Source organism: Callithrix jacchus, chromosome 6 (genome assembly GCF_049354715.1).
Source record: "Callithrix jacchus isolate 240 chromosome 6, calJac240_pri, whole genome shotgun sequence".
Taxonomy (NCBI): domain Eukaryota; kingdom Metazoa; phylum Chordata; class Mammalia; order Primates; family Cebidae; genus Callithrix; species Callithrix jacchus.
Window position 1 is genome coordinate 127,776,182 of NC_133507.1, and position 576,716 is coordinate 128,352,897.

Consider the following 576,716-nt stretch of genomic DNA (forward strand, 5'->3'; position numbering starts at 1 on the left):
TTTGGTATACCCACTTCCACTCTGTCTCACTTGACCAACACACCCGAACATAATTCATCTCATAGTCGGAGTTCTCCTAGAGAGTGGCTGTCTTGGTAAGAATAAACTGGACACAGGTCGGACACAAGCCACAAGCGCATCTGCCAGTGTAAACCAGCTTCCTGTGAGAAGTATACCTGATCACAGGCTGGAAATGTAGGCATTAGGCCAGGATAGATAAAAAAAAGTATTCTATGAAGGGTACCCTGTAAACCTCCACAAGCACCTCTCTAGAGCCCTGTTGGGGCAGGGCTAGACTTTATATAGCTACTCTCCTGGGAAGGATCTTTTTCAGTACCAAAGTCCATGAAAACATCAAATGAGAGGAAAGTACAATTAGTACAGTGAGTAGGGTGTGTGGTCACAACTGTGAGGGTCACAGCAACATAGCTTACCAGCTGTTCTAAGCTTATCAACTGGCTCTCCCATGTGGCTGACACCATGTGGGAAGACCCCCTATTGCTGTGTGCTGCTGCCTGCTGTCTTAGTTGAGTGCTGCCAAAACTCCCCTCCCTATGTTAAATGGGTCTTAGAAAGTCCGAGACCTCCCTGGGAACCACAAATTGCCAACCTTAGTAGGGCAAGAGGGGTGACCATGGTCATTATCAATACCCAGAATAGGAACTACTGGTCAGACTGAAATGGACTATCTTCCACGGTCTTTCTTGGCCTGAATGGCTCATTACTGGGAGGCAGAAGCGAATGACATGGCTTGGATGTTTGTCCCCACCGAATCTCATGTTGAAATGTAATTTCCAATGTTGGAAATGGGGCCTAGCGGGAGGTGTTAAACCGTAGGGGCAGATCCCTCATAAATGGCTTAGCGCCATTCGCATGATAATGAATGAGTTATTGTTTTGAGTTCTTGAGATACCTGGTTGTTTAAAAGAGCATGACACCTCCTTCCATCCGCTTGTTCTTTCTCTTGCCATGTGACATGTCTGCCCCTGCTTAGCCTTCTACCACAATTGTAAGATCCCCGAGACCTCACCAGAAGCTGAGCAGATGCCAATGTTATTCTTCTTATACAGCCCACTGAAGTGTGAGCCAATTACACCTTTCTTTATAAATGACTCAATCTCAGGTATTTCTTTATAGTAACCCCAAATGGACTAACATAGAAAATTGATGCCAAGAGCGGGGCGTTGCTATACAGATGCCTGAAGATATGGAAGTGGCTTTGGAACTGGGTAATGGGCAGAGGTTGAAGGAGTTGGGAGGGCTCAGAAGATAGGAAGATGACAGAGAGTTTGGAACTTCTTAGAGACTGTTAAATGGTTGTGACCAACATGCTGTTAGACATATAAGCAGTGAAGGCCAGGCTGACAAGGTCTCAGATGGAAACGAGGAAGTTATTGGGAACTGAGGAAATGTCACCTGTGTTATGCCCTAGCAAAGAGCTTGGCTGCATTTTGTCTATATTCTAGTGTTAACGGAAAGGGGTCCCAATCCAGATCTCAAGAGGGTTCTCAGATTTCATGCAAGAAATAATTCAGGGGGCCGGGTGTGGTGGCCCTATACTTTGGGAGACCCCATCTCTACTAAAAATACAAAATTTAGCTGGGCTTGGAGGCAGGAGAATCTCTTGAACCCGCGAGGCAGAGGTGGCAGTGAGCCCAGATCACGCCTCTGCCTCCAGGGTTCAAGAGATTCTCAGCCTCCTGAGTAGCTGGGACTACAGGCACACGCCACCAAGCCCAGCTAATTTTTGTATTTTTAGTAGAGATGGGGTTTCACCATGTTGGCCAGGATGGTCTCGATCTCTTAACCTCGTGATCTGCCCACCTCAGCCTCCCAAAGTCCTGGGATTACAGGCATGAGTCACTGAACCTGACCTTTCTTTTCTGAGATGGAGTCTTGCTCTGTCACCCAGGCTGGAATGCAGTGATGTGATCTCTGCTCACTGCAACCTCTGCCTCCTGCATTCAAGCGATTCTCCTGCCTCAGCCTCCTGAGTAGCTGGGACTACAGGCACCCGCCACCACACCTGGCTAATTTTGGTATTTTTAGTATGGACAAGGTTTCGCTATGTTGGTCAGGCTGGTCTTGAACTCCTGGCCTCAGGTGATCTACCCGCCTCAGTCTCCCAAAGTATAGGGCCACCACACCCGGCCCCCTGAATTATTTCTTGCATGAAATCTGAGAACCCTCTTGAGAGGGTTCCTGTACAATTCTGAAACCCAGGAGGGTAGGCATTAAATTTTAAAATTCCAAAATAATCTCCTTTGACTCCATGTCACACATCCTGGGCACACTGATACAAGGGGTGGACTTACAAGTCCTTTGTAGGGTGCTGTCCTCGTGGCTTCTCTCACAGGCTGGAGTTTAGTGCCTGCCGCTTTTCCACACTAAGAATGCAAGCTGCCAGTGGCTCTATCATTCTTGAGTCTGAAGGACAACAGCTTCCAGTATGTTGGGAGGCTGAGGCAGGTGGATCACTTGAGGTCAGGAGTTTGAGACCAGCCCGGCTAACATGGTGAAACCCTGTCTCTACTAAAAATACAAAAATTAGCTGGATGTGGTGGCAGGTGCCTGTAATCCCAGCTACTCAGGAGGCTGAGGCAGGACAATCACATGAACCCAGGAGGCAGAGGTTGCAGTGAGCCGAGATTGCGCCACTGCACTTCTGCCTGGCTGACAAGAGTGAGATTGTCTAAAAAAAAAAAAGGAAAAAAATGTAATCCCTAATGTTGGAGGTGGGGCCTAATGTGAGGGGTGGATCCCTCATAAATGGTTTAGTTCCATTCTTGCCATAATGAGTAAGTTCTTGCTCTGAGCACGAGATGTGGTTGTTTAAAAGAGGATGGGACCTCCCCCCGCCCTCTTGTTCCCTCTCTTGCTATATGCATACCTACTCCCTCTTTGCCTTCTGCTATAACTGTAAGCTCCCTTACCCATTACCAGAAGTGAAGCAGATGCCGGTGCTATACTTCCTGTACGGCCTGCAGAACTGTGAGCCAGTCAAACCTCCTTTCTTTATAAATTACTCAACCTGGTATTTCTTTATAGCAACGCAAAAACGCACTAACACGGAATAACCTCCACCAAGTGCCTGTTAGGTATATACTGAGCCAGTGCATGCTTAGAAGAATACAAGAGCTAGACTCATTTTTATTACATTGTAGAGTAAGGTTTTTGGACCATTCTTTTAAAGTGTCAAACACTAGGGAGGCAATGACCTATGTTGTGCCAAAATTGTGAAATACAAAGATTGCTTTTCTTGGTAAAGTACACTAAGGGTCACATTTTACCAAATAGCAATTGAATAATTGCCCAGGATCCTGTCGGAAAAACTTCACTTTAAAAAGAGAAGATTTTGTGTAAGGCAGGAATAGAAGCAGAAATGTTTAGGTACTATTGAACAACTCTACCTGCAGTCTTAGAAGTGCAATTTGCCTGCATCCTTTCACAGACCCCATCTAACCCCATTGCCCTTCTGAAACACCTCCAATCCATAAAGCCTGCGTCCCATCAGCTGTGACTGCCCAGCACCACTCTTTCACCCTACTTGCTCCCCACGGGAACTCAGCAGTGCCATTCCCAAATGAAAATTACAATCTTATTTATGATAAAGAGAGAAGAAATGAAGAAAAACATTTTTTAAATTTAGTTTCAAAATTTAGCAGAAAGAGTAGATTTGGAGGAAGATAGACCTAATCCATGGGTTCTCTCTTAGTTAATGATGGGGCTCTGCACCCCCCACACTCTCACTGCTTTCCTAGTCTGGAAAGGCTGGCAGTGGCTAATAGGTGCCTTTTGGAGATTCAGGAGAAAGGGGGCCAGCAGGAAGGATGAATTAATAAATGTGTGAAGTCCTTAGAACAATGCCTGGCCTATGATAAGCACAGTGTGTTAGCTACTTTAATCATCAGGGATATTATTGTTGGTCTTATTCTTACTAGGAAATGGTGGATAAGTCTTATTCCTTCTCAGTACCCTGGTATGTTTTGGAAATGCTGGGCCAAAGGAGGAGACCCCCCATGTCTCATTTCAAGTAGGTTCACAGGGTCCTCAGGTGCCTCTGATGTTCTCCATCAGCAAGGCAGGGCCTCAGGTGGCTTGTGTTTTCTCAGGAGAGGCCGTTACAGCTCTCGTGCAACCTCTGTGGCACTGGCGCCACCTGCAATCTGCTCTGCTCCTGCGTGGTTCCAGCTAGCAGGCACAGTGCCGTCGCAGCAGCCACTTCCATCTACTACTGTTGACGATGCTTTTGTCATTTTGGTTGAGATGGCAAAGGGTGATCTCATTGCTATCACATGGCTCTTCTACGTGGCTCATTAAAGCTCCTTTCTAGGTTATATTCTCACAGAACTAGAGATACATGAACTTAGATTTGGAGCAGAAGCCTTTTTTTGTGTGTGACATTGTGGACATGTGGTGCCTCTCTCCCACAATCCACAAATCTTAACAGTGAAATCCCCAAACCCCTAATGAATCATTCTGAAAAATAGACATGCTGGTGGCTTTTTATGCGATAACATTTCCTCCATCATTATGTGGATTAGATTTCTCCCCTTCTTCCTTAGGAATATCTTCACTGCGTTCACAGCCTGTTTATAATTTAAGTGGGAAAGATGACTGAGAATGACACTCAGTCATCTGAGCAGGAGCGAAGTGATAGTGTGACAAATGAAAGTACGTTAGCAATAGGAAGCAGAGGCCCGTGGTGGCCATTTGTTAGACTGTGGAGATAAATATACAAGAATAAAACAAATTATACATAATTTTGAAGAATCCAGGAAGATTCTGAGATGTCGGAAGCAGATAAAAATCCTTGGGATAGAGCTGTACTCAGTAAAAGCTTGTAGTTGTAACCCAGTGTCTTTGGTTGTCACTTTACTGGGCAACTCCTCATCCTTCAACTCCCCGTTGAGACATTTTGAATTCCCTACAAGTGTTCTGTAGTGGGAGGGTGAGACTCTGATTTCTTTTTCCTTTTTTTTTTTTTTCCCGAACAATGAGATTTCAGAAGCATTCAGAAACCTGATAGAGGCAACATTGATTTGGATGTAGGGAGGGACTAGCACAGTATTTTCACTAAAGATCTGATAGTTCTACATCTTAAAGCCCACTGAAATTATCCCATAAAAATCATAGTCTGGCAATATTAGATATTCTATGACAAAGTATGCCTCACAATTATTATCTCTCTGATAATACATTAGAAGCCCGTGGGAGGCTTCTTCTCACAGCCTGTGAATCTCCCTTTTGATTTCCAAGGAAGTGCTTAATTCTGAAAAACACAGTTGAAAATGAGTCTGAACATTGAATATAAAGCACTATTGTGAGTGAAGTGATACTCTCCACTTCCTGGAGTCCTGAATAGAGCTGACTTTGGTCTCAAAATTTCTTCTACTGAGTCCTGATTCTACATAAACTTTTCTCAGCAGCACCATCATACATTAGAGCAAAAAATGTTTCTCTGCTCTCTACTTTGTGCACCTGCTCGAATTGATGTGGCTTGGCCATGTTTGGTTGAAACAGTAGCTTGCTGGAGGATTTGGGCCTCTGGATTTTAAACCAACAAAAACACCAAAACCAGTAGTAATAAGACCAACATTTAGTAGAATGGTGTATAGCTGCGCCTGAAAGGAATTTTTGTTTTGGGTGGAATTTTAAGTTCAAATGGGCCCCATATCTGATAAGCAGCTTCCTGGCCTGTGGGATAATCTATGGTGAATGAGTTCCCAGAGAGTAGTGCCCTACTGCTGGCCTCTAACCCTTACAGGATGGGGGTGAGATTGAAAATTTGTAAAGATAAGGCTAGGAGCAGTGGCTCACATCTGTGATCCTGGCATGTTGAGAGGCTGAGGTGGGCAGATCACCTGAGGTCAAGCCTGGACCAGCCTGGCCAAGATGTGACCAGCCCGGCCAACATGGTGAAACCCCATCTCTACTAAAAATACAAAAATTAGCCAAATGTGGTGGCAAGTGCCTGTAATTCCAGCTACTCAGTTGGCTGAGGCAGGAGAATCACTTGAACCCAGGAGGTGGAGGCTGCAGTGAGTTGAGAACGTGCCACTGTACTCCAGCCTGGGCAACAGAGCAAGTCTCTGTCTCAACAACAAAAAAAAAAAAAAAAAGAAAGAAAAGAAAGAAAATTTATAAGGATAAGCTAAGATCTGGGGCAAACTGGAAATTTATTTGGAGGGTTATTTGTTAAACTGGAATTTGAAAGGGATTGTTTGAGATCAATCATTATATCTTTCAGTTAACTGGTTATCAGACACCTATCAGGAACATGAAAGTTCTAGTGAATTTCTTTTTCAAGAACCCAGTGGTGTGTATTTTAAAAAGTGAACTGTGTGTCTTTGTTATTATCAATAATGTATGTAACTCGAAGGGGAATAAGGGGTGTCCTGCATGTCCTTGTAGTGTGGCCTTAGTGTATGTAGAGAACTATGTGATTTTGATTTATATTTTTGGGTGTCTGTGAGGCAAGAAATTTGGAGAGTTTGTTTTTGCTTTTGTTTTTTTTTTTTTTACCTTATAGGGGGCAATTTTTAGGTTATTGCTCAATAGTTTACCTTATAGGGGACAATTTTTAGGTTATTGCTCAATATAATAAAAGTAAAGACAGGTTCATTTGTTGACCAGGGTGTCCAGAGCTAAGACGCCTGCCAGAAGTTTGCCCAAGTGTGTTGTTTCTGGGTCCTGTCCTTTATCAGAGACATCTTGGCTAAGGGATGAGGGCAGCAACATCCCACCAAGCTCCATCACAGATGAAGGCTGGCAGTGCCATCCACGTAGCCTACAAACTCCCATTACTTGTCAACCAGTTAATCCCAAAGGGCGTTCTGTATAGTCAAGGGGGTCTGAGGATGGAGTGGCCTCCTCTAGCACCCTGGCATCTTTCAAGGCACTGAGAACAGGGGAAGCCATTGTCTCCTGCAGGTGGAATATGCCAGAGGGCCCAGGTTTGAATCTGTCTTGTCTTACACCTTGGTGGCCATGCTGTGTTTGTGGGTGCTGTTTTCATAACCCAGAGTATAACAGGCAGATGAATATGGAGGGTCACAGGCTCAGGTTCTGTGAGAGCCTCTATTTCTAGGACACACCAGTATGTACTTAGGCATTTGTTAATCTCATGGTACATATGAATGAGGCTGAGAAGGGCAGTCTTTTTGCATCAGAAACCCTGGGGCAGCTAATGGCCATCATAAGTGGTCAAGAGATTCTAGGAGGCATAAGAAGAGATTGCCTAAACCTATACAGTGAAGGAGTTATTTGATGGCACTAACAGGAGTACCTGTTGAGTATAATTTGCAAATGCAGTATCTGTTGCCACCAGGACCTGCAAGGGGCTAAAAGATTTATATGCCCTTATTGAGTGTGGCAAATTAATCTTGAAAGAAGATGTTATCAATGTAATATTTTACTTGTGCTTCTGGAGGAAGCTAAATGTCATTAAGATCTTATCTGAAACGATTACATGTGATTAAAAAGCTGCTAGGGTACCCCATGGGTACCTGAAAAGGCATATTGTGTCTCTTTAGGGGGAGAGGAAAACTGTAGCTGAGTGATTGTTTAAATAAGCACTGAACAGAACATCTTCCCAATCTATAATAGCAGACTATTTACCAGTTATTGGGCCTTGATGGATGAGAGCACAGCATTAAGGTTACAGCAATCCATCATGAACTCTCCCATCCCCTTTTTAAAGGTTTAAGAGGAAAGTAAAATTGAGCTGTTGTATTAGTCTGTTTTCATGCTGCTATAAATAACTCCCTAAGACTGGGTAATTTATAAAGAAAAGAGTTTTAATTGACTCACAGTTCCACATGGCTGGGGAGGCCTCAGGAAACTTACGACCATGGCAGAAGACAAAGGAGAAGCAAGTACCCCTTTCACAAGGCAGCAGGAGAGAGAAAGAGCACAGGGGAAACTGCCACTTTTAAACCATCAGATCTCATGAGAACCCCCTCACTCTCACTAAAACAGAATGGGAGAAACTGCCCCCATGATCCAATCACTCATCAGGTCTCTCCCTTGACATGTGGGGATTACAATTTGAGATATAAGATTTGGGTGGAGATACAGAGCCAACTCATATTATTCCATCCCTGGCCTCTCCTAAATATCATGTCCCCTTCACATTTCAAAACCAATCATACCTTCCCAATAGTCCCTCAAAGTCTTAACTCATTCCACCATTAGCCCCAAAGTCCAAATCCAAAGTCTCATCCAACACAAGGCAAGCTCTTTTCACCAATGAGCCCGTAAAATAAAAAACAAGTTAGGTACTTACAAAATACAATGGGGTACAGGCATTGAATAATTGTTCCCATTCCAAATGGGAGAAATTGGCCAAAACAAAGGGGCCCACAGCTTTATGCAAGTCCAAAAGCCAGTGGGGCAGTCATTAAATCTTAAGCTCTGAAATGATCTCCTTTGGCAAATGATCTACATGTCTCACATCCAGAACATGCTGATGTTAAGAGGTGGGCTTCCAGTGCCTTGGGCAGCTCTGCCCCTGTGGCTGCTTTTATGGGCTCACATTGAGTGCCTGGTGGCTTTTTAGCTGCATGGTGCAAGCTGTTGATGGATCTACCATTCTAGGGCCTGGAGGGTAGTGGCCTTCTTCTCACAGGTCCACTAGGCAGTGTCCCAGTAGGGACTCTGTGTGGAGGGCTCCAACCTCACATTTCTCCTTTGCATTGTCCTGATAGGCATTCTCCAGGAGGATTCTGCCCCTGCAGCAGACTTCTGCCTAAACATCTGGGCATTTCCTTACATCCTTGGAAATCTAAGCAGAGGCTCCCAAAGCTCAGCTTTTGTCTTCTGTGCACCCACATGCCCAATGCCACATGGAAGCTGCCAAGGCTTGGAGCTTGCACTCTCTGAAGCAATGGCTCAATCAATGGCAAATGGCTTGGCCCCTTTTAGCCATGGTTGAAGCTAGAGTGGCTGTGATGCAGGGCACCAACTCTTGAGGCTGCACAGAGCAGTGGGGCCCTGGGTCTGGCCCATGAAACCATTTTTCCCTCCTAGGCCTCTGGGCCTGTAACTGGGGAGACTGCTGCAAAGATCTCTGACACACCCAACAGACATTTTCCCTTGGCTATTAACATTTGGTTCCTTGTTACTTATGCAAATTTCTGCAGCCAACTTGAATTTCTCCCCAGAAAATGGATTTCTCTTTTCTTCCTCATGATCAGGCTGTAAATTTCCTAAGTTTTATACTCAGCTTTTCTTTTAAATAAAAGTTCCAGTTTAAGATAATCTCTTTGTGAATGCATATGACTTAATGCTTTTAGAATCAGCCAGGGCACTTCTTGAACACTTTGCTGCTTAGAAATTTATTCTACCAGATACCCTAAATCATCTCACTCAAGTTCAAAATTCCACAGATCTCTAGGGTAGGGTAGAATGCTGCCAGTCTCTTTGCTAAAGGATAGCATGAGTGACCTTTACTCCAGTTCCCAATAAGTTTCTCATCTCCATCAGAGACCGCCTCAACCTGGACTTCATTGTCCAGATCACTATTAGCATTTTGGTCAAAATCATTCAACAAGTCTCTAGGAAGTTCCAAACTTTCCCACATCTTCCTGCCTTCTTCTTCATTTTTAATACATGAAGGATTATTTTCTTCAAATGTTGTTTTAAGTTCCACGATACATGTGCAGAATGTATAGGTTTGTTACATAGGTAAATGTGCACCATGGTGGTGTGCTGCACAGATCATCCCATCATCTAGGTATAAACCCAGTGTCCATTAGCTATTCTTCCTGATGCCCTCCCTCCCACTACCACTCCATTTTCTTCTGAGCCCTCCAAACTATCTCAACCTCTGCCTGTTATCCAGTTCCAAAGTCACTTCCACATTTTCAGGTTATCTTTATAGCAGTGTCCCTCGCCTAGTACCAATTCTCTGTATTTGTCTGTTTTCACACCGTGTGTTTTTTTTTTTTGAAAAGCCATGCCACTGACTGGAGTGCAATGGCCCAATCTCAGCTCACTGCAACCTCTACCTCCTGGGTTCAAGCAATTCTCCCTCAGCCTCCCAAGTAGCTGAGATTATAGGCACATGCCACCATGCCTGGCTAATTTTTTTGTATCTTTAGTAGAGATGGGGTTTCTCCATGTTGGCCAGGCTGGTCTTGAACCCCTGACCTTGTGATCTGCCTGCCTCAGCCTTCCAAAGTGCTGGGATTACAGATGTGAGCCACAGCGCCTGGTCCTGTTTTCACACTGTTAAAAGAACTGCCTGAGACTAGGTAATTTATAAAGGAAGGAGGTTTAATTGACTCACAGTTTCGCATGGCTGGGAGGCCTCAGAAAACTTAACATCATGGTGGAAGGTGAAGGAGAAGCAAGTACCCTCTTCACAAGGCAGCAAGAGAGAAAGCCTATGGGGGGAAACTGCCACTTTTAAACCATCAGATCTCATGAGAACTCCCTCAGTATCATGAGAGCACCGTGGAGGAAACCGCCCCCACCCCCACCATGATTCAATCACCTCCCACCAGGTCCCTCCCTTGACATGTGGGGATTACAATTTGAGAGGAGATTTGGGTGGGGACACAGAGCCAAACCATATCAGCTCTCAAATGGAGAAGTAATGGGGACCCTTTATTAATTGGATTTATATATATATATATACACATAATACATTTTTATCCTTGAAGGCCCAGTTTTAACTCCTGTTGGGCCGTATTATCCATTTTAACCAGATGTTCACAGTGTCATATTTTATCAAGCCAGTTTGTAAGCACTAAAAACTTATTTTAATTTTAGTTTATTATTGTGTCAGAGTATATACATCCAATATAGACAGCAATGGATACTCTGACTATGGGAAATTTAGGCAAAGCTATAAAGTGAGGCATAATCATTTTTTTCTTTATATTATATTTAGTTACCTTCTCAAGATCATAGGGAAGCACAATGTTTAAATTTCATGTGATTCCCACGTATGACTATAATTTGAGCCCAGTATTGATTAAATCCATGAAGTTTTGTCAACGGGGACATTTTAACAAATGCTAAAGTTAAAGCCTGTGTTGTAGAGGCATAAAAGCCAGTCAGACATTTAAAAATCTTTTTGTTGTATAAATTCTTTAGTATATAAGTTTTGGATTTCCAATTGGGTCAAATTATGGGACTTAGTTTAGATTTAGCTATACATTATGATAGGTAGGTAGATGATATATATGAAGTATCTATGTGTTATATTCCCTCCCTCCCTTCCTCCTTTCATCTTTCCCTCTCTCTGTTCCTTCCTTCCTCCTTTCCTCCTTCCCTTCCTGGTAGTGCCTGAGCCTCCAATTTGTTTCTCTCATTGCCTGTGAAACGCCTTCCTGTTACTTGATACTTCAAAAGGTTTGTCGAAAACCTTACTCCTTAATGTAATAAAAACTAAAGCTGGTCTGGGTGACTCGTGCTTGTAATCCCAGGGAATCAGAAGGATTCTGATATGGGAGGCTTGCTTGAGCCTAGGAGTTGGAAGCTGCAGTAAGCTATGATCATGCCACTGCACTTCAGCCTGTGTGATAGAGTGAGACCCCATCTCTTAAAATACACAGACACAGACACAGGCACACAGACATCCATCCATACACACACACACACACACACACACACAAACACAGGCTGTAACTATTCTAGTACATTATCACTTGGTAGTGTAAATGCATACTATACTTTAGATATATTATGGGGGTAAATAGATTTATATAGGCTTGTTGGGGCTAACGACTATTTTTGAACAAAAATGTGTTTTTTGTTTATCAAAAAAACTGGAGTTGGCATTAGAGGGAAGTCAGTTATAATTTGCAGAAAATCAGCTGATAAAATTGATTCTGTTCTTAGAGATGCCATAAAAGCTACTCTATAGCTTTTGTTTTAAATGAGACTTACTGTATGAAGCCCGCAGGGCAGATTCCACAGTGACAGAGACAAGGTGAGAATGAGGGAGCTGGTTGCAAAAATAATAATTTCCAATTTTTGTGAAAGTACCACATATGAAAGAACCAATTTATACAGATAGGTAAGAGATGAAGAAGTGCATTAAAATTTATTGTGATGGGATCTTACTCCATGTTTCCCTTATAGACAGATTTAATTTTTTAATATCTAAGCAAATTTCCATGGATGTGAAGGATAAACCAAATTAGGTAAAACTACACGAAATAGGCATTTTTCTTCCTCTTTGTCTTTCTTCCCTTTCCCTTCATCCTCCTCTCACCGTCTTCCTCCTTGTTTTCTTCTTAGATGATTTTATCCCATTTAGTTAAGTAAATTGTTGCTGCAATTGAGAGTTAATATAGCCGAGAGTCAGGGTTTAGGCCAATATGCTTCATATTTTTGGGTTTATAAGGCAAGCTTAAGAACTTTAAAATAGAGATTTAAGTTCTAGTTGGTTGTAAATGGACAATTTAAAATGATTTATAAAAATTACCTTTCTTACTCAAGTAAAATGTAACGTTAACACTATTGCTATCATTAGGCTCTAAAATGGTCTTGAGGGAAATTCATTCTGAGGCTGTAGGACTATCAAAATGACGTTAAAGCTCTCTAGGATGTGAGAGAGGCAGCATGACAATTCCAAATAGAAAAGTGATCATGGCTTATTTTTGCAATAAGAAATGAAATAAGAAAAGCATTTTTTTAAATGAAAGCTTGAATGTAAAAAATATCTGAGCATTTCTGTGCTTCTTCCTGCTTTAATATGACATATTTATGACCTTTCTGCATCATGTATCTTTACATGAACAGAAAACATCCTCAAGGACCCTCAGATGCTGCAGTAACCTTCAAGCAAATGCAGCAGACAGTATATGACGTCTGAACTGTAGTACGGAGGGAGAAACCTCTCCACGTTCCTTTAAACTTTATTTGTTCAAGGCCTTGCTTCTTTGCTCTTTGCTGGTTATCTGGCAGGTAAGCCTACTTAAAGAAGCCTTCCCTCCAGTTCTTCTTTTTTTTTTTTTTTGAGATGGAGTATTGCTCTGTTGCCCAGGTTGGAGTGCAGTGGTGCAATCTTGGCTCACTGCAACCTCTGCCTTCTGGGTCAAGCGATTCTCCTGCCTCAGCCTCTCAAGTAGCTGGTATTACAGGTGCCCACCACCACACCTGACTAATTTTTGTATTTTTAGTAGAGACAGAGTTTCATCATGTTAACCAGACTTGTCTCGAACTCCTGACTTCAAGTGATCTGCCTGCCTTGGCCTCCCAATGTGCTGGGATTACAGGTATGAGCCACTGCACCCAGCTGCTTCCCTCTCTAGTTCTTAATGGGCCCTCACCATCTGTTCCTGGACTAACATACCCCCCCTCTAATTAGGCCTAGACAGGAAGTCAGACATAACCTTTTAAAAATCTGATCATGTCACTTTTTTGGTTTAAAAATCACCCACATCCAGTCTCATATGTTTCTGGTAAAGGTGCATATGTATACATGTCTATTGGAGGAAGCTGTTTCCCACATGTATACCTATTCCCATATGTATACATGTATTTTGGAAGAAAGTGTGTGTGTGTGTGTGTGTGTGTGTGTGTGTGTGTGTATATTAGCTATGTTAATTACCCTGAATTGATCATAACATATTGTATATATCAATACGATATATTGTGTATATATCAATACGACACAACCCCTACTGGTCAAAAGGTATATAAATACATAATTATGAGACAGCATCTTACTATGTTGCCCAAGTTGGTTTCCAACTACTGGGCACAAGGGATCCTCTTGACTCAGCCTCACAAGTAGTTAGGATTACAGGCACATGCCACAGCACCAGCTTAGTTGTTCTACTTTTATTTATTTATTTTTAAACTGATTTTATTTTTTTGAGACAGGGTCTTGCTCTGTTGCTCAGGCTGGAGTGCAGTGGCATGATCTTGGCTCATTTCAACCTCCACCTCCAGGGTTCAAGGGATTCTCATTACTCAGCTACCTGAGTAACTGGAAATAAAGGCACATACCATCACATTTAGCTAAATTTTTAAAAATTATTTTTAAAGAAATGGGATTTCACCACATTGCCCAGGCTGTTTTTGACTTCTTGGCCTCATGTGATCTGCTTTTGTCTGTCTCCCAAAGTGCTGGAATTATAGGCATGAGCCACTGCGCCTGGCCCAGCAGTTCTAATTTTAAGCATCCATCCTTAGCAAGTAGTTGTAGAAAAGTGCACTATCTGGAGATGGTTATTGCAGCCTTATTTAAGATAATAAAAAATTGGAGGGAAATCTAATGTACACATAGGAAAATAGTTAAGTAGCCATCATATATCTATTCAATGAAATCTTTTGTACCTACCAAAAGTACTTATAGTATTTTTAGCATGGGAAAGTGCTTATACTATAATGCTAAGTAAACATATTAAAATATAAAACTGTGTTAAAATTCAAATATCACAAAATACAGAAGAAGAGTTGGAGCCTTCATTTTTCTCCTCGCCTCTCCATCACTCTGCCCTGAGGTGAGGTAGAGAAGTGGTCTAGATGGGGGGATAATACATCCTCATATTGCCTTCTACTACTGACAAAAGCTAGTCTTTGAAATGCCCTAAGAAGAGTATTTACTATAATAGGAAAGAAAGAAGTCTTTTCAATGCTTTGGTATTTTTTTAATTTTTTTTTTTTTTTTAAGACAGAGTCTTGCTCTGTCTCATAGGCTGGAGAGCAGTGGTGCAATCTCAGCTCCCTGCAACCTCTGCCTCCCAGGTTCAAGCTATTCTCCTGCCTCAGCCTGGAGTAGCTGGTATTACAGGCTACTGCCACAATGCTGGCTAGTTTTTCTATTTTTAGTAGAGAAAGAGTTTCACTATATTGGCTAGGCTGGTCTTGATCTCCTGACTTCAAGTGATCTGCCTGTGATCCTCAGCCTCCCAAAGTGCTGAGATTAGAGATGTGAGCCACTGTGTCTGGCCTAAAAATTATTTTTTAATCAACATGTAATAATTGTACATATTTAGGGGGACAGTGTGATATTTTGATACATACTGTGTATCATATTGATATATACAATATGTTATGATCAATTCAGGGTAATTAACATAGCTATCACCTTAAACATTTATCATTTATTTGTATTGGAAACCATTAAAAATCCTCTCTTTTAGCTGTTTGAAAATACACAATAAATTGTTGTTGACTATTCACCCTACAGTGTTAGAGACTACTAGAACTGATTTTTCCTATCTAGCTGTAATGTGGTATCCATTAACCAACCTCTTTCATCCTTCCTGCCTCCTCTTCTTCCTAGCCTCGTAACCACTATTCTACTCTTTACTTCTGTGAGGACAACTTTTTAAGGTCCTACATATGGCTAAGAACAACTTCTTTAGCTCTTGTATATGAGTGAAAACATGTGGTATTTGTCTCTGTGCCTGATTTATTTCCCTTAACAGAATGTCCTCCTAGCTCATTCATGTTGCTACAAATGATAGGTTTTTATTCTTTTTTACAGCTGAATAGTATCCCATTGCATATATATCATATGTTTTTTTTATTCATTTATCTGTTGATGAACACAGGTTGATTTCACATCTTGTCTATTGTAAATAGTGTTGCAGTAAACATGGGGGTTCATATATCTCTTCAATATACTGATTTCCTTTTCTTTGGATAAATACCCAATAGTGGGATTGCTGGATCCTATTGTAGTTCTATTTTTAGTTTTTTTTATTTTTTAAATCTCCATACTGTTTTCTATAATGGTTGTAGTAATTCAGGTTCCCACCAGTAGTGTAAAAAGTCTCCCAGTGGCTTCACGCTGACTTGTACCAAATCTTTAAAGAAGAAATAACATCAATTTTTCTCAAACTATTCCAAAAAATTGAAAAGGAGGGAATTATTCTCAACCCCCTAGTTTATGAGGCCAGCATTTCCCTGATACCAAAACCAGACAAGGACATGACAAAAAAAGAAAACAACTGGCCAATATCCCTGATGAACATAGATGTAAAAATTCTCAACAAAATACCAGCAAATCCAATCCAACAACACATCAACAAGATGATGATAAGTGGGATTTACATGATGATAAGTGGGATTTATCCCAGGGATGCAAGGATGGTTAAACATACGCAAATCCATAAACATGATACCTCACATAGACAGAATTAAGGACAAAATCCACATGAGCATCTTAATAGACACAGCAAAAGCATTAGATAAAATTCAGCATCCCTTCTTGATAAAAATGCTCAATAAACTGGGCATAGTAGGAACATACAGAAACATAATAAAGTCCATATGTGACAAACCTATAGCTAACATCATACTGAATGGGGAAAAACTGAAGTCTTTTTCTCTAGGAACTGGATCAAGACAAGGATACCCACTTTTATCACTCTTATTCAACACATTACTGGAAGTCCTAGCCAGAGCAAGAGAAAGAAACAAAGGACATCCAAATGGGAAAAGAGGAAGTCAGATTGTCCCTGCTACAAAAATTTTGCCTAGGAATAAATTTAATCAGAGGCAAAAATATCTCTACAATAAAAACTACAAAACACTGATGAAAGATGTTGAAAAAGACACACAAAATGGAAATACATCCTATGTTCATGGACTAGAAATATTAATATTTTAAAATGACCATACTACCAAAAGCAATCTACAGATTCAATGCAGTCTCTATCAAAATGGTGATGGCATGTTTCACAGAAATAGAAAATATAATTCTCAAATTTGTATGGAACCACAAAACACCCCATGTAGCCAAAGAAATCCTGAGTAAAAAGAACAAAGATGGAGGCATCACACTATCTAACATCAAAATCTATATAGTAACCATAAAGGCACGGTATTGGTAGAAAAACATACACATAGACCAATGGAACAGGATAAAGAACCCTGAAATAAATCCACATATTTACAGTCAACCAGTTTTTGACAAAGATGCTAATAATATACACTGGGGAAAGGATAGCCTCATCAATAAATGGAGCTGAGAAAATTGGATATCCATATACAGAAGAATAAAACTAGACCCCTATCTCTCATTGTATAGCAAAATAAACTCAAAATGGGTGAAAGATTTAAAGGTGGGACCTCAAACTATAAAACTACTAGAAGAAAACAAAAGGGAAAGTTTTCAGAACATTGGACTGGGCATAGATTTTATGAATGCAGTGCTATTTCCTTGTGTGGCACCAAAGCATGGCCATTGAGGCACGTGGCTGTGATGCTTTAAAAGGATGCATAAATGTAACAAGTAAACACCAACAGGCCTCTGGGAAGGATTTCTAAGCAGGAATGTAAATACTAGTTGTGGGTAGCTGAGGTTATTGGAATAGTAAAGTAAAAGATCATCTTCAATATATATGGGATCTATGTTAATTCACACTGAGGAGAATTTTTCTTTACATCCATGATATGTGCTTTATTTGTGAATTTCTCTCTCTCTCTCTCCCTCCACCACCCTTTGTGTGCACATGTGCATGTGCATTTGATTCAGTGGTTACCTGCTGAACTATCAGGAAGAAATAAAGAAGTATATCTTTACCTCACAATGGTAGAGATATCCCTTTCCATATTTTATGGATTGTTATTCTAGACTCAGAATCTCATATTTTGGGAACCATCCTGAGGGTTTGCCTATGGATTGATTAAAGGAATGAAGAGGGCAGAAGGCAGGGGTCTGGGTGAACATTTTTTGGGGTGGTGGTGGTGATTTTTCCTTAGACGATTGAAACAATCACATTTGGTGCCTGGCTGGCAGTTTTTGTTTTGCTCTCCTGTCTCCTTTCATTGCCTCCCATCTCCTGGTAAAGCCTGCTATTCTCTTCCAGCCTTGTGGGATACCGTTGTGAGGAGACTAAGAGGTGTGTCTGTAATGTCTCTCTAAGGCATTTCCTACCTTACCCTTCCACCAGATCAATGGCACAAATAGCAGTATTGCCCAGGGAAGGACGGCAGCCTGAGTTCCAGGCACTGACAAGCAGAAGAAAGAGCCATGGCAAGACCAGAACAGGAAGTGGGGAGCAGGACACCATAGGGAGAGAAACTGCCAAATGGATGACTCCAAAGTGCACTGAGACCACGGGCTTCATTTCCAAATAGATTAAATAGAAGTTCTACCTCAGTTTGTTCATTAGAACAATCAGGAGCTTTTAAGTGCAGCTAATGCTGGGCCCAGCCACCTAACAACTGAATCTGAATCTCTGTGGATGGGTTCTGGGCATTAATGTTTTCTGAAGCTTCCCAGGTGACTCTAATGTGCAGCCAGGTTGAAACCACTGCATTAGAGGAAGATGATCATGAATGGGAGAAGCTCATCTTTGGTAATAAATGTATCATATAAATCTCAACGGCAATGTTGCAAAAAATTTACACTTATTAGAAAGTCTAGGAGGAAATATGGTTGATTCTCATGATGATAGTTATGTTCCATAAAATCTGGGAACACTCAATTGGTGAGTACTGAGTCATTGTTTCTAGGGGAAATACGTATGTGTGTGTGTATCTATCTCTCGCATAGATACACACACACATGTGTATATCACATATCTCAGATTATAATTTTAAATCCTAAAAAAAAGCCATCTTGGTAGATTCTGTTTTCTTTATTTTACAAAGGAAAAAAATGAGGTTCAGAAGTGTTAAGAGACTTGCCTAAGGCTGTTGCAATAAATGTCAAGCTGCGCTGCCCCTGTCCTACTGGCTGCAAAGCTGAAGCTTCTTGTATTTCTCTGCCCTCCCTGCTACCTTCTGCATCCTCTCACATCTGCATGGGAGCTGAAACAAGAAGGCAGAGCATGGCCTTCTTTGATGTCAGTTAGGAGCATCCACAGGTTAGAATGACTCAAAGTTTTCATTGCTGTCTGCAGTCCATGAATGACCACAAGTTTTGATTTTTGGATTACGAATAAATTTTAGAGGTAGGCAGAATTTGCAAATACAGAATCTGCATTTGCAGATCCTCTGCCTTGTGAGGATCAATTCTATATCATAACACTGGCAGTAATTGTATTTGGATAGAATTAAGTGATTTTTTCTTCCCTATTTCTCTATTGTTCTAAAATGTCTTTAATGAGCATGTGTTGCTTTTATTTAAAAATGTAAAAAACAAAAAATATTGTCCATGGCTATCTCTGTCTATAGCCTAATTTCTTTTCAAAGTGTGGGCTTGACATCGTTATGTCAGAATTACTTGAGGAGTTAGTAGAAAAGGTAGATTCCTTGTCCCTTCCTTCCCAAACTACTAAAATAGAATTCAAAGGGATGTGAGAAACTGCATTTGACAAACTCCCCAGATTATTTTTATGCATACTAAAGTTTTAAAAACATTTGCTATAATGGTCTCCAAAGAGTGAGGATGAAATAAGGGTGTTTTAGATAAAGTAGCAGAAGGAATTTACCACTTACAGACCATTGCTGAAAGAACTCCTAAAGAATATACTTCAATACAAGAAAGGAATTAAACCTAGAAGGAAGGATTGGAATGCAGGAAGTAACGAGTAAAACATTTGGTAAGCATGGGGTGAGTCTGAATAATTGTTTTTAGCAATAACAAATCAATTTAAAAAATGAATAAAAGGGAAAGGAAATCAAAATGAGATAAAATTAAAATAAGAGACAACATGTAAACCAAAAAATAAAATTTGAATCTACTCATCCAACTGAATGGACCCCTCCTCTCAACCAAGGGGATTTTGAGAGAAACCCAAAAGACACACACAAAAACAAAACAAAACATGATTTCCGGTCATATTGGTAAGGAGGTTCTGGACAGGCCTCATTATACTCTCCTCCCTCTGGAATTTAGGCACAACTGATCAGCATTAACATTAAAACAGAGATCTTAAGACTGACAAAATAGATTATTTGTAGCAATAGGATACTAAATTCCAACCTGACTCTAGTATGGCATCACATGACAGGGAGCAGACCCTGAAAGTATCTATTTTATGCCAAAATGTAGTTCTTTAGAGTATTTTGAAATGGCCCTGCAAAGCTGTCTCTTGTGGGGAAAATTTATATTCTGTAAAGAATCCTCTTTTCTTTCCAGGTCTTTTTCTGAGCCAGAAGAGATCTCACCAAGAGTCTGGGATCTTTTAAGATCTGATGAGAGATATTTGTCATCTATTCTCTCTGAAGCCCCCTACTTGAAGGCTTCATCTACATTACCAAGAACCTTGGTCTCTACAACCCCTTATCTTAATCCAGACACTCCTATCTATTGAATCTGAGTCTTCAGAGAAGAACTCTTTCAGCCAATTGTCAATCAGAAAATCTCTGAATCCACCAATGACCTGTAAGCCCCACCGCTTCTAATTGTTCCACCTTCCCAGACTATGTGTACTTTACATGTATTGGTTGATGTCTTAGGTCTCTCTAACACATGTAAAACCAAGCGCTGTAACCTAACCACACTGGGAACATGTTCTTAGGATCTCATGGGCCATAGTCACTTATATTTCGCTAAGAACAAATTTCTTTAAATGTTTTACAGAGTTTGACACTTTTCATTGGCAATATAAAACATGGAAAAAGTGGACGTGATTTCTGTTAAAGCATTCTGATATCTTTGTAGTTTGAGAGAAGGGGATACTGATGAAACTTTTCAGAGGGAAACAAATGCATAACCTAAGGATAATTCATCTGAGAATAAATATATAAAGTATAATTTTGAAGTCTGTAGGAAATAAATGGATTTAGAAACTATATTATCCATAAAAGAAAGTAAAAAAAGAAGTCACAAAGAAGCAAATACTGGAGAAAAGATATTTCAAGCTAAGGGAATTGCGGGCAGTGTAATAGAAGTGAGAAAAATGCTCCATTGTTGAGTCTAAGATTTGTCTTTAATCTACTTACACAGTATTTACTGAGCCCGTTATGAGTTCATGGATGTTGGCAGAAGACATGACACTCCTGGATAAGTTACGAAGTCTATTATCTATATCATGGCAAGCAACATGGGCATTGTCAGGGAGGGAAAAATTTTCCTCTATCCTCTTAATTTCTTTAAATGGGGGCCTGCAAGTTAATCTTGTTTCCTCCCATTAAGACAGATTAATGGGAGGAAAAAGTTTTGTTTGTACGCATATGGGAATTAACAAAAGAGGTAGCTAGCTTCATTAAATGGTTAAAGTTAGAGGTGTATGTACCTGACTTGGCAAAAGGGAGGGAGGAGAAAGGGCTTCTATGGTGAAAACAAATCGGTTTCTGGGGAAGAAATGGGAGATAAGAAAGCTGGTGATAAAGCTTGTTTATGTGGGTGCTAGTGATCTTTTTCATCTTCTCAATGGCCATAAAACTCTTGTGGCAAGATAATTTATGGTAGATTTGCTCTTGGCCTTTTTTTTCTGGGGGTAAAACCCACCTCGAAGAGGGAATTTATGGTAGCCTCATTTCCCAGAAGTTGTTGCTTTCAGTCAGGTAAGGAATGTTCCAACGAGGCTTTCTGCATCTATTGAATCCCTAATGTTTGAACTTAAAATAATCTTCATACCAACTCTAGGGTTCTGAGTGGAACCCCAGATCTTCGCTCTTTGTCCCAGAGGGAGACATTGCCTCATCCCTGAAGGCAGCTTGCTTCAGACATAACCTTGAGAAACGGCCTTGGTAAAGATTAGTCAAAACCTTGAATTCTTGATACACCCAGCAAGACACATAGGAGCACAAGACACACACAGGGGTGTGTCTCCTGGCACACATAACTGAGAACCCACGAGTAAACTGGTTTCCCGGGCCATATGCTGCCTTGGGTTGGGGAAGAGAAGAAGGAGTGGAAAAGGAGGTAAGAGAAGTAAGGTAATTGAAAGCCCTGTTGCTGAATGCCTTGTATGGGTGGCATCTGATCTTTACCCTGCATAGTTGAGTCCACCAATCTCCAGCACAAATTTGAACTGTTGCATTCCCAACATTTTTTTTGTCATTTAATACCAACATATGTGTATTATTTGTTTATAAGTCATATACCTACAACACTACATTAATCTATTATGTAGACTTTAAAACATGTATAAAAGAAGATGTGAGAAGGATGAGTTAAAATGTATAAATGTGTATTAAATATTAGGTCTAATTTTTTTTTTTGGTGATTAAAACCCAACCATTGCAGTTTAACATCCATAATCTTTAGAAATGTATTCATGACATCACAATTTATTTTCTATGACCCACTTACCAGTGATTGGGGCTTCTTGCCAAAAAGTGTTACAGTGAACATCCTTGAGCAGCTATTCTTATGTCCTTAGAGGATATTTTTTTTGTAATAGAATGTTCAGAAATGGTATGTGGTTTTTGCATTTTGGTAAATGATCTTAAATTGCCCTACAAAAAAGCTGCACCAATTTACTTTCCAAACTAGTCTATAAAGACTCCTTTTTCCACTCTCTCCAAGACTAGGTATCAATCTTAAAAATGTCCAAACCAATAGGTAAGAAATAATACCATGTCAGGCCAGGTGCTATGGCTCATGCCTGTAATCCCAGCACTTTGGGAGGTGAGGTGGGTGGATCATTTGAGGTCAGGAGTTCAAGACCAGCATGGCGAACATGGTGAAACCCTGTCTCTACTAAAAATATAAAAATTAGCCAGCTGTGGTGGTGCATACCTCTAATCCCAGCTATTCAGTAGGATGAGGCAGGAGAATTGCTTAAACCTGGCAGGCAGAGGTTGCCATGAGTGGAGATCACACCACTGCACTCCAGCCTGGGTGAAAAAGCAAGACTCTGTCTCAAAAACAAAAAACAAAACAAAACAAAAAAACTTTTTAAACAGCCTGCCTTCTTTTATTCCCTCATTCCATCCCTTCTTCCTTCCCTCCCTTCCTTTCTCCCTCCTTTCTTCCTCTCCTCTTTCTCTCTTTTTTCTTTCTTTTCTATCTCTCTTTCTCCTTGCCTCTCCTCTCCTTTACTTTCATTTTTTTGAGACAGGGTCTTGCTGTGTTGCCCAGACTGCCTTACTGCAGCCTCAACCTCCTAAGCCCAAGTGATCCTCCCATCTCAGCCTCCCAAGTATCTGGGACCACAAGTGCACACTGCTGTGTCATGCTAATTTTTAATTTTTTTGTAGAGCTGGGGACTCACTATGTCACCCAGGCTGGTCTCAAACTCCTGGACTCTAGTGATTCTCCTGCCTTGGCCTCTCAAAGTGCTGGGATTGAAGGTGTGTGCCATCACACCCAACCCAGTATTTCTTTAATTATGATTAAGTTCAAACATTTTAAATTGGATTTAAGCCTCTAAATTGCCTGTTTTCTCTCCTCTGTCACATTTTTTTTTTTTTTTTTTTTTTTTTGTGACAGAGTTTCACTCTATCACCCAGGCTGGAGTGAAGTGGTGCCACCTTGGCTCACCGCAACCTCCGCTCCCTGGGTTCAAGCGATTCTCCCACTTCAGCCTCCTGAGTAACTGGGATTACAGGCATGTGCCACCATGCCTGGCTAAGTTTTGTGTTTTTAGTAGAGAAGGGGGTTTCACTATGTTGGCCAGGCTGGTCTCGAACTCTTGACCTCAGGTGATCCACCTGCCTTGGCCTCTCAAAGTGCTAGGATTACAGGCATGAGTCACCATGCCTGGCCAACTTTTTTTTTTTTTTTTAATGTAATCTAATGTATCAGTGACTTTTCTGTAGGTACTTATGCCTGGAGTGGCATGAGGTGGGTGTCTTAGCATCCACAGCCTTGAATGACAGATTAGGAGTCAGTGGGGACAAAGTAGACCTTATTGTTTGTGATGTGGGGATGGGGCAAAGCAAAGACAGCAAAAGGGAGGCAAGGTGGAAAGCTCTTAGGATAGCCAGGTAGTTAGATCACATGGGAAATACCAATGTGGGCTCTGGAGGCAGACTCGGGGGTGCAAATCCCAAGAGTAATATTTATAGAGTGTCTTTGGGAAGTGAGCCAGGTGACTGACCTTACTGTGCCTCAGTTTTTTCATGTAGAAATTATTAGTATTTCATCTAAAGTTTACATGAGATAAGATATCCTGGTGCCTGGCATGCAGTGATTACTTTGTAGTAAAGAAATAAAGGGGACTTGAGCTAGGTAGTAGGAGAAATGGAAAGGCATAGATATACTGAAAGACAGAGTCTTTAGGACGAGGAGACAACTAGAATGTAGCTAAAGGAGATTGAAATGAGTGAACAGCATCTTTCTGTGATCAAAATCCGGACCATATTAATGAAAGCAACAACCAAACACAGTGACCTGTGGCACAGAGGTTCAGCAAAGAGATCCTGGAACCAGACAGCTTGTCCATATTCCAGCTGTGCTCCTTACTAGCTTTGTAACATTGGGCAAATCAATGTCTTGATTTTTGGGGGGCTTGGGGACAGAGTCTCGCTGTGTCTCCTAGGCTGGAGTTCAGTGGCAGGATCTTGGCTCACTGCAACCTCGGCCTCCAGGATGCAAGCGATATTTATGCCTCATCCTCCCAAATAACTGGAATCACAGGTGTGGGCCACCAGGTTCAGTTAATTTTTGTATTTTTAGTAGAGATAGGGTTTTGCCATGCGGGCCAGGCTTGTCTAGAACTCTTGACCTCAAATGATCCACCCGCCTCAGCCTCCCAAAGTGCTGGGATTACAGGCGTGAGCCCCTGTGCTCAGCCATAATCACTTAATATCTCTCTACCTTGGCTTCTTCACCTGAAAACGAGGAATAATTAATTATATTTATCTCATAGATGAAAAAACGAAAAGTGAGGCAACACATGCAAAGCACCTAGAGGACTATCTGGCATAGAGTATGTACTTTAAAACATTAGCTGTTATTTTGGTATGGACCTGTAGTCCCAGCTACTCGGTAGGTTGAGGCAGGAGGATTGCTTGCGCCTCAGAGTTCAAGGTTGTAGTATGCTATGATTGTGCCTGTGAATAGCCACTGCACTCTAGCTTGGACTACATAGTGAGACCCCATCTCTGAAAAAACATGAGCTGCCATTATTAATCTTTTTGTGCTATATCAGGTCGTCTTTTACTCTCACCTCATTTTAGTTTTCTGAGATCCTTATTTCTTTCAGTATGCGTCCAGCTATTGCCAAGATGCTGTTCTCGTTTTCACTGGGTCCTAAATTTGGGGGCTTTCTTAAGTTTGCCCTTCTACATTCTAGATCTTTCTTATTCTCTGCTAAGCTAATAATATTCTATGTTATTAATAGGCATTGATAGCTTCAATTTATCTCTCCCAGATGACATTTGCATTTTAACAAGAGTTTTCAAGGCCTCGACTCAAAGGAGTGAGTAATGTGGTTATTTTAGGTATCCTGGCAGAGAGAAATAGTCCTTGGGCTGGGAGAGCTTTCCTAAACTCTAAATTTATATCACGCCAGCAGCTGCCTACTCTGCTCACTCAGAATATAATGTGGGGGCTGCATTGGTGGTCAGGGAATAAATTAAATCAATTAACTAATATTTTGATCACCAGGAATTGTATTAGGTAGTGTAGGGAAGAAAATGAAGATTAATAATTCTTGTTTCAAGAAATGTATAATCTAGTTGAAGAAATCAAGATGTTTAAAATTATTTTAAAAAATCTATTCTCATTACCAAGGTCAAGACAGACCTGAGAATATAACCTACTGGTCCATATACTGGTGTGAGGTCCAGGGGGCCAGATCATACCAGGGGTAAGATTACCTAGAAAGCTGCTCATAAGATTACATCATCACAGAGCTGAAGCAAGAGCAGCTGCTTAGAATTGGAGCAGGCTCTGCAGTCAGAGCACACTGAAGAGGGAGATCCTGCACTATTACGCATCAGATGCAGGGTCTGCGTGAAGAATTAACAGAAACTGAGAGCCTGGAGCTAGAACTGGAGTGCAGGGCAGGTGAAAGGCAGGGGGAATCCACATAGCTTGGAGGAATATTTCTTTCAAATGAATTCTGACATGTCTTGCTTAGGTGGGAGTGGGCTTCTTAAAGGGATCAAACTGGGATGAACAGATCATAAGATCTGTTTCCTTATTTGTGAAATGAGGAAGGATGAAATACATCAGCTTTAAAGTGAAACCAAGGGTTAACCTCATTAAGCCCATCAACTCTGACCTGCTTTGCTTCCTTTTAATCACTTCTAATTGATCTTAAAACTCCCACTAGCTTCCTTATAGATAACATCTCTGACTGTGGGTCATTCTGGGTGGTCAACGTTGTTTTTCAGGAACTATGGGGCAGCTCTTGTTCAGTTGAAGCTGGTTGAGACCAATGACCCTTCAGCTGGGCCTGTGCAGGTGTCTAGAGGGTGAATTTTGATGTCAGGGGCCCACAAATTCCACTCTGAGATCATGCTAACGCCACCATTTTGTGCACATGTGTCTTGTGAAAACCATGTAGTTCAATTACATTTGCATAGAAACCCCAATTACCTCACATTTACTACCTGTCAATCACCTTTAGTCATACTTTGGACCACCCAGATTTCTATCCCATAAGTTCCCTCAAGCCCTATTTTTGGGAAAGTAGATTCGAGACCTGTTCATCTGCCTCCTTGCTTGGCTGCCTTGTGAATAAACTCTTTCTCTTTTGCAAAACTCTTCATTTCAGTGATTGACTTGCTGTGCATGGGCAGAACAAACCTGGCCGATAGCCAAGTTTCTCTCGGCTCTAGTGACTTATAAGTCAATCATCCTAAAACCAGACAAGCAGGCAGTAATGAGTAGTATTTAAATATGTCATATAGACCCATGGTTTATGATGTGGTTTCCCAAACCATAGTCCACCAGCATTCTTTCATTCACCTGCTGTGAAATCTTTCAATGCTCTTACACTGTCACTTGAATTGGCTAAGAAAATGTAGATATTTTAGTTTTCCAAAACGTAAGTTGTCTTCTTTACAATTTCTTGCAAGGCAAGGGAAAGAAAAAAAAGCAAACTGAGCCCAATTCAATGATTTAAATAATCTTTTGGATCTTTTGTCTTTCAGTTTTTGCCCTTCTTCTCCCCACATGATCATCTCAATGGATGCAGAAAGAGCTTTTGACAAGATATTTCTTGGGGTATTTGTTGATATAACCTTGTAGCATCAAGAGGAGGGGAGTCATTGGTTCATACACTGCCTCCTGACTCCTTACTGTACCTCATTGATGCCAGGCCTGAAAGCATTCAAAGCTAAAGCCGTTGCCTGGTGTGATTTGATACTCTAATGTAAACTCCTTGAGATTTGCTATGGCTTCCATTTACCCCTGGCCTCCCCATACAACTTCTTCCCTGACTAGTTGTACCACCAGCCCGCTTTCAACTATAGCTGAATCTCATCCAGGTCACATTTCTCAAACCATGCTCACCACTTGATTTACTTCGAGGAGCTTTGTCTCTGATGGATAGTGGGCAATTAACCAGGTGGTGGCATTCGAGATGTTCAGCATGAAGCACAACAAAAGCTTCCTTCTTGCTCATGAAAGTCCCCAACCTATCTGGGTGTTTCTGTGTTTCCTTAGCTTCTTCAACCATTCAATGAATATACAGTGAGAACCTACCATGTGCTAGGTCCTCTGCTATGTGATGGTGACATATAATGAACAGGACAGTGTCCTTGCCCTCATGGAGTGTATAGAGTAATGGAGGAGACATTTGATAAAGAAGTCAGCAAACAAGTTTATATGTACAAATTTTTAAGTGCTTTGAAATATACAAATAGGACTCTGGGTTGAAAATAAAAAAGGAGACCTGTTTTAGAAGTGATTTGGCAAAGGTTTTTCTGAGAAGACACTTAAGTTAAGAAAGGAAGAGAAGCAGCCAACTATGTGAAGATGTGAAGAGTAATTCAGACTTAAGGACCAGCAATGCAAAGGTCCTGGATGGGAAAAAGTCTCCAGATGGATTAGAAAAGGATCCATAGATGTTGAGATTTTCTTTCCATTCTCATAAGCAAATGACATAATCTTCTGGTATGACTAAGACTACTGCATAGTCATGCTGAGTATTAAATAAGGCCCAGGCTGGGGTCAAGCAAGTGATGCATTCATCCTGGATCCAGAATTTAAGGGATCACCAAACACTCATTACTCAAAAGAAGCCATACTTTAATGTAATATTTTAAAAATAAAAATCAATGCAAACAATGATGAACAAAGCATCAAATTTTAAAATAAAAATAGGATCCATATCACTGACTTTCCTTTTTGTCACAGCCTCCAGTCTGGCCTGGCATAGTACTGATATAAGGATTACTATTATCTGTGGATGAAGGTAATTTGCTTGCTTTCCAATTTAGATGCTTTTTATTTCTTTTTCTTGCTTAATCACTATGACTAGAACTTCCAGCACTAGATGTATTCCTCCTGTCTAACTGAAACATTATATCCCTTGATCAACACCTCTCTTTCCTCTGGCACCCTTCCCCTCAGCCTCTGGCAACTACCATTCTACTCTCTGCTCCTATGAATTAAACTTTTTTAGATTCCATATGTAAGTGAGATCATGGAGTATTTGTCTTTCTGTGCTTGGCTTATTTCACTTAGCCTAATGCATGTTCATCTATATTGTAGCAAATGACAGAATTTCCTTCTTTTTTTAAGTCTGAATAGTACTCTATCATATACACACACACATATACCTACATCCATATACATATGTATGCATATACGCATAAACACATCCACCAGATTTTCTTGAATGATTCATCTGTTGACAAACACCAGTTCTGTCTATATTTTGGCTATTGTAAAGAATAAATGCTACAATGAATGTGGCAGTGCAGATATCTTTATGAGGTGAGGAATTTGTTTGACTTTGATGTATTATATAACCCAAATTAGGATTGATGAACCCTATGGTAGTTCTGTTTTCAATTTTGTTGTTGTTGTTGTTGAGACAGAGTCTGGCTCTGTTGTCCAAGTTGGAGTGCAGTGGCGACATCTCAGCTCACTGCAACTTCTGCCTCCCAGGTTCGAGTGATTCTCTTGCCTTAGTTTCCTCAGTAGCTGTGATTACAGGTGCCCACCACCATGCCTGGATAATTTTTGTATTTTTAGTAGAAATGGGGTTCCATCATGTTGGCCAGGCTGATCTCGAACCCTTGACCTTAAGAAGTCTGCCCACCTCGGCCTCCCAACGTGCTGAAATTACAGGCATGAGTCACTGTGCCTGGCCTTTCTTTTTAATTTTTTTTTTTTTTTTTTTTTTTTTTTGAGACGGAGTTTCGCTCTTGTTACCCAGGCTGGAGTGCAATGGCGCAATCTCGGCTCACCGCAACCTCCGCCCCCTGGGTTCAGGCAATTCTCCTGCCTCAGCCTCCTGAGTAGCTGGGATTACAGGCACGCACCACCGTGCCCAGCTAATTTTTTTTGTAATTTTTAGTAGAGACGGGGTTTCACCATGTTGACCAGGATGGTCTCGATCTGTTGACCTCGTGATCCACCCGCCTCGGCCTCCCAAAGTGCTGGGATTACAGGCTTGAGCCACCGCGCCCGGCCTCTTTTTAATTTTTTTGAGGGAGCTCCATACTGTTTTCCATAATGGTTATATTAATTTACATTCCCACTAACAGTGTACAAGAGTTCCTTTCTCTCCACATCCTCACTAACACTTGTTATCGTTTGTCTTTTTGATCATAGCCATTCTAACAGGTGTGAGATGATAGCTCATTGTGATTTTAATTTGCATTTCCCTCATGGCTTATGATGTTAAGCATTTTTTCAAATATATTTGGCAATTTTTATGTGTTCTTTTGAGAATTGTCTATTAAGATTCCTTTGTCCATTTTGAAATTGGGTTTTATTTATTTATTTGCTATTTAGTTCCTTACATATTTGGATATTAGCCCCCTATCAAATGTATGGCTTGCAAATAATTTCTCTCATTCTGTAGGTTGTCTCTTCATCTGTTGATTGTATTCTTTGCTGCATAGAAGACTTCAAGTGAAAATATAATCCCATTTGTCTATTTTTTCTTTTTTTGCCTGTCATTTTAAGGTCATATCCAAAAAATCATTGCTCAGACCAATTTCAAGAAGCTTTCCTCCTGTGTTTTCTTTTAGTATTTTTACAGTTTCAGTTATTAACTTTAAGTCTTTAATCCATTTTGAGTTGATTCTTGTGTGTAGTATGAGATATGGGTCCAATTTCACTCTTCTGAATGCATATATATAATTTTCCAACACCGTTTATTTCAGAGCCTGCTTTCCCCCCGTTGTGTGTTCTTGGCATCCTTGTTGAAGACCTGTTGACCATAAATGAATGGACTTATTTCTGGGCTCTCTTCTATTCTATTGGTGTTTATGTCTGTTTTTTTCCCAGTACAATGTTGTTTTGATTACTGTAGCTATGTAGTACATTTCAAAATTAGGTAGTGTAATTACTGGGCTTCTGTTCTTGCTCAAGGATTGATTTGGCTATTCAGGTTTTTTTTGTGTATGTGTGTTTGGTTCCATACAACTTTTTGAATTATATTATCTACTTTTGCAACAAATGTCCCTGGAATTTTAATAGGGATTGCATTGAATCTACAGATTGCTCTGGGTAGTATGGACTTTTAAAGAATATTAATTCTCAACAAAATACAGTAGCCCTTTATGCTGAAAACTCTCAATAAACTAGGTATTGATGGAACATATCTCAAAATAAGAAAAGCTATTTACAACAAACCCACAGCCAATATCATACTGAATGGGCAAAAACTGGAAGCGTTCCCTTTGAAACCTGGCACTAGACAAGGATGCACCCTCTCACCACTCCTATTCAAAATAGTATTGGAAGTTCTACCTAGAGCAATTAGGCAAGAAAAAGAAGTAAAATGTATTCAATTAGGAAAGGAAGAAGTCAAATTGTCCCTATTTGCAGATGACATGATTGTATATTTAGAAGACCCCGATTGTCTCAGCCCAAAATGTCCTGAAACTGATAAGCAACTTCAGCAAAATCTCATGATACAAAATCAATGTGCAGAAATCACAAGCTATACACCAATAAGACTTAAAGAGAGCCAAATCAAGAACGAACTGCCATTCACAATTGCTACAAAGAGAATAAAATACCTAGGAATACAACTAACAAGGAACGTAAAGGACCTCTTCAAGGAGAACTACAAACCACTGCTCAACTAAATAAGAGAGGACACAAACAGATGGAGAAACATTCCATGTTCATGGTTAGGAAGAATCAATATTGTGAAAATGGCCATGCTTCCCAAAGTAATTTATAGATTCAACACTATCTCCATCAAGCTACCTATGACCCTCTTCACAGAACTGGGAAAAACCACCTTAAACTTCACATGGAACCAAAAGAGAGCCCACATAGCCAAGTCAATTCTAAGCAAAAAGAACAAAGCTGGAGGCATCATGCTATCTGACTTCAAGCTATACTACAAGGCTACAGTAATCAAAGCAGCATGGTACTGGTACCAAAACAGAGATATAGACCAATGGAACAGAACAGAGGCTTCAGAGGCAAGGCCACATATCTACAACCATCTGATCTTTGACAAACCTGACAAAAACAAGCAATGGGGAAAGGATTCCCTGTTTAATAAATGGTGTTGGGAAAACTGGCTAGCCACGTGCAGAAAGCAGAAACGGGACCCATTCCTGACACCTTACATTAAAATTAACTCCAGATAGATTAAAGACTTAAATGTAAGACCTAACACCATAAAAACCCTAGAAGAAAACCTAGGCAAAACCATTCAGGACATAGGCATAGGCAAGGATTTCAAGACTACAACACCAAAAGCACTGGCAATAAACAAATGGGATCTAATTAAACTCCAGAGCTTCTCCACAGCAAAAGAAACAATCATTAGAGTGAACCGACAACCAACAGAATGGAAAAAAACTTTTGCAATCTACCCATCTGAACAAAGGACTTATATCCAGAATCTACAAAGGACTAAAACAGGTATACAAGAAAACCAACCCATTCAAAAGTGGGTGAAGGATGTGAACAGACACTTTTCAAAAGAAGACATATATGAGGCCAACAAACATATGAAAAAATGGTCATCACCACTGGTCATGAGAGAAATGCAAATCAAAACTACATTGAGATACCATCTCATGTCAGTTAGAATGGCGATCATTAAAAAATCTGGAGACAACAGATGCTGGAGAGGATGTGGAGAAATAGGAACACTTTTACACTGTTGGTGGGAGTGTAAATTAGTTCAACCATTGTGTAAGACAGTGTGGCAATTCCTCAAGGACCTAGAAATAGAAATTCCTTTTGACCCAGCAATCCCATTACTGAGTATATTTCCACAGGATTATAAATCGTTCCGTTATAAAGACACATGCACATGTATGTTCATTGCAGCACTGTTTACAATAGCAAAGACTTGGAACCAACCCAAATGCCCACTGGTGATAGACTGGACAGGGAAAATGTGGCACATATACACCATGGAATATTATGCAGCCATAAAAAATGATGAGTTTGTGTCCTTTGTAGGGACATGGATGAACCTGGAAACCATCATTCTCAGCAAACTGACAGAAGAACAAAAAATCAAACACCACATGTTCTCACTCATAGGTGGGTGTTGAACAATGAGAATATATGGATACAGGGAAGGGAGCTCACACACTGAGGTCTGCTGGAGGGGGGACTAAGGGAGGGACAGTTGGGGGTAGGGAGTTGGGGAGGGATAACATGGGGAGAAATGCCAGATATAGGTGATGGGGATGGAGGCAGCAAAACACATTGCCATGTATGTACCTATGCAACAATCTTGCATGTTCTTCACATGTACCCCAGAATGTAAAGTGCAATAAAATATATATTTTTTAAAAAGGAATATTCTTCCAATCCATGAACATGAGCTGTTTTTCCACTTATTTGTTTCTTCATTTATTTCATCAATGTTCAACTCTGTCGATCTTTGCTTCATATGTTTTAGTAGTCTGTTATTAGTTATTAGCTGTTTCTGCACTTAATATATCAGCCCACTTCTGCTAGTCTCCAGAGTTTCTCATGAGAATCACTTCTAGGTCTTTTGGCTAAGATCAAGTGCGAAGTTTCTCATGAGAAATCTGCCGAAAATCTTATTGAGTATTCCTTGTATATAACAAGTTGTTTCTCTCTTGCTGTTTTCTCTTTGTTTTTGGCTTTCAACAGTTTGATTGTAATGTGTCTCAATGTGAGTCTCTTTGAGTTAATCCTACTTGGAGTTAGTTTAGCTTCTGGAATGTTTATGTCTTTCATTACTTTTGGAAAATTCTTGGCCATTATTTCTTCAAATAGTCTCTCTTCTCCTTCTGTGACTCACACAATGTGTATATTGGTTAGTTTGATTGTATCTCACAAGTCCCTTAGGCTTTGTTAATTTTTCCTCGATTTTCTTTCTTTCTTTTACTCAGAGTCAATAATTTCCATGGTCCCATCTTCAAGTTTGAATCTTTCTTGTGAATGTTTCCTTTCAGTTATTGTACTCTTCAGTTCCAGAATTTCTTTGCAGTTTGTGTTTAGGTTTTCTATCACATTGTTGGTATTTCCATTTTGTTTATATACCATTTTCTTGACTTTCTCCATGTCTTCCTTTAGTTCTTTGAGCATCTTTAAAACAGTTGTTTTAAAGTCTTTGTCTAGTAGATCTGCCTGCAGATATTTTCTAAGGACAGTTTCTGTTTGTTTATTTTTTTCTTTTGAATGGGCCATGCATTCCTATTTCTTTGTATGCTTTGTGATTTTCTGTGGAAACTGACATTTTAATCTAATGGTAGGTTAACTCTAGAAATCAGATTCTCCCACTTCCTCAAAGTTTGCTTTTTTTTTTTGTTTGTTTGTTGTTTGTTTAACCTATGTCTGTGCCAAGGATCAGACTGAAGCATAAACTTAACGGTATTCTTAGGCTCTTTCTGATCCTGGATTTTTCCCTGAGTATGTGAAGTGACTTTCTAATTTCCTTTATATATCCAGCTGCTTTTGAATGTCCTACTCTTCAGTGCCTGGCTCCTAAAAAAAGAAAAAAAGAAAAAGAAAAAGAAAGTGATGGTGGTAGTGTTGAAATGGCAGCCCTTTAAGTGCCCTGGAAGTCACTTCAGTCATGGGAGAAGGGATTGCAATAACGGGAAGGGGGTGCAAAAACAATGGCCACCTGCCTCTTTCTCTGCATCTCTGTGATCAGAAGCAGCAATCAGCAATTAAATCACAGATTCATGATATTTGGAAGACAGGATCCTTTTTGCCCACCTTTACTCCTGCAGCTTACATGCAGGCTCTTCAGAAAAATGCTGTCTGCTGAAATTGACCAATATTAACCTCAATTTACCATCCATGCCTTTTCCTAGAAGTTACAAGACTTTAATAGATGCTAGAATTTAAAAAATCTTATATCAGACAGATTCTGCCAGTGCAATTGTTGTCTAGTTGAGGAAACAGATTTATGGTGCTTCGTACTGTGCCATCTTCCCAGAATCTTCTCTCAAGAATTAGTACAAATTCAAATTTATAAAAGCAGAGCAAACATGGTGGCACACACCCGTAATTCTCATTAGGCTGAGGTGGAAGGATTGCTTGAGCTTGGAAGTTCAAGACTAGCCAAGGCAACATAGCGAAGCACTGTTTTGAACGAAACAAAACAAAAAACTACATTCATAAAAGCAGGGTGAGCATGGTGGCTCACATCTATAATCCCAGCATTTTGGCAGGCAAAGGCGGGTGGATCACTTGAGGTTAGGAATTTGAGATCAGCCTGGCCAACATGTCAAAAACCCATCTCTACTAAAAATACAAAAATTAGCTGGGCATCATGACCCATGCCTATAATCCCGGCCACTCAGGAGCCTGAGGGAGGAGAATCAATTGAGACTGGGAGGCAGAGGTTGCAGTGAGCCAAGATATCTCACCATTGCACTCCAGCCTGGGTAAGAGAGGAAAACTGTCCCAAAAAAAAAACCACCTCAAAAACTCCTAAAATTCATAAAAGCAGATTACAATATTCTTCTTTAATTTTATTTTTTATTTTGGATCTTGCTATGTTGCCCAGACTTGTCTTGAACTTCTGGCCTCAAGTAATTCTCCTGCCTTGGCTTACCAAAGTGTTGGGTTACAGGCATTTACCATCATACCCAACTGTCAGTGTTGACTTGAATTGGTAATGGCTTTTATTGTTATGCTCATATTCATTTACATAATAATATTTATTAACATATATGAAAAATCACCATTAGATTTTTCATTTGTTTGACTTTTTTTCTTGTAATCTTGATTATTCTCAAATTCTTTTTTTCTGCTGAAATTTAGAAATGAGTGGGATAGATAGATTGCCATAGAAATGTTTGATAAGTGCTAATATAGCCCGTAAACTAATGACTGGATTGGTATGAAAATGCTTTATGGTGATGTAGGGTAGAAAAATCATATAGAGGTTTAAGCTGTTATTTGTGTATCCCACCACTAGGGAGAAGGCTAATCTGGCAAGAACTGTGGTTCCCATCACTAGAGATGGAGTAGGGGCTCCCAACCCAATTCAGCGGTAAGTTTGAAACCAAAGAAGTACATAAAGTTGACAACAGTTTTACAGCAGTACTGAAATTGAAGGAGCTGTAAGGCAAGCTCTAGGACCAGCCGAAGGGAGCTGGAGGCAGCAAGGACAGCCAGTTTTGAAAGAGGAGTCATAGCTTCTAAGGTCTCACATTCTTTGGGTAGCAGTCAGAAGCTCCGGCTAGTATGGGTGCTGTATGAGTAGAACCAGACAATATCACTCACTTTCTTATTCTCCTTTAAAACCATCTGAGCTATCAGCTTCCCTTACTCTGTCTCCATGCCTTTGCTTAATTGTATGCAGAAAGTCAAGTTACTGCAATCAGAGTAGCTGACAGAAGGGTAGATTCCTTGTGTGTTCTTTGCTAACTTCACCCTCGGACAGTCAGCATGCTGTCAGCTCTCCATTAACTGGACTGCAGAAACACCTCCATTGAGCAATCAGAAATCCTGAAATATCCCCATAGAGTAAGACTTTGGTCAACCTCCAGGAGAAGCAAGACTCGAGACAGGCTATTCCCTTGATCCTGGGTGTCCATATGCAACTGTATTTAGCACAGAAAGTCTTGGAGTTTGCTAATTTTCTCCTGGAAACACAGCTGCAGTCTCTCCACTCTTAATTTTGAGTGTTGTGCTTAGAGCAGAACCACCTGTCTCTGTATCTGTATTTTCTTTCCAAAGAGCTGAATGATTGCCTGGAACAGCTGTGGGTATTTGTGTTTTATTTTTATAAGCCCTAAGCAACTGAGTGAAAAGCAAAGCCGATTATGTCATTGAGTCCTTTAATATGTATGAACAGGAAAGCAGAAAACTGAGTTAGCCATAGCAAATACAAGGTTTACATAGAAGAAGAAACACTGAATTTTGCTGGGAAATCAATGAACAAAGAGGCAAAATGTTTGCATTTTGGGGGAAAAACTTTTTTATTTTGTTTATGTTGATTCAGATAAATTATCTTTACACGACATCTTTTTAAATCCTGCAAACACTGAATTTATCACCACAAGACGTCAGAGAAGCATAGTGGAGAACATGCTACATACAAGTTTGGCAAACAGAGTCAGGTTTTTATGTGCAGCAACCCCTACACATTTGTTTGTTCTTCTCTGTGCTGTTTAAAATAACTTCCTCTTGGCCAGGAGCAGTGGCTCATGCCTGTAATCCCAGAACTTTGGGAGGCCGAGGTGGGCAGATCATGAAGTCAGGAGATCAAGACCATCTTGGCCAACATGGTGAAACCCTGTCTCTATTAAAAATATAAAAAATCAGCCAGGTGTGGTGGCACGTGCCTGTAATCCCAGCTACTTGGGAGGCTGAGGCAGAAGAATCTCTTGAACCCAGGAGGTGGCGGTTGCAGTGAGCCGAGATAGAGCCACACTGCACTCCAGCCTGCTGACAGAGTGAGACTCTGTCTCAAAAAAATAAAAAAATAAAAAAACCAAAAAACCAAACCAAACCAAACCAAACCACCTCCTCTTTGTCTTTGAATTGTATAGAGTTTAAATGCCACTGGAAAGTTAAACCTCCACTCTGAAAACTTATTTGTGCTATCAAAACATTGTCAAGAATATAGTAGCTAGAGCCAGATTTCATGCCAAATGCCAGAGGATCTTTGGCTACTATCACTGGAGAGTTTTTAGGTCAGTGTAAGTAGGAAGACAATCTTATTTGGTATTGTGTAGTAGCAACTTATTTAGAATTACAAGTCTCTTGGATCCTTGAGGGCTACATTTTGGTGGTGGTGGTGGTGGTGGGTGGTAACATTTCAACCAATCTTACTATGACAACCCATAGAATCCTTCTACCTAAAAAACTGTCAGAAAATTTAGGGTATTTTATTTTCTTTTTCTCCTTATTTCCCTTCTTATTTTAAGGTGAATCCAGTTTATCTCAGTTGCATCTTTTCTCCTTCAATATAAAAATGCTACAAAATTATTATTTCTAAAACTTTGGAAAATGTAGAAAAACTAAAAATAAGAACAACCATATTCCCAAGGGCAAGTGTTGTTAGTGTCTCACTCAGTCCTGGCTCACGTTTGTTTTTATTTTTGTTTTGTTTTATAATTGTGACCATATTGTATGTGTGATTTTGTTTTTTAAAAAATTAGCACTCATAAGCTTTCTCCAGTGTTATTAAAATTACATAAACAACTCTTATTCTTTCTCTTTCATTTCTTCTCTTCCTTTCCATTCTTTTCTTTAAAAGTGTTTATTGCCTTCCTTCTTTTCTTCATCAAATACCATGAAGGAGACTTCTGCTTTGGACAAGACAGAATAATAGGAACTGGTTTTTCTTTCAGCATATTAGGAGGTAGTAGTATGAGTTCAAGCGTGTCATGGCAATTAGAGTTCATGAGATATAATACTAAAGAAGAGAGGTCTGCACAGAGAGAAGGCTCTGGAGATCTGAAGAGCATCCCCTTTGAGTTTTCATCTGAGTACTGAACAGCATGTATGTGTGAAGAAACTATTCAAGTTTTCTAGGAGGAAAAATTATTGGGGTTCACATAGGGTCTGGAAGAGTTTGTATTCCTACATACTGGAGTGGATAGAACTCATAATTTGTGGGTATTAGTATACTCAGAAGGATAATGCCTCAACAATGGGATGAAATTAATCCTAGGTTAAAAGCTGCTCTGATCCTGTATAAAACAAGTATGAAAGCAGGTCTCAAAGGATCAAACTGTTTCCAAGTAACTTAATTCCAAGAACAAAGCTCAAGAATATTTACAGAAATATAGAAGAAAAAATCCAGTACCCAACAAGATAAAATTAGTGATGTCTGGGATCCAATACAAATATTACCAAATATGCGAAGAAGCAGGAAATATGAGCCATAATGAAAAAAGTAATCAATAGAAACAAACTCAGTAATAACATAGACAGAATTAGTAAACAAGGATATTAAAACAGATATTGTAATTATATTTCTTTTTTTTTTTTGAGGCGGAGTTTCACTCTTGTTACCCAGGCTGGAGTGCAATGGCTCGATCTCGGCTCACCGCAACCTCCGCCTCCTGGGTTCAGGCAATTCTCCTGCCTCAGCCTCCTGAGTAGCTGGGATTACAGGCGTGCGCCACCATGCCCAGCTAATTTTTTGTATTTTTAGTAGAGACGGGGTTTCACCATGTTGACCAGGATGGTCTTGAGCTCTTGACCTCATGATCCGCCTGCCACGGCCTCCCAAAGTGCTGGGATTACAGGCTTGAGCCATCAAGCCCGGCCTGTAATTATATTTCTTATTGTCAAGAAGGTAGATTATAACATGAGTGTGTTAAAAAGGGACATGAAAGACATTTCTTAACTGTAAATCAAACTTCTGGAGATAAAAATACAATACCTAAAAGAAAAAATACATTGGATGGAATTAACAGCAGATTTGTCACTTCAGAAGGAAATATTAATAAACTTAAGGCAGAGTAATAGAAAATGTTAAAAATGAAGCAAAGAAAAAAGACCATTAAAAGTGAACACAGCCTCAGGGAGTTTAGGGCAAGTTTAAACAGCCTAATACACACATAATGGGAGTAGCCAAAGGAAGTGGGAATAGAAAAAAAAAATTCAAAGAAATAATGGCTAAAACTTTTCCAAGTTTAATGAAACCTCTAAACCACACAGATTGAAGAAGCTCGATAAATATTAAGTACAAAAGACATGAAGAAAACCATGCTACGTCACATCACAATTAAATTGCTTAAAACCAGTAATAAAGAGAAAAATAATAAAAGCAACTAGAGGAAAAAGACACATATGGACAAAAGAATGAAGATTAGAATTATCACAGCCTGCTAACTGGAAACAATGCATGTTAGAAGACAGTGTAGAAACATCTTTAAAATACTTAAAGAAAAAATAACTGTCAACTTAGCATTCTACAACCAGCAAAAGTATTTGTCATACAGTAGAGGTGTATTGAACATGTAGTTACCATGACATAGCAATTCTACTCCTAGGTTTATATACTCAAGAGAAATGAAAGTGTATATTTACATAAAACTTGTACACAAATGTCATAGCATTCCTAATGATTACAAAGTGAAAACAACCCAAATATTCATCAAATGGTAAATGAATAAGTAAAACATGGGTACCCATATAATGGAAGATTACTTAGCAATAAGAAGAAATGAAGTACTGATACATGCAACAACATGGATGAACCCTGAAAATGTTATGGTAAGTGAAAAAAACAGTAAAAGATGATTAGATATTTTATGATTTCACTTATATGAAATATCCAGAATGGGCAAGTCTATAGTGACAAAGTTGACTAATAGTTGTTTAGGGCTGGAGGTGGGAGGATAAAATGAAAAATGACAGAAAAAGCAAATTAGGATTTCTTCAGGGAGAACAGAAATGTGGCAATGGATGCATACTCTTTTGAATATCCTAAAAATATTGAAACGTACACTTGAAAAGGGTGAATTGTATGGTATTTGAATTATATCTCAATAAAACCATTAAAATGATGATAAAGGTGAAATATTTTTTCAGATATAAAAAACTGAAAGATTAATCAGCAAAAGACCTGAACTAAAATATTAAAGTTCTAAGGTGATACCTGAGAAAGAAGGTGATACCAGATGGAAATCTGAATCTACACAACGGGATAAAGAACACCAGAAATGATAAATATGTGGGTAAATATAAATATCCTTTTCTTTTTTCTTTTTTGGAAGACAGGGTCTCACTTTGTCACCCAGGCTGGAGTGCAGTGATGCAATCTCAGATAACTTCAACCTTTGCCTCCTGGGCTCAAGTAATCCTCCCACCCCAGCCTCCCAAGTAGTTGGGGACTATAGGTATGCACCATCACGTCCAGCTGATTTTTGTAATTTTTTTTGTAGAGATAGGGTTTTGCCAAGTTGCCCAGGCTGGTCTCAAACTTGTTAACTGAAGCAATCGGCCCACCTCTGCCTCCCTAAGTGCTGGGATTACAGGCATGAGCCAAGCACCTGGCTTCCTTTTCTTTTTATTAAAAATATTTCTTTAAAATATTCTTGATGAAAGCAAAAAAATGTGATGGACTTTATAACAATAAAAAATTGAAATGTGTAACCACAAGACCTAGACCAGAATGGAAAGAGCTGGAACTTTACTGTTGTAGGGTTTATACATAACATGGTATAATATTAGATGTATAATATAAACTCTAAAGCAATCACTGCAAAAACAATACTACATGTTATAGCTAGTAAACCAACAAAGGATATAAAATAAAATTGTAATTAATTAATTCAAAAGAAGGAAATAAAAGAGGCAATAGGAGACAAAGAATAGGTGGGATTACTAGAAAAGAAACAAAAAAGGTAGATTTAAACACAATCATATCAACAATCACATTAAATAAAAATGTTCTAAATTCTCTAATTAAATGCAGATAGTCAGACTGCATTTGTTTTTAAAAAAAAAAAAGCAAGACCAAACTACATGCATTGCTTAACAACAAGGATGCATTCTATGAAGTGCATCATTAGGCAATTTTCTCATTGTGTGAACGTCATAGTGTGTACTTATGCAAACCTAGAGAGTATAGCCTATATACCTAGGCTATATGAGATAGCCTATTGCTCCTAGGCTATAAACCTGTACAACATGTTATTGTACTGAATACTATAGGTAAGTGTAGCACAATGATAACTATTTGTGTATTTAAACATAGAAAAGATACAGTAAAAATACTGTTTTATAATTTTGTGGAACCACCTTTGGTTCCACATATAGCCCATCATTAACTGAAACATTGCTATTTGATACCTGACTGTATATGCTGCCTACAAAAAACTTACTTTCAATATAAAGACACAAGTAGGTCTGTGATTGCCTCTTATTGGATTGACTTGGATTGACTAAACTAAATCTCCTGTAATTTCCCTTCCTATATATATCCTATTAGAGTAGACCACAGGAGAGATTCTTATGGGCTATTTGGAGGATAGAAGCAAAACAGCAGCCATTTGGTTGCTCACACACGTCTCTTATCTGTTAAGTCACCACATTTATCCAGAAGCAGGGCTTCACCTGCAATTGCTCTGCATTCTCCTGAATAGTTCAGCTTCTCTGATTCCTTGACCAGCTCTGTGTTGAAGAACCTAGCTTCTTCAGGACATCCACACAATCAAGAAACTTCAGAAACCCGTAAAAGAAGAGCAAAATATACAAAAAGGAGGCAGGAGAAAGGTAATAATGAGAAAATAAATGAAATAGAAAATAGGCAAATGTTATAGAAAAATCAGTGAAGCTAAAAGCTGGTTCTGTAAGAATGTTAATAAAAAATAAATCTCAAGCCCAGCTGATCAAAAAAAAATAGAGAAGACCTAAATTACCATAAGCATGGGTGAGAGAGTTGACATCACCGTAGGTCCTACAGGTAAAAGAATAATACATAAATATGAATAACTTTATGTCAATAAATTCTATTTTTAAAAATATATTTTATTGCATTTTAGGTTTTGGGGTACATGTGAAGAACATACAGGATTGTTGCATAGGTATGTACATGGCAAGGTGGTTTGCTGCCTTCCTCCCCATAACCTATATCTGGCATTTCTCCCCATGTTATCCCTCCCCAACTCCCCGCCCTCCACTGTCTCTCCCCTCAATCCCCCCTACAGACCTCAGTATGTGATGCTCCCTTCCCTGTGTCCCTGTGTTCTCATTGTTCAACACCCGCCTATGAGTGAGAATATGTGGTGTTTAATTTTTTGTTCTTGTGTCAGTTTGCTGAGAATGATGGTTTCCACGTTCATCCATGTCCCTACAAGGGAAATGAACTTATCATTTTTTATGGATGCATAGTATTCCATGGTGTATATGTGCCACATTTTCCCTATCCAGTCTATCACCGGTGGGCATTTGGGTTGGTTCCAAGTCTTTGCTATTGTAAACAGTGCTGGAATGAACATACGTGTGCACATGTCTTTATAATAGAATGATTTATAATCCTTTGGAAATATACCCAGTAATGGGATTGCTGGGTCAAATGGAATTTCTATTTCTAGGTCCTTGAGGAATTGCCACACTGTCTTCCACAATGGTTGAACTAATTTACACTCCCACCAACAGTGTAAAAGTGTTCCTATTTCTCCACATCCTCTCCAGCATCTGTTGTCTCCAGATTTTTTAATGATCGCTATTCTAACTGGTGTGCGATGGTATCTCAATGTAGTTTTGATTTGCATTTCTCTAATGACCAGTGATGATGAGCATTTTTTCATATGTTTGTTGGCCTCATGTATGTCTTGTTTTGAAAAGTGTCTGTGCATATCCTTCGCCCCCTTTTGAATGGGTTTGTTTGTTTTTTTCTTGCAAATCTGTTTTAGTTCTTTGTAGATTCTGGATATTAGCCCTTTGTCAGATGGTTAGACTGCAAAATTTTTTTACCATTCTGTTGGTTGCTGGTTCATTCTAATGAAAAAGTAAAAAGGTATATGGATACCAAAATAAATCTCATCCCTTATGTCACATCATACAGGAAAATGAAGTTGAAATTGATCATATCCCTAAATAAAACAACAACTTTTAGAATAAAACATAAGAGAAAACCTTGGTGATCTGTTTTTGTCAAAGTTTTTAAAATGTAGCATACAAAGCAAGAAATAAAAAGGGAAAGTCAATTATTTGGACTTCACCACAAAATTAAAATACGTTGTGCATCACAGACATTGTAAGAAAGTGAAACGGCAAACCACAGAAAGAGAGAATATCTTTTTGAAAGATATCTGACCAAAGATTACAGTATAAAAAGGATTGTTAAACTCAAGAATATGAAGACCAAAACAAACAAACAACAAAAAAAACTGGTAAAAATGGGCCAAACTTAATGTAAAAGTTAATATAAGAATGGCAGATAGGCCCATGGAAAGATGCTCTATAGTCTTACTCACTGGGGAAATGCAAATAAAAACCACCTCACACCCACTAGAATGACTAACATTATAAAACCTGGTAAAATTACAAAGTATTGGTAGGGATGTGGATTAACTGGAATTCTCATATAATGCTGGTGTAAATGGCATGATCTACTGGGGAGACATTTTGTTAGTTTCTTAAGAATATAAGCCTCTACCTACCATACAACCCAGTCATTGTCCTCTATGCATTGATCCAAGACAAAATAAACCTATGTTCACAAAATAAAGCCTAGTAAGGCCTAGTGAATGTCCATAGCAGCTTTATTTGTAATGGAAAAAAACTACAAACAATGGTCAGGCACGGTTACTCATGCCTGTAATCCCAGCACTTTGGGAGGCCAAGGCAGGCAGATCACCTGAGGTCAGGGGTTCGAGACCAGCCTGGCCAACAGGGTGAAACCCTGTCTCTACTAAAAATACAAAATTAGCCAGGTGTGGTGGTGCATGCCTGTAATCTCAGCTACTCAGGTAGCCGAGGTGGGAGAATCACTTGAACTCAGGAGGTGGAGCTTGCAATGAGCTAAGATCACACCATTGCACTCCAGGCTGGGCGATAAGAGCTAAACTCCATCTCAAAACAAACAAACAAACAAACAACAACAACAAAAAGCTACAAACAACCCAAATGCCCTTCAGTGGGTGAATGAATCAACACATGGTGATTCATCCATGCAATAGAATACTTTTCAGCAATAAAAAGAGATGAACTATTGATCCATGTAACAGAATGGATGACTCTCAAAATAATTATGCTGTCTGAAAGAAGCCAAAGATGAGTGCATACTGTGTGATTCCATTATATAAAATGCAAACAAATCTATGGTGACAAAAAGCAGATCAGCGGTTGCCTGGGAACACAGAGGATTATTGTTTGGGGCAGGAAGGAGAGATTATAAAAGGGCATAAGGAAGCTATTTGAGGTGGATGATATGTTAATTATCTTGATGGTTATGATTTTATGTTCATATATCTATGTCAAAACTCAACATGTTGTGCACTTAAATATGTTCAGTTTACTGTATATCCATTATGCCTCCATAAAGCTATAAAACAAAAAGCCATTAGGCAGATCCACACAAGTTAGCCAGCTTATAGAGGCAGGTTCAAATGAGTTTTGGGTGAGAGAAGGAGGGGGATGCAGAAAGATTGGCCATTTACAGGACAGTTCATGTAAGAGGAGCCAAGCTTTTCACTGTTGGAGTTCAGTACAATTACAGAAAAATAAAAGGAAACCAGAATGGACTTTGTGTTGTTAGACCTTGTGGTATGAATGTGAACCTCATAGTTTTTATGTGTGCAGATATGGAAATCTATAGAGATGTGATGTGTGTGTACATTCATATATCTTCTACCCCTACTCACAGAAAAGGCCTGGGAATAATCACACCCCAGTTATCACAAGCACACCTAGCATCTAGATTTTGAGTTGTTAATATCACTTTTCAATGAAAGGAAGCAGGGCTTCTTGGAGAAACATCAGATTCTAAGGCTGAGACAGGGAATGTACAAGATGAATTTGAATATCCTTTTGTGCTAGAAAGCAAAGAAATACTCAAACAACAAGATAACAACAGTTCTTAGAAGCCAGCTTAAAGAGGCTTTCACTGGCCACATCTGGTGATTTGAGCATCAAGATAAATAATGAGTTACAGATTCTAATCTATTGAGTGAAAAACAAACATGTGGCTCCACACTGATAAAAGGAATAAATGAGTAAATAAATGGGGAGGCAAGAGAAGTCTTCCTTAGAGTAGAAAGCCAACTAATAAATGTAGAAGGATCAACGATATCAGAAAATCTCCGTTTGACAACTATCACAATAATAATTAACATTAATGGATACCCAAACTAGTGGGTGAAAGTAGTGGGTGAAATTTTACGTAGTCTCAAATTATCACTTCAGAAAATCTTTATTGATTACAAAAGGGGAAAAACACAACTTTGTAGTTTTAGAAACCTGGAAAACACTGTCTTGACTAAGTAAAGTTAACACCACCAGTAATGTGACTTTTATAGGTGCAAGATGGACCAACCCCCACCTGCAACATTGGTTTAGGATTTGAGACTAATGATACACACACACACACACACACACACACACACACACACACACACACACACGCACACACGCACACATACCCCAAGAGGATAAAAAGAGATTTATTTATTACTCATATACTGAGGCTTTCTGGGAAGAGTAGGGCAGGCTCCCAAACAGATCTGGAAATGGCTAAGAAAGCACAGAGGGTGACTGGTTTTGATTTTTATTGTGGTTAATGGGTTCCGGCTGGGGTGAGGGTTACCAGTAATGGGACAGGGCTCATGTGGTTTGAACCTACCACCAGCATCAAACAAGGAATCCCCCAGGCTTTCTTATCAGCTTGCCAAGATGTAGGGCAGAAGAAGAAGAAAGAAGAGTAGAGCTTGAAAGCTGTTAGCAGTCACACATAAAAAATAGAATCAGACTAAGAACAAGCAGATGCCATACTCCATCCAATAGTTGCAATGAAAAGAATACAACATCTGTGATACTCTAGCCAAAAATATATTACCTGGGTCTAATTATGAGAAACATCAAACAGGCCGGGTGCAGTGGCTCATGCCTGTAATCCCAGCACTTTTGGAGGCTGAGGTGGGCAGATCACGAGGTAAGAAGTTCGAGACAAGCCTAGCCAACATAGTGAAACCCTCTCTCTACTAAAAATACAAAAGTAAGCTGGGCATGGTAGTGTACACCTGTAGTCCCAGCTACTAGTGGGGCTGAGGCAGGAGAATCGCTTGAACCCAGGAGGCGGAGCTTGTGGTGAGCTGAGTTGGTGCCAGTGCACTCCAACCTGGGCAACAGAGTGAAACTCTGTCTCAAGTAAAAATAAAAAAAAGAGAGACAGAGAGAGAAACATCAAACAAATCCACTGTGTAGTCAAGAGTTAACATACCAGACCTGGGGCTGCTATCCTTAGAAAGGCCTGCTTGCAAGCTTGCCGTGATTGGTAGCTGGGAACTTGGATTTAAAGAGTGTTCGCATCACACAGTGTATGGCTCACTCTGCCTAAACTGCTTGTACAAAGAATGAGGATTGTGTTGAATTTTGCTTTCCTTTGGGGAGTCTGGAATTTTGGTACTTGCTGGACAGAGAGTGCCTATGTAACCAGCCCAATACAAATCTTGAGCACTGAATTTCTAATAAGCTTCCTGGTAGGTAAACTTCACATGTGTTATCTCAGCTCATTGGTACGGGAATTAATATGTCCTGTATGATTCCACCGGGGAGGACTCTTGGGAGCTTGCCTGGTTTTCTCTGGACTTTGCCCATCATGCCTTTTGCTAATTTTGCTTTTTATTTTTATTTGCTAATTTTGCTTTTTATTCTTTGGCTTTAATAAATCATAGCCATGAGTGTGGCCATCTGCTGAGTCCTGTGAGTCCTCCTAGCAAATCATCAAACCTGGGGTGATCTCGGGGAACCCAACACACCCACATTGAAAGATATTTCACTAAGCGATTGTCCTATAATCTTTAAAAAATGTAGAGGTCATGAAAAAGGGTCATAACAGCTGTGAACAATGTGAGATCTTGAACTGCATTTTTTTCTGAAAAGGATGTTTCTGGGACAGCTGGCTAAACTTGAATGGCATCTCTGGATAATGGGTCTATGAAAGTTCTTTATGCCAACCTTGCAAGTTTTTGGTAAGTTTAGAACTGTTTCAAAATAAAATATGTATTTTTTCTTTTCTTTTTTCAAGACAGGGTCTCATTCTGTCACCCAGAATGAGTGCAGTGGCAAGATCTCAGCTTATTGCAGCCTCTACCTCCCTGGCTCAAGTAATCCTCCCACCTCAGCCTCCTGAGTAGCTGGGACTACAGGTGTGCGCCACCATGCCAGGCTAATTTTTTTTTTTTTTTGTAGAAATGAGATTCTGCTGTGTTGCCCAGGCTCATCTTGTACTCTTGAGCTCAAGAGATCCACCCACCTCAGCCTCCAAAACTGCTGGGATTACAGGTATAAACCATGATGTCCGGCCCTAAAGTATATATTTTTTCAAAACTCTGAAAGCATTTTTTAATCAGCTGCATAATATTCTACTGCATGATAATCTATCATAGTTTCTTTAGCCTAGTGATTTTCAACCCTGGCTACACATGGAAGCCACTTGGAGACTTTTAAAAACTATATATGCCTAGGTCTCAGTCCTAGAGATTTTGATTCAGTTGTTCTGATATAAGGATTTGGGCATCATTATTGTGAAATATAGCAACCCAAGTGATTCTAATGTGGAACCAGAAATGAAAACCAGTAGGGTAAGAAAAACTGTAATAATCCCTTAATGTTGATTATTTAGGTTGTTTCTAGCCATAGTATTTCAATACAAATATTTGTGCCTAAAGCTTTTCCCTCATTTTTTATTATCTTCTTAGTATTAACCCCAGAGGTCAAAGGCTGCTATTTTTAAGGCTGCTATTGATATTTTTCCAAATTGATTTTAAAAGCAAGTTATTCAATCTCTTTTCTACTATATATAGATACAATGTTCTCCACTTTAAACATCTTTGTTAGTATGATAGAAAAAGGTGTTACATTATTCTAATTTTTATTTTAAAACTTTCTTTAGAGGTGAACTATTTCCAAATTTTGTTATGCATTCGTGTTTCCTCTTTGGGAAATAATTGTTATATTCTTCTATGTTCTATTAGGGAGGTAGTCTTTCCCAGATAGTCTTTCTCAGATAGTTTTATGTAAGGGCTTTATCATATGTAAGTGCAGTATTTCTGCAGTTTGTGGTTTGACTTTTAATTTTGGTCATTTTACTGTTTAAGAGAAAAAACATTTTCTTAGGAATGAGAAAATATGCTATAGCAGCAAGAAGAGTTGCCAAATTCAAGGCTTGTTCTATATCTAGAAGGAGTTCCTAAGACAGAGGAGGAAAAAATACTGCAAGCTGTGGCTAAGGAGTTCTGTGTTTTGTATTCCTAAGGTGTTTTGAGGGTTGAGGAATATGTATCAAATCCAATAGGGTTTATTTTATTCTTATTCATAGGACTATGCGCCCTATTTTAAGTACCACCTTAGAGAGAACAACACATGCTAGAGTTATTTTTTTCTCCTTGGTCATAGGAAAATCAGATACTAAATTAGTTGTAACACATCCCTGAAAATAAAAACTTGCTAAAAAAAATGAGTTCACATAAAAAGTGTAATGTGGGTTGGCAAAAACAGAAATAAACAGATCAGACTGTCTATTATTGAGAAGATATTCTGGGCTAACCCCACTCACAGTCACTGCAGTATTCAATGTAATAGGACAAGAAGTCTTATCACAAAATGTTATTTCAGAAAATGCTGTTAAAAACTTATATCCCAAAAGATAAGTGAATTGCACACAGAGCTGAGAAATCTAGGCTAGTCTGCAAAAATCCATTCACCCCTTCATGGTTAGTGGAAGGCTTCTGCCATGTGGGGGAGCTCAAATCTCACTTCCCTCTGCTATTACTCCACCCACAAAGTAGTTGATTACTAATATTGGATTGGTCAAGTCCAGGAACACAGTTTAGGTCACTATGCTTGGGCCTGGAACTTTTTTTGTGCTGAAGGAAAAGTTAAATATGGTTCCTGGTAGCAAAATTTCTTTTTTAGCTCATTTTGTAGGTTTTTTTTCCCTTGATTGACTTTTTAGGAAAACTGGTTTTCTATTCAACTGGGTGATGAGAGAGGTTGAAGGCTTTGTTGAGACTTTTGTGCCCTGCTGTCTCCTGGAAGGTCGTGGGGGGCAATGGATGGTTTCTAAGAACAGGAAAAACTTTTCCTATTTCCTTGCTTTAATTGAATTTGATTGGAATTGCCTTTTTTTTTCATTAGAGCCAAACAATAAGGATGACTGTAGGCCAGGCAACATCTTCTGGGTAATGAGACAGAACTGATTGTAGTAGCTTAGGAATTAATTTCAAGAGCAAAGGAAGGCTTGTCTCAAAACAGCAGAATTTCACTGTAGACAATTTTGGACTGATGATGCTGGCATTGATGGACAGGAGGAACAACCCCAGGGTTTTGTTTTCCTTCTTATTTCCTTTTGTTCTACCTGGACTGAGATGAATTCTGATAATGGCAGGAATTTTGTAGCACTAAAATTATCCAATAAATCAAAGTTATGAAATTAATCACTAAACAAATGAAGACGGGTGAAAGTCATTCTTTTTTTTCTTCTCTTTCTTCCTTTCTTTTTGTTCATTCATGCTTCTTTTCCTTTTGGACGTAGTTCCATTTGAGATTTATCAATAATTGTTTTTCCTATTTAAAATTGATTTTTAATTATATAAGTGATTCCCGAATACTTCCTCCTTCCAAAAAATGGAAACCTACAGCTAAAGCTGCTATTAAGTCCTTTCTGAGCACTATCCCACTACCCTGATGCCATATTCTAGACATTACAGTAAAGTACTATGGGAGGGCTGGAGCCAGATTGCTTAGACACAGATTAAACCAATTAGCCAGCGATGCAAGTTTAGGCAAGTTACTTGACTTGTCTGTGCCTGACTTTTCTTATCTGGAGAATGGATATTAATGCCTACCTCATAGGGCGATTTTAAGGATTAAATGTAATAATATTTGTAAAGCACTTAAACACTGTATGGCATGCAGAAGCACTTAATAAATGTTAGCTATTGTTATTCCACTTCCCACTTGTGACATATACTTCTTCCTGTAGATCATCCAGTGAGTTATGTTTGCACCACTGCACTCCAGCCTAGGTAACAGAGTGAGCTGCTGGCTCATAAGAGAGAGAGAGAGAGAGAGAGAGAAAGAGAGAGAGAGAGAGAGAGAGAGAGAGACAGAGAGACAGAGAGAGTGAGAGTGATATGGTTTGGCTGTGTCCCCACCCAATTCTGTTTTTGAATTCCCATGAATTCAAAACAGGAGGGACTGGGTAGGAGGTAATTGAATCATGGGGGCAGGTCTTTTTGATGTTGTTCTCATGATAGTGAATAAGTCTCATGAGATCTGATGGTTTTATAAGGGGGAGTTTCCCTGCACAAGGTCTCTCTCTCTCTCTCTTTGCCTGCTGCCATCTATGTAAGACATAACTTGCTCTTTCTTGCCTTCTGGCATGATTGTGAGGCCTTCCCAGCCATGTGGAACTGTGAATTTATTAAACCTCCTTTTTAATTTACCCAGGTAATTTAATTTTTTAAATTACCCAGTCTTGGGTATGTCTTTATCAGCAGCTTAAGAAAAGACTAAAACAGTAAATTGGTACCGGGAGTATGGCTGTACCTTGCAAAGTCACAGCCACATGGTGGCTCATGAGACCATGAGACTGGGCATGGTCTTAGGGGCAGAGCTGCCTAAGACCATGAAAATCTACCTCTTGAATCAATGTGACCTGGATGTGAGACATGGAGTCAAAGGAGACCATTTGGAGGTTTAAGATTTGAGACCAGGCATGGTGGCTCACATCTGTAATCCCAGCACTTTGGGAGGCTGAGGCAGGTGGATCACCTGAGGTCAGGAGTTCAAAACTAGTGTGGCCAACATGGTGAAACCCCATCTCTACTGAAAATACAGTATTAGCTGGGTGTGCTGGCACATGCCTGGACTGTAGTCCCAGCTACTTGGGAGGCTGAGACAGGAGAACCACTTGAACCTGGGAGGTGGAGGCTGCAGTGAGCTGAGATCGTGCCATTGCACTCCAGCCTGGGCAAGACAGAGCAAGACTCTGTCTAAAAAAAACAAAAGAAAAAAAAATCAAGGTTTGACTGCCCCACTGGAATTTGGACTTGTATGGGGCCTGTAACTCCTTTTTTTGGGCCAATTTCTTCCATTTGGAAAGGCTGTATTTACCCAGTGTCTGTATCCCCATTGTATCTAGGAAGAAATTAACTTGCTTTTGATTTTACAGGCTCATAGGTGGAAGAGACTTGCCTTGTCTCAGATGAGACTTTGGACTGTGGACTTTGAGTTAATGCTGAAATGAGTTGAGAATTTGGGGGACTGTTGGGAAAGCATAATTGGTTTTGAAATGTGAGAACATGAGATTTGGGAGGGACCAGAAATGGAATGATATGGTTTGGCTGTGTCCCCACCCAAATCTCAACTTGAATTCCCACTCATTGTGGGAAGGACCTGTGGGAGGTAATTGAATCATGGGGGCAGGTCTTTTCTGTGCTGTTTTCATGATAGTGAATAAGTCTCATGAGATCTGATGGTTTTATAAGGGGGAATTTCCCTGCATGAGCTCTCTCTCTCTTTGCCTGCCACCATCCATGTAAGATGTGACTTGCTTCTCATCTTCCATCATGATTGTGAGGCCTCCCCAGCCATGTGGAACTGTGAGTCCATTAATCCTCTTTTTCTGTATAAATTACCCAGTCTCAGGTATGTCTTTATTGGCAGTGTGAGAGCAGACTAATACAGAGAGAGTAAGAGAGGTAAGTAATCCTTAGGGGGAAATGGATATGGAACAACAGGAGTAAAGAGTTAGATTGTGTTGCTGTAGAAAAAGAGGGCAAGAGGTAACCAATATTATGAGTTTTCAGAATATCATTTTAGTGTCATCTGTGTGTTTGTGTTTGACAAAATAGTGGCCTATGCATGTTATTCTACAGCTTGCCTTTTTCAATTAGCAATGATGTTTTGAGATTTATCCATGTTGATACAAATGGATCTAGTATATTCATTTTAACTATTATTGCTACAAATACTAGTCTGTTATAAACAGTGCTGCCTGGAACCTTTGAATAAGTGTCTGCAAAGTGAATATGTGCCAGAGTTTCTCTCAAATAGAAATCTATATGTGGAACTGCTGGGTTGCAGACTATGTGTAAATTGCTTGAACCAATTTATATTCCCACAGCAGTATCTGAGAGTACCCAGTTCCTCAAAACCTTGCAAAAACCCATAAGTAAAATTAAATCTTTGTGTGAATCTAAGGGAGAGAAACAGTATGTCATTGTTTTACTTTGCATTTTTCTGGTTTCTAGTGAGATTGAACATCTTTTCATGTTTATTGGCCATTTGCATTTTCTCTTTTGTGAATCATCTGTTTATAATCTCGGTTCAGACTTCTATTACATTGCCTGATTTTTTTCTTATTAATCTATGTGATGATATTTTGTTAAGTATGCTGCATATACTTTTTCCTAGTCAGCTTTGCTTAGCTTCCAGCTTTTCTTCATGGAATCTTTGGTCATACAGGCCTAAATGTTAGTGCAATCAAGTTGATTGGTCTAGTCTCATTTTGGGGGACCTGCTTTTCATTTTGCTTTTTGATTCTCGTTTAAGAAATCCACATATTTGTAAGAATATTCCTTTATATCCATTTACATATATCTCTTTCTATATACACACAGAGAGAGATACATATTTTAAGTGGACCCTTCCTATACATGAATTTGTCATCTTGGAAAATATAAAGGCCTCTGGTGCCAGAACACTCTGGCTATAGGTACCGTGTTTGCTCAGAGGCAGAAGAAAAAGTACAGATGAAGAAGAAAGATTCAAAATATGATAGAGCATCAGAAAAGTACTGCTTGGGCTTTAGTAGTGGTGAGTCTGAAACATGAAGGGAAACAGGACTAACTTTAAGAATAGATTTTTTTCTTGAGGTTAAGTGGAAAGAGAACATACTGGGAAGGATGACATCAATCAGACAAATGTGTAAGCCTACATGTTGTAGAGGAGGAATGAGATTCCTCTAGGAATAGATGAAATTTGGGAAAATATGTGAATCTACATGAATGAGATAGGGAATCTTAAATTAACTGGGAGGGGTGGTGTGTGCCTGTAGTCCTAGCTACTCAGGAGGCTGAGCGGGAAGGATTGCTTGATCCCAGGAGTTAGAGGCTGCAATGAGCTGTGATTGTGCCACTGCACTCCAGTCTGGCCGACTGAGCAAGAACATGTGAGAAAGAGAAAGAGAGACATAGGGCATCCTAAGGAGAGGGAAATAGATAAGAAAGAGGTTGTGTTGCTGTAGAAAAAGAGGTCAAGAAAGCAGTATTTCTGTTGGTCTGAACAGAAGCTAGAAAGCACATAGGAGAAGACATGTTGCTTTTCCCTGCAGCACTGAAACCTTGAGAAGCATCAACAACATTAGCTCCAGTTCAGAAATGTGTTGATGGAAGGATGCTCCAGCTGGCATAAATGTGGAGGCAGAGGGGAAATCTAACCTAGGGAGGAGGATTGTCAGAACGAAACATTTCCAAAGTATAAAACAGTAGCATCTTCAGCATAAACAATATCATCAGACTTAAAACAAGAAAACAAACCATCTACCCAGCCAACTATGGTATTTGGTGGGAGACAGAAACAGAAGTAGGAAATTGGGTCCAGGGGAAATTTAAGGCCAAGAACATAGGGTGCTTGGAGATGTCTCGTGTAACTAGGCAGAGCACTATTGCAAGAAGGCAGAGCATGGACTCTTAGATGGGGCTCCAGCTTAGTTCATATGTGGTACTGCATTTGGGCACCAGGAAAATATGAAGATAAATATAAAAGCAAAGGAAGAAGTTTTTAAAATGCAGAATGAACACAAATAGGCAGAAAAGAACCTAAGAAATTCCTGGGGATTGGTGACACCCTCAATGCAAATTTCTGAACTGTGCAAGAAACACCAGTGTATAAGAGTGTTGGACTTTTCAATGAAATTTGGAATTTAGTGGCACAATTAATCTCCTGATCATGTTCTTTCCAACTGGGTTTAAGTTAATGGGAGTTGACAAGCAGGAACCCCGGACAACTGCATGGATTGACTGGCATCCTGGCAATCCGGTTTTGTCTCCTTCCTCCTCTTCTTTGAATGTCTGTGTGTTAGAATCTTACAGTGAATATGTGTTTGGGCATCATTCATTCCTCAGCTGACATACCTGCTAGCTTTGATTGGAATATTTTTGTGTCTTTGAAAGCAGAGCCATTCTTAAGCAAAACTGTGATGTTCTTCAGTTTCTGACCCCTGATCTGCAGATTTGTCTATAGCTACACCCTTCTTTATGTTCTTTCCATACTTCCCCATCAAGTATGTTGTACGTATATCTTTAAGACTTTCTTCTCTGCTCCAAACTTGAAAGACATTAGCTGTGGAAAAAAACCCAAAGCCAAACATTTTCATGGGCCAGAAATGGAAACACTCAGTGGTAAGCTGGACTGCAGTATAGGCCTGCTGGGCTGTAGGTCCAGAAATAGACAGAGTGAGGAGGGTTACTCCTACAGGGCAATGAAAACCAAAGTGGCCCACATGTGGTGGGGCACCAGAGCCAGCATCACTGTGTAAAACCAAAGGCTAGGTGGGCCTGCCTGACCATGAAAGGAGGTTGGAACCGCTCTGATCACTGCTTGAAGCAATGGCTTCATAAAGCTGAATCTCTGTAGGGAATGGGAGGAAATAGAGCAAGCCAAACAGCAGGATCTATTTGGCTCAGTGACTAGATCTACAATAGTCCCATCACTCTGGGCTAGGAGCACCATACCTCCAAAGCAAGACCTGGTGGATTTGTGTGCTAAAGTTCTCCCTGGGGGCTGAGTGGAGGCAACTGCAAAACTTATCCATAGGGAGAGGTGACCACAGAGCAAGTAAACAACCCGAGCAAAAACGTCAACATAAACACTCCACCCAAAAGGAGTCTACCAACCCAAATATAAATAGTTTCCATTAGGAAAACTATCACTACCAAAGACAGTAACAAAATTATCAATCAGGAGAAGAATCCACTCCTAATGAAATACAAAACAAAATAAAATTATCAAGTGATTTAAAAATTATGTTTCAGGTGTTTAAAGGGACAAAGAAGAACAAAGAGTGATTATTTGGACCTAGCAACGAAAGTTATATGTCAATGAATAATATTTTAAAAATTACTGGGGAAATTGAAAAAACTCAAATCTCTCAAGCCCTTTTTGTATGAGTAGTTTTGACTGGCTACTTCTCATTCATTCAATCAATCAATTTTACTTGAGATGTGTAATGTGCCAAGCGCTGTTCTAGGTGTTTGAGATGCATCAGTGAAAGACACAAAGAATCTCATGGCTCTCGAGTTTACATTCTAGCAAGGGCATGCAGTGAGCAAAAATAAATAATTAAATCATCTAGCTTTTCTAAAAGTGATAGTGCTGCGGGGGAAAAAGAAAAGAAACAGGGCAGGAGAAGTGGGGAGCTCTGGAGTGGGCAGGTTGCAAATAAAGGTTTTATTTTGTTCATTTAAACAGGTTCTGCAACACTCACTAGAGCCTGTCAGGAGGGTGGGGAGGCAGAGTATCAGGAAAAAGAGCTAATGCATGCTGGGCTTAATACCTAGGTGATAGGTTGATAGGTGCAGCAAATCATCATGGCACATGTTTACCTATGTAATAAATCTGCACATCCTACACATGTACCCCTGAACTTAAAATAAAACTGAAAAACCCAGCTTCTAACGAACTTATATCTGATAAATGTTAAGCCTGATTTAAGTTACTATATATATATTAAAGCAAAACATTTCATTTACAAATGAATTTCATATTTTCATTCATCATGTAGGCTGCATTTAGCCTGAATTAGTGCAATTTTCATGTTTTTCTGCTTTTCAGTTGAGAGGAAGTTCATTGAAATCATTTTTGCTTTTAGTAGAATAAGTGTGTGGCTCACTAACGTACACTTGTGTTTTTCTTAGCTCTGTAGATTCATAGCAAGGCGGGATTTGTCAGGCAAGCTACAGTGCTTGGAGCTGAAGGGAACCAATCACCACAGGACAGTGTCCTGAGAAATGGCAATCAAAGCTGGAAGTCCACCCAAGCTAGTAACCTAAGGAGACATGGTGGTGAGGGAAAGTCCATATGGAAGCCCCAAGATGGGCAGAAAACATCGAGAGATTTGGAAATGGAGAGTGTGTCAACGAAGAGTTGAACTCTTCACTGTGACACAGCCCCCAGCAGATCCTGAGAACATGTGCCCAAGGTGGTCAGGCTACAGCTTGGTTTTATACATTTTAAGGTGATATAAGACATCAATCAACATATGTAAGATGTACATTGGTTCAGTCCCAATAGGCAGGACAACTCAAAGCGGGGGCTTCCAGGTCATAGGTATATTCAAAGATTTTCTGACTGACAATTGGTTGGAAGAGTTAAGTTATTATCTGAAGACGTAGAATCAATGGACGGCAGTGTCTGGGTTAAGATAAAGGGTTGTAGAGACCAGGGTTTCCATTATACAGACAGCATCAATAGAAGGGAATAGATTGTAAATGTTTAAGAGTCTGTTCTATCAGTCTTAAGGTCTCTGTGTTGATGTTAATGCTGGTCAGCTATGCCTGAATTCCAAAAGGGAGGTAAGTATAATGAGGCATGTCTGACCCCACTTCCCATTATGGCCTGAACTAGTTTTTTATGTTAACTTTGAAATGATGTTGGCTGAGAGGAGGGGTCCATTTCGATGGTTTAGGGGCTTAAAATTTTATTTTATGTTTACAGAAGCCAGAAAGAGAGAGAGAAATAGAGCCCGCTGTGGCTTCTATTTACAGAGTCCTGTGGCCTGGGATTTTGGTAGAGAAAAAGCGAGCTTTGCCCTGGCCTGGACATGTATATTTCCTTCTTGTTTAAAAAATAATACATAATAGTCTTTCTAATGCAACTTGAAAGCAAAAAATTTTTAAAATGTCTACAAAATGATTTTTTTTTTAAACAGAGTTTTGCTCTTGTTGCCCAGGCTGGAGTGCAATGGCGTGATCTTGGATCACTGCAACCTCCACCTCCCAGGTTCAAGTGCTTTTCTCAGCCTCCCAAGTAGCTGGGATTACAGACATGTGCCACCACATCCAGCTAATTTTGGGTTTTTAGTAGAGATGGGATGTCTCCATGTTGGTCAGGCTGGTCTCAAACTCCTAACGTCAGGTGATCCGTTCCAAAGTGCTGGAATTACAGGTGTGAGCCACCGTGTCTGGCCTACAAAATGATTGTTCTAAGTGTGGTCAGAAAAGATGAATTCTTCAAGGAAGGTGAATGCTTCAGTTCTCTCGAGGCTGCTGCTTCTCCTGCTAGATCTTGATCAGTAATACTACCTGATGGGCAAAGTTGAGGCCAGCGGAACCTACACATATTTCTAGACATGATTTGAGGCGCAGGCGCTTAAATGGCATCTCCGTCCCCAAATTGCACCTCTATCACTTTCCATCTTGCCTGAAATTCCAATTCATGTAGATTAAGGTATTTTCTTTAGAAAATCCACATTAAAATGCAATTATGTCACATAAGAATTTATCTACAAATAATTTGGTAAACAACAGAATCTAGAGATCAAGACATTGAACAAGAATGGAGAAAGAGTGGAAAAAAGAGACAAAGTAAAACCAGAGAGAGCAGCCCAGAAGTTGTTCTTTCCTAGGGAATTGTGATGAAGGCTTTCCAAAGCCCGGGAGGATGTAGAAAATTATCCGAAGGGGGCATCAGGCAAATCTTACTAATACTTTATTTTGTTTCTGTACTGAATCTTTATAGATAATATTTTTAAAATTTGGCATCTATTTATAAACATTATTTTATTTTGTTATTTCTATGTTTTAAAAATATCTACCATGGAAATAAAGATAAAGTAGACCTTAGAGATCCAGGAAGGACTACTGTATACAACTTTACAACCTGCAAGAGAAGGTGCCAAGATCTTTGTTAGCATAACTTTAATTCCAGCTGGTCATAGGATGTTGCACGGCTTGGAATTATTTCTGGGGCAGATTCTGCATTCGAGTAAAAGGAAACTTGCAGATCAGATAATCACTAGGGGATATGGCTGTTGGGAGGTTGGGAGCCATCAGGGAATGGGGACGATCAGTTTTTTTCTGAGATTTTAGGCTGAAGTGGCCAGTAGCCAGTTTGGAAGACCTTAGCCTGAGGTAGAACCATGAGCCAGCAAAACATATGACTAGGAGACCAGTCAGGAATCAAATGATGGCCATTTCCTAAGGAATGATAGATGCCTTAGTGCACTTTAGATAACGCATTCTTTGGAGTTTACAAAATAGAGAAATGCGAACTTAAGAAATTGTTTAAGTAAATATCCATAAATACTTTAAAATCATTAACTTTTTTTCTTTTTTTAAGATAAGATCTCCCTCTGTTGCCCAGGTTGTAGTGCAGTGGTGCAATCATGGCTCACTGCAACCTCTGCTTTTCAGGCTCAAGAGATCCTCCTGCCTCAGCCTTCTGAGTAGCTGAGACTATGGATGTGTGCCACCACGCCTGGCTAAGTTTTGTACTTTTTGTGGAGAGGGAGTCTCCTATGTTGCTCAGGCTGGTCTGGAACTCTTGGGCTCAAGCAATCGACCCACCTTGGCCTTCCAAAGTGCTGGGATTACAGACACAAGCCATAATGCCTGGCCACATATTTTTTCTCCTTTTTTTTTTTGAGACGGAGTTTGCCCACTCTTGTTGCCCAGGATGGAGTGCAATGGCACGTCTTGGCTCACTGCAACCTCCACCTCCCAGGTTAAGCAATTCTCCTGCCTCAGCCTCCCAAGTAGCTGGGATTGCAGGCATGCACCACCATGCCTGGCTAATTTTGTATTTTGAATAGAGACAGTGTTTTACCATGTTGGTTAGGCTGATCTCAAACTCCTGACCTTAGGTGATCCATCTGCCTCAGCCTCCCAAAGTGATGGGATTGCAGGCATGAACCACCATGCCTGGCCTCACATTTTTTTTAAAAGTAAAAATTACCACTCTTTTTTACTTTTAAATGGCATGTTTCCTTGACTTGGTCTGCTTGTTGTCCATTACCCTGATTAAAGGTAGCTATGCAGGTAGAATTGGGAACTGAGCACCCAGAGTTGGTAGCTTATGGATACCTCTGCATTTATCCTCTTCCTTTTGTCTTTGTTGGGAGGAAAAGACTTTTCCTCTACTTTCTTATGTTCAATAACAGGGGGCCTGAAAATTAAACTGACAAAAGATAGACTAACAAGAAGAAAAGGCTTATTATTCAAATAATAAAGAAGTAGCTAGCTTCATAAATAACTGAAGTTTATACACCAACCCCAGTAGGAAAAAGGGAAGTGGTAGAAAAGACTTCCATGGGAAGAACAAATAGATTTCTTTAGAAAAGAAAAATGGGTTTTAGGAGAACAAGTAGGAGATAAGAAAGTTTATGATCATGTTTGTTCATGCAGGAACTCTCCGTCTTTTTGTTTTCTTCATGATTTTGAAACTCCTCCAGAGAGTAGATGTACTCTGTTTTCTTCTTGGGAGTAGACTTGCTCTAAAGAAGCAGTATATGGAAGTCTCTTTTCCCACAGTTTCTGCTTTTAGTCATATGAGGGAAGCTCCTAGAAAGCTTCTTTCCACATCTGTTAAATCTCAAATATCTTCAGCTTAAAAGAATTTTCATACTAACTGTGGGGTTCTAAGTGGGTCCCCACATCCCTTTTACATCTTGGACTAATCCCTAGAGACATTGACATTCCTTCATGTCTTAAAAATTTTTAAATGTCTTTATGTCACAGAACTTTCAGTTTTAATCATAGAAAACCTAACTAAAATAGATTTTAAGTATGAGGAAGAATTTATTGATTCACCTACCTGGAAAGTTCAAGAGTAGATGTTACCAAGCTTTCCTTCTTCAGCTAGCAGCTTTGCTTTCTTCAATATCAGCTTTTTTCTCAGGCAACTCCCCTTACAGTGGGAAGATGGGAAGAAGGTCCCTCTCCCAGTTGCTTTAGTAAATGTATAGAATTAGCTTAAGTGTGCTTAAGTGAATAATAGACCCATCAATGGATCAATTACTGTGGCCAGTGGGATTCCAACTAGCCAAGCCCAGGTTATATGCCCACCCCTGGACCACACTGTTGGCTCAACCCTTTTGAACCTCACATATTGAAAGTAGGTGGAAAATGGTTCCAGAAAAAAGTTCACTTACCACAGGAAGGTAAAATGGATTTTAGTGGCCAACACCAACAGATGCTCTCTTTTCTTGTTTTGAGACGGAATCTCGCTCTGTCACCAGGCTGGAGTGCAGTGGTGCAATTTTGGATCACTGCAACGTCTGCCTCTCAGATTTAAGTGATTCTCCTGCCTCAGCCTCCCGAGTAGCTAGGACTACAGGCATGTGCCACCATGCCCAGCTAATTTTTGCATTTTTAGTAGAAATGGGGTTTCACCATGTTGGCCAGGATGGTCTTGATCACTCTTTTTTTTTAAAAATTTTTATTGCATTTTAGGTTTTGGGGTACATGTGCAGAACATGCAAGACAGTTGCATAGGTAGTGTGTTTTGCTTCCTTTCTCCCCTTCACCCACATTTGGCATTTCTCCCCAGGCTATCCCTCCCCATCTCCCCCTCCCGCTGGGCCTCCCCTTTTCCCCCCAATAGACCCCAGTGTTTAGTACTCCCCTCCCTGTGTCCATGTGTTCTCATTTTTCATCACCTGCCTATGAGTGAGAACATGCGGTATTTCATTTTCTGTTCTTGTGTCAGTTTGCTGAGAATGATGTTCTCCAGATTCATCCATGTCCCTACAAACGACACCAACTCATCATTTCTGATTGCTGCATAATATTCCATGGTGTATATGTGCCACATTTTCCCAATCCATTCTATCATCAGTGGGCATTTGGGTTGGTTCCAGGTCTTTGCTATTGTAAACAGTGCTGCAATGAACATTCGTGTGCATGTGTCCTTATAGTAGAACGATTTATAGTCCTTTGGATATATACTCAGTAATGGGATTGCTGGGTCAAATGGAGTTTCTATTTCTAAGGCCTTGAGGAATCGCCACACTGTCTTCCACAATGGTTGAACTAATTTACACTCCCACCAACAGTGTAAAAGTGTTCCTATTTCTCCACATCCTCTCCATCATCTGTTGTCTCCAGATTTTTTAATGATCGCCAATCTAACTGGCATGAGATGGTATCTCAATGTGGTTTTGATTTGCATTTCTCTGATGACCAGTGATGATGAGCATTTTTCATATGATGTTGGCCTCATATATGTCTTCTTTCGTAAAGTGTCTGTTCATATCCTTTGCCCAGTTTTGAATGGGCTTGTTTTTTTCCTGTAAATCTGTTTGAGTTCTTTGTAAATTCTGGATATCAGCCCTTTGTCAGATGGGTAAACTGCAAAAATTTTTTCCCATTCTGTTGGTTGCCGATTCACTCTAGTGACTGTTTCTTTTGCCGTGCAGAAGCTGTGGAATTTGATTAGGTCCCATTTGTTTATTTTGGCTTTTGTTGCCAATGCTTTTGGTGTTTTGTTCATGAAGTCCTTGCCTACTCCTATGCCCTGGATGGTTTTGCCTAGATTTCCTTCTAGGGTTTTTATGGTGCCAGGTCTTATGTTTAAGTCTTTAATCCATCTGGAGTTAATTTTAGTGTAAGGTGTAAGGAAGGAGTCCAGTTTCTGCTTTCTGCACATGGCTAGCCAGTTTTCCCAACACCATTTGTTAAACAGGGAATCCTTTCCCCATTGCTTGTTTTTGTCAGGTTTATCAAAGATCGTATGGTTGTAGATATGTTGCGTTGCCTCCAATGCCTCTGTTTTGTTCCATTGGTCTATGTCTCTGTTTTGGTACCAGTACCATGCTGTTTTGATTACCGTAGCCTTGTAGTATAGTTTGAAATCTGGTAGTGTGATGCCCCCTGCTGTGTTCTTTTTGCTTAGAATTGACTTGGCTATTTGGGCTCTCTTTTGGTTCCATATGAAGTTCATGGTGGTTTTTTCCAGTTCTGTGAAGAAAGTCAATGGTAGCTTGATGGGGATAGCGTTGATTCTGTAAATTACTTTGGGCAGTATAGCCATTTTCACAATATTAATTCTTCCTAACCATGAACATGGAATGTTTCTTTATCTGTTTGTGTTCTCTCTTATTTCATTGAGCAGTGTTTTGTAGTTTTCCTTGAAGAGGTCCCTTACGTTCCTTGTGAGTTGTATTCCTAGGTATTTTATTCTTTTTGTAGCAATTGTGAATGGCAGTTCATTCTTGATTTGGCTTTCTTTAATTCTGTTATTGGTGTAGAGGAATGCTTGTGATTTTTGCACATTGATTTTATATCCTGAGACTTTGCTGAAGTTGCTTATCAGTTTCAGGAGTTTTTGGGCTGAGGCGATGGGGTCTTCTAGGTATACTATCATGTCGTCTGCAAATAGAGACAATTTGGCTTCCACCTTTCCTATTTGAATACCCTTTATTTCTTTTTCTTGCCTGATTGCTCTGGCTAGAACTTTCAGTACTATATTGAATAGGAGTGGTGAAAGAGGGCATCCTTGTCCAGTTTCGGATTTCAAAGGGAATGCTTCCAGTTTTTGCCCATTCAGTATGATATTGGCTGTTGGTTTGTCATAAATAGATTTTATTACTTTGAGATACGTTCCATCGATACCGCGTTTATTGAGGGTTTTTAGCATAAAGGGCTGTTGAATTTTGCCGAATGCCTTCTCTGCGTCAATTGAGATAATCATGTCGTTTTTGTTTTTGGTTCTGTTTTTGTGGTGAATTACGTTTATAGACTTGCGTATGTTGAACCAGCCTTGCATCCCCGGGATGAATCCTACTTGATCATGCTGAATAAGTTTTTTGATTTGCTGTTGCAATCGGCTTGCCAATATTTTATTGAAGATTTTTGCATCTATGTTCATCATGGATATTGGCCTGAAGTTTTCTTTTCTTGTTGCGTCTCTGCCGGGTTTTGGTATCAGGATGATATTGGTCTCATCAAATGATTTGGGAAGGATTCCCTCTTTTTGGATTATTTGGAATAGTTTCAGAAGGAATGGTACCAGGTCCTCTTTGTGTGTCTGGTAGAATTCAGCTGTGAACCCATCTGGACCTGGGCTTTTTTTGTGTGGTAGGCTCTTAATTGCTGCCTCGACTTCTGACCTTGTTATTGGTCTATTCATAGTTTCAGCTTCCTCCTGGTTTAGGCTTGGGAGGACACAGGAGTCCAGGAATTTATCCATTTCTTCCAGGTTTACTAGTTTATGTGTATAGAGTTGTTTGTAATATTCTCTGATGATGGTTTGAATTTCTGTGGAATCTGTGGTGATTTCCCATTTATCATTTTTTATTGCATCTATTTCGTTGTTCTCCCTTTTATTTTTAATCAATCTGGCTAGTGGTCTGTCTATTTTGTTGATCTTTTCAAAAAACAGCTCTTGGATTTATTGATTTTTTGAAGGGTTTTTCGTGTCTCAATCTCCTTCAGCTCAGCTCTGATCTTAGTAATTTCTTGTCTTCTGCTGGGTTTTGAGTTTTTTTGATCTTGCTCCTCTAGCTCTTTCAATTTTGATGATAGGGTGTCAATTTTGGATCTCTCCATTCTCCTCATATGGGCACTTATTGCTATATACTTTCCTCTAGAGACTGCTTTAAATGTGTCCCAGAGATTCTGGCATGTTGTGTCTTCATTCTCGTTGATTTCAAAGAACTTCTTTATTTCTTCCTTCATTTCATTGTTTATCCAGTCAACATTCAAGAGCAAGTTGTTCAGTTTCCATGAAGCTGTGCGGTTCTGGGTTGGTTTCTGAATTCTGAGTTCTAACTTGATTGTACTATGGTCTGAGAGACTGTTTGTTATGATTTCAGTTGTTTTGCATTTGCTGAGGAGTGCTTTACTTCCAATTGTGGTCAGTTTTAGAGTAGGTGTGATGTGGTGCTGAGAAGAATGTGTATTCTGTGGATTTGGGGTGGAGAGTTCTGTAAATATCTATCAGGTTTGCTTGCTCCAGGTCTGAGTTCAAGCCCTGGATATCCTTGTTGATTTTCTGTCTGGTTGATCTGTCTAATATTGACAGTGGAGTGTTAAAATCTCCCACTATTATTGTGTGGGAGTCTAAGTTCCTTTGTAAGTCATTAAGAACTTGCCTTATGTATCTGGGTGCTCCTGTATTGGGTCCATATATGTTTAGGATCGTTAGCTCTTCTTGTTGTATCGATCCTTTTACCATTATGTAATGGCCTTCTTTGTCTCTTTTGATCTTTGTTGCTTTAAAGTCTATTTTATCAGAGACGAGAATTGCAACTCCTGCTTTTTTTTGCTCTCCATTTGCTTGGTAAATCTTCCTCCATCCTTTTTTTTTTGAGCCTTTGTGTATCCTAGCATGTGAGATGGGTTTCCTGGATACAGCACACTGATGGGTTTGGATTTTTATCCAATTTTCCAGTCTGTGTCTTTTGATTGGTGCATTTAATCCATTTATGTTTAGGGTTAATATTGTTATTTGTGAATGATACTGCCATTTTGATGCTAGCTGGCTGTTTTGCCCGTTAGTTGTTGTAGATTCTTCATTATGTTGATGCTCTTTAGCATTTAGTGTGATTTTGGAATGGCTGGTACTGGTTGTTCCTTTCTATGTGTAGTGCTTCTTTCAGGAGCTCTTGTAAAGCAGGCCTGGTGGTGACAAAATCTCTGAGTACTTGCTTGTTCACAAAGGATTTTATTTTTCCTTCACTTCTGAAGCTCAGTTTGGCTGGATATGAAATTCTGGGTTGAAAGTTCTTTTCTTTAAGGATGTTGAATATTGGCCCCCACTCTCTTCTGGCTTGTAGGGTTTCTGCTGAGAGATCTGCTGTGAGTCTGATGGGCTTCCCTTTGTGGGTGACCTGATCTTTCTTTCTGGCTGCCCTTAGTATTTTCTCCTTTATTTCAACCTTGTTGAATCTGATGATTATGTGCCTTGGGGTTGCTCTTCTTGCGGAATATCTTTGTGGTGTTCTCTGTATTTCCTGCATTTGAGTGTTGGCCTGTCTTGCTAGGTGGGGGAAATTTTCCTGGATTATATCCTGAAGAGTATTTTCCAGCTTGGATTCATTCTCTTCGTCACATTCTGGTACACCTATCAAACGTAGGTTAGGTCTCTTTACATAGTCCCACATTTCTTGGAGACTTTGTTCATTCCTTTTTGCACTTTTTTCTCTGATCTTGGTTTCTTGTTTTATTTCATTGAATTGATCTTCGACTTCTGATATTCTTTCTTCTGCTTGGTCAATTCGGCTGTTGAAACTTGTGCATGCTTCGCGAAGTTCTCGTATTGTGTTTTTCAGCGCTTTTAATTCATTCATATTCCTCTCTAAGGTATCCATTCTTGTTATCATTTCCTCAAATCTTTTTTCAAGGTTCTTAGTTTCTTTGCATTGAGTTAGAACATGTTCTTTTAGCTCACAAAAGTTTCTCATTATCCACCTTCTGAAGTCTAATTCCGTCATTTCGTCACAGTCATTCTCCGTCCAGCTTTGTTCCCTTGCTGGTGAGGAGTTTTGGTCCTTTGTAAGAGGCGATGTGTTCTGGTTTAGGGTGTTTTCCTCCTTTTTGTGCTGGTTTCTTCCCATCTTTGTGGATTTATCCACCTGTTGTCTGTGTAGTTGCTGACTTTTCAATTGGGTCTCTGAGTGGACACCCAGATTGTTGATGATGAAGTATTTCTGTTACTTGGTTTTTCTTCTACCTGTCTAGCCCTTCCACTGTAGGACTGCTGAGGTCCACTCCAGGCCCTGCTTGTCTGGGGTGCACCTATAGCAGCTGCAGAACAGTGAGGGATGCTACCAGTTTCTTTTTCTGCTTTGTCCCAGAATGATGCCTGCCAAATGTCAGTCTTCTGGATATAGAGGGGTCAGGGAGCTGCTTGAGGAGACAGTCTGTACTTTATAGGAGCTCAAGTGCTGAGCTGTGATCTCTGTTGTTCATTCAGGGCTGTTAGGCTGCTACGTTTAATTCTGCTGCAACAGAACTCATAAAAAAACCCTTTTTTTCTCAGATGCTCTGTCTCGGAGGGGGTTGGGGCTTTCTTTGTGAGTGTCCATTGTGCTGTCCTGCCCAGCTAGGAGGCAGTCTAGTTACTATTTGCCTGCTGAGGCTCCGCCCTGCTGGTGTGAGGTTCGCCCTGTTGCTGCAGGCTCTGCCCTTCTGCTGCGGTCTCCGCCCTGCTGCCACGGGCTACGCCCTGCGGCGGCGTCTCTCTGTTGTAGTGGGTTGCCTCGGCAACGGCAGGCTGCATCAGCAATGGGCGTGTACCTCAGTAGGGGCGGATTGCCTCAGTAATGGCGGACGCCCCTCCCCCACGGAGCTGCACCGTACTGGGTTCAGCTGTGCCCTAAGAGAACCTCTCCACCGGGGGCATTTGGAATCTTTGTTTTGTTTGTCCCACTGTGCTACCCCAAACGGTGTTTTCCTGGAATCTCCTGGGCTGGCTCACTGTCCAAGTCCCATTCAGTCTCAAGTTCAGCCCTCTCAAGTCTCAGATTGCCGGTTCAACAGGGCACCAGGACCAGTGCGCTTTGTGCGGAGCTCTGTGTAGCGCCACTGTGCTACAGCGCCGGCCGCTGGCCACACCGGCTGCCGGCTGCACCAGCCAAAACCTCTGCCTGGCGTCTCGCGTCTCTTTTATAGCTGGGAATTTCCCCGTTCTGTGGGCAACAAAGATCCATGTGGAAATGTGGCCCTGACTCACCCTCTCCGTGCATTCACCGAGAGCTTCCGGTCTTGATCTCTTGACCTTGTGATCCTCCTGCCTTGGCCTCCCAAAGTGCTGGGATTACAGGCATGCACTACCATGCCTGACCCAACAGATGCTCTTTATAGTTGGTTTTTTTTTTTTAATGTTTGGTGTATAGTTAAACAGTGTCCTTAGGATTTATGATGAAGTTAGTATTTATTGGATGTTGGAGATGCAATATGATTCAGCATGTGTGAGGATATAGACCTATCTGGGAGTTTCTCCATAGCTAATGGGTAGGTACAAGAGCCTCCCAAATAAAACAGTGCATAAGACTCCACAAGATGAAAAAAATCGAGTTGAAGGAAAATAAGTTCCAGGGACGACGGCATGATGACTGGGTGACTACAGTTAAAAATACTGTTATTTTATACTTGATATTTGTTTAGAGAGTAGATCTTAAGTGTTCTCACTACAAACAAAAAATCTATGTGAAGCAATGGACATGTTAATTAGCTTGATTGTGGTAGTCATTTCACAATGTAGACACATATCAAAACATCACATATACTGTAAATATATATATAAAATTTTTATTTGTCAGTTACATCTTAGTAAAACTAGGGGAAAAAAAGATGTGTTCCCTGAACATCTTACCTTCCTCCCCAAAAAAACCCAAACTGAATTGAAGGAAATTATATTTGCAGTCACTCCCAACAATAGTCTTCCTAATTATTAGTGGGTATGGTCTGAATGATGATTGTGTTATTGGAAAGGGGTCCGATCCAGACCCCAAGAGTTCCAGATCCAAGAGTTCTTGGATCTCACACAAGAAAGAATTCAGGACAAGTCCATAGAGTAAAGTGAAAGCAAATTTATTAGGAAAGCAAAGGAATAAAAGAATAGCTACTCCATGGAGCAGCCCCAAGGGCTGCTGGTTGCCCACTTTTATGTTTATTTCTTGATGACATGCTAAACAGGGTCCTAAATTGGACCTCTAACCCAACCTTATCCTTTACCCAGGTACCCCACCACTTACCCAAGTTAGCCTTTGGGTCGGTGGTTTCCTTGGTATTGTTGCTTTGTGTCGATACCCACCCATGGGGTCCAGCAACATTTTTCTGGTGACCGCAAAGTGACAATACTAAGGAAATCCCTGACTGAAAGGCTAATTGGGTGAGTGGTGGGGTCTGGTATCAATAGAAGGGAGAAACTGAACTGGGCAGGAATTGTCAAAAGTATTGTGCCATCGGCAGGGACATATTAGGTTGCTGCAAAAGTAATTGCAGTTTTTTCCCATTAAAAGTAATGGCAAAAACTGCAGCTACTTTTGTACCAATCTAATACTTCATATAATCCTTATCAAAGTTGAGTCCTGGAGCTTGGTATCATGAAATCAATCAAGTTTCCGAAGTATCCATGAGTCAAACTAGGCTCTGATTTCCTCATGTTATCCTAGCAAACTCAGGGTGTTTATTAAGGAAGGTGTCAGGAGAAGTAGCAGAATTAACAGGACCTTTCTGTGCTATGTAAACTGGTTCTCAGTATGTGTGTGTGTTGTCTTGACCTGTCACTTTCTTAAAGAGATGGTATTATTCCTCATAGCTTTCTGCACATGGAAGGTGATTGATGAGACAAATGCATTCCTATGCTAGTAAAAAGACTCCTTATTGTACTTCTCTCATGTCACTGATTGATGGTCTTTCTGGACATCCCCCGATTTGAGTTATAGTCAATGTTAATTGGGATGATTCATATTTTACTCTTAATATTTACTTTCTTTTCCACCTAACATACAGCAATTGTAGTTTGTCTTAAACACAACAGGGCACTCAAATAATAACAGCTAAATCCATTTAATGCATATTTGACTCCAGTCAGGTCTTCATAACTTTTTCATTTCTTTCCTTTTCTTTTCTTTTATTTATTTATTTTTTTGATGGAGTCTCACTCTGTCGCCCAAGCTGGAGTGCAGTGGCGCCATCTCGGCTCACCGCAACCTCCGCTTCCTGGGTTCAAGCGATTCTCCTGCCTCAGCCTGCCAAGTAGCTGGGATTATAGGCATGCACCATGATGCCTGGCTACCTTTTTTTGTGTGTATTTTTTAGTAGATATGGGGTTTCTCCATGTTGACCAGCTGGTCAACATGAATTCCTCACCTCAAGTGATCTGCCTGCTTGGCCTTCCAAAGTGTTGGGATTACAGGCGTGAGCCAACATGCCCAGCCACTTCTTCATTTATTTCTGATTGCCGTAATATTTCTAAGCCAATACTGATTGAGACCTACTCTGTACAAGGCATGGTCCTGGGAACTATAGATGAAAAGATGATTAAGAATATGGTGTTTGCTCACTGCGATAAGTCCTATAAAGGATGCACAAATGTAACCCAAATGTCTCCAACAAGTTTCTGGCTTTTGGATGAGATGACTTCAACTGTTTTTCCCTATATGTGTGTCAATTAATAGCATCTCTCAACTTACCTTCTCACCTTACCTCAATCTTTCTTCTCTCTGTGAATCTAGAAAAATGGGAGTACGTTTCTTATATAGTTTGTGTCAATAGCCTGTGCTTGCCATCCTTCTGTTTCAGCAGCTTCCATCATCGTACCTCGTTAATTATTAATAACTATCTATTGGTTTGTCCACATGGATGGTGCCTAAGCTCTCTCTTGCTATACTTGGGGTGTGTACCCAAGGGAACTAACCTGTTTCCCACCTTTGGTGTTCACTCCTTTCTTTGGCTTGTTGCTAACATTTCCCCCCGACTCTCTGGTAGGGATTGAGACAAGGGATGAGAGTGAGGTAGAAGCGAGAAAAGACCTTCTGGCAAAATTGCTTAGGCTCATAATAATAAGGTATTTTTTGTTTTTTGTTTTTGTTTTTTTTTTACTTTTTTTCCTGATAATCTTGCTTTTTAGCTTCACAGTATATAGGCAACCAGGTGGATCAATGAGGGTGGCTTAAGTTGAAGCTCATTTGAACTCAGAACAAATGTTTCCATCTATTCAGCACTTATCCTCAAGCCCGGATCGCTGTGGCGGACTCCTCTCTGGAGTCTGGCTTATGGTGGCCCTCTTCCCAAGCCCACTGGACATGCCTATATATTTCTGAATCTTGGTTGTACATAGGTTCAAACTCATTCCCATGTAGTCCTCAGGAGTCATGCAAATAAGTTTTGATCATCTTTGCTGTTAACAAGTATCTCTAAAACCTAGTGGCTTAAATAACCATCGTTTTATTATTTCTCATAGTTTCATGGGTTGATTGGGCTCAGCTGGGCAGGCCTGCTCATCTCATTTGGAATCTCTCGCGTGGTTAGTGTCAGCTGGTGACTGGGATTAGAGTCATCCGGACTTTACTGGGATCACTGTGCCTGTTTATTCCCTAAGGAGACTCAAGACCTCTTCTATTCTTATCGTCACTCCATGCGGTCTCTGTGGCAGGACTTCTTATGTGGCATCTTAGGGTTTCCCAAAGCAAGCATTCCAAGTCAGAGAAAACAAAATCTGTCAGTTCTTTTAACGGTTAGGCTAAGAAATAGTGTAGCATAACTTCTGCTGAAGTCTAGGGGTTAACTCAAGTCACAGGCCAGCCCAGATTCAATATTGGAGGCTTATGCAAGGCCATGAATACTGAGTGTCATGGTATAATGGGTGGTCATCCTTGGAGACTCTAGCACAGTCCACCTGCTATTTCTCAATGATGTATGTCCTTCCTCCATGCAAAATACATTTTTCTTCCTTCCAAGGCTATTGAAGTCTACTCATACTATGACATCGAATTTGGGCTTTAAATCCGGGTTCATGTCACCTCAATCATATGTAGGCAAGCTTAAGGTTTCTTGGGTTTGGCTACTGTCACCCTGACGACTGATCAAGTAAAAAGACAAAGAATCTGCTCCCCACCCAACACACATATACAATGGTTAGGCAGTGATGAAAAATGGAAAAAGACATCCCATTCATGAAAGGAAAAATAGGCTACATAGAGCAGTCACTGGTTCATAGCAATTCTCAAATTAAGTTGGGAAAATGTTGCAATTCTTTGATCAAAATTCAGTTCTACTCCCTAGCGTGGTCGTCTGTGGCTCTGGGTTCCACCACTTAGGCTTTTGTTTTCACTCTCTGAGTCATCTTTCCTTTTGCATAAGAAATGGCCTATATTTACAGCTGAGTAGCTTCCTTAGCTTTATTTCTATCAGTACAAACGTGGGGACCAGATACTTATTTTCATTTTAAACTATGTTTACATCTTTTAGTCCAAGCTAATGGTACCTTATGAGTACAGTTCTCTTAAACTGTGTGAGTGTCCTATAAACCTTACAGGGTTCACTTGATTACACAGAAGCCACATGCACAATTGTTTTTGAGACAGACCCTGTCTACCTTGGCCTGGGAATCAGGGTGCTGTGGGACAATATCTTAATATTCTCAGAAGCTCTATTGTCTGAGTGAGAGTGTCTATGAGACATACGATTTAAAGTTCTTAGAAGTCTTTCTGTGTAGATAAAAGGGTCTATGAGGACCCTTCCTAAGGGTTATCACTTCCTAAGATCTCAACAAATTAGCTATATCACTGATGCAAAATTAATCCTGGGATCACGTTTTGTTAGAAGTGTCCTGGATTTGATCTTTGCTCTGAAGTCATCTCTTCCAGGATCTTTTACTGCCTGTAGGAGCTAGAAAACAGAAAGTGTTATTTTTGAATCCAGAAAGTCCTAAATTCTGTATATTTTTTCCTAATTTTGGTTAAAAGTTGAAGAATTAGTTTTTTTAGCTCATTTTTCTCCTTCTGTATGTTAACACAGGCAGCCAAAAGAAGCCAGTTGGTGCTTTCGATACAGTCATACGTGTGGGGAATTGGTTTCAGAAACACTGCAGATACCAGAATTCGAGGATGCTCAAGTGCCTTATAGAAAATGGTATAGTATTTGCATATAACCTATGCACGTCCTTCTGTATACTTTAAAACATCTCTAGATTACATATAATACAAGATACAATGTAAATGCTATGTAAATGATTGTTGTACTGCACTTTAAAAATTTGTATTATTTTTGTTGCTGTACTATTATTATTTATTTGAATATTTTTTCCATCCATGGTTGGTTGAATCAATGGATGAGAAACCATGGAGGGAGAATCCACGGATATGGAGAAGCTGACTGCATTCTGACTGAAAATCTCCTAGCCAGAGCTATCTGTTTATGGCATGTTCTTTCTGTCTTCCATGCTGCAGGTGAGAGTTTTGCTAATTGGGCTGCATATAATTCAGGTCACGTTTTCTTCAGTTTCCAATAACAGTTTCCTTGCTGTCCTTCAAGACTTCACTATTCATCTCCTCAAGGAGCTTTTCAGCTTCTGCCTGCTGCTAAATTCCAAAGCCAATGCCATATGTTTTAGGTTTTTGTGATGGCAACACCCTACTTCTATGAACCAAATTCTGTTTTGGTAATTTATTGCTGTGTAACCAACTACCTTAAAACTTAGTGAGTGCTTAAAACAGTAACCAGTTTATTAACTCTCATTGTTCTGTGGTTGACACATCCATGAAGTTCTACAGGTTTAACTGAGTCTTTCTTGTGGCTACAGTCAGATGTTGGCTATGGTGGGGGTCACCTGGTGGCTGTGACTGGGCTCCCAGGACAACTAGGCCTCTCTCCTCCTCGATATGGCCTCTCTCTGTGGCCTTTTTAGTTATGTAGCTGTCTTTCTTTCTGTCTTTTCTTTTCTTTCTTGCTTTCTTATTTTGAGACAGAAACTTACTCTGTCACCCAGGCCCAGGCCGGAGTGCAATGGTATGATCTTGGCTCACTGCAACCTCCACCTCCCTGGTTCAAGCAATTCTTGTCCCTCAGCCTCCCAAGTAGCTGGGATTTCAGGCACATGCCACCACACCTGGCTGATTTTTGTATTTTTAGTAGAGACAGAGTTTCACCATGTTGGCCAGGCTGGTCTCGAACCCCTGATCTCAAATGAGCCTCCCACCTCAGCCTCCCAGAGTACTGGGGTTACAGCCGTGAGCCACTGTGCCTGCCCTAATTACATAGCTGTACTTCTTACACTGTAGCTCTGGGCTCCACAAATGGAATGTTCCAAGAGAGAGGAAGATGTAGCAGCCAGTCCTTTTAAAGGCTGATATTGGTGTCAGGCCACTTTGACCACATTTGACAGGAAATCTTGAGTCAGTGTAGGAGACAATCACATGAGGGCATGAATACCATGAGGCATGAAATTTGGTTTCCATCTTAGGAGACTAGTTACCACATAGTATATGTGGCTAGATATTTGCTATTTGAAGACAGCAGCAATGGAGAAGTATTCCTTAATTATGGACACATTCTATTAGAGGATCTGCTCCAGTTCAGCTAGAAACATACCTACATACATTCAGGTATGTTTATGGATGTGTGTGTGTGTGTGTGTGTGTGTGTGTGTAGACAGATGTTTAAAAATTTGAAAATACATGCAGTCATTGCCTAATAGCAGACAATTCACAAAACATACTTTGCTACGTGAGGTAATACGGAGGAAAATGGGAAAGACAAGAAACATTAGCCTGAAAGTGAAGGGATTCCTCATCTAAACCAAGTATTGCTACTGTATAGTAGTGTGACCTTGGACAAGTTCCAGCCTCTCTGGCTCTTAGTTTTCTTATCTTAAGAACCCTTTCCTGTTTGAAATTCTTGGACACTAATCACATGTTTTGCTCTTACTCATATTTCAAGACTGAGCCGAAATGTTACCCTGTTACTTTCTCTGTGATGTCTTCTTCTAAATCTAAATCTAATCATATCCTATGTAGAGTGATAGGAAGTTCTCAGATTGATGGCCACCAAGTCAGCAAAAACGTTTTCAATGTTTCACTACATCTAGAGAACAAGGGTATGTGAAATCAAACAGTAATTTGAATTATTTATCTGTGGGCTGAAAACATAGAATTTGTCATTTTTTAAGTTTCTGCTTTTCATCATGGATATAACATAGGTAAAGTTCTCTATGTGGATGGCTATTTCAACAGTTGTTTAAGTAGATGTAATTATGGTTGTAGGGTAGCCTAGTTAGGCTAAAACAAGCAACCCCAACATTTCAGTGGCTTAACATAATAAAAGTTAAGTTTTTGCTCATGTAATAGTTCAATATGAGCATTTGTGGACAAACAGTTCCTGGGCGGCTTTCCTGTGTTATTTCCTCACCATTTTTTGGTTTTGTTTTGTTTTGTTTTTAATGTCATTGAGGACTTCTCTAATCAATTGGCAGGTGAGGCAAGAGAGACAGGATTGCATATGGAGGTTCTTCTGGTCCAGGTCCAGAAGTGATGTCATCTCTTCTTCCTGAATTCCATTGGCCAGAACCCAGCCACGTGACTGACTGCTCATAGCTTCAAGGAAGGCTGGCAAATGTAGTTTACCCGTGTGTCCTGGAAAGACAGCAATTAGTTATTGGTGAGCAGCTAGCATCCTCTGCCACAATGTCCTTTCTTCTGTTCTTCATATTTTACTCCACAAGCCTTTGACATTTATTTATCTGTATACGCATTTAGAAAATATAGAAAGGTAAAGTGAAAAAACCAATAATTATCCATAATCCCATCACTCAGTGGCTATTTGGTTATTTTTGGAATAGTTACATTTACATGTATATATTTAGGATGTTTGAAATTATAATTTTATACCACTTTGTATTCCATTTTTAATCACCTGATAGTGCAAGAGAAGTACTTTCCTATGTCACCAAAACTCTCCATAAATGATGCCTAAAAAGTTTTATAAAATTCCATCACATAATAATTTACTGTGTGAGTAGAAAGAATAGAGAGAAAGGTTTCAAAAGGTTTAGTGTATCAACAAATTCCTGTGTTAATGGTAAAGCAGCTCAGTGTTATAGCCTCAGGGTGGGATAAGGGGAAGGAGGCTTCTTGATAAATACTTTGTCTGATATATTGCATGCTCCATTAGAAAAATAATCTTAGTTTAAAATTGATAATTTATTATCAGCTAAAATGCTACTTGAGATTAATTTCTTCTTTTCATTCTCAGCACATTAAAACACAAAGTGATTGGCAGATTATACTCCAAAAACAGAAGATATTAATTTCGCCATTTGAATTATTTTGCATTTTAATGGCCTTCTTTGTTTTTCTCCGTTTTCACCCCTAAGTAGTCAGAGTTGTCATAAACATAGAGCTGCTTATTTTCCAGCCCATTAGAAGCAGTGTCGGACAGTAACAGGGCTTTCTGATGCTCACAGTATCAGATTTATGAAGTGGAAGAAAGATATTCCAGTAATGGGGAAAATTCACTTCCAGGGAGGAAATGCCAACCAACCATATTGCTAGTTAACGACAACACGGATCAGCAGAAAGAAATTCTCCCTGATCATCTGCAAAAGGCTGTGTCCCTTTTTGGTAAACTCTCCACATCTGTCACTTCTTCACAAATGAATCTTAGTAAAACATGTTGAAGATGAAAAAGACAATGAAGAGACATTGTATTTTTATTGTCCTTTTGTCTGTTAAACAGTCTCTTATTTCCCGAGATGCTTTAAATTTCAAAACTGACATAGCTGTGAGTTGGAATAGAGAGAAAAGTCAGAGTACCGAAAATGTCAAAGTTGAACTGCTGTTCTTAAGTCTAACAGTGACTGCAGAATAGATTATGAAAATCAAGTTGAATGGGGTCTTTTTCAAGCTACAATGAGACTGTTTTAATCTCACTGATGTTTTTGCCAAGATTTCTTCCTTGAACAATAATTAGATCCTCCTCCAAATTGGTTTTACTTAATCTTCTACTTTGAAAATTCTACCAAAATAAGGCTGAGTTAAATTTTGAACTAAAAAATATAAAATTTTATTGTTGTTATTATCATAAGATTAATATATTTTCATTGTTTGAAATTGAAAAATGCAGAAAAGTAGAAAGGAGAATTAGCCATTGCTCAATCTTATTACCCAGAGACAACCACATTTTGGAGTTTTTTTTTTTTTTGGAGTTTTCCTTTCTAAATATATATATTACAAAAGTTAAATGTTGTAGACATACTATATATACAATTATACATCTTAATTTGCTGTTATAAGCATTTACCATCTTATTACAGATCCTATAAATATGATTTTACAAAAATATTTTATGATTATAAAAATAAGGCAGTAGAAAATTTAAAAAATATAGAAAGGTAGGCCAGGTGTGGTGGCTCACACCTGTAATCCCAACACTTTGAGAAGCTGAGGCAGGGGTTGGGGGGGTCACCTGAGGTCAGGAGCTCGAGATCAGCCTGGCCAACATGGAGAAACCCTGTCTTTACTAAAAATAAAAGAAAATTAGCTGGGTGTGGTGGCAGGTGCCTGTAATCCTAGGTGGCAGGAGGCTGAGACAGAAGAATCCCTTAAACCCAGAAGGCGGAGGTTGCAGTGAGCCAAAGTTGTGCCATTGCACTCTAGCCTGGGTGACAGAGCAAAACTCTGTCTCAAAAAAAAAAAAAAAAAAAAACAAAAATTTAGGAAAAAAAAAAGGTTAAAGAGGAGAAACTGGTAATTGTCCATAATCCTATCACTCAGTAGTTATTTGGTTATTTTTGGAATATTGATATGCATATATTTTCTTAAATGGTTGAAATTATAATTTATATACCACTTTGTATTCTATTTTTAATCACCTAATAGTACAAGAGAAGTACTTTCCTATGTCACCAAAACTCTTCACAAATGATGCCTAAAAAGCTTTATAAAATTCCATCACATGATAATTTACTTAATGCCTTATTATTGTGCAAATAATGTTACAATAAATATCTCTAGGTATAAATTTTTATTTTTGTTTTTGAAATTTTTCTTAGAAAAATTCTTAAAAGCCCAAGGTATGAAAACGTTAAGGTTTATGGTTCACATTTCCAGAATTGTGCCACCTTGGTTGTGTTTCTACCAGCAATAAATGTGTGGATGTCTGACAGTGTCACCTGCATTTTATTATTTTTTAAAAATCCATGCAGATGATAGTTGAGTATTAACATCAAGTTTCTCTGATCAAGCTGATTCTGAATAGTCAGTACAGTATTCCGAGGACTTCGACTATTTGAATCCTGCACCTTCCATTCCCTGGGGTTAGAAGGAGCCTGTGTGTTCATGTCTAACCTTTTTATTTTTGGAGACAGAATCTTGCTCTGTTGCCCAGACTGGAGTACAGTAATGTGATCTCAGCTCACTCCAACCTCTGCCTCCCGAGTTCAGGCAGTCTTCCTGCCTCAGACTCTCGAGTAGCTGGCATTACAGGCACCCCCTTAATGTACCTGGCTCATTTTTGTATGTTTTAGTAGAGACGAGGTTTCACCATGTTGGCCAGGCTGGTCTCAAAGTCCTGACCTCAGGTGATCCACCTGCTTTGGCCTCCTGAAGTGCTGGGATTATAAGCGTGATCCCCATGCCCGGCACATGTCTATCTTTCAATAAAGATTTTTGAGTGGTAGAACCCTCTGCTAGATTCCAGGGAAATAAAGACAAATAAGCTATGGTCACTGGACTTAAGGCAGAGTTTTTGAACTGATGTGCATAGGCATAAGGTTGTTCTAAGATACTGAGCTTCTTGGCCTTTGGAGCACCTAGGTGGGGCCTGAGGTGACTGGAATGACTGGGCTATTCATTTCTGTCAGACAGGGAGTGGACTTTGTTGTTTACCCCAGAGAGTCATAGAAATATTATCATTCTCTGTGCGAGCCCTGATGTGACGAATGTAGGAAACACTGCCTCCTGGTCTTCTTCTAGGTCTCTGTCCTCCTCAGAACCACAGACTCATGGGCAAGAACAAATACTTTGTGAGTCTACTAGTCTTTCTTCATTGCCTCCAACACACACACACACACACACACACACACACACACACACACACACACCATGCTGCTGATGGTGGTGAGGACATAATCACATTCTCTATGACCTGTGGTATAACCTGGTAAAATACAATATTCTTTACTATGGGCTGAATTCAGCTCTTTGAAAGGCTGCAGGGCTACTTGGGTAAGATTAAAGACATTATCTTTTAGTTGTAATGATTTGTGAATCTCCCTAGTTGGGAAGGAACATGGTGAATTGCATTTTTCAGAGAGCACAATAAATAACTCCTCAGTTCTCTAACCTGGTTCTGTACAACTTAAAAGACAGGTGGAGGCCAAAATATCACTCTTACTGATGGAGAACTTCTGTTCTCTGTGGGTATCTCAATCCCAGTAGAAAGGAGATCCCAGGGTGGGAGAAAAGAAAGCTGATGTAAGCACGCCCAGTTTATTATTCTCAAATTTACTCATCAGCTAAATCGCTTCTGTATACCAGAGATGGGAAGAGTACAGGGACAGAGAAAAGCAAGAGTAGACTGCAGCAGACTTCCACCTCCTTGGAAAGAAACATCAGGAATGGAAGAATCATTTCCTGCCAACAATATGTTAGAGCAGAAGGTACAAACTGGGAGATTTAAATAGGTAACCGTGGGCCAGACCACAGACACATTGAAAATGAAAGGCAGTAGAGACTCACTGTAGATACTTGAGAAGGAGCAAGATGAAGACAATTTAAGAAAAAGCATAAAACAGAAATAAATAAATTTAAAATGATAGTTTAGAGAGCAAAAAAAGACTGGATGTATTAGCAAAGGTAAGAGTAAAGGTAAAAGCTTAGGCATTGCTTTTGGAGGACATTTCAAGAACAAAAAGGAAATACATACAGAGAATAGGGTTATTCTGTGTTGATCCACAGGACAGAATTATATAATCTAAAGTGGAAGTTGTGCCATATGAGCTTTGGTTCAGTGCAGGGAAGAGCTTAGGATTAGAGCTGCTGAAATTTACATCAGCTATTAGGTTTTTCATAGAGCTGAAGTCACTACTAGGAGCTGGGTCTGGTCCACTTTCATGTTTTCTTTGACTCCAGGCAGTGTTTCAAAACAGTGGAATGAGTAACTTAAATATTTTAAAGTTATTAAAAATCTGGATTTCAAGATTCTTTTGAAAAATGGGAAAATCTAGCAGCACTGGGCCCATTCGCTGGAAAATAACAATTGAATAGAACTGTGTAGGGGTGGCATGATGTAGAAAGACGTGTTTTATCGTTTGCCACAGTCTTCACCACTCCTTACTGCCTGGTACTTTTACTTTTTTCATTACCTGCCTAATCCCTATAGGAATTCGACTTTTCGACCCTTGTTTTATAGGAAGTCCCTCCACTGACAGGAAGGATAAATTCAGTGACTCTTGACTCACAGTTTCTCTGACTCTATTACCTTTTGTCATTTTATCTAACATTATCTCATCTTAAATATGACCATGTTTCTTTTGTGATGTGCTGTTTATATTACACATGTTTTATTCTAGTAATATTTCTTCTTGCTTAGGAACAACCATGTGAGGTTTTTATCAGGCAATAAATGCAAAATGGCCAACAGAATCTTCAGACAGGACTGATCCCAGGCCAAATGGGAGATGGTCAAATTTATTGAAGTGATTGTTTCTCTGACTCAGCACTCATCTCACTGGGAAGGAAGGGTCCTTTGAGTACTTAGGAGTCCTGTTATTCCAGCTTGTCCTCATTAGTCACTACTTAGCATGACCTCACAGCACCCTGCATGGCTCCTGATTGGTCTATTGAACTGCACATCTTAATTGATGAGACATGATTCCAAAGCCATTGCATATGAATATATTCCCCATAGTCAGCCAAGAAAGTCTGATCCACAAGAGGGTAGGTAAGTCATGCGATTCTAGAGAAGCTAGGAAAAGATGCAGAGGATGGTGAGGAGACAGGAGCAATGGAGGGGGCACAGAGAGCCAAGGAGATGGTGGTAGGGAAGAGGAGGGACTGGTAGGGGTGGGACAGAACAAAGTGTGAGTGTTTTGCAGAATAGGTGCAGGATGAACTTTGTCAACTAGGGATTCTGATCACTGTTAGCACCTTTATACAAAGTTTGTACTGGACAGGAGATGGGTTACTTTTGTGTTTGCCTCACCTTGTTGACTGAACATGGCTTGTGTCTCATTTCTTTATGGTGATTGACAGCCAATAAAACAGAAGAAACTTTGCTATTATGTTATAGTGAGAAGGGAGCTTAGATGCCATAAAGAATATGTATGTTAATAATAATAACATCACTACACAATATATGCAGTGCTTTACTTCACTGGGTGAAAGTTAGGCTTATAAATGGAGCTGTATCTCTGGGAAATGTTCCAGAAATAGAATAGGATATGCATCCTTGGGTATCACCAAATTACAGCCTATGATCAGCTCCAAGGCTCATACTACAATAAAGCATGGTTTTCTTCTATGACGTAGATATCATCAAATATTAGAGACATATGCCACACCTGTTTCCATTTAACAATTTATAGCAACTAGCAAACAACATTTAACTAAATTCCCAAATATAATAATTGATTATTTTGCAATATGCTGCATTTTACCAAGTGCTTCCATGTAAACCACTTTTTGAACCCTCGTGAGACTGATTCTGGACCCTTCAGTCGTGGGTTGCCTGGCCCTGCCACTGCACTTCACTGCCTTTCTGCTGCTCTCAGCAGTTCTTGGGTTTTGCTAAAATGCATTTCTTGTAAATTCTTTAATAAAACAAATAATCATAAAATGGATTGCGAATTCCCAAAAGAACAATGTTATAATTGAGGGTTGCTTTCTTGACTTAGGACATGAATCTCATAACAAATAACAAAGATTTATTATCAATATTTCTTTTTAAAAGATAATAAAATTAAGTTCTATAAAGAGGAAAGGAATGTCTATACATGTTGATTATGCAATGGCTCAAATATATTGTAAAGTTTATATAAAACCCAGAAAAACTCTACCTCTACTGTATCATAAATATGACTCATTTAAAGTGAATATGCTTGCTAGAATATGTTCTGTTAAATACGCAAGATAGACCTACACATTTTAATAACAGTGATTTAATTCAACAACGATAAAGTTTCAGGTTTTATATTGTAACTAACCTTTAAGACACTACTAGTTGGGTAGTTTTAGTTTATGGCAAAGATGAATATCTACAATTATCTGAAACGTTTACTAACTTTTTTCATACACTTCACCCAAAATAACAAGTTAAATGCATAAGCGGATATAAAAATCCACCAGTCTTGTAATGAGACACAAAAGAAAGCAACTTGCAAAAATATGAAATGTAAAAGAATCCCCTCTTCTCACTATACTTTTTTATTTTGGAAAAAGCCATTTTCATGAATATATATTATTTCTGTCTTATATAATAATAATTAATATTATTTTAAATCCATAGTTAAAAAAATATAACAATCGATAAAATAATTAGTGATCATTTTCTTGTCATTTTAGACTTCAAAAACCTTTGTGGTATTGTTTTTATGATCTGAATTTTTAAAAAGTTGGGCAAAACAGAAGACTGATGCTTCTGTGGCAGGTTCTCTGGGAAGCAAACTTTGAAACGGGGTTTCACATAGAGGATGCTTTCTAGGGAATGGCCTTGGGAAGGAGGAAGGCAGGGAGAGAAGCCAGCTGATCTGAGAGCTATTTGGCACACCTCACAGGGAGCTCTGGGGTGAGAATGGCCCATAAGAGTTGTGTGCACGGGGCAACATTAGGGTCGCCAGATAAAATGCTGCACATTTGAATTTCAGATTCAAATTTTGAATGAGGTTTACTTATAGTAAAAATAATTTATAATTTATGTGAAATTCTAATTTAATTGGGCTTTCTGTATTTTTTTTTTTTTTTTTGAGATGGAGTCTCGTTCTGTAGCCCAGGCTGCAGTGCAGTGGCACGATCCAGGCTCACTGCAACCTCCGCCTCCCAGGTCCCGTTTCAAGCAATTTTCCTGCCTCTGTCTCCTGAGTAGCTGGGATTACAGGCACGCGCCACCATGCCCAGCTAATTTTTGTAATTTTAGTAGAGACAGGGTTTCACTCTGTTGGCCAGGCTAGTCTTGAACTCCTGACCTCGTGATCTGCTGGGATTACAGTCGTGAGCCACCATGCCCAGTCTGCATTCTGTATTTTTATATTATAAATATGGCCAGGACTTTATATCCTCACCTCAACCAGTTTTTGGCTGTGGGTCACCCCAGAAATGATGTGACCCTCTACTTCAGTAGTGGAGTGGCATCATTGCTCTCCACTACTGAAGTAACCCTTATGAAGGCTGAGAGCTGATGGCGGCGTCTGCTGACAACACTCCCCGTGGCTGCGGCAGTGAGCCTTCCTTGAGGGGCGTCTGAGCAGCCCCACTTCATGTCCATCACACCATCCTTTTGCTGTTGTTTTTAGTAAGTTTCTCTCACAACCAGAAACATTAAAAAATCATTTAATTAACCTTATTACTATTATTAAAGTAGAAACTATTTTTTTCAAAGCTAGTTTTTTTCAAAACAAAAATATTCAAATACTAGATACATAAATACTTACATAAAACAGCCGTTGTCCAATCCCCATTGTTGTGTCTGTCAGGGACTGTTTATTGGTAAGGACTAGGAGGATCATATACTTGAGCTTGTCTAAGATATTCTTAATTTATGCATTTTATCCCTTTCACTGCAAAAGCGTCATGGGTTGGTAAATAATTTATCTGCTCTTCCTAGCTAGAACCCTCTCTTAATACTGCTCACTACAGGTAGATGTTACCCTCAACTTCCGTAGAATGTGAAACAGAGCAGCTGAGCTTTATATCCTGTTTTATCCAGTTAGAAAAACAGCCCCCAGTAAGGACTTTGATTGGCCTCACCGAGCCAATCAGTTGTGACTTGAAGAAGAAGCACCGCTGTGAGTGTTCCAGCTTGCGTCAGGTTCCTGACCCTAAATGAATGGGCTGTGATGGGTGAATGGGGGAAGGACCTGGGGGATCAAAGTTTTGAGGGATAGACATGGCCACCATGGGGACTTACTTTCTTATATTTATATTTTACTTTGTGAAAATAATGTTCATTATTACATTACATCATATCACCAGACATCTAGACTTTTTTTTTCAGCTATACTTAGAGAACGGTTCCGAATAGATTAAGTTACTACCCACTAGAGCTAATGATAAGGGAAAAATTAAAGTGGGATGTTCACAAATAATGTCTAAGTCTGTTATGGGAAGATCATTACATAAATTATATGAAACAATACATTATAAACATTGTATTTGTAAATTACAATGTATAATTTAAAATGTACAATTGTATATTACAATGTACATTACAGTTGTACATTGTAAATTGTACAATTACATTGTAAACAATACATGTAATTGTTTCAGTTATTATGATTATTATATTTAAAGATCGTCTGAGCTGAGTATATCTATGACTCCTCCGTTCAGTATTTAAGGAGAAAAATCTGGACCTACTTCTGATATCTGAGCAGGGGAGATTCCCAAAGAGAGGTCCACTACTAATTAATTCAGTGTTATGTGCAGTATTGCTTGTTATTTGCTCAAAATTTCTCTTTCAAATTTTAGATGCTACCCCTTCATTAAAATAGTTCAGGGTTTGGATGGTTTTGTTCACCTTATCTACACTGCTTATGATTTTAAAGCCTTAGAAAATATTCTTTCTCATTCTTTATTTTGCCAGATGGTACCATTCTTATCTTTTTAGATTTTCATCTGGCAGCAGCTTCGTCATTTAAAATGATTTTCCTGGATTGTATCCAATTCCTTTATATGGCTTGTACCTCAGAGTTTGGTGTGATTTTGATATTTTCTATTTTGTTACCAATGGTGCAATGTTGGCATTTTTTAGATGAAATTATTTTAACCAAGTCAAGGAATAGTCAATATTAACTTCACAGTCTGTTTCCCATATTGGATCTGAGTATATGTGTGTGTGTGTGTGTGTGTGTGTGTGTATGTGTGTGTGTGAATGCCAGTTGTAATTTGGATAATAATCTATGTGTGCAGTGATATTTCAAGGTTGGAAGAATGGCTATTTAGATATGTAAATAGTTGAGACTACTTTTTCCAAAACTTACTTATGGTTATTAAAATTCTTCTAACAGCTTTTCCTTATGTCCTAAAGCCTCAGAAAATCTGTTTATAGTTTATCCCAGTTCACCGAAACATCTGAATACCTGAAAGAACTTAATAGTTTTTTTGTATGACTGGGCATTTTAATATGAAATCTTTCAGATAATTTATCAAAATAGCAAATAAAAAGTCTTAGATTTGGATTCTAGAGAATCCTAGATTTTATCTTTTCCTTCTGGAGAAGTGATTGTTAGTCTCTCTCATTGATTCCTGTTTTTAACCCATGTCTATATACATATCATGAATAGTCAAATCCTATGACAATCCAACAGAAATAATACAGCTAGTTCAGCATTGGCCTACATACTGCAATGCACTAAATGACATTAGGTGTGCAAAAGCATGTTGTGTGGTTTAAGGAGCCATACAAATATTAGCTATTTTTTTCTTAGGACAACAGCAGAATAAAAGTATTGAATTACTTCTGTTCAGGGCTTAAGCTTTTACAATTAGGTCTTTAGAAATCTGAACATCTTAATATGGCAAAAGCTAATGTTATCTGATATGGGGAGGTAGTTAATAAATGTTGCTATTATAATTGATCCTATTAATTTAATGGGTGGTTATATTGGTTAATTTAAAATTTAGAAAAAAAATAAATTATCTGGTAAGTGGAGATCTTGGTCTTCTCTTGTAGAGAGGTACTCCAATGTAAGAAACAAATTAGGTTTTCTTTTGGATACACAAATAATTGTATAGAATGGCTACATTCAAAAATATTTAATGTGAAGTAAGGAATATAATTAAGAACAGTTCTGTGTGGAGAGCAATGTGTCAATGGTTTTATAGTTTTTTTTTTTTTTTTTAAACAAAGCCTCATTCTGTCACTCAGGCTGGAGTGCAGGGGCATGGTCTTTGCTTACTGCAATCTCTGCCTTCTGGGTTCAAGTGATTCTCCTGCCTCAGCCTCATGAATAGCTGGGATTACAAGTGTGTGCCACCACATCCAGCTAATTTTTGTATTTTTAGTAGAGATGGTCTCGCCAAGTTGGAGAAGCTGGTCTCGAACTCCTGATTTCAAATGATCCACCCATCTTGGCCTCCCAAAGTCCTGGGATTACAAGTGTGGCCTCCTATGGGCTTTCTTCATGCTGGGATTATAAGCGTGAGCCACCATTGACAGACATAATATTTTAAACAAACATAAGAAATGTAAAACTGTGTTTATAGCCAAGAGCCATGATTTCAAATGTTACATTTCCTTTGAAGACACTGTTTCTGGTGGTTTGCTTTGGGGCTATAGTCAAATAGATTAGACAACATCAGTTTGTTTTTTTACTCTAATTTTAAACAAAATTGATCACTAATGAAATGTGGAATTCATAGAAGATTGAATTTTAGCAGTTTTTTGTGTGATTTTTATTATTACACCTGATAGACTGACAGTATTTTTGAATTATTATGGTATGGTTGGGAGTTTTTGCTTTGGAGTCAGGCATACATGGATTTCTGACCAAGTCTTGCTTTTTAGACTTTAGACAAGTTACTTACCTTCTCCAAGCCTCAGTTCTCTCATCGGCAAAATTGACAGTAACAATAGTAGCTCCTTCATAAAGTTGTATAGAGAGTAAGTGACATTATCCAGCTAAAATGTTTAACACAGCATCTGGCATACAGTAGGTGCTACACAATAATTCCTTTTCTTTCTCCACCTTTCTCTTATTATTATTTGATTTTTATTATTCCCTGCATTCTTTCATGTTTCTCACCAAATTTGGTACTACCTAAAATAGGATTTAAGAAGCTGCAGTTGTTGAGTTTGTAAGACATATTAAGGGCATTATAAGAAACTCAGCTGATGAGAAAATTGTTCCTTGGAAATCACTTTTCGTATCTGAGATACAAAAGACAAGTGAAGTAGGAGAAATACAGGTATTTTATTTGGGTAGATTACCTCCAAACACGTGTGACCTTTCCTTTCATACTGGGCTTTCTTCATGCTGCAGAATGAGACTATTTTATGCTGCCAAGCTCTGGACTTGGGCTTACAGGAATCGGTAATGTAGGGACCCAGACCTCATAGCTGTATCCTTCTTCTCTACAAAGCAATGTCACGTGGGAGACTGGAAGTGGATACACTGGAGAATGACTGGAATTTTTCTAAGTCAAAACACTTTTTTAATCAAACCTTGTACTCAACATTATGGAAAGTACTGGAAAGCCAGGAAAAGGCTTGGATGTTAGTCCCAGCTCTGCACAGACTGTTGTGTGACCTTGGAAAACAAGCTTAAACTCTGAGCCTTTGTTTCCATAATTGCACAACAACGAGTTTGCACTCCTAGATGATCTCAGAGGTAACTTCTGGCTCAAATGTTTTCTAATTCTATATTTTCTTAGGTCCTCCAGCAATTATATTAAACTTGTTTCCTATCTTTCCTTATTCAAGGTTAACGCGTGGTAAGAGCAGAAATAGGAAAGAAAACCTTGGGAATGGCGCAGGATTCCAATTCAGGGTTTAAATTCCGGTTTTGATGCTGAGCAGCTATGTAACCTCAAGGAAATCTTTTTACCCAGTGTATCTTAACTGTGGTTTCACATTTTATTAATCTGGGAGGATTTTCAATAACACTGATGTTGAGCCCTAGTCTTGAAAATCCTAAACACTCAGGGATTGGTAGAGTATCAAAGCTCTCGAGGTGCAAAATAAATTCACAATGAGATATCACCTCACATCTGTTAGGATGGCTACTATCAAAAAGAGATAAGTGTTGGTGAGGGTGTGGAGAAAGGGAAGTCTTGTACACTATTGGTGAGATTGTATTAAGTTGGTGCAAAAGTAATTGCAGTTTTTGCCATTACTTTTAATGGCACTTTTGCACCAACCAAATAGATTAGTGCAGCCATTGTGGAATACAGCATGGAAGTTCCTATATAAATTAAAAAGAGAACAACCATATGACAGAGCAATACCTCTTCTGGTTATATACCCAAACAAAGTGAAATCATCACCTTGTAATAATATCTGCCCTCTCCCATGGAGTCATCCCAGCATTATTGACAATAGCTGAGCTCTAGAAACAACTGAGGTGTCTGTCAGTGAATGAATGCATAAAGAAATTGTAATTGTGTGTATATGTAAATTTTTTTCATTCTCAATCGTTGCACAAGAGATGCACATAGTTTTAGGGTACATGTGATAATTTAATACATTCATATGATTTGCAAGGATCAAATAAGTTATACAATAAAATTTTAATCAGCCTTAAAAGGCAAGGTGATCCTGCCATTTGTGACAACATGAGTGCATCTGAAGGACATTATGCAAAATAAATGTCACAGAAAGAAATAAACAAAATAAATCAGACACAGAAAGAAAACTACTGTGTGATCTCGCTGATATGTGGGATCTAAAAAGAAAAGTTGAATATATGAAAACAGAAACTAGAACTGTGGCTACCAAGGGTGGAGGGCAGAGGGTAGGATGGGAGGGAGACTTTGGGGAGATGAGCGAAAGGGTACAGAGTTGCCGGTATATAGGATGACTAAGTCTAGAGAGCTAATGTACAGCATGAGAACTATAGCTATTCGTGTTGTATTGCATATTAGAAATTTGCTAAGAGAGTAAATTTTAGGTTTTTGCTAGACATACACAAAATGGGTAGCTATGTGAGTGATGAATATGTCAATCTGTTTGACTGTAGTAATCATTTTACTATGTATATCAAAGCTTCACATTGTACACCTACAATGTATACATTTTATTTTAAAGCTCTCTAGGTGATTTGAATGTGCTAGGATTGAATGTGCCAGGATTGCAAAGACCGGTGAGTCTTAGTGCCCTTACATCTAAGCTGGAGCTCTTAAAAACAGTAATAGTAACTGCCCTCTCTGTGTCACACTGTTGAGGATCACGTAAAATAATATAGACAAAAGAACTTTGCAGTGTGTAAGTGCACAGTAATAATTAAAGCAGACATTATTAAAGGACTTAGCCTTTAGTATTATGTAAGTGGGAGGGATTACATTAGCATATTAATTCTGTTTGCTGGGGTTCTAACCTCCTCAGATGAAATTCAGCTGCTGTAGTTGAGCCCCCCAACCCCGACCCCCAGTAAGACGTGGTAATTTACTTCTGTAAAAACTCCTAGTGCTGCTCTGGGACCCAGTGAGGACTTAATGATTATGTGTTGACTCAGTGATTATTCCTAATAAACACAATTTTTACAAGTTTTGCAGAGCACATATTGTCACCATGAATCACCATGCCATGCTCATGTACCCCTTTGTGTCACAGCTTGTAAACACAAAACTGTGGGATAAATAAGCCTAATGTTTTGGAGTGGGGAAAATTAACTGTTTTTCAAATGTATCCTATTCCGTCTGAATTCCTAAACTCGGTTTAACATAATTTCCTTTAAGAACTTAATTTTAGGTTTCTTCAGTGGTTACTTTTCTTCCGATATTTTCATGCTTGACATTGTAAAACATTTTTGTCTGTTTGATTACTCCTCTAGAAATGTCTGTTAACATTGCTCTTTTGGTATTGAATACATTTTCTTTTCCCGGTAGTGTTGAAATCAGTCACACTGACTTTTGAAATTGTCCCACTGTGGTCTGGTCTTCAGAATGAGTAGTGGTGTAATTAACACAGACCTGTAGACTTATTTTCATAAACTTGAAGGTTGCCTGTGACATGGGATGTGGCTCTGTGTCAGGTGTGTGTATTCCCTGCCCCGTGGCCACTCTTCAGGATTGAGTTTGAGAAACACAGGCAGACCCCAGATGGTAACAGGCTCTGGGAGAGACCAGAGAGCATGTGTTACTGCATTCTCTGACCACTCATGGCTGTAGCATCCATTCAGCATCCTCTACTCACCAGAAAATCTAGCTTGCAAAACAGAAGAAATGTCTCGAATCTTTCTGACATATGTATTTTTTTGTGAATGACTTCTGACTTTTCTCCCATTATCTACATCTGAGAATTCACTCTAAATGGGGAAATATTTATTTCCTTTCTTTCCTTAGAAATCCCTTCAAATGATGAATATCTTTTAAGAATTTGGTGACTACTTATTGATTAAGCAAATAGCTAAATTACAATGGAGAGCAATCTTTTCTGGAATTAGAGCTGTCTATATTGTGGCACATGCTTCCTTCTCTTTTTCTGCTTATACGCATAGGACATAATACAGCCGATGAAACTGGAGAGAGAGAGAGAGAGAGAGAGAGAGAGAGAGAGAGAGAGAGAGAGAGAGAGAGAGGGAGAGAGAGAGAGAGAGATATTTAAAAATGGCTGACAAACCAGGACCTGTAGGCTGCATGGTTTTTACATTCTTAAAGGTTTGTAGTGGAAAAAAAATGCAGCATAGACCATATGGCCCACAAAGCCCAAAATGTTTAGTCTTGTGCAGAAAATTCAGGAATCTTGCTGACTCCTGAACAATGTGGCAAATACCAATCATGAAGCCCACTCACTTTTTACTTTCATGAAGAAGTGCACTGTCTTTTCTCCTTGGAAGTATCCACTTCCATTTGTAAAATCAGTCGTGATAGCTGTTCTAAAAGCAGGCTGAGAAAGCTCCTCTAGCCGGCTCTGTAACACAGGCTGCCCCAGAAAGCTTCTGGGTGTAGGCTGCTCTTGAGCCAGAGCTGCTGTTTGATACTTGTTCATGCTCTTGCTCTCACTCCCCAGACCTCTCTCAGTATCAGCATCGTCCACTGATTTGCTGCACACCTTCTTTGACCTTGACTTTTTGGCCAAATGCTTATTCCATTCCAATTGCTCTTATGAGTCTGCTTTACTACCTTCCCCTGCTTTTTTTTTTTCTTTTTAACCTTCTTTTACTCTCTAGGCCTCTCTTCTATCACGCCTTCCTCCACCTTCTTCTGCAGCGTCTCAGCCCTCTTGAGGCCAATGCCTTCCACAGGTAATATTTCTATTTCTGTCCTTTGCTTGCTCCTGTCCAGACCCAGTTTTCTCACTGGTTGCAAAGTGGGTCCAGTTCTACCTCTGGAAACAGATTTTGGCAAATAGAGACCTCTGGTCTCCTCTCTCACAAGACCGATGGATCATTTTTGTGAACAGTATGACAGACCCTTTGTGGGTATTGCTCACATTCACCCTTCGTGGTAGTTACCTAGTGTCCATATTGCCTGGTGTAATTTCCTTCCCATGGACCTCTGGCCACCTGCCTTCACCTATGACTGCAGCATTTCTCCATACTTACCACTTTGACCAGATCACTCCAATGGTCCTCTGATGGCCTTAGGATCCAACACACATTTGTAAGCAGGGTAACCAGGGCCATAATAGCACTCAAGCTTCTGGTATATTTCTTTGTTCCAGTCCAGCTTACTGAATCCCTCCCTTTCCTACCTGTGAGTGCCCCTCTACTCAATACACATTTATTGAATGCTGATTCTATTCTTAGTACTACACTAGGCTCTGGAGTCAAAGATCACCAAGATGTAGCTTTGCTCTCAGTATTTTTTAATAGAAGAAGGATGATATGCACATACATGAATACAGAGCAAAGCAGAGGTGGTAAGTGATTAAGAAAGTCACTAAATGTTATGAAAGCACAGAAGGGAATATTCAGAAGTAAACTCTATAACAATAAAAATTCTGAACTACCTAAGAAGAATATTACTAACTCTGCCAAGTTGACCAATTACATTATTAATCAATTAATATTTGATTCTGTTTTTAACCTTCCCTTAAATATATGGCTTAAAGTCTAAACTTCCAGTAAATTTTTTCTAAGTAACATACTCTTTCTCTGACTCATTATTTTATTTACTGATACCTCATCTTGACTCTAGCAATGTCTGTAAACATTAAAGCTCCATAAGTAAAAGCAATATTTTGATTATAGTATATAAAACAACATCCCTCTTTGCAAATACCCCAACCGCTTATTAGAAATTATATTGAGGCTGGGCATGGTGGCTCATGCCTGTAATCCCAGTGCTTTGGGAGGGCGAGGCGGGTGAATTACCTGAGGTAAGGAGTTCGAGACCAGCCTGGCCAACATAGTGAAACCCCTGTCTTTATTAAAAATACAAAATTAGCCGGGTGTGGTGGCACATGCCTGTAATCCCAGCTACTCAGGAGGCTGAGGCAGGAGAATCGGCTTGAATCCGGGAGGTAGAGGTTGCAAGATCACACCACTGCACTCCAGCCTGGGTGACAGAGCAAGACTCCGTTTCAAAAAAACAAAACAAAACAAAAAGAAACTATATTGAATCCTCATTCCATACCCCAAGTGCATGAAATAGTGTGTTGTTACTGGTGGGTGTGTTTGGTCAGTCCGGGTTGGCTGGTAGGTTTATTTATTGGAACAGACTTTAAGAGGTTGTCACTCAATTGCAAGAGATGCCTTTCAAGTAACTTGCATCTGGATGCTTTGCACCTTTCATTTCCCTCTCCCTTCTCATTCCTTGTACATCTCCTTTCTGGGTTGCTTTCTGTCAGGCCCTTTTTCACGATGTACATTGTTTCAAATATTAATTTGGAAGACCTAGCCAGAGTATGCTTGACTTGAGGGAGACTCCCCTAGAATACTGACCTGCAGTGTTCAGGGGGGCTACAGTGTTCAGTAGCCTGTGCCAAGTGTGACTTTTGCTTGTGTGTACCACCAATTTCTTTGTTCATTTAGTTCGTATTTTCCAAGAGATTTCTCTGTGCCTTCGACACTATGGTCTTAGGGACCCTGTGGTCTTAGGGACACAACAGTGTGTAGAAGGGGAAACTGTTGTTGTCCTCACATTGGAGGTAGCATCAGTTACAAATGTATATGAACAAATATGTGGTAATAATATCCTAGCTCAACACAGAAAGGAAGTTAACTCATTAACTTAACAGTTCTGTAATGTGTGTGTATGTGTATGTCTGTCCGTGCATGTGTATGTCTGTCCGCGCATGTATATGTCTTTCTCTTTTCTCTTTGTTGAGTGTAAGTGGAGAAGATGGCTAACATTGAGTTCTGTTGTGGCCATGGTACTTTATACCCACATTCTTTCTTCTAATCATGGAATTCTCCACCCCAGCCCCCACCCCGTAGATGTCGAAGCAAGACAACATTGTTGTGACTCGGACTGTCATTGGGAGAGTGAAGAAATGATTGCTTGCCTTATGAGAGTTTGGGGGCAGAAATATGCCACAGACTCTTTTCTGAAGCCATCAGATTTAGTGGCTGTGAAACCACTGAAGTCAGAGATTCACATTTTCTTACAGCAACGAGAGAAGATTTCCCCTTTCCTCTGCAGAAGTCAGGACTGGATCTCAGAAATAGACATGTGTCCTCCTAAATGCGTGCCCACCCCCGTGGTTGACAAACAACGGATTTCCCAAGATAGCTGCCACACGTTCGGGTTCTAATCTGTGTTGCTTCCCCGCCGGAATGTCTAAGTCCTTCCCGAATATGCCCAGTCATACTTTCTGAACTTTTGAGCAAATACCGTCCGGCTTCTTGTGCTTTCCTCCAAGACCCCAGGAGGGAGAGAGGACACAGGCCGGGGCGAAGCGCCCCTGCGCAGGGGATTCCTGCCACTCCACGCCACCCTGCGGCGCAAACGCGCTTCCCAGCTGCCGTCCCACCCGCTGCTGGCACGCTGAATAAGGAGCCGCGCTATTTTTGCCTCCCCGGCTGCAGTCCTTTATTTTTACATGCAAGAAGGAAATAAATAAGGGATTAAGAAGGAAATGCATGGCCTTAGTTTATCCCGAGCAGGGAGGGGTTGGAATAGGAGTGGGTAGGTGAAGTTGGGATGGTGGAAAAGGCAGGAGGATTTCGACTGGTTGTTCTCTCCCGATCATCCCTGTCTCTGGCCTGGAAGCCCCCGCACTCTCTTTCTGCCCTTCTGGCTTATCCGTGACTGCCTGCTCCTCCTCCACCGCCCCCGTCTTTGGAGGTACCGCCGTCACCTCTGATGCTGCCTGGGCTGCTGCATCACTCTGCTGCTTTTCCTCGCTCCCCGCCTCCCACCAAAGCATGCGCAGTGCGTTCGGGGCCAGGCAACAGCAGCAGCACAGCATCCAAGCAGCAGAATCAGCACCCGAAGCCCCGCTCGGGCGCGCTCTCGGGGGGGCGGGGCGCACGCCCGCTCCGCGCGTCCCCGCACCGCTCGCTCCCGAGCGGCGCCTCAGCATCCTCAGGCCCGGCGGCAACCCCCGCAGTCGCTGAAGCGGCCGCGCCCGCCGCGGGAGGGAGTAGCCGCTGGGGAGGCTCCAAGTTAGCGGACCCCTCGAGTCCTCTGCGGTCCGCCCGGGGAGTGGCTGCAAGGCGAGCCGGGAAAGGGGACGCCGCCCAGCCCCGAGCCCCGAGCCCCGAGCCTGGAGCCCCCTACCCTCCGCGGCACTATGCGCGCCGAGCCGGCGTGACCGGCTCCGCCCGCAGCCGCTCCGCAGCCAGCCCGGCGCTCTCGCCGACCACACGGAGCGGCGCCCGGGAGCTATGAGCCATGAAGCCGCCCGGCAGCAGCTCCCGGCAACCGCCCTTGGCGGGCTGCAGCCTTGCCGGCGCTTCCTGCGGCCCCCAACGCGGCCCCGCCGGCCCGGTGCCTGCCAGCGCCCCGGCCCGCACGCCGCCCTGCCGCCTGCTCCTCGTCCTTCTCCTGCTGCCTCCGCTCGCCGCCTCGTCCCGGCCCCGCGCCTGGGGGGCTGCTGCGCCCAGCGGTGGGTATGGCCCCGTGCCCTCTGCGTTGGCTTTCCCGCGGGGCCCTGCGGAGGAAAGCGAAGGGCGCGCGGGTCTGTGCGCTCCGGGCTTGTCCCCGTCTCGGCCTTTCCATCCCTCCCTGCCTGCTTTTCCACCCTTCTCGTTCCCAGACCCCTGTTCATTCCAGCTCACTTTTGGAAGTCCATTTCTGTTGCATTTGCTAAAAACCCATTCCAATTCTTGTTGGTTCCACTGGGAGGTGTTTCGTGGATCCTGGGTCCCTCAGCGATCTCTGTGCAACTTGCGGAGGGGAAACCAGAGGAGAGGAAATACAGCGAGGGAGCAAGTTGCTACTTGCGTGGTGGAGCCTTAATGGAATTCGGGGAGGATGTAGTGATAATAGTGGCAATGGGCTTTTCCTCAAATTTGCTATCCGGCATGTTCAGTGCGGGTGGAGTTAAGGTGGGGGAGCCACACTTCGGGGACCAAAGAATTAAGGTGCCGAAGACATAATTCGTGCACAACCTTTGGTTGTGATTTCTCAAAGTGCTTGTCATTATAAGGAACAATTAATATAATGCAATCTTCAATACACATTGATGATTGGCAATTATCACTAAAAGTAGAAAGCTTTGTCAGGAAAATAAAAAGAAATTGGAAAGCTGCCAGCATCTGCATCCCTACATGGAAAAGAATGTTTGCTCATCTCAAAGTTAAAAGATAAGGGAACTGTCCATTTTGTTAAAAGTGTCAAGTACTGAATACATTCGGTATCCATGAATTCAGTACTCAAGTTATCTTAGGAGCGTTCTTAGCTCTCGGATGGGATGCCACTAGACAGAGTAGAGTTGTGCTTCTGTGGACTCAAAGAAGGGGTGGAAATCGGGGGCAGGACCCCTGAACATGTTCATTTAATGACTCTTCTTCCCTCAAATCCATTCTACCCCTTCCCCCGAACACTTAAATTACAGATTTTAGTCTGACTAGAAAATGTATATGTAAGACATAAATCAAAATAAAGAGTGCACAGTTGTATAAGCCTTACTGGCTATTTATTAACCTCTCCAGGCCATTTTATTGTTGAAATAACTTGCTTTACTGTAGCTGTACTTCTTCACTACTTATAAATAGAAAACTTTGTGTTTGCAATTAAAGGAAAAATGCATTTTAGTGCTTATGTATTTATGGGGTAAATATGTGTGTTTGTGTATGTTTGTTTCCTGCCCCCCCCCCCCCACCCCCACCAGCTCCGCATTGGAATGAAACTGCAGAAAAAAATTTGGGAGTCCTGGCAGATGAAGACAATACATTGCAACAGAATAGCAGCAGTAATATCAGTTACAGCAATGCAAAACAGAAAGAAATCACACTGCCTTCAAGACTCATATATTACATCAACCAAGACTCGGAAAGCCCTTATCATGTTCTTGACACAAAAGCAAGACACCAGCAAAAACATAATAAGGTAGGCAGGAGGCTGGCTTTGCAAAAGTAACTGTCATGAAGAGTTTTCCTTTGATTTGATTTTCTGCCAGAATCAGATTTCACAAATTTTACTCTAGCATTTTATTAAGAAAGCAATTAATATGATAGGAGAGAAACTGGAAGGAATTAACTTGGGATCTACTAGGATAGGACTGTTGTTTCTCTTCTCTGACTAAAGTGGAACTGGAATTTTCTGATACCTGAAATGATATCTATGTACCTTTCAGGTACATGGGGCACTTAACAGTAGTTAAGTGAACGTGTTTATGATTCTGACTTGTTTCTGTGAGGCTTTATGTAAGGGTGCAGTATTCTGCCTAGATATAAAACTGCCTCTCAAGATATAAAAACTGCTTTCAATCTGCACATTTAAGATTGCTTCAAGAAGCTATTTGGTTGCAGTGTCTCCATCAGTCTTTCCACTTAGAAATTGCAAGTTTAAAACAGTCTCTTTCTTTCTTTAATTGATCAGTAGGAGGAAAAAAATTTTTTCTGTTGTATTTTCCATTGGTAAACAATTTGACATTTAAAAAGATTATGGTGAGTATACACAAATTATTTGCATAATATGAAGATCAATTTTGGTTGACATAGTTCTTCAATACTTAATCTGCATTGATTATGAGCAGTTGCTTTACTTTCACGTTAGTTCAGAAAGTGGGACTGACACTTATAAAGGTTTCAGTGGGAGACAAATGTGCTTAATATCCAAAGAGTTTAAGGGATCTTTTTCTCTGCTTAGTATCCTTTACTTGAATTAATATTATTTTGGACCCTAAGCGGATTTACACAATGGGTTATCCGTGCCTCTGTTGCTTATTGGGAGCAGAAATTAGAGTCTATATGTTAAATGTTTCATTTTGTCCTATACATGTTCAGGTGAGAACAGTTAACTGTCTAAATATCTAGAATTTAAGAAAGTATCTGCAGTTTATGTCATTGTTTTTATTAGTTTTCTAAACTATAGGTGAGTGGTAACAGTATTTAACCCCATTTTACAAATGGGGAGCTAGAAATTTAAGGCTTTGGGGTGTTTTCCTAATATTGTAAAGCAGCTAATATAAAATTCAGGTGACCTGAATGTTTAAGTTTTACTATATTTTACAAGTTAGGTCTCTGAGAAAGTGCTTCCTTCACATTGAATATTACTGAATATTACTGGAGAGGTGAACTTTCTTTCAGATTATTTTGAAGTAGCTGCTACCCACCATGGCTGAGATAAATGGGTCTCTGTTCCGGGCCAGCCCTTTTTTCCATAAGCTCCTATATAACTTAATGGGCTGACTACTAGGTCATGTCTAACTCATTTGTCTTATCGATAGGAGAAATGGGTGTTGTCTTTAAAGAAGAAAAATCCAAGGCCCTTTTGATAAAATGCATTGAGACTTTTATACCTTTCCTTATGAATGGGACCTTCTAGAGTTAAGTGGTTAGTTCTCAAACTCCAGCACCTTTGCTTATGGTGCCGGAGGAAGGAGAAACAGCTGCCTCAACGCATGTTTCAAAGAATGCTCAAGCCCTCCTCAGCAGAGACTTGAGATTTCAGTGGAACTTTTTAGTAACTCAGATGTTGGAGGCTATGACTAATGCCTGCCTTATAGTTTAACCTTTCGTGGCTGTTTTTTTTTGGTGGGATGTGGTTTGACTGTAATATACCTGACTTCCTATGACAGTAAGATTTGTTAAACCTGTCCCCAACACTTACCTAGAGGAATAGACTTCTCACTGTGGATCACCTGCTTGCCCTTGGAATGATTCTGTCTCTCCCTCCCCGCTCCCCTCAATCGTAGTTGTAGTTTTTTTTTTTAATACTGTACTTTGAAAAGAATGTTTATACAGAAATCATATTTAAAAGCATTTTTCTTATTAGTTTAACTCGATGAATATTTGTTGCACCTTTCTCATGTGCAAAGCAGTATGCTAAGTATTCCAAGATAAGGTTTAAAAAGGGTGAAAAGACATGATCTATCCTCCAGGAGATGGGAAAATGAGATGAGTAAGGTTCTAAAAGTGCTCTCATATGGGTATAGACAGTGTTGTTGTTAGGTGGGTACCCTGAAATTTCCCTTCATGTTCTGTGATCTCCCTTTTACTTCTGTTTTTACGCATCCCTTGAAGTAGTTGATAAAAAGTGCTCCATTTGCTTTCTGCTGTATCTTAGGATGGCTTGCTTAATAACAGTAGTGAGAGATACTTGCCAGTTCTGCTGCTTTAGAAATGTTTCAGTAAGAATAGAATTTCATTTCTGCTTTCATATAAAGAAGTTTTGATTTTAATATCTCTGTTATGTACCTTTTTTTCCCCTCCCCTGATTTCATTGCACTGAAGCACATTTTTAATGAAAGCCTTAGAAATGCTGAATCACTGTGCCTTTCTCATGGATCTCTAGACTGGGGGTAGAGGTGGAAATGGAAATTCTCAAATATAGGTTGCAAGGCCAAGTTCCACATTTATGTCTGAAGAAATTTCATAAATGTTCAGTGTTGATCAGTCTTTATTACTTTACAGCTGTAAAAATTAACATGTTTATTAACTCTTCCAGAATTTGTGAGTGTAAAAGCAGATTGTGCAAACCACCTCTTTACATACTAATGTTTCTGAATGCCTTAATGTTTCTTTGTCAAAGAATGTTGAAAAATCTTTTTTATCTCTGTAGAGTGTTATATAACCAGTTGTTCAAATACCATTTTTGAAAGTGTAAGTGGCATTCCTAATAATTATGCCAGGATAGTAGGCATAAACCAAGGTAGTCCAGAGCAGGCAGGGAGTTTTGACACCTTGGATCTAAATGCTATATTCCTTGATTTTTGGTGATTTTTACCCAAATTCAAGATTCTTTAAAGAAAGTTTTATTTTCTGATGAGTTAGTATAAATTCTTTCTTACTAGCTAGGAAGTCAGTGTTCTGCCACGTAGCAGTATTAGGGTTTGAAATGGAAAAATTTAATTTTGCTTTGTGTGATATTGTAAAATATATTTGGTAATTATCTTGTTTCCTGGTACACAGCTTTGAAGACCCTTGGAATCTCCAGAGTGATGAGTGTCTTTCATATGCCAATGAGATGACAGGTGGCTGGGGGGTCCCTAGATAGCTTCAGAATGGGAGCTGGTCACCAGAAAGACCAACACATTATCAGAGGTTTGGGACTTTCAGCCCTCAATCTCAAAGAGAGAGGCAGAAGTTTGAGTTGATCACCAATAGCCAGTGCTTTAATCAGTCATGTCTACATAAGAAAGCATCCATAAACACCCAAAAGAGTGGGTTCTGAAAACTTTTGGGTAGCTGAACATGTGGAACTTCCTGGAGGGTGGAGTTCCTGGGGAGGGCATTGAAGATCCTTGCCCTATGAGTCTCTTCCATTTGGCTGCTCATCTGTATTCTGTGAAATATCTGTTATTAAATGGTAAGTGTAAGTAAAGTATTTCCTGAGTTCTGTGAACTGATCTAGCAAATTAAGGGGATTGTTGCTATCCCACTTTATAGCTGGTCTGTCAGGAGCACAGGCCTTCATCTGGTGCTTGAGATTGGCATCTGAAGTGAGCATCTGTGGGCTTGTGGGACTAGGCCTTCAACCAGTGGATCTGACACTATCTCCAGACTAAGAGGTCAGAATTGAATTGAATTAGAGGACACTGAGGTGGTATCTGATGAAGAATCTGCAGAATTACTTGGTGTGTGGGAAAAACCCTCCCATACATCAGATGTCAGAAGTGTTGGTTTGAGTGTTGTATGAGACTAGAGAAGGAAAAAGCATTGCTTTCTTCTTATATCTCTTACTTTGTTATCAAGATTGATCTTTTTCACTTGTAGAGACTTTTATGGGCAAAAATGGAATTATATGATTACTAAATATAAGCATTTTGTTAACTATTAATGCAATATATTAATAAAATGGACCATGCATTTAAAAAGCAGGAGAAATACTAGATTCATTCATTTATTTTGAGATAATCCTATGTGGTCTGTTCCTAGGAAAGTTAAGGAAGCTTTTCATGGAACTTTAGTCAAAAAATACTTATCCTTTTGGGCGCGGTGGCTCGTGCCTGTAATCCCAGCACTTTGGGAGGCTGAGGTGGATGGATCACCTGAGGCCAGGAGTTCGAGACTAGCCTGCTCAACATGGTGAAACCCAATCTCTACTAAAAATACAAAAATCAGCCATGCACAGTGGCACATGCCTATAATCACAGCTACTCAGGAGGCTGAGGCACAAGCATTGTTCGATCCTGGGAGGTGGAGGTTGCAGTCAGCACCACTGCACTCCAGCCTGGGTGACAGAATGAGACTCTATCTCAAAACAAAAAATGAAAAAACTCCTTGTCCTGTATCATATTCCCTTAGAATTTTCTTCTCTTCTGGTTGAGAAGGGATTGTGAAGATGCATGATGCATAGCAACGGAGATTGGGGAAAGCTGTCTTTAGTTGACATGTGTGTGGCTAAGTCTTTTATTGCTTTCTCTGCTACCCACCACTCGAGGTTGAAGAGAACAGAGAGAAGTTTAAGTGAATTTAGATCTTGATGATTATTTTTATTTCCTTTTCTATTTTAGGACAAGACTGGTTCCACATTTCTGGACTTCCCAGAAGCCAGTTTTTCCATTGTTCTTGGTATGGGACAACAGAAAGAGGAGCATGGGACAAAGAGTCCCACCTGTCTTTGCCATGAGGTGTTAGCTCACTTTTTACAATTCTGGACCATATATTTTTATGACCTTTATTATAAGGAATTAATTAAAAAATCAATAGAAAGTTTTATACTGTGAATGTTGGGAAAAGATTTCCCTTCTGGAAGTTTCTTTAGCAAGCCCAGACTTTATCTAAAGAGCTGTCTGTATAACCTTATGGTATATACCATGGACATACCTTGCTTTTCCCTAACTTAAATGAATTTGATTGTTTGACAAGTCAGTATTGTCACAGGGCCCTTTCTCAGATTTGGTTGAGGGGCAACTATTATGTTATATGGTAATGCAAACCTTTGTATCGATCTTAACAGCCTTCCCAAGTTTTCCAGGTCTTCCTAAGCAGTCATTACAAAATTGTAATGTATAGAATTCAGGCTTGTAATGATTTCACTTTTAATGCTTGGCATGTAGTAGGCCTTCTCTTGAATGAATTGATGATTGAACACTCATGTTAGAGTATAGTGGTTTTTTATGGAATTTATGTTATAATCAAACTAAAATTCAAAAGGACTTTAAAAACACTATTAAGTATTTTTGGCACTGTGCTGGATCAGTAGGAGAGATAATTTTGGTCTTGAGTTTTTAGCACTGCATAAATCACATTAACTATATGCCTATGCCTATACTACTGAAAGTAGCAAAAATACTTACATCAATAATTCTTAGATAATGTCTCTCACTGCTGCCCATCATTAATGTGATAATCAGGAGCTGACTCTCTGGCAGTTTCTGTTATTGTTATGGTGGAGCAAGATGTGTCTTTCTACTCAAATAGTTTCCAATAAATCAGATGTACACATGGTAGGTGTTCAATTTTGTTTGATTCAGCAAATATTTATTAAATGCCTCTTTTGAATCAGGCAGTGCTAGACTCTGGGGAAAATGAAGAAGACTAACAGTTAGTCCCTACCTTTGCTCACTGGTGGAGTGTCAGAATCAAGGCAGCTGCTAACGTGTGGTTTATGTTAGTGCAGTTTCTAGTGTAAGGAACAGAAGGCTGTAGGTATCCAAAGGAGAGAATAATCATTGTCTAGGGAAGTCAAGAAAACCTCATAGAAGAAGAAACAATTGAGCTGGCCCTAAAGAGCAATTAGGAGATAAGTTTGTGCAGAAGGCAGAGAAAGGAAGCTCCACAGAATTGGCAGAGCAGAGGCTCCAGGTGCAAAGGCCTGACTTGTTTGGGTAGTAGCAGGGTATTTGAGTGGTGAGTGCAAGAAGGGAAAACGCAAGTGTAGGAAACTTCAAGACAGGGTCTTGCTCTGTCACCCAGGCAGCAGTGCAATGGCACGACCTTGGCTCTCTGCAGTCTTTGCCTCTTGGGTTCAAGCGATTCTCCCACTTCAGCCTCCTAGAGGTAGCTAGGACTACAGGCCTTTGCCACCATGTCTGGGTAATTTTTCTGTTTCAAGTAGAGATGGGGTTTCACCATGTTGACCAGGCTAGTCTTGAACTCCTGACCTCAGGTGATCCACCCACCTTGTCCTCTCAAAGTGCTGGGATTACAGGCGTGAGCCATCGTGCCTGGTGTAGTATAACATTTGTTGCCAATTTTTGAATATCCTACTCAGTTCCTCTAGGAACCCAGTGACATAGACATTTATAGATGTAGCAGTTGAGATTTATAGTTAATATCTTCAATAAGGACAAACAGCTAGTAAGTGGCAGAGAGAGCCAGGATTTGAACCCAGGTCTTTCCTTTGTAGAGTCATTCTTGGGAGAGGTAGGATGTATTGGGAGTGGCAGGAAGTAAAAGTTGAAGGTTGTGAAGACTGCGAAGATATGAGTGCGCTCTGGATTTATTTCATATCAACTTGTAAGTCCTGGGAAGTCAAGAGGTGAGTGCATATTGATTGAGCATAGGTCAGTGCCAATTATGTGGCTCCCCAGTGAGCTTTACTTTTAGTAGGAAGAGACAGACTGTAACATGCCCACAGCAGCAATGACAACCACATGAAAATTTTAGGTATTGACAAGTGCTTGCAGAAGATAAAAAGACATGATATGGTAGAGAGTGGTGGTTGTGATGATTTCTCTTGAAGAATCAGAAGATTGGGCTTACAGCCCTGGGTGGGAGTAATTCACCTAGGGAGTAACCCACCTACAGGTGAGGCGTGGCTCCTCTTTAGATAGGATGGCACATGCTCTTTACTGCAGTGCCCTCACTCTTTGTTGCTAGCATTAACCTGTCTGCATTTCTGGTCCCTTTGGGCATTTGAATCTGAACCCTTGTCTTTTGGACATTTTGTCCTGGTTTGGTCCAATTGTTATTGTGCTTTCCAGCAGACTACAGCTGAGCTGTGCTGTTGAAAGTCTTGATTCAGTGTGTTCTCCTAAATAATGCTTTTTGCTCACGGGTTGACTCATTCCTGCTAACTATGTAACTACTACTGTCATTCTGTCTTAACTTATTCAGGCTTTGTTAACAGGATGGACCACCATCCTTCTCTTTATAGCTGGTCAAAAAATAACCCAGGAGGCCAGGTGCAGTGGCTCACACCTGTCATCTAAGTATTTTGGGAGGCTGAGGTGGGAGGATCACTTAAGGCTTGGCATTTGAGAGCAGCTCAGGCAACAGAGCCAGACCCTGTGTCTACAATAAGTTTAAAAAATTAAAAAGAAAAAGTAACCCAGGAGCATTTGCCCAGTAGTGATGCCCAGGGTTGGTGGCATCACCTAGTGTGAAGGTGAATCATGTAGGAAAAGAGCTCTCCTTCCTGCCTTCCTCATCTTTCTCAGCCATACCCCTCTGTTTTTCTAGCCATCTAAGAGTGAACCTTGGGAGCCATCTTTGACTCTTCTGTCTCCTGCCTATAAATAGTCACCGATTAAGTCTTGACATTTCTCCCATGACTCCATCCCTCCCCGCTTCTCTGCATTGTGTTCTTGTCATCGCCTCTGGTCTCTCTCTCTGTCAATCTGTCAGTCCCACTGCTGACAGATTAATCTTCATGGAATACTTATTTCATCATGTGACTCCCTTTATCCACATTCAACAAGCATAATTTCAGCTAGATAAATTTTCCTTGTGGAGCAAGGGAGAGGATGTAAAATTCTCTTGAGAAGAACTGCTGCTTCCCTTCTTATACCACACATTTGCTATTCCCTTCTCCTTTCAGCATTTTTCCAGGCCTGTTTACCCAAAGGTCAGTCCATAGCAGGAGATAATTTTGTATGATTCTATTAATTGCTGTCTAAACCCTGGGGCTAGTTATGGGAAACCCTTGTGACCACTGGCAGGAACCAAATCTATCAGTAATGTGTTCTTAGGCTTTTAAGTCCAAATTCTGTTAAATTCCTGCTTCAGAACATCATGTTATCTCCATCTTTAAGATCTGAGTAATTAATTGCTCCTAGAGTATGCATTTTCTAAATGAAAATATTTTATTCCTTTCAAGAATGTACACAATTATAAGGCTTTATTCATACAATGTATTCAGTTCACAATTGATATGGGCACCCTTTAGCCTTATGAAAGACTCATTCATCATATAATTCATTCATTCAGAATCTACTGAGTGAATTTTCAATTTTACAAGGGAGTCTTTATATTTAGAATTTGTATAAATTCAGTATGATTTTAATTAGATTTAATGGTAGAAATGCTATTATAAAAAGGCTAGATCCAGTTATTATGTTTTACTCAGAATAATGAGAATTTAAAAACATTTATGTTAATTCATGGCCAATTTGAATAAAACTTTTGCTTTCTTTAAAGTGAGATGAGAGGTTCAATCTCCAGCAAAGGGCACCCCAGGCTGGGACAGATGTGAACCTGTGAATTGGCACAGTGTTTCAAATAAAGTTTTGTTATATGGGTGTCCTCTCTGGCTAAAGAATAGAGAGAGGCTAATTTCCTCATCTGGAACATTACACATTGATCATTTCAAGCTTTATTTATTGTGAAAGATGTTTGTTACCAAGATCTACCTTAACACTAAGTGTTCTCTAAGCCTTTTATTTAGAAATGAAAAGGATGGAAATTCAAACAAGTTTCCTCTACTGATAGTTGCTAATTACAGAGTAGTTCAAACACACCAGTGAACCAAAGTGTAAATAGAACCTTTATATTAGTCCCTTCTCACACTGCTCTAAAGAACTACCTGAGACTGGGTAATTTATAAAGAAAAGAGATTAAATTGACACATAGTTCCACAGGTTGTACCAGAAGCATGGCTGGGGTGGGGGGTCTAAGGAAACTTACAGTCACGGTGGAAGGTGAAGGGGAAGCAAGTAAGTCTTACCATGGCATAGCAGGAGAGAGAGAGAGAAAGAGAGAGAAGTGCCATACACTTTTATATCATCAGCCCTCATAAGAACTCACTATCATGAGAACAACATAGGGGAAATCTGTCCCCATGATCCAGTCACTTCCCACTAGGTCCCTCCCCCAACACTAAGAATTACAATTCAGCATGAGATTTGGGTGGGGACACAGAACCAAACCATAACGTTCCACCCCAACCCCTCCCAAATCTCATGTTTTTCTTACATTTCAAAACCAATCATACCTTCCAACAGTCCCCTGGAGTCTTAACTCATTCCAGTGTTAACTCAAATGTCCAAGTCCAGAGTCTCGTCTGAGACAAGGCAAGTCCCTTCTACCTATGAGTCTATAAAATAATAAACAAGTTAATTACTTCTAAGATACAATGTGGGCACAGACAGTGGGTAAATGATTCCATTTCAAACGGGATACATTGGCCAAAACAAAGAGGCTATAAGGCCCCATGCAAGTCCGAAACCCAGCAGGGCAGTCACTAAATCTTAAAGCTCTGGAACAATTGCCTTTGACTCCATGTCTCACATCCAAGGCATACTGATGCAGGGAGTGGGCTCCCACGGCCTTGGGTACCTCTACCCCTATAGCTCTGCAAGGTACAGCCTCTGTGACTGCTTTCATGGGCTGGCATCAAGTGCCTGTGGCTTTTCTAGGTGCATGGTGCAAGCTGTTGATGGATCTACCATTCCGAGGTCTGGGGGGCAGTGACCCTCTTCTCACAGATCCCTGAGGCAGTGCCCCAGTGGGGACTATGTGTAGAAACTGCAACCGAACATTTCCCCTGTGCCCTCATAGAGGTTCTCCATGAGGCCTCTTCCCCTGTAGCAGATTTTTGCCTGGATAGCCAGGTGTTTCCATACATCCTCTGAAATCTAGGCAGAGGTTCCCAAGCCTCGACTTTTACCTTCTGCATATATGTGGGCCCAATACCACGTGGAAGCCACCAAGGCTTGGGGCTTGCATCCTCTGAAATAAGAGTTTGAGCGGTACCTTGACCCTTTTTAGTCATGGTTGTAGCTAGAGCAGATGGGACACTGGGTGCCATGTCCTGAGGCTGCACAGAACAGTGGGGACTGGGCCTGGCCCAAGAAACCATTTTTTTTCTTCTAGGCCTCTGAACCTATGATGGGAGGGGCTGCTGTAAAGGTCTCTAAAATGCCTTTAAGGCATTTCCACTCACCTCCTCTTATGCAAAGTTCTGCAGCAGGCTTGAATTTCTCCAAAGAAAATGGGTTTTTGTTTTCTATCGCATGGTCAGGCTGCAAATTTTTCAAACATTTACACTCTGCTTCTCTTTCAAATATAAGTTACAATTTCAGACAATCTCTTTGTTCACTCTTATGAATATATACTTTTAAAAGCAGCAGGGCCATATCTTGAGTGCTTTGCTGCTTAGAAATTTCTTCTGCCAGATACCCCAAATCATCTCTCTCAAGTTCGGCGTTCCACAGATCTCTAGTGCAGGGCATAATGCCTCCAGTCTCTTTGCTAAAGCATAGCAAGAGTGATCTTTACTCCAGTTCCCAATAAGTTCCTCATTTCCATCTCAGATCACTTCAGCCTGGACTTCATTGTCCATATCACTGTCAATATTTTGGTTAAAATCATTCAACAGGTCTGTACGAAGTTCCAGACTTTCCCACATCTTCCTCTCTTCTTCTGAGCCCTCCAAACTCTTCCAACCTTTGCCTGTTACCCAGTTCCAAAGGTGTTTCCACATTTTCAGGTATCTTTATAACAGTGCTCCACTCCTGGTACCAGCTTTCTATATTGGTTTGTTCTCACACTGGTACAACAAACTACCTGTTACTAGGAAATTTATGAAGAAAAGAGGTTTAATTGACTCACAGTTCCACAGGCTGTACAGGAAGCATGACTTGGAGGCCTTAGGAAACTTACAATCATGGCAGAAGGCAAAGGGGAAGCACTCACATCTTACCCTGGTGGAGCAGGCGAGAGAGAGTAAGCAAATAGGGAAGCGATACACACTTATAAACCATCAGCTCTCATGAGAACTCACTCACTATCATGAGAATAGCATGGGAGAAATCTGCCCCCATGATCCAGTCACCTCCCACCAAGACCCTCCCCTAAAACTGGGGATTACAATTCAATATGAGATTTGTATAGGGACACAGAGCCAAACCATATCAACCCTGGACCAGTGACTGAGAGCAGCATGGGGAAAATCTGCCCCATGATTCAGTCGCTTCCCACCAGGTCCCTCTGCCAATACTGGAGATTACAATTCAACATGATACTTGCATGCAGGCACAGAGCCAAACCATGTAAACCTTGGACCATTGACTGTATTGCTCTTGAGCTTCGATCAGTAATTATATAGCTGGGCATGCTTTTTGCTTATCTGCATGGCAGTGAGGGAGTCATCCTGCCACATTTTAAAAGAATCTCAGGTGGTAGTGGGAACAAGGTAGTTACATACTCCTGGACCACCTCTTTTTGCCCTTAGCAGGGCTAAAGATTAAATTTAGAAGTAGTCAAATCCAAGCACAGCTAGAGACATCATAAAGGACATTCCACAGCCATGAAGATGGAGATTTTTGAGTATCTGTTGAATTCTAGTACCAGTTTTAGAACCTCCTTTCCCTTTGTGTGGTTGTTGAAGAATTTACTGCATCAAGTTGTAGTCTGGTTCACTTAATTGGGTGTTTTGTGCTGTCTTTTCATTGTAAGCAGACCTGCTAATACCATATACTATAATAGCTGTATTGCAGATGGGCTCCATGAACAATGTGAATCAATCAGTGCTTAGGAGTCCTCTCTCCCCATGTTTATCCTCGCTTTTTATGTTTTCAGGTAAGTAGAATGCATGAAATCAACTTCAGCTCAACTCTCCAATGCATTAGTAATAAATATAATACATAGCCTTTCTATGGAACCTGAACAGTTTTATTGAGGCACTTTCATATCTATAATCTCATATGGTCCTCGCAGCATAACTGCCAAGATGACTATTATTTCTGTGTTTTGGGTGAGGAAATGCAACCAGAGGATGAGTCAAAAGCCCAAACAAGTCAGGTCAGTTTGCTGTAGGTCTTAAGAATTATTAGCCTGACCAAATGATATGTCTGTGGGTTGAATAGGGAAACTTCTGTCCTTTGTAGATGATAAAGACCTTCTGTCCTTCTTGATGATAAAGACCTGTGAACTGATTACAGCTGAACTATATGCATTGTATACATACCTCCCTTGGCCTTTCTCTGTGATCTGCTGGTTTTCTCATCTTTTTTTTCTTCTCTAAATGAGTACTCCAGATAAATAATCTTGTTTACACTGGTAGCTTTTTTAGAATATTTTGCTTATCTGCTTACCTTTCTTTACTAATCTTGTTTAACTTTTGTTTTCCTCTAGCAGTTTTTCCTTCTTTCTTGTATAATGAACAAAAGTGGTCATGTTTGGTGTTTCCAAACAATATGTCAGATATTTGAACCATTCTAGAAGTAGATTTTCTTTTTTTTTTGAAAAAGATTTTCTAATATAGAGCTATGATGCTTGAAGAAGTAGGTCTTCAAAATAAGCTGAATTTAATTAGAACTGGTTAATACAGCCTTTAATTTTTTACTAATTGAAGAAAGGATATATACCCAATTTAAACTTTTTTGTCAACATGTGAAATGCTGTATAGCCAGCGTTTCTACACTCACATTGTATTTTGATGCAAAGCAAGGAAATGGGCATTTTAATGATCCAGTATAGCCATTTATTTGTGGGATAAATACGATTGTGCTTCTAGGCTGTATAGACTATCAGAAATTCCTTTGACTTCTCTCTTCTGGAGGAAGAATAGTTGGAGGTCAAGTGTCTGGAGGTCTGACAGATTGGCTGTTACCAAGTATCTGGAACTGGACAAGTTACTTAGCCTCTCTAAGCTTCCTTATCAATTACATGGACATAATAATAGTGACCATCCCAGAGGCCATGGCTGGCCTACATGGCATCCCCCATGTAATATGGTTTGCATGGTACCTGGCATACGGGAAGTATACAAGAAATGTTACCGATTAGTGACTGACTAGAGGCTTAGGGAATCTAAGTTGTGAACTGCCCTTTCATGAATAAATAATTTCTTTTACTAAAAAAGAAAGGAATTAAGTGTAATTGTGAGACAGTCATGGCAAGGGTGATTCTCAGGATCTTCCTGGTTGTATGGCTGCAGATGAGCTTGATTGTTCTACCTCAGACAGAAGTGAACACCTAAGAAGGAGAGACTACATTAGGATGCGCATGATGTCTCAGAGACTGCAAGCCCTGGACCACATAGAGGCAGTTGTACCATGGGGAGCAGAGTTTTCCATAAACCTTTGCCTATAATCAGGGCACTCTAGGTCAGGCTTGGAAATTAGGCATTTTAGTGGGTTGTCGAGGTGAACCATTTCCTTCTTGGAGCTAATTGCCAAGATGTGTATGATGTGGCCTCAAATACTTATTCTATAAATAGCATACATTCAGATGATAATTTCCCCAAGAAGTATTCCAATCAGACATCCACCTACCTTTCCTCCCTTTCCCCCAACTCCCCAAACAAAATCAAATCTAAGAAATACTTTAATCTGCCTTTGGTAGTTTTCTGGCTTTGGAATGAAATGTAACGATTAGAAAACCATGACAAATAGAATAGGATATAGACCTCCCAACCAGAAGAAATTTAACAGGGTAGAAATATCAGATATAAATTCTGTTTTTATTTGGACACTAAGATAATTGAATATGTTATGACAAGGAGATAAGATCTTTGTCTTTGCATATGAACAGTCTTAACCAAGAAGAGTTAATATGCTGATTCCCCTCTTCTTACAAGTTATGGCCAAAATTATGAGAGTTAGTAAACTTGGTAATTACTATGGACAGCCCTGTGTGACGTAATGGACTTTCATCTCTGCAGAACGTTTAGACTGTAGTTAGAAGTATTTATCACTGTTGGGCTGCATGAGTACTGTCACCTGTTCCCTTCAGCACCAGTGTGATACTGGGATGATGTCGTCTTATTATTTTTGGCCTTGCAGTTGTGTGTTAAATGGTTTTTGGAAATGGTTAATTATTATTCTTTGCATTTCTAATCAACTATAACTATATCCTTATTTATTCTTTTATTTGGAATGTTAATCTTTTTAAGACCTACTAATGCATTTTAGGATTATTACCCGAATAGTATATTTATGAATTGTCTTGTCTGCCATCAGATCTTAAATTCGTTTTTTCATTTAGTTTTTCGGAGTTCTTGGACTTCCCCTGTGTTTTCACACCATAATGTGTTAAACGTTTATTAGCTTATTTGTATGAAGCACTTGTTTGTGATGTAATCATTTGAGAATCTTTGTTCTTTCACAGAGAACATAATCTCTCCCTTGATACCCAGACCTACATGTCCAGCTACTTATCCTGTATCTCCACTAGGATGTCTTATTAGTGACTCAAGCTCAAGATACCCAAAGTGGAACTCTTGATTGTACTATCTCCTACCCAAGTCTGTCCTTTTCACATCCTTCCTGTCTGGTTAAATGGAAAATCACCTTCCAGTTGCTTAGGCCAGAACCCTTTTCCCATCTCTTCCTCTCAAGTCTCAAGCCAAGCCATCAAGTCTTGTGTTCCCTTCAAAAACTATCTGGAGATCCAACCACTTCTCTTTTGCTGCCAACCTGGTTTAACCGACGATCTTGCACATGAACTGTTATAGTATCTTCTTCCCTTTTCCCTGATTTTGGCCCTCTCTTTTCACTCTGGTTCTCCTGTGTTTCACACATATTAGGCAGAGTGATCCTTTAAATTCTGATTGGATTATTTCATTCTCAGTTGGACCTCCAGGGATTTCCCATCTACTCAGAATGATGCTTTTTTCCCCCATCTCCAATCATAATGTGGTCACTGAAGAAAATTAGGTGACTGTTAGTTGTTATAGTTGGTTGGCAGAAAGTGCTCTTTATGTTTATGTATTTAAACACATACCCTAGAAAGACTATTGAGATATAACAAGCTGGGCACTTACAATTTTTTAAAAAAATTTTTGGAGGAAGCTCCATTTTCCATGGTGGTTGCATCGTTTTATAATCTCACAGATGGTGCACAAGGGTTCCAGTTCTCCACATCCTTACCAGCACTGGTTTTTATTTTCTGGTATGCATGTATTTTTGAGATGGTGTCTCACTCTGTCACCAGCTTGGAGTACAGTGGCACGATCTTGGCTCACTGCAACCTCCACATCCCAGGTTCAAGCTATTCTTCTGCCTCAGCCTCCTGAGTAGCTGGGACTACAGGTATGCACCATCATGCCCAGCTGATTTTTGTATTTTTAGTAGAGATGGGGTTTCATCATATTGGCCAGGATGGTCTTGATCTCTTGACCTTGTGATCTACCCGCCTCAGCCTCCCAAAGTATTGGGATTAAGGTGTGAGCCACCATGCCCAGCCTCTGTCATTTATTTTTAAAAAGTGTTAGCCACTCTAATGAGTATGAAGTGGTATCTTTGTAGTTTGGTTTGCATTTCCCTAATGATTAGTGATGTTGAACATCTTTTCATGTGTTTATTGGCCATTTGTGTATTTTATTTGGAGAAGTGTGTATTTAATTTTTGCTCATTTTCTAATCCAGTCATTTGGGGTTTTTTGGTTGTTGCTGTTGAGTTGTAGGAGTTTTCTATATACTCTGGATATCAATCCCTTACCAGATATATGATTTACAAATATTCTCTCCCATTCTATGGGTTGGCTTTTCATTCTGTGAATAGTGTCTTTTGAAAACAAAAGTTTTAAATTTTGATACAGTCTGATGTATCTGTTGTTTGTTTTGTTGCCTGTGCTTTTGGTGTTGTATTCAAGAAATCATTGCCAGATCCTATGTTATGAAGTTTTCCCCTCTGTTTTCTGCTGAGTTTAGACATTTTAGCTCTTATGTTTAGGACTTTGATCCATTTTGATTTAATATTTAAACGGTGCAAGGTTAGGGACCAACTTTGTTTAATTTTTTTGTGTGTGGATGTCCAGTTTTCCCAACACCATTTGTTGAAAAGACTGTCCTTTCCTTTTGAATGGTTTCCCAGTTGTTTGTGTCTTGTTTAACTTTTTTCATTATTTTTCTTTCCTTTTCCTTCCTTCCTTCCTTCCTTCCTTCCTTCCTTCCTTCCTTCCTTCCTTCCTTCCTTCCCTCCCTCCCTCCCTCCCTCCCTCCCTCCCTCCTCCCTCTTTCTGTCTGTCTGTCTGTCTTTTTCTTTCTTCTTTCTTTTTTTTGAGACGAAGTCTCCCTCTGTTGCCAAGGCTAGAGTGCAGTGGCATGATCTTGTTTTGCTGCAGCCTCCACCTCCCAGGTTCAAGTGATTTTCCTGCCTTAGCCTCCTGAGTAGCTGGGATTACAGGCACCTGCCACCATGCCTGGCTAACTTCTGTACTTTTAGAAGAGATGGGGTTTTGCCATGTTTGTCAGGCTGGTCTTGAACTCCTGACCTTAAGTGATCCACCCACCTTGGCCTCCCAAAGTGTGTGATTATAGGCCTGAGCCACTGAGTCTGACCTGAAGTAGTTTCCTTTTATCTGTTTTTGCATATTTTATCTCACAAGTTCCTTTAAAAGGGAGACCAGACTACAAGTAGAATAATTAATTGGCTGTGCATTAGGTAGCCAATTTTGGGTAAGACACTTATATCTATAGCTTTAAATTTCCCAATTTTAAAAATAAGGAGGTTGTAGCCTGGTGACTTCTTTACCTGAACATCCCTTGGGTGAGAGTAAAGGGGCCAGGCTCTGGAAGTCGAAGAAAAAAAGAGTAAAAATAAGTAAATAAATAAATAAGGAGGTTGAATTAGATTTGTGAATCTCAAACTTTAGTGTGAGTTGGAACCACCTGGGGAAGTTGCTGAAAAGATTTTGTGTTTGTAGGTCTGTATGGAGTCTAGTCGTTTGCATTTTTGTTAGTCTCAGGGAATTTTGATGTGGATGCATTTGTTCTCTAGAACCCCTATGGCCCTAAAATTCTGTGAAATATCCTTCAATAAGAGGCATTTGGGTATTTATTAGAGGACATGAAATGAGGGTACGCACCATTGAATTAGGGATTGTTCGTTATTCCAAGCCATGTTTGCATTTGTGGACTAGCTGCCTCCTGAGATTTGGGCATGTTGGATGGACAGTAGGAATTATGAAGTGAGGACATTTATTGCTTGAAAATGAAAAGGGTAGCTGGCTTCAGGAGTGGCTAGTGTGAGATGATTCAGGGACAAAAGAGCTTTTGCAAAATAGAAGCAGAGGAGAGGGGCTAAGGAACAGAGATCAGCAGAGAGGCTGCTGGGGGTATCATACTGCCCCCTTGATTTATCACTAGGAAATCCAGAAAGTCCTGATTTATCACCAGGAAGTCCAGAAACAAAGACAGTTTCTGGTCCGAGAATTCCAAACAGGAGTTCTGGGAGTCCAGAGCAAAGGAATGTTACTGGAGGTGAAAAACTGATGACCAATTTGCATACACACATGCACACTTATGCCTGTAAAATTAGTGGAAATATGTTGTGTAAAATTAGTGATTACTCTGGTATATTTACTTATATGGTCTTAAGAATTCAGAGTTCATAAAAATATAATATGAAAAGTGAAAATTTCTCTCCGAGCACTCCCCAAAGGCTGTTAGATTTCTGTTTTTAGTTCTCACAATGTTAAATAATTTATCTGTACCCTATTTTTAGATCCTTCAACCTAAGTACTATCTTTTGTCTGCCTGCTTTGAAAGGCAGAGACTATATCACACTATGGTGCTCTTCCCTTTTTCACCTTACCACTTTGATTTTTATCCCTTACTTATTTTGAATTCGCCGAGGATTTAGGGTTAGAATTCTGTTTTCAGTTGTTGTCTTCTGCCTCTGGGGAGAAAAGTAAACTTGGAGACTCAACAAGAACAGCTGGAACCCAAGTACCCCCATTTGAGGATTCCCTGGTAGCTCCTGCCTGGCATACAAAGCCTCAGGAGGTTGATGGTGAGGGATGGAGAGACATTTTATGGAGGAAAAATTGCGTATTTCCTGTTCTGTTATTTTTTTTTTTAAAGTTAAGAAGGGGCCAAAGGATGAAGGGTCTATATAGATTTTTTTATGGGTTCATCAGGAAGCCACTGATGGGTTTTAAACAAGGAAATAACATTATCCAATTTTTATTTTAATAAGATAATTATGGCAGCCCTCTGGAAGACAGACAAGACAGGGCCAAGAGTGGCTGTAGGATACCAGTTGGGAGTGGCTTGCATCTGTTCAGACTGTGATGGTGTGGACTGCACTGGGTGATGAGCAGAGGAATTGCAGGGAAGCAAGTAGATTTGGGATAAATTTAGAGGTAGAGACTCCAGATTGCTGCTGGTTTGGAGGTGGGTAGACTAGAAGAGGAGAGGAGTTATAGTAGACAGATTCCATTAAAGATGTCCACATCCTAATCCCCAACACCTATGAATATGTTCTCTTATATGGCCAAAGAGACTTTGTAGATATGACTAAACTGAGGCTGTTGAGATGGGAGTATATCCTGGATTATCTGGGTGGGCCCAATGTAATCACAGGGGCCCTGTTACAGTCAGAGAGAAGGAGATGTGATGTTGGAATCAGAGGTTTGAGTGATGTGAGGAGGGACCCACAAGCCAAGGAATACAGACAGCCTCTAAAAGTGGAAAAGATTAAGAAAGAGGAACTTCCCTAGAACCTCCAAATAGAGCCAGCCCTGCCAACACCTTAACTTTTAAACTTGGAGACTTTGATTTTGGACTTTTGACCTCTAAAGTATAAGATAATAATTTGTGTTGTTTTAAGCCCTGACATCCAGGGAAATTTGTTAGGGTAGCAATAGGAAATAATCCAGAAGTCAAAAATGACTTTTATGCTTTATCCTGGGGAATAGTGCTACTGTGTCCCAACATGGAGCCGAGGAGGAAGGTTTAGGAGGCTGACAGGAAACTAAGCCTGTTGAGCTCAGGAGGACTGTTGGTCATCTCTGTGCACATGTTAATGACCTCATTGTCCCTGGGCTCAGGGACAGGTCAGGATGAGATGGAAATGTGGGAGCCTTCACCAGGTAAGTGGTATTTAGAGACCTGGGGGTTTTACCCATGGAGAGACTGTATTGCATGAATTGTGAAAAAACAGCTTAGTAATTTCCAATAGATGCCGCATAGAGACCTATTCCCTCTCATTGACTGCTGTCTAAATTATAGTTGTTTTCTTTGAGTCATCAAATGACATTTCAAAAGATAATATGAAGTTGCCACTTTGAGAGAAAGAAAGCAATATTAAGCAGCTTTTTCAAAGATCAGATTTCTGGACTCTGTAGATAGTTGCAGTATTTCTTCTGTTATTACTTTTTGAAGGATACATATGAGCTTATTTGACAGATTTAAACCTGTAGTTTAATTTGGAGGGAAGGCTTCTATGGCTATATATTTTTAAAAATTGAGTTCTTTTCAGGGGGGTTATATTTAATTGTTGAAAGAACGAAACTCTCCATTTTCGTTTGCATCAGTTACTTCTTGCTGTTTTGTTTCAAGGGCCTTGGTGACAGCTGAAAATAAGCTTTGAAAATAAAGTTGAATTTTGGCCGGGTGCAGGGCTCACGCCTGTAATCACAGTATTTTGGGAGTCCGAGGCAGGTAGAGCGCCTGAGATCTGGAGTTCAAGACCAGCCTTTCCAACATGTTGAAATCCCATCTCTACTAAAATACAAAATTATCCTGGTGTGGCGTGTGCCTGAAATCCCAGCTACTTGGGAGGCTGAGGCAGGAGATCACTTGAACCTGGGAGGTGGAGGTTGCAGTGAGCTGAGATTGAGCCATTGTACTTCAGCCTGGGTGACAGAGTGAGACTCTGTATCAAAAAATAGTAATAATAAAAAAGAAAATAAAGTTGAATTTTGTGTTGAGGCAACACAGCTAGAGGAATCTATACATGCATCTTCTGTCCATACAGAGCCCGGGTTCTCAACCAGTTTGCTCCCTGCTGTTGATGCTCCCCCATAGGACATTTGGCAGTGTCTGGAGATATTTTTGGTTGTCACAACTGGGCGGTGGAGGCTACTGGAATCTAGTGGGTAGAGGCTAGTGATGCTGCGAAATGTACCACAGGGTACAGGACAGTCCCCCTAAAATCAAAGAAGTGTCTAGCCTAAAATATAAATAGTATTGATCTAGAGAAACCCTGAAATTGGATTTATAAACCTGTAAGTTAGGAATATGGCAATTGTTATCTTTCTGTCGCTGAGCACTGTTTCCTACATTGCATCTAGTTGCACAGTGAATCAGCCGGCTTAGTCTTTTTCTGCCCTACGTACTACAACATTTTCTTTCTTTGTTTTTCTTAGAGCTGGGTTTTTGCTTTTTTACCCAGGCTGGAATGCAGTGGTGTGATCATTGTTCACTGTAGTCTTGAACTTTTGGGCTCAAGCAATCCTCCCACCTCAGCCTCCTGTGTAGCTAGGACTATAGGCTCGTACCACCACGCCTGGGTATTTTTTTTTCTTCTACTTTTTGTAGAGACAAGGTCTTACTGTGTTACCCAGGCTGGCCTCAAACTACTTGCCTTAATTCATCCTCTGGCCTCAGCCTCCCAAAGTACTGTGATTACAGGTGTGAGCCACTGCATCTGGGCTACTTTCTTGCAGATTCTCGAATTTTTATTTTGTGGGAAATTGGCTAATTTAGTATTCAGTGGAATGGGAAGCAGAAAGAAAAGAGTTTGCTTGAAGTCTTTACTTAAATGGATTTTAGAATTTTCTTTTTCCCAAGATAAAAGTGTTAAATTTATTATAGTCTTCCACTTTTGGCAAAAAATTAATGTACTATAAGTAGCTTTTATACTGAGCTCTTTATCAAGTATTAATAACATTATGTTTCCTCTAATTCTGACTAACCAAATATTGCCTAGATATAGTTATTTGCTTATTTCAGGTAATTAAAAACATCATCTGAAATAGTTAATTGAAATAATATAAAATTGTAAAAATTGCTTTGTTTCTTTTTTATTCTTTGGCACTATTACAATATTTTGAAGCATTGTGAATTTTTGAAAAATTCAAGAAAAGTTTTCTTGTTGTCATTTGGTGACTTAAGTAGCAGCACAGAGAACAGATGTAGGGATGAAGTGATTTATATAATGCTTCAGAATCTTTTTGTTCCTGAATTTCACAATATATGTCTTCTTCTGAGCCCTCCAAACTGTTCCAGCCTCTGCCTGTTACCCAGTTCCATGGCTGCTTCCACATTTTCAGGTATCTTTATAACAATTTATCACTCTTAGTACCAATTTTCTATATTAGCCCATTCTCACATTGCAATGAAGAAATACCTGAGACTGGTTAATTGATAACGAAAAGATGTTTAATTGGCTCATGGTTCTGCAGGCTGTACAGGAGCCATGATAGAAACTGCTTCTGGGGAAGCCTCAGGGAGCTTTTACCCATGGTGGAAGGCAAAGTGGGAGCAGGCGTTCACATGGTCAGAACAGGAGGAAGAGAGAGGGGAGGAGGTGCCATACACTTTTAAACAATCAAATCTCATGACAACTCACTATGGTGATGACAGCTCCAAAGGGGATGGTGTTAAACTCTGAGAAACCATCCTCATCAAATCCTCATGATCACCTCCTACTAGACCCCACCTCCAATGCTGGGGATTACAACTGAACGTGAGATTTGGGTGGGACATAGATCCAAACCATATCAATTAGTTTAAAGATTTATTCTTTATATCTAACTGCCTATTCCACAACTCCACTTGGGTATGTAATGTGCTTATCAAACTTAGATTCAGAGTCCTGAATTCCTACCACCACCTCCTTCTCCTGCAGTCTTCCCCATCTTAATAAATTGCTTGCTCCTTCTGGTTACTCAGGCCAGACATTTTAGAGTTTTCTTGTCTCCTCTATTTCATTTATAATCCATGTCTAATCTGTAAGCAAGCCCTATTAACTTTGCCTTCACTATCTCCCCAGAATCTGACCAAGTCTCATCAACACCACTGTTCCCCAAGTCAAACCCCCATCACTTCCTACCTGGATTATTATTGCAGCAGCCCCTTCACTGGCCACTCTGCTTCTGCCTTGCTACCTGACCACTTCAGTGCATTGTCCACACAGTAGCTTCAGGTGAACTTAAAAAAATGGAAACCTGATCATGTCATTCCTTGCTCAAAATCCTCAGCAAATTACTATTTCATTCATGATAAAAGGCAGAGTTTTTACAGTGGCCCACAAGGGGCTACACAATTGACCCCTCAGTGGTTCTGTGACTGCTGCCTGCACAACTCCTCTAGTCTCCCTCCACTTGACCCAAACTGGCCTTTTTATTGATATTCTTTGAATAGACCAAGTATGCCCCTGCCTCAGGGCTTTTATAACTAGCTGTTCCCTCTGCCTGGGATTCTTTTTCCTTAGGTATTTACATCGCTTGCACCTTTACCTCCTAGTCTTTGCTCAAATACCACCTCTTCAAAGACTCCTTCTTTGACCATCCCTTTAAAACTGTCACCTCTCTGTTCTGCAAATACCCTAACTTTTTTTTTGACTCTTATCTACTTTAATCTTTTCACTTAAATCACTCATCACTATCTAACTTACTCTGTATTTACTTTTTGGTCACATTAGCCATCCCCTACAAAACACACACCCTAAAATGTAAACCCTGGAAGACCAGAGCTTCTGTTTGAAATGTGGTAGATGCACATGATTATTTGCTTAATGAGGAAATGTTTTCATGTATGATGTAGAAGCCAACAAGGCAATATATATTGCAGGAAATAGTTATATTCCTCAGCTATATAATAGATATATTCTATTTTTTTCTCTGAAAAAAAGAAAGAAAAAGGGGGAAAGAGAACAGGAGTGTTGCTCTATTGCCCGGGCTGGAATGCAATCTAAAAATAGGTATTGAAAACCTCTTTTATGCCGATAATTGTGCTTAACAGCAGAGACAGGAAGGAATAAGGGAAGAAAATAACAAACAAATAGCCAACCAATATTTCATTTAAGTCTGTGAAATGCTATGGAAATGCTGAAGAGTGATTTACTGCCAATTATGTGGTCACTTTCAAAATAGGTGTGATGTGATGCTGAGAAAAATGTATGTTCTGTGGACCTGGGGTAAAGTATGCTATAAATATTCCCTGAGTTTATTTGTTCCAGGTCTGAGTTCAAATCATAGATGTTCCTGTTAATTTTCTTTCTCGTTGATGCATCGAATGTTAACAATGTGGTGTCAAAGTCTCCCGCTATTATTGTGCGGGAGTCCAAGTCTCTTCATAAGTCAGTAAGAACTTGTCTTATGTATCTGGGTGCTCCTATATTGGGTGCATATATATTTATGATCATTGACTCCTGTTGTTGCATTGATCCTTTTACCATTATGGAATGTCCTTCGTTTCTTTTAGTCTTTGTTACTATTAAAGTCTATTTTGTTAGAGACAAAAGTTACAACTTCTGTTTTTTTTATTTTTTTTTTGCTTTCCATTTGATTGGTGAGTCTTCCTCCAACTCTTTGTTTTGAGTCTTTGTGTGTCCTTGCTTATGAGATGGATCTGGATACTGCGTACCAATGGGTTTTGACTTTTTATTCAATTTGCCTGTCTGTGTCTTTGATTGGGGCATTTAATCCATTTAAATTTAGGATTAATATTGATATTTGTGAGTTTAATATTGTCATTTAATGCTAGCTGGCTATTTTGCCCATTAGTTGATATAGATTCTTCATTATGGAGATACTCTTTACCTTTTGGTAGGTTTTTGGGATGACTGATACTGGTTGTTCCTTTCTGTGTGTAGTGCTTCTTTCAGAAGCTCTTGTAAAGCAGGCCTGGTGTTGCTGAAATCTCTGAGTGCTTGCTTGTTCATGAAAAATTTTATTTTTCCTTCATTTATGAAGCTTAGTTTGGCTGGATATGAGATTCTGGGTTGAAAATTCTTTTCTTTGAGGATATTAAATATTGGCCCCCACTCTCTTCTAGTTTGTAGGGTTTCTGCTGAGAGATCTGCTGTGAGTCTGATAGGCTTCCCTTTATGGGTAACCTGAGCTTTCTCTCTAGCTGCCCTTAGAATTTTCTTCTTTATTTCAACCCTGGTGAATCTAACAATTATGTGTCTTGGGGTTGCTCTACTTGCAGAATATCTTTGTGGTGTTCTCTGTATTACCTGGAGTTGAGTATTGTCCTGCCTTACTAGGTTAGGAAAGTTTTCCTGAATAATATCCTGAAGAATATTTTCGAACTTGGATTCATTCTCTTCATGACATTCAGGTACACCTATCAAAAGTAAATTAGGTCTTTACACATAGTCCCATATTTCTTGGAGACTTTGCTCATTCCTTTTACTCTTTCTTCTCTAATCTTGTCTTCTCTCGTTTCATTTCATTAAGTTGGTCTTAGACCTCTGATATCCTTTCTTCTGGTTGATCAATTTGGCTGTTAAAACCTGTGAGTACTTCGTGGAGTTCTCATATTGTATTCTTCAGTTCCATTAATTCACTTATATTCCCCTCTAAATTGTCTATTCTCATTTGGATTTCATCAAACCCTTTTTCAAGATTCTTAGTTTCTTTCCATTAGGCTAGAAAATGTTCTTTTAACTCACAGAAGTTTCTTATTATCCACTTTCTGAAGCCTAATTCTGTTAGTGGAATGCACTCGTTCTCCATCAGGCCTTGTTCCCTTGTTGAAGAAGAACTGTGATCCCCTGTAGAGGGAGAGGCATTCTGATTTTGGGTATTCTCAGCCTTTTTACGATGGTTTCTTCTCATCATTGTAAATTTATCCACCTGTCATCTTTGTAATTACCGACTTTCAAATTAGGTCTCTGAGTGGACGTCCAACTTGTTGATTCCCAGTGCCAGAATCTGAGCAACCCACTGTGCTGGCTAAAACAGCTGGCGTTAAGATTCATGGTGCTTTTCTGCCTGGGAATCTCCAGTCTGGCTTCCCTCTTGAGTCTCTTTTTCAATCAGCTGAATGGGTGACTCTGCCTTCCCGGAGCTCCAAACGTCGACCAAAAGGGGACCCAGTCCCGTTTACTCTGCACCGAGAACTACTGTGCCGGAGGGCTGGCAAAACTGCCGTGCCAGCCACAAGAGTTGCGCTGGCGATCCGTGGGGCTCCTCTGCTGGGAATCTCCTGGTCTGTGAGCAACAAAAATTCATCTGAAAGTGTGGCATTCTCTCGTTCCCTGCTCTTTTACTGGGAGCTACAATCCTGAGCTGCTAGTAATTGGCCATCTTGGATCTCTCTCCCTAGATATATTCTATTTTTATTTCGATATGTCTTCAAGCCTCCATGTAATTTCTAGGTTCACATTTAGAAATAAAAATGAGGTTTCTTTTTCCTGAGATGGAGTCTTGCTCTGTCGCCCAGACTGGAGTATAGTGGTGCAATCTCGGCTCACTGCAACTTCTGCCTCCCAGGGTCAAGCAGTTCTCCTACCTCAGTCCCCTGAGTATCTGGGATTACAGGCACACGTCACCATGTCCAGCTAATTTTTTGTATTTTTAGTAGAGATGTGGTTTCACCATGCTGGCCAGGCTGGTCGCAAACTCCTGACCTTGTGATCCACCTGCCTTGGACTCCTAAAGTGCTGGGATTATAGGCGTGAGCTACTGTGCCTGGCCAAAAATGCAGTTGTAATAAGCCTAAAACATTACATGGATGTGGTGAAACCTATCATCTGTGTATGAAAATAGAATATTCTGCATAGTGATCAATGTTCTGAATGTTTTAAGATTGTGCAAATGCAGATTGAGTGGTTAATATTTTCCAGAGCTCTGTGGAAGTTGGATGTTAGAGAACATTAGGTCACATATCAATATTAGCTTTTCTACATCTAGCTTTGGGTAAAGTATGTGTAGCACACACATTTGTTTTGAAAATAAAATTATGAAACAGGACAATTGTGGGCCTCTATGTTGAGAAACAGGCCTTAATCTTGTTACTTAGGAAGTCTACTGGCACCTGCATTTTTGTAAAATGGAGAAATCCATTTTTGACATGACTCCCAATTTGAAAGTTACTTGTTTCATCCAAAGGGGTAGAGTGCAACCCATCCATAGTCATAGATAAGATCAGAATTCTGTGCAAAGGACAGAACCAGACATGGCTGAGGACAGAGAACACTGACCTTTCCCTGATCTATAGCTGTAGTTCTCTGTAGATAAAAGGGATCTCTGCCCCAGTAATATGCAACTTGCTGAGGGTAGTCACGGAAAGCAAAGGCCTCTCAGGAATATCATTGTCAAACAGCTGTATATTTAACATGAACTTTGAGCAATCTTATAAGCAGAGCCTGAAAAATTCTGCAAATGGAAATAACAGTTCTGGTATAGAGATCCCAACACAAATCACTGGGTAGAAATAGTATGAAACCTACCAACAAGGATCAGTGAATCAAGGTATTTCAAGAGAAGAGAGCTCTGGCTTGGACAGGTCTGCTTAGCCTTCTTTGATTATGCGTTTTCAGTAATTTATAAATGAGGGAGAATTGGAGATTAATATTTGAATCTACTCTGCATCATTTATGGTTTGCTAGATTCAACAATGCTCAAATGGACTGCATAACTATAGTACCATAATTTTCATGTTGTATTTCAGAATTACTCATTCTTAACTAATTCTTATGTGGCCCAGGTTACAGGAACTTCCATTGCCTTGGATAGATATTTGCATTGACACGAGTCCACTGGGCAGTTATAGTCAAAATTCCAAGGACAGAGTAGGCAGACCAGGGAAGTAGGACTCCTTAAGGAGAGTTGCCTCACATGAGGCTGTTTTCTTCTTTCATGATAGTATTCACATTATATAAGCAAATTTGAAAAACTGTCGTGTACTGAGTCACAGCCACTAAGCTTGGTGCTTGGTGTCTTGCTTTCCAAAACTTATATTTTATTTCCATTCTTTTATTTAAATTATTTAGTGGGTGTTCAATAATTCTGGCTAGAAAGACAAAATATGTTCTTGCTTTATGATACAAGTGTTAGCAGAGAGAGAAACCCTTTTTTGAGTTGTGCAGTTTGGTGATGTAGGAATTGACGAGGAAAAAGAACAAGGTGAATCACACCTCAGCTACTAGATTAATGCATCAAATTAAATGTTACTATTCAGGAAGGCAGCCGAAAGAAACCGCTTCCATGGTAACTGTTGTCATAGTCGTATTTTTACTCATCTTTCAAAAAAATATGAAAGTGAAATAATACTGCTGTAGTGATACTTGTGCTGCTTTACCCATTTTAAATAGCAAGTGCTCCGAAGGCTTGTAATTCAGTCTTTCTTTTTAGTTAGCATTGCTAGTTTAATATCCAGCAAACATTAATCACTAACGGTAAATGTATAGAAGACATTTTATATACATGTCCAAGGATGCTTTGTCAGTGAAATGTATTGTTACAGAGTCCTCCAGCGTTGCTAAATAATCACTAAAGAAAATCTTAGTTTGACCTTGCCCCCACCCACCATAAGATTAAATGTAGCTTCTCTTCTTTGGCTGGCCATGAAGGATTTTAAAATGAATAGTGCAGCTAACGTGATTCACTGGAATATGTATTCACTGGAATATAAGTGCCTACATCCTCTTTCTCTTCAGCGTTCATCTTTTGTGTATTTAAGAGTACCTCAGCCAGGCATGGTGGCTCATTCCTGTAATCTCAGCACTTGGGAGGCTGACGTGAGTGGATCACTTGAGGTCAGGAGTTCAAGACTAGCCTGGCCAATATGGTGAAACCCTGTCTCTACTAAAAAAAAAATACAAAAATTATCCAGGGGTGTTGGCGTACACCTGTAGTCCCAGCTACTTGGGAGGCTGAGGCATGAGAATCACTTTTAAACCAGGATGTGGAGATTGCAATGCTGACATTGTGGCAATGCACTCCAGCCTGGATGACAAAGCAAGACTCCATCTCAGGAAAAAAAGAAAAAGAGTACCTCAAACTGAGGTACATAAGAAAAGGGAGGAAGATGAATTTGGAATCTCTTTAAAATTGATTTATTCAGAAAAGAGTTCTTGTATAATGTTTGGTCAGAAAATAAAATTCACATTAATCCATGCTTTCCTTTTTTCTGTATCATCAGATTGCATAATTGAATATAGGTTATATGTCTTTTACTGTAGAAATTCCATCTTTTCCAGCTAGGCTGGCACAGAGAACAAACAGTGATTTGCTTCCTTTAGTGGGAGATGTTCGTCTGTGGCCTGTGAGAAGAGTGTGTTTGCTGATGTTTGGATCTTGTTTTTGTAATAGCCTTTAAAGGGTATGACTTAAGCTTCCTAATTTAAGGCCAAAAGATAGATTGATTAACAAAATACATTAGCAATTTTGGGTGTGTATGTTTTCCCTCTACTTGTTAATCTTGGGAAATGCTTTATCTTATGGTAAATGTCATGTTTAACTCACACCACAATCCACATTGCAGTATAACACTCCAGAATGAAAGGCATCCTGTGTTTTACTTTACAAGTATATTTCTTAAGCATTTATTTGTTAGCAAATAATTAGAACCACTTGTAATTTAATCCTATTAAATCAATTCTAGAAGAGCTGTCTGAATTCTGTCTTTAAATGCGAAGAAAGTCTTTCTCATAAGCCATTCTCAGCTCTCTCTAGCCCCTGGCAGACTCACTCCATTAATTCAAATGCACTTGTTGCCCATACTCCAAATTTAGTAATTAATCATGCTTATATTGTATGTGGTACCTTTACAAATAATATTTATGCCCGGTGTGGTGACTCACACTGTAATCCCAGTACTTTGGGAGGCTAAGATGGGAGACTTGCTTGAGGGCAGGAATTTGAGGCCAGCTGGAGCAATACAGTGAGACCCATCTATATACTAATAATAGTAATAATGATTCTTATTATTTGACATATTATATTTTTCACTCTTTACAATTACTCATTTTATTTCCTTAACCATATTATTATCTTTTTGATGTAAGTGCTAATTCTCAGCTAGGCACAGTGGCTCATACATATGATCCCAGCACTTTTTGGGAGATCAAGGTGGGTGAATTGCTTGAGACCAGGAGTTTGTGACCAGCCTGGACAACATGGTGAGATCCTGTATCTACAAAAAATAAATAAAAATATTAGTTGGGAGTAGTGGTACATGCTTGCGGTCCCAGCTATTTGGGAGGCTGAGGTGGGATTGCTTCAGCTAGGAGGTCAAGGCTGCAGTGAGTTGTGATAGCACCACTGCACGCCAGATTGCACAACAGAGCAAGAACCTGTCTCAAAAAAAAAATACTACCTCTCCTATATTCTTACATCTGCTCTAGTAGCTTACACAAGGTAGGTATTCAATACAAATCTGTTGATGGATTAGCCCATAATACTATCAGTTGGAACATGGTAGAAGAAAACATGATAATACTTTTCTCCTTTGAACGACCTATTTAAATGCCTCATGGCAAGAATGTTCAGCAAATTACCCTAATTTGCAGAACTGCCTTCATGTAACATTTGCAGCTGTTTCACTTCTCGGGAAAATGATTCATATTATTTTAAAGACATGTCAACTTGAACAATGTCAAAGCATAATACATAATGGTAATTAGCAATAAAAACATAAAATTTACCAACTTTGCAGAGTATATATTGCAGAGTTTAAGTGCACATTGGAATTTGCTAGATGGTGGCTATCCTGGGAGGGAACTTTAAGGTGGGGCTGATTGATACCCTTCTAAAATGTTACTATATTCTTTTTTCTGTTTTTCCTACTTTACTGTCTCCTTCCTAAATGATTGAGTTCTTTCAATGTGGCTGAGCTACATCGGTCACATTATTATTATTTCTATTTCCTTTGAGACTGGGTCTTGTTCTGTCACCCAGACTGGAGTGCAGTTGCATGATCTTGGCTCACTGTAGCTCCTCAAACCCCTGGGCTCAGACGATTCTCCCACCACAGTCTCATGAGTAGCTGAGACTACAGGTATGCGTCACTGCACCTGGCTAATCTTTGTATTTTTTGTAGAGATGGGGTTTCACTATGTTCCCAGCCTGGCCTCGAGCTCCTGGTTTCAAGCAATCCTCCTGCCTTGGCCTCCCAAAGTGTCGGGATTACTGCGTGAGCCACCGCTCCCAGCATAAATATGGCACTTTTTGTCATTTAACTAACCAACACTTCATATTTCTTCCTTTAATGTATGACCTTGGACAATAACATTACTTAATCTCTCTGTGCCTTTTCAAAATGTTTCTCTCCTGTAAAAGGGTAATAAAAATGTCTAGTCTACCAACTGCATGGGGTGCTGTGTTCTAGATAGACATGATAGTACTTTGAAATGATTAAAACATAAGAAATATGAGGCACTATTATTTTTATCCTAACACAAGCCTGTGCGATCACCAGTGTGTCAATTTAGATGAGGGATTAGAACCAAATTACAATTAAAAATGGCTAGTTACCCAAGTTTCTCAATTTCTACTAAAGTATAAAATTCAGGCTTATAATATTTTTTTAACTCTGGGAAAGTGTTATTTCCCATTTTTCAGTTCTAGTTATGGGTGCCACTCTACAGAGCTCACAAATTCTTTCCAACTAGTGAAGAATACTGTTTGAACACCTCTTATGTGTGAAACATAGTTGCATGTAAACGTGTATTCTGCAAATGACTTTTTATTTTTATAATTAGATCCAGTTGTTTTTCTTCTGTATTCATGTCTTTATTAACTATTCTAGAATATAAGTTCCAGGAAAACATAACGGTGTCTCTCGAGCTTATTCAATGTACCTTACACAGAGTTGAGCATGTATGAGATTGCTTAATGTTATAACATTGCTTGATGATAAGGTACAAAACAAGTCCTAGCTGAAGAACCGAACAGCCTTCTTAAAGTTATTTAATACTATACCATTAGATGCCATCTACTAGAAAGAAAAAATAAAAACAAAAGCACATTGCTAAGATGTGTAAATTGTTCTCCAATGAAGGAGGTTTGTGTATATAATTGAGTTTAATTGTTTTTGTTTTTAGAGCTCCTGTAATTTCCCTGTGCCAGATTCTGAGTTAAAGAAAAATACTAAAGTGGTTAGGCAACAGCTGTTCTCAGTCCTTCAGGGTGGTAATTCTGAGCCCAGGGACGTGCTCGTTCTTGTTGTGAAATGATGTTCTTTGGCTGTAAAACCCTGCATTCTTCCACAGTGCTATTATAGTCAATGTGCTTATAAAAGCAAGGCTGTTTAACAGATATCCCAGAAGAGAAAATAACTAATTATGACCTAATATGTGGTTCATGACCTCTTCTCTGAAGTATTCCTAGTATCTGATTTTGTATTACTGAACACATTTCTAAACCTCACTGTATAGTTCCTTTGTAAAATAAGAACAATACTGTAGGTAGTCTTTGTATATTTAGTGGATTTCATCGATGCTGGTCAGTTAATTAACTCCAAAATCTATTAAATCAACCAAAAATGATATGGCTATATGTTATAAGACTTTGTACTCATTCCAGCTATTCTTCTAGCTTTTCTACCATTTGGAAGAAGCAAGCCAATATTTTATTAAAAAATTATAACTAACAATGTGGTTTATAAAATAATAATGATGAGGACTTACTTTACATCATTTGAAAACATATTTACAATGGGCATATATAAAAACTGTATGGTATTTTGTTAAAGAAAAAGTGACAAATTGGAATGGTACAACATAGAGTCCAGAAGTTAAACACTATTTTAATTGTGTCTAAGACAGGGCAGAAATAAAATGATAAGGAAAAGTAGCACTTGTCAAGTACTTATTTTGGTATAGAGAAGATTGTGTACTGTATGTATATACATTTGCAGAATGTATAGCAATGGAAAGAGAAACAGAATATAAGAAGTAGCATACATCAATATATTTAAATGACTTAAAGTGGATGTAAATATATTAGATAAAACTAATTCCATTTGGTACATTCACAAAGAAGGCGAATATAGTGAGGAAATCTTTTATAGAAAATGTGCTTCCTCTTAGAATTAAAATAAATTAAAATATTAAACATTCTTTTTTTTTTTAATTTTTTATTGGATTTTAGGTTTTGGGGTACATGAGCAGAGCATGTAAGACAGTTGCGTAGGAACACACATGGCAGTGTGCTTTTCTTTCCTTCTCCCCTTCACCCACATTTGGCATTTCTCCCCAGGCTATCCCTCCCCACCTCCCCCTCCCACTGGCCCTCCCCTTTTCCCCCCAATAGACCCCAGTGTTTAGTACTCCCCTTTCTGTGTCCATGTGTTCTCATTTTTTATCACCCACCTATGAGTGAGAATATGCGGTGTTTCATTTTCTGTTCTTGTGTCAGTTTGCTGAGGATGACGTTCTCCAGATTCATCCATGTCCCTACAAATGACACAAACTCATCATTTCTGATTGCTGCATAATATTCCATGGTGTATATGTGCCACATTTTCCCAATCCAGTCTATCATCGATGGGCATTTGGGTTGATTCCAGGTCTTTGCTATTGTAAATAGGGCTGCAATGAACATTCGTGTGCATGTGTCCTTATAGTAGAACGATTTATAGTCCTTTGGATATATACCCAGTAATGGGATTGCTGGGTCAAATGGGATTTCTATTTCTAAGGCCTTGAGGAATCGCCACACTGTCTTCCACAATGGTTGAACTAATTTACACTCCCACCAACAGTGTAAAAGTGTTCCTTTTTCTCCACATCCTCTCCAGCATCTGTTGTCTCCAGATTTTTTAATGATCGCCATTCTAACTGGCATGAGATGGTATCTCAATGTGGTTTTGATTTGCATCTCTCTGATGACCAGTGACGAGGAGCATTTTTTCATATGATTGTTGGCCTCACATATGTCTTCTTTCGTAAAGTGTCTGTTCATATCCTTTGCCCACTTTTGAATGGGCTTGTTTGTCTTTTTCCTGTAAATCTGTTTGAGTTCTTTGTAAATTCTGGATATCAGCCCTTTGTCAGATGGGTAAACTGCAAAAATTTTTTCCCATTCTGTTGGTTGCTGATCCACTCTAGTGACTGTTTCTTTTGCCGTGCAGAAGCTGTGGAATTTGATTAGGTCCCATTTGTCTATTTTGGCTTTTGTTGCCAATGCTTTTGGTATTTTGTTCATGAAGTCCTTGCCTACTCCTATGTCCTGGATAGTTTTGCCTAGATTTCCTTCTAGGGTTTTTATGGTGCCAGGTCTTATGTTTAAGTCTTTAATCCATCTGGAGTTAATTTTAGTGTAAGGTGTCAGGAAGGGGTCCAGTTTCTGCTTTCTGCACATGGCTAGCCAGTTTTCCCAACACCATTTGTTAAACAGGGAATCCTTTCCCCCTTGCTTGTTTTTGTCAGGTTTATCAAAGATTGTATAGTTGTAGATATGTTGTGTTGCTTCTGGTGCCTCTGTTTTGTCCCATTGGTCTCTATCTCTGTTTTGGTACCAGTACCATGCTGTTTTGATTACTGTAGCCTTGTAGTATAGTTTGAAATCCGGTAGTGTGATGCCCCCCGCTGTGTTCTTTTTGCTTAGAATTGACTTGGCTATGCGGGCTCTCTTTTGGTTCCATATGAAGTTCATGGTGTTTTTTTCCAGTTCTGTGAAGAAAGTCAATGGTAGCTTGATGGGGATAGCGTTGATTCTGTAAATTACTTTGGGCAGTATAGCCATTTTCACGATATTAATTCTTCCTAACCATGAACATGGAATGTTTCTCCATCTGTTTGTGTCCTCTCTGATTTTGTTGAGCAGTGGTTTGTAGTTCTCCTTGAAGAGGTCCCTTACGTTCCTTGTGAGTTGTATTCCAAGGTATTTTATTCTTTTTGTAGCAATTGTGAATGGCAGTTCGTTCTTGATTTGGCTTTCTTTAAGTCTGTTATTGGTGTAGACGAATGCTTGTGATTTTTGCACATTGATTTTATATCCTGAGACTTTGTTGAAGTTGCTTATCAGTTTCAGGAGTTTTTGGGCTGAGGTGATGGGGTCTTCTAGGTATACTATCATGTCGTCTGCAAATAGAGACAATTTGGCTTCCACCTTTCCTATTTGAATACCCTTTATTTCTTTTTCTTGCCTGATTGCTCTGGCTAGAACTTCCAGAACTATATTGAATAGGAGTGGTGAAAGAGGGCATCCTTGTCTAGTGCCAGATTTCAAAGGGAATGCTTCCAGTTTTTGCCCATTCAGTATGATATTGGCTGTTGGTTTGTCATAAATAGCTTTTATTACTTTGAGATATGTTCCATCGATACCGAGTTTATTGACGGTTTTTAGCATAAAGGGCTGTTGAATTTTGTTGAATGCCTTCTCTGCGTCAATTGAGATAATCATGTGGTTTTTGTTTTTGGTTCTGTTTATGTGGTGAATTACGTTGATAGACTTGCGTATGTTGAACCAGCCTTGCATCCCCGGGATGAATCCTACTTGATCATGGTGAATAAGTTTTTTGATTTGCTGTTGCATTCGGCTTGCCAATATTTTATTGAAGATTTTTGCATCTATGTTCATCATGGATATTGGCCTGAAGTTTTCTTTTCTTGTTGGGTCTCTGCTGGGTTTTGGTATCAGGATGATGTTGGTCTCGTAAAATGATTTGGGAAGTATTCCCTCTCTTTTGGATTGTTTGAAATAGTTTTAGAAGGAATGGTACCAGCTCCTCTTTGTGTGTCTGGTAGAATTCGGCTGTGAACCCGTCTGGACCTGGGCTTTTTTTGTGTGGTAGGCTCTTAATTGCTGCCTCGACTTCTGACCTTGTTATTGGTCTATTCATAGTTTCAGCTTCCTCCTGGTTTAGGCTTGGGAGGACACAGTAGTCCAGTAATTTATCCATTTCTTCCAGGTTTACTAGTTTATGTGCATAGAGTTGTTTGTAATATTCTCTGATGATGGTTTGAATTTCTGTGGAATCTGTGGTGATTTCCCCTTTATCATTTTTTATTGCATCTATTTGGTTGTTCTCTCTTTTATTTTTAATCAATCTGGCTAGTGGTCTGTCTATTTTGTTGATCTTTTCAAAAAACCAGCTCTTGGATTTATTGATTTTTTGAAGGGTTTTTCGTATCTCAGTCTCCTTCAGTTCAGCTCTGATCTTAGTTATTTCTTGTCTTCTGCTGGGTTTTGAGTTTTTTTGATCTTGCTCCTCTAGCTCTTTCAATTTTGATGATAGGGTGTCAATTTTGGATCTCTCCATTCTCCTCATATGGGCACTTATTGCTATATACTTTCCTCTAGAGACTGCTTTAAATGTGTCCCAGAGGTTCTGGCATGTTGTGTCTTCGTTCTCATTGGTTTCGAAGAACTTCTTTATTTCTGACTTCATTTCATTGTTTACCCAGTCAACATTCAAAAGCCAGTTGTTCAGTTTCCATGAAGCTGTGTGGTTCTGGGTTGGTTTCTGTATTCTGAGTTCTAACTTGATTGCACTATGGTCTGAGAGGCTGGACAGGGAGAAATAAATAAAGTGCTTCTGAAGCTCTGAGTGTGAAGATTGTGTGAAGGAAGACTTCACAGAAAGCACTGCAGGTGGGATGCCTTTGAAAGATGGGGAGGGAATCAACCATCAAAAATATAGGGGAAGACAAAGAGGAGTAGGGATAGTATTGGAAGAACAGTGGGAATAGAAAGTACTGGGAGGGGGATGCCTGGTGTGTTCATGCTGATGTCCAGTTACCATGCATGGAGCACTTCACAGATGATTTGCAGCACACACTGGGCCTTAGGAATGCAGTTCTGGAGGAAGGTCATTTGTGAGTCAAGGAAGGGGGGGTGTAGGTGTTTCATTTAGTTTTGTTCTTTTTTTCTTCCTGATAGTGTGACAAAGGAAAGTTTTATGTTAGCTAATACTTTGACAGAACTTCATTGATTTGTTAATTTGCAGTACTCAAGATGCTTCTGTGAGCTATAATAATCTTTAACACCTAGTAGATAGGATTCATGTTTAAATGGAATTATCTTTGTATTTTGAATTAAGACAAAACAATGACAATATTTGTAAACATATGACTCTTAAAGGGGGACATAAGCTTTCAGTATACACAAAAGGCCAGGTTCTAAGTGCTTTCTGAAGTTAGAAAGTTGCACTCTCCCATTTTACTGTCACATTCTACTGATACATCATTTAGAGAAAGTTCTAATTCCTGCTGAAGAGCAGAACACTGACACGATTTTTTTACTTAGGTGTGCAAAAAAAATTGGTTATCTTTGTGCACAAAACAGACTGAAATCAAGCTTTAATTGGTAAGACTTTTGCATAGTTCATCACAGTCACTTTGGAACTCCAGCAAAATATGCTGTTGGTTTTTATCTTAGTGGGTTCATTTTCAAGGATGGGTTGTCTTACTAGCTCTTTGCTGCCCAAATATTTAGATTTTCCTAGCAAAGCCATGATTCTGTACCTAGTCTCCTAAATAAATGAATTATGTGAAGATGCATAAGGAAATGAACTGATACATAAAAGTTACTCCTCTTAAATATCATTCTTGTTAATAATCCATCTGAAAGACAGGAAAGGAAGTTAAGGTTCTTTTGTCTTTTTGAATCCATAGGCTGTCCATCTGGCCCAGGCAAGCTTCCAGATTGAAGCCTTCGGCTCCAAATTCATTCTTGACCTCACACTGAACAAGTGAGTATTTAGTCATAATCCTCTTAAGAAGCAGGTGCAATAAAGCTTTGTTTTTATAATATTGGTTTAGTCAAAATAATGTCAGTTGTTTAACAACTATTTTCTAGTGTATTATGTATTATAGAACACATAAAGTATAAAAATCTGAATGGTTAATCCTTTTTTTTTGAAATAAAAGACATTTAACATGTTTAGTGTCTCAAACACAGCACTTATATATTATAAAATGGAATAAATATTTGAAGTAATGCCAGTTAGTTAAATGTTAATTATAATCATCACTATATATAAGAAGCATGATAAATTACTGATTCAAGAATAACTTGACTACAGTCTAGAAATTTCTTCCATTTACTCTTTATAATGCAATTCACATGACTTCTGTGGGAAGAACAGAGTAAGTGATGACTTGCAAATACTTATTTTGAGAAGATTCTTTGCTTTATAATTTGCTCTAATATGGTTTCTTAGAAATTTTGGTCCTGATGAAAATTTACCCAGTTGTCTCTGAGCATGTGTTTGTTGATATTTAAATGCTGTTTCCTAAGTTGGAACCAGTTGTACAGATGTCTTTGTACAAAGTGTGAACAAGAGCTGTTGACTTAACTAAGGCTCTTCAGCCTCAAATAGATCTAGCACTGAGCCTTTCTTTGGTGAAAAGATTTTCTGTATGGTTTTCTTGAGTTATAGAAATTATAGTCAGTATTTTAAGCTTTTGTCAGTATTTTGATCAAGACTACATCTTTGCAAGAAAAATATCAGTTAATGCTATCAGACACTATAATGTAGGTGACCACAAACAATATTTGAGAAATTGCAAAGGATCATAAAGAACAACTTTAAATTTCTTGTATGCCAAATTCTGTGAGCTCTGCAGAAAAAAATGCAAAGTCAGCTTGGGTGTTCCATACTCAAGTGTTATTACAGCTTTAAGTAAGAATGAATCAGCAGAACTCAGAATTGCCTGTGTAAAGGTATTGCAGGTTTTCTTCTGTAGTTGAGTTACGTTTCACTGTGCTGTGTCAGCAGTTTACCTGCCTAAGAGACTTGTCTTGCCAAATCTTAAACTATGTTGAGTGGAAGACAGAGCTAATTTTAGTTTCAGTCTTCAATTCCTTTAACTCTTACTTTGGTGGATACCATCATTTCAAACTGTAGCAAGATGATTGCAACCAACACTGCTGTGTATTTTGAAGAATATCACAGCCATAGCAGAGCCTCCCAGTCAATTAGCACATGGCAGAGAAAGGGTCATATGGAATATGGGAGAAAGGGCCAGGGTACTTAGAGGTCTGGAAATGTGCCAGAAGTTATCAGTAACATTTAGCATGTAAAGGAGTCAAGTTGAGTACCTATTATGAGCAGTCCCTGACTTGAGGAATTTAGAGTCTACTTGGGGGAAGATTGATAAACAAATACGTAATTTTAGGAGTATGAAATATGCTAGAGGTTAAAATGGAAAGTTATGGTAGCACCAAGGAGAGGCAGCTCTCAGGCTGGAGGAGTGTGAAAAGGCATCTTGGAAAGGGTGATGCTTGAGCTAAATCTTGAAATGTGTTCTAGGCATGTGAGATAGTGTGTCTGAAGAGGCCAGGCCATGTTGCAGTATGACATGTTAGGGGAGCATGAGTCTTTTGTTGAGCTTCCTCATAAATGACAAGGTTGAGGCAAGGGAGATGAGTTGGGAGAGGTAAGCCTAGGAACAGCTCAGCTCATGGAAGGTCTGTTATTTCATACCCAAGTGCTGGGTCATTATCCCCTAGACTGAAAAATCAAGTCAGGAGAATAAACAGAGATCCTGTTCCCAGGAAGTGCTAAGAGGCATGGAGAGGGAATGCTTTCAATACATCTTCAGTTGATAAAAATTATTAGGAGTGCTCCATGTGGATGCAGAGAGGATAGTTAAAGCCAACAGTGGTACCTTGATTGGTTGGCTGGGTGAAGGGTGATGTCTAGCTTAAATTGGCAGTACCAGGGAACAAACAGGTTAAATGGTGAAGAGAAGAAAATGTGACATCATAAGAGATATAATAGATTTGAGGGGCTTTGGGAGATACCTGAGGCCATGTCTAGGAGGTAGCTGGATATAGCCTCAGGGAAGAGATGGCTAGAAATAGTAGACATGGGAGCTATTTTTATATAAAGGTTAATGATCAACATGGCTGTGAATGAGGTTACCGAGGGAGGATAAGTAGAGTGAGGGGAGAGAAGCTGGGAAGACAGATTAGAGAAGGGGAGAAGAAGAGGAACTCATGAAGGAGATTGAGAAGGAGGAATTGGAGAAATAGGGCCATCAGGAGAGTGATTAAACAGAGTTTCAAAATGGGAAGGTGTGATTTACAGTGTCATCTGCAGTAGAATGATCTACTGGCATATGCTGTAGAATAATCTACTGAGGTAAGAAGTAAAATTTGCCCTTTGGATTTACCATTTGAGCAGTCACTAGTGGTTGGAAAGCAGCAGTTTCAGTGAAGCTCTGGGTGGGGGGAGTGAGAGGGGACAGAAACCAGGTTACCATAGGCTAGGAGTGATTGAGAGGAGATGATGTGGAGGCAGCAAATATCCATTGAGGCGCTTTGCATGAGAAGAAAAGAGAGCAGAAGACATTGGGGTCAAGCCAGGTCTTTTTAGTGATGACAGAGCAAGTTAACAGAGCAAGTTGGCAGACTGAGAGACAAAGCTGGTAAGAGTGACAGGTTGAAGATACAGAAAGGGAGAGGAGATAATCTATAGGTCAAGAGCTGGGTAGAGACTGAAGGGAATAAGATCAAAGCAAAAGGGCAGAACTTAGTTTTGAACCAGGAAAGACAGGTTGTTCTACGCTGGTGTGAAGCTGTAGGGTGTGTGCAGGTAGGTGGAGACTGATTTGCAGGTGACAGGATGGAGTTGAAAAAAAACACTTCTGAAGATCTTCTTGGAGGCATTGTTATGTACTGGAGGGATTGGGATGGAGAGGGAGGTTGGGTTGGGGTTTGAGGAAGATGATGAAATTGCTGGGAAGAATGGGTGAGGAAGCCCATCAAGGTCAAGTTCAAGAATTTTTGAGCAACCTTCATTAGAAATCATGTTCTATGTATTAGTCTTTGTGTATTTCTTCCTGGTGGTATTTTTAACATTTATTGTTATTATTTTTTAAAATTAGAGTGCTTTGTCAGCAGTGTGTGAATGAAGGAGCCAGTGTATGAATATAGTGTGGATCCAGAGCTCAGTCTCTCTGGTAGCACAGAAGAATAGCAATGGAGGCAAAGCTCTGAATACTCATGAATAACTTGGGTAGTTAGTATCAGAAACCAGTCTGGATAAGAAGGGAGATGAGGTCAAGAGGAAGCTATGAACTGGGGGCAAATCGAGGTCTCTGAATGGGTAACCAAATGCAGTGAGAGAGAGGCCATGAGACCGGCATTCATGTGGCGTCTACCCTTATATGGTTTGGCTGTGTCCCCACCCAAATCTTATCTTGAATTGTAGCTCTCATAATCCCTATGTGTCATGGGAGGGTCCCAGTGGGAGGTAATTGAATCATGGGGGTGGGTTTTTCCTTCGCTGTTCTCATGATAGGAATAAGTCTCAAGAGATCTGATAGTTTTATAAAGGGCAGTTACCCTGCACATGCTGTCTTGCCTGCCACCATGTAAGACATGCCTTTGCTCTTCCTTTACTTTCTTCCATGATTGTGAGGCATCCCCAGCCATGTGGAACTATGAGTCCACTAAACCTTTTATTCTTTATAAATTACCTAGTCTCAGGTATGTCTTTATTAGCAGCATGAGAATGAGCTAATGTAATACATCCCCCATGCTGTCCTGAGCCTTCTGAGTGCAACCTGAGTGTGCAAGGCTGGCATGATGAACTGGAGATGAGGGAATTGTGTTAGAGAATATGAGATGCATTGCTCATGGTGGGCTCTAGTTTAGATGACTTCCACTGTCTGGGATTAACCAAAACATCTGATATCTATTAGAATAAAGATAGAGAGTCAAGAGAATGTTTAAGTCAGCAATAGAGGACCCAAAAGATCTGAGAAAAGAGGGACCTCATTTCCACTATAGGATGGTGATTGCCACATTACAGGCAAAGGTGTTAAGTTATCAGTGGAGGGAAAAGGTTCATGGTAAGTAAGTATGTGGGCTCAGGGTGTGGAGGAATGAGCACATAGGTGGTGGCCATAGAATCTGCATGGTTAGTGACCTCACCAGGTCCAGAAGCCCAGCTTATGAGGACTACCATGACAGGAGTTCCTGAGAGGAGAGCCTGGTTGGCATCTGGCTTGCAGAGGCATCTCATGGCAGTGCTGTGTGTTTTATTTATTTGCTCAGCAAATGTTGAGTGAGCATCTGCTATATGCCTCTGGCTGTTACAGGTGCTGATGTTGCTGAGAATAAGATAGACAAGAGACTCGTGCCTCCCCTTTTAGAGCTTCAGTCCAGAGGAGGAGGCAGACAGTGGACCACCACATAAAGACATATGGGAAGGAGAGGGACTGCAGGTGGAGTGTCCAGCATGATTTAGAAGGTCAGAAGAAGCAAAAAGGCCTGGGCTGAGGAGGAAACCTGAGCTGAGCCCTGATTGTCAAAGAGGTGCCACCACGTGTTGCTGGAAGGCTGAGGGTTCTGCACAGCTGGGACAGCAAGACAGCCAGAGCTGAGGAGTATGTGGGATGTTCAAGATGGACAGAGTCCATTATGACTGCACTGGACAGAGTGTAGTGCAGGACAGGAGATGGTGGGAGAATGAGGAGAGGAGATCAGAGAGGAAGCAGCTATGCAGCCAGGTCATGAAGGACTGTGGTCCATGGTGAGGAGTGTGGGTGAGGAGCCACTGGATGGCAGTAAGCATGAAAGAGACATGGTCAGATTTCTATTTTATTTAACCCAAAAGGTTCTAGTTATGGCCTTAGAGGTCCTTTAATTACACTCCTTTTAGGGTGCTCCTGTTTTAAAATTTTGTTTAGTTTTTCCTCTAAAATAACCATTGTTCCAAGTTACAGGTTTTAAAAAGATCACTAGGGTAACATTTTATTCTTTTCTCTTTCTTTTTTTTTTTTGGTGTCTAACAAGCATTTTAAGTATTTTTAATTTTGATTTTTACTATCTACGTTTTTGAGGTATGATTGACATTAGATCAACAGTTCTTAATGTATGTCAGGCCTTGGAAGTCTCAGAAGGTCTGAGAATTGATTGTCTCTTCTCTGTGTATGATTAGAATTATGCCAAAGCCTAAATTACCCATAATTATATTTGCTGGTGTTTTCAGCAAATGTTTACTGAGAATAACCATGATCAGAGCGACATCATGGTTGAAAGCATGGACAACTGTATGACTTTGGGCAAGTTTCTTAACTTCTTTTCTTCTTTTTTCCTCCTCCTCCTCCTCCTCTTCCTCCTCCCCCTCCTCCTCCTCCTCTTCCTCCTCCCCCTCCTCCTCCTCCTCTTCCTCCTCCCCCTCCTCCTCCTCCTGTTCCTCCTCCCCTTCCTCTGCCTCTTCCTCCTCCTTCTCTTCCCTCTTTCTGCTCTTCTCCCTCTTTCTCCTGTCCTCCTCCTTCTCCTCTTCCTTCTCATCTTCCTCTTCCTCCTCCTCTTTCTCCTTTTCATCACCCCCCAATAAACCTTGTACCCATTAGCAGTCACTTCTCATTCCCTTCTCCCTTAAGCCCCTAATGAGTACTAATCTACATTCTGTCTCCACGGATTAGCCTATTCTGGACATTTCATACAATGTGTAGCCTTTTGTGACTGGCCTCTTTTACTTAGCATAAGGTTTTGAGGTTCATCCATGTTGTAGCTGAGTAATATACCATTGTATGGATATATTCTAAGCATCTTAAGCTTTAGTTTCCTTTTGATGCTGTAGGTTGTTGCAAGGATTAGATGAGGTAATGTGTGATGCTTACACATGTTCGTTAACAAGGAATTATTATTACCTCATTGAGGCAGGCACTGCACTGGGATGTTAGGGGATTCTGCATTCAGGAGAAGAGTCATTGATCTCATGGAGCTTATAATCTGGTGAGAGCAGTTCAAGTCATAAAAATTGCTGCCTGTCTTCCCTTTGGTTTCAGTCAGTCCTTTTCTGACTTTAGTAAGTGAGAAGGGAGGGGTGCACTATGTAATCTTTTCTCTTCTGAAAGTGGGCTGAAGAAAAAAAAATGGAGACAATTTGGCAGGCCCTGGGTTGATAGTGCTCAAGGTAGTTAGCATTGGGAATTCAGATAATGTACTTCCATTGACTTGAAAGAATGCTTGTGAGACACTTGGTACTTGTCCAGTTTTCCCACAGCTGCTCACCAGATAGCCATTAAAGAACATGACACAGCTTGCAGCCTTTTGCATACATGTGGATATGTAAGTTTCCAGGCCATCTGACTAGTCCAAGGTGAACACCCAGGCCTGCAACATGCTGTCCTGTTTATTGTGAAGTGAAATCCCTGTGCTTCTTTTGGCCCCTGCCTGATACAGAGAGGGAAGAATTCTAAGGATGCATCAAAAGTAATACCTTCTTGGTTAAAAAGGCAACAGCATGTTCCTAATAGAACACTACTCCTGTGAGAGAGTGTGGGGATGTGACACGTCTTTGTATGTTCATCTTGAATGATGCCTAGGGAGAACTCTGGGTGAAATTGATTTAAGACATCCACATTGGGTGGCTGACTCCTAAAACTGAGAAGTAGACCCAAAACTTGGAGAGTAAGGTAGTTTGGATTTAGGAAAAAAAAATTTGTTCTGGTTTTCTGGGAATCAGGTGTTTGATTTAAGATGAATATCTAGAAAATGCTGATTTAAAGAAATACATGCATGCAGTAATTTGCTCATTAAAAGCAGTTCACGCTGCATTTTGGAAAGAAGCAGACAGCCACACTGACGTAGCTTCAGTTAGCTTAAATACAGAGCCCAACCTTCTTGCTGACTGGCGTGGTTAATTCATTCTTCATTCAGTCAACAAACATTTATTGAGCTTCTCATTTGCGTAAGACACTGTGCTGAGCAACATGAGGGAATTCAGAGCTGTGTGAAAGAATTTCTCCTCTTCAGGAGCCCATGGTTGAGAAATGAGATTACAGTATATATGAACAGTGTTAAAACATGATGGAAAGTCACTTGAGAGATCCTGATGATGAGAAAAGGTTTTCTGGGGAAGGTGGGATTCCATGGCAGTCCTACAGGATGCTGCCTTGGTTTTGGGTCCCCTAGTAGCAGACCCTGAGGCAAGGATTCCAGAAAATAACTGTGAGATAGTGGGGAAATGAGATAGGGAAGAGGAGGGAGCTAGGAAAGGTGAGTTCTCAAGCTGTGTACTCCTCTGGGCAGCTGGAATTCCCACTTGAGAGCCCTGGGAGTCTGTGGACTCATGCCAGAGAGCTATCCGACCTAGAGGCATGGAACTGGAGTTTTGTCCACCAACTGCCAGTCTGTTGTTGGCTGAGGTCTGTTTCTTGGGGCAGTAACTCTTTACTACTTCCTCCTGGGTAGAATACAAAGCCCTCAGGCCCAGGATCTCAGGCACTTCCAGTCAGCTGCCTTCAGTGTGTGGAAGTGAATGCCAAGGGCATACTGGCAGGGCCCAGAAGAGCCACAGCAGGTGCTTTAGACTGAAAGAGGTAGGAGGAAGAAAGACGCAGTCTCCACGGGAAGTGGCCGGCAGAGGTGTGGGAGCCCGAAAGCACCAAACTCCTGGTGAGTCAGGACTGGTGAGGCCCCCCTGTTTGAAAGAACTGAAAGAACTACCAAGCTGTGGACAGAAGGCAACTGCCTGTTGGGAGTCCCTGGATCCTACCAGGGGATATTCTGCTTCATTTGGCCAAACTTTTTAAAATTTTTTTAAGCTCTGTGGATTTGGAGATTGAACTTAAATGTGGTGGTAAGAAAAAACATGTGGAGAAGAAACAGGCCTCCTGCTTCATTTTTCTCTTGTGGTTAAATAAGACCAGGATAGGAGCCAGGAGCTGTAGCTCGGGACAGCTTCAGGCACCTTGAGCTGTACCAGCCCAAGCTGTGGTGTCCCTGTCTTAGGTCTCGGTTTCTAAGTTTCTGTGAATCCTGAACCCAAACTGGCTGGCCTTTTTATCTCCAACTAGCAGCCCATTATGCTCACTGCTGACATTTCTCTTATGTCTCAGAGAGGGAATCAGGGAAGGCACCAGCCCTAGGAATTTGGAGTCAAGACTTCCAACCTCAGCTCTACTGCAGAGAGCTGGGCGCATACTGCAGGCTTTAGTCCAAAGGAATTAGAGGAGATGATGTGACCATTGTTTTCGGTTTCAGGAGTCTCAGGGTTTATGATGCTGCTAACTCATAGGTTAAATGCTTTACTTCCAGTTTCAAGAGATCTATGAAGGAAGGCTTTCTATTATGGTAATAGACACTGTGCCAAGCCCTTTATCCATAGTCGCCTATTTAAGTTCCTTTGATAACCCTGTTAGGAAGATGTATTATCCCCATTTTACTGCTGAGTAACATGAGGCCTGGTGAGATTCAGTCACATGCAGAGACTCCAGCGTGGTCTGTGTGCTTAGAGTCTCCTTCACCGTGGCTGCTGTGGTCACAGCACTGGACTACCAATTGGCAAGTGAGCTGAACCTCATTCTGATGATTGCGTATCTGTTCACATTAAGTGAGAAAAAGAGTGGAATTGTTTCGGTCAATTTGTAACAATATAAGGAAAACACAGAAAGTCCCAATAGGATTGAAAATAACACTGTTGAGCAGAACCATCTGTCGTGCTCTGAATTGTGTGTCTCCTCCTCCCCATTCATATGTTGAAGTTCTAACCCCCAGTACCTAAGACTGTAACTATATTTGGAATAAAGTCTTTAAAAAGGTAATTAAGTTAAAATGAAGTCTTTTCAGTGGTCCTTAATTTAATATGGCTATTGTCATGAAAAGAGAAAGTTTGGAGTAAAGAAAAAGTGTGTTGGAGGAAAGACCATGTGAAGACACAGTGAGACAGACGGTGGCTGTCTGCAAGCCAAGGGGAGAGCTTTCACCATGAAACCAGCCCTACTGACGCCCCTATCTTGGACTTCTAGCCTTCAGAACTGTGAGGAAATACAATTCTGTTGGTTAAGCTACCGGCCTGTGTTACTTTGTGGCATCCTTAGCAAACAAATACTAATTCACTTACTGCTTACTTATTGCAGTGAGACATTCAGCGTTAAGTGCTGCTTGTTAATGGGTAAAACTGTTTGTCTCTTATATTATAATTTTCAAGTGCTATTTTGAGAGATTGTGGTTTCTTTTGCATTTAGGTACTTTCAGAAGATTAGAACTATTTTGGTAGTATTAAAAAAATGTATGATAAGGAGTCTTAAGAGGCAGAGATCCCCAAAGTTGCTGTAAATATTGATTGCCACTGTGCTGTGTGCAATATGATGTCGTAGAATATTGCATTTTATATGTCCTAGAGGCCTGAGAGTATTCTAAGCTTTCCAGTGCTAGTAGGAATAAGTTGCTGTGGGTTTTTCTCTCCCGAAGCCACCCTTTCCTGTCTAATTCTGAGCATATTAATTCTAGAGTGCTGGGTAGCTGTTTTTGTTGCTATATTTTCTCCGATCAGGTTGATTAGACAATTCTGGTTGAAGAGTTAAACCTATATTGAATGACTTGGGTATTATCATTTGCTTTTGATGACTTATCTTTATGCTGGTAGATCAGGCCCAGAAGATCTTGAAAAAAATTAAAATAAAGGAAATATTATCCAAATTTTAGTAGATTCTAGTTCTATTTATTTTGGGCATCTATGTGACCTACTTTCAAAATGGTTTGAGAATGACTTTCACAAATAAACATAATAACAAGATTATTAAAAATAAAATCACAACCAAACCATTGATACTTATCTTTTGATTCTTGACTTTCATAGATGAACAAAATCTAGCATAACTCTTGGGTGGTGAAATTCAATGGATGTTTACCCTTTGCCTGCCCCTACCCCTGCTTGCCTGTTGACAGTAATTATTGTGAGTGACTGAAGAATATTAAACACCAGGCTAGAGAAAATGAGGAGGGCCACGTGAGCTAGATTTAAATTTTCTAGGTTCTGGGACTTGAGAAAACTGGGATTGCCCAGAAAAGAGGACCCTGTGGCTATAGTCTCTAGCAGAAGGAAAAAAAGTATGGCAACTACGAATTTCTAGCAAAATCAAAAGAATTTAATTGTCAACGGGATCATGTTACACTGTTTATCTTATCTAGGATATAAAAGACATCTCTATTGAGTCAGGTGACTATTTCTTGACTGGTGGATAAAAGGAGACCCTTTGCAGGTATCCATCCCAATGTAGAATATGGGCAAATAAAACCAGAACTTGACTCATTTTTCAGAGCTCTTCTTGGTCTTTTGAAGACAAAGACAAAGTAATTTATAAAAATTCCAACAGAAGTTAATCATGACAAAAAATTGAAAAGCACACAGAATTAGATGTGACCAAGTGTCTAAGTTAATTACAGTAGTTACTGAATTTAGATCGTACTTTTCTGACAGTTACATGAGAAAGGTAAGATAGTGGGTTGTGTAATTTTCATCATCCGATATAAGAAGTTTATCTGTCTAGAGATATAAATGTTTCCTTGTCAAAGAGGAATTTATCCCTTTATGCCTGATGTAGCAGGACATTCAGTAGCATAATGGTTAATATGTACAACCATGGTTTTGCAAATGACCAGAAGTGTTTCTTAAATGGACTTCTCATATTGACCCTCTGTATTAGCCAAGTGCATGAAGTTCCTTCCAACCTCTGAGTTGATTGGTAGATTTCCATTGACAGAAGCCTTTCATGAACAATTCCAGGCACTTTTATTTCACAAATGTTTATTGAGTGCCTGCTAAGTGCCAGACATTGTCAAAGTTACCCTAGAGAAGTCCTTCTCTAGAAGGGCTTCCCATGAAGCTTATAGAACAATGGAGGAGGAGAGACAACTCTGTAGGCATTTAATGACAGTCTGAGAAGTACTGTGATAGGGAAAATACAGGATGCTTTTATCCCACATAGGAGGGGTGCCTAACCCAGATTAGAGGTGGAAATGGATAGGGAGCTACATGTTTGTGGAGCTAAATGTCTCAACTAAGGCCGAAAGCTTGTTTAAGAGTTGGTCAGAAAAGGTTTGAAGGGGAAGAGAGTGTGGATGCCTGAAGGTAAGCAAGAGATTTGGGGCATGGAGTGAGAGAAAATGGAGACTTTGAGAGGTGAACAGCACCGCACAGCTAGTAAGTGATAGAGCCAAGATCAGACTTAGGAATGCCCACTGTCAAAGCTTTGGAGAGTTGAGACATTATCTTAGTTCGTTTGGGCTGCTATAACAAAATGTCATAGACTGGGCAATATATAAACAATAGAAATTTACTTCTGATGGTTCTGGAGGCTGGGAAATTCAAGATCAAAGCTTGATATCTATCTGGTTGCAAGATGGTGCCTTGTTGCTGTGTCCTCATGTGGCAGAAGAGCCATATGGAAGAGCCAAATTAATCTCATTGATGAAGGCAGAGCCCTCATGGCCTAATCACCCTGCAGACATCCCACCTCTTCATAGGTGGGGCTTAAGTTTTCACATGAATTTTGGAGGGACCCATACATTCAAACCATAGCAGACCTTTTCAGTGATAAAGAAGTCTGACTGAAAATGTGTTTGAAAAGCTCTACGAAGGTGAACCTTACAGAAATAAAAATCTTTATATCATTTATGTTTTAACCTTGCCTTATTTTGAGTACTATTATTATTGCATAAATTTAGCCCAAACAATGATTTATTTAACTTTCCCCTGGATTCCCTATAGATTTATGTAAAGTAAGGGTTTGACATCAGATGAAATGGCTCATTAGGACTGTTGGTGGTCATCTGTTGCCAATGAGAATTGTGTTATCTTAGAACCATTTTTTTTGGATAATTCATATACTAAACTAGAACCATCATCTAGAGTCATTTCTCCTAATCTTTTAAAATTAATTATAAATTAGAATCCCCAAATAAGAATACTAACTGTGGTTTATTATGGGCTGTTTATGAAGGTGTACTCTTTAACATGTACATTCTATTTCTTCTTCCATGAGGATATCCATGAACCTTAATATAATATTTAGATTGTGTTTAAAAACAAGATAATCTATATTGGCTTTTTATTTTTATTTTTTGAGAAGGAGTTTTGCTCTTGTTGCCCAGGCTGTAGTGCAGTGGTGGGATCTTGGCTCACTGCAACCTCCGTCTCCCAGTTTCAAGCAATTCTCTTGCCTCAGCCTCCTGAGAAGCTGGGATTATAGACACCAACTACCATGCCCAGCTAATTTTTGTATTTTTAGTAGAGGTGGGTTTTTGCCATGCTGGCCAGGGTGGTATCGAACTCTTGACCTTAGGTGATCCACCCACCTCGGCCTCCCAAAGTGCTGGGATTAAAGGCGTGAGAGTCTGGCCTGTATTGGCTTTTAAAATTAAACATTTCTATAGAAAGTTTCAGGTCCTTTAATATAATTACAGATATATTTGTCTGTTTTACAGAAATATCTTTCAAATAAGAAGATGGAAATCTCTAATACATTGTAGAGTGCACATTTCATTTCTTCCTCCTTTATTTTTTGCCCAAGTGAGTTCACACATCCAATAAATTAGACTGAAATACATGTGACCAGAAGGATCTCACGGCATAAGGATAGACTATATCTCTTATAAATCCCCAGGATTTCTTGATTTTCTTAAATATCCCTGTCTCAACTTTATTGAGGTATAATGGACAGATAGAAATTGTACATATTTAAAGTATACAAGGTGATATTTTAATTTTTGTATACATTGTGAAATCACCACACTCCAGCTAATTAACATATCCATCACCTCACATGGTTATCTTTTTTTGTTTTTGTGCTGAGAATGTGTAAGATTTACTCCCTTTGCAAATTTGTTATACAATATGGTATAATTAATTATAGTCACCATACTGTACATTATATCCCCAGAACTTACTCAACCTACACAATGGAAACTGAAACCCTTTGACCAACCAAGGAGTTCTTGGAAACTTATTAGTGTCCGAGGCTCTTCCTTATTACTGTTCATATTTATTCATTAAGCACTGAGCTAATATTTGACCCAAAAATGTTTGCTCTTTAAAGCTGTTCAATAGCAAAGGATTTCTTTATATGATTGCTAGAATTTGCCCTCCCTGTGCACTGTGCTAGCTTATAGGGAAACAAGAATAAGATGTAATTTGTTTAAGGAGCCTACAATTTAAGGTGGGATCAGGGAAAGCTACACAGAAGAGGGGATGGCTGAGCTGTTTTGAAGGATGGATAGTTCACTTCTGGGTGTGGTGAGGGACAATAACTTTTTGAGCATCCATATATTTTAGCTGGCCATTCAATGGTTGATAGCGAACGTTTCCTGAATAAATACAAGTGATGGATTGTTGATACAGCTTAGCTCTTTTGCATATTTTTCTCCCTGGTATTTCAACCTGACATAGCTTTAACCGCCAGAAGTTTTATAACCTGCAAAAATGAATGCTGTTGATACTTTAGCTGAGGTTAAAAATGTGCGTGTCATCTCTCCATTGAGAGGTTTTGTTAACTGTGTTGCTGTGAAATCAGTAATATTCTTATGTCTGAATGTAAATATTTAGTGACACCAGTGCTTTTAGAAGTAAATAATATGTTTGTCTTCATGCAGCTTTGAATTCCTGGGTTCTTTGTATGCTTTTGATTCAGTGAACTATGAAAAAATGAACAGACTCTAAGACACCATCAGATATTTTTCATAAAAGCAGTTTGAGACAAGGTTTCCAGGTTGGTGGATTAAAGGAAGCAAACTGTTCCTGTACCCAGCATCATGAACAATACCAGTACTACATTTTTCTTTTTCTGAGTTTCTCTCTCCTTAAAATATGCTGTTTGGAAGTATTTTTTTTTAGGATTAAAATGTTGCATGACTGCTTGAAAATTTATTTTTGCTGGTTATTTTTTATGCAGAAAATTCTTTCTTCATGGAAGGCCCAGATTATAAGGCTTGCGTAATGCCTGGTTGTGTTGATCAGATACTAGTATCAGTGTAGAAGATTTTGTACTCGTTGTTGCATTATATCTATTATCATGTAGCCACATCATATAGGAAGCAAAAGAAAACTAATATTTTTGTCTCTTTCTTTGAAGGCAGCTTCCTGCTAAGTAATAATTAAATTATGTGACTATCAAAGTACAAAAAGAACACAATTTCTTAGATATGACTCCATACATGTGTAGCACAGGCATGTAGGTAGTTAGCCATGTTAATGGATGTTACGTTCATGAAAAATGGGTGCTCAAAAGTAGCTCTGAGGAGAGAAACAAAACCTTGTATATTAGTAAGGTTGATTTCTACCTCAGCTGTGAATGATACAGGGTCTGCAATCAAAATGTTTTTCCGCAAGCAAAATTTGAGCTGTATCTACTGCCCTCTGAGTCTACCTGTGTGAAGGGTCCCTGGTTAGCTGGGAGATACTTTCCTGCCAGCATTTTCATCTACTTTTGATGCATCACCCTCTCCTATCTGCCAACTCTGGTAGGGCTTTGAGTGTCACAACCTCATGGTTTTAATTATTTATTTTTTAGTAGAAGATAAAGTTTTCTTACTGTTGAAGAAAACATAGTCCAACCTCTTTTTTTAAAGTTGGGTTTAGGTGTTTTTCTATGTTTAAAGTCAAAATATTAAAGAAGGCTAAGAGGTGAGCCACTCACTTTTTCTTTTCTTTGACTTGGTTAATTGTGTATGTTTGAATTGGAGGGATTTATACAGGCTCCCGAGTTGAAAAGAGCTTTGATTGTGACACCTCAGTGAAAACAACTCATGTTTTTTTGTGTATTTGTTTTCTGTTTTCAAGAACAACTTGTAGCTTTTTAAAAGTCAGCTTCCATTTTATTATGACATGTTGGGGTTACATAAATCTTTAAAAGTCATGCAGTCTAACTCCCTAGCTGATTTTTGAATCTCTTCTTATCTCCATTGAGAGCTCTTCTGGTGCATTCCTGAACACTTCCAGGCCTCAGGTAGCTGATTCTTAAACTATGCTGACTGCTATTAAGTACTTTTTTTCTGTCATTCTGTAATGTTTTACCCCTGGTTTCAGTTTTTGCACTTAAAAGCAACTCACCCATAGAGACTGAACATCAGGATACTTCATTCAGTTATCAACACCTCCTGGAAATTGGTTCCTGACATTGCTATTGTCCCAAAGATAACAGCCAAAGTTCTGTTCATATGAATTTACTTAGAATACAAAATAAGAATACAGAACATTTTTCAAGAAAAGAGTGGAAAGTTATAAAAAGAACTTTTATAATACATAAAAATACTATATTTTAAGCATATAAGAAGCTATTTATAGTTTCTTCTGCCAGTATCCAGTACTATTAAACAGTAGGAGATTTTTACAGTCTGAAAAAGGATATTTTGAGTCTATAAGAACTTTCTGCAAGGTGATAGCAATCTCAGTTTGAATTCTGCCAGATTTTTACTGTCTCAATATGTTTTACAGGTGAATTGATATTTTCATCTATTAAGAGAGCAGTTAATACCTACCCATTATTAAATATAAAACCAATGTGTTAAATATAATTTAGTTTTATTTCTAAAATTTAATTGAAATGTGATAAAATATTTTGGCATTCTGGTTAGAATTTAAATGCAGTAACACAAATATGTTTTTAGTGTCTTCTTTACAGAAAATATTAGGTCATTGTAAAAATTAATTTTGATGCCAAAAATTAATTCGTATCTGATTGCATTGGGAAGAATAATGTTACAATGCACCAACTTCCTTTTGCCTTAAATTTGGGAATGATGGTGGTGTATAAAAATGATATAGAAATCATCAGCATGCAATACCACAGTTTTGTGATTACTATTGTATTTTGTTATTCTTAACATATCTATCATCCAAATCTGATTGAAAACTCCCTTTTTGAGCATGCACAGCAGGCACCTGTATATAAAGGCAAGTTGTTTACACTGGCTCTTTGGCCATAATCTTTGTTCAAAATGGGTCGCCTTTTGATGATTTTATCCAAAAACATTTTATAAATAACCGTAGTTATTTTCTCCTGTGTTGCCTGTGAGCAGGCAGAAACTCTTCTGTGTTTATAGATTTAAAAGAGTTTTTTTGTTTGTTTTTGATTTTGTAATTATGACATGAAGCTTATTGCTTCTTTAATATGTAACACAAATGTTGGCAAAAATTGGTATTTTTCCATCGACTTTGAAGAACTGTAGAAAAGAAGTCAAATGCTTATGAATCATATGTTTTGGTGACTATAAAGGATACTCCTTGAGTTTCCAGTGAACTTCAGGTACAGAGGGTTGTTGTTAATTGTCTTTCTTATTCATGGCATGTTACAATATTGATCTGAGCAAAGCCCCAATATTATTTAATGTTTTTATTATTTTTATCTATACTCTCCAGTCCCCATCTTATTTTCCCTGCCCATATCCTAATGAGGCAACCATCTGAGGTGTTTTACATGATCTTTTTATTATATGTGTTCTTAAAATATATAGTTTGTAGGCATGTAATTTTATTTCATAAAAATAGTGTTATGCTATACCTCTCTATTCAATACAATGTTTAAAGGTCTATGTGTAAAACTGTATATCTTTATATCTGACTGTGGCAGAGTACCCTGTATTGTGTCCCTAACTGCTTCATCTCCCAGGGAAAGGTATGTAGATTCCCTGTGGCTCTTCACAACCACAAGCCATATTATAATGTATATGTATAAATTAGGAAGGCTAGAGCTCATTTATACATATGCATTGGCTGTATAGGCCAATGGGCTTTATCCATCCTGATTTATACATATATATTATAATATGGCTTGTGTTTTTTTTGCTGGTTTATTGGGCCAGTGTGTACTTAATTTGATAAAGTACTTCAGGGTTGTCCTCCAGAAAGGCTGCACTGATCTCCTCTTGAGCAAAGCATGATGTTCACTGGAGTGTTCAAATCTCATATTCATTTTTGGGATGGACTAGATGACTTTTTTTCCCTAGGCATGGTTACTCTCTGTATTTTGAGAAGCTAATTGCCTATTTTCACTGATTAATGATTTCAGAAATGTAAGATTAAATCTTATGAGGTGAAGCAGCATCTCCTTTAGTATAAATTAGTTCCCTTGGGACTGCATTAATTTGGTCAGGCCACTGTGATCCTTATGGGAATAGAGTTTTGCTCTTCTCATGCACTGTGTTGTCCAGTGTTGTCATGGTAGTAATTTGAAAAGTTAGCATAATTAAAAAGGAGGAGCATATTTACTTTACAGGATTAGATTCATATTTATTTAAAGCTAAGTATTAAACTATGTACCAAAGGAGACCTTGGTACATGTGGAATGAGAGTACAGGTTTGAATGGATGATTTCTTACAGTAAACAAGAAGGTACTTGTCTGAAAGTTAAAGAAGAGGAGATAATGAAGTGAGAAAAGGACTAGGGAAAAAGAAATACATTGCCCATCAGCTCCTAAAACTGGGCCTGACACAAGGTAGAGGATCAGTCAATATTTGTATAATGAGTGAATTAATAGTGTGGTGTGGTAGATGTTTTAGATTTATAGTTACATATTTTGACTTACATTCTGATTCTGCCACTGAAGGGAAATCATAAGACCATTCTGAGCCTTGGTTTAAGAAACTGTAAACTGAGATTGATGGAAGGGCTAATGGAGGTACGGTATGTGAAGGGAATGGCATGTATAATAGGCATTTAATGGGTGTTTCATTCCTTCGATAAAGTATACTTTCTGTTACATGACGAGTAATAATCAACTTCTGCAAATATTCTAAGTTGATTCTGGTCTTAGCCTTTTTGATGGCTGCTGTAGGGATTTGTAAACAGTCTGTTATTTCCTATTTTACTATTCATAGAAGCATTTGATTGAAAATAAAGTAAAGTTCTACTTAAGAACCACTTAGAGTTATAATGACTTCACTAACACAATTGTGTTTGCTGCAACTATGTAAATTTTGACCTTATTTTTTCCCCATCACCTAAAACCTATAAAGGCCTATTTTGAAAGGTCTTATATTGTAAAACCTCATTTTTACAGGTTTCTGGGAATGGATTTTTACACATTAAGTCGGTTTTCCAGATAACTAAAACTTATTCCTTGGTGTATCCTTGATGTATTCATGATCTATTTCTTGATAGAAGTTTTATATGACTTTGATATATCTTTAGTACAACTTTTTTAAAAAGGTGCCATTAAAAAATCCTCTATAATATGTTAAATACATTTTTTCTTGGATAGAATATATTAGATGTAATTTACTTTTTAATATGCAAAATTATTGTTTGACTGTTTAATCAGCAATACGATAGGCTTTGTGACTGTTTTCTTATCATGCCATATTTGCCCTCAGTGAACCTATTGTATCAGCCCAGCTCTTACTTAATTTGTTACTTTTTAATGTGTTAGAATCAGAATAAGAAACAACTAAAATTAGTAGCATTTTATAAAAGTCATGGGTTAGTAACCTTGAATAAAGACTTCAGATCTTCTCTGGCAAAGTGTAAGAGATGCCCTGCCTTGAAGATAGTGCTTTTGAAGACTCAACAGCCTTTTTTACTTTGTATCCTAGATGCTAGCCATGTTCCAGGTGATTAAGAGTATCATGAATCTGAAATCTGGAAAACAAAGGACTTTATTTCACTTTTTAGCAAAATAACTCTGGAAATGTAGCTATTAATTTGACACATACTTTGTAGAGTTATGGAGTTTGTACCAAATTTCAGCATCTATAGATGAAGACCCAGAAATTTAGCAGTGGACTCTTTTGTCCAGGGTCCCCTTGGGATGTGTGAGCCTTAGAACCCAGGACTCTGGAATTTCAGCCCATAGCTGTTATCATTCTCCTTTGCTAATAGGGACAGTATTCCTTCTAGGGCTCTTATGTGTATAAGATATAGATTGTGTATGTGGAATTATTAAATGTACCCTCTGTACCTAAATATTTCAGAATATTTAAATAGTAAAGATTAAATAGAAAGAAGAATAAGTATGTCAAAACATTGATGAAGATCCGGGGACTGAGAATATGTTTGGGGGTATTCAATACCAGATTTGATTGCTATATGACTTATTCTCCATTCTCCTGACTTCAGTAAGAGCCAAGTGGCTTACAGGGTAAGAAGGGGCTATCAAACCTACTAGTTATAGAATTTACCAGGAGGTATATATGTTTGCAAACTAAAGCTTCTAAAATGTTAGTTCAGAGCTGGTTTTCACCTCCAGAATTATCAGCAAAAGGATAAAAATTTTAGTTCAGACAAAGTTAGCAGGGAATCTAGGCAAAATAATAAAGTTACCTGGAATCCAGGCAAAATAACACTAATAATCAACTTAATACGAATAATCTACACATTTCCAGTGTGTGCTGCAGTGTCCAAAATGCCTTGGGTTAACTAACTCATTTAGTCCTCACAGCAATTGGCGAGATAGTTACTATTTGTATTAGTCTGTTCTCACACTGCTACAAAGAAATACCCGAAATGGGGTAATTTATGGAGAAAAGAGGTTTAAATGGATTTTGCTTCTGCAGGCTCTACAGGAAGCATGACTGTGGAGGCCTCAGGAAACTTACAGTCATAGTGGAAGGTGAGGGGAAGCAGGCACGTCTTACACGACCAGAGCAAGAGGCAGAGAGAGAAGGGGGAGGTGCCACACACTTTTAAACAACCAGGCCTTGTGATAACTCACTCACTGTCATGAAAACAGCACGTAAAGGGTATATCCTCCCCCATGATCCAATCACTTTTCACCAGGCACCCCCACCTTCAGCATTGGGAATTACATGAGATTTGGGCAGGGACACAGATACAAACCATGTTATGGTTGTTATCCCTGTTTGCAGATGATGAAACTGAGATGGGGGAGTTAGATCTTGAATGTTAAGTTTTTATGTTTAGTCAGTGGTAGCCCTGGGATTTGATCCATATTGTGGCTCTGGATCTCTATTGGTTCTGTAAAGAGGCAGCCCTGTCTAGTTGTAAGTGCAAAGGACAGAGAAAGAGTGTGGGGTTTTTATGGGTGACACAGATTTACATTGGTTCTTGGGAAGATTCAGCCTTTTTTAGTTGTGTATTGACACTTTATAGAATGGATCATCACATTAAGAAGTGTTAGATTTAAATTCTGGAGTTCTCTCTCTCTCTCTCTCTTTTAGAGTTCTCAGACAAGACAAAATAATTTATTTCCTGTTAAATTAACATAAGCCTGGTAGAGGCTACCAGGTTTCATGAAATTTCTTACCAAGACTCTAGCCAAGCCTTTTGTTTCCTTACCATGACAATTTCTGCAAACAAAAGGTGGTCTTTTTCTACAGTTACTCTGTCATATTTAAGCAACTTTTGCAGAGGAAAGGGCTTATGGGTGGGGATGCATTACCACGTGCTGATCCTAGACTCTGTAGGATGGCAGGGAAAATAAAGTAGAAGCAGAATACAGGTGCAAAAAGTAGTAACTTCAGCTGAAAAGTGACATGTAGTGGGCTAAGCCTCTGCTCTCAAGGTTCACCAAGTGGCTTATGTTTTGCTAGGTAGAGGAGAACTTTATTATAGGAGTCTTTCTACAGGGCTTCTCCACCTACTTATATTACAGGCTGTCATGGACCTTAACAGCCCAGGTTCTCACTCTTTGGCTTTTACTCTTTCAAGCATTTCCTCAGTTATATCTTGAAATCTATATTTTCATACTCAGGTAAACAGAGTACCTTCATTTGGGTTTTACCTTCTAGATTGCAGGTATAGTCTGTTTATTTTTATGGATGTTTGCTCCCTGAAGGATAAAGCCTGTCATGCTTTATCATCATTTGGAATTTTTTTTTAACTTCTCTGCTGTTCACAAAACACTCTAATTCTTTAAGCAAGTGTATAGTCATGCCCCTTAGTTTTGTCTAAGTGAAATGAGAAAAATCTTATTTTCCAATCAATCAAACTTGCATTTTGACATAAAACAGCAGGCATTTGTCAAAATTAATTGTTAGGTAAACCTAGAAGTATAAGTGAAAGGGTGGGATGACTGAAATCATTTTTGAAAATGGAAAAAGGTGCTCAGAGGATCTGAAAAACATTATGGGATTAGATTGTACCTTACCTTGCAATGAAAGAAGATTCACATCTATTTTAAGGACTCCTGCTTTTCAGCATTCACATAGTGGGATATAAATGCAGGGCTATTTTTGTTTTAACTATAAGAAAGTATATTTAAAATTTGATTGTTGATAAAACCATGACATTCCATATGACAAGCATGGTAGGTAATATGGTTTGGATCTGTGGCCTCACCAAATCTCATGTCAAATTGTAATCCCCAATGTTGGAGGTGAGGCCTGGTGGGAGGTGATTGGAGCATAAGGCAGATTTCTCATGAATGGTTTAGTGCCATATCCCCTTGGTATTGTCCTCACAATAGTGAGTGAGTTCTCATGAAATCTGGTGGTTTATAAGTATGTAGCACCGCCATCTTTGCTTCCTCTTCCTCCTGCTCTGGCCATGTGAAGTGCTGGCCCCCACCTTCACCTTCTATTGTGATTGTAAGCTTTTGAGGCCTTCCCAGAAGCTGAGCAGATACAGCCATGCTTCCTGTACAGCCTGCAGAGAACTGTGAACCAGTTAAACCACTTTTCTTTATAAGTTATCCAGGCTCCAGTATCTCTTTATAGGAATGTGAGAAAGTACGAATACAGTAGGATTTATTGTATGGCTTTTTCCCAGGTGCTTCATTCAAAAATATACTTTTCTTGATGAAATTTTGTCTCAATGTCCACGGCTGTGTATTTTTAAGCCAAATCTGATGCTTTTGTTTGGTCTCACTGATACAAAAATGCAAACTTGCCTTTTAAGTTTCTAGGTGTCTTTAAGCTTTTCGGGAGTCTTTTATTTCCTGATAGACTTTATTTTAGCCCATAATTGTATAGGCTGGTATTCAATGGTGATTATAGAGCACAAGTCTGTAGACAATGATCTTGTGCAATCTGCTTGGGCTTCCCTCATTTCTAGGTCTGTCTTCCAGCGTAGGTAAGGATTTAATGAAATAAACAAGAGACAGTTTTTCTCCTTTCTAAATAAATTGCCTAGTTCTTTCTATATCACTTTACTGACAGGCCCTAGAAAAGGAAGGGGCTAGACTGGGCACGGTGGCTCACACCTGTATTCCCAGCACTTTCAGAGCCCGAGGCAGGCGAATCACCTGAGATCAGGAGTTTGAGACCAGCCTGGCCAACATGGGGAAACCCTGTCTCTACTGAAAATACAAAAATTAGGCCTGGTGGCTTATGCCTGTAATCCCAGCTACTTGGGAGGCTGAGGCAGGAGGATCGCTTGAACCTGGGAAGCATAGGTTGCTGTGAGCTGAGATCGTGCCACCACTGCCCTCCAGCCTGAGCAACAGAGTGAGACTCTGTCTCCAAAAAAAAAAAAAAAAAAAAAGAAAGAAAGAAAAGAAAAGGAAAGAAAGAAAGGGGTTTAGTAAAGCCCTCTGCTTTTCAGATATCACCAAATTAAGCTAACCATCGCATGCATTGAGTACCTACGAAGTTTCACATGCTGAAATAGGCATTTTGTATTTGAGTAATAAAGACCTTGTCTCATTTCTGAGAAGTCATCAACAGCTTAAGACTTGTAACAGAAGCACCTTAGTAACTCAATGAGTAATTTTTCTCAATTTTTCTCTCTGAGATCACTGACAAATTTTAGTCTTACTGATTTCCATCCAAAAGCAAGGATTCATTAAAATAGCAGATTGCCATGATGAAGCAATGAATATGCCAAGTTACTTGTTCATCCTCAATATTGCAGTTGGAGACCTGTTGTCACCAAACCATCATATAAAAAGAAGATAGCAGTAGATGTTTATATTAGTTTCTTTTTCATTGTCAGAAATCTTTGTATTTTGAGACATAGAAGAATAGCTGTTAAATCAAAAGCAGTTTTTTGTAAAGAGATAATGTTTTTGAAAAAGTGGCACTGCTCATTATAAAATCTCAAGTCGATACAAAAAGAATACAAAGAAAAAGTGAAAAACAGATTACTATTCAGAAGTAACCATTATTAATATTGTTAAACTTAATTAGGAGAACTCTATGTATACTGATAGAAGGCTTGTTAGCTTACAAATATTAGATTACTCTATAATGATATTTTAAATATAAATAATTAAATATAACAAAATTTGAATTCAATATTAAATTTATTTTTCAGGAGGAGGTTATTTGTGTGTTTTTTTTTTTTTGGTTGAGGGTTTGGAGTCTTGCTCTGTTGCCCAGGCTGGAGCTCAGTGGCGCAGTCTTGGCACACTGCAACCTCTGCCTCCTGAGTTCCAGTGATTCTCCTGCCTCAGCCTTCTGAGTAGCTGGAATTATAGGCGCCTGACACCATGCCCAGCTAATTTTTGTATTTTTAGTAGAGATAGGGTTTCACCATGTTGGCCAGGCTGTTCTTGAACTCCAGACCTCAGGTTATCCACCTGCCTTGGCCTCCCAAAGTGCTGGGATTACAGGAGTGAGCCTGTATTTTCGACATTGTAATGAACTTCTGTTATTTTCATAGTTAAAATTATATGATAAAAAATAAACTATGTAATAAAGACACATATCAATAGTGGCGATGTGATACATGAGTGATTCCTTCCTCCTCCTGAGCCCATGGCTTTAACATTACCTAATAGTTGTGGGAGTCATCATCACTGGTCATTAGAGAGATGCAGATCAAAACCACATTGAGATACCATCTCATGCCAGTTAGAATGGTGATCATTAAAAAATCTGGAGACAACAGATGCTGGAGAGGATGTGGAGAAATAGGAACACTTTTACACTGTTAATGGGACTGTAAATGAGTGCAGCCATTTTAGAAGACAGTGTGGTGATTCCTCGAGGACCTAGAAATAGAAATACCATTCAACCCAGCAATCCCATTACTGGGTATATATCCAAAGGACTATAAATCTTTCTACTATAAGGACACATACACACGAATGTTCCTTGCAGCACTGTTTACAATAGCAAAGACCTGGAATCAACCCAAATGCCCATCGATGATAGACTGGACAGGCAAAATGTGGCACATATACACCATGGAATATTATGCAGCAATCAAAAATGATGAGTTCGTGTCCTTTGTAGGGACATGAATGAACCTGGAGAACATCATTCTCAGCAAACTGACACAAGAACAGAAAATGAAATACTGCATGTGTCACTCATAGGCAGGTTTTGAACAATGAGAACACATGGACACAAGGAGGGGAGCACTACACACTGGGGTCTGTTGGGGGGAATATGGGAGGGACAGCAGGGGGTGAGGAGTTGGGGAGAGATAGCATGGAAAGAAATGCCAGTTATAGGTGATGGGGAGGAAGGCTGCAAATCACACTGCCACGTGTGTACTTATGCCACTATCTTGCATGTTCTTCACATGTACCCCAAAACCTAAAATGCAATAAAAAAATTTACTCCCCCCCCAAAAAAAGAAAACTTGGCACATAAACACCATGGAATACTACGCAGCCATATAAAATGATGAGTTTGTATTTTCATAGGGATGTAGATGAATCTGGAAACCATCATTCTCAGCAAACTGACACAAGAACAGAAAGCCAAACACCATGTGTTCTCACTTATAGGCAGATGTTGAACAATGAGAACATGTGGACACAGGGAGGGAAGCATCACACACTGTGGTCAGCTGCGGGGGGGCTAGGGGAGGGACAGCAGGGAGTGGGGAGGGTGAGGAGGGATAACGTGGGGAGAAGTACCAGATATAGGTGATTGGGGGATAAAGGTGGTAAACCACCTTGCTGTGTATGTACCTATGCAAAAATCCTGCATGATCTGCACACGTACAATTTGAAAAAAAAAGGAAAAATAGTTGTGGGAGTCTTTCCTTTGGATCCCAGGCTTGACTTCAGAATCTTTATCAACATAGTTTTGTAGATAGTTAGACCCAACTGCAGTTAGTCTTGAATTGAAACTAATTTCCTAAACTTAATATAGACAGTCTCTTTAGATCCTTCCTAGTTTTTGCTTTCTAATTATGCATCATAATTATAAAGTGCCTATACTATGCATGATATCACATTAAGAGGAATTATACGTGGAGGAACCCATGGTCTGTGATTCTAATTATGAGCATCTTCTTTTGGGACTTAATAAATATTAAATTTAAAAGAAAAACAACTGAAATGAGAGGAATTGGTAAAGATCAGATGAACACTGTATTTCTTCATAACAAAAGATATTACTTGCTAAAAAAATCCTACTAAAGCTATGAAGAACCTTGTTTGGAGTCATTTAAAAAGAAATATCTAAGATTGTATGTTTAAGAGGAGAAGAAATTTATGTTCTAAGACTTCCTTCACTTTTCTTCATCCTCACGTGTTACAATATTTGTTTTACATTGCCAAGATTTATGAAATTTGTAGTTTGTTTAGTAACCACAATGAATATTAATTCTTTACTTAAAATAACTGGGCCTGAAATTGGAGTCAGGCTGGGCGTGGTGGCTCAAGCCTGTAATCCCAGCACGTTGGGAGGCTGAGGCAGGTGGATCACGAGGTCAAGAGATCGAGACCATCCTGGTCAACATGGTAAAACCCCGTCTCTACTAAAAATACAAAAAATTAGCTGGGCATGGTGGCACGTGCCTGTAATCCCAGCTACTCAGGAGGCTGAGGCAGGAGAACTGCCTGAACCCAGGAGGCGGAGGTTGCGGTGAGCTGAGATTGCACCATTGCACTCCAGCCTGGGTAACAAGAGCGAAACTCCATCTCAAAAAAAACAAAAAACAAAAACCCCAAAAAACAAACTGGGCCTAGCATGGGTCTTTTTAGCATAGTTTCTCTATACTTTCTGGATTATTTGTGTTTTGCTTGACTGGAATTAGTTAAAAAAAAGATTGTCCAAGAAAGACTTTTGAGTATTGTATTTCATTAGCTCTTGAACAGTTGGAAGTGTTTGAAGAATGACTTGGCTGGATATGAAATTTTGTATCATACTTTCTTTGGGACTTTATAGAAATGGCTCCGCTGTCCTTAACCTGGAGATTTGCTCAGTGACGGTGAGAGCACCTAGTCTTTCCTTTTAGAGAGCTCTTTTTCAGCCTTAGATGATCATATGATTTTTCTTTATCAGTAACTTCCAGGTGTACTAACGCTACTCATGTTAATTGCTGTACTAAATTTTCCAGGAACATGGTGTATTTTTTTGAGCTGCAAATTCAGGTCTTTCTTTGATTTAGGAAAGTTATGTTCTGTTATATTTTTACTTATTTTTTTTCTCTTCTTTGTGTTTTATTTTATTTAGGAGTACCAACTGTGTGTATCTGTTGTCTTCTTTGTCTGTCATCTCGGTATCATTTTATCATGATTCCTGACTATATTTTTATTGTTTTTCCTTTTCCTAATTTGGCTTGCACCTTTGTACTATTTTTTTATTTCATTTTTTTCTCTCCTGAGCTTTGCCAGCTTCTTTTTCATGTTCTTTTATGATGTCTCTTTGACTCCTTTTACAAAAGAGATTCTTTCTATAATTTCTTTGAAGTCGGAATATTTGAACATTTCCTCTATTTTCCTATGGTGCATATCCTTCATCTCCCCTGGGCTTTGCTGCTTTCCTTCTTTCTTTTCTTCCCGGTTATCTGGGTTCTCTTCTTTCTCATTATGATTCATCCATGTATGGGGACAGCTATTTGCTGAGGCAGAGTGTGGGGAGGAGAGTCAGTGGGGACCGGGAGGGAGGAGTGAGCCAGGGTTTCACAGCTTGTTTGGAGTTTGTTGCTTTGATCACTCTTCACCAGTCTGTTGTTCTCTGTCTTAGAGAAGAGAGGGGTGCATCCGTCCCTAGGGGCATAATCAGGTCAATGGAGCTCATAGCAGAACCTCCTTGAAGCTCTGTGTGGCAAGCAGGCGTTTGAACTTTCACATTTCTTCACTTCACCTCTGAAAGGTCCTCTGACCTGTTGAAATTCTGGGGATGCACGTGTTGCTTAGACTTCTCAGTGTTTAGCTTTGTCGTTTTTTAGCAACTTGAAATTGGAGTCATTTCTTTCTAGAGGGAATGTGTAGTAGTTGTTTCTTCTTCTTTTTTATTCCTTTGTTGTTATTTATGAGGAACTGTTCTCTGCAAGAAATCCAAATGTGGAAAAATTAATGATAGTCTAAGACAGAAATGAGAGGGAAGGAAACATTTTCATTCCATGGAAGTATTTTGACTGTTACATATTTCTCTTAGGTATGTTATGGTGGCAGTGGCCTAGGATGATGAGGTAACAATGAAGTTCTGTTAACTAGGAACATTCACTGAGTTATTCAACACTAGGTGGAGATGACTGGGATTTGGAATATTTAGAAGGTAGTTTCAATTACACATGTGGTGAAATGTAGGCAACTCTAGGAGATGATGTAATGCTTAGCATTCACATTAAAGAGATAAAGAGAACGGATATCCACATGCTTATTACATGAGATTATGGATTTAAAAATTAGAATTACTTTCAATTTTCTAAATGAGCTGCTTAATATCCTCTTAAAGGATGAACAAATTAAAATTCTTCTCTAGTTAAGAATTGTAAGAATGATCAGGCATGAGGCACAGAAAAAAGGAAAAAAACCTTATTATGCTATTGCTTCACTCACCATTTCTGACTTTGAATTGAGTTTAGTGTGGGTATTTAAATTAATAGCTATTTCAAAAATGTTCTCTGGTTTTAGATATTATAGTCGTGAAAAGGCTATTGAGTACCATCACTCAAGATTTAGAAACTTGCGTATAAAAATAGAGCAATTTATAATACTGATCTGACCCTCTGAGCATGCATGTGAAGACATTCCTAGAATAACCCCTTTCAGAATTATTGGATGTTCTAAATAGTCTAACACTGTAATGTATTGTCTTTGATGAAAAAATAGAAACTCTGAAAAAGACTATTTTTTTGATCAAAAGGCATTTGGAAGTGCCTTGAACTGTATGAGTACACAGACAAACCTTGTTTTATTGTGCTTCACTTAATTGTGTTTTACGGATATTGTGCTTTTTATAAGTTGAAGGTTGGTGGGAGCCCTGCATCAAGCAAGTCTATTGGCACCATTTTTCCAGCAGCATGTGTTCACTTTGTTGTGTCTGTGCCATATTTTGGTAATTCTCACAGTATTTCCAACTTTTTCATTATTATTTAAATTATTATGGTGATCTGTGATTAGTGGTGTTTGATGTTACTATTATAATTGTTTTGGGGGTGCCACAGGGTGTACCCATAGAATCCAGTGAACTTTATGGATAAATGTGTGTTCTGACTTTTCCACCGAATGGCCATTCCGCTTCTCTCTCCCTCTCTGGCCTCCCTATTCCATAAAACACAACAATTTTGAAATTAGGTAAATTAACAACCTTATACTGACCTCTAAGTGTTAAAGTGAAAGGAAGAGTCACATGTCTCTCACTTGAAATTAAAAGTTAGGAATTAGTAAGTGTAGTTTCAAGGCATGTTGAAAGCTGAGACAGGCTAAAACTCAGGCCTCTTGAGCCAGTTAGCCAAGTTGTGAATGCAAAGGAAAAGTTCCTGAAGGAAATTAAACGTGCTATTCCAGTGAACACAGAAATGATAAGAAAGGGAAACAGCTTTATTGCTGATATGGAGAAAGTACATAACATGTAGCTAAGATAATTAATAAAAGTAGCTACACTAAACAACAGATTTTCAATGTAGATGAAACAGCCTTCTTCCTGTTGGAAGAAGATTTTATCTAGGACTTTCATAACTAGAGAGGAGAAGTCAATGCATGCCTTCAAAGATTCAAAGAATAGGCTGACTCTTCTTTGGGGATAATGCAGCTGGTGACTTTAGGTTGAAGCCAGTGCTCATTTAGCATTCTGAAAATCCTAGAGCCCTTAAGAATTATGCAAAATCTATTATGCCTGTGCTCCATAAATGGAACAACAAAGCCTGGATGACAGCACATCTGTTTACAATATGGTTTACTGAATATTTTAAGTGCATTGTTGAGACCTACGGAGCAGGAAAAAGGTGATTCCTTTTTAAAATATTACTGCTCGTTGACAATGCACCTGGCCATCCAAGAGTGCTGATGGAGATGTATGGGATTAATATTGTTTTGATGCCTGATAACACAACCTCCATTCTGCAGCCCATGAATCAAGGAGTAATTTCAACTTTCAAGTCTTATTATTTCAGAAATACATTCTGTATTATATTTTGTAAGATGATAGTTGCCATTGATAGTGATCACTCTAATGAATCTGGACAAAGCAAATAGAAAACCTGGAAAGGATTCACCATTCTAAATGCCATTAAGGACATTCATGATTAGTGGAAGGAGGTGAAAATATCAACATTTACAGGAGTTTGGAATAAGTTAATTTCAATCCTCATGAATGACTTTGAGGGGTTCAAGAATTCAGTGGAGGAAGTCACTGCAGATGTGGTAGAAATAGTAAGAGAGGTAAAATTAGAAGTGGAGCCTGAAGATGTGACTGAATTGTTGCAATCTCAAGATAAGACTTGCATGGATGAAGAGGTGCTTAAGTGGTTTCATGAGATGGAATCTACTCCTGGTGAAAATGCTGTGAACATTGTTGAAATGTCAGCAAAGGATTTAGAATATTACATAAACTTGGTTGGGCAGAGTTTGAGAGGATTGACTCCAATTGTGAAGAGGGTCTACGGTGGGTAAAATGCTGTCACACAGCATCACATGCTACAGAGAAATCTTTGATGAAGAGTCAATCAATGAGGCCGACTTCATTTTAATAAATTGGCACAGCCACTCTAGGCTTCCGCAATCACTGATCACTCAGTCAGCAGCCATCAACGTCAAGACAAGACTCTCCACCAGCAAAAAGATTACGACTTGCTGAAGGCTCAGGTGATCATTAGTGTTTTTTAGCAATAAAGTATTTTTAGATATAATGCTATTACATGCTTAATAGACTACAGGATAGTATAAACTTACCTTTTGTGTGCACTGGGAAACCAAAAAAATTGTGTAACTCACTTTATCGTGATACTTGCATTATCATGGTAGTCTGGAACAAATGCTGCAGTATCTCCAAGGTGTGCCTGTATCTCAGTATAGTCGTGATTATATGGGTCTTGCTTTTCTTTAGATTGACTGTTGGTGTTATCATCCATGAATTTCACTTTCCTGTATACAGACATCTCTTAATACAGTAGGAGAATATGGGAGTCAGAAAAGGAAGACATTTATTGTCATTATGAACTCAGAAATGTTTTCTAGTAATCATCAAAACAACTGAGATTGATATTTTCTAGACATGGCAGTTTTGGTGATTGAAAACAAGATCTGTTTTTTAAAAATCAAATATCAGTTTGCAGATTCTTCCACGGAAGGGCCTGGGATAATTTCCCCTGCGATTTTATTTTGAAACCAGCTTTGCCATGGTGGCACGCTCCATGAGATTTTCCCTGTGTTACACCACATACAGTCTGCTCCTCCGTGTCCTTCCACAGAAAAAACAGTGTGGGGAAGGGTTTGGTTTGTCTCACCCTTTAATCTTCTGCCCTGCAGCTCTCTGGTCTGAGAGTTCACTATTTTGGTAATAAAGTCAGATATAGCTCAAATTCTGTCTGGTTTATTATTTTGTGAAATTTTTGAACTTTTCCATACTTTGGCATCCTCCAAGAACTTCTTTTTCCTTTCTAAGTTTTACTCTTTTAATAGAAATGGACTTCTACATGAACACTGGAGTCTAAAAGTGGCCTAATAGGCTGGCTATTTTTAGAGAAGGAGAAAGAAAGTTGCCTTTTGTTCTCTCTGTGCTTTTCACCTCCCACATGTTCTTTAGAGTTTTTTTCCTTCTGGTCTTAGTAGTGACAGCTTTCTAATTCCAGAGGATTTTTCCTGGGTCTGTTTCTGGCTCAATTTGTCTCATACTCAAAATTTTTAATGTCAGAATTGGACTGGGCTCTTCTGTTTCTATTATCTGTAGACATTTTGGGTTTCTTTTCCTCTAATTTATTAAAATTATGAAATGTACACATAAAGCATTAGAAAATATATTCAACCAGTTTAAAGAAGAGTAATAAAGTGGACATTCATATAAATACCCACCATCCGGGTTGAAAAATAGAACACCGCTTGTGTGTCTCAGAAGTTCTCTGTGTTCCTCTCAGTCATGTCCACCCCCACCCCTATGCAAGGTAACTTCTTATCCTGAAGCTTATGTGGAAGATTTGGACACTTTATTAAAAAAGAAAGATAAAGCAAAATAATGATAAAAATAGTAACAATAAAGTTTTCAGGAAAAAAAATAAAGATAATGTAGATGCATTTTTTTTCTAACATTCCACAAAAGAATAATTTGTTTAGGATTGGGAAGATTAATGCTTGTCTTAGTCTGCTCAGACTTCTATAATGAAATTTCATCAACTGGGAAGTTCAAACAACATTGATTTCTCACAGTTCTGGAGGCTGGGAAGTCTAAGATCAAGGCATCTTGAGGTTTAGTTGTGGTGAAGACCCTCTTCCTGGCTTATAGAAAACCACCTTCTTGCTGTGTCTTCACCTGGTGGAGAGAGAGAGGGAGAGAAAAAGTTCTTTGGTCTCTTCTTAAAAAAGAGTACAATTTCATCATGAGGACTTTACCCTCTTGCCTCTCCTAGTACCATCACATTGGGGGTTAGGGCCTCAGTATATGAATTTTTGGAGGGCACAGACATTCACTCTTTAAGGATTTCAGCTGTTTACACTGTGTCACTGAAATTAGAACTAGTGTAAAAAGAAAAGTTCACACACATATGATGCAAATATTCAGTGGGGGGCTCGCACCCCACCCTTGTCTGATAAGGAATAATTGGAAATTTTCTCTTTTGGCCTAGTGGTTTGAGGGTAGACAACCTCTTCTGACCTTATTTCCTCCTGATCTTTGTGGACATATACCAGCAGCATTTCCTTGTCTTACTATTTGTTATAGCTTGCTAAAACACACACACACACACACACACACACACACACACACACAACACATACACCTAAATACCTGTATGCACTTTCTTTGTAAAGCTCTGTTTGAAATATACTAAAGAGGACTGTTCCTCAAGTAATCTTGCAATCATGTCTGCTCTCATCCTTTGTTCTTCTTTCAGCCACACATTCCCAGTCTTCATGGGCTGACTGCCTGGGATTGACTTTTGCCTTCACAGGTACTTATCTACAAAAGATAGAGTCAGAAAGGCCTGAGTCTCAAAGTTTTCTTGCTGCTACTGCCATGTGCTATCTCAGGCCCCTTACTTCTTACCAGAGGGCTGAGCCCTGCCTCTAGGACCCTGTGGATTCCTGTCTTGAATATGATGTACCATATTGTTTTTTCTTGACTTGTTGACTCTTCATCAACAAACATAAGAATGCTAACTGTGTAGGCAGTTATACCAAGAACTGTGGATGTGATGTGGTGACTGTCCTTTTTATGGGATGGTCATTTTGGAGACTTAACTATTGTTCACAGGCTGGTATGATCTCTAGACTTTATAGGCATTTCTCTTGACCCAGAATTTTGACTCTACTAGACCACAAGCTTCTGGATTTTTCCTGGAGTGGCCACTTCATTTTTCTACCCCTGTCAGGAGTTACCAACCTTGGTGTGGCTTTCCTGGATGTGAATCAGTTCATTTAGGACTTTTCTCCCATCTTCTGTAGTCCTAGTCATTCTGGTTCCTGGAACTGATATTGATAGTAAATTTGCCATAATGGACCATGTACAGTTAATGCTACAATTTCTACCAGGGTTCTAAAAATGTATGGTTTTAAGATTAAATTAAAAATAGTTCCTCCTAAAGACCTAAATAGAATAGCTTCTCCCTTTTTCTGTGTCAGTCTCTTTGGGATTTGGCTGCTTCTGGAATCTTATAAAGGTTTTGCTTTTGATCCAAACACTGCAAACCACTTTGTGAATGTGAGTAAGATTGTCTACATGGACTGAAAATTTAAGACCATTTAATGAAAGTTGTCTGGCTGCAGGAAAAATGCTCATTTTATAGAAATTATCTTAAAGCTTTGATTTATAAATTTGTTGTTCTGCATTTTTCTACTACCACTGATTTTATTTTATTACTGGCACAATATATAATTAGGATAGAAGGATGCATGTGCTTATAATTATTTAAAATGATTTCAAGACATATACTTTGAGAATTGAGTGCAAACCGTTAAGAGATAAAAATTCAGTTTTAGTATTATGCAAAACGTCTAGACTCTATAATTAGCCTGGAGTAGATTAAGTTATGCACCTCTAATCACTATTTTATACATCTTTCAAAGTGACATCAATTGTCATCAAATTTGCTTACTATAAGATTTGCTGGATGAATATACTTATGTTTTCAGTGTATTTGGTTTTTAGTATCTTTATGATTAAAAACATGTTAGTATGACTACGGTTTTTAAAATTTGTTTTCGTTACAATTAAGTGATGGTTTTGTGTTGTCTGATTTTCAACAGACCACTTAAATAGGTTGGTGTTAATGCAGCTGTGGCTTTAGCAGATCTTGATCATTAGCTCTCAGATTAATTTCTATGTAAAGGAATTTTGTTATCAATCTAATCTGTAGAACGAGTGTATCACTTTACATCTTGGTAATTGAGGTATAGTGTTTTCGTTGAGGTACATAGAAATATGTAGAATTAGAAGAAACTTTCAGCAGCTCTTTACAGCTTATAGGCAATATGAATGGAACTGTTCTTTCAGCACCTTCTGAAAAAGATTGGCCTGAAGTCATCCCAGTATGCAGTAGCTGATTATTTGACAAAGCATGTATCAAATAGATGAGAATATCAAATAGATGTATATGTTAATAGCCCCCAACTTCCAATTTAGCATAGGTGTTCTTAAGGGAAGGAGATGATGACAATCATACTCATATTCACTCTTTTAGACTTAGAAGTTTCCTTAGAGATGCTAGAGTCAACATTCTTGCTTTTTATAAGGGAGAAGACTAGTTTGACAGTGTTAGTGACTTCTCTGGAATCTCAGAGATGGTCAGCTCCTAGGTGCCTGTTTAGTTCAGGCATTCCTCTGTGACTGGGGATACGACAGTGAGCACAGTGACAAAAGGCTGGTTAGCACTCTCATAAATGACACTTACCTGAAAGTCCACACCAGTTGGAAGGAATTCTCCTTTCCAAATGAGCTAGAAATGAATGGTAGTTTTTCCAATAAATTCTGTAATTTTCAGACATATCTTAGCTTGTTATTATTTTTAAATGGCACATAATTTAGAAGTAGGAAAATCCTCTTTGTTAAAGAAATTAGTTGTGCTTTAGGTAAATCATGAGTTTTTTTTTAGACAATGAATAATTTTTTTGATGCCATGAAATGTGCTCAGAAGGTGGGCTTATTTGAAGGTAATTTTTCTAAATGGTAATTTAAAAAAAGGTGCCATTTTGTATGACAATAATTTTGTACCCACACAAAGAAAACAATAAAAATTATCTGTTCTTTTCCTTTTCTTGCTAGGTTGTGTTCTTATCTGCTGTAGTGGTTTGATATTACTGTAGAAGTATGTTTCTAATTGCTACATTGTGACAATTACTTAAACATATCTACTACTTAAGAAGAACCAGCCTGGCAAGGTGGCTCATGCTTGTAGCCAAGGAGGGAGGATTGCTTGAGCCCAGGAGCTGGATACCAGCCTGGGCAGGATAATGCAACTCGATCTCTCTAAAAAAAAAAAAAAAACAAACCTGAGCTGTGCATGGTGACACACACCTGTGGTCCCCAGCTACTCTGGAGGGCAAAGGTGAAAGAATTGCTACGCAACTGTCTTGCATGTTCTGCTCATGTACCCCAAAACCTAAAATGCAATAAAAAATAAAAAAAAAAAAAGAAAGAAAGAAAAAAGAATTGCTTGAACCTAGGAGATTGAGGCTGTTGTGAGTCATGATTGTTCCACTGCCTTCTAGCCTGGGTAACAGAGCAAGAGCCTGTGTCAAAATAAATAAATGAAAAGAACCAAGATTATCACCTCTAAACATTCCTGTGTTATGTATAAAGGGTACCATGATGGCACAGAATATTGTTTTCTGTATAGTACAGAGACATCTAGGGTGACAACTTCAAATGCCTTTTACTTTACAGGGCTGTGCAGACATGCCCTCAGCCTGTCTCTTGGGGATTTGTTCTACAGAGGCCTCCTGTCTCAGTTCAGCCAGTAGATACTTTCCAGGCTCAGACTGTGGTGGTGCAGGAAAAAATCAAGAGTTTGGGCACAAAGAGAGGAAGAGGTAGGACACAAGGTAGGACCCAAAGAGAGGAAGAGAGCACACAAAAGGCAATAGTAGTTGTTCTACAAAAATCTCTTCATTTATGAAATCAGTGTAAAATTGCAAAGTACACATTAACGTTTGCATAACAAATTTTATGACAAACATCTATGATTTACAGTGAAAAAATTTAAAGAAATGGCAGCATTTAGGTAAAAACCTTTATCTTTGTTAATTGTTTCTTTATTTCTCATCCTCTTATTTTTCCTCTCACTCAGTGTCTTCGGCTGTTAATTGAATGAGTGGAGGACAGTTAAAGCCATAAGTTTTCATATGTGGAGAGGCTGTTCCTTAGTGTCTTTGCTGGTCTCTTGCCGTTCTCTCCTGCTGCTAACATTAATTACTTTGCTGATGGCTCTAATTGACCCAGTAAGAGAATCTTATTTGTGTTCAGCCTTTCCCAGGCCTTGAAGTCTTTGTAGCTTCTGCTTGCTCTCAGCCTTTATAAATAGCCTTCCAAGTTCTGAGTTCTGGTCCTAGAGTTCCCTTTCCTTTGAAAGTCCTACCCCTTGCTTAAGCCTGTGGGTCTCTATTTCTAAACCAACCTTTTCAACACTATTGTCCTGTATCACTGATGCCCCAGCTCAACTGTACTTTTAGCTTTCCCCTGAATATGCCTCCTTGCCTTTTCCTGTTTTGTGGATTTGTACACACTGGTCCCTGTCTATGGGATCTTCTCTTTCCTGCCCATATTTCCCTGTCCAATTTTTTTTTTTTTTTTTTTGAGACTGAGTTTCGCTCTTGTTACCCAGGCTGGAGTGCAGTGGTGCGATCTCGGCTCACTGCAACCTCCTCCTCCTGGGTTCAGGCAATTCTCTTGCCTCAGCCTTCTGAGTAGCTGGGATTACAGGCACACACCACCATGCCCAGCTAATTTTTGTATTTTTGTAGAGACCGGGTTTCACCATGTTGACCAAGATGGTCTCGATCTCTTGACCTCGTGATCCACCTGCCTCGGCCTCCCAAAGTGCTGGGATTACAGGCGTGAGCCACTGCGCCCGGCCTCAAATTTTATCATAAAGACTGCTTAAGCCCTGCTTCTTCACTGAAGGGTTCCCTGATCATATTAATTGAAATTAATTTTCTTCTTGAGGGCTGCTTGATGCTTTGTTTGTTATTTGTGGGAATAGGCTAAATGTTAACTTGGCTTACTTTAGCAATCAGATTATAATCACCTTGAGGGTGAGAGTGCATTTTGTTTCTCTTTCTGTCCTCACCTACTCCCACTAGCGGATGTTCAGGGACCATCCATCTCCTTGAGTTTAGGGGATGTAGGGGAAGCCTGGCCAGCTGCGGCTCCCTGCATGGTGGGTGATGATATGAATGTTTGTGGCTCCTGGCCTTTCCTGGGCCTGAAACTAGTCACTAAATAATTCCTTTATTAAAGGAGCTATGCTTCTTTTCCTTTAAAAATATAGCTTGTATTGTGGTGTCTTCTTAAAATGGCAGTGTACATTCATTGTAAAAATTTTAGGAATTAAAATTAAGCAAAAGGAAAGAAAATAAAAACTGTTGAAAGTTTTGCAGGAAACAGTAGCTCACTGTTATATTTGGTGTATACCTTTTCAGACAGTTTTCGATATGTGAATGTGTACATATAAACATACTTCTATAAAGTAATCAAGCATAGTATTCTTTTATTTTTCTTTTCACTGAATGATGTTGTGAACATCTTCCTAAGTGTCTGAAAGCACATAGAAAGCTACTGTCACCTATGTCATGCTGTATTGTTTTTGTCTAGTTATTTCCTCAGGAAACCCTTATGAGCAGAACTTGTGGATTAAAGGGTGAACATGCTTTCAGGGCTTTTGACACCTAGCCAAATTGCCCTCTGCATGCCAGTTTCCTACCTTCTTGCCAGCAGTGGCTACTGTCATTCATTTTTATTTTTTAAAGTGATGGTGGAAAATGTTCTCTTTCATTATTTTAATTTACAAGTATTTTATTGCTAGTGCAGCTGTGGGTTGGTATATGATTGATCACCATTAATATTTCTTGTTTTCTTTTTTTCATGAGTTGCATTTTGTATATTCTCAATGTGTCCTTTGTCTACTTTTCTATTGGGTTGTTTGTTTTTATTTGGTTTAGTTTTTAAGGACTTCTTCTGTTAACGATGGTAACCCTTTGTTTTTCATAAATGTTGCAGATGTGTTTTCTTAGTTTGCCTTGAAATCCTGTTTGTGGTATTTTTTAAATTATTCATGGAAGTTTAAAAACTTTTTATAGTCTTATCTATTTTTATCTTTATGACTTCTGGATTTAATATCCTACTTAAGAGGCCTCTTCTCTTTAATATTCAGCTGTATTTCTATAATAAACTTATGGCCTTATGTTAAAACATATGTACCTTTAATGCATATATCATTTGTTTGGTATAAAATGTGATTTAAAGGTCTTATTTTCTCCAAATGTTTAGTCATTTAATCGAACCATCTTTATTCTTTATTAATTCTCTTCTTTATAGATTTAACATATCATTATTATTGTATATTAAGTTTTTGATAGGAACTTGAATCTCTTTTTGGACTTTCTGTTCTGCCCTTTGGGCCACCTGTCTAATTAGGCCAGTGTTCTACACCTTCAGTTACTATAGTAGTAATATAAGGTCTTTTTTGTTACTCCTCTTTTTCAAAAAACGTTTGTGCTAGTCTCAAGCATTTTTTAAGACAAATTTTAGAATCATTTTATTAAGTCACAAAACTTCCCAAGATTGTATTCGGAATTATGTTAAAACTATAGAGTAGGCTAAGGGTAATAGGCATCTTTATAGTATTGAATGTTATAGACAATCAGGTAGTATGATTCATTCAGCCGTGACTTCTTTTGTTTCTTAGTAAGGATTTACACATACGTATTTCTTCATGTCTATTTAAACCCAAGTTTATTCATAGGTTCTATATATATGTATATTTATATACATGTATCTCTGCATATATTATACATATATAAATAAATCTAACTATATTTGTATATATATAAAATTTGTTGTTGTTAGTAGAAACTTTTCCCCTTAGATTATTTTTAGATGTTTTTTATTGGTTGGTACATGTAGAAATGTATTTTGTTTTTGCATATTATCTCGTAACCAGCCACCTTACTTAAATCTTACTATTTCTGATAGTTTTTCTGTTGGTTTCTTTTTTATTCTTTTGGCTATTTTGTATATACCTAGGAAGAATAGAACACCATATAAACAAATGTATAGTTTTTCTGTATAGAATGAAAAATGAAGAAAGAGCAAATTATTTTCCTAAAATGTGGCAAAAACTGGACTTGGAAGAGAGTAGTTTCTTTGTACAAGGTTACTCAGAGGCAGGGCTAATCATGGATCCTTATCCATTTTCTGCAGTTTCATTATGTGTGATTCTTACTTTATAATTATATTAATAAATATTGGTTATATCAGAAAAGAACCTGGATTAGCAATATTCACCAGCTGTATTTGTTATTAGCTTTGAAATTTGTTCATCATAGCACTTCAGTCATGTGCAACTGTGCAGAAGATATGCCTTTTTTATTTGGATCCAGTTTTCCTTGTGTTCATTTTTTTTGTTTGTTTTATGACATATGGAGGGGGAAAGCTAAATTGTGAGAGGAACCATGATTCTGTCATAAAGGAATCTCAAAATTACTGGAAACTTGGAAAGACCTGGTAGCCACAACTAGAAATGTGTTATCCACTTCATATGGTCACGCTTTAAGTTAGGGTGAAGAAATGAAACATCTTTCATTTTTTATTTAATGATTTTTCTTCTGATACCACCCTCCTAACAAGGGAACTCTCACTGGCTTTTATTGGCTGATCAAACCAGCTGAGCAGGGGTTCTCAGCTTTTACATCATCACCTCAAGTTCATCCCTATTTCTCTCCTAACTCTTCTTTTCTCCACTCTACAATTAGCTGGCAGCCCTGCATATGTTTCTTGTCCTCATTATACTGGGGTTTTCTAAACTTTATTATGGTTAATGGGACCATTACCTGAGATGCAGGAGTACCTACACATTTACATTTCCACTGCAATCTCTCATGTGGTTTAGGAGCTCATTGAATTTCTCTTGTTACCCTAAAGAAAACCTCTACACCCTGTTCATGCAAGGAACATTCTCTGCCTGCAGCTCTGTTCCTATGAAATATGCCCACACTTCCCAGCCCTTGCCTGGCATGCCATCTTTGTCTGACTTAACACAAAGCCTCTATGCAACCTATAATTATTTTCACCCACTTAATATATCATTGCTACACGCTTAAATCCCAGCCTCTCCATGTCCTCAATCTTTTAACGTAGCTTAAAAGTCTTACTGTATTGTTTATGTTCAAAGGAGTATATATTTTTTAGCTGAAAGTTTTTGGTATAAAAACTATTTTAGGTGTTATAAGTCTAATTTTTTTTCTTAAAACCTTAGAAAAGTAATGATTGAAAAATTGTTATACTTTTAAAGTCCTCTGTTTTCAAAAGAAAGCAATATAAGAGCAAGCATAATCATAGGTTACAAGCTTATGTTTATATGCATGTATTGAGTTTAAATTCTGTGTCTGTCTTTATTACCACTTACAGTACTTATCTAGTGAATTTAAAATATCTTATGTTTATAAAAGGACAAAACAAAGAAGCTTCTAAAAGAAAGAAGGAGCGGGCATGGTGTTTTACTGCGGCTTCATGGAGCCTTGGGCATAACAATGTCACTATGGTCGAGGCTCCATGAAGTTGAGAGTCTCCAGAAGGACAGCATTGGTTGTTATTAAATGAATGAAATGTGGACCTGGCAAGAAGGGGTGGTAGGAGACTTCCTGGATGAATGTCAGGGCTCATTTGGGTGTGATTAGGGTTCCCAGTTCTGAGAAGTTAAGCGCTATCAAGACGAAGAAAATCAGATGACAGATTTTGCATGAGAAATATGGGCATTTGTGGTACTCCTTTTGTAGATATCATTTAATTTTTTACTCTTCGTTTGACTTCTGTTCCAGTCCCAATTTGAACACATATGGAAGTAATTTACATGTTTTGCTACTGAGAATTGAATTAGGGCATTTGTGCTACTGTTTACTTAGGAACAAAGACATGTATGGCAAGGTGCATGGCCAGTCACCACCTGACAAGTTCAGTGTCTTGCAGTGAATGTGGTCTTATAGCTTCCTCGCTTCCATATCTTACACTGCTGACTCCTCTTCCCCAGATCTACCTACTGATGTTACACACTGAGAGAGAGAGCCTCCGGCACCTACTCAAGGCCTTCCCAAAACAGTGGTTGTGTTAGACTGTTTTCACACTGCTAATAAAGACATACTCAAGACTGGGTAATTCATAAAGAAAAAGAGGCTCAATGGACTCACAGTTCCATGTGGCTGGGGAGGCCTCACAATCGTGGTGAAAGGTGAAAGGCATGTCTTATATGGTGGCATACGAGAGAGAATGTGAGCCAAGTGAAAGAGGTTTCCCCTTATAAAACCATCAGATCTTGTGAGACTTATTCACTTCCATTAGAACAGAATCAGGGGAAAACGCCCCCATGATTCAGTTATCTCCCACCAGGTCCCTCCCACAACATGTGGGAGTTATGGGAGCTATAATTCAAGATGAGATTTGGGTGAGGACACAGCCAGATCATATCAGTGGCCATGTGAAACATGACAGGACCCAAAAGCAACTTGAGGAGAAGACATACTCACAGACTGCTTGCTTACTAGAATCTCAGCTTTTGAGTATTTCTCACCTTGTAGATCAGTCTGACCTTCCATGTAGAACTCGATATGGGTACCTTAAATTTGGCCTTTATGTAGGGTGACCATATGCCCCAGTTTTCCCAGGATAGCCCTTCCTGGTTTATGTATGTATGTTGTCCTGGCATAATTATTAATGTGCCTCTTTTCATTTCCAGAAATGTCCTAGTTTGGATAATAAATTCTATGGCATCTGGTTGTTAGGTGTTGGTGCTTGCTACCGTTCATCTGTTTTTTTTTTTTTTTTACCTAGTTCTGCTGGTGACAGAATGCTGTGTGGGCCTCTAGATTGTTTGAGACAAGCTAGTTCTTAACTACTCACTCAGTTTCCTAGTTAGGAAAAAACTGAGTGCTTAACACAACATTTTAGAGAATATAGATTTTAGAACTAGCAAGGACTTCTAGAGACTGGTAGTTCAACCACTTTTTACAATGAAGTAAATGATTTTAAGTCATATGGAAAAATGGTTTCCTTTGTGGTCCAATGTATATCTTTTCTAGTAGTTTTCCTCAAAGCTCAAGGCCTGGTTAGCCACATTGTCTTGTTCTGAACAATTATTTTCTTTGATCAGCTTGCCTCTAAACTTCCCTGACCAGAATTGCTCCAAAGAGAAGCTTTTTTTTTTTTCTGTAGGCAGAGTCTTGCTTTGTCGCCCAGGCTGGAGTGCAGTGGCGCAATCTCAGCTAACTGCAACGTCCGCCTCCCAGGTTCAAGTAATTCTCCCGCCTCAGCCTCCCGAGTAGGTGAGATTACAGACACACACCACCACACCTGGCTAATTTTTGTATTTTTACAAAATGTAAAATGTAGAGACAGCATTTCACCATGTTGGCCAGGCTGGTCTCAAACTCCTGACCTCATGATCCACCCGCCTCATCCTCCCAGAGTGCTGGCATTACAGGCATGAGCCACCGCACCTGGCCAGTTCTTTGTTTAAAGTAAGGGGTTCAAGTTATTTTCCAAAAAACTGGGATCCTTCTTGGTTAATAGCTTTCCTAGGTACTAAGGAATCTTGGTATCTAACTTTTCCAATTATTAGAATCCTTGGCTTCTTCATGTGGAACTTTCCTGTAATTGACGATATAAACTTTTGGAAGTTTTGATCACACAGCTATTTATTTGTCTACTTCTATTAGAAACATGAATCTTGGCTGAGTGCTTGGGGAGTCTGATGCAGGTGGATCACAAGGTCAGGAGATTGAGACCATCCTGGCCAATATGGTGAAATCTTCCTCTACTAAAAATACAAAAAAAATTGGCTGGGTGTGGTGGTGCATGCCTTTAGTCCCAGCTGCTTGGGTGGCTGAGGCAGGAGAATCGCTTGAACCAGGGAGGCAGAAGTTGCAGTGAGCCGAGATTGCACCACTGCACTCCAGCTTGGCGACAGAGTGAGACTCTGTCTCAAAACAAAAACGAAACAAAATAAATGTGAATTTCATACTTAAGGATTCCAACAAATACACACACACACACACACACACACACACCCGTCTATACACAAACACACAAAACCTTCCTGAAGTAAATCTCTTTTTGTGAATTTTCAGTTCCTAAATATAATAGCAGTTCTGCTCGTATATTTGCTGATGATTGTGAAATTCTTTGAATATAAATTTCTAAAAGTTTTTTGTGATAAATCCTGCAATCAGGATAGTTTAGAGAATATTTCAGTGACAAACATAAATTCTGAGACTTTAACACTGTATAATGTTGTCTGTTCCCTACACTGTGGTCCAGTGCAATCTGGGCAGCTCTTTTAGGCAGTTCTTCTTCAAATCATGATGGAAGGATCTAGGCTGCATTCATATTTCAGTGATGCCATCTGGAGCAGGTGGCTTCCAGGGTTGCCATGGAAGAGAGAGCCTAGGTAATCCTGAAGGGATTTTAGTGGTCACACTAGAGGGGCAGACGGCGCTTCCTTCATCTCTCATTAGCCAAGATCCATTGTCTTGGCCCTGACCTAACTGCTGGAGAAGCTACAATGTGGTCTTATCATGCCAGGAAGGGAAAAATGAAATAGCATTTGGTGGATACACAGCATTATTTCTGCCACAGTTCCCTCAGTTCCTCCATTGACCTGATTCTTGGCTCATTTGTCATATTTCAATAGCTTTATATTCTCCTGCTCTTACATGTTCTTCATATTTTGAGTAAAATCATATTTAGTCTGATTCTAGCATTTCTAGAGGTTTTACAACTTTGGTGGTGCAGATTCACCATGAAGGTGCAGAGTGAGTGGGTTCAAGAGTTTCCTTGTTCTAGTTCTTCCACTCTCTTTCACTGGCTTTGAACTTCCATCCTACGTTTATCCGTTTACTTATAAAGGTCACTCTCTTTCAACAGATAATATGCATAAGAAGCATGGGAGTAGCCACAGAATATAGCTTTTCTGTAGCTTTGGTGATTGAAAAAAGTTGTTTATTTTAGAACTTAGGATGTTCAGAATTTGCCCACAAGTTATTAGCGTCTTCAGAACCAAACATTCAATCGGCTGATCAACAAAGTAAAATGCCCGTTTATGTTTGGGTCCACAGTTGCTAAATTGATGAGTATTAGCATTTCAGAACATTCTGTTTCCAACAGGAAATTGTATTAGGAGTATAGAGAGCAGAGGTGGAGGAAAGGACAACTTATCTTCAGGGAGATGGAGGGGTTCCTTCTCCGCTGGGTGGGGCGGGAGGCACACCACTGCACAATCAACTATTCAGTTCTCCATTTTCAGTGTTTCTTGTCCATCATCAAAAATTACATTTCAATATTGTTTCAAGACTTTTATAATTAATTAGGTTACATTTCAGTTGACATAATTCACTCTCAAGGAGATTACAAAATAATGTTTTTGAGCGAGGTGATCAGTCTTGCACATTTGTGCTGATTTTGCTTAGTTTCAATTCAAGAGTTGCATTCTTCATCCTTTTTCCAAGCCGATATAGCAGGTGTTGGTAGATGTTTGCTTACTCAGCACATATTGATTAAGGCCCTATGCATTAGGCATTATGCCAAGTACTAGGGATACTGTGATGAACAGAAGAATTAGTTTCAAGGGAGGTTGGCTGTGGTCAGACAGAAGGAAAGGATGGAGTAAATGGGGACGTGTGCTATTTATAGGAAGTAGAAGAGTGGACTGGCACAGTGAGGAGGGGCATATGGTCGTGTATTTGTCTCAGTGTTTGCCATAGACCTCCTGAAAAGTAGCTGTTTTTCTTCTTTAAGATTCTAAAATGCCAGAGATACTAGAAATAGGTATGTGCATGAGAAAAAGAGACCCTTAAAAAGAGGGAAATAGGATAATTAAAGTGACCTTTATCAGATTTGAGAATTCATGATTAGAAAGCAGTTCTCTGTCCTTCTAATTACAGACAAAATTAAAATAACATTGTTTCCAACTCTTTGACATGCTTCAATGATTGTGTGGTTGAAAATGTCGAAAATAATGAATTAACTGTAGAGAGTCACAGTTAGAAGGCAGTTAGGGAGACCTCTCTGCCTCCTGGTGTTGCAGAAGCTTTCTGCAGAAGAATGGTACCATCACCAGCTCTGTCTATGTATATCACAGTGCTGGTAACCAATTGAATTAACTAGCAGTGAAAAGTTTCTGCACCCTGTCAGATATTCCCCCAGTATACAGAGTTCAGTAATTATCATTAGTTTTACTATCTGAGATTTTTAAAAGAAGGTGAGTAGATATACCACAATTTAGTTTCAAGTGTAGAATTATCCTTCAATACACATTTGATTTGTGATTTTAATGGGAAACATGTCTAAAGTTTAAGCATTGGCTTCCTTTCTGTGTTGGAAAGGTTGTCCTTCAGCACACACAGGAAACTATGCTCGATGTACCCAGGAGGCCTCCAGTTACTCTGTTGACTGATGCTCAGCATCCCTTTGAAGCGCTCTTCACTGGATCATTTTTAGAATGCATCAGATGCAGGTCTCAAAATGATGCAAAATCATTGAGTCCTTCCATTCTCCAGTTAAAGAAGTAGTGTTACAGTTTCCTACCAAGAAAACCTACTATGAGGCATAATTATAGAAAATCAGAAGAGCAGAGTAGGGCAGAAGCTGAGGAATGTTCTGCTTCAACCTTTCATTTTACATAAAAAGAAATAAAGACCCAAGTTTAGGGCATACACCTGGCTCAGTATGGGACCTACTCCTGTCCTTCAGTTCCCATTAGGGTATACACCTGGCTCAGAGTGGGACCTATAGCTCTGATATACCATTATAGTCCTTATAACAGTACCTGTGCCATAGTAAGTTATCACTTGTCATTATTCCTAGCGATAGAGCCCAAACAGGAACCTAGATGCCCTAACATAGGGCATTTTGAGTTAACATAGGGCATAGAGTTATCACTTGTCATTATTCCTAGCGATAGAGCCCAAACAGGAACCTAGATGCCCTAACACTCCGGTGCTCTTCCAGAGGCACATATTTTGTATTTCCACATTGTATAGGGAGAAATATGTTTTAAGAAGTAGAGTTAAAATAAAGATAGTGACAGCCACAATACCTATTAATGTGTACCTACTCAGCACACTCAGTACTTTATACTAAGTACTAGGCTAAGTACTGCATTTCTTAGCCCAGTACTGCATAGTCTGAGCTAAGTACTGTATATTCATGATTTTTTAAATCCTCACAGGGTTCTATGAGATTCACACTCTTGAGCATCTCCATTTGACATACAAGCTGGGGAAATTTCCCAGAGTCACACAATTAATAAGGCACTGAACTAGGTTTTAAACCTAGTTAGACTTCAAAGACTTTCTTAACCTTTATTTTATTATTTATTTTAAATTTATTTTTCTTTCTTTGTCGTTCAGAGACAGGGTCTCTCTCTGTCACCCATGCTAGAGTGCAGTGATACAGTAATAGCTCACTGCAGCCTCAACCTTCTGGTCTTAAGCAATCTTCCTGCCTCAGGCTCCCTAGTAGCTGGGACCACGGGTGCATGCCACCATGCCTAGCTAATGTTTTCAATTTTTTTAGATATGGGGGTCTTGCTATGTTGCCAGGCTGGTTCTCAAACTCCTAGCCTCAAACAATCCTTTGCCATGGGCTTCCAAAGTACTGGAATTATAGATGTGAGCCACCGTGCCTGACCCCTTACCCTTTCTTTTATACCAGGAATTGGCAAACTATTGCACACAAGCAATATCTGGCCATTCTTAACTTGTACAGTCTACAAGTTAAGAATGTTTTAAGTATTTTTTAATGGTTGAAAAAAATTGAAAGAAGGGTAACATTCCGTGACACATAAAAATTATGTGAAATTCCAGTTTTAGTGTCCATACAGTTTTATTGGAGTATAGCCATGCTCATTTGTTTACATATTGCCCATAGCTGTTTTTGCAATATAATGGTTAAGCTCAGTAGTTGTAGTGAAGACTGCATGGGCTGCAAAACCTAAAATATCTACTCTCTGGCCTTTATAGAAAACACTTGGCTGCCTTTGTCTTATACTTTTCCTTGGTGATTACATTTTATGACATTCCAGTTGTTTAGGGCATAATTGTAGAATTTTTATAGGATCTGTCTCCTCATGTTCCTTGCCTTTTGGTTTGTTCCATATCAATTAACATATCAATCAGATCCTGAATAGTGTGTATAAAAAGAGTTCAGCCTTAGACTGTGTCTTGTCTTTTTTTTTTTTTTCATAGACTGGGGAGTGATTTGTTCCTGGATACTGTGAGAGTCTTAATGATAGCCTGTTTTTGTTTTTGCACTAACCACGGACTGCAGCTATTTGTGGTTTGCATGCATCTCACGTTCCTTTATTGAGCTGATTGTTTTTAAATCTCCAAGTGTCTTAGATGCAGAAATCACTCTATTTTCTTTCCTTTGTAGTGGTTTGTTGTCTTCTGATTATGTGGAGATTCACTACGAAAATGGGAAACCACAGTACTCTAAGGTACGGTTACTGGCGTCGGCAAGTCCTGTAGTATAAGTGTACTTACAGAGTTGATCAATGCACACCGCACTGTTTTGATGTCTCAGTAAAATCACCTGTGCTCTTTTACAATGATACTGTTTTTAATGAGGAGAAATTTATTAAAATGTGCAAATGTATGAGGTAACATTAGGTATTCAGGACAGATGATACTGTTTTTAGTGAGGAGAAATTTATTAAAATGTACAAATGTTTGAGGTAACATTAGATATTCAGGACAATAAGGAAATGTTTATTGTTTTGATTATTAATACAGTACCTTTTGTGATAGTATAAAGAGCTATACAGTTCCAAATCAGCACCTGGAAGTAGTCAGTCAATAAAGAAGGACCAGGCTCATGGCCATCGAATCTGGATTAGAAGACTGGATGGGCTGTTAGAATGACTGTTTAGTGCAAATAACTTTGCTGCCCAAGAAGGGCAGAGGACAGGTGGGGGAAGTGAGATTTAGGCAGTACTTTTTCTCTAGCCTTCACAACAATTCTATGAGGATGTTATTATTCCTGCTCTACCACGGAAGAAGTTGAGGAAGAGAGAGGGAAAATAAGCCTGCTTAAGGCCACTGAGCATTGAATATGAGGGTACTTGGGTATCTGGTTCCTTCATTTGGACACGAACTTTCTTTTCTTCAGGGAGAATTAATAAAGAGGAAGTGGATTAGGATTAAAGCAAAAGAGGGATTATTTGTATATAAGAAACAGTGATCTCCATCAGTCAGGGTGAAGATCCCCAGAATGGCTACAGAAAGAAACTTGGACTTTTAGGGAGTAAACAAGTGCCACTGAACCTAGCAGTGTCCTCAGTGTCCTGGCTACTGGGGGCACAGGAAAGGAAACAAAGTGGGAAAACATCACTAGATTTGTTGTTTGTTTTTTTCCTAGATTGCTAACACATGTCAGCATAAAAGCAGCACCTTTCCCATGTGTGGACTTGTGCTGCATAGGTAACTGGGATTTTCAGTCTGACGGCTTCTCAGCAAATATTTATAGGTGTCCTTAATTATAAATACTGCCCAGGAGGCCCTCGCATTTCTCAGGCTTTGTAACATTCCAATTCACAGTGGGCACATTTGTAACTGGATGTGTTTTCCAGCCTTTGAGTTTTGTGCCACAGATTAAGAACTTAACATGTATCATTCTTATTAGTTGTCAGTTCTTGCCTTAGGTTGCATTTGGGGATTGTTGAATCTTCCTAAAAGTGAATGCTGTGGAAAGTGAGCAAAAAAGCTAAATCAAGTGTGGGAATGAGCTTCCTGGCATTTGTACAAACTGAAGCTTCTGTCAGCTGTGCCAGGAGCACTGCGGATGCTGAATCATGAGCCTGGAGTAGACAAGATTGCAGGGAACTTTATAGACTCAGCAAATGAGCCACCTTTGCAGGACACAGAAACCTGATCCAAACTTCTCACTAAGGCACTCAGTTACTTTTTTTTTTTTTTAAGAAACACAATAGCTAATTGGCCTCCAGAGGTCATTTGAGGTCCCAAAAGGAGGCCTTATCATTAATAAGACACTCCTAATCTGATGTCAGTTGTAACTAAAACTTAAAATAAAAGATATTTCAACTCTAGCAAATGAAATTGTGTTTGCTGCAGTTTGTGTCTGTGTTCACTGCTTTTCTCTCATTCATGACCCATTTTCTCCATATCCAAACTTATGTGCTTCATAGATAATGAATTAACAATCTCTTTTTTATGTGTCTATATTTATGTACATCAAGAAAATCCAAGATGATACGGTACACACTATTTTGTATCAGGATTTTTAAAATGTAACAAATTTTAAAATATTTTAGCATGTGTTAAGTAATCTTATAAACCTTTAATTTTTAAAAACTTCATAGTATTATTTCTAATTCATTTGTTATAAATTGTTTAAAAATGCCATAATAATAGACATTTTGACTGTTTCCTATCTTTCACCATATGAATAACTTCAAGGAAAGGACTTCCAGATACATTTTGAATACATCCCTTATAATTGCTTCAGGATTAATTCTGAGTCAAAGAGTTGGTACAATTTTTTTACACTCTTGTATATATTAACAGTTTTTCTTTCTGAAAGTTTGTATAAATTCATACTCTTGACACCACTACGTACATACATACACACACACACACATATATATATTAAAGCATTTTTAAATAAACTTCATGAAGATTGTCTGTGCTGTTTCAGCAAATCTTTGTACAGAGTACTAGAAAAGGAAATTAATATGTAAGAATGGCTAGGTTAAATGTATTTTCACATATAATGCAGCCTTTTTCCCCCCAAAAATCTCAAACTATTTAGACAAAAGTACATGCACACAATGTACACACATACATAGACACACAATAATATCCACATAACTAAAGAACAGTCTATTTGGCTGTGAAGTTAAATATGAATGTGGACATGACGTTGACAGTATCCCAGGAATTGGTTGCAACCATACTTTGAAAAGAGGATTGTCTAGGTTTTCCCATTTCACCATTACCAAGCCCCTCCCTCATTCCTATTTCTCACTAAGAAAAGATTAATGTCTTGGCTTTTACTTTTATTGCATGGAAGTGGGTTAAAAGTGCATCTTTCCATGTGAAGTAAATTTAGGAGCTGGAGAGGTCAAAAAGAAGCATGTAATATAAATGCTAGGTATCAGTCCACGGGTAAGGAAGAACTTTTGTTCTGTGCTTGATGGAGCAATAGCTTTTGTTTAAGTTCCTGCCAGTGCTTTGCACATAATATATAATAAAACTATTTGGTTGAATTTTTTTACTACTTTAAAAAGTAATTTATTTACTTTTTTTGTTTAAACAAATTTATTGGAATGTAACATATATCATAAAGTATATAATTTTTTTTAGTTTGTCTACAGAATTGTACATCAACATAATGTAATTTTAGAATATTTTTACTGTCCCATAAAGAAACCACACCACCTATTACCTATTAACAGTTGCTCCCCAATCTCTCTTTCACCAGCCATAGATAATCACTAATCTATTAATACTTTCTATCTCAATAGATTTGCCTATTCTGGACAGAAGTGAAATTATATGATAGGTGGGCCTTTGTGACAAGTTGCCTTTTTTGTCCCAAGCTTTAATGAGATATAATTGAAAAATAGAAATTGCATATATTTAGGGTTTATAACTTAAATTGTATATATAGGAATTACGTGTATTATACAAAACATTGTGTTGATATATTTATGCATTGTGAAATGGTCACCACACTCAAGCTAATGAACACACCCATCACCTCACATAGTTATCTTTTTTTTTTTGTAGTGAGAACGTTTAAGATCCACCCTCTTAGCATATTTCAGATACTGTATATAATACAGTATTGCTAACTGCAGTCACCATGCTGTCCATTAGATCTCCAACACGCATTTGTCTTGTATAACGGAAGCTTTGTATCCTTTGACCAGCATCTCATTTCCCCTTCCCTTCAATTCCTGGCCACCACCATTCTGCTCTCTGCTTCTATTAGTTAGATTATTTTAGATTGGACATGTAAGTGAGATCATTCAGTATTTGTCTTTCTGTGCCTGGTTTATTACACTTAACATAATGTCCTCCAGGGAGATTCATGTTGTCACCAATGGCAGTATTTTTTTCTTTTTTTAAGGCTGCATAATATTTCTTTATACTATATTTTCTTTATTCATTCATCTGTCAATAGACACTTGGACTGTTTTGATATCTTGGCTATTGTGAATAATGCTTGCAGCTATCATTATCTCTTTGAGACTGATATTTTATTTCCTTTCTATTTTTAATTCTCTGAGGAACCTCCATACTGTTTTCCATAATGGCTGTCCCAATTTTAGTTCTCACCAGCAGTTTACAGGGATTCCCTTTCCTCCACCTCCTCCCCAACACTTGTTATCTTTTGTTCTTTTGATAATAGTCATCCTAACAAGTGTGAGGTGCTAGCTCATTATGAGATGATTACTGATGTTGAGCACTCTTCATGTACCTGTTGGCCATTTGTATGTCTGTGTCTTCTTTTGAGGTATATGTGTTCAAGTCCATTGCCCATTTTTAATGAGGTTATTTGTTTTCTTGCTATTGAGTTGTTTGGTTTCCTATATACTTTGTACTTTAAGTCCTTATCAGATGTATGGTTTGCAAATATTTTCTCCCATTTTGTGGGTTGTCTCTGCAATCTGTTGATTGTTTCTTTTGCTGTGCAAAAGTTGTTTAGTTTGATGTAGTCCTACTTGTCTATTTGTGCTTCTGTTGCCATGCTTTTGATCATGACCAAGACACTGTGGCCAGGACAATTGTCAGAAGCTTTTACTTTATTGATGTGTTGACCAACTTTGCTGATGAGCCTATTTAAAATAATTTTTAGCTTTTCAGTTCTTATAAAAGAATAAACATCAATATAACAGTATAAAAGTACTTTTCAAAATTAACATATTTCTGTTGTCTTTTTTTGGTGAGCTGTTAATACGAATTTGTCAGTCTTACTAATACTTTGATTTCTCTTCTGCTTATAAAAGGAACTGCTTCCTGACTGGCAGCATATGATGAATAGATAGAGGAAGTGCCCCATCCCAACTTCCCTCTACCTTTTCACTGTCATTCTTAGGTGGGGAAAGTAACTTTTCCTAGGTCTATTTTCTCACCCTGGCTTCTTCCTATTCCCTTGCTCATTTTTGCTCAGGGAAGGAAGAGCAGCTTGACTGCTGGGAACGTATGTCTGTGCAGCCAGTTCCTCCCTCCTTTTTTTTTTTCTTTGTAGGATCCACCTTCCTATAGGAAAAACGTGCTCTCTCCACCTTTCTCCTCTCTGAATTGTACTGTGGCCACCCCCGTGTGTGTGTGTGTGTGTGTGTGTGTGTGTGTGTGTGTGTGTGTGTGTGTATGGTGGAAGTTAGGTTGTCCCACATTGTCTCTGTCTGGGTGAGTAAGACTAGCTAACTCATGGGTACAGCATTAACAGGCCTATTAGATTCTCAACTAATCCTATCCTCCAGTATAGCGCTATAATAAATGAAGGTGACATTTTGATGTTTCAATTCTATGTCACTCTCTCATTTAATTTTAAACTTGCATGTGCACCAATTCATACCCACTAGGATGGCTATAGTAAAACTGATGGGCAGTAACAAGTGCTGTCGAGATTGTGGAGAAATTGGAACCCTCATACACAGCTCGTGGGAATGTAAAATGTTGTGTGGCTGCTTGGAAGAACAGTGTGGCAGTTCCTCCAAAAGTTCAACAAAGAGTTACCATATCACCCAGCAGTTCTACTCCTAAGCATATACCCAAGTGAATTAAACACATATGTCTACAAAGAAACGTGTACTTAAATGTTTATAGCATTATTCATAGTATCCAAAAGGTGGAAACACCCTAAATGTCCTTCAATTGATGAAGGAATAAAGGAAATATGGCATATTCACATAGTGGAATTACTATTCAACCAATAAAGGAATGAAGTACTGATACATACTACACCATAGATAAATCTTATAAGCATTATGCTAAGTAAAATAAGCCATACACATAGGAGCACATATTGTATGATTCTGTTTATTTGAAATGTCCAGAATAGGCAAATTCATAGGAACTGAAAGTAGGTTCATGGTTGTCAGGGCCTGGTGGAGTGGAGGGGAGGAAAAATGGGGAATGATTGATAATGAGTATAGGACTTATTTCTGAGGTGATGGGACTTTTCTGGCTAGATAGTAGGGATAGTATATTCAGAATTGTAAATTCACAGAATTGTTAAAAAAAACAACAACACTGAATTGTATACTTAAAAAAGGGAAACTTTATGGTTTGTGAATTATATCTAAACAACAATGAAAACCCAGCTGGGGAATAAGAATTTACTTACCTACCCTCTTCATCAAACAAGAATCCTTTAAGATTGGCCTTGTCACACATGCTCATGAATAAGCCATTCTGTTCATTCATTAAACAAATATGTTTTTACTAGTATAGCATAATGTCCTTCAGGTCACCCATGTTTGGCAATTGCCAGGATCTCCTTTTTTAAGGCCGAACGCTATTCCAGTGTGTGTGTGTGTGTGTGTGTGTGTGTGTGTGTGTGTGTTGAAATAAGCCAGGCACTGAAAGAAAAATATTCTGTGACCTCATTTATGTGTGGAATCTTAAAAAGTCAAATATATATTTAGGCTAGTGCAAAAGCAATTGAGGTTTTTGCCATCTAAAGTAATGTCAAAGTCTGCAATTACTTTTGCACCAACCTAAGAGAAACAGAGAGAACAGTGGTTACCATGGGCAGGAGGTAGAGGGGTGGGAGTGGAGTGGTGGGAGGGGGAGATTTAGGTCGGATGGTACAAAGTTGCAGTTATGCAGGCTGTAAGTCTATAGATGGAATGTATAGCATGAGGGCTATGGTCATTCATATTGTATGATGGGAATTTGCTAAGAGAGTAGATTTTAGGTGCTCACACCACATGCTTACACAAAAGGTAATCGTGAGGTAGAAATACAACATGTTAATTTGACTGACTATAGTAATAATTTCACTATGTATATCAAAATATCATGTTGTATATTTTAGATATACACAACTTTTTTTTGAGTTGGAGATTCACTCTGTCATTCAGGCTGGAGTACAGTGGTGCAGTCTTACCTCACTGCAGCCTCCTTTTCCTGGGTTCAAGTGATTCTCCCATCTGAGCCACTAAAGTATCTGGGATTACAGGTATGTGCCACCACACCCGGCTAATTTTTGTATTTTTAGTAGAGACAGGATTTCACCATGTTGGTCAGGCTGGTCTTGAACTCCTAACCTCGAGTGATTCACCCACCTCAGCCTCCCAAAGTGCTGGGATTACAGGCGTGAGCTACCGCTCCCAGCCTGATATAGATAACTTTTAAAAAACAAAAAAGGGGAAAAAAATATGTACACACACACACACACACACACACACACACACACACACATTGATTTAGCTCTTACTGTGACTTAGTTTAGGTCATAGTTCCTGTTCTAGGTACTAGATATGTATCAGTGAACCAAACAGATAAAGATCCCTCCCTGCCCTTGTGGGTCTTGTGTTCTCATCTCACTTTTATTCTTTTCTTTATCAGTATAACCACATCACCTTTTTAGAATGTTCTTTGTGCTTTCCTTATCAAATCATCATCACAGCTCAGGTCAAGCTTGCTTCTAAGAGTGAAGGCTTTTTGGCAGGAGAGCATGGATTGTGGTCGGGTGCAGTGGGTCTCTGTGCATGTGGCTCCTGGCTGGGAGGTAGGGTTGATGCAGAGTGGAAGAGATTGGAGGACTGAGCGTTCTGAAGACCCTGTCCAGTGTATGAATAAGAGAGGGCGGGCTCTGCAGAAGCCCATCAGAGTCTTGCCAAAGTGCTGTATTGGAGCCAGGGGTATTTTCAGACACACAAGTCTGTCTTCCCTTTTCTGAGTCCCCCGCCCCGTGCTTTCTGCTTCTTTTCCTCATTACCTCTTCCTTTAGTAATATTTTAATAAATTTTTCAGACTATTTTTTAATCTATTTTCCTATATTTTTTACTGCCTCTTAGCTTGCTGTAATTGGCTTTAAAAATTCATGTTTATGTGCTTTGTTTATAACCAAAAAGTTAGATAACTTACAGTTTGTATTTCCACTCCTATACTAAAAGTCACTCTTTTACTTCTGTATACACTAGAACTTTTTCCCTAGTCTTTGAATTAATAGCCAGTTCTAGAAAACAGTTTCTTACCACTTCATAAATAACAATTTAAGCAATAACAAGGAAAACAGAACTATCCACACTAAATCACTTAAATTACATCCAGGATTATCAGTTATTAGAATTTCGAGTATAAAGTTGAAATTATTATTAATCATTCAAAATATTGCCCTTCCTGGCAACATTCAGAGTACATTATAAAATGTGAAAGGAGCATGGGGTTAACAAAATACCCCAAGGAATCAAGATAGCAGACCACAGAAGCTCCTCACAGAACTATTTTAAGTTTGAATAATATAATTTATATGAACTATTAAAAATTTACATAGCATTGGTACAGCCAAACTGTTCTAATACTTTATTAATTAAACTACTGCAAGAACATTTTCCTCCATTAAATTTAATGCAAGTAGATAATTAAACAAATTAATAATTTGTGTGTTTGGGTTGCAAGTCCCCAATTCTCCAATATTATTTTTTCATTTCCTTATTCTACAGTACTCAAAGTCAGATATACACATCCAATTATAGGTATCTTCTTTCTATTTCTCATTTGTTATCAGCTCGTTGATTTTTAAAATAGTTTTGCATATCCTAGTAGTTGATAAGCTTGAAGTATTTAAAATATGTATATAGAATACTCAGAATCAATATATATAGTGTCATAGTTTTATTATTATATTCAGAACCTTGATATCATAATATGCATATTTTCTACTTAAGGCCTGTGTAGTTTCCTTTCAAATGTTTATCCAGATTTTCAGGAATAGATTGAAAATATCAGTGCGTGGTCACGATGAATGTCCAGGTTTTTGGGAGTTTCATAAGCAATAAAGAACTGGCTAATGGAACTTTACTATGCAGATGAAATAATTAAACAAACACAAAGGTGGGGCGATTTTAAAACCAAATTGAAACTATTGGTTCTATTTCCACTAAAGTGAGTAGAATCCAACATTTCCTGTTATTATTATTATTATTATTATATTTTGTAGAGGTGGGATCTCACTACATTGCCCAGCCTGGTCTCAAACTCCTCCTCCTGGGCTTAAGCAAGGAGGAGTTTGCATCTTCCTCAGCCTCCCAAAGCACTAGGATTATAGGCATGAGCCATCACGCCAGTCTAGTTCCTGTTATTAGATTAGTAATACCAGGGAACCAGGTATCTTTACCCCTACAAGTTGTTATCACTAGAGTCACAAGGTTGTTATCCCCAGCCATTTCTGGTTAGGATGTATTTAAAAAGATGAACAAGGCTTCAGTGTGTCAGTATATAAAGAGCAACCTGGTAGGTTCCAATGGGATTCTGAGCTTGGAGACCTTCTGGAGCAGAATTATTATTGGAGCATGATCTGGCTTGTGGAGTGTTCAGCTGTGCGCAAGTAGCAGGCTAAGAAAGGTAGGGAGCATACTAGGATTTTTAATTTCCTGTGACAAGCCAATAACTTCCACTTATCAGATGCTCCATTTTTGTTAAATTTAATTAACTGACAGTTTTGGATCTGAAAATGCTGATGTCTGTAGGGATGCACAGGGACTTGTGTCATGGGCTGAACTGAGCTCTTTTTGATTCTGCTTGCTGCCATTTGCCAAGTCACAGATCTGTGACCCACTCCTAGGTGGTCAGGGCCAGCCCTCTTTAATTATCTGAGGTCTTTCTAACTGGAGAAAGAAACATGGACTTGAGAACCTGAAGATGTAGGAATCAACTTGTTATTTTGTTATTTTTAGAAGACCCTTTGGCACTTTGTGTTTGTCCCCCTCTGGGTACATGGAGACAACAGTCACTGTGAGGTAATGGTTGTTGAAGATGGCTAGATCCCTGGGTGGAAGGCTCCCCTGGAGCAGACTGTGCAAAGTCATAATGGCCAATGCCCTTTAGAAGTGGGCTCCCTGCACTGGCCCACCACTGTTGCGCTTGGCATCCAGGAGGGATCGCTCCTTCTCTCTCAAGATTTATTTTATATGAAATAAGATGTTACTTTGCAGTGGTGTGAAGTGTTACCACATAATATTTTTCCATAATACTTTTTAAAAACTTGGTATAAATTTAGTAATAAAAGCCCAGAAAATCTTCTCATATTACTGGTACTAATACTAAATTGGAAGCTGCCAATTTGCTTATAATGCTTAATATAACTACACAATTTAGCTGTTAAAACTTTCTTATGATGATAAACATCAGAGATTGGATGCCGCCTGCTTTCTCATGTAAGGTTCAAAAAATACAGTGATGCAAGGCCAGGCACAGTGGCACATGCCTGTAATCCCAGCTACTAAGGAGGCTGATGCACAAGAATTGCTTGAACCTGGAGGTGGAGCTTGCAGTGAGCTGAGATCATGCCACTGCCCTCCAGCTTGGGTGACAGAGTGAGACTGTCTTAAAAAAATAAAGGAAGAAAAGAAAAGCAGCTCTTCACTGTACACACACACACACACACGCACGTGCTCACACACACACACACACACACATATATGCAGTTGATCCTTGAACCACACAGGTCCCTTATATGTAGACTTTTTTCAACCAAACACAGTATTGGTGGGGTGCAAAACATGTGTATATGGAGGGCTGTCTTTTCATGTATGCGAGTTCCACAGAGCCGACTGTGAGACTTGAGTATGTGCAGATTTGGCAATATGTAGGGGTTCTAGAACCAATCCCTGACTGTATAAATATATATTTATCTCTGTTTTCTTGCAACAACACACCTAAATAACAGGGGATAAAAAAGGACATGAACTCACCAAGACAAAGACAGGAGAAGAGAAAAAAAGTAGGTGAGACATATTCATAAAATTTCAGGAGATAGAAAGTGAATGAGGGGTGACTTTTAGCTTTGAGCTTTTCATGCTCTGCTAAGTTTGTTTGGGGAAAAACCAAGAAGAAACAAGTCAACTTACATTACTTATCCCAGAAAGGCAGAACTGAAAGCATCTGTAAAAAATGAAAAGTCGGTTGAAAGTAGATGTAGAGTAGTTAAGTCCCCAATTTACTGCCTACCCCATGCAGCCAGATAGCCACATAGGAAGTCAGGGACTTCCTTAGTCTGGTAGGAGCTCATGTGCAGAGTACACCTAACCAGTGAATATAGATTTAACTAAAACTGGTGATATGCATTAGAATGTATTGGGGGTGAGAGGGGTTTTCAAGATTCTATATTAGGAAGGTAATTTCTAAAATGGAATCAGTCAGAACATAGAAGTATAAACATTTCAAAATATGTAGGCAAACACCAGAAGAAACAGCTTAAAAAGTTAAAAATGATTGCCTTGGAGGTAGAGGGGAAAGAGGGACAAAGGAAACAGCTGTGTTTTTCTTTTTAACTTGTAGTTATTATTTGACTTTGAAACTACATTTATATGTTGTTTCTAAAATGTTTTTTAAGTTAATTTTCAAAGGTAAGGAAACAAATAAGATTTTGTATAGTTTTCCATAAAAAATGATTATAAACAACACTTTTGGAGTCTCTCCTCAGTCAAGTGGAAGTCCTTATTCCATAACAACATCTGAAATACCAATACTCCTATAATACATACTTAAGAAATGTGGGGGAATGGATGCAGCAAACCACCATGGCATGTGTATACCTATGTTACAAACCTGCACATTCTGCACATGTACCCCAGAATTTAAAGTATAAATAAATAAATAAAATGTACAAAGAAAACATTTTTTTAAAGGAATGTATGTTTTACTAATTACATTGGTGTCATTCTTTTTTAAAGCCTTTTCTCCTTCATTCAATTTAATACACACATGCTTGTTATAGAAAAGTTGAAAAATTGTCCAGTCTTATTTGCAACTTCATTTAGGAGGAGTTTCAAGGGTTATTAATACAGTGCACATATATGCCCATCCTTGCATTTCTTTTTGCTTTATGGAAGCACCCAAAGAATTAATCATGATGCATAAAATACAACCAATCAATTAAACCTTCTGCTTTCCAGGGCGGAGAGCACTGTTACTACCATGGAAGCATCAGAGGCGTCAAGGACTCCAAGGTGGCTCTGTCAACCTGCAATGGACTTCAGTAAGTGGGAATCTCATTGGTGTTTTATTCGTTGACCCTCTTCAGTTTCTCTTTTATGGATATATATTTTAGTGACTCTTCTGTGCCATTGCTGTGGACTGCCTATGGAGTGGTGCACAAGGAGGGCAATGTCCCTGTTTTCTTGAACACTTAGTGTTTGCAGGAGATGCAGAGATTAACCAAATGATTACATAGATGAATGTTTAATTACCATTGTGCTGAGAGCTGTAAAGGGGAAGGAGAGGAGCTTGCGGAGTGGGAAAACTAGTCCAGGAAGGTTTCCCAGAGGTGTAATCCAGAGGACATATCAGTTAGACCTATAGCTAGACTTGAGGTCAGTAGGCTGTAGATCTAAGAAACTTAGACCTAACAATAAGTTGGAGTTAGCCAGGCAAGGGTGGGTGACAAAGAGCAGAGTTCGCACATTGACCTAGGGGTGGGCTCTAACAGAATCGTGCGTTGGCACCTTTTAGACCTGAACACAGTAGCACCTCATATAAAGATTTAGTTTTGGCCATGTGATGACAAAGAATCTTGAAACTTTTTGCATTTTTGTAAAAAATCTTAACGTCTCTGAATATTAAATGTAATTTGTATGACATAGGGTCATACTGCTTGATGGCAATTCAGAATTTACAAGCATAAAGATACCTCTGTTTGCTCCTTCAGAACCAGATAGTTTTAGTTTATTCTTATATGTAAAGGACCTGTTTTCTTACAGGCAATATTGAATTTGTATAACTAGAAATTTGTATAGTTATACATGGTTCTGGAATAATAACTTTAGAGACTGCCATTGAGTGAATAGTCTTATCCCAGAGTAATTTTCTAATCTATGTGTTGAATTTCAAACATTAGTTGTAGCCTCCATGCTGCCTAGTAGAGTGCTGGGGCCACAGTGGGACTCCATGCAGATATGTGAATTACATTTGAGACCACGTAAAGGGATTTGTTCAGTTATACTCTTTATTTTGAAGACACAATAATGAAGCTCACTTGCTGTTTCTTGCCATTTACTGTGTTTGTTTATTCCCTCCTTGTGTGGTTTCTTTTGTGCTAGTGGCATGTTTGAAGATGATACCTTCGTGTATATGATAGAACCACTGGAGCTGGTTCATGATGAGGTGAGTTTATGCCATCAGATGCATGATACTGCAGCATCTTTGCCTTTGAGCAGAAAAGAGGAAAGAATGTAGATTTCAAAGTGCATTTGCATGTTACCTTATTTCAAACTTAGAAGGGTATCCTGAGTTTTGAAGTTTAAGTTGCACATGCCAGGCCCACGTACCAGTAAGGGATCATAAGAAGCATCAAACACAGGTTTTCTGAAGCAAATCCTAGTCCTTCCCAGTCTATGAAAAGAGCAGAGAGGATATTTTGTTTTTTTCCTAGCCAGCCTCTTTAGTTTAAACTGGCTTTCATGAAAGTCTTTATACAAAAAAGATACTTGCAGACACATTTATAGGAGCACAATTTGCAATTGCAAAAATATGGAACCTGCCCAAATGCCCATCAATCAATAAGTAGATAAAGAAAATGTGAGCTATAAACACACACACACACACACACACACACACACACACACACACACACAATGGAATATTACTCAGCCATAAAAAGAAATGAAATAATGGCATTCACAGCAACCTGGATGGAATTGGAGACTATTACTCTAAGCGAAGTAACTCAGGAGTAGAAAACCAAACATTGTATGTTCTCAATCATATGTGGGAGCTAAACTAAGAGGATGCAAAGGCAAAGTCTGATACATTGGACTTTGGGGACTCAAGAGGATGGCAAGGGATGAGAGACTACACATATTTGGGTACATTGTACACTGCTTGGGTGATGGGTGCACCAAAATCTCAGAAATCACCACTAAAGAATTTATTCATGTCACTCTTGGTTATGGCAATGTACATTTGAATATGGGATAAATTTCAAAGTTGAAGAAGAAAAGTTTGAAAGGGTTGATGTTTGAATAAACCTCTGTCATTTTTCAACTATTAACTATAAAAATTATCAGATAATGAAGGCACTCAGATAAAGACATTTTGATTCAGTAAAATGTTTTTTTCTTACTCCAATAAGGATAGGTAATCTGTGTACAGCAAAGTTATTTGACTAATTGAGCAAAAACTCTGACTTTGATCTCTGGCTTTGACTAATGGCCCTGGTATCCTAAAAAAAATCCACAAAGAACAAAACATAGAATCCCAAATAATAGATATTTAAGCCTTAGAACTTTTTAAATATATAAAATGAGATTTTATATATTTTTTTAATGTATTCATAGTAAGGTGATTTTGTAGATTTGATGAATTAATAAATGTAGGTGACAATGTCTATTAAACTGTAATAAGGATTTATAAACATAAACTATTGTTATCATAATGTTAAAAGCATTGGGTTGACATTGTTTACTCATGATCATATTATTCAGGACCTGATTGTTACAGGCAAATTGCCTTCTCTTTGCCTTCCTTCCTACTGCCTACTTTTTGTTCATTTGTCCTCATCCACACTATGGGTAGGGGAAAGGAATAGTGCTTGAAACTTTAAATTAGTCGGTTTTTTAAGTTGTGTTGCTGATCCCACTGTGAATTTTATTACGATGTTTTCACCTTTTATCAGAATTTAGAGCTTACTGTAATTAATTTTAGATCTTTTTTATGTTTAATTTATTATTGTTGATTTTAGTATGCTTTGTGATAAGTAATATGTGGGATATTTCTCACAAGAATTCATGTTTTATTTCAATTAATAAATGAATAGCAAAACGTTATAAGTCTCATGTAACCTATTAAGAAGTTTCTTTTCTATAATTTTTTCTGATTATAAAACTAATACATTATAGGAAATTTGGAAAAGCAAACAAATAATTATAGCAATTGTCAATTATCCTGCCCCCAAAGATAACTTTTTGTCATGTTTCAAAGTATGTTCTTCCAGTTTTTCAATGATATAGTCCCATATATTTTTAAAAATAAATTGGATCATTATTTTATAATTTTAAGACAATGATATAGCTCTCTGAGCCTTAATATCTTTATTTGTAAAATAGGGATAAACCATGTGCTTTATATAAGGGGTCGCGTGAGGAATAAATTAAGTAATGTGTACATTAACAGTACCTGGTACATACTATGTACTCAGTAATGGAAGCTATTAGTAATAAGAATAATGATAATAGGCATACCTAAAAGTGTAATTTCTAGGGCAAAAAATATAAATGTTTTCACATTTGTTGATAGACCTTGCTAAATTTCTCTCTCAAACTTTGCCACCAATTTCCTCTCACAGCAAGGTGTGAGAGTGCTTTTTGCCTTGCAACTGTAATTAACTATAGATACCATAATTTTTAAAACTTTGTTAGTTTTATGGCAAAAGTTGGTGCGTCATTTTTTAAAAAAAAATTTGCCTATTGAAGGGATATGAAAGCTTTCGGCATGTTTTTACATATTTATTGACCTTTTGTGTTACTTGTCAATTTTCCATTTGTAGTTTTGAAGCAAGCTAAGATTTAAGAATAACTATAATAACACTATGCTTTTATCTAAACTGGGGCAATTAGATGATACTCTTTTATTTAAAACTAAGATTTCGATAAGACATATACCTTTCACTTTTGATTGATAGCTAAAAGATTGACATATAAATATTCCCATTTAAGGGAGGACATTAGAGAAAGTTCTAACACTGTTTCGTAGAGACTTGTTCACGTCTTGCTTTCTAAATTGCCTACAATCATTTGGTTTCAGAAAAGCACAGGTCGACCACATATAATCCAGAAAACCTTGGCTGGACAGTATTCTAAGCAAATGAAGAATCTCAGTAAGTTTTGATTAAAATAGTGATTATATTTTATGTAGTAGGAGCTGTTTCTCGGTGGAGCTCAGTAGATTTACAGGCTTGTTGGAAGTGGAATTGGGCTGATATATGTGGGGTGAATATCGTGGATCAGCACTAGAATGAATGGTGGCTCTTGTATAAAGAAGCATGGAGAGTCACTTCCAATGCAAAGACTAAAACATGAAGCCTGTGAGTAAAGCTGCCTTGGGAACCAGAAAGTGTGGCCAAATTTAGTAGAATGATTTACAGTGAGGCTCATCCTGAAATGTTCCTGGCAGTTTGCTGCTCTTGAGCCAGCTTGTATTGCCTCCCTCTCATGCTCTACTCCAGACGCATTTTAAGTATGCTAATGTTGGCAGAAGCTTCTTTTGGATTGTTGGGGCATGTGATCTTATTTCTGTATATTACTGCCAAAAGTCCTTAATGATTTATGCGAAAGCTAATGCCATACATTATTTTGAATGCTAATGTCATACATTATTTTGAATGCTAAAATCAATTAGGCATAGTAGAATTCTCTCAAATTTTCAGATATTGTTAAGTGGTTGTATGTCAAATAGACGTCTTCTAAATGAATCTTGAACATTATGTTTTCATGATGTTTGGAACAAAATTACATTTGAACTATCTTTGTGGTCATGAGACTATGAAATATATGATGATCTGTGTGCTTTTTTTTCACCTTTAGTTTGACATATATTATCAGTACCTCTATTTCTTTATGTAATATTTTAAAACACACTCCCATTGAAATAAGCATAACATTTTGATGCTCATTTTTCTTTTACACAGCTATGGAAAGCAGTGACCAGTGGCCCTTTCTATCTGAATTACAGTGGTTGAAAAGAAGGAAGAGAGCAGTGAATGTGAGTGTGCCATTGAGCCTCAGGTGGGGCTATTTTACTCAGTGAAGTCGTGTGCCTATCATCACACAGTATCTAAGTGTACCTGAAACAGTTTAGATTTGGGGGACTGTTGTTTAAAAATGAAAACAATAAACAAAAAACCCTATGATTTGAGCCTTATCAACACACTGCTTTTTATTCATCTCTTTCTCTTAGTGATTCAAACTGATTACAGTAGTCTCTGAACCCTGATGTCATCTAAAGAATGTGTTGTTTTAGCTCTATTTTCAAAGTGTTTTCTTATGATAATTGCAGTGCATTTTATTTTCTATTTAAAGTACAGCAGACTTCTTTCTATATGGCTTATATAGCATCATATAAAACATTTCTGTTAATAAAAAAGTAGGAAGAGGAGTTAGATTTTGAAATGTTGGCTAATCATGCTTATTTATGTTTATTTCAAGTTACACCAAATTTTAAAGCTGTATGTGTTTTTCAGAACACAAGGAATTTATTTGACTATTAGCAGTATAGTTTTCTATAATGCAAAACAGTTTCTAAATAAAAATCACATAATTGTGTAATCAGCTACTATTGTGTACTTCACATGTATTGATAAACATATAGGGGCTTTGTAACTGAAATTATGTTTCTGGTCTTTTCATAATAGACTAGAAAGCTGTAATGATGGGGACTGTTTAGTAATTACATGGTGAATTCTGTGACACAGAATTAATTCCACAGCTTATAGATTACATGGTAATTTACTAGATAACTTAATGAGTAATTATAGTAGAAATTGCACATTTTAGATGATGTTTTGCTGAGTGTATTTTTTTGTGAAAAAACAGACCACCAGCCATCAAAATCTTAGTTCCAGGTTAAATTGTTCTCCCTTTTATGAAACTCATTATGATAATTATGGACACATTTATTATATATTATATAAATTATCATTATAAGATCTCTTTTGGCTCATTCATGAAGATGTGGTTGGTAATAAGAAGTTTTACGATGGCTGCTGTCCTTTCACTACAGTCCACCCCATCAAATGTAAAGTGATGAATGACTATGTACATAAAGAAAAAAGAGCTACCATTATAATTTTCCAACTATGGAAAAGAAATAAAAGTCCAAATGAAGGCTAAAATACTTACTCTTAAAGGATTATCTAGTATAATGAAAATTTAGAAGACGTTAGACTATAATAATTGGCAATGTTTGTTCCTTTGAAAAGTTGTGCAATTAAGAATTAGTATATTATTTTTAGAATTTCACTCCGGTGAGTTAATGTTTCTATTTGAATACGTTGATCTGTATCAGATATACCTGGAAATAATTATAACTTATGCTGTTCTTATTAAATAAGTTTTACATAAATTTTCATTGAAGTTTTAAATAAATATGACTATCACATTTTAATGTGAAATTGAGATTCATTTGTTTTAACAGAATTAGGCTATAATTTTTTTTCTAGAATATTTTTACATATTAAAACCATGTACAAACAACATGGCTGTTTTCTATGTAGATAAGTACTTTAATAATAAAATATAGTTGTTTTCTAAATACTTGAATATGTACCCATATCTTATGATCACTTTTTTTTGTTTCCCTGACCAAGTTTCTTCTAAGGTATTTATAAAGTATACAGCAGAGAGTTCTGAATTCACAGTCTTATCTACACTTTAACAGTTAGCACTACAGAGATTTGATGTCAGTCACCATTCTGACCATGTATTTTTATTTTCCATAGCCATCACGTGGTATATTTGAAGAAATGAAATATTTGGAACTTATGATTGTTAATGATCACAAAACGGTAAGAATATGGAGTAAATGGGTTTTAGACCAGATAGCTTACTTAAGAAAGAACACATTTTACTTTATATTTAATCATTATTCTACCTTATTAACCACAAGAAATTCAGACGTATTAAGTGACTTGATTTATTTCTTGGTGTTTGGAGACTCTGAGTTTTATAGTATTTTCACAACTTTAAACTTTCCTTATGTTTAATAATGATTGTAATTAATAGATTTAGCTGTGTGGCATCTTTTGTTTGTCTTTATTTAAAATTCTTATTCTCTACTTTTCTTCATCTATATATTTGGTCACTGCTTTCTAATTTTATTTTACGCTTTTGTCCTGCTAATATGTTATTATTTCTTACTAATTAATTATGATTGTGGTAGATATAATTGTAGGAGGTAAACATATAAAATAAAGATTTATCTAAAATGAGTATCTTTGATGATTTATCTTCTTTAAATATTGGAAAGATGAATAATCTTGTGTTACTTCTGTGGAAATAAAATGTGATTGAATATGTCATTTCAGTAACAAATTTAAAAGATATATGAAAAATATTCATTGTTACTCATTTTCCCCTCTTGAAGATACAGTAGAAACTCTGTTAACTATACTTAACCATTTCCTTTATAACATTAGTTGCCTGAAGCCCAGAAGAGTGTTGGTCAGTAGGCTGTATGCTAGTACACCTGATACTGGGTAGTAAATTTTAACACCTACGTCTCTTGATTTATAATGTTTGCTGATATCTGTGGTAAAAATACTCCCACCATAGCTGGTTTCAAGCTACCAAAGTAAGATCACTCATGAGGAGTTTCGAGAGGAGGTATCTAGTTGGCTGTTGTGATCTGATGGGAGCTAGCTCAGACAACCACTGCCACACTTCCCAGACTGTGTAGGCCAGTTATAATCTTTGTTGTTGTTACATGATTGAACTTTGAAAGTTGTATACGCTAAGGCAAAAAGTACTTGTTTTTATCAAAATAAAGTTGCATTTCTGAAAGACTGTGTCTAGATGAGAATCTTTTTAAAAAATCTTTTAAAAAACTTTAAAAAAAAAGTCAGGTATTGGTGACAAACTCCTGAAAGATTGAAACAAAAATTGAGATTGCTTTGCAGATATCTTTAAGTCCTTGTTTTACTTTAAGGAAACCAAAATTAGATTAGCAGACTATGTGATGAGGTTGTGCTTCATGCTAAAATGACTTGAAATTCTAATTAGCAGACCCTACTCAGAGAAGGCCTTGAAACCATAAATTTAAAAAAATAGTATCTTAATTTATATTTAAACTTTTATGTTTCTACTTTAATGGATATTTTCCATTAACAGTTTGTGTTGAAAATAAAGTTTTCCGATAGAATACCTCTTACCTTTGTATGCAGATTTATTTTCTGTTCCAGTTGCCTTTAAATACATTGCTTGAGATGTTAGTAAGAAGCAGAATTTATCAGAACACATATAATTTAAGAGAGGTTCTTACTGGTGGAAAGGAAAGCCAGATGTGTAGGCAGTCATTTTAAACAATAAAGGCTACAATAAAAACAATGAGTTTCTGAAGGACCTTAATTTGCTTGAAACCCAAAGATAGGTTTTTTTATCTGAATTATTTTTGTTTATTGGAACACTGAGATTTTTCCCCAGCTGATTCTCAATCTTGAGCATTGTGGCATGTTGTGAAATTATAGCTTTTGAAGCCTAAGCTTTTTTCAACATCCATTATATAAATTCTTTTAGAGTAGTGGAAATAATAATTAAGATGTATACAATGTCTTTGAATGCACAAAATGGGTTCTCAAATAGCTGTTAATCTATAGAATCCATTCTCAAACCTTTACTTGCAATTCCAAATCTCTTGTTCTACAATACTGTATCAGGAAAGTACATGAAGTTATCAATCAAAAGAGCAAATCTCAGTACCTGTGCAAAATAGGAAACAGTTACTATTAACTGTTAATTACAATTAAACAGTTATAATTTTTTGGTAATTTTTAAAACAATGTATTTTTAAAATTTTATTTGTATTCCTTCTCAATGGTAAAGATTTAAATAGTCTTGTTCTTATGAATAATAAAATAGCACACTTTAAAAAATATTGTTTTATATATAGAAAATTTGTACACATAGTCATGTTCTGTGATAAAGTTCCTTATTTAGGCTGCGAAATCTTTTAAGGGTAAATTTTGATAATTCATTATATTATTGTTATTATTATTTTGAGATAGGTTCTCATTCTGTCACCCCAGACTGGAGTGCAGTGGTGCAATCTCAGCTCAGTGCCCTGGGCTCAAGTGATCCTCCCATTTCAGCCCCCTGAGTAGCTGGGACTATAGGTGCATATAACCACACCTAGCTATTGTATTTTTTTTTTTGTAGAGACTGGATTTTGCCATATTGCCCTAGCTGGTGTTGAACTCCTGGACTCAAGCAATCCATCTGCCTCAACTTCCAAAGTGCTGGGATTGTGGGCATGAACCACCATGCCTGGTCTATTATTATTATTATTAAATGGGTGAGAAGTAGGCATGATATGGTCATCTGTTTTTGAAACAAGAAAAAGGAATTGTAATTTGTAGTGATAAATTTGGAGGAAATAGATATTTAAAGAGGAAATAAGACCGCACGCCGTGGCTGACACCTGTATTCACAGCATTTTGGGAGGACGAAGCAGGCAGATCACTTGAGGTCAGGAGTTGGAGACCAGCCTGGCCAATATGGTGAAACCCCATCTCTACTAAAAAAAAAAATACAAAAAATTAGCCGAGTGTGGTGATATACACCTGTAATCCCAGCTACTCGGGAGGCTGAGACAGAATTACTTGAATTCAGGAGGTGGGGGTTGCACTGAGCCAAGATTGCACCACTGCACTCCAGCCTGGGTAACAGGGTGAGACTCTGTCTCAAAAAGTGGCGGCGGGGAAAGGGAAGCTTTTATTTTTGAGTGGTAAAAGTGCCTGAAATAGAAATTACCTAAGATTTCTACTATTTAAAAAAAATAGTCTTATCGGCTAATAGAACTAAATATATTCCTTTTGCTCTAAGACAGAGTTACATTCGAATCCATAATAGTCCCAAATAAATATGTCATTTTATAAGACTTTTTTTTGAGAGCTGAAAAAAACTTTTTGAGATATGCTTTCTATGAGATGGAGGTTGTTTTTAAATGTGATTGTCACTTCAGTAGTAAATCAGAACTTATTGGATCAAAGTACTTAAATTCATGTGTTGAAAGTCAAACTGAACTCGAATAATTAATACATTTATTTCTGAATATTTGGAGATTTGCTACTCGGCTTTAGGATAATCATCTCACTGACAGTACTCATCTTAACAATCTTTATACTATATAATCCAGAATAGTTATTTTGATAATTCTCACCTTTGGGTTGAAAATCAAATTCTAACCTTATTTTTTTTCCTAAAAGACAGTTTTCTTAAGGCTTGCATGTGTTCAGGAAGGAAAAGCAATTTTGCCACTTTAAATAGAGTTTTAAACTGATCAGAAAATGTGAAAGTAAGTTTTATCGTAAATAGTGATTGCACATTTTTCTTTATATGCAAAATTAGTTCTCATTCATGTAGGAAATAGAAACATTCTGCCTACATTTGCATTCAAGCATATCCCTTTAATTGAGAGTGATTTAACATTGGCTGCCTGAAAAAAAAATTTTATTTTGAATAGGTGTCACATTATCAGTGGCTTTCCATTAGAAAAGAAAAATCCCTGAATTTAGTAAAAGGCCTCTTAGTACCTGGCTGGCGGAACCTCATTTGCAAGTAATTATAGCCTTGATAAGAGTCTACAAACACATCTTTGAGCCGCTTAAGTTAAAAATAAATATTAAAAACCTATTCTAATAGAAAATTGGTTGAGATTTTTAAAGTGCATGAAAAGCAGATGTTTTGCTTATGTTTTTTGCTACATTCTTAACTATACATCAATAAATGTAAATATGTACGCATAACATAAATATTTTTCAACTTAAACCTCACTTGGTTTTCCTTATTCAAAAACTACATTTTATATACACCTAACAAATTATGAATTCTCATGAATAATCATGATTGGTTAGGAATATACATAAATGATGTAATAGGAATTGTTAGTTGAACCCGCTTATCTCCTCTTTCAACCAAGAGACTAGAAGGATTTAAATTCCAGCTCTGTGATCCTGAGTAGGTCATTTGGGGATAATAAAACTGACCTCATAGAGTTGTGAGGAGCAAATATTTGTTTCAGGAGAAACACTTATAGTTCCTACTAAATCCCAGGTGTCCAATTAAATGACACTACAAGTTAATAAATCTAGTGGTCATTGTTCTGGCCTTGTCTGACTCTCTCAACAGTATTGGACACAGTTCATTACCCTCTTTTTTTGAAACATTTTATTTCATCTCTTGGCTTCTGTGACACAGTGACTCTCTCACCTCACCGGTTGTTTCTTCCAAGTCTTGAAAATCTGACCTCTCGAATCACGTGAGCTCCCTGGGGCTTGGTTCAGGGCTCTCTTCTCTTTCTGGACCTAAGTGACAACATCCGGTCTCAAGTCTTTAAGTGGTACCATCACTTTAAATTCATTACTCTCTACTTTTAGCTCTAGCCTTCTAAGTTCTGTGCTCACATATGCAACTGCCTATTTGATATCTCTACTTCAGTATTTATTTGAATAAAATTTCTGAATCAGAACTTAGTTCCCAAGTCCTAAACTTCTCTTCTCCTAGTTTTTCTTATTATTTTAAGTGGTACCACAGGCTCCCATCTGTTCAAGTTCAAGTTCAAAACCTAGGAGTTATCTTTTAATTCTTCTCTTTCCTCACTTTCTACATCCTATACATCAGCCAGTCATGGGAGTTCTGCCCTCGTAGTGGTTCTTGAATTCACTTTCTTCTCTCTGCAGTTGTTTAGCCTCCATTATCTCTTACCTGGACTATTGCAGTAGCTTCCCATCAGGTATCTGTTCTTCCATTCTTGGCACTCTCTAATTTACTTAACAATGGCAGGCACAGTAATTTTTCTAAAAAGAAAATCAGAGAATTGAAAATTATAAATATGAAATAAATTTTATTTTGTTTCATAATTTCAAAAATATTTATTTTGATAGACTTTTAAAAGACCTCATTTTATTAATTTTTAAAACTTAAGATGTTTTAAAACTTGTTATGTTTTTCATGATCATTATACTATAAAAAGAAATCTTAAAAAGAACAAATTAATATTCAGAAGCAAAATAAAATTCATCTTAATAGGTATGTAACACCATTGCATTAGAAGAATAAATATTAACTAATATTTTTCCTTTCAATCCACAGTTCAGTGGATCTAGAACATTTTCATCACCATAAAGGAACTTAATGTTAATATGTTTGCTTTTACTCTTAAGTGTATCTTGGAAATTTTTCAGCTTGTAGAATTTGCTAGGCAACTGGAAATGCCGAGCTATCTATAGAAACTTCTTTATGCCAAGTTTACAAATGTGTTAAAACGCATGCACATTTTTAGATTAATAGGATGTTTTATGACCCAGTTATATGTACACATTACAGTTTACTTTAAAAGAACACAAATACAGACAATTTGAGCCAGATTATGATGTACAGTGGTAGCAATTACATGAACAGGAACAGTAATACTGTACCAACAGTTATATATTAATGATACTATTACTAACAGCACAATATTAATTTATTTACCATTTACTATGAGTAGTCACTGTTTTCATTGTTATAGAAAATAAACACTAGATACGTAAACATTGAGATGTATATTCTTTGTTTTAAAAAACAGTCACAGAGATAGAATGAAATGAAGGGAATCTGACAAATTTATAGGGTTTGAGTGGGCAAAGGACAAAGAAAATAATTTTCTAATGTAGAAATATTTTGAATCTTTATGAAAGATGCATTCTTTTCATAATTACAATTGAAGATAAATTTCAAAGATTTGTGCAAATCTGAATCGATGGTTTTAAGTAGGTTTTTCTTTTCTTCAGTGTCACGGAAGTAACAATAGCCTCATGGACCAGTAGAGGGCATGATCTTCCTGTGGTAGACTTCAGTTTTCAAATGTCCTCTTGACATATTAAGCAAAATGTACTACTTGTTGCTAAAAACATAGCCCTCCTTATAGAATTACTCTATTAATTTACTTAATTTTCTTAAATAACATAAACAATCATAAACTCTCAGCATACTTCATTTTTACTTTTTGTTCTCTTTGTTTTGACTTTGAGCAGTAAAAAGCAAATGGCTTCATTTGGAGGAGGCATTCCTCTCTGAAAGGATACACTAAATGCGTGGCAAATGCTGTTTATATCATGGAAAGTACCTAAAATGCTGACAAAGACATTTTCTTGATCTGCCTCCGGCCTTGAATTTAAAGTGAGAAAAGTGGGTTAAGCCTTTTGTATAAGCTACAAAATGTCATTTCAATGAACACAAAAGGATTGAATTTGTAGATATTAAGACTAAATTAAAAACTTACTTTTCAGATATGACAATTCTCATATAGATTTCTGTAGGCCCTTACTATTATTCAGACCATCATAGGTTGTTTGGAAAAAAATTTTGTAGAGACAGGATTACACTGTGTTGCTTAGGCTTGTCTCAAACCCCTGGCCTTAAGCAATCCTACAGCCTCTGCCTGCCAAACTTTTGGGATTACGCTTGTGAGCCATGGTCCCCAGATAACATAATGTTTTAGAGTTTTGCTGCCTAACAGAGAAATAACACCACCAAATCCAATATACCACAAACTGAATTTATATTTTTTAATCCTTATTTCTACTATTGCTGATATATTTCTGCTTTTACAGAATTTTGAAATGTATTATTCACTTATGATTTGGCAGTGACTGGTATATATTTCCCCCCTAGTATAAGAAGCATCGCTTTTCTCATGCACATACCAACAACTTTGCAAAGTCTGTGGTCAACCTTGTGGATTCTGTAAGTATCCTGGTTTTCTTGAATTTGTGTGCCAAAATGGAACGGTTTATCTCTATTTGCTTACTTACACTATAGGTATTTCTTGAACAAATTTAAAAATACAATTCTAAAGCTCATCTGGCTAAGGAATTGTAGGATGATCTGCTTCACAGAGTAGTGCTCTGAGAGTTTCAGAGGACGGAGTTATTCTCAGAATCTCAAAGATACATTAGCGTTGCTTCCTAGTCGTGTCTGTACATTATTGCCACCAGTCTATGGAGGACAGCAACAATGGAGAAAAAAACTAGCTACTGAAGGTCTCGTTTGCAATTATACTTGGCAAATGAGACTTTTTCAAGAAACAACTGGGCTTTTCTTAAATAAATGGTGGTAACAGAAGAACAAATGTATTGAGGCAGATTATGTTTGGAGAATGTAGATAACACAAAAAAATTTTTCAGGACACAAATGTATTTTCTTAGTGTTCCCATTGGTGTGATGTTTTCTTGAATTTGTGTGCCAAGTTGGTACGGTTTATCTCTATTTGCTTACTTATACTTTAGGTATTTCTTGAACAAATTAAAAAATATAATCCTAAAGCTCATCTGGCTAAGGAATTATAGGATGGTCTGCTTCACAGAGTAGTGCTCTGAGAGTTTCAGCGGACTGAGTTATTCCCAGAATCTCAAAGATACATTAGCGTTGCTTCCTAGTCGTGTCTGTACACTGTTGCCACCAGTCTGTGGAGGACAACAACAATGGAGAAAAAAACTAGTAGTGCTCTGAGAGTTTCAGAGGACTGAGTTATTCCCAGAATCTTCTAGATGATTTCTAGATGATGGGAATAAGTGCAGTCCCCAGATAAAGCTAATTCAAAATGATAAAATATATACCTCATTACAAAGACTTCTAACTATACAAATCTTTAATACTAATGTGTTTTCTAACTTATTTTGTGAATTACAGAAAATGGTTAAGATTTTCTTTCTTTTTCCTGCCTTAGGTTAGAACTCTATAGATATGAACATTATACATTATGTTCCAATGAATAATTCAGTTGACTAGTCAGAAATTAAATATAGAATACTACTTCATATGTTGTAAAGTGTTATTTTGCTCAGCTAAATATATTTTTATCTGGTATTCTATTGTGTGTTCCCTCTTAAATGGGAAAAAAATCCACCATTTTTGTAAATTGCCAAATATCTAAATGATATTTATTTACTCCAATGAGCTGTCTTCTTTTCTGCCCTTTAAGCAGTCTACAAACCTTCAATCATGTAAATACTCATATGTATGTTATGTGCCTGGTGGACATAGCAGAGCAAAAGTATAACATGAATGGATGTACATGGAGTATGTCATATAGTGTTAGGATTGCTCCTCAGAGCCAGTTTACACCCAGTTTATTAATTTTCTTTAATTTCAGCTCTTGTCAGTTTTCTCAGAAGAAAACCACAAGTGAATCTGGAAAGGAGAATCTTAAACACATCTTTTCCCCTGCAAAAGCTGTTTACTTGGTAGCATCTCTGAATTAGACATTTCAACGTGATTGAATAGATTCACGTCATGCAAAGTGTAATTTTTAACGTGAAGCTGACCACTAATTTTTAAAAGACATTACATTTAAGTTGTTTTTTGTGTAAAGTCATTATATAATAGCTTCAATTTCATTTAGGCATAATGGTGTTCCCCTTCTGCAGTGCATTCAAAGATCATCCATCCATTGTTTTATTGATTAGTTTGAAAATAGGGCAAAATGACAGCATTCATTAAAGTCGCTTAATTATGTGAATTGTGTAGCTACTGGGCCAAAAGCAGAGAAAGAGAGCAGAAAGGGAACAATTTAAATATTGCGGGTGATGCCACCCTGTGGTGAGGATGAGATGGATGAAACGGATCTGCTCTTTTTTAGCCTCAGATCCTTGAGTTTTTCTCTCTCCCAGTGTTATTTTACTTTTCATATAATATGACCCACAAGGTCAAGCCAGCTATATTCTTTAGTGCTTATCTGGAGATTTAGTGATCTTTTCCAATCCAGCAGGAATAAATGGTTGCACTGCACCTACTCAGAACTAGTATATCAGGCTCCAACCTGTTATGCACTGTGAGATTTAAAAGGGTGATTTATTGAACCTTTTTTAAATTTATGTCCTTGCTTTCAAATCCTTACTGTCTCTCCCCTAGTGAGATGCCAGGACAGTGAATATATTGATCTGGGATCAAAATAACCCTACAGGAGAGATAAAACCAAATTGTGTGATTGTTCTTTCTTTATTTTTGCTCTTGGAAAAAAGAAGGGAAAAAAAGATTCTCTATAACGGGCTAATGATGACCCCATGTTCTCCTCTCACCTCCCCCTTCCTGTCCTTCCACTGACTCTGATTCACTGATCGTGCATGTTTGACCCAGTGTTTTCCTCCTGCACCTGTCCTGTTGTATACCCTCAGATTTATAAGGAGCAGCTCAACACCAGGGTTGTCCTGGTGGCTGTAGAGACCTGGACTGAGAAGGATCAGATTGACATCACCACCAACCCTGTGCAGATGCTCCATGAGTTTTCAAAATACCGGCAGCGCATTAAGCAGCATGCTGATGCTGTGCACCTCATCTCGTATGTACTCATTTCAGCCTTTAGTGTTGTCTTTGGTTTGACGTTTATCCTTATCCCTTTTTTGGTTCAGTTAAGTTAAATATCAGAAAATAGTGACTTGAGCAAGATTGCAGTGGGTTCCTTTGTCTGTTAGATAAGAAGCGTGGAGTTAGGATATCCAGTGCTGGGATGCTGGTGGTTCTGTAGTCATAATATCTAACTTCAGAGCCCATAACTTCCATCCTCAAGGTCAACTCACAGTCTAGGACTCCTCCTGGCCCTCCAGCCTTCATTACTGGCAGTGGGAATGACATGCTCGGGAGAAGGGCAAAAGGGTACTCCTCCTCCCAAGCTGACTCCTGTAAAGCAGGTTTCCTGAAAACTTGCACATGTCAGTTTCACTAGACGTTTGCTAGATGGTAGTCACATGAGAGACTAGCAAATGTAGTCCTTTTAGATGAACCATTCAGCTGAGTTTCTGCTACTAAGGAAAAAGAGTTCCATGTTTTATTTTTAACATAATAAGCTATTCTCTTCCCCAGTCATGACAAAGCTTTTATCAGGTAGTCCTTTAAGGTTCTGTCCTGGAATCAAACCAACCAAATGACTCCTTCCTTTCCTCCCACTGTTACTTTTTACTTCCTGTTTTTTTAGGCTTTCATCAGCAATTTATAATAATCAGCACTGTTAATTCTTTTTAATCACTTCTAGATATTCTCTACTAGAAAAAAGTCAAGCCGTGTCTGTTTATCTTTGTGTTTTCAATTCCTGTGCTAGTACATGATGCTTAGTAGGTACTCAGTGCTTGCTCAGCTGAAATTATTTAACAGAACAAATTTAAAGGTAATTATGTCATAAATGTTAAGGTATTTGAACTATAGTTTTTGATTTCTTGGAGGAGAATGGTTTGGGGGTGTTCCACATAGGAGGGAAAACATATTTTGGGAGAGTATGGAATGATGGTCACCACATTGGTTTCCTAATAGCACTGCTTTTTCTTAAGGCGGGTGACATTTCACTATAAGAGAAGCAGTCTGAGTTACTTTGGAGGTGTCTGTTCTCGCACAAGAGGAGTTGGTGTGAATGAGGTAAATTTTACCAATTTTCTTAAAGTAGAGCTTCATCTTTGCATCTGTTCTCCTTTTTTTCTATGGCCCAGTTTATATCCTTTCTTGTGCTTGTTTAGAATGATGACATGGCAAATGTAGCATGAGTGGCTTATGTTATTAATGCATAGAACCCCATGTGGTCCCTTTGGTTCATAGTGACATATTTTGGTATCATAATGACAATTTTTCATATATATCAGGCAAGTGCAGCTGAAGATTGGCCTAGAGACTTCTAGTCCTCTACAGATAGGTCATTAAGCTTTTATATGCTTATGAGTCCTTCCCTGACTTCTTTTTGTTATAATGCTTCTCTGCCCACGTTAAATTTAACTCATTAAAATCAATGGATTTCTGATACCAGTACTGTATCTTTTTTTCTCCCTATGTATATTTTTTCATCTTCATGCCTCTGTCTACCTATCCGTAGAATGAACTCAACACCTATTTCCTTAATCTCATTGTTTGGATTTTAATACTTTCAGTTTTATAAAGAAAATTCTTAACTGGCAACAGCACCCAGAAAGTATAACCAATTATATCTAAACTCTTGTCAGTACTGAAATATATGAGGTTATCTCAATAGCGCACAATTAGCCTGGAGTAATATTGGAGTATATTACACCATGTTATCCTAATAGCCCATTTAGTGGGAACTTCTCTTGACGTATTTTAGTAAGTTGAATTTATTCTTAGTTTGGTATAAGTTGAATTGGAGCACAGCCTGTGTGACTTGTATTTTATGTTTCAATGTGACAGCTTCAAATTCTGAGAGATACCACATAGGAAGAGGGGCTTTCTGCTTGTTGGGCCCAGTTGTAAGGAGGAGGTGAGAAGGAGCATATGCCATCTTTAGATACTGGCAGGCTCTACTTAGGGAACTGAGAAGATTTGCGGTAACAATTAAGAAATAATAACTAGCTTTGTGCACTCTCTCAAATGTCTCCCACACACTTTCAACTCTGAAAAACAGTATGGTCTTCCAATGGCAGTGGCACAAGTATTATCGCAGAGCCTGGCTCAAAACCTTGGAATCCAATGGGAACCTTCTAGCAGAAAGCCAAGTATGTACACTGACCTTCTTACTCACTTTCATGTGCCATTCTGTCTGTATAATGCATGTCCAGTCAATAAATACATATTCTTCATTCCAGTCATTATAGTTTAATTGTAGAATATCTCCTTCCTCTATTTTTACAAAATAAGCAACTTAAGGTCATTTTTAATCTGTTTAGGTTGGAAAAATTTTCCCTTACAAATCTGTAAAAGCAGAATGAGTCAGCTCTTTCTCACACTGCAGAATGTGGGAATGGGGGTGGGGAATACTCTCATGCTCTGGGTTCTAGTGGCTGAGCAGAGGTATAAGGAGCCAGATCAAGCTCCATCACAAACTTAGTAAGATCACAGTTGGATTGGGAAACTGCTTAGATCTAGAGTCAAAGAGAGCTCATTTTTAAACTCTCATGAAATTTACTCACCTAGTCCCATCCGAAAAGTTGGAGAAAAAGGCTCTCCAAGGAAAGACTCTGCCCCAGAGCCTTTTAAGCATGGGAATAGGCGGTAGAGGATGGGATTCTCGTCTAGTGCCCAGGCAGGTCCAAAAGGAGAACAAATAGGGCCACACATCCCATCAGTAAAAAACATAGCTGGTGACTGTTAGGTGTTACTTTTTCATTAATTAGATTAGAGGTAGATAGAAAGACAGGGATAATTTTCTAGTAAGCAAAGGGTCTAGGGCTCACAATAATTTGAAGGGTGCCTGAAAAATGTTAATTTCTTTTAAAATCAGGGTAAAATTCAACCGAGATTGTATTTGCCTTTGTACCAACAGAGTGGTAAAATATACTTTTTAATATATTTTTTATGGCAGTGGGCAACAACCTGATGTGTACCTGTGGAGAGAGAGACCAATGTGTTCACTCATATTATTTACTTAAGTCCCCTCGTAGGTTTTGAAAATATTAGGCACTGGGAGTAAAGGTTTCACTTGCCACCCCACCTCCCCAGAAAAGAAAAGGACAAAATTTACCTTAATATCATTCTATATTTTATATTCTTTTTTTATTAATGCATAATGTTCTGGAAAATGGAAACAAAATATATGTACACAGGCTTCTCAGTTCCCTTTATGGGTATATTAAGATAGTTATCACAAGTGTCTGGTGGCATTTCACAAACGCCCACAAACTTCCATTGATTATCTTGGTCAGAGTGTTTGCTTTCCCGGGAATCACCTAGTACACATTAAAGGATGTATTTAGAGTTTCGCCATCTGGCATAAACACCTTAAAGCCAGAGAGGTATATGACCAGGTTTATGCCCTTGTTTAGAAATCTTGGATCTGGGAAGAGGCCAGCGCTAGAGTCATCTGAGAGATGGTACTGAATTGCATGGTGAAATAGGGTGAGAAGTAGAGTTCATTACTAATGCCTGCCATAGTTCCCTCCTTCCTAAAATTCTTTATTTCTTTGTGACTTGTTTGTTTAGGTAGCTATTTCATTGGTTCTAAACTTTGAGTTTTAAAAAAATCCATTTGGAATTATTTCTTTGAATATGCCCCTCTCTCTATATATAGGGGTGTGTGTGTGTGTGTGTATATCTATATCTATCTCTAGATATATGTGTGTGTATATCTATATATAGATATTTGTGTGTGTATATCTATATCTATATATAGATATAGATATATGTATACCTCTGTAGATAGATAGATATAGATTAATATAGATCTGGATAGGTAGATACATAGATATATAGATAGATAGGTATAGAAAAGAGAAATAGGAAAAAAATTAATGAAGAGAAGAGCCCTTCACAATATCAATATGTCAGTCTCTGGTATCTAAGTTAAGTTATAATTGTTTTTTAAGTGATTATGTACACTTCTGTTTTAGATTGCACTCTTTTAGTAAACCTTTTAGCATAGTGTTCATTCAAGTCTCTTGTTAATCCTCACTTTGACTCTAACAAATTGAATTCTCTTCTCTAACTTCCAGCATTCTCTGTTAGAAAACTTCGGTGATGATCTGTTGTGTTGGTGCAGCAGAGCTTTATACTTCACTGAGAGCACATAGGCACACCGTCTAGTGTGAACCCCACAACCATTCCGGGAGATAGACAAAAAGGTGTTATTTCCATTTTAGAGGTAGAAACACTGAGAAACAGGAAATGCTAAGTAACTCAGTTATGGGACTCTCTCATATGGCAGAACTGGGAACAGAACTCAGGCTTTCCAATTTGTAGACCAGGGTGCTTTTCACTAAACATTGGAACTAGGAACCTAATTGAGTTGTCAGAGTTAGAAAAATTAAGAGAGGCACCATCTTATATCTTGCCAGCTGTTTCCTTAGGAAGTGACCAATAATTCTGGAAAGGATAAGAAAATATTGATTAAAAAAATAAATTTTGTTCTATAAGACTTCACATTCCGTGTCTGTTTGCCTGACATGGAATTGGTAATAAAGAATTATTGTAAAAGTTGTAATACCAATTAAATATGTGACTTTCTTTGTTTCCTTTTTCTTCTGTTGCTTTTATTATTTTGTTGGACTAGAATGTGACTGCACAGAATCCTGGGGTGGCTGCATCATGGAGGAAACAGGGTAAATTTTCATTATGTGTGCATTTGATGTATGCCTTTTGCCAAAATTGCTGCATAGAATTAGAAACAAGGTCTCTCTGGTATTGGTCTTTTAGGCTAAGCACAATATAAAATCAATAATTAAGTGTCTGATATTTTTAAGCTGAAAGGGCTAATTTACTTTATATTTTAATTTTTTATTTAAGGTTGATGATAAAAGTAAAATGTATTAACTTCTACTTCTTATTAACTCTTGAAGGAAGCACATTATTAAAGGCTTCTAAGTTTAGTAGAGGCATTAATTTTTTAGTACACTTAGATTAAAAGCTGGTTGTCTACCTGAAGCAGTCAGTGAAAATCAATTTAGTCATCAATTTACATTTTAAGGAACTGGTAAATATATATGTTTACGGTAATAAAAATTTTACTATACTGTTTATAAATCAATAAAGCTTTTCTAAAATTAAGACAGGCTTATTGTGTTTAAATCAGGTCATCTTCTAGTGATAGGCATTTGAACATTCCCTCACTTTTCTTTTGTGAATACTTTGGGAACTAGCGCAGCTTCCCCAGACTGGTGTTGCTTCAGTGAACCAAGGCCTGGAAACATTGCCCTCTTTCATAGGGACCCCTGCCCCATGGGAGCCACTACCCCCAGACCCCCTAAACCATAGACTACTCCTAGTAGAGGGGAGAGGTTTCCTCACCCATGTGCCTCTCTTGCTTTCTTTGCCGCCAGACACCAGCTCAACACACCAACCATTTCTAGTCCTACCTCCATTCCTCTGAGCCCTGATTGCCAGAGGCCCTGACCTACTTGGACAGAGCCCGTTTATTATTCTTTCACCAGCCCTGCCTAGGAGTCCAGGGTGGGAAGAATGTGGGCATGAGGGTTTGCACAGTTGTTCATTATCCTTGCTACTTTAGAATGCAGTTCTAGAAATGGAGTCTAAATGTGAAACCCTTAACTTCCACGGTTCCCTTACTATTACTCCATAGTTTAGTAATTTATAGCTTAAGCAGGCTTTTCTGGGGAGTACCATAAGAAGGTAATGCCTATAATATTGGTTCTATAGGGATATGTCTTCTGTCTTCTAAATTAATCTCTATGAGTTTTTTACAGTGATTCTTCATAGGAGATATTATAATAAAATGTTTTAAAGTTAATATATATTTTCTCAAGAATACATTTCTATATAGTTTTTCTAAGAGGTTCCTCTCAACAGTGGCAGGTTTTACCTACTTTATAAACTACCTTCCTACATCAGAAAGCATAAAATTACTGAATTACTTCCTAGAATAAGTGGCCTGTCACTCCCAAGTCAAGCACTGTTATATTCACACACACTGTATTCCTGAGGAATAGGTGTGTGTGTGTGTGTGTGTGTGTGTGTGTGTGTGATTCAGCTTAACCACAACCATGTGTATAATATTCCCCTGTGTTCTGACACAGAGGTGTTAAATTTGATTAAGTAATTCACAGAGAGGCTTATTTTCTATTCCTGCTTAATAATGAATATCACCAAATAGTATTTGAAATTGAGAATAAAGAGCTATTATTCATGGGAGCTTATCCCAATTCTCTTGTCACTGTGCATATGCATGCTGAAAACATATATACATATACAAGTATGATCTAACACAGCTCTTTAGGGTTTCCTTGTTTACATGAATTGCATTGTTGGCCTGCATGATATAGTCTTCAATAAACTGGCCCTAGTAGGTTCATGAGCTCTTTTTATTTAGAACAGAGGCAAAAAAAAAAAGAAAATGCTTGACTTTAATGGGACATAGCCAATAAAAATTAACAAACTTTAAAATACAGCCTATGTGAAGAGGTTTTATAATGAGCTTTTTAAAAACTATTTCTAGCCTGGTCACAAAAGGGCTTTTTTTTTTTGCTGGGGAGGTTTTAACATAGCCCCCAAATCTTTGATTTTCTTTGAATTTTTATCTCTGCAAACTCAACCGCACATACTTAAGTTGTAATTTGAACATAAGTGCCTTATCAAAATTTGTGTAGATGCATTTGGATCCAAAGTGAACATTTTGTTCCAATTTAGGGGTTCTAATTTTCTTCTCTGATGATTGCTTTTGGTAAATTATTTACACAGTTCATTCTTTGTTTCCTCAGGGTGTCCCATTCTCGAAAATTTTCAAAGTGCAGCATTTTGGAATATAGAGACTTTTTACAGAGAGGGGGTGGAGCTTGCCTTTTCAACAGGCCAACAAAGGTTAGTAACTTAGAAAATGTACTAAGAAAGTATATTATTTCTCTAGTGTTTTACAATGGAATAGTACTGGATATCAATGCCTGTCTTGGAAGGCAGGTATTTTTGTCAATCAGATTAATATTTAGTTATATAAGGCCTTATCATGTTAAAAATTGAGTCCTGTTTAAATGAATGACAAAACCATAGATTCAGTGTTCTCTGTTTCTAGTTTTTCAGTACTAGCTAGAACTCCCAAATCCTCCCTTCCAAAAAGTAAACAGTCCTTCAATTATAGTGTCTTTGAGATTTTCATGTTAAGGTTTTCACTCTGCTGCTAAGAGATGGTGGGTTAAATTAAGATAAAATATTATTTTAACCAATTTCTCTGATAAAAATTCCATTTCTCCTTGACATTCTTTCTAGGGACAAATATTAGTTCATTTTCACCCTACTATAAAGATACTACCTCAAACTGGGCAATTTTTAGACAGAAGAGTTTTAACTGACTCACAGTTCCACATGGCTGGGGAGGCCTCAGGAAACTTAGAATCATGGTAGAAGGTAAAGGGGAAGCAGGTACCTTCTTCACAAGGTGGCCAGAGAGAGAGAGAAAGAGCATGAGAAAGTGCCACACTTTAAAACCATCAGCTCTAGTGAGACTCACTCACTCTCATGAGAACTGCATGGGGGAAACCACCCCCATGATTCAGTCACCTTCCACCAGGTGGGTCCCTCCCTCAACAGTAGGGATTAGAACTCAAGATGAGATTTGAGTGGGGACACAGAGCCAAACCATGTCAGGGCCTAACTAATTTCGTCTTTTTTTTTTTTTTTTTAATGATTTGTCCTCCTGAAACATTAGTTCCCTATGAATATCCACCAGCCAAAAAAATTACCCAAGGTATTTATGGATACCATAAATACACATATGTGTTTTGTTTGTTTGTTTGTTTTTGAGACAGAGTTTCACTTTTTCGCCAGGCTGGAGTGCAGTGGCACAATCTTGGCCCACTGCAACCTCCACCTCCCAGGTTCAAGCTATTCTCCTGCCTCAGCCTCCCAAGTGGCTGGGACTACAGGTGTCTGCCACCATGCCCAGCTAATTTTTTGTATTTTAGTAGAGACGGGGTTTCACCGTGTTGGCCAGATTGGTTTCTATCTCCTGACCTTGTGATCCACCTGTCTTGGCTTTCCAAAGTGCTGGAATTACAGATGTGAGCCACTGTACTTGGCCAAATACACATATGTATTTATAATGTATTGTCTGTTTACCTGGAGAGGGCCACATAATTGGCATTTCATCAAATTTTGTGTATACAGTGTCACAATCCTTTATTCACATAGTCTTAATTCAAAAAACTGAACATTTTCAGAAGTGTTTTTTATGTTTGTGGAAAACACATTTGACAGCAAAATAATGTCATCAAAATAATGTCAACCTTTTTAAAACAAAATCAGTAACTAATGTGGTAACTGACAGGATAATTAATTCACTAACCCATAATTAAATGACAACTACTGTAGTCAGGAGATGATCGCTTAAAGCCTGGCATCTGTGTAAAATCTCAGTATGGCTGTGGAAAAAGAAACAGGACTTTTAAAGTGACCTTGCATAGTTAAAGTTAGTTGCCTGCCTTTCATAGCGTTGATCTCTCTGCAAGAGAAACCCAAAAGCTTCAAAGTGTTCAAAATGGGTGAAATAAGTAATAATGAAAGCATGTGATCTGCTGGCATTTTTGAATTGAAGTGTAGATGGCTAATTTTACCCACCTTGCAGCTTACCAGCTAATTATAAGCATCATGCCCAAGGAAACAACTCTCACTTGTTTGGAAAGGTTCAGGTTTCTAGCATATGCATAAGGGTCCATCAGTGGATTTCTGAAATTGCCTAAGAGTTAGGAGAAAAGTATTCCAATAACTTGGAAATGAAATAAAAATAACTATAAATCATCTATTTTTAAAGTTAGTAAATATGGAATTATGTTTTTTTAAACTACATAGAACAATGGTTAATAAACAACTATGGATTCCAGTGGAATAGTTTATATGTATATATCAAAGAACCGACTTTACCCTAAGTGTTTTGAATGTATGTATATGCATGTGTTGTGTGTGTGTGTATTTTTATATTATATGTGTGCATATTTTCTGTGCTTCGGAACTCTTCCTCACTGCCATGTTTTCCACATGGTTGGAGATCGTGACCCATCTCAGGATGAAGGCAAAGTCCTAAGAAAGAAAGAACGGGGAGCCTGGTATGAAGTGCTGTCCATGTTCTAATCAGTCCTTATTTTTTTGATTTTCTCTTGCCTCCTGATCAAAATAACACAGAGATGCTCAGTGATGCTTTTACTCATAGGACTTTTCCACAAGGAGAGTCATACCCAAGTAGTCTGGAAACCTTTGCTTCTCATAATAGTTTTGCCTTTCTGAAAGTGGAAGGAGGATCAGTTCTTTCTCAGGTGAATTTAGAGGAAGGCAACCCTTCCTTGAGGTGTGTTCAGCTGCTGGGGATGGAGCCTGTTAGTCCCTCTCATATTCAGGGCTCAGAGCATTTGGGTTGGAATGTGCTGCTCCAGCTTTCATTTAAGGTGTAATGAGAAATCCTGCCCCACTCCCTGCCACCCCCGGAAGTACACATGCTTTTCTTAAACAGTCAACTACCTTTACAGTTGCTCTATGATATAGTTTATCTGGCAAGCAAGTTCAGTAGAGTAGATTATTCTAGAAACTGTACTCCTCTATTGCCCTAGGAACGACTAAGAGATTTCTATATATCCATACATGTGTCTTATGCTTTCAGACACTTGAGATTTCTTTTCAGTGAGAATGATGGGCTTGGATTTCTAACAACATATTTTTCATCTAAGTTTACTTGCATTTACTTGATTGTAAGTATCACATTTGGCTATGACTGAAGCATATTTATCTTTTTGACAGTTTTTATGGCTTCTTAGCTGTCTTGAGACAAATCAGCAAATTAGGTATCTGTGAGTCTTATTAGCAATGCGTTTTAGCTCCTTTAGCAAATATGAAAAGTGATCTATTCCTCTAGACAGGTTATCTCCATAAAAAGTAACTCTAATGCTAGAGGTCATCTCTGGAGCCACAGCAAGAGAATTCCCCAAGAGACATTGCCCCATTTCAGATATATATTTTTAAGTGTTATTAATAAATGAACAGTATTTCCCACACAGTCATTATTTATAAGATGCCTTAGCAAGAGATCATAGAAGAATATCACATGGTAGCTGATTTTAGGGCCCCTTGTCTGTGGCCTGGTTGGTATGTTGATTTTTCTGTGATAAATTGAAACATTTTTCCCTTCTCTCTCTAATCTCTTTAGTTATTTGAGCCCACGGAATGTGGAAATGGATATGTGGAAGCTGGAGAGGAGTGTGATTGTGGTTTTCATGTGGTAGGTATAAGAAACCTTCTCTACTTACAGCATAGATCTTACTTGGTGCAAACAGGAATAGCGTTTGTGAGAGGGCAGCACATTCATTGAGGTCTTAGTGCTTTTCTTTCTCATCTCTCTGATCAGTGCTTAATTCAGCTCAGACCCATTAGAATTAGTTATATGGCCTTGTCTGAGAAAACCTAATGGATTCTTCTAATTAAATTCCCTACCTCTTAAAAATTTATAGCTCATATTCATCTAAGTTGTACCAAATCATAAAACATTCTTTCCATGTTGTATATTATTTTTATCTTTATAAAATAGATTGAGTATTAGAATGTAGTGGAGCTAATCAGAGGACAGTTGCCTGCTAAAAATATAAGCTTTCTCTTTGGTATTGAAGTCCTTTCATAGAAGATCTTACTTTGCTGAGAAGTATGGCAGGAAGGAATCTATCCTTGTTTAAAGTGATTAATTCTTTCCCAGAATATTTGCTTACTACTGTATAAATGTACTCATTTAGAATATGCATGCCACGTATGGAGAGAATATGAATGGCCAGCAGGTAAGGCTCTTTGCTTACTCACATGAAGTGTTTTTTCTAGGAATGCTATGGATTGTGCTGTAAGAAATGTTCCCTCTCCAACGGGGCTCACTGCAGTGATGGGCCCTGCTGTAACAATACCTCATGTCTTGTGAGTTTTCTGACAGTTTCATCTTTCTTGTAATTGACAGATTATTCAGACATCTCAGCGTGTACACTGAGCATTTGAATAGCTTCTTACAAATTTCTTGGGTGCAGTGTGCATATTAGCCCGATAGTTTTGTAGAATCAATAAGTCTCAAATCCTGTGGGCCGCACATTTATCTCTCCTGTTATTCACTACCAACCATCTTATCCTCCAATGCCTCATTAATAAAATTACCTAAACTCCTTCCAAAAGAGTTGCCCTACTAACACAGATGAAATCCAAGTTAAATTGTTTTGCAGAGGAGGGCCAATTTCTGTGATCTTTTTAATAATATGGCCTACTTATAACATTTTTCTTCAAAACTTACCCTAATTTATTTTAGACTCGAACATAAAAGCTGGTGCTCATATTTTCCCATTGGGCTTTTTAAATCCCCTCTAAAGGCAAGAAAGTGAGACAGGAAAGTAACATATGAATGCTTCCTCATATGTATATGTACACAGTTTGGGTGTGTGGACATATACAGTCTTCCATCTACAGAGACCACCAGTTAGTTTTGAAAAGTCATTTTAATCTTCCCTTTTCTCATGTACACAACCTCTAATATTCCTTATAACCATAGAGTTACATAATTTTATTATTTTCTCAATGTTAAAGGGCATTATGCATTATGGTATTTAGAAGATTCTAGTTTACTTTCTCCTTGCTTCCTTTTCCCAACCAGATTATAAATTGCTTGAGGGTAATGGGCTCTTTCCTTCACCTTTTACCCACACCCTCAAGTAAAATAGTTTGTATAGAACAGGCACTCCCTGGGGTTACTAAAGGTAATTCATATGAATTTATTAAAATTTGATTGTCTATATTTAGCAAAGACAAGTTTAATATCTATGCTAGTAGGTTATTTAATGAAAGTTGTATATATATATGAATTCTTCAGAGAGGTCTTAAATGTTTATATTATAGTGTTTTGCTATTTTGTCTTAAGCCAAACCAGAATTTCTTCTTTAGGCGATTTTCATCACACTGTTTTCTGAAAATAGTTCTCTGAGACAGTGGGTTTTGAAATCTGAACATTTAAAGCTTTGGTTGATGATTCATCTTTAGTATAGAGGGTAGCATCTGGTCCTTGTTTCTATTCTGCAATAGGGTGTTCTATCTTGCTAATTCTTAAAAAGAGTTTGGTGATAATTATGTGAGAGTACAGGCATTGTTGGTGAGTCTAAGAATGTTATAATAACTCTCTGAAATATTATGTAATCCTAACTCTTAATATTCAATTTTGGTTTGCAGTTTCAGCCACGAGGGTATGAATGTCGAGATGCTGTGAACGAGTGTGATATTACTGAATATTGTACTGGAGACTCTGGCCAGGTATGGCACACTGAGTTTTCGGTAATGCATTTTACTTGTAAGTACAGGATGAGTATTCCTTATTCACCATGCTTGGGACCAGAAGTGTTTCAGATTTAAGATTTTTTGGATTTTGGAATATTTGCATATTCATAATGAGATATCTTGGGGATGGGACTCAAGTCTAAACACGAAAGTCATTGATATTTCATTATCACTTTATATACATCACCTGAAGGGAATTTTATGTAATATTTTAAGTAATTTTGTGTATTAAACAAAGTTTGTGCACATTGAACCATCAGAAAGCAAAGATATCACTATCCCCACCACCCACATGGACCAGTAGTTCTATGGTATCACCATCATTCCTAACTCTGAATCTATATGTTACCAATAGTCAATTATTCTCCCGTACTTATTCACACCTAAGTACTTAACAGTAAAAAAACAAAAACAAACAAAAAAAACATTGACCTATCATTAAGACATTGAAAAAATAATGGGTTCAAGGTAACCAAGCAGCACAGTAACATCACCCAAATACCTGTATCAGCTGTTGAAAAACAGCAACAAAGAAAATTGCAGGGTTTCAGTCACTACTTATGATGCAGTGTTTTCAGCCTTTCAAAAGGTTACTATATACTGCATTTTATTTTATTTTTTTTTAGTTGAGAAGAAACATCAAAAACAGTTGAGGGACCAGGAAGTAGGTCCTCTAAGGATAAAGGGATTTTCTGCTTGACGGGTTTTTAAAATGTTTCCTCCAGAGTCATCTGCCTCATTAATAAGAGTTTTTGTCTTAGAAGTCTCTCTTTGACTTTGTTAGGTTGGTGCAAAAGTAATTACGGTGTTTGCCATCAAAAGCAATGGCAAAAACCACAATTACTTTTGCACCAACCTAACATAAACTGGCATGATGTCTTGTTATGTTATGAATGCACACTTGCTCTGGTTCTTCCGTAAGCGCATCATACACGTTCACCATATGTCCATAGGCACTTCTGCAGCGTTAATGACGTCATCTTCACCGTCACATCAACGCTCAAAAAGTTTCAGATTTTGGAGCATTTCAGATCTTGGATTTTTTGATTAGGGAATCTCATTCAACCTGGCTCAACCTGTACATATTCTAAAGTTTTCAGTATAGATTACATATGTGAATAAGCTTTGGTTCCTTTGTTTTGTGTTTTGTTTTGCTTGGTTTTCTGGTTATTTCTAGCTCTTTGCCATACCTTTATTTTAGGAAAGTTTGGTGTAGTTTTCTTTTTTTGTTGGGGTAAGGGACCTAAATCTCTTTTTCTTCCTAATTTCTCCTCATAATTCATTCTCTTTATTATAATTTATACCCAGTTAATTGATTTTTCTTTTTTGTTCCTCACATCTTTAATAGTACAGTCATATTGATGAAGCACTAATGTACTGTTTTTAAACATTTTAAAGCCACGAAACCATTTACTAGATGAATTTTCGATGGAAGCCCAATGTAGAAAATAAGGAACAAGCAGCACTACTCTAGTTGAGGTGGGATTGGGAGCAGAAGTCCACCTTTCCTAATTCTCCATTACCGCATCTGTCCCACATCGGTAGCCCTGGCTTTATGGCCTGTGTGGTTTGGCATGATCTTCCTCCCATTAAAATTATTGTCACATAATTACTATTGCCCTCTAAAATTCCTTCTTTATATAATGTTTATGTTTTTAACTTATACAAATTATTTCATGTGTTTAATTTATACATATTAAGTCTTTATTGGTCATTCAAATGAATATTTGGTGAGGGCCTACTATGTGTTAAGCCCTGCTCTAAATGCTGGGACATGGCCTTATTCTCATGGATCCCACATTCTGCTGGGTATAGAAAGGCAAGTAAGTAAACAAAAATATCAGACGGTGATAAGTACAAGACATAAAATAAGGCGAAGTGGAAAGACTATAGGGTAGGATGTGATAGATAGGGTGATCAGATATATCTTCCCAGAGGAGATGGCATTGAAGCAGAGACACAAATAAGAAGGAGCTTGTCAGTAAACAGTGAGCCCAGAAGCTTAGCTTCTCCGTGAAATGGAATGAAAGCAAGCATAGCTGGAGAATAGCAGAAACATTTCAAAAAGGAAGTCAAGAATCAGGGCAGGTAGGACATGTAGACTTGCAAAGAATTTTAGGTTTCATTCTATCTTCATTTTAATTCTGACATTATTTTAAAAGCATTTCCCCATACTATTACACAGTTTTTATAAGTAATTCTTTTCACAGTTGTATGATAGTCTGTCATGTGGATTTATCAGTTGATTTATACTCAATGTATGTATTTAGATTTTGGCAGTTTATTATTAGTAGTGTAGAAGTGAACATCTTTGTGAATTGCTAAAAGAGTGTTTCTTGTTCAGGATTAGCTCCTTAGGACAAGTTCCTGAAAGTGGGGGTTACCTGTTGCTAGGCATTCTGTTTTCCAGGAAGCTCCCAAAAGAGTAAACTTGGCAGTCAAAATATCACTTTTATTATTGAAAATGCCTAAGTTGAAGGCTGTAGCTTAATATGAGGGCTAAAAAGTTATCTTTAAAATCCCAGTTCAGGCTATGGCAACAGGTTACTGACAAAATGGGTCCAGAGGGAAAATATATGACCTGAGGAACCAATGGAAAAATGCATGGTTTATGTGGGTAGGCTTGTTTCTAAAAGAAGGGCAAAACTGAGGCACATGCCTAGTTCTTCTTCCCAAATCTATCATTGGTCAGTCACTCCACCTCCCAGTGATGGAGTGAGTAAGGCATAGGGTAGCTGGGGTTACACTGAGTTCCCTTAACTGGAAGAAAACATGAGGAGAAAGAAGGGTTCCTAATTAACATTTTTGTGAATGTGTTGATGTATATTATTTGAGGCTCAATTCAAATGGACCCTCTTAAAGAAATGGTACAGTGAAATATGTTCAAGCCATGTTTTCATGATTTTGATGCATATCTGTTTCTTAGTCATCTCAAAATACAGGGTTTTTTTTGTAATTTTTCTGTAATATAATGACAAAGTATGAGAATTGTAGGTTCTGTGTTTAGTGACAAGAGTATTGACAATCCTGGTATACTGTTTCACTGAGTTATATTTTTAGCTTTGTAGAATACTACTATTTTCATATTCACCATATATGGATGGTTTTAGTTCTGTGTATCAGCCCTTTTAGAAGTATAGTTTTTTCATTTCAATCTTTAACTCTTTAAGTGCCATAGATTTACTAGAAATAAGACTTTGATGATGAGAACTCTTTGTTCAACCTACTATTCTATTGTTTAAGCATTACATTTTTTCTTTATATAACCTGTGTCTAACAGCTGAAAATGATACTGTTAAATTAATTTCTCAGTAGCACATTAGAACAGAATATTTTTGCTAATGTTTTTCTAACATGATCAGGATGAACCTGAAATAGATCATTGGAGTAGAGGGAACTAAAACCCCCCAAAATTCTTCTTTTACTCCTTAAGAAATAACGAGCCTTGGATTTAATTAATACTACTAATAAGAAAATGTAATCTCTGCAACTCTGAGAATCAGTATCTACAAGCAACATTACGACTTTATTTCTTTTACCTCATAATATGTTTTTCTTTATTTTTTATTAGTATTTACTGATGCCTCAGAACTACTTATTAAACTTATAATTTATAGTAGAATAAACAATACTTATATAATTAAGAGAAATCATTGACAAACAATACTGGTGGATATAATACAGATTCTTGAAAGATCTGAGAAATGTTTTTCCTTAGTGCTATGAAATATGTCCTCTAAGTGAGTAGTATAACATAATTTAAAATAAACACTTCTAAATCCTATTGCACTATTGAAGCCTGCCTGCCTCAAGGAAAACATCCTGTATAGTGTAATGTATAAGGAAGGTTCTGGAATGACATTTAGAGACTGAATCCAATGCTCTGCTCATAAGCAGAATGAAGTACACAGATTTATGATTCTCCTGTTTTAAATGTTTCCACAGAACATAGGACATTCCCTAATTTTCCTTGTTAAACATTCCCATGATAAGCAACTGTCTTTTATTAGCCTAAACTAAAACCAAATAGATTAGAAATCTCCACATGTTCTCACTCATAGGCTGGTGTTGAACAATGAGAACACATGGACACAGGGAGGGGAGCATCACACACTGAAGTCTGTAGGAGGTGGGGACTCGGGGAGGGACAATGGCGGGTAGGGAGTTGGGACGGGATTACATGGGGAGAAATGCCAGATATAGATGAGGGTGATGGAGGCAGCAAACCACATTGCCATGTATGTGCCTATGCAACAATCCTGCATGTTCTTTACATGTACCCCAGAACCTAAAATGCAATTACACACACACACACACACACACACACACACACACACACACACACACATATATATATGAAATCTCACATGTGGCTATGCCAATTTAGAATAAGAGTATTTTTTTTTCATTAGCGAAGAATTTTACAAGGGTTTTTCTTCTTGAAACATCACAAAAGTAAAATCTAATAAATTAATTTTAGATCTCAATGTGCTTATTCTAGTAGCAGCATTGCTTTTGCATTGCTGTTGACTGTGGTTGCATTAGTTTTATTTTTTAGCATGACAAATTTATTTATTTTTCCATAAATTATTGGGGTACAGGTGATATTTGGTTACCTAAGTTCTTTAGTGGTGATTGGTGAGATTTTGGTGCATCCATCACCCGAGCAATATATAATGCACCATATTTGTAGGTTGCCCCCTCCCCCTTCTCCCCTGAAGTCCCCAAAGTCCACTGTATCATTCTTATGTCTTTGCATTCTCATCACTTAGCTCCCACATATCAGTGAGAACATACAATGCTTTGTTTTCCACTCTTGAGTTACATCACTTAGAATGATAGTCTCCATTCTCATCCAGGTTTCTGCAAATGCTGTGAATCCATTCCTTTTTATGGCTGCACAGTAATATATGTATGTGTACATATCACAATATGTGTGTGTACACATCACAATTTCTTTATCCACTCATTGATTCTTGGGTATTTGAGTTAGTTCCACGATTTTGGAGTTAAGGATTGTGCTGCTGTAGCCTGGGCATGGTGGCTAATGCCTGTAATCCCAGCACTTTGGGAGGCCAAGGCAGGCAGATCACGAGGTCAGGAGTTTGAGACCAGCCTGACCAACATGGTGAAACCCATCTCTACTGAAAATACAAAAATTAGCGAGGTGTGTTGGTATATGCCTTTAATCCCAGCTACTCAGGAGGCTGAGGCAGGAAAATTGCTTGAACCCGGGAGGTAGAGGTTGCAGTGAACTGAGCTCGTGCCATTGCACTCCAGCCTGGGAAACAGAGACAAAAAAAAATTGTGCTACTGTAAACATGTGTATGCAAGTATATTTTTTGAATAATGATGTCTTTTCCTCTGTGTAGATACCCAGTAGTGGGATTGCTGGATCAAATGGTAGTTCTACTTTTAGGGTGTTTTTCATTTGTTTGTTTTTTTGAGATGAGGTCTTGCTCTATAGCCCAGGCTAGAATGCAGTGGTGTGATCTTGGCTCACTGCAACCTCCACCTCCCAGGTCCTGGTTCAAGCAATTCTCCTGCCTCGGTCTCCCTAGTAGCTGGGATTACAGGCATGCACCACCATGCCCAGCTAAGTTTTGTACTTTTAGTAGAGATGGGGTTTCACCATGTTGGCCAGACTGGTCTTGAACTCCTGACCTTTGTGATCCGCCTGCCTCAGCCTCCCAAAATGTTGGGATTACAGGCATGAGCCATGATGCCTGACCTACTTTTAGTTCTTTAAGGAATTCTCCACAGTTTTCCAAAGTGGCTGTACTAGTTTACATTCCCACCAGCAGTATAGAAGTGTTCCCTGTTCACCATATCCACACCAACATCTACTGTTTTTTTATTTTTTTATTATGGCAGTTTTGCAGGAGTAAGGTGGTATCACATTGTGGTTTTGATTTGTATTTCTCTGATCATTAGTGATGTTGAGCATTTTTTCATATGTTTGTTGGCCATTTGTATATATTTTTTTGAGAATTGTCTATTCATGTCCTTAGCCCACTTTTTGATGGGATTGGTTTTTTTTTCTTACTGATTTGAGTTTGTTATAGATTCTGGCTATTATTCCTTTGTCAGATGTATAGATTGTGAAGATTTTCTCCCACTCTTGGGTTGTTTCTTTACTCTGCTGTTACTATTGCCATACAAAAACTTTAGTTTAACTAGGTCCCAGCTATTTATCTGTGTTTTTATTGTTTTGCTTTTGGATTCTTGGTAATGAAATCCTTGCCTAAGCCAGTGTCTAGAAGGGTTTTTCAATGTTATCTTCTAGAATTTTTTGTATTTTCAGGTCTTAGGTTTAAGTCCTTAATCCATCTTGAGTTGGTTTTTGTATAAGGTGAGAGATGAGGATTCAGTTTCATTCTCCTACATGTTACTATTTGTTGAAAAGGGTATGCTTTTCCCACTTTATGTTTTGTTTGCTTTGTCAGAGATCAGTTGGCTGTAAGTATTGGGGTTTATTTCTGGGTTCTCTGTTTTGTTCCATTGGTCTATATGCCTATTTTTATACCAGTCCCACACTGTTTTGGTGACTATGGCCTTATAGTATAGTTTGAAATCAGGTAGTGCGACGTCTCCAGATTTGTTCTTTTGCTTAGTCTTGCTTTGGCTATGTGGACTCTTTTTTGGTTCCATATTAATTTTAGAATTGTTTTTTCTAGTTCTGTGAAGAATGATGGCGGTATTCTGATGGGGATTGCATTGAGTTTGTAGATTGCTTTTGGCAGTATGGCCATTTTCACAATATTGATTCTACCCATCCATGAGCATGGGATGTGTTTCCATTTGTTTGTGTCATCCATGATTTCTTTAAGCAGTGTTTTGCTGTTTACCTTGTAGAGGCTTTTCAACTCCTTTGTTAGGTATATTCCTAAGTTTTGTGTTTGTTTGTTTTTGGTTTTGGCTTTTTTTTTGCAGCTATTGTAAAAGGGGTTGAGTTCTTGATTTGATTCTCTGCCTGATCACTGTTGATGTATAGAAGAGCTACTGATTTGTGTACCTTAATTTTGTGTCTGAAAACTTTGAATTCTTTTATCAGTTCTAGGAGCTTTCTAGTGGAGTCCTTAGGGTTTTCAAGGTAAACGTATCACCAGCAAACAGTGACAGTCTGACTTCCTTTTTAGTAACTTGGATGCCCTTTCTTCCTCCCTCCCTCCCTTTCTCCCTCCTTTCTTTCTTTTTTTCTTTTCTTTTCTTTTTTATTGCTCTGGCTAGGACTTCCAGTACTATGTTGAAGAGGAGTGGTGACAGTGGGCATTCTTGTCTCATTCCAGTTCTTAGAGGGATGATTTCAACTTTTCCCCATTTAGTATTATGTTGGCTGTGAGTTTGTCATAGATGGCTTTTACTACATTGAGGTATGTCCCTCGAATGCTGATTTTGCTGAGAGTTTTCATCATAAAGCGATGCTGGATTTCATTGAATGCTTTTTCTGCACCTATTTAGACGGTCATGTGATTTTTATTTTATTATTTTTTTCCCCCGCTTACTGGTGTTCAAGTGATTTTTATTTTTAATTCTGTTTATGTGATGTGTTACATTTATTGACTTGTGTATGTTAAACCATCCCCACATCCCTGGTATGAAACCCACTTGATCATGGTGGGTTATATTTTTGATATGTTGTTAGATTCAGTTAGCTATTATTTTGTCAAGAATTTTAGTATCTATGTTCATCAAGGATATTGGTCTGTAGTTTAATTGTTCCCTTTGTCTTATCTTTGGATAACCTGATGACAATGTGCCTAGGTGATGATCTTTTTGTGATGAATTTTCCAGGTGTTCTTTGTGTTTTTTACATTTGCATGGCTAGGTCTCTTGCAAGGCCGGGGAAGTTTTCCTCAATTATTCATTCAAATATGTTTTCCAAGCTCTTAGAATTCTCTTCTCCCTCAGGTACACTGATTATTCTTAGCGTTGGTTGTTTAACATAATCCCAGACTTCTTGGAGGCTTCATTCATATTTTCTTAGTCTTTTTTGTTTTTGTTGAATTGGGTTAATTTGAGGACTTTGTCTTTGAGCTCTCAATTTCTTTCTTCTACTTTTTCAATTCTGTTGCTGAGACTTTCCAGAGCATTTCACATTTCTAAAAATTTCTCCAAAGTTTTCTGAATTTTTTTATATTTTTTTCTTTAAGCTATCTGTTTTTATTAATATTTCTCCCTTCACTTCTTATATAATTTTTTGGATTTCCTTGCTTTGGGCTTTGCCTTTCTCTAGTCTCTCCCTGATTAGCTTAATAACTAACCTCTGAATCATTTTCTTAGGTAAATCAGGGATTTCTTGGTTTGGATCCCTTGCTGGTGAACTAGTGTGATTTTTTGGAAGGTTATTGAAGAGCCTTGTTTTGTCATATTGCCAGAGTTGGTTTTTTGGTTCCTTCTCGTTGGGTAGGCTCTGTCAGAGGGAAGGTCTAGGGCTGAAGGCTGTTGTTCAGATTTTTTTGTCCCATGGGGTGTTCCCTTGATGTAGTAGTCTCCCCCTTTTCCTATGGATATGGCTTCCTGTGAGCCGAACCACAGTGATTGTTGCCTCTCTTCTGGATCTAGCCACACAGCAAGTCTACCCAGCTCTGGATTGGTACTGGGGGTTGTCTGCACAGAGTCCTGTGATGTGAACCATCTATGAGTCTCTCAGCTGTGGCTACCAGCACCTGTTCTGGTGAAGGTGATGGAGGATGCAATGGGCTCCATGAGGGTCCTTAGCCTTGTGCTGGTTGGCCTCCTGCCATGAAGTGGTGCTTTCCAGAAAGCATCAGCTACAGTAGTGTGGAGAGGGACCCACACTACTATAGCTATAGGCGGGGACTGGGCCCTAGAACCCCCAAGATTATATACCCTTTGTCTTCCACTGTAAACAGCCCTTCAGTTACATGGGAGCTGAGTGAGGCCTGTGACTACCAGCTTTCTTCCACTTTCCTGACAACAGCATGACTCAGCAGAGGCAGCCATAATCTTCCTAGGTGCAGAACTCCAGGGACCTGGGAATTTTACCCCCATCCCCTACAGCAGCCACAGCAAGACCTGCTCAAGGATAGTCTGAGCTCAGACACACCTAACCCTGCCCTACCTGATGGTCCCAGCTTGGAGAGAATAGGGCTTTAGTTCTTCCCCCATCTGTGAAATCTACATACCCAATTTACTCCCTCCCCCAGAGTTATGGCCAGGAGACTTCTTGCCCAATTCAAATTGTTACAAAGTTCAGCTAGAGACTTCCTTCTTCCTGTGGAGTTTTACCCCCTGCTCCTCTGGCCACCCTCCCAATGGATCCCTGTGGTACCAGGCAGGAATGAGCAGCTAGGGGACCCAGCAAGCTCCCAGGGCCTTTCTGCTGCTTCCTCCATGCCTATATTTTGCTCAACTCTCTAACTTGACTCAGCTCCAGGTAAAGTCAGAAACCTCTCCTACAAAAAAGATCTTCAGTTTCTCCAGTGTGGGTATGTGTTCAGTAGAAGAGGGTCTCCTTTTCTCCCTTTTGCAGTTGGGGTACTCATGGTATTTGGGTGTCTCCTGGGTCCTGCAGGAGCAGTCTGCCTCCTTCAGAGGGTCTGTCAGTCCTTTTGAGATTGCTGGTTTGTTCTTGCAGTCAATCAGGAGCTAAAATTCATAGTGCAGGCCTCCACACATTGCTCTGTCCAGAACTGCAATCTAGACCTGCCTCCGGTCCAACATGATCCCTATCACTGGTTGTATTAGTTTTAAAGTGAGTGAATAATTAATGATAGTTGATGAGATAATGATTGCATTTTGAGTGGCTCTGGACGGATGAAAGAAACCACAAGGAATCCAGCTTTTGTGCGGTTGTGTAGTTGTGTATTTCTGTTTTTTTTTTTAGTGCTGATCCCTTGAATACTCATTAGGTTGAATAAAAAGCTTGGGCAAATGACACTTGTATGAGTCAGTTATTCTTTAGAAAGGTGTAGAACCAAAGCATTTGCCTTGGAACGTTGGTTAGGAAATTACTGCCTCTTAGGAATGTTACATTAGTTCTGTTATCTTTCTGCAGTGAACTTGATAAATGGCTCAATATATGCAGCATAGAGGAACATAGTTGTATCTGGTTAGTGGGAAATTTGTTTATTTTCTCTGTCAGCTCACAGTAGTTGCACATCTGCCACATGACTGGTGTTGTTGTAGGTACTGGGGCAGCAGCAGGTAACTAACCCTTTTTAATGCCTGCCTGGAGCTCCCATTATGATGAGGGCAACAATGAGCAAACAAGTAGTAAAACATATGAATTGTCAGTTGGTGCTAAGTGTTTTAGAGAAGGGAAAAAAAAAGAAAAAACGTACAGATTTCTCTAATAAACAAACAAAACCTTAAAGCCCTTATCCTAAATTTGCACAACTGCAGAGAGTGCCAGCATGGGAGGGGTTGCAGCTTTGAAGAACATGGGTAGAGAAGTCCTCTTTGGAATGATGATATTTGAGCAAAGATCTAACAAAGGTGAGGGGATGAGCCATGCAGAAATCCAGAGCAATAACGGGAGAGCAAAGGCAAAGGTTGTGGGTGGCAGCATGCCTGGTGTGTCTATGTGGAGTCACATCAGCCATGGGTGAGCAGAAAATGATGTCACAGAGATGATGGGATGAGAGAGTGTAGGAGCAGATCATGTTAAGCTTGGAAGGTCATTGAGTAAGTTGGGAAACAGAAGATACATGTGCTTTGATATTTACCCTTTTAAAGAGACCACTCTGATAGCAATGTAAACTCTAAGGTGACTAGGGTGGAAGCAAGGGACTCAGGTGGGAGGCTTTTACAGTAATCCAGGTGAGAGGCGGTGGTGGCTTGGACAGGGTGTGAGCAGTAGGGATGGAGAAAAGTGGTTAGATTGGGATTATATTTTGAAGATAGAACTAGCAGGATTTATTGAGAGGCTAGACGGAGGGAGAGTAAGAGAGGAGAGGAATAGAGGATGACTATGGTCTTCGGCTTGAGCAATTGGAAGGACGGAACATCATTTACTGAGAAGGTGAAGACTGAGGGAGGACCTCAGTGCACATTGCTGTTTCTTATTGGTTTGCCTTGCCTGCGTATTTTTTCTTTTTGTATTTGTTTTAAACACTGTAGCAGAGTCTTTGACTTGACCTTTTTACATTCTCTTAAATGTGGTAAATAAAACGTACAGAGAGTAATTTGGGGGGGGATGAAGTATTTTTTTTTTAAATTTTGATAAATAAACCTATAAAAAGAAATAACTATCACATCACAGACTGTTCTAACATGTCTGTGGTTTGAAGAGGTCAGAACTATTAATATAATGGAGGTATAGCACTTACTTTGCGTGGAAAGGCAGAGTATGTCTCTGTTTCACTAAAGTAGCCTATAGGTAAAATGTCATGATGTCAAATGCAGATTTGACATTTTCACAGAGCTGAGGAAGTTCTTGAAAATTAGTTTCTTGAATGTGTCCCCTCCTGTGTACCAAGCTGATTCATTTCCTTCATTGTTCATTTTAATCTCTTCTACTTTTAGCTCTGTAGGCAAGTGAATGTGACTTGTTATTCTGGTCCACCTCACCATAAACAGAGGAAATATATAAAACATATGCATTATATGGCCCTTACTTACTTATTTTACCAATTGTAGGATAAATAATTTGAATTAATGAGGAATTGCATGTGTTTTTCTCAATGCTTTTAGTTATATATATCCACTATGCTTGCATTTTTATATAGTATGCACATTATCTGAAGGTACCTAGCATGCCAAATATTAACTAAAAAGGTAATATTTTGCAGTGCCCACCAAATCTTCATAAGCAAGATGGATATGCATGCAATCAAAATCAGGTATGCTGGGCTATAAATTTTAAGCGTAATTTAAAAAGGGTTAGTTAGAAAGTTTTTTTTCCTTTTTTGATAAATATTAATATAACTTCAAAGGGAATTTAATCAAGTAAATAATTATAGTGGGATTGTAATTTAGAGTTGTTTCATGTATGCCAAATATTAAATATATTTACTTCTGGTGACAAATTGTCCAGATTAAGAGAAAAAAAAGAATGTAATAGCTGAAGAACTGGAAGTCTCATTTATTGAGTTATGACCATCTTTCAGTAATTTCAGCCGACCTGTTGTGGGAAAGAAAATATGACAATCTGTCATGAGTTTTTTTTTTCCTGGAAGCCATATTATAACCTACAGGTGAGTATCATGATGTCAAATGCAGATTTGATGTTTTCTAACCATCTATACACAAAAGAAGCTAAAAATCTTTTTGGTGTCTCTCACAGAAACGTACCAATTTTTGTTTACCATAAAATTTCAAATTTTTGATGTTTAGTTTAGATTTAGAGAGCTGCACAATGAGTTCTGTATTGAATTCTAAATTTTTAACTGTTAGTCTTAAGATGTGTGTGATTCTTATTGGTCACTATAAAAATATTAGGGTATGGAATGAAAAAACCTTGTCCAAATCAACTAGAGGGAGACATTGTAGTAAAAATTTGGAGGAAAATGAACTGACTCTGTTTGCCTCACATGTGTGCTTTTGTCCCCAGGGCCGCTGCTACAATGGCGAGTGCAAGACCAGAGACAACCAGTGTCAGTACATCTGGGGAACAAGTAGGTCGCATCTCCTTGCTTGGTGGTTACACATACCATTTTCTCTTAATAGTGTTCTTTTCTGCCAGTCTTGCTGAGAGAGATGCACAGCTTGGAGTGATGTTTTAAAAAAAGAACATAAAAAGGATGAGAATAAAGAGAACTATGAATCTTAGTCACAAAAACTATAGGAAACAACTGCTTAAGTTGGGTACGTGTCAGAACTGAGCAGTGCCATTTAGTGGCTGTGGTTCTCAGAGAAGAATGTTGCATTTACTTGCAAAGATCGGGTTGAGTTAAGAGTGATTATCTAGCCACTTGTGTGATTTATCTTGTACCTTGGATTTAACATTTGACCCCTTTTTTTTTTTCAATTAACACACACAAGTTAGCTTTCTGGTTTTTACCCAGGAAAATACCAGATTTATTTTTTAAATTATGTCATTTACTGTCTCACTTCAAAGTGAAGATATGCAGATACTTTCTGAGATGCAGGCAGGTACATGGTGGCTATGGTTCTTAGTACATTTCCTAAAAGTTTATGCACATATTCTCTTCCTAACCTTTACATTGCCTCTCCAGTGAGTATCAGTTCATGAGGGCCAGATGGAAGAAGGAGAAATGACTCTGCCTTGCTGGCCGAGGCTAGGTTCACCCTAAAGGGAAAAAAAAAGCACACAAAAGGAGAACAGGGCTCTGGCACGAGTGATTTTAGAGTTCAGCAAATATCATTTATTTGAAAGATTTACATTCAGCACTTTAGTTTTGACAGAGGAAAGATAATGGAGACATATTTGTATTTCGAAGGGTTTAACTTTCAAAACTCAGGTGCCAATATAAAATCTCAATGGGCTATGACTTTATAATTAATCTCCTAATATTAATATAAGACAAGATTAAGAATGTTAGTTTCCTGTGTATTGCTGCACTAATTCGTGCTGATAATCATTCTCATCTTCTGTCTTCAAACTCACCAACAAGGATTGGAGAGAAATCTGTTTCTCAGGCTAAAAACAGTGCTGTGTTGGAGCTTTTTTGTATTAGCTTGCAAGAGCCAATTGTTAAATTTTTAAAAATTTTACAGGCCAGTGGACACCACATTGATAGTGTGAGAGGAGGCATGGAGAATTTACACCATGGAAACTTGCAAATGCTACAAATCTGGGTGTTCTTTTTCCTTTTTCTGGAGAACTAAGTGTTAAACACTTACTGCCACACTATTGGTTATAGATAACAAAGAAAATGAAGATTAATTTTCTTCTCTTGCCTGTCTCCAAAAGAGGCTGCTGGGTCTGACAAGTTCTGCTATGAAAAGCTGAATACAGAAGGCACTGAGAAGGGAAACTGTGGGAAGGATGGAGACCGGTGGATTCAGTGCAGCAAACAGTGAGTGGTCAGCACTGAGGGTGTAATCACTGGACTTGGAAGCCCTTACACAAGTGCAAAATGAGCACAAAATAAACACTACTGATTTTTTTCCTAAGTGTTCACCTATTGAAAAATTTGAAATATTTATTTTTAATAGATATTATTATATCTAGAGACAAATAGCTGTAAATTGTTGCTGTGCTACAGACTCATGCCATTTCCACAGAATTCAGAAGATTTCTCATGTGCTGCATTTTACTTCATTTTTGTTCTGACGAGATACTTTGCCAAAGCATTACAAATTTAATACTAGCTTTTCATTTTCTACTTTTACTAGAATATATGGCCTATGAATGTATTAGTGTACATGTAGTTTAAAAGGGAAACTATATAGACCATGGATATTTTTGCAACCAACGTGAAATCTTACCGTATTTTTTATCATTTCACAGGTGTAGTAACATTTGATTTAATCAGACATCTAATGTCTACATTAGAGATTTTTTTCTCTTCTAAAAAGCATCTAGTTAGTACATATTAGAGGCATCTTTACTCAGAAAATGAGATGCTTTCAGAGTACATTGATATTTCTTTTTTTTTTTTTCCTTTTTTGAGACTGAGTCTCACTCTATTGTCCCTGCTGAAGTGCAGTGGGATGATCTCGGCTCACCGCAACCTCCACCTCCTGGTTTCAAATGATTCTCATGCCTCAGCCTCCTGAGTAGCTGGGATTACAGGTGCCTGCCACCATGCCCAGCTAATTTTTGTATTTTTAATAGAGATGGGTTTCACCATGTTGACCAGGCTGGACTCAAACTCCTGACCTCAAGTGATCCGCCCTCCTCAGCCTCCCAAAATGCTGGGATTACAGGCATGAGCCACAGTGCCCAGCCTGATATTTCCCTTTGATTAGCTAAGGAAAGTTAGAATTCTCATTAATTAGGTTATTAAGGTTGATTCAGTTACTGTAGATCAATGGAATTATTAATAGTCCAAACCTCTTTACTTTTCCTTCTAAAGCAAAGAACATTCTCCTAACTTTGAAGCAGAGCAAGAATTTAAGGGAAGCTTTATTCTCAGTTAATGATCTCTGTGCTATATTTTATGAAACTTTGTAATTCCAGGTAGTCTTTGATAATGGATGAGGCCATAGTAGGCAACAAATCTTTGACTATGATTTAAAAAAAATTAAACCAAAATAATAGAAAACAGAGTTTCCCACCTGATGTCTCATGAGTGAAGCATAGATGTTCCAAGGTGTTGATCCTCAGTCCTTGAGGTGTCACAGGATAGGCACAAGGGGAGCCTGAGGTAGTCAAAATCCATGTGATTGGATACCTTGAATTTGATTAGCTTTATTCTTACATTCCATGTCCTAAAGATATCTGATTATTTCTCTGTGTCTCATGACTTCAAAAAGTTTGAGAGGCAGTGGATTAGATTATTGTAAAGCGTAGCTTTTGAAGATCTGGTAATAGAATACCCAATCCCCAATAAGTTATGGGAAATTAATGTGTTCTGAAACTTGAAAAAATTGTGAAATAGGGCAGATGTGGTGGTTCATGTCTATAATCCCAGCACTTAGGGAGGCTGAGGCGAGTGGATCGCTTGAGTACAGAATTTCAAGACCGGTCTGGACAACATAGTGAGATCTCATCTCTAGTTTTTAAAAATGGTGAATATCAACATTAAAAATAAGTAGCACATAAATATACATTTTACCAAATAATTATGAAATGAACTCCCATGTCACTCCTACATGGGTCAAGAAATAGAACATTGCAGCATCCCAGAAATAGTGCAGATACCTTGATCCTGACATTTGTGGCTGTCACTTTCTTGCTTTTCTTTAGAGTTTTACTGCCTAAGTTTTCATCCCTAATGCTTTATATATTATTTTGTATTTTGCTTCTCACATACAGCATTTTAAGAGTTTTCTGTGATGTGTATAGTTATCTGTTGTTCATTTTTATTGTTTGTTTCACTTTTATAAATGTACATATGAATGAATATACTATACTTTAGTTCTCCAATCTGTGTTGATGAACATTAGATTGTTTTTATTTTTTGGTTGTTAGGATCTATGCTTCTGTGAATATTCTATATATGTAACTTAGTATACATTTGTACCTGTTTCTGTAAGGCCTGTACATAAGTAGAAAAATTTCTGAGTCGTAGGGGATGTTATCAGTGTTACCAAATGATGTCAGACTGTTTTCTAAAATGGTTGAACTAGTAAATTCTACCAGCAGTATTATGTATATGAGAATCTTGTTGTACCATGTTTCACCAAAACTTGGTATTATCAGACTTTTTACTTTTATCTGTTCTGGTGGGTGTGACCTACTATATTATCATGGTTTTAATTTGCATTTCCCCAGATTACAAGTGTGATTTAGCACATTTTCATACATTTGTTAGAAATAGATTTCCTTTTTTTGGGATGTGCCACTTCTATTCTTTGCCCATTTTTAAGGAGTCATTGTTTACTTAACAGATAGACTGGAGGTAGAGGTCCTCATGGTGCATGAATTTAACAAGGTCATCAAAGACCCAGATAATTTCTGCCCCTCTATTCTGCAACCCTTAGCATATTAACTTTTTGTCTTTATGCTTTGTGAACTCATGATTGTGAAGTGGATGCAAAAGCTACATATTCAAAGGTGGGAAGTAGGGATAGGAGCAAAAGGTTTTCTCCCTGTCAATCTCTAACCTTTTATCCAGAAAACAAAATCCTTGCAGCCACTCCTGAGCTGGGTTTTTCTCACATCTTCACAGCCCAGGGGCCACTTTTAACTCTAGGAAGATGAGAAGGGAAATGGGTAGGAGAGTGGGTATCAAGAATGGAAGTACCAAGAATAGCTTAGACACCAGTCATGGTCCATCTTTCAGGGCTGGGCACTTTGCTATTCCAAACAAAACTGTGATCCTCTTAGCAAAGAGGGAGGGGGTTATCACTAACCACTGATAAATGATCAACTATTTTGGTTTAGGAAGAAAGAGAATATTTAGAAAATATGAATAAATGTGGACTGAATCATTTTGATTTTTTTAGCTTGATTCCTCCTGTCTTGTCTGTTTGTTTGTTTGTTTGTTTTTACACATGTTCAGTGATGTGTTCTGTGGATTCTTACTGTGTACCAATCTCACTCGAGCTCCACGTATTGGTCAACTTCAGGGTGAGATCATCCCAACTTCCTTCTACCATCAAGGCCGGGTGATTGACTGCAGGTAACATATTAAATGTTGGAAGACCTAATAAGCCATGAGAATTACAAATTTCACAAAAATCAAAAACCAAAGATTTTTCTAGTTTTTATAAGAGGAAAGTTAATTTAGATTTTATTGTCACCTTTGGTGTTGACAGTCACTTAAAAAAAAGTTGTATATTGACTTGCAGCTTGCAATTGCTCAAAATGAGACTAGTTAGTAGTAATATGACTTTGTTTGTCATCATAATTTTAAGAGTAGAATTATGGTGTTCATTCTAACCCATTATTAAAGTTTTAAACATTAGAGTATGCCACTGTTTGAACACTGTGTGTGTGTGTGTGTGTGTGTGTGTGTGTGTGTGTTTATGACTGAAAAAAAAAGAATTTAAACTATAGTTTATGTAGTATATGGTTTGGAAGATGGCTTAACAAATACCTATTCACATATATAAAATATTTATTAAAATATTATATATAGCTATAAACAAACATTTGATATCTAGTTGTCTGTGAGTATAAGGCTTATTTTTGTTTAGCCAGGGAATCATGATATATTCCAAATAGGTATTGTTGCCTTCAAAGTCGTCATGATTCTGAGATACTGTTCTCTTGTTCAGCGGTATTATTGTTGCTCGAAACACTTTTGGCCTTCCCCCTACAGAATTGCCTTCATCGTCTGCACACTTTTACTTTTAGTACTCTTAGAGCACTATATTGTCACCTTAAGTGAGATAATATAAGATTTGGGATTATCCAAAGTAATTTTAGTACATTTGATTGGGTACTACTAAATTGGATAATGCTGTCTAAGTCAAATTCTTATTTTTTTTTCTGGCTTTTAAATGGTACTGAAGGGAATTCTAACAGGGTCTTAGTAAGATCTCTCCTGGAATAAATTTTTAGTCTCTAAAGCTAGTTACTTTGATGTATACAAGCTTTATTTGAATGTGTGTTTTCATGCCTTTAGGTAAAATGGCCTTGTTAAATTATATTGTTGCATACTAAACTAACATATTTGCAAAATATTGAGCAAGTTAATTCTATTAGTGACTACAGCATTATCATTCAATTTCAAATTATTCCTAATTTTGAAATTTTAGAAGTAAGCACTGAAATACATGAAATAATCTTATGAAATCACTGTCATATATGTGGTCTGTCATTGACCGAAAGTTTTTACACAATGGTAAGGACTTGCCTATCTAAACGTATCTAAACATAGAAAAGGAGTAGTATGACTTTTCTATGTTTAGATACGTTTAGATAGGCAAATAGTTACCATTGTGTTATAATTGCCCAGTACAGTAACATGCTGTGTAGCCCAGGAGCCATACTAGAGCATATAACTGTGTAGGTGTATAGGAGGCTATACCATCCAGGTTCGTGTAAGCTCATTCTGTGACATTTGCACGAAGACAAAATTGACTGATGACACATTTCTTAAAATGTCATCCCCATGATTAAGCTAGGCATGTCTGTAAATATCAGTAAAAATTAACCAGTTTATTTTTTTTAATTATGGATAATTAAATCTTCTGAAGTAAGAATAATACTTTTCAAAATATTTTTATTTGCTATTTTTGTTCATCATCTGCTTTTTTCTACCATGCCACATTTGAAAGCCTTGGAGAGCTGATATATTTGCTTCTTTTGTTCTCATATGGATACTCCTCCCCCAGTCTTAATGTTGGGTCTTGAAAACAGGTGAAGATTTAGAATACACTTTATGCAAATGACATTGTACTGTAACAATGATAATGAAAGAGAGTTTCTTTTTCATGCTCTTTAATTAAGGAAAGGTAGGGAAAGGAGAAGAGGAAGCAGAGTGAGATAATGCTAGGAGAAATCCACATCCACTGACAGCCTCTTTAGTCTCATGAAGAGCAAGCCTCATTCATATTGTTCTATTTCTAAGTGTGGTGCTAATGCTTATATGGATATCTTTCTCGTTTTAGTGGTGCTCATGTAGTTTTAGATGATGATACAGATGTGGGCTATGTAGAAGATGGAACACCATGTGGCCCGTCTATGATGTGCTTAGATCGGAAATGCCTACAAATTCAAGCCCTAAATATGAGTAGCTGTCCACTCGATTCCAAGGGTAAAGTCTGTTCAGGCCATGGGGTAAGTAGATATCAATGTGCCAGCTCGAACCTTCATGGTCTGGCATGGTCAAAGTGGTTAGACTTCCATTCCAGCCATTTTCCTATTGTGGCTGTTAATATCTAAGCACTGATTATGATTATTTCCTTAGTACTCTTATCGTCTATGAATAAACCATGTGTTAATATGGCTTCTTTTTGTTGTTGTTGTTGTTTTATCATTGGCTATTTTTATTCACTACATTCTCCATATATGACTTGACATCTGTGAGGCTGGGCACAGTTGCTTACACCTGTAATCCCAGCACTTTGGGAGGCCAAGGTGGGTTGATCACTTGAGGTCAGGAGTTCAAGACCAGCTTGTTCAACATGGCAAAGCCTCAGCTCTACTAAAAATACAAAAATTAGCCAGGTGTTGCAGCATGCACCTGTAATCACAGCTATTTAGGAGGCTGAGGCAGGAGAATCACTTGTGCCCAGGAGATGGAAGTTGCAGTGAGCTGAGATCATGCCACTGCACTCTAGCCTGGGCAACAGAATAAGACTCTGTCTCAATTAAAAAAAACAACAACAAACCTCAACATCTGTGTATTATTCAAGGTTCTCCATAGAATACATACATATATGCACAAAAGGAGACACTATGAGGAATTGACCCATGTGATTACAGAGGCTAAGCCCAACAATCTGCTGTCTAGAAGATGGAGAGCCAGGAAAGCCGGTGGTATAATTCAGTCTGAGTCCAAAGGCTTGAGAACCAACAGAGCTGATGGTATAAATCCCAGTCCTAGGACTGGGTAAGATGAGATAAAATGTCCCAGCTTATGCAGTAAGGCAGAAAATAAAGGGAACACATAAAATTAACCAGCACATCACCTAGAGTTAGAAGAAAATTGATAAGGCTCATAAAGGAATTGTAGACCCCTGGTGACTATTTTGTATGATTCAAAACAACTTAAACCAGCTCAGCAATTCACTTTTAGCTACTCAGTATACATACTGAGTATCTATGTATACAAAATCACCCTAGAGACTGGGTCATTGATATATTTCACATGGATAAAGTTGTACAGTTATGCTTGGGCCATTGTCAGCCAAAGAGAAGATGGTGTCCATATTCATACCTGCATGCATCTGTAATTCTGTGAACTAAGTGTTTGGGCGAGTTGCTCTTACTGGTAAACCTAATCTTCATATCTATCCAAAAATAAATTTTAATACTTATTTAAATAAGGATTAGCTAAAATAAGATATTTCAAAATGTATACAGACTTCAGAGATGGAAAAAGAGAAGAAACTGAGCAACAGTATAAAAGGGAGATCCTGGCTTAAAGGTAAAAATGATCCAAAATAGATAGATAGAAAGGTGATATGGAGTAGAACAATGTGGGAAAGCCCAGGAAGCTTGTGCCTAACAAGTATCTAGAGTTTTAAGTTTGGTTGAATCATAGCTCATGGGGAGACAGGGGAGACAGTATCAATTAATGATTAAGAGCATGGATTTGGGGGCTAGAAATAATCCTGGGTTTGAATCCTGGCTCCACCTTTTGCTGTCCAGTGGCTTTGGGAAGTCACTTGTGTGAGGATTAAATGACATGCCTTGCTTAAAGCATATGGCATAGATACTGGCACATAGTACATGCTCAGTAATTATTACATTAAAATAAAATTACTGGGCAAGTCTTTTGGTTATTTCAGTTATTACTCTGAAAACATAAAACTTAATGTGTAAAAATGCCCTACTGCCTCTCCCACTTTTTTATCTGTTTTTTTAAGCCAAATTCAGCCTTGTCAGTGCAATCATGTATTAGAACATTTCAGATTAAAAAGCTTCCTTGTTTGATTTTTATCATCTCTAGTAATCTGCCCCGAATGTATTTCTCAGGAAGATAAGGGTTTAAACACTCCTGTCTTTAGTTTGCTGAATATTATTTATTCCATCTAGATTACAGTTTCATTCCAGCGTTCTGGTGGGTCCTCAGCCTGGCTGACTGAGAAAAGAGGGATACCAGGGACTGGGAGTGTGGGGATGGGGTGAGGGTAATGCCTGTTGGGCAGGGAAAGTGCCACTAAGTAAGTTTGGTGTTGGACATGGTGATGGTGAGGTCATATGAGGTATTGGTGATTTATGTCTCCTGGCCTTTTATCTCTGGCAGTGCTTTTGAGCCCACTATCTATTAATTTATTGAATTAAGTGTATATGTTTTTAAAGTATGTTCCTAAAAACAGCTACTTCTGAAAAAAGTTGAAAAAAGTATCTTATCAGACATTTGTGTACTTAAGTAATATCATGATTCAATTTAATTTAAGAATGACATGAATAATTCAATTTAATTTTAAAATAATAAATAATTAAATTCAATAATTTCTTCCTTTTAATATTTTTTCTTTAATGGATCAAATATTGCACATTTGATCCATGCATTATTACTTCATGCCTATTGATCAAAACCATGGGAAACTTAAAAAGAAATTCCAAATGGCTTTTAAAGCTTTCTCCCTGCCCCCGTGTCTCTTTTACATGTACCGCCCTTATTCTACAAAATACAGTGAAAATGCCATATCTGTTCTTTTTTCTTCACAGGTGTGTAGTAATGAAGCCACCTGCATTTGTGATTTCACCTGGGCAGGAACAGATTGCAGTATCCGGGATCCAGTTAGGAACCTTCACCCCCCAAAGGATGAAGGACCCAAGGGTTTGTGTGATTTCAGTTTCAGTTCATGGAATACTGAATTCATCAACACTGTCCAATGCACCAATGTAACTTTCTAATTGATTTAAGAAGAGACACATAGGAATATATCTTTTTGCCTTCAAAGTATTTAATTTATGTTACTGCAGAATTAAGGATTCTGATATATCATATTTTTAAAATGTGTTTGAATTTTTATTCTAGAATCGAGATTGGGAAGAAGTAAATATACACATTTTCTTTAATACAGTGTTCCTTTTCTTTAAACCTTATTCTTTTTCCATAGCCACAAACTATTTTGCAGTTTGTCTAAGCTATGCCATTTTTCTAATAGATCAAATCTTTTTGGCTGACATGAGATCTGGTTACTTTCCAGTGTTGGAATCCCTCCAGAAGGAAGTTGTCACCTTCCAAGCTCATTTTGAACACCTTTTGATGAGGAAGGAGTTGGAATTCTTCACAGAACTTTTGTACTTCAAAGAAAATGCAAAAGATCTGGACCTTTGTTTTAATCCATCATTAAGAGGAGAGAAATTAGGATTTTGGGATTAGAAAGAGACTCAGAGGCCACCTAGGCCCACTCTGTTTTTGCAGATGAGAAGGACCAGGCCCTGAGGTCAGGTCACTTACTATAGTCACCTAGTTAGTGAGAGGGAAGGTTGGAACCAGAACCCAAGTCCCAAGTGCCTGATCTCAGACTCATATTCTCTTCCCATTATATCATCTTTTTTTCTTTCTTTAAGACAGGGTCTTGCTCTGTCACCCAGGTAAGAGTACAGTGGCACAATCATGGCTCACTGAAGCCTCAAACTGCAAGGCCCAGGGATCCTGCCACTATGCCCAGCTAATTTTTCATAGAGACAGGGTTAGGCTTTGTTGCCCAGGCTGGTCTTGAACTTCTGGCCTCAAGTGATCTTTCCGCCTTGGCCTCTCAAAGTGCTGGGATTATAGGTGTGAGCCACTGCACTCAGCCCCTCTGACATCATCTTTTTTTTGTGTGTGTGATGGAATCTCACTCTATCGCACAGGCTGGGGTGCAGTAGCAAAATCTTGGCTCACTGCAACCTCTGCCACCTGGGTTCAAGTAATTCTTCTGCCTCAGCCTCCTGAGTATCTGGGATTACAGGCACCTGCCACTGCACCCAGATAATTTTTGCATTTTTAGTAGAGATGGGGTTTCACCATCTTGGTCGGGCTGGTCTTGAACTCCTGACCTAGTGATCCACCCACCTCAGCCTCCCAAAGTGCTGGGATTACACAGGAATAAGCTACTGTACCCAGCCTCTTACATCATCTTATAATATAATCTGTGTTATCAGGAGTATAGTAATTATTTTTCATTATTCTCCCCATTTCCAACCCATCATATGATTTTCAAAGACCTAGGAAAGCCATCAGGCTTACTACAGCATCTACAACGTTGTGCCAGAGAAACCAAGAAAATACTAGAACCAGTTTTTTTTATACAGGGATGACACTGTACATCAGCTTCTTTATCATGGTCCTGTTAATAGTCTTTTGTAAGTAACTGCCATGCTTTTCTTTGACGGGTAGGAAAATGCATATAGGAATAGGACCATTTTGATCAGCTTAGTTTTGGATGAAAGTTTATTGAAACTCTCTGAACTTCAGGGAAAAGATTATTTCAGACACAGATGAAGCTCTATAATCCTTAATTCCTGAAGAGATTTAGGCTGATTCAGGCACATGTGAATTGTTCAGTAAATAGTGGGTGTGTTAAAACACATTTTATGTGTTTGCTTAATATGCCCATGATATTAAAATTCTGTAGAATCATAATCACACCCTCACAGTCTATTTCTGTTCTCCTTCTTCTATTTCTAAAAGGGAACATATTCCACTTTTACACTTAGTCTTTTGTTACTTTAAAATTAGAACAAAAAATTCTTGGATCCACCTTCTGAAGTTAGATTTAGAGAAGATTTAAGCTCTAACAAGAGAAGCCAAGGTTCATTCTTTCCAAATTTCTCTCCACAGTGTGTCTGTGATTTTTTTTTTTAAGATCTAGATGCTGTTTCCTCAAGTGATGTATAAAGATGCCTCAACAGATGAACAGAGCTACATTTACTTAGACTCTGCCTTTTTTTCTTTAAGTAGGATAGGGGATTATTAGTGGTCTGGTTCTATTATATTTCCTGTTCCTTCACCCACGCATGCCTAAAACACTTTGGAGGGATTATGAAAACAAAGCTACATTCTAGAGAAAGAGTACTCACAGCTCCTTTTTGTTTTGTTTCGCTTTGTTTACTCCATTTAATGTGGTGATATCCCACATTATCTTAAAAAAAATCTTTTTTGATCCTTCAAGTAATACATACTTATTGTAGAAAAATTTGAAAATACAGAAAGTATTAAAACTCAGAGCTGCTCAAGATAAGCATTCTTGGGCCCAGCGCAATGGCTCACGCCTATAATCCAAGGACTTGGGAGGCCAAGGGCAGGTGGATCACCTAAGGTCAGGAGTTTGAGACCAGGCTGGCCAACATATTGAAACCTTGTCTCTACTAAAAATACAAAAATTAGCCAGACATGGTGGCATATGCCTGGAATCCCAGCTACTTGGGAAGCTGAAGCACGAGAATTGTTTGAACCCAGGAGGCAGAGGTTACAGTGAGCCAAGATCATGCCACTGCATTCTAGCCTGGGTGATAGAGTAAGACACGGTCCCCCTCCTCCACCCACCCCTCCTAAAAAGAGGCCAGGCATGGTGGCTCATGCCTGTTATCCCAGCATTTTGAGAGGCCCAGGCAAGTGGATCACCTGAGGTCAGGAGTTCAAGACCAGCTTGACCGACATGGCGAAACCCCGTCTCTACTAAAAATGCAAAAATTGTCTGGGCATTGTGGTGGGTGCATGTAATCCCAGCTGCTCAGGAGGCTGAGGCAGAATTGCATGAAACTGGGAGGTGGAAGTTACAGTGAGCCAAGATCATGCTATTGTACTCCAGCCTGGGTGATAGAGCGAGACTCCGTCTCAAAAAAAAAAAAGAGAGAGAGAGATAAGCCTTCTGATGTGCTTCTTTCCTGTTGCATGTTTCTTTTGTCATTCTTAATGAAGACAATAGAGTCATAGTAAAGGTATCCATTGGTCCTACAATTATTGAAAACCTTATGAATCTCTAATAATTTTGATTAAATTGAAAATAAGTCATTAATTGAAATAAATGAATTAGTTATTTTTAGAAATGTTTAGAAAATCAAGCAATTTTCACACTAGTAAAATAATGGTCTTTATCTATAATGGCTAGCTATATCTTTTTAGCCTCTATTAAAAAATCTCTTAATATACTGGTAAAATAGAAATTTAAAAATGTTAAAACTTTATGTAGACTTTATTATTTTTATTTTTAATTGTGACATTACAAGAAGATTCCAAGTGAGAAATTATGTGCTTTACTTTTCTTTTAATTCGGTTAGCAAATATTTATTGACTGTCTACTATTTAAAAGATAACATATACTTGGCACACAGACACTCCATAAATATTACACTCTTCTCTTTCGAAATATGTAAAGGAAATGAGATGCTGCATGTTAGTGCCACTTTTCAGTTTATCCATGTTCATTTGTTTTGTTGCCTTGCCAAAGAATAATAGGTAATGGACTCAAGTTATTAAAACAATCAGTGCTTTACTGACTGTAGGCTCAGCAGTGTGTGAGACACAGATTTTTCTCAAAAACTGCATGTTGTATCTTTTTTCTCAAGATCCAACTGGTTTGGTTGTCACTTGTCTGATTGAGAACAGTGTTTGGACCCTCTCCAAATGTTTGCCGTTTATAATGGGCACCACCCACAGTGGCCAATCATACCCATAGACGAAGGTTTTCTATATAGGTGCAGGAAGAGAGGAAGAGAGTATTAAAAGTACTTAGTTTTATTTAATTTCAGTTTGCTTCCATTATAGAGAAAAAAAATTCAAGAAACATCATGAAAATATGGCCTTTTTAATCATGAACATGGGCATAAAAGATAAATTGTACCCAACTGCCCTTTGGATCAAGACCAAATTAGTGAAAATAAAGGCAAATTCTGTGACTTCATTGAGATTATCAGAAATGAACTGACATGTTTTGGATATTTCTTTTGTTTTAACTATAAGTTCCTGGAAGAATAGGAAATTCAACCTCTCCCTCTGTGTGGGGACTGGAAACATATCTGAAAGCATTGCCACTGTAGTCACCCTGTACTGCTACAGTTGTCTGCTGTGGACCCATAATTTAAGGCATGCTGTATTATTCACTCCAACTTCTCAAACCAAACTATTGAAAGATAAGAAATAGAATCTCAGCACACAAACCATGTGAGCAAGGATTTTTAAAAATATTTTTGTTACATGATACTTTATTCATTTTTTTCTAAATTGTTGTTAATTTCACATACAAAAACACTTTTTAATTTCATTTTTAATTATTTTTATTTTGTAAGCCTAGTCCTTCTCTCAACTTGTTTCCACCAAAATCATTATAGAAAATTATTTTGCTTTGTTCTACAAGGACAGAATGTATTTTAACTCTGTTTAAAAGACCTAGAATTCCTTCCTGTTATAGGGAGATCCATATCAAGTACCCTAATTATTGTCTGTATATAGACACTTTCTCAAGGTGCTTATTGTAGAATACAATGGAAGTTTTCTCATTTGATAGTTTACATCACCATTATAAGAAAGAAGAGAAACTGGGACATAGCTAATGTTTTCAGTGATATGTATGCGCAGAGATATTATTCCTGGGAAGCTTTGGGTACACCTTTTTATCACAACCACACTCATCAAGTCAGAGATAAAAATTCAGTCTAGATCTGTTGTTTCACAAATGAGAAAAGTAAGTTAGTTTTCAGGGTTAACAGTGAGCCAAGAATATAACATAATCACCTTATCTTGAGCCAAATACTTTTTTCTGTTATTCCACACTCCTCTTTGGAAATTGAATAATGAGACTAGGCACAGTGGCTCATGCCTATGATCCCAACACTTTGGGAGGCTGAGGTGGGCAAATTGCTTGAGCCCAGGAGTTCCAGACCAGCCTGAGCAACATGGCAAAACCCTGTCTCTACAAAAAAATTTAAAAATTAGCCATGTGTGGTAGCATGTGTCTGTAGTCCCAGCTCCTTGGGAGGCTGAACTGGGAGGTTCACCTAATCCCGTGAAGCTGAGGTTGTAGTGAGCCAAGATCACACCACTGCACTCCAGCCTGAAAAACAGAGTAAGACCCTGTCTCAAAAAAAAAAAAACAGAAAAGAAAATTGAGTATTAAGTTATTCTACTAGTTTTTATAGCACAATAGTAAGTAGAAGTGAAACAGGTAGTAATCAAGCTTATTAGCTAATCCATTACTTGTCAATGGTGCTTTTTATGGGATTAGATAAGAAAGGAAGTATTATATTATTAGCATTTAGTATTTTTAAAACAATAGTTTTGAAGTCTTACTTTCTAAGGTATTAAAAATACTTGAGGAGTATTTAGTATTTACATTTACCTTTTGCAGTATATCCTTTTGGCAACTGTCTTTGTCAGTGCACAAATCTTTGATTTTATAGTTTAGTTGATTAGAGATGAGAAGTTATCCTTATCACATATGATTATGCTCATATATGATTATGTGTTACCTGTATATTTTTCTCAAATAACAATGGCCTTATCAATAACCCAAGTTACCAATATACCAAGTTAAAAATTTTTCTTAGTAACTGTTAATTTATTTTCAGTTCAGAAAAACTATATTTTCATTGACAGCATACACTGAAATATATTCTTACATAAAATTATTTATTTTGCATCCTTTTAGACATTTGTCCTTGTAGCTAAAATCTTGAAATATGGAGCTACATACCAATATTATACACTAATGTATAAAGAGTTTATTTAGTACTTACTTTTCTAATCTCGAATTGTAGTGGAATAATAAATACCTGAAGAAAGTCCATGGAGTGCAAATGATGACTTTGATACCTCCTGCCTGTGAAGTATTAAAGGATACAAGATTTTAACCCCCTTTGGAATCACATGGAGGAAATAATGCACCTTCTTATTTGAGAAACTCTCTAAAAATAAGGGGGGAAAAAGCCACTCAATTTCAAAACAACACATATTCAAAATGTCTGAAGCATGACTTATCTATAAAGAAATTCTACATATAAAATAGAAAATCTTAAGAAAAGGAGAAAATTTATAGTTTTTGATATTTTATACTTATAAAAAATTCTTTTAGCACAAGTAAACCTAGGTAGCAGGGATCAAGACTAAAAACCAACAAGTAATGGAAATTTAAGCAAGTAAACAAAAACGAAAACATACTGTTAGGTAATAAACAAATTCCACAAACATTATACTGAAAGGTAAGTGTATCAAAGAGTTAGGGAGCAAAGTTAAGTTCCTAGTACAAGGATCGTGTTGTCAGCTAGAAGCTTTGAGAGTTCCATCTCCAGGTTTGGTAGGATGAGAAAGAGAATAAGATGTAACATTGTGCATCCAGCATAGTTCCTTGAACAGAAAAAGGTATTTTATAGGTAATGAATGAGCGAATTAATGCATACATTAAAGAATAGATAAATTAGCATAGAAGTAGAATTTTTTTCAATGAGATAAATTCTTTGTAGCTATGAAAACCAGCTGCAACCTTCATTTTCAAGTATGTTCCCTGTAAAAATCCACCCACCTTTGAGCTACTCAGTTAATTTATGTCAAGCTGATGCACAGGTAACTTTACTACTTGCCAAAACAAAGTTCAGCACTCTCTAAAGGAAGAGAACAAAAGCAAAGCAGGATAGACAAAAAGAAAATCTCTGCTAGGTCTAGGTTAAGTCAATTCCTTAAGAGATAACCATGTTCAGTATAATGACAAAGAATCAAATGGCACTTTACATGTATTTACAGGATACTGTGCAACTCAAAGTAGTGGTGGGGAGAGAGAACAGGGAGGGTAGGGACCCTTTTTAAAAAGCTTTTTCCCACTTTTATCTTGCTTTGTTAAGAGTACTTACCAGTTAAGAATGTAGAGGTAATTAGTCTTTCTTATTGGAGATTACAGACTATATCTGTTTATCTTGAATACCCATTTGAAGCCTCTGTAGAAATGTCTTGTTCCTCAGGTTGTATTTCTAAAACCTACCTGATGGGTTGCCTAATTGTCTTGTTTCTGCATTGAGAAATTATATCCATAGCAAAAACTAAAGTCTTTTTAAATTATTTTTATCTTTCATATAGTTCTTATAATTTCTAAAAAATTAACACTCATTTAGTATCACAATTTATGGGAGAGGGTTTCTTTCTATTATGTAGCATATGTGGCTTATATAAAAATTGCAGAAGTCATAGGACTCTCATGAATTGCAACTCTGAGAACCAATGCCTAAAACTTAAGCAAAAAAAAGTTATAAAATAATGTATGCTTGTTAATTTAGTATTCTGAAAGCAAAGGTTTTCTAAGGTCTTTATTAAAATGGGGCTTTATATTTGGAATACCTCTTAATCCCAGTATTTGCCTCTATAACTTGAAAATCAGAGTAGTTCAGGTGGTTTTGCATTCTAATGTATTGTCATATTGAGGGAACATTGCTGCCACCTTCTATGTTGGTCTTCTTTCCTTAGCCCTCAACACCCTCAACATTCTCTGTTCTCTGTTGTGTCCCCACCTTTTTTTTGTTTTTTAAGAATGCAGGTTGTGCTTAGCCAATGACAAAACTGGAATTTCTCCCTCACATTATTATCCTTTGATAAGAAGAAGTAGTATACAGTTGCTTAACAAGGTTAGAAATCCAAGATTCTCTCTTCCTTTGTGAGAATATTTAGCTAAAAAGGTCGGTGAGTCCAATAGTAAGCGTTAAAAAATGGTGGCTTTGAGTTGTGGGTCTTTGTTTTGTTTCGCTGTCTCAGAGCACACAACACGTGTGAAGGTTAGGCTTGTTGAAGCTAATCTCTGTTTCCATGGGAAAGGTGATTTGAAGCCAGTCCTTTTGATTCCTATAGAAATGTAAGATAACATGTATATATGTCCACACACTTGTGCACACACAGGCACAGACACACAGCTGCAAACAGTGTGTCTTCCTACTTTAATACTAAACTTCACTTTGCCTTTGTAGAGGGAACCTTGGGGACCTCCACTCGTTCCAGGCCCATTTTCCAGGATAGGAAAGCTGTACACAGAACCAGTGATATAAAGTTATTCAGAGTCTCACTCTGGTAGTCATCTACCACTTGGTAGTCTGAAGCAATTCATACGGTTTCCCAGAGACCCTAACTTTCTATCAGTGCATAGTTTATACACTGGAGACAATTAAACAAAAAACAGAATGTCCAAATACTGTGACAGAAATCCAAACATTGCAGAGTTATTTGAAATATACTTTTCAATAAATTCCCAGGTTAACATGTATTTAATTTTAAAGCTATTCTGTCTTGAATTTCTAAGGATGCTCACAAAACTGAATGATAGATTCTGAATTTTGAAAAGATGTAGCTTCTTAGGTATATTTAACAGTCTGAAAATTTTATGAACAACTACTAATGGTTCATTACTTTTGTAATTAAAATACAGATTTGCTGTTACACAATTTAAATTTTAAAGTTTACCTCACATCTGGTAGGAACTATAACTGAAATTGAATTATTTATGTGTTTATAAGTATGTATAAGATACTATGTTTTTTAAAAGTAGAGTGTGTAGAGTTTGAAGGTAAATTCACAGTTATCCTCAAATATCTTCAATGTGTATATAGAGCTTAATTTCAAACCTATAGCAAAATAATTCAATATTTAGCCGACTTTAAAGCATGTCCTGGGTAGATTATTTTGTATGTTAGTGAAATTAGTGTGTAATTTCCTTTGTTAAAAAATCTCCATTTTCCCTCCACACAGTGAATATGGCCACAAGCAGGCTAATAGGGGCCGTGGCTGGCACCATTCTGGCCCTGGGGGTGATTTTTGGAGGAACAGGGTGGGGAATAGAGTAAGCATCCTTGCCAGTTTCAGACTGTTTCTGTGTGGTGCCTGGTGTGTGAGGTGATGCCTGTACCTGACTCCATGTCTTGTCCTGTTGACTGTGTTTCTCGTGGTAGTGTACTTTGTGGTGTGACCTGGATGTTGCTTGTGTCCTGTGTTTTTCTTGTGTCCTGGAGAACCTTCTCCTGTCTGGAACAATGTGGGGCATAACATAACACTGGGTGTGCTTCTGATATCTTCACAATTCAGGCAATAGTCCCAGTACTTCCATTGCTCCTCCACTTCATAAAAGTAATTTTAAAATACAGACTTTTATTCAACCTTTTATTGGCAAAAATACTTTTATGTGTGTGTTTTCTTAGGATTCTTGTAATAAAGTTAATCTTTGCCAGTCAAATTTACATATATAACTAGGAATTATCAACAGTTACAGCACTTTTTAAAGGTAATAAAAATGATAGCTACTATCGTTTTCTTTGTTTCTTTAGAATGATATAGGAGGCTGCAGCTTATTTTTTTAAAAAAGATATTTAGCATAGTACCTTCCTATTTTTCCTATAAAATAGGTTATAGGAAATTGAAGTCTACATAAATATTTGGAAGCAAGGAGCCTTAAGAATGACAAAATATTTAATCCAAATCTGTATAACCATAAGCAAACATCTGCAAATCACCTGGTGGGTTGGTCTTCAAAGTAGCCAGGGTGTACATAAATATATTGTGTGCCACTTGCCCATTAAGCTCTCACAGAAATAGCATCCTAAATCAAAGCATCTCACCCTGATGCTTTGATTTAGGGTGCTCTGTAGTTGATCCACATCCTCAGAATAGCTGTCAGTTCTCCATGGGACTCTGCTTCCTGAGATTGCTAATCTGTAGGTTAAAAGATTATGATGATTTTTTTTTCTTCTAATTAGAAAAAGGATGTTTAAGAATGACAAATGTAGCCCTTTACACCATCTTTCTATCTACTGTGGTGGTGGTAACACTTCAAAGTGGCCCAGGAATGAATTACCAGTATCTTCAGGAATCACTAGATATCTTTTACTCAGCCACCCCCAAATCATGGGCTTATTGTGAATATCAGACATGCTTTTCTTTAGTCCCATTGGTTAGAACAAACGGGTGCTCCTCTTACCTACTGGAATTGGGAGACCCAGGCAGCAAAATAGCATCAAGAGGAAAGCAGGTTCATAGTTCACACCTGTGTTGAAGACATGAGCCTTATTCCTCCTGGATTCAAGGACTTTGACCAGACTTAGATCTTCTTAACTCACATCTCATCACTATGGACTGTGAAGCTGGTTAGCATAGGGGAAGCTGGACATACTAGAAAAGAGATTTTGTTTCTCCTATGTATTAGAAAACAAAGACCGTAACAGAGGTAAAAATATTTAGAGACAAGAACTTTGTCCTATAAAATTTCCCCTTGGATCTGTTGACTGGATTATATATAGGAGAAACATTCCTTTTTCAGGACCAGTTCCATGCATGCGTTTATATGAAATTCCTCCTTGACAAATGGTAGTTTTCTGAAAATCATCCCAAATGCATTTTTTAACATTATAGATTGGCTGTAATTTTGGTCTCCTTAAATGTACTAATTGAAAGGATCAATTTTAAAAATCCTTTAAATCTTAGAGATAGGTAACATCAAAGAGGCCTTTGTTGTAAAACATAGTCCTTGTTACCAGCATCCATTTTCATCAGTCATTTCCAGTTTTGTTCGTTTGTGACTATTTCTAATTGTGACAGGTAAGTCTGTGTAAGTGTATATATATTTTTTCTAAAGACAGATTTGTTATTTTTGGTTTATGAGCACCAGTTGTCTATTAGCTTACTGACTTTTTTCCTTCAAATTCCAAGTTTTAGCATAATTGCTCAAGAAGTAAATATAGCTTTTAAAAAATAATATAGTACAATATAGATTGTCTTAACAGTTTTTGTTTAACGTTCATTCAGTGGCTAGGAATTCCATGGGCAGGAGTTTTTTTTGTTTTATTTCTACTCCTTAGTTTGTAAGTCAGGAATCATTTTTCATGAGTTACATATGGATTCTAATCCTAGCCTGTGTTTTCTGAAGCTAACGAAGTACAAATTATGTCCAAAGCATAGGGTATGTACATGGTTATATGTTTTGAAATTTGCTTCTCTGTTGAAATGAGGGGAGGAAATACATGTAAATGGAATAAAGTTTCATTAAAACAGGTTAGCGAACTTTCTGTAAAGGGCCAGATGGTAAATTGTTTTGGCTTTCAGCCTACAGGGCTGTTGTCTATCACAGCTTCTCAGTGGTGCTGTCTTATCATGAAAGCAGCCATAAACAATATGTAAATGAATGTGCTTGGCTGTGTTCCAATAAACCTTTTTTGCAAAAACAGTGTGGCCAGATTTGGTCCGTGGGCTCTGGTTTGCTGACCCTTGATTTATAGGATATGTTTTAGAGTTAAACAAATCTGTGTTCAAATCTTGCTGTTATCACTCACTAACTTCAAGAAGACTCTGTTTCCTCACCTATTAAACAAGGATAGTCATAGTTCCCACCTCATATGATTTTTGTAAAGGTCAAATGAGATACTATATGTTAAGTGCTCAGAACTGTGTCCGGCACATAGTAAGTGCACAGTACAGTAGCTAAACTATTTTTATGGCTTTCATTATTATTATTATTGGTGCATCACTAAAGGCAACTGAGATTCATTCTCTAGACGGTCAGTGGTTAATCTTAAGAGAATGTCACAAGCCCAGGAGCCTGAAGAGACCTGCACCCCTTTGCAGCTGTCCTCTACCTGCCCACCAAGCCCTGGGTGATCTCGGAGTAAAAACACATTGTGCATGCAAACTGAGTGCCGCCAAAAGTGGCATCCATTTATGTACACAGTTGAGGGCACTGATGTGAGCAGAAAAGAGAATTTTTTACACAGAAATGAATGTATACACAAAACTTGAGGATTTTAGAGAAACTAGTGATACTGGCTTTGTGATTCTTGGAGCAGGGATAGATAGGACTGAAAGTGTTTTGTTATTAGGGGGACACTATACCTGCATATTAGCATCCTGAAAGATGTGATATTTAAAATAATTATTATACTAGGTTTAACATTGCTTAGATTTTAAAATGCTGAGCTCAAGGAGAGGAGTGAGCGAGTGGACAGGAGTTACTTGAATATGGATTAGCTCTTACTCCACAATCGATAGAAATGCCCTGATCTTTTCTTTCTTGCTGTTCTTTGGCTCTCTGCTTTTTTATATGTCTAAGCCTCAAAGTTCTCTTAGTAATCAATGGGAACTTCAAAGCTATTCTCAGCTGAATCTAAGGAATCTTTTTACCATTTCCCCAAAATTACCCAAATGAGAGTTATGCTTCCTTATATCTTGCCTTTGGAACCGCATTTTGGTCTTTACCACCGTAAGGGCCATGAAAAAGTAAGTGTATCTTTGAGAGCAAGGCTTCAAAAGTCAGATCTTTATTGGTGACTTCCTTCTGACTGCTAAATTTTAACTGTCTCCAAGTGGGGAATTAAAAAGTTAGCATTCAGACCACTTTTAGGTGCTTCTGGAAGGGCATTGTAGCAGAATGTTTTTCCTTTCCTCCATGTCCCCATTTGTCAGTCAGATGGAGCTAATCTGATTGCGATGGTGTTCTCTATTCGCTTTTACTTACTTGATTTATGATACTGGGAAAGGGGAAGAGAAGAAGAATGTGCCAAGACAGCAAATGAGGCCTATTTGATTCAAATTCTGTGAAAGGTGAATTTAATGGAACTTAATTGTCAATGGTGCAGAAACTTTAGATTTAAAGGCATATAAATCCAAGCAATCGCTCACCATAGCATTTAAAGTGCAATTAAGTTAAGTAAATAAAGGCAATTTAAATGTTTAGCCATCTTTTACACAGGATATTTACTTCCTGAAACTGCTTAACTGCCTTTCCCTTGTGGTAACAAAAGTGGTTGGTTCATATGACTCTCTTCCCATGATCCTTTGTCACAGGTCCTAGTGCCACCAATCTCATAATAGGCTCCATCGCTGGTGCCATCCTGGTAGCAGCTATTGTCCTTGGGGGCACAGGCTGGGGATTTAAGTAAGCAACGCCGCATGTCTTCTTCTCAGTGGCTCTGGCACTTCTCTTTTCTGCTTACATAACCAAGTTTTGAGTTCCTGCTACAAGAGTTTAGATTCTATCAGTCAAACTGCAAAAAAATAAGTCTTTTTTATTCAGAAATGGGTTAGAAAAGAAGAAACACAGACCCCCAACTGTCATCTTCAGGCAAGTGGGAAATGTGGAAGGAATTCATATACACTAATTTTTAAGGAGAACAAAGAAGCTCTTCAGTAGAAGACAATCCAGCTTGTAAGAGCAGGCATTCTGAGATGCATTCATTTATAAACAGGTAATCAAGGAAACCGTGTAGTTGAAAATAAGTGGTTGTAAATTGCTTGTATCTGTTTAAAACTTGTTTATAGTCCACTGATATTTTGGAATTTTTACAACCTAAGTAATCATGCAATCATTACTGGTATTTTTCATATGTAACATAGTATATGTAGCTTTGTGATTTAAAAAGCTTTATATTTAATAAAAACAGATTTAAAAAGTATTTGTGTAATTCTCAACCAAATGAATTATTTTTAAATCAGAATTTGAAAAATGTGGATTTGGGACACTTAATATTTTCTAATCAAGGACTAAATATTGACCTGACAGGTAGACTTGGTGTGTTTTCCTAGTGACCTTTTAGTTTGGATGGCACACTGATTACTGAACTAAGATTGTTTAAATAGACACACTAGGTATTCACAAATAAACCTTAATTGTGATCAAAATTTTTAAACCTGATTTATCCAGGTTGGATGTTTCTACACTCCAGAATCATTGGATAATTACTTTTTATACCTTTTCATGCTATAGTGACTTGATGATTATGATTTGTAGATAAGCCCTCCTGTACATCCTGTGATAAATTAAGTTTCAGCCAGATTTACAGAAACAAATTTAAGTGGAAATAAAGACCGTTATCCAAATTCAAAACCCACCTTGCCTCCATCTGGTTGCTCAGTAAAGGAAGCTTTTGCCCTGAACTATGTATAAGTGCCCTAATTATAAACATTATAAGTTTTATATTTGGGATTTTGAATTTAATCAGTTTGAGCCAGCTAAAGTGTTATTATTAGAAGCTGATTAAATAAACCAAAGATGATTTAAATACATTCAACATTTTCTGCCAATTTGTTATAATATTAATATTTAATGAGTAAGCCTTTAGTTTTTGAGTGCCTTTAACTTGAAATAGTATTATAAAATTATACTTCTTTTCTCTTGGTATATTTATGAAGTTGAACTTGTTTAGTAAAATAGTTTTGGCATCAGTGTGTTTCCAAAAACACACACATAAAATGGGCAACTCATACTTAAAGTTATTGTTTTGGTACATTGCCCCCGTAGTGAATCACACATGTGGCATCTAGCAAGAAGTATGTTTTTGTTCGGGCTGGCCTAACTCAAGCAAAACTTTTCTTAGTGTTCCACTGCTACAAAAAAAGTCATTGAACATTATAGTACTGCCATACTCTGTTATTATTTTATAATGCTTCCTTGAATTTTTTCATAAGTATGCCTCAAGAAAAATAAATTTGGATCATGCCCGGGTTTATGCCTCATTTGGCATTAAGAAATCCTGGGTTCAAAGGCCTGGAAAACAGTCTATTACTAGTCTTTGCCATCTAGTCACATGCAATGCCAAATTTTTCATTGCGGTGTTGGAGAGAAGAGCACACTATTCTGTAGCAGGACCTCAAAACAGTGGCCTGGCCTAGCTCACAGCTTGAATTGCATGTTTCTTTGGGGAAAAATGGAAAAGACTTTATCACTGTGTATATAAGTGGATTAGGCCCTGTAAAGATTATTTATATCTGAGAGAGTGAGATCTCATTATCACAAGAGCAAAAAACGAAAGGTGGGGGATCAACACTTAGTGGGATGAGAAACAGCCTTTGCTGACTGCTGCCTGGTTGTTGCTGTGTAGGGACCTGTACTGCTGAACTAAGTCAAAGCTCCTTCCTGTGCCCTAGAACTCTAATAATGACTTTCAGGCAGAACTGTATAGAAAGCCATGCAGTAGGGTGAAGCAAAGAAAATGATGAAGAATAAGAGTAATTCCAGAACGTGTAGCTTTAGGAGTTTACATTGGAAAATGTGCTACTCCTGAACAACTATTGGTTGCTACATGAGGGTCTTAATTCGCTGTAAATTTTGGTAGTAGCTGTGTAGTTGTGTTCAGCTTTAAATAACACTTCTACCTTGTAATAAAAGGCTTTTGGTGCTGAATGATAATGTTTAGGTATTCCCACCATTTGGTCAGTTTTAGAGATACTAGTCTGGAGATAATTCGTAAGTATAATTATTTGCTAGTTGAATGGAAAGCCTTTGGGTTTCATTGAGTTCAGTGTAAATGTTTGAAAATAGATTCCGGCCGGGCGTGGTGGCTCACGCCTGTAATCCCAGCACTTTGGGAGGCCGAGGTGGGTGGATCACAAGGTTAAGAGATCAAGACCATCCTCGTCAACATGATGAAACCCTGTCTCTACTAAAAATACAAAAAATTAGCTGGGCATGGTGGCACCTGCCTGTAATCCCAGCTACTCAGGAGGCTGAGGTGGGAGAATTGCTTGAATCCAGGAGGTGGAGGTTGCAGTGAGCCAAGATCGCGCCATTGCACTCCAGCCTGGGTAACAAGAGCGAAACTCCATCTCAAAAAAAAAGAAAAAAAAGAAAATAGATTCCTTTAGAATAAGAAGTTGAAAATAATTTGTACAAAAAATTGTTCTATATACTGCTATTGGGAATCCCTCCTGATACCAGGTCTTTAATTCAAGAAGAAAAGTTGGTAAAGTAACCTGAACAATTTGAGGGCAGTTCAACTTTTAGATTAAAGGAAAATATAGTAACTGCTCAGGGAAAATACTGCATTTTCCTAATATCACATTTCTTTAGATGTACTAGTGAGTAATTTAGATGTAGAAGTATCATACCATATGTGACCTGCTCAAGTATAAATGAGAAATACAGCTGTGCTCTGAGCCCTGACCTTACCTGCCATTCTTTAAAGTTCTTAAACCATATTTCCTGTGAAATAGGTGGTAAAAAGCATGAAAATATATGCATGCATGTGTGAATATGTGCACATTTGTGTGTGTGAACTGATAACAAAGATGTATCAAGATTATTATAATCTGATAATAATACAAATTTAAATTACATACTTCCTTTTAGTAGAGTAGTTGAGTCAGACATCTTTGGTAAATGCAAACAAGGCTTCCACAAGTAAGGTTGTAGATTTCCTGAAGAATTTTTAAAAGCTTTGTTTGGTAGATTTAAAAAAATATATTCTTACATATTGTGTAATGTGATGGGTAGTAACGTTGCTTAATTTAAGTTAGTATCTTTGCTTAATTTCTTTTTTGGGGGGTGGGGGAAGGGACGGAGTTTTGCTCTTGCTGCCCAGGCTGGAGTGCAATGGTGCAATCTTGGCTCACCATGATCTCCGCCTCCCAGGTTCAAGGGATTCTCTTGCCTCCGCCTCCTGAGTAGCTGGAATTACAGTCATATGCCACCATGCCCAGCTAATTTTGTATTTTTAGTAGAGACAGGGTTTCTCCATGTTGGCCAGGCTGGTCTCAAACTCCCGACCTCAGGTGATCTGCCTACCTTGGCCTCCCAAAATGTTGGGATTACAGATGTGAGCCACCGTGCCCAGCTAACTTTGCTTAATTTCATACTCCAGAAGTATGAGGTTACTAAGGGTATGACTAGTCTATTATAGATTCCCAGGTATTGAGGGTCTTAGCACTTGCTCTGTGAAATGCTTCGAAAAATGAACATAGGCATGTCATGTGGCATACCAATTTGCTCTACTTCTGTGTCTACATTTATTTTCATTCACCCCATGCTCCTGTTCCTCCCCAGCACCCACACACACAGAATAAAGTTATGAACTGTGGTGCAGAGATGACAAACCTTTGTCCTGGTTGACTTATGGAGACCCATGACACCTACCCAACCATGAATAATAATACTTCTTAAATTGACTGTTAGAGCTGTTGCTTTTACTGGACATTAGAAAAAGCAAGATCACTTTAGTAGCATCTCCCCTAAAGCTTAGGAAACGTGAAAAGTATATGAAAAGGTAATTTCATATCTCCATTTAAAAGTGAACAGGATTGCCTTCAGTGCTTTAGACATGGCTGTTTATCTGATATTTTCCAAACTTGAATGTAGGGTTTTAGATGTGAGCAAAGTCATTTACATGGACATTAGTAGGTGATGGTGGTAGGAAAAGAGAAATTCTAGGTGATGGTAGGAAAATAAATGAAGGTAATAGTGATGACTTTTGTTGACAATTGAAATAGAAAGGACTACAGGATGAACACTGAGCTATTCCAACCATACTGTAACACCTCAGTCTGTGGAGCCTCATTTCCACGTCTTACTCTCCCACTACTTGCTCTGTCCATGCGATTCAGTGGCCAAGTGGGTTTCAACAGTGGCCATACTGGCCTGGCATAGTTACTCCTTACATTAAAGTTGTTAATTTAATATTAATAACCCCGTGTAATTATCATATGTGGTTTCTTCTCTCTGAGAAGTTATTTGTGTTACAAGCTCATGCTGTCCCTTACTCTTGGTCTAAGAGATTCTGTCTGGCCTACATTCCATTTTACTGGACATGTTAAAGAAAAGGCTGTTTATATACTTACACAAAGTGTACTTACACAAAATGATATTTAAAGAGCTATATCTAGACTATTGCCAGAAACGTTAAGAGTTATCTGAGGCCAGGTGTGGTGGCTCATGCCTGTAATCCCAGCACTTTGGGAGGCTGATGTGGACAGATTGCCTGAGATCAGGAGTTTGAGACCAGCCTGGCCAACGTGGTGAAACCTGTCTCTACCAAAAATATAAAAATTAACCGGACATGGTGGCGCATGCCTGTAATCCCAGCTACTCAGGAAACTGAGACAGGAGAATCCCTTGAACCCAGGAGGCAGAGATTGCAGTGAGCCGAGACCACGCCATTGCACTCCAGCCTGGGTAACAGCGAAACTCTGTCTCAAAAAAAAAAAGTTATCTGACTGTCAAGTCAGTTACAATCTGAAAGGAACTTAATATTGCTAATTATATTTTCTCAAAAGAGTAAATACCTTTTTTGTGGGGGGGTCTTTTGACTTCTACAGAATTAAGAAATGGAATTAAATTTGGCTAGTCTTTCCATGAGGAGTATAACCAGACTGCTGCTTTTTTTACTTCCATGACTGTATCCCAGTCCAAAAATGAGAAGCCTAATTCCCTTAATACCTGGGACTGCTGGGTTAAGCACTTTCTCTTTCATGGTGCCGGGCTGGCCAGGAAGATCAGTGCATTTCCCTGCCCCAGCACCCCAGGGAAATAAACTCAGTGTAAGGTGGCTTAGGAGGGATTGGGCTAGGGGGACTTCGCCGGGGTGCAGGAGATGATGGTAAGAATGTGATAACCGTGGATACACACATGCCCTTGAAAGATCTAGAAGCTTTCCAGCTCAGAGATGGTTACTGTTATGCAAAGAATTTTGCTTTAATTTCATGTAGTTGTTTATGTGTATAATGTATATTGTAGAAAAAAGTCCAGATTATTTTAGAAGTAGTAAAAATTGATGAAAGCTGTGGCAATGTAAGCTTTATGGATTATGCTAGTGTTTTATAATGATCCAGAAATACCTTTCAAGTTATGATAAGAAAGTTAATTACCTTCAGAATCCTAGTGAGCAGAGGGTATTCAGAGGAAACCGTTATGGAAGAAAGACAGCAAGGACCTACCCACAGTAGTTGTATTTTCATATTTAAGTTGAACTGGAAGACTTTTTTTTCAGAGAGGAAATTCAGGCCTTTCTCAACATACAGTGGCCATAGTGGTTTTAGAGTTTATATGTGAGGCACCCTCACAGTCCACGTGCCTCAGGAACATTCATCTCTGTCTTCATCGTGGGGTCGCCTCCCTTGTTAAAGGAGCTCACCTTCCACCTGCTGGAACATCAGTGTAAGAGCTAATGTCCTGGAATGCCCCATTGGTGTTCAGAGTCCATTTTCATCCAAAAAAATATGTAGTTCTGCAGGATGGCTTGGCCTCTTGGTCTGACCTGGGAACTAGTGATCCTGAAGAACAATATTTCTGTAAAAAGGTGCAACCTAAGCTTCAAAGACAAACTTTTATAAAGAGCACAAGCTTTTGGACATCAGAGGTTACCTGTGTGCCAGACTGAAATGGAATTTCCTATCTCCATTTGAAAATGGACTTTGTTGATGTTATGACCTTAGACATGGCTACTTACCTGTCATTCCTGAAGTTGAATAAAGGAATTTAGATGTGGGCAATATAGTCATTTACATGCACAGTGCTAGCTTGGTTTGCCCTTTCCTCTACATTTAGATTTATTGAGGAAACTTTAGTAACATTTATCTTGAGTTCTAGCAGTACTCTCTAGCTCACAAGTTTGGGGCCCCTGGTCCTTCAGGGTCATTTCACAAGGTCAGGCAGGTTCTGTTTTTCCTTCTGACTCACAGAGTGTGGCTCCTTAAACCCCTACCTTCCAGGGATATGAACACAGGTGGCAGATGGAGACCCTGTGCTCCTCAGCAAACTAACTTGGTGGAGGATGCATTGTAGGAGACTTGCCTTTTGGTCTCACACTAGTTTCTTGGTAGCATCGCAGGGCCCACTCTCAAGAATATTGACTTAAAAGAGGGCTCGGTGGGAATGGTGATGAAAAGTAAACAGCATTGTTGCAGATAGTGTTTGCTGCAGTGGTTACCTGCTAGGCCAGTCAGTCACACGCTTAGGTTACTCGTGAAGGCGTTTTAATGTAAACTTTTAAAAATAAAAGGTTTTCTTTAAAGACTTTTATGTTATTTCAAAAGAGAAGCATCTAAGTGACCATCTTGGGAAAAATAAGAACTTTGCAGATGCCTTTATACCTATTTTGAGCTTTGGTATTGTTTTTATTTTGAATTACTAGTGGGGAAGGAGGAATATATTGCAATGGTTTTGATACTTAGGGCCTGTAAGGGTATCCAGCTGGCCCTGAGTCAGTGGGCAGGGGAATGAGGGCTCTGGGGACTCCTCAGTCTCCAGTTTTGCATGATGCCTCGGTGGCAGCAGCCTTGCACCCGCCCAGTATGCAGACGAAATGCATGAGCCCCTTGCTTGATGCCCCACATGAAGCCAGACCATGGGGAGGTTGCAACCAATTTTTATTGTTGCCTTGTAGTGTCTTGCTGGTTCTTTCTTTTCTCTTTAAACATAGGAGCCACTTTTTAGGAGACTGGACACTGTGAGCAAAGCATTTTAACTTGCCGATTTTCAACTAAGCTAAATGCTGCATTTGCTTCACTAACCCAAATCTGTGTCCACTCTCCTTTGAGTGTACTGTCTTACTGTGCACTCTGTTTTCAACTTTCTAGATATGAAAAATGCTTGTTCCATAGTGTGGTAAGAGCTCACATGCCCAAGGCAGCAAGATAATTGAATAGAGCAAGGCTTTTTTGCCACCCTGGCAAAGGCCAGTCCAATGCTATAGAACTGCTGTAAGCCTGGAGGGTGTACCTACGAGACTGTCCGTTTTTCATGGCTCTCCCAATACGCCCCTTCACGGAAGAGGCCTTCCTGTAATAATTTTCACCTAATGAATTAGCAGTGTCATTATTTCTGAAATAAGAGACAAATTGGGCCTCAGGGTCTTCCTGTGATTTAAAATGAACAAGTCAAAGCTTGTTTTGGTCTTCACCAAAGGACATACTCTAGGGGGTATGTTGTGAAGACATTCAAAAGCATTAGCTGTTCTGTCTTTCAATTTCAAGTTATTTTGGAGACTGCCTCCATGTGAGTTAATTACCCTGCTCTGGAACTAGCATTATTATTGTTATTATCATCACCACTCTCTCATCATCATCTGATTAATATTGTGGATTTTCCCCCTCTGCTTACATCTTCTTTTGACGCACTCTGGAAGAAATGTCAAGAAGAGGAGGTTCGATCCTACTCAGCAAGGCCCCATCTGAATCAACTGCGCTGGATGGACACCGCCTTGCACTGTTGGATTCTGGGTATGAAATACTCGCAGCTGTGTTGCCGGAACTATTAAGTTTATAAACAAAACCTTTGGGTGGTAATGACTATGGAGCTAAAGTTGGGGTGACAGGGATGGGTTAAAAGAAAACTGTCTCTTTTGGAAATAATCTCAAAGAACTGCTTTCACCACCTATCAATAAAGGGGGGAGAGGGCAAATGACCATGCTATAAAAAGAACTCTTTCCGAATCTTTTTTTTTCCTGACAGAAGAAGGAACAACACACACACATACACACACACTCAAATTAAGTGCAATAAAAGAAGCATTAAATAAATAGCAAATGATTTTTTCCCTCAGCCTGCTGGCACTTAATATCTTCTAAATGATTTGGCATGAATTTTTTTTTCTTTCCTACCGATGACAAACTCCAGTGGCATGAAGATCTAATTTTCGAAAGGGTAAAAACTGCATGGCATATATACAACCAGCTAGCAAGCCGATTCTCAGCAAAACCTGCAACAGAATTCCTAAGGTGAAGAAAACAGATGAACACACAGAAGCTGCCTGGGCCTCTTCACTTAGACATGTCCCCACACCCCATCCTCCCACTTCTTACCCCCCACCTCCCACCCTCTCTAGTCCCCACTTTCCATTGGAGACCAGGCCAGGGTGAACTCCACGGACCTTGCTCTTGTTGATTCACTTTCCCCATTGTGTTTTCTCCTGGACTGAGCATCCTTTGGGAATGGGAGCTGGAATTTGAAGAATGATGCTATTGTATAGTTCTTTTATAAATGTAAATACGGAAATAAGAGATTTTGACACATCATTTTCACTTGTCTGTATTGAGATATTTTCCTTGTAAAGTTTCTCTGTAAACCTGAGTTTCTTTTTTGTTCCCCATCTTTTTTGTTTCTTGCCTCTCTTTCTTTCTCTGTCTCTGTTCTTATCTCTTGCAACATGTTATACAATGGCTCTTGTTCTTGCTTAAAAAGGCAGATGTAGCCACAGATGCAGGGAGTTTGGGCACAAAACAAGTGCAGTTTAAAGTTGGTGTGCGTTAAACCAACAATAAAAGTCGGGGGGGACACACAACCCATATCAAAGACACAAAATTATGTAAATGCAGATATATGTACTATCTAAATTTTTTTGATGTCATTATAAACCTATGTATATAATGTAAGAAAATAGACACCCTTTCAAATTAATCACAAAAGTGCCAAGCTCATGATTTTAGTTTTCAGTTTTGACAATTTCCTTTCCCTGTCTTTAATGTGAAAGGAAGATAAACTTAAAGCCTTAAATAAAAAAAAATAATTTTTAAATGTTAAAAGCTTGGAAACAATGAAGCTTTCCATTTTATTTGTATTTGTTAGTGTCAATATTTCATCCATGTTCATATTCCTGCCTCAAAATATATATGGTAGAAACCTATTGGAAAAGTGGTCATGGGAATAGAAGGAGCAGCTACCTTTGTATCAGCGTAGTTAAAATAAGCTCTTATGTTGTCCTGTGCTATCAAGAAACATTGCATGACCTCTGGTATTTTACTGATCAGTGGAATGTTGCACTGGATTATAATGGGATTCTACTATATACAAATCCACATTCTTCTTCTCCCTCCAGCCAGATTTGCAGATATAATCTGGACTTTCCAAGTCCCTCTGAGTTTCCTTCACTTTCACTGATTTTGTTCTCTAAATATGGTCAAGATAGCTTCTATCACATGTTAAGTAAATAAACTAAAGAAATTTGGTCACAGATTTGTTTTTTAATGTATAAACTTGTACGTGATCACTTAGGTGAGCATCTGTCTATAGATGAGCTTTAGTAAAGACTCCCGAAGAGCCCCTGCTTCCCTAATGCCCCCCTTTTTTAGGAGAAGAACATGCAGTTGTACTTGTCACTCTTCATGACACCAAATCCATTGCTAGATTTAGCTCCAAGTCGCTTTTCAGCAAGATTCATGTTATCAGTCTTACAACTTTGACTCTGGAAAATATTATGTTCTAAAAATGCACTGGTAGACACAATAGGGGTTTCTTCCTCCAATGTGTCTTTAATTGGAGAAGTATCACAATCATAGAGCAAAAACTTTAATTTCTATATTCTATATTAGACCATCACCAAACATCTTATCATGTGTTGCTTTCTGAGTAATAGGTGCTACACAGGTAGGCAGGCTTTCTCTAGGACAAGCTGTACATTTATATTGTAATAACAGGGCTATCTAGAAGGCCTCTCAGCCTTACTCCTGGCTTCATAGGACACAGGTAGCATCCCTCCAGTTAGTGACAATGGCTCTTTCAGGTGGGAGGAAGCTTGGAGGAAACTCAGATTACTTGGTATCTTTTCTTGTTGCTGCATTGCTTAGTGTTTCCTTGTTGCTGGGTCCTGTTCTCTAGTAGATGCTAAGCTGCTGCGAAGTACACCATACACATTTCACTAAGATTCCAGAGGCACCATGGAGACTTAACAGAAACAAAATCATGGTGGTTACAAAACAAGTTAAATCTCTATTGTTGACTTTTAAGCATTTCACAAACAACATTGTAAATGTGCGATGTTATGTTTTAAATCAGACCACAGTGGTCCCCAAATATTATGTACATATGGCAAATGTCAGTGTAACTTTTTGTAACACTGGCAGTTTCATAGGTAATTGAACCCATGCTCCAATGTTAAATTATTTGTTTATGTATATGTAAAATACACAAGCTTTAAGCTATGTGTGTATGAATATGAAAGATAATGCAACCATATCAATCGTAAACAATGGGATGTAATTATTTTTGATGGTATTGGGTAACATAGTCTCAAACTCTTTATTTTCTTTTGCATATGCCATTCATTTGCTTATTTTTGTGGTGTGGATATTCCTTTTTATTAATTTGAGCTCAAAGTACAAGTGTATCACTGTTTAATGTTACCTAACAAGAGTTAGTGTTAAGTGATGATCAAGTTCCTATTTCACCTGCTATACTTTTACTGCATCAATTAATGACACCTGGATGAGGAGACATGCGCTAACTTCATTGCTCATCTGGGATCGTGCATGAGCCCATTGAATTAGAGCTACTCCTACTAGATAACTGAGCAGTACACATAAGTGCATGTTATGAAACATGAATCACATAGAGCTGTGGAGTTTTACCAAGTGGTGTGTGTGGTTTTGTTTTTTACTATGCAAAGATGGGAAAGGCACAAACTTTTCAAAGACTAGTGTCTGAAGAACTTTACAAACAATACTTGAACCCTTCATTTAAATTTATCCCATCATGTTTTATAGTCATTGTTGCTTCCATTGTTAATTTCCATTTTTAAGTGCTTTGTAATTTTTTTAAGTGCACTCTCTGAAGTTTTGTTTGAAATTAATAAATTCATTCATATCTTGTTGGCTGCCTATGAATGGAGATTTAGTAGTCATTGTATGCATCTTTAAGTCAAATGTATATTAAAACTTTCGTTAACATAGAATATTGTAGCTTTATGCTTTAATCATTTCTTTTACACCTCTTTTCTGTGTCCTCTTGTATTGCTAATTAAATGGTCCATGTGCCTGATATCATCAGATTTTAGCACCCATCCAAAGGCTCACTGAACATTTAAGCAGTCAATGGCAGAAAATAAAATCTCTGATTAATGATAAGTATATCCCTAATTAGGATTCAGTTTTATTGGATTCACTGGAATTTTTTGCTTCCTATAAATCAGAAAACCCACCTTAGAATTGATAGTTGTTTTTGTTGTTGTTTTTAGTGTCTCACTTCTGAGTTTTAAAAATGGATGGCTAGTAATAACATCCACACTTTGGACCTGGTACCAAATTTATAATCAAGCAACAAAGAAACTAGAAGAAAAATCTGGTTATGTAAGTTGTATTCTAAAAAACATTCCAAGGAAGGCACTTCTTCACAGCTCCCATGGAATTGGTCACCAGATTATACTCCCTCTTCATGAATGTCTTCAGTGTGTCTCCTCTCCATCCCATTGCCATGCCTTGGTTTGGTCTTAACAGACACATACATCTCACATGTTTCTACTACACTGACACACAGTTGCTAATCTGACCGCATCACTCCTTTGACAAAAGAACTGCAGGGCTTTTCATTTCCTGTAAGTTACTGCTCAAATTTAACACAACACAACGTCAAGTGCTGCCCACCTCTCATGATCTCAAACCTGCTGCTTTTTGTGGCCTCATTGACTCATCCTCTTGGAGTCACCTTAAAGGTCCCTTAGAGGAACTTCTTGTACTCAGACCCCAACAATCTTATTTAATCTTACGTCCATTACCCATAATTCATTTTTTCCCATGTCATTTCATATAATAAATATAGAAACACTTTAAAATAGCATGAATATTATACTTAAAATTAGAAAGCTTACTGGAGTATTTGAGTGTTATTTGTATTTGACTTTACATGAATGATTTGTTTTTGTGTGTGTTTTAAGTCATTCTGTTCTTGAGGATGACACTGAAATGAGTTCTACTCCATGCTTGCTTGGTAACTGCTTGAGAAAGGTGATCCAGAAACTCCTGGATAATAGAGCAGCAAGCCAAGAGTTCAATTTTGATGTGAATAAGTAGGTAATCCATATGCTTATGCTGGAATTTCCAAGTAACTTTTAAAATTTAAAATAGGTGCCCTTTAGGTTAATGTGCAAAGATTAGGGACCTCCACTCACTAATTTATTCATTCAGCTTATTTATTATGCCTCTATCCGATGCCAGGAACTCCTAGGAACTGAGGAAACAAAATTATTGGCTTAAAGTTGCTCACAATTTAGCAGGAAGAAACATATTTTAAAAAAATCACGAGATCCAAAGTGATGAGTAAACTAAGCTACTCTTGTGCTAAGAGTAAAAAGAAGAGCACTGATGGGCAGGTGGGAGAGGGATGCAGAAGCCTTTCCAAAAGAAGTGAGTTTTGAACTATATTGAAACCTGACAAGAATTTACCAGTCTAATAAAATGGGAAACGTACTCAAGGCACAGGAAGCAACAAGCCCAAGACTCAGGAGGAGGCGCCAAAACCCAATGTCCTATCCATTCAGCCTCAGTTTTCTCTCTCCTCAGTTCCCTCCCTTCTTTCCTCCCTACCTTTCTACAAACTCAATCTATGAGAATCCTACAGTAGTATGCCTGGCTCCAAGGACACCTGATGAACTCAATCTTGTGAGCAAGATGCAACGCGCAATCCTATGTGGCAAGTGCCATAATAAATATTGGGTGCTTCAGAGGAAGAGAAGAGCAAGGCTTTGTTTCTGAACTTGGAGTCAAGGAGAATTTCACAGTAATTCTGGCAGTTGAGCAAGAGGCTATACCTGTGCAATTGTGCCTAATAATGTGATCCCTTACTGTGCGATTTAACTGGGGCCTGCTCATTTTGATGGTGGGCTCAGGGGAGCCCATTCATAAATGCCTTGCAAGCAGAACAACACATAATGCTCAGAATTGTCCTCACCAGATTTCTGAGTGTCTTTTGTTTGTGTGAAGATTATGATCTCTGTTAAAACCTTACATTTTTAGACAGTTTTCCACTGATGTGCTCATCATGGATCACTAAGTGCTTGAGGCTGTCAGTAATGGCAAAGAGGGTTTCTTGACCTGGCTGTGAACATCTAATATTTTCTTAGCATAAAATTTCCTAGCTAATCTCAGTCTGGAGTGAGGGGTGGGTAAGAAGAACAATAAAACCTTTTAAAGCATCATTTAGTACGTCCTTCCACTAATTAGGGGTCAACATCGTTTTCTAAGTGTTCCAGTGAAGCAAAATTAGCATTTATCTATCTGCTACGCTTTGGAGAGAAGATGATCATTCTTCAGTCTTTTCCGCAGCCCATCCACAGGTCTGGCTTCTTGAGTAGCACAAGTTTTTGGCCTTGTATGTGACTTCTAGAGAGAAATGAAATGACTTGATGATTCTTCACATGAAAACAGATTTCCTGCAGGGATTTGCTGCTGATGCTCCTTTGGCAGTTGATTGCATGTGCACACACACATTCCCTGGTGTGATTGTAAGGACTGCACTTGTGGCCCCATGGAGTCCACCCTTAGAAGAACATTTATCTGACTGTGATGATCATTGAAAGCCAAATTCGCCCAGTAAATCAATTGGTCCTACAAAAACAAGGCAAAACAAAACAAAACAAAATCTCTCAGAATGATCAAGAGTATGTGAAGAGTTCTTCAGATCTCTTTGAAGCTTTAAATAGCTTCCAGCCTTCAGGAGGTAAATGAGATTGCAGCAGAGTTCCTTGCTTCTTTAGGCCCAGAACTTAGGATAGGAACAGAAAAAGGTAACTTGGATTATAAATGACATCAGGGAGGCCTCTGTTTTGCAGCAACAGACACAGCCTTGTAGAGCCATTGTAACTCCTGTAGAGACAGCAAATGAGTTGTATGCAGTAGCTTTAAACTGCTTTTCTTATATAGGTGAAGGGGCTACAAAGCAAAGGTCACAAATGTTAGAGTTTACAGAGCCAGTCAGTTACCAAAATGAGCCGAACACAGCAATAGAGCAAAACAAGGGCTAAGGGAGGCTGAGCTGAGTTGGAGAGCATATACCTTGTCCTGAAGGAAGCAGCCTCTACTCAGCTCCAGACACTTGTCATCATGTGGAAAAGTGGGCCTGTCATTGTCCATTCCATTTATTTTTCTAGAGAAGACCAAAATGCAGACTTTTACATAAAATTTACTTTTTTTAAAAAAATGGTAAAACCTATTCATATTTTTTAAACACTGCGGATCAAGACAGTGGAAACAGAACCTGTCTTCACATAGGTTTGGGTCTACTGGCACCTATCAGGTAGCTTCTGCATAAGATATTAGGACATTTTTATGTCTGCCCTCTGGAATCAGCTGATAGCTCTAATGAGTATGTAGACATGGCCTTGCTTCCAGTCAGGGTTACAGGCTGGAAGGCTGTGAAGGCTCAGGTAGATACTCTCATGAATTTCCACTTACAGTGTTGACTTAACTATTGTATTGTGTGGATAAGAAGCGGCCACTGAAAGCCACAGAGTATCAAAGAGAATCTGCCTAAAGATATTTTTTTATGCTGGTGCATCGTGTAGTAATTAAGTTTACTCGAATATCCTCATTTATGGGAGATGAATTAATCCAGCAATGGCAAATTGAGGCTCATTCCTCACTGCTCACTGAGGCTTTATCTTCATGTTCACTAAGGCGGTGTAGTGGCTGCCTGGATCCTGAACCAGCGATTAGAGAAAATGCTGTGATTGATTTTGGATGTCTGCTACCTGGCAACCAGAAGTACCTGAATAGGTCCGCATAAATCTTAAAATGGTGTTTCTTTCTGTCTTTGATTCTCTAGGATAATTGGAGATAGGGATGAATCACTCAATCTGGCTAATCCAGAGGCCCCACATAATATTCTAGATCAAGGGAAATAAGGAACGGATTCTTGAGCAGAGAAATACAGAAGCTGAAAAATCCAGCAGGAAGGAACAATTGCTTTTTAAAAAATTATTGTTGTTTTCTGATAATTATGAAATCCTACATGATTACTGGAGAAAATTTGAAAAAAATTTAAATAATAAAATCAATATCATCAACACTATATAATCTCCATTAATAATTTGTTAATTTCTCGAACTTACCATTTTCTTGTTTTTTCCCATGAACACAAAAGCAGCCTACAAAGTAGGCAGCCAGTGGTTCTTGCAGAGGATTTGTGTTGACTCCTCTGCTGTGTGTGTGTGTGTGTGTGTGTGTGTGTGTGTGTGCCATGTTCTGCTGGCTTCAGAAAAGAATGGGAGAGTATCTTTAGGGCTAAGAAGTACTAGCCTCTTGGTTTTTGGCTTAACCTGTTTATACTACTAAGAAGACTGCTCCTGCTCACCACAGCCCATCAAATTCCTGTGCATCCCCGAGTGTCACTTCAAATATGTACTACCTCCTTCATGAAGTCTTTCCTGGTCTTTTTAGAGCTTTCCAGAGAGCTTTAAAAAGTTCTCTACAGAGAACATGGGAACTCCAATTAGTGGTAGAGCTGAGATGAACCCCCAAGTATTTTAGGCTCCAGAGCCCATCCTCTAATTACATCATTTTATTGCCCTTCTTTTACTCCCATTTTATTGATTGATTGATTGAGACAGTGTCTCACTCTGGCACCCAGGCTTCAGTGCAGTGGCATGATCATAGCTCACTGCAGCCTCAAACTCCTGGGCTCAAGGGATCCTGCTCCCTTGGCTTCCCAAGCAGCTGGGATTTCAGAGCACACAAGCATGTTATAGCCAATTATAGTTGAAAAAACTCACAACTGGAGAGGTTAGTACCTTTTTTGAGATCACCATTCTATTAAGTGTCAGGGCCACAATCAAGCCACGGGCAGTCCAAGTCTGAATCCTTTTCTGGACCCAAGAGAACATGGAAAATAGCACTTATGACACCAAAACATGAGCAATAGGGGAGAAGCAGTAGATCCTCAGAGAGAATTACTTTCTGCTTGCTTTCATGAGCTGATTCTGCTTGGAGTGCTGCTGGAACCATTATTTGTCACCACCAGCAGATCTGTTTTGGAAAACCTTAACTCTAAATGTAAATTCTAGCCTTTTGTCAGATCAAGAGAGAGTGGGTGTGTGTGCATATGACCCAAGGAAAATTTGAAAATTAATTCCTAGGCCACTCCACCTGAGAGGGAATATGTAGAGCAGCTTGAAATGTCACTAGGGGTCGTTGCAAGAAGAAATGGGATTTTTCTATTCCCTCTGATGAGTGCAACAGTTTCTATTACAAAACTGATGAGTGCAAAATCACAGGAATGCCACTTTCAATCTCATATTAAAAAGAACTTCATTCAGTCAACAAGTAGTACAAATATCTACCAAGTGAAAGACTCTTTGGTGCACATGGTGGATAAAAAAATCTTATGCTCAGATGTCCTACCAGATAGTACAGCTTGGTAAAAGGGCTAAGGAATCCGAAAATAATTTCATTACTGATGAAAGTGTCTTTCTTGGTAAGGAAAATACAGATAAATATTTCTGAAAAGTCAACAGAGGAAACAGCTCTACACCCCCACTCTAGGGGTGCAGGGAGGAGAACCATGAAATACTATGGAGGAGGTAGCATTTGAACAATTGGTAAAGTATAGGCATATGGATATGGAGAGAAAAGTGTTGCAACTTGAGCTAGGTAGGATATACAAGTTCAGCTGATGTAACAATGACCGAAATACCAGAAGTTTAAAGAAGAGCGAAGATTTTCTCTCCAGCATGAGCAGTCCAGAGCTGGTAGGGAGGCCCTGCACACCTATTGGCTTATTGCTGTGCCATCCTTTGTGCTAGCCTTCACCTCATGGAACAAATGAGCTGTTACAGCTCCCTTCACCCTGTTTGCCTTCCAGTAATCAGTAGGGAAAGGAGGAAACATAGGAGGCCTATCAGTTCCTCTGGATACCAATCTGGCAGTTGAGAATATCACTTTTTATCATATGGATTGCTTAGAACTTAGTAACATATCCCAGCTACTCGGGAGGCTGAGGCAGGAGAATTGCTTGAACCCAGGAGGCGGAGGTTGCGGTGAGCCAAGATCGTGCCATTGCACTCCAGCCTTGGTAACAAGAGTGAAACTCCGTCTCCAAAAAAAAAAGAACTTAGTAACATAAGCACATCTAGTGCAAAGAGGCTGGAAAATGTAATGAGGGGCAGGGATATTCCTAAAGAAAGATGGTTAGAAAGAGTCATTGAGAGAGAGCAAGCAACCTGCCACTGAGCTTAAAAGAAAAGTGCCAATGTGAAGTTGTGGGAGTGGATGGCGGTAAATGAATGAGTGCCATGATGGGCTTATTCCTCGGGCCCGCTTTTGAGGAATAAAGGGGGTTAGATGGTGTTTGTTTCTCTATTGGGAGTATCAGGGAAAGATGGGCACCTGCAGTTGGTCCTTTTGGAGAATGCCTCTGCCGAATAAAACTGACTTTCTCAAAGTAGGTGGCACCCAGTGACTATCAACATGGGGCTCTCAAGGCCCAGTCCTCTTATCCCAACTCAGGACATCTGTAAAAAGTCATCCCAGCTCCAAAAGCTCTTCCTTTGCTAACAAATTTTCTGCATGGAAATTCATCTTCCTTCACCCAATCCTGCCTCCTTCCATCTTTTCCACAGGTGTAGAAAAACACTTCCAATTAACATTGTGCCTGCTAATCTCTGCCCCAGAGACTGCTGCCTGGGAAACTCCATCAGGAACAATAAGCAGTTTGTTTTCATCAGTCCATAATGTGTATAAAGGCAGAAGGGAGGAAGGGAGGAGTGAGCTACTGTACCTTTGAGTAAGGTTGCAGAGATCCTGAACAGTAGCATGTAGACTTGGTTCTGCAGGCAGTTGTGAGCAGGCTTCTGAGGATCAGAGTAATGGAAGCTATCTGGCAGTCATATATATAAGGTATATATAAGTAAGTCATATATGGACTGTGGGTAAGAGGGGCAAGAGGTGCACAAAACAGGATGCCAAGGCCATACCACAGGTCTAAGGTAATGAACAACTGACACAGGGCTGTGGCAAAGCAAGATTAAGAAGGGAAAGATTACACAAGTAGAAACAACAAAACTGTGCAATTGATTTACAGAGCAAGAGGTAGGGAAGAGTAAAAGATAAAGGCCAGGTTTGATGTCCAGTGACTGGATCAATGGTGACTTTCTGGAAGAGATCCTGATTTAGGGAGCAAAGATGTATCCCATTTTGATCTGTTGGAGTTGAAGGGCTAAAGGGGATCTAGGTGAGGATGTCCAGCAGACTATTGAAAGGAGAATATGGAACTCATCAGAGGGGCTAGCACAGAAATATTTACTTGAGAACCATGTATAGACTCAAAAGTTTAAGTCATAATAATTTATGCTATAAAATAATTGAAGCCAGAAAAACTTGAGGCCATTTCCAGGGGAAGTAGCATGGAAAGGAAAAGGAAGGGAGAGGTGAAGAGAGGGGAATGAAGAGACTGAGAAAAAATTTGAATAAATGCCCCCAGGGACCATTATTTCCATGAGGTGGGAACGGTATGCTGAGATTACTGACGGCAGAACTGAATTTTCTCGGTTCCAAAAACAGAATTGATGAAGAAAGGATGAATCAGGTCTTCCTGTTGTAGCCATGATTCCAATGGATGGGAAATCAATAATGGACAACACACAACCCAACTACCAAACACCTGGGAATGTTAACAGGATACCTAAGACACCTTTGAGGGAAACTAGGATGTCCACACTTAAAGAAGTTTTTGATAACATCTCTGTGTTGCAAAAGAATGATTTTAAAAAAGAAACATTTACTTCCATTACTACAACCACAATTGTACTTTGCTGAGGCCTTAGCTGAAATTGCAAGATTTTTGGTCTTCCAGGAATAAGAGATGAGAATGACACTCCTGTACTTATTAGAAACCAGTTTTAGTTTATCTGCAGAGTAGTTGTTTATCAATAACTTCCTAATTCCTTTCCACAGAAAAATATTCCTGGACCACTATGACAAAAGAGCAGAAGGTCCGCACAGGCAGAACACAAAGCAAGTTGTGATTGTTCTTGAGTCTCCAAATTATATGCTCAGTGTTAGAGAAAAAAAGAGGTGAGATGCTTAAGACATTTCATCAAGCATTTAGTATCTTGAGAAGTGTGAGGCCCAACCTATGAAACAAAAGGAGGCATGGCTCTAGTTGTTATTCACGGAGTTTTCGGGAAAGTTGTGTAACCTCTCCTTTCTTGGTGAGGTATTGCTTGGAGCCACATTTAATTTGTGGTGGTTAGAAATAAATAATTTTTTCTTTATTAAAGTTAAAAAATATGAGGCCCGTTACCTCAGGTTTTCTAATTCCAGAAAAAAATACATGAGGCTTTGTATCCACATATTGATATGAGACCAAATACTCAGATGAAAGTAGGAAAATGTAGTCATTTTTGCTTTGTTCTCAGGATATATACTGAGTGGGTAGCTGCCGATACAAAATAAAAAGCTTTTTGCTTTCTCAGATGAATGAATTACAGATGAACATCTTTGAAGGAAGTCCTGTGACTACATGTATACAATTTCCGGCTATACAGAAAGGCAAACAATTGATATATCCACAAATCACATATCACTTGCATTAGGGGACTATTACAAATATGTTGTAACATCGGTAATCTCTCTGGCTGACTTGTCTGCAATGTTTTAATAGTTAGCTAAGTAGCTTTGCAATTCATTTGGAAACCAAGTCTTACATGTATTTACTTTTATCATAGTGAAAAATAAGGATAAATTTTGAATTGCTTGTACAAAAAGTTATCAATATCTAAAACAGAACTCCTTACCAAAAATGTGAGCAACAGTTAAAATAATGGTGAAATCTTACTCTTGAAAACAAGTGATATTTTCCACCATGGAAAAATTAAGCCCTGGAAGCATCCTGAAAGCATAATCCCATCCCCTCATAATATTCTCCCTGCCTCCAGATATGTGGGCCTGCAAATGCTTCCATGCCTTCTCTTCAATGTGAGAAAGGTTTTTCATAGAATGTGTTGTGGGGCTGACCCTTGTCCTGGGAACACTTTTAGAGAAAGGGAGAAGTGTGGTATCTGGAAAGCTGCTGAGGACTGTGGGTCTGTACAGAGTGTTCTTAAACTACAGTGATTTAGAAATGAGGTGGGTCATACCTCAGTCAGTAAATATGACTTTTCAAAAATGGACAGAGAAAGTGGGCTTGGATGTATTAGCAGATGAGCATGACTTTAACTCTGTTCGCAGTTTTAATTCCCTCCCCTATTCTAGACTTTTACATCTGAAATGTTTATCACTGGAAAAGGTAAGGGTTCAACAGTCTTCATGACCAGCAACAACAACCCATCACAAACACTGCTGGGTGTTTATGAAATGCTTAAAGCAAATGCTTCTCGTATGGGTAACTGCACGGCATTTCTCTGGTCCTGAAAGGGATCGATGCAATGATCGGGTAATACATCTCCCCAACAGTTCCGTCACTTGAGCTTGTTACCTAGTGAGGAAGATGTGTTGACCAAAACCTCAAGAAACTTGTTCCAAAATAATTTCTTTCTACTGGGGAAGATAAGCTATGCTGTATATTGAGGATAGATGTCATGTTTGAGAGCAGAGGTGGTCAATTTTCTGAGAGCAAACCTTGATCAGGTCTATGAGTTGAAAAAAATTACAAACTCATATATCAAAGATATACAGGAAACTGTAAACTTCTCACTAAAACTTAATCAGTACCTTGATTGATGTCACAGCTCAGAGTCTAGAAGTTTTCTGTATGATTATTATCATTTTTATTATTATTTGGGACAGAGGCTTACTCTGTCACCAAGGCTGGAGTGCCGTGGCATGATCTCAGCTCACTGCAGCCTCTGCCTCCCAGGTTCAAGCAGTTCTCCTGCGTCAGCCTCCTGAGTAACTGGGATTAAAAGTTCCCCCCACCATGCCTGGCTAAGCTTTGTATTCTTAGAAGAGATGGGGTTTCACTATGTTGGCCAGGCTGGTCCCAAACTCTTGACCTCAAGCGACCCACCCACCTTAGCCTCTCAAAGTGCTGAGATTACAGGTGTGAGCCATTGTGCCTGGCTCTGCAGGATTATCAAATCGAAATGATGTATGGATGGGCACCTCAAGATGTGTATTAGATATGAAACTTGGTCTAAATATGGGATACACAGACAGGATGGAGATTATTTGTATGAATATTTGAATGTATATTATAACATACCTTTGAATATGTAACTTGCCTTTAAAAATCTGTGTTTCTGTGTATACACATGCCTTTAAATTCTCTTAGGATATAACCCTCAGACATATGAGAAACATGGGCCTGTTGAGCTTCAGTAGCTGCTAGTTATTACTGAAGGTTCAGGGGGCACCAGTCACCCTGAAGGTTTTCAAAGAAGGGGGGGATACTAAACAGGAGTCTGATTGCAGAGTGGCTGAATGGTGAAGAGATTTAAGCTCTCCACATACACTTTGGTTACATTTCAGTGGTTTCAGATGTACATGCCTAATGATACTTGAATTTGGATGATAGAAAATTTAATTTGGGGCCGGGCACGGTGGCTCAAGCCTTTAATCCCAGCACTTTGGGAGGCCGAGGTGGGTGGATCATGAGGTCAAGAGATCGAGACCATCCTGGTCAACATGGTGAAACCCCATCTCTACTAAAATTACAAAAAATTAGCTGGGCGTGGTGGCACGTGCCTGTAATCCCAGCTACTCAGGAGGCCGAGGCAGGAGAATTGCTTGAACCCAGGAGGCGGAGGTTGCGGTGAGCCGAGATTGCGCCATTGCACTCCAGCCTGGGTAACAAGAGCGAAACTCCGTCTCAAAAAAAAAAAAAGAAAATTCAATTTGGATGATTCATTTTATAAATATAAGGAGTTGTGATTTTTGCTCAAATGAGCATTGATGCAATTTCAAAGCCAGCATGGATTGAAGATCTGAAAAAGTTAGGAGGACTGAAGTTGTTTGTACTCTTAACACAATGTTTTTCCTCTTGATCTCTATCATGATACATGCTTTTATTGTCTTTGTTTCACTTTTGCTGTTTTAGATTATCCTGTTGATCTATTTTTTACATTGTTAGTCTTCTCCAGGAGAAATGGAAGTTCCTGGAGAGCAAAGACTTTGCTTCCCTTGTGTGTGTGTGTGTGTGTGTGTGTGTGTGTGTGTGTGTGTGTGTGTGTGAATGTAATATTAAACAAGTGAATTGCTTTGGTTTGTGCATGTCTGTCATTATATTTCAATCCCTTGTACTTTGTTTACTCTTGTCTGCTGTGCTTCCCATTAGCTTGTGGATTCATCAGTGGTTTAGAACATATCTTGATGATCTTTGATGGCACCCAGTAGAGAACGTGCTTTGAAATAGCAAGTATTGGCCAGGTGCGGTGGCTCATGCCTTTAATCCCAGCACTTTGAGAGGCTGAGGAGGGCAGATTATGAAGTCAGGAGTTTGAGACAAGTCTGGCCAACACAGTGAAACCCCGTTATCTACCAGAAATATAAAAATTAGGAGGTGTGGTGGCATGTGCCTGTAGTCCCAGCTACTTGGGAGGCTGAGGCAGGAGAATCACCTGAAATGGGGAGGCAGAGGTTGCAGTGAGCTGAGATCATGCCACTGCACTCCAGCCTGGGCAACAGAGCAAGACTCTGTCAAGAAAAAAAAGGACAGAAGGAAGGAAGGAAGGAAGGAAGGAAGGAAGGAAGGAAGGAAGGAAGGAAGGAAGGAAGGAAGGAAGGAAGGAAGGAAGGAAGGAAAGAGAGAAAGAAAAGAAATAGCAAGTATTTGGTCATCTCATCAATCTCTCTGCTCGGGAAGATGCTGTGGATGGACCCTCACATCTCACTGTCTTGACCTCACTTCGGTGAAGGAGCAGGGGCAAGACTGACAGTCACAGAAAATAGACAGTTACTATTGTCCTCCATGTTGGCATCCCAACTAGAGTCAGGACAGTGTGTGATATATTTCTGGTTTCCCTCCTTGTTTTATTAACACAAGTTAAATGACTAGGTGCTTTAACAGAAGACGTCCTAAATAACCAAGATAATTATACCATTTTCGATGAATTAATGTTTGCACCACCTGTTTTACATGAGGAATGAAGAACATTAGCTGAGAATAAAGATGTTCCATAGGCAATATGGTCTTCTATTTTCTTTTACTTGAAATATAGTTGCACAGAATGGGTTTAATCATAATCCTTATCATTGATAAACCCTATATTTTGATATACCTATCATTAGTTCATTGGCCTTTCATATGCATAGGAGTATTTATATACTTACATATTTATTTAAAAATCATAACTATCCATGAGTCTACCACTCAACGTGATAATTAGAACCTTGGTAGTAACTGATATTGCCTATGTTAAACTCCTCTATCATGTTCAAGGCCTCCTCTCCCCTAACATAATTATTATCTTGATTATAGTAACAATGATTTTATTGCCTGTTGAAAACATACTTTTTTAACATAATTTTTATTATTCTTAACAAATGTGTTATTAAGTTTTAGTTGTCTTAGCTTTATAAAAAGGGTATTGACATTCTGTATATAGTCTTTGGGGACTTAAGTTTTCCTTCTCAATATTATATCGCTATCATCCATTCATAGTGTTCAACTAACTGTAATTCACTCATTTTAACTGGTGTGAAATAGTCTGTTGTATTAACATACCACAGTTTATTTATTCATTTCCTACTCTTTGAGCATTTGAGTTCCTTCCCTGTATTTTCTATATGACTAGGTGGGTTTAATCATAAACTTTAATCTGTTAAAGCACCTAGTCATATAGTATCTCTGAATATTCTTGGGCATATTTCTTAGTGTACAAGTGGAAGCATTTTTCTCTCATTTACATTAAGGAGTGTAATTGCTTCTCATGAACTATGTCAGTGTCAAACTCTTTTCTACATTGATCTTACCACTCTAGTTCTTAATTTTAATAATTTACTAAACACTAGGATATCTAGGCATTTATTGAATTAATAGGTTAGTGTCACAAATCATAGAATAAGAAATTTGTAAAGCAGGAAAAAAATCTGAGATTTCCTAATTGGACACACTCAATTTACAGAGGAGAACATTATGCATAGGATAGATGAAATGAACTGCTTAAAGTCATAGAAATAATGAACTTTCAGATGCAGTCCCAAATAGTTTATGGAACTATCATTGCATTATTACCAGCATCTTCTGTTTCTCAAATATATAATGTTTGATGAGTAATAATAAACTTTCATTTTTAAGAGAATAAGTAAAAAAATAAAAAGATAAGCAAAAAAGAAATTATCCCAATTTAGGGTTAAGCTTGAATTTCCTCAATGCATGGTTTCCCATCAGCTCACATTATTTTGTATTAAACTTGCTGTCTCCAAAGAAAACCATTCTCAGCTGCTTGGACAAAGTACTTTACTTTCTCCCACTGAAGATCTTTCTCTCTAAACTCGTTTGCATCTATAAATGACCACATAATTTAGTTATAGTTCTTGGATTTCAAGCCTACATCCACTGTTGGGGTTATGAAATGCTTTTACTTTCTTCCTTAAAAAGAGGCATCTGTGGCTGGGCTGGAGCATTCCTTCCATTTAATTACTGCCTGAAGTGTAGATTTTATGTCTGGAGCTGTGGCAACCAACCTATAGGTTTAAAAAAGGTCAAGAAAATTATAGAAATGTAGGGTCTAATATCCTTGGACCACTGAACTAACATTAGCAGACACGTATAGTCAGCTGTTCTGTTACTTACAGCTTAATGCATCCCTAGCTGATACACCATGTTACAAAAATGATCTCAAACTAGCTCTAGAATATTTCTAATTTTCTAATGACAGAAATTAAAAATCTTGTCAATAGATATAAAATTTTTTTCTCAGAGGAAAATGCTGTTATACTTTTATACCTGACATCTACTTTTCAGATTATAGTCTTTCAATCAGAAACTTCATTTAAGAAAATTAGTCCCTCATCACGTCAAAGCAGCATCCTCATTCAGCAACAGTGTAATCAACATTTTGGGCACTGGAGGAACAAAATATCCTAAATTAGTTGACTGACATTTTTACTTCACTGTCCAGACATCTGAAAGAAAATTTACCAAAATTAATTAATTAATCTCCAGCCTCAGATTGAAAAGGGGGCAATTTTCATACATAAATCCAACCGATATTGAATAGGACATTATCATACGTATGCTGGGCTCTAAGGCTGAGAGTAGTTAGACATGACTCCCACTCTGAAGTAGCTCACAGTCTAAGCAGTAGTGGGAAGGTGAGGAGAGACAGATGGGCATGTGTAACAATTAGAATACACGAGGCAAATAATGCAAGTATGAACAATATTGTATGGGAACACAGAGCCCAGCAGAACCCTTAGTCAAAGAAAGCTCCTCATCCCAGAAGCCCTGCTGAAACTCTAAGATGTTTTATGCATCCAACATATAGGTCTATGTCCTTGTTTTTCACAGATGTTTTCAGCTTGGCAAAAGTCCATGACTGTCACTAGACCCCAGGCTTTGTGACTCTTCCTGCTCCTATTGTTGAAGTAGAAACTTTATGGTTTGTTTTGTTTTGTTTTTTTTTCTACACCGTCATAATTGAAGCCTTAGGGAAAAGAAACTTCCTATTCTAAAATCTTAGACCTTTGTCATTGTGGCTTTGTACGTAAACTAAATTGAAAACAAATTAATTATACTCTAGTGTTTTTTGAAAATGAGTAGGACAAAAAATAGGACAATTCTGAAAGTCAGTATCTATAATAGTCACTCTTGAACTGCTGAGATAATTGCAAAAGAAAAACCCAACTCTTGACAAAGCCAAAGGAATCCCTATGGGTTTTGAAACCTGCTTGAAAGAATGGTCAAAGAATGCACTCTGGGGGAAAAAATAACACTACTACATCTATTATTACAACTACAGTATTGACAGTTAGACAAGCAGAAAAAACGTGAATGAACGATTCCTGTATTCCCAAGTAACTTTCCTTTTTTACACATTTTGGAATCAATGTCCAGTATCATCTGACTACCTCACTGCAACTTGTCCTTATAAATTTGATGACACTTTAAGAATGACTCACCCATTTAACCCAATGGGTATTCCAGGAAATTGTCCTTGTTTATTGCCATTTCCAAATGATGGAAGAGCACAAAAGAATGAGAGAAAAATAATTATTTTTACTATCTGATCCTAAATGTTAAAGAAGCACCCTATTCTTAAAGGTTGTCCCCATCATTTGCAAATTAATGCACTGCTGAAGATGCAAACTATCTATATAACTGCTCTCGAATTTCATTAAAACTAATCAGAAGTCCTTTTTAATGTCTTTGAGGATTGCTTCAAGTGGCAAAAATCAGAAAATCTACCCATGGGGCACATTCAGCTAATTGCAATTTACTTTTCTACTAGTCATCCTTTAGCCTTAGGTTGCAACTGTGCAAAGCTGAAACAAAAATGCCCGTTGAACCAGTTATTTGGTATCATGTAATTTTAAATGACCATGGATTTTCTGAATATTTTTTAACAAGTCAGAATGATGATGTGATGAACTGATTTCAGATGAATATAGTTAAATTATTTTCTCTGCAGTTGAGAATGCGCTATGCTCCCTCCTGGTTGGTATTGGGGAGCAAGTAGAGGAATAAGGATAGATTATATGGAAAAGAGAATAGAGAGTGACAGATAATGCACATAATTTAGACAGATAAATGACAGTGAATAAAGCTAAGTTTTGGAAACGGAACCATCCCTCTTAATCAATTAAATGACCCAATGAAAATCCCTTCATAGCAAAATGAGGAAAAGGGAGGGAAAAATGGTGTTTTCTTTGACATCACCTGAGACTATGTGTATGAAAATAATGTTTCATAAAATGTAGGTGCTGTCCAAATGTTAGTCATTGCTCGAGAGAGTCTAATCTGTGAAAATGAAACCACAAAGATAAGACATCTAACTAAGCGTCCCCATGTGTTCAACAGAATATAGAGTGTGTCAGTCAAATGGCTTGGTGGTGGCTTTCTTTTAATCTAAATGCATAAATTGAAATGTCATTTTTCTCTTGCAATTATCAAGCTGATAGTGGGGATCAGGATTAAAAACCATATATCCCCCTTCCCAAGAATATTGCCAAGTTGCCCTGATAACCAAGAAAAATAAATATATGTTATAACAGAATACGTATTGGTTAGGTTCTCATTATAAATTCAAAAATTCAATTACGTGATTTCTTAATTTACAAATGTAAGTTGGTAACTTAAATTTATGATAAATGTTTAATCAGTGCATTGCATTCCAGGGTGACTGTATAAAAGTATACTGAAGGTCAAAACTGTCCATCCCAAGTAATTAAGTAATGCGTTACTTAATATTGGGGATACTTTCTGAGAAAAGCATCGTAAGGTGATTTCGTTGTGCGAACATCATAAAATATACTCATACAAATCTAGATGGTATAGCCTACTGCACACTTAGGCTGTAGACTATAGCCTATTGCTCTTATGCTAGACTTGTACAGCATGTTACTGCACTGAGTACTGTAGGCGATTGTAACACAATGGTAAGTATTTGTGCATCTAAGCACAAAAAATTTACAGTAAAAATACAGACTATAATTTTATGGGACTAGCATCTTATATGCAGTTTGCTGTTGACTGAAACATCCTTATGCAACACATGACTGTTATATTGAAAAGAAAAAAAAGTATTTGAGCAGACACCAGCTAGACATAATTAAACCATCTTTTAAAATAATTTTTATTCCCATTGTTAAGAGCTGTTCCGGCCATCTGATTAGGATGGTGATGTCACACACCTTCAGCTTCTATGAAACAGGATGACCATTTTAATTCATTATTTTCAGACTTGTAAGAAAGGTGGAGCTCAGTCACAGCGGCCTTTATTACTTCATTTTAGCCACTTATTTCAGTGGTTGTGCTTAGGGTTCAGAACACAAAAATGGGAAAACCTCCACCTCTGAAATCTGAGTCATGAATCTCCTTCTCCTGCCTTTTGGTATCCCCTTTCCTTATTCCACTTACACCTGTTTTCTCTGACTTCAGTGAGATTTCCAGTTCCCCACTTTTCTCCCAGTCTTTCATTTCTCTACCTGCAGTCTCTCCTGTTTCTAACCTGCTTACACCATGATTCCTTTAATCATTTTTTTAATCATTCCTTTAACCATTTTTTTCTCCTACATCCAGTCAGATGAGCATTGTGTAAGGAAAAAAATTAACTAATATGTGTCGAGTCTTGCTACGTTTAGCACCATTCTAAGTGTTTTCTGTATATTATCTCATTTTATTCTTACTAACGATGAGGAACATTTCTGCCCATTTTACAGACAAGAAATCTACTTCACAAAGATTAACGTGCCCAAAGCTTTATATCAAATCAAAGGCACTTGATTATATCAAATTGTAGACATCTCATTATTAAAAAAATAAATAAAAGAAAATGCTGCAATTCTAATTATAAGGTGCCATAAGTTGACATGTGCATCCTGATTTCAGTGGGGCTAAATGTGCAAAACAGTGCATCTAAGAATCAATGACCTATAACAAGTGAGCAATCCATAGCATGATTGTCTTCACTATTATGTTATTCTACCTTATAAAAAAATTAGACAAGCATGCAAAATGATTTATGACAAATTGATGCAAACTTTACCTGGGATTTCAGTCCTGTTCTTTAGTCTATCTCCTCTCTCCTATTTCTTTTCTCCTCTCCCTTCTCTCTGCTTTCCTTCAAGGATTATTCACAGCTTTTCTACTCTTTTTAAGCTTTCTACTTAACACCTACCTGCTTTCACTTTTTTTTTTGCATCACTATGCATCTTATTTCATTGAGAAAATGAGACCATTGGTCACGTGTCTCTTAACTACTTTCCCACTCCCCCACCATACTACCTGCAGAGAGCAGGTGTCGGCACCAACAGAGAGCCTCACTTCCGCTCTGTTTCCCAGGGCAAGTGCCCTTCCCTTGTGTTAGAGGCTGGCTCCTCCTTATCCTCTTACCCTTATCGCTTAATGTTTCCTCTGAGGTTGTTAGTCATCCTTTTCTCTTAATCTGCAACACCTCCTCCACAAGTTTCTCCCCCTCAGCTTGTAAACATAACCGAGGCCCAACTCCTAACCTTCCACTTTCATCTTTCTCCCTCCCATTCGAACTTCATGGAGAGTGCCCCACAGACACTGTCTTCATTTTCTCACCTTCCATATCTGCTTCATCCCACCGCAACTTCTCCTCACCTAACATTTAGCTGAAATTGCCTTTAATAAGCTTCTCAGTGACCTGGCATTTTTGAGATCCAATGAAAACGTTTCGGTCTTCATTTTATTTATTTATTTATTTTTTATTCTTATTTTTTTATTGCATTTTAGGTTTTGGGGTACATGTGCAGAGCATGCAATACAGTTGCATAGGTACACACATGGCAGTGTGTTTTGTTTGCTTTCATCCCTTCACCCACATTTGGCGTTTCTCCCTAGGCTATCCCTACCCACCTCCCCCTCCCACTGGCCCTCCCCTTTCCCCCTCAATGGACCCCAGTGTTTAGTACATTTTATTGTCCCCCTCAACTGAGTTTGTGTGATATGGTCGATTTCTTCTTTATGTGAAAAGTTCTAGCTTACTGGCTTCAAGGCAGCACACTTTCCTGATTCGTCCTTTCTCTTTGTTTCTTAATCACTCAAATACTGGCATTTTCCAGGTTCTATCCCAAGGCTACTATTGTAGCCAGTTTCCACACTTTTCTCTGATGGTTCAAAATACTGCCTACATGTTGATGAAATCCCAAATCTGGACCTCTTTCCCGAGCACTGTATCCCAAATATTTATCTTAAGTTCCCCCTTCTTTCCTACCTACTTAGAATTTCCACTGGATGTCAGTCATCTCATACTCAACATGTTCAAAACCAGATTCTTATTTCCCTTTCCTAAACCTATTCCTCAAACCATTTATCCTTTCAGCTGATGGTGATTCAAATTTCCAGTTACATAGTCCCCAAAACTTCTTGTCATCTTCAATTTCTCTCTCTCTGTTGGACCTTATATCCAGACCATCAACAAATCTTGTTCCTTCTACCATCAAAATATATTCAGAATCTGGCCACTTTCCCCCTCTCCACTGCTGTCACCCTTATCTATTCCACCATCTTATCCCACCTTGATTGCAACAGCTCCTAACTGAGCTCCCTGCCTCATCCCTTGCTCCCCTCTGCTCTGTTCTCTACTGAAGAACCAACATGGATTTTTGGGTCATTTTTGTCACTTCTTGTCACTTCTCTGACCTCATGTCCTGCCACTATGCATCAAAAATGTCCTCACTCACACCACACTTGTCCCAACGCCATCATACTTGTTTCCCCAACCCCTAACCCGCTCTTGTCGCCCAGCCTGGAGTGCAGTAAAGCAACCTTAGCTCACTGCAACCTCCCCGCCTCCTGAGTTCAAGCGATTCTCTTGCCTCAGTCTCCCGAGTAGCTGGGACTATAGACTAATGCTCCTGGCTGAGCATTCTTTTACTATTCATAACTCACTCTCTCACTTTTTTGGGTCTTTTCTCAAATATCTTCTTACCAGGAAGGGCTTCTCTGAGTATTCTATATAAAATAGCTCTTTGGCCAGGCGTGGTGACTCACACCTGTAATCCCAGCACTTCAGGAGGCTGAGGCGGGTGGATCATGACGTCAGGAGATTGAGACCATCCTGGCTAACGGGGTGAAATGCTGTCTCTACTAAAAATACAAAAAATTGGCCGGGTGTGGTAGCAAGTGCCCCTAGTCACAGCTACTTGGGAGACTGAGGCAGGAGAATCACTTGAACCCTGAAGGTGAGGGTTGCAGTGAGCCGAGATCATGCCACTGCACTCCAGCCTGGGCCATAGAGTAAGACTCCCTCTCAAAAAAATAAAACAAAATAAAAATAGATCTTCATCATCCTTTTCCCTGCTTTACTTTTTGTTGATGCCCCTTTGTCTTTTTGACAGAGACTCGCTTTGTCACCCAGGCTGGAGTGCAGTGGCATGATCTTGGCTTACTCCAACCTCTGCTACTGGGTTCAAGTGATTCTCATGTCCTAACCTCCTGAGTAGCTGGGACTACAAGTGCGTGCCACTATGCCTAGCTAATTTTTGTTTATTTATTTATTTATTGAGATGGGGTTTTACCATGTTGGCCAGGCTGGTCTTCAACTTCTGACCTCAGGTGATCCACCTGTCTCAGCCTCCCAAAGTGCTGGAATTACATGCATGAGCCACTGCACCTGGCTGACCCTTTGCTTTTCTTATCACATCTGATACATTACTCATATATTTTTTCCTGGGCTTCAGAATGACAGATAAACTTCTCTTTATTGACTCATGCATGGAACTACTTGTTTATTTAATTAGATAGTTGTGTATTTGTTTTTGATAGCTATAAACTCACCAATCAACAAGAAACTAGAAGCATAAATCACTATATATGTGTGTGTACACATGTATACATATATACCTATATATGTGTATATAGTTTTAAAATTAAAATATAAATAAATCTTTTTCTCTTTCACTCCAGTCTCAACTAGCATGTAAGCTACATGCACGCAAGGACTTTGTTTTGTTCCGTGTACACAGCATGTCAAATAGTGCCTAACACATAGGCACTTGAAAATAAAGTAAGCACTGCATATTTATATATCAATGTTTTCAAGAGTAATGTAACTATTGACATGTCCCAAGCCAGGGGACACATCTTTACCTCTCTTCTGTTTGGTCTTCTCTCTCTATTGTGCTTTCTTTGACTTCACTCCCTTGAAGCATGAACTGCTGTGAACACTCCCTCTCTGCCTTTGCTTGTTCTGTCTTCTACCCCTGAAAATGACTACCACCAGCCTTTTGGCTTTAGGATACTTGTACAACTCCCTTTTCCAGACGTTTGCGAGTCACCTCCAAGATGCTTTCTCTGTCCTTTCCAGCCCCCTTTTCCTCCTCTGGGTCCTCCTATGCCAGTCTCCAGCCCTGTACTCACACACAGTGCTAAAATGCCTTGTTTTTCTGATAACCTTCTCCAAAGGCATGAGGTCCTTGAGGTTCAGGAAGCAAGTCTAAGACTTCACCCTTGATCTTTTCCCACAGCCCTATGAGGTGAATAAAAGCAGGCATTAGATAAGATACCCAGCTCACACATAGAGAAACTGAAGTACACTCCATCATTTCCAAGCAGGAGGAATAGCTCAGAGCCCCTCAGAACTCCCTTCAGATCTCCTATTTAACGGTACCTTGGGGAAGGGGCTGGCTTTCTGTGGCCTCAGTAAATCTTACTATAAAGCCTTGTGCCCCTCTGGAAGGTAACCATGGATACTATTGAGCTGGCACAAAAGCCTTCCGTTAATGGAGACCACAAGTGGTTTTCAGGAGCTGAGGGAATTTTGAGGGAAGGGGCAAAACCTGGAAACACATGCAAAGGGAAGACTTTTGCTTCAGGCCCCTTGGCTGGATACGTTTCAGTTAAGGTGGTCCCTTAAGTTCAGCAGAGCCCTGGTGCAGTGACAGGGCTCTACTCTGGGACTGGGATAGCAACTAGCTGTGACGTGAGAATCAAAGGGAATCCCGGACACTATTTTTTCTTGGAAAGCAGGGACCCTGCTGTGAAGGGGGCTTGAAGGGGTGCTGAGCAAAGGGATGCCAGCAGCAACCCCGTCTCCTGAGTGATCCAGGCCAGGGTCTGGAAACAACGGGGTGTCCTGGCCCCAGTCAGGGGGAGCTTCCAGCGGCACCAAGTTCCTGTCCATATCTCTGCCCTCGGGGATGTTTTCCTCCTTTCAGCGCAGGGCTACAGGCAGGCAGGGGAAAATCACACCTGGAATGTTGGGGAGAAGCCTTATTTTCTCTGAGCCCTTGCTGAGCGCTGAGAGGGTGCTCAAGTTCTTTCTCCGACCCCAAGAGTCCACAGTCTTATATCACATCCCTTTATTCTCAGACGAGGCTCTTGTGGTGAGCGGGGACCCCCTATGTCCCCTGGACTTGCACCGAGCTGGGCCCTAACTTTGCAGTTCCCGCCGCCGCGGCACGCCCCCGTGGTGGAAGCGGGAAGCCCAGCCGCACCGAGGCTGAACTCCGCCAGGTGCAGAGTGGGTGCGGATCAGGGCCAGTGAGGGTGTGTGTGGCCCGGCCTGCTGGTTCCCTGAACTGAAATTCTCCGGGGAGGGAGAGAAGAAGAGGGTGCAGGAGATGGACTTGGAGGCGAGAGGTGGCGGCAGTTTCCAGGAGCTTTGACGTACACTTGGAGAGGCGCCGAGCACTCCCACTGCTTAAGTAGAGGCTCGGTAGCCTCCGGGACGCGGAAGCTGGGGACAGCCACTCGCTCGGGAGCAGCCTGAGCTTTTCCTCTCCGCGCACTCGAGGGAACTCTCTCCACGCGTTCGAGGGAACCCGGAGGGGCCCAGGCGGGCGAGTGCGGAGGGAAGTCCTTCTGCCATAGTGGACTAGAGCCGCCGAGTCGGGAGGTAAGTGGGGCCCAAAGGACGGAGCGGGTCCCTAGCAGCTCCGCCCCGAGGAGGGTGAGGTTGCGGAATCAAGTGCGGGGCCGAGACTCAGCGCGAGGCTCTTAGAGGGGTGCACGGAGGACCCCAGGTTCAAGGAACTTAGAGAAACACCTTTCCAGGCTCTGGGAAGCCTCTTCCAAAATTTGGAAGGAGATCTAAAGGAGCCAATTTGAGCGCCGGGGCGCTAGCAAACAGGGAGTCCCGGACAACGCCAACTTCAGCACCTTGGACAGAGTCCCGTCCTATGAAAACTTAGCTTAGACTTGTCCTTTAGGAAAACCACCCTTCAAGGTGCCTCGATATTTTAGTTTGGAAAGGGACACAACAAATATGATTTTGAGTAGAGATAATGCGTACATGATATGAAAGATAGAGGAAACATTTTTTGAATAATCTTGTGTCTCTAACATGCTCCTTCAAAATAGGAACACGCGTGTTCAAAGACAGTTTCTGAAATATTTATTTAACGGTACCTCAACGTGTTCTACTGCTGTTCAGAAGAGACAGATTATCCATTTTACGGCGTTATCATTCAATGTTCCAATATAAGAGTATTCCCATAAACTGTATTTGCTTGCTTTCATGATGTTACCATCTAAAACGTTTGGAAATATAATGCAAACCTGAAAGTGAGCTGTATGTGCCCTTCCTGTTTTTTCTTTATGTTAGAGTTGTTTAAGTGTGATATATATTTTTTATAGTCTGTGAGGGAATAGATATACTTTTTCTGACAAAAAGTGAACATTTAGTTTATTATTATTTTAAGGGCATCATTTATCATTGCACTTGTCTGAAGTAGTAGCAAAAGAACAATATCAAAGTGGCATGTGGATGCCTCAATTTTATGGCAACAGAGAAATCCAGAAGAGGTGAAGACAGTCACTTTTTAAAAAAAAATCCTTGAGATTCATAGCAAGAACAGAGAAATTATAAAACATTTTTATGAAAGTTATATCAGAATTGCAGAACATTTTAAGTGTTTGTAAAATGTGTATTGATTTACTCTAATGGGTTGAAGATATGTCTCTTTGTTTCCACATGTATTCATCCATACTTTAAGCACATTATCTTGTGTTAATTTTACTTTGACATTTGACAATTCTGATGTATTTTTAAAAAAATTTAAAGTCGTTGTGAATAAGAAAATATCTAAAGGTTAAGTATATTCGAATTCTTATTATATAGGAGTCCTAGATTAGGAAAGCCAGGCTTCACTAAGATATTATAGAAGAGTTAAAGCCATGCAGAAAAATTTTAAATGTTCACTTTGTATTCCTTTAAGCTGCATTCTTCTGTACCAGGGAAAACAGACTAGCAGATTAATGTATTTATTTTATAAAGAAACACAGCTTAGGAGTGCATATTTCTTGGCCTAATTATCTTAGATTTATACTCACTCCCTGACCTGGCAATGAGTCATTTTAGATAGAATGGAACTTGTGATATGGGAGCTAGGCTAAGATTTCCCTACTTTGTGGCAATGATGTGTTTCCTTTGCTGGAACTAAGGTTCTTAAGGGCATACTTATTTTCTATACTAAGTGAAGCACATGCAAGGACTGATACAAAACATATTTCCATCCTGTGCAGCTTCATGGCCATGGCTGATCTTGGGAACAGAGGAGGGATCCACCGCCCCTTGAGCCTCACCTGCTCCCTGCTCATTGTGGGAATTTGCTGTGTATCTCCTTTCTTCTGCCATAGCCAGACAGACCTGCTGGCTCTTAACCAAGCTGATCCTCAGTGCTGGGAATCCTCCTCAGTACTTCTCCTGGAAATGCGAAAGCCTCGCATTTCCAACACTGTTTCAGGATTCTGGGATTTTATGATCTACCTGAAGTCATCTGAGAACTTGAAGCATGGAGCACTGTTTTGGGATCTGGCCCAACTCTTCTGGGACATCTATGTGGACTGTGTGCTCTCTAGGAACCATGGATTAGGAAGGAGGCAATTGGTTGGAGAGGAAGAGAAAATCTCAGCAGCACAGCCACAGCACACAAGAAGTAAACAAGGTGGTCAACCCCAGCTCCCATGTCTTTTGAAAGGGTCAATCAAGTATGAATGTACTGAAGTGTGAGAAAAAGGGAAATGGCATTAGGGGAATTCGGTGTCATACATATTCCTCTTAAGAGGTGAACCCCAAGAACACACAAGTGACAGGAAGATATATAGCACTTGTTTTTGCATTGCACAGTAGCTGTTTATATCAACATATTGTCCTCATCCTCATACTTCCTGTGAACAGCAGCAAGGAAGAGTCAGAAAGAAAAGAGAAAAAGTATGATTCCCAAAATACAACACAAAAGTATAAAGAGATGCCCCAAGATCAACATTATTTTTTACTATTAGCCTGAACATTGGCAGTCATAACCTAACTTGGTGTTTTCCACTTGTAGTGAAATTGAGAAGACTTGAATATAAGCTTAGGGAATATTTGCAGCACACAAACTCTTGCCCCTGTTAAACTGAAAATACACATTGCTTTCATGTAAGTGGAGAGGCTCCGTAAGAGGTATTCAGTTGAAGAAATAAAGAGTAAAAAAGTCAACTGGCATGTAGATTCACTTCATGTTGCTTTTTGAATGAATCTCAAATAAGTAATTAACTTGGACCAATCTGAGTAATTTTGAGTAAGTTGGAACTTGCTACAAATTTAGAGATTTTTCACTGAAGTAAATACTATATTCAAATAGTCTCATCTGAGGGTATAGAAAAAAATATCCCTTATACAATTAGAATGAGGTTGCATAAGCCTCTCTGCATTATCAGAGAGATGCCTGGACCTTATTCATATTATTTTAATTCCTTTCTGATATCATTTCGACCAATAAGCATTGAAACCTTGTATCAAGAGCTGTTTGGCAATAACTCTTTAGAATTATATATGCTACAGTAGAAAACAGGGGCATAAGTAATTTTTACATTTATCCATTTTATTGTTAGAATTGTTACATATTCCTGTAATCTCCATATTTAAATACGAATTAACAGTGGTAGTTCTAGTGCTGCCCTTTCCAAAGATATTTTGGAGCTTTTGTATATCTAGTTTGTTTTAACTTTAGTAATTAAAAATCCTCATGATTTGTTGATCCAAAAAGTCCAGATAATTCACGGCTATAATTTATAGATAAGTTTATTATTTTAGTAAGTGTTATTGTAACTCAAGCCAGTTTCATTTTTTAGAGGAAATATTCTTTCTCCAGGTTTGCTGCTAAAGTGGAAATACCAAATGAATATTTTAAAATGTTGGTTATCCATATTATAAAACTATTTTGAACAGAGGCTTCCCAGGAATCAGCACCAGTAAAGACCATATTTTTTTATTCTATACTGCTGAGGATGATCTGTAGGGCTTTTTCTTCCATATTTAAAAAATCATATTTAGCTGTCTTACTCAAATCACTAGCAATATTTTTTCTATCTTGCATTCACTTTGAATAACTCAAAGAAATGTCCACTGAATAAATGAAAATATTATTTGGATTCAGCTGCACATGAAAATGTTACATATATATATATATATATATTTTATAAAGGTTTTCCCCAAGTCAGCTTCAGCTTTGGAAGTCACTTCCTTCATCTTGCTACAGAGTTGTTGGTGATTCACCTGGTCTGCAACTTTAGAGAGCTGGTATGCAAGTAGCCAAGTAGCAGGAGTGAGCATTTCACTTCATTGGGCTTATTTTAATGTTTGACAAAAGCAATTCCTTGCAGACCAAGAAACAAGACTTTCCATTCGGTTTGTAAAACCATAGTCAAAGAGGGTCTTGGGTCAAGGAAATGCCATGTTCAAATCTTAAATAGTTACAGGAACATAGAGATTTCATCTTAAGAGGCTTGGTTAAATCTCTAGTGGTTCAACTGGGCTCTGAATGTACCTGCATGGATCCTCCAGTAATTTTTTCTTTTGTCCCTGGGGATAATATGTTGTCAGATTGGGGTGGGAGTGAAGGTGAAGAAGTGCTTGTCTCTATAGTTCTCAAGAAAAATCACATCATCAGGTCAGAAGACAAGAAGAACTAAAATAAGTGTCTACATAATATGCAAAAAGGTTCTTGTTATTTTGATATCTTCAAATCAAATAGTTCAAATGCACTTGATAAATCTTACTATGATCAAAAACATAAAACTATATAATTTTGCATGCTAATATATCATATTTGTTAATACTGAGTCAACAAATATGAAAACAAAAAATATCAAATAACCGTGTAACTGTGAGCAGGTTAACTAACTTACTTAGCCCTCAGTTTTTTCAGCTGAAAAAGAAGTGTACAGAAAGTAGATGATACACAAAGTCTCATTTTTTCTGTCCCAATATTCTGTGATTCTATAAAAAAGAATCATATGAAAGGCACTTATTTAACTATGTGCCTGGAAGGACCTGGAAGAGCCTTCACCCCAAGGACAGTTGACTGAGTTGGATGATGACCTGGACATTATGGCTGTTTATAATAATGATGAGCAGGAATAGATGAGGTTCAGAAATAAATGGGCTAGAGATGTCATTATGAGAAAAGCCTCTAAAAATTATTGTTATTTAGTCTAGAATGACATGGGCTACTAACTGAAGGTTGAAGTATCCAAGAGAAGGTATAAAGAGGACATATCCAGGATTAACCAGTTAACCACTAAATTCTGATGGGTTATGTCAAGGAAGAAAGAAAGGGACACACACACACACACACACACACACACACACACACACACACAGAGAAACAGAGAAAAAGAGAGAGAGAGAGAGAGAGGGAGAGTTAGGGAAAGAGCATACTGATGACTTCTAAGTAGAAAATAATAGAATTGAGAGTAACTCATGAGTTAGTAAAAGCTTCTATGCAAATAAAGAATTTTCAATGTACATTCTTCGTTGGGTCAAAATGGTGGCCTCCTCCTTCAACAAACCTTGCTCTGCCACTGAAAGGAACAAAAAACCCTGCCTTCCCGATTCTGGTATTTTGTATGTTCTAGAAAAATAGTGAGTCTTTGTTTTCCTCTGTGATGCAAAAATTAAAATTTAGATTTATAAACTGATGGTGTTTGCAGCTGGTGTCTCACTAGCTGGCAAATGTTCATAGTGCTTATATTTTAAACACTAACCACAAGAGAAAACAATGGTTCAGAAACAGAAACAGACGCTCTAATGCTTGATTTTCTACTTCACCCATTCCAAGAAATTTTCTAATTCAGCAATTACCCATCTAGATATCTACTAAGAAACATTTAGAGATACAGTTAATGATGTAGTCCAAGGCTATTCATTGCAATATTACTTATAATAATAAGAAACCTGGAAATAATCGAAATATCCCACAATAGGGTAGTGGTTAAATAAATTATAGTATAAAGTGTGGATACACAAAGCTATGTTTATCTCCAGGAGGTTATATTATGAGCAGTTTAAATTTTTTCTTTATATTTCTGTATAAATAATTATATAATGACTATTTTTCACTTTTTAAAAATTAGACAAATATTTCAATGCCTATTAATTGACAAAGAAATGTGTTTATTATAATTTCTTTATTTTAGATTATGTAACTAAACTGCATAGGACCCAAGACTTTGCATAAATACACATTTACATCTATTCATCTGAAATAAATGTATACAGAGTTTTGATATTAGAGTGGCAGAAACATCAAACCTGCCTTTTAAAAATAATTTATTGATATTAAATTAACCTGAAAATAATTTGCTGATCTTAAGAAGTTTCATTTTTCTACTTTCAGGTACATATTCTCAGCTCCTAAGGACCGCTTTCTTAAAGAAGAAAGAGTTGATTGAAGATTTGATAAGCATGCATGTGCATAGGAGAGGGTCTAGTGTCATTGGAAAAGTGAACCAGGAAATAAAGAGAAAATAATTGGAACTTGGAGCTAATTCATGCCTTGAAATTAAATATACATATATAACATTTCTCTTAACGATTGATTATTTATTTATTTTAAATGGTGGAAATGTCCAGGGGTAAATATCAACCCACATTCTCTCAGTATACTTATTTAGAGCTTCATTTTTTTTAGGCTGCTAGCATGTTTCTTCAAGGTGACATTACTGCCAGTCTATACCCCAGTCTAAAGGAGTTAAATAACTTCCAGAGATTACTGGGGGATTCTTTGTATTCATTTAGTAGTTCATTTTGGGATGCTTGACATGTTAACAAACTAGTGTGCCATACATTTGACTTGAATACACTGCATGGCTTCCAAGCCTTTAACCACTGGAGTGCTTATGCATAGGCACATAAGGGACTATATTTATTAATCACTAGTTACTGACAATCTGTGATACCTGGATCTTGTTTGAGAGCATATTTTTTAATACCAAATGAAGCAAAAAGTAAAACAAAACAAAAAAACTGGCAAAAAAAAGCATTCTTCTAATGAAAACAAAATTAATAAAAGCTCTGGACCCCAGGTAATGTGATTGGAGTCTCTTTATTTCAACATTTAATGTTACCACTAATGACATCCAAATTCTAATAAAATAATGTTTAAGTGTAAATAGGTACAAATTATTTCCCACTAAGCATATTTACTCTTTGCTTAAATATTATAACTCTATACATGGTTACATTTTGCACTGAAAAGCAAAATAAAGTGAACGACATTATAAGAGAAGAACCCATAAATAATTATTTCCCTGAAAAATGACCAGGCCTGAACAAGGTTTATAGCAGAGAAGTCCAATTAGCAAATGTATTTGAGTTTGAGACACAATGCTATTTTTATCTCTAATTATTCCCAACTCTCCAATCATTCTATCATAACCAATATATAGGATTGACAGCCGGTTTGAATTTCAGATATGTTAGCAATTCCCTTGCTCTTTTCAGGTCCAAAGGAAGCCTCAGTATATGTTTTCACTGAAGGATTAGGGCCCTCCTTAAACTAGAAATTGTTTCTAAAGGGTTATTATCAGAAAACACAGTTTTGTTTGAAGATGAGCTGAGTCTTGACAACAGGGAAAGGAAGCTTGGGGAAAGACATGGGGGAGAAGGCCCAGCCTCAGCTACTGGTTGGTTGGAAAAATTAGTATTTTACCAAAAAGATGCCACCCTTTGACTACCTTTTCTATATACAGGCTCATGACTTTGCATTCTGATGCTTTCTCTAATGTTTTTCATCATATTCTTCAAAGCTATCATGCAAATTCACTATCTCATAAATCATCGAAGAGACAGTACACTTGGAGAATGAGCTTGCAGAAGAGCCTGTTGTTCTTCCCTCACCTTGGTACTCCACTACAGGGAATGCAATCTTTTTCTGTAGTCTGATAGTAAATATTATAGGCTTTGTGGGCCATCCAGTCTCTGCTGTAACTAATCAATTCTGCCTTGGCAGAACAAAAGCGTTATCACAATACATAAATGAATGAATATGGTTGTGTTCCAATAAAAATCTGTTTATGGACACTGAAATAGGAATCCATGCACTTTTCAGGTGCCACAAAACATTTTCTTTTGGACTTTTTCAATGGTTTAAAAAGATGAAATAACAACATTTATCTCATAGGCTGTTCAAAACAGGGAGTGAGCAGAATTTGGCCCAGGGGCTACAGCTTGCTGATGAAGGGCATGCTTATCAAACGTGTAAGGAACAAGCTGGGATGAAGTAAAAAGGAGAGTAGCTATGCTAAATGACAAAACTAAAACCAACAGTTTAGGACAGGCTAAAAAGCAGATTAAAAACTGTTAGGATGAGATGGAACAGGGATAACCTAGTCCTAATCCCATCCAGTGGGATATTATTTCACTCTGTGAACAGTTTTAGGAATTACAGATCATATAAAAATCTACAACCTCTATGAATGTTACATGGCCTGCATCTCCAGATAATAGGCAAACACATTGAAATCACCACAATATTTATTGAAAGGAAGTACAGAGTAGTGGTTATAGTATAGGTTCAGAAGCCGAGTTCAAATCTCAGCTTCATCAAGAAGTGGCCACATCACTTTGGACAAGTTACTAAACCTCTTTTTCCTTATAAAATGAGATATATACTACCTAGGTTTCTTGTGAGGATTAAATGAGTTAGTGCATAGAAAATGCTTAAAAACTAAGTGCTCTAAAAGTCAAAGAAGGTTAGCTACTACTTTGCACATAAGTAAGTTAAGCATCTATAACCTAATCCAACATACAGAGAAAGGAGGCACACAGATGCTTTGGTGAAACTTGTCAAATGTGGAGGTTTTAGAGACAGACATTCATATTAAATTTTTTATTTTGAGATACTTGATTCATATACAGTTATAAGAAATAATACAGAGACATCTGTATGCCTTTCATCTAGTTTCCCCAATGGGACCATCTTGCATAACTACGGCACAATATTATAACCAGGAAACTGATATTGGTATAATCCAAATTTATTCAGGTGTTACCAGTTTTACATGCAGTCGATTGTGTGTGTGTGTGTGTGTGTGTGTGTGTGTGTGTGTGTATTTAGTTCTCTGCTAAGCCTATTCTCCAGCAGAAACATCAAGATAAAAAATTAGGCCATCAATTCAGTAATTTACATGATACTTGAGGAAGACAGTCGCAGGCATCCGTGAGGTCACACACTTGAATGTTACTCCGGAGGTATTCATGACCATTCCATGCGGAGATCTGACTCTGCCATTTCTTCTTTCCTTCTTCATCCTCTACTCACCCCCTAACCCGCAACCTTTACTCTGAAATGAAGACCTAAGATACATAAGTAAGGAGATCAGAAAACAAAACTTATTTTCTTCATAGTTCACACCAAACTATTAAAAGAAAGGTAGAAGTCTTAATTCTTTTTAATACAGATGTGCAACTGCATTTTGTCATCACACCAAGAAGCCTCTGAGCCTGGACTCCATTTCACTCCAAATTGGGCAAGGCGATTTGATCAACAAGAGCAGAGAAGGCCCTGCACACTCGCTGAGCTCCACTGTACAGATCCATGTTAACTGAAGACTCCAGGCCTGAAGTCAACAAACAGGAGAATCAGAGAAACATGCCTATAAGTTCTCAAAAATATCTTGATAAAGCTCTCACATGGAGAAGAAACAGAATCTATTTTTTCCTCAGTTCTTGGGGACAGTGCCCTTAAGTTAGCTAGCAAGTAAGATGGCTGTTATTTACCATGATCAATACTATGAATTCAGCCAGGCATAGGTTCTTATGAAGCATTTTCCCACAGATCCTAGCACAAATGAGAGTAGCCAGAAATCCTACTATTGGCTCCGGAACTGTGGTGTCTATCAAAATCACCTGGAGAGTGTTAAAACAAATTGCTGGACCTCACCTACAGAGTTCAGATTCTGTTCAGCTGGGACGAAGCCCGAGCATTTATATGTATTGTTAAGTTCCCAGGTGATACTGATGCAGCCAGTCTAGACACCACACTTTGAGAAACAGGGCTCTATAGTTACCTGATTAATGATTTGAGTTGCCTCTATGATCTGTTGTACTAGGGACTGTGGTGTAGAAACATCTACAATTTGGCAGGTATCAACTAAAATTTTGATATGTATAATCTTTAACTTAAAGAGTTCTGTTTTTAGGAATTGATCTTACAAACATATTTACTTTTACACATAAAGATATATATATTATAAGGATACATACCAAAGTATTTTTGTGATAATAAAAATTGGAAGCAACTTAATTATATACCAATAAATAAATTATGGTACATTTAGACCCTGGGATATTATGTGGCATTTTAAAAATGACATTGCTCAATGTAAGATATTGAACAAGTGAAGAAGGCAAAAGCATAGTATAATCTAACATGTTGAAAAAGTAAAGACATACATATGTGCACAGAAAACAGTTTGAAGGAAACTCACTAAACTGTTAATAGTGGATACCCCTGAAAAACAGGTGGGAGGGAGTGAAGAGCATGATGATGAATTCATTTTTTAAAAATCTGCATACTTAGCATTTTAATTTACAATAAACGTGCAGTATTACATTATTTGTGTAATTAATAAAAAATAGGATCACAGGAAATGAAAACATGAACAGATTTATTTTGTTAGTTGTTTACTTTTTAGCTACGTAATTTATATTGTGGGTTCATCTGTGCTGTTTTTTGTAAGGAGAGAGGGTTCATGCATTTTTAATTCCACTTATCCTCCAATACTGTTCCAGAGGACCTTGACTAAATAATATTTTATTGTCTGACTAACAAACCTTGTCCAGAAGCAAACTTATTTTAAGACATTGTTTCTCAGACCACAGTGATAAAAACTTAAAGTACAGCAATAATAAATAGGAAAGCCATAATCAATTTCATATACTGTAATTTTTCTTATTGTTATTTGTTGTTTTCTTTTTCAGCTCTAGTCCCTTGAAATATTAAAAATAGCCAAAGATATGCACCTAACACCAAGCATGTTGCTTGGCATATACTTGGGATTAAATAAATGTAAGGACTGAATTAATATAGCACATAGGTAGAGACCTAATGAGATGTTAGGTGGAACACTTGTGAAATTGGCAGTCCAGAGAAAATCACAAAATAATCCACTTAAATGACAAAATGACAAAATAATCCACTTAAATGTAATTAAAAGTCTAGCATTCAAATAAATCAGGGATGTGAGAAGAGGCTACAAGAATGATAGAGGTAGAAATAAAAAAGTACTAGGTTTTTTAGTGCATGTTCACTCTTTTGGGCAACCAGAATACTGAGCCCATATCTTTTATTTACGGTAATTAATTAAGCAAGCCAATATGTATTGAATAGTCACCCTGTACTAAGACCTTTCTCTTGAGCTCCAGATTGTACATGTTAATTGCCTCTCTCATGTCTTCATTTGGATGTCTCTCAGGCAACTCACAATATGTTCAAAACAGAACTCTTGATTTGCCAACTGCATAACAGTTTTCCCAGCTTTCCCCATGGCAGGAAGTGTATCACCGCACGTTCAGGGCCACACCATCATCTCTTGGCTAGACTACAGTAGGCTCTTACCTGGTCTCTTTGCTCACCCCTTGCCTTTCTCTAAGTCACTCTCCACACAGTGCCAGAATGTTTTAAAAATAGAAACATACCCCACTTCAAAATAAATGCCCAGCACCAAGCACAGTGCTTGGCACATAGCAAATGCTTGATTAATATTTGTTGAATGAATTTATTAGTGGTTGAATGATGAACCAACTAGACATGTTTTTCTGCCTTCATGAAGTTTTAAATGCTGGAAGTCTATCTCTTTCCATTAATTACTTCTGTCTATATCTGTATCTATATCTATCTATCTATGTATGAAGCAATGAATACAGTTAATCTTTGAACAACATGGGTTTTAACTGTGTGACACCACTAATACATGGATTTTTTTTCCACCTCTGCCACACCTGAGAAAGCAAGAACAACCCTCCTCTTACTCCTTCTCCTCAGCCTACACAACATGAAGATGATAAAGATGAAGACCTTTATGATGATCTACTGCCAGTTAACAAACAGTAAATATATTTTTTCTTCCTTATGATTTCCTTAATAACATTTTCTTTTTCTAGCTTACTTTATTGTAAGAATGCAATATATAATACATATAACATGCAACATACTTGTGAATCAACTGTTTATTTTACTGGTAAGGCTTCTGTTCAACAGTAGGTTATTAGTAGGTAAGTTTTAGGGGAGTCAAAAGTTATATGCTAATTTTTGGCAGCATGGAGGGTCAGTGCCCTTAACTTTTACATTGTTCAAGAGTCAACTGTGTATCCATTAATATTCCAGTAAACATTTCTGGGATTCCCAGGCAACATTTGAGATTATCTTCTAAACAAATGAGATACAAGTAAAATTCTCTCCTGAGCTTGGTCATTTCCTTAGAATTTGCTAAATTTGAAGTTTTATTTTCTGATTACTTAAAATAATAGTTTTGAGTGACGGTTCTAGATGGAGACAAAAGGAACAGGAATAAACCTCCTGCTCCCAACCTCTAACCATGCCGTCATACATATAAGATCATGGCATGTGCAAATAGACATCATTTTGCTTGTTCCTTTCTGATTGAGATACCGCTTCTTTTTTTTTTCTTGTCTAATTACTCTGGCTAGGACTTCCAGTGCTATGTTAAATAGAAGTAGTGAAAATAGGCATCCTTGCTTTGTTCTCGATCTTAAAGAAAAAACTTCAGTTTTTCACCCTTAAGAAAAAGGAATATGTTGTTAGCTGTGCACTTTTCATATTTGGACTTTGTTACGTTGAGGTAATTTCCTTCTATTCCTAGTTTGTTGAGAGTTTCTCGTGAGGGTGTACTGAATTCTGTAACATGATTTTTTCCTGTATCTATCATGATGATTGTGTGATTTTTTTTTTTGAGACAGAGTCTTGCTCTATCGCTAGGCTGGAGTGCAGTGGTGGGATTATAGCTCACTGTAACTTTGAACTCCTAGGCTCAAGTGATTCTCTTGTCTCAGTCTCCTGAGTAGTTAGGATTATAGGCATGTGTCATCATGCCCATTGAAATTTTCTTTTTCTTTGAGACAGGGTCTTGCTCTGTCACCCAGGCTGGAGTGCAGCAGTGCAATCACAGCTCACTGCAGCCTTAAACCTCCAGGCTCAACCCATCCTCCTGCTTCAGCCTCTTGAGTAGCCGGGACATACCAACATATCCGGCTATTTAAAACAAATTTTTTTTTGTAGAGATAGGGTCTTGACAAGTTGCTCAGGCTGGTCCCCAACTCCTGGTCTCAATTGGTCCTCCCACCTCAGTCTCTGAAAGCACTGGGATTACAGGCACGAGCCACCAAGCCTGGCCATTGATTTCTTCTTTGACCCATTGGTTGTTCAAGAAAGTTTTCCTTCTGCTATTAATTTCTAGTTTTATTTCACTGTGGTTGGAAAAGATAGTTGGTATGATTTCAGCCTTCTTAAATTTGTTAAGACTTGTTTAATTAACATATGATCTATACCAGAAAATGTTCCATGTGTGCCAGAGAAGAATGTATATTCTGCACTATTGAAACAGTCTTTTTTTTTAATTCTTCTTTTTGTAACATTTTGGGTGAAATAGTCTTAATATGTCTCTTAGGCCTATATGGTTTATTGTGTTGTTCAAGTCTACTCTTTACTTACTGACTTTCTGTCTGGAGGTTCTATTCATTATTGTAAGTGGTTTATTGAAGTCTCCTACTATTATTATATCACTGTCTATTTCTCCCTTCAGTTTTGTCAATGATTGCTTTATATATTTAGGTGCACTGACATTTGGTGTATACATTATTATAATTGTTATATCTTCTGGGTAAATTGATACTTTTATCATTATATAATGACTTCTTTGTCGCTTGTGTGAGTTTTTGACCTAAAGTTTATTTTGTCTGATGTAACTATAGCCCTCCTGCTATTTTTTAATACCATTCACATAAAATATCTTTTTCCATACCTTCATTTTCAGCCTTTGTGTCCTTAAATCTGAAGCAAGTATTTTGTAGATAGCAGATAGTTGGGTCTTTTTCTTCAACCCATTCAGCAACTGTATGTGTAACTTTTGATTGGAGGCTTTAATCCATTTACATTTAAGGTAATTATTGATAGGGGAGGACAATTTTGCCATTTTGAGAGTTGTTACCTGTTCACCTTTTAGTTGTATTGCCCCCCTTCTCCGAGTTTGCTGTCATCATTTGTTGTTTTTATATGATTTAATTCATGTTTTTCTTTTGTGCAGCTTTGACAGCTATTATGTTTGCTCTTACTATGAGACTTATAGAAAAGATCTTATAGTAATAACAGCCTATTTTCTTCAGATAATTTCAAATGCTCTGTCTTTGGGTTTGCCATTTTTTCTACTTGATCTAGTCTGCTGTTGAAAAATTCTATTGAAATTTTTAGTTCAGTTATTTATTATATTCTTCAGCTCCAAGACTATTGTTTGGTTCTTTTAAAAATTTTTCTATCTCTGCTGAAATTCTCATTTTGTTCATGTAATGTTCTCCTGAGCTCGTTGGGCATCTTTATGATGGTTAGTTTGAATTCTCCGTCAGGTAATTCAAATATTACCATTTCATAAGGGTCCATTTTGGAGCTCTGTCTTATTTGTTGGACTATGTTTCTCTGTTACTTCTTCTTCGTTACTCTTTATGTTAGTATCTGTGCAATAGAAAAACATAACTATCTCTCTTAGTCTTCAAAATTGGTCTCATACAGAAGAAGACCCTCAGCAAAGTCTGGTCAGAGATTACAGGGAGCTTCTCAAACCTTCATACTAGTTTCAGCTGACTTTTGTTTTTGAGCATCTCTCAGGCATCTAGAATATGATGGGTCTTGTCAGTAATTTGAGACAGGTTAGATAGAAGCCCAGTTCCTTGGAGAGCCCCCAGAAGAGTTAGAAGGTTGTATGCATGGTCCAATTGTCTCCCACCCAAGTGAGAAGCTGGGATATGGATTTTATTTTCCCGCTTGCTTTGCATTGAGCCTGTTGGAAAAACTGTGGTAAGTGTTTTCATGCTGGTTCAAGATACCGTATTTGTTCTCAAACCATGCCCTCCTAATATCATCACTCTACTCCTCTGTCTTGACTTCTCATCACTGAAACCTATAGTGACAAATGAATAGTAAAAAAAGATGGAAAAAGAAGCTGGAAAAATAACTTAGTAGATATATGCAAGAGATTTTACTATCAAATGGAAAGAAAATAGTTTAATAATACAGTAAAACAAGAGGATTCTCTCTCTCTCTCTCTCTCTCTTTTTGCCACAACGGAAGCAAGGAACAGCAGACACCTTTCCAAATTTATTTTTTACTTCAATTTTTAGCCAAATTATTCACTACTGATTTTCAATCCAATGTTTGGAATTCAAAGAGGTTTGTATGACTTCTATACAACTTTCTCTTTTCCATTAAGCTCTCATAGTCTCTTGAAATCCCATTATCTACTTAGCTAATGTCAACAACTGCCCCAAACTGATCATTAGGTTTGCTGTTTTAGTCTTATTAAGGCTTTAAGTATATAAGGCTTATCTTAATTTTTAAAATGTGTTGGCTCACTAGAAAAGCTACAACCCAAAATGAAATCAGCTACTAAGATAATGACCACACTGGATATATATATTGACATTCTGAGTAAATTTTAATCTGCTACAAACAGTAGATCTTTCTAATTCTCTAAACAATTCTCAAATTTAAAAAACTGGATCAGTAGGGTGATTAGAAACTTCTTGCTATTACTTGATGCATCCATGATAGAGACAGAAGTAAATGAAAGTACTTTGATTTAGCTTGTTTCACTTTCCACATCTTCATCCATGTGGTTATCATAGTTCTGGCCCTGATTAAGTTTGGTACAATTTTGGTAAGTATGCATAGATTATATTTAAATTATAAAGTATATTTTAATAATCTATATTGCCAATGACTAAATGAAGTTTGAAAATAGGATCAGATTCAATATCAAATTGAATAATGTTATAAATATAATTAGAAATAATTGAGTGAGGAGTGATATATGAGCAAAACCGTAGCCATGAAGGTTAATATAGTTTTTCATGTTTAAATGCCTCAAGGAAATAAAACTAACATAAAAGAAGTGAAAGTGAAGTTTTAAATCCGAACAATTAATATTTCTTGAATTATTGTAAGGACTAGAACACTGTAATATAAAAAGATGTGCACCATTCTGCTGATATCACAAGTACATGTGTATAATCATCATACTTCCTGCAGAGACATCTCAATGGTCCTACTGAGATTGTGAGTGAAACCATTAAGTAAATATTCTGAGACTTCTAAAAATATTTTCTATAAGATTTGATAATGCTAATTGCATATTTATACATTGTTGCATCAATTGAATTTAGAAGTATACTTTACCTTTTTATAATTTTCCTTTTAATGATGTGATGCATGTATATATATATATATACACATATCTTGATAAAGTCACTTGAAATATGAATGAATCTTTTAGCTTTAAGTACTAAATTGCACAAATGTTGGGATACTGTCTTCCAAATACATGTGGTAGGTTAGTCTATGAGGAATCTAAAATGTGCAATAAAGCCACTACATCTGTGAGGGTTGACCCAATACAACATTTTAGAAATCATCAGCTTTCTCCAGCTTATTTAGAGAAACAAAGATAAAAAAAAAAGTAATACGTCAAAGATTAAAAAAAGTTTCTATAAAGTCCAAACCATTTGGTGAAATTTTCCTAAAACGTCAAGTGGATATTGACTTTGCTTTGAATACTCATCATGACCCCAAGGATGTTTAGATGGATATGCAGTGGGTGGACTTTTGTGTCAGCTTAAGAATCAGGCACAAAGTGTTCCCATCCCTTGCTCAGGCAATTTGAGCATGCTTCTGGCATTTTTCTGAACTTGTTTTTGTTAATACTAAGATTATAACTCCAACTCAATTTACCGTAGAGCATTTTTTGAATCACCAAATAATTAGTTTGTTGAGTTGATTCTACCAAGTTCTATGTAAAGGTGATATTATTATGTACTCAGTTTATAGCCCTCCAACAGGGTCTTTAAAGGTATAATTAAGTTAAAATGAAGTCATTAGGATGGTCCCTAATCCAGTATAACTGGGATTTTTATAAAAAGAAGAGATTTGGACATAGACAGACATAGACATAGACATAGACATAGACATAGACATAGACATAGACATAGACATAGACATAGACATAGACATAGACATAGACATAGACATAGACATAGACATAGACATAGACATAGACATACATAGAGGGAGGCCATATAAAGGCATGGGAAGACAGCCCTCTGCAAGCCCAGGAGAGAAGTCTCAGAAGAAACCAATACTGCTAACACCCTGATCATGGACTTCTGGCCTCCAGGACTGTGAGAAAATATATTTTGGTTCTTCATTTAAGCCACTGAATCTGTATTACTGTGTTATAGCAGCCCCAGCAAACTAAAACACCACTCAGAAATATTTTGAGAAGGTCTCCTCTGATGCAAAAACACATGAGAATTTTATCCTTCATTTTATCAGAAATCTGTAGATGATCACTCCAACATAAGACACCTTAGGCTTTCTTAGAAAGAAATTTATATATAGTTGACCCTTGAACAATACAGGTTTGAACTTGTAAGGGTTCAAATCCACTTATATGTGAATTTTCTTCTCTCTATACCACTCCTGGGACAGCAAGACCAACCCTTCCTCCTCCCTTTTCCCCTCCTCAGCCTACTCAGCATGAAAATAATGAGGATGAAGACCTTCATAATGATCCACTTCCATTTAAATATATTAATCTTTCTATGATTTTAGAAACATTTTCTTTTTTCTATCTTTATTATAAGAATACAGTATATAATACATATGACATACAAAATGTGTGTTAATCAACTGTTTATGTTAACTGGCAAAGCTTCCAGTCAACAGCAGACTATTAATAGTTACGGTTTGGGAGAGTAAAAGTTACATGCAAATTTTCAACTGTGCAGGAAACCAGCACCCCTAATTCCTGCATTGTTCAAGACTCGTGTGTGTGTGTGTGCGCATGTGCGTATAAATAGTTCCTGACTTGTGATGGACTGACAATTTTTTTTATTTTATGATGGTGCAAAAGTGATATGTGTTTAGAAGGAAATAATACTTCAAATTTTGAATTTTGATCTTTTCCCAGGCTAGCAGTATGTGTTATCTTGTGAAGCTGGTCAGCAGTGAGACAAATGATCAGCAGTGTACTCCACAGTGCATTATATTTAATGAATTGCATGAGCTATTCAATCCTTTATTACAAAGTAGGCTTTGTGTTTGATGATTTTGCCCAACTGTAGGCTAACGTAAGTGTTCTGAGCACATTTAAGGTAGGTTATGTTAAGCCATAATGTTTGGTAGGTTAGGTATACTGAATGCATTTTCTACCTAACAATATTTTCAGCTTACATTGGGTTTATCAAGATGTAACCCCATTTTAAGCTGAGAAGTATCTCTCTATATATATATTTCGGGTAGGTTAGGTTAAGCCATAATGTTTGGTAAGTTACGTATACCGAATGCATTTTCTACCTAACAACATTTTCAGTGTATGTTGGGTTTATCAAGATGTAACCCCATTGTAAGCTGAGAAGCATCTCTCTATATATATGTAAAGATAACAAAATACCCTAATGAGAAATAAGACAATGGCACACCAAAACAGAAGCAGTAACTATAGCAAAGAAGGGTATTTTTTAAAGCTTTCAGAATTTAGCAATAAATCATAGCTTACGGAGAAGATAATAATGATGATATAGAAATATCTAGAGATACCATAGAAACCATAATCAATTCTCTTGATTTTGGTTTAGAATATAGAACTTCTAGAAAGAGTGCTACAATATTATCCCCATTTTTAAATGGTGACATAGGCTGCCCAGGTATATGTGATTTAGGGATACTGATAATAATAGCAATATTTTACAATAACAAAATAATAAGCATTTAATGAATGCTTGCTATGTGCCAAGATCTATACTAAAGTCTCACATGGTTTATCACCTTTCCTGCTCACAACAGCCCTATGAATGAGGTAATACTAGAAATCAAGTTCAGAGACACTGCTGATAACCAATAGATTCAGAGAACTGCTATGTACTACATGAATTGGAGCTGTTGGGCTGTTATAAAATCAAGTTTTTGAAAAGGCAGCTTGAATCCTTTGCCATCACAATGTCTACGGATAGTGAAAACCTTACCTGATGGCATTTCTAGATTGAAGGCATCCATAAGTTTTGACAATAGTTCTTGCAGTTCCTCTTCCTCCAGCTCAACCTTTCTCTCCTCGATGTTACCTGCCTCTTGCCTTTCCACAGTTGCAAGAGCAGGACTGCTCGTTTCGCCAGGAGCCTTTTTGGGGGTATCCTGCTTCAGTCCCTCCTGACAACTGGGTAGGGCACTAATGACTTTCTTCGGCATTTTTTGTATTTGACTTTGTGCTCTGGTGCTGTGCAATGCGGTCTCTGGTAATTGTGGGTTTCTCAGAGCATGCTCTGCGTTTGTGTGACTTCTGTGACCTCTGCCAACCTCCTCAGGGTTAGGAAGAGGGTCCCATCTTGAACCATCTTCACTGGCATTCTTGATCTGCAAATAATCCCCTCCCTTTGGAACCCTCTCAGTTGGAGAATGGTCAACCTTGGTCTCCACATTTTGAAAGGAAGAAGATGAAGAACGGGGTGGCTGCAACCTTGCCTGGGATTATAGGTAAAGAAAACTTTATGAAGAAATTAACATTTATCTGACCTTTTCATAAATGCATTATATTTCAACATTCCAACAGAGCATTCTAATACAAGACTTTTCTTTCTCCTCTGTAAATGTATTATCATTACTATTAATTTTACTTTATGCTGCTAATTCTATGTCAACCTAAAACTCTCTACAAGAGTTGGAACAGCTCAAGTTCTAAAATAACAGAGGGAATAATTACAAGAAATTTAGGAAAATTCTAGGTTCTAAAAAGCCCAGGTTCTAAAAATATCATAGGGAATTTCTGAAAACATAAGCATATATTGAATTGACAGATAAAAATTATTACAATAAAGCGTGCTTATAATAATCTTCCTGGTAGGTAAGTTGTGAGGGGCTTCACGGTAAGCCAAAGGCATAAAATTTAGGGATGTGCTCCTTGTGAAGCACTGTTCTCAATGTGTGGCCCGCAGACCCTAGAAAATCCCCAAGAGTCTTCTAGGAGTTTGTGAAGTCAAAATTATATTCATAAAGATACTCAGATAACATTTGTTTATTGTATTGACATGTGCACTGATGACGCCAAATCAGTAAGCAAAGCTGTTGGTGCTTTAGCATGAATCAAGACAGCAATACCAAACAGTCCTAATTATCAGGCTATTCTTCACCCTCATACACTAGCAGTGACAAAAAAAAAGCCAGTTCTGCTTAACAACACCTTTGATGGAATAGAAAAATTTCTTAGTTTTAAAAATATTCACAAGTCTTTTAAGTATTTTGTGTGATAACGTGTGAAATGTGCATAAGACACTTCTAATGTGTACTGAAATAAAAGAGTTGCCTCATGTGTCAAAGAAAGACTGATAGACTATGGTTATTCCGACTTGGGTATTTGTCAGTTTCTCAGAAATGAACAAAGCAAGAATGTCACTGCAAGGAAAACAATGAACAGTATTTGCTGTCAGTTATAATAGTTAAGGCTGGGTGCAGTGGCTAATGTCTGTAATCCCAGCACTTTGGGAGGCTGAGATGGGAGGATTGCTTGTGGCCGGGAGTTCAAGACCAGTCTGGACAGCATAGTGAAACCCTCCTTGCTACTAAAAATTTAAAAATTAGCTTGGTGTGCTGGCATGAGCCTGAGATCTTAGCTAGCCATGAGGCTGAGGTGGGAGGATTGCCTGAGCCCCAGGAGTTCAAGGCTGCAGTGACCTATGATCCTGCCGCTGTGCTCCAGCCTGGGTGACAAAGCAAGACCCTGTCTAAAATACATATTTACATACATAAAAAAGCAGGCTTTCAAGCAAAAATTAGAATTTTGGAAAACTTGCATCTACCACCATGAGCTTGTTAGCTTTCCAATTCTTCAACAATTTTTAATGAGATTAGTAGTGACATTAATGAATGTGAATTTTTTTTATCCTGTTTAATAAAATGAATGAGCATTAGGACATTCAGCATAGCTTGATGAACCTATATTTTCCAAATGATCAATATATAATGTTACACATTCATGCATGCCTAGGTGACCCATTCAAAGACCACATAAGAACACTGAATATTAATGAAACAGTGTGACATAAATATGGTTTCAGATTCCATATTGAAACTATCCTTTAAGAAGCTGTCCTCTATCATGTTTTGGGCTACTATAAAAGAGAAGCATCTCTCAGTATCTGAAAGGCTATTAATATACTTCTCTCTTTTTCAACTGCAAATCTGTGTTAGGCCTGATTTCTTCAGATACTTCAACCAAAACACATTGCAGCAGATCAATTGCTGAAGTGGTTACAAAAATTTAGCTGTCTTTTATTAAGCCAGGTATTTAAAGAGATTTGTGAAAAATGTAAAGCAATGCCACTCTCCTAAGGTTTTTAGAAAAACATATTGTTTAAAAATGTTATCTGTATATTTAATGGGCTTATTAGTTCTATGTTTTAGATAGTGAATACATTTTAACTTCTCAGTTTTAATTTGCATTAACTTTGTTACTTATTTCACTTATTGAACAATTCTGTTTTAATCTCATTCACTTTGTTATTTCTTTAATTTTATTATTAATTTAATTTTAATTAATTAATTTTCATTTTGTTTCTGTGGTTATATTTATAACAATAGATATAGATACAAATAGATGTAACCACAGAACCAAAATCCCCTCAAATATTTTTAAGAATGTACAAAGGATCCTGAGACCAAAAGGTTAAAAAACTGATGCTGTAAAGAATCAGTTTGCCCCAAAGTCTATTGTTTCCAAATGGTACAGATCTTGCTGTCTTTCAATGACACTACCTTCATGGAGGAATAGGATATAGCTTGAAGGATGGAAGTGGGAGGTCAGGGTATGGAGAGAGGACTCAAGGGAACAGGCTGATCAAGGTAAGGTGGGAAGCTCCTCTCTTGGCTGAAGGACTCAAGGTTAGACTTCCAGGTGGTCCAGATGGCCAGTGCCTCTCACATTTTATACCTGTAGGTCCCGTCTTATCTGCTGTAGCTTGGTCCGCAGACTATCCTGGTTGGTTTTGAGTCTGTGAATCTTTGTTTCAAATCGGCAACTTCTTTCTTCCTGAGAGATGTATATAGCTTGCAACTGGTCTTTGTATTGGTTTAATTGTTTTTTAAGAAGCCTGTAAAAAGAACAGATTTGAGTGGTTTGGAAGGGCAAGGTGCCAACACACCAATTAGAGACCTGGTAAGATGTATTTCAGTCTTCCCTGTGGGAAAAGATGCTGGAAAACCCTGTGCCTCGACTGTTTTTGGTTTTGTTTTGAGATGGAGCCTTGCTCTGTCACCCAGGCTAGAGAGTGCAGTGGCATGATATCGGCTCACTGCAACCTCTGCCTCTTGGGTTCAAGTGATTTTTCTGCCTCAGTCTCCTAAGTAGCTGGGATTACAGGGTCACCATGTCCGGCTATTGGAAAACCCTGTGCTCATCTGTTATCTCACATTGATCAATACTGTTGACACTTTGTTTACCATGTGCAGCTGCCTTTGTGTATATTATGGATACAATTCCACTAAGCATTCCACTGGCTTTAGAAGTACTTCAGAAAACTTGCCAGGCATATTACAGGTTATTTTTGACAGCTTGCCTCTACCAGCTACTTAAATAGGAATATTGACTTTGTACATTATCCTTTGTCTAGAAATACTCTATTCAGAATGATAGTACAACTGTCATGGCTGACCAGGAACACAGGGAGGAAGAATATTGCAACTGATGGATTGTGTGTCTGCTTTGGCTTCTCTTTCTGTCAAGTTGTTCATTGGTTTAAGAATGAACCGAGAAGCTGGGTGCATTCATTCATGGGTGTGTGTGTGTGTGTGTGTGTGTGTAATCCCAGTGCTTTAGGAGGCCAAGTTGGGGTATCCCTTGAGGCCAGGAAACTGAGAGCAGCTTTACCCCATAAACACACACACACACACACACACACACACACACACACACATTAGCTGAGTGTGGTGGCACCTGTAGTCACAGATATTTGGAAAGCTGAGGTAGGAGGATTACTGGAGCCCAGGAGTTAGAGGTTACAGAGAGATATAACTGCACCACCACTCTCCAGCCTGGCTGACAGAGCGAGACCCTGTCTCTAAAAAAAAACATGAACCAAGTAGTCGGGGTAATCAGGGCAATTCTTTAAAACAAAAGGTAGGCTATGTTGCTCTTCTGCTCAGAACCCTCCAGGGGTTCCCCTCCTCATTTAGAGTAAAAGGAAGTCCTTATAGAGGTGGCCAAGACCCACAAAGATGGCACAGACCCCCCTTCCGTCTCTGACCTCATCTCTTGCTTTCCAGCTTATTCATTGCCCTGTTCCCATATGGAGCTTCAGGCTCCTCTTTGAATACCCCAGGCGTGTTCCCCACTTAGAGTCTGCTCTTCAACTCCCTCCGCCTGGACACACTTTCCTCCCCAGGTCATTGCTCAGTTTTCCCCGTCACCTCCTTCAAGTCTTTGTTCACAAGGTGCCTTTTCAGAAGTGCCCTTCTCTGACTGCCCTACTTGAATCCACAAATGACAACCCCAACCTCTCCTCCAGCATGGCCAAACTCTTCCCTTCTTTATTTGTCTCTGTGGCTTTTCACCATGTCTACAGAGCCTGCAGAGTCCAGCCTACAAACTTCTAGACAGCCATGCACTGTGACAGAATACATGCTTTACTTACTATTTTACTTACATATCACATACTCTATTCCTTACTTAACTGCTTATTGTCTCTTTATTTTGGCAATTTTGCATGTGTGTGTCTTGCCATATCTTCTGGGTGAGTCATAAAATAGTTCCTATCGTATAGTAGGTTTACAACTAAAATTGTCTAAATAAAGTAATTTTATTTGATCACTCGTGTTAGAATATTTGTGGAATTTTGTGGAAATTGGCTATCTGGTATGAAATGCAACATTTCTCTGATTAGAACCTGTGAAATTCCTAACTACATAGAGCTCGGGGAGGTCTTGAAATTAAGTTGGGCTCCTATGCAAAGCAGGCATCTCTGAGCGATAGCCCTCTAACTTCGAAGACAGTCATACTCGGGTGAAACGGGAGTCTGACTCCAAAATCCTTGGTAGTAATTGGAGTTTCAGGTGTATCTTTCTGATGGGTTTCTCAGAAAGCAGTCAGCCCAGGGATTTTACACAGCCAACAACAAAGAAGTAATCTCAGTCAGCCTGTCTAGACAGTGTTCTCTGGACCTCATGTGTTGGGTTCGTTATGCCCGCTAACAAGAGGTGTCAGGCTCTCTCTTTTCCCCATGTTGTCCACCATGCTTGACTGCTTCCTTCTCTCTGGCCTGTCCACCAGGCCTGGACAACTAGATGACATGCATCCCTATCCTTCCACAATCCAGGTGAAAGAAGGTAGACCTCTATCAGAAATCCAGTTTTTTTCTTCTTCTGCATCTTTTTTTTTGAGATGGTGTCTCACTCTATCACCCAGGCTGGAGTGAAGTGGAAGGATCTCAGCTCACTGTAACCTCCACCTTCCGGGTTCAAGCAATTCTCTGCCTCAGTCTCTAGAGTAGCTGGCATTACAGGCATCTGCCACCACACCCAGTTAATTTTTTTGTATTTTTAGTAGAGACGGGTTTCACCATCTTGGCCAGGCTGATCTTGAACTCCTGACCTCGTGATCCACCTGCCTCGACCTCCCAAAGTGCTGGGATTGCAGGTGTCAGCCACTGCACCTGGCATCTTCTGTGTCCTTTTTAAAGAAGAGCTGCTTACTGGTTGTTTCTGGTAAATACAGTTCACCTGGTGCCAATATTTTCAGCAACTGGGAGCCCAGGACTTTCCAGGCAATCATCCACTTACAACAAACAGTTCAGGTTATCCAAGAAATAATTCCTTTTAAACGACCTGAAATCTGCCTTTCTAAACTTTTATATCTTTATATGTATTTCTGCTTTCTGGTAGGGTCTAAACAGCTTGAATCTCTATAATAAGTATTCAAATGGAACATAAATACTCCCTAGGCAAGCTAATCATGCCCAGAGCAGTGAATGTTACTTAATTTGACGATTACTGACATGGTTTGGCTATGTTCCCACCTAAATTTCATCTTGAATTGCAATCCCCATCATCCCCATGTGTCAAGGGCAGGACCAGGTGGAGGTAATTGGATCATATAGGTGGTTCCCCCATGCTGTTCTCACGAGAGTGAGTGAGTCTCACGAGACCTGACGGTTTTATAAGCATTTGGCATTTCCCCTGCTTACACTCACTCCGTCCTGCCTCCCTGTGAAGAAGGTGCCTGCGTTTCCTTTGCCTTCCACCATGATTGTAAGTTTCCTGGCCTCCCCAGCAATGTGGAACTGTGAGTCAATTAAACCTCTTTGCTTTCTAAATTACCCAGTCTCCGGTATTTCTTCATAGCAGTGTAAGATCAAATTAGTAAATTACCTAGCACAGTGTAGATTAATAATAGATAACTAGTAATTGAACAGTACTCTTTCTGTTAATATGCCTGAGACTGTTGATTTTTAAATAATCAGTGTCATAATTGGCTATCACTGAACTTGCAATTGATGACCTTACATATCACAGGTCTTTTTCACGCTACTTGTGCACATGGGCCTGAAATTGTGGGACTTTCCTTTAATCCCTCAAAATCAAGTCTTTACTAACTGCCTCACTGTCCCAGCCTATTAAATCTCAGTGATCCAAGATTGTAATTCAGTTTATTACCTAGGGATTTTGGCATCATGTTACACAACACATTTGAGAATCATGCTGTCTACAGTTTCATCCAAATTACTGATAAAAATAATGGTGCAGACAGGAACAAAGATGTAACTTCATGTTACATTTCATTCAATAATCAGCCTTATACTCTGGTACACTCTGTAGTGATAAATAATAGGATACCAATGGTAGAAATAGATTATATCAAAGGCCATACTTAGTTTAAAAGAATTCATTGTATATGATTATTTTAAGAATTACATTTTTAAAAACTAAATTTTAAAATTTGCTTTATGTTTCTACATTTTCAATTTTAATATAGCCTTTCTATTGCTTTACTACGTTAAAAATGTTTTCTAAATTATTTTATTCCATGAAAAAGATTAAAATTACCTTTAAGATTTAAATTATTTAGATATTTTAAAAGTGTTTACTGAACTCCTTTTCATGAGTTATCACAGAATTTAGAAAATATTTTATGTCTTCTGTACAGTTGGATTAGGAATCATATCTCAAAATACATATATGCATAGAATTGCTAGTTTATGGGTTGTCTGCTGAATATTAAGTATTGTGCCTGAAAACAAAGGTCTTCCCTCAGGGGAAACTTCTTCTGGGGAGCCAGGAATTCTGTCTTCTAAAGGAATAACAGCGGGAAGATAGGAGGTCAAGAAATGTTAAGTTCCTTGAGACACACTAAGATGATAGACAGTTTCCATTCGGCTAATAAACCTAGCAGAAAGTTAGATGCTGTTGGATACCAAGCACTGATTTCTTTAGAAGTAGGTAAAGCACACATACATAACACAAGATACACACAAAGAATCAGTACTTCACTAAAAGTGCTTAACCAAATTCCAAGGAATAAAATCAGGCACTCAAAAGTCAAAACGTATTTAGCCTGGTGATTTTTGTTATGCTTAACTACTCAAATAGAACTGAAGCTCTCTTTTACTTTCATATTGGAGTCACAGGATTTCTTGGCTTAAAAATTTCTCCCAAATTAAAAAAAATGGTAACATTTTTGTAGAAAATTTTTCTATAAAAGCAAAGGAAATGCTTTGGATTTCTCTCTGCTATTGGTATTTGCACGTACTCATGTGGCTCCTACCTTCTTTCCCTATGGAGAGCATTAATGGATTCACGAGTCCTCCACAGTTCATTCCTAGTGCTGACCATGGTCTAGAGAAGGAAGAAATAAAAAAATAAGTTTTTGGTTTGAATTTAACCCACATTCCTAAATCTGATATAAGAACATGATAATTATGTTTTTCAAATAAATTCAGTCTATTTCATTAAGTGGCTGCTATTTGGGTTTACATTTATGTATGATGATGCAAATGTTTATATGCTCAAAGTACACCTGCATATCTAATTTCACAAAAGAAATTAAAACAGTTTTAGTTTTTAGAAATAAAGTCACAACAGTATTTTGCTGAAGTTAGTTGCTACCCTGAATGTCTTCTTCCCATAGGCATCTACTAGAAGCAGTTGGGTCACTTTCTTGCTTACAGTCTCTTCTGTCCTCTACCTTTGACTTTCCCTTTCTTGTCTTTCCTTTGCTTGCTACCTGGGTGTGCACTAGAGTCATCATTTCTCTTCAAATTCACCATCTTTTGAATGAATAATGGTCAACTTGGTTGTCACTTAGGATTTCCTCACCAAACCTTGTCTCTTACATCACATTCTGCTCCCTGAACTGCAGCCCCAGGGCAAGATTTGACCTGATCCAGTCCGGCCCATGCTCCTGGGGCATCATGTTCCAGCCCTTGGCTCCCACATGTCTGCATGAAAGATTAGATTTCATTACACTCCGTTTATAAACAGCTGTGGCTACAATCTGCAGCCTTCTCCCATCCCTGCAAATGACCTGAAGAGGGGCTGGCCGTTTTAGGAACATTGTTCCACAGGAACAGCCTGAAAGAGGAAAAGGGCAGTAGCAGGAAGAAGAAACTGAGCTACGTACAGACTTAGCCATGTTCTCTGGTTGGTGTGTGTCCTTTGCAGCCCCTTTGAGTGAACTGTGCCATTGCCTCTTCATTCAAATACTTAAACAGCTTCCACATGCACAGTATAGTCTTTGAATTGTAAACTTTATATTATTTTTAAAAATAATTACAATTTAAACAATAATTGCAGAATATCATGGCTTTGCAAAATGACTGTACTCTCATAAGCTATTTTGACCTCTATTCATTCTCTACATATGGTGGAGATAGAGTAGGAAAGGTGTGTACATATGCTATACACTTATTTATGTCTTTGAACACTTAGGGAGAACAACGAAAAACCTTAAAATTCTCAAACAAAATGATTCAGTGATTTAATGTATATTATTCTTATGAAGAAAATCTTTAAAAGAATGTCTTGCACCAATATTATGTGGTACAAATTTTTCTGCAACTGAGATGCATTTCAGGTTAGTGCAAATAGGCTTACCGTGGTATATCCACAGAATCGATATTATGGTTTATTTAGTCATGAAAGGATACACTGTTTCCAATTTTTTTAAATTAAAAGCAGTGCTGCAGTAAACATAGCTGTACATGCCTCCTTGTGAACATGTGCAGGTTTCTTACGTTTTAAGTTTAATAGACACTATCCTTTGCCCTCTTTAGGCAAGTGCACACTTGAAAATGCGTGGAAAAAGATCTGTAAAGATATGCTTCAAACAGGTTATCTCTGGGGAATTAGGGACTGGCCCTGGGTTGAGAATTATGGTTGAAAGAACCTTAGATTCATCTATAATATCTTAATTTCTTATGCGTCAAACAGATTCATGTCTTATTTGTATGAAGTGTGTTTTTTAATAAAAAATAGGTTATATACATAAGATAGGACGTAGCAACTTTAAAAATAAAAAAGAGGTGAGAGGGAAGTATAAGAAAAGTAAAATAAAGGAGCACAACAAAAACAGCAAAAGCACGTTTAAATTTCTTCCCTCAGAACAAATGGATGTTACAGTGGAAAAAAACCCTACATTGTGAATATGTTTTTCCGTCCTCTTTTGTTTGAAGCAGGAAGCAGAGTAGCTCTTTATTTGTCCTCATACATTGGTTCAGCTCTCTGTCACACACTAGCATTATGCCTGTGTCTTGGCAGGTGTCCCGTGAGGGATGTTTCCAGGTGTCCCAGTCTATATGTGTTTGTGAATAAAATGCAGACAGGCCTGAGACAACATCATACACAGGTGGCTGCAGAGACCTCTTGTCATGGGGTGGTCACAAGACTTACTCTCTACTCACACTTTTTTTTTTCTTGAGACAGAGTCTCACTCTGTCACCAAGGTAGAGTGCAATGGCATGATCTCAGCTCACTGCAACCTCCACCTCCCAGGTTCAAGCAATTCTTCTGTCTCAACCTCCCAAGTAGCTGGGACTACAGGCACTTGCCATCGCACCCAGCTAATTTTTGTATTTTTAGTAGAGATGGGGTTTCACTATGTTGGCCAGGCTGGTCTCAAACTCCTGACCTTGTGATCCACCTGCCTTGGGTTTCCAAAGTGCTGGGATTACAGGCGAGAGCCACCATGCCCAGCCTCCACTCATACTTCTACCCAGAACAACTGCAATACGGGAACTCTAGTTTTTCTTTGATGACTATTACAGATGGTCACATTCTGAAGCCCTTTCTTAAGCTCAGACTACTGATTATGATTGCTGGAAAGTGTACAAGTGGAGTTACACATGTGAGGGCAAATAAGCAGCTGATTGAAAACATGGTAAAGTATTTGCAGAATGTATACTCAAAGAAAGATAGCATTTATAATCCCTTTATGAAAAAACTTCACTGGGATTTTTAAAGTTCTTTCCTTCATCTTACTTTCCTTTTTTTAAAAAAAACTTGTATTTTGAGTTCAGGGGTACATGTGCAGGATGTGCAAGTTTGTTACATGGGTAAATGTGTGTCATGGGGGTTTGCTGTACAGATTATTTCATCATCCAGGTATGAAGCTTAGTATCCATTAGTTATTTTTCCTGATCTTCTCCCTCCTCCCACACTCCATCCTCTGCCCTCCAGTAGGCCTCAGTGTGTGTTGTTCCCTCTGTGTGACATGTGTTCTCATCATTTAGCTCCCACTTATAAGTAAGAATCTTTCTTTCACCTCCCTCTCTCACCTCTTCCCTTTTAAAATTTCTCAACATTTTACTTACACATGCATGCATTGGTTCTCCTATTTTTTAAATAACATAAGATTTTATAATACTGAGTTGGCAAGTTAAGGCCCTATGGGCAGAAGGAAGCCTTATCTGTAAGTTACAATCAGAAGTCTTGGCAGAGACTTTGTATGGACACAGGAGTAGTTTAAAGTTGTCAGGGTTGAATGCAACCTTTTTTTTTTTTTTTTTTTTGAGATGGAGTTTCACTCTTGTTGCCCAGGCTGGAGTGCAATGGCACTATCTTAGCTCATTGCTACCTCTGCCTACCAGGTTCAAGCAATTCTCCTGCCTCAGCCCCCTGAATATCTGGGATTACAGGCATGCGCCACCACACCCAGCTACTTTTTTGTATTTTTAGTAGAAACGGGGTTTTGCCATGTTAGCCAGGCTGGTCTTGAACTCCTAACCTCAGGTTATCTGTCTGCCTCGGCTTCCCAAAGTGCTGGGATTACAGGTGTGAGCCACTGCGCCAGGCCAGAATACAACCTATCCTAGAAATGGTTCCCTCAAAGCTGAACTTTGCCTGAACAGGGAGGGGAATGTCACACACCAGGGCCTGTCAGGGGTTGGGGGCAAGGGGAAGAAGAACATTAGGACAAATGCATGCAGGGCTTAAACCCTAGATGACAGGTTGATAGGTGCAGCAAACCACCATGGCACATGTAGAGCTGCATGTTCAACACCTGTATCCCAGAACTTAAAGTAAAATTAAATTAAGAAAAAGATTAATTATGTTATAATAGCTAATATGTAAAAATATAAAAATAAAAAGGGAGAAAATGGTTAAAAAGAATAATTATGTTATAATAGCTAATATGTAAAAATATAAAAATAAAAAGGGAGAAAATGGTTAATAGGTATCAAGTTTTAGTTATGCAAGATAAAGTTCTGGAGATCTAAACAGTAGTGCCTATAGTTAACAACACTGTATACTCTATACTTAACATTTGCTCAGAGATTAGATCTTGTAGTGTTCTCACCACACATACAAATTAATTATAATAATAATAAAGGGAGGAAACATTAGGAGGTGATGGATATGTTTATGGCCTCAATGGTGATGGTTTCCCACATGTATATTTATCCCCAAACTTATCAAGTTGTATACATTAAATATATACAGCTTTCCTTTTCTTAAAAAAAAAAACTTGATTAAATGGCATTTATGTATTTATTTATTAAGACAGGGACTCACTCTGTCACCCAGGCTGGAGTTGGGGCGTGATTTAGGCTCACTGCAGCCTCTGCCTCTTGGAGTCAAGTGATTCTCCTGCCTCAGCTTCCAGAGTAGCTGGGATTATAGGGGTGTGCCACCATGCCCAGCTAAGTTTTTGTATTTTTAGTAGAAATGGGTTTTCACCACATTGGTCAGGCTGGTCTCAAACTCCTGAACTCAACTGATCTACCCACCTTGGCCTCCCAAAGTGCTAGGATTACAGGTGAGCCACTATACCTGAGCATGTACATCTTTTTACATGCAAATTGTATCTCAGTAAAGTAGCTAACAAAATAAAATAAAAGAGAAAACTTGTTTTATGTTAACAGGTATCAGAAAGCTAGAATAATTCAAATAATGCTGTTCTTACATAAAAGTAAAATGAAAAGCAACTGAGCTTAATAGATAGCAGTAAAACACATTCTAAAATGATAAAAAATTTTTGGTATATACTACAGGAACCATCACAGAAATTAAAAAAGAAAAGATTTATTCAAGTAAAAAGAAATAGGCGACTCCCTTATCTTACCTCTTATTATGCATCAAAATAAAAACCCGATAGATTTAACAGCTATGTGTCGACATAATCAAATCATGTTAAAATAAATAGAGCTAGAGTCATTTGATTTCTTCACGAAGAAATTTTTCCCAGCATGAAACTATGTAAGAAATTACAAAGAAAAAGACTGATAACATTTTTAGGCTGGGTGCAGTGGCTCACACCTGTAATCCCAGCACTTTGGGAGGTTGAGGCAAGCAGATTACAAAAGGTCAGAGGTTCAAAACCAGCCTGGCCAAATGGTGAAACCCCATCTCTACTAAAAATACAAAAATTAGCTGGGTGTGGTGGCATGCACCTGTAATCCCACCTACTCTGAAGGCTGAGGCAGGAGAATCACTTGAACCCCAGGGGGCAGAGGTTGCAGTGAGCTGCAACTCCAGCCTGCATTCCAGCCTGGGCGACAGAGTGAGACTCGGTCTCAAAAAGAAAAAAAAGACTAACGTTTTTATTAAAATTGAAAATGTGTATGTAGGAAGTCATATTATCAGTAAGTCAATAAGGCTAAAAGGAAGTAACTAGGAAGAAAGATTTCCCTAGCCAAAATATAAAATGTTTAAATACATTGGTAATTCAAACTGACTCATCAGTAAAAATGGCAACAGGTGCGGACAGAAGAAAAAAATACAGTTGTCTTGTACACAAGGTGGGGAAAACTTTCATTTCACTCTGATTCAGAAAAATGCAAATTAAAACAAATTAAATATATTCTGGTGATCAAATTATCAAAAATTAAAAGAAGGTAAAAGTCAATATTAGCAAGGATCTCATGAAAAAGTTGTTAGGTTCACTAGAAGCATAACTTGGTATACCTTTCTAAACAGCAATTTTGCAATAAGCATGAAGAGCCTTAAAAATGTTCCTGCGACGGGGCGCGGCGGCTCACGCCTGTAATCCCAGGACTTTGGGAGGCTGAGGCGGGTGGACCATGAGGTCAAGAGATCGAGACCATCCTGACCAACATGGTGAAACCCTGTCTCTATTAAAAATACAAAAATTAGCCGGGCATTTGGCATGCACCTGCAGAATCAGCTACTTGGGAGGCTGAGGCAGAAGAATAGCTTGAAACCGGGAGGCAGAGGTTGCAGTGAGCCGAGACTGTGCCACTGCGCTCCAGCCTGGCAACAGAGCAAGACTCCGTCTCAAAACAGAAAAAACAAAAACAAAAATTAGCCGGGTGTGGTGGCGGGTGCCTGTAATCCCAGCTGCTCAGGAGGCTGAGGCAGGACAATCACTTGAAAATGGAAGATGGAGGTTGCAGTGAGCCGAGATCGCCACTACACTTCAGCCTATGCAAAACAGCAAAACTCTGTCTCAAAAATAAAAAAAAAGGTTCGTGGTTTTCATTCTTGTGATTCATTGTAGAAATGTATCCTAAGGAAATAATTGGAATCTGTGTACAAAGAACAATATATAAGAATTTTAATAGTAAACTTTTAAATTGTAGCAAAAATTAAAAATAATCCAAATATAAACAGAGGAATTAAATCATGTTATGCTTATTTAAATAGAAATTATATAACCATTAAGATGTTTTTTGAAGAATTATGACAATGGAAAATAGTCATGACTGTAGAGAACTTTATGAGTAAAGTTTACAGTATAAACTAATTTTGAAATGTTTACAGGAAAAGAAGTATGCCAAAGTATTGACAGCGGCATTATAAACGATTATTTGCAATTTTAATTTTGTTCTTCATTCTCTTTTGACTTTTTGAAATTTTCTATAATAAATATGTTGCACTTTGTGATTTGAGATAAAACATTATTTTAAAAAATAAGGTTTTAGTTTTGTTTTTTGTTTTTTGTTTTTGTCATGTGAACATCTTAAATAGATTCCGTGGCTCACACCTGTAATCTCAGCACTTTGGGAGGCTGAGTCAGGAGTTTGAGATCGGACTGGCCGACATGGTGAAACTCCATCTCTACTAAAAACACAAAAATTAGCTGGGCATGGTGGCAGGTGCCTCCTGTAATCACAGCCACTCGGGAGGCTGAGGCAGGAGAATTGCTTGAACCTGGGAGGTGGAGGTTTCAGTGAGCAGAGATCTCACCACCACACTCCAGCCTGAGCGACAGAGTGTGACTTCGTCTCAAAAAAAATTCCCCAAACTAAGGAATGGTTCACTGAACCTCACTACAAAATGATCCAGATTATTTGTGCTTTAGCAGCAGTTCCTTTCCGTTTTGGACTCACCTGGGAATGAGGGTTGCTGTCCTCAGTTTGTTGACCCTGAGATATTCTTTCAGGTACAGGTGTAGACTTGGAGGCCCCTGTGGCTGCTGTTTCTATTGGTCCAGTTGGCCTTACATCCCCTGTTCCTTTAGAACTCTTGTACCCAAGGGAGACCCTATTACAGAGTTTTATAAGAAAGTTGTAGCAACTTTTGATTATCAGGTATGACACTGATGAAAGCCTTTTTAGAAAATGTAAATCAGACATTGAAGTCTTTACCCATCCACCCCACAATAACAATAAAGTAGGTCAACTTTACTCTGTGTGTGTGTTTTTACTTTTTTTCAGAAAATTTCATTGACAGGGGGTCAAGTAGCCAATAATAGAAATAAAAATTCCATTTTCCCTTCTCCTTGACAATTTAGACATGAGAAGGCAAAGAAATTCAGGGGTTATGGCAGAAAATCCCCTAGGTCATCTTATCGAGGTTATCTTATCCAGACGTTAGGGGTAATAAGTGCAGATACATGTTTAACACATCAAATCTGAAAGAACATAGAATGTATCGGATTAGTTTAAGGTTAGACATATTGTATTTTATACAATTCCATTTTGTTTCATTCCTTGATTCAAAAACGATATTTAAACATCTTGTCATCTCCAGTTATGGCAAATATAAAACAATAAGAAAGCAGAGAGCTCCCGATCTCAGAGAATTCACATCTAAACAACAGACATATACAATTGTTTTCAATATAAAATTATGCTTTCTATAAGACACAATGAGAACGCAAGGAAAGATATGATTAATACTTAATTACATCAGAGGTGGCCATTTAGGGGTAGAAACATAGGGTGACCCATAATTTCTTTGTACCCTTCTGAATGATACATTCTATTCCTACTCCATTTGAGATCATTTTAATATCTTGATATTGTTCTTCTCTGTCTTCACTTGCTCAGGATGCCGTAACAAATAGACTGGGCAGCATAAACAACTGGCATTTATATTCTCACAGTTCTAAATGCTGAAAGTCTGAGATCAGAGTGTCAGCATGGTTGGTCATACACTGTGTTAGTCAATTTTCATACTGCTATGAAGAAATACCTGAGACTGGGTAGTTTATAAAGAAAAGAGGTTTAATGGATTCACAGTTCCACATGGCTGGGGAGGCCTCACAATCATGGCAGAAGGCAGCAGAGGAGCAAAAACATGTCTTACATGGCAGCAGGCAAGAGAGTGTGTGCAGGGGAATTGCCCTTTATAAAACCATCAGATCTCATAAGACTTACTATCATGAGAACAGTATGGGAGAATCCTGCCCCCATCATTCAGTTGCCTCCCACTGGGTCCCTCCCACAACACATGGGGAGCTATAATTCAAGATGAGATTTGGGTGAGGACTTCACCAAACCATATCATAAATACACCATTTTCTGTACTCAGATATTTACAAACATCAATATGCCTTTTAAATTTATTTTTTAAAAAACAAGGAAATCATTCCACACACATTATTCTGCTACTTGCTTTCTTCTCTGATGCATGATGGTGAATTCCTTCTAGTATAGTGGATAGCAGCTAAAACTTGTTCTTTTAAGTGGATTCATTATGTTCTGCAGAATGTTCATAATCATACATATTCCACCACTTTTCTACAAGGGGACATTTAGGTTGTTTCTGGCTTACTGTCCTGTACTCCAAGGGCCAAATCTTGCATATATTTCAATATCTAGTAGATCCACTCTTCTAAAGTCAATCCCTCCACATGTGTATCCCACCCCCTCTTTGCTGAATGACATTGCTCCAATAATACTCTGCTCTTGCTCCAGATCATCAATTTTTCTATGAACTCATTGCCTCAAACATGCTATTACTTTCCTAGATGACTGGATAACAAAAATGTGGTATATATACACAAAGGAATACTGTTCAGCAATAAAAAAGAATGAAATAATATATTTTGCATCAAGATAGATGGAACTGGAGGCCATTAAGTGAAACAACTCAGACACGGAAAGTCAAATACCACATGTTCTCCCTCATAAGTAGGAGCTAAATAATATGCACACATGGACATAGAGTGTGGAATTATAGACAATGGAGACTCAGAAGGGTGAGGGTATGGGAAAAGGGTAGATGATGATAAATTACTTAATGGGTACAATGTATGTTATTAAGGTGATGAATACCTTAAAAGCCCTAACTTTACCACTCAACAATATAGCCATGTAACAAAATTACACTTGTGCTTTATAAATTTATACAAAAACAGCTGTGCTGTTACTTTGGTCATCATAACAATATACACTCTTAACCTCAGTGGCCCTATCACTTACATTTTCTCTTTGCTCCCAACATGGTGAAAAATCCTGGAATTTTATTATTTGGTATCTTCAGTTCCTCAGCTCCCCTTTCTCTCTGCCTCTAGTCTGACTTTTTCTACTACCACTGTTCTGTGATGCTGCTTTGGAGGTCACTAATGATCTCCTTATTGCTAATTCAAAAGTCAATTCTTTTTTTTCTTTCATTTTAAGTTCCAGAATGCAAGTGTAGAATGTGCTGGTTTGTTACATAGGTATAATACATGTGCCATGGTGGTTTGCTGCACCTATCAACCCATCATCTAGGTTTTAAGCCCCACATGCATTAAGTATTTGTCCTAATGGTCTCCCTCCCCCTCCCCTGGCCCCGCCTCCCAACTGGCCCCAGTGTGTGTTGTTCCCCTCTCTGTGTTCTCATTGTTCATACCACTTATGAATGAGAACATGTGGTGTTTGGTTTTCCATTCCTATGCTAGTTTGCTGAAGATGACAGCTTCCAGCTTTATCCATGTCCCTGCAGGGGACATGATCTCATTCCTTTCTATAGCTTCATTGTGTTCCATGGTGTATATGTACCACATTTTCTTTTTCCAGTCTATCATTGATGAGCATTTGGATTGGTTCTATGTCTTTGCTATTGTGAATAGTGCTGCAATGAACATACATATGCATGTGTCTTTATAGTAGAATGATTTATATTCCTTTGGGTATATACTCAGTCATGGGATTGCTAAGTCAAATGGTATTTCTGGTTCTAGATCCTTGAGGAATTGTCACACTGTTTTCCACAATGGTTGAACTAATTTACATTCCCACCAATGGTGTACAAGTGTCCTGTTTCTCCACAGCCTCACAAGCATCTATTGTTTCTTGACTTTTTAGTAATCGCCATTCTGATTGGTGTGAGATGGTATCTCATTGTGGTTTTGATTTATATTTCTCTAATGATCAGTGATGTTGAGCTATTTTTCATATGTTTGTTGGCCACATAAATGTCTTCTTTTGACAAGTGTCTGTTCATATCCTTTGCCCACTTTTTGATGGGGTTGTTTTTTTTCTTGTAAATTTTTTTAAGTTTCTTGTAGATTCTGGATATTAGACCTTTGTCAGATGGGTAGATTGCAAAAGTTTTCTCCCATTCTGTAGGTTGCCTGTTCATTCTGATGATAGTTTCCCTGGCTGTGCAGAAGCTATTTAGTTGAATTAGATCCCATTTGTTAATTTTGGCTTTGTTTGCAATTGCTTTTGGCATTTTGTTATGAAGTCTTTGCCCATGCCTATGTCCTAAATAGTATTGTCTACTTTTCTTCTAGGGCTTTTATGGTTTGGGGTTTTACATTTAAGTCTTTAATTCATCTTGAGATAATTTTTGTATAAGGTGTAAGGAAGGCATCCAGTTTCAATTTTTTGCATACGGCTAGCCAGTTCTCCCAGCACTATTTATTAAATAGGGGATTCTTTCCCCATTGCTTATTTTTGCTCGTTTGTTGAAGATCACATGGTTGTAGATGTGTGGTGTTATTTCTGAGGTCTCTATTCTGTTCCATTGGTTTTTATGTCTGTTTTGGTACCAGTACCATGCTGTTTTGGTTACTGCAGCCTTGTAGTACAGTTTAAAGTCAGATAACATAATGCCTCCAGCTTTGTTCTTTTTGCTTAGGATTGTCCCTGCTATACAGGCTCTTTATGGTTCCATATGCAATTAAAAGAAGTTTTTTCTAATTCTGTGAAGAATGTCAATGGTAACTTGATGGGAATAGCATGGAATCTATAAATTACTTTGGGCAGTATGGCTATTTTTACAATATTGATTCTTCCCATTCATGAGCATGGAATGTTTTTCCATTTGTGTATCTCATTTCCTAATGCAGTGGTTTGTGGTTCTCCTTGAAGAGGTCCTTTATATCCCTTGTTAACTGTATTCCTAGGTATTTTATTCTCTTTGTAGCAATTGTGAATGGGAATTCACTTATGATTTGGCTCTCTGCATGTCTATTGTTGGCATATAGGAATACTTGTGATTTTTGCACATTGTTTTTGTAATCTGAGACTTTGCTGAGGTTGCTTATCAGCTTAAGGAGTGTTTGGGCAGAGATAATGGAGTTTTCTAAACATAGAATCATGTCCTCTGAAAACAGATACAATTTGATTCCCTTTCCTCCTATTTGAACCCCGTTTATTTCTTTCGCTTTCCTGATTGCCCTGGCCAGAACTTCTAACACTATGTTGAATAAAAGTAGTAAGAGAGGGCATCCTTGTCTTGTGCCCATTTTCAAAGGGAACGCTTCCAGCTTTTGCCCATTCAGTATGATATTGGCTGTGGGTTTGTCAGAAATAGCTCTTTTTATTTTGAGATATGTTCCATCAATACCTAGTTTATTGAGAGTTTTTAACATGAAGGAATGTTGAATTTTATTGAAGGCCTTTTCTGCATCTGTTGAGATGATATTATGTGGTTTTGTCAGTGGTACTGTTTATGTGACAGATTACGTTTATTGATTTGTGTATGTTTACCAGCTTTGCATCAGGGATGAAGCCAACTTGATTGTGGTGGATAAGCTTTTTGATGTGCTGCTGGATTCATTTTGCCAGTATTTTATTGAGGATTTTTGCATCGATGTTCATCTGGAATATTGACCTGAAGAGTGTGTGTGTGTGTGTGTGTGTGTGTGTGTGTGTGTGTGTCTGCCAGGTTTTGGTATCAGGATGATGCTGGCTTCATAAAATGAGTTAGGGAGAAGTCCTTGCTTCTCAATAGTTTGGAATAGTTTCAGAAGAAATGGTAGAAACTATTGTATCTCTTTGTATCTCTGTTAGAATTAGCCTGTGAATCCATCTGGTCTTGGGTTTTTTTTGGTTGGTAGGCTATTAATTACTACCTTAATTTCAGGACTGGTTATTGGTCTATTCAGGGATTCAACTCTTCCTGGTTTAGGCGTGGGAAGGGTGTATGTGTCCAGGGATTTTTCAATTTTTTTCTAGCTTTTCTAGTTTATTTGTGTAGAGGTGTTTATAGTATTCTCTGATGATAGTTTGTATTTCTGTGTGTTTGGTAGTCTATCCCCTTTCTCATTTTTATTCCGTCTATTTGATTCTTTTTTCTTTTCTTCATTAGTCTAGCTAGTGGTCTATCTATTTTGTTTTTTTTTTAATTAATTCAACTCCTGGATTCATTGATTTTGAAGGGTAACGGTAATTCTTATTTGACCTGGCAGCAGCATTTGACAGCAGAACACCATGCCCTCATTCTTGAACACTTTCTTCACCTGTCTTCCAGGATTCCTCACTTTCTTGGTTGTCTTCCCTTTCTATTCTTCACTCTTTCTCAGTCTCCCTTTATGGATTTTCTTATTCTCTGCAAGTGTGTAAAATGGAGTGTCACAGGGCTCAGTCCTTGATCCTCTTCTCTGTCTCTGTTTCTACTCTCTGGTGATCTCATACAATCTCATGGCTTTAAAAATCATACACATGCCAACAACCCCCAAATTTGTATCTCCAGTATAGATCTTTTTTTTTACAAGTTCCAGATATGAATAGTCAACTGCCTGCTCAACATCTCCCCATGGACATCTCAGAGACTTCTCAATCTTAGTGTGTCCTAAACTGGACTCCTGATCTTCCCCCTAAAACCTTCTCCACTTGTAGCCTCCCCATCTCAGTTGATGACAATTTTATTTTTCTACTTACTATGGAACCACCATGACAATATTATTTAGTGCAAATGCAAGAATAGACCCATAAATATGAGGATGAGAATATAAATTCTATTAATCCAAGTATACAAGGGAAGCTAGTATGCGAAAAAGCTAACATTTTAATTATGTGGGGAAAAGATCACATAATTGGCTATCCCCACTGCCGCCAGGAAAAATGTAAAGCTAGACCTTTGCTAAAATAAATTCCAAATGGATTGAAATTTTAAATTAAAATTCATAATAAAAACATTGGAAAAAATTTAGGAAAAACATTGATTCTAACTCTTGGCCTCCTTTAGTCTACTCTCAACGTAGCTGAGACAACTCATAACCAGACTGAGGGTTTTGAAACCTCAGTTAGATTCTCTACTCAAAATCCTCCAATGTTTCCGCAAAGCAAAAAGCCCAAGTTCTTATATTGGCCTTCCATCTGCCCCACTTTCTCACCTCTTCTTTTTTCTTTTTTTTTTTAAATTTTTATTTTATTTTATTTTTTATTGCATTTTAGGTTTCGGGGTACATGTGCGGAACATGCAAGACATTTGCATAGGTACACACATGGCAGTGTGTTTTGCTGCCTTCCTCCCCTTCACCCACATTTGGCATTTCTCCCCAGGCTATCCCTCCCTCCTTTCTTTCTTTCTTCCTATTTTTTTTTTGAGACAGAATCTTGCTCTGTCACCCAGGCTGGAGTGCAGTGGTTCTGTCTTGGCTCACTGCAACCTCCATCTCTCAGGTTCAAGTGATTCTCCTGCCTCAGCCTCCTGAGTAGCTGGGATTACTTATTGGTATGTGCCACCACTCCTGGCTAGTTTTGTATTTTTAGTAGAGACAAGGTTTTACCATGTTGGCCATGCTGTTCTCCAACTCCTGGCCTCATGTGATTCGGCCTTCTGAAGAGCCAGGATTACAGGTGTGAGCCACTGTGCCTGGCCTTATTTATTCTCTTATTATTCCCCTCCCTCATCCCACTCAGCCATGCTAGCCCCCTCACTGTTCTTTGGATCCATTAAAATTAATGGCAAAAACTGCAGTTACTTTTGTAACAACCTAATACTAAGCATGCTCCCACTTGGCGCTGGCTGTCTCCTCATTGTGCTTTCCTCAGATACCCGCATGACTTACTCCCTCACTTCCTTCAAACTTTGATCAAATGTCACCTCTCACTGAGGCCCACTAAAGCTACCATATTTAAATTTGCTACCAACTCTCCCTCTAAGTCGTTATCTTTTTTATCTGCATCTTTTTTTAAACTTTAATAATTAAATATTTTACTGTATGATATAATTCCCTTATGTGCAATTTTTATTTGGTACTCACGAGGATAAAAGCTCCAAGAGAGCAGAAATCCTTGTGTCTTTTTGTTCATTGATGTAGCCCAAGTGGCTAGAACAGTATTCAATAAATTCATTGAATAAATATTTTTCAGTGTATTTTCTGAAAAGTCTGTAGCCATTTGTACTTCTACCAAATTTCAAGAGCACCTATGTTCTTCGCTCCTCACCAGCAAACGATGTTGCCATTCATTTTCATCTTTGTCTTTTCAATAGGTAAAATGATAATATGTCATTGTTACATTTTTTGTTTTTCCTTTTTTTCTCTTTGAGACAGGGTCTTGCTCTGTCACCCAGGCTGGAGTACAGTAGTACCATCACAGCTCACTGCAGCATTGACCCCCGGGACCTAAGCAGTCCTCCTACCTCAGCCTCCCAAGTAGCTGAGGCCACAGGTCTACACCACCACACCTAGCTAATTTAAAAATTATCTGTAGAGATGGGGTCTCCCTATGTTCCCCATGCTGGTATCAAATTCCTGGCCTCAAGTGATCCTCCTGAACTTTGGGAGGCAGAACTTTTAGCCTCCCAAAGTTCTGGGATCACAGGCATGAGCCCGGCGTATTTACCTTTTTTCTAACCACTAGTGAGGTTGAGCATCTTTTTAGGTGTCTAGGGGCCATTTGAAATTCTTCTGTGATTGCCTATTTATATATTTTGTATATTTTTTCTCTTCACTTACTTGTTCTTCCCATTTTCTTTTTCTTCTTGAGTTTTTTTTTTTTTAACAGTATGGGCTCTCAAAGACCGATACTTATTAATGTCATGTGAGCATAAAAGATTTATAAACCAGAAATGTATTTTCTGAGAAGCAACTTTCAAATGATTCAGATAAGTTTTATCCATTTCATTGGTGAAGTCCTAAGATAAAGCAATGCCTAAATCATGTTTGTTTACCCTCAACATTGAAGGCATGTAACATAATGAGCATTACAGATCACCAAACGCTGCTACAGGACAATGGAAGAACAGCCTGGGAGGCCTTTAGCCTGAGCCTGCCTTGCCCAGGCCTGTCCAGAAGTACAACTAAGAAGGAAAGGCAATTAGTGTGCAAAGTAGCATGGCTTATTTATTTATTATTTTTGAGAGAGGGTTTCACTCTGTCACCCAGGCTGGAGTGAGTGCAGCAGTGCAATCATGGCTCACTGTAGCCTCAACCTACCGGGCTCAAGTGATCCTTCCATCTCAGCCACCAGAATTGCGGGAACCACAGGCATGCACCACCATGCCCAGCTAATTTTTAGTTATTTTTTTGTAGAGACAAGATCTCCCTGTGTTGCCCAGTCTGGTTTCAAACTCCTGGGGTCAAGTGATTCTCCCACCTCTGCCTCCCAAAGTGCTGGGATTATGGGCATGAGCCACTGCACCTTGTCGCCTAGCTTATTTTTGAGATCCTGTTAATTGTGGGCCAACAAAGCAATGATAGGGTTTGAAGGAAGAAATGTATTGCAACAGACTTACCATTGACTTTGAACCACAAAGGGAGACTGAGGAAACACTGACTTAAGGTCAAAAAACCCTGGCTCAAAACAGGTCCCTCAGGGGGTGAGGGGCAGGCCAAGTTTATCAATCAAAGGCATTTTCCTGGCACCACCCTGGGGAGAGGGGCCTTCACCAACCCACCCTGGGCACAAGGCTCCTGCCATTCAGAACTCTCCCAATAAAAAAGGAGCAAACATATGTTTTTCCCCTTACATAACTTTACATTTAAATATATTCCCAGAATACGGCAGCATGAGTTCTTATGACAGTTCTTGAGAGTTCAGAAACACTCCAGCACCCTTACTCCTAAAAGAACAAGGGACGCTTTTTTCTCAGGTCCCTAAACATTTTGAAGTTACAGTGAAAAATGTTATAAAAAGAACTACAGAAATAGAGTGGGGAAAATGCCACTTTGCATTCTTCCTTGGAAGGTATTTACAAATTTCATAAGCAATGCCACCTGGCCACAGATCCTTTGCTGTGGGGAGTGCTCAGCTACCTTCATTGTTAGTGAGTTAGAGAGAGGTTTCCTTTTGTCCCCATGATCTTATGTTCCAGCACAGCTCAGATGGCTGTCACAACAGGTTTTCTGTGCCTTTTTTGGTACAAGAACAGGTACATCATAGGAAACATTTTCTGTGACATGATCTTGTAAATAGCATTAAGAAATCTGGTTGAATTTCAAAGAAAAGATTTGATTAGAGGTGCCTGTTGGAAGTAGAAGCCTTGAGGAAATGAGGGAAAAAAATAATTGTAATTTATGGAGTCCACTTCATTTCTGATACAGAATAACCACAAAAACAAGTATATACTACTGGCTTCACTTCCCCATAAAAGATAACCAGCGTAATATCCACAAGGCCACTCCTGTTTTTTGTGCTTCCCTCCTTCTGGGCTGAATCCTGCAGAGCTGCAATGGGGAAGTTCTCTATGACCAGGTGGTCAGCATGAAGATGCATGTCAATGGTGGCCTCAGATTCCACTTTGAAGTTGGTGGTCTTCAGCATAGGGCAGGTAAACAGCCTGGAGAAGACCATGTATATAGGGACAGAGAGGCCCCTACATATGTCCCCATGGGCCGTCTGAATATTCAGAATCTCTGTGGCATCGTGGATGTAACTTTTTGTACACTCAAAGTTATCCACATGAGCCAGCTATAGCTCCACACCTTTCTGCCACCAGCTCTCCTGTTAGCAGCTGCATGACAGCACAGTTCATTGAGTTGAGATGTCCTCGGATGAGAAATCTGGAAATAAGACTCTCTCTCTGATGTTATTTAAGGTTGCAGGTAAAATCTGTGAAGTCCACAGGACTTGGAGTCAATATGCCCTTCTGAGGAGCAGAGTGGATGGTAAATTGACCGGCCTTTGTCAAGTCCTTGGTCAACAGAGACCACCTTATGTCACTGCAGTATGTACTGAATATCTGATATTACGTCTCATATAGAACTTTGTTACCCTTCACATACATAGAGAAGAAATGCACAATAAATTTCTGTTTTGTCATGGGGAAATTTCCCTGGCTTCATCCTTTCTATGATGCTGTTGATAATCTGGATAGGTTTAATGGAATTATAAAAAATTTCAAACATGCCCACACTTTTGGCACTGAGCTGGGAGACTGCAGTTCCTTCCATTGTCAAAGACACTCCTTGACACAAGACTGAATCCTTGCAAGATAAGACCACTACACTGGAGAGCATTTCTCTAGCATGAGAAACTATTCACTCTTTCACCCTGATGTCCAGGGAGGTCCCTATTTTGAATTCTTTACAGCAGCCAACACTTCTGACCTCATGTCAAGTTTTTCTTATCAATTTTCAGGGAGCTTTTGTATAGCATCATTTGTCTTATTACTGAAAATATTTTTCTAAGTCTAGGGCTTATTTTTTATTTTGTTTATAATATCGTTTACCATAGCATAATGTTTAAAATTGCGTGCTATCATAGACATCTGTCTATTCCTTCATGACTTTTTGTTTTTCTGTCTTCGTTAGGAAGGTTTCCTCCAAGCAGACTTTCTGTTTTCTAATATTTATTTTAAATTATTTTTATATTTAAATTTCAATTAATTTTGAATTTATTTTCGTATGTGGGGCAAAGTAAGGGCCAATTTTCCTTCCAGATGGATAGCCAACTAGGCATTATTTTCCTATGAACTGAAATATCACCTTTATCACATATTAGGTTCCCATATATGCTTGGATCAATTATTACATTTTTTATTTTCATCCTTAGACCTACATGTTCATTCCTTTTTTATACTAATTATTTAGTCATAGTAGTTTTATGGTAAGTGTTAATATCTGTTGAAGGATGTTAACATATATCCTTCAACAGATATTCTTAACGTCTCTTCTCATTATTCTTCAGTTTCACAATTTTACTATTCTTATACAACTATTCTTCCAACATACCTTCAAAATTATTTTATCCTATTTAGAAAACATTGTGATTCTATCTGGAAACACATTTAACTTAAGTACAGTAGATTTTCATTATTCATAGTAGTAATGCTCTATAAGGCCACCATGAACACTGAATTAGGAAATACTGAACCCATTGCTCCCAGAGGAAATACAGGGTTAGGTTCCTGCAAGCTTATGGCCACAACATTTTTGTCAACCAATCAATGCACAACATTGTCTTATGTGTTTCAATATGAAGACAGTTTTTATATATATATTGTTGATTCATTAGCATTAAACTCACGGTCAACAGCAATATAAATCATACCTGAATGAAGCTTATTTAACACGTGTTGTTTTTCGTCAAGGCACACTGTAGCCTTGCTGTGCTTAGGAACACTAGACAGCAATTCAGTACCATGCTTTGGGGCCATTTGCAAGAGTGAAATCACCAACAAAAAGCACAGATATGCAAAAACCATGACACAAAATAGACATGAAAAGGACACTTGCTTATAGTATGAGGGCTGAAAGAGTAACACAGAGCACTATCTGGTTTGACCTCAGCTGGGAACATGTGCATCAGGCAACTCAAAATTTTTGCCACTCTGCTCATGTATGCAAACAATGCAAAAACACTGTGAGTGTTAATTTTAGGGTTACAAATAAATTTTTGCAAACAGGCAAATTTGTAAGTATTGAATCTGTGATTAATGAAAATCAACAATTAATTTTTGGAGCAGGCACATTCTTAGGCAAGTCTTCTCATTTAGGAATTTGGTATTTTCTCCTTTTGTTCATGACTTTTTTTCTGTACTCAATGGAATATATTTTTCTTTATTTGGGTCTTGTATCATTTTTGTGAATCTTTTTTGTAGTTTCTTTTAAAGATAATTTTTACATGTATTTTGAATTAGATTTTTATAAAATTTCTGGCCTATTATTGCTAGTACAGTGAAGAATTTTGTGTATTTTTTATTTTATTTTTCCATCATCATTTGAAGCCTATTAATTCTAGCAATGTTTGCTAGTTACTTGGGGTTTCTTGGTAATTCACAATTAAATTTGCTACAAATAGAAGTAATTCTGTCTGTTATTTTTCAGCATTTTAGTTTTCTTTTTAATTGCATGTTCAAAAATTTCCTAAAATATTTAATAAGAATGATGACATTTGGCACCTAGCTTTCGATTCTGGTTTTGTAAATGAAAGTATTCTCAGTGTAAAGTATCATATGCAAAGTAAATAAAACCACATCAAAAGGGAGAAGGCTTATTACCATGCAGATTGTTTGCTGAATCATTGAAAGAATTCAATATTATCACTTGGCAATAACCATTGATCTCTTCAAAGACGGTCAGTGCTAGTGTGCCAACTTAATAGATATCAAAGATACTTTTTTTTTTTACTGTTATTACATTGTCATTGAGTAATGTTCCACATTCTTTCTCCTAGATCAGCCACAAATCAGAATTTCTGAACTCATCAAAGTCTAGGCTACACTGAAAATTATTACATAAGACTGTTACTTTGGGGAACAACTCTATTGTACTTGGGGTGGACAGAGTACAACACAGTGACAGTTAGAGAACCTTAGCTTTGTACAGCCCTTGCAATTCCCTTTCCTCATCTTATCTCCAGAAATGCCACTCTGGGAGTAGAGAAGAGAGGTTATCTCAGTTAACAGCTAAAGAGACTGACTCAAAAAAGTGAAGTGACTTCCTCATGGCCACACATATGGTTAGTTGAGGGCAAAACTTCTGTCTGTTCCAGATGCAGTCAAACTTCATTACTTTGTTCCAACACTCCTTGACTCTTTCTACATTCTAAAAGAGCTTGTGGCTCACCTTATCTATCCAACCCTCTATCATGTACTATACATTTTATTATTCATTCATTCAGTCTGTCATTCAACAAATATTTATTGAGCATTTATCATATTCAGATATGATTATAGATTCTGGCAATACAATTGGAAACAATGGACATTCCTCCCCTCATAGAGCTTACATTATAGAGAAGGGCACAGCAATAAATAATAAATAAAGTAAAATAAGATACAGGATGTCAGAGGAAGTTCTTTGAAGAAAAATAAAGCCAGCAAGGATAACTGGGAGTGCCAGAGTGAGGACAGGGGCAGAATGGTAAATGGTTGCCTTCAGGATGAGCCTACATTAGAGCAAAGACCTCGGCCGGTCTTTGGGAGGTGAGCAGTCAAGCCACGCACGGAGGTGATGTAGGGGTACCAGTCCCCCGAGGTGGCCGCATGCCTGGTGTGTTCACGGAGAAGCACAGAGAGCTGTGAGGCTGAACCTGGAGAGATTAGCATGGTGGACCAAATGGACCAAGACTAAGTATTGTTACAACTTTTCACTTTTAGCCTAAACACAATGGGAAAATGATGGAGGAATTTGGTTTAAAAAAGCCATGAGGGTTTGGAGCGGATGAGTGTGTGAGAAGTGCTGTCATGTTTGTGTCAAAAATGTGTAAAAGATCAGTCTGGCTTCCGTGGCCAAAAGCAACGCAAATAAGAGTATGGATCGGCTGGGCATGGTGGCTCATGCCTGTAATCCCTGTACTCTGGGAGGTTGAGATGGAGGGATCACTTGAGGTCAGGAGTTCGAGACCACCCTGGCCAATATGGTGAAACCCGTCTCTACTAAAAATACAAAAATTAGCTGAGTGTGGTGGTGGGCACCTGTAATCCCAGCTTCTTGGGAGGCTGAGGCAGGAGAATTGCTTGAACCCGGGAGACAGAGGTTGCAGTGAGCCAAGATGGTGCCATTGCACTCCAGCCTGAGTGTCCCCAGCAAGACTTCATCTCAAAAGAAAAAGAGTGTGGATCTTTGTGATGTGGCTATGAAAATGTAGGAATTTGGGTAAGATCTCAAGTATCCAATATATTCAGATGATTAACATTTTATTGTTACTTTCCTTGTGAAAGGTGAGAATAGCTGGCTTTAAGAATAAAGATAAACTGGAACCTGGTATCTTTGTTTTTATTTTTAAATTTAAATTCTATGTGCAATATTAAAGATACACATCAAGATGATATCCAAATTCTCTAACTTTAATCATATACTGATAACCTGATAGGTAAATGTGACACAAGAATAATAGATAGCGCCTAATTTTGACGTCATTGTGTACTTTATTCTTTAAGGAACCATAAACATTCTTTAAAGAGCCAATTAAAGTACAACAAACTTTAAAGCAACAAAATGCCCACCGAAATAGAAGTCTGGAATTGAGATGGAAATTTGCGCTGGATGTCTGAGAAAAGATTAGAGAATTATAAAAGAAATGAACCAATAAGTCCAATCTGATTTAAAGTAATCTATTCTTATACTCCTAGGAGGCAAAGTGAAAGTCAATCAATATTTCTTTTTCTCAAAAATGTGATGAGGCTAAGCATGGTGGCTTGTGTCTGTAATCTCAACACTTTGGGAGGACAAGGTGGGAGAATCACTTGAGGCCAGGAGTTTGAGAACCCACCTGAGCAGCATAGCAAGATCCCATCTCTATAAAAAACAAATATAAAAATTCAGCTAGCATGGTGGTGTGTGCCTGGGAGGCTGAGGTGGGAGAATCACTTAAGCCCAAAAGTCCAAGTGTGCAGTGAGCTATGATCGTTTCACTGCACTTCAGCCTGGGCGACAGAGTGAGATCTTGTCTCTAAAAAAGAAAAAAAAAGTGTTTCTTTCCTGTATCTTCTGCTATTTTAAATTACAAAGAAGTGGCTAGTTCAAAAATGAAGGTCACAAAAACCTTTTAAAGGTCATCTTTAGGTGGGTGATTGGGCTTGTGATGGGCAATTACATACACTGGTCATGGCAGGGTGTGCCCCTCTGGAGCACAATTTGGCATTCTAAATTTTGAGAATTAACTAAGTTCATAATGTTTTATTCAATGATTTTTCTTTTTCTTTTCTTTTCTTTTTTTTTTTTTTGACACGGAGTTTCGCTCTTGTTACCCAGGCTGGAGTGCAATGGCGCGATCTCGGCTCACTGCAACCTCCGCCTCCTGGGTTCAGGCAATTCTCCTGCCTCAGCCTCCTGAGTAGTTGGGATTACAGGCACGCGCCACCATGCCAGGCTAATTTTTTGTATTTTTAGTAGAGACAGGGTTTCACTATGTTGATCAGGATGGTCTCGATCTCTTGACCTTGTGATCCACCAGCCTCGGCCTCCCAAAGTGCTGGGATTACAGGCTTGAGCCACTGTGCCCGGCCTCAAGGATTTTTCTTGAATGAATTTTCCCTTAATAAAAACATAAACGTATTAAGATGAAATTCATGCATAGGGAAGTTGACTCTAGAATTTGGGGGAGCAACATTTGGAAATAGCCAAATGTTCTATAATGTATTGCTCTTGAATTGTGGCACTTTCTTATATGGAAGAGAGTAAGGCTGTTAAAAACAATGTTTTGGGAACTAATAATGAAAAATTAGCATAATCCCTGTTTTGATAACACTAAAATGTGAATAGCACTCCTCTGTGAGTGGTGGTAGGCTGTCTTTTTTTTCCTTTTTAAACAAAATTTAGTATTAATTCTGAAATAGGCTTCCAAAAGCAAACCAGCAAAAACTAGGACTATAACAAAGATATTCAAATATTCTAATATTAACAATCTTCAGTATCTTTCTGATGGTTTTCATTGTAGAAATAACTCTAAACATCTGGATGGGTCACCAAAAGGTGTTGTGGCCTTAGTTCTACTTTGAAATTAAAGTCCGTTTTTAGAGAAGAAGAATCTCTTAAGTCGATCCCTCACCCTGCCTCCTGCCTTGTCTAGGATCTTCAGCATTAGAAAGATTGCTGGCTGGTTAACACAACACCCAGGGCCCTGGGCAGTTGCTCTGTGGGACCAGCTGGACCTCAAAGCCACTCACCTGGCCTGTCCATGGTGAGCCACATCCTTTGGATTCATCTGGTCCAGCAGGTGCTGCCTTCTCACCGCTTCTTTCTTCCTACAGCACCCCTGAAGAAGGTTGTTTCTGAGGGTCCTGAAGAGAAGCTTTGAATTGTGCTTTGCTGACATCTGCTGAAAAAGCCAACATTTTAAAAAAGTGTCAGATGTGGTCTTTTTTACTTACCTGCATGTGGACAGGCAACCATGAAAGTTTTTTGAATTATTTCTCTTAAGTTCTCGGAAAATAATCTTACCCCTTTCTTATCCCTGAATTTTTTCACATTCTTATATAGCATAATTCTTCAAATTAAATACCCCACACTCCCTCAATAAGTCCTCTTCCTTAGAGTAACCCTAGTCATTTGACATTCTACACCTAGAGGAGGGCATCAAAGACGACCAAGCCTGTGGTTGCTCACATTTGGGGTTGTGGATGCCTTTGAGAATTGGAAGATAACTTGTGGCTTTATCTCCAGCAAAATACTCAGAAATTCCATTCTGTATGCAATTTCAGTGGATTCATAGGCCACTTGAAATCTATTCATCAACCCCAAGTTAAGAACCTCTACCAAAAGGAAGCAAAGAAGGAATGAGATGTTTGATTTTAAGGGCTTCAGCACTTAAAATTTAAAGCATAATAAAGCGGCCACATGGTGTCACTCTAACATTAACAAATCCAAGATTTAGCCCCAGGAAAGTAGATCCTAGGCCTGAGAATCTGGATCTGGGTCCACACAGTTTAGTAAGGCAATGCCCACTGGAAAGTATTCGACAAGATTCAGGCACTTGACCTTTGTGTGCCATTCATGTAAAGGAGAGAAGGAGGGAAACTATCCTTGGCGAAGTTAATTAATCAACATCCTTTGCTATTGTGGTATTGGAGGTGGTTGCCATCTGTGTGAAGAAATTTACTCATGGAATTTAGTAATAAAAAGAAAATGTTCTTTCTGGGAACAATTAGAATGCCTTTTCTTAAAATGTACTATGCTATTTCTCTTACAAGGAACTGAATTCGCTTGCTAGGAATTTATAATTTTAAAAAATTTGAAAGGCAGCTGTGAAGTTTTAGTTGTATACTTTTTCAGTCAGCATTGAGATAATTATCTTTCTTTTTTCCTAAAGAAGAAATATTTGAAAGTTAGGGTTCAGGAAAAGACATGTTAAAAAAGAAAAATTCTGCAAAAATATGCCAGTAACTAGGAGTCTTGTGGCATCATTTTTGCCAAATCAGAGCCCTTCTCTTTTCCATCTGTATCCATTTCCAATTCTCTTTCTAACTCTTCACTGACATATTCTAGTCCAGAGTATCTAATCAATTACTTCAGACTCAACTCTGGCCTTTTCTTGTGCCTAAAGCCTTTCATTGAGACATACAATGTGAAGAAAGCATACTTATATTGAGAGAGAGATTCAAGGTGGAGTTTGCCACTTGATTAGTCTTAAATACTGTAACAGATGACAGGAGAAGAATCTGAGGTTTCACTGGAGGGCAAGTTTTTTTTCATGGCTATTGATTATACTGAATTGATTAAACAATAATTTGGTATGCGACATTAAATGTTACCTGAACGCAGTACTCAATGACAGGATGAGACTTCTGATGGGACTTGCTGTGGAGACCGGATAAGAAACACATCTGGCAGATGTCAAAGTTGAGACACTTCAGACAGCAGTACCTGCCAATCAAAATAGAAGCACAGCTTTCGTCACTAGTAGATGAGCAAAAGAAAGAATATCCAGGTAGAGAATGAGCACCCCAAAACACATAGAAGATGTCCGAGCTACCAAATCAGTGTAAAGTTTCTCCCAAATGATAGGATTATCAATGACTCTGAGGCATTTATTTATTCAAATCTTCATTTATTAGAATTTAATATGGCCTTATATTCATGCTATATATGCTATGGTATAGAAGTCTGATTTATTTCCCAAAATACTAAGTGCCCTCCATATGCAGGGTGCCATGTGCTATAACCTTTAGGATAAACCCTTATATCTGCAGCCACATCATGTGCAGCTGCACAATGCACTCAAATACTTTGAATTTGACAGCTAATTAAACAAGCAGATTTCAATAACATCCAATTTTGGCTTCACTTAAACTTTTGCACAATATGATAATATTGGGCCTGCATTCCTGTGTGGTGCTGGGGAAAATTAAGCCATAGACAAATTTAAAAATAAGGATTTGTCATTTTATAGAAGTCTGTATGTAGGAAAGATATAAAGTGGAGGAGGGGAGTTCCTCACCACACCCAAGTTTCTTGACCCATCAACATTGGAGATTTTTTCTTTATGAGAAATGACAACCTTAACTCCCTTTGCAGTCAGAAGGAGAGGAGAGATTCTTGACACACTCTGGTTAGGAGGAGTGTCCCATAATACTCAGGAAACTATTGTGATGTTAGGGGAGAGCTAGTGAGACCTAGAAATCATCAGTAACTTTTAAGTATATTTGAGTGGGACCATGTTGTTTGTCTACAAAATAACAGGGAGCTATACATTTTTTCTCGATACTTAAATTCTCCTCTCTAACTGTAGTGTATATAGTATAAAGCTCCATCTTCATATGGTGACAGCTGGTGAGAACCAGGTGGCAGCTGTTCCTTTTAGACTGGACACATAGTTCTGAGCTAGCCATAGTCCCTACCTGTCCTATTTACTTCATATATACCACTTGCCTTGCCTTTTAAGCATCTGGGTTTTCAACCCCTGTCTTAAAGGTTACAGAAAAGAAATATGACAAGATTCCAGTGCTCTTAAATTTCATATCTTGCTGCAAAACTTTGACATGGAAGGTTGAGGTAACAACTTGCAGAATTAGGCGATGTGTGATTAAGTGCTAAATGAGAGGCGTGGAGAAGCAGGGCTATAGCAGGGAGGCAGAGGGAGAGCCCTATGGGCTGGTGTGGACTGGAAAGTTTTCATGCAAGAAGTGAGACTCATGCTATGCATGGAAGGTGGGCTGGAGATTAAAGCAAAGGAAATCCCAAGTAGAAAGAATCAGAATAATAAGATAACGAAGATTGAGATGAATAAGAAGGGTTTAGAGGACACCAGATCTATCAGACCTGCTAATTGCCCTGAAGAACAGCAGGGAAAAAAACTTGAAAATTTTCTGAGGCCAGATGGCAGAAGGTCTGATGGTCTGATCAAAGTCATTTAGAGGCAGAGCAAGAGAATATAAATGCCTCCAGATCACCCCTCAGCTACCCTTGCTCACTGCTGTACTTCCAACCCAGACTCCCATGGCAGGATATGAAGAAACAGAGTGGGATGACTATAACAGCAGCTAGCATTGTTGTGCCTGTTCTATGTGCAGGCAGTGTACACGTGTTGATGCAGTTAATCCCCATGGAAATTCTTTCAGGTATTCCTACAATTACCCTCATTTTGCAGATGAGGAACCTGAATCAAAGAGAGTTTAAGTCACTTGGACAAAGTTATACAACTACTCAGTAAGTAGTAGAAGATTTTGACTCCCAGGTTACCATCTGAATTGATGGCCTGCCATCTTAACCACTAGAATACATCACCACTCCTCAAGGCAGAGGCTTGAGTTTGAATTCGCATGCCACCATTACTACTCATAGTAGTACTAATAGTTGAAATGGAAACTTAAGCTCACTTAAGTTTAGGAGAATGCCTGGTACACGGTAGGTTTTCAATGAACATTAGTTGAATGAAGTTGGATAAATGACTTAGTTTCTTCAATAAAGGAAAAATGGAGCTAGTAAACCCTATCCTCTTGGCCTTGTAAAATTTTTAGAAAGTTTTAAAAATTGTTCAACATACATAAATGGGAAGACGTTAACTTTTTCAATGAAATGTACAACATAATAAACAATATTTTTAAGGAATATTTGATGAGCCATCCATGCTGGCTGCTTTATCAAGCATTAACTAGATGGCTGTGATTGACTTGTCTAGGGTAATATGCTGCTCTATCCTTAAATTTGTTCATCAGTGCTCTGAAACTACCTACCAGTATACGAGAATGGTTATTGTGTGGGTAATGAGATCGGTGTTTTTACCAATATAGAGCCCAGGTTTTCCCCCAATTTCATCTCAACCTTCCATGGCTATCACAGAGCAAAAATGTGACATGTCCTTCTACAAATTCAATCTCGGATTAGGGCTGCTCTGTGGTCTTTGCACCTTCTCTTTCTTTACAAGGCCGAATCTTTGTCCTCTTCCTGTTACCTGCAGATCTGCAAATGCTTCTGCTCTAACATGGCTTTCTTCATCTCCCAAAAACCCAAAGCTACTGTTGAGTTTTCTGAGATTCCAAAACACAAGTTTAAAGTTAGTTTTATTATATATCCGGGCAATTTTTAATAGAATCAGAAGTCTCAGACATCATTTTATATAGCCTGCTGTATTTTAAACACACACACACACACACACACACACAACTTGAGGTCCAGAGAGGTAAAAAGCCTTGCCCAAGTCTCCCAGCTCTTTGTATATTGACACCTGTTTATTGCCTTGGGTGTCTAGGAGGGAATGTGGTTTACATGGAGGCATTTCAAAGAAATCCTGTTCTCATTCTCAACAGACGGTTAATTACAGCATTTCTTGCCCTCTGCCTTTGCCGTTTTTATGGGTGACTTAAGTAAGTCACTCAAACTCTTTGAGACTCAATTTTGTCATCTGTAGAATAGAAATAGTATCTGCTTTAGGTTAACATAATAATTTTGAAAGAAATTGCCATGTAAAAGTTGTGTTTAATAAAATTGCAAAGTTAATCCTGTTCCTGACCTAGGGCAGGACTTGTAGTTACTCCTTAACTAACACTGGCTTGTTGGTTAAACAATCATAATGTACTCATAACATGGTAAATCATATTCCAATTTCCCCATTGTCCAGCATAAATAATTTATGTTTCATTGTAGTATGAAGATTTCCTTGTTCCTCCTTGCTTGGTTTCCAATAGTCCTGTCCTTTTATATGTTTTATTGTTTAAAGTTCAGTTACTTGGTAGAATTTACATGACTGAAGTTTCACTATGTCCTGCAAATTCTCTGCAAACCCAATTCATTTTCTTGGCAAAATTAAAACGAGATCTCTGGTTTCTTGGTACTAAACAGACCTATTTTGTCTCCATGGGGAGCATATTTCAGTTCTGCCTTAGCTAGGGTCAGGAAGCATGGAAAAGGAAGAAGAACAAAGTGAGCAGGAGCTGGGGCCTGAGGCCTCTTGTCCCCTTCTCCTTCTGGGCACCCCCAGCTTTGCCCTGTTTTCAGCTGCCTGAAGTTCCAGAGCTTTAGTACTTCCACACCCCTAGCCCCTGTTCACTCATCGTGAATAATAGCATCTTTTATACCTGGCCTATACCTGGTAGTTTCTTTCTCTTCTCCCAAGCTATTAATGATAACTCTAATTTTACTGGATGGGATTTGATTGTATCCTCAAAGCTATGGAAATATTTGAATCTCACCCCCAAATCTAGCTCTCGAATCTGTCCTTTGCTCCAGGTAGAGAGAAGATCTGGGCTGAGTTGCTCTCATTCATGCTGATCATCCCCGTGAGTCTGAGACTCGTTTGCAGTTGTATGCACAGGGAGGCAGTAGAGCATCATGGCTGCAAAGCAGGGACTCTGGATTTAGGCCACCAGCCTCTGCTGCTTGCTAGTCATGTAAGTTATTTCACTTCTCTGCAAATTGGGGAGAATAATACAACCCTTTGCATAGGCTTACAATATATTTTAAATAAAATGACCCATGTGAACTGCTCAGCTTGGCATTTGTCTAACACCTAACAAAATTAGCATCGTTAGGATGATGATGATGTTGGATGAATGGTTCCAAAATACTTAAAAGTTGTTTTTGGAACAAAAGACAGCCCAGATGCATTGGCCCATACTTGTAATCCAGTGCTTTGGAAGGCTGAAGCAGGAGGATCAGTTAAGATCAGGAGTTGGAGACCAGCCTGGGCAACATAATAAGATCTCATCTCTACAAAAAAATGGAAAGTTAGCTGGGCATGGTGGCATGCACCTGTACTCCCAGCTACCCAGGAGGCTGAAGTGGGAGGATGACTTGAGCTTAGGAGTTTGAAGCTGCAGTGAGCAATGATAGTGCCACTGCACTCTAACCTGGGTGAAAGATAGAGACCCTGTCCCCACCCCCCAAAAAAGGCAAAATTTATTCCCCTTAGAGGAATAAAAATGTCTATTAGTCACAGTATGCATCAGTGGAAGAATTTAATATTTCAACCATTATAGAAGATAAAAGACAATTTATTATTAACCGGGATGCCTCTTGCCAAGAAATCATTGAGCCAAAAAGTCAACTGAATTCCAGATGTGTGAAGAGGACCCCAAAAAGAATCTGAAGGCATGCAGCGCCAACTGTAGAACCAACTGGAGAACGGTAATCCGAGCAATGCTGCTGGTGACCATACCTGAGTCCTCTGATCGGGAAAGTCCTGCAGACCATACACCGAGCAGGGTGAGTGACCCTGTCAGCAGCTGATAACCGGTGACAGGTCGGGAGCCACAGGAGGATGGGAGGCTCAGATTGCACCCAAGACAGGAATTTCTCTTCTTTGATTGCTGGGCTCAACACCTGAAAAACAATGACACCCTAATATGTGTTTTTAGGCATGACTTGGTATTCTCATTTTCTTTTCTGACACTAATTCTGTCAGCTCTGCTGAAGAGGTTTATCGTATGAAAAGCTGGAGGTGAGACTATCTCCTAAATTCAGTTATCTGGGATACTTTGTGGAGGAATAATAGGTCTGTAATTTAAATCAGTGAGCAAACTATCCCAATTCACTGTGTCTGTCCCCAACTCCAGGGACTTTTGCAAGGCACTCACCCCTTGGAAACAGCTGCGGGTGGCACTCTCCACAGAGCAAAGAGCACGACTCTCTCCCACGACAGTTGGGATCTGCAAGAGACAACCTCATCTCAGCTGTTAGAAAGTGGAGAAATATGTGGGCTCCGGGAGCAGCAGGCCCGAGAGCTGGTGCCCACAACCATGCAGTCCTAAGAGTCTGGTATCTGAGACCAGGTGAACTGTCTCAATCCAAGAGAACAAAAGCAATGTGTGGGTTTTGTATGCTGTTTGCATTAAGACAATGAATAAGCAAGTGGGAAGAAGAGGAGAGAAGAGGGTAAAGGAAGGAAGTCTGCCAATGGGGTGATAAACTGCTTCCTTCTGTTTTACCTCTTGTGATACCAAATTATTTTAACCTTTATTTACGCCTTTGTTCACCTGTGAAATGCATATCATAATAATACTGTCTTAAAGTTTAGAGTTTTAAAGTATACATACTTCTTTTTTTAATGTTAAGTTCTGGGATACATGTGCAGAACATGCAGGTTTGTTACATAGGCATACATGTGCCATGGTGGTTTGCTGCACCTATCAACCTGTCATCTAGGTTTTAAGCCCTGCATGCATTTGGTACTTGTCCTAATGCTCTCCCTTCTCTTGCCCCCCACCCCCCAAGAGGCCCCAGTGTGTGATGTTCCCCTCCCAGTGTCCATGTGTTCTCATTGTTCAGCTCCCACTTATGAGTTAGAACATGTGGTGTTTGGTTTTCTGTTCCTGTGTTAGTTTGCTGAGAATGATGCCTTCCAGCTTCATCCATGTCCCAGCAAAGGACATGAACTCATTCATTTTTACAGCCGCATAGTATTCCATGGTATATATGTGCCACATTTTCTTTATCCAGTCTATCACTAATGGGCATTTGGGTTGGTTCCAAGTCTTTGGTATTGTATATATACATATTTCTTAAGACTAGTCAAGTACAGTAGTGAGAAGTGGGAAAGAGTAGATCCAGGAGTTCAATCTGTAACTGACTGTAAACCATCTATTGAGATAACTCGCTACCTTTGGACAAGCCTAGAGTAGCTTTGAGAAAAACCTTTCTAAACACTTTCATATCATATCATTTTAAGAAACACCCGTCTCTGAGGTAGGGTGGTAATCACTACCCTTCTTTAAAGCAAGGGATGAAAGGAAAGGGAATCAGTCTGTCAAAGAGACATCTGCACTCCCATGTTCACTGCAGCACTCTTCATAACAGCCAGGTTTCTGGAACGATCTAAGTGTTCATTGACAGATGAATGGAATAAAAAAATGTGGCATGTAATATACAATGGAATAGTACTCAGACTTAGGAAAGAAGGGGATCCTGTCATTTGCAACACCATGAATAAACCTGGAGGACAATATGCTAAATGAAATAAGCCAGGCACAGAAAGGCAAATACTGCATGATCACACTTACATGTGGAATCTAAAAACAATGAATTCATAGAGACAGAGAAAAGAATAGTGGATGCCAGGGTGGATAAAGATAAAGGAGAATATGTTGATTAAAGGGTAGAAACTTTGATAAGATAAGTAAATTCGGACTGGGCACAATGGCTCATGCCTGTAATCTGAGCACTTTAGGAGGCTGAGATGGGTGGATCACAAGGTCAAGAGATCAAGACCATCCTGGCCAACATGGCTGTAGAGCCAGGCTCCATCTCAAAAAAAAAAGATGAATAAATTCGGGGGATGTAATTGCAGCATGGCAACTAGTAATAGTACTGGTGAAACCCCATCTTTACTAAATATACTAAAACTAGCCAGGCGTGGTGCCAGGTGCCTATAATCCCAGGTACTCAGGAGGCTGAGGCAGGAGAATTGCTTGAACCTGGGAGGTGGAGGTTGCAGTGAGCCGAGTTTGTGCAACTGCACTCCAAACTAGGTGACAAGAGCAAAACTCTGTCTCAAAAAAAAGGGGTTTTTTTTTCCACATTTTCCAGTATTGTTTACTTGAAAATAGATAAAAGAGCAGATTTGAAGTGTCCTCAAACCTCTCATCCCACAAGATGGTAATGATGATGGTGACAGATGGGTTAATTCATTTGACTGTGGTAGTCATTACACAGTGTATATGTATCTCAAAACATCAAGTTGTATACCTTGAATACATACAGTTTCTGATTATCAATTAAATATTTTTCAAAAATAAAGCAATTTATTTGAGTAATTGAGATTTGATATTTTGCTAATGCCAAAAAAGCAATTTAGCAGCAGAATGGGGGTCTCACTCCAGGACTCTGACTCTTTCTTGAGGAGTTTTCATAAAGCTTTGTCACAGCCAACCTTACTACATACATTCCAACGGCTCAATCTGTGCCACCACACTCAGTGGTTTCCACCTTTCTACCACAGTCACCATAAGGCGTTCAATGAAGGCACTAAGAACCTTTTGTGACTGCCAAGATGGCCAGGGACTTGGCTCTGACATCATCTATATGCACAGATACATGTACCTGTCACCTCCATTTATTCCCATTTGGTCACAAGTCCTAATTTCACATCTGATGTCTTCTACAGCACAGGCTGTCAGCAGGCATTGCCTGCAAGCTCAGAAGTAATCTCAGAGACCCTCCTGCTGAGTCCATCAACTCGAATAAACGTTCTTCTAATCAGGAAAGTGGCACTCAGAACCTCTTTGCTGACAATTAGCCAGGCAGAAGTCAACAAACATTTGCGTAATAGTGACAAGATGGCTTGTACTTTAAATTGATAATCCTGTCACCAGTCAAATGTAAGTAACTACTTCCTATGTTATTTAGCCTTTGTCTGAAAACGTAACTCATTACCCATGGTTTGGCTTGTGAATGCTGATGAACTAACTGAACCACTTATTTAGACTGTGATGCTGATTCAACATTCACCCTCCTCTGATGTCCTTGAGCCCTGGGAAAGGAGTTTTACTTCATTTGTGAAATAAGATGGGTGGATAATGTAGAATGACTCTCAACAGCTCTGTGATTCTAACCTAGTACAAAGAAAATTCACTTCTGTGGTGGGTTTCAACCTACATTTTTGCCTGTCAGGGTGTGCATAAAAATTTTGCAGATGAATGGCCCAAGTGACTAATTTCTTGCAGGTGTTCTCGGAAGAATTAAACATGGCTAGATGGCACACCGCACAGGCAGACACCACTTGAAATGATAATTACGATGCTTAGGGGAGGATTTGAATCATGTGGTGAGGCCTGGAATTTTCTCTGGGAATCTATTTCTGAGTTCATAATAGCAGTCAATGGGATGATAATTTCTGTGCAAATCTCTGCCTTCCTAAGACCTTCTCAGGAGCATACTAATACCTGGGGTGCAGGTAGGGGCAGAATGCTCCGTGTCCTAGAGATTTTTATTACCTTCCTCCTTATCCCTCCCCACTCCCATCATGACTATCCTCAGTTCAGAATCCTTGGTCCAGACCCAGGAGAAAAATGACAGAAAGTTCCTAGGTCTTTACAGTACAAAACATCTACTTGGGGATTTTGTAGGAGCTGGAAGAATGGAGACATCCTTCAAAACAAGGGTAAGGGTACAATAGGACAACAGCACCTGCACACAAGATAATCCAGAGCCTATTTAATCCATTCGCAAAAGTTCTTGCTTGGTTACATCAATTTATGTCATTTTAACATTAAAAAAAAAAACTTTAAGGAGGTTAAATTCCCTTGCCTAGTAAGAATAAAAACAAAATCAAATCAACGCATTCTTAAAGCACAGGAAATGATCTGAGTACTCAGCATGGCACTCCATCTATGCATTCTTTAAGTATTTTTTGGAGGTCTTTTTGTATGAGACACTGTTCAAGGCACTGGAGACATAAAGATGAAATAGTCCCATGGGGAAGCATCTGCTCCAATTTGACAAGTGCTGCAACGAGGTTATGCATAGGAAGTCAAGGAAGCTTTGAGCAAGGAGGTGACAAATGATTGAGTAATACTGAAAGATGAGTAGTGTTTGTCAAGTGAAAGGAAAGGCAATGGCCTTGTAGATAGATGGAAATGCAGAAGTCAGGCATGGAGAACTCGGTGCAGGTCAGGCACAGTATTTTAACATGTAGGAGTGAAAAAGGTATAAGGAGTGTAAGGAAAATTATACACTTTGGAATAAGCAAAAGAGACCTCTGGATACGTTTTCAGTGGTGATTATCTGTACCTATAGAGAAATACATCATCGTCTTTGCCAGGCTATCTTACAACTCTATAGAGAGTAAACGAACAGTAAACTTACAGCAATGCAAATAATTCTTACCTATAGGCTCCAATAACTTTAGCCTCATGAGTGTGAGTATAACTCATAACCTTCTACTCACAACCTTATGAGTGTAAGTTAAGTTATACTCAAGTAACAGCAGTGGCTATGGAGGAGGGAGCTTGCCTGGGATCAATATAAAGGTAAAATGGACACTGGAGACATCAGATTCTTTAATAATAAATGTGGCTAATTAACTGAAACAAAAGTACAGTTCTTAAGCATTAGGGATTTACCTGCTGCAGATCTGTTAGTAGTTTTCTCAAAACTCTTCGAGTCATGCGTGCCCCAGAATCATAACCTCCCCTGCTATTTTCTGCATAGAGCTGAAAAAGAGCTAGACATGTAGGAGGAAAAATCTTTAAATTGAATACTTGCAATGTATCTTTGAAGAGTACTTGCTTTGAGGTAACAGTCTCTTTGTGGCTCCAAAGGGAAAGAGAAGGGAAAGTTACGTTCTTGATTATTGGCTCACTATTTTGAAGGCCTTCCAAACTATGTTTTTTATAATAACCATAATTTGATAACTAACGAAAAACCATTCACATTTCAACCCCTTGATCATTCAGTGCATCTATGATGAAGATCATGAGGTTGGTAAAAGGAAATGTGAGGATCCTCCCTGTCTTCAAACCAATAATTATTATGGGTGTCTAGATAATCCCTAAATAAATAAATACCAAGAACAACCAAGGGCCAGACGCGGTGGCTCACGCCTATAATCCCAGCACTTTGGGAGGCCGAGGCGGGTGGATCATGAGGTCAAAGAAATTGAGACCGGCCGGGCGCGGTGGCTCAAGCCTGTAATCCCAGCACTTTGGGAGGCCGAGGGGGGTGGATCACGAGGTCAAGAGATCGAGCCCATCCTGGCCAACATGGTGAAACCCCGTCTCTACTAAAAATACAAAAAATTAGCTGGGCATGGTGGCGCGTGCCTGTAATCCCAGCTACTCAGGAGGCTGAGGCAGGAGAATTGCCTGAACCCAGGAGGCAGAGGTTGCGATGAGCCGAGATCGCGCCATTGCACACCAGCCTGGGTAACAAGAGCGAAACTCCATCACACACACACAAAAAAGAGAGATTGAGACCATCCTGGTCAACATGGTGAAACCCCGTCTCTACTAAAAATACAAAAATTAGCTGGGCATGGTGGCGCACGCCTGTAGTCCCAGCTACTCGGGAGGCTGAGGCAGGAGAATTGCTTGAACCCAGGAGGCGAAGGTTGCGATGAGCCGAGATTGCGCCATTGCACTCCAGCCTGGGTAACAAGAGCAAAACTCCGTCTCAAAAAAAAAAAAAAAAAAAAAAGAACAACCAAGAAACAATTAGGAAGTGTAAATTTCAAAAAAATTCCAAATTCTTCAAATCTTAAATATTTTTCTTCAATAAACACACAAGTCATGCTGAATACATGCTGAAAAAGAAGGCCTTGTGGCGGGGACATAGATTACAGGTTGGGGATTTGAAGCTCACTGAACTTTGGACACGCGTAGTCCTCTGTGTGTTACCTCGGTATTTTGTAAGAGGGCTGTCTCCTGAGAGGGTTATTAGGGCAGCGGCCGCAGGCATAAGCTGGAGAAAACCTGTTTCTGTGCTGCACGGTGACAAAATACAGAGACAAGAATGAAAAGGTCAGCAGTACCTTCGGTGTCATGGATTATAAAAACCATAACTACTAATGGGCATTGCTGATATGGTGTTATAAGTTCTAGCTTTTCATGGCCTCTTATCCTACACCTAGAATTCAGCAGAACAGAGCACTGAATTAACATATTTCACCCGTCATTTATTTGTTCATTCAGTCATTCCAAAATTTGTATTGGATGCCTCCTCTGTGCTAAACCCTGTGCCAGGCACCAGGGATGTAGGGGTATACCCTGTCTTCGTTGAGCAGGTAGCATCACTTCCTCAGGCCTCAGTTGCCTGGAAACCAAGCAACAGAGACAAGGGAGGACCAAAAGGCAGCAAAGGAGCAAATATTTATGCAAGAGAAAAAGCTAGTTCACAAGCTCTCAGAGCCTAATCATCCTTGCCCACTTGCTGTCTAGTTTACAAACCTACTAAACAATTTATCGAAGGCAGTGAGATTGTTGGAGACAGGCACAGATAATAGAAATGACAATCAGGCTGGACGTGGTAGCTCATGCCTGAAATCTAAGCACTTTGGGAAGCTGAGGAAGGCAGATCACTTGAGGTTGAGAGATCGAGACCATCCTGGCCAACATGGTGAAACCCCTGTCTCTACTAAAAATACAAAAATTCACGGGTCTGATTTCATGTGCCTGTAATCCCAGCTGCTCAGGAGGTTGAGGCAGGAGAATTGCTTGAACCCACAAGGCAGAGGTTGCAGTGAGCCGAAATCACAGCCACTGCACTCTAGCCTGGCAGCACAGCGAGATAACGTCTCAAAAAAAAGAAAGAAAAGAAATGACAGTCAAAACTTAATGTTTATGGAAGGTGAAATGAAAAAATAACTTGAGAATGGGTTTATATATTGTTTGGGCAGTTAAAAAAAATTAAAAAGAAAACTAGAAAAGAAAATAACCATAAGGAATTTGCCCAGTGGTTAAAATGGTGCTTGCCTCTGGGAGGCAGGCTGATGGGTAACAATGTATTTCTTTTTCTTTACTTTTTTCCTCTACTTTTCCAAATGTTTTGAATTCACTATGATTTTTGTAAAGTTTATTCTAAAGGAAAAAGTCCACTGAGTTGAGGATACGTAAGGTAAACCAAACTGAGGAGGGGGCAGAGGAACTGAAATCTTACAGTTTAAAAAACACACCCACCCCTACCACACACTAGCAGAACTATTGACTTGAAAGCATATGTAATTGGCCCTTTGACATAGTCTAAACTGGTTTATAGGTTACCCATCCATGCACAGGATTTTCAAACTTATTCTAGCGAAAAAAAAAAAAGAAAGAAAGAAAGAAAGAAAGAAAGAAAGAAAGAAAGAAAGAATTGATTATCATTTACAAAGAAATAAGCAAAGAAGCTAGCAGTAGTAACAAGAGCAGAGTGTCGTTTCTCGCATATGTATAGAATCATAAACGCCCTAGCAAGAGGTGTGTATGCTTCTCTAGAGTAGGAATGAATTTGTATAAAGGAAAGAATAATGTGGCATTTCCCCCCCTTTTTGCTATCCACGGGTCATTTATATTCGTAAAACTGAATAGGCATTTACTCCTGTGTTCCACTCCTGAGGAATAAATTTGTGAAAAAGAAACAAAGGCTTCTTATATGCCAAACCTCAAGCAAATATTAGACAGCATCAAATGGCAAATGACCACTGGCCACTAACGTCACAGCGCGACGTCCACACCCTCACCTGTTGTATATTGTTGTGAGAAGGCTCAGAGTGAGTTCCGAAGCTCTGGGATGTACCTGTCCGGGGTTTTCCTCCCTGGCCTTCTGAAACAGCTCTTGGAGTGCCTGAGAAAGCTGCTGCACAGAAAGGGAACACTTGCGAGCTTCCCAGAAACTTGGATGCAGTAGGACCTGCTGAATCAGGGAGCTGTCAATCAAGTCCACTGTAGGAAGCAAATGAAGAATTGAGCCTTATTTTCTGATGGGAACAAAAGGCTTCAAATGAAGCAAATGTCACTTAGTGTTTTATAATTAAGACTGCCTTTTTATAGTAGTTATTTTCTTTTATGGGGAATGAAGTATGACCATTATTTGGACATATATTCCTTGTGTACAATTCAGGCGTTACTATTCTAGCTATCCATTTGATTTTGGAAAAGTGCATCTGTTAGTAAAGCATAGTTATAACATTATTACCACTACAGTTTCTAGTATGTTGTGTTACAGAAAGAAGTTAAAAAGGGAAGTGAGAAATGAAAAATAAGCTTTCCAAGAAAGTTATGACACTGTGGTAAAAAGTTGGGGAAAACATTTTTATACTCTTCATTAAGTGGATTGAATAAATTTACCTTTCATGTTTAAATACAGTTTTTCTTGCCTGCAGCCCAGCATCAGAAGCAATATGGTGTGTTAAAAAGCAATTGCCATAGTTAAATAAAAAACAGTGATCTTTGTAAAAGAGCAGTTACTCTTCTATAAAGATCTTTAGGCTAAAGAGTCTGAGAATTTAGCAACTTAGTAATATCACTTTTTAAAAGCTTGGTCCCATTGGCATTATAATCTAGAGAGGACACTTAATAAAACTAGAGCTGCTTACAAAAAATGATGCTTTATTTCTTATACTGAATATTTTTTAACCACCTTCTCCTAAAATTTTTACAAGGCAATGAATAGAAACAAGAATGTAATAGAGGTAACCCCATAGCTTCTTGCAGAGAGAGGATGACAGACAAAATTAATAAACAGCCACTTGCACCATCTGAGAGGTGAGGATGTCAAGAATGCCAAGAGCTCCTGGCATTTAAAACTCTTCAGCCTGTGAAACCATAAAACCCTGGGTTTCTCTCTACTTCATAAATCAACCTCAGATAAGAAATCTAGCAAGTATAATAAAAATTTTTATTTGTTCTCTGATATTGCTTTTAAGGAGAGAGCCTAAGGAACAGCGGAGCAAGTTTCAGGGATGTGACTTAAATAAGAACCTGGCTGCAGGTGGTGAAGGCTGTAAACTATTTTATCATTAAAACCTGTCACCTCGGCCACACATTCTGAACACAGGCCGATTTCATCTCCTGCTGAGAGTCTATATTACACCAAACCAGATAATAGCAGTGTCCATTAATCTCACCACAAGATTTGTACAGCGATGTGTTCCAGATCTTGCTATTTGGAGCTTGTTATGCTTTATCTCAGTGTTTGGGACTTTTCTGTTTTAAATTTTTGTTTGGTTATCTTTTCTCGGTGACATTTTTCAACCATGGATTTTGTGTATTGTTAATGTTTCCCATGAGTATTATTTATATTCACTGTTCCTGATGCCAGAGATAACAAAAAGTTCAAAAATGTGCATCCTCAAATTACACTCTGGTACATACTTAGGCATTCATCATGGGAACATGGGAAAAATAGCTGATAACTTTCTTTAATGGGAGAAATTCTCCAGCAAAATAGCATCATTGGGAGTAAATTTTTAGCCTTTCATTTGTTCCTGGAATAATAAATAATACAATGCTTATACGTGAGTTTATCTAGAGAAGTAAGCTACATAAAATTGTTTTTAAAACCAAAAATTTATTTTTCAAAGCAACCTGATACAGAAACATGGTATGAGGCTGGGTATGGTGGCTGACACCTATAATCCTGTCACTTTGGGAGGCCAAAGTGGATGGATCAGTTAAGCTCAGGAGTTCAAGACCAGCCTCGGCAACATGGCGAAACCCTGTCTCTACTAAAAATAGAAAAAATTGTCAGGGTGTGGTGGCTCGCACCTGTGGTCCCAGCTACTAGGGAGGTTGAGATGGCAGGATGGTTTCAGCCTTCAGCCTGGGAGGCAGATGTTGCAGTGAGCTGAGATCCCACCACTGCACTCCAGCCTGGGTGACAAAGTGAGACCCCAACTCACACACATACACACACACAAGGAAACACAGTATGGAAAATAGAGAAGGATGGAGTTGTTCCTATTGAGGATATGGTCTTTGAATCTTCCCGCCTTGCCTGCACCTCCTCTTCCGACCTGGCTAACTCCTTTGTGCTCTACCCTACATCCACATATACTTTGTGAAACCCAATTTGAAAACCACTGCCCTATATAACTTTTTAGGCAGGAGGAAAAATATTTTAAAATGTCAGCCTTCAATAGAAATGTCATATATATAACATAACTTCTTTTAGATCTGATATGATAAATTTCAGAAATCATTTTACATGAAGTGATTTTTCTTTAGTGCAATGAGAAATCAATAACTTTAGATATGCTTAATATCTGGTGTTTTTCATAGCTCAGACCCAGTTTATTTCACCTTGGAAATTTTTCACAGAATAAATGTTTTTACCATACTTTGCCTAGATAACAGTATGAGAAAAGAAAAGAAAACCATACATTCAATCAGATATAAATTTAATGCAAAAGGCACAGTTCTCAGGGAACTCTTGAGATTGTTAAAATTCACTGACCTTGGGTTATTTATTCATTTGCACCTACTTTTACATGTTCATATATAGATTATAGGTACAACCTGAAAACACAAATCTTAGGTGGTAGATGAAATTTTATATTCTTAAACTTAAATCTATGGGTACAGATTTGAAATTACTTTTTTCTGTAATTTTATTTTGTGTCCATATTGGTATCCTGAAAAGAAAACCAAAAACATTTTCTAGAAGAAACCAAGTGGAAAAAATATTTTAAAAATTAAAAGTCCACAATTATTTTCTATCACTCATCAAAAAACTATACATGGTTTGAATGCACATGATGTCTTTCCATCCCTCCATCTTCTCTGTCACGAATGAGCTAAATGCACAAGTCCAGACTTCCAGAATCCAGCAGTCAGCTGCATGGAGGAGTGTTTGTTTTCTCTGTGAATTTTACATCACACATCAAGCTCAGATTATTTCAAACATTTCAGGAGAGCCTATACTTACATTGGCACAGAGTTTGCACTGATCGTAATTTGAAGGCTGTTCTATAAATGGAATTCTCAATACTATTAAGAGCATCTGTAAAGAAAACATAAAATATTATGAATAAAGTACTGTCTCGTTATATAAATCCCACATCCTGGAAGGAAATCCTAGAGATCATGTAACCTTACTTTATTTTGCACGTGAGGAAATTAAGGTTTAGAGTTCCCTTTTTCTTTCTGTAAATAAATAATAATAGATTATTCTAGGGCTACAGGTGAACCAAGTTTACCTTCTCAGTCCACCAAAATGTGAGGAATACTCCATCTGTCAACTTGTTATATAAAATGTCAATGGCCTTTGAAATAAACAGGATTAAAAAAAACTATGTAGAATATAAATTCAAGTTTGCAAATACATTCTAGTTATATGTGAACACATGTATTTATGCATAAATGAAAAAGACCCCAAAACTATCCATCTACTCTTACCTTTAGCCAATATTTATTGAGCCCTTCTGTATGGCCCTGGCATGATTCTAGGCCTCTTGAAATATAGCATTCAGCCAAACAGATGAAGTTGGCCACTCTCGTGAAGCTTAACTTCTAGTACCATCTACCAAAAATTGTTAACAGTGAATATCTTTGGGTGCTTGAATTATTAGTGTTCATGGTTATTTTCTCGCTACTCAATATTACCTAAGTTTTCTATAAAAATTATGTTATTTTTATAATCATAAAAATAATTATTAATATACCTTCTTTAGAGAATTGCAACCACCAATAGCAGCGCAACAGTAGCGAGCATTCCTGAATGCTTCTAGGCACTGAGTGTGCGTTTGCCCATTTCACAGTGCAGGGGAGAGTAGCATGCTCTGGAGCCAGCCATACTTCGTTCTATTCCTTTTTCCTTAAAACTAGTTACTTTTGATCTTCAGTTTCTTCATCAAGATAAATGGGAATTATAATACATTCCTCAAAGGGTATTTGCACATTTTAAATAAGAAAATGTAGGCAATATATTTCCTAAATTATCTTACTTCCCTTAAGGACCCATGATTTTAAATTTTTTCCATTGATCCTCCAAATCTGATTTTTTTTAACTTAAGAGACTATTACAACATTACAACAGAGCTTTTCATTGCTTAAGACTGAAATGATCAGTCTTCATATCTAGAAAAAACAAAAACTACACAGTAGATCTCCCCATTTAGTGATATAATCTTTAATGCTATTCAATAAAGCTATATAAGATCATACACATTAATAGCTTGGTTTGTTTTAGGCAGTTAAAATGACCTGTTCTAATCTATTATTATTGGTATAAAGCAGTGGACCTTAAAGTATGGCTCCTGGACCAGCAGTAGCAGCAACATCGCCTGGGAACTTGGGAGAAAAACCATTTCTAACAAAACTCTAAGAAGTCTTCGATGCTAGGATCTAGGGGTGAGAATCTAGGGGGCAACCTGAGTCTTAGCAGGCCCAGGGGTAAATCTGATGCAAAGGAAAGTTTGAAAACTACGGATATAAAGGGAATTTATTGCTTCTGCTTTTTATGACTAGTTTGATTATTGGAGGTCTTTGTGACAGCAGTTTCAGTGGAGTCATGGGGGGTCAAGATCAAATTGCAGAGGAGTGAGCACTGAGTATAAGGTGAGGAGAAACATAAAACCAGACAACTTTTTCAAGATTTTTAATGTGAAGGGAAGACAAGAGAGCCACAGCTAGAACAACACATAAAATCAAAATTGGTTTTCAAAGGCAGGGGCGATTCCAGAATCCACCCAGCATCTATTTTTTTTTCTTCAGGTGAACCACCTTCCCTAATCTGAGTCCATGAAATTTCAGTAGTGTCAACTGCAACTCTCCCACTTCCATGGAGGCAAGTGGCCAAGGCCCGGCCCATTAGTGAGAGCACCATCACACTCTCCAGAGGGGGGCCCATACCAAAGTCAGGCAAGTAATGGGCCAATGAAACTGGGTTCAAGGACTCTTGGTTCAAGTTATCAGGGAAGCAGATTTTTTTTCTGGACTTGAATTTGGAATTGTAGATTGGAGCAGCAATCACTCTCTTGTCAGGTTGTGTAGCTTGAGAATGAAATCAATGCACAAGGGTGAGCAGAGATAAACTTAGGGATGGAGAGAAATCACTTCCTGGTGACAATGTCCCAGCCCAGGAAAGCTAGTCCTGCCGAGGGTTATTTGATTTATTTTCATTTGTTTTAATTGACAAATATTGCATATATTTATTGTGTACAACATGCTTTAAAATATATATGACTTGTGGAATGGCTACATCGAACTAATTAACATATACATTATCTCACATATTTATTTTTGGTGGTAAGAATCCTTAAAATCTATTCTCTTAGCAATTTTCAAGATATAATACATTGTTATTAACTATAGTCACCATGCTGTACAGTAGATCTCTTGATTGGGTTATTAATTTTATGAGGTAACAGCGTTTTTGAGGCAAATTTTCTGCCGCAATCACTGAAATATGGCTAACTGCTCCAATCGCTGCAGTAGAGAGAGGGAGGAAAACGTACAGGCGAAGGAATAAGCTTTGGTAAGAAGCCATCTCTTATTCCCTGAGAGGAAGCATAAAAGAAGATGATGATAGGGCTGGGGAAATGGCCTGAAAGCTTCTGTTTTCTTTGTAAAGTTGAGGGCATGTTCATGCACTTAGAGTTAGGAGGAGGTGGTGGAGTAGAAAACTTGAGGAATGGTGAAGATTTGGACTGGTTATAGTGAAGAGTGAAAGAAGAAACCAGTCATAAACTTTGGAAAAGAACTGCCAAGCCCCAGTGCATCTCCAGTATTTCCTGTGATAACAAGTTCCAATTAAACAGGGTTTACACCCAGAACCGCTCATGCTGAGGCAAGGATTTCACACACAAGCAAGTTCTGAGGCCAAGACTTCCTTGTACTTATGAGGCCCAGAGGAAGAAGCCTTGAGGAAAATGAAGCAACTTTCAAATGTAATGTCAGCTTATTCACAAAAAACTCAGGCAATGAGGAGTTAGGCTGTGCTGGGGAGTTTTGTGACTAGAAACACAGCCGGGTCTCCAGTCTTGGAACAGGCCCTGAGCAAAAACGAAACAAGCAACTGCTTGGTGTCTTTCTTTGATTCGAACTTACGTGGCAAGACAATTTGCTGGTGACATTCAGTTTTGTCTTGTTCTTGCAGCAAGGGGAGAATTTAAAGAATGGAAAGGCAATGTGCCTGTGCCCATCCTGTAAGTCTAAGCTGTTTTCACTCCTTTGGGACATCTCACAGTGTCTTTGTGTTTAAGTGCCACTGTTGAAATCAAGTCAACTCAGGCCTTTTTATGAAAGTGTGGACAGGCCCATGAAAGAATTAATCTGGAATTTTTCTGGAGGTGGGGAGAGGCAGATGCCTGGATGGGAAGTTGGAAGATGTCTTACTGGGGGGTGTTTCCAGGGCTGCCCTTACTAGCAGACCCCTGAGTGGAGGAGTGGCTGCATGGTATAGCCAGGGAGATCAGCTACAGGTGTGACAAGGACTTCTGTGTCCGGTCTTGACATGGAGTCCCATGTCTTCAAGTGGAACTCAAAGCCAGAAGCAGAGAGCATCACAAGTGGTGGTCACAGTGGACTTCAGTCAGGGCCTTGACCAGAGATTCAAGGTAGCAGCCTTAGAGCTTTCTGTTTATCTCCCAGGGATGGTTCCCTCCCAAACTTAACTCAGCCTAAATTTTGTATCAAGGCACAGAGACTTGATTTTGATATGAGAAATGATGTTTCTTGCCCTTGAGTGTTGTGGGGTAAAGTCCTAGCTGTTACACATAAGATACTGAGTACTAAGCACTCTGTAGAGCCACAGAGGGGGTTACAGCGCTGAACCAGGACAGAGCCATCCTGAAGGAGTACAAGCATGCTACAGGCCTCTCTCTGAATGTATACTGATCAACAATCAGCATATGATCATGATTTGATTTAAAAATGTTTAGTTTTCAGACAAGATGCCAATGTTAGAGAATGGGAGATGTCAGAAACACCTCTGTCCTATGTCTGGAGAAGGGAAACAAATTGAGAGTAGGCATAATAGGGTGGAAATAATTTACAACAGTGTAATGCCCAACATTTCTTTCCTCTGGAAATTGGCCAGTGTTTGTGCCCTGGTTCCTCTCAGATTCACCAAGCAGATACAGAGAATCAGCAAACAAGCGGCCTCTGCAAGTTCCCAGATGCTGCAGTTGGTGGAGGAGTGACTCTGTAGCTGCTCTACCATCTGGCCATCACTCTCCTGTCAAGTTCTGCTTTGCAGCATCATCTGATGAAGCTATACAGCATAACATGGCAAGCTGTGATATAGTGCAATGTGGAAAATGAATGAGTAGTCCAGGTGATCCAACACCAGACCCATTTTCTCAAGGCTAACTTTTACACTTTTTTCTGATGATGAAAAAAAAAAATCAAGAGAAGAAGAAATTACCAAATGTATCATGCCCAAAGCTACGAACAATGTAGTTTTAGAAGCTTAAAGAAATAGTAACAGAAGCTACATGTGTTCTTGTTCATGGAAGTAATATGATTGAGAAGTACCTTTTGATCAGGATTCTTGGTTTTGCTTAGCCACATCAATATATTTATTTTCCACAGATACTAAGGTGGATGTAATACAATTCTTTTAAATGTCCATAATCTAGTTTGATGATCCAAAATAGATGCTTAGCGTGGTCCTAGGGAGCAGTATCAGATCACCTGGGAACCTATTAGAAATGCACATTCCAGACTCTTCTCCAGACCCACTGAATCACAAACCTAGCAGCATATTAACAAACCTTCTGGGTGATTCTGATGCATGCGAATTTTGCAACACACTGCTTTAGAAAAAGAAAATTGCGAGTTGAATGGACTCTCTGCTGCTTTGTGTGAAGTGTATTAATATGAGAGTCCATATTTGGAAAACACAAAGGTATTGGAATCATTTATAATGTTGTTTTAGATAAAGAACTCAGGATCATACACAATTTCATATCAAACAAGTAAGATAACAATGTAGGTTCTGGTAAGCAGAATAAAGCTGCAAATAGATCCAGCAATAGAAATGCCACAGATCAGTTCTCGGTCTAACTTGGCACTCAGTGACGTTAGAAGAAAAGGGAACAAGTTTCTCCATATCCATTTATCAAATTTTCATATGGTGACAGCTGTGAGACCTTTCTCCCAACTTTGGAACCACACAGTACTGTGAAGTTACCCATGACATTAAAATACATATGATCATGTCATTTTAATAGTAAACTATGAATATAAGTAAAACTAAAATAATAGTTTTGTATATTTGAATAGCAATTACAATGCAATTATGTTGACATTAAGACTTTCATTAGATTATTTTTGGTGCTTTCGAGACAATAGACCAAGTACTCTTCAGTACAAGGTGGCTTTCTGTTTAGAAAAGAGAGAAAGCCACTTTAATCAAATAACAGTTTCTTTTTCAGCCAGAAAATTGCCAAATGTTTACTCTTTTTCAAATGAGAGGTCTGAAAATATAACATCTGTGTCTAATTTTTCTGTTTGCAATCTATACTCAGAAACTTGACAATAATACTCACCTTGTTTATCTGGATCCATTTCACAAATTGCCTGGAATGACAGATGGCAAGTGGGTCCCTGTAACTAGAGATGAGCCAGTATTTTAAGCAGAAGGTTTTGCAGCAGAGGAATCAGGCCAGGGGAACAAAAAGGCCACCAAACAAATCATTGCAGTCACCTGTGGGATGTGACTGCAAGGTGTTCAGGAGAGTGAAATATCTTGGAAGGAAAAAAACGAAAAAACAAAAAAAAACGAGAAACGTAGAGGTAGAGGCTCCCGATACTGGCCACGCTTCTCAGAAAACTGAGAACAGCTCCTGAAACTAATACTGTGATGACTTAGAGCCTTTGAGGCATTATAATTTTAAGAGTGGACTGTATTCTTACTTTCAGACGGTATCAATTTACTTGAATTTTAAGAACAAACTTTGAAGCTCTCAATACTTAAATTTTTAATGACACTATGCTAAATAATTCTACATATTAAATTTCTAACCAAAGCTTTCAATTTGTCACGTATATGCAGATATGTATACAGAGGATTCTGTTAATAGTTTATTTTTAAAAGTAGTCAATTAGCTACCTTTGTTAATTGTTTCATGTTGCAACTATTGTTCAAGCAACACAGAAACACACACACATGAGGGATTTGTGGAAAATGTATATTATGAAGAAACTAGGCAAGGATTTCAAAAATTTTTTTGTACCGAAATAAACTCACACTAACATGTTGAAGCATGTCTGAACAGGATTTGGTCTGAAGCAGTAAGAAGGATATCAGTTTGAAAATAGCCATTAGAGCAACATGAATTCTACTAAAATGGAAGCAAAAGCAAACAGCAAATGTATGGTGAAGCGTGGGTAGAAGAATAGTGAAATCATTGATGCTTTTCAAAAAGTTTATGGGGAAAATGCCCCAAATAAGTCAGTAGTTTACACCAAGGAATACTATGCAGCTATATAAAGAACAAGATCATGTCCTTTGCAGGGACATGGGTGAAGCTGGAAGCCCTTATCCTCAGCAAATTAATGCAGGAACATAAAACAAAGAATGCATGTTTTCACTTATGAGTGGGAGCTGAATAATGAGAACACATGGACACAAGGAGGAGAACAACACACAGTGGGGTCTGTTGGTGCCGGAAGAGGGAGAGCATCAGGATAAATAGCTTATGCATGCAGGGCTTAACACCCAGGTGATAGACTGATAGGCGCAGCAAACCACCATGGCACCTTTACCTGTGTAACAAACCTGCACTTCCTACACATGTATCCCAGTACTTAAAGTAAAATTACATTGAAAAAAAAGAAAAAAGCAATCAGTAGTTTGCAGAGGTATAACTCGTTTTGAGAAGGGATGAGATGATGTGGAAGATGAAGCCCATAGCAACACATTATCCACATGAATTTTCAAGGAAAAAAATGAACTTTTTTCTTTAAAAAAAGTGAATGCTGTAATTGAAGAGGAAAAACAATTAATAAAAGAAACAATAGCCAACTCCATAGATAGCTCAACTGACTGACCTTACACAATTCTAACTGAAAAATTGAAGTTATGCTAGCTTTACACTGGAAGGGTGCCAAAACCATTGCAAGTAATTAGCTACAGACAAGAGCAGAATCAATGGAAATTTTAAACACGTGGGACCAAGATTCTGAAGCCTTTCTTTGAAGAATTGTATCAATAGATGAAACATGGCCAAGCCCAGGTAGGCTTAGAAGGATCTAGCCTCCCAAACGGTCAACAGGACAGCTGAAGATATAATCTATCTGCCTCCACGCCAGGTCCTTACCTTTCTTAGTTTCTCTGGAGAAGCATTCTAGTTGAACCTCCATATAAATGACTCAGCAGTAGTGGAAGGCAGAAGCTGAGGAAAATCAGGTTTCCAGATGCAGCATTCCTATGCAGAGTTGTTTTCTTGTTCTGGCTGCCCGGCAGTCGCATGCAAAACAGTAATATTTGCGAGTGCAGTGTTTTCAGGGCTTACAGAGCGCATTCGTTAATATTAAAGATCCTGAATATTTAAGGTTATTCCCACTTCTCTTGTTTCCAAGGGCCATTTTCATATTAGTTTCATGTGTGGAGAGGCAGGTAAAACTTCTGGGTGCTGTTGAGAACAGGACATTCCACAGAGAGCAGCAAGCAGTCAGAAGGGCTCCATGTCCCACATAACCGCCACCTTCCAAACTAACTCAGTTAGGAGTTACCTAAGAGTGGAACTGAAATCATTTTATTAATTCTTTTATAAACACAGAGATGTGGTTACACATTTTTTAAAGGTGCTAAAATATAATGCAGGTCTCGGAAAGGATAATAATAACTTGTTATGAATGTACATTTCCTCTTACAGTTTAAGTATAATCTAAAAATGTCTTATTTCTAAAGTTTAGACTAAAAATGAACTTATTCTAATCCAAATAGGATTTTTAAAAGATGATGTCCCATGAACCAAATGTATTACAACCTTACCATTAATGACTTCAAGCTGTTGGCAAGGTAGGGAGTTGATATAGTTTGGCTGTGTTCCCACCCAAATCTCACCTTGAATTGTAATAATCCCCACATGTCAAGGGTGGGCCAGGTGGAGATAACTGAATCATGGGAGCTATTTTCCACATACTGTTCTCATAGTAGTGAATAAGTCTCACGAGATCTGATAGTTTTAGAAATGGGAGTTTCCCTGCAGAAGCTCTCTTGGCTGCCATGCTGTAAGATGTGCCTTTCCTCTTTCTTTGCCTTCCACCATGATTGTGAGGCCTCTCTGGCCATGTGGAACTGTGAGTTCATTAAACTTCTTTCCTTTATAAATTACCCAGTCTGGGATCTGAGAACGAACTAATATAGCAGTCAATGTATACATATCTTTGAAAAACGTTTGAACTGCAAGCATAGGTGTGTTACTTTGTGAGCAGCACCTGGAGAGCTGAAATGTCCGAGTGTTCAGGTCCCAAAAGTTACAATTAAAACAACTCAGATAAGTGATCACAGATTCACTCTAGAATGTCCCATAATAAAATCAGCTTTGAAACGTGAGTATGATATCCAATAATCGCTAATTTATTCTTTTCTTTTTGAAACATATTAGTATCACACTATTGGTTTCTTAAAAATGGAAACTTGTGACATTTAAAAAAATAAAAATTGATAAGTAATGGGGCAAGAATGGAATCAAGTGAAGGAGAATATAATCTATCATGTGTCTTTGTCTAGACAAATGACTTTCTGTGAACAGATAAGACAAAAAATCTAGGAAGAAAGTAAGTCTATCTCATACGAAATCTATATCTGTTTGAGTGCTGCAGACTCAAAGCTGAAATTGTATTTAGAAGTTTTCTATTACACTATATCTGCATCATGACACATCATAGTGTCTGAGGTATCAGCAATAGAAGGAGGTTTGAACATTTTTCTGAGTGCTGACATTTTTAGATTTCAGCAGACATCTCTGGCATTGACTAATTCTGTGGAACAAGGATCGTGGTGCCAAAAAAAAAAATTGCCTGAAGTTTCAGTCGAAGTAACATAATTAAATAGACAAATGGTTAAGTACCTAAGAATGAACCAGGGTATGTTGCAAAGTAATCTAAGCAAATTGTCAGTTGATAGTCCTGAGCTCTTAGCATGGCTGGATTTCAGGCTTAGAGAAAAGATCTGAGAGCTGTTTTGGTTTCACTTACTTCTGTCAACTGGAATTTTGTGGTTACCATTGCAGTCCCCTGGCTCAAGTTCACATAGACCTGGTCATACTAAGACTTTTCCTTTTCTTCTTGTAAAATGTTTTGGGTTATAAATCAAAACCAGTTTTTTTCTTTCTACAAATGTTTTAGGTTCTAAATCAAATTTATGATCTTACAAGATCATAAATAACTGATGAGATGGCATTCTTTGCTAGCAAGGCAGTAGTTTCTGTATATCATAATTGGTAATTGACTCTGTCTTTATCTTCAGCAAGCAGTAGGAAGAGGGTACAATCTTTCCGCACAATCACAATTTGCCCTGGTTGGGACATAATGTTTCACACCAGCCAGAAGCTGGGTGTCCACTCCTTCTTGTGTATAGGCACTGTTTCTGTTCACTCTCTCTCCGATGGCTCCTTACACATACATTTGAAGACTATAACTCCCAAGAAAGAAAGAGGATTTACATGTATTTACATATATGATGAATAATCTCAGAGAAAAAAATTAAGTTACTAAAGTTGACTCAGAAAAAAATAGAAAACCTATATCAAGGAAGATAGAACAAATGAACTTACAGTATTACATTCCGAGCTCAGATCATGTTATGGGTCAAGGCTTTGAAGCTTTAAAAACACAAAAGATTATTATACTTTGAAAATGGTTAGAAGACCTAGAAGGTTACCAAATTTATTTTATGAAGCCAGCCAAACACTGAATGCCAAAAATGACAAAGCAATAATAATATCTTTCTCTGTATCCCACACATACTCTCACATAAAAATATATGAGCTGGTATGATTTATAAATATGGGTGAGAAAATCCTAAAGAAAGAACCTAGAAACCACATATTAAAAGAATAATTTACCATAATTGAGTAAGTTTTATTCTAGAGCTACAAAGATGCTTGGTATTTGGAATTGATAATATAATTATTAATAGATTCAGTAAGTGAAATCAAGTGATAATTTCAGTAGGTGTTACAAAGACATTTAATATTATTATTAACTATTTAAATTAACAAAAATGGTATACACTTATTGTGTGTATGATGTTTTATGTATGTATGTATGTATGTATGTATGTATGTATGTATGTATGTATTTAGAGACAGGGTCTTGTTCTCTCTCCCAGACTGGAGTATAGTGGCATGATTATAGCTCAATGCAGCCTCAAACTCTTGGGCTTAAGGGGTCCTCTTGCTTCAGCCTCCCAAGTAGCTAGGTGCCTGCCACATGTCTGGCTATTTTTTTATTTTTTATTTTTGTGGAGGCAGGGTCTTCCTATGTTGTCCAGGCTGGTCTTGAAATCCTGGCCTCAAGCAATCCTCAGTCCTCATCCTCCCAAGTTGCTGAAATTGCAAGTGTGAGCCACTGTGTCCAATGGGATATTCTGAAATACATATACATTATGGGATGACTAAATTCATCTAATTAGCATGTATTACCTCACATACTCATTTTTGGGATGAGAACACTTAAAATCTCTCTTAGCAATGTCCAAGAATATATACATTGTCATAAACCGTAGTTGCCATTTTATACAATAGATGTCTCCAAGTTATTCCTCATGTCCTATAGAAATTTTTGTATCCTTTGACCAATGTCTTCCCAACCACCCTCCTCTCTCAGCCCCTAGTAACCGTCAATCTAGTGTCTACTTTTATGAGTTCAACTTTTTTAAGATTCCACATATAAGTGAGATCATGCAAATATTTGTCTTTTTGTATATGGCTTATTTTACTTAATGTAATGTCTTCTAGGTTCATCCATGTTGTTGCAAATGACAGAATTTTTTTTTAAACACCTACTAGTATTCCATTGTGAATATACACCACATTTCCTTTATCCATTCATCTTTTGATGGACACTGAGGTTTACTCCAATCTTGGCTATTGTGAAAAGTGCTGCAGTAACGTGAAGGATAGATATCTCTGACACAATGATTTACTTCCTTTGGATATATACCCAGTAGTGGGATTGCTGGTTCATGATAATTGTATTTTTAATTTTTTGAGGAAACTCCATATTGTTTTTCATAATGGCTGAATTAATTTACATTCTCACCAACAGCATGAAAGGAGTCCCTTTACTCCACCTCCTCGCCAAGACTTGTTATCTTTTGTCTTTTTGATAACAGCCATTCTAACAGGTCTGAGGTGATATCTCATCATGATATTAATTTCCATATCCCTTGGGATTAGTGATAGTGAATATTTTTTCATAAACCTGATGGCTATCTGTTGTCTTCTTTTGAGAAATGTTGATTCAGGTCTCTTTTGCCCATTTTAAAATCAGATTATTTGTTTTCTTGCTATTTAGTTGTGTGCATGTCTTACATGTTTTGAATATTCACCCCTTATTTGCATGGTTTGCAAATGTTTTCTCCCATTCTGTAGATTGTCTCTTCATTTCTTGATTGTTTCCTTTGCTATGCAAAAGCATTTTAGTTGAGGTAATCTCATTTGCCGGTCCTTGCTTTTGTTGCCTGTACTTTTGGGGTCTGATCCAAAAAGTCGTTGCCTAGACTGATGTCATGGAGATTTTACTTCACCTTTTCCCCGTTGTTTTACATCTTCTGTTTCTTATTTCATGACTTTTGCCACAGTTTACAAAACAGGTTAGACACATAAAAATTATAAAAACAATCCAGTCAGAAAATGTTAAAAAAGATTTAACTCATAATTTGAGAGAAATTTAAAAATATTTAGGTAGTAAAGCTACCAATATTAGGTAGAATACTATGATTTCATGGCTGAGGCTTCTAAAACTGAACATCAGATTCATCAATGACTTCCATATTGCTAAGTCCAAAGTACATATTTCTACCTTTATCTTAGCTTTTTCTTACTAAACTTTATTTTGCAATTTCAAAATACATAAAGGTGGAAGAATAGTAAAAAAAAAAAAGCCTCTCATATACTCTTCCTTCAGAATCACTAATTGTTATTGTAAAAATATTTATACAAATACATACATATTGTGATTTTATTCTGAACCATTTAAGAGTAACTTATAGACATTTTGCCTTTTTACTCTTAAATACTTCAGCCTGTATTTTTTAAAAGATTATTCCCTTACATAGCTACTATATATTTTAAATAAAGAAATTTACATTAATAGAATGCTATTATCTAACAGACAGTATTTAAATTTTGCAAATAGTGTCCTTTACAGCATTTAATTTCTTGATCCAAGATCTAATTCAGCATCACACATTGCCTTTAGTTGTCATTGTTTAGTACCCTGTAATTTGGAACGCTTCCTCAGCCTGTTCTTATTTATTGTGACATTGATATTTTTCAATAGTATAGGTCAATTATTTTGTAGGAAGTTTCTCAAATTGAGTTTGTATGTTGTTTCCCCAAGATGATTTTTCAATGTATACATTTCTGGGGAGCAAGGATACTAGAAGAAATTCTTTGTCCTTCTTAGTGTATCACATGAGGAGGTTCATTGCTATGGGGATGCCAGTGTTTATCGTGTGACACTACCTGTGTATACTTAATTAAGGTGGTGTCCCTTAAAGCTGATGTCTGTGTCCTTCCTTTAAACATGTCCCATCTGATTTTTTTGTTTTCGCATTTTCTCAATTTCTGGGTTAATAAGATATTGCAGATTTATCATATGTGTTCCCTGCCCCAATGCTAGAACCAATCATTTATTCAAAGAGGGTTGGTTTCTTTTAGTAGAGAATGGTTTTAGAACTCAAAATTTAGGTGCTAAGTGTGTTCATTGCTATGGGAGTGCCACTGTTTTCTAGGCCTTTTCATAAGTTTATCATGATACCTTCAATTCCAATCTAGCCATCTAAAACCACAAGGTTCTTCCTTCCCTTCCCCCATCCCATACCTGTTTTACCCTTCTCTAATCTTGATTATCCTGACTTCCAAAAACATTGTTATATTTGTTCATTTGCTCAATGCTTAGCTTATCTTTTAAAATGTTCCCTTTCCAAACACTGTCTTTTGGCCTCTGTTATATCACTCTACAGGTTCTCTTCCAACTGAAGGCTGTGTCTTGAGGCTTCTTTGTTAGCTTCTCCTTGTAGCTCAGGCCCTTAAATATGGGAGTGTCTTCAAAATGGGTCTTGGGCTCCCTTCCTTACCCTTCCCTTCCTGCACATGTTGCACCATGCCTAGGTCCCTTACTACCTTCAAGCTAGTGATTCACAAATTGATGACTCTAGCCCTGCCCTCTTCTCTAAACTGCAGAATCATTGATAACTTATTACTTCCACTTAGATATTAAGCTTGACATGCCCCTGATTTTCTATTTTATCCACAGATCTGCTTCCCTGTCTATCCACATATTAGGAAACAGCACCATCATCCAACTCGTTGTTCAAACTGAAACCAGTTAATCTTTGTTTTCTCCTTTTTATTTACTCTCCTCACTACATTCATTCCAACTTAAAATCCCATGAATGTCGTGGGGCACTGTCACTCACACCTGTAATCCCAGCACTTTGGGAGGCTGAGGTGGGTGGAGCACTTGAGATCAGGAGTTTGAGACCAGCCTGGGCAATATTGTGAAAGCCAGTTTTTACTGAAAATATAAACATTAGGTAGACGTGATGGTGTGCACTTGTAGTCCCCATTACTCCCTCTTGGGAGGCTGAGGTGGTAGGATGGCTTGAGCCTGGGAGGCAGAGGTTGCAGTGAGCCTAGACCATGCCACTGCACTCCAGCCTCGGCAACAGAGGCAACATTCTGTCTCAAAACAAACAAATAAACAAAAAACAACAACAATTCCCGAGTGAGATGTATCTCTCCAGAATATATCTCAATTTTTCCACTTCTCACCCTTATTACCACCTTCCTAGTCTAAGCCACTAGCATCTCTTGCATGAACTCTCATAATGGCCTCATAAATGGTATCCTACCATCTATTCTTATGTTCCTCTGAACTTTTCTTCAGAATGTACTTGCTAGTGCCTTGAAAATCAAATTCCCTACCAAGATTTTGTGAAAACTTCCATGACCTGCATTTTTCTACAAATGTGTTCCATACCTCTCTTCCACTCATACTGGCTAGCTTCCTTCTGTTTCTTTCTTTTTTTTTAAAAAACTAACCTATCTCCTCTCTTGCCCCTTATACTGGGCCTTCGGACTTGTGGCTGCCCCTGCTTGGAAAGCTTCCTACAGCTTATCTCACGACCACCTCACATTCATCCTGAGGCTTCACTGAGCTCTTTCGTGACCACCCTGTCTGAACTAGCTTTATCCCATGACTCTGTTTTAGTCACAGCTCTTAACACAGCCTGTGGTCATTTTGCTTCATTATATGTTTATTGGCTTATTATTTGTCTTCTTCACTAGAAAGCAAACTCCTCAAAAGCAGGAATAAGAGCTATTTTGTCTTATTTGTCACTGTATGCTCGGTGCCTGCTTCCCACGCTGCATGACTCATCATAAGCACCCAGGAAATGTGTTAAATAAATGAATCAGGAGAGCCTGGTTAGCATTGTGCATGGAGAGTGCCTTGCCTGTGATCTCTACCAGTCGACACTGGATATGGCTCCATTGTGAAGATGCAAGTTAATTAGTATCTGAGACCATCAGATATCCAAATCATCTAAATACTTCTTGTTATGACTCTGAGCCTTCTGATTATAATTTGTGTTTCCATGTAGCTTGTGCAGAAACTTAATGCACTGTTGGGCTGTGGACATCTGTAACTTCTATTTTAAGTCTGAGATTGGTAAGCTGGCATTCTTGTTCTATCATTAGTATTGTTGGATTGGTTATCTGAGGAACATTAATGGTGGTGAATTTTACCAAGGTGATACAGCCTGATAGCCCATTCGCACTGGCAGGGAAGTGCACCAGGCTGCCATTACCCAGAGTAGGAGGGATAGACTTCCAAAAGGGTGGTCTAAGGACTGGCACTCAGTTGGTGAGATGGGTGCCCGGGGCCCTACTTGGTGGGGGCTGGCACACCCTGACGGCACCCAGGAATGGTACAGGGTGCAACTCCAGGAGTCAGTCAGTGAATGGCACTCGGGGTGGATGCCCAGGGGAATAAGAAAAAAAGAGAAAAAAAGAGTATTGTTGAAATTTAGAAGAGAGGGATCCAAAGTATGTATTGATCAAAACTGTATGCTAGGCATTATTCTAGGTGCTTCAAAAACACCACAGAGCAGACGAGTATCCCTACTACTGTACAGCTTTCCTTCCAGTGTGTTAGAAGGACAATATGTAAAAAGTATAATACATCAACTAGCAATAATAACGTGTGATTGTAAACACTGTGGAATACAACAAAAAGTAGAGCAGGATAAAGGGGTTTGAGAGGGCTGAGAGTGGCAGATAGCAGTATTAAACAGCATAGGATATATAGGTGTTATTAAAAAGGTGAAATTTGAGCAAAGACATATAGGAAGTGAAGAGCTGATCACATATCATTTAATGAAAGAGTGTTCCATGTAGAGGAAATGGCTAGTGCAAAGCTCTGAGGTGGAAGTGTGCCTGGCAGATGTAAGGTACAGCCAAGAGGCCTATGTGATGAGAGCAGATTGGTATAAGCATGAAAAACAATAGTAGGAGAGGAGATCAGAGAGGTGAAAAGGTGGGGGTTGGAACAGATCATGTGGCCTTTTATGCCACTGTAAGGGCTTTGGCTTTTATTCTGTAGTGGAAAACCTCTATGAGCCCTTAAACATAGTTGAGCTACAATCTGATTCACATTTTCTTTTCTTTATAAATTGAATGATTAATGGTAAAAGTTAAAAATCATCAGATTCATCTAGCCCTTCTGTAGAGATAATCTTACCAAAGGGGTTGTACTATGTGTAGTATATTATATAAAGCTCTTCGCTGTTGGAAACTATTTGAATGAATATCACCAACTTTTGTAATTATTTTTTCCATGGTTGACACAATCCCTTTTTGATAGCTCCTTTTTTTAGATATACCAAAACTTTAAATTAATTTATAGTCAAGGTTAGCTATTGACTGAAGCCTGGGATCCTTTCTGCTACTTTAAGATGACTGGTCATTTGGCCCTCAAAATATAATCCATTACTATCCTATTCTTGGATGTAAGAAGAAAATTCCTTTTTCCTTTTGTATATCTCTCTTCCAATCCATTTTGTATGTTATAACTACAGTTTAATTACTAGAGGATAATCTTCTTTCCCTAAAATATATTTTTTATTTTACTTTAAGTTCTGGGATACATGTGCAGAATGTGCAAGTTTGTTACATAGGTATACATGCACCATGGTGATTTGCTGTACCTATCAACCTGTCATCTAGGTTTTAAGCCCTGCATGCATTCCCTGGGAAGCGAGGATGGTTCAACATATGCAAATCAGTAAATGTAATTCACCACATAAACAGAACCAATGATAAAAACCACACGAATATCTCAATAGATGCAGAAAAAGCATTCAATAAAATTCAACATCCCTTCATGTTAAAAACTCTCAATAAACTAGGTATTGATGGAACATATCTCAAAATAATAAGAGCTATTTATGACAAATCCATAGCCAATATCATGCTGAATGGGCAAAAGCTGGAAACATTCCCTTTTAAAACCAGAGCAAGACAAGGATGCCCCTCTCACCACTCCTATTCAACATAGTATTGGAAGTTCTGGCCAGGGCAATCAGGCAACTGAAAGAAATAAAAAGTATTCAAATAAGAAGAAAGGAAGTCAAACTGTCTCTGTTTGCAGATGACATGATCCTGTATCTAGAAAACCCCATTGTCTCAGCCCAAAACCTCCTGAAGCTAATAAGCAACTTAAGCAAAGTCTCAGGTTACAAAATCAATGAGCAAAAATCACAGGCCTTTCTATATACCAACAATAAACAAACAGAGAGCCAAACCATGAAGGAACTCCCATTCAAAATTACTACAAAATGAATAAAATACATAGGAATACAGCTAACAAGGAATGTGAAGCACTCTTAGGGAGAACTAAAAACCACTGTTCAAAGAAATAAGAGAAGACACAAACAAATGGAAAAAATTCCATGCTCATGGATAGAAAGAATCAATGTGAAAATAGCCATACTGCCCAAAGTAATTTATAGATTCAACGCTATTCCCATCAAACTACCATTGACTTTTTTCACAGAATTAGAAAAAAATTACTTCAAATTTCATATGGAACAAAAGAAGAGCCTGTATAGCCAAGATAATACTAAGCAAAAAGAGCAAAGTTGGAGATATCATGCTACCTGACTTCAAATCATACTATAAGGCTACAGTAACCAAAACAGCATGGTACTGGTACCAAAGCAGACATATAGACCAATGTAACAGAATAGAGACCTCAGAAATCATGCCACACATCTACAACCATCTGATCTTTGATGAACTTGACAAAACCAAGCAATGGGGAAAGGATCCCCTATTTAATACATGGTGCTGGGAAAACTGGCTAGCCATATGCAGAAAACTGAAACTATACCCCTTCCTTACACCTGATTTGCATTTTAAAAGAAGGCATCACTTTGACTACTGTTTCAGTCCATTTGTATTACCATAAAGGAATACCCAAGGCTGGATAATTTATAAAGAAAAGAAGTTTATTTGGCTCAAAGTTCTGCTGTCTGTACAAGAAGCATGGTGCGAATATCTGTTTCTGACAAGGGCCTCAGGAAACTTCTATTCTTGGCAGGAGGTGAAGGGAAGCTGGCCTATGCAGATCACACAGTGAGAAAGGAAGCAAGAGAGCGAAGAGGGAAGTCCAAGACACTTACCAACAATCAGCTCTCTTGCGAACTAACAGAGTGAGACTCATTCATTGTGAGGATGGCACAAAGCCATTCATGAGGGATCCACTCTCACGGCCCAATACCTCCTGCTAGAACCTATATTAGGGACAAAATTTCAACATGATATTTAGAAAGTTCAAATATATAAACCACGTTAGCTACTATCCTAAGAATAGTCTGTAAGATGCCAAGGATAAAGAAGGGAGACTACTTAGAAGGCTCTACAATAATCCAGAAGACAATAGAGACTTGGACCCATGGAGTAATGGTGAAATCTGGCTTCTGGTAAATCCAAAAGACTATTTTGAAGACTATTTGATTGAACATAGAATGTAAAAGAAAAAGAAGGTAAGGATGACTCCAAGATTTTTGGTTTGAGTGAATGGAAACATGAAATTCCTCTTTTTTGAGATTTTGTTGGAGGAGAAGGTGGAAGATATTGGAATTAAGTTTGAAACATGTTAATTCATAGGGTAATCTTAGGTTTGGAAGAGATGACTGACCTGGAGATATAAATTAGTAGATTACTTGCATATAGATGGAATATAAAGTCATAGGACTGGATGGGATCATGAGTAGCTAAGATGGCGATCAAGGACGGATCCCTGGTGTACTCCAATATTCTAAGGGTATAAAAGGAGAGTTCAGGAAAGGAGACTGAGAAATCAGTAAAGCCCTTCATGGGGATGAAGTAGGAAGAAACCCACGAAAGTCTCATGCCCTAAAAGACAGGTGAAGTAAGTGTATCAGAGACAAGGAAATGATTGACTATGCTATTATGGGCTGAATGTTTGCTCCCCCTACCAAAATTCAAATGTTGAAAACTAATCCCCAATGTGATGCTGTCTTAGCTTCGTGTTGCTATAAAGGAATACCTGAGGCTAAGTAGTTTATAAAGAAAAGAGGTTTATTTGGCTCACAATTCTGCTAGCTAGAAGGTTCAAGATTGGACATCTGGTGAGGGCCCCAGGCTGCTTCTACTCATGGTGGAAGGCAAAAGGCTGGCTGGCAAATGCAGAGATCACATGGCGAGAGAGGAAGCAAGAGAAGTGGGGAGGTGCCAGGCACTTTTCAACAGTCACCTCTTGCAGGAACTAATAGCAGGAGAACTCACTCATCCTGGGGGAGTGCATTAATCTCTTCATGAGGGATCCACCCTCATGACCCAAACTCTTATTAGGCCCTGCATCCAACATTAGGACAAAATTTTAACATAAGGTTTAGTTGGGATAAATGTCCAAACCATAGCAGGTTTTAGGAGGTGGGGCCTTTGGGAGGTGATTAGGTCATGAGGGTAGAGGCTTTATGAATAGGATTAGTGTCCTTATAAAAAAAAGAAGCATCTGAGAGCTGCCTTGCCCCTTCCACCATGTGAATACACAGTGAGAAGATGCTATGAACCAAGAAACATATTCTTACCTAACACTGAATCTGCTGCCACCTTGATCTTGGACTTTCCACTCTCCAGAATGGTGAGAAATAAATCTCTGTTGTTTCTAAGCTACTGGTCAATGGTACTTTGTTATAGCAGCATGAATGGACCAAGACATATGTCAGATGCTACTGATAGGTCAAGTCAGCATGGGGACTGAGGGCTCATCATGGAAGTTTTGCAAACATGGTGGTAATTTTAGAGGCTACAGATGAAAAATTAATTTAATAGCATCACTCAAGTATGACTTATGTGTGTTGCTCTTGAGCAAGAAAAGCCAGGGTTTGTGGCTGCTTTCCCTGAGATGGGTAGCATACCTATAAAGGAGGAAACTGCAAGGACTCTGTAAAAGCTTGCTATGGCCTCTCTGTATGGAAATCATGCTTCTTTGTACCAATAAACCAAAAGACTTCTGATTAGATATCTCTGTGGGCTTGCTTTTTCTGCCCAGAAGAAATTAATATGAGGGGCAGAACAGCTGCTCACTGTTGGGAGAGTCACCAGTTTGCTTCCAGAAACTCAGCTGCAAGCTTGGGTAACCTTTCTGTGTCCTCTGCAGACCGAGTAAGCATTCAGCTCTGGGCCAGTACCATTTTAGAGTTAAAGGTGTTCACTTTAAGGCCAGCATTGGAGCAAATATAAGTTATACATTATTTCACAGTTGCATCTGCACAGTTGCACCTGATGTAGAGGGAGGAGCAGCTCTTTATCCTATTTCTATCTCTTAGAGTCTCATAATGTTCATCTCCCTGAAATAAAATGAAATAAGTAATGGTTTGGCCAAGAGAGGGAAGGCCACATCACTGTGTAAGATTTAACAAGGCTTCAGTGAGATGAAGTTTGAGGACAGTGTAGGGCAGTGGTTGTCAAAGTATGGTCCCCAGATCAGCAGCTTCAGCATCACCTAGGAACTTCTTAGAAATACACATTCTCAGGCCCTACCTAAGACTCACTGAGTCATAAACTCTGAAGATGGTCCCCAGCAATCTTTTGTTTGTTTGTTTTGAGACAGAGTCTTACTCTGTCATCCAGGCTATAGTGCAGTGGCACTGCAGCTCCTGCCTCCCAGGTTCAAGTGATTCTCCTGCCTCAGCCTCCAAAGCAGCTGGGACCACAGGCAGGTGCCACCATGCCCGGCTAATTTTTGTATTTTTAGCAGAGATAGGGTTTCACCATGTTGGCCAGGCTGGTCTCAAACTCCTGACCTCAAGTGATCTGCCCACCTCAGCCTCCCAAGGTACTGGGATTACAGGCAGGAGCCACCATGCTCAGCCCCAGCAGTCTGTTTTAACAAGTGATTCTGATTCACAGTAATGTCGAAAATCATGGTAGAGAATTGAAGTAATTTGATGGCATTTACTGATGGAATTAGAAAAGATATAGCAAATATAACAGTCAATATAGATTTTGAGCTTGGCTGAGTTGGAGAAGTCAGTTTGTCTAGGGGCTGCGTGTGGTTTTCATGCTTATAGTCCCAGCTACTGAGGAGACTGAAGCGGGAGGATCACTTGAGTCTAGAAGTTCAAGACCAGCCTGGGTAACATAGCAAGACCCCATCTCTACAAAAATAAAAACAAAATAAAAAATTAGTGGGTGTGGTTCCATGTTCCTGTAGTCCCAGCTACTTGAGAGGCTGAGGTGTGAGGAACGCTTGAGCCCAGGAATTCCAGGTTGCATTGAGCCATAATTGTGCCACTTCACTCCAGGCTGGGTGCAGAGTGAGAATTTGTCTCTAAAAAATAAATGATTTGCCTTTCGGTCCCGGCGGTGGCAGGGCTGATCCAGCGACACCCTCCCTTCATTCTCCGCGCCCGCTCTCCGGCTGTCCGCCTGCTCCACTGCCCGCCCCGCCACCAAGACCGAACAGGTCATCTCCTTCGCCAAGGACTTCCGGGCAGGAGGCACCGCCGCCGCCATCTCCAAGACGGTCGTGGCCCCGACCTAGCGAGTCAAACTGCTGCTGCAGGTCCAGCACGCCAGCAAGCAGATCACCGCCGACAAGCCGTACAAGGGCATAGTGGACTGCATCTTCCGCATCCCCAAGGAGCAGGGTGTGCTGTCCTTCTGGAGGGGCAAGCTGGCCAACGTCATCTGCTACTTCCCACGCAAGCCCTCAAATTTGCCTTCAAGGATAAGTACAAGCAGATCTTCCTGGGGGGCGTGGACAAGCACACGCAGTTCTGGAGGTACTTTGCGGGCAACCTGGCCTCCGGCGGGGCAGCCGGCGCCACCTCCCTCTGCTTCGTGCACCCCTTGGATTTCGCCAGAACCCGCCTGGCCGCCGACGTGGGCAAGTCGAGCAGGGAGCTCGAGTTCCACGGCCTGGGAGACTGCCTGGTGAAGATCACCAAGTCCGACGGCATCTGTGGCCTGTACCAGGGCTTCAGCGTCTCCGTGCAGTGTATCATCAACTTCCGCGCCACCTACTTCGTCGTCTACAACACGGCCAAGGGCATGCTGCCCGACCTCAAGAACGTGCACATCGTGGTGAGCTGGATGATCGCGCGGACAGTCACGGCTGTGGCCGGTGTGGTCTCCTACCCCTTTGACACGGTGCGCCGGTGCATGATGATGCAGTCAGGCAGCAAAGGAGCTGACATCATGTACACAGACACCGTCGACTATTGGCGGAAGATCTTCAGAGACGAGGGGGGCAAGGCCTTTTTCAAGGGTGCGTGGTCCAACGTCCTCCGCGGCATGGGGGGCGCCTTTGTGCTGGTCCTGTACGACGAGCTGAAGAAGGTCATCTAAGGGTGCGGCCGTCACACGCACACATACATATGCACACACACCAACACAACCACGTAGAATCCTCAACCGAGCGGACCACTGATCTTCCAGATATTCCAGTCTCTTTCCCAGCCAGATCCTGCCTGTAGACAGCCAGGGAAGGTTCTAGAAAAGGGGGCGCACTGTGATCCAGCCATCGGTGCCCGATTCCATGTCTTGATCATGGGGGGAGGGAACCATAGCGTCCTCTAGGGCCCCGGGTGAGACACTCCAGTGCTCAGATCAGCAGTCCAGATGCTTGTAGGACCCAAGTTGTGTTTAACTATTTATTTAAAACAAGAGAACCATGTCTTCTATTTCTATGTAAAATAAATAAATAAACAAATGATTTAAATATATTTCTTATTCATTTCCTTAAAATGAATACTTGAAAGAGATTTCTCTACTAAGTTAAATAGCTGTTAGCTATAAGTATATATAGCCACATATATAAGTATGCAGCCACTGTCTATAAGTAATAGAACCCACCACTAACATGAATTTAAAACATAGAGTTATTTATTGTTTATTAGACAGAAATTATGGAGTTGATGCAGGGTTGGTTCAGAGGCTCTTTGAAGCCATCAAAGCCTCAGGCTTAGGCACCAGACATTTTCTGTCTTTCTTTACTGCCACCCTCCTATGCTGGTGATGTCTCTTCTCGTGGCTACAGAATGATGGCTGAAGCTGTGCATTACATCCCAGTAGGACAGCATTTTAAGCAGGAAGGCAGTAGGTGAGAGCCAAAGTGCTTTCTCCTTGCATACCATTTATTCTCTCTCTCTCATGCAGGCCTCCAGAAGGCTTATACCTACCCCTAGGCCAATAGGGGTATATACCTACCCCTAGGCCATATACCTACCCCTAGGCCAATCACTGGCAAATGGGACTAAATTAGATATCTCACTATTTATTGGGCCCATCAGCCATCCCAAAAATATCAGAGTTCTGTCGGTCAAGAGAATGGGACAGGACTGTAGGGAGGGCAACCGTAATAGTGCTTGCTATAGTGGCAAAGATTTATAGACACTTAACTCATATTTCAGTGACCAATTAATTACTTTATACATGTAATGCCTCTCTACAAACAATACTCTAATTTTTCTACAGAATATTCCTCCCTCAAGTCTTTACCATGATAGTTTTTTTTTCTAATTGTACTTTAGGTTCTGGGGTACATGTACAGATCATGAAGGATTGTTGAATAGGTACACACATGACAATGTGCTTTGCTGCCTCCATTCCCTGGTCACCTACATCTGGCTTTTCTCTCCATGTCATCCCTCCGCGACCTCCCCAACCCCTGCTGTCCCCTCCCTTGGACAACCCCCAAACAGACCCCAGTGTGTGAAGCTCTCTTCCGTGTGTTCATGTGTTCTCATTGTTCTCAGCTCCCACCTATGAGTGAGAACATGCAGTGTTTGATTTTCTGTTCTTGCGTCAGTTTGCTGAGAATGATGGTTTCCAGATTCATCCATGTCCCTACAAAGGACACGAACTCATCATTTTTTATGGCTGCATAGTATTTCATGGTGTATATGTGCCACATTTTCCTTGTCTAGTCTATCATTGATGGGCATTTGGGTTGGTTCTAGGTCTTTGCTATTGTAAACAGTGCCGCTATGAACATAGGTGTGCATGTGTCTTTATAATAGAATGATGTATAATCCTTTAGGCATACACTCAGTAATGGGATTGCTGGGTCAAATGGAATTTCTATTTCTAGATCCTTGAGGAATCGCCACACTGTCTTCCACAATGGTTGAACTAGTTTTCACTCCCACCAACAGTGTAAAAGTGTTTCTGTTTCTCCACATCCTCTCCAGCATCCATTGTCTCCAGATTTTTTAATGATCGCCAGTCTAACTGGCATGAGGTGGTATCTCAATGTGGTTTTGATTTGCATTTCTCTAATAATCAGTGATGATGAGCATTTTTTCATGTTCGTTGGCCTCATATATGTCTTCTTTTGAAAAGTGTCTGTTCATATCCTTGGCCCACTTTTGGATGGGTTTGTTTGTTTCTTGTAAATCCATTTTAATTCTCTATAGATTCTGGATATTAGCCCTTTGTCAGATGGGTAGACTGCAAAATTTTATTCACATTCTGTTGGTTGCTGGTTCACTCTAATGATTGTTTCTTTTGCTGTACAGAAGCTCTGGAGTTTAATTAGATCTCATTTGTCTATTTTGGCTTTTGTTGCCAATGCTTTTGGTGTTTTAGTCATGAAGTCCTTGCCTATGCCTATGTCCTGAATGGTTTTGACTAGGTTTCTTCTAAGGTTTTTATGGTGTTTGGTCTTATGTTTAAGCCTTTAATCCATCTGGAGTTAATTTTAGTGTAGGTGTCAGGAAGGGGTCCAGTTTCTGCTTTCCGCACACTGCTAGCCAGTTTTCCCAACACCATTTATTAAACAGGGAATCCTTTCCCCACTGCTTTTGTCAGGTTTGTCAAAGATCAGATGGTTATATATGTATGGCATTGCCTCTAAGGCCTCATCTCTGTTTTGGTTCCAGTACTATGCTGTTTTAATTACTGTAGCCTTTGAAATCAGTTAGGGTGATGCCTCCAGCTTTGTTCTTTTTGCTTAGGATTGTCTTGGCTATGCGGGCTCTCTTTGAGTTACATATGAAGTTTAAGGTGTTTTTTTCCAGTTCTGTGAAGAAGGTCATTGGTAGCTTAATGAAGATAGCATTGAATCTATAAATTGCCTTGGGCAGTATGGCCATTTTCACGATATTGATTCTTCCTAACCAGATCATGGAATGTTTTTCCGTCTGTTTGTGTCCTCTCTTATTTCCTTGAGCAATGGTTTGTAGTGATGAAGAGGTCCCTTACATCTTTTGTTACTTGTATTCCTAGGTATTTTATTCTCTTTGTAGCAATTGTGAATGGGAGTTTGCTCATGATTTGGCTCTCTGTTAGTCTGCTATTGGTGTATAGAAATGCTTGTGATTTCTGCACATTGATTTTGTACCCTGAGACTTTGCTGAAGTTGCTTATCAGTTTAAGGAGATTTTTGGCTGAGATGATAGGGTCTTCTAAATATACAATCATGTCATCTGCAAATGAGACAATTTGATTTCCTCATTTCCTAATTAAATACCTTTAATTTTTTTCCTTGCCTTCTTCTTTTCCTAATTGAATATCCTTTATTTTTTTTCTTGCCTAATTATTCTGGCTAGAACTTCCAGTACTGTATTGAATAGGAGCGGTGACAGAGGGCATCCTTGTCTGGTGCCGATTTCAAAGGGAATGCTTCCAGTTTTTGCCCATTCAGTATAGTATTGGCTGTAGGTTTGTCGTAAATAGCTTTTATTATTTTGAGATATGTTCCTTCGATACCTAGTTTATTGAGAGTTTTTAGCATAAAGGGCTGTTGAATTTGGTAGTTTTAACAACATAGAGAAACTATATGTAATAACCTCAAATTAAAATTACCTCTACTGGGAAAATGAGACTTGAGATTTCCCCCTTTGGTCTATTACATATAACAGGCTACTGTGAGAACTAGTACATCAGCCAGAAAACAAAACAGAACAAAACAAACCTCCCTGTGTATTAGTCCGTTTTCATCCTGCTGATAAAGAAATCCCCAAGGCTGGGCAATTTACAAAAGAAAGAGGTTTAATTGGACTTACAGTTCCACATGGCTAGGGAGGCCTCTCAACCATGATGGATGGCAAGGAGGAACAAGTCACATCTTATGTAGATGGCAGCAGGCATAGAGTTTGTCCAGGCAAACTCACATTTTTAAAGCCATTAGATCTTGTGAGATGTACTCATTATTGTGAGACCAGCCCGGGAAAGATCTGCCTTCATGATTCAATTACCTCCTACTAGGTCCCTCCCACAACACGTGGGAATTATGGGAGCTACAAGATGGAATTTGTGGGGGGACACAGAGCCAAACCAGATCACCCTGAAAAATATTTTTGAAGTGGCATCATCATTATTTCTAAATAAATAGCAAACACTTAGCACTTTCCTCCCAGTGTAATTCCATATATTAATTTGGGACAAATGTGTGGTAGTAGATATGGTGATTAAAATAAATTTGTTCTATTCTCCTGTAGGAGTCTATTCTAGAGCATCCTTGTCATCCTGTGGTGGTCCAAACATATGACAGTTCATATTCATCCTGGAAGTACAGATTTCTGGAGATGGGGATCAATATGTCCCAAAAGGGGACAAAACTCTGTCAAAGTCTCCTCTATCCCTTTCCTAGATATCCACCAATTGGAGAAGAAGCTCATTATTGCATTGTTTGCAGCTTGACACTCATGGAAAGAAAATCACTAAAGGGGAGGGCCACTACACTGAAAGATGATGTGTTCCTGGTTGTTTTCTTTGTTCCAGCTTTTCTATCTGGTTATATATAATAAACGAGTCACATAACTGATTCAAAGGGTATGAAGCAGGAAGTTTAGCTTGGCCTTCTTGGTCTGAATCAGTTTCCAATCTTGCTTAATTTTATCACAAGGGGCAACCACAATGTGCCCAGCTCTGTACAAAGCACCATTTGATTTCTCATCCAGGTATTGTTCTCTGTGGTCACATTCCTTGAGTTGAGGACCCCACAAGGTGAGGCAACGGTATTGGTAGGATTAGGGTGCAAAATCAGTGTCTTTTAACAGAGATACTAAGCTTTCTTTACAGTAACATCAAATGAAGTGCTGACTTTGGACACAAGCAAAAGACAGTCATGGGTTTGAAATTACCCATTTCATTATGATGGTGCAGAAGCAATGCAGAAGATGCACCTGCAATTCTCCTGAATTTTCAGAAAGTGATTTGTATCTTAAGAGCTATTAAACATACAAAGACAGCAGAAGTATCAGCAGTTTTTCACATGACTCCTGGGCTTTCAAAAGTTCCTAATTGGCATTTGTAAAGGGTCTTATTAGCTGGAAAATATCTGAGCACACTGGTTTGGCAATTACCGCTTTAATAAAAGCCTGTAATTGTTACTTAAACCATGCAATTATATAGTAAAAATATTGTGCTTTTCTTTCAAAATTCATTTTATTCAGGCCATATCTGTTGTCAAGCAGAAACTTATTCAACATAAGCTTTAAAAAAGTGTGATTTATTGTTTAGACCCTTATACAAAGCACATCCAAGGAAAAATGGTACAGAGACAGGTCCTTATGAAGGTGGTGAACCCAACCAGCTCTGAAGAGTTCACAGGCACATCGTTCACTACCATTAACCTGACCCAGATACCAACTTACTCATTGGTCTCAGTTCAAATTTTTTGAGAGAGAGAAAATATGATTGCTCTCCTTGAGTGAGGTGCATCTGTTTGGCCTAATTAGTTGAAGCCAAGGTGGTGAGTACAGTTGAGCAAACATGGCCACTTAGGTGCAGGTGTTAGGTATGGCTGGCAGAAGGAAGTTCTTTCAGAAGACGTATGGGCAGATGCAATGACTGACAACTCTATTTTAATGTACTATAAAAAATGCATTTGACACCAAGATATTTCTGAGAAAAGTCCAATTATTATTAAATGAACATGAGTGGATACAGTAATGCAAAATAACTGAACTTTGACCTTTGTGCTGTCACAGTGATTTAATTGCCTTGCATGGTATTATCTAAGACTGATGTAAATCTTTCAAATTATTCTTCCCTAAATATAAACATTCATATAAATTCTTTCTGTATTTATTATGCTACTAAGTAATTATGTATTTCACCCAATTTGATCTGTTAGGGTTCCACAGTTTTGCTTTCAAAGTCTGTAAAAGAAAAAGAAATGAAAAGATAACTATTTCCAAAATATGTTAGTAGCATGTGTTTTTATTAGCTTTTTTGTTTACTGGATTCCTGTATTCATGATTCAATAGCTGAGAAAGTACATGTGTTAGAGGGATTCTATTGGGAAATAAAGCCATGAGATCATAGTTAGATATTTTCATATAGCAAAACTAATTGTGGCCTCTTCCCTGGCTGTAAGCTATTTTTATGTGCTCTCTCCTGGTACCTTGCTTTTCATTCCAAATCGTGTATGCAGCTATGCTGTCAGCTCCATTCCTGCTCTTGGCTTTGCTGCTCTTCTATGCACCAATTCTAATTCCCCGTGATTAGCCCCATTCCTGTCTGTCACACCATACGTTTCAGAATGAAAGGTGCACAGGATTTTTTTCATTTTATTGGACATTTAAATAAAAGGGTGGGGACTTGGGGGAATATCCTGACTGATCAACCACAAAGAAACCTACATCAGCTTTGTTTTCAACTCAGTTATATATATGGGAAATCTGGACACGCAGACTGCTTGTGTCAATTTCCTTACTTATTCATTTTGAGGGAAGGATTAGGTTCTCACAGCTTTGGTTGCAAAAGTGGGAAGCAGGCCAGATGCAGTGGCTCACACCTGTAATTCTAGCACTTTGGGAGACCAAAGTGGGTGGTCACTTGGGCCCAGGAGATTGAGACCAGCCTGGGCAACACTATGAGACCCTAGCTCTACAAAAATTTTAAAAATTAGTTGGGTGTGGAGGCTGAGTTGGGAGGATCACAAGTCTAGAGGGTTGAGGTTGCAGTGAGCTGTGACTGTGCCACTGCACTAGAGCCTGGGCAACAGAGCAGAGCCTGTCTTAAAAAAAAAAAAGTGGGAAGCTAGATCCAAGAGAGTAAGCAACCAAGGCTGGGTCCCTGCGGAATGTGGGAAAGGGAGGCGGTATGACAAGAATAGTATTGCAAGTAAACACCATCCTCTACTACCCAGTTCCTTTTGCAGAATAAGAAAATACTAGCTAATGTTTTGTCTACCACCTACCATTTAGGAACTCAAGACTGTGGCTTTTCAAAGGTGGTTTGAGGACTCAGATTTTGCAAATCTGCTGCTGCAAATAGTTAAAAGAATAGTTTTTAGTATGTAAAGCACAATAATTTTTGCAGTTATTTTCATTTTCTTCTATCCTGTTCCTTCCTCTGAGGTTTCTCTGAATGCACTGCTCTCATAGGAATTACAAGATGCTAAACCACTATTATATAAAGTCACAACCAATGATGATGGCTTATCAGTGTCCTGAGTGGACAATATGAACAAGCAGATGTTCAGTCAACTGCTCAGTGTGGCATCTTTCTACCAACCTCCCTGTGAAGCCTCTTCCCCTGGCCCCCATAAACCACTGGGCAGCTTCTCAATGCTTGTTATCTTCCTTCTATATAGTTTCAGGTGAAGCCATAACAATGGAAACATATTAAATTATTATTATTTTATTTTTTTGAGACAGAGTCTCGCCCTGTCACCAGGCTGGAGTGCAGTGGTGTGATCTCAGCTCACTGTAACCTCCACCTCCTAGATTTAGGCAAATCTCCTGCCCCAGCCTCCCAAGTAGCTGGGACTACAGGCGCATACCACTATGCTTGGCTAATTTTTTTTTTTTTGTATTTTTAATTGAAATGGGGTTTCACCATGTTGGCCAGGCTGTTCTCAAACTCCTGACCTTGTGATCTGCCCACCTCAGCCTCCCATAGGGCTGGGATTACAGGTGTGAGCCACTATGCCTGGCCCTAAATTATTATTTTGTTGATATATGGTTTGTATAGGCAGTTTTAGAAAAAATCCAATCCTTTACATAAATATTTGCAAGCACTCACATTATATGTATACAGTTGACCCTTGAACAATGTGGATGTTAGGGACACCATTCCCCTGTGTAATCAATAATCTACGCATAACTTTTGACTTCTCCAAAGCTTAACTAGTAGCCTACTGTTGACCACAAGTCTTGCCGATAACAGTTGATTAACATATATTTTGTATGTTATATGTATCATATACTGTATTCTAACAATAAAGTAAGCTAGAAAAAAGAAAATGTTATTACGAAAGTCATAGGGAAAAGAAAATACATTTACTATTCATTAAGTGGAAATGGATCATCATAAAGCTCTTTATCCTCATTTTATGTTGACTAGGCTGGGGAGGAGCAGCAGGAAGAGGAGGCATTGGTCTTGCTGTCTTAGGAATGGTAGAGGTGGAAGAAAATCTACATAATACGTGGACCTGCACAGTTCAAACCATGCTGTTCAAGGGTCAACAGCATATATATATATGTGTGTGTGTATATGTGTAATATATTATATATTATATATATGATGAGCTGTATATACACATAATGAGACAAAAAATTCCCAGATTTTCCCTGTTAAGGAGAATTCTAACTTGGCTCTCTCAGTCTCTTCTTCTCACCTGTCTTCTGAGGAAGGTGCTGTCTTGCCATATTGGATATTTTGGGCTTTGTAATAAAGAACTGAGAAGAAAGGGGAAAGGTGAGAAGGAGGAGACACAAGGGACTGAAGCTGAAGTTAGAGTATTTTGGGAGAGTCTGAGGTGAGTATGACAAAGAAGCAGTTTTAGTACCTTTAAAAAATGTTCGAAAGAAGACATATATGAGGCCAACAATCATATGAAAAAATGCTCATCGTCACTGGTCATCAGAGAGATGCAAATCAAAACCACATTGAGATACCATCTCACGCCAGTTAGAATGGCGATCATTAAAAAATCTGGAGACAACAGATGCTGGAGAGGATGTGGAGAAAAAGGAACACTTTTACACTGTTGGTGGGAGTGTAAATTAGTTCAACCATTGTGGAAGACAGTATGGCGATTCCTCAAGGCCTTAGAAATAGAAATTCCATTTGACCCAGCAATCCCATTACTGGGTATATATCCAAAAGACTATAAATCGTTCTACTATAAGGACACATGTACACGAATGTTCATTGCAGCACTGTTTACAATAGCAAAGACCTGGAATCAACCAAAATGCCCATTGATAATAGACTGGATTGGAAAAATGTGGCACATATACACCATGGAATATTATGCAGCAATCAGAAATGATGAGTTCGTGTCGTTTGTAGGGACATGGATGAATCTGGAAAACATCATCCTCAGCAAACTGACACGAGAACAGAAAATGAAACACCACATATTCTCACTCATAGGTGGGTGATGAAAAATGAGAACACATGGACACAGAAAGGGGAGTACTAAACACTGGGGTCTATTGGGGGGAAAAGGGGAGGGCCAGTGGGAGGGGGAGGTGGGGAGGGATAGCCTGGGGAGAAATGCCAAATGTGGGTGAAGGGGAGAAGAAAAGCAAAGCACACTGCCATGTGTGTACCTACGCAACTGTCTTGCATGCTCTGCTCATGTACCCCAAAACCTATAATCCAATAAAAAATTAAAAAAATAAAAAATAAAAAATAAAAAAAAATAAAAAATGTTGACATTTTGTGTGCCCATTTCAAAGTGTTTGTGAAGCATATGAAAAGAAGCAGTTATTTAAAACTTGCTTTGGTTGCCAGACCATACATTACTCTCTAACAACTGGACAATGTGAGTCATGACTATTAGCAGTATAGCCATTGTTTATAATGGCTTGCTGTCTGATGTCATTAGATCTTTTTCTTCATCAGGGACCAGATCTTTATGTTCTGACTTACTGTAGACCCCACTGACTTACTGTCTGATGTCATTAGATCTTTTTCTTCATCAGGGACCAGATCTTTATGTTCAGAAATCAAAATTAAATAAAACATGCTGGATTTAGGCTATAACCAACAATCTGACTAGGTCATAAGATGTTCTAAGTCAATGTTTTTCAAGCTTCGGTGACTATGAAGGCACTATATCCCACAACGAAAGGCATATTTTACATTATAGTCCAATGTGTGCCTTTGTGTACATATTAATGAAACAAAAATTAGTTGAAATAATAGTTATCCTTTTCTAATTATGATGGTTCATACTGAGTGTCAACTTGATTGGATTGAAGGATGCAAAGTATTGATCCTGGGTGTGTCTGTGAGGGTGTTGCCAAAGGAGATTAACATTTGAGTCAGTGGGCTGGGAGACACACCCACCCTTCACCTGGTGGGCACAATTTAATCAGCTGCCAGCAAATATAAAGTGGGCAGAAAAATGTGAAAAGATGAGACTTGCCTAGCCTCCTAGCCTACATCTTCTCCTGTGCTAGATGCTTGCAGACAGCCTATTGTGGGACCTTGTGATCATGTAAGTTAATAAACTCCCCTTTATATACACATATGTATCCTGTTAGTTCTGTCCCTCTAGGGAACCTTGACTAATACAGATTTTGGTACTAGGAGTGGTTCTAGAGAAACAGAATATTAAGGATGGAGTTTCTTTCATTGGTTTTTGGGTATCTGGAGTTGGCTGCTTAGTATGATTAGACCCCAAACTACTAAGTACTCTAATAGTTCGGAGAAAACTGATAGTCCTTGGTATGAACTGTTTAGAGTTATGCAAAATAAATACATCTGACATTCCCGATTCATGACAGGCAGGGAGTTTAGTGACTCTTTACATAATAGCTTTAACTATATGTGGTGAACAAAGAAACATAATGAAGCTGCTTAGTTGCTCCTAAGTTCAGTGGACAAAGTGGCAAAAGAAAATGATGAACTCAGGGATTCTGTCTCCTGACTTCAGAAGCAGATACTGAGCCTCAAATCTGTGAAGATTGCCCTGAGTGACAGTCTTATCTCCTGTAGAGAAAGAGCTGAAATTATAGAAAAACAGAAACAAGCTCTTATCATGTGAGTGTCTGACCTGCAATGAAAGGTGCATGCACAGCCTTACCAGGTGTCTACTGTTAAAAGTGAGGGCATTGATTGGGAGAGAATGGGACCCTGCAACTTGGAATGGGGATGTGTGGGAGGACCCTGATGAAGCTGGGGACACTGAGTTTGTAAACTCTGATGAACCATTTTTGCCAGAAGGAACAGCTTCCCCATACCCAGTAGTGGCAACATTCCCTTCCCCGCCCATGCTGCCATTAGCCTTTCCACATTTGTCTGAGGAGATAAATGCTGTACTGTCTGACGCAACATTGATGGCCTTTCTGAGGCAGTTGCCAGGCAAGATAATGTTGATTCTCCTCAGGAGTAGCCCCCAACACCTCTGTTTGCTTCTAGACCTATAACTAAAGTCCCAGCGGCCCCTAGAGGTGAGGTTCAGATATGACCCATGAGGAAGTGAGGTACACTCAAAAAGAACTGCTTGAGTTCTCGAATTTATTTAAACGAAATCTGGAGAACAGGCATGGGAATGGATATTAAGGGTATGGGATAATGGTGGAAGTTGGATTAGGATGAATTTATTGACTTGGGCCCACTACGTAGAGACCCTGTATTTAATGTTGCAGCTCAGGGAGTTAAAAAAGGTCCTAACAGTTTATTTGCTTGGTTAGCTGAAATATGCATTAGAAGACGGCCCACTGTGAGCAAGCTGGAAATGCCTGATCTCCCTTGGTTTAATGGAAGGGATCCAAAGGCTTGGGGAGATTAGGATGGTGGAGTGGATTAGTCACTTTAGACCTATTCATCCCAGCTGGGAGGGTCCAGAAGATATACCCTTGACAAATGCCTTGTGAAATAGATTTGTGAGGGTAGCACCTGAATCTTTGAAGAGCCCTGTAGTTACTCTTCTCTGTATGTCAAATCTAACAGTGGGAACCACAGCCACTCAACTACAAAACTTAAATCTATTGGGAATAACTGGATCCCAAGGTGTCAGGGGCCGACTGGTGGCAATTAACCAACTTTCAAAGGCAAGATGGATATAGCTACCATTATGGGCAGCAGAGACAAAGCAGAAATCAGAATAGTCTGACTTGTGTAGAGCTCTAGCATTGGCTAATTGACCAGGATGTTCCTAGATGTGAAACTGATAGGAAGCCTGCTGCATTTCTACTTAATTTATAAAGCATAAATCATCTGGGTCTAATGAACAAAAGACTCATTTGAATTATAAAACAGAGAATCATGGCCCTCAATCAATTTCCAGATTTGAGCCTGTTTACAGACCTTGAACCCCTTGAATGAAGGGGAGACCAGACCCCCTTGAGGAAGGACCCCACTACATTACCAACAATTTATGCAGTGAATCTTTCTCCCATCCTTCCCAAGGAGACCTCTGGCCTTTTGGGAAACGGAAATAATTGGACATTTCGGGGACTACTGCACACTGGCTCTGAGCTGACATTGATTCCAGAGGACCCAAAACATTATTCTGGTCTTCCAGTTAAAGTAGGGGCCTATGGATGTCAGGTAATTAATGGAGTTTTACAGTGGGTCCAGTAGGTCATCTGACTCATCCTGTGGTCATTTCCCCAGTGCCAGAATGCATAATTGGCATAGACATACTTAGTAGCTGGCAGAATCCCTACAATGGCTCCCTGACTGGTAGGGTGAGAGCTATTATGGTAGGAAAGGCCAAATGGAAGCCAAAAGAGCTTTCTTTACTAGAAAAATAGTAAATCAAAAATAATATCATATCCCTGGAGGGACTGCAGAGATTAGTGCCACTATCAAGGACTTGAAAGATGAAGGGGTGGTGATTCCCACCACATGTAAGTTAATACTTAAACTCCTTTTTATATATATGGATCTATATATATCCTATTAGTTCTGTCCCTTAAGGGAACCCTGACTAATACACTAATCTAATCCTACTTACCCTTTTCTTGTTTTTCTTACTTGCTGTTTGTTCTTTCTATACTATTCTAGTTCGTCGGGGGGAAATGTCTGGTCTCCTTATTCTTATCAATTTCATTCTATTTCAATGAGAAAAATGCTAGTGATTAAATTGATTTCATTAATCACTGTATTTTTTTTACAATCCACCTAAGGGTATGGAAATGTTTCCCAAAATGTGGAAAACACTATAATTGGATATATTTGATTCTATGCTTATTCAACAAACGATCTCCTTACATCAACCCATTTTCTCTCTTTTATCATGACTAACATTCTTTCGTCTGCATAAGCGTATTATTTATCCTGGTAGAGGTCTAAGGACCTAAACTGTAATTAGCAACTGAAACTGTTCTGATGTGAGTAGTCTCCGGAATACACATTCTACAATTTGGCTTCTCTTCCTCCACCCTGGAAAGCTGCCACCTCCTTCTTCATGACAGATCTTACAGTCTTTCTCACTTCTCACAAGGGCCTTGGTGCCCTCAGATTTGAAGTGTTGCTTAATGCCAACCAGGCCAAAATGTATATATAGTGCTGCCACTCATATCTAGAGAGACACTGTCTAGGTGGGACTGAGTTCACCACGCTTGTAAGGACAGTGATTTGGGCTGTCGATAGTCCCCTATAGGGCTCATGTTACAGCTGGATTAATTCTCTAAGCCTGACACCATCTATTTTGTGCTTTGTCCTGAAGACTAAGCTCTGATTTTTCATCTTGCTCAAATTCCTTTCTAAAGGGAAGCCATGCCCTACAAACCATAAATTCTCATCAGATGTGTTTTATTTAATCCTTTATGTCGTGACTTACCTTCCAATCTGACTGCCATAACAAGGAATCAAATCAAAATGTTTTACTCCAAAATATATTTCCTTGCAGTACCTTGAAATTGCCCTGCAAAATCTGTTGTGGGAAAAATCCACATTCGATAGAGAATCCCCTCTCTCCGTTGTTTTCCTTCCTTCCTTGGAAGATCCAGGAGATAATCAATTAAGAGCCAGGCACCCTTTTAAGTCTGATACAAAACAATTTACAACCTGCTCTCTGAAGTCTGCCATCTGAGTGCTTCCTCTGTACGATAAAACTTGGTCTCCACAATCCTTTATCTCAACCTGAACATTCCTTTCCATCAATCCCAGGTCTTTAGACAAATTCAACCAATTGTCTGTGGGAAAATGTTTAAATTTACCTATAGCCTGGAGTCCCCCACCAGCTTTGACTTGTCCCTCCTTCCTGAACAAAACCAATGTCTTTCTTAAATGTATATGACTGGGCTGGGCGCGGTGGCTCACGCCTGTAATCCCAGCACTTTGGGAGGCCGAGGTGGGTGAATCATGAGGTCAAGAGATCGAGACCATCCTGGTCAACATGGTGAAACCCCATCTCTACTAAAAATACAAAAAATTAGCTGGGCATGGTGGCGCGTGCCTGTAATCCCAGCTACTCAGGAGGCTGAGGCAGGAGAATTGCCTGAACCCAGGAGGCAGAGGTTGCGGTGAGCCAAGATCGCGCCATCGCACTCCAGCCTGGGTAACAAGAGCAAAACTCCGTCTCAAAAAAAAAAATAATGTATATGACTGATGGCTCATGCCTTCCTAAAATATATAAACCCATGCTGTACCTCGACCATCTTGGGCATGTGTTCTCAGGACCTCCTGAGGGCTGTGTCATGGGCTATGGTCACTCATATTTGGCTTAGAATAAATCTCTTAAAATATCATATAGAGTTTGACTCTTTTCATCAACAGTCCCGCCATCCACCATCCACCAGTCATACTGCTAACTCACCACTCAGCCAAACAACAGACGGCCCCTATCTACCTTTCCAGCCTCATCCATCCTATGCATCTGGAAGACACTGTATTCAGAAGGCATGCACATTGTTATACATAAGATCTCTAGACAGTTTTCATATTGCACGACTGAACTGACTCAGTTTCTGAAGAAATGCCCATTTTTTAGATCTTTGGCCATCTTATGTCCCAAATAGATTTCAAGATATAATTAAATTTTTTCCTTTATACAAGGCTTTCTCCTTTTCATGTTAGGGTTTTTTGTTTGTTTGTTTTTGACACAGTCTTGCTCAGTCACCAGGCTGTAGTGCAGTGGCGTGACCTTGGCTCACTGCAACCTCTGCCTCCCGGGTCCAAGCGATTCTCCTGCCTCAGCCTCCCAAGTAGCTGGGATTACAGGCACATGCCACCATCCCCAGCTAATTTTTGTGTTTTTAGTAGAGATGGGGCTTCACCATATTGACCAAGATGGTCTTGTTCTCTTGACCTCATGATCCCCCTGCCTCAGCCTCCCACAGTGCTGGGATTAGAGAGGCATGAGCCACCATGCCAGGCCCTCATGTAAATTTTTAGGCTTCTTATTCTGTACTTTCCTTCCCTTTCATCTATCTTGACTCAATTTATGAAGTCATTTAATTCATGGTGTGTCTTGGGATTTACCTTTTCAAATTCTCATGGCCCCTTTCCCCAGTGAGTGGGGCCATCGTTTCCTTATTGTGGCCCCAGTGTCTCTCATAGTGACCAGCAGATAGACAGTGCTCAGTGAATATCTGGTATTTTTCTCCAAATATTAAAACGGATTTTAAATATAATCCTATTTTTAAATATAGGACGACTTGACTCCCACTTTATGGTTGGTGGGTGATCAAATTTCTTTCTTTGAAATGTAGTGTTAACTCTCGAATAAAAAGGGCATTTGAAAACATTGAGTGTAAGTGTACTTACCATCTGAGACCTGTGCTTCCTGGCTGTCATCTGAGATGTGTAAGGAGATTCTTTTATCTTTTTTATGTTGTTCAGTTTCTAAAATCAGGAAAGTCAGTATTGCATTAATTGAAGAGATTAAACAAACCTCACACAAGAATTATCTCATTGATATGTTAGTAAGCAGAGATCTCCACACTGTGAGAGGGTGGGAACCTCTGATTATTTTCAATTCTCTGATTTTGGAATACCTGGAAGAGTGTTTCCTTATGAGGGCAAGAGCCAAAGATGATAAAGTTAAGATCAAATACACACGCGCGCGCACACACACACACACACACACACCCCTTGACCTTTGTTGTTGATACACAGCATAAAATCAAATCTTTTTTTTTTTCTCACAAAACTGTTTATAATACAAGTATATTTGGAACAGTTAGAACTATCTGTAAGTCAACAGAGTCAGTTTTGGAATGACTGCTTTGTAGCCCACTCCCATGAAAGGAATTTGGAGCTGTATTCTGCCTAGCGCAGGAAGCAAACAGAGGGCCTCTGAATTCTGAGAATAAAAGAATTTGGGTTAAATCAAATGCGCACTGGACTTCTACATATCCCTCTGTGCCTGCACCTTCACTTCCTGTACCCTCTGGGCTTTGGTTTGGCCCACTCCTGGGGATTTGGCCATCAGCCAGAACCTCCTCTGAACTCCCAAACCCCACACTTCCTCCCCCACTTCCCCTACTTTGACCTCACTCAACCCTCTCTGGTTTGGACCAATGGCCCTCTCTGTTTATTTTGATCAGTTAGTCCATTCTGAAAGGTAGCAACTGTTTAATTGGTTGGGACCTGTACCCATCCTGGTTGTTAAATAGTTTCAATATCCCCCTTGTTCAGATTCTCTTATTTTATTTTTTTTTAGAGAGAGTCTCGCTCTGTCACCCAGGCTGAAGTGCAGTGGTGTGATCTTGGCTCACTGCAACCTCTGCCTCCCTGGTTCAAGTGATTCTCGCCTTAGCCTCCCGAGTAGCTGAAACTACAGGCGTGTGCCACCATGCCCAGCTAATTTATTTTGTTTTATTTCTATTTATTACTTCCTTCCTTAACCAACCTAGACCCCCAAAGTCTATTACTTCATCTGCTTTCTTGCAATGACTTTCAATTTCTTTGCTTCATCTTCTTCCTTCCCAAATGCTAAGTGAACTGGACTCATTTTCCACTCTTATGTTCAATGTGGATAACCAAAGTCACCTTAGCTATGCGGGTCTAGATTGGATAAAGAAGGAAGTAATAAATAGAAATAAAATCCAGCTCCTCGGGAGGCTGAGGCAGGAGAATTGCTTGAACCTGGGAGATAGAGGCTGCAATGAGCCAAGATTGTGCCATTGCACTCCAGCCTGGGTGACAGAGTGAGACTTCATCTCAAAAAAAAGAGTTTTAAAAATAGAAAAAAGCTTATAAAAGGGTATAAATGATATAAAGAAAAAGGATATAAAGAAAAAAATATTTTTGTATAGCTGTACAAGATGTTTGTGTTTTAAGCTAAGTGCTAATAGAAAAGAGTTTTTCAAAACACAAAACGTATAAAGTAAGAAATATAAAGTAAAAAAAATACAGTGAGCTAAGGTTAATTTGTTATTGAAGAAAGAAAAAAAATTTTAAATAAATTCAGTGTAGCCTAAGGGCATGGTCTTTATCAGTCTACAGTAGCATACAGTAACGTTCTAGGCATCCACCAACATGTGCAGCTAATTTTTTGTATTTTTAGTAGAGACAGGTTTTCACCATGTTGGCCAGTATGGAATCGAACTCCTGACCTCGTGATCTGCCTGCCTCAGCCTCCCAAAGTGCTGGGATTACAGGCATGAGCCACCACACCCAGCCTAAAAATTACATTTTTCTTTGTAATTTTTTTGGGGTTAAAAACGAAGACATAAACACATACATTATTAGCATAAGCCTACACAGGGTCAGGATCATCAGAACATCACAAGGTGGAAGGAAGTGCTTAACCCCATTATGTAATGGAACCACTGTGGTATTACACCATCTGCCATTGACCAAAATGTTATGCACACATGCCTGTATTTCAAACCTTTGTGTCCTTCCTTACAAGCCCAGCCTTTCTCTGAGTCTTTGGCCCTCTGGACCTGGTCCCACTGCCTGTTTTGTTCCTCACTCCTCCATCCCATACACTTAACTTGCATCTGCGTCCATCACTTCTCTGGTTCCCTCCAGCCTTAGCAGCAGAGACACTTTCAGTTTGGAGGTGACCCTGTGCTCTGGCACTTAAGTTCTACTCAAGCAGAGAACCCTTCTGCTCACTTACCTCTATCTTCACCCTCTCCTCTCTAATAGTAGTTAGAGTTTAATATCCAACCATCCAGATATCGATCTGACTCCTTGTATTTTTGGATATATATGTCATGCACATGGAACAAAATCCAAGAGGCACAAGAAACCCTAAACTGCAGAAGTCTTCCCTCCCCGGCCACTCAGGTCCTCCTCCAGGAGGTCACTATCGTTATCAATTTCTTCTCATTACTACCAGCTGCTGACAACTCTGTGTCCTCATGTCCAGCCCAGAGCTCTCTCCTGGGCTCCAGAGACATGTGTCTGTTACCTACCAGACACTTTCACTTAGATGCCTCTTGAAAATCTGCTCCTTCTCCTTTATTCCTTACATTAATTTCACCTTCCCAATCATTTTCATGATTCAGTACACATAGTAAGTGACAAGGACAAGAAAGGCAACCAGTTCAAGGACTCCAGCTGCCCCAGATTCTGCCCCTAGAACTGAGGATATCAAGAGCTCCACATACTCAATTTATTTGTGGCCCACTGTTTGGGAAGTTCTGCCTCAGATAACACCATGACCATGTGTAGAGATGTTGAAAACATGAGGGGCATTCTTGACTCTCTAGAGCGCTCTGTTATCCTCAATCTCAGATTGGTCAAGTTCTGTCCACTGTATCTCTTGCAAATCTAGCTCTTTCTCTACATCCCCACAGCCACTGCTTGCTTAAGGTCCTCATCATTTCTCTGCCTGCAGCAAAGCTGGTCTTCCTGCTTCCTCTCTCCCCCTTCAATTCATTCTTCCCATTGCAGACAGTGATCATTTTAAATTAGAAGCTGCTCCTGTCCCTGTTCTGCCTAAAATCTTTCATTGGTTTTAGCAAGGCCCCTATTCTGGCCTCCTGACATTCCTCAAACTCAATTTTCCAGATAAAGCAAATTGGCAGTTCTTTGAAAGTTCTTTCTTTGAATATGTTCCTTTCTCCGAATTGAACAACTCTCCCATTTACTCCTACCATGCCCCTGACTGTTGGCCTTCCTTCCTCTCATAACTCAGTTTCGATGTTACCTTCTCCTCCAGAAAGCCCTCCCATCCTGTCAGAGTCCTGATGGTGCTCTTCCCACTGCTGTCATGGCGTATGGCACATTCCTTGGGCCTACAGCACTAAGCACACTAGCTCCAGAGTGACACTCTGGCCTCTAAAGCTAGGGACATTCCTTTCTACTTTGGTCTCATTTCTGCCCTCTCCATTCCACAAAATTGGTGTCATCAAAGTCACAAATGACTTTTGTCATACATCCACTGGGTACTTTTCAGGTCTCATTTAATCTGATACACCAATAGCATCTGACATTGTAGACCAGTCCTTGTTCTTCAAACACCCTCTGTCCTCAGGTCTTTTACATCATCAGATTTCAGGGGCTTATCCTGTCTCTCTGACCACCCATCGTGGTCGTCTGTCAGTTGCTCCTGTTCCACTTAACCATGATGGGCTAAGTTCCTCCAGGCTTTCTCCTCTCACCTTCTCTCTGGACAATCTCCATCATAGAGATAGCTTCATTTCTATTTATGAGGCAACACCTCCTCATTTGGCAACTGTAGTCCAGATCTTTCTGAGCTCCAGGAAGTATGCAGTTCTCCATGTGACATTTCCATTTTAGATCTCACACAGGTATTTCAGAATGGAAATGAAACTCATGCTTTTTCTACTCTGGCACCATGCTTCTTCCTCTTCCATCCACATGCGTGCATGCAGAAGCACGTGTGCACGCACGTGCGTGCACACACACACACACATCCACACTTCCCACATTCTCATATTCTCTCTCATTCTTTTACCATTTTCCCCTTATCAGTAGTAAACCTGCCCAGTTGCTCAGCTAGAAGAACTTTGGAATTCACCAGAGCCAATGCATCAGCAAGTCTTGATAATTCCACCTCCTAAATATCTCTCAAATTTCTACTGCCTTTGGTCTGGGCTGTAACCATCTCTTCCTTGTGTCACTGAGCTATCCCCCAATACCAGTCTTTCTGCAAACAGTCTTGCCTTATTCCAAGATATTTTGCAAACTAATCCCACAACTGACCAGGTTCTTTCCATCTGTAGGTCTCACATGTACTCCTCATGGCTGTAACTCTCAGCTCCATCTCTTCTGGCTTCAGCCACACACGCTTTTTCCACAGTTTTTCCAAACAAGTTAATATGTACTTTCCTGCTTCAGGTTCTTCCCTCCTATCCCCAGGCATGAGCTCTGACAGCACAGCAGTCAGTAGTTACTCCTCTGACATGCCACAATTGCAGTCATCTACATAATGTGTGACTAGCCCCTTGATGGACTACAGGTTCCAAGAGGGTAAGATCAGGTCTATCTAATTCACCTCTGTATTTCCAGCTCCTGCTACTGGCTTATAGTTGGTAGAGCATACACATTAGCAGAGGAAGAAATATTGGGCTCCAAAAGACACTCGACTAAAGCCCTTTGCATAAATAAATTGATTTATTTCTACATGTATATATCCATACTTGAGATCATCTTTAAGGCAAAGAAAAGATGTCAGCCCTTCCTTATTTCTTTATGATTGGAGAAAATACCAATAAGAAAAGTAAGCTTATTGAAATTTACTGGCTTTTAATAAAGTTATCTAAAAATAAATCTGGTGCTCTGGGTTAAAATGTGCTTCCAAAAAGATATGTTGGAGTCTTAAAACCTGGTACCTATAAATATGATCTTATAGGAAATAGAGTCTTAGCAGATATACTCAATTTAAGATGGGGTCATACTGGTTTAGGGCAGGTCCTGAATGCAATGACTGGTATCCTTAGACACACACACACACACACACACACACACACAGACACACACACACACACACACACAGAGATTTGGAAACACAGAAACACACACAGGAAAGACAGACATGTGAAGAGGGAAGCAGAGATTGGAGTGATGCAGCAGCAAGCCAAGAATGCGAGCACTTCAACCCAAAGCTAGAAGAAGCAGAAAGATTCTTCCCTAGAGCCTTCAGAGAAAGTATGGCCCGCTGACACGTCACACCAGGTACTCCAGTCTCCTGAGCTGTGAACAAATACATTTCTGTTGTTTTTAAGCTATCCAGTTTGTGGTAATTTGCTATAGTAGTCCCAGGAAATTAATAAGATACCCGCAACACTTACAAGATCATAGTGTTCTTAAGTTGTGTTTTCTTTAACATTCTCATGAGATGTTTTATTTCAAAGGACACATGGAACTTAGCAGCTTATTTTGTCATTAATTTAGTTTAGAAATGGTAAAATATAAATGGGAGTTATTCATATTAACAGTGATTCAGTTATAACAAATATTTTAATACTCGTTTAATAGCAGTCCAATAAAACATCACATCTAAGAGGTTACCTGATTGACATGGCTGAAAATGTATCTTGTCTCCAAGTGCAACAAGTTTCTCCTGTTGAAAAATTTTATAATCACAGAATTAAATGACCATATTCCTAACTTAATTATTCTTTAATAGAAAAATACTTTGATTCTTGAAATAATAAATAAATGTTTTTAACATACCAGAAATTGTATAACCAAATGAGTAGTGTTCTTTCACTGATTTTTTTTCAAACATTTATAATCCCATTATTTTTAGGAATTAAAGAAAAGTAGAATCCATAGAAAAACCAATGTATGCCTTGGCCTAGGGGAATCAGTTTAAGGTCATTCTCAAGGTCAGTCCCCTTGCATCTATTCTGACATTACCTGAATTAGATCACTTGTCATTCTGGTCATTATTTGTTCACTTATTTCAATATCTTTGAGATCTGTAAGAACCACCCAAGTTCCATTCTCAAATTTCACAGGCATAGAGAAGACGATCCCTTCAGGAATACCAAACTGGCCTACAGTGAGCGAACACAAAGCAAAACAACACAGCAGAACTTAGAAACATGCGCCTTTTCTGTTAAGCATTGTAGGAAAAAACAGACATAATAGAGGATTTTTAATGATAAAGATGGAATTAAATTTCTGGGAATTCTTCTCCAAGAAGGACTGAAACACTCACTCTAGAAGGATCAATGAGCAACTATCCAAGTTCTAACAATTCTGCCATTTGTATTTCTCTCACATCCAGAGGCTAAGTCAGTCTTTCTTTTTTTTTTAATAATCATATAAATTTATTAAAGAGCTTTCCAAATTCAACACTAATGTGGGAGCCACAGAACAAAAGAATGCACTATTTCTCTTTTGAATCCTGCCTATATTCTTTTTATCTGTCTGTGCAGCTTTATCCCTGACCCCCTATGTAGCTCATGAGCCTAAGTCGTTTGTCCATCTGGCCTTCTAGTCTTCTCGCCTGCTACAGTAGTCATATAGCCAGAGTATAAAGAACTGAGAAGGGAAAGGAGGGGAAGCAGGAAATTTGGTTATTCTGTCATGTGTTTGTTTCATGTGGGAAGATTTTCTTTACATATTTCTACATCTTAGGCAGAAGTCATCCTTCTCTTAATAATACATTTAATTTCTTTAAGATATACAGAAATACTTATATTTGGTTGTGCTCTAAATAAAAAGAATAATAATTTATTATTAACTGAGCACCATTCAGACAAAATTGTCCCCATTTCTAGTACCTCAATCACATAAGAAAATTATTCCTGCCCTTCTGGACAACAAAAATGTCACCAGGTAAAAAAAATTGAGGACATTTAAGAAACCAAGATCTAAAAGACTTTTCCTTAGAGGGATACCCGGGTCCTCAAGTCATGCTGTATTTTGTTTAATCTGTGAAGAGCTAGCCTTACGGACAGACGAGATATGAGGGTTTACCTGTTCAGTATGGTTTCCGAGGGACAGAGAATTATCATTTACCCCTCTCCCCCAAGTACTGTGCTATTTATTTTTGAATACAATTCCTACAAAGATTAATTAAACTTACTTTCTACAGATAAAGGTAAGGTTTTAAATGCCTATTTCCCTAAGAAGATAACTTGCTGATTTGAATTCACACTATGGCAATGTTCATGCACCTTAACTTCAATTGAACAAGACTCACTGAGTGTCTACCATATAAAATGCTGCTCCTGTGAAGGTGCAGAGAGGTGAGCCAGAAAAAGCCTTTGCTCCCAGGGTGCCACAATGAAGGGGACATATGCAACTAATCACACTATCAAAAGCAGGAAGACTATAATACTCTCTGTGATAGGGGAGCAAAATGCTATGTGGGGGTATAGAGAAGAGAAATAGATTAATTCTGACATGAGGGATTTCAAATTTCTTAACCTGCACTGGAGGCACTGAAAAGATAGGGAATATGGTAGTTCTACTTATAAAGAATACAAGAGATGGAACAGATTGGGAAGAAATATAGTACATTCAGTTTGATATATGTTGGATGGAAATGACAACATGACATCCAGGTGACAATGTTTCATAAGCCAAAGCTCAGCAGAGGCTGAGGTCTGCAGTTCTGGAAGTGAATTAGCTTGCTGAGGGAGAAACTAGAACACAAAGGGAAGAGATGCTTCAGATAGACCTTACAGATGACAGAACATCAGCTATTCTCTTTCCTGTTATGTAAAAATGGCGGAAGTCTTCTGAATAGTTTTTAGTAGATTAAAACATTAGGGCTATAAAAGTTTATATGCAGTATTTGTGGATGGAGAGCAATCTTTCCACATCCCCAGTGCTGCCTGGTACCCTAAGATCTGGGTCCTGTAGTACCCCTCTCTATCCTGCCTTTTTATCTGTCTTCCTGTGGCTCCCTGTGCCCAGTGCCCTTTCCACACTTGTCTTCTAGGTCAACAGTCCTCATACTTTAGTCTTACTGGAGTGTCACCTTTTTTATGAAGCCTGTCCTGGTTCCACCTGCTTCCTGCCTGGAATTAACCTTGCTTTCCCTTTATCTCTTGCTAGGAAAACCTAACAAGATGATTTTGATGTATCTGGCTCTTGTTTATTCCACTGTAGGTTTCCTGAAGGCAGAGGCCAGGTCTTAACTCCTATGTATATTTCCAATGCATTCATACAAAATGTTGTTGACCTTCTGAGTGAATAATTGAATGAATGAATGAATGAATTATTATGAAATTATAAAATTTCATAATACAGTTTATAGACCATGTGAAGAACTAGACAGGCGGGGACACAGAATTAGGAGCACAAGGCATAGATAGAGGCATTAAGATTTTACAAGATACGAAAAACCCAGATTTACCTTCACTCAATATTCCTAAAGATACAATCTCCCCAGGTGGTGAGCCGTGGTACCAGTATTTCAATGTAGTGGCTATACTGTGTGCAGCCAAAATGCCTCCAAATTGTCTTCCTGTGGCAGTTAAGTTTTTAAGAGTTGCCACAAATTCTCTTTTTACCCACTCACTGTAAGGAGAGAAACAATTTTACAATGGAGAGAGGAATGAGAGTGAAAAAAGATGTTCTCTGGTCAGTGGAACTAAGTTTCAGAAACCTTATCAGTCAAAAATAGAAATATGACTATTTCTAGTGTCTTTCCTCAAGTGTCTTCAATCCCCATAAAAGTCAACTGAAAAACAATGAGATGTAGCAGAAAGGAGTCCCAAAATGTCAAACTGAAAATATGATAATATAAATATGGAACACAGAAAAGTGGCTAAAAATGGCAAGAACCATTACTTTTATTACAAAGAATTTATCCTGTGTAGACACTATCTTGCAACCAGTAGTATCCTTCACTTTAAACAAAATAATTTCATAAAACACTGAATTAGAGTTGAGTATCCCTTATCCTAAATGCTTAGGACCAGAAGTGTTTCAGAGTTTGGAATATTTGCATATACACAATGAAATATCATGGGGACGGAACTCAGGTCTAAACACAAAGTTTATGTTACAATACACTTTATACACATAGCCTGAAAGTAATTTTATACAACATATTTAATAATTTTGTGCATGAAACAAAGATTGTATAAATTAAACCATCAGAAAGCAAAGTGTAGAGTTTTCCTCTGGTGGCATCATGTTGGTGCTCAAAAAGTTTCAGATTTTGGCACATTTCAGATTCCTCATTTTTGGATTGGGGTGCTCAAGCTGCATTCATGTTGAGAATTAGGAAAATAATTAAGTTTTTGTGATCTAAAGCCTAAACTCAGAGAATAGTCCAGCCAGTTGGCCTCTGCTAACCCAGCACGACGCAGCTCTGTGCAACACTGGTCTTGCCCGGGCAGCAAATGCAGAGGAATCATGCTTCAAAATAGCGAACTCAGGGCACAGCATCCTTAGGCAGGGGTGAAGTTCCGCAGTCTGAGGAAGAAAGGAAGGCAAGAGGCAATGGAAAGGAAATGCTACAACTGGGAACATGCTGCAAAGTTCAGAAAAATGCTTCAGAAGAGCTCCTTCCCGCGTCTCCTCTGCCTCATCAGACCTGCTAGTGTTTACTGTGCAGACACCAGACACATCTCTAAGTCCTTGAGTAATCCATTTCATCTTCCCAAGACCCTACAGGGCCCTTACCATGTTACCATTTCCACTTTGCCGATGAAAACCTGAGTCACAGAGAGGCTAAGCAACTTCTCTAAAGTCACACAGCTAATAAGTGGCTAAGTGAGGATCCCAGCCTGGGGGGCTTGGTTCTAAGACCGTGTTCCTCACCACCTCTTGCTTCTGCCTCCTGCCATAGAATGCCCAGCCTGGCCTGTGCCTGCTCGTCATCTTAATTCTTATCTTGAAAATGTTTCAACTAACTTCAACCTGGATAGACAGTTCTGTCTTACCACGAAGTAAGATTCCCTTACACATGCTTGCTTTAGAGATAACCTTACTTGAATGTATGAGGTACTGAAGAATCTGAAATATAAAAGTTTATAATTTCAAAATCGATTACCTAGTTGATATTCTGTGGAATTTTCTGTTTCTTCAGTAGACAGCATGAACAAATATGAGCGTGAACAATGCAAGTTACTTTTATGCAAAGATGTATAAGACGATTTAAAATTTTACGACCATTATACATTTAACATTGTCGGTATACTTCACTTAAAAATATACCATACCTGTCAAAAATCAAGTCTAAAAGAGGGCGTGAATAATGAAGAGGTCCCCAAATGGCACTCTCATATCTGTACACCTTTGTTTTTCTCAGATCAACGTAATTATTTCCACTGATATTACCCCAAATTATCACATCTTTAATGTCTGTGAAGAATAGAAAGTTTTTTAAAAAAATCACTGTAATGTATATTCATATAAAAAATTACCTAAAGTCTATTTTTTGTTTGTATGCATGTTTGTTTTAGGATTGGTCCTTTTTCTATAAAATGAATCCAAGTTTATGATTCCTAAAATTGTGCAAAATGTGTGGATCACCTCCCTAATCATCATAGTTTGGCAGTTCCTAATAATGTTCTATGAATGGTATGGTGTATCATTAAATTACAGAAATAAAGAAATGTTCCCCGAAAGAAACTGCTACTGAAAATTATATTACTGTGTTTGTCCTGACTTTGCTTGCCATTATGAGACAGAAAGGTGGAGAGAGAGTGAGCAAGAAGTCAAGAGGGGTTGAGAGAGAAAGGACTTTTTAATATGCTTTGATTTTTGACAAGGAGTTCTTGATTCTAGACTAGAATAGAAATTAGGGCAAATCATTTAACTCTCTGATGGGTTTCAGCTCTGGCAAAATGAGGACCCTGGGCACATCTTAGTCAACAAATATGAAATGGTACTAGGTTTAGAAGAAAACAAATCGGCTCAAATCCTTACAACATTCTAGGGGTGGTGGGTAGTGGATGAGGTATTATACAAAGTGATACATGCTAAAAAGTAAAATAAGACCCTAGGGGTTAGAGAGAAATAGGCATTGGCATTTAATACGATTTTATAATTGTGAACTGTCTAGGAATCTTGTATGAAAACTGCAAATAAATAATTTTATTTATTTACTTATTTAACTTATTTATTTGCCTAAAAACATATTCACTTATAAGTACACACCACTTTCTACCGTGGAGAGTAACTTCTTCCCTGTTCTCCTGTATAAGATTGCTTTTGACTTCACCTCACAGAACATCCTACTAACTTGTCCTAACTAGGACTACTTTTCTCAGGTAAGTCATGGTAGGCAGTGACATGTGCTGGTTCAACAGCTCAGAGAAGTGATTCTCTTGGACTTCCCCTCATGGTCACAAGATGGCTGCAGCAGCTCCAAGTATCACTCTCTCTCACACAGTTGCGTTTAAGGGTAGGCAATAGGGAAAAGAATGGGGTGGAAGCTTCCTCTTTTGCCTTTTCTCTTTTCAGAAAGTGAAATATTCTTCCCAGGGGACCCCAAAGAGACTAGGTCACTCAACCATTCCTAGCTGCAAAGAAACTAAGAAAAGGGGTGATTGTTTGAGCTTCTATAGTAGAGAGAGGCTAGGGGAGAAGAGGATGGGAAAAAGATTTTGGGTAGCCCACCATCACTGCCTACCTTCTTCCTGTGAGATTCCTACCCTCATCAAAATGACTCATGCAGTAGGAATAGATAGTTCTCCCTCCACCACCCAATTCTCAGGGGAGTATCGATGTGCTTCCAGGTCCCTCAGCTGCAAGTTGTAGGAGGGAGGGAAGGGTGGGAGTCAGGGTTTGGAGCTCATAGGATCCCATATGGGGAAAATAATTCTTCGACTAGGTAAGCATATGGTAGTCTTCCTTCCTACAGCCTAAAGAAGCCTTTTAATCTTGCTGGGTTTTATTAGTTTTGAGGCCCTTGATAGCTCTAAACACCCTAAATTATGCTACAGAAAATGATAGTGGACATCTGCCTTTTTCCCTCTTGGTATGAATTCTTTTTCCTTCCCCCCCCCCCATTAAGAGCATCCTGGTTTTTCTTTATATAACTGTTCCTTCTCCAATGTCAGTCCCTATGTGTCAGGTGGGACTGTCCTCATGCCTTAGGTCCACCTATTGGCATTAGATGCAGATTCCACCCTCCTGGCCATGATGATTGATTTAGAGACAGGCATGCAGTGCCAGCCTGGATGAAGATGAGTTTGTACTTCTTTTGAACAACCAATTGGGAAAGAAAGCCCTAATTTTCCTGCTGTAGGTAAATTATAAGCATGTGAGTCTGGGATGCCACTTTTTAGGGCTCGACTGAGAAGGAGACCAACACAGACAGCAGAGCAGAAGGACAGGCCAGCAGAGAGAACACAGGCATGTCCTGGTGCCACGGTTTGAGCCCCAGCATCCAGCTATTTCTGAAATAAGAACTACCTTCTGTGTTTTTCAGTCATGAGTCATGCAGGGAAAGTATTCTCTACTTGACTTCAATCACTTTTGGTTTTCTGTTTTCTTTTTTGAGTCGAGGTCTTGCTCTGTTGCCTAGCTCACTGCAGCCTCATGGCTCATTTGCAGCCTCAAACTCCTGGGCTCAAGGGATCCTCCTGCCTCAGTCTCCCAAGTAGCTGGAATTGCAGGTGTGAGCCATGGTACCTGGTGACTTCAGTCACTTTGAGTTGACTTTCTTGCAACAGAAGGAGTCTTGATGAGCCAGTACACATGGTCCAATAAATAGTGTTATTTATGAACTGAACTTAGGGGTTATCATGGATCATGCTTTTCTGAAAAGGTTTGCCACCTGCTTGGCATCTAGAATAATCCCTGAATAATTTCCTTGGTGGTTTTTCTCTTTCATGATGTTTTACTCAACTTTTGTCATTGCTGGGTGTCTTCTTGCTGCATCACTGACAATTCCACTTGGACTACTGACCCTCTAATGCCTTTTTCCTTTTATCAACTTTCCTCCATTTTTCTTTTTCCTGCTTCTCACATGCTTATTGGATTTGAGTAGAGTGGAGCTTAGAGTCATGGCACCAGCAGACCCACAAGAGAGCAGCTTTCTGGTTGAAAGCCCCCAACCCTCATCAACACCCCCCACCCCACCCACACATACACCTTGTTTTAGATCCTTCTTGATACTTTTCAGTAGTGTATCATACACCTTCAATGATAAGTCTATGTCTACACATAGAAGGTTGATGACAGAGATAAAATAGTTAGAAAAATGTTTTCATTTCCTATTGAATAACTTTAGCATCAATTTGGTTAAGTGTTGTAGTTACCTAGGGGATAAAACACTAAATATTATGCAGCAATACCTGAAGTTATGATTTCCAGAGTTTCATTGTAACAAAAAAGATAATACAGCTCTGGCTATAATGTTAGGGGTTCACTGAAGCCTTTTTTGTCCTGGCTGGGAACATTCTAGGCTCACATTTCATTGTCTTTCCAATTTTGCTTGAGAGAATGCCTGGCATCTCTTTCCCTTCTCAATGGACACAGTTGCCACCTGCTCCACCTACAGGCAAAATTAGCTAAAACATGTCCAATATTATCTCCCTTTTCAAATGCAACAATCCATTTTCTGATCTAGTCTCACCTTCAATGATTCGGATATTTACCAGTTCAAATATTAATAGGAGCAGAAACTGATGACATATAATAATCCTATTGATAAGCTTCACATGCTTGGAAATGTTTTTCACATGCCAGACACTCTTCTAGGCACTTTAGAAATACATCTCACTGAATCCTCACATCCACTCTAGGAGACAGGTGCTGTTAACGTCCTCATTTTACAGATGAGGAAACTGATGCACTGAGAGATTAAACGACTGCTCAAGGTCATGTGTGTGAGAGATGGGGCAGAGCCACTTGTACATAGCTTAGATTTTTTTAAACATTGGTTACCTTAATCAACTATAATGGGAAAAATGGAATACCAAGTACCAAATTATCACCTGAATAATATAAATATTTGTTGCTTTTTATAATGATGGAAAAAGTCAGACACAAAAGTCAGCAGCCAGTTAAAAAAAAAAAAGTTTGCACAGTAGTCAAATCACACAAGTTCTTTATGTCTGCTTTACGCTTTCTATCCCAGATACTCAGAATGTTCCTAGAGGGGACAGTGTTCTTCCTGGCTGCTTTGAAATCATGTTGTTTCAAAACAAAAGAAAAGCATAAAGAGTAATTCACTCACATGAGGGAGTTGTCTTCAGTTTTCTGGCCAGTACGGCTTTCGCTTCACCTTCCACCCCCAGTGCCACCGCAATAATGTTGTGTGCGATGCGTGGGGCGTATCTCATGAGTAAAACCGTCTTCAGGTTCACGAAGGTTTTCCCTCCCACGATGACTCTGACGGATTCATCAGCATTTTTCTCTATCAGGTACCCGTAGAGCCTGCTCAGAGGCACCCTGTGTCGGAGGCAGTCCTCCAGAGTGAACACCTCCTTGTCGGTGGTGTCGTCCAGCACCACAATGACCTGGGCCTGACGGAAGGCCTCTTCTACCTTCGTACAAATGGAGATGCTGCGCAGGACTGGTGACACCAGGTCCTGGGTCTCCATCACCAGACTTTTGAGATGCTCTTCAGCCTGCTTGTTGTCAAATAGAGTTATGCTAATTTCTGTTTGCATCCCAAACACTTCACCACTCGTTAATATGGGAATTAGGTTGTAGCAGGCAGGAGCAGAGGCACTGTTAAAAATGCAAAGCAGGATTATGAATAGTTATATCCTTTGTCCCTTTGAAGCCTTTATTGTTAATAGATATTTTTGCATGTACATCAACAGGGTGGTTTCATATTTAAATAAGCACACACACACACAGCTGCATTGAAATTTTAAGCCTAGAAGTCAAAAGTAGAACAAAAACTTCTCACTATCAGTCCCTTGCTCTGGCCACCTGAAATCAGTCCCCAAATAAGAAATATACCTGTTTATTAGGTTCTTCAAAGAAAACAGAATCCCCCCTATGCAGAAATCAAAAATTTAAAAAAACCTGTATTATATTACTGTAATTACATGTTTATATTTCCCCCTAAAAAGATAAAGATATAAGTTTCAGTTAGCCATAACTCTTTTTAAAAAAATACAACCTCATCTACACAGTAATGACTTTTGTTTTGGAAAGGACTGCTTTTTCCAAATTCTTACAGAGATGGCTCAGATCAACATAGGCTATTTATGGTGTATCTGTAACCACAATTCAGCAGGTGTTTACAGCTGTGACTATCAACTATGAACCATAATGCCTGCCATGGGAAGTTCAGAAATGCATCTGGGCATTTCTGGTAATCACCGTGGGGGTGGCGAGGTGTGCAATGGGGGTTTCAACAGTATCTGTACCAATTTAATCCTTTGAAACATATCTAAAGAAGATGTGATAGTTGTTAAATCTGGGTGGTAAGATGGATCATGTATGTTTATTACATCATTCTTAATGCCTTTCTGTATTTCAGACATTTCATAGTAACAGTTTTTAAGATGAGTGTATATATTAGGATACACACGTGCATATGAGCAGGAAAGTGCAAAAGACAAACTGAGGGATGAGGAAAGGACGGGGGAGGGAGAGAGAGAGCAAAAGAAACAGAAAGACAGTGTAAAGAAAGGGAGAGAGCGTGACAACAAAGACTGCATGTGCCCAGACTGGGAGCAAAGAGGAGCACACATGAGAAGAAGAAAAGCAAAAGGGAACAAAGTGTGGGGAGGGGGGTTGTAGAGAGGGAGTGGGTATGTAGAGAAAAGCCAAAGAAAATTCTAGCAACTGAGAGAGAGGGAGGGAGCAACAGTCAGAGAGGGTGAGCTTCTGCAAAGCAGCCAAGCTTTAGAGTTGTTTTTAGACCAAGTGTGTGTGTGTGTGTGTGTGTGTGTGTGTGTGTAAAACCTAAAACTCATTTATGAGTTATATGGAGGATACACACACACACACACACAGAGGCATATGTGTGTGTGTGTGTGTGTGTGTGTATGCATGTAAGTATACATACACACAAATCTCAAACCTGACATTCAGGTAGTCTTCCATCGTGAAATTAATCCCATCTCATTGTCATTTCTAAATATAAAACATCAACCTCATGAATCCTGGGATTTGACTGTCCCACCTGGTGATCCAGACCTGCAAGGAGTTTACGCAAGTTTTCAGGGCTTCCTCCTCCTGCTCTTTTTCCATATGTGTCCCCAGGTTCTCTTGAGCAATTACCTTCATCAGCTCAGTCGTCATGCTAGAGGTGACATTATAGTAAAGCTAAATATTGGGAAAGAGAAAGTCAGTATCAGAGAATAGATAACTAGCTGAAATTGACTATAATGGAAACTTTTTGTTTAAAGTCAAAATACAATAAAAAGAGACATGAGATAATAACTCAGAAAGCAAGATATTTGAAAAATAAAATAACGTAAGTGAATTATCATTGTTAGAACAGATAAGTCAAGTTAACTTATATACCTGGGCATGCTCCAGGAACTCATTATATCCTCCCAAAAGCAAACCCTTTCCTCCACGATCCAACAGCTCTCTCCAGATGATGGGGGAATTCTTGTGACTCCACTTATTCTTTTCACACACATCTTTTAGCCAATCCTGTTGAATGACATTCCAAGTGAAGTCACGTATTAAATCTGCCGGATAATTCAATTTCATACTTTAGAATTCAAACATTAAAATACGAGGTTGTTTTTAATGTCACTACTTTTACATAATATAATTTGGATATCTTTAAAGAGTAAAATGTAAATGTAGAAAATACTGATGATGTTAGTAACAGATTAATTAGATAATAAAGAGTATTCTTCAAATTAATTGACCAAATAAAGGTACCAAAAGTTGTTCTTTTTCCTAAGGAGACCCGGAATGCAAGTGTTTAGCTTAAAGAGAGGTTACATTTTCTTTCCAAGTCAACTGATTTTTTAAAAAAATTCAACTAATTTTGTCCTTATTCTTCTTATACATGCAATATTTCCAGTCTTAGGGGCATATAAAATTTGATATTGTTTTTTAAATCTGTGAGTATGGTTTATGTATTTCAGACTGAATGAATAAGCTAAAAGTTATTTGGAGATTTCTGATAATATTCATCAGAAAAAGTTTAAATTATCATTATCTGGTTTAAATAGGCCAGGCCTTCCAATGACAAGATCTGAGTAGAGTCAGACAGCAACATTTTTATCAGCAAAGTACATGGCAGCAGTCTTAAAACCACGTCATTAGAGGCATGGGTAATGAGGCTACCTAACAAAGAAAATCCCAGAAACTAATTTCCCTTGCTGACATTGAAGATCTGCCTGCCTTTATCTCACTTAAAGCAAACATTCTCTTTTATGTCTGCATAATATTTCCTAATGTATATGTACCACATTTTCTTTATCCAGTCAAACATTGATAGGCATTTAGGTTGATTCCATGTCTTTGCTATTGTGAATAGTGTTGCAATGAACATATATGTGTATCTTGTCTTTATAAAAGAATAATTTATGTTTTGGGGGGTATATACACAGCAATGGGATTTCTGGGTTAAAGGATATTTCCATCTTATACACTCCCACCAATAGTGTATCAGTGTTTCTTTTTCTCCACAACCTCGCCAGCATCTGTTATTTTTTGACTTTTAAATAATAGCCATTCTCACTGGTATGGATGGGATCTCATTGTGGTTTTGATTTGCATTTCTCTAATAATCTGTGATGTTGAGCATTTTTTCATATGATTGTGGCCAAGGCTGTTGAAGGACATGGAGCTATAGACCTGAACTCCCTGGCATTTGAGATGATAAAATCCTGAAATAATAGAGGTCAGTGGGCACTGCCAACCAGAGAACATTTATTGTAACACAGCACTAAACAACCCAGCAGATGAGATAGCTTAGTTGAAGACTAGACCAGCAGAGAGTGAGGGAAATCTATAATGGATAGTAGAGAAAAGAGGGAGGGAAGACAGGTGATGAGTGTCAATTTGGCTCTAAAACTATGAGCAGTGGAGACTATAGTTCATTTGACTATCCTTTCTCTTATAAAGTTTCCCCAGGGAAAGATGGCAACCCGAATCTTGGAGGAGGTGTCAACTGATTATAGGGAGTATGTGGATCCCCAGGGAAAGATGGCAACCAGAATCCAAGATAGTGTGAACCGATTATAAGGAACATGTAGATCCAAAAGGCCCAACAGGTAGACTGTGTCCAGTGCTGTCACATACGTTCCATATTCCCCTTCACAAATGAGGCACTCACTCTCTCAGGCACCTGGTGTATTAGAGGCTGATAACTTAAGTCTGACTCAATTCTCTCTCTAGGAATTTACCTCGGCCAAAGAAAATTGCCTCGCCTAAGGTTAAGTTTCTTCCCAGGGGCAGCTGATATTCAATGGCTGGTCAAGGAGGGAGCCCAAAAGCTCAGCTACTTTGCCTCAGTTTGGAATACCTCTGAAAAGCCATCAAGAGTTCACTGTGGGATCTGCTGAGCCCTCTGTGGCAGCTGTGTCAAAGTTCAACTTCTCCCTTTACCCAATCCTCCTGCTCTCATTCCTTCTCAGGATGCTTTCCGCAAGACCACCTCCCAGTAAAGCCCCTTCACCAAATTCTACATCTCAAAGTCTGTTTCTGGGGAAACAGAGTCCTAAAGAAAGGTAAGGTATCCCAAATAAGTCACTGGAAATCAATGCCAAGGAGAATGAAAAGTTAACAAGCACAGTGTAAGCTACCTGGATTCGTCAGGGGATGAGGTCAAGTTTATTCTATGTATTGATTAGGCTTGTATTTATGAAACAAACAAATATTATTTTGAGACTAGTAAGTAGGGACTTGTTTACCAGTATTCAAATATCACTAGTACATGAACAGTCATTACCAGAAGCCAATCTAATACACTAGCTAATATTTAATCAAATTAAAATACCTTCTGTACATCAGCAAGTTTAACAAACTATAAAGGCTTCTTACCTCCCAAACCTCAGGATGTTGTGTGATTTTATGTACCCGAAAATCAGGAAGATTCTCTTGTAAATAGTCTGCCAGAAGTTCTGTTTTAGCATAATATGGACAATCTGCTCTACCTAAAAGAGTTCAAATTAGCAATGTTTTCTTTCATTATGCAGAAATTATTATGTAGTTCTAAGTATTTGCTATGTAATTACAGAATTATAGTTATAGGTTGATAACATGAAGTTACAGTATAAACTGCCATGACATAAACTTCTGATGTTTATTAGATTAATACAAATAAAATAAATTTTCATAGGAGGTCAGAATCTTAAGTAATAAAATATGGAAAGAAAAAAATCCTACTGAATATTTATTCTCATCTAGTACTATGCTAGACTGCATTTTCCCTAGGAGGCTGCTAACTATTACTAATTTAGCATGAATTAGTACTGATAATGAACTACTCACTAACGGCTACTAAAAGTTTGAAGTGAGGAGGGGTGGTAAAATCACTTTTGTATTTGATGCATGTCAGGAAGTTGTTGGGGGTGGGAAAGAAGAATCTGGGATAACCTCTATTTTCTGGCTTAGGCAGATGATGCTGACCTTAACTGGAGAGAAACCATGAATGAGATATTTAATTTTAGTCAAGTGCAGTTGGAGGTATTTATAGTATGTCTAAGTGGATATGATCAGCAAGCAGCTGGAGACATATATATATGGTGTGCAGGTGCCATATAAGTTTCAGACACAGTTTGTAGCCATCAACACCCAGGAAGTTAAAGCTACTACACCAGACGGGATTGGGTGGCTGATAGAGCAGGAGGGATGAGACAAAATGCAGAGCCCTCTCTGTAGCATTCTTCCTAACTCCTACTAGTTACCAGTTCCTTGGCCTCATGGGAACTCCTAAGTTATCAACCAGTCTGAAGCTTGCCCTGTCTATTAGCCTCCCTGTCTAGTTCAAATCTATGGTTCATCACTTTCTGGCCCATGTCTTAAATTATCTTTCTCCACTCTCCTTTTGGAAAATGAGCCTGATAAAAAAGCCCCTCATCCTGGATGAACCCAATTGCCTGCCTTTTCTGTAGCTGGGTCCTACCTACTGGGCACCACTACAGAAAGATGGTAGAACCAAGCGGAGGGCACCTTTAAAATTCATGGTCACCAGCTTTAATCGGCCCTCAACCCTATGTGGAGATCCCTCTGTTTCTCTTATCAGCACTCTCATCTTTTCTCCACAATGACTATTCCAAACTTTTTCCTCTTCCTCCAAATCCTTTCCTTCTTCTCAACATTCCTCAGCATTATCAGAAGACAACAGAAAACTTTGCTTTCTACTTTACAAAAACCAATTTAAACGAAACAAAATGGCATTAATTTGGAAAACCTCCAACCTCCTCCATCACACCTACATGCCTGTCTGCATTTGGACTCATCCTTTCCTCCCTTATTCATTTCAATTGAAGAGGAGTCCTACCTCCTGTCTACATCTAATCCCACCACTTATGCTCTGAATCCCACCCTTATCTGCATTCTCAGGAACGTTGCTTAGTTAATTATCCTCTCTTTATAGAGTTTTATATCTGTTTCTAATAGTCCCTTTCTGTCATATTTAAATATACTCATTATATTGTTTCTCCTGTCCTAAGAAACATCATCCCCCCCTCTAGCTATTGCCTTTCATATGTCCTTTTCTATTAAAATACCTTGAAAGAGTTCTCTATACTTGCCATCCTCAGGTCTTCACTTATTTCTCATCCACTGCAATGTAGTTGACCCCACAATTCTCTTGAAGGTCACTGGGGACTTCCATGCTACTAAATCCAATGGATACTTTTTGATCCTTTTCTTGTTGACCCTTGGCAGCATTTGACACTACTGCCCCCTTGCATGCTTTTAAAACACCTGCTATAGTGGGGCATTCTCCAGGTTCTTCTCCTGCTTCTCTGGTCACTCCTTTCTATCCTTTGTAGGTTCCTATTCCTTTATCAACCCATTAAAAGGCATCATTCTGAGAAGCATCTTATCTTTATATCTTACAGATTCTTTCTGGCCAATTGGCTTCATTCCCTTGGCTTCAAGTAGAAATCTGTATTTCCAGCTCAGATCTATCTCCTTATCTAGATGCCTATATCCTCCTCTATTTTCCCATATCCTCCAAAATGTCTCATAGGCACTCAGGTCTATGATGAATTTTGTCACCATTTCCCTATTAAATTTGCATAGTTGCTTATATTTTTATGTTTATTTTCCTTATCTAAGAGCAGTAAGAGTATCCAGAGTATTAAGCCTACTCCTTTTTTTTCAGTGACTCCTAATCTCTGCAGTTATTCAAACCACTGCTTGGGAATAATGTTTAACTCCTTTTTCTCCCTTATCTGCCCTCTTCCACTCAATTAGACACCCAGTTCTATAGATTCTGCCTCCCTAATATCTCTCTAATCCGTTCACTTATGTCTGTCTCCATTGTTTGCCATTCTAGGACAGGGCACCTTCAACTCCCTCCTGGACTACAGCACTAGTTTCCTAACTGGTCTCTTGGCAACCAGTCTTTCTCTCTCAGGCTGTAGCTATAACATTGAGATAAAATGCAAATTTGATTAGGTCCTCCTACCTTTCAAAACTCTGGATAAAGTCTAAACTACTGAACATGGCTCACAAGAGTCTACATTATCTAACTCTAGCCTCACTTTATGACACTTTCTTTCTTGTACTCTTTGTTTCAGTTCTAATAAACTTATTTCAATTTTGTGCTTATTTTATATTCTCAATTATCACCAAACTAGTTCTCCTCACTCTAACCCCACTCCCTGTTACCCATGCCTAAATTACTCCCTTCCTTTCTACCTCTTCTCTCTTAGGTAATTTGTTATCATTCTTTCAGGTATCCGCTTAAAATCTCTCCCTCTGGGAAGCCCTTACCTAATTAAGTAAGGTCCCCTGCTATTGTTCCTATAGAACTCTGCCCTGCCCCTGTCATACATGCAGCATTCTCTGTAAGTGTGTTTTCCACTGACTTCCCAGCATATGGTTAGTCAGCGCACAAAAATATTCTTCTGGGCCAGGTGCAGTGGCGCATGCCTGTAATCTCAGAGATTTGGGAGGCCAAAGTGGGCAAATTGCTTGAGCATAGGAGTTCAAGACCAGCCTGGGCAACATGACAAAACGCCATCTATTCCCAGCTATTTGAGAGGCAGAGGCTGGAGGATTGCTTGAGCCCAGGAGGTCAAAGCTGCAGTGAGCCGTAATTGTGCCACTGCATTCCAGCCTGGGTGACAAAGTAAGATCCTGTCTCAAAAAAAAAAATTCTTCTGTGGATGGTAGATGTCAATTGTGTTCAATGCATCAAAGAGATCAAATAAGTCAAAGGATAAATAGCTTTTAAGAAAGTCATTGATGACTATGGTGACAGCACTTTCTTTCAGGAAGCAGAATTAGAAGCCTTCCAAGATTAATTAGAAGGCAGAACTGGAGATGGAAGAGCAGTCTACTCTTAAGAAACTATGAGAAGAGGAGGCAGGTACCATGGATTGTTGCAATAACAGTCTTCTCAGTTGGGTCCTTGCTGTCAAACAGCACTTTCTTTTTTTTTTTTTTTTTTTGAGATGGAGTTTCGCTCTTGTTACCCAGGCTGGAGTGCAATGGTACGCAACCTCCGCCTTCTAGGTTCAAGCAATTCTCCTGCCTCAGCCTCCCGAGTAGCTGGGACTACAGGCGTGCACCACCATGCCCAGCTAATTTTTGTATTTTTAGTACAGACGGGGTTTCACCTTGTTGACGAGGATGGTCTCGATCTCTTGACCTCGTGATCCACCCGCCTCGGCCTCCCAAAGTGCTGGGATTATAGGCGTGAGCCACCGCGCCCGGCCAGCACTTTCAATCATTCTCTCCATTGCTGCTAAGACAGGCTTCCTAAAATGCAGACTCATTAAGACTACCCTCTTGCTTAAAACTTTTCTATAACTCCTCATTGCTTTCAGGATACAGTTCAAATACCTTCCCTTGGTGTATATGAAATGCAAGGACCTGGCTCCTGCTCCTGTTCTAGCCCCAGGTCCTGTCACTCCTCACATAACCAGATTTTTGGTTAGGCCATGAGGCTTCTAGTCTCTCTGCTTTGATCTGGAATAGCCTCCTCCCCTCACACCTTCATAACTCAGCTCCTGCAATACCTTCCCCAGCCAGTTCCTTGTGTCCACCTCTCCCCCACCTCCTAAATCCAGATTAGGATTCTATGCTCCCAGGGGCCTGTGCAGGTCTCCTTCATTGCATTAATCACACCGTATCAAAAGTACATGTTCTGTGCCCCATGAGACTGAAAGCTCTTCGAAGGCAGAGATATGTTTCCCTCCATTGTATCACCGGTGTCCCACAGTGCTTAGCGCACCGTCACGATCCAGTAAATATCTTTGAATGAATTCATAGCAAAGCATGGAGCGGTCCGTATAGACGCTGGACTTGCTATAAGCCAGTAAGAACATCACTGCCAAGCGGCCGTGGGAGGTGAGCTGTCGGCGTTTTGAGCAATCTGCGGGCGGACGCGGGGATCACTTACCCGCAATGACGAATTTGGCCATGGTCGAGAGAGACTTGAAGCTTGGACCGCGGCTTCGCGGTTTCCTAGCAACCATGCCGCCAAGGGCAAGGCGCAAGCGCACTACAATTAGCGCCCAGTAGAGCTTAGATGTTTAAGTTAGGACTTGAATGGGTTATGTTGCGATATACGATCAAACATTGCCCTTATAAGCGCTGTAGTAGCCCCGATCCCCATCCCTATATCCAGGGTAATTAGTCATTCCCCTCGGTAGGCTTGCTTTTAAGTAAGTCCTTCAGCTACAACCGCGAACGTATACTTTTTGACCTTTGAGGGAATCCGTAAAACCTCGTGAGACTCTCAGCTCTCGGGGAAGCTGTCATGGCTGCGCCTGTATGTAGACGCGGGGTTCTACCCTAAGGTGAGTGGAGGACGAGCCTGGGCTGAGTGGTTGAACGTATCACATCCTGACTTTTTACCTTGCAGAGCAAGGTCTCAGGCGTTGTCCTGGAATTAAGTTTAAAGGAGGTAGGTTAATGCTGGGCGGCCCAACTGCGGAAGGACAGCCTTTTGACGTTGGTTCCGGGGCCTGGTGAGGCTGGCTGGTTGTTTAAGATCTTCCTCTTAAGCGCAGGCCACTTGCAAACATCGCTTTCGTTTTCTGCTTCTTCCACTGAGCCGTTCTACCGGCCCAAATCCATATTCTTGATGGTCGGGGTTTGGCCGTTGCTAAATCCTCATGTTGAAAATGATCTATCAAGTTAATCCCCTAATTTTCCTTGAGGATATTTCCATAACAATGCCAACAAAAATCTCTCCTACAAAGGAAGCTTTTTGGAACGCTTTTGTATCAGAAATTCACTTTTTAAATAAAACTCATTTATACAATGACTACTTCGAAAATGACCTGGCTTCTTTGAAACTGGACACATTGTGGTATATTGGAGGGAACCCATATAGTTTAAAAAAAATTTTTTAATTTAAATCTTTAGTAGCGCCATAAGTTCCCCATTTTCTCTTCTGTTAAATGCATTTCATTTCTTTAAGTAAAAGTTTTGCTTTAATTTTTATTCTTTTCATTACTTCTTCCCCTACAGGAAAACCACAGCACATTTTCTTTTTCACTAGTAGAAGTGACGTTGGTTTCATATTGACAACTTTAAAGCTTTTTGGAAGTGTTTCAGTGGAGAGCAAAATGAATAACAAAGCAGGCTCCTTGTTATGGAACCTTAAACAATTCAGGACTTTCGTTCCAACAAGCAGAACTATGAGGCTGTATCCTTTGGGACTTTGCAAACCAAAAATAGTTTATTCAGACTGGAACACTTTAAATGACTTTCATAAGAGAATGCAGTCATCCGGTATCATTAGATATCTCTTTCAGGATGCATTCATTTTAAAATCAGATGTTGGCTTTCAAAAAAAGGGCATGAGCACTGTAACAGCCCTTAGAATTGACAGACTACTTTGTGCTAGAAGATTGTCTTTTGACTCAAAGCAGTCTCTTGTCTCTGTTGATAAATCTAATGATGGCTTGAAGAAAGTAAACTTTCATCACGAAGTCTCCAATGAAGATGTTCTTAACAACGAAACAAAACCAAATCGTATCAGCAATAGTACACTGTCTCAGGAGTGTAATTCCCTTAGTGATGTGTTAGATACATTTTCAAAAGCACCTACATTTCCTAGTAGCAACTATTTCACAGCAATGTGGACAATTGCCAAAAGACTGTCTGACGAACAGAAGCGCTTTGAAAAACAACTGATGTTTAGCCACCCTGCATTTAATCAGCTATGTGAACATATGATGAGAGAAGCCAAGATCATGCAATATAAGTACCTGCTGTTCAGCCTTCATGCCATAGTGAAGCTTGGAATCCCTCAGAACACTCTTTTGGTACAGACTTTGCTGAGGGTGACCCAGGTAAAATAAAAAGGAGATGTAAACATGCTTTTACTTGATTTACAATATTTTGAAAGAATGATGGGAAATAGATATGTAGCCTCCTTAAAAGAGACTGTCAAATGGAATGGTAGTTTCCTTTTATTTATTTTTGCATATATATTATATGACTTGGAGGCCTTACGTTAGCTAGTTATTTTCTTCCTTCTGCTGTGGAAATTTATGAAAACCTTCCCCATTTACCATCCGCAGAGTTGAGTAGTGGTGAAGAAGCTAAAATGAGAAGAGATGCGAGATATACAAAGAAAGGCTGGGTAGTTGAAGAAGGAGAGAAGGGAAAGGGTAGGAAGATAATCTATCCATGGTAGAATTGGGATTCAGGCCCAGTAGATGATACCTAAACTAATGAACACATTGATAGGGAAGGGGCTGGTGTTTTAAGTAGAGAGGATTGCATGCCCTAACATTCCCACATGAAAAATTTGGCAAATTTGAAGAGATGAAAGTAGTTTAGCATGGCTGAAGTACAGAATAATGGAGATGTATGTTTGAGGGGATGGGAAGAAATTTTGTACATGGTGATCAAAGGAGAGGAGTGAGGGGCAAGAGGCTTGGGGAGAGGGGGTGCAGGACAAGAGGCTGGAAGAACAGGAACCAAATCATAAAAGAGCTTTTTTTATTTTGAGATGGAGTTTCACTCTTGTTACCCAGGCTGGAGTGCAATGGCATGATCTCGGCTCACCGCAACCTCCGCCTCCTGGGTTCAGGCAATTCTCCTGCCTCAGCCTCCTGAGTAGCTGGGATTACAGGCACGCGCCACCATGCCCGGCTAATTTTTTGTATTTTTAGTAGAGACGGAGTTTCACCATGTTGACCAGGATGGTCTCGATTTCTTGACCTCATGATCCACCCGCCTCGGCCTCCCAAATTGCTGGGATTACAGGCGTGAGCCACTGCACCCGGCCAGAGCTTCTTATGGCTAGCTAAGGAGTATGCATTTATCCTGGCACTGGGAATCCATTGAAAAATTTTAAGCAATGAGTTGACATGCTCAAATTTGTATTTTAGATAACTGAATGAGTGGAAAATGGGTTGGAAGAAGGTTGAAATTGGATAGAGGGAGCCATGTTTAGTCTAAAGCAAGAATGTCAATGTGTTTAATGTCACTGAAATGGTGCCAGATGTAAGGAAGGAGAGATTAGCTTTTTAATCATTTATGTTTTAAGAGTGTACACTTCTGAATTCTAAAAATGATAATGAAGTAATTTTTTAGTTAGCTGTGGTAGCTCACATCTCTAATCCCAATACTGGGAGGCCAAGGCAGGAGGATCTCTTGAGCCCAGGAGTTTGAGACCAGCCTGGGCAACATAAGGAGACCCTGTCTCTACAAAAGTTAGCTGGGTGTGATGTACTTGCCTGTGGTCCTAGCCACTTGGGAGGCTGAGGTGGGAATATCGCTTGAGCCCGTGAGATCGAAGCTGCCGTGAGCCATGATCGTGCCACTACACTCCGGTCAGGATGACAGAGCCAGACCCTGTCTGGAAATAATAATTCTGGCATGTATCCTATCTTGCTATAGAATTCAAGAATTGGGTTCTAGCTATTTGGAAATTTTTAACTATTTACATTACTGTGATTTCCATATGTTCTTTTTTTTTTTTTTTTAAGTCTTGACTCTACCCAAAGATCCATATGTTCTTAAGCAATAACTTTTTTTTAGTGTATGTGTCTATATTTGTTTAAACCGCAGAATATCCATTTTATTTGTAGACTGTGTATTAGTTCCCTATATAGTTATTTAAAAGTGACTGTAATAAACCACCTTACCTGGGCAGTGATACTAGAGTTTGGACAGATAAACTCACATGGGGATGACATCTGTGTTGGTGAGGTCTGAGTAGTAGATTTTTGGAGTCAAAACATCTCTATGGATGATATGTCTCACTGACTGTTGGAATAATATAAAGACATTTATTTTAGATAGAGGTGAAAGGACAGTGTACCATCAGTGAATTTGCCCTTCAAACACATAGCCAAGTGGCCTTTTCTTTCATAGGAGATATTGAAGGGAATGCTGTGAAATTGTTAAGGAAATCCTTTCATAGTAAAAAAAAAACCTGTTTTTTTATTCTAACAATATCCATTTCTCATCCGGTTCTGACTTAAAACTTTGTGATTGGTTGGTTATATAATTTTAGCAAAAGAGCGTATCTCTTTTTAGGCTAAGTTTCCTCAGATGTAATCTTTTGTGAGGTGTATAGACTAGTTGTGATTAAACTGTAGAGTAGTACTAGGTAAGCTGTGTTGTTACTATTCACCTTCCAATTATGCCCACTGTTATTTCTGGAATCTAATTTAGTACTTGAAGTAAAGGGACCTGAAAGAAGAATCTGTGGGGTGTAGGCTTCCCTTGAGACCCAGATAGTAGTGGCAGAATGTGGCAGGAGATGTGAATTAGAAGATTCACAAGTAGAGTTTCAGCTTGATACTCAGGAAGGGATCTAGGAAAATCGTAAGGGCACAACCATTTAAGAATCTTTAGAGATGGGCTAATTACCTTCTATACCTCTGTAGTTGGTATATTCCTGCACTTTAACTGTTTTCGCCTTTGTAATGACCTTGGGTTCCAAAAACAGGTAAAAATAATGTTTAATAGAAGTTGTTTCAGAAGCGGTGGAATATAATGAATATCAAATATGTTTTCAGTGATAATAGTGAAGGTAAAAAAGTGTTGATACATAAAAGGATGTCTATCAGTTAGCTGGAAAATTCGGTAAGTATGACTTTTTATTTCCTGAAGATGCTGTTTATTGTGGACGGACTGTGGGAATTGTTGGTTTGATACTTAGTCCTTGTATTCAGTATGTCAGTTCAGTGGTTTTGCTTGGATGAGATAGTTTACTATGGGCTCATCACCTGTAGTACTTTTGTAATTCTATTTCAATAGGAACGTATCAATGAGTGTGATGACGTGTGCCTTTCAGTTTTGTCAACTGTTTTAGAGGCAATGGAGCCATGCAGGAATGTTCATGTTCTACAAGCAGGATTCAGGTGAGAACTCTCTTACGTTTTCTTCATGTGGTTTTCTTTGTTCCTTTTAAATCTGGAATAAAAAATTGAGATGAAAACTAAACTGTTTTCTTGAGGGGAAGAGTTGGGGAGGCTTTTTGCTAGTTACAGTCTTTAATGCCTTATTAAGCTTAAAATCCTGACTCTGGATGACATAAGGTTGGAAATGCTTCTTTTAGGGTCCATAATAACAAAGATGTTAGTAACATGGACATCTAAATTAATTTATTTTAAAACATAGTACTGATGTGGGTGGGAAAAAATTGATATGTATATTCAGAAGAGTTATTCAGGCACTATGTGAGGGTTATTTGACACTGGCCCAGCTTGAAACGGAATTTATAAAATTGATATAACTGATCTAACATCATAGATTAGTGAGAGTAACACTTAATTCCCTTTTACTTTGACTATGCATAGGATATGCTACTATAATCTCCTGATGTAATTTAATTTGTTCCTTAGTAAAGGCAGTACAATAATGTGAGAGAAAATAGTGCTATTAATAGATTGGTTCTCAATCTTTTACTACTTACACTCTCTTGGGCAGGTAGATCATTTCTCTGGGTTTCATAATCCTTTCCTGTAAGAAGGAGCTGGACCAAGTGAAATTTTAAGATTTTTCTTCTGCTGTGAAGATTCTGTGATTGTAATATTTACTGTGTTTGATAACAGAATACTAGCTGATCAGCAAGTTTGGAAAATAGAAGATGTCTTAACATTACAAGCTGTGATGAAATGTATTGGAAAAGATGCACCGAATGCTCTTAAGAGGAAACTGGAGGTAAACACATGAATTTTCTCTAGTGGATGAGATTTGGAAAAATTATTTTTTGTAACCTGCTATGACTGCTTGAAGTCAATTTTCTAAGAGGGCATTGTTGGGCTTTTAGGTATATCTTTGCTAAAGTGAATTAATAGAAGTACCCTTATATTTATTTATCTGTGTATATATAAATGTATATGTGTTTATCTATTTGTCTTGGTCATTTTACCCAAACATCATCTTTTTGATTTAAAAATAAAAGTTTAGACCAGACATGGTGGCTCACACCTGTAATTTCAGCATTTTGGGATGTCAAGGCAGGGGGATCTCTTGAGCTCAGGTGTTTGAGACCAGCCTGGGTAATTGAGCAAGACCCTGTCTTTGCAAAAAAAAAAAAAAATCAAAGAATTAACCAGGCGTGGTAGTGCATGCCTGTAATCCCAGCTACATGGGAGGCTGAGGCAGGAGGATCAATTGAGCCTGGGAGATTGAGGCTTCAACTTGGGTGATAGAGAAACACCCTGTGTCAATAAAAATAAAAGTTTAATTTATTTTGCCACAGATAGTAAATTAAATTTAAGTTTGTTTTTCTTTAGATGAAAGCCTTGAAGGAATTAGACAGATTTTCTGTTGTGAATAGCCAGCACATGTTTGAGGTACTAGCTGCCATGAATCATCGATCTCTTATACTCCTGAATGAATGCAGTAAGATGGTCCTAGGTAAGGGGAATTTTTCTTCCATCACTTATAACACCTGACCTTCTGTTTTAGACTATTTTTGTTTTGTTTTAAAAACTTTGGTTTTATGTGAGAAAAAAAAGAATAAAGCATGTTGTAGCTTGCATTCAAAACAATCTGGTAATCTTTGTTTGCTTTTTTAACTCATTCTTAAAGGTAATATCCATGGGTGTCCTTTAAAAATAATGATCAACATATTGCAGTCCTGCTCAGACCTCCGATACTATAATTTAGATCTCTTCAAGGGACTAGCGGATTATGTGGCTACAACTTTTGACATCTGGAAGTTCAAAAAAGTGAGTATATTAACAATTTAGAATAAGCCTCACAAAACTTTTAAAACACGTACTAATTCATTTAGCATTTTAAATATTTCTCTTTTACCTTTACAGTGGATAAGATATCCAGATACTCTAATGCTGAATTGACTTTTGAGAAATTAGTTCCTTATTATTCCTGTCTGGGGGCTACTTGCTAATATGAATAGTCCCCAACTTAGGATGGCTTGACTTAATGATTTTTTGGCTTTTTGATGTTTCAAAAGCAATACGCATTCAGTAGAAACCATACTTTTTTGATTTTGATGTTTTCCTGGGTTAGTGATATGTTGTATGATACTCTCTTTTCATGCTGGGCAGTGGCAGCAAGTCGCAGCTCCCAGTCAGCTGCACCATCATGAGGGTAAACAGTGTATATTGTATTCAATAAATTACCTGAGCTATTCAACACTTTTAGTATAACATAGGCTTTTTGTTAACTGATTTTGCCCAACTATAGGTGAATGTAAGTTCTAAACATGTTTAAGGTAGGCTGGGCTAGGCTATGATATTCAGTAAGTTGGATGTAAAATGCATTTTGATTTACAATATTTTCAATTTATGGTGAGTTTGTTGGGATATACCCCACCATAAGTCAGGGATCATCTGTATAGTATTCTGTCTTTTGGTCATCTTTCTATTTGAAACAAAAATAATATTGTCCGAAGTTTGCTCTTCTATTTGGTTTTAAAGGGTTTTATGGGGTACTTTGATTAGATATTTAGCATCATTTTGTGTTTATACTTTTTTCTTGATAGATTTTGAATAATAAAGATGGATGATGTGACAGGCTATGGTTTTTGAAGAATAAAATATCACTACTTATGGTCATGTCCATTGTTTTGTTCAGAGTAAAAGCCTTTAAAATCAGGAGCTGGGTTAAGAATATAAACATCTAAATGAAGCAGCTGGCAAAAACTTCTTTTTGCAATGAAATAGGTGATAACTTTGTTAGATCTCTAGGTTCAGTTTATTTTGGAGAGCAAGTTGAATATTGAGTTTACCGTCGAAATTGGTTATGGAAAGAGAAGTAATAATCCTAAGGAAAAAAGATTGAGAGGCTATTTTAATCGTAATGTTTCAGTTCCATTCTCACTTACAGATATTAATATTAAATATAGAAATTTGGGGGTTATGTCTTACGTGTTAGAATCTAGGAAGTTTTTAAGTTTGGGAATGGGAGGAGTTTAAGAATGAGTTGGTCATTCTGAAAACCTTCAGAAAAGGCATATTTAAAAGTAATTTTCAGATCTGTTGTATGAAAGTGATGTAGGAAAGGGTTTATTTTTAAATGAAATGGAAACATAGAAACCATTGTATGCTCTGGTTCTCTGCTTATAAAATGATTGCTTATTAACTTGATGCACAATTCAAGAATTAATGGTACAGATTTCCTGAGGGAGCGATAATTGTTCCTTTTCAGGATATCTCCCATTGATCAGGACAGTTGAATTACTAGTTAGATTTTTTTGAGATCCAAAAAATTACTGTTAGCATACTCTAATTATTAAAGAGTTTTCCCTCAATTTTCTCTTTTTAAGGTTCTTTTTCTTCTCATTTCATTTGAAAACCTTGGTTTTCAACCTGTTGATTTAATGGATCTGTTTATGAAGAGAATAGTAGAGGAACCTGAATCCCTAAACATGAAAAGCATTATATCTATTCTTCATGTTTATTCTGCTCTCAATCATGTCTACAAATGCCAGAACAAAGAGTATGTACTTGTTTTTTATTTTTTTTATTGCCTTATAATTTACTTACAGAAAAGGTTATAAATCATAAGCTTAATGAATCACTATGGGTGAACACACCCATAGTCATTATCCATGCCGGTAAATAAAACATAGTGTTCCTTACTCATTTATGAAGTTAAACAGAATTTTATTTTATATTTGCTGCCCTTGTTTCTGTTCTTTATAATACATTAGTTAATTCATTATAGGAGTTTTCATTTCAAGCTCTCCCAGCTTACCCTCTCAGCTCCTAAGTTCATAGTTCAGTTTAACTTTATTAAAAAATTGAGAAATGTATTTTTTTTAATTTTGATTTTTTTTATTATGGTAAGAACATTTAGCAAATTTAAAAGTGTGCAATACAATATTGCTGACTTTATTATTAACAATATAGTTAACAATATTGTACAGTGGATCTCTACAACTTAATCATCTTGCATAACTGAAACTTAATACCTGTTGAATAAGAACTCTTGTATTTTCCCCTTTCCTCACCCCTGACAACCAACATTATAATCTCTGTTTCTATGACTGACCTTTTTAGATACCTCATACAAGCGGAGTCATGCAATATTTGTCCTTCCATGAATAGCTTATTTCACTTAGCATAATACCCTTCAAGTTAACCCATGTTGTAGCATATGGCAGAATCTCCTTCTAAGGCTGAATAATATTCATAATATTATATGTACATATCATATTTTCTTTATCCATTCATCTGTTGATGGACATTTAGGTTATTTCCCTGTCTTGGGTGTTGCAAACAGTGCTACAGGTTAACATAGGAGTATAGATGTCTCTTTGAGATTCTCATCTTAATTCTTATGAATTGATATATATCCAGAAGTGAGATCCCTGGATCATATAAGGATTTTACTTTTATCAAATGCTTTTTAGCATCGGTTGAAATGATCATAAGGTTTTTTATCCTTCATTCTGTTGATATGATGTATCATATTGGTTGATTTGCATATATTGAACCATCCTTCCATCCCAGCAATAAATTGTACTTGGTCATAATGAATAACATATACATTTCTTTCAAGGTTTTTTTTTTTTTGAGACCGAGTTTCGCTCTTGTTACCCAGGCTGGAGTGCAATGGCGTGATCTCGGCTCACAGCAACCTCCGCCTCCTGGGTTCAGGCAATTCTGGCTTAGCCTCCTGAGTAGCTGGGATTACAGGCACGCACCACCATGCCCAGCTAATTTGTGTATTTTTTAGTAGAGACGGGGTTTCACCATGTTGACCAGGATGGTCTCAATCTCTTGACCTCGTGATCCACCCCCACCTCAGCCTCCCAAAGTGCTGGGATTACAGGCGTGAGCCACCGCGCCCGGCCCGGTTTTTTTTAAAATATATATTTTATTGCACTTAAGTTCTGGGGTACATGTAAAGGACATGCAGGATTGTTGCATAGGTACATACATGGCAATTTGATTTGCTGCCTCCATCCCTATCACCTATATCTGGCATTTCTCCCATTATATCCCTCCCCAACTCCCTGCACCACACTGTCCCTCTCCTAGTACCCCACGATAAACCTCAGTGTGTGATGCTCCCCTCCCTGTGTCCATGTGTTCTCACTGTTCAATACCTGCCTGTGAGTGAGAATATGCGGTGCTTGACTCTCTGTTCCTGTGTCAGTTTGCTGGGAATGATAGTTTCCAGCTTCATCCATGTACCTACAAAGGACACAAACTCATAGTTTTTTATGGCTGCATAGTATTCCATTGTGTATATGTGCCACATTTTCCCTGTCCAGTCAATCATTGATGGGCATTTGGGTTGGTTCCAAGTCTTTGCTATTGTAAACAGTGCTGCAATGAACATATGTGTGCATATATCCTTATAATAGAACAATTTATAATCTTTGGATATATACCCAGTAATGGGATTGTTGGGTCAAAAGGAATTTCTATTTCTAGGTCCTTGAGTAATCGCCACACTGTCTTCTGCAATGGTTGAACTAATTTACACTCCCACCAACAGTGTGAAAGTGTTTCTGTTTCTCCACATCCTCTCCAGCATCCGTTGTCTCCAGATTTTTTAATGATTGCCATTCTAACTGGCATGAGATGATATCTCAATGTAGTTTTGATATGCATTTCTCTAATGACCAGTGATGATGAGCATTTTTTTATATGTTTGTTGGCCTCATATATGTCTTTTGAAAAGTGTTCATATCCTTTGCCCACTTTTGATTGGGTTTGTTTCTTTTTTTCTTCTAAATCTGTTTTAGTTATTTGTAGATTTTGGATATAAGTCCTTTGTCAGATGGGTAGATTGCAAAAATTTTTTCCCATTCTGTTGGTTGCTGGTTCACTCTAATGATTGTTTCTTTTGCTGTGCAGAAGCTCTGGAGTTTAATTAGATCCATTTGTCTATTTTGGCTATTTTGCCAATGCTTTTGGTGTTTTGGTCATGAAGTCCTTGCTATGCCTATGTCCTAAATGATTTTGCCTAGGTTTTCTTCTAGGATTTTTATGGTGGTAGGTCTTATATTTAAGTCTTTAATCCATCTGGAGTTAATTTTAGTGTAAGGTGTCCAGTTTCTGCTTTCTGCACATGGCTAGTCAGTTTTCCCAGCACTATTTATTAAACAGGGAATCCTTTCCCCAGTGCTTGTTTTTGTCCAAGATGAGATGGTTGTAGATGTGTGGCATTGCCTCTAAGGCCTCTGTTCTGTTCCATTGGGCTATATATCTCTGTTTTGGTATCAGTACCATGCTGTTTTGATTACTGCAGCCTTGTAGTATAGTTTGAAGTCAGGTAGCATGATGCCTCCAGCTTTGTTCTTTTTTGCTTAGAATTAACTTGGCTATGTGGGCTTTCTTTTGGTTCCATATGAAGTTTAAGGTGCTTTTCTCCAGTTCTGTGAAGAAGGTAATTGGTAGCTTGATGGGGATAGCTTTGAATCTATAAATTGCTTTGCGCAGTATGGCCGTTTTCACAATATCGATTCTTCCTAACCATGAGCATGGAATGTTTCTCTATCTGTTTGTGTCCTCTGTTATTTCCTTGAGCAGTGGTTTGTAGTTTTCCTTGAAGAGGTCCTTTACATCCTTTGTTAGTTGTATTCCTAGGTATTTTATTCTCTTTGTGGCAATTGTGAATGGCAGTTCATTCTTGATTTGGCTCTCTTTAAGTCTGTTATTGGTGTATAGGAATGCTTGTGATTTTTGCAGATTGATTTTGTGTCCTGAGACTTTGCTGAAGATCCTTATCAGTTTAAGGAGATTTGGGGCTGAGACGTTAGGGTCTTCTAAATATATAGTCATGTCATCTACAAATACAGTTTGACTTCCTCCTTTCCTATTTGAATACCCTTTATTTCTTTTTCTTGCCTTATTGCTTTGGCTAGAACTTCTAATACTATATTGAGTGGGAGTGGAGAGAGGGCATCCTTGTCTAGTGTGAGATTTCAAAGGGAATGCTTCCTGGTTTTGCCCATTCAGTATGACACTGGCTGTGGATCTGTCATCCATCGCTTTTATTATTTTGAGATACAGTCCATTGATACCTAGTTTAATGAGAGTTTTTAGCATAAAGGGCTGTTGAATTTTGTCAGAGGCCTTCTCTGCATCTATTGAGATAATCATGTGGTTTTTGTCTTTGGTTCTGTTTATGTGGTGAATTACGTTTATAGACTTGCGTATATTGAACCAGCCTTGCATCCCTGGGATAAAGCCTCCCTGATCGTAATGGATAAGCTTTTTGATGTGCTGTTGCAATTGGTTTGCCAGTATTTTATTCAAGATTTTTGCATCTATGTTCATCGTGAATATTGGCCTGAAGTTTTCTTTTCTTGTTGAGTCTCTGCTGGGTTTTGGTATCAGGATGATATTGGTCTCATAAAAAGATTTGGGGAGGATATCCTCTTTTTGGATTGTTTGGAATAGTTTCAGAAGGAGTGGTACCAGCTCCTCTTAGTATGTCTGGTAGAATTCAGCTGTGAACCTATCTGGACCTGAGTTTTTTTGGTTGGTAGGCTATTAATTGCTGCCTCAACTTCAGCCCTTGCTATCAGTCTATTCGGGGTTTTGACTTCTTTCTAGTTTAGGCTTGGGAGGATGTAAGTGTCCAGGAATTTATCCACTTCTTCCAGGTTTACTCGTTTATATACATAGAGTTGTTTGTAGTAATCTCTGATGGTGGTTTGTATTTCTGTGGAATCTGTGGTGATATCCCCTTTATCGTTTTTTATTGCATCTATTTGATTCTTCTCTCTTTTCTTTTTTACTAATCTGGCTAGTGGTCTATTTTGTTGGTATTTTCAAAAAACCAGCTCCTGAATTTATTGATTTTTTTGAAGGTTTTTTTGTGTCTCCATCTCCTTTAGTTCTGCTCTGATCTTAGTTATTTCTTGTGTTCTGCTAGCTTTTGAGGTTTTTTTTGATCTTGCTCCTCCAGCTCTTCCAATTTTGATGACAGGGTGTCGATTTTAGATCTTTCCTTGCTTCTCATGTGGGCATTTATTGCTATAAATTTCCATCTAGACACTGCTTTAAATGTGTCCCAGAGATTCTGGTACATTTTGTCTTTGTTCTCATTGGTTTCAAAGAACATCTTTATTTCTGCCTTCATTTCATTGTTTATCAGCATTCAAGAGCCAGTTGTTCAGTTTCCATGAAGTTGTGCAGTTCTCAGTTTCTGAATTCTGAGTTCTTATTTGATTGCACTGTGATCTGAGAGACTGCTTGTTATGATTTCCGTTCTTTTGCATTTGCTTAGGAGTTATTTACTTCCAATTATGTGGACAATTTTAGAGTAGGTGTGATGTGGTGCTGTGGATTTGGTGTGGAGAGTTCTGTAAATGTCTATTAGGTTTGCTTGGTCCAGGTCTGAGTTCAAGTCTTGGATATCCTTGTTAATTTTCTGTCTTGTTCATCTGTCTAATATTGACAACAGAGTGTTAAAGTCTCCCACTATTATTGTGTGGGAGTCTAAGTCTCATTGTAGGTCGTTAAGAACTTGCTTTATGTATCTGGGTACTCCTGTATTTGGCATGTATATATTTAGGTAGTTAGCTCTTCTTGTTGCATTGATCTTTTTACCATTATGCAGTGCCCTTTTTTGTCTCTTGATCTTTGTTGAAAGTCTATTTTATCAGAGACTAGGATTACAATCCTGTTTTTTTCCCTTTTGTTCCCCATTTGCTTGGTAAATCTTCCTCCATCCCTTTATTTTGAGCCTATATGTATCATTGCATGTGAGATGGGTTTCCTGGATACAGTACACTGATGGGTTTTGACTTTTTATCCAATTTGCCAGTCTGTGTCTTTTGACTGGGGCATTTAGCACATTTACATTTAAGGTTAATATTGTTATGTTTGAATTTGATCCTGCCATTTTGATGCTAGCTGGTTGTTTTGCCCATTAGTTGACACATTTCTTTGATTGTGTCAATGCTCTTTACCATTTGGTACATTTTTGGAGTGGCTGGTACTGGTTGTTCCTTTCGATGTCTAGTGCTTCTTATAGGAGCTCTTGTAAAGCAGGCCTGGTGGTGATGAAATCTCTGAGCAATTGCTTGTTCATAAAGGATTTTATTTCTCCTTTGCTTATGAAGCTTAGTTTGGCTGGATATGAAATTCTAGGTTGAAAGTTCTTTTCTTTAAGGATGTTGCATATTGGCCCCCACTCTCTTCTCGCTTGTAGGGTTTTTGCTGAGAGATCCGCTGTGAGTCTGATGGGCTTCCCTTTGTGGGTAAACCAACCTTTCTCTCTGGCTGCCCTTAGCAGTTTTTCCTTCATTTCGACCCTTGTGAATCTGATGATTTTGTGCCTTGGGGTTGCTCTTCTTGAGGAATATCTTTGTGGTATTCTTTGTATTTCCTGGACTTGAATGTTGGCCTCCCTTGCTAGGTTGGGGATGTTCTCATGGATAATATCCTGAAGAGTGTTTTCCAGCTTGGATTCATTCTCTCTGTCACATTCAGATATACCTATCAAACATAGATTAGGTCTTTTCACATAATCCCATATTTCTTGGAGGCTTTGTTCATTTCCTTTTACTCTTTTTTTCTCTAATCTTGCCTTCTCATTTTATTTCATTGAGTTGATCTTCAGTCTCTGATATCCTTTCTTCTGCTTCATTGACTTGGCTATTGAAACTTGTGTATGCCTCGCAAAGTTCTCATACTTTGTTTTTCAGCTCCATTAATTCATTTATATTCCTCTCTAAGCTGATAATTCTCATAAGCATTTCATCAAACCTTTTTTCAAAGTTCTTAGTTTCTTTGCATTGGGTTAGAACATGATATTTTAGCTCAGAGAAGTTTGTTGTTTCCTACCTTCTGAAGGCTGTTGCTGTCAATCCATCCAGCCTTGTTCCCTTGCTGGTGAGGAGTTGTGATCCCTTGGAGGAGGATAGGCCTTCTGGTTTTGGGTATTTTCATCCTTTTGCACTGGTTTCTTCCTATCTTTGTGGATTTATCTAACTGTGGTCTTTTGGTTGGTGATTTTCAGAAGGGGGTCTCTGAGTGGACATCCTTTTTGTTGCTGATGAAGTCATTTCTTTTTGTTCTTTAGTTTTCCTTCTAACAGTCAGGCCCCCTGCTATAGGACTGCTGGAGGTCCTCTCCAGACCCTGCTTGCCTGGGGATCACCTGCAGCGTCTGCAGAACAATTAAGAGTTGCTGCCAGTTTCTTATTCTGTTATCTTTGTCCCGGAAGGATACCCGCCAGATGTCAGCCTGAGTTCTCCTTTACGAGGTGTTTCTTTGGTTATATGGGGGTCAGGGAGCTGCTTGAGGAGACAGTCTGTCCCTTATAGGAGTTCAGGTGCTGAGCTGTGAGCTCTGTTGTTTTGTTCAGAGCTGCTGGGCAGGTACGTTTAAGTCTGCTGCAGTGGAACTCATAACCACCTTTTTTTCACAGGTGCTCTGTACCGGGAAGGTGAGGCTTTATTTATAAGTTCTTGTCATTTTGCTACCCTTATTCAGAGATGACCTGCCCAGTGAGGAGACAGCCTAGTCACAGTCTGCCAGCAGAGGCGTTGCTGAGCTGCTGTGGGCTCTGCCCAGCTGCTGTGTGAACTTCCTTGCAGTTTTGTTTATAGGGGCATAGTTAGAACTGCCTTGGTTATGATGGCATGCCTCAGTAATGGTGGGCTGTCTCTGTAATGGCGGACTGCCTCAGTAATGGCAGACTGCCTCTTTAGTGCTGGACTGCCTCGGTAATGGCAGATGCCCTTCCCCCCACAGAGCTGGACCATCCTGGGTCCAGCTGTGCTTGCTGTGAAACTCTCAATCCAGAGCATTTCAGATTGTTGGTCTTTGTGGGGGGTGGGACCAGCCGAGCCAGATCACCTGGTTCCCTGTTTCAGCCCCTTTTTTTCAGTTGAACAGAGGAGTCTGTCTCTCAGCTGTTCCAGTCTCCAGTTGAAAGGGCGCCTGGGTTTGTGTGAGTTTTTGGATGGAGACCTGTTGCGCCAGCTGAAACAGCCATGCTAGAGACTTACGGCGCTTTTCCACCCAGTAATCTCCTGGTCTGTGGGCAGTAAAAATTTGTTGAAGTGCAGTGATCACTCATCCTCTGTGTTTTTGCTGGGAACTGCAGTCCAGAGCTGTTCCTATTGGGCCATCTTGGATCCTCTCCTCTTCCTTTTTCGTTTTTTTTTTCTTTTTTTTAAGAAGGAGTCTTGCTCTGTCACCCAGGCTGGAGTGCAGTGGAGCCATCTTGGCTTACTGAAACCTTCACCTCCTGGCTTCAAGCAGTTCTCTGCCTCCGCCTTCGAGTAGCTGGGGTTACAGGCACCTGCCACCATGCCTGGCTCTTTTGTATTTTTAGTGGAGGTAGGGTTTCACCATCTTAGCCCAGCTGGTCTTGAACTCCTGACCTCATGATCCACCCACCTCGGCCTCCCAAAGTGCTGGAATTACAGGCATGAGTCACTGCGCCCAGCCAATGAATAATCTTCCTAATATATTGTTGCATTATTATAGCTTTGTAATATATTTTTAAATCAGGAAGTGTGATACTTCTAGCTCTGTTCTTTTTCAAAATTGCTTTGGCAGTTGAGATTCTTTTGTGGTCCTATATGAGTTTTAAAGATTTTTTTTTTAATTTCTATTAAAAAAATGGCATTGAGATTTTGATAGAGATTGCACTAAATATATAGACTGCTTGGGTAGTATGGACATTTTAACTATATTGTGTCTTTCAGTCCATGAGTGTGGACTGTCCTTCCATTTATTTGTGTCTTTAATTTCTTTCATTAATTTTTTGTAGTTTTTAGTATACAAGTCTTTTACCTCCTTAAGTTTATTCCTAAGTATTTTTATGCTTTTTGATACTATTATAAATAATATTGTTTTCCCAATTTCCTTTTTGGATGGTTTGTTATAAGTGTATAAGAACACAGCAGATATTTTTACTGCTTCCTTTCTGATTGGTTGTTTTTTCTTTCTTTTTCTTTGTTTGCATAGTTACTCTGGCTAAGATTTCTAGCTCCTAGTTGAATAGAAGTGATGAGAGTAGGCATTCTTGTCTTGTTCCTGGTCTTAGAAGAAAATATTTGTTTTCATTATTAAATATGATGTTAGCTATGGCTTTTCATATATGGTCTTATGGTGAGGCTCATTTCTTCTATACCTAATTTGTTGAGAGCCTTATCATGAAAGGTTGTTGAATTTAATCAAATGGTTTTTCTGCATCTAATTAGATGATCATGCGATTTTTATTCTGTTATTGTTGTGTATCTCATTAATTGATTTGCATATACTGAACCATCTTTGCATTCCAGGGGTAAATCCCTTTTTATTCATGGTGTATGATCCTTCTAATGCTAGTATTTTATTGAGGATTTTTACATCAGTGTTCATCAGGGATATTGGCCTATAGCTTTCTTATGTCATAATGCATGTGTCTGGCTTTGGTATTAGGGTAATGCTGGCCTCATAAAATGAGTTCTCTGTCTTCAAGTGTTTGGAAAATTTAAGCACAATAGAAGTACTGTTAATTCTTCTCATAATGTTTGGTAGAATTCAACAGTGACGCTGTCTGATCCTGGCCTTTTTCATTATTGGGAAGTTTTTGATTACTGATTAAATTTCCTTACTCCTTATTGGTTTGTTTAAATTTTCTATTTCATGATTCAGTCTTGGTAGGTTATATTTTTCTAGGAATTTATTCATTTTTGATTATCCAATTTGTTGGCCTACAGTTGTTCATAATGTTTCTTATGATTCTTTTTTATTTCTATGGCATTGGTTTTTATTTCTAGTTATAATGTTTTCTTGTTCATCTCCTATTTATTTGAGTCTTTTTTCTTTTTTTCTCTGTCAGTCTAGCTAAAGGTTTGTCAATTTTGTTCATTTTTCGTAAAACCAAGTCTTAGGTTTGTTAGTTGTTTTCTGCTTTTTATTGTCTATTTTATTTATTTCTGTTCTAATCTTTATTATTTCCTTCCTTCTGCTAACTTTGGGCTTAGTTTGTCTTATTTCAGTTATTTGAGGTGTAAATTTAAGTTTTTTATTTGATATCTTTCTTCTTTTTAAGGTAGGGGTTTATTGCTGTAAGTTTCCTTGTTAGTACTACTTTTTCTGCATCCCATAATTTCCCTTTTGGTTTCTTCTTTAACCCATTGGTTGTTCAAGAGTGTGTTGTTTAATTTCCACATATTTGTGAATTTTCTAGTTTTTCCTCTGTTGATTTCTAATTGTATTCCATTGTGATCTGAAAGGGTACTTGGTCTGGTTTCAGTTTTCTTAAATCTGTTATGACTTGTTTTGTGACCTAACGTATAGTCTGTCCTTGAGAACGATCTGTGTGCACTTGAGGAAAATGTGTGATCTGGTGCTATTGGCTGGAATATTCTGTATGTGTCTGTTGTATTAATTTCATCTGTAGCAGGGATCCCTAGCCCCCTAGCCACAGACTAGTACTGATCTGTGGCCTGTTAGGAACTGGGCCACACAGCAGAAGATGAGTGGCGGACGAACATTACTGCTGGAGCTCTGCCTCCTGTCTGTCAGATCAGCCGCAGCATTAGATTCTCACAGGAGCATGAACCCTATCATGAACTGCGCATGTGAAGGTGCATTTTGTCTGATATAAGTATGGCTACCTCTGCTCTCTTTTGGTTACCATTTGCATGGAATATTTTAGCCATTTCTTCATTATCAAAGTATGTATATCCTTAAATCTAAAGTGAGTATCTTGTAGACAGGTTATAGTTTGGTCTTTTTTAAAATCCATTCAGCCATTTTGTGTCTTTTGTGAGAATGTATTAGTCCATTCTCACACTGCTATACTGCCTAAGCCTAGGTAATTTATAAAGAAAAGAGGTTTGGCCAGGTGTGGTGCCTCATGCCTGTAATCCTGTCACTTTGGGAGGCCAAGGTGGGTGGGTCACCTGAGGTTGGAGTTCAACACCAGCCTGATCAACATGGAGATACCCTGTCTCTACTAAAAATACAAAATTAGCCAGGGGTGATGATGCATGCCTGTAATCCCAGCTATTCAGAAGGCTGAGGCAGGAGAATCACTTGAACCTGGGAGGTGGAGGTTGCGGTGAGCCAAGGTTGCACCATTGCACTCCAGCCTGGGCAACAGGAGTGAAACTCCATCTCAGAAAAAAAAAAAAAAAGAAGTTTAATTGACTAACAGTTCCACATGACTGAGGAGGCCTCAAGAGACTTATAATCACAGCAGAAGGCAAAGGGGAAGCAGTCACCTTCACAAGATGACAGGAGATAGCAAGAGAAAGGGCAAGGAAGCGCCACACTTAAACCCATCAGCTCTCATGAGAGCACTCTCACTATTACGAGAACAGCATGGGGGATACTGCCTCCCATGAGCTAGTCATCTCCCCTCTCCCTCAATACAAGGGGATTACAATTTGAGATGAGATTTGGGTGGGGACACAGAGTCAAACCATATCAGGAAGTTTAATCCACTTAATGTTTAGAGTAATTATTGATAGAGAAGGACTTGCTATTGCCATTTTGTTGTTTTCTGTCTTACAGTTCTTCTTTTTCTTTCTTGCTCTCTTTCTTTGTGATTTGTTGATTCTTTTGTGAGATGTTTCAATTCCTTTCTCTTTTGTGTAGTCTCTAAAGATAATTCATTTGTGGTTACCGTGGGTCTTACATACAATATCTTATTGTTATAGCAGTCTATTTTAAGCTGAAAACAACTTACCTTCCATTGCATACAAAAACTACACTTGTCTCCCCTTATTGTGTTATTGATGTGACAGTATATATATTTTTCTATTATGTATCCATTAGCAAATTTTTATAGTTAGTTATCCTTAATAGTTTTTTTTAGCATTTATACTAAAGCACACCATCATTACAGTATTCTGTATTTTTTTACATATTTATCTTTACTAGTGAGTTATATACTTTTCTGTATTTTCACATTGATGTTTTGTGTTTTTTCATTTCATTTGTCTTTAGCATTTAGTGTAAGAAAAGGCTAATGATGACAATTTTCCTTAGCTTTCGTTTGTCTGAGAGTCTTGGTCACCTACATTTTTCAAGGACTGTTTTGCCAAGTACAGGATTATTGGTTGGCATGTTTGTTTTGGCACTTTGAATACATTATTCCAGTGCCTTCTCTAGCCTGCAAGGTTTCTGCTAAGAAGTTCACTGCTAGTCTGATGGCGACTCTCTTGTACAACTCTCCCTTCTACAGGGAGAGTTGCTATTCTCCCTTGTAGGAGAATTGAGTTGCTTTTAAAGTTCTTTTTGTTTTTGAATTTTGATAGTTTGATTACAATGTGTCTTGATGTATATTTCTTTGGATTCATCTTATTTGGGGTCCTTTGAGCTTTATGAATCTGGATGTCCATTGCTGTTTCTAGATTTGTGAATTTTTCACCCATTATTTTCTTAAATAAGCTTTCATCTCCTTTTTTCTCTTCTTCTGAGACACCCATAGTGTGCACATTGGCTTGCTTGTTGGTGTCCCATAAGTCTCTTTGGCTTTTTTATTCTTATTCTTTCTTTCTTTCTTATTCTTTCTTCTTTTCTGACTGGATAATTTCACATGACCTGCTTCAAGTTCTCCCATTCTCTTTTGCTTGCTCAAGTATGCTGCTATGGCCCTCTAGTGAATTTTTCAGTTCAGTTACTATATTCTTTAGGTCCAGAATGCTGTTTATTTCTTTCTATAGTTTATTATTTCTTTGTTGCTGTTCTCATTTTGTTCATATGTCTTTTTCCCATGTTCTTATAAGACAGTTATTTTTAATTCTTTGTTGGGCAGTTCATAGATCTTCATCTCATTAATGTTGGTTACTGGACATTTATTTTGGTACTTTGTGTTACATTTCCCTGATTCTTTTTCTTCCTTGTAGCTTTGCACTGGTGTCTGCACAATTGAAGAAACAGCTTCCTCTCCCTGTTTTTACAGACTGGCTTTGACAGGGAAAGACCCTCATCAGCCTAGCTGGCGATTTTGGAGGCCTCTTAAACTTTTCCTATGAATGTGTTGATGGATTTCTAAGTAGAGGGATTTACTGGTTTCTTTTCTTTTCTTTTTTTTTTTTAGGCTCAGGGAATATCTTGCTCCCTCTGGTGTCTGACTACTGTACTACAGGCATGTACAAAGGAGGCATGCTACACTCCTTTCCCTCCTTTGCCTTAGAGAAGCCTTAAGTTGTACAGTCTGCTGCAAGCCACTGACCCCCTTTTCTTTCTTCTTAACTGCTCCTGGACATTCAAACCATGCTGGTTTTGTCAGCTCTCCTTGTAAGAAACCAGCTCCTTGGACAGCTCACCAAAAGGCTGGAATGTTGAAGATATGCTCCACTCCTCTCATTTCCTCCTGAGGCTGAATCCTCAGGTTCTGTATCTTTTCTCAAATCTCTTGAGTTGTGCTGAGCACAGAAAGCTGTCCACTCCTTTTCCTTTGTTCTTAACTGCCCTCAGGCTTCGGAACCCTGCTGGTTTTGTTAGTATTCCTTGTGAGTTGGGACAGAAATGGGCCCCTCAGGGAGCACACCGAAAAGCCAGATGTTGGATGCACACTCTACTCTCTTCCTCTAAGGGAGAAGTCCTAGGTCAAGGTGATTTCTCTTGATGCTGAGGTGTGCCAGCTTTGTGGGGAGGGGTTGACCTGGGTAAAATGTTCTTACCTGTTTCAATGCAACTCTTTTTGGTTTTGTTCTTGTCTGGAGTATGATAATCTCTTAACTGGTTTCTGGACATTTCATAAAGATATTTTGGTCTATATGTCTTTGTTAAATCAGTCTTTCTGAGAAGCTGTGAGAACTGGACCTTCTAGTTCTGTTTTGACCTTAATTATTCATTTGGTCTCAAGCTACTGCTTTCTGTTCTTTTCATTTTAACCATAACCATGCATTTCTATTATTAAATACAGTAATTTCTCAAATGTGCCAGCTTATTTCATACCGCTGCTTTCTACCCAGAACATCTTTTCTTATTCTTTGGATCAGTCAAGGTTCATTAAAAACCAGAAAAGCATGTAAAATGCCATTTGTTAAAAGAGTGATTAAAAGTGTGGACTCTAGAGCTAGCTAGCTTAGGTTTGAGTTTTGGCATTGCCATTAATTAGCTACTTGACTTTTGGCAATTTACTTACCTGTGCCTCAGTTTATTCACTTATTAAAATGGAGATGAACTATGTCCAATCTCATTGGGTTGTTATTAGGATTAAATAAGTTAATCTACATTAAGTTCTTAAAACAATGCCCAACACACCGTAATTTTTTAATTAAAAAAAAAATTAGAGCGTAGGTCACAGAAGCCTTGGGAAATCAAACTAGGGCAGTTCTGAGTGTCTCAGTGGCAAGGTGCACAGGCCATCTGTTTGCCCTCAAATGGCTTGACTCCAGCTGCTTTCTATCCTTTTAGTTTTTTTTCTCCAGATTTAGATTTCTAAAAGAGAACATCTGATTGACTGAGTTTGAGTCAAATGCCCATCCATTAAGGGCAGTTAATCAATGATGTGGTGTTAGGCCAAATGAAAAGCAGCTTCCCACTGTACTGTCCACTGAATGGACAGACTCAGCTCATACTACATTTCCTGTGTCTTCCCTCATTGTCCCCATCAGGGTTCTTGACTACAACTTTGTTGTCAAGGCTTCACCAGAGACTGGGTAAGACTTGAGAAGTTGTGTCATTTGCTGTGTCGATAAGTCTGTCTCTGCTCCTCAGTTGGTAAGCTCTTCGGAGTCAGACCCAGCTTCCTGTTTTCCTGAACTTAGTACAGGACCTGGCAAAGAGTAGACATTCAATAAAGTTTGAATGAATGGATGAATGAATGAATAAATAAATAAATAAAGGTTGAAAAATATCCCCCAAATTCAACCTTCCTTTACTCCCCTGACTTGATTTCCTTCTGAGGCTGGCTCCCATTGACGTCCTGTACTTTCTAGACAAGTAATATCAAGCTAAGTGGCAATTAAAACTCCAGAAACAGCCCCAGTGGGATTGAGAGAATAAGCACTGGGTGGGTAAGAGTTTTTCAGGTGAGTCTAGGCAGCCTGAATGATAACTTGTTCCAACAAAATTATTATGTTGGAAATAGAAGGGGGATAACAAAGGTTGAGACAGTTAATAAAATGGCAGTAGTAGAGTTAGTACAGGAGGAGAATCCTGAATGTTGTCTTTTTGTCTGTCTGTTCTGCTTTCATTTAGCATAGTGGTTCTCAAACAGGGATGATTTTTGCCTCCCAGGGAACATTTGGCAATGTATGGAGATGGTTTTTAGTTGCCACAACAGGAGGGGGCTGTGTGCTACTGGCCTCTAGTGGATAGAGGCCAGGGGTGCTGCTAACATCCTCTCGTTCTATGCATGAGATAGCCCCTCACAATAAGGAATTATCCAGCCCCAGATGTCAGTAGTGCTGAGATTGAGAAGCCCTTATCTAATTTGAAGCTTCACACCTCAACATTTCTCCAAAGGAGAAACAGGGGCAATATGGCAGGTATAGTAAGATTAGTTAGTCACCGCTTCCTGAATGCCCATGAATGTACAGTTGCCTAAATTTGGTATTTTGAGGACTACAAAAAGGTTTGTATTCCCTGTTCTTCCTAGACCATTTATGAAAACAACTCTTGTATATCCAGAGGAAGGCAAGGCATGGTAGGCACCAAGTAAGTGCTTTATGGAGGAAGGAGAAAGGAAGATGACAACCTAGGCTGGAGTGGCAAAGGTTTTGGAAGCCGAATAACTCAAAGCATTTGGGAAGAGAGTTGACTAGAAGAGATGGACTAGATAGGAGAGTGGTAGGAAATCTGGTTTAGCATATTGTATATCCACATGTTATACATTAATCATTATTTCATTTATGATGGCCCATGGAGGAGAGACTATGTTAAATCCAGAGTACCTTACTGGGTTTGAAACCCAAGGAAGAAACATTTAACATTTGGACTCTGTCGTTTTGGTCCTTTGGTTTCTTCTCTCCTTGACCTATATTTACCCCTTGTGGATAATCCCACATTTGCATCTGTGGTCATTAGTGTGTTCCAGAACTCCAGAGTAGAGTCTCTGTGGGTTGCATATGGTCACCGTACATCCCAGAAGTATCTCAAGTTCAGTAATTCTGGAAGTCAGCTCATTTTTCTTGACTCATCCTTTTTTAATGACAAGTTCCTCCTTCTATCTTACTCATCTAAGTTGATTTGTTCATTTAGTCACCATTTACCAAGCACCTGGACACTTAGGAGAAAGATGAATAAGACAGTCCTTTTTGCCAAGGATTCTGTGTAATGGGTAAGGTAGATACATAAATTGGTCATTAAATATAGCATGAAAATTCAAGTGATATGGTGTATTAGTCCATTTTCATACAGCTGATAAAGACATACCTGAGATGGGGCAATTTACAAAAGAAAGAGGTTTAATGGACTCACAGTTCCGCATGGCTGGGGAGGCCCCACAATCATGGTGGAAGGTGAAAGGCACTTCTTGCAGGGCAGCAGACAGGAGGAGAGTGAGAGCCAAGTGAAGGGGTTTCCCTCATAAAACCATCAGATCTCGTGAGACCTATTCACTACCACAAGAAGAGTATGGGGGAAACCACCCCCATGATTCAGTTATCTCCCACTGGGTCCCTGCCGCAACACAAGGGAATTATGGGACCTATAATTCAAAATAATAAAATGAGATTCAAGATGAGATTTGGGTGGGGACACAGTCAAACCATATCATCTAGGATATTTGGAAATAGAGGAGGGATATGTCAGGATGCTAGCCTGGTGAAGAGGAGGGTCAGGGGATATCAGGCACTGTTGCCTAGAGGAGATGGTGTCTGAACTGATCTTAAAAGATGGAGAGATGGGGGTTGACCATGGAAAGATAAGCAGGAAAGAACATTCCAAGTGAAAGGCCCTCTATATGCAAGGCCCAGAAGAAAGAAACAGCAGAGCATGTGCAGGGAACTCACACAGTTTGGGCTGCTGAAGCATGAGTTACAGGGTGAGGAGTGAGTCCAAAGAAGACCATAGAGGGGATCACTACCCAAGCTCCCAACTTCCTTGTCCACAGCACCCCCTGCCCCTGCATCCTACTGCATGTTTCAAAAGCAATCAGTTACCAGTTTCAGAAGTGCTGCCTTGCTGTTGTCTGTATGATCCATTACATTCCTCCCATTTCATCATAATTCCTATAGTTTTCCTGGCCTTATCACAGCCCCTCATCCTCCCCAACCCTCTGCTCCTACCCATGGACCTCTCAGTTGATTTCAGGCTCATTGTTAATAAGGGCTTGTATCCAGGCATATTTGCCTCACTGTTAAGAATCACTCCTCTGTACCTTCATCTGACTAGGTATTCACTATCAGGCAAGTAGCATGCACTTTCAGGCTCTGTTCAAATGATCTTCCTCTATTCCATGTTTCCTACTCATGTGAATTCTCCTTCTCCCGAAAGCTGCTATTTGTTTTCTTTCCTCTGTGAGATCACAGTACTTTGCATGTATTTCTTTGCTTATATAACCACATGTATCATATGCCCCGAGAGTCAGATTGACGTGTGTTCAAAGGATATCTATCCTTTATTAGCGGTGTCACTCTGGGCAAGTGACTGCACCTGATTTTGATCTTTTCTGTCTTCATTTGTACTTAACCACACTGTTACACTGTGTAACATTAGCTCTGAGTGGTAGAATCAGGCTTGCAGTTCTTTTAACCCGTAGTGTTGATAGCTCGGTAATTTTAATTCATTGTGGTCCAGGCGTTATAGAAAATTTAGCATACTTATTAAAAGGTCTTGAGCCTGACAACTTGTTTTCTAAAATTATCTTTGCTTTTCCTTATCTGTATGTTCTTAGACAAGTTATTCCACTTCTCTAAGCCATTTACTCATTTTTTAAAATATGAAGAGAATAGTAGTAATACCTCATAGAGTTTTTTAGTGTGAGTTAAATAAGTTAAAGTATATAAAATGTTTGTCCCGTGCAAGACATGTAGCAATAGCCAACATTTATTGAATGCATACACTTATGAGATAACCAACTGTCCAGAACAATGTGTGGACATTTATTTGCAAGCCCAATTTTCTTATCTTTTTTCTTTGAAATCCTTAAAGATAATGGCCTTCTGTATATATTGGGAAACTGACTTTTCTTTGTTCCACAGACAGTTCCTAGAAGTTATGGCTAGTGCTCTGACTGGTTATCTTCACTGTATTTCTTCTAAAAACTTACTGGATGCAGTGTATTCATTTTGCTTAATGAATTACTTTCCTCTGGCTCCTGTTAATTGTCTTCTCCAAAAAAACGTCATCAGTGAGCTGCTGACATCAGGTAGGATATCACTGCACAATTGTGACCAAAATAAGGCACTAACTAGCTACCACATGAGTCTGAATGGGGACTTAGTTGGAGCAGCATTAGTTGAAATTTGCAGAATAGGTGTTACTGTGGAAAAGGCTGTTAATGGTGAAGTCAAAGGATAGTCTTTCAAAGCAGCAAACCTGCGGACCCTTTGATGACAAGCCTACATGTTGAAAAAAAGGAATGCATCATTATTATTCCTTTTATGTACACTGTATCCATCTATACAAGGCGAAATGTTCAGGTTGTTATTCCTGCTTTGATCAGACCTGTTTGTAATTCCTAATCCTTACTTATCACGTTTGAAGCCAACCTAAGTCAACTTTTACAGCTGTAAACACTTGATCAATCACTCTTGGCCTGTGATGAGGGCACATCTGTTAGATGAAGAAACCAAATAGCCACCAAACTGATTAGTTCATTTTGGTTCTTGGAACCAAATTAACTGTTGCCTTTTAGTCTTTAATATTAAACAATGCAAAGCAATACCCAGGTAGATGTACAAAATTTGATGATGTATCTGAGAATAGAGTAGTTCAAAATTTCTTTTAAAAAACAATGTTATAAAATCCCAGAGTTGAGTTGTGAGGAATCAGTCAATACCACATGCTAATTTTTCAGGCAAAGTGTAATACTGGACAAACAGCCTTGAACCCAGAAAACCTGGATTCGACTTCCAAGTTTGCCTTAATTATGAGGCTTTTTAGCATTCCTAGGCATTTCCTTATCTGGAAAATGAGAAGTTTAGACTAAATGACCCCTGAAGCCTCAAGACCTTATCAGGTGCAGGGCTTTGGTTTAGACACTATGGAAAGCAGGGAGACACAGAGAAAGTCCTTGTGATAAGGAGATAATTAGAAATACAGGTGTATTCATATATATATTTATTATTTTATATAGATTACTAAACATATATTAATATGGTTTTTTAATGTTGCATTTGTTTCTTAATGATATATTTTCTTCCTATTTTAGATGACATGGGGAAGAATGTCCACAAGCTGCATATTTTGGATACTTGTCTAAAACTTGATGATACTGTTTATCACAATGACATAGACTTATCACTCCCACAGCTTCCACAGGAGCCACCGTCACTTCCAAACACAAAGGTGACAGAGGTGCTGAGCAGCCTTCTGGGAGGTGAAGGACACTTCTCAAAAAATGTGTACTTGCCACACAATTATCATATTGGTATGGGACATTATTATTATTTCCCTTCATTTTATTGTATTTATTTCCCTTTTTTCTGACAAAAAAATTAGGTAATTGTGGCAGCAGTTCAGTGTAGTGCAGCATTGCCTCTGAAATTAGCCTGATTCTTGCCTCATAACCAATAAATTGAATTCTACACATTTATTAATAACCCCGTCTCTACTAAAATTGAATACTAGCTAACTAGTATCTGACACATAGTTAGCTCTCAGTATATTTTAGCTACTGCTATTATCATTATTCATAGTACTATTAAATATTTTAAAACAGAAAATCACGTGGGGCTGGGCATGGTGGCACATGCCTGTAATCCCAGCATGTGTGAGGAGTCTAAGGCAGGTGGATCACTGGAGCTCAGGAGTTTGAGACCAGCCTGGCCAACGTGGCAAAACCCCATCTCTACGAAAAAAAAAATACAAAAATTAAATGAGTGTGATGGTATATGTCTATAGTTCCAGCTACTCAGGAGACTGGGGTGGGAGGATCGCTTGAATCTGGGAAGTTACTACAGTGAGCCAAGATCTCACTACTGTACTCCAGCCTCAATGACAGAGTGATACCCCATCTCAAAAAAAAAAAAAAAATAGAAAGAAAAAAAAAGAAAAAGAAAGTCCTGGGCTGGGCGCGGTGGCTCAAGCCTGTAATCCCAGCACTTTGGGAGGCCGAGGTGGGTGGATCACGAGGTCAAGAGATCGAGACCATCCTGGTCAACATGGTGAAACCCCGTCTCTACTAAAAATACAAAAAATTAGCTGGGCATGGTGGCACATACCTGTAATCCCAGCTACTCGGGAGGCTGAGGCAGGAGAATTGCCTGAACCCAGGAGGCGGAGGTTGCGGTGAGCCGAGATCACGCCATTGCACTCCAGCCTGGGTAACGAGAGCGAAACTCCGTCTCAAAAAAAAAAAGAAAACGAAAAAGAAAGTCATTTGGAGCAGTGTTTGAAAAATTAATATAAATTCTTTCCTTTCAGATTTTGAAATCAGAATGGACACTAACAGGAATCAAGTGCTTTCACTTTCTGATGTGGATGCAACTTCTGTTACAGATATTCAAAGGTTACTTACATATATTTCATTTGCTGGGCTTTCTGAACTTAAATTCTAATTCTAAAAGACTTCATATTAAACAGCAGTAGTAAAGCTAAGACTTGATATTTGTATGGAGCCTGCAGCGCAGCAAGAGACTTCTCATCCAACAGTGTACTCCTTAGATGTAAATGTGGGCATTATGGTTGAATACAATGGACTGCAGTTGGGCCATTTAGTGAAATAAACATTTTTTTTAAACTAGGTTTTGAAGCTACAGTTCAATAAAACAATATAATTGAAACTATCAGTTCAGTGTAAACTTTGGACAAGATACTATGATAGTGATCATAACGAATAAAGACTTGAGGCTTCTACAAAAATCAAATGCTCGATAACTATTTTGCTCTACCACCAAGACTCTTCCAGAGGTAGAGAAACTGTAGTTTTTTTAATTAAACTGTTTGTATGGGTCAGAGCTCACTGAAGCCAATCATAAGTTGTCTCCTTGGCTCACACATTACAGATAGAGTATCTCTGGGGAGAAATATGATGCTATACCATGAGAGAACATTCTGCCTCTTCAGTAGATGCATAAGATTATGCCATCATTGCACACACCCATGGGCCAGTTAGCCTTTATGGAAAGGCTCTGCTACATGGATCCTGACCCCAAGGAGCTTATATCTCCTGTTACTCCACTAGACACACACACATAAATATGATAGAAAGATGCAGAAAAGAGCATCCAAACTCTTATCTGCCCATCCCTCTTCATTCACACAGTTCTGTGACTTTCACCTCTTTCTGAATGCATCTAGCTTATTTCGTGGCCATCTTTTCAACCGCTGTCTTTCCTATCAATGTTACCCATCTCCCCTCAGAAAAGGCTTTCTCTCTGACCCCATTCAATGATCATTTTTCTTTTTCAGGTACTCCGCTATTCTGACATAATAAAATAACAACATAGTTGTTCTTAGTATAAAGTCATGAGATGTGAAGAATCTGAGCATTCCTTTAAAAATATAAAATTTATCTTAGCCAGAGTATAGAAGGCAGTACGGATATAAATGTCTGGTTTTTTTCTTTTTTTCTCCTAGTGAACTTAGTATTTCCAAAGTGCTAGAAACAATGAAAACACAAATTACACCTTCCACATTTTTGCTATATTTACAGGTTTTATCTTTTTGACAATCTTGCCTTGCCTTTCTCTTGGTGTTTTCTTCCTTCTACTTAAACTCCTGGTTCTGTGTTTTAAATGGTGCTTTCTCTGGGAGATAATATATGCAAGAAGAGCTTTCACTATTTGGTATTATTTATATCATTACTTCCACTGGTAGAATAAATAATTACACTCAAATCAGAAATCAGCAGTGCACAGAAAACCCTTAAAATTAGTGCTCTCATGTCTGACAATTTTCCTCTTCAAAGATGTAGCCATCCTTAAAGGGAACTGAGAGGTAACTGTGTGCAGTGTTGTATATTTTTGGTTTTTAAAGTAGCCTTGTATAGTGGAATATCTGCAGAGGCTGAGTAAAAGAAGTGAGGGACTAAGACAGTTAGGAATACTGAGGACTGTGGTCAGTGGAGGGCTCAACTTGGAAATCTCCAGAGAACAGGGATGCAGCGAGGCTGTCAATGGTAATATCATAACTGTTCTTGTTTTGTTTGTTATTGTTTTCAGAGTAGCTGTGCTGTGTGTTCCTAAATCTGCTTATTGTTTGGGTTCAACCCATCCCAGAGGATTCCTTGCTATGAAAATGCGGCATTTGAATGCAATGGGTTTTCGTGTGATCTTGGTAAGAAAAAATACAGATGAAATATTCTTTATTACTGATGTACATTCTCCCAGCTGCCAAGAATCTTGTGGCTGAGACTGGTTACTAGGCCTAGAGGAATTGTCAGCATTACTGGAATAAGTGCTCTAGTTACTGTTTTCTTTGAAAAAGAACATTCCTAGTACACGATTTGGGTTCTGCTCAGCTGATTACTGTTACTTACTAGAGCTTTTACAAATGTTGTTTAGGTCCACTTTAATCCTTTTTTGCTAAGAGGAAGAATGCAAATAATATATTTTTGTATTTAAGATGCACAAAACCATGTTTAATTTCTAGATTATCTTGAACGAGGAAAGGAAAGATGTTAAAGCTTTGTTTTCATGGCCTGTGTGAAGATGTTATAGGATGTTTGTTGCCAAAAAGGCTGAATGGTTTTAGGAGGATGGGTCTTCCTCTTTTCTCTTGTGCTCAGTTTGATTTTGTGCACCACAGCGTCTCTTGAACAGCCTCTTCAGATGTTTCTAGGTAGCAGAAACCTTACAAATACATTTATATCTATGTTGCTCTGGGATCTATCTAGATGCCACTCATTTGGTCCTGCACGTAATGTGAGATGTAAACATTCCAAATCTTCTATTATTATGCTTTAGTATCTTGAAATGGATTACGTGTGGACTATTGAGATTAAGATGACCCCTTTTTCTTAGTGGGCTACTACTTAAGACTTTGTTTTTTATATTATGATTATATATATTCTAAGGAAGGTTTTTCTTAAGAAAGTACTTTTTGCACCATTTAGAGGACCTTTTAAAATTTTTATAATTTTCACAGAGCTTTTTTCAACCCTAAAACATAGTCTTATGTCTTTAAAATGTGAGTAGTTATAAGGTAACATTTGCTTTCAAAAAGCTGTTGTCCTCATGTTACTTTACTATGTCTGGATCTCTGAACTAGCACATTATCATCGTCTCACAAACTGATTATTTTCCTCTTTCTTTGGTAAGGTCAATAACTGGGAGATGGACAAACTAGAGATGGAAGATGCAGTCACATTTTTGAAGACCAAAATCTATTCAGTAGAAGCTCTTCCTGCCGCTGCTGTAAATTTGCAAAGCACATAATAAAATGAGAATCAACCTTTTTGTATTAGGAGACATGCATTTGTAAAAATTAATAAAGGCCACTCTCCAGTTGTCAATGGAATTAACCTATCTGCTCGCTAAGACAAAAAAATGTTAGTGCACTATTAAAATTAATTTTAAGAATGGAAGAAATGTTACTGCCATTTTAAAATATGCTGCGAAAATTCCAGAAGGGTTATTTTACTAGCCACACCTATTCCCTCTGGTGCCCAGAGAGTTGAGAAATTTGTGAGCTGTGCATTTCACCTTTTCATCTTTGATCTATTAAAAACTGGTTTCTCAGTTGTGAGGGGTCACAGGCAGGTTGACGTGGGTAGTCTTTGTGTTTGAAATCTGAATATTTATACTGCTATAAGCTGTTCTAAGACTTGGGGTTATGCCTTTAAATCATTTTCAAGCATTGGCCAGATGATAATTGGACCAGGTTCTAACATTGTCAAGTGTGTAAGAATTAGTGAGGTGGCCTGTTGAAAATGGGTGAGGATGGCATTTGCATTTGTGATAAGCACTGCAGGTATAGATCTTTCATGGGTTATAAGAGAATCACAGATGAGATAATATGTAGATGGCAAGGAGTCCAAAATTTTTTAACACCGACAGGCCATGAGTTGTTAATACCCTAAAGTCTTGCTGTTTTGGGGTCCTTCCTTTCTCTTCCTTTTTTCCCCCTTACCCCTCCCACAATTCATGAAGTCTTTTAAATTAAATATAGAGCTGAATTGTGAATCAGACCTGAGGACTATTTTTTCAATTATTTTTGTTCATTCTTTGTTCAAATATTTGTCCAAGTTCAACTATTTTGTTCAGTATACCTGTCTACCTGGTATTTGACTTGCTGGGGATATAGTGATGAATAGGCATGGTCTCTTGTGGAACTTATAGCAGGGGTTCCATGCAAGTCGGTGTTATTCTACCCCCAAGTACACAGGCTTGGAATTACTAGACATCTTAGTATGTGCTGGGCACTTATTCATTTGTGTGCTGTCCTTTCGTGATCTTAACCCTTTGACGTGTAGCTGCTATTATGATTCTCTCTGGGTCTTCATTTCCTCATCTCTAAAATCAGGATAGGTTATTTGCCCAAGACTACACGGAGTAGGGGAGGGCTAGAGTTTGAATGTGAGCTGACATGGGCTGATAAGAAAATACAAAAACTAGCAATCTGACAACAGCTGCCAGTTTGTATCAATTTACTCAGCTTGCATTTAGAAGAAGTTATAGCTGAAAGGAAATTTAGTGATTATTTAATGTTACTTCCTTCATTTTATGGATGAGGAAGGTAAGGCTGAAAGAATTTTCCTTTCCCTAAGTCTCAGCTATGCCATTGATTTCCACATCATTTCATCCTTCCCTGCTCTTCAGCTTGTGTCCCAGAAGGTCCCTGAAGGTTCAGATTCCAGATTGGACATCCTCTAGGTTTGTGTACTTGGCCAAGTGATTTAACCTTACAAGCTTCAGAACAAGATGAAAATACTCTGTTATTAAAGAAACTAAGTGTTTTTTTTCTTTAAATGTTAAGTGTGCATCAGTTTCTAGTGACTAATTAGGACTCCTATTCAATGGATTTGACAAATAAATTTATGAATACTTACAACCACTTTTGGGGTAGTAATTTTCAGTTTGACATTCCATTTATAGAACGTTATGTGTTGTGAGAGTAGTCACCCTACAAATGTCTTGGACATCTCTAAGCAAATAGAAGCTTCTGTAAGATAGAGATTTGGGAAATCTCTATCAGTTTCCTGTAGGTACAGGAAACTGTACCTACAAGGAGCTGGCATTTCTCAAATCGGCTCTCTCTCCTACTCTTTATTCATAGGGCCTGAGAGTGGCTATCAGACTAACCTGTTTGGGCTACCTTCTAGGGAGACCTAGGTGTGGAGCTTGCTGACCAGAAGGGCTTTGGCTGCCCAGAAGACAGAAGATGGCTATCTCTTAACATACTTGTAACCCATTTGTGCACACAGGTATGCTGTGACTCACTCTGGGTCCAAAAAAGTTGAGTCTCTCAGCTTGAATTCCAAATGTGACTTGGTTTCCTCCTTGCAGATGTACCTACTTGAAATTGGGAAGGCCAAATGAGATGGAGATAATGTTTCTGTCAACAAACAGCCAACAGAACTTGGATTTTTCTAGAATAGCAACAGCAGAGGCCCCCAGGTGTGGTGTGGCAGGACAAGGAGCCTCTATTTTGCTGGTGGGGGTTGTAGTTAAGGTAATGTGGCTCTGGAGCTAGCAAGTAGGCAGCATCTTCTGACATTCCAGCTTCCAGTCTGTAAGCAGAGTTAGTAGTATCTCTTCTGGACAGCCAGTTCCGTGATGGTGTCCTGAGAGTCATTCCTGGAAGTCCGACTAAAAGCTGCTCCTTCTGCCCTTCCATTCATCTTGTAAGTGGGAAGCGTCTGTGCATGGCCATAAACTAACAGAAGCACGTTGTGTCTAAGCTAGGTTACAGTGGTTTCTGTTATCAGGAAGTAAATCCTGATACTACAATATATGCACATATATATGTTATAGAGTAAAACAAATTGGATACTTTTCTTTAAAAGTTTCTGAATTTTGCTTTTTAAGAATTTCCCTTAGGTCTGGGCACAATGTCTCACACCTATAATCTCAGCACTTTGAGAGGCCGAGGCAGGAGGATTGCTTGAGCCCAGGAGTTCGAGACCAGTCTGGTAATATGGCAAAACCCCCCTCTACAAAAAATACAAAAATTAGCTGGGTGGGGTGGCATGCACCTGTGGTCTCAACTACTCAGAAAGCTGGGGTGGGGAGATTGCTTGAGCCCAGGAGGTCAAAGCTGCAGTGGGCCAAGATTATGCCACTGCACTCCAACCTGGGCAACAGAGTGACACCCTGTCTCAAAAAAGAAAAAGAAAAAAAAAATTGAAAACAATTTCACTCAGCGTTACAGACATATAATGTTACTAAGACCCACTAGGAACACCTGTGTATACTGCTGGCTGGTTTTACATGTGACCTCACCCTGAGCAGGTTTCTCTAGGCAGCAATAAAGCTTCCCAGGCAGAGGAAGGGAGAAGCCAACCCACCTGCCTTTGTTTTCTACTTGTTCTCCTTGCACCCAGTTTTCACCACACTTCCCCATGCTTTCACTACAACTCTTCCAGGCTCCTCTCAGGCAGTCTCTTCACAACAGGGGCCTCATAATCCTGAAGAAGATAGCATCAAACTTTCACCCAATTATTTCAGGCAATACTTTTCCTTTCCCTCCCTCCCTCCCTCCCTCCCTCCCTCCCTTCCTTCCTTTTTGCTTAAAAAATGCATAATAGAAGAAATACATGAAATGTATTAAATATATAAATGGGGTTTTCCTCTTGTAACTTTTAAGTTAAATTAGAGCCAATGCTATTTGAGAACCTTTGAAGTGCTCAGATGTTGCTTATACTCATCAGAAAAATACTGCTGCTATGAAGAAAACCTTTTTTTTTTCTTTTTTGAAATGGAGTCTTGCTCTGTCGCCCAGGCTGGAGTGCAGTGGGGCAATCTCAGCTCACTGCAACCTCTGCCTCCCACATTCAAGCGATTCTCCTGTCTCAGCCTCCCAAGTAGCTGGGATTATAGACACTGTCACACCCAGCTAATTTTTTGTATTTTTAGTAGAGATGTGGTTTCCCTGTATTCCTCAGGCAGGTCTCGAACTCCTGAGCTCAGGCAATCCACCTGCCTCAGCCTCCCAAAGTGCTAGAATTACAGGCATGAGACACCATGCCCAGCCTTTGTCCTGAAGAAAGCCTAGTGTTGAAGAAAATCAATCAAAGGTTAATGAAACAGAGGGGCAGAGCCCCTTTCACCAGCTTGGGTTCAGATGATGTTCCCCCCATGGCCACTGCTCCTGTTCTAGTGCAGGCTGTTGTAATGGGGGTTCCACATCATCCAGTCCACAAGCCAAGCCTCGGATGCACCTGCTCTTTACCCAGCTACCCCAGGGCAGAGCTCTGCACAACCACAGTGCTTTAAGAGAGGATGGTAACACCGCTCAGTATTTTCCTTAGAGTACTCCATAAGCCGGAGTCATTTTTCAAAGCACCCTCCAGGCCAGGGTTAAGGCAGTACAGGTTTTCCAGTCATAGCGTCCTATTTAGCTCAGTAACATTTCTTGAGTGATTTTGTAAATGAATAGCTTGAAAGAAAAACAGGCAGCCAAGGCAGTGCGGTTAAATTTTTTGAGAATGCAGATGTAAAAATACTTGTGAATTTACTCGCTCATTTTTCCAAAGGACGTACTCTGTACACTTCCTCAGAAGTATGTCACTCACATGGGGCTCTTTATAGCAACACAAACCAAGCAAGATATTTCTGAAACTCATATTTAACTGTGATTTTGATATCGTGATTTTCTTAAATTTTTTAAAAAATTGTGACAAAATATACAACATAATCTTTGTCATCTTAACCATTTTTAAGTGGACAGTTCAGTGGCAGTGAGTACATTCACATTGTTGTGTGACAATTGCTACCATCCATCTCCAGAGTCTTTTCAACTTGCAAAATGGAAACACTGTACACATTAAACAAGAACTCCTATTTCCCCTTTCTCCCAGTGCCTGGCCACCACAATTTACTTTCTGTCTCTATGAATTTTCCTACTCCAGACACCTTACAGAGTGGAATTGCTCAGTATTATCCTTTACTGACTGGCTTCTTTCACTTAGCATAATGTTTTCTGGTTCATCCATGTCGTGGCATATGCCAGTATTTCCTTCGCCCAGGCACTTTGGGAGGCCAAGATGGAAGGATGACTTGAGGTGGGGAGATGAAGACCAGCCTGGGTAACATCGTAAGACCTCCATCTCTACAATAAAATTAAAAAGACATGAGCCCAGGAGAATGAGGCTGCAGTGAACCACGATCATGCCACTGCACTCCAGCCTGGGAACAAAGTGATACCCTGTCTCAAAGAAAAAAAATTTCCTTCCTTTTAGAGTTGGAATTATATTCGATTGTATATACATACCACATTTTGTTTATCTGCTGATGGACTATTGGGTTGTTTCCACCTTTTGTATCAGTGTGTGTGTGTGTGTGTGTGTGTGTGTATTTCTAGACACTTGTTGTTCTCCTGAGTGTTAAAGTGTTTGGTTTTCATTTGTAGAACATTTTCTTATCCTAAAGTTTATCTATCTAGTTATCTGTCATCTGTCATTTCTCCTAAGGATCTTTAGTTGTTTACTTTTTAATGAAGTATAATATATGTTATGATTGTGTTTTTATGTATCCTCATATCCTTTCACTGTGGATTTAATTTTTAGAAATAACAAAAAGTAACATAGGGCAGATTCATTCAGCAGAGTGGGTGACTAACAATATTAATGACCATGTATTAAGTGCCTACCATGTGCCAAGCACTGTGCTAACATTTCACACGTTATATTATTCAGTCTTCACCACATGCCTGCTTGGAGGTTATTAATAATTACTAATATTCATTTTATAGATGAAGAAACTGATATTCAGGGCTTTAAGTGCCTTTCCTAGGGGTGTACAACTAGAAAAAGGCAGAGCCAGATCTACACCCAAGTCCTTCTGACCCCAGAGCTCATGCTTGTATCATTGCATCAGTGTTTCTCAGGCTTCCTGGTGATTACACTCACGTGTACTTGACAAAACCACAAACTGCAGGGTCTGTCCCAGCGATACTGAATTGAAATTTACAGAGGAGGGACCTGGGAGATTAAACTGCTTGACAGCATGATATTGGGGAACCAGAGATCACCTCCAACACTTCAGTTAGCTCTTAGTGGGCTCGTCAGCTGGATCTAGAAGCCAAATTGACAGCAGACAGATTAACAAGAGAAAAGTATATAAATGTTACTAGTTTTGCATGTACATGGGGATCTTCACAAGAGAGTGAAGGCTGAAGAAGTGGCCAAAGTAAGATGTTCTTACACTTTTTTAGAAAAAGACCGAGAAATTTGAGAAGAAACAACAGGAGAAAGAAAATCTGGCTAGGACAGTAAATTTTCCAGGGGAGTCACTAGGAGATGTATGAGGGACTGTAAAGCACGTGGAAGATAAAGGTTATTTTTTTTTGTAAGTTTGTTTATTTGGATTCATGGTAGTCTCCCAAGTCTCTGGTGATAAAAGGGCTACTTTCTCACCCTGGTATGGATAAATCTCAGGGCCTTAGAAGAGTATCCCTCCCAGAGAATTCTTTATCTCTTGCTCCATACAGGAAGAGGGAGATTAGCTCTTCCTTTCTGAAACTAATATTTCTCCAATGTTTTCCATTTGAAATAATCAACATACCAATTTGGCAAATTTTGGGATGGCACATCCTTTAGTCCTCCAATGGTATATACACCATATTTTTAAACATATAATATGCTTCTAAGGTAATAAGATTAGGTTGTGCAGCTCATAGATAGCTCTGAAGGCAGTTCCTATAGCAGAGACTCAATTGTTATGAGCATTAGCTATTGGCATGACAGAATAGGCTTCAAAGTGACTTCTCTGAATGACAAGATTTATTTGAATGTTCTGCTTTCGTATCATTAAAATGAACAGCCTCACTGCCATGTAGGATCTGCACACAGTAAGATGAGCATTTTACAGTGAAAGAGTAAGTCAACCCTGGTTTGGGATCTGGATAAATCTCTTCTCAGAGCCTTAGTTTCTTCATCTGTAAAATGGACCCATTAATACCCAATTTGAAGGATGTTTTTATATATTAGAAATAACTATGGCTTGTTATATAGTAGATGCTTATAGCAGTTCTTGTAATAATAAAGCAAAGTCCCTGTGGCGTATTATAAATGTGAACCACACTCCTCAGCAGTGATCCTTGTGTGCTAAGCTAGTGGACCAGGGTTTCCAGCTAAAGTAGATCTGAAACTGAGTCTTGAAAAGTGTGTGTAGAGAAGCTTCCATACTTTTCTTATGTGGATGGCAGTGGCGAGGGGGCAGTGGCGAGGGGGCAGTTGCGAGGGGGCAGTGGCAGGTGCAGCTGCAATACTTAAAAAGGAATTCTATTGTGGCAATAAATGAATATGCAAGAAATGAATGACAATGGCCCCTAGGTGGTGCTGATTCATCATGGAAGTGCAAGCCGGACACTTGGTATTTGTGGAGGTGACTTCCCTCTGGTTTGAATTTCAAATAAGAGCAGGACAGCTCCCTGGGATGTCTGGGAAAAAAGACCAGGCAGAAAAGAGTCTTTTCAGTAGGAGCTGGTGCACAATACTCTTGCCTTTGAGGCCCCCGGGTCTTAGGTTTGCTTTAGTTGGAAACAGGAAGCAGGGTCAGGCCTGCTTGTATTCATTTGCTGAGAGCTGTTGGAGCTGTGACTAATTCTGACAGATCGAATATCATTTATAACACTGCTTGTGGGAGCACTTTAACTGGGGGTGTTAGTACTAGCCCCTCCAGAGACTAAGTATGTTTAGCGGGATGTGAGGACCCTTGGAATATACAGATACACATGCTCATGAATTTTAACAAAAATAATCTATTATTGTTTTCTGTGCAACACTATGCATTTCTCAGCTACACCTGTCCTTTCCAACCTCAATTGCTGGGCAACGTATTTTTCTTTCGGCATCAGAAGCGATAGCATCTGGGAAATGAATCTGATGAATTCTCTCTGGCAACCAACATCTTTCCAACTGCCAGATCCTGGGGGAAGAAACTGAGATGCTTTGGAGCTGATTCAGGGCCAGAATACACCTGTCCTTGAGGGCCTGGAGATGGGGGAAGGAGGCTGGCCAAATGCAGAACTTCTGAAACTCCACTTCCTGAGTTCATTTCCATTTTGGCAAAACGTGACTTTGGTTTCCAAGGGAAGGAGTTTGCATGTATTGAAATGTCTCCGTGGCTGAAGTTGCTTTGTGTCCGCCATGAAAGCCTCCTGCCATCGATTCCCATCTCCCAACACATTTTCAACTGTGGTGTTTTGGGAAGGTAACCATAGCAACTAGTCTTATTCAAAAATGACTGGACCTAGGCAGTAAACAACGAGGTAACCCCATGGTAGTTTTTAGTGGAAACCCAATATTGATTCTAACAATTGCACAGGCTGAGCACTGTTATCTATGTACTAAGCACTGTTCTACTTTAAGACATTTGATTCTTACAACAACCTGATGAAGTAGTCATCATTATCCTCTTTAACACTTGAGAGTTGGCCCATGGCTGTACAGCTAATTAAATCTGCTGCACCCTGAAATCAGTTTTTTTTCTCCTATACAGCCTGTCTTCTAAGAAAAACCGGAGAGAAGTCTTCCAGTGTCTATTTTGCAGGTAGTAAAAGTGAGTCACAGAATCATGGAAATGGTTCAAGGCAACAGCAGAGCTGCAGATCCTCTGCCCTAATCCCACTAATGCCTTTCTGTTATATGCAGAGCTTTAGAGCTCCCAAGATTATCTCATCTATTGCTCACAGCAGGTCTTTGTGATGATTCGATCTATTTATAGATGAGAAAATTGAGACATGAAAAGGTTAAATGGTATTTCTCAAGGTCACCAATTACTATATTGAAGAATAGGAAAGAAAAGCTGTTTCTAATTCTCTGCTACTTTAGTATATTTGGTGCTTTAAAAATATTTCATCCATTCATCCACTTATTCATCCATTTCAGAATGTATTAAGTACATTAGGTACCATATGTTATTTGTGGTTGACACAATTTTCTAATTCATCAGAGATAAACTTTACTATATATCTAATGGGATCATCTTTACAGAAATACTGTTTATGAGTATAAATGTTTTTATGTGAGAATTATATATTCTAATGAATCTTTACAAATCCATACTTTGTGTGCTATAGATACAAAATTGTAAATTTGTCTGTGTAAATTGCCTAAGATGATGTTAGAAAGGGATGTTATTCTTACATTTTTTTTTTTTTGAGACGGAGTCTTGCTCTGTCACCAGGCTGGAGTGCAGTGGCGCAGTCTCGGCTCACTGCAACTTTTGCTTCCTGGGTTCAAGTGATCCTTCCACCTCAGCCTTCCCAGTAGGTGGGAATATAGGCACGTGCTACCATGCCCGGATAATTTTTGTATTTTTAGTAGAGACAGGGTTTCACCATGTTGGCCAGGATGGTCTCCATCTCTTGACCTCGTGATCCACCCGCCTCAGCCTCCCAAAGTGCTGGGATTACAGGCGTGAGCCACTGCGCCTGGCTATGCTTAAAATTTTTAGCAATGCAAAAGCTACGAGAAAAGTGATCTGTAATCATTAACAGAGCCACTTGCCATGCATGGGGCCCAGTGTATGAAGAGGAAGGTGGGAGCATGACCCCAATCCCAGAGGGCATATCTGGTGGCTTAGATTTGTTCTTTCCATAAGGTAGAGGCACAGCTCATGAAGTGATATCCCCAGAAGCCTGGACTCCAAGTTCCTTTGAAAGCTTGATGTAGATCCTTCAAACATTGGTGGGGGTGGGAGTGCAGGGTGAGAGTAGGAGGTGTGGGAAGGTGGGGTGACTGGAGATAGAAGCCTGACTCTTGCCTGGAAAAGCCCAAAGGCAGAAGGCTGCCTGGAGCTGCTTCTGATGGCAGAGCAAAAACAGGTGGCCATAAGAAGGCTTTTGGCTTCCAAGTTTTGCAGGGGAGAAGGGATGGCATGGATGCATAATATTTCCTGTGGATTAAATGAATGCCAAAGAAACTAGCAGGCTTGAGTCATCCTGAAAGGCACCTGTCCTAGAGGACGTCCTGCCAAAACTCAGAAATCTCAGCTAAAAGAAGTTGTATGGGGTCTTCACAGTTAGCCTGGGAGTGTATTGTGGGGTCAGGTCAGGGAACACTGGGGTATAAAAAAGACGCTCTGTGGAAAGAGAGCTGGGAGTGGGGGTGTCTCTTAAGAACCCACGAAAGTCACTCGTGTGAGAAGGAGCCAGCACCTGGGCATCTAGCACACAGAGGACATCCTTACAGACTGCCAGGTCACTGGGGAATAGACCTTACCCATTTATCTCCAGTCCCTCCTCCCCACCTGGCCCTGGAGACACCAGAGGCAGCACAGTGAGCAGTGCAGGAGGAGCAGAAAACAGAACAAGGTGGGCAAACAGCGAAAGAAGATTCCATAGCATCCTCCCCCTGCTGCTCATTACTGAGCTCAGCAAGGAAGGAATCTTAAATTGGGTGAGAGTTGAATATTTTGAGAATAGATCAGGTGATGAGCTTTTTAATACCTTCAAATGAGGCTCTTCTAATAGCCATGTGCGACCAAAAATACTCTGGCATATGATAGAGATGGCCTTGCTGGAGTGGGAAGGGAGAGCTGGCAGGGCCAGCGTGTTGGGCAACGGATGGAAGAAGAGGGAGCTGTTGCCAGCCTGCTGGAGCTACTGACCCGGCCTCTTCGATAAGCTAGTGTCCCCTTGTACAAGTCTTCCAAGTTAATTGAATGAACCCCTGGATTTCTTCTCCTTGCTCTGTTGCCCCCAACAGTGAGACTCACTCTAGAGTTTAGATTCTATGTGTTCTTTTTCTTTTAACGTCTGGTAGAAAACATATCCCCCAGCCTCTTCCACTTGGTTTCACGTTTTCACTTGAGAGTTGTCACCAAGTAGAAAAGCGATGTTTCCCGTAAACTGTAGGCAAGAGCTGCAGACTCCCTCTAGGTGCTTTTAGGGCCTTTAGAAGGAGGTTAGAATCTGAAGTGAGTAAACATTACAATTAGACAAAATTATCTCTTACAATAAAACATCCTCTAATACTGTCTGTAATAGCATAAAATGTTACAGGGGCTCGAACAAGATGTATTCCTCTGCAATTATTTATGCTCGCCAGGGAAAAATTATTTCTTTGTTTATTGTTTTAATCATGATTAACCAGCAGTGTAACGATAGGGTGATAATGATAACAATATGAAGAATGAAATGTTTGAGGTACAAATGGAAGGCAAGGTGCTAACCCTAGATGCTGAAAGTTTCTGGTGGTGCACTGAGGCAGGCAGTCTATTCTTTAATGGGGCATGTGTGTGTGTGTGTGCATGCCTGTGGGTGTGTTGGGGGAAAGGCATGTTATAGGGGATACATTTATACTGAACAAGGATGAGATAGGAGTGGCCCAATGCTCTTCTGATTTCCAAAGCCTGCTTTGCATTCAAGTTCAGGAGCTTAGGGCTCTCAAAGACTTCTTTTTCTTTCCATTCCTCCCACAGAATGAGAACAAATCCTGGTTAGAGCTACAAGGATCTTCCCCGCTTGTGAAAATTCACATGTAATTGTTTCGGAGAGGCTGTCTTTCTTTCTCAGAAGTTCCAGAGAATTCCAGCTTCCCAAGGGTTGACCTTGAGTCATCAACACACCCGTTTTCCACCTTCTCAGCTCTGGAACAGGGTTTGGTTCTGTGACTTATGACTTTCCCAGGGTTTCTGAGCTCGGTCCAGCAAGTAAAATATGTATCCTCTTCGCTTAAGGAAGCAAAATTTTTTTGGCAAATTCTAAATTGTGGCAAATCTTCGTCTTTTGTATCTGGCTTTGGTTTAAACAAATGATGAAAAGTACCTCCCAGCTAGCTTTGGTGAATGAAGTTGATAAAACTGAGTTACACTCTTTTTGATTCAATGTAGGCATGAAGAGTTAATTTTCTCTTCAGATAAAAACTAACTCGGAAGGCAGTTGCAGAAGAAAAGTGCACCCAAATGTTTTCAAATATACCCTGTCTCAAAATAAATAAATAATAAAGAAGGAAATTCTCTGGGTCTTGGTTTCCTCAGTGGTATAACAATGAAGTTGGGATAGACCTTCTCTAAGAGGTGATGCTCTCCCTTCTTTGTAAATGCTTAGCATAAGCCCCGATTTCCAATTCCAACATCTAGTCAAAGGTCTTCCCGCTTGCCCCAAACCATGACTTAAGCTTATAGAAGGGTATAGCTTTAGTCATCGTAGCACTAGAACTATGCAGTGCTTTGTAAATCAAATTCAACATTAAATTGCACTGCAAACAAAAAGTTTCACACAGTTACAATGATGCTGCATGGAATTTAATGAGCTCCATATGCCTGACCTCTGGATAGAAATGATTTGGGGAACTGTAGCCGTGGAAGAGTCTAAGGGCATCAGCATCTGGTGTGAGTTACTTGGAGTGAAGAGAATCAACCGCATTTTTGTATTATTGCCAAGCTTGGAAAGGTAGAAATACTGTACAATCTGTGTGCTCACCTTCTGAGATAATGCTGACAGTTTTCCAAAATTTTTCTCACTCATCAGGAAGTTGTGGAGTCCAGCGGATTCTGACTTCCTTCCTGCAGCGCTCCCAGACTTCTCGTGCCCATGGGGCCACTGGGCTTTAGCTCTGCCCTGGGAAAAGTAGGCTCCCCTGTTGGACATACCAGTGACTTTTGATTGACTGCTTGTACTTGTTTTGGTTGTCTCTGCTACCCTTAAAAGGTTCTGCCTAAAACTCAGATCTGACAATATTATTCTTCTCCCTTATTTAAACAATTCAGGACTCATCATTTTTTATGCACATACTGTCCAGTCGGGCCTAACCCACTTTTTAGATTCCTTGGTCATTATTCTCCATCTTTGGTATCCTGTGCTCCAGCTATTTGGAGGCCTTCCCCAGCACTCAGATTTCATCTTTCAGAGCCTTTTCACATGCTATTTACTCTGAGGAATCCCTGCTATCTTTTCTCCACCTGGAAAGATTCTCCTGTCAGAGTAGATTGAACAACACTTCCTGAGTTCTCTTCTCACCTGTTTTTGCCCCATTTGTGGTTAGTCTTTGGCATTTCTGTGTTCCCATGACCCTTAGATGCATGAGGGATAGAAAGAAGGGCTGTATCTTCCCTCAAGAAACTGGGAATCTCTTCAGGAGTAAATATGTGTCTGATTCTTCCCTTTCTTTACTGAAGCACAGTATAGTTGGCTCTCAGTAAATGTTGAGTGAACAAATGACGGAGTGTATGAATAAACAAAGTCTTCAGAAGCCAAGCAGGGTTTCAGTCTTTTAATGCTTCTTCACCATATTTCTCTGATTATGTTGCATATCATAATTTATGTTCATCAAAGGTTTAGGCCATACTTACATCCTTTTTGAAGGCTACTGTTCAAGGGCAGGAAAACAACTAATGTTCCTGTGACCTTGGGGAGTTGCTATGAAACAGGACAGAAAATGTACCCCCTAACCAAAAATAGAAGTTTAAAAAAAAAAAAAACAACAAGTCAGTAGACCTGCTTGTCTTCACAAAAGGCTCCCTGAACTCATTAAGCATCTGGATGGACAATTGTCTGAGAGATATCCTTTGGATGCAGTCATTTTCCGTGTTACCATTTTACAAACAAGTTGGTCTCCCAAATGGGAACCTGACAGAGGCAATAATTTAGATCTTTACATAATAGGGTTTAATGCTGACATTTTTGTACTTACCTTTATTTCCAACCCTGAAATACCCAATCCATGAATTAGCACCTTTCTTCTCAAAATTAGATTGTCAAAATAAAGAAGCTTTGTATTTTGGTGATTCTTAGTATTGAATATCTAAAATAAAAATTCAGAAGAATTGATAGCAATATTTTAAAGGACATGATAATATTCAAGCACACCTTCTCACGTGATTCTTGTAAAAGGCTTGTGAAATGGACTGGGCAAAAATTTAAATTCCTGTTTTATAGATGAGGAAGCTAAAGCTCACCAATGACTTTATCAAAGTCAGAGAGCTAGGAAATTGGCAATGATAAGACATGAACCATTTATGATTATGTGAATAACCTCATCTCTCAATTACACATATTTAGACATGCACATATAGTATATAGCAAAATAGTTTTGGCTACCTTTGCAAGTCTCGGAACTACCCAAGCAAACAATTCATGCTGGAACTAAGTCCCTAGTTGCTCAAGTTGCTTCTCTGGGTCATTTTCATGCTCATGGGCATCTAGGAGGGAAAATGGGATTGAGAAAGGAAAACAATTAAGATTGACTATTTGTTTGATTAAAATTTTGGTGCAAAATGCCAACTGATATTACTTAGAGGGAGGAACAGATTGTGAAATTACAAGGGTTTTTGTTGTTGTTTGTTTTTTTTGTTTGTTTTAAACAAGGACTGTCCCCTTTCTCCATTCTCAGAGAGATTTAAGGGCAGATGATGGTAAGGGAGAGAGTGATTTCACTTATTTGACTACCTGGATTCTCTTCAGAAAAAGTAATCCAATGTGTTAAGAATTCAGTTATTAATAAAAACAATGGACAATTTAAAAAACAGTAAATTGGGTGTTTCCTGGTAAGTCTACTCTTGTTAGAATAATGAAATTTGAAGGTTTAAAACATAGCTTGTTTTGAAGTGATGCATGAGTTCCCAAAAACCTTGTTTAACATATTGCTGGAATAATGCATATGAGATGGTTAAAAATGGAAGTAGAAAAAAAAATCCCCAACACCCTTAGAGGAATTTGCAATTCATAAAGTTACTCCCAATTTTGCATTATAGTTGCTATGGTAACCATGCTAGGCTTCTGCTCAAATGTTTCTCAGAAGGGGAAGGAATAGTATATAATAAGCTCTTCAAGTGTAATTTTTTTTATTATAGTTGAATTAGTGTGTAGTTCTTATGTGAGCATTTTAGTAATCCATAAACATGCACTCCAGTTATGATTCTGATTTCTTATCTCAGTATGTTTAAGCAATGTGTGAAAAGTTGCTGGCTACTCTCAATGCTTAGCAATTAATTATAAAAATAATAACAAAAAGCATTAGCAACAGTAATTAATTATAAAAGCAAAAACAAAAATCCATTTCAAACTCGAGTCTAGTAAATTTCCCAGACCAAAGCATTGGCTTGCTTATTGATTCAAAGTGCTTTCAGCCAAGCTTTTAGCCTGCATTCACGAGTCACCCCTTGGCCCCTCTATACTTTTCCTCAGAAGAATCCTATATATTGAATAAGTGAAGTATCAAACAGAGCCAGTTGGACCAATTAGACTAAAATAAAACTTTCATTTGGCCATTTAGATAGGGAGCTATTTTTAAATGGTAATTGGATTTTTTTTTTATTTCTTCAGCTTCTAGGGAGTGAGTCTAACAGCTGAGGTGGAGCAGTACATATCTGGGACGGAGCAAAGGTTGTTCAGGGTTTGACACCACATGGGTTAGTTTTGAGTAGAGAAGAAGAGAAATGGGCTTTGGAGTCCAACAAGCCGGGACTTACACTCTAGCTTTGCATTTTACTAACTGAGGTCTTGGGCAAGTCACTTACCATCTGAGGCCTCAATGTCTTCATTTGCATAAGCCAGATGCTTATGCCTTTCTTGCAGTGTTTGTAAGAATTAGAGCTAATTGGACATGAACAGTGTAGCTCAAAGTTTGGCACCGTGTATTAGTTTCCTATGTTTGTTGTAACAAATTTAGTGGCCTACAACACAGTAATTGTCTCACAGTGCTGAAAGTCAACAGTAAAAAATTGGTCTACCTGGGCTAAAATTAAGGTGTGGGCAGGGCCATCTTCCTTTCTGGAATCTCTAAGAGAATCAGATTTGTTGCCTTTTCTCGCTGCTAGAGGCTGTCTGCATTCCTTGGCTTACGACCCCTTTCTCTGTCTTCAAGGCTAGCAGTGGCTAGTGGAGTGTCTTTCATATCCCTTCACTCTGTCACTGATTTTTCTGCCTCCCTCTTCCACTTTTAAGGATGCTTGTGGTTACATTGTGCTCACTCTTATCATTGAGGATACTCTCCCTATTTTAAAGTCAGTTTAGCAGCCTTAATTCCACCTGTTATGGGTCTTTTGCCTCTCCCTATATACTTTAAAATTAGTTTGTCGCTAGCTACGAAACAACTTGCTGGGATTTTTATTGGGATTATGCTGACTCTACAGATCAATTTGGGAAGGATTGACTTCTCGTTAATATTGAGTCTTCCTATCCATGAATATAGAATATCTCTCCATAGATTTAGTTCTTCTTTAATATCTTTATCAAAGTTTTATAATTTTCCTTGTATGGATCTTATACAAATATTTTTGGGATTTATGCGTAAGTAGTTGATTTTTGGGGTTCTAATATTAATGATAACATGTTTCTAATGTCAAATTCTATTTGTTCATTGCTGGTATATAGGAGAATGATGGACTTTTGTTAACCGTGTGTCCTGCAACCTTGCTACAGTAGTTTATTCATACCAGGATTTTTTATGTTGATTCTTGTCAATTTTCTACATAAGCAATCATGTCATCTGCCAATGAAAACTGTTTTATTTCTTCTTTCCCAATTGGCATATTTCCTTTTCTTGTCTTAGAGCATCACGTAGGACAAATGTACAAGGTTGAAAACCATTTGAGAGGGCACATCTTTGCCTTGTCCTTATCTTAGCAGGAAAGCTTCTAGTTGATTAGCAACTAAATTTCCTCTGCAACCTCCGTTCCTCTTGCCATGTAATGTAACATATTTATAGTTCCTGAGAATTAAGATATCTTTAGGGTGAAGGAGGATGTCATTATTTTGCCTACCATACACAAATAAGCACTAATAAATGATGGCTATGTAATTTTTTATCATTATCTTTATTATTTATAGGATTAGTAAAAGTAGTCCTTACTCTACCAAAAGGGGAGCTCAAAACAGGATTTGAGACAACAGAAAAAGCTGTCAAAATCCACAGCCGCCTTAATCAAATGTTGGCCTGCCTGGAGTTCTTTGTTGTGTCTCTGTTGTCTGACAATCAAACTCTAACAGATTTGGGTGGGTCTGTAGTTGGACCCCATACTTGAAAAGCCACCACTGGGATGAAGTTTCATTTTCCAAATGTCTTGTCTTAATGTGTTTTTAATTATGAGAGGCTTTATTTCATTCATATTAACTTTTAAAAATTCTTTTCTCAACATGCTCTCATTTGTAAAGCCTAGGAATTCCCCTTCAGGAGGAAAGCCTTAAAGCACTCACATGAATAAACGTAGAGATGGCAATGGCAATTCTTGATAATATTCATCCAGGAATGGTATCTCAACAATCAAGAGTAATGTCAGTGCCTGTCAGACCCCATAAGAAAATAAGATGACCAGAGACATGCCTGTTCTTTCTTTCCACAGCAAACAGAATGAAAGAGAATAATCTGCACATGACTGTTTATTAGTAAGAAGGAAAACATTCTGACCAATGTTATACCCCGGAACACAGTGACCAGAGGAGAGCATGGAGCTATATCTCTGGAGGTCTCATCTGCTTGGGATGGTTTAGGTGTGGCTCTGGGTAATGTTAGGCAGATGGCCGAGAGGCCACCCAATGCCTTCTTCACTAATGAGTCAGTGAATTTCCTATCTCTTTCTTTAAATTCTCCCTGGACTCAGTAGAACTGTCTCCTAGGTGGGGTGTACATTATTACTCCCACAATTCTCTCCAGGGCAATCAAGCAACTGAAAACATCCGTTTTTCACTGTCTAAAATGGATTCATCCCCTATGAATCACAGGTTCTCTGACTTTACTCAGTATATTCTAGTTTGGGGGAGCAATTCTTAATGTCACCACCACACTCTAATTATTCCATAAGAAGGCTTTATGTCTACTTTTTCTCTTCTTTCACATTTATGTGTTTATTCAAATTGCTTCTCTGCCCCATGAATCTTTTGAAATCTTTGTTTTTATAATTTGGTATGACTTTCTTAGCATTTTTTTGACTAGTTATTTCTCCCTCCTTTGATTTTATCAAAACAATTTAATGGTGATTGTTTTATAAGAGTGAACAATAACCTCTCTAAGTTCATTTATTTTTTTTCCAATTTGATTTGCTTAAAGAGAATGTGCTTGAATTTCTAGTCTTATGCAATAAGAAAGAACAGCTAATATAAGCTAAAGAACCCAGGTGATTTCTTCTTTTCTCAAGAAATCTACCCATAATGAATAAATATAAGAAATCCTATTTCCATGATCCCTACAATTTTCATCTTTAGGTCCTTTACATTTCTATGCTGCTTATGTATGTATTTCCTACTACTGGGAGAAGGGAGAAATGTGAAAGAAGGAATTTATGTTTTTGTTGACTTTCATTTTACCCAAATTAACCCTCTTTGGAAATATAAGCTATCTTTCTGTTGCATAAAAGGAGATAAATGTTGCTATTTACTGTTAGTTAAATAAATGGAAGAGCAAGGATATTCCAACTGTAAAGTTGTTCCTTTTACTTGAGAACAGGGAGTCTTGGACTCTTCAGTGTGCAACTTCAATAAATGCAACAGCAGTTAAATAAATAAATTGATATTTAAGTATGGAAAATGATTGTTTTAAATTCTATCCAATAATTTCAGAGACTTTGCTTTGAATAGCATCTTACTCTCCCTGTTTTTTTCCCCCGGTTTTTGGGCAATTCAGGTTTTTTCCAGTCTTTTTGAAATACAACCTGAATTACTGAAGTTTTATTTTCTAGTCTTAATACACTCAAGCATCTCCAAATCTTAAGTCAGTTTCCAGACATAAGCTGGGAGCACTAGAGGAATAGCCTTGAGTGAGTCATCATTATGGCTGAACTGCTAAGGCAGTGAAGGTTTCAGGGCGGTGAAGTTGCTAGCTCTGGTGTCAGACTGACCCAGCTTCTCTCCTTGGCTGTGCCATTTACAAGCTATGTGGACAAACCTCTTAACCAGGGTGAACATAATAATCACCCAAACTAGGATACTATTGAGAGGGAATGGTAATGTTATCAATAGTTATGCCAGGATAACATGTATAAATCAGGACCGTCTTATATAAATCAGAATGCTTGGTCACCAACTCTTAGCAGAATAAGCTCTTTCCTCTGTAAAATGTGTACGAAAAAATTTGAAAAATACCATCTTACAGGGTGGTTTGTGGGTTAAATGAGATAATAAAGAGTGCTTAGTATACAACCTGGCATATACTAAGTCAATAAATGTTAGTTATTGTTGTGAATACATATCTGACTTTTCATGTCCTTCAGGGCAATCTAAAATGCAAAATAGTATTGATAATTGGTAGCTACCATTTGCTTATCATATATAACTCACCAAAAGCCCTTGGGTTTACTTCTTGGAACATGTGTGCCATTTTTCTGTTTCCTTTAAGTGCAATAGTCAAGTCTTGCCATCCCAGCCCTTCCACCTGAATGAATTACTTTTTTATTAAATCTGTTTTACCAGAATGCTACTTACTGTCCTTGGGTTTAGAGAAAGGGGGTACAGAGGAGGCTATCACAGTTCTGAATTTAAGTTTATAATTTTCTATTGCAGTCTAGTCACCAATAGAGAATTTTCTTCTCCGGTTTTAGCTCCTGTGCAGAGATCAACCTGAAAGCTTCAGAAAATGTTGCATGGCTTTTTCAGAGGCTACCTATGATTCTGGAGGCTGTTAGTGTTGCTGCCCTTGCAATAAAAGCTTGTCTTTGCGATTAAAAAAATAATTCTCTGATGCCCTGTTTTTGTTTAGTAAGGAGAATAAGAATTGGAGATATTAGAATGTCCTTAATACCACTGTGATGAAAAACTCAGCTTAGTTGTACAGGAAGGTTGGTGATAAGTAAAGAAGGTGGACACCTTGGAAAAACCTCATATTCCTCCTAGAAGGATTCTGGAAAACCCATCCCCAGAGCTGTTTGATGGGCCCAGTAATTTCATGCTTGTTTCTGTTTTTGTAAGATCTTGTGGATATCTATGGACAAATGTTTTCCTGCTAGCATCATCAAGATAATAGTTGGGTTATTGATGACTTGTCTCTGTGAAGAGCTCTGTAAACTAGCTTCATTAATTCATCCAGCCATCTATCCATCCATTTATCTGTGTATCTGTTCAACTACTATTTATTAAGCCTACTCGTATGGACTAGGAGCAAAAGATATTAAGCCAGTAATATTCAATCTTTGCCCTTGTGGTAGATTGGCAAAAATGTCTCAATTATTTACCTCTCCCTCTTTGCTTCATAACTTTATAGTGCTCTTTCATTTCTGACTCTGGTCTCAGCCATAAGACTTTCTTTGGCCAATGACTTGTTGAAAATCAAATCACTGGTCAAGCAAAGGCTTGAAAGCACTTGCAAAATCAGGCTTGTTGTCACTCTTACCTTCTTCATCACCATAAGAATATCTGTGCGGGCTGTTGAGTGATTAGAGACACCTGGAAAAGAGATGAATTAGCCTAGTTGTTCCAGCCAAGAGTAACCTATAATGGCTGAAAACCAGCTGACCTCTATACAACAATACAACTTCTTAAACATGTGATATTGTCCAACTTAGGCCAGAAGAACCACCCACTCAACCCTGCCAAGATCAGCAGAGCTGCCAAGATCAGCAGAGCTGCCTAATCAACCTTACTCACCCCAGAGGGATGAGTAAGGACTGCTTATTGTTGTACACCATTGAAGAGTTGTAGTTGGTTGATAGTAAGCATTATTGTGGGAACAGTTAATGATACAGCTTTAGACTCTTGTTCTCATCTTTTCTCCTTGACAGTCACACTCCCATTCTTCCTAAGACATGTTGTGTAACTGCCAACTTGATGTTCTCACACATCCCACAATGACTTTGGAAGAATGCAATGGCTGTTTTGCAGTATTTGTCTCTGGTGAGTTCAGGCTTCTGAAAGACTTGGATCAAAACTGCAAAACTTTGAGTGTCTGTGAAATGGAAGAGAGAATTCATTCACTTGTTTATCATGTATTGGGTGTTTGGGTGCTGGCTCTGTATCAGACACAATGCTGAGCATTAGTGAGGAGGGGAAGGCAAAGGTAAATAAGTTTGTTTGTGCAGACCTTGCATTCTACTGGAGGATGCTTCAAATGGGAAGACAAATCGAAAAAGTACAACACAAAAAGAAAAAATAATCACAGTTTTCCTTATTTTTAGGCCTAGGGAGAGATAGCTTTTGATGGAAACACTTGAATTAAAGAAATGCTAAAATATTATTAAATCATTATTCATTCAATAAATACATGCTGAACACCTAGTATGGACAAAACAATAAACTAGAAACTTGAAGGTTATACAAAAATAAGTTCTTTTTTTTTTTTTGAGACGGAGTTTCGCTCTTGTTACCCAGGCTGGAGTGCAATGGCGTGATCTCGGCTCACTGCAACCTCTGCCCCCTGGGTTCAAGCAATTCTCCTGCCTCAGCCTTCTGAGTAGCTGGGATTACAGGCATGTGCCACCATGCCCAGCTAATTTTTGTATATTTTAGTAGAGACGGGGTTTCACCATGTTGACCAGGATGGTCTCGATCTCTTGACCTCGTGATCCACCCGCCTCGGCCTCCCAAAGTGCTGGGATTACAGGTGTGAGCAACTGCGCCTGGCAAAAATAAGTTCTTTTTTTTGTTGCGATGGAATATTGCTCTGTCACCTAGGAGCGCAATGGTGCAATTTCAGCTAACCCCAACTTCTGCCTCCCAGGTTCAAGAGATTCTCCTGCCTCAGCCTCCCAAGTAGCTGGGATTACAGGTGCCCACCACCACGCCTGGCTAATTTTTGTATTTTTAGTAGAGACAGGTTTTCAGTATGTTGGCCAGGCTGATTTTGAACTCCTAACCTCAGGTGATCCACCCACCTCGGCCTCCCAAAGTGCTGGGATTACACGTGTGAGCCACTGCACCTGGCCAAAAATAAGTTCTTAACAGGTTATAGTCTAGAAGGGGATACCAACACACAAAATTAATACAAAGCAGAAGGAATGAAGTGCTAAAACAGAGGTTTAAAATATAATGTAAGCTGAAAGCAAAGAACGACTAATTTGGAATGCTGTAAGGACACACTGGAATTTAAGCTGGAATTTGGAAAGAGAAAACTGAGAGGTGCTGCAGAGGAAGAGCCCCTAGAAATAATGAGAGCCTTGAGCCCCAAGTTCAGTCCTTAGCAGTACAACTCTTTGGTGTGACTCTGGTCAGTTTTAATGTTCTCACTTCAAAAATGAGTAGAGTGATGCTAAATGATCTATACAGATCCTTCCACCTTTAATACCCTGAATCACCTAATTCAGTTGCCCATCATATACTTAAGCACAATAAAGTGGCCAATAATTTCCACTAAGGACAGGCTAGCATGGGCTCAGTTAGTGGGTGTCACTCTGGAAATGCTATTTTTGGAATGACAGAATCATTGGTTCTTGTTAGGAATTGGGAGAGTGGGCTATGTAGGGAAGTTCTATGACAGTGGAGAGCATGTCACACAGACCTGGTTTTGAATGGTGATGCTGTCACCAGCAATGTTCTTCGGCCTAAGGTACTTAACCTCCTCTCACCTAAAAATACAAAAATTCTCATCTACAACATGGGGATGGTAATCCTGCCACATAAGGTAGGGAGCAAATAACGTGGGACATGCAACGTTCCTCATTAATAATAGTTCGGTGTGGATAACACATGAGTGAATAAGCGAGGTATTTGTATGAGGATGTCCCTCTCTATACACAAGAGATGTGTTCCTGAAAGATCATAAGTGATTTGAATTGTCTAATGCCTCTTTCATATTTGAAATGTGTTGTTTTTAAAGTCCTTGCTGTGACTCTTGTTGCTAAACAATTTATTGTTTCTTAGATTACATAAATTTGAATTTATAAAACAGGGTAATTATTTTTTTAAAGAATGAATTATGAAACTGAGTGACTGTGGAATAAACTGGTAGTTTTCTATGCAGTCTTCACTTTCCCCTTCTTTCTTAGGAAGTTGTTATTCGAGGCAGCAGAGTGCTCAACTAAAAGGCATTCCACAGTGTTTCTTGCATGTAGGGGTGGCCAATGCGATGTAAACTCAAGGCAGTAAGGCATCAGGAAGAATTCCTTTATCTATCCCTTTTTCTCATCCCCCGATGTTTCGTGTGCTGCAGCACTAGCCCTGAACTGCCCATCTTCAGACTTCCTTCCTTCCTTCCTTGCTTCTTTCTCTTTCTTTCTTTCTTTTTTTCTTTCTTTCTTTCTTTCTTTCTTTCTTTCTTTCTTTCTTTCTTTCTTTCTTTCTTTCTCTCTCTCTCTTTCTTTCTTTCTTTCTTCTTTCCTTTCTTTTCCAGCCTCTCTCTGTCACCAGGCTGGAGTGCAGTGGCACTATCTCTGCTCACTGCAACTTCTGCCTCCCAGATTCAAGTGATTCTCCTGCCACAGCCTACCTGGTAGCTGGGGCTACAGGTGCGTGCCACCACGCCTAGCTATTTTTTGTATTTTTAGTAGAGATGGGGTTTCACATGTTGGCCAGGATGGTCTTGATCTCCTGACCTCGCGATTCGCCCGCCTCAGCCTCCCAAAGTGCTGAGATTACAGGCGTGAGCCACCATGCCTGGCCTTCAGACTTCCCTTTCTGTGAAAAAGCAATGAGCTTCTCTTTTGTCTAAGCCTCTATTAATTCTGTTCTCTGATACTAGCTAGCAGCTTATTGCAGTTTCTAACTGATGCCTCTAGCGATATTAGTGAGATCATGAAGTTCACTGGGCTGGTGTTGTGTGTGTGTATCAGAATTGAAAATCAGAGTAATAACCATGCCTGAGCACAACCCACTGGGAATCATTTGAGCAAGATCCCACAAGATTAACTAGATAATATTAGGAATGCTGTTGTTTATTGATAAAGTTTATTGAGCATTCACTTAGATGCCTGGAAAGAATGTAGGAAAGAAACCTAGTGTAGTCTTGAAAAACCACGGACGTCTTCATTAGGAAGGTGACATGCTTGCTGAAAACTGAAGCAAAGCAGCTAAAGGAAAGTGGAAGGGAGTGGAGAGGATGGGGGAAGAGTGTTAAGGGCAAAAGAAACAGTGTTTGGAAAGACACAGAGGCAAAGTGAACTTGTTCTATTTAAGGGAACTGTAAGTGCTTTATAAATAAACAGAACATAGTGTCAGAGGTCAGGATGGGGAGTAGATGGACGTACTACATGAGGCCAGAAAACTAGGCAGGGGAACAGATCATCCAGACTTTTACAACCACACTTACACATTCCACTCTTTCCTAAAAGGAACAAGCTCCCATTTTCAAAAGATCATTGGGATGGCAAGGTGGAGAAAAAAGGGGATAGATGGGAGTTGGTTGTTTCAGTGAGCCAAGTACAAGATAATGGTGACTACACTAACATATGGTATTGGATATATAAAAGGTAGACAAATTCAGAAGATAATACAAGACGGAACCAATATGACTTGATAATTGATTGGCTTGGTGGTGAGGAAGATGCCCAGATTCTTGGCTTAGGCCAGAAGATAGCAGAAGAAGTGGCATTCATACTTGAATATGCATCAATGCAAATTTTAAAATCTCATAGATTGTATATTTAGTGCTTCTTACAAGTATCCTAAATACACTAAATATACAATCTATGTTTTCTGTTTAAAAATTACCTTGATAGCAATTGGATTAGTGAAAATCCAATTTTATTGGTAAGAAGGACAAGCCCTCTGGCTGTTCTCTGACTGGTTGGTATCTATTTCTTCAGGTAAAATAAAGATGTAACCCCTGCCACAGGAAGCTATTACCCAATCTTATTTAATTCCTGATTAAAAAGGAGCAAATCATAGCTGGACATCTGTGGAAAATGAGTTTCTAGTACAGCTAAGGTAGTTAATGTCTAAATGGGAGTTTCTCCTGTGATGATAAATGTCTACTCTGTTGAAATAGTTCCCATAAAACTCAGTAGGTAAGAGGATAGAGATATTGTGCAACTGTCAATGAGGCAATAAAGGGATGCTTGTTTATTGGGTTTATAATCAACAACAAATCCTAACTCTTATGAAAAAATGAAAATGTTTTGGTGTACCAATTTAGCAATATAGGAGCTTCTTTTTCAGAAAAAAAATATATTCTAATATGTATTTAGTACAACATTCAGTGGATAATAGGAAAAATATAGAGGACGTCACTAGGGAAAATAGTGAACAATTCCCATGTGTGGGAGTACAGTGCTAATAGTTCTTAGAACAAACAGTCGTATATTGCTGTCAAGTTAGTGTACACAAGGGGTGGGCTTTTAAAAGTCATTGTTCTGTGTAAGCTTTGCCTATAAAATCTCTCAGTGCTAGATTGTTGTCTGTATTGGTGGACTAAGGGAATGTTGTTGCAAGAGATGAAGGAAGTGTACCTTTACCTTCAATACCTGATTCTTTTTCTCTTAAATGACGTTGACTGTAATTAGAAACACACAAAACCATTGTGCTCTGTGTATGCCACGCTACTGCGTCCTTGTCTTGGGTGCTTTCCATAGAGTCTGGTTGGGTGGGGAGGGTAAGTAGGAAAGCAAGGAAGATGTGACCATTTCCAGGGAGTTGGTGATCTTCTCTAGGTTATGGAGATCACTGGGTTCCACTAGGATATGTGGTTGTCTTCAGCTGGTTGTGGTAGATACCAGCAGGGTTTCCTCTTTTGGAGATAGTTATATAGAACAAATTTCTATTAGTCAAGATCAGACTAAGCTGCTTTCACAAAGAGACCCAAACATACCATAGCACATGTAAGCTAGAAATGTACTTTTCTTTCACATAACAGTCCAGAGATGGGGATGAGCAGAGCTCCAGGGTGGGAAGAGGATTCTGCTCCACTGGCCATCTTGGATTTCGAGTTTCTTCGAACTTGTTGCTTTCCCTTCCCAGACTATTATCCTCAACTGTGGGGTCAAAATAAAGTCATAAGCATCACATCCTCTTGCCAACCCAAAGGAAGAGGGAAAGAGAAAATTAAGAGCAACCAGCTTTCTTTTAATGGTATAACCCAGAAGCTGCTCATTCCGTTAGCCTACTTGCAAGGGATCTTGGAGAGTGAAGTCTCTAGCTGGATGGCCGTGTTGCTAAAACTCAAAGTTATCTAATACGAAAAGAAAGCTGAGGAAAATGATACTGGAAGGCCTACAGCAGTCTCTGCCACACAGTCCTTTTGATTTGCTTTAGTGACTGCTCTCTTTCTCAAATTTCATTTCATGGGTGTTTGGGAAGGTGTCCTTGTATCTTATTGATGATGCCCCAATGGTGACTATTTATTACTATGAAAGAAACCACTGGACACTATATATTTCAAATGTCATGTTTCAACTGACACAGTTTGAATACTTCATACATTTATTCATACATTAATGTACTTCACTCAATGTAACAGACTCAATGTGGCGGTAATTACTTTGCCTATCATACTTAACTTCTTACCCTAAACTATATTCAAGGGAAACTTGAGTGTACCCTGAGAATTTTCTTGTTATTCCAAAGCTCTGTCCTTGGAACCTGGCAATTAAGATTTACTACTAAGAAATAAATAATGACAACACTTGAAATGAAATGGGAGGCTTTCTATGTTTAATACTGAAGGAAAATATATTGAGTACATTTGTATTTCAAAATATTATAGAAATTTTTGTTTCTATTAAGTCAAATGCATCTCAGGAGATTGAGTTTTGTTTTCTTCTGCAATATTACAATTACCTTTCTTAGCACTACCATGATGCTTTTGGATGAGTTAGGGCTGCTGAATTGAAAGGGCCTAGTCTTTGGATGTTTAGGAGACACCCAAGATTTACCATATGAGAGCCCAAAGGAAACATATGAGGTCATTCAGGACTCTCTTCACATTTTGAGCACAGCAGTAACAATATAAATTTAAATAATATAAATATAAATATATTTTGGAGACGGGGTCTTGCTCTGTCACCCAGACTGTAGTGCAGTGGCTGGATCATGGCTCACTTTAGCCTTGACCTTCTGTGTTCAAGCGATCTCCCCACCTCAGCCTCCTGAGTATCTGGGGCTACAGGCATGCATCAACATGCCCCACTAATTTTTTTTTTCTCTAAAGGTCAGATCTCACTATGTTGCTCAGGCACAACTCCAACTCCTGAGCTCAAGTGATCCTCCAGCCTCGGGCTCCAAAAGTGCTGGGATTATAGGCATGAGCCACCATGCTCGGCAGCACTAACAATGTTTTATTTTGGTTATCCGTTTTGTAGTGTGGTTACCTATTTTTCCCTCCAATAGACGGAACTCTTTGAGGGGAAGAAATCTGTCTTTTCCCTCTCTGTATTTCCAGGGACTATCATGCACTGGCACAAAGTAGAGGCTGTGTGAGTTGGATGGAATGGATGGAAAAGGGAGAGTGAGACAGTCTCCCTAAACTGGAGTTGGGAAACTTCCTTCAGTGTATGAGAACAAAAGCAGGAAAAGTTGGGCATGGATATCAAAGTCCAGGATGCCCCTGACTGATGACTTCCGTGTACCCTGAGAGGGAGGAAGGAGCTGTCTTCAGTGGGTAGTGAGAGGGGTGGGGAGTCCAATACTTTTGGGAGAGCAGAAAACTTTGAAATAGTTGGTGTGGGAAATAAGAGAGACAGTTGATGGGAAAGTATAGGGAGTTGCCTTGCAGTATTTAGACTCTTTCACTTTCTGTCCCGTCTTCTATTTATTACTCTCTTTTCCCTTTTGGTTTCTTCCTTTCACTGTTTAATGATGCTCACATTGTTGCAGATTAAACATACAAAAATCTCCCTCAAGCCCAAATCCCTCTCCAGAAATTGCCTTCCCCCGCGCCCCTATAAAGACAAACTCCTAAGAAGAGCTGCTGTCCTCACTTCTTGACTTCTTCCTGTTCCTTTGGACCTCGCCCCTTGACCCCCTTGACCCCCTTCTATTCTCTTCACTGAAATCATTTTCAACACTTCTCATGATATCCCTCTTGCTAAACGCAATGCAAACTTGAGGTCCTTTACTCGCTTGATTTCAGAGCAGCTTTTGACTGCTCCTTCATTTGTGAAATACTCCATTTTCTTGCCTTCCAAATTATTCCCATGTTTCTTATCTCTTATCTTCTGCTTGATCTTAAGTGCTGGTGTCCCTCAAGGTTTTGTCCTGGGTCTTCTTTCTTCCATGTTTTCAGTTATATTGTTATACTGATGACTATCAAATCCACATCTCCAGCTCATTTTCCTCTCCTTAGCTTCACACCCATATTTCCAGACGCTTCCTGGACCTCTACACCTGCATGTCCTAAACTCTTCATGTCCAGAACTCAACTCATCACCATTCCCTTGACACATGCTTATTCCCCCATCTTCCCTAGTTTAGTGAATGAAGTCTGGCAGACACGCCAGAAATGAGGGCATTGTCCCAACCTGCAAGTTCCCCATCACCATGATTCTCCCTTTTAAAACTTCTCAAAATACTGCAGCATATTAATGCTGCCCTAGGCTAGCCACCAAAATTCCTTCAACAGATTCTGAGCAGTTTCCCTATTTTCAGCCCATCTCCTCTCCCAACCCAGATCTCTGCATTGCAGTCAGTGACCTTTCTAAATGCAAATTATATTATTTTCTTTCCTGCTTAAATTTTTAAAAAGATGTCCCCTTTCCCTTCTCCAGGAAGTTTACACTTTTACCCGGCATAGGGTTGTTTATAATCTGACAACTGATGATCTCTCCTGCCTTATCTGAAACCCCCTTCCCCATCACCACCCCCCAATCTAGGCCACATCCAAATTGATCTCCTTTCTGTTTCTTAAACATACCATTCCCTCTCATCTCAACATGACACTTCTGTCTGGAAATCTCTTTCTTCTCTCCTTCTTTGCCTGGCTAACATTTGTTAATTCACTTAACAACCTTTTTGTTGTTGTTGTTAATGAATTGTAGTATTAGGGAGGTATTGATAGAAGCACTAAGGACAGAGCAGTGAGTAAAACAGAGAAGTCCCTGCCTACCAATATCAGGACTGTGGCTGTTCCAGTCAGGCTTTTGTGTCATCTGTCATGGCAAACATCCAGCTAGGGCTCATTTTGTGGATTCCTCAGAGGTCCCCAAGGGAAACTTTTCACTGCACCTTCCTGAGGGGAGATACTGGGTGGCTCACCAATTTAAAAGGAGAGCTGAATGACAAAATCTCGGAGAAACAATACCCAAGAATGCTCTAGGATCTTAGGATCAGTAACCCTTGGATTGGCTCCACCTGATATTAGCTTTGAAATGACTCAGTTCCCACTAGCTTCCTAAAATGAAGATACGTCGGAGGAGGATTTCACTGTGTTTCCTTGATGACAATTCAAATGTCTTTAAGGATACATAATTTCAGTTATGCAAGATAGTAATTGCTAGAGGTCTGTTGTACAGTGTAATGCCTATAGCTAATAATGCTATGCTACATTAGATACTTACAAAGTAACTAAGAAGATGGATCTTTAAAGTGTTCTTATCTACTCAAAAAATTTCAGACTCCTGGGAGAGAGAATCAGATTCACTTAGATAGGCTCAAATATCTATACCTCCAGTTTGGTTGGTTAATGGTTCTGGAAACTAGAGGTACTGTGACTACCATTACCGTGATCTAGAAAGGAGATGATGGTAATTTGGATCATAGTGGCAGTGGAGACAGAGAAAAGTTGATGAATATGTTAATGGACAGAAACTACTAGGATTTATAGAATGAAGTCATTGTGAAGGTGGAAGGAAAAAGGAAAGAGAACGATGAGTGATGCCTAGAGTTTGGACTCAAATAACTAGTAGAAGGTGGAGCCATTTACTGAGATTGGAAGAATGTATGAGGAGGGAGATTCATGTTAGTGGGGTTTGGAGGAAAGACAGGAGATCATGCGTCTATTTTGATCATGGTACGTTTGAGATGTTTAATCAGCCATTGGATATGAATCAGTGCAGCAGTCAGATCTAAAGATATAAATACAGGAATCTTCAGCATAGAGATGCTTAAGTCATGAGCCTATGACTCATGACTCATGATGATATGACATATGGACAGATGGAAGGTAGAGAAGAAAGAAAGCCCTGCGACTGAGCCCTGGGGCACAGCTGTCCTTAGAGATTATAATAGAGGAGGAGGAGTCTGTAAGGAGGCCGAGAAGGGAGGCCAGCAAGGTAAATGAAAAAAATGGAATTTCCCACCATTGCCCTAGAAGCCAGATCCTAAGACTGGGCAACAAAATGAGACCTCTTCTATACAAAAAATAATTTAAAAAATCATCATGGCACATGCCTGTAATCCCAGCTATTTGGGAAGCTGAGATGGGAGGATGGCTTGAGCCTAGGGGTTTGAGGCTGCAGTGAGCCAGGATTGCATTACGATCCTCCAGCCCAGATGACAGAGTGAGATACTGTCTCTTAAAAGAAGAGAAGAAGAAGGAGGAGGAGGAGGAGGAGGAGGAGGAGCTGCTAGATATTATTGTCAGTAACAGATCTTCTCCTGTGTGGATGCCTGTTCAATCTTGAAATGGATAATCTGCTTTAGTTGTCTTGAAGTTGGATTCACTCTTGCCCTCCCTATGTATCCAAATATCTATGATTTAATCCAACACTGTTCCAAGTTTTATGGATAGATCACCCAAACCAGAAGGTATGTGTGGCCTCATTCACAGTCTGACCACATGGTGTCCCTCTTCTCCTTGGTGCTTATTTTCCTATACAGGCTGTCAGCTGTCCAGTTAATCCTGCTCTTCTGTGTTTACCGGGGAATTCCTCGAACCTAATTCCTGTTATGGTCATGTACTTTCTGTTGTTGACGGCTCAAGATCTGCACTATGGTTAGGTCTTTTTATAAGCAAATAGAGTATTAGGGCTAGGTGGATGCTAAGCAATCCCACAATTCCAAACCCTTACTTTTCCCCCTAGCTTTATTGAGGTATGAATGACACACTAAGATTGTATGTATTTAAGGTTACCACTTGATGTTTTGATGTACATATACACTGTGAAATAATGACTGCAATCAAGCTAACACGTCTTTTACCTCACCGCACCAGCATCTTCAACAGATATCTGCCCTACTGTGTTCATTACAGCACTATTCACAATAGCCAAGATATGGAAACAACTCCTTATTTATTTATTTTCATTTTTAAAAATTATATTTTAAGTTCAGGGGTACATGTGCAGATTGGACAGGTTTGTTACATAGGTATACACTTGTTATGGTTGTTTGCTGAATCTATCCCCCATCATCTACATTAGATATTTCTCTTAATGTTATCCCTCCCCAATCCACCCACCCCCTGCTATTCCTCCCCCCGACAGGCCCCAGTGTGTGATGTTTCCCTCCCTGTGTCCATATGTTCTCATTATTCAATATCCACTTTCAAGTGAGAACATGTGGTGTTTGGTTTTCTGTTCTTGTGTCAGTTTGCTGAGAATGATGGTTTCCAGCTTCATCCATGTCCCTGCAAAGGACATGAACTCATCTTTTTTATGGCTTCATAGTATTCCATTGTGTCTATGTTCCACATTTTCTTTATCCAGTTTATCACTGATGGGCATTTGGGTTGGTTCCAACTACTAACTCCTTATTTTTAAGGCTGAGGAGGCTGAGGCCTAGAAATGATCATCCTATGCAAAGGGATGTGATAATGACATTTTAGCAGCTCTACTAGTGAAATGAATTCTGACTAATGAAATTAATTCTTTTGTACATTCTAAATATAAATTCATGTCATAGACCAAGAGACATAAATGCCTGGGGCTGATGCAAGGGCAGTGCTTGTGTAAACAAAATGATAGCACCAGTTCTACCACCTTAGTGGCTCTATCATTAGAGGGCATGAATAACACTGTAAAGTTCATGATAAATAATAAAGTGCCATACACATGTGAGGCCATCTCTGTGCTCCAGATAAGACAGGCAAATTCTGGGTAATTTTCTCAAAAGTCATTTGTGTTCAAGACAAGAGCTTATCCCCTGTCCTAAGTGCCCTCTGGCTTTATTTAGATTTCTCAGCTCTTATAAGCACTTATAGATCTCCAGCCCCAGACTAGGGTAGCCCTTACATACAGTCAAGGACCTTTGTGGGCTAAAAAGAGAACCCTTGACGTTCACACCATATTTTGGTACGAACCAACTGGCTCAAACCTGCTTCTCCCTGTAAAGCAGATGTCCCTAAACCACCAAAGGGCACCTGAGGGTGAGAAGCTAGGCTGCAGGCAAGCTTAGTCCAGGGGCAAGCTCTGGAAGGGAGCAGGACCATTGCATGTCCTTTAGGAGGCATAAGAATGTTGGCAAGACTGATAGGCAGAACACACCATTAAATAAATAGAGGTGAATAACACGCACTCTTGAAATGAAGACAAATGCATTTTAGCTTGATTTTATTTTCTCATTTTCCTTAGGGGGCCAAGTGGCCCAGGAGTCCCACAAGTGGAATTGCTATTAATCATGATCATTTATCTTCCAGAAAGGAAAAAATGAAGTCCAAGGTGTGCAAGCTGTACTTCTAAATTTCGGATACATTTGGAAACTATGGCTTCATTCTTCCTAGTAATTACCAACTACAGGAGGAGAGAAAAAGCTTGTAATCAGGGACACAACGTCAGCCTTTTTGGCACTTTCGTTTAAGACATTTATCCAGCCTGAAGAAAACATAATTATTAAGTTTCCTTTCCAGATTGGTTCCAGAGAAAGCTTTTCACTTTCCCTCCCATGACACAGAATTTTAATATAAAACACACAGGGGCTACTGGGTAGAGAAAGGACAGAATCAGAAGGGAATTTAAAGATCTGAAATTATAATAAAGATCACTCTATGGACAAGGCGAGAATGATTTCTAAACATATCCTCTGTCCCTGCCCTCCAACACCTTCTGTTCCCCACTGGCTGCCTTGTGTACAGATGTTGTGAGTGCTCTAGGTCTAAGGGACCAATGGCAGGCAGGAGGACCTGTAATGATGGAGGACAAATGCTGAAACCAGAAACTTCACTTAGGGCAACAGGGCACAAACCAACCATGGCCAAATTCATCCTCCTACTGCTTCTCCCCCTTTCACCTGAGAATGCATCTTACAAATTTAACTAGCTAATACTTTAAAAAATGCTCAGTGGTGAGTTCTCACTTTAAAATAATGGTGTTATGCAAGCAGCTCATGACAATATGCATTCTGGAATAATTTGAGTCCTGTACATCCACACTCCTGCTTCCATTTCTCCTAGGACTGAGAGGATCATTTTGTTCTCTTTCCCTTTGTTTCCTTCCTCCTTCTCCTTCATTTAATTGACTCCCCACTTGTTCCCCACCAAAACAAAGCATGGGTTTGAGGCTGCCTGCAGAAATACAGGAAATATAAAAAACAAAACAAAACAAGAAATAGATGAAGAAATTGGGGTGAAAGGAAAATTGGATTGCAAAAATGAGAGGCAGCCAGGGGTGAGGTTAACGTTTGGCAGGAGAAGTGATAAAGTTCTATTCAAAAGCCAGAAGTTGGCCACAAAGTCTGTTTTGAGCTTCTTGAGTAAAGAAGAAAGTGGGATTAGTCACCAATAGCCAAAAACATACCAGTTACTCAGGAGAACTTTTATATACTGGTTCACATTTTATTTACCTACTTTTAACCTTTTTATTGCTTCTCCATTCTATCGTCAGCTCAAACAGGAAGATGGAGCAAGCTAGAAGTTGTAGGCGGATTTGAGGCTGAGTCTTTGGTGTAGCAGTAGTTTCTACAGCAAGCTACACACTAGATTCATTGGTGTTGGGTGGGGCGGCTTTGAAAAGACTACACATTCTTGGGTCCCATTCATGGAGATTATGGTTTTGTAAGCATGGGGTGAACATGAGAAATATGAATTTTTTTCTCCAGGCATTTCTGCTCTAGCAAGTCCACAGCATACATTTAGAAACTGGTGATGTAAGATGTGGTGAGATGTGGCATTTTGCAGGTCAGGTTCTCCATGAAACAGATTTGCCTGAAGAAAGTTGATTGGGGGTGCTTTTGCAAACAACATCTGTAGGGAGTGAAAGAGAAAAAGTGGCAGAGGAAAAAGTCAGGCTGTAAAGCAATCATTAAAAAGGGCTTTGGTCAATTCCAGGAAAAACCTTAAAATGGCTCTGCATATTTGTCTGAATTAGGGTAAGGGAGATGGGCCTTTGTATTTCCTCCTTGACCAGTCATTGGAGGGGAGCACAATCTTGGAGGGGGTGGCCTTCTTCAGTGGAAGGCAACCTCTAGAGAGGGACTCAGCATGAACTGCCAGTTGCTGATACTCTTAGCAGCTGGGAGAATGAGACCTTCAGTGCTGGAAAGTAGGATCTGGATGGCACAAGGTAGCATCCACTACAGTCCACCCCTTGAGCCATTCAGATCTACTTGCTTCTTTTCCTGGAGGAGGGACTCATAAGTAGAAGTTTAGTGGGATGAGCTATAACTCCTATGACTGTCTGTCCTCCCTAGAGATACCTTCTTTTAAGCATCTCCATGTCTTTCTAAGGGTTGGTCCTTCTTGACAGCCACTCTGTTCTTGATGCTCATTGCTCAATAATTGCATCTACCTTGTCCCTGATGTGTAAGTGCCCCCCTTCACATCTGTATTATGTTGGGATCCAGTGATCAACATTGCTGCCAGGGAGCTCAATTCTATAATAGCATCTCCTATTGTCAACCATGAACATGAACTACAGGAGTTGCCCAACACTAAGCTTCCCAATGATGCTGCTGCCCCTTACACTGGGCCATTCCTTATGGATTTGTTAATAGAATGCTTTCTGGGCCCTCTTGTGGATCAGAGTCATCTGGTGGCCTTTTCAGCTTTCTCTGCTACACCCATGATTGCCACTCTTCTGATGTGTTTAACCTTTCCTTTTACATAGGCCACACTATTTCTACACTACTTAATGTGAGCCATTGGTTTCTCTAAGCTATTAAGGGTGCTCCTAGTAGCATATTATGACAGTCTAACTGGGTTCTTGCCAAACCCCATCTCTACTTAAGATACAAAATTACCCGAGTGTGGTGGCACATGCCTGTAATCCCAGCTACTCAGAAGGCTGAGGAAGGAGAATCGCTTGAATCCGGGAGGTGAAGGTTGCCAGGAACTGAGATCCCACCATTGCACTCCAGCCTGGGCAAGAAGAGTGAAACTCTGTCTCAAAAAACTGGGTTCTTGCCGAGAGTTAATAGAGTCCTATTTTACTCTCATATCTATAAATTCTCCCTTATCCACTTTTATGTTCCACCCACTCCCTTAATCCTTAGAATTCAGTACCATACATATTCTTCTGGCCTCTGTTGGCCCATGTTGTCCTACAGCTCCTGTGGCCTGTCAGTCCTCCCTTGCTTAGCAAGTCCAGCACTTCTTAGGCCAAATTTTGTTATGAGTTAAACCTAATTACTATTTTACTGGTAATTAGGTTTACTCACTGTTTTAGTGGTAATTCTTTCTTTAGGTTTACTTACTGTTTTAGTGGTATTTAGGTTTCCTTCCTCTTTCTCCTTCATTTAATTGATTCCCCACTTGTTCCCCATAGTAACAAAACATGGGTTTGAGGCTGCCTACAGAAATATGGAAAGTATATATCAAAAAAACCCAAAGTGGTCAGGGCAGATCCTGAGTGGAATCTGTCTTGTTTAGCAAGGGAAGAGTCCTTCTGCCTTGTAGTCCATCAAGCGGGACATTAAAAAGAAAGAGTTGGCCCCTTCTGCAGAAGATTCAGAAGAATCTGGGGACCCAGTTTGAATGCATCAACGCAAACATTTCCATTTCATATCTCAAGATCCCATTCCTTTTTAATCAGGGCCTTGATCTGGGTTTATAGACCTGGCAGGAATCTTGATGGAGTGATGCAATTCTTATTTTTGTAAATCTTGGGCTTGATCCTCAATTTTGTCTGCCTTGCAGTGGCAGAAAATGAGAGTCACTTGATAATGCTGCAAAGCCGTTTTTGGCTTTTGCACTCAATCTTAATTATTGATGAATTACCCATATGATGCTGATTTCCTCCATGTTTCTCAAATGGCTCATACATTGGAACTGCTAAACATTTCATTTCACAAATATATGGTGCTGGCTCACTGTCAGTGAACATCTTCCCTCACGCTGGCATCTTACTGCCATTAGTGACAGGCGTCATTATTCCCTGGCCCATGGGTGATCTAGCTCCAACATCTTATTTGTGAGTCATTGTTTTGACCACTCCTAACACCCTACCTGCTGCAGATCAGGTTCCCTGGGATCAACCTTTGTGGGAAAGAGAAGAAAGCAAAAGTGGATAGAGGAAAAAACTGGTCTATGATGCATTCACAACGAAGACCTCAGCCTGTCCCATTGTTTGCTCTGTAGCCGTGGCCGCTCTGTATCATCATCACAAATTGGGGCAGGGGGCCCAGCCTTTGTATCCCTCATCAGTTATTCATGGGGGGCTTCTCCCAAGAAGGTGATGAGCTTAGGTTTAGAGGAGAACAATCTCTGCAGCAGGACTCAATTATGAGCTGTCAACTACCAATACTCCCAGGAGCTGGGAAAATGAGTGCCTCAGTCCTGAGGCACTTTGGGAGGCCGAGGTGGGCAGATCAGCTGAGGTCGGGAGTTGGAGACCAGCCTGACAACATGAAGAAACCCCATCTCTACTAAAAATACAAAATTAGCCAGGTGCGGTGACACGTGCCTGTAATCCCAGCTACTAAGAAGGCTGAGGCAGGAGAATAGCTTGAACCCGGGAGGCGGAGGTTGCAGTGAGCTGAGATCACGCCATTGCACTCCAGCCTGGCAACAAGAGTAAAACTCTGTCGCAAAAAAAAAAAAAGAAAAAAAAACAAAAAAAACTTAGCATGCCAATATAAATGTGGAAAGATGAAGGAGAAATCATTAGAGTACATTTTAGTTATATTAATCCAAAAGTGTCTCCTGATGGTGGTCACCTCTTTAAAAGTCTTCTCTTTTCTCACACTAAGCCTGTGGTTATTAATCTCAGTTTCCCCAGGTTTCTCTTCTGAAATCACTGTTTCATCTTCTTAGAGAATACAAGCATCAGCAGATGTGTTACCTGTCCTCCAGGTAGGCAGATTGCAAGGCTATTCCCAGCTTGATCAATTGTTAATCCTGCCGCTGACTTAATGAGAGCTGGTTAGGAGTGGAGGAGGGAAAGACGGAAGGAGAACAATACCACATTAAATATACTTACAAATTATAGGATGCATCTCAATTTCAGACATGTTAAAATGTATGTAATGATGTGTCTCAGGAAGGGAACAACACAGTATGAGAGACAGGAGTAAATGCTAGGATAAAAACCGAGAAAATACGGGAACAGCCATGGAAAGAGAGACTGTTTCAGAAATAACAGGAAAAACCTCAGGGGAGAGGTACGATTTGAATAGGGCCTTGAAGAAAAAAAATATGACACACTTACATTTGTGTGTGATTCTGTGGTTGTTGACCTTTGAAGCATCTTATTTATCTATTTAGGCTGGTCTAATCTGGCAGATAAAAATCACATTTTTGTGTTCCATTCTTTGTTTTAGCTGAGTCTCATAGTGTATTAAATTTGTAGGGATCTAATTATTGATCCACTTACATTGTATTTTTATTTAACAATTTAAATGATATTTGCATATATATCATGTTATGGTGTCAAGAGACCTTACAGCAAGGGAAACCTATTAAAATATCAGTAAAGCAAATGGTGTTTACATTTGCTTTGCTACTTGTTAACATTTGCCAGTGGAGTGTTGTCGTCTCCTAGTAACAACAGGGGCAAAATAATAATTTTGTAGCCAGTATTACATACTTACCTCAAATTCGCAGTAAAGTGATAGGGATAAAATTCCCAGTTACCACCACATTTCATATTTGTGAGTAGTAGAACCAGATAAGAAAGAAACAACATTAGATGATGAAATCACAAAATTTTTGGAATCTCTAAAGCATTTTTTTCATTTAAAAATTTTTTTTCTTCTGCTTATAGAATTAATACAAGCACATTTTAAGAAATTTAGAAAATATAGACAAATGAAGATTGGGATGAATTATTCATGTATACTCTTGGTAAGGTAGGAAGAGCAATATGGCAATTGAAATTTGGAACAATGCCACCATGAAGTGACTTTTTAATGTTATGATTCACACACACACACACACACACACACACACACACACTGCATTCTATTATCCATTAACAATTGATCAATCTTCTAGAAAACAGTAATAACAGTAATAAGATGCCTTGTCCCCTCATTCCTTCTTTCCTCCCCTCCTGTTTGGTCTTTCTCAATAAATTAACCCCTTGTGAATAAGACGAAAGCCACTTTCAAGCCTGTAATCCCAGCACTATGGGAGGCTGAGGCAGGTGGATCATGAGGTCAAGAGATCGAGACCATCCTGGTCAACATGGTGAAACCCCGTCTCTACTAAAAATATTTTTTAAAAAATTAGCTGGGCATGGTGGTGTGTGCCTGTAATCCCAGCTACTTAGGAGGCTGAGGCAGAATTGCCTGAACCCAGGAGGCGGAGGTTGTGGTGAGCCGAGATCGCGCCATTGCACTCCAGCCTGGGCAACAAGAGCGAACCTCCGTCTCAAAAAAAAAAAAAAAAAAAGAAAAAGATGAAATCCACTTTTACAAGGTTTATAGAACAAGGAGCCATGTGCTATAGTAGCACATATGAGGCAGATTTGAGAATTACAAGACATTCGAGATGATTTCAAAGCTGGTGTCACTGCATTATGCTGAGACCAATTGTTTTTTCCAAGAAGAAATGCCAAATATTGGCCATGACACTTCAGAATTGTTTTAGAGCGGCGCTCTTAGATGTCATAGTTATGGTGATGTATAATGGAAAATAAGATTTGTTGATTTAGGAAAACCACATTACATATAAAAACATCCATTTGTAACCCTTTGGCTAGTCTGAATTTAAAGGGATTGGATCACATCTCCTAAATCTCTCTAAAACGAAATCTCTCTTGTGTTAGTTGTGAGTCTGCCCTGTAAATCTTATTGGAAAGAGTTAAGATACAAATGATCAGTGAGTGGAAGTGGAGCTTTGAGCCATATATCTATGCAGGGAATACTGATGGTATGACAGAACAAGAGCCTGGCTCTTGAAAGTGAGCCGTATTATGGAGGCAGATGGTCAACTGAGTATATGTCATTCACCATAACTTGGTCTAAACTAATTACCTAATGCAAGAAACAGATGTCCAGGGAGCCTCATAAACAGAAATGATATATGGGTGACTTTATAGTGTCACTAGAATGATGGCAGCTATTAAAATGCCATTGATCTCCAAAAATAGAAAAAAAGCATGTCAAATAATATTTTGTAATTATTTTTTCTCTCAGAATTTGAAACATCATATTACCAGTAACATGACCCATGCATATTAGTAACCATAAAATAGGGCTATCTGTGAGATTGCTTACTCTGCATAGGTCATCAGGATACTTTATTTAAATTATTGCTCCTGTGGACAAAATTGTGTTCCAGTGACCTGCAAACATAAATGCACCTCTGAAGGTTTCCAGTGCCCAGGCAGAATCTGTGCTTACAAACAATGCAATGTTTGCTGTATCCTTAAAAGGAAGCCAATGAGAAAATTAAGACCTGGTCTTATTTCTAAGAAAAATAAAGTGAGCTTCTTAACTCCCAATTTAGTTTGGGAAATCTATCTCCAACAGATCATGTTATTGATAAATATAGTGGCTGTACATCAGTCTGAATTTGGGATCTCTGATTTGATCAAACAGAAGCTTACATATTTTACTAAATCAGATCTTCTAGTACTTTCTGCTTCCTTTTATTTCACATTAGAAAAGTACAAAGAATGATGTAAAACAAACATAGTTACTAACTACCGAGATTTAATAAATGTTAATATTTTGCCATGTTTGCTTCAGATCTTGGGGTGGGGATTAGGAACAATGGGAAGAACAAAACATTTTAGGTAAAGTTAGGAAAGACTTTTTTTGTTTTTGAATTTTTATTTTAGGTTCAGGGGTACAAATGCAGGTGTGTTATTTAGTTAAACACGTGACATGGAGGTTTGTTGTACAGATTAATTCCTCACCCAGGTATTGAGCCTGGTACTCAATAGTTATTTTTTCTCATTCTCTCCCTCCATCTTCTCTCCACCCTCAAGTAAGCTTCAGGGTTCATTTTTCCCCTTTGTGTCCATGTGTTTTCATCATTTAGCTCCCACTTATAAGTGAGAACATGTGGAATTTGGTTTTCTGTTCCTGTGTTAGTTCGTGTAGGATGATGGCTTCCTGTTCCATCAATGTTTCCACAAAGGATATAATCTCATTCTTTTTTATGGCTGCATAGTATTCCATGGTGTATATGTACCACAATTTATTTATCCAGTCTACCATTTGTGTGCATTTAGGTTGATTCCATGTGTTTGCTATTGTGAGTAGTACTGCAATGAACATATGCATGCACGTGTCTACAGCAGAATGATTTCTATTCCTTTGGGCATATGATGGTAGTTCTGTTTTTAGTTCTTTAAGAAATTACCACAGTGCTTTCCACAATGGCTCTGGAAAGTGATTTACACTCCCACCAACAGTGTGTAAGCATTCCCTTTTCTCTGCAACTTTGCCAGCGTCTGTTATTCTGTCAATTTTGACTTTGTAATAATACCGATTCTGAGTGGCGTGAGATAGTATCTCATCGTGGTTTGGATTTGCATGTCTCTAATCATCAGTGATGTTGAGCTTTTTCTTCATATGCTTGTTTGCTGCGTATATGTCTTCTTTTGAAAAATGTCTGTTCATGTCCTTTGTCCACTTTATCATAGAGTCGTTTATTTTTTTCTTGTAAATTTTGTTGAAGTTCCTTATAGATGCTGAATATTAGACTACTGCTGATGGCATAGTTTGCAAATATTTTCTCTGATTTTGTAGGTTGTCTGTTTACTCTGATAGTTTCTTTTGCTGTGCAGAAGCTCTTAAGTTTAATCAGATCCCATTCGTCAATTTTTGCTTTTGTTGTGATTGCTTTTGACGTCTTCATCATGAAATCTCGGCCTGTACCTATGTCCCAAATGGGATTGTCTAGGTTGTCTTCCAGGGTTTTTATAGTTTTGCATTCTACATTTAAGTCTTTAATCCATCTCCAGTTAGTTTTTGTATATGGTTTAAGGATAGGGTCCAGTTTCAATCTTCTGCATATAGCTAGCCAGTATCCCAGCACCATTTATTGAATAGGGAACCCAGGAAGGACTTTCCTAAGCTCATTTTTCTCTCTCCTCAAGAGCAACTTTTATCTCAAAGTTGATGTATATCCTTCCTTTCTATTATTTTATATTTGACTTCAAACGTGTATGCATAAACATCATATGGAATAGAAATATATATAAATGGCATCATTCCCATACATATTCTACAACCTGCTTTATTATCAAATGTTATGTTTTCTAATACCTATCCACATCAATACAAGTGCATCTTGATCATGGGCTTTTTGTCTGTTTAAATAAGTCTTACTTTACTCTAGCTTGGAATTCCATTGTTTGAGATATACCACGATGTTTTCATCTATCCATTTCTCTATTCTTGAACATTTTAGTTGTTTCTAACTTTTCTCTACTACTAACAAAGTTTCAATAAACGTCTTGGTACCTGGAAGTAAAATTACCTATTCATATAATCCATTTTTTGTATTTTTAAATTTTCCTTTTCTTACTCACTTGAGGGAGCTATTTATGTTTTCAAATACAATCTGCTGTTGTTGTTACATAACGCAAATATCTTCTTAAAGTGTATGCTTTATTTTTAAACACTGTGCTCTCTTTTATTTATAATCAAATTAATCAAACGTTTCCTTTTTAATTGGTGTTTTTGTCTTGTTAAAGAAATCTTTTCTTCTAAGATTTAGTAGAGAGCGTATTCTCTCATTTCTACCAAAATATTAAAATTTTGTATTTCTCATTTAACTCCTTAATTGTTTGGAATGCTGGACCATCTTGTGAGTTAAGGATTTAATTTAATGCTTCTTTTCTATGGGAAAAATAATTTACCCATTATCACTTTTTGAATATTTCATCTTTTCTTAATGATCTATAATGTCACCTCTTTCTATATCAAGCTCTCGTGTAAGTTAGACATTACTAGTGCTCACCAATACCTGACTATTCTGTCTTCCTGGATATCCCAAAGACTACTTCTCAGCTCTTCACCAGGCCCATGTGCCTAGAAATGGCCAGTGGGCCTGTGAGCAGAAATGATGTGTGTAACTCTGGGATGAGACTGTGAAACAGCCTTGTTCAGTTTCCCTCTACTCCTGTATTGGAAAGCATGAAGAATGTATGTTGGGATGACAAAGCCCACACAAGATAGAGCTGCCTGGTTTGTTACGTCACCTTGTGGTCGTCTGTACTAACATCAAGTCCTGTGTGAGTAAGAAGTTAACTCCCAAGTGCGAAACCTCTGAGATGTCAGGACTAATGTGTTACTGTAGCTTACCTTGATGAATACTCCATGGTTCTGACTGTGAGCTCTCTATTTTCTTCCACCAGTTCATTTGTCTATCCAAATACCATTACTGCATTATCTTAATTATTTTGGCTTTGTGTAAAGTCTTGCTTTCTAATAGGGCAAGTCTCTATCCTCCTTCTCTTTCTTATCTTTTTTTTGTCCTTTTATCTTTCCAAATGGATTTTTGAATAATTATCAAGGTTAACAAAATTGCTGCTGAGACTATGATTAGAATTTTATTAAATCTGTGCTTTAAGTTGAGAAAAAATGACATCTTCATTATGCTGAGTCTTCTATCCAAAAGCATGATAAATCTCCTCCATTCATTAGGTTTAACCATATTAAAATACCATTTTTTTGTAGATTGAAAAAGCCACAGGACCTGTCTGAGGTATCATTTAGAGACAGGAAAAGATCAAGTTCACATAGTGAGTTGAAGAAACAATGGAGGCATAGACCATTTCTGCCTGCCCGATGAAGTCCAATTTAATCAATATGCTAGTTACATGAGTTAAACCATGAAAGCTTTAAAATTTCTTTATAATTAAAAAATGTAATTTCATCCATAGCAAAAGAATATATATGAAAGACATGTGTGTAGGGCAGTGGTTCTCAATTGGAGGTAATTTTTGTCTCCTAGGGGACATTTGGCAACGCCTGTGGACATTTTTGGATGTCACAACTTCGAGGATGGTGCTATTGTCATTCAGTCAGTAGAGGCCAGGGTACTGCTGACCATCCTACAATTGCACAATTGCACAATTGCTTGCTTATGCCTTATTTATTTATTTTGTCTTGTAATTTTTGTTTGGAGATGGGATCTCCTTCTGTTGCACAAGCTGGAGTGCAATGGTGTGATCTAGCTCACAGCAGCCTTCAACTCTTGGCCTTAGTTGCCAACCATAGCAAATATTTATCTGAGTTTGAGAATCCTTATATGAAGGGATACAGAATAACAACAAAATAAATACCATATTTCAAAATCTGGCTTAAAAATTAAATTAAAAATTTATTTTATCACAGAAGTAAGTCACTGCTATACTGAATTTTGAGTTTATCATTCTTTATAATTTGACCCTATATGCATGCATCCCTAAAAAATATAGTTGAGTTTTGCATGTCTGTAAACTGTATAAAATGGAATCCTTCTGCATTTTGCTTCTTCATACCATGTTTACAGGAACCATTTATGTTGAAGTGTGAAAGCTGTAGTTAGTGTGATTCATTCATTTTCACTGTCGTATAGCATTGCATTGGGCGAATTTAACTTACTTTATTTAGTGTCATGTTGATTATTTAGGTTGTTTCTGATTTTCTATTATGAATAGCATTATTATGTACATTCTTGCATGCACCTTTTGGAACACATGGAAAAGCTTTACTTTACTGTATATGCTTGGGATGAATGGGCTACAGAGTGTATGTATTTTTTTACTTTATTGGAAAATGCGGCGGAGCTAATATACATTTTTGTCAGCTGTGTGTAACTGTACCTGATGCTCCACATCCATGGGACTCTGTGTCTTTATAATTTTTGTCAATCTGGTGAGCCTACATGTTATCTTTTTGTGAGTTTAATGTGCATTTCCTAAATTCATAATAAGGGGCAACATTTCATATTTTTTATCAGCTATTTGTGTTTATTTTTCAGTGAAATGTTTGCTTATGTCTTATTTATTTATTTATGATTTAAATTTTTTTAGAGATGGGATCTCCCTCTGTCACACAGGCTGGAGTGCAGTGGTGTGATCATGACTCACTGCAGCCTTGAACTGCTTGCCTCAAGCAAGTCTCCTCCCTCAGACTACTGAGTAGCTAGGATTGCAGGCCAATGCCACCATCTCCAAATAATTTTAAAACTTTTTTATTTTAGAAATGGGATCTTGCTATGTTGCTCAGGCTGGTCTTGAACTCCTGGACTCAAGTGATTCTCCTGCCTCAGCCTCCTACATAGCTGTATTTACATCTTTTGCCTATTAGGTTGTTTTTTTTTTAGGAGCTTCTAAATATTCTGCATACTAATCTTCTGTTTAATTTATGAATTGCAAATATCATCTACCAATTGGTGGATTGTTTTCACCTGTTATGTAATGACAATACTTTTCTTTTTTGGTTCTTTAAAAGTCATATTGAAGAAAATTATTTCTAACCTGAGACTACAAAGGAAAGTTTTATTTGAAACTTTAACATGAATGGAAATATATTTTTGATTATATTTTAGGGAATCTAGTTCTATATTTTCAATATACCTAGCCAATTGTCCAAGCACCATTTCTTCCAAAGTCCATTTTTCTCTTACTAATATGCAAAATCCCTTCTATCACATATTAATTCTACATATATGAGTGTGGGCCGGTTTCTGGACTCTATTTTGTTTTGTTGGTTTATTTATTTATCCCATACCAATATCATGCTATTATGCTATTTTTGTAAATGGGGCTTAGTATCTGCTAGGATGAGTCACCGAATCTTTTTCTCCTCATTATGTAGAAGTTTTTGTTTCTATTTTTGGCAACCTTGGTCTTCAATACAAATTTTAGAATCAGCTTATCAAGATTCATAAAATATCTGGTTAAGAATTTAACAGGAATTGCATTGAATCTATAGATTTAGAGAGAACTGGTATCTTTACAATGTTTAGTAACCCTATCCCACCAAGGAATGTAGCACATCTCTCCATTTACTCAATTTTTCTTACATATCCTGGCAATACATTAAAATTATTTTCATGCAGTGATTCTGTGTTTGCAGTGAGAGGACCTCATTCTACATCAATCCATCTGCATTGACTGGTAGTATCCTCAAATACTATTAGCTAGATCTATATTTTTAACAAGATTCTTCAAGAAATATATAATCTAGTGATAACGGTTAATAGTTATAGCTACACATAGAAAATATTAAATCAACTAAGTCTGTGAAGAATTTTCAGTTACTTGAATTAAGGTGAGTTGGGATAATTTATGATTCTCACTTGAAGAATTCCCTTTTGTTGATCTCTTCCCTAATCTTATTTTTAGAATCGACTCTGAAACTCCTTTTCCACTGGAATCTTCTAACATCATCTTCTATTTTAGGATATCCATGTGAAACCTACTATTCCTTGCTAGACTTCAAAATTACATTAATGCTTTTTTGCCCAGTACCTCAAATGATTAAAAACAAGGACGTTTCCCCTCCAAATATTTCTTATAAAAGTTTTCAAACAGTAAGAAAATTTGCAAGAAAGTAAAACAGAAACCATTTACTACCACCTATAGAAACCTATACCGTGCTGGAATGACAAATAACTGGCGTGCTTTTTTGTGTGTCATTAATATGAATTGTTATGTTGCACATTTTTGCATGTGTTCTGATAAAAGTCAATTCTAGCACTGTGAAGCTTCAGACACCTTGAAAGTCCTAACATTAGAATTGTAAATGTTATTTATGAAAATACCTTCTAATGCTATTGAGAAATTCAAATCTCTATTGTACATTGTTCTTTGATAGGTGGCTTAGTTTTATGTTTTGATTTTTTTTTTTTGCTACTGTGCAAGTTTAATGTGAATAAAATCTTTGTGGAATGATAAAAAAATTAAGAAAATTAAGGTATTAATATTTTCCTCTATGTATTTCATCTCCTATTCTATTATTTATCAATTATCTATTTTGTTGAACCTTTTCAACATAAGTTGCATTATAATAACCCTTCATCCTTAAATACTTTAACATGCATCTCCTAAAAATGACATTCTTCTACATAACACAACTCTGTTATATACCTAAGAAAGTATTAATGACATTCTAAAAACTATCCAATATCAAGTCCATATTAAACTTTTCCAACTTCTACACTTCCTTCTATATTAGCTAGCATTCCTTTTTAAAGAGGGCGTTTTCATCATTCTCAGCAAACTAACACAAGAACGGAAAGCCAAACACAGCATATTCTCACTCATAAATGGGAGTTGAACAATGAGAACACATGGACACAGGAAGGGGAACATTATACACCAGGACCCATTGAGGGATTTGGGGGCTCAGGGAGAGATAGCAAGGGGCGGGAGGATAGGGGAGGGATAGCATTAGGAGAAATACCTAATGTAGATGTTGGGTTGATGGGTGCTGCAAACCACCATGGCACATGTATACCTGTGTAACAAACCTGCATGTTCTGCACATGTATCTCAGAACTACATTACAATAAAAATAAAATTAAATTAAAATGGGGCTTTATCACTAACTGGAGAAAAAACATTAGTTGCTTCTAAATAGCTGGATTAAATTAAGACACAGTTTCCTAATCTGGGAATTCTAGTGACCACAGGACACACTTCAGAGTTTTGTGGACCACTTTAAATTGTATATACATACATACATTTTTTTTTTTCTTTCTTGGGAGAAGGTCCATACTATACTCAGGTTCTCAAAGGCGTCTGTGATACCCCAAAAGATTAAGAACCACTCTTCTAAATATTCCTTGTTATCCAGTGTGAAACATGGAATTTTCTGTGTTGACATACAGAGGAACTATACCAAATTAGAAATATCCACATGGCCGGGAGCAGTGGCTCAAGCCTGTAATCCCAGCACTTTGGGAGGCCGAGGCGGGTGGATCACGAGGTCAAGAGATCGAGACCATCCTGGTCAACATGGTGAAACCCCATCTTTACTAAAAATACAAAAAATTAGCTGGGCATGGTGGCACGTGCCTGTAATCCCAGCTACTCAGGAGGCTGAGGCAGGAGAATTGCCTGAACCCAGGAGGCAGAGGTTGCGGTAAGCCAAGATCACACCATTGCACTCCAGCCTGGTTAACAAGAGTGAAACTCCGTCTAAAAAAAAAAAAAGAAAAGAAAAGAAAAAAGAAATATCCACATGTTCCATTTCAGAATGTGTATTGCTGATTAAAGCCAAAACGGGAGTTATAAAATTTGGAAAAGTGAAGGAAAATAAATGCAATTATTAATTAGGAGCTTGTTTATGATGCTGTTTTGAAGAATAATACTTCTTTAGCTTAAATAATTTTCAATATCTTGATCACATGTACCATTAGGGGAAAGTAGTGACTAAGCTGTTGTTAGTCTATAAAATTAAAACATCCCCTAAAAACTAAAGCATCAGCTGGGTGCGGTGACTCCCGTCTATAATCCCAACACTTCGGGTGGCCAAGGTGTGTGGATCACAAGGTCAGGAGTTCGAGACCAGCCTGGCCAAGGTGGTGAAACCCTGTCTCTACTAAAAACACAAAAATTAGCTGGGAGTGGTGGCTGAATACAGGTGGTAATGCCTGTAATCCCAGCTACTCAGGAGGCTGAAGCAGGAGAATTGCTTGAACTTGGAAAGCGGAGGTTGCAGTGAGCTGAGATCGTGCCACTGCACTCCAGCCTGGATGACAGAGTGAGACTCCGTCTCAAAAAAAAAATAATAATAATAATTAAAGCATCATCATTTGCTGACAGGCACTAATGACTCTGGTGGTGACAGGTTAGCTTAGTTCACACATTTCATTGATGATTAAAGTTAATGAGTGAAGTGTAAGCAGGACTCTACTTAATGAATGTGCTAATTGTTTTCCTTGCTGCTAATGTTAGTGTTGCTTTTAACCACAATATACAGAAGATTGGGAGTCAATTCATTATACGTTATTTAATGAGTTACATTTATACTATATAATGGCATTGTTAAATTCACACAGTACCCTTCTTAATATTCAAAGCACTTTACTAGAGCACACTATTTTAAGCTCAAAGCTGTCCTTTGTCATTGGGGAGGCAGGAACAGTATGCCTATTTTAGCATGGTGGTTTATGAACTCAGCCTCTGAATTCATGCTGCCTGAATTTAAGTCCTGGCTCTGCTCTTTACCAGCTGTGTGACCTAAGAAATGTTACCGACCTTTCTATGCCTCAGTTGTCTCACTCACAAAGCAGGGTGAGTGGTAGTATCTACATCATGGGGTGTTATAAAATTTGGTAAGTTAATGCTTGCAAAGGGTTTGATGCAGTGCTGGGCATGCTTTACACGATTCTCAGTTACACTCCTACCCTCATGATCCATTCTCCACCCAGCACTCTGAGTGAGCTTTCAAAACTGAGAATCCCTTCATGTCACCTGGCTGCTCAAAATAGTATGGGGACTGCCCACGGCAAGGGATTGAAATCCAAACTGTTCACCCTGTCCAGACCTATTTTCCAGACTGTGCCTAGCTCCGTGCCCTCGTCTTTGTCTCCCACCCCTTCCTGGCTCCTGTGCTCTAAGCACGCTGGTCTCCTTTTTGTTTTTCTGCTTCAAGGACGTTGCCTGGACCTTCCTTCCCCCAGATCCTCTAGCACCTCTGATTCACATGCAGATTCAGGAAGGCAGGCTGCTTTCCCCAACTACCCAATCCTAGTTACACCTGGCTGTTGCCACTGCCCTGTTGAATGAATAAATGAATGAATTTTTGAGAACCTCCAGGCTCATGGCACATTATCATCACTAGTCCTTACTTTATTCTGTTTTCTTTATGGCACGTATCCCTTAAACAATGCATAAATATACATACAGGACATTTATTTATCTGAATAAATCTGCAGTGGTGCATAAGTCCCTTAGAACTCAGAATCCCCTTGGCTTCTACTGTCGTTCTCTCCATATGCTCTCTTGGCTGGTGGTTCTCCAAGTTCAGTGTGTGCTGGGCCTATCTCCAGAGTTTCTGATTTGGTAGGCCAGGGCAAATCTCTTTGGGAAAGTGACATTCAAGGATGAGATCTAAAGGATGAGAAGAAGTCCAATCCCATTGGAGCTGGAGGATGAGTGTTCTAGGCAGTAGGAACAGCAAGTGCCAATACGCTGAGCTGAGGAAAGAGCTATAGTGTTTGAGTAACAGAAGGAAGGTGGGTATGGCTGAAGCTGGAGGGAGAGTGGGAAAGAACTCCAGGCTGACCTTGAACAGGAGGCAGGGGTCTGATCAGGCAATGCCTATTGGCCCTGTTGGGAAGGGTATTTTGTGTTCGGAGTGTAGCAAGAAAGCTTTGTACAGGGGAGAAACATGATCCGATTCACATTGTTTTAAAGGATCACTCAGGATGCTGTGTGGACAAAGCCTTTTTATGCCTCAGTTGTAAGGGGGTAAAAGTTCAGTAATGAAATTCATTCTACCCCTTCCTCTGAAGCAATCATCTAGTCTACACTGACTTCCCACCGAGCACACTGTTTTTTGGGCTCTAGAGCTGCCGTAGCACTCTGTTAAAGTGGGTGGCTGCCATCGTAGCAAACAAATGAATATAGTGTCTGTCTCAATTCCCAATTTGGAGGAAAAGCTTCAAGCTCACCGTCCCTGTCTAGGGAGTGGCCCACGTCATTTCTGTGTCGGGGAGCTCCGTATTCCGCCTCACCTGTTGCTCTGTTGCTCTGGCCCAGCTGCTGGGCAAGGAGAGACACCAGGGTGGCCAGAATGCAGGCTGGCCTGCAGTTAGCGAGGTGGCCCGGCACAGGGCTCTGCCTAGCAAGGTTAAAGATAGTGAACAAACCACTCCCATCAGACACTGTCTTTTGCAGCAGCAGCAGTAGCAGATGGTAGCAGGACTAGAAGCTTATGTGCAGAGAAACATCATGAGGCTGCAGGAGCCATGAGATTGAGGTTATGACTTAGAGTCAGAAGTGAGCAGGACTTACTGGCAAACCTAGAAGGCAATGGAAAAATACCCAGAGCAAAATGGGTTGCTTGGTTACGGCAGAAGAGGCAGAAGCTAAGGCAAAGCAATGCTGGATCCCCAACATGGTAGAGTCCATTAACGTTTGCTGTTGGGGACTAGAATGAATGGAAGCAGAGGACCGGGTTTCCAGAGGGGTTCAAGTCCTCAGGTAATCCGTTTCAGGCCTGCCTCTTCTGGGCTTCTCTGCTTCGGTGATCTCCCTTCTATACATGTCCTGAAATACCTTCCCTACTCACCCTCATTACACAGAGTACCCAGAGCCCCCTGCCAAAATGAAAACGGACACCCACACCCCACCTAGGAATGGAAATTCCTACTTGCTTACTGGAATTCCTATACAGCCCTCAGTTGTACAATCTGAAATAATTTAACACTGTTCTATCATTGTTTAGGCCAGAATAATGTCTTCGTTTTTAGTTGAAACTTTAGAATAAATTTGCCTTCACAGAAGGAAATGAACACCTGTGGTACCAAAATACGAGAAAGCAGCCATATGACTGTAAATTACTACAGAATAACAAAATCTCCCCTAAAATATAATTTTTAATTCACTGAGCTTATGATTTATTCATTTTCCTGTATGTAAAAATTCTAAAAATTAAGTATAAAACATGAAAACACTTTCTCATGGGTGCATCGCTTACCTGTTTAAAACCACTTATTGGGCTGGGTGCAGTGGCTTATGCCTGTAATCCCAACACTTTAGAGGACCAAGGCAGGAGGATCACTTGCAGCTAGGAGTTCAAGACCAGCCTGAGCCACAAAGCAAGACCCCCATCTCTACAAAAAAAAAACAAAATACAAAAAAATTAAAAACTCATTTATTAGCAATTCATAACTTTTAGGGAATAATCTCAGATCCTTAGAAGGAAATTAGAGGCCCATTTCTTCAGCCTCCTCCACCAGCCTGTTTTTCTTCTCCTTTGTTTTCCAAAATGCAGAGGTCCTACTCCATCTGTGTGGAACCACCTGTAATATACTGTCCAGGGGTGCTGTCTTATGCCTTGCACTGTTGTTATAGCATGTCTGGTCTGGAAACCTCTCTCCAACTTCAGTTCACATTAGTTTGAGTGACTCCCTCCTTGGTAACACTTGGAACTGACTCCTTCCATTACATTGTGATGTGTTCCACTGGATGTTTCTGTTTACTTGTGCATTCAGGGCTAGGATCTCAGCCTCCAGAAGACTGTGCCTTTATCTTTCTCCAGGGACTAGCTCTGTGCCAGGACATGTATAGTGTGTGGCCTACAATAAAGATTTATGGAATGAATGAAGCTACAAAGTATTGTGCCACAGGCTCAGAGGTGTGGCTTGGGGTTGCCCCAGGAAGACAGATTCAGTACTCTCAATATCTTTATAAAGAATATGCATACGATCCTTTTTCACACATGATTCCTAAAGAATTTTGTGCATGCTGTTCACAATAGCAAAGACTTGGAAACAATCCGAATGCCCATCAGTGATAATCTGGATAAAGAAAATGTGTCACATATACACCATGGAATACTATGCAGCCATAAAAAGGATGACTTTATGTCCTTTGCAGGGACATGGATGAAGCTGGAAACCATCATTCTCAGTTAACTAACCCAGCAACAGAAAACCAAACACCGCATGTTCTCACTCATAAGTGGGTGTTGAGCAATGAGAACATATCGACACAGGGAGTGGTACATCAGACACTGGGGACTGTTGGGGGGTCGGGGGCTAGGGGAGGGATAGCATCAGGAGAAATGTCTAAAGTAGATGATGGGGTTATGAATGCAGCAAACCACCATGCCACGTGTATAGCTATGTAACAAACCTGCATGTTCTGCACATGTACCTCAGAACTTAAAGAACAATTTAAAAAAATAATGCTGTGCATGGGTGGCATGCTTCACAAAGTTTCAGGGTTTTAAATACATCCTCCTTCCCCCAGGCCCCACCTAGAAAGGTCAAGTGTGTTGTACAAACCCTTCCTTTGTATGTGGCCTAGATGAGGGGATCAAATACCTGTCCCAGGAGCAGAATGTTTTCTGGGTCTCATTGGAGCCTGGCTTTGATTATTTTTTAACCATTGGCTTCAGCCTGTGGGAACTAAACCTTACATACCACCTCCTTAGAGGTGTTTTCTCTCTCAGGACAACTTGTTCATTCTTTTATAGCAGTGGTCCCCAACCTTTTCGGCACCAGGGACCAGTTTCGTGGAAGACAATTTTTCCATGGATGAGGGAATGGGGGAATTGGTTTTGGGATGAAACTGTTCCATCTTAGATGATTAGGCATTAGATTCTCATACGGAGCATGCAACCTAGGTCCCTCACATGTGCAGTTCACAGTGGGGTTTGCACTCCTCTGAGCATCTAATGCTGCTGCTGATCTGGCAGGAGGCGGAGCTCAGGTGGTAATGCTTGCCCCCCTACTGCTGACCTCCTGCTGTGTGGCCCAGTTTCTAACAGGCCACAGACTGGCACCAGTCTGCAGCCTGCAGTCTGCTGCTTTGTAGCACTCAGCACAATTCTATTGATAGCTTTATTTCTTTACTGTCTCTCTTGGAGTTGGGTATGAGGTCCGCAAGGGCCAGGATGGTGCCTGCTCTATTCATTGCTGCACAACACAGCGTGGTGCCTCAAAGGTACTTGATGAGCTTCTGCTGGGTTGTGTTTGGGATGAAATACCCTCCAAGTGTCATGCTACTGACTGGCATGCCCAAATTTGAAAAATATCACAGAATTTCACTCTCAAAAAAAAAAAAAAAAAAAAACAACCTTGAAAGGTGTGAATTGCTATTACTATTTTACCCGCAAGGAAATAGCCCAAAGAGAGACTGACTTGATGAAAATAATAGTCAATGATACAAATAAAGGCTTGGACCCAGATTTTCTGATAGAAAGCCAGTTTTTTTTACTTCTACAATTATCTTTAGAGAAAATTTCAGGAGTGCTAATCTATAGAATGCTATTGCAAAGGTCAGCCCAGTGGAAATTCTGTTGTCCCTTTGCCCAGTGCATGCTAGGGAAGAGAAAGAAAATCAACAGGATGATAATGAAATGATGGTAGAAATGACCTAGCCTATTGAACACACTACTTGGGTTTTCCTTAAAGTTGTTATAGTAACTTATTATAAAACAACAAGACACAGATCTTTAATTCACAATAAAAAATAAACTCCCTGTAGTCTTATATGTGTGCTATCACATCTTTAGGAAACTTTTTATTAGTTAAGTTGATAAGCATTGACATTGAGGTCTTATCAGTCCAACAAGAGTGAAGAGAATTCAAATGCAAAATCTGGTCAAGAACTTGTTATTGGGCAAGAATCAATCAAAATGAGGCTCTGAGTTCATTATTCTAGTTTTTAGGATGCCCTGTCAGAATAAACACTAGAAAATATTTTATTTTCAAAACATAGTGTTTTATACATATTAGTGTAAAGCACTGTGACTCAGAAATTCTAGTTACCATATCTAAACATTATGGCAAAAATTGCTATAAGAACACATGGAGATAGTACAAGCTTCTGTGAATTATGATGAGCAAATGGCATTGATTCATGTCTCTGTGAATTAAAAGCTTGGGAAATGTCTATAGACCTTCCCCTTTGATGTATTGTCTGCTAATCTGTATAAGCAATTTCCTGTATATTCTCATGATAAATTTAGAAGTTTTAATACAATGTTTCTTAAATGATTTTGATTACAATTCACTGTGAAAACTACATTGGAACCTAATGTATACATACATATGTATATATAACTGGAAATGTGTCTTACAATAATACCTTTGCTGTGTACCATGTATTCTGGTATTTTTTTTATTTTATTATTCCTATTTCATTAGTTAAAACAAATTCTGGTCATTCCTAGTAAGTTCATTTCATGTCCCATTCATGGATTGTGCCCATAACCTTAAAATCTCTCTTAGTGAGTGTTCCGAGTGTATATTGCTTTGCAACAGACAACTGCAACTTTGTAGTTTAAAACAAAAAGCGTTTTTATTACATTTCAAAATTTTATTGTTCAGGAATTTGGGCAGTGTTTGGCTGGGTGATTCTTATGTTCCATATGGCATTAATGGGTTCACTTGGCGGCTTTTGACTGAAGAATGACTGATTTAAAGGCCCCAGATGGCTTCACTCATATGTTGTCAGAGATGGCTAGAAATTTTGGCTCTAGTGGACGGCTGATAGAAGAGCCTGAATGTTCCTACTCTTGGCTGAGAGAACTCTAAGTAGTTGAACTTAAATGATGGTCCAAGAATCCACCAAACAGAGTGAAAGCTCTATGACCTTTTATGACCTAGCCTTGAAAGTCCCACTGTGTCATTTCCATTGTACTCCATAGGTGAAAGCGGTCACAGAAACACATAGATTTAAGGAAAGATCCTACCTCTCAGTGGAAACAATGTCAAATAATTTGCGGACATGTTTTCAAAACCATAAAAATAGCATTGAGTCATGTTTCTCTGAATTAAGACCTGGGGATGTATCTATGGACCCTTTTGATCTAAAATTTATAAACAATAACTCCTCTATTCTTATATTAAGTTCAAATGTTGTAATACAATGTTTTTCAAATGATTTGACCATAATCCACAGTGAGAAATATATTTTTCATTACAATCCAGGGCACACACATACAAACTACACACACATAACATTAAAATGCTTTATAAAACAATATTTGCACTGTGTACCTTACATTCCATAGCTTCTGTTGTATTCTATTCTATTTGTAAATAATGATAGCTATTACCCACTAAATGAATTTCACAATCGTTAATGAATTGTGACCCTAAGTTTTCAAAACAGTGTAGGCCCAAATTTGCCTTTTCGAGTTTCTCAGCTCTTGGAGATCAAGAACATGGTTTTATTATTCTTTGTTTCTGATGCCACTGTAGATATTCAGTAAATGTTTATTGAGTTTTTGAATGAAGAGAAAGAAAAAAATAAAGGAATAAAATTGCTCTCACTTTGTTTGCAAATAGAAGACATTTGTCTTCTATTCTCTTTGACTTCAGTGTTATGGTTCAATGAAACGTGTGCAGAAGTTATACATCAGAAGGATAGTGGTGGCTGAAGACCTGTTATTTAGTTGAATTTCTTTCTTTCCTTCCAGCCTTCCTTCCCTCCAATATCTATCAGGAAAGATAGAAATGTAAACAGGAAACACTAATACAAGTTCATGACTTAGATGCTTAATGCTCCGTCCAAGGTGTTCAGAGTAGGGAGTGACTACTTCTGCCTGTGGTAGAATCAGCCCACACAAAGCAAAAGGCATTTAGGCTGGATCTCAGAGGATGAAGAGGACTTTGTTAGATAGATGAGGAGATTAAATGCTCTCCTAGTGGAGGCACAACATGAACAAAGACTGAGAGGTGAGATGTGTCCGCAGGGGGTCCTGAGAGTCTGTGAAATTCCTGTGACTGTGGAGGACAAAGAGAGAAGGGAAGAAGGGAAGGATGGGGAAAGAAAACTGAGGAGGTGAGTTGGGGCCAGGTCAAGAAGAGTCTTATGACATATTAAGTCATTTAGACCCGGGGTCCCCTCAGTACTGGTCAGTGGCTTGTTAGGAACTGGGTGGCACAGCAGGAGGTGAGCAGGGGGTGAGTGGGTGAAACTTCATCTGTATATACAGCCACTTCCCATCACTTGCATTACTGCCTGAGCTCCATCTCCTGTCAGATCAGTGACGTCATTAGATTCTCACAGGAGCACAAACCCTACTATAAATGGTGCATGTGAGGGATCTAGGTCATGTCCTCCTTATGAGAATCTAATGCCTGATAATCTGTCACTGTCTTCCATCACCTGCACATGGGACTGCCTAGTTGTAGGAAAGCAAGCTCAGAGCTCCCACTGAGTCGACATTATGGTGAATTATAGAATTATTTCATTATATATTACAATGTAATAATAGTAGGAAAAAAGCACACAATAAATGTAATGTAATTGAATCATCCTGAAACCACCCCCTGCCCCTGTCCATGGAAAAATTATCTTCCATGAGACTAGTCCCTGGTGCCAAAAAAGGTTGGGGACAGCTGTTTTAGACTTTATCCTGAAAGCGACGGAAGAGTGTTTCGTCATATGACACTGTTCTTAAGAAAGTATAGGCAAAGATCAGCACATAGAGATATGAACCAATGCAGCCCTGCCACAGGCCCTCCCAAACTAAGCATACCTCTCTTTATTTCCAGCAGAGGAAGTTAACAGCACCAGACTTTCTTCATTATTAACATGAAGAAATGGTGGCTTCGGTCCATGATCTATAGCTGTAAGATAAGCTGCTATGCTGTATCACAAGAATACACTGGAACGCGGTTTAGGGATTCAAAGTGGGGACCCCAGACAGCCAAATTGCTTTTGGCCACTGTTAGATTTGTAATCTTTGGTGTGACGTGACAGTTCCCTGGGCCTTGGTAGGCCACTGTAAATTAAGAAGTGAGATTAGATCAATGATTTATATCACATTTTTTCCTACAAAGAACCAGATCATAAATACATAGGGTTTGCGGACCATACGGTCTCTGTAACAACTACTCAGCTCTGCTATTGTAGCTTGAAAGCAGCCATAAACAATATAAAAACGAATGCGCGTGGCTGGGTTCCAAAAACCTTTATTTACCTGTGCTGAAATTTGAATTTGGTACAATTTTCATGTATCATGAACTATTTCTCTCATTATTTTTTTCAACCTTTCAAAATGTGTAAAATACCTTCTTAGTTTGGCAGGTTGTAAATAGCAGTGGTGGGCTGGATTTTGGCCTATTGATTAGCCAATTTGTGTTCTCTCTGGTTACGTCAAAGTATAAGGTTTCTATGTGCCCTATTTCCTTATAGGAAATACATAATGCTTTTTAAAAGTTCAACAATAGTACATTTTCTGATGTTTGTACATTTAATAATTTATTTTTTAAACATAACCAACCTGTATAGATAAGACTTACATTGGTTATAAGGGTGCTTATTTTTTGCTAACAAAGATTTGTGGAAAAATTATAGGACCTGATAATAAATAGCTTCCCTGATATTCCCACCATGACTACAGATACTTTAAAGAATTACTTTTTCAATTCTTATATGGTCACTCAGAGGGATAAGAAGTTACAGTATTAACATTTTTAAAACTTCTTTTTTAAGTGAGTAAGAGCTGAATGGATATTCCTACACCCATGTTCCAACAGCATTATTCACAATAGGCAAAATGTGGAAATAACCCAAATGCCCATCAGATGAATGGGTAAACAATACGATACATACACATAATGAAATATTATTTAACCTTGAAAAGTAATGAAATTATGATACATGCTACAACATGGATGAACCTTGGGGACATTATTCAAGTGAAATAAGACAGGTTTAAAGAGACAAATATTGCATGAATCCCCTGAAATAAGAACCCACAGTAGTCAAATTCATAGAGACAGAAAGTGGAATGGTGGTTGCCACAGGCTGGGAGAGGGAAAAATGGGGAATTGATTAATAGGTATGGTTTCAGTTCGGGAAAATGTAAAAGTTCTGAAGATGGATGGTGGTGATGGTTGTATAGCAATGTGAATCTACTTAATGAACTTAAAAATGGTAAAATGTATGTTATGACTATTTTACCACAGCAGTTAAAACAAGAGGAATAACAGAACAATGAAATAGTTAACCTAACATCACACAAGACCAGAAGATTGGAATCAGCTGCAAAACTAGGACCTGGGACAGTAGTGCAGGGCTCTTTGACCACAAGATGACTGTGATGACTTTAATGTCTTCCTTCTGAGCATTCTCTAATGGAAACTTTACAATATTAAATCAGAGAATCTCAACTGACATTTTACAGAGGAGGAAACAGAGGTTCGTTTGGCAAGGAACCAACAGGCAAGGTTGAGAAGCAAACCCATGACTGTGCTTCCAAAACCTGTGTATTAACCACCGCAGAACCCCACTGCCCTGAAATTCTGAAGCCACCTGTCTTAGAGTATGAAAGCCTCTGCCACTGAATGCAGGTTTTTCAGTGTAAATCATGGAGCCATTGCTACCTCTGAAGGCGACAGGCTCCCATAACTGTGCTGCTAAGTCTGCACCTGCAGCACCGGGCCTGGTGCTGTTGGTTTATGGTAAGGCAGAAAGGTGATGCCTCGTGCTGGCAAATGATGCAGCAGGCCAGGTTGGTTTGTGTCTCCACCCTCAGGAGCATGGCTAATACAGCCTTTTAGCTCACAGAGTCCCACCTCAAATGTTTACATGACACCACAAAAAAAAATGTGCATGCTCTACCTTCCCCACTTGACTGTTAGGTAAGGGCAGGAGCTGGACCTTTTTAATATTTATACCCTCCATAAGATCACCCTGTGCTAGGTTTTGCATCAAGTAGGCACTCAGCAAATATTTGTTGAATGAATGCATAAATGAATGTTAAATTATCTGCCTCCAGATTTTCCTTTTGTTTCCAATTTTCCCCTCCATCTGACATACGCAAGTGCCTCCCGTGTCCCTTTCACAGATATTACAGATGCCCCCAACTATTTTTTGTGTTCTTCTGGCCTGCTTTTTCTCATTGCTGCTGAAACAGACTGAGGGCCAAAAATAGAAACCTCCTTGACAACTTTGCAGAGGACTTATATTCCCAATTCCTAAGGTGGCAACACTGACTCTGTTGGAGCAGGATGGGAATTTCATGACCTGTCACATATTTGATTTTGCCTGATTTTTAAAAGGGATAAAAGGTTTCCCCACATGGTTGTTGACACAACTTGTGATCACCCTTGGAAATTAGGGTGTGGGACAAATAGAAGAATGTCACCAAACAGAGGAATGCCACTGCTTGTCTTAAGGATGCTTCAAGATTCTTGAAAAGGAGACAGAATTTCTTCTCTTTTCTTTCCTTCTCCTTCACTCCTTCCCTCCCAGTCTCCCTCCTTTTTTCTTGCTTGCTTTCTTTCTCTCTCTGGATATCTCTGGTTTATGGCAGGGTCCATGACTCATATGTGTTTTCGAGCCAGTGCATATTATGAAGACACAAGACAAGAATGTGTATAAACACATACTCTGCCATAATGCTGATTTCTTTGGATTAAACTAGGGGGAAAAACAGCAACAGACACTGCCTCAGTCTAGAATTATCTGTAATCCATATACATCAGCACATGCTTTCCAGTATTGTGTTATGGGGAATTAGAGAAGAGACCTGGCTCCTTCTCACAGGGTTACTACAGTATGCTAAGAAGATAGGACAGAGATAGAGTTAATAACACAAGTTAGTGTCTAAGTGATAAGTGGGTACCAATAAAATCTGAATAGTCACTCTTAATAAAAATCATTTCCATTTATGTAGTGCTTGCTAAATTCTAGGCACCATGCTAAGAACTTCATATCCTTAGCTCTTTCGAATTCTAACCACAGCCCACAGCCTCAGTAGACAGGTGTGGGAGGCAGTGAAGTGCAGTAGTTAGTGCCAGGCTATGGAATCACACTGCAAGGTCCTGGTCCCTGATGTCTCTTGGCATTCCCTGTGCAGAGAGAGAATACTCCTTCCTAGTCATTGAGTCATTGTGCCCAGCCTCTGCTACCAGCGAGGTGACCCTTTGAGTGCAGATGCTCCTCTCTTTGTTTCCATTTCCTTGTCTATAAAATAAGGACAATAACTGTGGAACTTACCTTATAGAGTTTATTAAATGAGATAATGTAAGTATAGTGCTTAAAACAGTGCCTGGTGTAGAGTCAATGACCTATAAATATTAGGTTTTATGACCCTGAGTCTCAGAGAAGTTAAATAACTTGCCAGTGTTCACTCAATAAATTTATATCCAAACAAGAATTCACACTCAAACCTGACTGATCCCAAGGCCCTCAGATCTTAACCACTTCACCATAATGGTTGTTCAGAGAGCAGTAAATCATTTTGGATTAGTGTAAAAAGGGGGAAGATTTACAGAGAATGTGAGAGAGTTTGAAGGATGGAGTAGAATTTATTGAAAAAGAAATGGTGACTTTAGGCTTCAGCGTAGAAAGATCTAGAGTTAGCAAAGTGCCTCTCCCCACCTCCTTTGCGCAAAGACTACCTCCAGGTTTCCTTTTTTTCCCTCTTTCCAATGAAAAAGACACAGCAGCTAAAATGCCCATCACTGGGGATAAGCAAAAATGCTTCCTGCCGCTCCGTAAATCTCCTATAGTTGTACTCTGGGTAGTGGGTCTTTTGTTTTATTTTAGATTTTACTTGCTAATGTGCATGTGAATTTAAGAAAAAAATCCAACATTTTAGCACTTAATTGTGTAAATCATTTATTTAAGTTAGAAACAATGTTTGTAAATGTGGTAGGAAGGGGGTACCAGCTCTTCTCTCTTTGAGAGAACTAGGATCCTTTCAAAGTTAAGAAAATAGGGAAATAGTGTGCATATAGGTATGCATTATTTTCCATCTCCATAGAGCAACACAACAGAAGTTGGGGAAGCAAACACCCTTGGCATCAAAAGCTACAGGAGACTGGCTAGCACAAATTCAATCTTTGTAGTTCCCAAGATTTGTGGATTATACTTTACATTTTCTAACCTTAGGCTTGGCCACAATAAGGGTCTCTCCTTCCTTTTCCATGTCTACCCTTGTAATCTAGTTTGGCTGTGTCCCCACCCAAATCTCATCTCAAATTGCTCCCATAATTTCCATGTGTTGTGGGAGGGACCCAGTGGGAGATAATTGAATCACAGGGGTAGTTTCCCCAATACTGTTCTTATGGTAGTGAATAAGTGTCACTAGATATGATGGTTTTATAAGGGGTTTCTCTTTTCACTTGGCTCTTTCTCTCTTGCCTGCTGCCACATAAGATGTGCCTTTCACCTTCTGCCATGATTGTGAGGCCTTCCCAGCCATGCGGAACTGTGAATCCATTAACATTCTTTTTCTTTGTAAATTAGCCAGTCTCAGGTATGTCTTTATCAGCAGTGTGAAAACAGATGAATACAGCTTGGGCTCAGAGTCTTTAACAGACTGTGTGGAGAGAGGATGGATCACATGGTCTAGGGCTGGGGGTGGAACTTGGGATAGGGAGGAGAAGCAAGCAGCCTTAGCAGGGCCAAAGGACCGTGAGAGAAGAAGCACAAGTGTGGCTGTGGGGAGCCACTTAGTGCAACCAGAGCAGGGAGGAGGAAGCCTCTAGCCCCTACCTGGTTGCACTCCAGGACGTCTCAACTAGACCACGGGGCCACACCTTAGAGCACATGATCTTCTGGTTATACATGGAGACCCTTGCTTGCATCTGAGGCAGAGAACCAACTAAATGCTTTTGTAATTCCAAGTCTTTGTTTGACACCTTTTTGCTGTTTTCACTCAAGTCCTCCCATCCCTGATACCCATCATTACCAACCGTCAGCTGAATTCCACCAATAAAGAAGACAGTGACATGAAGACAGTGCTACATGGATCTGCTTAACCAGCTGACAGCCACTTTTGTTATTAACTGTATCACCCCTACTGCTGTGTATGGTAAGGGGTGCAGGGTCTGAGTGAAATCAGTAGCTTTATGTTATTTCTCTCCCTTCACCCAACCAAATCTGAGACCACTGAACACTTGTCTACCTTACAAAATGCCCTAAAGTACACATGAACATCTTATGATGTGTACATTTTGTTTCTAATCTATGTCATGCTAAATCTTCTTTTGCCTGAAGCATTGCAGTTAGCACCTTACTGGTTTTCATGCCTTCCAATCTACTTTCTAACTGATGCTGGGGTTGTTTTCCTAAACCACAAGTCTGCAGCTGTCATTTCCTGTTTTTCATTGTCATCTACTTTACAAAAATATCTTCAGTTTCTTTTCTATCCCAAGTAAAATGTAATATGGAATCTCAATAGGTAAGACATCCTCAAGCAGCCCTGCTCTGTGAAAGTGGGGTTGGGTGTAGGCAAAGTACTTCCCTCAGTGAGTCTCACCACATCTTTTGCCTCCTTGCCTTTGACCAGTCCCCGTCCTGTCAGTGACAACCACAGGTTCTTACAGAGAAACTGTTTTGAACATGAGCATCCTCAACCCCATGGCCTGCTCCTCCGCTCTCCTCTTCAGCACTACCCTATGAGGCTGGAACTCCAGGCTTTTTATTGTTCCTTTTGTGTTTGCATATTCTACCTCCTCTCTCATAATTGCTCTTCTGCTCCTCTCACCTGCTGATTTCCCACTCAGCCTTTGAGAAGGAGCTCAGAAGTCACTTTCTCTTAGGATAATCTATATATAACACCCCTGGTGAGAGCTGTTCACCCTCTGCGTCCATGGCTCTCTCTGTCCACCCACATTGTGCCATTGACCAGATTGTTTTGAAGGTCTTCTTCTGTATCAGTGTCATCCTTCACTTGGCCATCAGAGGCCATGTCTTACTGTGTGCTGTGGGTTGAATATTTGTCCTCGCCAAAACTCATGTTGTAATTTAAGCCCCAGTGCGGTAGTACTGAGAAGTGGGGCCTCTAAGAGGTGACTGGGTCATGAGGGCTCTGGCTTGTAAGTTGATGAATCCATTCAATAACTAATGAATTAATGGGTTATCACAAGAGAATGATTGGTGGCATATTTTAAGTTCTGGGATACATGTGCAGGGTGTGCGGGTTTGTCATGTAAGTAAATGTGTGCCATGGTGGTTTGCTTCACCTATCAACCCATCATCTAGGTATTAAGCCCTGAGTGCATTAGCTATTTATCCTGATGTCTTCCTCCCCTCACTGCCCAAGCCTCTGAGTATGTTATTCCTCTCCCTGTGTCCATGTGTTCTCATTGTTCAGCTGCCACTTATGAGTGAGAGCATGCAGTATTTGGTTTTCTGTTCCTGCATTAGTTTGCTGAGGATAATGGCTTCCAGCTCCATCTATGTCCCTGCAAATGACTTGATCTCATTCCTTTTTATGGCTGCATAGTATTCTATGGTATATATGTACCACATTTTCTTTATCCCGTCTATCATAGGTTGACATTTTGGTTAATTCCACATCTTTGCTATAATAAATAGTGCTGTAATACACATACACATGCATGTATCTTTATAATAGAAAATTTATATTTCTTTGGGCATATACCCAGTAATGGGATTGCTGGGTCAAATGGTATCTCTGGTTCTAGATCCTTGGGGAATCACTACACTGTCTTCTACAATGGTTGAACTAATTTACGTTTGGAACTGGTGGCTTTATAAGTGGAGGAAGAAGAGAAACCTGAACTAGCACACTCAGCCTGCCTGCCATGTGATGCCCTGTGCTGCCTCAGGACTCTGCAGAGTGCCCCCACCAGCAAGAAGGCCCTCACCAAATGTGGCTCCCTCAGCCTTGGATTTCTCAGCCTCCATAAATGGAAGAAATAAATTAATATTTTAAAATAAACTTTCCAGTTCTAGGGAAGCAACAGAAAATGGACTAAGACACTGTGTTTGTCCCCTCATGTCTTTCTCTTGGCACAGTGCTTTGTGTATCATAGGTTATAAATGACCATTGTTTGTTAAATGGAGAAAAATCACGCACTGAGCCCAAGTCAGAATAAAAAAATTACCTCGAGTCCATTTATGGCTTAGCAAATTTGGTGAAAGTGACTAAATATTTTCTTCATTATGGTAGAGTAAATCAACAGAGCAATTTTGTCCTTTAAACTACATCGCTGAGACAAAATGGACTTTTTTGGCTACATTTTCAGTCAAGATGTCCAGAATCAAATGAAATGGAAGAAAATGGTTCCTTAGCATTCCTGGGAAATGATCTCCTTCTCTCTCAAGGCTCAACTCACATATTTCCTTTTCCCTGGGGGTCGTTGTTGGCTTTTCAGTCCCATGTTTGTCTCTTTATTTAGTTCTTCTGATAATGATCATCTCCACTGCATAATCCATTCCTGATTTCCCCACTCTGGACTCCATCAAGATTTTGAGTTGAAATATGTTCATCTATGGAAGCAAACGCTGTGTCCTATGGTCCTTAGTGCTCTGCCTCCTTGGCCAAGCAACAAAGGATTTGCATCTCCAAGGACTGTTTTTTTTCCAAGACTTAGCTAAAAAAAAATTATTCAAAGAAAATAAGTCCTTTTGAAGCATGTGTCATTTGTCATTTTGACCCACGTGAGTCTTCTTTAGAAGTGTTACAGGAAGGGAAAGATTGCTATCAAAAACAAAAAGGAAAATTATATGGCAGCTTCAACACTTTAAAGATGTGGCAAAATTTAATTAGGGGCCAATATGTCTTTGCTAGAAGAGTCCAATAATGGGCATAATTCAGAATGCAAGAGAAAGCACGAAATATGGTAAGTTAGGTAGTCTGTAACAGAAACGCTCACTTTTTCTCTGCTAGGCAGGGAGTTCTGGGAGCTGGGTGAAAAGGAGAGTTGGAAAATGTGAGTCCGGATAGGTACAGTGTGCCCCAGCAACATTGTGGCAGGCCAGAAAGTTCTAGTAAGCAGTTTCCCCTGGTGGTGGGGGATGGTGGGAGGAGAGTGGTGGTGGTGGAGGGACTGTAAGTATAGTTATTTATCATTTCATGCAGTGCTAGTTCCTCTTCATTAATCCTAAACATTCAAATAAACACAATGGCTTTTAGTTGGTCGCGAATTACGGAAGCATGGAGGAGAAGGGTGGCTGCACACAGCAGGGAGAGAAGAGAGTGAGTAGCTACAGGAGGTGGGAAAGTAAGCAAGGATCAAAAATTCAGAAGAAGCAAAAAATCTTGGCAAGAGGTCATTAGAACATCAATAGACTTCCAGGGAATACAGCAGAATCATTAGGCAAATGCTCTACACCTCCCAGTTCATGGACTGGGGAATTATCATTTTATTTGAATAGTAAAGAGTGGCCCCAGGAAGCTGGGGGACTTGGGGAAATTTGGGTTACAAAAGGAATATATAGCAGAAGAATGTGCGTGCTCTCTCAAAAGGATGCTTTTCCACACTCTGGCAAGGCTATTTTACTACTCGGGCATATTGATTTTAGAGGGCTAAATCACACTTGTCACATTAAATACAATAAGGCATTTTGGTGTAAAAATGTGAAAACATCTTTGTAATTTTGCTTTTGATATTCTTACATATTCTTGATATTATTATCAATGTCCATTTTAGAGTTTAATTTCTTTTGGACCCAATAAATTTTTTAAGATCAGATCTTAAAAATTTTATTGTATCTTTGCAAAGCTTGTGAGTCTTCAGCCCTGTGCTCAATATAGCTAATGGATAAAATGTTCATACACCAGAGTAAGCTCTTTCTTGCAGAGGTAAAACCAATTCCCAAAGAGGCCTTATCAGTGTCTCTCGACAAACACAGATAATTAACTCACACTGACAAATGCTTGATTTGGACCCTAATTTTTCAAATGGAATTTCAGTAGGCTAATTAAAATAGCATAGAAATAATTTTTAGTGTAGGTCTTTATCTATAAGCCTTTTGGTTATCAATTAGAGTCTTATTTCTAATAAAAAGAAAAAAGCAGCAATGTACTCAGTAATTAGTAAATTAAAACCTTCAAAGTAAACCTCGAGGCCTGATAAGAGCCCTAATTTTTTAAAGTGTTCTCCTGTCAAGAGACTATTTAAAGTACAGGTTTTATAGATACTTTCCTTTTAAATAGATTTCTCTTAGCTAATCAGATGCTGAGCGGCGTTGCCTTTAATTTTATCTGGCCAAGCTTCCCTCCATCTGTTTTCCCATAATGCTCTCATTCCCTCTTCCAGATGTTTGGCACAGCATCTCAACTTGATGTCTATTTCTTCTTGTTCTCCTTCACCTCACATGAACCTTCCAAGTCATAATTCTTTGGAAATAGACACAAGGAGCCTTATTTCAAATTACCATCCTTTACTTAAGAGGTTCCATCTCTAAGGTCAGTACAAGTCAAAAAAATTTCTATCTCATTGTAGAATGTTTGGGTTGTATGTATTTTTAAAAAGGAGCCAGAAGTTCAGGAGAGTTAACCAACATCTCCATGTTCACATAAGCCAGAGACGTGGGAGTAGGAATTAAGTATCAAGAATTTTACTTTTAATTCTTTTTTAGGATTTGATTTACTGAAAACTAAAGCTATTCTATCAGTCACTCTACAGCTTCAACATTGATCAATGTCTCTATCCAATAGGGGGTCAAATACCTGAAGGGAAAGAAGAGAATTCTCTGGAACATATGGCAGGAAAGGATCATTTGTGTGTGCCTGCTGAAAAGACAAATGACTCGCCTTCCATGCTCTCTCGCTGTGTCAGTGATCTCTGCTGCTCAGCTGATCATAGACAATCTTGTGCTCTAGCTAATCTGCTGCTTTTCAAAGCAAACTGAACGGAAACAAAGGTTTAAGTATCTGGAAACTAAATCATGACTTAAAAAAATCTAGTGGCATGAAAAATTTCCTTGATAAAGATATAAAGCATGTTAGGAAAATTCTTTTCTGAGACCCACCTGCTGACATTCTATTTTATAACTGGAGAGAATACTGCCTTAGTATCCAAGCTTAGATAGAATTAAAGCTTTTTGACCAGAAAGAAAAAAAAATACCATAAACCTTATTTTTAAAAAGTTGGGTAGTTTTCACAATCTGCAAAATAGAAAAACTCTCCTTTCCATCATTCAAAAATAGTTTATTCATTCCACTATCTCATGCCCATCCTTTATTCTTCTATCCCTACTGCCAAAATCTTGGGAAAGTCCTTATTGGCTCATTCTGCACAAGGGCAATGGCCAGCAGCCTCTTACCAATCCTATATCTGTCTTACTAGAAGTCCTTTCAAGGAAAATCATGCATTTATTTAAAAGAAATACCTCAAGGTATTGGGAGATAAAAATTAAGCACCACAAGGATCCACCTAAGTGCATGGGTGGAACTGCACTGCTAGGGACAAATTAGAACAACTTCTTGTCTGTGTCAGAAGGGAAGAGAGGAGAAAAGCCAAAATCAGGGATGGAAGAATAGGTCCAAGTGATGGCAGAAGACATCTCACTCATTGATGTAATCTTGCCCCTTTACTTCCATTCATCTTTAGAAAGGTTCCCAAACTCATAACATATTTGAATTTCGTGGATTTCTGTGGACACCTGGGATTCAGTTGTGCATGGTATCTACACAGATGTGCAAGATGCAGGAACATGGAGATGTTGGGAAATGAGAGGAAATAAAGCAAGAAAGCCTGGACAATGTGGGGAGAGTTTTTAACAGGCACAGGTTGTGGTATTAGGCTTCACTCAGAGCTCTTGGGGAATGGGTTCCCTGGCTGTTTTAGGTTAGACAATGAATGAGTCCTATTACCTATGGAGTTGTCTTTGAATTGATCAGCCTGTCGTTGCAGCTCTGTGTAATCTTTCCTTGATTGACTACATTCCAGCTTCCTTTTCCAAACCTCCTTATAAATGAACAAAACTATGCTGGTCACTTTCCCCTGAATGTGCATATTAAATTCCAGTGCCACTAGTAACTGCCTGAATGATCATGGAGAAATTATTTAGCATCTTTGATTTCCAGTCTATTATCTATAAATTGGGGATAATCTCATTGGATTTTTTCAAGAATTAAATTTGATAGTGTGTAAAACAATCTGTAACCTGCTTCTCACTCTGTAGACACTCAATGAGTCTCATTTCAACCCCTGCTTTTCCATTTGTTTCTTATGAAATTTTGCTCCTACTGGTCCTTTTACTTTGCCCCTGCCAAGTTCAAAGTCTAAGTACTTTGACTCCTATCATACTTTATCACATACTGCCTAGCATTCTAGTTATTAACACCTCTCTCATCTCTCCTAGCAGATTGCAAACATCCTAGGAACATTCTTTATATTTCTTAGAGCACCTACCTAAAGAGTTTACAAATAGTATATGCTCTATAAATATTTCCTGAGTAAATTCTCCATTGTTGTTTACCAAAACATGCCACATGATTTTCAATTACGAAGATTCAAATTTAAATTTATTCTATTGAAGTCTCAAAAATAAGACAGGATTTCTCTACTAAATATTTTCCACTCAGTTTTCAAAGACTACATTTTAAATATCAAGCCACATTCCCTTGAAGATTATCACTGCATAGGTCATAACCAGTACAACGTTTTGACGTAAATCAAGTCCATAATAGGAAATTGAATAGAACTTATTTTGAGCTTCCCACTAATGAAGGAAGGAAAATAAAATCATCTGGGAAGGAGCTGCCAAACATTGGACAGCCTGCTAACATAAGAAAAAATGGGATGTTTCTTTTCACCATCTCTAAATTATTTGGATGGCAGGTGTGCCTGTTTTATGTTGTTGCTTATGCTTTCAATTGACGAGTAAACTTTGCCTGTAGCCTGTTAATCATCTGAGCCTTTTGGAAAACTTAATTGAGAGGTCATTTGCTTTGCTTCCTTCTTCCTCCACATCTCCACAGCATATCAGCAATCATGGTGACGCGCCACTCTGCTGGTAATTCATATGGCTTATTCAGAAGCACAGACCATGGTTGTTAGACCTGCCAGATGTTCCCGGTCCTTAGCTGCAATTAAGTTCCAACATAGCCCAATTTGAAAGAGATTGAGAAACCACAGTTTTCATTAAGAATATTCATGAGTTTGCACCTTGAAAAGCCAGCAGTTACATGATGTGCCAGAATGGACAAGATCCTTTGAGAAGAGAGAGAGAGGAAAAGATGCAATTTAAAATAAGTTACCAGGTATGTGCTATGGGAAGTTCTGAAGTGAAACAGGGGGTATGGAATTGCATGAACTATTTGAACTGTCAGTCAAATCTGTCTTAATAAGAATTTACAGGGCTATCCCAGGGCTGCACATTATCATCTGAAAAGCTTAAAAAAGAAATCACCCAGGCCGTGGGCCCCACCCACAGGGCTAGTCTAGATCAAGAAAAAGAAACAACATTGTTGTTGGCATCCTCATCTCCACACATAAGGAGTCACCTCTAGACAGTTGCTATGGTAACCCTGAGTGTGTTTGTCTTAGACATTAAAAATGAGAACTCAAAGCATCTTCAGCTGGACTGGAAACAGATGCCATGTATAGCATATTCAAAGAAGAGTCAGCCAACCAAATTAGGCAATGCAGAGGTTATCAGAGGTTCCTCATGCCATCTTCAGGAGAAATAAGAAAAATAGTCTTTTTTATGAGACTTGTTTGAAATGGTAGGATTCACCATTTAGGAACCATTTTCTGTTGAGTCTACTATGATCCCTGGAGATAGAACTATTGAAAAGATGAAGAACACAGAATTACAAGTTAAGAGACCAAGATTCTGTTTCTGTCATTAACTAGCTGTGAGACTTGGGCAAATCACTGGACCTTTCTTGCCAACAATTTCCTTATGTAATAAAGGAGAGATTCCAAGAGACAAATTTAGACATACAGGAGTTGGAAGGGGCCTTATAGACAATGTGTTTCATTCTATAGTGATCACCTGCTGTTTCTGGGCTTCCAAAATCCATTTCCCCTCTATTCTGTAGCTGACTCGGTTTTCGTTTGGAAATCAGTCTCTCCTCACTCTTTGTTCTGTCTCTACCTTTGGTTCTAGAGGAGCTCATCTTACCTAGGTCTGGCCAATTGAAACACTGTGTTTGCCATTACACGGTGGGTGTTTTGGGATGTGACTGAGTATTTTGGTGCAGTGCAGATCAAATAAACAATGGGCTAAAGTCAAGCTGAGCCCGACAAAACTCAATTCTGGAACTTCTTCTGGAATTACGGTTAGGACAAACTCTTTTTGGGGGACTCAAAATTTTTAGGATGTAAACCTGGAAATGTGAGGAAGAATCTTATCATAGTGGGTGAACGTGCCTGAGGATGCAGCCAGCCCAATAAAAAACAATCCAATAGACGAAGAGAAATAGTGTTCTGGTGATGTCATTTAAAGCACCAAGATCCAGCTATGCCTGAAGTTGATATACCCTTCTCAGTTATTAAAAAAAAAATTAACATCCCCCTTTTTAAAAGTAAGCTAGTTTAAACTGGATTTCTTTCACTTATGTCCAAAAGAGATCTGATTCATACAAAGCCTTTCATTCTTCTCTCTATTATAACACTTATGTTAAATACCAGCCTTCTTCATTGGGCCTTGAGCCCCTATGTGCCAGGAACTTCGTTTTCATAATTTCTGAGTCTCATAAACACTCAATCATTTTGCATGCTACATGTGGATAGAGTAGAGGTTAGAACACACAGATATTCCCAATTTGCTACCAAGAGCACTGGACCATAATACCTCCTTTAACTGTCTCCATGGGCTGCCGTCAAGTTCATTTGTCTGTTATTAGTATGTGTGAGAAGAGTTTCTAATATATTCGAACTAATTTCAGGTTTTGAAAGTTTCCACATGGACCATTTTTAAGCTGCATCTCATGGGATTTTAGACCCTGAAGTGTCATATCTAATTGTTATCTTTTCATGTTCATGTCTTCAGTAATCATCTAGAAGTGATATTATGGACTGGCACTCAGAGGCGGTGTGAACTGTGAAAATCTACATTCTAAAATCTTCTCAAATCTTTTTTGCTATCCTTCCCATTTGTATCACATCATCTGGGGTATAGAAAGTGTGAAACTTTTTAGTTTTATATACCTTGAAGAATTGAAACCAACCGGAGAGTGACTATAATAAGGAACATTATGGAGTTGTATGTTATTATGTTTACATGTCTATTTGTAAAGTTCTGCCCAGTTCAGAACTGAGAAGTAGAAACTTCTTTTATTTAATCTAGAAAAGGAGTGACAGTAAATTTGTCAGTGTATCGCTATTTGTTTTCTGAACTTGGATAAGTACAGAAGAAATCAAAGCAATGTCAATTTTAAAAAATAAGAGAACATATTCAAACAATTGTAATCGAAGATTTCAATTTTATTTTCCATTAAAAAGTAGAATATTCATTTAAATTTGCATATCAATTTAAAAGGAGAGAACAGGCAGCCCTACATATAATATCTCATTTACTCTTCACAATATCCCTAAAAATATAAATATTATTGGCCACAATAGAAGACTAGTTTTAGGGAGGCTACATAAATTGCTCATAGTCATGTAGATTATAAATAGCTGAAATGGATTGGAAATCAAACGTGACTGACTCACAGTTTTTGTCCTAAACACTCTGCTACAGGCTTCTCAAAACATTGTCTTATTTATCTATGTAACAAAACTGCACAATCTGCACATGTACCCCAAAACTTAATAAAATAAAATAAACCATTGTCTGTCTCAACAACTTGATTGGACCTCTATGTTTTGTGTGTCAGCTATAGCTTTACATTCATTATCTGGTAATGTTCACAAGAATCCTGTGAATTGGATATTATTTCCCTTTACAGACCAGGAACAGATTTAGGTGACTTGCCCACAACCATAGCACTCCTAGGTGGCAGAGTCAGGCCATTAGTCATGATTCATTCTGTTAGCTCACCTTGTCTCAAGCACAACCTACATGTTGGGCATCCCAGGAGTCAGAGTTGGGCCAGGGTGAGAAGGAAACACATACTTCCTATTCTCAATACTTTAAATATTACTGAAATATTTTGTGAATGAAGGTGTTGACTTGTTCAGAACTAAAGAACAGACATTGTCACAGCATTTGTTTCTCTGAAATTAGACTTTAGTCTCCCCAAAGGACATGTGCATACTCCAGAACCTCCTAGAATACTCTTCGAGAATTACTGAACTCAATTTAATACATTTGCTTTTAAATCTAGGCAGAGCCTCTGCTTTCACCCTGGGGCTGTTCAACATTGGCTTTCTTTCCCGTTTTCTTTTGCCTCACATCTGCCAGGTCTCTCATATGGGGAAGAGCTTGAGTTGACCTGCTGCTGCGCACCCCAGCTATCATTCTGTTTGTCTCCTTTCTTCCACTGCCAGGCACCTCTAATGAGGGCCTCATTCCCTCTGCTTCCATTTCCACCTGCCTAGTTTTTTCTTGGGTCCCTGTAACCTCCCACTATCTGCAACTCAAATTCTAAATACTAGCTTAATCATTTAATTATTATCTGATTATCTTTTCTTAGTTACCTCCACCAATTTCTAACTACAGGATCAAGTTCAGGCCCCTTAGATTGGATTTTCAGTGGTCTTCACAATCTGGCTTGAATGAAAGTTCTCGTTTCCCACCCTCCTTCCATGACCCTCTGATGCAAATGTCTGTGGATCACAAAACTGCTCTACTCCCTGTTTTCTTAATATATTTTACACGTTCTTGTACCAGGCACATATAGCAGTTTTCTTATTAGGCAAACAAAGTATGGCTTTGAGTACTCGTAAAGCAAAGGCCACAAGGATACAGAAAGCTGAAAGTTTAACTAAATTATGCATAGGTTTTCTATTAGAAAATCTAGAAAGAAGATATTTTAGTTTCAGCATACATGAATGATCTGTGCTTTAGAGTTCAGCATGTGTGTGTATTTCTTAAATTATGTCAGAGATAAGGTAGAGGGTGAGCCATGATCTTTTTAGTACTTAGTTACTTGAATCTCTTTAATGCCACTAATTACATGTAGAATTTGGGGGAATTTTTCTAACACATTGAGCCTCAATTTTCTCATTTATAAAGTGGAGATAATTGTAATACCTGCTTGATGGTATTGTTTCAGGGGATTAAAATATTGTATGTAAAATGCTGAGCACAGACATGTTGAGTAAGTGCTAGTTAGAGCTACTGCCATTCCAGCTGCTCATTATTCTACTGCTATGGTTTGAATATTTGTCCCCCTTGAAACTTGTGTTGCAAGTTCATCCCCAATGTGACAATGTTGAGAGGTGGGGCCTGTAAGAGGTGAATATGTCACAAGGGCAGAGCCCATGAATTGCCATGGGTTAGTGCATTAATGAATTAATAGGTTAATAGATTAGTAGGTCATCATGGAAGTGGAACTTGTGGCTTTATAAGTAGGGGGAGAGAGACCTCAGCCAGCTTGCTCAGCCTCCTTGTCATGTGACACCCTGTGCTGCCTTGAGACTCTGCAGAGAGTCTCCATGAGCAAGAAGGCCCTCAGAGATGTGATCCCTCAACACTGGACTTCTCAGCCTCCAGAACTACATGTAATAAATTCCCTTTCTTTATAAATTCCTCAGTTCTAGGAGCCATTATCAGCCCACCACAAGATTCTTGAAAGGAATGATCCATTTCCTTCATGTTTGTGCCCTCCACAAGACCGTTGTGACTAAAAGATGATGGGTTTATGGGTGTTCATTAAATTATTAAAAATAATGATAACATTATTATTTTTAATAATAATAGCCTTAAGTAAATTAAAAGTTCATTCTTGGGATAAAAACTGATCTTAACAAAATCAAAGCAGAGGAGGTGTCCAGGTTACATCCATTGAATGAAAAGCATAACCTTAAATGTTTTATAATTAGTTAATAGTTTCACATATCAATAAATTGTTAGAAAAACTTCTATTTAAAAAAATTGTATTGCATATCAAACTATTACCCATGGGGTCCAGTCCTGTCCTGAATAGTTTCACACTCAAAAAAGCATAGCCCTTAGGGATTCCAGTGTTTACCCACCTTCCTTGCAAACATTTAAAGGTCCAAGCACAAGCATAACAACTCTTTTTTTAAAAAAATATATATTTTATTGCACTTTATGTTCTGAGCTACATGGGCAGAAAATGCAGGATTGTTGCATAGGTACACACATGGCAATGTGATTTGCTGCCTCCATCCCTACGTCACCTATATTTGGTATTTCTCCCCATGTTACCCATCCTCAACCTCCCTACCCCCCACTGTCCCTCCCCTATTTCCCCCCAACAGACCCCAGTGTGTGATGTGTCCACATGTTCTCATTGTTCAACACCCACCTATGAGTGAGAACGTGCGATGTTTGATTTTCTGTTCTTGTGTCAGTTTGCTGAGAATGATGGTTCCCAGATACATCCATGTCCCTACACAGGACACAAACTCATCATTTTTTATGGCTGCATAGTATTCCATGGAGTATATGTGCCACATTTTCCTTGTCCAGTCTATTATCGATGGGCATTTGGGTTGGTTCCAGGCCTTTGCTATTATAAATAGTACTGCAATGAACATATCTGTGCATGTGTCTTTATAATAGAACAATTTATAATCCATTGGATATATACCCAGTAATGGGATTGCTGGGTCAAATGAAATTCTATTTTTAGGTCTTTGAGGAATTGCTACATTCTCTTCCACAATGGATGAACTAATTCACACTCCCACCAGCAGTGCAAAAGTGTTCCTATTTCTCCACATCCTCTCCAGTATCTGTTATCTCCAGATTTTTTAATGATCGACCTTCTAACTGGCATTAGAAGGTCAATGTGATTTTGATCTGCATTTCTCTAATGACCAGTGATGATAAGCATTTTTTCATATGTTTGTTGGCCTCATATATGTCTTCTTTTGAAAAGTATCTGTTCATGTCCTTCGCACACTTTTGAATGGGTTTGTTTTTTTCTTATAAAACTGTTATAGTTCTCTATAGATTCTGGATATTAGCCCTTTATCAGATGGGTGGATTGCAAAATTTTTTTCCCATTCTGTTGGTTGCAGGTTCACTTTAATGATGTTTCTTTTGCTGTACAGAAGCTCTGGAGTTTAATTAGGTTCCATTTGTCTATTTTGGCTTTTGTTGCCAATGCTTTTGGTGTTTTAGTCATGAAGTCCTTGCCTATGCCTATGTCCTGAAGGGTTTTGCCTAGGTTTTCTTCTAGGTTTTTTATGGTGTTAGGTCTTATGTTTAAGTCTTTAATCCATCTGGAGTTAATTTGAGCGTAGGGTGCCAGGAAGGGGTCCAGTTTCTGCTTTCTGCACATGGCTAGCCAGTTTTCCCAACACCATTTATTAAACAGGGAATCCTTTCTCCATTGCTTGTTTTTGTCAGGTTTGTCAAAGATCAGATGGTTGTAGATGTGTGGCATTGCCTCTGAGACCTCTGTTCTGTTCCATTGGTCTATATCTCTGTTTTGGTGCCAGCACCATGCTGTTTTGATTACTGTAGCCTTGTAGTATAGTTTGAAGTCAGGTGGCCTGATGCCTCCAGCTTTGTTCTTTTTGCTTAGAATTGTCCTGGCTATGCAGTCTCTCTTTTGGTTCCATATGAAGTTTAAGGTGGTTTTTTCCAGTTCTGTGAAGAGGGTCATAGCTAGCTTGATGAGGATAGTGTTGAATCTATAAATTACATTGGGCAGTATGGCCATTTTCATGATATTGATTCTTCCTGACATTCCATGATTTTCCATCTGTTTGTGTCCTCTCTTATTTCCTTGAGCAGTGGTTTGTAGTTCTCCTTGAAGAGGTTCTTTACATCCTTTGTTAGTTGTATTCCTAGGTATTTCATTCTCTTTGTAGCAATTGTGAATGGCAGTTCATTTTTGATTTGGCTCTCTTTATGTCTGTTATTGGTGTATGGGAATGCTCTGCACGTTGATTTTGTATCCTGAGACTTTGCTGAAGTTGCTTATCAGTTTAAGGAGATTTGGGCTGAGACAATGGGGTCTTCTAAATATACAATCATGTCATCTGCAAACAGAGACAATTTGACTTCCTCCTTTCCTAATTAATACACTTTATTTCTTTTTCTTGCCTGATTTCTCTGTCTAAAACTTCCAATACTATGTTGAATAGGAGTAGCGAGAGGGCATCTTTGTCTAGTGCCAGAATTCAAAGAGAATGCTTCCAGTTTTTGCCCATTCAGTATGATATTGGCTGTGGGTTTGTTGTAAATAGCTTTTATTATTTTGAGATACACTCCATCGATACGTAGTTTATTGAGGGTTTTTAGCATAAAGTGCTGTTGAATTTTGTCAAAAGCCTTCTCAGCATCTATTGAGATAATCATGTGGTTTTTGTCTTTGGTTCTGTTTATGTGGTGGATTATGTTTATAGACTTGCATATGTTGAATCAGACATGCATCCCCGAGATAAAGCCTACTTGATTGTGATGGATAAGCTTTTTGATGTGCTGCTGCAATTGGTTTGCCAATATTTTATTGAAGATTTTTGCATCTATGTTCATCATGGATATTGGCCTGATGTTTTCTTTTTGAAAACAATGAGTCTCTGTTGGGTTTTGGTATCAGGATGATGTTGGTCTCATAAAATAATTTGGGAAAGATTCCCTCTTTTTAGATTGCTTGGAATAGTTTCAGAAGGAGTGTTACCAGCTCTTCTTTGTATGTCTGGTAGAATTCAGCTGTGAACCCATTTGGACCTAGGCTTTGTTTTGGTTGGTAGGCTATTAATTGCTGCCTCAACTACAGCCCTTGTTATTAGTTTTCAAGATTTTGACTTCTTCCTGGTTCAGGCTTGGGAGGAGGCAAGTGTCCAGGAGTTTATTCATTTCTTCCAGGTTTACTGGTTTATGTGCATAGAGTCATTTGTAGTAAGTTCTGATGGTCGTTTGTATTTCTGTGGAATCAGTGGTGATATTCCCTTTATCGTTTTTTATTGCATCTATTTGATTCTTCTCTCTTTTCTTTTTTATCAATCTGGCTAGTGTTCTGTCTATTTTGCTGATCTTTTCAAAAAACCAGCTCCTAGATTTATTGATTTTTTGAAGGGTTTTTTGTGTCTCTAACTCCTTCAGTTCTGCTCTGATCTTAGTTATTTCTTGTCTTGTGCTAGCTTTTGAGGTATTTTGATCTTGCTTCTCTAGCTCTTTCAATTTTGATGATAGGGTGTCAATTTCAAATCTTTCCTTGCTTCTCATGTAGGCATTTATTGCTATAAATTTTCCTCTAGATACTGCTTTAAATGTGCCCCAGAGATTTTAGTATGTTGTGTCTTCATTCTCATTGGTTTCAAAGAATGTCTTTATTTCTGCCTTCATTTCATTGTTTATCCAGTCAACATTCAAGAGCCAGTTGTTCAGTTTCCATGAAGTTGTATGGTTCTGAATTAGTTTCTTAATCCTGAGTTCTAATTTGATTACACTGTGGTCTGAGAGACTATTTGTTATGATTTCTGTTCCTTTGCATTTGCTGAGGTGTGATCTACTTCCAATTATGTGGTCAGTTTTAGAGTAGGCTTGATATGGGACTGAGAAGAATGTATATACTGTGGATTTGGGGTGGAGAGTTCTGTAAATGTCTATTAGGTTTGCTTGATCCAGATCTGAGTTCAAGTCCTGGATATCCTTGTTAATTTTCTGTCTTATTGATCTGTCTAATATTGACAGTGGAGTGTTAAAGTCTCCCACTATTATTGGATGGGAGTCTAAGTCTCTGTAATTTAGTAAGAACTTGCTTTATGTATCTGGGTGTTCCTGTTTTGGGTGAGTATATATTTAGGATCGTTAGCTCTTCTTGTTGCATTGATCCTTTGACCATTATGTAATGTCCTTCTTTGTCTCTTTTGATCTTTGTTGGTTTAAAGTCTATTTTATCAGAGACTGGGATTGCAATTCCTTTTTACCCCATCCCTTTATTTTGAGCCTGTGTGTCCTTGCATGTGAGATAGGTTTCCTGGATATAGCACACAGATGGGTTTTGGCTTTTATCCAATCTGCCAGTCTGTGTCTTTTCACTGCGGCATTTAACCCATTTACATTTAAGGTTAATATTATTATGTTTGAATTTGATCCTGCCATTTTGATGCTAGCTCGCTGTTTTGCCCCTTAGTTGACACAGTTTCTTCATTGCATCATTGGTCTTTACCGTTTGGTATGTTTTTGGAGTGGCTGTTACTCGTTTCTTTCTATATTTAGTGCTTCTTTCAGGAGCTCTTGTAAGGCAGGCCTGGTGGTGATGAAATTTCTCAGCAATTGCTTGTTCATAAAGGATTTTATTTCTCCTTTGCTTATGAAGATCTTAGTTTGGCTGGATATGAAATTTTAGATTGAAAGTTCTTTTCTTTAAGGATGTTGAATATTGGCCCCTACTCTCTTCTGGCTTGTAGGGTTTCTGCCAAGAGATCTGCTGTGAGTCTAATTGACTTCCCTCTGTGGGTAACCTGTCTTTTCTCTCTGGCTGCCCTTAGCACTTTTTCCTTCATTTCAACCTGGTGAATCTGACAATTATGTACCTTGGGGTTGCTCTTCTTGAGGAATATCTTTGTGGTGTTCTTGGTATTTCCTGGACTTGAATGTTGGCCTCCCTTGCTAGGTTGGGGAAGTTCTCCTGCATAATATCCTGAAGAGTGTTTTCCAGCTTGGATTCATTCTCTCCATCACATTCAGGAACACCTATCAAATGTAGACTACACCTTTTCACGTAATCCCAGATTTCTTGGAGGCTTTGTTCATTTCTTTTCACTCTTTTTTCTCTAATGTTGCCTTCTCATTTCATTGAGTTGAGTTGATCTTCAATCTCTGATATCCTTTTTTCTGCCTGGTCTATTCAGCTATTGAAGCTTGTGAATGCTTTGTGAAGTTCTCATATTGTGTTTTTCAGCTCCATCAAGTCATTTATATGCTTCTCTAAGCTGTTTATTCTTATTAGCTTTCATGAAACCTTTTTCAAGGTTCTTAGTTTCTTTTCATAGGGTTAGAACATGTTCTTTTAGCTCAGAGAAGTTTGTTATTATCCATCTTCTGAAGCCTGATTTCTGTCAGTTCATCAGACTCATTCTTCATCTAGATTTGTTTCTTTTCTGGTGAGGAGTTGTGATCACTTCCAGGAGGCGAGGTGTTCTGGTTTGGGTGTTTTCATCCTTTTTGCACTGGTTTCTTCCCATCTTTGTGGATTTATCTACCTGTGGTCTTTGTAGTTGGTGACTTTCGGATGGGGTCTCTGAGTGGATGTCCTTTTCATCGCTGATGAAGTTATTTCTTTCTGTTTTTTAGTTTTCCTTCTAACAGTCAGGCCCCCCTGCTGTAGGACTGCTGGAGGTCCACTCCAGACCCTGCATGCCTGGGGAACACCTGCAGTGACTGCAGAACAATTAAGAGTTGCTGCCAGTTTCTTCTTTTGTTATCTTTGTCCCAGAAGGATACCCGCCAGATGTCAGCCTGAGTTCTCCTTTAAGAGGTGTCTCTTTGGATATATGGGGGTCAGGAAGCTGCTTGAGGAGACAGTCTGTCCCTTATAGGAGCTCAAGTGCTGAGCTGTGTGCTCCACTGTTCTGTTGAGAGCTGCTGGCAGGTACATTTAAGTCTGCTGCAGCAGAACTCATAACTGCCTTTTTCCCCAGGTACTCTGTCCTGGGAAGGTGGGGCTTTATTTATAAGCTCCTGATGTGCTGCCCAGGATTCAGAGATGCCCTGCCCAGCAAGGAGGTAGCCTAGTCACAGTCTGCCAGCAGAGGTGTTGCTGAGCTGCCGTGGGCTCTGCCCAGCTGCTGTGTGAACTTTCTTGAGGTTTTGTTTATATAGGTATACTTAGAAACTGTCTCTGTAATGGCGGTCTGCCTCAGTAATGGCAGACTGTCTCTGTAATGGCAAACTGCCTCGGTAATGGTGGACTGCCTCAGTAGTGGTGGACTGCCTCGGTAGTGGCAGATGCCCTTCTCCCAACAGAGTTGGACTGTCTCAGGTCCAGCTGCACTTGCTGCAAAACTCTTAATCCAGAGTGTTTCAGATTGCTGGTCTTTGTGGGGCAGGGGGACCTGCTGAGCCACATCACCTGGCTCCCTGTTTCAACCCCCTTTTTTTCAGTTAAATGGGCAGCTCTGTATTCTAGGCATTCCAGGCACCAGTTGAAATGGCTGCCCAGATTTGTGTGATTTTTTTTGTGTGTGAGGAGACCTGCTGTGCTGGCTGTAACAGCCATTCTGGAAACTCGTGGCACATTTCAGCCTGGGAATCTCCTGGTCTGCAGGCAGTAATAACTCATTTGGAAATGTGGTGATCACTCACCCTCTGCATTGTTCTTGCTGGGAACTCCACTTAAGAGCTGTTCCAATTTGGCCATCTTCTCTTTCCAACAACTCTTAATAAAATGCTCTGTTCTCAGCCAGGCACGGTGGCTCATTCCTATAACCCTACCACTTTGGGAGGCTGAGGCAGGCAGATCACCTAAGGTAGGGAGTTCGAGACCAGCCTGACCAACATAATAAAACCTCCTCTGTCTCTACTAAAAATAAAAAATTGGCTAGGCGTGGTGGTGGATACCTGAAATCCCAGCTACTAGGGAGGCTGAGGCAGGAGAATTGCTTGAACCCAGGAGGTGGAGGTTGTGGTGAGCTGAGATTGCACCATTTGTCTCCAGCCTGGGCAACATGAGCAAAACTCTGTCAAAAAAAAAAAAAAGGCCTGTTCTTCTCTAGTCTCCAGTCTTCTCTGAAATTTTCTGAAACAATTAAGCCTCTCATTTTATCGTCCCCAAAGAACACTTCCATCCATGGTAGCCCACTGTGTTTATACCATTTATGCAGTAAATGTACCTCTATCCTCTGCCTTCTTCACTTCCCGCCTCACTCAGAGAGGCTGGGAGCCATGGACATTCTATTAGGACATAGGTGGAGGGGGGCATTTTGCAGGACTTGGAATTGATGTCCACTATGTGGCTGAACCAGCCGACTTTTACTTCCTGCTTCTTGTAGTGTTTGCCAGGCACAGAAATATATTAGCTCTCTTCTGATGATATATTCACTATCTAGAAATCAGATGTTTGGCAAACAGCCCACCTGAATCCAGTCAAAATCAGATGAATAATTCTTCAACTAATGTGAGATTTAAAATAGTCTCTTTGTATGTATCAATCTTTTTTCTTTCCTAGAATCTTAGAAATCACAAAACATACCCCAAAGTAGGCACTGCACTTATCATTGCAAAGGAGAAAATTCAGAATAAAGGCTTGCTACTGAATGGATTGCTCAGTCAAAGGAGAGCTATGGCACATTAAATTCAATAAAGCACTCAAGCTTCTGATCAAATATATTATGGGAACACTATAGGCTACAGTTTAAAAGATTAGTCCAGGAAGAAACAATATACTGCTGTATTGGCTTTCTTGCTGGCAGTCTCAGCTTCAGGCACAAGATGATGCTACCTGATAGTTGCCATGGTAACCATGCGAGTGTTCAGCTGGAGCATTTTCAAACAGAAAAATATAACATCATATATGAGTCTCTGTTTAAAGAGAAAGAGGATGAGAAGCAGCTTGGAAAATGGTATTCTGGGAGTCTGCCAGTTCAAATTCTGCAATGTAAGGCTTGTGAGTCTTCTGATTTTCGTGAGGCCAATTGAGGGTACCACACCATACCTATCAGTGGATGTCCAAAATTGGAGGTCTAGTGAGTAACTTTCAGGGGAGAAAGGGTAAGAGCTGCATCCATGATGCTGAAGAGGGTGGACAGGACTCTCCGTCCTCCTGAGACATGGGTTTGCTATTTTCACCAAACTGTAGCTCTCTAATGTCTTGCTAAATTCACCAAGTCCTAGTATTCACAATGGATTATCTAACCCCTTGCTTCATGTGCTTTGTCCTGACTCTGCCTCCATGCTCTGCATACCATTTCTTTTTTGGTCACAGGTTTTTAAAGATTGAGGAATTCATTCAGTGTTTTTATCATCCTTCCAGCCTATCTGAACATTGCCTTACAATTGAGCTCATACCTTTCCTCTGTCTATAACTGTCTTACCCCACAATCACTTCTTCATCCCTAGCATCCTCAGCACTTTACCACCTGTCCTCCTCATGCTCATGTGTATGTTGGCTGCTTTATTTTCTGAGTCATCAGCTTCCTGGTTATAAACCACCCCCACAGGCCAGATCTAACCTTTTGTTTGCCTGACACAATGTTTTGAAAAACTGAACCAACATCCGTCAGGAGACTTCACATAACATTGCCAATTCTGACAACTCTAGACTCATGTTCTTGGTAAGTCAGCACTTGTCTAGAGCTGAGGAGTGACCGTCCCCTTTAAATCAAAGTCGTGCTCCTTCACTTGGCTGCATTATCACAATGACTTACCTGCCTGGCTTCTGTAGCATCTGAAAGGCCTGGAAGAACTTGAGGATAGGGACAGCACCATGCACTGTTCCTCCCTCTATGTTCCTAATAGACTTGCTTCCTCTAGAGCCTGGTTCCTTTGCCTGGTTGGTGCATGATATAGATTTGATTTATCAATTAAAACTAAAGATAATTTCATTTATTTGATGAACGCTTATTGCTTACTTAGACTCTCCTCCTCTAAACCTTTATTTATAAAGCTGAGCTGCCTGTGTGCTTGAATACTGAGAAAATCTTTGCAATGGGATGGAGTTTCTAGTAGTGAGAGTTTTACTATCTGTGTGGTCCCTGGCTAGGGATCTTTCTTTAAATGAAAAGAAGAGAAGACTGGGCAAACCTGGAGATCAACATCATGGCAATTGCCGCAGGACTACTGTAGTAAATCATTCTTTTTTGGTGGGGGGGCAAAGTCTCGCTCTGTCGCCCAGGCTGGAGTGCAATGGCATGATCTTGGCTCACTGCAACCTCCACCTCCCAGTTCAAGCAATTCTCCTGCCTTAGCCTCCCAAGCAGCTGGCATTACAGGCGCTCACCACCACACCTGGCTAATTTTTTATATTTTTAATAGAGACAGGTTTTCACATTGTTGGCCAGGCTGATCTCGAACTCCTAACCTTGTGATCCACCCACCTTGGTCCTGTATTCATCATTCATTCACCCATCTATTCATGTTATCAGCCATTCCACCAATGAATCTACTGGATACATTTTGCAAGCAGGCATTATGAGAGTGATCACAATGAGGAAAACAGTCCAGGTTCCTGCCCTTAGGGTGCTTATAGTCTTTGGACTATTTTTATCCCTCTTGACCCAAAGGACTAAAGCAGCTGCTTAGTGGACTTCATGACCAATTCTGGAGAGATCAAACTGTGTCAGAGACAAGTCAAAAAATCAAAAGGAAGAAGAACAAATGTAAATGGACAACATTTAGCTAAGAACAGTTTAATGTCTCCAAAACACAGAAAAATAACATTAAAATAATAATGACATATCTTTTTAACAACTAAATTTAGCCAAGATTGTAAAAAAAATTCTAATGCCAATGTGCAGAATGTGTGAGGAAATGAGCCCTCTTGTTTCTTTTCATGGGGAAATAACCTGGTACAGTCTTTTAAGGGGGCAACTTGGCAATTAATGTGAAAAATGCATACATATTTTCTGATTTAATAACACGAATTTCAAAGATATTCTCAGGAAATAAGGATGTACCCCAAAATTTGGCTATACAGATTTTTATGGAAGAGTTGTTAATAATAACAAAATATATAACTAAATAATAACTAAAGAAATTAACCTGTGTTGAGCACTTCCTAATTCACCTGCCTTAAGACACCAAATGGCCCAAGGAGGGAGGCATGATTGCTAGCTGAAAAAATGGCTCAAAGAGGTTAGCAACGTCCATGCTGATATAGCTCTAAGGGAGCACAACGAGAAAGAGGCAGAGCCCATTTAGTGATCACACAATGTCCCTGTTGCTTCTAGTGATGAAAAAATCAAAAGATCATAGAGGTTTCACATTAGGGATCTGGCTTAATAAATCATGAAGCAATCATGCCATGGAATGCTGCTCAGTCACAAAAAACAGCATAGATGAAGATACATCCACCTGGAAAGATGTTAGAAATATGCTGCAAAGCTGATTATTAAATAGTGTGTATAGTTTGGTCTCAGGTGTATAAGAATCAATTTATAAGCACAGGTAAGGATAGAAACATCTAGAGATGTGGATACCAAGGTTCAATTAGTGACTCTCTCTGAGTGGTAAGATGATTATTTCATTTTCCATTCATTGTTTTTTATCTATATATTTTATTTCTTTAAAATATCAATAATCTATATTATTTGAGTAGTAACCTCTATATTTATGCTTTTTAAATATGGTGGCATTATTAACATGGATTTAGCATTCCAAGTGGCTACATGACACTCTGTCACTTGCTTGCCTGAATTAACATTCCTCCCCCTGGGGTGTTACAAAAATCACCCTGGATTGAGAGCAGGTCTCTGGGTTTCAGGCTGAGTGCATCTAGTAATTCGTCCAGGATGTGACCTGAGGCAAGTCACTTTGGCTCTCCAGACCTGAGCACAAGGAGCCGGCTGGGCAAGCTGAACGCTGAGGCCCCTTCTAGCTCTGACATGTGGTGTACTCTTATGCATTGGAGACAGCCTGTGACCATTTCCAGTCTACAGGAGAAAGACTCGAGAATACAAAATCATTTCGTTCTATAAAAAAGCATGAATAAACACCTGCCTAACCCATTTTGAGAAATAATAACATGACATTTATAAACCACTTTGCACAGTGTTTATGAATTCCCTCCCTCGAGGCTCTGAGTTTGACTCTAGTTATTCTAGTTATTTACATGCCTGCATTTGGGCAAAAGATTTGCAACTGCAAGGAAGGGAGGAGGACGTTTTCTCCTGAGATGATTGTGAATTCAGTGTCTCCTATTACGTTGCTAGTGCAAAATATGTTAAGACCAGCTTCTCTAATACAGAAAATAACCCAGAAAAACAAAGTGGGACTTCATTTCAGCTCCGTCTTCTTCTCCAGCTGTATCTATGGACAATAAGTCTTCCAGAAGGCAGCTGAATTGGGCTGGAATTGCGTATCAGAGTGGCAGCCTCACTCCATAAGGGTGTCTTAGAGCAGCATGACCCACTGGCAGGAGGGGTCCTTTTTCTCTGGGAATGAAGATCGCAAATGGTGTTTGAAATCCCATTTCTTGCAAAATACTTCTTTTTTTTTTTCTACACTTTAAATTCTGGCGTACATGTGCAGAACATGAAGGTTTGTTACATAGGTATACACGTGCCATGGTGGTTGGCTGTATCCATCATCCTGTCATCTACATTAAATATTTCTCCTAATGCTATCCCTCCCCTAGCCCTCTACCCCCGACAGGCCCCAGTGTGTGATGTTCCCCTCCCTGTGTCCATGTGCTCTCATTGTTGAACTCCCACTTATGAGTGAGAACATGCAGTGTTTGGTTTTCTGTTCTTGTGTTAGTTTGCTGAGAATGATGGTTTCCAGTTTCATCTATGTCCCTGCAAAGGAGGTGAACTCATCCCTTTTTATGGCAGCATAGTATTCCATGGTGTATATGTGCCACATTTTCTTTATCCAGTCTATCATCGATGGGCATTTGGGTTGGTTTCAAGTCTTTTTTGCAAATACTTCTAAGGCTGCTGAGCTTAGGTTCCACCTTCAGGGGTTTTCATCTCTCAGTATGCAACAGAATTCCAGACAAGGACATGAAATAACACAAACTGTTTTGTTTTTTATCATTTTTGTTTCATTCTTAGATTACTAAGGACTAACATTTGAAAAATGAAATGAAAAGGAGTTTATTTATTTTATCTCAAATTTGGGACACTGAAAGTCTTTTAAAAATTTTCGGTTCAAGTTAATTTTAAATATGTATCATTCATATCTGCATATAAAACAATTCCAATGAAATGAGAATTTTGATTGAAAGTGAAATTACAAATCTGAACACCTGGAGTGATCCACAGAAAAATATAAAACGCCAGCACCCAGAGGTGTTGCCTTCTGGATGGATACCACTGCCTTCCCACAGTCCAAACCAAGGAAGCCGAAGATCTCAGCTCCTGTCCCTTACTCATTTAAGACCTTAAATGAAATGTTCCTCTGTCAAATGAGTTCCTTTCTAGACTCTTCTTCCTAAGCTGCTCTGGGCCAGTCTAATCTCACTGTCTCCCAGACATTCCCTATTTGCTCATGACTCTGCACCTGGGACGCCCTTCTACCACCCTAAGTGTCTCCCATTTTCGAGACCCTGAGTTCAAGTACCGCTTTTACTTCAAAACTAACCATGTTAGTTCACACCAATGTTACCCAACTCTAACCAGGTGGTTCTGAGACATATTAGGTGAGCATTTCAGCCTTTTTGATATATTGAATCATTAAACAAATTTCTCTAATACATCAAAGTGCATGTCCGATGTTGTGTAGAGCTGGTCAGTACAGGATCACAAGCACTGATAATTAAATTTTCAGGTATACTATAAGCCAGTGATTTCTTTTTTTTTTTTTTTAGATGGAGTTTTGCTCTTGTTACCCAGGCTGGAGTGAAATGGCGCGATCTTGGCTAACCGCAACCTCCACCTCCTGGGTTCAGGCAATTCTCCTGCCTCAGCCTCCTGAGTAGCTGGGATTACAGGCATGCGCCACCATACCCAGCTAATTTTTTTTTGTATTTTTAGTAGAGACAGGGTTTCACCATGTTGACCAGTATGGTCTCGATCTCTTGACCTCTTGATCCACCTGCCTCAGCCTCCCAAAGTGCTGGGATTACAGGTGTGAGCCATCGTGCCTGGCCTAAGCCAGTGATTTCACACTGATAGCTAAAAATCAGCCATGTTAAAAATATTTTTACCACAGGAAACATGCTTCAAATCACTTGCCCCTGTAAGAAGTGTTGGTTGATAATATTAAAGCATATCTTTGTTTATAGATGCTATGGTTAAAGTCCAAAATCTGACCTTCCATGGTGGAACCCTACTTGACCACTTACTAGCTTTGTGACTATGTTCAAGTCATTAAATCTAAGCTTCATTCAGTATCTTTATTTGTTAGATAGAGGTATCAAGAAAGCCAGCATTACAGGGTGGAAATGAAAACACAAATCAAACATCCAGGTTATATGATTAGTAGGATGTCTACATAAGAATCATTCAATACACATCAAGAGATATTGTCATTATCATTATTATTCCTTTTTTTTTTGAGACAGGCCCTCACTCTGTCACCTGGGCGGGGGTGCAAGGGTGTGATCTCAGCTCACTGCAACCTCTACCTTCTGGGTTCGAGCGATTTTCGTGTCTCAGTCTCCTGAGCAGCTAGGATTACAGATGCATGCCACCACGCTACCATGCTATCACACCTGGCTAATTTTTGCATTTTTAGTAGAGATGGGGTTTGCCCCTGTTGTCGAAGCTGATCTTGAACTCCTGACCTCAGGACTTCAAGACCTCCCAAAGTGCTGGGATTACAGGCATGAGCCACAGTGCGGGGCACAGTGATTACTACTTCTTAGGGAGGAGGAGCATGTGAACAATAGGGATACTTAAAACTATGGTCACTGCTAACTGAATATGTTTTGCTATGGGATACATATAGAAGTAAAATAAGGTAACAATAGTGAATCAGATGGATGTATTCATCATCTCGTGTAGTTATTATTTCTCTTTTTTTGGCTAAAATCTACTCATTTTGCATGAATCCCAAATACAGCACCATTTCATTACCTGTAGTCTTCATGTTGTACATTAGCTCTCCAGACTTAGTCATCCTACATATCTGCCACTTTGTATCCTCTGAGCTACATCTCCTCATTTCCTTCTCCCCTGAAACCACTGTTTTGTTCTTTCTGTATATTTGTTTGTTTGTTTGTTTTTAGGATTCCACATATAAGTGAGATCATGAAACATTTTCCTTTTTTTTGTCTGGCTGATTTTACTTAACATAATGTCCTTCAGGCTCATCCACATTGTGCCAGATGGTAAGATCTTGTTTTTTTTTTTTTTTAGGGCTCAATAATATTCTCGTGTGTGTGTGTGTGTGTGTGTGTGTGTGTGTGTGTGTGTCACTCACAGTTTCTTTATCCATTCATCAGTTGACAGATACTTAGGATGTTTCCATATCTTGCCTATTGTGAATAATGCTGCCATGATCATGAGAGTGCAAATATCTTTATGAGATGCCAGTTTTATTTCCTTTGGAGATGCCCAGAAAAAGGATTACTAGGTCCTATGGTAGTTTTATTGTCAATTTCTTTAGAAATCACATACTGTTTTTCATAATGGCTGTACGAACCTACATTTTTACCAACAGAATACGAGTTCCTTTTTCACCATACCCTCGATAACACTTACTGCTTTTTGACTTCTTGTTAATAGCCATCCTAATGAGAGTGAGGTGGTATCTCATAGTGGCTTCAGTCTGCATTTCCCTGATGATTAATGATGTTGAACATCCTCTCATATACCTGTGGGCAACGTTTATTTCTTTGGAGAAATGTCTATTCGGGTCTTTTGCCCATTTGAAAAATAAGGTTATTTATTGTATGTGTTCTTCATAAATTTGAATATTAACAGCTTATCAGATATATGATTTACAAATATTTTTTCCCAATCCACCATTTATTCATTTTGATAATTGTTTGCTTTGCTGTGCAGAAGATTTTTATTTTAATAGATTCCCATTTATTTTTGCTTTTGTGAACTGAACTTTTCATGAAATATCTAAAAAAAAAAAAAAAATCATTACTAAGGCCAATCCCCAGGAGCTTTCTCCCATATTCTCTTCTAGGAGTTTTCTGGTTTCCAATCTTTTACCCATGTTGAGGTGATTTTTATATATGGTATAAGAGTCCAATTTTATTTATTTTACTTGTGAAAACCCACTTTTCCTACTAACATTTCTTTTAGAGACCATCCTTTCCCCATTCTGCCTTCTTACTACCCTTATCAAAAAATTAGTTGACCATATATGTTTGGATTTATTTCTGGGTTCTGTATTCTGTTCCATTGCTCTATGTGTCTGTTTTTATTCCCCTACTGTACTAATTGCTATCACTTTGTAATATCACTTTAAATCAGGAAACGTGATGCCTCCAACTTTGTTTTCCTTTCTCAGAATTGTTTTGAGTATTCAGGGTCCTTTATGTTTCCATACAAATTTCAGAATTTTTGCTCTATTTCCATGAAGAAAGCCATTGGGATTTTTACAGGGATTGAGTTGAATCTATATATTGCTTTGAGTAGTATGAATATTTTAACAATATATTTCTCTGATCCATGAGCAGAGGAAATCTTTCTATTATCCTTCTTTTGTACAATTTCTTTCATCAATGTTTTATAGTTTTCAGTATAGAAATCTTTTGCTTCTTTAATTAAACTTATTCCTAAGCATTTTTGATGCTATCATAAATGGGGTTTCTTTCTTAATTTCTTTTTTAGTTAGGTTTTCATTGGTACATAAAATGCTATTAATTTTTATATGTTGACTTCATATCCTGCAACTTTACTGAATTCATTTATTAGTTCTACCAGTTTATCTTGTGTGTGTGTGTGTGTAGAACCTTTGGAGTTTTTAAATGTAGGATCATATTTGCAAATAAAGATAATTTTACTTCTTTATGATCTAGATGTCTATTATTTTTTTCTCTTGTTTAATTGTTTTTGTTAGTACTTTTAGTACTATTGAATAGAAGTGGTAAAAGTGGGCATCCTTGCTTTGTACAGAATCTTTGTGGAAAAGCTTTCAGTTTGGGGCATTCTGGGTTTGTCACTTAACAGTTGTGTGAATGTGAATGAGTGACTTAATGTTAGAATATAGGTTTATGTACCTTTAAAATGCAGATAGTGATATTGATGCCATGAGATTAAAGTATATAAAATCAGCTAGCAAAATTTAAGGACTTTACAAACTTTTAGTTTCCTTCCATTCTTTCCAACAGAGAGTCAAGAATGTTTTGATCAACTTTCTCTTTATTCCTTCATCTGGCTGACTAGCAGAAAAGGATCTATTCCAAATGGTATCATTTAGAAATTCAGATATTTAAATCTTGACTAAACGATCTCTTACTTAGTGATAGTTCAGAGTTAATAACACCCTTTGACAATTACTGCTTTTATAAGCTGGGCTTTGATTTTATTTTAATTTCAGATCCCAATGACAGTTTTTAGGGTTGCTTTCAGCAAAATCTACCATTTGATTACCCACAAATAGCACACCGTTTATCCAAGTAAGATAAGTAGCTAGCTTAAGAACAGAGAGCCATCTAAAGTCACCAAAACTCTTACATTTATATAAACAATTAATTCTTTGTGGCCATGTCAGGTCTATCGGCTGATGTGCCAGACCAGGAAGACAGTGAAGTGGTGGCACAGCATTCTCTAAAGGAATAAGCAAGAAGATGAGGCAAAGCATACTCTGAAGGTGAGAGGAGCAGAGAGGGAAAGGCGTGTTACAGAAGTGGCCGATCAAGCCTTTCTCTGCATCGTATCAGAAAACTCTTGAGGATAAAAACTCCTTGGCTTCTTCACAATGAGTCAACTTGATAGCTCTAATGCTACACACACTTTGAAATTATTATTTATTCTGTGTTTAAAATAAGAAATTGAAGTTTGACAAAGTCATTTGTACTAGGCCAGAATCTCATGCAAAGCAATTGGTTCAGAGCTATTAGTGCAGCAGATTTCCCGGTCCATTAAGAGTTTGACATAGTAGGAGGCGTCTGCCTGTGATTCTTTCCATTTCTAGCTCCAGACAAACTGTCCTTTCTGAATCTTTAGTCTGTTTCTCTGATTATCTTTTAAGTGTCTCGGGAAAGTTTTCCCTTGATTTGGTGCTCACTGTTCCAAGCCTTTTGCTTCTATCCCTCTCTCCTCACTCCCGGGCTGTTATTTTTTTATACACCATCTTTGAGAAACCAACATCATATGGAGATCTCCTAAATTTACCGTTCTCTACTCTTCACTTTTTTCTTGGCTGTCTATTTAGATTCCTCCTTTATATTCTTGCAGCAATATTTCATGTATTCACTCTTTTCCTCTAAATGGTTGCCAAAATATGCAGCTGCTTCCTCCTCAATATTGTGAAGATCTGCCTTCTTTATCTATCAAAAGTTTTTTTAAAAAGACTTTATTTCCAAACCCAACTTCAAGCTAACCATATAGGAAATGATGGAGTCTCAAGACACCTACTGTTTGATGAACTGGTCTTTTCCCTCTTGACTTTCACGCCCCAACTTTCCATGGACAGCCTAGGCTCAGGCAGGCACTAACATTACTTCCCTTGCCTCCAATGCACTGTTCATTCTGGCGTCTTGTCCAGGCTGCTGCAGTGGGCACAATTAGAAGCAGCACTGCCAGCCTGCAGCTGTATCCTTCTTGTGACTAGAGTCACTGGCAAGACATCCTTGTAGGGTGGGCACCTGTGAGGGAAATCTTCTCTCTTATTTCTTATTCTTCTTGGCCAACAAAGTAGAAATTCCAACCCGTCTGAAGTAAGAGAAAAAAGTGTTTTTCCTCTTTCTGACCATTTTCCACAAAAGAAGAGTGGCATGTATCTGTTTGGTGTGGTGGTGAGGGTCAGGCATTCAGTGGTCTGCTGTTGGGGCAGGAGGTCAATGTATAAAAGGCTGCATACATTTGTGGCATTATTTGCTTTCTCCGCACAAATGAGGCAGCCGCAGGCCCTCTATGCAGCAAGCGGAGTGAGTATCTGCTCTGCACATCTGATGTCCTTGTGTGTGTGTGGTGGGAGCAAATGAAGAAAAAGTATCAGGATGCCTACACTGGCCTCAAACCCAAGCTTCTTCAATATAATTTTGCTAGCACTATACAGATTTTTTTTAACTCCTGTATCTATTAGCTAGTTTGGGGCTCAGAGAAAAGAGAGAGAGCAATTACTATCTCAAACTCCAATAAGACCATATTATTTCCTTTTATTTTCTGATTATTAAAATTAAATATATGTAAAACAAGAATCATCTATATTTTCATAACTCATTTTTTTCTCCTGAGGTATTCTCACATCAATCCAAAAAGATACAAGAGTTAAAAGCCATATCATGTCAGTGCAATTCTAGCAGCCATTCTATGAGGCGGATGGTGTTCACAGAATTAGCTGTGTTCTATAGACGGGAAAACAGGCATCGGGAGGCAAGATGACTTGCCCAAGGTGAGACCACATCTCTAGATAGTGGAAGAGCCACTATCATGACCCTCTCATTCCCGATAGAGGAGGCTAGCCTGTCTCTCTTGCTTTGTGTTAGATGCTACTGACCATAGTGGATTCTCAGTCAGTATTACTGGCTCAATATACATTGAAAGATTTTTATTTAGTGAATTGAGTTGTAATTCTACAACTCAAGAAGAGAAGAAGTAAGACACGGTATGGTTCTTGAAGAAAATGGAGCTCTTTCACCACCGCTCAAATACAGTTCCGACTTTATTCTTTAAGCTGTTCTCTCCCTGGTTCTACTATTTTCTCTCCCAGCATTCCATGAATCCCCTCCTGCCTGCCATGGACTCTCCCTTAGTTTGTGTCTATCTGCGCTACTTAAACATCTCACTAGCTAACTTTGTGCCTTGGACAAATCATTTTATGTTTTGCAATTTCAGTTTTCTCAAATTTAAAATTCAACCATTAAATGAAACCTCTAAGATTCTCTTTAGACTGGATATGGTAGCTCACGCTTATAATCCCAGCACTTTGGGAAGCTGAGGCGGGTGGATCACTTGAGGTCAGGAGTTCAAGACCAGCCTGGTCAACATGATGAAGCCCCGTCTCCACTAAAAAATGAAAAATTAGCCGAGTATGGTAGCACAGGCCTGTAATCCCAGTTACTCTTAGGAGGCTGAGGCATGAGAATCACTTGAACCTGGGAGGTAGAGGTTGCAATGAGCCGAGATTGCAACACTGCACTCCAGCCTGGGTGACAGAGTGATAGACTCTGTCTCAAAATAATAATAATACCTAATAAGATTCTCTTTAGCTCAAACCATAAGCAGAGTAGGGTGACTTGTTTTGGTGGGAGCTGGGGTCCAGGTGCTTTAGCTAGGGAGTGTGCTCATCTCCCTCCATTAGCAAGGACTTCTACAGATTTAACATTTAATTAATATTCAATTCCCTCTTTTGAGACAAACGCTGAGATTGCTATCTCCTAACTGGACTCTTACAAATACCAGGAGAAATTTAGTTTTATAGACTACTTTTACCTAATAAGGTTCTGCTTCATCTTTGGGGAAGATACTCATTGCCAGAAAGAGGAAATGCAGGAGGAAAATGCAGTCATAACTGGGGCCAGGCTGGCAGAGGTCAGCTGAGTTTTTATTGCTGAAATACAGATTAGCTTCCATTAGAAAAGCTAAACACCTTTTAGATGCTCAAGTAGACTGGAAAGCATTGTGAGTTAGAGAACAGAAAGGTAACAGTTTTCCTTCCAACATAAGAAAAAACTTTCCATTCCTCCGTAGAGACCTCAAAATTGTAAGGGAAGCATATTTTTTGAAAAGCGGGTCCATTATGATCATCAGATTCTAAACATATCTTTGTATATACAGTAGCTACATTTCCCATGGATTGAGGCATGGTGTACTCTCACTTCAGAACTTTGTATGTGTTGTTGCCTCTGCTGCAAATAATACTCCCACTTTCAACCTTAAACTCTTTCCTCCTGCCTCATTCCTGTTTGTCTTCTCTCACAGCCCTCCCACAACTAGGTTAGGTGCCCCAACTATGTCCTGCTACATAGGCATATTCTCATTTTTTTATTGCACTCATTACAAAATATTGAAATGACTTCTTCCCACATCTGTCTCCATAACTAAAACATAAACTCTGAGGGAGTTACATGAGTATATTACTCCACGGTACCTGGCACAGTCACTGGCACATAGACATTTGACTACAAATATTTAATTTAGGTACCAATAAGGCGCTATGTTTTATGGCGTGGTAGTGGTGAGAGTTAATCACATGTCGATTTTCAACTTGTCTGTTATATTTTGCATCCTGTGTGTCTAGACCAGTGCTCCCAGGTGATTTTGATAGCATTTGCCAAGAGACCATATTTTGAGAAGCAAAGCTAGACATTTGGAAAATGCACAGAAAATGGAGCACCAGGGCTGAGGTCCTGAGTAGGATAGAAGTGAAATGAAGCTTAAGTGTTCCCATGGTTGATGCTGCGAGCTTTTCTCCCCACCTTTTCCATCCTGGACTTCGTATCCTTCCCCAAAGTCTATTTCTTGGAAAGCATTCACATTCCTGGCTTAAATGGCAGAAACAAGTAAACGACAGTGTTAGTTGTTTAAGATTGTTTTTATTTTTCACAAGGAGCAAGGCCCTGTTGGTTTTGAACCAAAGGATGGAATTCAAATTGTGTAATGTCAAGTTTAAGAAGCCAGTAGCAAAGCAGGAGACCGCACTCATAGGTGACTGAAGACTCGACCCACATAGGAAGCTCAGTGAAGGGACAGCATTCATCACAAGATGAGTGCACAGATGTGCATGTTGAATCAATGAAGTCACACTGGTCCAGCACATCCCTCAGTGAGAAGAAAGTAAATAAGTTGTATGTGCACAGAAATTCTGTGCCATCCTTAGCCTTCCGAAATTGTCCATTGGACTCGTTAGAAAAACTTAAAAGAACACATCCTACCTTGATAGTATTGCTCACTCCCCATGAAAAAGAAAACCTGAAAATAAAATACTGTTAAAATGAATACTATTCTGGCTGAAAGTCTGCACCCTTGATAAGTGATTTGCTCTATGAGACAGGCAGAAATAAACACAGAGAACTTACTTTGGAAAAGCCACCAACTCTCGGTGGCTTGGAATTAAAAAATATGGAGAAGAATGAATTTCTGTGCTCAGTTCCTTGCATTCTCCCACCATTAAGAAAGATGCTATCATTTCAAAATGAAGATATGTGCAGTCTTGGACTTTTAGGGACCTTCTCTTTGAAGTTGTTGGTGCTTCCAAAAATGGGTAGTCTGTAACACATTGTAGGGAAGAGCTATACTGGGGAGGGCTGGAGCTGTCATAATCTTTGTAGAGAACTGGAAGGCTGACATGCTGTGTTCCTGGGCATTCATTACTTCAGCAAGGACACCCTTATTCCTTATGGTTAGCCCGATGAGCCACCAAGCAATGCTGATGGATTGGTAAGGCTCACATCCTGACTCCAACGCTCCATCAAGGTTAGATATGCTCGACTTTGCTGCCTTTTCAGTAGTTTTGTGTTTACTTCCCTTTTTTCCTATATTTTATACATGCCTCCACATGACACTTATTGATATTACTGTTGCTGAATTTGGGCACACTTCCAGAGAAGCTCAGATTTGCTCTTACTTTTCCATCCAATAAATTCATCTGTTAAGCATTGGGAGAAGAATTCTGGAAACTCCATCACTAGTTGGCAACCATCACATTTCTTAAGAGAAGAAAAATCTTTAATCTAGTTGAAACCATATTTCTTGTGCTGGAATGGATTTAAGACAAAAAATATATTGCACATTTGGGCACGGACCTTGATTTTTCAACATGCATCTTTCATGTGTTAGGAACTGATGCTGCACATTTTCTCCCCTGAGGATTTTCCTTTTCTTAAGGCATGAAATTGCTTGCTCAGATGTATAAAGGATGTACCACCTTGAATGGATGTGCTAATTAGCAATGGTAAAATTTATGTATGCTACATTGAGAAGGAAGGATAAATTAAAATCCTATTTCATTTATGTATTTTATGTTTACAAAAAGGAAAAAACATAAGGTAAAGTGACCTCTTTTGTCTAGCTGACAATTTGGAAATGAAAAGCATGCATGCACTTTGCAGAAGGAGGTGAGCAAAATTGTTTTATGGCTCTCTGGCAGATATTTCACACCAATAGTACCACAGCCCTGCCACCATCAGCCCCTGAAAAAAATTGCATGGTTACCCTTCTTCCTTGTGTAATGCCTGCTTGCATTCCTCTATCCACCTATAGCTCAGTTCATCTTGTAGATTACTACCACCAAAGGGTTCTTTAAGCCTGGGCAACTCTATTACCATTTAGCCTTGTGACATTTCCATTCTCTAAGTCCGAGGTTCTCAAAGTGTGGTTCCCACACCAGCAGCACAAGCAGCACTGGAAAATGGTTAGATATGAACATTCTTAGGTGAAACTCAAGAGCTACTGAATAATAATGTTTGGGGTGATGCCCAGCAGTTTATATGTTAAAAGGCACTCTAGGTGATTCTGAAGTATGCCCTAACTGAAAAGGTTTGCCTCCTAATTTGAAAAGGAGGATCAAAAGACTGCCGTTTGCCCTAGTAGTGAAACTAGTAGTGCCCAACTAGTGCCCTAGTTGTTCCAAAGTAGTGAACAACTAACCACAGAACAAGTAGTAACTCCATCCTAATCAATTGTTGATAGTGTCATGCTCTTGAAGGTCAACCAATCAGCTACAGCATCACTCCAGGATCTGCTTCTGAAAGTCAGCTCATCCCTAAACACCACATCTGAAAATCAGCCAATCCCTAAACACTCTTGCTTCAGAAAGTCTGCCAACCCCTGAGCTCCCTGTTCCTAAAACCCTTTATGATAGCCAAGTCTTGCTCTGTTCAGAGAGATAGATTTTTAAGAGTAGCTCTCCATTGCTTAGGAACCAATAAATTTAGCCTCTTGTTTTCACATACAGGTACATGAGATGTTAAAAATTTCATCCTCCAACAAAATAATCATTGTTTATTTTGAAGATTTAGAAGAAGTCAAAATTTGTGTTAGAGAGGTTTTACCAGCATTGTTAAATGTTGGTGATGAGGATGTTTGAGAAACATGATATGCTTGTCCAAGACAAGAACACTATGAATTAGAATATTTTATAGTAAAAATGATAAAATAAAAACTAAGAAATAAAATATAATTATCTCTTACTAAACATATATAGTTATTATAAAGTAAACAATGAACACTTTAAGAAAGTTTTGATATAGTATCAGAATAGGGAAGGAAGAAATGAAGGCATAGAGTGATGTTGGTGCTAAATCATAATTTTCTATAACAGGAAGCCCCAATCTGGGAAACATAGCAAGACCCCATCTCTACAAAACAATTACAAATTAAAAAAAAATTAGCTGCATATGGTGACATGCACCTGTAGTGTGATATGGGAGGACCCCTTGAGCCTGGGTGATCAAAGCTACAGTGAGCCATGATTGTGTCACTGCACTTCAGCATGGGTGACAGAAAGAGACTTTGTCTTAAAAATGTAAAAATAAAAAATAAAAACAAATGATGTCACAATGGACATTAATTAAATTTTAATGCAACTCAAGAAATATTTGTTGAGCATATACCTTGTACTGTTAGATGCTAGATATACAAAGGTGAAACTGTCAGAGGAGACAGGCTGTAAGTAATTTCAACACAATCTAAAGAAGAAATGAATTGATTCTGACAGTGGTGATGGCGGTGAGAAAAAAATTGCAAAAAGGAGGTCCTGGAGAATGCCTTCTAAGGATGAGTAGATATTTTTAGGCAGACTGAAAAAAGAAGTGCCTTCCAGTGTGAGGGAATAACATGGGAGAAGGCAAAAGGCCCTGAAAGTGAGAATGGAGTTAGGGAACTAGTGAGTAATTTGGTGAACTGGTTAGAAGTAAGCCTGGAAAAATAGTGTGGGGAGGGTTTTCAAAGGTCTTGAATGTGATGATCAGAAGTTTAGATTTATCATAAAGGCATTATTTTTGTTTTTCCTAAGAAAGTAATAATAGATTTTGCTATTTTTAAAAAAATTTTATTTTAGGTTCAGGAGTATATGTGCAGGTTTGTTGTATAGTTAAATTGCCTGTCATGGGGATTAAGCATTCAGATTACTTTACCACCCAGGAAATATGCATAGCACCTGGTAGGTAGTTTTTTTTTAATGTTGTTGTTTGTTTGTTTTTGAGACAGAGTCTCACTCTGTCACCTGGCTGGAGTACAGTGGTGTGATCTTAACTCACTGCAATCTCTGCCTCCTGGGCTTAAGCCATCCTCCCACCTCAGCCTCCCAAGCAACTGGGACTACAGGTGTGCACCACCATGCCCAGCTACTTTTTGTATTTTCAGTAGAGATAAGGTTTCACCATGTTGACCAGGCTGGTCTCAAACTCCTGACCTCCAGAGATCCACCCAACTCAGCCTCCGAAAGTGCCAAGATTACAAGTTTGAGCCACCGTGCCTGGCCCCAGTAGGTAGTTTTTTGATACTAACTTTCCTCCTTCCCTCTACCCTCAAGAGGGCCCCAGTGTTGTCCTTCTTTGTGTCCATGTATACTCAGTGTTTAGCTTCCACTTATAAGTGAGAACATGCTGTATTTGGTTTTCTGTTCCTATGTTAGTTCAGTTAGGTAGCAGCCTCCAACTCCATTCATGTTGTTGCAAAGGACATGACCTTGTCCTTTTTTATGGCTTTATAGTGTTCCATGGGGTATATGTACCACATTTTCTTTATCCAATTTACCATAATAGGCAATTAGATTAATTCCATGTATTTGCTGTTGTAAATAGTGTTGCTATACATGTATGCTATACATGTGTATGTGTCTTTATGGTAGAACAATTAATATTTCTTTGGGTATATATCCAATAATGAGATTGGTAGGTCAAATGATAGTTCTGCTTTGAGTTCTTTGAGAAGTTGCCAAACTTCTTTCCACAGTGTTCAATGTATTAGTCCGTTCTCACACTGCTATAAAGAACTGCCGAGACCAGGTAATTTATAAAGAAAAGAGGTTTAATCGACTCACAGTTCCACATGACTGGGAAGGCCTCAGGAAACTTACAATCATGGCAGAAGGGGAAGCAGGCCTGTCTTACTTGGCAGCAGGCAAGAGACAGCGTGAGTGTGAGGAAGAAACTATCAAACACATAAATGCATTGGATCTCATAAGAACTCATTTACTATTACGAGAACAGCATGGGAGAAACCACCCCCATGATACAATCACCTCCCACCAAGTCCCTCCTTGAACATGTGGGGATTATGGGGATTACAATTTAAGAAGAGATTTGGGTGGGGACACTGAGCCAAACCATATCAGTTGACCGTTAGTTTTAATCTTTTGGTATTTCCAAATTGGAACAGACTAATCTCTACTATTCTCAATAGGGATGTCCTCTGGCCTGAATTGTGTCGCCCCCAACATTCATATTTTGAAGCCCTAACCCTCAATTTGACAATATTTTAGAACAAGGTTAAATGTGGTCAAAAGGCTGGGGCCCAATCTGATGAGATGAATGTCTTTATAAGAAGAGACACCAGAGATCCATCTCTCTACCACATGAGGACAGAGTGAGAAGGATGCCATTAGCAAGCTAGGAAGAGTCATCACCTGAAACTGAATTATGCCAGAACTTTGTCCTTGGACTTGAAGGCTCCAGAACTGTGAGAAAATAAATTACCATTTTTTTATGCCACCCAGTCTCTAGTATTTTGTTATGGCTGTTCTAATGGATTCAGGCAGAGTGCTACTGGCATTTGGTTGGAACAATCCTTCATTATTCAGGACTATCCCAAACGTTACAGAATATGTAGTATCTCTGGTCTCCAACTATGAAATACTAGTAGTGCTACTCTGTCACTATGACAACAACAAAAAAATGCTCCTACACATCTCCAAAGCTTCTTCGGGGGCAACAGTACTTACTGCTTCTGGCAGAAAACCACAAAAGGAAGCCTGTGAGAAGACTAATACGATTAAAATAAGATTTATTATCTTCCTTCCTGATCTCCTAGCTACCAGAGGAAGGACTTTTACTTATTAAGAGTAAGGCATATGGTATAACAGCAAAATACAATGACAACGATAACCTTGATAGTCCTAAGAATCTCTGGTGTTGAAATAGAGTCTTTTATTTTGAGAAAGCAAAGGTGATACCTTGTCTTACTACCAAATGACTAATGTATTCATATATAACAGTGAAAAAAGGGAAACAAAAACAAGCATTTTGCATCCTGAGATAAATAAAAACAAAACAAAGGGAAAACAATAAAGGGGCACTCTTTAACAGTAGTCTTCAAGATAAATAAAACCTTGAATTCTTTCTATTAAGTTGCTAACTCTTTAGGAAAAAGTAATTGCTGATTTTCACAATACTAAATTTGGCAGGTGTGTGATGACCTTGAAGATACAACTTTGTGAAGAAATTGCTATCTATCTCATCCTAAAAAATACTACATTTAACCTTGGTAAGCTTGTGGGGTTTCCTTCCCCCCAGTTCTAAACACTTTCTAAAACCCTGCAAGTAAAAACACTTTAGAACATTTCAACTGCAACAGAAATTTCATCATGCTCTATTATAATCTATTAGATACAATTATTTTCTGATTTATATCACCACAGATCTATTTTATTTTTCCCAAATTTCATTTACGTGGAATCAAACACCATGATTATTCTGTGTCTGGCTTTTCTTGTTTGACATGTTTTGGGGACCTTTTTTTTGTTCATTTTTTTAATTGCTGAGGACTATTCCAATGAATGGATATAACACAATTTGTTTACATGTTCTTCTGTTGACAGATACGTGGGTTGTCTCCAGTTTTTGGCTAATATGGGAATATTATTATGCAAGTTTTTTTGTGGATATATACTTTCATTTCTTACCTAGGAGTGAAATTATATTGAGACATAGGGTAGATGTATGTTTAACTTTATAAGAGACTGGAAACAGTTTTTTGAAATTTTTACAGAATTTTACATTCCATCAACAATATATGAGGGGTCTAGGTGTTCCACATCCTTGCCTTATATTGTTGATCTTTTTAAATTTTATACATTCTAAGTAATTGAAAAACAGTGTTGCTTTGTGCCTTTAATTTGCATTTCCATAATGATCATGTTAAGCACCTTTTTGTGTTCTTATTGGCTTTTCATGAATTCATTTTTGTTTAAGTCTTTTGTTCATTTGCAATGGAGTCAGCTGTTTTTATCTTGTTTATCTGTAAAGAGTATTTTATATTTGTGAATATGAGTTCTGTTTTTATATCTATTTTGCCTTGTAAGTTTTTTTTTCCCCTGGTTTGTGGCTTGTCTTTCATTTTTTTAAATAATTAAAACAATATATGGGTACACAGTTGGTGTATACATTTATAGGATACATGAAATGTTTTGATACAGGCTTGTAGTACATAAAAGTCACATCAGGGTAAATGAGGTACCCATCACCTCAAGCATTTATCATTTCTTGTATGACAAAGATACTAAGTATACTCTTAGTTGTTTAAAAATGTATGATATTGTTGACTGTAGTCACCCTGTTGTGCTATCAAATGCTAGATTCTGGCTAACTATATTTTTGTACCTCTTAACCATCTCCATCCTCCCCATGCCCCACCACCCTTCCCAGCCTCTGGTAACCATCATCATCAACTCTTTATCTCCATGAGTTCAATTGTTTTAATTTTTAGATCCCACAAATGAGTGAGAACATGTGATATTTGTCTTTCTGTGCCTGGTTTATTTCATTTAACACACCGTCCTTGAGTTCCATTCATGTTGTTGCAAATGGCAGGATCTCATTCTTTTATATGGCTGAAAAGTACTCCATTGTGTGTATGTACCACATTTTCTTTATCCATTCATCTGTTGATGGGCACTTAGGTTACTTCCATATCTTGACTGTTGAGTAGTGCTGCAATAAACATGGGAGTGCAGATGAATTTTTGACATACTGATTTCACTTCTTTTGAATAAATATCCAACAGTGGAATTGCTGAATCACATGGTAGTTCTGTCTTTCTTTCTTTGTTTTTTTTGAAGAACTTTCTTTTTTTTTTTTTCCAAGTGACTATTGGTTTCTTTTTTTTTTTTAATTGCATTTTAGGTTTTGGGGTACATGTGCAGAACATGCAAGATAGTTGCATAGGTACACACATGGCAGTGTGTTTTGCTGCCTTCCTCCCCTTCACCCACATTTGGCATTTCTCCCCAGGCTATCCCTCCCCAGCTCCTCCCCACCCACTGTCCCTCCCCTATTCCCCCCAGTAGACCCCAGTGTGTAGTACTCCCTTCCCTGTGTCCATGTGTTCTCATTTTTCATCACCCGCCTATGAGTGAGAATATGCAGTATTTCATTTTCTGTTCTGTGTCAGTTTGCTGAGAATGATATTCTCCAGATTCATCCATGTCCCTGCAAAGGACACGAACTCATCGTTTTTGACAGCTGCATAATATTCCATGGTGTATATGTGCCACATTTTCCCTGTCCAGTCTATCATCGATGGGCATTTGGGTTGTTTCCAGGTCTTTGCTATTGTAAACAGTGCTGCAATGAACATTCGTGTGCATGTGTCCTTATACTAGAATGATTAATAGTCCTTTGGATATATATACCCAGTAATGGGATTGCTGGGTCAAATGGAATTTCTATTTCTAGGGCCTTGAGGAATCGCCACACTGTCTTCCACAATGGTTGAACTAATTTACACTCCCACCCACAGTGTAAAAGTGTTCCTGTTTCTCCACATCCTCTCCAGTATCTGTTGTCTTCAGATATTTTAATGATCGCCATTCTAACTGGCATGAGATGGTATCTCAATGTGGTTTTTGATTTGCATCTCTAATGAGTAGTGATGATGAGCATTTTTTCATATGTTTGTTGGCCTCATGTATGTCTTCTTTTGTAAAGTGTCTGTTCATATCCTTTGCCCATTTTTGAATGAGCTTCTTTTTTTCCTGCAAATCGGTTTGAGTTCTTTGTAAATTCTGGATAACAGCCCTTTGTCAAATGGGTAAACTGCAATAGTTTTCCCATTCTGTTGGTTGCCGATTCACTCTAGTGACTGTTTCTTTTGCCATGCAGAAGCTGTGGAGTTTGATTAGGTCCCATTTGTCTATTTTGGCTTTTGTTGCCAATGCTTTTGGTGTTTTGGTCATGAAGTCCTTGCCTACTCCTATGTCCTGAATGGTTTTGCCTAGATTTTCTTCTAGAGTTTTTATGGTGCCAGGTCTTATGTTTAAGTCTTTAATCCATCTGGAGTTAATTTTAGTGTAAGGTGTCAGGAAGGGGTCCAGTTTCTGCTTTCTGCACATGGCTAGCCAGTTTTCCCAACACCATTTATTAAACAGGGAATCCTTTCCCCATTGCTTGTTTTTGTCAGGTTTATCAAAAATTGTATGGTTGTAGATATGTTGTGTTGCCTCCGATGCCTCTGTTCTGTTCCATTGGTCTATATCCCTGTTTTGGTACCAGTACCATGCTGTTTTGATTACTGTAGCCTTGTAGTATAGTTTGAAGTCCAGTAGTGTGATGCCTTCCTCTGTGTTCTTTTTGGTTAGAATTGACTTGGCTATACGGGCTCTCTTTTGGTTCCATATGAAGTTCATGGTGGTTTTTGCCAGTTCTGTGAAGAAAGTCAATGGTAGCTTGATGGGGATAGCATTGATTCTGTAAATTACTTTGGGCAGTTTGGCCATTTTCACGATATTGATTCTTCCTAACCATGAACATGGAATGTTTCTCTATCTGTTTGTGTCCTCTCGTATTTCGTTGAGCAGTGGTTTGTAGTTTTCCTTGAAGAGGTCCCTTACGTTCCTTGTAAGTTGTATTCCTAGGTATTTTATTCTTTTTGTAGCAATTGTGAATGGCGGTTCATTCTTGATTTGGCTCTCTTTAAGTCTGTTATTGGTGTATAGGAATGCTTGTGATTTTTGCACATTGATTTTATATCCTGAGACTTTGCTGAAGTTGCTTATCAGTTTCAGGAGTTTTTGGGCTGAGGCAATGGGGTCTTGTAGGTATACTATCATGTCGTCTGCAAAGAGAGACAATTTGCCTTCCACCTTTCCTATTTGAATACCCTTTATTTCTTTTTATTGCCTGATTGCTCTGGCTAGAACTTCCAGTACAATATTGAATAGGAGTGGTGAAAGAGGGCATCCTTGTCTAGTGCTGGATTTCAAAGGGAATGCTTCCAGTTTTTGCCCATTCAGTATGATATTGGCTGTTGGTTTGTCGTAAATAGCTTTTATTACTTTGAGATACATTCCATCGATACCGAGATTATTGAGGGTTTTTAGCCTAAAGGGCTGTTGAATTTTGTCAAAGGCCTTCTCTGCGTCAATTGAGATAATCATGTGGTTTTTGTTTTTGGTTCTGTTTATGTGGTGAATTACGTTTATAGACTTGTGTATGTTGAACCAGCCTTGCATCCCCGGAATCAATCGTACTTGATCATGATGGATAAGTTTTTTGATGTGCTGTTGCAATCGGCTTGCCAGTATTTTATTGAAGATTTTTGCATCTATGTTCATCATGGATATTGGCCTGAAGTTTTCTTTTCTTGTTGAGTCTCTGCTGGGTTTTGGTATCAGGATGATGTTGGTCTCATAAAATGATTTGGGGAAGATACCCTGTTTTTGGATTATTTGGAATAGTTTCAGAAGGAATGGTACCAGCTCCTCTTTGTGTGTCTGGTAGAATTTGGCTGTGAACCCATCTGGACCTGGGCTTTTTTTGTGTGGTAGGCTCTTAATTGCTGCCTCGACTTCAGACCTTGTTATTGGTCTATTCATAGTTTCAGCTTCCTCCTGGTTTAGGCTTGGGAGGAGGCAAGTGTCCAGGAATTTATCCATTTCTTCCAGGTTTACTTGTTTATGTGCATAGAGTTGTTTGATGACGGTTTGAATTTCTGTGGATTCTGTGGTGATTTCCCATTTTTCGTTTTTTATTGCATCTATTTGGTTGTTCTCTTTTTTCTTTTTTATCATTCTGGCTAGTGATCTGTCTATTTTGTTGATCTTTTCAAAAAACCAACTCTTGGATTTATTGATTTTTTGAAGGGTTTTTCATGTCTCTATCTCCTTCAGTTCTGCTCTGATCTTAGTTATTTCTTGTCTTCTGCTAGGTTTTGAGTTTTTTTGATCTTGCTCCTCTAGCTCTTTCAATTTTGATGATAGGGTATCAGTTTTGGATCTCTCCACTCTTCTCATATGGGCACTTATTGCTATTTATTTTCCTCTAGAGACTGCTTTTTCCTCTAGAGTCCCAGAGATTCTGGTATGTTGTGTCTTCATTCTCGTTGGTTTCAAAGAACTTCTTTATTTCTGCCTTCATTTCATTGTTTATCCAGTCAACATTCAAGAGCCAGTTCAGTTTCCATGAAGCTGTGCGGTTCTGAGTTAGTTTCTGAATTCTGAGTTCTAACTTTATTGCACTATGGTCTGAGAGACTGTTTATTATGATTTCAGTTGTTTTGCATTTGCTGAGGAGTGATTTACTTCCAATTATGTGGTCAATTTTAGAGTAGGTGTGATGTGGTGCTGAGAAGAATGTATATTCTGTGGATTTGGGGTGGAGAGTTCTGTAAATGTCTATCAGGTTTGCTTGTTCCAGGTCTGAGTTCAAGCCCTGGATATCCTTGTTAATTTTCTGCCTGGTTAATCTGTCTAATATTGACAGTGGAGTTGTTAAAGTCTCCCACTATTATTGTGTGGGAGTCTAAATCTCTTTGTAAGTCATTAAGAACTTGCCTTATATATCTGGGTGCTCCTGTATTGGGTCCATATATATTTAGGATTGTTAGCTCTTCTTGTTTTATTGATCCTTTTACCATTATGTAATGACCTTCTTTGTCTCTTTTGATCTTTGTTGCTTTAAAGTCTATTTTATCAGAGACGAGAATTGCAACTCTTCCTTTTTGCTCTCCATTTGCTTGGTAAATCTTCCTCCATCCCTTTATTTTGAGCCTTTGTGTATCCTTGCATGTGAGATGGGTTTTCTGGATACAGCACTCCGATGGGTTTTGGTTTTTTATTCAATTTGCCAGTCTGTTTCTTTTGATTGGTGCATTTGGCCCGTTTACATTTAGGGTTAATATTGTTATGTGTGAATTTGATACTTCCATTTGATGCTAGCTGGCTGTTTTGCCCATTAGTTGATGTAGATTCTTCATTTTGTTGATGCTCTTTAGCATTTGGTTTGTTTTTGGAATGGCTGGTACTGGTTGATCCTTTCTATGTGTAGTGCCTCTTTCAGGAGCTCTTGTAAAGCAGGCCTGGTGGTGACAAAATCTCTGAGTACTTGCTTGTTCGCAAAGGATTTTATTTTTCCTTCACTTATGAAGCTCAGTTTGGCTGGATATGAAATTCTGGGTTGAAAGTTCTTTTCTTTACGGATGTGGAATATTGGCCCCCACTCTCTTCTGGCTTGTAGAGTTTCTGCCGAGAGATCTGCTGTGAGTCTGATGGGCTTCCCTTTGTCGGTGACCTGACCTTTCTCTCTGGCTGCCCTTAGTATTTTCTCCTTTATTTCAACCTTGTTGAATCTGACGATTATGTGCCTTGGGGTTGCTCTTCTTGAGGAATATCTTTGTGGTGTGCTCTGTATTTCCTGGACTTGAATATTGGCCTGCCTTGCTAGGTTGGGGAAATTTTCCTGGGTAATACCCTGAAGAGTATTTTCCAGCTTGGATTCACTCTCTTCATCACATTCTGGTACACCTATCAAACATAGGTTACGTCTCTTCACATAGTCCCACATTTGTTGGAGACTTTGTTCATTCCTTTTTGCACTTTTTTCTCCAATCTTGGTTTCTCATTTTATTTCATTGAGTTGATCTTCAACTTCTGATATTATTTCTTCTGCTTGGTCAATTTGGCTTTTGAAACTTGTGCATGCTTTGCAAAGTTCTCGTGTTGTGTTTTTCAGCTCCTTGATTTCATTCATATTTCTCTCTAAGTTATGCATTCTTGTTATCATTTCCTCGAATCTTTTTTCAAGGTTCTTAGTTTCTTTGCATTGATTTTGAACAGGTTCTTTTAGCTCACGGAAGTTTCTCATTATCCACCTTCTGAAGTCTGATTCTGTCGTTTCATCACACTCATTCTCCGTCAAGCTTTGTTCCCTTGCTGGTGATGAGTTTTGGTCTTTTGTAGGAGGTGAGGTGTTCTGGTTTCGGATGTTTTCCTCCTTTTTGTGCTGGTTTCATCCCATCTTTATGGATTTATCCACCTGTCATCTAAGTAGTCACTGACTTTTTGATTGGGGCTCTGAGTGGACACCCAGATTGTTCATGATGAAGTATTTCTTTTACTTAGTTTTCCTTCTAACTGTCTAGCCCCTCTGCTGTAGGACTGCTGAGGTCCACTCCAGGCCCTGCTTGTCTGGGGTACACCTGTAGCAGCTGCAGAACAGTGAGGGATGCTACCAGTTTCTTCTTCTGCTGTCTTTGTCCCAGAATGATGCCTGCCAAATGTCAGTCTGATCAGTCCTTTTTGAGGTGACTCTTTGGATATACAGGGATCAGGGAGCTGCTTGAGGAGACGGTCTGTACTTTATAGGAGCTCAAGTGCTGAGCTATGAGCTCCGTTGTTCATTCAGGGCTGTTAGGCAGGTATGTTTAAGTCTGCTGCAGCAGAACTTATAAAACCCCTTTTCTTCCTCAGATGCTCTGTCTTGGGGAGTTAGGGCTTCTTTTATGAGTATCCATTGCACTGTCCTGCCCAGCTAGGAGGCAGTCTAGTCACTATTTGCCTGCCGAGGCTCCACCCTGCTGTCGTGGGCTCTGCCCTGTTGCCATGGGCTCCACCCTGCTGCCAAGTGTAATTCCCTATAGTCCCGTTTATATGGGAGTGGTTGAAACTGCTGTGGTGAAGATGTCCCACCTCTGTATTGGTGGAGTCTCTCTGTTATGTCAGGTTGCCTTGGCAATGGCAGGCTGCATTAGCAATGGGAGTGTGCCTCAGTAGGGGTGGAATGCCTCAGTAATGACAGACGCCCCTCCCCCACCAAGTTGCACTGTCCTGGGTTCAGCTGTGCCTGCAGTGAAACTGTCAACCCCGAGCGTTTTGAATTGTCATTTTGTTTGTCCCTGTGGGGGTGGGACCTGCTGAGCCTCATCACCTGGCTCCCTGCCTCGGAGCCCTTTTTTTTTTTTTTAAGTTGAACGGTTGACTCTCTTGCAGGTGTTTCATTCGCCTGCTGATACGGCACCAGGATCTGTGTGATTTCCCATGCAGCGACCCACTGCACTGGCTCAAACATCACTTCTCGGGAATCTCCCAGTCTGGCTCACTGTCCAAGTCCCGTTTAATCAGATGGATATGCTAATCTGCCCTCCCAAATCTCAGATTGCCAGTTTAACAGGGCACCCAGACCAGTGCATTTTTGTGTGGAGTGCCGCTGCACTGTGGTGCCAGCCAAAATGGCCACGCCAGCTGAAACAGCTGCGCTGGCATCCTGTGTCTCTCCTACACCTGGATATTTCCCCATTCTGTGGGCAACAAAGATCCATCTGGAAATGCGGCTTGCACTCACCCTCTGTGCCTTCACTGAGAGCTGCAATCCTGAGTTGCTCCTACCATGCCATCTTCTTTTTCCCTGTGACTCTTGAAGAACTTTCATACTGTTCTCCATAGTTGCTATACTAATCTTCATCCACACAAACTGTATATGAGGGTTTCCTTTTCTCCATATCCTCACTAGCATTTGTCATTGCTTGTCTTTGTATATAAGTCATTTTATTTGGGGTGAGATGATATCTTATTGTAGTTTTGATTTGCATTTCTCTGATGATCAGTTATGTTGAGTACCTTTTCATACACACTTTTGCCATTTGTATGTCTTTTGAGACATATCTGGTCAGAACTTTTGCCCATTTTTAAATTGGATTGTTAGATTTTTTCCCTGTAGAGTTGTTTGAGCTTCTTATACATTTTGGTTCTTTATCCGTTGCCATATAGAGAGCTTGAAAATATTTTCCCCCATTCTGTGGGTTGTCTCTTCACTTTATTGATTGCTTCCATTACTGTGCAGAAACTTTTTAATTTGATATGATCTCATTTGTCCATTTTTGCTTTGGTTGCCTGTGTTTTGGAGGTATTACTCAAAAAGTCTTTGCCCAGACCAATGTCCCTGAGAGTTTCTCCAATGTTTTCTTTTAGTAGTTTCATTGTTTGAGGCCTTCAATCAATTTTGATTTGATTTTAGTATATAGTGAGTGATAGGAGTCCAGTTTCATTCCTCTGCATATGGATATCCAGTTTCCCCAGCAATATTTCTTGAAAGCACTGTACTTCCACCATTGTTTGTTCTTGGAAACTTTGTAAAACATGAGTGTACTGTAGATGTATGAATTTATTTTTGGGTTCTTTACGCTGTTTCATTGTTCTATGTAACTGTTCCTATGCCAGTATTATGCTGCTTTGGTTGCTACAGCTCTGTTGTATAATTTGAAGTTAGGTAATGTGATTCTTTCAGTTTCGTTCTTTTTGCTCAGGTTGGCTTTGGCTATTCTGAGCCTTTTGTGGTTCCATATAACCTTAGGATTATCTTTTCTATTTCTGTGAAGAATGTCATTGTTATTTTGATAGGGATTGCATTGAATCTGTAGATTGCTTTAGTTAGTATAGATATTTTAACAATATTGATTCTTTCAATCCATGCCCGTTGAGTATCTTTCCATTTGTGTGTGTGTGTGTGTGTGTGTGTGTCCTCTTAAATTTCTTGCATCATGTTTTATATTTTCATTGTAGAGATTTTTCACTTCTTTGGTTAAATTTATTCCTAGGTATCTTGTTTTATTTGTAGCTACCATAAATAGGATTACTTTCTTGATTTCTTTTTTCTAATTGTTCATTGTTATTATATAGAAATGTTATTTTTGTTGATTTTGTGTCCTGCAACTTCACTGGATTTCTTTATCCATTCTAATAGTTTTTCAGTGGCATCTTTAGTTTTTTCCAAATATAAGATTATATCATCTGCAAACAGGTAAAATTTGACTTCTTCTTTTCCAGTCTGGATGCCCTTTCTTTCTTTCCCTTGTCTGATTGCTCTAGTTAGGAGTTCCAGCATACATCAAATAACAGTAATCATCCTTGTCTTGGTCCAGATCTTAGAGGAAAGGCTTTCAGTTTTCCCCATTCAGTATGATACTAGCTGTGGATCTGTTGTATATGGTTTTCATTGTGTTGAGCTATATTCCTTCTATACTCAGTTTTTTTGGGGGGGTTTATGATCAAGAGATGTTGAATTTTATCAAATGCTTTTTCAGCACCAGTTGAAATTATCATATGGTTTTGGCCTTTATTCTGTTGATTTGATGTATCACATGATTTATTTGTGTATATTGAACTATATTTGCAATCTTGAGATAAATCCTACATGATCATGATGAATGTTGTTTTCAATGTGTTGTTGAATTGTTTGCTTGTATTTTATTGAGAATTTTTACATCAATATTCAACAGGGATATTGACCTTTAGTTTTCTTTTTGTTATTTAATGTGTCTTTGTCTGGTTTTGGAGGTTAACACTGTTCTTATAGAATAAGTTTGGAAGTGTTCTCTCCTCTATTTTTTTGGAGTAGTTTGAATAGAACTGGTATTAGTTCTTCTTTAAATGTTTGGTAAAATTCAGCAGCGAAGCCATTGAGTCCTGGGCTTTTCTTTGCTAGGAGACTTTTCATTATAGCTTCAATCTCATTACTTGTTATTGGTATATCCAGGCTTTGTATTTTGTCATGGTTCAATCTTGATAGATTGTATGTGTCTAGGAGTTTCTCTATTTGATGTAGGTTTTCCAATTTATTGGCATATAGTTGCTTATATTAGCCTCTAATGGTCGTTTGATTTTCTGCAGTGTCAGTCGTAATGGCTCCCTTTTTAATCTCTGATTTTATTTGAGTCTTCTTTCCAATGCTTAACTTTTCGGAAAACCAACTTTTTGTTTCATTTATGTTTTGTATTTTTTCTTTCAATGTCATTTATTTCTGCTCTGACTTTTATTACTTCTTTTCTTAAGCTAATTTTGGGATGGTTTGCTTTAGTTCTTTAAGATGTATCAGTATTTGAAGTTTTCCTCTTTTTTTTCCAGAGTGTTATGTGTTTTTTCTTTGAATATGCTACTGATTTTGCATTTTAAAACATATCCTGGTCACAGCCTTGTCCTTGTATGCTGTTTGCCATGTATAATGTATCATGTCTGTCCTTATAAGCTGCTTCCTTCTGTATTGGTGTCATTCAACAATTTCTCCATACTTGATCTGCTTACCGGCCTCACTTGTTATGAATCTGATGTATCAAGCACTGAGCTGGACTCTGGAGACCAGGCTGAGCACCCACACCCTCCTCACTTTGCACAGGTTCCCATAGTTGCTGCAGAGCTGTCTGTGTGGCTCTTCCTTGCACAGTCATTCTAGGCTGTTCATCTTGTTTCCTGGATCCTGTCATCTCCTTTTCAAGTTTCTTTCCTCGCTTTAGAGGAGCACATCCTTTAATAGCTTCCTGGGAAGGAATGAAGGCAAAGTAAAATTGAGTCCCAAACAACTGTTTCTCCTCACTTGATGGATAGTTTGGAAAGAAAATTTTACATTGAGAACAATTTTCCACTCCTCCCACTTTTGAAGGCGTTTTTCCTCAGCTTCCAGTAGTGTTATCTGCGTCCAGTGTCATTTCAGTTTCTGATGATTATATGTGCTCCTTTTCCTGCTGTTTGGAAATTTTTAGATTGCTTTATCCTGTGGTTTTTGAACCTGTACTTTTATACTGGATACTTAGAGTGTAACCCAGGCACCTGAGTCCCTTAATTCTGGATCCATTTTTTTATATTGTTGCTTTCTCTATGTGTTTTTTGTTCCTAGAATGAATACTCTTCTCTCATGTTGTCTGTTTTTTTATCGTTATCTTCTAGGGAATTCTCTATCTTCAGACTCCTTTGTTTTGCTGTTTTGTGTTTGGTTTTGAGGGTTTTTTCTGATGTTCTTGTTTATAGTATTGCTTTTGTTGCATGGATGCAGTATCTTCCCTTTGATGACCGTATTGTGGCTTTTTGTTGCTGTTGTTGTTGTTGAGTTTTTCTTCTGTTCACTGCATCGTTTCTCTTCCTCCAAGGTTTTTGCTTCGGCTTTGTTTCCCTTGTTCCTATTTCGAATGTTCCCTTTTTCAACTGCCTGATGATCCTTAACTGTTGATTCTCATGAAAGAGTGAAGCATTGAAAAGCTGACCAGAAGCTATGTAGCTGAGGTTTTTACAACTAGTACCTTTGCTGTAATGATCCAGCTTTTTGATGTTTTTGTTGGCAGACTCTAGGAATCTATGGGACTGTTTAGTTGATTCAGAAAAGAGTCTTCTGGTTTCCTGTTAGGGATGAGAAGTGGGGTAAATTTTCTGGGGGCAGGTGGGAAATGAGTGCAGGATTCTGTTCAAGTCCCCCAATTTCCATCGCCCCATTATCAGACTTGTGTCTCACTTCCTTGTGCTTGGGTATAAATTTTGGAAAAACTGCACTTGAGAGTTATGTATTTATCAAGGAAGTAAACCCAGAGGACTAAGACGCAGTATTCAGTCAAAACTGCATAAAAAATAACTAGTCCATACTGTACTCCTGTAGTGACTTCATAGCTACCTCCTGTGGCTATTGTGGTGAGCTCAAGTGTTGCGAATATAGGCTTGAAATAGCTGGATGACGCTAATCCTCTCCACCTGGAGAGCAGTTCATCTCTCCAGAAAATTTCATATGGCAGTAAAGAGTGATCTCTTGGAGTTCTTGTATTTTTTATCTGTTTTAGTGCAATACCGTAAAACCCAAATAATACCATGGGACCTATATGAAGTACCACTAATGATGCTGAAGTGCTCCCAAGAAGCAGAGAAAAGTCATGACATTACAAGAATAAGTTGAGTTGCTTGCTGGGTACTGTGGATGGAGGCCTGCAGCCTCCACCCATTTCAGATACAGATGATTGATCTTGTATAAACAGATGATATAAACTCACAGTATCAATAAATACAGTGCCATCAGTGTATTTATTCTTTTTTCTATGCAATTTTCTTTTCTCTAGCTTCCTTATTGTAAGAATACAGTATATAATTCATCCACCATGCAAAAGATGTGTTATTATTACCAGTAAGACTTCCAGTCAACAGTAGGCTATCAGTAGTTAAGTTTTTAGGGAGTCAAAACTCATACATGGGTTTTTGACTGCACAAGGGCTTGGCACTCTCAACCTCCACGTTGTTCAAGGATCCAAGTTCCACATGGCTGGGGAGGCCTCAGGAAACTTCCAGTCACAGTGGAAGGCAAAGGAGAAGCAAGTCCTTTCTTCTCAGGGCAGCTTATTTGAAGTTTTTCTACTTTTTTGATCTAAGTGCTTATTGCTATAAACTTTCCTCTTAGTACTGCTTTTGCTGTACCCCATAGGTTTTGGTATGTTGTGTTTTCATTTTCATTTATTTGAAGACATTTTTTAACTTCTTTTTTAATTCTTCATTGACCCACTGGTCATTAGGAGCATATTGTTTAAATTTCATGTGTTTGTATACTTTCCAAAGTTCCCCTTGTTATTGATTTCTAGTTTTTTCCATTGTGGTCAGAGAAGGTACTTGATATGATTTCATTTTTACTTTTTTGAAGCTGTTAAGATTTGTTCTGTGGCTTGACAGATGGTCTATTCTTAAGAATAAGCCAAATGATAAGGAGAAGAATGTATATTTTGCAGCCATTGGTTGAAACATAAATATCGATTAGGTCCATTTGTTCTGTAGTACACATTAAGTCTGATGTTTCTTTCTGTCTAGATGATCTTTCCAATTCTGAAAGTGAGGTTTCAAAGTCATCAGCCATTATTGTATTGGAGTCTATCTCTCTCTTTCACTCTAATAATATTTGCTTTATATATCTAGGTGCTTGAGTGTTGGGTGCACATATATTTACAATCATTATATCCTCTTGCTGAATTGATCCCTTTATCATTATATAATGACTCTCTTGGACTCTTTTTATAGTTTTTGTCTTTAAATTTATTTTATCTGATGTAAGTATAGCTACTCCTGCTCTCTTTTGGTTTCCATTTATATGAAATATCTTTTTCCATTCATTTATTTTTGGTTTATATGTCTCTTCATAGATGAAGTATGTTTCTTGTAAAAACAGACAGTTGGGTCTTGTTTATTTCTTTAAATTTTTATATATTTAGCCACTTTAACTTTTTAATTGGAGAGTTTAGTTTATTTACATTCAATGTTATTGTTAATAAGTAAAGACTTCCTGCTGTCATTTTGCTATTTGTTTTCTGGTTGTTTTGTGGTCTTCTCTTCCTTCCTTCTTTTCTTTCTCTCTTCCTTTTTGTGAAGGTGGTATTTTCTGGTGGCATGTTTTAATTTCTTGTTTTTTCATTTTTTGTGTATCTGTTGTAGGTTTTTTGATTTAAGATTACCATTAAGCTTGCAAATAACAAAACCCATTATGTTAAAGTGATGACAACTTAACACTGATTGTGAAAACAAACAAATTAATAAATAAGCAAAGAGAGAAATAATAAAAATACTACATTTTAATTTTATCTTCCTTTTAAACTTTTTACTGTTTTTATTTATATATTATTGTGCTGTCTATGCCTTGAGAAGTTGTTGTATTTATTATTTTTAATAGGTTTATCTTTTAGTCTTTCTACACAAGATATGAGTAGTTTACACACCACAATTGCAGTGTCATAATATTCTGTGTTTGTCTGTGTACTTACTATTTCCAGTGAGTTTTATATCTTCAGATAATTTCTTATTGTTCCCTTTTGTTTCAAAATGAAGAACTCCCTTTAGCATTTCTCATAGCACAGGTCTGGTGTTGATGAGCTCTCTCAGCTTTTTGTTTGTCTGGGAAAATCTGTATTTCTCTTTCATGTTTGAAGTCTATTTTTACTGGATATTCTATTTTAGGATGAAAGTTTTTTTTTCCTTCAATACTTTATATAGGTCATGTTACTTTCTTCTGGCATGTAAGGTTTCCCTGAGAAACCTGCTGCCAGATGTGTTGGAGCTCATTTGTATGTTATTTGTTTCTTTTCTCTTACTGCTTTCTTTTAAGATTCTTTATCCTTGATCTTTGGGAGTTTATTAAGTGCCTTGAGGTGGTCTTCTTTATGTTAAATCAGATTGATATTCTTCTATAACTCTCTTACTTGAATATTGACATGTTTCTCTAGGTTTGGAAAGTTCTTTGTTACTATCCTTTTGAATAAATTTTCTACCCTGATCTCTCCCTCTACCTCCTTTATAAGGCCAATAACTAGGCTATTTTCTAAATCTTGTAGGTGTACTGCATTCTTTTTTATTTATTCTTTTTGTCTCCTTGGGCTGCATATTTTCAAATACACTGTATTCAAGCTCACTAATTTTTTCTTCTGCTTGATCAATTCTGTTGAAAGACTCTGATGCATTCTTTAGTATGTCAATTGGATTTTTCAGCTCTAAAATTTCTGCTTCATTTTAAAAAATTATTTTAATTTCTTTGTTAAATTTATTTAATAGGATTCTGGATTCCTTCTCTATGTTATCTTGAATTTTATTGAGCTTCCTCAAAACAGCTATTTTGAATTCTCTGTCTGAAAGGTTTCTCCAGGATTGGCCATTGGTGCCTTATTTAATTTGTTTGGTGATGTCGTGTTTCCCTGGATGGTCTTGATGTTTGTGGATGCTTACCAATGTGTAAGTATTGAAGAATTAGGTATTTATTGTGGTCTTCACAATCTGGCCTTGTTTGTATATTCAGCCTTCTTAGGAAGGTTTTCCAAGTATTCAAAGGGAATTGACTGCTATGATCTAAATCTTTGGTGACTGCAGCCATATCTGCATTAGGAGATGCCCCAAGCCCAGTAATGCTGTGACTCTTGTAGAATCATAGAGGGGTTTTGGGTAAGAGATGGGAGAATTCTCTGAATTACCAGGCAGAAGCTCTTGTTCTCTTCCCTTACTCTAGTCCCAAAACACAGAGTCCCTCTCTCCATGCTGAGATGTCTGGAACTGGGGGAGGGGTGAAACAAGCAACCCTGGCCCACCACCAATAGGACTATGCTGAGTCAGACCCAAAGCCAGGACAGCACTGGGTCTCATCCAAGGACCCTGGCAACCACTGCCTGGTTACTATCAACTTTCACTCAAGGTCCAGGGGCTCTTCCGTAGGCAAGTGGTGAATCCAGCCAGGCTTGTGTCCTATCCTTCAGGGCCGTGAACTCCCACCTTACCAAGGTGGGTCCGAGAATGATGTCTGGGAACCAGGACCTGGAGTTGGGAATCTTAGGAATCTACTTGGTGCTTTATTATTATTATTATATATTTTTGAGACAGATTCTCACTCTGGCACCCAGGCTGGAGTGCAGTGGTGTGATCTCAGCTCACTGCAACTTCTGCCTCTCAGGTTCAAGTGATTCTGCTGCCTCAGCCTTCCAAGTAGTTGGGATTACAGGCACCCATTGCCACCACCACCACACCCAGTTGATTTTTGTATTTTTAGTAGAGACAGGATTTCACCATGTTGGCCAGGCTGGTCTCAAACTCCTGACCTCAAGTGATCTCCCCACCTCGGCCTCCCAAAGTTCTGGGATTACAGGCATGAGTCACCACACCCAGCCTACTTGGTGCTCTATTCCACTGCAGCCGAACTGGCACCCAAACCCCAAGACAAAGTCCTTCCTGCTCTTCCTTCTCCTTTCTTCATATTAATGAGTCTCTCTCCATGGCCACCCAAACCCCAGGGTCAAGGTGATTACTTCCTGGCTACCACTGATGTTCACTCAAGGCCCAAGAACTTTTCATTCAGCTGTGGTCAATGCTGTCAGGACTGGGTGTTTCCCTTCAGGGCAGTGGGTCCCTCTCTGGCCCAGGATGGATCCATAAATGCTATCCAGGAATCAATGCCTGGAATCAAGGACCATAGGAGCCCACTTGGTGCTCTATCCTACTGTGACTGAGCTAGTGCCCAAGCTGCAAGAAAAAGTTCCCTTTACTCTTCCCAATCTTTTCCTCAGGCAGAGGAGTCTCTCTCTGTCACTACCACAGCTGAAAATGTGCTGGGTTTCACCTAAAGCTAGTATAGCCCTAGGTCTCACTCAGGGTCCATGGTGATAAATGTCTGGTGTCACTGAGGTTCATTCAAGGCCCAAGGGCTCTTTAGTCAGCAGGTGATGGATCCTGCCAGGAATGAGTCTTTCCCTTTAAGCCAGGAGGTTCCCTTCTGACCCAGGGTATGTCTAAGAATGCCAACTGCGAGCTAGGGCCTCAGGATTCTTCCTGGTGCTCTATTCTACTGTGGCTGAGCTGGTATCCAAGTTACAAGACAAAGTTCACTTTACTCTCCCTTCTCCTCTCAAGCAGAAAGAAGGAGTCTTTCCTGGAGATGCAAGCTGTGCCACCTGGGATTGGGGGAGGGGTGTGCAAATCTTTCCTAGTTCAAAGTCATGAAGATATTCCCCCATGAGTGATTCTAGAAATTGTATTGTTAGGCTTTCACATTTAGATCTATAATCCATCTCAGATTATTTCTTTGTGTAGGGAGTGGGGTAAGGGTGAATTTTGTTATAGATTGAGCTCTCCATGAAACAGACTTACTTGCAGGAGTATTCATAGCTAAAGTACTTGTGTGAGGGTTGAAGAAAGCAGAATTGGGCAGAGGAAAAAACTGAACTGTGATGCAACAGGGGCTTCAGTGAATCCTATGAGGAGCTCGATATTTTGTCTAGCTCCTTAGAATCAGTCCAAATGAGGCGAAAGAGCTGGGCATTTGAACCTCTACATCAACCAGTTATGTGATTTGAACTGCCACCAGGGAAAGATTGTGATATTGGTTTACCAGAACAATTCCCGGGGAGACAGGTACTCAGTTGTGAGCTGTTGGCAGCCACCAACATGCTAGCGAAAGAGAAAATGAGTCAGAGTGCAGGAGGAGGAGTGAAATGACTGGGGTAGGAATGAGGTTGGAGGGATGTAGGGATGATGCACTATAGAACTCATGACAAGATTCCTTGTTTTATTTTTCCATATGGATGTTTAGTTACCCTCCCATCATTTCTTGAAAAGACCTTGAATTGACTTGGTGCCCTGGTCAAAAGTCAATTATGTGAGTCAATCCCTCTAATCTATATTATGGTATATTAATTTATTTATCTATTCTTATGGCAATATCAAACAGTCTTGATGACCATAGTTTTATAATAATTGTTGATATTGTGTAGTGTAAGTCCTCCCAATTATTGAACTTGTTCATTTCCAAAATCACTTTTGCTATTGTAGATCATTAGCATTTTCAGAATCAGTTTAAATGTCTTCAAATAACTTGGCTAAATTTGTTTGTATATTAAATCTGTAGATAAATTTGGGGAGAATGAACATCTTAACATTAAACCATTCAATTAATGAATGCCATATATATCTCCCAATTTATTTGTGTTTAATATTTTTCATCAACCTCTTGTAATTTTTAATGTGTAGGTCATAAATCTCTCAATGTATTTGTGTTTTCTTTAATAGTTTTCAACAATTTTTGTAATTTTCAATGCATAGGTTTTGTATGTCTTCCTTTAGTTTAATTTCCAGTTATTTAGTTCTTAAATGCTAGTATAAATGGTATTTTAAAATAATTTAATTTTCCAATTGCTTAGTGATAGTATATAGAAATACAATTGATTTGCACAGTGAGCATCTATCATACTACCTTACAAATTTACTTGTCAGTTCTAATAGTTTTTACTTAATAGTTACTATTAAGTAAAATTAATAGAAATACAATAGATTTGCACAGTGAGCATGTATCATACTACCTTACAAATTTACTTGTCAGTTCTAATAGTTTTTGGTAAATTATACTGAGTGTTTTAAATACACAACCATGCCTGCAATCCTGTAGTCTGCAAATAGTGACAGTTTTACATTTTCCTCTCCAAACTGTTTCTTTGTCTTTTCTTATTGCACTAGACTAGATTGCAATACAGTGTGTTTAATAGAAGTGATCAAAGTGTACATTTTTCCAGATCATAGAGGAAATATATCTATCATCTTGTGATCCATAATAATAGCTATTGGTTTTCCTGTATATGACTTTATCACACTGAAAAAGTGCCCTTCTATTCTCATTTGCTGAGAATTTTTATCACGAATCGACATGGAATTTTGTCAATACTTTTTTTGGATTTATTCAATATTCCTATTTTTAAATTATTCTGTCATTGCCAATTACTGGTTGATTTTTCAAATAATAAACTAACTTTATATTCTGGGAATAAAACAAACTTGGTCATGCTTTTTATGTATTTCTGTATTCAACTTGCTAACTTTTTTAAAGTTTGTTTAGTACAACCATTATGGAGTAAGATTTGGAGGTTCCTCAAGAAATTAAAAATAGAACTACCATATGATCCAGCAATCCCCCCGTAGGGCATATAACCAAAAGAAAAGAACTCAGTACATCAAAGAGATATTTGCACTCCCACATTTGTTGGAGCACTGTTCACAATAGCCAAGATTTCGAAGCCACCTAAATGTCCATTAGCAGATGAGTGGATAAAGGTGGTTCATATACACAATGGAGTACTATTCAGCCACTAAAAAAGAATGAGATTCTGCCCTTTGCAACAACATGGATAAAACTGGAGATCATTATGTTTAGTAAAATTAAGCCAGGCACAGAAAGATCAACATTGCATTTTCTCACTTATTTGTGAGAAATCTGATTTAAACTGTTTTAAATCAAAACAATTTAACTTATGGACACAGAGAGTAGAAGGATAGTTACCAGAGGCTGGGAAGGGTAGTTAGGAGTAAGGGGAGGTGGGGATGGTTCATGGGTACAAAACAATAGTTAGAAAGAATGAGTAAGATCTATTATTCGGTAGCACAGCAGGGTGACTATAGTCAATGATAACTTATTTGTACATTTAAAAATAACTAAATGAGTGTAATTGAATTGTTTGTAACACAAAGGATAAATGCTTGGGGGAATGGAGACGCCATCCTCTAAGAAGTGATTTTGATGCATTGCAAGCCTGTACCAAAACATTTCATGATATATACATAATATATGTATATATATATATTATACATATACATAAATATATACACCTAAATATATACATATTTATATGTATATATTATACATAAATATATACACCATAAATATATACACCTACTATGTACCCTCAAAAATTAAAAAAAATGTTAAAAAAATTTAAATCTCCATCCATATGTGTTGTTGGTCTGTAACTTAAAAAATTTTTTTGTTAAGTATTCTTATTGGAGTTATGCTAGCATAAAAAATGGCCAATTTTTACTCCCCTTCTACTTTCTGCAAGATTTTTCTTCCATTTTTGATTAAATAAACTCATAAAATTTGAAATTTCTTTATGGGAATATTTTGATTGTAAATTCAATTTACCAGGTATTTAGTTATTTAACTATATGTATTTCGTGTCAGTTTGCATAAGTTGCTTTTCTTCAAGGAGCCTGTTCAATCCACCAATTGACATTAGGAGACAATTCTCTATAGGTCTGTTGTATTTCTGCGCATCTTGAGTGGAAACACCAATAGCTTTTGGTTCACTCTCTTTTCAAGATGTTTCTATGGCGAGAACTCTAGAAAGACATAGATAGTTTCTCTCTGTAGAGTAGAAGGCAGGTTTGTTTGCTGTCCAGTAAAATAAAGATAATGTCTCCTTCTGGGGCAAAGTTCAGTCAGTTTTACTTACAGCTTCTTATCTCATCTAAGCCTTGAGATTTCTCAGCTCTGACACAAACCAGCTGTGTATACAACACTCACCTCAACTGCTTGTGTCACCCTATGGAACTTGAGGACTGAAGAGGAACTGACTCAAGCAAGAAGCTTATGTGGCTTGCTGTGCCATGAGTAATAAAGGTCTTAGTCTGTGACCCAGGTGTCTCAGATCTCCTGCCAACATACATAAGCCTGGCACGCTAACTTGCAAGCTTGCAAATAGAGTGAAAACATCATAGTTTTTGACAATTTAAGATCCTTCACAGTTCCTTACAATTGGCATAGGTTGATTATCATATGCTTTATTCTCTTTTGGATGTCTACCGCTCTGCAGTGAAATTGCTGCTTTCATTTATATTACTGTTGATTGGCATTTTTTTCTCTCTCTCTTTCTCTCTGTGCATGGGAGTCCTTTGATCAGTCTTGCTAGAGGTTTATCAATTTGATTTATTTTTTTAAGTTATTATTTTTGACAAGAGTCTCACTTTGTTGCCCAGGCTGGAGTGCAGTGGTGCAATCTTGGCTCATTACAACCTCTGCCTTCTGGGTTCAAGGGATTCTCTTGCCTCAGTCTCCCAAGTAGCTGGGATTACAGTTGTGTGCCACCATACCTGAATAATTTTTGTATTTTCAGTAGATATGGGGTTTCAGGATTTTACCATGTTGGCCAGGCTGGACTTGAACTCCTGACCTCAAATAATCTGCCCATCTTGGCCTCCCAAAGTGCTGAGATTACAGGTGTGAGGCACCAGGCCTGGCCATCAATTTTATTTTTTTTAATGACAACTTTTGAATTAACTTTCTCTATTTTTATTTGTTTTTTATTTCATTAATTTCTGCTCTAAAATTTCCTTTCTTGTATTTATCTTGGGTTTAATTTTCTCTTCTTGTTCTAGCTTAAGTGGCAAACTTAGATTATTAATTTGATTATACCATTTCTATTTTCTAATATAGGCATTTGAAGTAATAAATTGCCAAAATTGCTTTAATGCATCTCCAACTTTTGCTATGTTGAATTTTCAATACCGTTCAGTTGAGAATACTTTCTAATTGCCCTTCTGACTTCTTCTTTTACCCAGGGGCTATTTAGATATGTCTAGCTAACTTTCCAAATATTTGAAGATTGTTTAGATGTCTTATGATGAACAATTACTATTTTAACATTATTTTGGACAGAGGACATATGCTGTACATTTACCTTAGTGAATGCTCCTTGTACATTTGAAAAAAATGCATCTTTTAGGATGTAAGTGTTGGATATTTTTCTAAAATATCAAATAGTAATGGGGCTAATAGGAGTTTTCACACCTTCTATAGTCTTATTGATTTGGTCTATTTATTTTATCAATTACTGAAAGGGGGGTGTTAAAATTTACAGCTTTGTGGATTTTTCTATCCCTTCCTTTTATTCTCTTAGCTTTTGTTCCATGTACTTGAAACTCTGTTATCAGGCACATGCACATTTAAAGAATCATTATGTCTTCGTGAAGACTTATGCTTTTTATCATTAAGTAATGTCGCTGTTAATTCTGGTAACATTGTTTATCATGAAATCTACTTTATCTGATATTGCTGTAGCCACACAGCCCTTCTTATGCTTAGTATTTGTATGTTTTATCTTACAGTGCATTCTAACTTTTTACCTGTCTTTATATTTGAAGTAGTTTTCTTGCAAACAGCATAGAGTTGGATCTTAAATATTTAATCAAATCTGGTCATTTTGACATTTAAGGGAGTATTCAGTTAATTTAAAATTAATATAATTAACGGTATGGTGGGGTCTAAATCTACCATGTTGCTATTGTTTCTAATTCTAGTCTTTGGATTTTTTTGTTCCTTCTTTGATAACTTTTGTTGCCTGATTGAATATGCTTTTTTACTTAAATTTTTCTCCTCCTCTCCTTGATTTACTTTTTCGTTGTACTTTTTTGAATGTTTGCTTCAGATAGTACAATATGCATCTTGAACTTACCATAGTCTACCTTCAACAATATTTATTGATGTCACACACAGTATGCAGAACCCTACAAGGGTATAAAGAGGCTTATCACCTCCCGTCTTAGCCTTTGTTTTCTGGTGGTTATACATTTTACTTCTATGTATACTATAAGGCCCAAAACACATTGCTACCTTTTGCTTTAGACAATCTCTCTCTCTCTCTCTCTCTCTGTGTATGTATGTGTGTGTGTGTGTGTTTGTAAATATAGATTTACCATTTCAGCTGCCCCTCATTCTTCCCTGCAAACCTTCAGAGTTGAATTTTTCTCACTTCTCCTGCTCTGTCCTCAGTCTTCTGAGTATTAAGCCCATGAACTTAGAGAAGGACTATGGGAAAGAGTTACTAAATTGGTGTAGACTTGTTCTGTGACTGGAGACCCTTGTATTTCAAATTTACTATGCCAGTCTACATGTGACCATTTAAACTTTGTTTTGATTTTGCCTGGTTTTGCCATATCCCAATCTACATCAGATTTTCCTTCTTTCACACTCTGCCAGGAATGAACACAACTATGAATCTCTTTTCTCCTTGAAAGGGCTTGTCACTTAATTCACTTAGGTTTCTTTGTGTCCTCACCTATTGGACAGATTTATAAAATAAAAAACATTCACAACTATAATTTCATAACTTCTTTGGAGTGTCCTTGTTGCTAAGATGAAAGCAAATTTCTTGTGACTGTCTACATCTTTTTAAAAAGTGGAAGTACCCCCATGTCTCAATTTATTTGTGAAACTCGGTCCCTCAATGAAAGTTAACGTAAGCCCTATGGCTTTTCTCATCATTTTCAGTTTAATGAAAAGTCCTTATTGTCAGCAGTTCAAATGTTCGCTCCAATGTTATCATAAATACTTTACATTTCATTTAACTTTCTCTCTTTTCTCAGGTCCAGCCTACTGCAGGCTGGACACCAGCAGTGGGGAAGGAGGGCAACACTGGCTCCCCTCACCCCTCCGGTGCTTTTCTCTGTCCTCCTGTCTTTCTAACCTGCTTCCAGATCTCTCTAGGGGAAACACTGGGAAAGAGAAGAGGCAAGGAAGCAGGAAATACCTCAGTGACCAACACCTATTTTGGCTGTGGTTGATTTTATTTTTTTTTAAACCCATATCCTCTTTGAGCTCTTTCATGGTTTCTTAAAGACCTAGATCCCTCACCCCCCACTGCCGGGGAATCTCTCACCTGACATTCCCTTCATGAAGATACATCCATCTCCATAACAACTAGACTTTTACACTTCCCCAGTCCTATGCACTGGCTGGTGACTTCAGCTGCAGTTCTGCTGAGACATTTTTCTCCCAGGTATTCCTTTTAAACAAAATTCAAGACATTTCACACTGCCCTTGCCTGGGGGTCCTCATCTAGTCCCAAAGAAATAATTATACATCCTTTGTCCCAATCAACTCTGAGAGCACAGGTTCCCCTGCAGCTGCCTCTCTTTACCTCCTACGCAAATAACCAGATATCCCTTACCCTTTAGCTTTTCTAGGTGGATTTTATACATGATCCCATAATCCCAGGGCCACATATGAAATTTCCTGAGCAATCATCTTGAAGCTTTTTCCTTTGTCATGAAATGCAGGTTAAGAATGTCCAGCTCCATCATAGGGAGATAGGAGTCACAACATATAGACTCTATTTTTCGTAATGTTTCCTAACCTCTAACAACCACAGTCTCTATACTCTATAAGTGAGAAACTTAAGAGTCACAAAATCGGTTTTTCATCTTCCAAAATTATATGTTCTACCTTACTTTGGAATGTAACATCTTGGTGTCTCAATGGAAACTGCATTAAAAAAAAAAATCTGTGAACGATGTAGGTCCATCTCAGGAAAAGAATCCAGTTCTATTTGCAATCACAAAAATTAAAAACAACTAAAGTCCAGCAATATGGGACTAGTTAAATAGCTTATGGTACAACCATGCAAGAGAATATTCCGCAGCTCCCCCAACCCCAAAAGGATGAGGATGCTCTTCATCTGTTGATATAAAATGATCCCCGTAGTGTTAAGGGAAAAAAGGAAGAGTGTGGTGTGTACATACAGGATGGTACTGCTGTTTTAAAAAAGGGTTTTGCTTGTATTTAATAAGACATCCCTGATAGGATACACAGGAAACCGGTTGCGTCTGAGGAGGGACATTTGGTAGCCAGGAATAGCTTTTTGTACTTTGTGAATTTTAAACCAAGTGAATATACAACTATATTTTAAAAGAAGATAATATCACATTTAAAAATGAGTGTACAGCAAGGAAATAAAGATGATAGCTGACTTTCAAGCAAGGGGCTCAGCTATGAAGGGAAAATGTGAGGAGACCAGAGCTCATTTTTTGTAGCAGGGTCGTGGCTATTGCATGATTTGCATAAGACTATTATACTGACTTGTGACATCCTTCTTCCCCCCAGATAATCAGTTGTGTTTTGTTTTTTTTTTTAGATGGAATCTCGCTCTGTCACCCAGGCTGGAGTGCAGTGGCATGATCTCAGTTCACTGTAACCTCCATCTCTCAAGTTCAAGCGATTCTCCTGCCTCAGCCTCTCAAGTAGCTGAGATTACGGGTGTAAACCATCATGCCTAGCTACTTTTTGTATTTTTAGTAGAGACGAGGTTTCACCATGTTGGCCAGACTAGTCTCAAACTCTAGACCTCAAATCATCTGCATGCCTTGGCCTTCCAAAGTGCTGGGATTTACAGGATGCTGAGGATCTTCCTTGGAAACCTTGAGCTGTATCCATGATGGAGATTTGGACATAGATAGACACATCTGCCAGGTGGGGTTTAGTTTGAGGTGGTTAAGCAGAGACTAGATGATTAGACAGGACTGCCCCTGAGAGAGAGAACTATGGAGTTGTATTGTTCACATAGGAAATAACAGCACAGAATCCCCAGTGGCAAGGTATTGGGCCTGTTGAGGGCATGCTTGCTACTGGTTTTCCTAATGAAGATGAAGGCAAATTGGTAGGAATCTGTATCTTCCCTTCTGTCTGCAAATTCCAGTTGTCCAGGCACCAACAGGATGCAGATCAGTGGATGCTCGCACCATTACATTGAGAACATTGGTAGCCACGCAATCTGCAGACTCTGCACACTAGCTTAAAACCCTACCTCAGGGCCGGGCACGGCGGCTCAAGCCTGTAATCCCAGCACTTTGGGAGGTCGAGGATGGTGGATCACGAGGTCAAGAGGTCGAGACCATCCTGGTCAACATGGTGAAACCCCGTCTCTACTAAAAATACAAAAAATTAGCTGGGCATGGTGGCATGTGCCTGTAATCCCAACTACTCAGGAGGCTGAGGCAGGAGAATTGCCTGAACCCAGGAGGCGGAGGTTGCAGTGAGCCGAGATCGTGCCATTGCACTCCAGCCTGGGTAACAAGAGCGAAACTCCATCTCAAAAAAAAAAAAAAACCCTACCTCAGCTGAGGATGAGGCCAGTGCTTAGGCATATTGCTGACTCAGCTGGACTCTTCAGAGGCTGCTGAGCTGGAGGCAGCAGTGCCAGTAGCTCTCTAGTGGTGTGTGATGGAACCTTAACATGGGCGAGCTAAGGGTGATCTGGGAGAGGCAGGTCTCTAGCAAAGCAGCACAGCAACAAATGAACACAGCTTTTTCATGAACATGTGTGAGCTCTTCCTTTCCTTTGGGAACCCTAGGCATAGCTGGAAGCAGGAGTGGGTTGAATGCTAGGGAACATTTATAAACTGGTACATTTTTTTTACCTGGTTACAATTTAGATTTAATCTGGAAGCTGGTGAAACCTGAAAATATTTGGGTTGTTCTATTTACTTATAGTTTACTTTTTGTATATGAGAGTTTTATATATGTTTATTAGCTGGGGGGTGAGTAGTTAAAAGGAAGAGCTTGAATATAAGGAAATAGAAGCAAGAAAGAAAATAAACAACCAACTTGTCAGGGTCCCAATCTCAAGACTAATTGGAGGGTGATGGTAGACAGATAGGGTCAAAAGCTGGGCAACTTCCCTTCTGAGTCAGGAGGGGAGGAGTTGAAGTAAAGGTTGATTTTTAAATATGGGCTGGACTTCCTCAGTACAGTCAGAGGCTGTGTCATCTGAGGAATGGATGGGGCTCTTCAGAACAATAATTGTTTGACCATTTATTGGGGAAATTGAGGTGGAGCTGACTAGACAACAATAAAAGGATTGCTGAATGGTGCCAATGGTGCCAGTGAAGTTGAAGGCATGAATTTGAAGTGGCAAAGATTTCTCTGTCCCCATAAGTCTTTGATTTAGAAGCCCTCCTTTGGGCTTCCAGGGAACTCTGTTCTTCCATCCTGATAATGCTTATCACACTGTGGGGTAAGTGGTGAACTCCACTCCACCACCCCACCCCACCCCACCAGACTTTATGCTCTGAGAAGGAAGAGAACCTCCCTCTTATTTTTTGTGTATTGTTCTGAGTCTAGCAGTTTCTTCTACTGTCTCCAGTGCATGGTGGATGCTCAGTAAATGCTGCCTAAATAAGCATTAGCAATGTGGTCATTGTGAGATTTCTCCAATTGCTCTCAGAAGCCTGGGTAGAGAAGCAAAGGAGGCAGTTGGTGTAATTGATCCAAGGTGATTAGAGGGTTTGCAGGGTGGATGTAGCACAGGGTGAAGATGTTAAGGGTGCTGGAGAGAGTCTTGCTGACAGTGCACCATGAGGGCTTGGTTGGGTTGGATTTGAGAGGTGGCACATGTCCAGATGAAGGAAAGGTTTGGGGTGAGGCCATAGGAGTGGAGTGCTTATGAGAAAAATGAGGGTTGAAGCAGGGCTGGGATATTTCCTTGGCAGTCCAAATGTCTCTTGGTCTCTAAGTTCCATTTCTCAGCGAATTCCTCACGATCCAGTGGGAACCTCCCATCATCAAGGGTAAGGAAGGGAAAGGCATTTAAACAACAAATAGATTCTTGTTGAAAATAGATTTGTGAGTGAGCAAAGAAAACAGATATTAGAACTTTACTTCTAAACCACAATATTGACATTAAATTTGTACAGATAATTTTTCTTCAAAGTAATTATAATGAAATTTGCATAAACATGTGGTTAAACTTCGCAACTGTCATAGCTTTTGGTCACTATGATTAGCCTGGTTTTCAAAGCAGAGACCATACCCAAGTCATATTTGTGGACCCTGAACCGAGCACATGGGGGTATGGCCCACCTGGCTGGCACAAATCTAGAAACAGTCTCCAAGTCTTGAGTTTCTTATTTTACTGGTAACTAAAACCTACTTCTACTGACATGTCAGTCAATTAAATTTACATGTCTGTTTTATGGTCTTTTTTTGAGCTACCAAAGACTTCTGCTTTCCATTTTGCAGATATTCTATTTAGATAACACCGGGCAGGGAAACAAGAGAAGATTTGCAAGGATTTGAAAATTTCATGAGTAGGGAACACTCACAGGTTCAGGAAGACTGCATTAAGAACTAATTTTTTTTCTGGGATAACTAAACTCAAACAAATAGGTACTGAACATGTATTCTGTGAAAGACACTGAAAAAAATGGAAAATATATACTGTTCCTGCTGTCAAGTAGTTTGCAATCGGAGAAGAATTCGAATTGCACAAGTGACTACAAAAAAATGCAGAATTGTGGAGGAGACGCAAGGACAACTGTCTTGGGTAAGAAGAAAATCTTCAAGAGGTGAAGGACCAAGTCTTTTGTGAAAGTTTATAATCACAATCGCCGCATGCCTACAAGATGCTCTGTGGATACTCCCTTGGACAAAAACTGTCATAAACAAGAATGTCTTCAGAGTCCCTGCTCTTAAATGTAAGGCCAATGGGAGGTCAAGGTCAAGTCCAAAGAGAGGTACAAGATGGGCAAGAACAAGTGCTTCTCCCAGAAACTGTGCTTTTAGATGTTTTTGCTGTTTTCAACCTTTGAAAATAAAATAACAAACAATGCACATGTGTAATCAGTACTCAAAATGTCATGGTTTAAAACAATAAGCATTTATTTGGCACATGAATGCATAGGTTGGACTCAGTGATCCTTCTGGTCTGTGCTGGCTTATTCAGGCATCTGGGGTCAGTTAAGTGGTTCTGCCTCTAAAAGGTGGCCAGCTATTGGTTGGTGCAGTGGGGATCCTTGCTCTCAGTATTTGAAACTCTAGTCTATGTTTGCTCCTATGTGGCATAAGCACAGCCTGAGGGCAAACCCAAATGCACATGTACTTTTTCACACCTCTGCTTATGTCACATTGGCTACTATGCCATTAGCCAAACAAGTCAGAGCCAATCTCAGAGTCAGTGCAAGAGAGCACTGCTACAGTGTGTGGAATCAGGGACGGGGCAGAATTGTACCCAGTTTTGTAATCTACCACTCCTTACTAATTGATAAAGGAGACCAAGAGTAGGTTATACAACAAATAGAAGGTCATCACAGTAGGGCATCACACATTCATTGTAGGTTATAGCAGGAAATATTTTATTATTACCAGTGATTAAAGAAATATACATTAATGTAGTCCTCATTTTGCAGAAGAGAAAACTGGAGACTGAAAGCCTTACTAAGATGATGGGTAGATGTCTACCCAGGCTGCGGATCAACCAAGATCCCTAGCTCCAAGTTCAGCAGCCAAAGGCAGGTCTCAGTTCATACTCTTGCTCTTTCATGTCTTAGTATAAGTAGTATAACTTTGTATGACATTTCTAAGACTCAATTTCCTCTCTGTAAAGTGAGAGCAATCATAACCTACCTCACAGATTATGAGAACTAAGTGAGATCATGTGAAAACATTCTTTGAAGGTCCTGGTACCTATTCAGTTCTTACCTCCTTTTTTCCTTTTTGATGCAATTTTGTGAAACCAGCTACAAAATAAAGCAAAATCAGAAAAGCCCAGACAAAATAAACTAGCCAATAAATAGATAAAACTATAGAGACCAAGAGGAAACTTCAATTTTTGTGTTTAACTGGTGACTGTTCATTCTGTTGTTAATTCACCCAGCAATTATTGAGCGCCTCTGCTGGACTTGACACTGTGCTAGGCATTGGGTATACAGTGGCAAACAGAAAGGGGCAGATTCCTACCCTCATGAAGCTTAGAAGCTAATATCAAAAACAGATAATAACCAAGTGATCACATTAATTAGTACTGTACAACACCGTTGGTTAGTTTTAGTTGGAGAGCATATAATTGGAATATGTGGCCCAATTAAGGGTAGGAGGGGACCAAGTAGAGTCTCCTTGATAAATGGATGAGTAAGTCGAGTATGAAGGGGACAGTAATTATTTCATCTAGATTACAGTGGTGTTATAAGAAGGGGCCCAGCCACGTAGCCTCCGTAGGGAATGACAAGGAGATTATCTTAACCCTTAAAGCAATAGGAAGTCATGGAAGGAAAGAGATGAGCAAAGTGGAGATTTGGAAAGAGTTCTCTGAGATCAGGTTGGAGAACAGATAAGTGCAGGGAAGAAGTGGATTCAGCTAAATTACCAGACTATTGGAAGATTCTTGAAATTACAATTCATTGATTATTTCCATTAAAAAAAAATAAAGTAATGGTAGACCTGTTAATTCTACTTTGGGAAGCATAAACTCTAAGGAAATATACCCCAAATACTTGTACATTGATCAGAAATGGTCAGTGACTAACATTAGACCACAAATTGTACATTTTAGTATAAAATTATTGATTAAATAGGTATTAGACAGCTAAATTATTATTAAAATCTGTGTGTGTTGGTCATTAAGAACCAACAGGGTCATATTTATTTTATCATTACCGATTTTAAAAATCCACGTACTCAGCCAGGTTGCCCCTACCCTAGTGTCACATTTCAGGGAGAAAGATTAAGTGGGTTTGATATTTTATTACGAAGAGATCCTGCAGAGATACAAAGTGCAGCAAGAAAGTGTAGATGATGTAAAGAAGATGTTAAGTGTTAAACAAGCTGAATACAAATTATTAGCAACACACTGATTATTATGAAAAGCTCATGAGCAAACTGAGCAAAGTTCAGAAGGCAGACTGAAATATTTCCTCAGCTTGGGTACTTGGTTTAAAAAGACCCAAGAGTAACACTTGAGTTTAACAGCAATGTTGAAGGAGTTCAATCATTTTGCTTCCCAAAGAAGGTTGAGAGACTGTGCTCCCCACACCATGTAATTGTAGCTTGATCCACTAGTCACAGATTCTTAGAAATAAGTAAATACACAGATCTTCAATCCAGACTCTCGATTTCAGCATCTTCACAGTAATAACTATACATTCCAACTTTCTGGTACTTCATAGCAACTTTTCTTCTACTATTGTAAAGTGCCTATGAGAAGTGACTGTATTTTAAATATCTCAGCT

General features: G+C 38.9%; 5 protein-coding genes, 1 long non-coding RNA gene and 1 pseudogene across 27 annotated transcripts; 5 read left to right on the forward strand and 2 right to left on the reverse strand.

Moving 5' to 3' along the window:
* Positions 1-35,267: 35,267 nt before the first annotated feature.
* On the forward strand, positions 35,268-74,230 carry LOC128932419 (uncharacterized). The gene is made up of 6 exons (XR_008482267.2): positions 35,268-35,345; positions 39,848-39,989; positions 41,803-41,844; positions 47,174-47,266; positions 71,455-71,885; positions 73,907-74,230. It is a non-coding gene; the product is annotated as an uncharacterized LOC128932419 (long non-coding RNA).
* Positions 74,231-92,797: 18,567 nt separating this feature from the next.
* ADAM23 (ADAM metallopeptidase domain 23) lies at positions 92,798-293,788 on the forward strand. Of its 9 annotated transcripts, XR_013519073.1 has the most exons (28): positions 92,798-93,297; positions 94,525-94,742; positions 131,212-131,288; positions 178,149-178,212; positions 189,868-189,950; positions 191,011-191,074; positions 193,712-193,784; positions 194,595-194,668; positions 196,404-196,469; positions 203,332-203,403; positions 205,833-205,996; positions 206,979-207,063; positions 208,055-208,145; positions 210,635-210,683; positions 212,796-212,895; positions 216,221-216,292; positions 216,880-216,969; positions 218,260-218,340; positions 230,121-230,171; positions 230,882-230,945; positions 232,205-232,310; positions 235,404-235,523; positions 237,460-237,628; positions 240,191-240,302; positions 253,251-253,341; positions 261,299-261,392; positions 288,964-289,385; positions 293,103-293,788. XR_013519073.1 is itself a non-coding variant. In XM_054257820.2 (27 exons), exons 1-26 carry the CDS (start codon positions 93,084-93,086, stop codon positions 261,345-261,347), a joined length of 2,499 nt encoding a protein of 832 aa, XP_054113795.1. In that variant the 5' UTR covers positions 92,798-93,083; the 3' UTR covers positions 261,348-261,392; positions 293,103-293,788. The 9 variants fall into 9 exon arrangements, 8 of the variants coding, with proteins under 8 accessions (XP_054113795.1, XP_078184428.1, XP_008997569.1 ...); XM_054257820.2 differs by lacking the exon at positions 288,964-289,385; XM_078328302.1 differs by lacking the exons at positions 253,251-253,341; positions 288,964-289,385; positions 293,103-293,788 and adding exons at positions 249,174-249,264; positions 268,702-268,947.
* FAM237A (family with sequence similarity 237 member A) lies at positions 288,964-293,788 on the forward strand. The gene is made up of 2 exons (XM_078328308.1): positions 288,964-289,385; positions 293,103-293,788. The coding sequence occupies exons 1-2, from the start codon at positions 288,968-288,970 to the stop codon at positions 293,234-293,236; spliced, it is 552 nt and encodes a 183-aa protein (XP_078184434.1). The 5' UTR covers positions 288,964-288,967; the 3' UTR covers positions 293,237-293,788.
* A 6-nt stretch (positions 293,789-293,794) lies between these two features.
* Positions 293,795-363,358, reverse strand: DYTN (dystrotelin). Of its 4 annotated transcripts, none has more exons than XM_035305452.3 (14): positions 361,865-363,358; positions 354,526-354,600; positions 351,341-351,542; positions 349,521-349,606; positions 348,249-348,349; positions 343,767-343,838; positions 343,349-343,512; positions 338,508-338,619; positions 336,924-337,072; positions 320,813-320,966; positions 313,792-313,862; positions 308,968-309,127; positions 306,014-306,506; positions 293,795-296,325 (listed from the first exon to the last, which is right to left on the reverse strand). In XM_035305452.3, the coding sequence occupies exons 1-14, from the start codon at positions 361,905-361,907 to the stop codon at positions 296,222-296,224; spliced, it is 1,986 nt and encodes a 661-aa protein (XP_035161343.3). In that variant the 5' UTR covers positions 361,908-363,358; the 3' UTR covers positions 293,795-296,221. The 4 variants fall into 4 exon arrangements, with proteins under 4 accessions (XP_035161343.3, XP_035161341.3, XP_078184429.1 ...); XM_035305450.3 differs by having other exon boundaries at positions 336,924-337,075; XM_035305453.3 differs by having other exon boundaries at positions 295,897-296,062; positions 336,924-337,075.
* Positions 363,359-364,862: 1,504 nt separating this feature from the next.
* MDH1B (malate dehydrogenase 1B) lies at positions 364,863-415,557 on the reverse strand. 10 transcript variants are annotated; one of them, XM_035305458.3, is made up of 12 exons: positions 415,476-415,557; positions 410,936-411,048; positions 408,452-408,586; positions 408,108-408,250; positions 406,200-406,696; positions 402,232-402,373; positions 400,416-400,579; positions 397,961-398,100; positions 397,610-397,661; positions 391,943-392,020; positions 383,466-383,532; positions 382,163-382,422 (listed from the first exon to the last, which is right to left on the reverse strand). In XM_035305458.3, exons 1-11 carry the CDS (start codon positions 415,549-415,551, stop codon positions 383,477-383,479), a joined length of 1,596 nt encoding a protein of 531 aa, XP_035161349.1. In that variant the 5' UTR covers positions 415,552-415,557; the 3' UTR covers positions 382,163-382,422; positions 383,466-383,476. The 10 variants fall into 10 exon arrangements, with proteins under 10 accessions (XP_054113802.1, XP_054113801.1, XP_054113800.1 ...); XM_078328305.1 differs by having other exon boundaries at positions 408,452-408,624; XM_054257827.2 differs by lacking the exons at positions 382,163-382,422; positions 383,466-383,532 and adding an exon at positions 364,863-365,142 and having other exon boundaries at positions 408,452-408,624.
* On the forward strand, positions 372,329-376,805 carry LOC100408407 (ADP/ATP translocase 3 pseudogene; annotated as a pseudogene).
* A 266-nt stretch (positions 415,558-415,823) lies between the features above and the next one.
* On the forward strand, positions 415,824-448,497 carry FASTKD2 (FAST kinase domains 2). 2 transcript variants are annotated; one of them, XM_002749706.8, is made up of 12 exons: positions 415,824-415,875; positions 416,552-417,378; positions 420,305-420,408; positions 421,102-421,210; positions 421,789-421,912; positions 422,087-422,226; positions 423,789-423,961; positions 441,540-441,706; positions 442,712-442,930; positions 443,926-444,010; positions 445,665-445,779; positions 446,763-448,497. In XM_002749706.8, exons 2-12 carry the CDS (start codon positions 416,650-416,652, stop codon positions 446,877-446,879), a joined length of 2,082 nt encoding a protein of 693 aa, XP_002749752.2. In that variant the 5' UTR covers positions 415,824-415,875; positions 416,552-416,649; the 3' UTR covers positions 446,880-448,497. The 2 variants fall into 2 exon arrangements, with proteins under 2 accessions (XP_002749752.2, XP_035161346.1); XM_035305455.3 differs by lacking the exon at positions 416,552-417,378.
* The last annotated feature ends 128,219 nt before the right edge of the window (positions 448,498-576,716 follow it).

What these genes read in the sequence shown, in the direction of transcription:
- FAM237A (XM_078328308.1), top strand. Translation starts at nt 288,968, where the DNA reads ATGGCCATGGCTGATCTTGGGAACAGAGGAGGGATCCACCGCCCCTTG. An exon ending in GCACACAAGAAGTAAACAAG is followed by an intron (nt 289,386 to 293,102) that starts GTGGTCAACCCC and finishes TTCTACTTTCAG; the next exon opens with GTACATATTCTCAGCTCCTA.
- DYTN (XM_035305450.3), bottom strand. Translation starts at nt 361,907, where the DNA reads ATGGAGGTTCAACTAGAATGCTTCTCCAGAGAAACTAAGAAAG. An exon ending in CCCTCTTACAAAATACCGAG is followed by an intron (nt 348,350 to 349,520) that starts GTAACACACAGA and finishes CTACATGTCTAG; the next exon opens with CTCTTTTTCAGCTCTATGCA. An exon ending in ACAGCAACCCTCATTCCCAG is followed by an intron (nt 313,863 to 320,812) that starts GTGAGTCCAAAA and finishes TTCCTTCTCTAG; the next exon opens with ACCATGGTCAGCACTAGGAA.
- FASTKD2 (XM_002749706.8), top strand. Translation starts at nt 416,650, where the DNA reads ATGAATAACAAAGCAGGCTCCTTGTTATGGAACCTTAAACAATTCAGG. An exon ending in CTCTTAAGAGGAAACTGGAG is followed by an intron (nt 421,211 to 421,788) that starts GTAAACACATGA and finishes GTTTTTCTTTAG; the next exon opens with ATGAAAGCCTTGAAGGAATT. An exon ending in TGGGTTTTCGTGTGATCTTG is followed by an intron (nt 445,780 to 446,762) that starts GTAAGAAAAAAT and finishes TTCTTTGGTAAG; the next exon opens with GTCAATAACTGGGAGATGGA.
- MDH1B (XM_054257824.2), bottom strand. Translation starts at nt 415,551, where the DNA reads ATGGTTGCTAGGAAACCGCGAAGCCGCGGTCCAAGCTTCAAGTCTCTC. An exon ending in GGCCAAATTCGTCATTGCGG is followed by an intron (nt 411,049 to 415,475) that starts GTAAGTGATCCC and finishes GAACTCTTTTAG; the next exon opens with GTAGAGCAGATTGTCCATAT. An exon ending in GGAAGCACAGGTCTCAGATG is followed by an intron (nt 365,143 to 391,942) that starts GTAAGTACACTT and finishes TATGTATTTCAG; the next exon opens with AATATCCCATTGGACACAGT.
- ADAM23 (XM_008999320.4), top strand. Translation starts at nt 93,084, where the DNA reads ATGAAGCCGCCCGGCAGCAGCTCCCGGCAACCGCCCTTGGCGGGCTGC. An exon ending in GGGGGCTGCTGCGCCCAGCG is followed by an intron (nt 93,298 to 94,524) that starts GTGGGTATGGCC and finishes CACCCCCACCAG; the next exon opens with CTCCGCATTGGAATGAAACT. An exon ending in ATGCATGCAATCAAAATCAG is followed by an intron (nt 230,172 to 230,881) that starts GTATGCTGGGCT and finishes TTTTGTCCCCAG; the next exon opens with GGCCGCTGCTACAATGGCGA.